The 473789-nt window shown below is 38.7% G+C and overlaps 7 protein-coding genes and 1 long non-coding RNA gene across 19 annotated transcripts; 4 read left to right on the forward strand and 4 right to left on the reverse strand.

Annotated features, from left to right (window-relative positions):
• The first annotated feature begins 2257 nt into the window (after positions 1–2257).
• IFNGR1 (interferon gamma receptor 1) lies at positions 2258–26468 on the forward strand. Its single transcript, XM_058170955.1, has 7 exons — positions 2258–2428; positions 10776–10890; positions 11065–11231; positions 13295–13434; positions 14009–14183; positions 17787–17899; positions 20589–26468. The coding sequence occupies exons 1-7, from the start codon at positions 2341–2343 to the stop codon at positions 21039–21041; spliced, it is 1251 nt and encodes a 416-aa protein (XP_058026938.1). The 5' UTR covers positions 2258–2340; the 3' UTR covers positions 21042–26468.
• Positions 26469–35008: 8540 nt separating this feature from the next.
• Positions 35009–53802, forward strand: LOC131192122 (interleukin-20 receptor subunit alpha-like). Of its 2 annotated transcripts, none has more exons than XM_058170969.1 (7): positions 35009–35470; positions 39119–39248; positions 41405–41583; positions 44601–44776; positions 46931–47072; positions 50237–50379; positions 52395–53802. In XM_058170969.1, the coding sequence occupies exons 1-7, from the start codon at positions 35392–35394 to the stop codon at positions 53448–53450; spliced, it is 1905 nt and encodes a 634-aa protein (XP_058026952.1). In that variant the 5' UTR covers positions 35009–35391; the 3' UTR covers positions 53451–53802. The 2 variants fall into 2 exon arrangements, with proteins under 2 accessions (XP_058026952.1, XP_058026960.1); XM_058170977.1 differs by having other exon boundaries at positions 50240–50379.
• A 68159-nt stretch (positions 53803–121961) lies between these two features.
• Positions 121962–127862, reverse strand: SLC35D3 (solute carrier family 35 member D3). Its single transcript, XM_058163856.1, has 2 exons — positions 126799–127862; positions 121962–122871 (listed from the first exon to the last, which is right to left on the reverse strand). The coding sequence occupies exons 1-2, from the start codon at positions 127232–127234 to the stop codon at positions 122045–122047; spliced, it is 1263 nt and encodes a 420-aa protein (XP_058019839.1). The 5' UTR covers positions 127235–127862; the 3' UTR covers positions 121962–122044.
• A 7796-nt stretch (positions 127863–135658) lies between these two features.
• Positions 135659–201825, reverse strand: PEX7 (peroxisomal biogenesis factor 7). Its single transcript, XM_058170991.1, has 10 exons — positions 201554–201825; positions 198658–198715; positions 189762–189912; positions 186015–186092; positions 184893–185001; positions 170755–170861; positions 170189–170302; positions 168040–168095; positions 151639–151738; positions 135659–136586 (listed from the first exon to the last, which is right to left on the reverse strand). The coding sequence occupies exons 1-10, from the start codon at positions 201699–201701 to the stop codon at positions 136518–136520; spliced, it is 990 nt and encodes a 329-aa protein (XP_058026974.1). The 5' UTR covers positions 201702–201825; the 3' UTR covers positions 135659–136517.
• A 10205-nt stretch (positions 201826–212030) lies between these two features.
• On the forward strand, positions 212031–329957 carry MAP3K5 (mitogen-activated protein kinase kinase kinase 5). Its single transcript, XM_058171003.1, has 30 exons — positions 212031–212930; positions 248533–248672; positions 254235–254258; positions 264312–264505; positions 266492–266660; positions 269341–269447; positions 270572–270742; positions 276955–277067; positions 278393–278552; positions 280027–280180; positions 282530–282637; positions 287448–287497; positions 295235–295330; positions 296670–296751; positions 298468–298601; positions 301596–301723; positions 302399–302535; positions 304605–304710; positions 306949–307106; positions 307464–307641; positions 308889–308909; positions 310050–310224; positions 310324–310492; positions 313216–313401; positions 314784–314889; positions 318669–318903; positions 321005–321117; positions 324732–324844; positions 326758–326834; positions 328468–329957. Exons 1-30 carry the CDS (start codon positions 212489–212491, stop codon positions 328532–328534), a joined length of 4113 nt encoding a protein of 1370 aa, XP_058026986.1. The 5' UTR covers positions 212031–212488; the 3' UTR covers positions 328535–329957.
• On the reverse strand, positions 298613–349495 carry LOC131192189 (uncharacterized). 2 transcript variants are annotated; one of them, XR_009153663.1, is made up of 4 exons: positions 349353–349495; positions 347407–347541; positions 343074–343143; positions 340921–342241 (listed from the first exon to the last, which is right to left on the reverse strand). It is a non-coding gene; the product is annotated as an uncharacterized LOC131192189 (long non-coding RNA). The 2 variants fall into 2 exon arrangements; XR_009153664.1 differs by lacking the exons at positions 340921–342241; positions 343074–343143 and adding an exon at positions 298613–299131.
• MAP7 (microtubule associated protein 7) lies at positions 332655–439872 on the forward strand. Of its 5 annotated transcripts, none has more exons than XM_058171032.1 (19): positions 332655–332784; positions 402728–402829; positions 404691–404756; positions 408292–408455; positions 409504–409621; positions 411392–411478; positions 413530–413640; positions 417834–417947; positions 419036–419160; positions 421103–421206; positions 422611–422864; positions 427569–427752; positions 429463–429655; positions 431242–431337; positions 433903–433953; positions 434052–434094; positions 435595–435730; positions 438285–438517; positions 439719–439872. In XM_058171032.1, exons 1-19 carry the CDS (start codon positions 332715–332717, stop codon positions 439727–439729), a joined length of 2262 nt encoding a protein of 753 aa, XP_058027015.1. In that variant the 5' UTR covers positions 332655–332714; the 3' UTR covers positions 439730–439872. The 5 variants fall into 5 exon arrangements, with proteins under 5 accessions (XP_058027015.1, XP_058026999.1, XP_058027006.1 ...); XM_058171016.1 differs by lacking the exon at positions 332655–332784 and adding an exon at positions 350228–350505; XM_058171023.1 differs by lacking the exon at positions 332655–332784 and adding an exon at positions 350228–350505 and having other exon boundaries at positions 408295–408455.
• A 508-nt stretch (positions 439873–440380) lies between these two features.
• Positions 440381–469750, reverse strand: LOC131192168 (uncharacterized). Of its 6 annotated transcripts, XM_058171089.1 has the most exons (15): positions 468389–468503; positions 467085–467229; positions 466807–466926; positions 464245–464367; positions 463553–463672; positions 461826–461948; positions 460418–460500; positions 458225–458350; positions 457663–457708; positions 454451–454584; positions 452882–453010; positions 449806–449920; positions 445859–445993; positions 444809–444934; positions 440381–443011 (listed from the first exon to the last, which is right to left on the reverse strand). In XM_058171089.1, the coding sequence occupies exons 3-15, from the start codon at positions 466916–466918 to the stop codon at positions 442890–442892; spliced, it is 1494 nt and encodes a 497-aa protein (XP_058027072.1). In that variant the 5' UTR covers positions 466919–466926; positions 467085–467229; positions 468389–468503; the 3' UTR covers positions 440381–442889. The 6 variants fall into 6 exon arrangements, with proteins under 6 accessions (XP_058027072.1, XP_058027056.1, XP_058027046.1 ...); XM_058171073.1 differs by lacking the exon at positions 467085–467229 and having other exon boundaries at positions 464245–464364; positions 468389–469749; XM_058171063.1 differs by lacking the exon at positions 467085–467229 and having other exon boundaries at positions 468389–469748.
• Between the last annotated feature and the right edge of the window lie 4039 nt (positions 469751–473789).

Genomic DNA, 473789 nt, shown 5'->3' on the forward strand with positions numbered 1-473789 from the left:
AAGGTAGGTAAAATGAGGACCCAGATTGTTGGGGGCAATAAGTTGACTTTGTATATAATATACAAATGGATGAAGACTATTGCTTGACATAGTGTAAGCCACCCTGAGTCTTCGGAGAAGGGCGGGATATAAATGCAAAAAAAAAAAATATTATAAAAACAAAATATACTCAACTTGGGAAAAAAAAGAGAAAAGGATAGCCAGCTCAGCATTGGAATCATCTAAGCATGTCTCCTGATCTCAGGAAGACCCAAGCCTAATGACATAACCTAGTCTTGAAGACTTCTGGAACTTCAAAAAGAGTGGAGGTAATCTAATTTTGGGAGGAAGAATGTGTCTCTTTTCCCAACAACTGTGCTTGCTTCTCAAATCGTTATAACATTTGATAGTTTAACAATTTTAATACAGTGAAAATTATTGAAGAAGGATGTTTAGTTACCATAGTTATACCACATTAAATAAAGAGAATAAATCTGGCTTTTTAAAAATAATTTATTTTAAAAAAATTATTAACAGTATATAGTACCTTGATTCAAAGCTGACGCCATGACAACTTCATATATTAGCTACAATGATGGATTCCATGCATATTATTTGAGAGGAACTCCGATTAAAGTCAGTGAGAGTGGGCAGGGGGCCTTCTTTTAGGATTAATTATGTCCATTTATCGATCTCATAATCCCCATCTATCAAACAATCTGTAGCAGTTTCTACAGAATGTTTGTTTTCAAGATTTGTTACTTTCAAGCACTGCAGTTTCAAACACCACACCTTAGCCAGTCATTTATCTCATCATATTCTAAGTGAACTGTTTAACTCATAGAATTATCTATTGTAATGTCCTTCCTGTTAAAGACTACTTCAACTTTAACTGCAATAATACAAGAGCAACCAACAGATTTAAACTTAATGTTAACCGCTTTAATCTAGATTGAAGAAAATATGACTTCTGTAACAGAATCATCAGTGCTTGGAATACTTTACCTGACTCTGTGGTCTCTTCCCATAATCCTAAAAGCTTTAACCAAAAACTTTCCACTATTAACCTCACCCCATTCCTAAGAGGACCATAAGGGGCGTGCATAAGCGCACAAACGTGCCTACCGTTCCTGTCCTATTGTTTTTCTTTTCTTCTTCCTATATATATATAGATGCTTATACCTCCCAATATTTACTCATATATATGTTTATATACTATAAAATCTTTTTATATGATGTTGTGACAAAATAAATAAATAAATAAATAAATAAATAAACTGCACAGCACACTGCTGGGAGGAACATTCTGTAATACTCTATGAAAACAGATCTTAAGCCAATCCTTTCAATGCAACTTTTAACAGCCTTCTCAGGAAGCAGAACTGAACAATTCAGTACAGTAACGCATGGTTAACACTTCAGAGTATGGCAGGACTCCTCCTCCCTATATTCACTTAGAAATGAACTGTAGCATGACAGAATAAGGGAGGCCTTTTAGTGACCTACACTTATTTTTCATAACTTTGGGGAAGTGGATGATGAAACCGTGCAAAAAAAACACACCACCATCTCGTCCAGCCCTAAGTGATAAAAACCAGATCTCCTTTAAATCAGTTTGATTGGGGCGACAGCAGGGGGTCCATCCCCCGCAGTTTCCTTGCCAGTAAGACAAAATGTGGATTTTAATTTATTTTAATTTTATTTTTCGATTGTCCCGTTTGTCCTCTACTTATTATCTCCTGCGCAAAGACTAGGATGCTACATCCGAACTACAAAAATCCGATGAGGTCGAAGTTTTATATTTCCTTTGCTGTCAATCACAGCGGCCGTGCGAATTTTTTGCAACCCCAGATATGGTAAAGACAAGCGGGGATCGGGGGGGGCGGGGGGACAGAGAGAGAGAAACGGAACAACGACCCCGGGCCCGGTGCGGATAAAGGCTTTTCCTCCAAAGAAAAACCTGCCTTTGAAACATAGTTAAAATAAGAAAAGTCAAATTAGTCAAACACCGAGGCCCAACTTACAAAACTTTTACCGCTGAGAACCCCAAACAGAAAAAGTAGCTTTATAACCCTTTCATTCCCCGACCAATAAATTACAAGCCAACCTTCCACTCGCCCACTCCTCCCTTTTCCCGTAGCCGGTTCCAATTAGCGGGCAATCTCTGGCAAAAACTCCAGCAATTGCCCCACCCCTTCTTGGAAGGCGCCAGCTAGTGGAGCTCGTCTAAGGCTGGGGAAGCGGCTCCAGGCCGCGGTTCTGATTGCGGAAGCGCGGGAGACCGCCTCCGTCCGCCCCGCGTTCCCCCTTCGCTTCCCCCCCCCCGCCGGTTCTTCGAGCCGGAGCAAGACGTGCAAGAAAATGAGGATCGTGTGGCCCTGCCTCGTCCTGTCGCTTTTAGGTTGGAGCCATTGCAGCGGCTTTAACACCCAGGAACCGCAAACGGAAGGTAAGGCAGAGATCAAGAGTTACACCAGGAGATGAAAGCGGGCAGGGTTGACGCCTGCGCTTCGTTTCTTACAAGGGGAGGAGGGGAGGGAAGGAAGGGGAATGTTAGCCAAATAAGGCCTTGGTGGCCATCGGGAGAGACCGAGAAGGGTTGGGGGAGAAAGATCCCCCCCGCCAGAAGAAGCCTACATTAAGATCTGGTTTGTCCTGTCCGTGTTTGGGTTCTAGCTTGGAAACCCATTCGGGTGTCTTTCCCGTCCTTCGCTCTTTTTCTGTCTGCTTCCACCTCCCCCAGTCCTTCGTGGGAAAATACAGCGTTATCAAGAGTCCCGGGGGGGAGGGGGGAATCTAATCTCTATTTGAGATTCTGGATATCTAATCGGCGCGTTCAGAATAACAATATCAACAAAAAAGAGAGGCTGCATCCACTGTTCAGAAACCCCCTTTTCTTTGGTTTTCGAGGGCGAGGTCTTGTTCTCCAGTTCTTAAAAAAAAAACGGTTCTTCCGGTTTTCCCAAAGAGTTTGCTTTAGCTTTTGTTTATTTGCCTTTACTTCTTCCTGCAGTAAGGGACCATAATTGGGGGATGGTTTCCTCCCAGTTTTCCTCTTGGTGTTTTTTAAACCCTAAAACATGATCAAACGCATGGGTTAATTCCATTTTCTTTTTGGCTCCTGTTTTATTATTTATTTACGAATGTTAATCAAAAAGCCAAAACTGAGAGGCTTACAAAAAACACAGAGTATATATACAATATGAATAAATCATTTTAAAAACCGTAACTATGACATCATTAGTAATGTCCACATACATCCCTCCAGATTTCAAACACAAGCTTAGGAAACCAGGTTTTCTTAACACACACAGTGGCTGTTAACAGATATAGGACACAGTGAATAAACCATAGTGGGGCATTGTTTTATTCATGCCAGGTTGAACTATCTGAACATATCCTGGTGTTAATTTGGCATCACCTTTGTCCTTTCATTTCTCAGATCTGTACTAGAGTGAAGATGTTCATCAAAACCTCACTTACATTTTTGTCATGGTTTATCTTGGTTCGATTTTTAGAAAGTTAAGAGACTTTTGTTGTGGTTCATACTTAAATGGAAGGCTACAGAATATCCCAAGGCTGTAGATTACACAGGGAATTTTTAAAAAAATATTAGAAGAAAACAAGAGCAAATCACTTTCATAGGGTTGTGAAGAAAACAACACAGACACGTCTAAAAGTCACCATGAGTTGTGCTCAGCTTTATGGTATCTTTTTACTAGGTTCAACTTTGAGCAGGAACAAAAGTTGATTGATCAAAAGTAGACAGAGTGATCCTGGTATGTTCACAGTCTTGGCATCTGCCTATATTTCTGCCCTGCTGGTACTGCTACTGTTATAAGATGCTTTTAATTGGTGCTGTTAGGTAAAGGTGAAGTTAGCCAGATATTAAAATGATCCTACATAAAATTAATCTTACAGAAAAAAATGATGCTTATTGTATCAAAGTGGAACTGTAGTGGAAAGTACTTTGAGTAATTGTCATGTGTTTTTTGTTGTTGCAACTCTAGTAGGGAGGCACATTCTACATTTTGCTAGAGCACTCGTGAGAAGCCCTTAACATGCAAAATAGAATTGTCACTAAAAAGAGACTTATCAGTAAAATACAGCCATTTTTCCAACTTAGTGGCCTGATGGCTGGAGTCTGTGAGAGTTCAAAACCACTTCAAGACAAAGGACTAAGCTGGGGAAGGCTGCAAGAAATGCTCTTTTAGGTTTTAGGGTTTTTTTTTCACCAAATAAGATGCATAGGAAAAAACTTTTAGATTTTTTTCAACTTGTTGAAAAATTTTAACTGTTCATTTGTTCTTTTTAAAAACGTTTGAAAGATACTCCTTTTATAAGATATTCCTGAGTGAAGCATTTTGCCAATTTATTTATTGTATCCCACTTTCAGTATTTTTACAAATAATTCAAGGTGACGAACCTATTTAGTACACCTTCCTCCCTCCTCTTTTCCCCAGAACAACAACCCTGCCAGGTGGGTTGGTCTGAGAGAGTCTGGCTTACAGTCACCCAGCTGGCTTTCATGGCTAAAGTGGGATCTAGCCTTTTCTCCTTCATCATACTATAGCAGTGTTAGTGGGGTTTTTTCTTCAAATGAGGAAGCAAAGAGCAGTTAAAATCATTTCTCTGTTCAGGGTGGCTGTTTATTATTTGCCATTCCTTGTTGCTATAAGGTGTTTCTGAAAGTTAAGTAACTTTTCAGTAATTCCTGCTTTCCTTTCAATAAGCTTGCCATGCTGCGTGTAGCCCAGTGCTTCTCAAATAGTGGGGCGGGCCCCCCAGGGGGGACGCGAGGCTCTGTAAAGGGGGGCACGTTTGACCTCAGCAAACACTGTCATAACAAGCTAAGCCCCGTGTTTACAGTCGCGCGGGGGGGCGCGAAAAATGTTTTCTTCTTCCTAGGGGGGCATGACAGAAAATAATTGAGAAGCACTGGTGTAGCCACAGGAATGAGAATCATGCTTAAGTGGCTGGCTTGTTCTAAGACATTAGTTACAAAAGTCCCAGCATAAATCTTGTCAGTGCATACAAACAAGGAAAGTTGAGAACAGCCTCCCTGTTTGATGACACTCTGTAAATGGAGGCAAGATGACTTTGTGTTAATGCTGAAGTGGATTTGTCTGCAACTGTGTGCGTTTCAGTAGACATTTCACTGTCTACAGTACAACTGAGTGCATTGCAGTAGGATAGTTATCTTCATAGAAAGAAATAGTTTAGGGGAATTCCATTTACAGATATTTGGATTGTATTGCTATCTCTGTTGTATTTTATACAGACAAGCTCTGGACAGTTTGTCATCCCTGAATGACATACAGGGAATCCTTGATGTACAACTTCATTTGAACCCAAAATTTCTGTTGCTAAGCAAGACAGTTGTTAAGTGGGTTTTGCCCCATTTTATGACTTTCCTTGCCACAGTTGTTAAGCGATTCACTCCAGAGGTTAAGTTAGTAACACAGTTGTTTAAGTGAATCTGGTTTCCCCATTGACTTAGTTGTCAGAAGGTTATAAAAGGTTGACCAGTGACATAGGACACTGCAACTTCATAAATATATGCCAATTGTTAAGCATCCAAATTTGGACCACAGGGATACTGCAATGGTAATAAGTGGAAAAAAGTCATAAGTCACTTTTTTCTATGCTACTGTAAGTTTGAACAGTCACTAAATGAATGTTTGTATGTCGATTGAGTTAGAGCAATTTGGAGAAGGAATTTAAAAAGGGAGGGCTAGTGGTAAGTGACTGTGATAGGTGATCTACCAGTTAACTAACGAGCACAGATCATCTGGGCTCTGGATATAATGGTGGTTGCCCAAAGAAGATAAGCTTATTCTATACAAGCAGGCTCTCTAATCGTGTTAATAATGCCTGGTGTTATTGCCCAGAGCAGACATGTTTAGCAAACACTATGCAGCTCTCCTCTCTTTGCTTCTCCTGCTTCAAAGCAAGATAGTTATTATTATTATTATTATTATTATTATTATTATTATTATTATTATTATTATTATTATTATTATTATTTATTTGATTTTTATACCGCCCTTCTCCCGAAGGACTCAGGGCGGTGTACAGGCAAGATAAAACCAACAATACAATATACAAGTTAAAATACCATTTAAAAACTTATTTAAATTAGCCTGAAATTAAAATTACCCTAAACTAAAAACCCCGTTTAAAGATAATAAAATTTCACATTAAAAAATCCAATTTAAGCCAGCCCCGAGCGGATAAAGAGATGTGTCTTCAGTTCGCGACGGAATGTCCGAAGGTCAGGTATTTGACGTAAACCCGGGGGAAGCTCGTTCCAGAGTGTGGGAGCCCCCACAGAGAAGGCCCTTCCCCTGGGGGCCGCCAGCCGACATTGTTTGGCGGACGGCACCCTGAGAAGTCCCTCTCTATGGGAGCGTACGGGTCGGTGGGAGGCGTGTGGTAGCAGCAGGCGGTCCCGTAAGTACCCAGGTCCTAAGTTGGGTGTTTGTTGGTATCTTTCAATATCTCAGCAGCACAACAGCCATACAAAACCCCAGTTTGAACTTTTGAAGAAGTTGAAGATAGTTGCAGAAATGTAGAGTAGTAACTGCTGACCTCAGCAATTTCAAGGAGCAATTTCATGGTGAGCATAATTACTGAAACCTGCCTTCAGAACAATCAGGTTTTTTAAGTGGCATTTTTTCCCCAAATGGCATTTCATTTTGACTCTTATCAGTTGATTTTCTGCATCTGGGAGGCCTACCTATGTTCATTGTGCATTTGAAGGCCCAGACTGTAAGAGCGAAATACACCTTGTTCATTGCAGATTTTGCAGGCTAGGATACAAAATGAGCTTCTCCATAAAAATTAGTTAATATTGTCTGGGCCAGGATATACCACATGAGTTTAATCTCTTTCTTGCCACAGGTTTTTTTTCCCCAATTTGTTTTATAATAAGATTTCTGTCCAGGCTACTTGGTATTAGAAGAGACGGACTTTGAATCCCTCAGCTATCAGATTGGCATTCTAATGAAACACTTTCTACACATGCATATTATTATGTACTTTAGCAGTTCTGTGGTACTCATTATAATATCCAGGTATTAATTAACATGGCATGTAGGCTGTTCCGCTGAAAATGAGATCACTCCCCAACTTCCAGTAACACGTACCATGATGAATAATTCAGACATGTTGATGCTATTTTGAAGAATGGGGAGCAGAAAGTTGCAACATCAAAATGAACTAAATGCTAAAATGATGGTTTTAATCAAGAACATCTTTACTTAAACATAGCAGCTTTGGCATAGCAGCTTTCTGTTGCTGTTTCCCACCAGCATTTAACAGACATATTTCTGTTAAATGCTGGTGGGATCAGAATACCAGTCCCCTTTTTAATGTCAGTTCTGGAAATCTCTTAAAAAGGGAATCGTCTTGATATTTTATAAAATATAATACTTGCTATGCACAAATCTCACCTTGCTCTAATTATTTTTCTTTTTCCCCCCCTCCCCCTTTTTTCTTTGTCTCAAGAATGAGGAAACTACAGTCTTTTATTGAATGACAGCTCTTAGCAGCTTTGGTTAGCATTGCTAACAGTGAGGTTGTAATTGTAAACTAAATTGTAGTTCAGCGGTACGTGGAGGTCTGCAGGTTCTCCTCTCCTGAAAACAACCAAGCAGAAAGATCTCTTGTTTACAACCATGCAAAATAAACTATTGGATAGCACATCCCCAAACACTGTTCTGCAGAGTTAGGATCTTTTAGATGTATTTTACCTTATGCATGCCTAAAATAGACTACAAGGTAGCATTTTCAAAATATGCTTCAATGGGAGTAGCTCAATTTGGACAGTTTTCTCCTAGATCCATTTGTGAAGATGTTTGCTAACTGAAAAGCAGTGTGTGTGTATTGAACAAAAAAAGCATGGAGAGTAGCAACTTCATTGCACAACATGAGTAAAAACATAACTTGTGGATACCAATACAAGAGGAAGTTTCTCTTTAGTGTCAAACAGAAATTTGGAGAGTTCCTTTCTTAGTTCCCACCCAATGAGTGCGGTGGCCACTTGCGATGGCCATGTTGCAGAGTTCTGTTAATCAGAGAACTGACTTTGGAATTCAGAATCATGTATCTTCAAATTAGTTGGGAAGCTGCAGTAATAAATATAGTTTATTTTTATAGTACTTCTGCACATACAACTAACCTTTGGCAACTTATTTATTTATTTGTAACTGTTTTCGTCTCGCCCCACTTTGAAACAGGTGAAGTACATGGACTGTATTTCTATTTAAGTTAAGTAAGTAAATGGATACCAAGCCATATAGAGCGTTAAAGTTGGAAATCAGTTCCTTGAATTGACTATGGAAGATTATTAGTCAATAGTGCAGCAAATTCAGCATAGGTGTATTAGGTGAACTGTCTCCTCTCATTAATAGCCAAAGCTTGCATTTGAATCAACTACAGCTGCCGGGTCACCTTCAAAGGTAATTTCATTTTAGAGCCTAGCTTTGGGGCAAAAAGAGCGTGAGTCTGTTTTGCAAGGGCATCCCAGTTCCTCAGAACGTGTTCCTTCAAAGGGAATGCAACCCTCATCCAGAGGCAGCCTGGAGATCAGGATGATGCCCGTTCAATCTGCGCATGTTTGAACCCATACAGTCCCTCACAAGCCTCAAGATACTGGGTCAGAACCACTACGGTATGTTTGATGTGATCTGGCCTGAAACGGTGACATACAGTTGAGCATTATTAGCAATACTGATGGTATTTCACCAAAGTAATAAATAACCTCTTGCGGTTAATGTATTTATGGGAGAGCTTTGTCACTGAAAGAACTATGAGCTTGACAATTCTTTCCCAACATGTTCATGTTGACTGATACTGTTATGCTGTGGAAAGAGCAGAATTATTGTATTGTAGTGGTCCCAAACCCCACAGCCAAGGTCAGCAGTATCAAACACTGCTAAGATATCCAGGGCCCAGCAGAAATCATTAATCAAGGTCCTACATGTTTCTATCCTACATTTGGGCCTAATTCCTGCCTGAAAGGGTGTTAAGGGTAATCTGGGTTCACAACCAAGATTGTGGACTATTGAGCAGAGTACCCTACACATGAAAACGACTGAGACTGGTTGTATACAATAACAGTCACTTGCAGACAAACTGGGTTTGATATTCTTTTACTTTTAGGGAAAAGGCAAAGTCATAGTCCAAAAACAATTCCAGGTCATACACATATAAAGTCAGTCTGTCTTCTTACCAATGTAGACTTGCAAAACAAACAAGGTCTTCTTTCAGTTCAGTAAAACACAGTCCAATTCACAACAGTCAGTATCTTGAGGAATCAGTAACTAGCCATGATCAAGCAACGATCATAAAGCTCAAATATACAGTTGCGGCATGTCATCAGGTTACAATGCTGTAATGTCTCTGTAAATTCCCCAAACAAGCCATAATTTAGTATGGCTTTTATACATTGGCTGCAGAGCTCAACCAATCAGGATGATTGCATGATGCAGCACAGCCTTAAAGCAATATCAACTGCACGCTGATGATACGCAGCTGTACTTTTCCACCCCAGGCCAACCCAACGAAGCTATTGAAGTACTGTCCCAGTGTCTAGAAGCCGTACGGGTCTGGATGGGGAGAAACAGGCTCAAGCTTAATCCCTCCAAGACGGAGTGGCTGTGGATGCCGGCACCTCAGTACAGTCAGCTGCAGCCGCGGCTGACTGTTGGGGGCGAGTCATTGGCCCCAATGGAAAGGGTGCGCAACTTGGGCGTTCTCCTGGATGGGCGGTTGTCTTTTGAAGATCATCTGACGACCGTCTCCAGGAGAGCTTTTTATCAGGTCCGCCTGATTCACCAGTTGCGCCCCTTCCTTGACTGGGATGCCCTATGCACGGTCACTCATGCTCTTGTTACCTCTCGCTTGGATTACTGCAATGCTCTCTACCTGGGGCTCCCCTTGAAGAGCACCCGGAGGCTCCAGTTAGTCCAGAATGCAGCTGCGCGGGTGATAGAGGGAGCGGTTCGGAGCTCCCATGTAACACCCATCCTGCGCAGACTGTACTGGCTGCCTGTTGTCTTCCGGGTGCACTTCAAGATATTGTTTACCACCTTTAAAGCACTCCATGGCTTAGGACCGGGATACTTACGGGACAGTCTACTGCCGTCTGGTACCTCCCACCGACCTGTGCGTTCTCACAGAGAGGGATTCCTTAGGGTGCCGTCAGCCAAGCAATGTCGGCTGGCGGCCCCCAGGGGAAGGGCCTTCTCTGTGGGAGCTCCTACCCTGTGGAACGAACTTCCCCCTGGACTTTGACAACTACCTGACCTTCGGACCTTTCGCCGCGAACTTAAGACTTATCTATTCCATCTTGCTGGACTGGCTTGAATTTTAATTTTTTAGTTGATTTTATGGGTTTTAATTTTTATTAATTTTTATCGGGATTGATTGTATTTTAAAAATTGGGCCAAATTTAATAAGTTTTTTAATGTATGTTTTTAGTATTGTATGTGTCTTTACTGTTTTTTATCTTGGCTGTAAACCACCCTGAGTCCTTCGGGAGACGGGCGATATACAAATTAAAATATTATTAGTATTAGTATTAGTATTTCTACAAGCATACATAGTTAGTTTATATATTGCCTGGCCAACTAGTTAGGCAAATAACAATTTCCTGACAAAGGGGTTTAGACCATCTGTTTCTTCTAGGATGAATCTCAAAATCTTGCCCAGTAAAAGAAGATAGATACTGATAGCATCTTTATAACCGTTTTAAAACTTCACTAAAATATGTATTTTTTTTTAATTTTTAGTTCTTCCTCCAAAAAATGTTACTGTAAAATCATATAATGATAAGATCTCTGCATACTGGGATTATGAAAGCCCGTCCTTAAAACCTCTATTTACGGTGCAGATCACATGCTATAGGTAAGACTATTTTGATTTAGAACCCTGCATTTAGTTTTATAATGCTTTCCTCAATTTTTGTCACTGATTTTGTTGCCCAGTAAATCAGCAGAATCAACAGTCACAGATTTTCTTGTTACTTTTTAAAAATAATTTGACTATAAACTGACTTTTTTTTCCCCCTATTTTCGGTAGCACTGGTGCTATTAAGGAAGTTGATACTTGCATAAACATAACGCAACACTATTGTGATCTTACCAACAAGACTGATAACTGCGAAACTTTCTGGGTAAAAGTGAAAGCTCTTTCTGGAAAACACCAATCTAACTTTATTGAACAAAAATTTGATGTTCTCAGGGATGGTAAGTAATCATTCCTATATAAGGCTTAGATCAAAATCATTTACCACTTTTTAGAAGTTAAATATTAAAGTGTTTTTTGTTGTCTCTACTTTATAAAAACCAGCAACTGGTTTTTCACATCAAATTTGAAGATCGCGTTAACATATTACAATTTTTTTTAAGCCTTTGTCAACATGGTACCTTCCAGTCATGTTGGTTGAATAGCAAAGCTCATTCCCAGATTGCCAATCAAGATGATGCCAGAATGATGAAGCATGGATCTTGACACCACAGCACAATCTCTGTCCTCATGTGAGAGATAAACCGTGATGCACAGTTCATCACATGTCTCTTCCCAGTAGATACCTACGTTCTGAGAGCTCTAGATAGGAGAAGTTCCAGCCCTAACTGGCAGGAGCATCTGGGGCCAAGAGTTTGCTAGCACTGACATGTAATTTTAGTCCATCTACCCTGTTCTCTTCAACATGGTCATTATGGTTCGTCATACAGTCAGCCAGATGTTTTGATTGCATTTGGTATTTTTGTCCGCCTATCAAATCTTTTTCAAGGACCTGGGATAGACAGATATTGTTTAGAACATAGGGCTGGAAGGGACATCAGAAATGTTTAATCCCTTGCTCAAGGCAAGAGACCTTGATGTCCAAACTTGGCCTCTTGAAGAGTGGTGGACTTCAACTCCCAGAATTCCCCAGCCAGCAACTTGCTCGTATTTATAGCTCATGCTGGCTGGGGAATTCTGGGAGTTGAAGTCCACCACTCTTCAAGGGGCGGAGTTTGGACACCCCTGCCTTATATTATCTTTGTCAAAAGGTTGTCTAGTCTGTTTCTGAAAACCTCCAGTGATGGAGTACCCACAACTTCAGGAGACAAACTAGGATAAATGTTCTGACAGTGAGAACAGTCAATCAGTGGAATACATTGATTAGTTGTTCTCACTGTCAGAAAATTTCTCCTGGATTGGATCTCTCTTTTACAACTTCTCCCATTACTTCTTGTCCCTCCCTTTAGTGCTTTGGAGAATAAATCAGTTCCCTCTTCTCTATGATAGCCCGACATGTACTGGAAGACTGTTATCATGTTTCCTGTAAATCCTCTCTTTCATAGGCTAGACAGCCATAGTAATAGGCACCTCGGGGTGCGATACCAAAGCAGCTGGAGTACCACTTCAATTCCATCAGTATTGACAAAATCACCATAAATCAATTGCAAAAGGCAACTTTACTTGAAAAAGTTTATATCCTGTGACAATACGTTAACACCATCAAACTTCCAAGTAGAGCTGCCTTTTGCAATTGATTTATGGTTATTTTATCAATAACTGATAGTATTCAAATGGTACGCCAGTTGCTTTGGTATTGCACCCAAGGTGCCTTTTACTATTACTTTTTTTTTGTCAAAGTTGTTCTTTCACGTATGTTTTGTGATAGCTTGCTCTGGAGCAGTCAAAATCAAGTCTTTTTTTTTTTAATGTTCAGGTTGTAAGCCATTGCCAAGGTTTTTTTCCTCCCTTTATTATGCCCTATATTGCTCATCTGCAGCATCTGGATGTGAGTTTAAAAGAGAAAACATCACTTCCTAAAGGGAGCATCCAAAGCTATCTTTGGACAGCCTCAGGTGGACTGTGAATTACAGGTGGTAGCATCCTTAAACCTAGGGCAAGACATTTCAGTTAAGAAGAAATTCTATTCAGGCCAAAACTAATATATCAGCATATTGCCTTATACGTCTTCTATAGTTGTGGGAACAGAGTCACTTCCCTCTTTCAGTAAAAAATAGTGGCTTTGTGGCTCCTTGAAGGCACAATAGAAAAGAATATTTGTAGCTCAGAATTGACCTGGGAGGTTCTTGGTGCTATCATGATACCATTACCTAGTTTGGTAATGAAATGTTTGCAAGAAAACAACCAAGCTCAAAGAGCACCAAGTCCTTCAAGTCGGGCTAGTTCTCTTCTGAGAAAGGGTTGCACATTAGCTCTTTCTTGCTTTGTTACTTTTGACTTTACTCCAAGATGGGGTACAGACAGCAACACCATTAACTAATAGAAAATTTTGCAACTCTTTCAGGCCAAATAGGACCTCCAAAGTTCAATCTTTCCATTAATAATCAGGACATAGTAGTCGACATTGAACCACCCTTATTTCCATACCTGATTCAGGAATTCACCTACAAATTGTTTGTTGTGAAAAATGGAAACCCAAAAGAGGTATATTTTAAGTCTCTTAATTTTTCTTCATAATATTTGTTCCTTTGATGCTGTATTCAGAAAAGTCGGTAAACCTTGTGAACTTAGTGGTGGCTGCTCCTGCTATCTCTGACATTGATGGTAGCAGAGTAGAGAATGGCAGGTGAGGCAGTATGTCACCAATAATCTCTTCTTTGGCAGAATGCCTCCTGCCAGTGTCCATTTATCAGCCCTTCAAGGTAGACCACAGTAGGAAACCCAAATCATGCAGTTCAGTATTGTTTTTATGACAAAGATATAGTAACAGAATCTTGCAAGACTGAATGTGACTGTTATGAAATTCAAAACTCACAGGTTTGGAAACAAAAATTTTGAACTAGTTCTGCAAACCATGCCCTCTTTAAGGGTTGTTTAGTAGTTTTCTGGAAGTAAATGTTTTGAGCTGGCAATGGTGCAGAGTATGCTAGACTAAAACAAGATTCAAAAGGTTTGAAGAAAGAATTGGTTTCTTTGCAGATCGGGATTGTACATTTCTATTTATTATGTTTACGTTTCTTAAAGGAATTCTAACTTTTCACTTTTCACTTTTTTTTAGCAACAAGAAGTTATTGTAGACGACGAGTGCTATCTTGAGACATGCAATGTATCTCTGTCTGTTTCTTTGGATACCTCTTACTGTATTTCCACTCAAGTCTTTTCATCATCACTAACAAAGGTTGGTGAAAAATCAGAAGAAAAATGCATCTCACCAACTCCCAAGTCCCGGCTAGGTAAAGATTTTCAATCTTCAGTAAATAGATAATTGTACAAAATATTCTGTCCTGAAGCTGAGCACATTTCTATTAGCATCTCATTTTTACATGTCTGTGGGAAAAGGTGTTCTCTCAGTGTATTGCAAAGTATTATTTATTGAAAAATCCCGAGGGGCTGAAGAGAGCAAAAAAGCTTAAGTTGGATTTTCCTTTCCTTTCCTTCCCTTCCCTTCCCTTCCCTTCCCTTCCCCTCCCCTCCCTTCCCCTCCCGTCTCCTTGCCTTCCATCTCCTGTCATTTCTTCTTTTTTTTTTGCTTATAAATTCCAACCTGGAGAAATTCAAATTCTCAATTTCTTTTTTCAGCCTAACCTACCTCACAAGGTTGTTATTATTACCATTAACTTGTAATAAAAGGAAAACCTGGGTTCACCTCCACCCAACCCTGAAAATAAGATATATTTATTGTCCTTTACTTCAAAGTAACTGTGAGGGATGTGTAGTAGTTTGACAAATGTGCCAAAAGAATAGAAGTCCAATGGTTTATAAATCCCATTTTAATAATAATAATAACAGAGTTGGAAGGGACCTTGGAGGTCTTCTAGTCTGTTTTCTGGATTAACACTGCAACAATCCTCCCACCCTCACAAAAAATGTCAGGAAGGATAAATTTCAGTTTACCCATTCCCTAAATTGTCTCAGTAAATAACAATATTTGTTTTAAAAAAAGAAAGAAAAATGATTGGAAATCTAATCTTGAATCTCTAATGTTCTTCCAAAAAGTGAATTTGCATTTAACGTTTAAATGCAAGTTCACTAACATGTCAGAGGTGGGTTCTACTTACCTTTACTACCGGTTCGCAATGGGAGCACGTGCGCACATGTGCAGGAGCTTCTGCGCATACGCAGAAGCCCCTGATGACATTGGGGTGGGTAATACAAAGAGAAAAGAACCATTATTTTGAGGTCATAAATTTAATATATCTCATTTTAAAATGTTGAAATTTGCAAATGGTGTGTGTCTAGGTTGAACCTCTTTGGGTACTTTGAATTATGCATCATTGTGATCAATGGAGCTTCTTCCCTATCAAATTTTACAAAGGATTGCGCTTTTAAAAGAATGTGCTAGAGAATCAAAATGTATAGTTTGGAACAGTGAGAAGTTAGGTGGCATTTCCAACTGGATTGTATCATATTTCTCTTCCCCATTTTTTGTTCTTCAAAAGGGTATTCAAATTTTAACTCTTGATAAACAATGCAAATTCTACACCTTCCCAAATTGTTAGTTTTCTCAGTTGGTGTTAAAGTAATATCTTTTTACAAGGAATGAATATGTTATATGATTTGTCGTACTGACTGTTGAAGTTGCAATTAATGAATGCCATTTTAGTGGTCCCAAATATAGGCAATTCTGTTCATTCATAAATCTGGGAAATATGATTCTTTTTTTAAAATAAATATGTCTATAATTTTTCTAAGCCTATTGGACCAAGAGTTTCAGAGAATTTTAGGATGGAAAAAATTACGCATGGAAAGTACATTCTAGCTTATAAACAACTGCATTACAGGAATTAGTTATCACAGTCTCATTGAAAACTCTTGAAGGATACATTAACTTGTTGAAATACTATTGATTTATTGGTAGTCCTAGCAGGAATTATTACCAAAGTGCATCTGTAGTTGATGCTGCAATTACAGGTAGTCCTCAAGTTGCAAATGTAATGGAGCCTGCCCATTTGATTTTAACCCAAGGATTCGTGGGAGTGAATCTCATACCTTGAACAGGATCACTCCCTCCTTTTGCCCATACATTTGTTTATCAAATGCGAGGATTGTTAAGTGCACATGAGGTATTTCAAGGTGGAGAAGGCCATGCGGGACCTAGTGATGGAACAGGCCAACTGCCTAAGACCAGCAAAGGCCTCCCCGATCCACTGAAATATCTCATGCTCACCACAATTGCTCTCCTCCCACCCAACCTGCCATGCCAGGTCACTTACCTTGTGAAGATCTAGCAAGCAGTCTTCTCTCCAGCCTGCACCCCTCTGCAGCTCTGTTTGGGCCTCCGGAGCCCTTGCCTGGCATGTTGCAGGCCAAAATGGAGCTGCAGATGGGCGCATCCGCCCCTCTGATGCTCCAGACCTCCGGAGGCCTCACCCAGCACGTTGTAGGCCAAAATGGAGCTTCAGGAGTGGTGGATCCACCTCTCCAACACTGCTCAGGCCTCTGGATGCCTTGCCCAGCACATTGCAAGTCGAAATGGAACTTTGGAGGGGGGATCCACCCCTTCCAAAGCTCCATTTCAGCCTGCAACCTGCCGGGGAAGGCCTCTGGAGGCCTGAAAAGAGGGTCCGCCCCTCCGAAGCCTATTTCAGCCTGCAACCTGCCAGGCAAGGGCTCTGGAGGCCCAAACATAGCATTGGGGGGCAGATCTGCCCCTCTGAAGCTCCATTTTGGCCAGCAATGTGCAGGACAAATATTGCAGAGCCTCTGCGGTTGTTTTTAAGGGCTAACTACTGCCATGGTGCTGCCAGATTCGTAGTTTCAGGACTTGTTCGTAAACGCTAGGGGGTGCTTATCCCATAACTTTGAATGTTCGCTAAAGGGATGTTCGTAACCCAGGTATTACCTGTACCATGTTTTCCCCAAAATAAGACCCAACCAGAAAATAAGCCCTAGCATGATTTTTCTGGATGCTTATAATATAAGCCCTACCCCAAAAATAAACCCCAGTTAAAATTGTCAGCCAGACAGATACATTTTAGAACAGTATTTCCCTGAAAATAAGACCTAATGTGTCTTTTCAGGGAAAAATTAATATAAGACCTGGTCTTATTTTCAGGGAAATATGGCATTTACAAAGTTTCTAATGTTGCATTAAGCAATGTAGAGATTCAGAAACAACTAATTTCTGCCAACTAATTAAAATCAGTAAATGAGAGAAGAGATAGTCTCTCATATTAAGGACAAGATATGATGGGAGTCCTGAATGTGTTTTATAGGACTTGACAATTCTATTCTGAGCTGTCTTTTTTTTAAGTAGCATTTTTAAGCAAAATATTTATACTTGTATACATTTGTATACAGTTTAACTTCCAAGCACTAATGCAAGGGTTAAGGCCAAGTGAAATATTTCTAGTGATACTATTTTTCCTGTGGTATGTACTTGATCTGCTTTTCTGAGTGCTTCTGTCATCTTGGCTTTCCATGAAGCTTTTTCTCTCATGATCTCTGTGCTGGAAACTATTGATATCTGTATACTTGTACTATTGGCCAAAGTTGGAACTCCCCTAGTTGTATAAAATATTATCGTGGAAGTGTTTCAAACTGTTGGTGTTCTCTAACCCTAATTTAAGCTGGGGAGAAAGGTAAGCATGGCTATGATGTCAAGCTAGCTAGCTACCTCAGTATAAAATGATTTTATAATTGGACCCATTTGGACATTGTGATTTTAGGGAGCTGCATGAGTTCATTATGCTTTATGAAAGAAGGACCAGTTAACTGCTGGATAACTATATATCTTTTGTCACTTTGAGGTATATAGAAAATGTACATGATATGGTGGTAGTATGTATTCAGCATTAATTTTATACAGTAACATGTGTCTTTTTTTTATTTTGTAGGCTTTAAACTTTTGATAAGTTTTGGAACTGTTGCCCTGGTTATTTTGGCATTCATTCTTATTGTAGTCCTTATAAAATTTCAGGAGAGAAAAATTACGCTTCCAAAATCTCTGGTAAGATACCCCAATATTTGTATTCCTTCTGAGCTACTAGCATTATGTTTATTGCAAGGTTACTTTAACATAATCTTGCAAATCTGAAAGTACCTCACCTATCCTTCCTTTTACTATCCCAAAAACTAGGCAGGTCTCTTCTGAGATGCTATTGCCACTGCTTTTCCTTTAGACTTAATTTTCATTTATCAGATCATTTTCTGCCTGCAGCTCTTCCTCTCCCAATGTCATTCCCACAGACCATAACAGTGGGTTTGTGAGTTTGGCGTTTCTGTCATTAGAAATGCTCTCTAGTAAGGCTTAAGGTAAAGGTAAATGTAAAGGTTCCCCTCGTACATACATGCTAGTCGTTGCCGACTCTAGGAGATGGGGCTCATCTCTGTTTCAAAGCCAAAGAGCCAGCGCTGTCCAAAGATGTCTCCGTGGTCATGTGGCCGGCATGACTCAACGCCAAAGGCGCGTGGAACGCTGTTACCTCCCCACCAAAGATGGTCCTTATTTTTTCTACTTGCATTTTTATGTGCCTTCGAAACTGCTAGGTTGGCAGAAGCTGGGACAAGTAACGGGAGCTCACCCCGTTACACGGCAGCACAAGGGATTCGAACCGCCGAGCTGCCGACCTTTCGATCGATAAGCTCAACATCCTAGCCCCTGAGCCACCGTGTCCCTTAGTAAGGCTTACACTGCCAAAATGAGGCTTGGCTTTGCGGAGAAAAATATCAAGGGTACCTCACTACCCCTTGAACCCATAGAAAGCTAGTACCAATCTCAATATTTACTCAGCCAGTATAACATTGTAAATATAATCTGAAAACCATTAGTAAAAAGGGATCATAGTGAAGTCCTAAAAACAGGTTATCCCTTGTTTAGCCAAATTATTTGTCCTTAAGGTGGAAACTAAAAACCAGTGTATTTGGATGCTTAAGGACATCATTCATTTGGTCTTCTGATAATTGCTTATAGTAGTTTCAAAGCAAAAACTGGGTGACGGCCAAGTAATTCTGGCAATCTAAGTTTTATGGGGTTGTTTTCCCTTAATTTCCTTTGTGCTCTTGAGTGATTTCTCAGGAAATCCGACAGCATGTTTTTGTATTCAAATATAAGATAAAATCAAACAAAAGAGAAAATATATTTATTGGGCAATGTTAATTTCAGAATTTTGTTACATACTAGTTGCAACCAAATCCAGCAACTAGTGTAGGAGCAGAAGAATCTCCCTTAAGTATTATTCATGCAGAAATACCCTCAAGCAAAGCAACCAATGTTGACAATAATAGCACAGCATGAGTAATATATGCATTCCCATCAATCTTGTAGTGTGACTTTCAGTGCAGTTCTTTATATTTATTTTTATTTATATTTCTTACTTATATTTACTTCTTCTTTATTTCTTCTTTATATTTACTTTCTTACTGGGTTCATTTAACTGTTGCATGATGATGATGATTGTTTGAACAATCAGTCAACTGTTTAGACAGGATTTTTATTTTTATCCATCTATTGAGTTCTTCCCAAGGAAGAATAAGGCCCAAGGACATATGGTGTTAAAGGTATATTATTGCTACTTTGTTTTCATGTGGAAAGTTTATATTGATTGGATGAATCAGCATTATTAATTGCTGGTCTTCCAAGATCTTTCCTCTTAGTTTTATATCAATTTCCATTAAAACTGAAAACCAAGTGACTTGTGAATCATGGACTACAGATGTTTTGATCACATTCACTCACCAGGTTTATGAATTTTAGAACCCACAAATAATAATGTATCATCAAATAAAATGTTTAACTTTAGAATGCACATTGTATTATAAAGATATTTCCTCTAAATTCGCCACTCAGTAGGTGAGGAAAAATTTCACCATGTTTCAGTAATATGGACTTTGGATTTATTATGTGCTATCAAGTTGTTGACTCATAGCGATCACATAGTTTTTGTCCATGATTATCTGTACCTAACCTGGTCTATCATTAATTAATTAATTAACTGATTGCACATTTATATGGTACCACAATCACACAGAAGCTCTCAGTGTGTTAACTGATTATGTCAAAATAATAGACATCACTTAAACTATATAGTCACATATGTTAACTTGGTCTGTGTTCCCCTTTGCTCAGTATTCATTCAGTAGAATTTCAGTGAAAGGTCTATGATGCATGAAGAGTGCCACAGGACATATAGGTCGCCCTTTATTTATAATCACAATGGAGACTTTTGCAACCTTCCCTCCCGCCCCCGTAGTTGTTAAGTGAGATCATGAGTTGCAACCTCTTGCTAGCTTCTCCATTGACTTTGCTTACCGGAAGCCATTTGGGAAGATCACAAATGGCAATCACATGAATGCAGGACACTGCAATTGTTGTAAGTGTGAACTGATTACCAAGCACTTGGATTGCAATGTGACTGCAGATACGTAAGTACAGAGAACTGATCACAAGTCAGCACGGTTGTAACTTTAAAAGATAGCTAAAGGAACAGTCTTAAACCAAGGACCAATTGTACAGGGGGAGAAGGAATTTGTTCAATCTCAACTAGAAAAAACAGACAGATCAGGATCTCTCTGTTCTAGTTTCATCTGCTAGATTTGAGATGGTGTAACCCTCTGCTATAATTTCTATTTCATCCCTTTTTGCAGTTCTAAAAAAATGGAATGGATGACTGACTTGATGTTGTTACATTTTTTTAAAGGTGGCTGTGGTAAGAAACCAAGTAAGTAATGCTGAATGTAAGTCAGAATGCAGATATGACATTATAACATCAACATCCTACAAGCCAATGGAACCGTGTGAAGATGAAAAACCAGCAGAGAAATTAGATGTCGCTGAGAAGGCAAAAATCACTGATCCCAATTACAGCAAAGACCTAGCTATCGATTGTTCCCAAGGAATCCAGAAAGGAGAAAGGAGCACCCAAGAAGATATAGCTGTAGAAACCTCTGAAAATGAACAGATTCATGAAGACGGTATCGCAGATTACTCTAAATCGATCACTGGCCAAGACACATGTCCTGATCTTCAAAATCTGGATCTTCCCAGAGCAGATGTTATAAACCTAAAACCCACTGTCCTAAGGTGCTCACTAAAACTATCTGGGTATGACAAACCCCACTGGGTTGACAGAAGTTCTAGAGATGAATTCTGATGACTCTCCAAAAATTGGGAAAACCATATTTACTATGAAAGAGCATTATTGGAAACTTCATCAGAAGCATCCATAACCATGCTTGTGAGCACTTTAAACCTTGCAGTAGAGTGGGTATTCATATAGCTTGATGGTATGAAACCTGAGATGAGAACTTATAGATGCCAAAGGACTGAATTAAAGCTACACTTCTATAGATATTTGGTAAAAAATAAGTCTTATTGTATTCACTCCATTTTGAATAGATATTCGTAAGATTCTATTACAATGATTTCATGATATGCCAAGATGCTGCATTGCCAAGAAGCTGGTATTTTCTAAATATGTTATAATATAAATCCTATAATTCTTTGTCTTGATTATTGTTTGCTGGTGGGCTAGAATGGCTGGAGAGCACTATTCTGCCCTTTGTTCTCAGAGCAGTTACTTTTATCCTGCCAAAAGTATGATGATGTTTAAAGATAGGGGGATTAACTGACAAGAGGCTTCTGTCCATACTGGTCAGTGGAAGAGACTGTGGGAATATTACAAGCGTAGTTTTCTACATGTAATAGAGGCAGTTTGTGAAGTTGCCTTTTTTCTGTTGGGAGAAAAATCCAAAAAAAAGATCAACTTTTAAAGAAATACTAGAAAAGTATAGGTTTCAGGTAAGACAGGGGTGTCAAACTCAAAGCCCACGGGCTGGATCCGGCCTGCAGGGTGCTTAGGTCTGGCCCAAGGGGCCATCATGGGAACAACAAAGGACCAGCCCGTGGTGCATCTGCCAGCAGAAACGGAGCTCGGGAGAGCTGTGTGCAACCCTCCTGAGCTCCGCTTTTGGCTTCGACAGCCTTCTGCAGCCCTCCATTGAAAACGGAGCTCTGGAAGGCCGCACGCGGCAGAGTGCTGTAGGAGGATCCCCTCCCTATTCCCGCCCGGGCCACCACTTCTCATGCCCCTAACACGAGTGACGTCGAGCTGGCCGTCCCCCCCGGTCCCCCCAAGGTCAAACAACTCTGATGCGGCCCTCAATGAAATAGACTTTAACACTTCTGAGCTAAGACATTTTTACAGAGAACTTGGAAAGACCATAGTAAGTAGATGGAGCTATTTTGTAGTCAAGGTCTTTCATTTTATGTAAAATAGCTTACTGGTTTCTGCATGTATTAGATCTGTACTCTACAATAGATAGATAGATAGATAGATAGATAGATAGATAGATAGATAGATAGATAGATAGATAGATAGATAGATAGATAGATAGATAGGTAGATAGATGATAGATAGATAGATAGATAGATAGATAGATAGATAGATAGATAGATAGATAGATAGATAGATAGATAGATAGATAAATAAATAGATAGATGACTCATTAACTGTATGAACAAATGTTATCTTTGCAGTTTTGGTAAATACTTGCACTATTTCTGTCAAATACTTGGGCCACATGTTTAATGCCTATATTTACAGTATCTATTTTGCCATGTGATTATTAATCTTCACTCTGCATTGGAAAGTGTTGCACAAGTAGTTTACCCCTGTGACAAATGTAATGGCCTACCAGCATTGAGGATCCTGTTTGACATTTAGTCCATAAATTCAGAGAGATACAATCACTTTCCCAAACCTGATATTTCCAAAAAAGTGCAATTCCCAGAATCCTCAGGAAACATAAAAATCAGGGACTTGTATTCTCGATAGAATTGAAAGTTCTAGATTAGTGAAACTAGACTAATTCATTGTGCTTTACAAACAAGGGTTTAAATTTCATCCTTCTCAACTATAACTAGCTAGGTAACACTAAAATTTATTCGAGAGGTAGTGAACTGTAGTGATTAAGATGTTTGATTACAACCATGAAGATCCAGGTTCAAATGTGCCCACAGCCACAGAAGTTCTCTAATTGAGTGGGCCAGTCATTCTCTGTTAATACAGTGTTCCCCACAGAGTTACTGGGAGGGGAATGGAAGAGTAACTGGTATCTACACTGCCTTGATTTTGTGAGGAAAGGCAGGATATAAACCAGTAATACTTGGATCTAAACCCCAATAGATGTTAAACATTGAGATGACTTATCATTTTATTATAGGACAGCATCAAGATAAAGACTGCAAGAGGCAAAAAAAACCCAAGTAGTCCTCACGTAACAACTGCCCAGTTTAGCAACCATTCATAAGTTACAATGGTGCTGGAAAAATAACTTTAGAGCCAGTCCTCCCACTCTACAACCATTGCGGCATCCCTGTGGTCACAAGTTCAAGATTCTTCACAACCCGCAGGTGTTTATGACTGTCGCAGTGCCTGCAGTTATGTGATCATCATTTGCACACTTCACACATGACTTCCAACAAGCAGAATCAATGGAGATGCTGGCAGTTAAATCATAAGTGGCAATCCACACAATATCTTGAGTAACAACCACAGGTGTTTCACTTAATGAGGTCGCAAGGGTCACAAGATATAAGAGCCATGGTGGTGCAGTGGTTAGAATGCAGTACTGCAGGCTACTTCTGCTGACTGCCTACAATTGGGCAGTTCAATTCTCACCAGGCTCAAGGTTGACTCAGCCTTCCATCCTTCTGAGGTGGGTAAAGTGAGGACCCAGATTGTTGGGGGCAATAGGCTGACTCTGTAAATTGCTTAGAGAGGGCTATAAAACACCGTAAAGCGGTATATAAGTTTAAGTTATTGCTATTAGTATCTCACTTAATGACCACATCACTTTGCAACCGAGTTACCAGTTCCACTCATTAAGCAAACACTACCTGTAAACTTATCTGTATCTCTACTCTTACCTCTTTTTTTTTTTTTTTTTGGTTAGCAAAAAGCAAACTGAAAATCATTAATTAGATAAGAGGCATTTTATAGAATTACTTACAAAGTTATATTTATAGATTCTCTTGTCTCCTATTCTCCTTGAATATCTTCTTGACCTTAGAATTGGCTGCCAATGTCTCAAATCAGGTACAGAGTCACACTATGCATTGTGTATTTGTTGTGATTCAATACAATTTAACTTCCCTCTTTGAATTGTTTTAGCACATGGTTAGGTAATAGAGACAACCTAGTTTCCTTTACAGTTGGAAAGACTATGGCAACAATTCAGTAAACAAATTATCCATTAAACAACAGCTACATAAATCAGGAACACAACTTTTGAAATTGTATCCTTACAGCTTTCAAGTTATTGCAAGCAATAGCTTAAGAATAAAAGTATCTCCCAATTACATTGTAATTTAGTTGACTGGGAGGGTAGCTTTTAAAATTTGATACACAAAAGATATGCTTGCTGGGGGGGGAAGATTCAGATCTCATGACAGCAACACACCAGATGCTCCAGCCTCATAAATTAGGAAAAGATTATGCATAGCCAGCTGCACCATATAAATGCCCGGTTTTTTTATACCACACCATGACTCTTTGTATTTGTCATATGGTCTAGCATCTGGTCAGCCTAGTCCACCTCCTATATATCTGCTGGAGTCAGGCATATATTTATTTCGGTGTTATTTATGTTCAGAGTTTCTTCATATATTGGATTATTGTTTTGGTCTTGATGGTGAGGAGAAAACACACTTAACCAAAATGGTCAAGAAAATGAAAAATCAACCATAAATTGATGGTTGATTAGGAGAAAATACTGGACTAGGCAAAAGCAGTTTGCTCTGATGAGTTTGGGGTTGTATACCTAATTACGCAAATTTATAATTTGTAGTGGTTTTGTTTTGGAGGGATTTTAGATAAAGAGAGAGAGAGAGAGATTGTTTTTCTTTGGGTGACTAAGTTTTCTTAATACCGTAGAACAATTTTTTAATCTGCAGAATTTAGGCATTTTGTCTCCCCGTAGATACATTGTAGTCTGACTTTATGGAGTTCAAAATCTGTTTATAAGTATTAAAAAGAAAGTAAACACACTTTGATTTTCAGAATGGCTGCAAAGTGTCTATTTATATTCTGTTTCCCATTTGTAGCAAGGCATTCAACATAGGAACTATTGTTTCTTACACTGAATTGGTCTGGTGTGCCTTTAATAACATCACAAAGATCAGGATGTTTGGTGAAAATTTGTAGCAAGTTCCTTAATTGACTGAAGTTAATTAAGAAGCCATCCCAGTGACTAAATAAAATAGTAAGTTTGAGAAAATCTCTCAGACAATACCTTGAGTATTCCAAAGCTTGCTTTCAATACACATTCACACACAAAAATGTTTCACAGAGGACATTGATCCAGTCCTAGTTTAAACTGCTGCTTTTCAAACTTGTGATGCTCCAAATTTTCATTTTGGGTGAACTAGTTGTTTTCTCACATATGTTTAACCATGTTTATGGCACTGTAGCAAAAGTAATAAAATTTTCAATTCTTGTTTCTCTATAGTCTTGAATACAATTTACCATATTTTTCAGACTATAAGACACATTCTTCTCCCCAAAAAAGTGGGTGGAAATGTTGGTGTGTCTTATAGACCAAATATAGGCCTGGTTTTGGACTCCCTAACCCCACCACCCCTGCGCGCCCAGTTTTCGCCAAAAACAGGACGTGCAAAGAGTTTTGGAGGCCTGCAGAATGCTCCTGGGGCTGGGGAGGGCAAAAGTGGGATGCGTGGGGGGGGGTTCTGGAGGCCAAAAATGGGATGCGCAGAGGGTTTGGGAGGCCTGTAGAGTGCTCCTGGGGGCCAGGGAGGGCAAAAACGGGACATGCAAAGGCCAAAAACTTTCTTTGTTTTCCTCTTCGAAATCTAGGTGTGTTTTATAATCTGAAAAATACGATATGTGCTATCTTTTCAACAGTTTTATTAGCTGTGGAGTTTGGGACATAAAAAAATAGAACTCATTTCCTAATACTTTATTATCCCAAATTCATATTTAAAACTTACTTTCAAAGACTGAAAAAATGAAAACAGTTCTGGTGCCTTTCCAATTTTCTACACTTTAATAACCACAAACTTAGAAACACCAGTATATATGATCATAGGAAAACAAGACTTTACAGGACTAGAAAATTAATTATTGATGCTGAATATTTTAGTCACAAGTTCCAATTTGATTTCAAGCTAACATTTTTAGTATAAATTAAAGTGCATATATCCAATCAAATACATGTACTGTGTTTGAAGATTGGAATATGTCTACATTTTTTAAAATCAAAGGAGCCTCTTACATAAAATATTTCCATCAAATGCAGAAAACTCTTTCGGATCCGTATAGTCTGAGAACAGGGCTTCAGATCCAAATTTCATGAGTAAAAGTGGAATTGTTTTGGGTATATAATTCCTTTTAAATAGAATGTTCGAAGTTGAATTTCTGTAATTCTGTAATTATGATTAGAAATTCATATATATAAGTATGTATAGTATGTAGCAAGATTTTGATTTTGTGTAATTCAGATTCTTTTGTTATGTTTTCAATATAGCTTGCTCATTATCTAAATAAATATATTTAAATTAACTCTGAAGTCCCTACATAATATTGTAGCAATCTTTTACATTTTATATAGTATTATTTTGTTTTAATATATCATGTGTTTAAATATCTTTATATCTTAAAAATCAATGTTTAAAAACACTACTAAATTTTTAATAGCTAAGAAAGCAGTTTTCTTCAGAGTGCAATACAACAATATCAGGAGAGAGTTTCGGGGATCATGAATCTAGACAGAAGTTTAGTAAGAGCTTGGAGTGTGCAAGTTACAAATCATATAAATTTCAGAAATATTGTCAGTAGATGGCACTCTTGTTTTTCATTCAGAAAACGTAGAAGGCATTATCTGGACAGTACAGTATGTGATTCCAAGAGACTGGGAGCCTGCTTTTCATACACAATGTTGTACGTTTTTCTAATAAGACATTACACTTTTTCTTTCCAGCAAATCTTATACAAAATAAAGCCTTTCATGGTACAGAAGTGACTGGTTGATATCAAAACATGTATTTATCATATTTATAAACTGCTGTTAATCCCAAAGGATTCTTAGTGAATTGCAAAGATAAAACTACACAGAACAATCAAAATCCAGTGGAAAATGCATAAACAAAAACTAATTTATAACCCCAGCCAAGGTAGCATCAAGGCCCACATACTCCGTAAGAACTCTGTCTTGAGTTTCTTCTGGAAACCACATCAAAACTGTAGCCACTGGGAGACCTCTCCAAAGAGGTTGCCACCAAAATAGTGTCTCCTAGCCTTGGCTCCTTTCACTTCCCTAAAGTAGGGAATTGCTATCAGTTTCTTCCAGCTAAATCAGGCTGAGTCCAATGTATCAGTTCTTCAAGATAGGTCTGGTTAGAAAACACACTATCAAGGCCCACTAGAATTCTTACTTTGCTGTGTAGTAACAGCCTGCCATACAAGGGTTTTGTGATTATTGTTACAGTAATTTTGTTTTGCTACAATTCAATTTAAGAGTGATATCACTGCCCTGACTTAGTTTTGCCACTTTCCAGATTCTTCTTTTTTAAAAAAATTAAAAGAAACAACAAAACCTCCTAAAGAATGGTTGGTCAAGGCCCTTGTGGAATGCTAATGGTGGCCTCTGCAAGAACATGGTTGCAATAGCAACTAATTCCACTAGTTTTGCCTTGTGCTGCTTCCAATGTTGTAGAGCAGGGGTGCCAAACTCGATTTCATTAAAGGCCACATCAGGGTTGTGTTTTGCCTGGAGGTGGGCATGGCCAGCTCGACGTCATTCGTGTGATCAAATGCCACTTTTGCTAGTAGTTTGTTTTGCTAGCATTCTGCCAACAAAAACAGAGCTCAGGAGGAGTGCATGGCCCTCTCGGGCTCCATTTTTGGCTGCAACAGCCTCCTGCAGTCCTCTGCAGGCGAAAACAGAGTTCCATTTTCACTGGCAGAGGCACTGCAGGCCGGTCCTTCGCTGTTTCCAATGTGGCCCCGCAGGCCAGATCGAAGCACCCTATGGGCTGGATCTGGCCCGCAGGCCTTGAGTTTGACACTCCTGTTGTAGAGTACAGTTCTATGTCTGCATAGGAATGAATCCAATAAGCCTCAGGATAGCAAGTTGAAGAAAACAGATAGGAACGAAATAACTTTAGATTAGCATCAAGAAAAAAGAAACCCAATACTGGCAAACCTTGGCAACATAAGGAACTGATGAGCAGTTGAAACACCAAAGCAGGCAATGTCCCAGCTATTTAAATAAGATTAACAGGGAAGCAGAAATCGTGATTTATACTATCCAGCTGATAACGATAAAAACGTGAAGGAATCCAAGGGCCACTTACAGAATAGCCAAGGGCGGTATTTGTCATCCAGATGTAGATTGCCTTCCTACTGACACATGCAGGATACTAAGCAATGTGGGGGGGAAATCACGTGAGACTTCTAAGCATGTCTAAAGGGTAAAGTGAAGGCTCATTCATGCATTGAAAAAGATTCCCAGCAATAAATGACATATTTTCATTATCTAATTATTAACATGCCCAAACAGAGAGGAGTTTCTTACAAAACGATGGTAGAACTGAAGCTGAATATTTTTCCCAAGAGGCCTGGATCCATGTTTCCTACCTAATTATTTGCCCAGTAAGTGTGTGAAAACAGGTAAATTAAAAGATAGTAATGATCCCAAAATTGCCTTAATGAGTCTCATGGCTACAAGTGGCTTTGATGTTGCATCTCCCTATTCCAAATTGGATACTTTCACCCTATGGACCCCAAAGTAGCACTGAATCTTCAGTACCCATGAAGCGCTTTACCCCATATAACTTTTTTATGATAGGAAGCTGGATTTCTGTAGCAAAGAAGCAATATTTTGCATCATACAAATTTCAAAAATATCTTTGGGCCCAAACATCTACCCCCAGGAAAAATCTAATTCTTTATAAAATACTTCATAATTAAAGTAAACTTGGGCTACTTTAATGCAGGGGTCTCCAACCTTGGTCCCTTTAAGACTTGTGGACTTCAACTCCCAGAGTCCCTCAGCCAGCAAAGCTGGCTGAGGAACTCTGGGAGTTGAAGTCCACTAGTCTTAAAGGGACCAAGGTTGGAGACCACTGCTTTAATGCATTCTACCTGAGACTGTCCTTGAACCAGATTTAGTCCAGAATGATCCAAACAGTGATGGGTGCACCTCATTACATGTGTTACCAGTTACTTATTCTGGGTACAATTCACGGTGCTGATTTTATTATTATTATTATATATTTACTTATTGATTTAAATTTATTTGCAAGTCAATTCCAATACACATTTTAAAGCAGGGTGTCAAATTTGCGTCATCACAGCATCGTCATGTGACGTATCGCGACTTTCCCCCTTCATTAAACCGGGCTTGGACATGGCCAGAGCGTGATGCACCTGGCCCGTAGGCCACAAGTTTGAAATCTCTGTTTTAAAACCTTTCAAGTCACAGGGTCTGCCTATCTGAGGAACTGTCTAACTTCTGTTGTCTCTATCTGGTACAATTCAGTGGATAGGTATGCTCCAGGTACCATCAATTAAAGAATGTCATATCCTCCTAACTAATGCCTCATAACCTTTAAGTCATTAATGATGTCTCTTGACCAAGCTAAAAATAATTTTTATTTTAGCCTACTCAGCTCTTCTTTCTTGAAACCTCTGAAAAATTCAATATAGTGAGATAAAGCAATTTTAAGTTTTTACTATTACTGACAGTTACTATTAGGACAAGAAATAATCTGGGAAAGGATAGAGTTTTGAGTTGAATTTTCTTTTCTTCTTTCTTCTTCCTTTTTTGGTTGATTTTCTACATTTTAATATCTAAATACTACATCATTTTAAATACATTAAATTACTGCATTTTAATTACAAAAATATTCAAGAAATCACAAGTTTTATAACAATATCATGTCAAAATCGAGTAACAAATATGCTGTATGTGATGAATCCTTAACATATAGAAAATGTCAAGTTTTAATTTCACATTTCCCACCAAGGCTGTTTGCAACTAGAAAAAATTCTTTCTTCCCATTTTTTCATGATAGATGAAATCATAGAAAGATTTTGGGGAACCACTACATAATCCAGCACCAAAATGGACTGAAGTTACAGGAAAGTAGAGTCACTCTGAATGTCAGAAACTCTAATCATAAGGGCAGTTCGATAGTAGAGCCAATATTGCAAGAAGTGAGGGCAGTGAAGACTTGCAAATTGGCTAGATGCCTATCGGTGAAGATGCTGTAATTTGGATGCCTGCATTAAGCAAAGAGTTGCACTGAATGGTCTAGAGCAGAGGTCTCCAACCTCCAACCTTGGCCACTTTAAGCCAAGGTTGGCCAAAGTTGGAGAGCCCTGGTCTAGAGCAGGTGTGACAAACTCACATCGTCATGGCCGCATCACGTGACAAATTGGGACTTTCCCCCCCCTTTGCTAAAATGGGCATGGGCGTGGCCAGTGTGTGACCCATCCAGCCCACAAGCCAGGAGTTTGACAGACCTGGTCTAGAGTATCTCTTCCAACTATACAATTCTATAAACCTAGAATAAGAATACCAGTAACAGATGGTAGAGCAACCCTTCCAAAGATGGTTAGCATTGTTAGTTCGCAGCTTATGAACTGTGGAATAAAAAGCATGTGGGGAAACAATAAAGTTAGGAGAATTATTTTGTAGAAAAAATTCTGAATACTGGTATTAGCCGTACCAGTATTGGTAAGGAACTAATTAAAAATCACCTTTATTTGAGGATTAACAATGTCATAAGGAAGTCTAAGCTACTTAATTTATCTACAGTATAACTAAAAGCCTCCATTGGGTGGGGGGGAGTGAGAGATCCAATTTTTGAAAGAGGAAGTGATGATTGTCTCAAATATATTGGTCTGATAAATAGGACTATTCTTTTGGAGACACATATAGTAAGGAAAGAAGATGGTGCAGTGGTTAGAATATAGTATTGCAGGCTGACTCACTGCTCATTGCCAGCAGTTCAATCCTGATCAGCTCAAGGTTGACTCAGCCTTCCATCCTTCCGAGGTCGGTAAAATGAGAACCCATATTGTTGGGGGCAATATGCTGATTCTGTAAACTGCTTAGAAAATGCTGTAAAGCACCGAGCAGCAGTATATAAGTCTAAGTGTTATTGCTATAAAAGTGCAGGAGTCCCCCCAATAACTATTCCTGTAAATGTTTGCTAGGCCTATAGGATCAGAAAACCAGCACATGTAACGTTGAATCTTATCAATAGAGTTTGGTCAGAAGAATTGGGAAGGGTGGTGTTTTGCCTGTGAAAATCTCTATGGGCTCAACTATCACAAGTAGACAACAGGACAAATGTATTTACTTACTGCATATTGCAAATATCCAACTTTATTTGTTGAAATAACTTTTTCAGCACCACTGTTAAAAATGAAAATATAAAGATTCTTCCACCCTTTTGTAACTGATATACTAGTGACTTTACCATGGTTGCTATTCTCCATCAGAATTGGCTGAATAGAAAATATTTTTCCATTGTTCTAAACTTGATATTTAAGAGATACCAATTCATCTTGTTTCTTTGTTAAATTTATACGCTGCTGCCATCTATACCGATTCTTGGAGGGATATTTTGTTTAACCTTGATAGAATATATAGTAATTTTAAAGACACAATTTTTTTTTTGTTTTGAGAGTGATAGTTTAATTCTGCTGTATGTTTGAATTACTCTCTGGATTCTTTCCATCCAAATATAATTGTTTTTAAAAATGCTTTGCCTATCTGGCTGAGATTTTTTTAAAAAATCTCTTCATATAATTTCCTTCCAAATTCTTGCGTGGTTTCCCTTCAGTCCATCTGGCAATATGTGATGCTATTTGGACTAAATCTGAGAATATTATTTACATTTCTAATTTAGAGGGCTTCCAGCAACATTTGTGTGCCTTGGTCTCCTAAATGCATTTTTCAATTTATGCATTTTGGGCGAAGAGAAAATTATTTCCAGCTCAACAATAGAAAGATCAGGAAAAGGGAATTCTTTTAATTAAGAGAGTTACAAATTCGTAGGAGCCTTCAGTTAGAGTAATAAAACAAAATTTATCTTATTAACATTTGATTTTTTTTCAAAAACACAATTATTAAATATAATAAAACATAAGTTATTGCATCCATATTTATTTCTTGGTTTATTCAGACAGGGCATATTTTTAAAAAGTCCCACTAACTGAGAAACAAGGTTAGATATTTTAAGTACCCATAATTTTATAACAAGAACAACTGTTTGAAAGGGAAATCATAGAGCCACTATTTCTGATGCATAATCATAAGAGTGTTGCATAGTTAAAGGGAAATAACAATCTTAGGAACAGTTCTGTTTTTGTGATAGAGTGTCTGTTTATTTTTCTAATACAATTGTTTAGCACAGTCTGATAATACTGTACTTTTTTTTAAAGGATAATTTTTGATTTGTGTTCATCAATTGTGTCCACATTTTTCAAAGAACTTTAATTTAGGGGAAGGAACCAGTGTCTCTTATAACAGGTATACACATATCAAGTTGAATTGACATATACATAAAATAGATAGAAGAAATAAAATTCAATTATAATCATAACCGGGTCTTTTTTTCACTGTATGGGTTATCACATAGACAGCATCTAAGGACAACGGTTATTTTGTTTTTACACTAATTGATGCATTCGGTCCAATAGCTCCCAGATTGCCCTTAACAAAGAATTCATATTCTCGTCATAATTAATGACAAGGTGGTTTTCTGTATAAACTTACTCCAATCCATAATAGCCAACCCCACATTAGTCTTTAGAAATCCAGTCTTGGAATGGAAAACAGCATCTGAGATTAGGCCACCATGTTTTTACCCCTCAGAGTCATGATCTATGAAATGGGCAGCTACATAAATATGATGAGTACATAAAGGGTACAGAGAAAGGTACATTTAATTTAATAGCATGAAAAAATACTTTAAGATATTATCATCATATGGCGATCCAGAGACACTTGCCAACTTTAGAACCTTCAGTCTTATTTGCAGTAAACCTCAGCTTCCTTTAACATTTTTAGCCCTTAGCTAGCTGAGTTAAAACATTTAGATCAATAAAGATCAAGAGTAAAAGAGATTGAGTATACCCCTCTTATTAAGCTATTATGTAGTTAGTTTGGCTTCAGTTCAGAGCATAGGTGTCAAACTCACGGTGTCATGTTGCCGTCACATGATGTTTCGCGACATTTTTTTCCTTCACGAAGCTGGGGTGGATGTGGCCTGCACATGACACAGTTTGACACCCCTGCTCTAAATGTTGAATGTCATTTAGAATGTTATGTGAATCTGACTTTAGCATTGATACATCAAACTTTACCTCTTGTTGTGAGTCAGTTATCATTTAGGCCAGTGGTTCCCAACCAGTGTGCCGCGGCACTAAGGGGTGCCGTGAGATCTTTTGAGGGTGCCGGGAACTTTTGAGCTACGGAGATTTTAAATATCTATTTCCTTATAAGGGTGCCGGGAACTTTTGAAAGGCTTTCCAAGGGTGCCTCAAACAAGAAAAGGTTGTGCCTCAAACAAGAAAAGGTTGGGAACCACTGATTTAGGCCATAAACTATGATTTAGCCCACTATGGAAACTCAGATTCAGTTTCATCTTTTCAGATATCCACAAAGTGTGAGGAGGTTCTGAAGATGAATTAAATCAACAGTGCCAATTTTGAAATGATCAAAATGAACATCCTTGCCAGAATAAATGCACAAAATTTTATCTACAGACACTTGCAGATCAATCACATAGGATTGCCAAGTATTCTTAATAAAATAATCCCGTTTTTAGTTGTCGGCTTGCTAGACTTTTGCCTCCCAAAACACCATGGCGATTTGTAAGCTTTATACTTTAGTGCAATGGGTGAATCTAGCCTCAGAATGTGAACAACAAAGTTCTATACTCATTTTTCACTGATAGACCAGTTGCAGTGTGCCAATACATTGGCAGATGATAATAAGCAACTGACACACCCCAAAGGATGAGAACCATCGAAGTGATGCCTCAACTTGTACAAAATGAGTCAGTGCAAGAAGCCAATGTTGTTGGCCTTGCGGCTATTGATGTCACGTGATTAGTAGCATAACCCTATATGTGCCTAGTAAGAAATAGAAAGACTTTTTCTATAGGATTGCTGCAGTTCCATATACAACGTCCTGGAAATGAATTGAACTCAGTGGAGTTTTATGATTCTGTATAATCTTATACAGGGTTGCACTATAAAGAAATGTGGTACAATCTCACATCTGATTGTCATTGTTGAGTAAATCAATTCAATATTTATGAAATGAATATAAAATAATTATTTATTTTTAGAAGATGGTGTCACAACAGACAACATTAAGATGTATCCTCTTCTTGTTAAAACCTCAGGAAGAGATGCCTTGATTCTAAAGCTGTAGTGGCAGGTTTGGGACATTTTAAATAAGTAAAAGTTCTTCTGCCTCCTAAATTGTGAATACCTTTTCATTCAACTGAATTTCCCCCCCTCCCCAATTAATCCAAATGGTTAGTCAAGTAAAATACGTAGGATACACCACGTCTTAAGGTTGTGTAACAGGAAACAAAAATTGGCACAATTCTTCTGGCAGAAATGTTGATGTATCTTCAGTAGTACTGTATCTTGTCACTAAAATTATAGACTTCCCACAGGATTTTGCACCAGTGCCAAGAACTGTGGCTTTGTGTTCCATGTGCATTCTTCTACAAAGATGAGAAAAACATTTTGGGGGGGGAACCCGACTTCTCTGTGGTTTCTGTAAAACAGAACAGCTTCCCAATGCCCGCACACATAGCAATTTAGAAACACGAAGATTTCATAATGCTACGGTAAATATGGTAAGACTTAACCAAAATCAATCAATCAGTGAGACAACGTTCTGGAAGAGAATTCTGTGTAGAATTGTATTGCCCTTGGCGAAAAGTGGGGAGTGGGGGGGGGAAGAAAAGATGAAACAAGAGCTTAGTTTTTGACGAGATTTTCCAGCACCTTAGCCCTGAAATTAGACTGCCTCCCCCCGCCCCCAATCTTTAAACCTCAGGCAGGCCCTATTGGAGCTAGCATTCCGGCGGAGGGAGTTTTAACCCCGATCTACCCAGATCCCACCTCGCCGCTATTCAGCTTAAGCAGGCGTGGCTTCTGACTGCTTGGATTCGGGAACCAGGCGCGAGAGCGCAACTTGCAAGCAACTAAGCCCGAGCCGTGGAAAGCACGCGAGGCGCCAAGTCCACGACAGGATCGCGGCGCGTTGTTCCCTCTCCGAAAGTTCGACCAGGCAGGAGCCGCTAAGCGGGTCAGCCCTGGGAACCCCGGAAGTTCTCCGCTTGGCTCGTTGGGCTCGCCGCTTGCTGTCGCCCTCTGTGTCCCACCCAACTGAGGAGAAGGTGGCGGAGACGAGCATCATGCAACGCACAAGCGCTATCCCTTCTCAATGAGTGACCCCGCGGCGTCAGCTCTCTGGCTCCTCCTGCTCCGACTGATCTTCCCCGCGCCTCCTTCAGAGGCGGCAGGTAAGTTATACCGGGGGTCGCCGGGGGAAGCTTCCTCTTAGCTTTGGACTTAAACCAGGGGTGAAATCCAATAGTTTCTGACAGATTCTGGAGAACCGGTAGCGGAAATTTTGAGTAGTTTGGAGAACCATCAAATACCACCTCTGGCTGGCCCCAGAGTGGGGTGGGAATGGAGATTTTGCAAAATCCTTCCCCCAGGAGTGGGGAAGGAATGGGGATTTTGCAGTGTCCTTCCCCTGCCACGCCCACCAAGCCACACCATGCCCACCAAGCCATGCCCACAGAACCGGTAGTAAAAAAATTTGGATTTCACCACTGACTTAAATCTGAAGCCTTGAGCCGCTTCTGCTCCAGGCACATTTTGCTGAGAGCGACCGATGTGTTGCTAGAGGAAGATGATAATCAATTTTTAAAAAAAGGTGTCCAGCAACAATAATGGGTCATAGTTAAGTCTCGGAATCTGCTTCAAATCTATTATCTGCAATATTAGGAAAGGGGTGCCTCTGAATACTTGCAGAATGGATGAATCATTTGGTGATGGTGGGTGGCAATCAAGCTCACTTGTTTAAAGTGGCACTCTGTTTATACAAAAAGCGTGCAAGCCTTAAATAGGCTTACAGAAAATGTGCAAGGTTGAACCCGATCAGACAGGTATTCGGCTTAGAATGGGCTGGGCTATTTTCCCATGTGAGCTTTCAAATTGTCTGTGGGGATTCTTCAAGATTTCTTGCATTGTTGGACAGCTCACTCTTTGGAAAGAAAAAAAAGAGCCGTGCTGTTGCTTTGAAGTTACTTCTAGGGATGGGTTCCTCCTCCACCCTGCAGTTTTCATAGATCTACTACCAGCTATTGCAGCGGTGAGGGGTGGGGGTTAGATGGTTGCATTAAGACCCAGGCCCAAATCTTCATTCAGTGATGACGCTTTCTGGCAGATTTTGAACAAATTGCTCTCCTAGAGACAGTGAGAAATCCACATGTACTATCTTGATTTTCTTGGAGAAAAAGTGACATACCAGTGCAATTGGGTTGGCAATACTTTTTTAAAAGAATTGTAATAATAACTCCATATTACGATGGGCCAACATAAAAATAACATTGGCAAAGTTATCGTGTATCACTAAAAAGATAAATATACTATGTTTAAAATAAGCTGCATAGAATTCTGCATTATGTACTGAGTTCTCACAGACATTTGATCAAGGTTATAATGAACCTGATGGCTTAACTTTAATATTGGTTAAATTTAATCACTAACCTCAATTATGAATCCAGCTGGTTTGGTTATTTTATGGTTTATTGTTTTATGCAAATTCAAAACGTTAATTCTATAACCAGATTAACACAGCTATTGATTGCTTGCACACATAAATAAACACAGACTTGAAACAGAACTTCAGTCTTTTATTTGTACTAAGTTTATTTATCTTTAAAAGCTTTATAAGAAGAAATGTGCAAAAATAGAAAGCTTATTTAAAAACAACAAAAGAAAACAACAACCAACTTAATAAAAAAGGGTAAACTACTTATAGATATTATATATCCTAAAATATCAAAACATACTCAACCTATCTAAATTAAAGAAAATAAATCATGACTGTTTAGAGTTACAAATTGTTTCAAAATCTGTGTCAAAGTAGAACATATCATTTCATTTTTATTTGTACAGTAGATAGAATTTCCTTTTCAAAGATAGATAAAGTACACATCTCTTGAATCTACTCCTTCAGACCTGATATAACCATAACTTCTCAAAAATAATCAGAACCCAAAGTTTTGGAACATAATTAAACAACGTTAACATTTTAACATAACATTAACATCTTTAATAAAAAAAATCTCCATAAATGTACTTAAGTAATTAAAATATTATTCCCAAATTTTGTCAGTAATTTACAAGACCAAATCATATCAGTCAAGTAACTTTCAAATTCAAGTATAGGTAGTCTTCCCTTGCCATTGCTAAGTGACACAGTTGTAAAGTGAATCATCATGTGGCCATGCTCAACTCATGATATCAGTGCCAGCTACAGTTGTGAAATTAATCAGTTATGGTCATTAAGCATGGCATCATATACAACTGGTGACTTCCAGCTGGCTTCCCCATTGACTTTGCTTGTTGGAAGCTGGTTATGAAAGTCATAAATGGCAATTGTGACCACGGGATGCTATGACTATAGCAATAGCACTTAGACTTATATACCGCTTCACAGTGCTTTACAGCCTTCTCTAAGCGGTTTACAGAATCAGCATATTGCCTCCAACAATCTGGGTCCTCATTTTACTGTCCTTTGAAGGAAGAAAGACTGAGTCAATCATGAGCCTGGTGAGATTTGAACTGCCAAATTGCAGGCAGCCGGCAGGCAAAGAAGTACCCTGCAGTACTGCATTCTAACCATGGTGCACCATCATAAATGAATGCCAGTTTCCAAGCACCCAATTGCGATCATGTGACTAGACAGATCTTAAATCTCCTCTTTCAGCACCATTGTAACTGTGAATGGTTGCTGGAAGAGCAACCAGTAACCAAGGACCATAGGTGATCCTTAGTTAATAACCTTAATTAGAACTCTCAACGCCACTGCTAAGTGAAGCAGTCATGAAGTGGAAAATCATGTGACCACTACTGTGTTTTCCAGGCAGAAGTAATAAGACTACTCAGTTTTATACTTTTCATGTGTTTGGTTGCTTCCTAATCGCTCTCTTACTGCAGTGCTCAAGTGTTTTGTACACATTGAAAGTAATGTGTTTGCACTGCAGCCCAGGGCTGGGAGCCATGGCTGTGCTACCCAAACAGTTTACTCTCACGTGACTGAAGGATGCTGCAAAGGTGGCGCTAAAGTTTTTTTTTCCAGTCTAACTTCAAACGATGGCTGAACAAGAGGATTGATAAGTGAGGACTATCTGTTCCTATAGAGTTTTTCCATAAAGTTAAATATTCGGTGAGTCTCATCGTCAAAATCTGATCTGCAACCAAACAGGCCCATACAGACCCATCTCTTTGCTATCCCAGAAGCAAAACACTTTTATACTGTATATCAACCCCAGGAATTGCCAGGACCTTAGTGGAAATAAATATGAACTTTCACCAAAAAAATGCCCACAAAACTTGATCTTCTATTAAATTTTCAACACATATTATAGATACAGTCCGTAAAATATAAACCCAATGATCATTTTTAACTTTAATCTATTGAAATTGTATCCTTATAATTAAAACAAACTCTCCACACCAGCATTAAAAATGGGAATAGATATTATTTTTATGTTATTTATTTGTATTCTGCCTTTTTTATTTTTACAAATAATTCAAAGCATCAAAAATATCCCACACCCCTTTATCCTCTTTCCTCACAATAACAACCTTAACCACAATAACAACCTTAAAGCAATAACAACCTTAACCACCAAACTCTCTCTCTATTAAAATTTCAGGATTGCTTTTTGCATGTGAAAATACTATATGGCAGCAAAAAGCAACCTCTATTTTTCAATGCCTAAGAAAGGAGATGGAACAATTTTCCTGCAACAACTTCTGGTCCATCCAAGAGTGTTCATTCTGCCATCTATTTTAATTCCCCCCCCCCAATTTTTTATGTGTGAATCATAATTAATTGTTAATTTGTGTCATTTGTTTTTTCCCCCTAATAGCACCACATTGTCTTTTGCCCAGCCCAAGGAATGTCCATTTTGTCTCCAGAAACATGAAGAACATCCTGCATTGGTTGCCACCAGAAGGAATAGCGGAGAACAGATTAAATTATAAAGTGAAGTATTTGATGTATGTTGGCTATTGGGTTTTACACTGTGTATATTGTAAAAGTCAGCTATTTCCATGGGCAAATGCTTCGTTCTGCTTCCATAAGAGGCTGAAGACTATAAATGAGGGAGGCACCTCTTGTGGTCCTAAGGTTTATTTTCAAATTTCTGCATCAAAGGTTTATTCAGTCTTCCACTGAAAAATATCTCTTTTGCAATTGGCTGCCTGGGAGAGTATTAAGAAGAGAAAGCACATAGCATAGAGCTAATGAGTATTTCTACTTGCTCCTATTTACTGCTTGCTGAAGCTCTCAGCACAGTGCAGGTAGTCCTTGACATATATCATTTTATTTAGTGACTGTTCAAGGTTACAACAACTCAAAAAAAAAGTGACTTATGACTGTTTTTCACATTTACAACAGTTGCAGCATCCCAATGGTCACATGATCAAAATTCAGATGCTTGGCAACTGGTTCGTATCTATGATGCTTGCAGCGTCCTGGGATCATGTGATCAGTTTTTGTGACCTTCTGATAAGTAAAGTCAATGAGGAATCCAGATTCACTAAACAACCATGTTACTAACTTAACATATGCAATGATTCACTTAACAACTGTGCCAAGAAAAGTCGTAAAATGGGGCAAACTCACTTAAGAAATGTTTCACTTAGCAACAGAAATTTGGGGCTTCATTGTGGTCATAACTCGAAGATTACCTGTATGCTGAAAAATGCAGTATTAGACATGAAAAAGCTGCCCACTTCTCAAGGATAACACTAGATTTTTGAAACAGTTCAGACCCCTTGAAAAATTGGTCCTTACATATGATTTTTGCTGCTTCTTCAAATACCCCTCCTTACTAGTACCTAATTAAGAAATAAATTATTTATTTAAAAGTCGTAGTGTTCCACAAGAAGGGAATATAAGATAACTTTATTTTTTTTAACGTATGGGAACGTCATAGAATAGTAATACTCTGCCACACTTCAGGCTGGATTCTAAAAGTGCACTTTGCAATAGGTGTATCATAAATGTAGCAGCCATTGCAACTCCTTAAAGCAGCAGTTCTCAACCTGTGGGTCGCGACCCCGTTGGGGGTTGAATGACGATTTGCCAGGGGTCGCCTAAGACCATCGGAAATATGGGAAGTATACTTGCGAGTCAAAGAATCGTGCTCCAATGGTTGACTCCACAAGCCAGCTGCAGGCTCTTCAAATCGCTAGCCGAATTCGGCTTCAGGCACGATGAATTAAAAAAAAGAGAAATCTTTGCTCTGATGTCTCCCTCTCAAGCCAGCTGCAATCACTCCCAATCGCTAAGCCTAATCTGGCTTCAGGCACGATAAACTTAATAGGGGAGGAGTCTCTGCTTTAATGCCTCTGTCCTCAAGGCAATCGCAAGCAGTTCAAATCACTAGCCAATAGGGGCCGGTTTAGCTCTGCCTGGTAAGGCCTGTTATTAAGAACACAAAGCCTGCAATTACTGCAGGTTCGAGCCCGGCCCAAGGTTGACTCAGCCTTCCATCCTTTATAAGGTAGGTAAAATGAGGACCCAGATTGTTGGGGGGGCAATAAGTTGACTTTGTAAATATATACAAATAGAATGAGACTATTGCCCTATACATTGTAAGCCGCCCTGAGTCTTCGGAGAAGGGCGGGGTATAAATGTAAACAAAAAAAAAAAAAAAAAAAAAAAAATACGGTTTCAGGCGCAATAAATTCAAAATGAAAATAATTTTACGGTTGGGGTCACCACATCGTGGGGAATTGTATTAAAGGAGTTGCAGCACTATAAAGGTTGAGAACCACTGCCTTAAAGGAAACTCCTTTTCCCAGGATTGTGTAGCAGTTCTACAGTTAGCCAGGGATCACAGGGAAAGATATAGCTGCTTTAAAGAGTTGCAGACACAGCCCACATAAAACTCAGCAACAGGTAATTCCAGAAGCAGAAATTATTGTATTTTTGACACAGCTACCCCTGCCACGCCCTAATGCACTTTTTTGGGAAGAGATCCCCAAGTGCAGTTCCTGACATCCCAAAACAGACTATTTAATATTTAAACAACAACAAAACATTTCAAAACTCACTCTTTCTCTCTTCCCCAGAGTTCAACCCCAATTAAAGATTAATTGCAGAAGTGCTAATTTTGTCTCTTTTTCTTTTACCTTTTGATATTCAGATATGGCACAGATAAATGGATTAAGTATCCAGAATGTAAGAATATCAATCAGACCTGGTGTGACCTCTCACATGGAACGTACAACCACAAAGAACAGTATCATGCCAGAGTGAAAGTCTCTCTAAACGGAAATTGTTCTCTCTGGGCAGAATCACCCAGGTTCAATCCATTTACAGACAGTAAGGACAACTAATATATGTTCATAACAGTGTTGTGAGATGCAGAAGGACAGCCATTGGTGTTAGATATTTGTGATTTCAACCCACATCAATCACTACTGATTTCATGCAACAGATACATGTTGGAATACGCAAAATGTATGATTGGTGAAAGAGGAACTGGTCTAAACACACCTTGAGGATTGTTCTATAGCAGGGATGTCAAACTCGATTTCATTGAGGGCCATATCAGGATTGTGTTTGACCTCGAGGGGCTAAGTGGATGTGGCTGGAGTGGGCCATCTTAATGTCACTCATCTTGGGGCACCTGTGATGGGCCGGGCAGGGCTGGTGGGGGGATGGCCTCTTACAGTACTCTGCCAATGAAAATAGAGCTCAGGAGGCCCAGCGTGGCCCTCCTGAGTCCATTTTCAGCTGCCACAGCCTCCTCCAGCATGCTGCCAGCTGCCACCAGGTTGTAGATCAGTGCCTGGTCGGCCTGGGCCGGGCTGAGGCACCACAGGCCAGTCCTTTGCTGTTTCCAGGGTGACCCTACAAGCCAGATCTAAGGATATCACGGGCCGGATCCGGCCTGCAGGCCTTGAGTTTAACACCCCTGTTTATAGAAATAAATGAAAGCAGATGGTCTCTAGGAACAAAGACTGAATATGTTACAGTTAAGGTTAAGCTCAGGCTTTTGCTATAATAACTTTTATGTGCACCGTAGTTCCATTACATTCTTTGAAATACAAACTACATATTCCAATTAATTGCTGAAGGATCAAGAAAAGTCCCATTGCTGCAGAAGAAAGCCTCCCTTAAAATGTAAACAGCAGCTTCAGAGAAGAGTTTGGTGTTTTGTTTTTTCTCAATAGCACCTAAGGGGAAGCCATGAAAGAATAAAGTACTTATCCCTGACTGCATTGTTCTAAGGCTGTTGGTGTCTCTGAGGCTGCCGTTTATGAAATAGGATACTGTTGCACTTCTGCTATTAGTTAGGGGAATATATCTGACTTGCTGAATGGCAGATCATTAAACAGAGAAAGCCAGTGATTCAAAATAAAAATTTTTTATCTTCCTGGATAGAAGATATTAATTTGAGTCCACTGCTATTAGGATCCAATAAAATTCTGGTTCTGGTCTGTTTCTCCAAAGTTGTTGAAGTTGAAAAGGAAAGCTCCATGGGAAACAGACAGAAATATACACTTCCATTTCCCCCCACCCCCACCCCCAGAATGCCATCATATTAATCAAAACAATACAGAGATTAAAAAATCACAAAATCCTTGTTCAATATAATTTAACTTCTGTGGCCTTCTGTGCTTGCATGCACCCATAATAATCCTTGCATGTTTCTTAGCATGCATCCTAGAACAGAGAAAGGGCTAAACTAAAGTCTACCATGTTGTTTCAAAAACCTGTTTTTATTCTAGAACAGGTTTGTCAAACTGGCGGCCCGCGGGCCGGATGCATCATGTGCAGGTCATGCCCACCCCAGCTCCACAAAGGCAAAAAACATCACGATACATCACGATATGTCATGTGACATGATCGAGTTTGACATCGTGTTCTAGAATATAGTTATGCATGAAGGCAAATATATGTGCCCCAGGATAATGTTGCAGAATCCATCTGGGTTGATCACTGGGATCAGAGGATTATTCTTCTGAGCCTTTGGACTGGTGCTGGAGCCCATCCTCAGGAAACTCCATTCTGCTGAGAGAGAAGTTCCCTGAGGAAGGATTCCAACACAGGTCCAAAAGTTACCAGATTAAACTTCTGGTTCCAAGCTGACCCAGATTGGATCCTGCTAGAAATTGTTGTCATCAGAGGAAAACCAGTGTGCAAGGAGTGACTTAGCATGAATAGAAATGCATTCAGGATCACATGTCTTATTGCTTATGAATATAGAAACAGTGTTGCATGTATACAGAACAAGTATTTTATTGATCAGACTGTGTTTATAGAACTAAACTCATTGCCCTGAGCTTTGAAGACAAGCTTCCTGGTAGCCCAAGATTCATAAAGGTTTGTTTTTTTACAGCTTCTAAAGATATTTATTGCAATATGTAGATTCAGTGAGAAGTCTGGACTAGTCTAGTAGCTTCATTTCTCTCTCTCTTTGATTAAAAAAATCCTCATACTTCATCAGGAACTGCTTTTGAATCACCCCGCAATTTCAAAGCCAGGTTGGCCATATGGTATGCATTCAAAGGCAAATTAATTATGAAAACCAATATAAAAGCCTTTTGACTCATGGAGAAACTTTCTCAGGTTTGTTTGTTTTTTAGATCCAGCTCAATATACTGAATTTTCTACATGCATTCAAATTAACAACAAAATTGAAGGGAAGTTATTAGAATAGAATAGAATAGAATAGAATAGAATAGAATAGAATAGAATAGAATAGAATAGAATAGAATAGAATAGAATTTTATTGGCCAAGTGTGATTGGACACACAAGGAATTTGTCTTGGTGCATATGCTCTCAGTGTACATAAAAGAAAAGATACGTTTATCAAGGTACAACCGTTACAACACAATTAAAACTTTTCTTAGGTAAGTCAGACTACCCAACCTGGTTCTATCTGGTTGTGTTGGACTCTAAGTTTCCTCATGTCTAGCCACAATGGTCGATGCTGATTTGGAAGGATGATCAATGTAATGAAACAATCTTGGAGTAGGCAAGCCTAAACATGTGTTATTGAAAAGTTCAAGGTAAAAAATAAGTCAGGTAGACCAACAAGGACATTCTGTCTCAGTTGATTTTGTGTTCATATTGAGGGGCTCCTTGGTGCTCTCTGAACTTCATTGTTTTCTTGAAGACATTTCATTACCCAAACTAAGTAACAACATCACTGCTAGGTAATATCATCATTAGCACTGAAGATGTTACCTAGTTTGGGTAATGAAATGTCTGCAAGAAAACAAGCAAGCTCAGAGAGCACCAAGGACCCCACATTTCAACCCTGAACTGCAAATATTATCCTTTATTGTGTTCTTATTCTTATAAACAATGATATACGTTTGCTTTTCAGCGACTATCGATCCACCCGCATTTGCCCTCTCGTCTACCGAGAATTCGATTTCGGTCACCGTGGTTCCCCCCGAGAAATGGAAGAGAAATCCCAGGGAGGAACCGGTATATTTGCACGAAATATACTCGGGCCTACAATATAACGTGTCAGTATTCAACAAAAACATAAATAAAAGAGTAAGTTTGAACATGGAAATGGAAACTATTGCTTGGCAATTTGAATGGATTGTGCTACAGGCGAAATAGAGGTGGTGTTCTCCTGGCTCGTGAAGATGTAGACCAGTTTAGCTCAAACTCAGTGACTTTAAGATGAGCGGATGCCAACTCCGCTCATACAAAAGGTGCTGGGATTGAAAAACACTGATGTAGATGGACAAAGATAAAATCCAAGCCTGTCTATAGGGACAATCACTGTAGTTGCAGCGAAATGCACCCAGAATGCCTGATGTCTGGCTTTGTAGATGTTCCCAGTTTAATGTTTCTTTTTTTTTATATGCACATCTGTAGTAGGAAACCTGCAGTCTAGAGCAGAAGATTATATGCGAGGAGGAGGATTATATGCCCCGTGTTGGAGGGCGTTCTTGTTTTCAAAATCTGTTTTCATTCCCAAGCTCCCCCTCCTCCCCCTCTGCTTGAGGAGTTGCCAATGTATATAAATTCCTGGAAAAGAAAGATGCACCTGGAACTCCAGGGCAGGTTGCCAGGTCAAATCAATGCTTATCCTCCATCTAATTACCTTAAATATGGCAAGTGTGGACTGAAAAAAAAACAACCCCAATTCAGGAAACAGGGCCAGAAGTAGAAACGAGATGCAAAATTATGAAGCAACTACAGAACAGGACAAAGCCCCGAAAAGAAGCAATCTAGATATAATCTGGAACCACTCTACTTCCTATGGCATCACTGACCATCTGCCTTACTGACTACTACCTTAAATAAGCCCCCCTCTCAAAAAAGAGGATAGGTGGATGGATGGATGGACAGAGAGATGAGACAGACAGACAGAAAGAGAGAGGGAGAGAGAGAGAAAGAGAGAAACTGAACTGATACTTCTTGCCCTTCTAGTCCTTTGAGACTTTGCCTGCTTGAAATAGTTTTCCCTACCCTGGTTCTTCACTTTTCTTTGCCTGCCTCTCTCTCAAGCATTATGTGTGTATGAGAGGAAGGGGAGGGAAAAACATAGAGATGTAGAGAGTGGATATTCCCACAGCACCAAGTCAAAGTGGAATTAGATGATACTACAGATGTGGTATATTCAATAATGCATCGGTAAAGAAAGAATAGGTTAACACAGCGCATTAGGAAGGATGGAGATTTTCCCCAGGATTAGCAGAGGAAATTTGTGGTCAACCAATGGAATGGCCCCAGGTGATGTCATAAGAAGAGGGTAACATGATAGAAAGGGAAAGTAACAGGGACAGTTTTACTTTTTTTCAACCTGCTTTGGGGTTTGTAGTTGCTATAATATTTCACTACAGGCTGAACATCCAATTTGTTTGCCTCCCAGGTATAGTATTTGCTTCTACTTCTACCTTTAATTTTGTGTATAAAAAGAATTCCTAAATATTACATCATTGGAAATTGAACATTTTGCCACCAATTTCAGCAGCACAACTGAGGGTTTAGGAGAGGCTGGATACGGATTTGCCCAACTCTCTGCTATATAAACACAGCCAGACCACAAGAGGGCACTATGAACATTTTAGAGTGCCCTCAACCTGATTATATGTGACCAACCATATCTCACAACAGTTGTGTCGTTACTGTTCCCATATCACCTTTCCCCCCCCCCCCAAATACCTGTCCTCATAAGATTGGGAACTGTTCACCAGCTAATGACTCGTTGGCAACTTTTGTTTGTGTGTGCCATATCTAACACAGCTTGCACATTCATAATAGGTTGTAAAAATAATAAGCCTTTCATTTTTATAGCTATATCACAATATAGCATAAGTGCTATCATATCAAATCAGGAGTTAACTTATTATGTTTGAATTTCAAGCATCTGTTGCCGGCACAAAGCTCTGGCTCAAAATATTGTTAAAGGCAAAAGACTCTTTTTTTTTTAAAGCAGAACAGACTTTTATTTCTCCACATACAGTGAGGAAGTACCGTATATATGACATCTTATTGCATGATCTACTTGTTATGCAGAGCTTTTAGCTAGGCTTTTCAAATCCAAATATGTCATGTTTTCTGCTTTCATATGAGACTAGAGAGTAGTTTTCAGAAAGGGCTTTTCATCTGTTTCTTTTTTTTTTTTTTTGTTCAGTAGATGACATCTTAATGTAGTTCAAAATGTAAATATATTTTCCTTCTTCCTTCCTTTAGTGGATGTTTTGCATTCAAAACAACCGATTGGAGGTGCAGCAGTTACAGCCAAATACGACATACTGTGTCACCGTACAAATATATATTAGTCCACTTCTGTTTAGTGAATTATCTGAAGAACACTGCATCGCTACCCTGAAAGGTAAGCAAAGGAGTACAAAATACACCAAACCTCTGTGTGTCGTCAAGACTATGAATAGATGAATGTTGTTGAGGAAGAATGCCACACAGGTTTCTAGTTCTCTTGAAAATTCTTCAGAAGAAACTTTTGGCTTTATAAGACATGTAACGTTTCCTGTGTCGCATCTGTTACATCTGCCACAATGGGAAGGAAACCTCCTCATTCAATTTCTATATCGTCACAATTGTTTTATTTTTTTAGCTGTCAACATTTTTTATTGAAATTATAAAGTATTATAAAATACAAAGTAAATAGAAGAATGGGGGGGGGGAAGGAGAAGTGATGAAAGATAAAAAGAAAAAGAAGCATTGACTTCCGACTCTGTTACAGTAAAATAAGGCATTAACATCGAATCAAAACTTTTTGTTTTTTCATAATAATATGAACAAGCCATTTCCAGAGGTGGGCTTCAAAAATTTTAGCAAGGGGTTCTCTGCCCGGTTTCTGGTGGGCGTGGCCATGGTGGCGTATCCTAGTCAGCCTCCATGGCGGGGGGGGCATTTTTGCCCTCCTGGGCCTCCAGAGGCTTTGCTCGGGCCTCCAGGAGGGCAAAAATGGCCTCCCCAGGCTCCGGAGGCCCTCTGCACCCTCCCCAAGCCTCTGTGCATGCCCTGCACTTAACCTGCATCGAAAACAGGCCACGTAGGGTCGGGTGGTGGGACTAGCCAGGAGTGGGATGTGGGAGTTCTCCGAAATGCACAAAATCTTAGCTAGAGCTTCTCCTGAACCCCTGCGAACCCCCAGCAGCCCACCTCTGGCCATTTCTATAAAGATCTATCAGTCTAATCAATAAAACTCAAAAGTCAGAGTTTCATTATTCTCCACATCAAGCATGAAGTTCAGAAGCGGTTTCCATGTGGAAACAAAAGTACTTATGTTCTTTTCTTTAATCAAAGTAGTCAGTTTAGCCATTTCAGCCAACTCCATCAATTTCTGCAACCATTTGTCCATAGTAGGAATCATTTTTCATGCATACAATAGTCTTGCTGCGGTCAACAAATATAATAACAAAATTCCAAAAAGAAAAATTCTTTTTTCATTAAACCCAAGAAAAATGTTCTGGTTTCATTTTGCTTTTGTTTGTTTGTTGAAAAAGCAACCAAGATCTATCGTAGTTGATCTTAGGTTTCCATTTGAGTCTCATGATGGATAGAAAAGACAACATTCCTATTATTATGTTCCACTAATATGGCCTCTGCTAGTTACTCTTACAAAAATAGACCTGTTTTTACCAGTCCTTTTCAGCTCTGCAATACTAAGTAGTTGCATTTTTGCTTTGATGGGATTCTGAAGAGCATAATTTTAAATCTTTTATTAGAAACAAGCAAGTCAGCCCTTTTTAGTCATTATTAATTGCTTATGTATTCCTAGTAAATGCAGATAAATTAGGCGAAGAAAGAAACTGCTGGCAGGGAAATCAATAACTTACTCTGGATGAACAGTCTAAATATAGAACTTAAAAGAACATAACCCAGCTGTTACACAAGCAAGAAGTTATAAAAGAGACCTTATTTTAATGCTTGCTAACATGCAATATATTTTGAAAAATAATATATTTCATAAGCATGCTGGCTGATACGTGGGCACATGTTGAAGGCAAAACTGTCAAAATTCTCTACAGAAGCTAAAGGCCATTTTTCAGTTCTGAATAACCCTCTAATCTAATTAGAATTTATACTAGAAATTGAAAAGAGTTCAAAATGTGTTAAACTTCCAAATAGATATAAAATATTATGAATGTTTTCTAGCTAATATACAAGTAGTCCAGTGGTGGGTTTCAAATTTTTTTACTACCGGTTCTGTGGGTGTGGCTTGGTGGGCATGGCATGGCTTGGTGGGTGTGGCCGGGGAAGGATACTGTAAAATCTCCATTCCCACCCCACTCCAGGGGAAGGATACTGTAAAATCTCCATACTTCCCCAGTCCAGGGAAAGGTTACTGCAAAATCCCCATTTCCTCCCGATCAGCTGGGACTTGGGAGGCAGAGAATAGATGCGGGTGGGGCCAGTCAGAATTTTTACTACCGGTTCTCTGAACTACTCAAAATTTCCACTACCGGTTCTCCAGAACTGGTCAGAACCTTTGAAAACCACCTCTGAAGTAGTCCTCGACTGATGACAGTTGGGACCAAAACCAAACAAGGCAGTTGTTAAAGTCAGTTGCACCTGGTTTTACAACCTTTTTTTGACACAATTGTTAAGTGAATCACTGCAGTTTTTAAGTGAATCATGTGGTTGTTGAGAGAATTCTTTCATCTTCCACTGACTTTGCTTGTCAGAAGCTGGCTGGGAAGATCACAAATGGCTATTAGGTGCCCTGAGATACTGCAACCATTAGAAATATATGCCAGTTGTCAAATGCCCAAATTTTTTAAATATTATTTTTTATTGTACATTTTCTTTTGTTATGCATCACATTTCCATTTCTGCAACAACATTGTACTGTCCGTATCAAATCTCTTTTGAATACACATGATATTATACAGCTTAATTAAAACCATTATTTTCATTGTATATACAATATGATCTTCACTCCTGGTCGTTCTATACAATTTAATCTTTAATCAAATACAATCCAATAAGAAGAAGAAGAAGAATATTGCTTGTAATGTTATGCTTATACATACTTATATCTACAGTATATATACATTTAACTCTATTCTATTAATCATTCTTAATTATAAATTTGCTAACTTCTGCTTCTGTTTTCTATCCATTTATAAAATAAGTCCCATGTTAAATAATACTCTGATTCCTCTTTGTCCTTAATTCTCATTGTTAACCTGTCCATTTTGGCACAGTCTAGTATTTTCTTTAGTACATTTTTGCATATAGGCACGCTTTTGCTTTTCTAGTTTTGTGCATACATAATTCTTGCTGCTGTTATTACATAAATGCCCAAATTTTGATCATGTGACCTTGGGATTACTGTGATGGTTGTAAGTGCAAGGACTGTAACTTCAAACAATCACAAAATGAATGGCTTTTAAATTGAAGACTAGCTGCAGAATGCATATTTTTCCACTTTCAACTAGGGCTGCTTATCTTGATAAAGTCAACTATCAATTGTTAATGCTTTTGCCTGCTGGCCCTTTGAAAAAATGGAAAACATCTATGTTTTCTCAGCAGATCCAGCTTTCAAGCAAACTGCAACAGTCATATTTGGATATACTTTACCAGGTCTGTTGTTAGTCCTGATTATTTTAGTGTCAAGCTGCTGTCTATATAGATATACCCATTTCGTGAAGCAAACGTATCCCAAGAACTTGGTAAGGATTCTTTGCCATCTTTGAAATATAAACTGCTGTAATTTTTTTAAGACAATGTTCAATGAAGCCTAGTTTATACTGGTATTAAAAGGTATCATTTGAAAAAAGCTTTTTAGCTGAAATGTTGGTTGACATTAAATACAGACAATAAGTACAGAATTGTTGGTGCTGTAATTTTTCACATGCATTAACAGAAGTGGGCAACAACAAGAATTAGCAGCTGTGTAGAAGTCTGACCTAAGCATAGTACATAAAATTATCTACCACAATGTCCTACCTGTCAATGACTACTTCAGCTTCAACCACAACAATACACAAGCAAATAATAGATACAAACTCAAGTTAAACTGCTCCAAACTTGACTGCAGAAAATATGACTTGAGTAGCAGAGTGGTCAATGCCTGGAATGCACTACCTGACTCTGTAGTTTCTTCCCCAAACCCCCAAAACTTTAAACTTAAACTGTCTCTGGTTGACCTCACCCCATTTCTAAGAGGTCTGTAAGGGGCGTGCATAAGTACACCTGCGTGCCTACCGTCCCTGTCCTAATATTCCTTTTTACTTACTCTTTTCATGTATCCAAATTATGTTTATACTTTTACCTGTTATCTTACATATGATTGACAATTAAATTAAATTAAATAAATAAGATAGTTCAAGCTGAAGAATTATCTCTTGACAGGCACTGAAGAAGCAAAACACATTAGGGAGCAGTTGCCCAAAATTCCTTTTCTTAAAATAGCGATTGCCAGATAGAGATGATATTTTTGGTAGTAAGATGTATCTTTTTCACCTGTGCAACTATTTGGAAGAGCTCAAAGTGCTTCATGTGACATTGGAGAATCTCTACAAAGGACTTACAGAGTCTTCTAGAGTCACTCAGTCAGCATTGTGACAAATCAGTAACAAGCTTTACCCACAATGATGGGTGAATGGCATTAGCAGATGTCCCAATGATGCTTTTCCAAAAGGCAACCGGATTTTCTTGGTTTGTTTGTTTTTTCCTTGAAAACATTTGCTTCTCATCCAAGAATCTTTTTCAGTTCTAACTGACTGGTGGGTAATGGAAAGATTTATATTCTTTGCAATCATCTGGTAGTTAACACTCTGAGAGCCATTGGGTCTTTAATGAAAGCTATAGAATGAACTGATATCTTTTTTTAAGTTTTGGCTTTTTTCACTGAGTTTTACACTCAGTATTTGATGTTGTGCAAATATTTAAAAATACATATATCAACTATGTATGTATTTCGGATAACTAGATTTTAAATTTATTTTTAATACCTTTATTTGGCTTGCTAACTGTCCCAAGGCTGACACATAAACGATCTTTCAGTCCAAGTAATATATACAAATATATTACATTACTTGTGTTCATTGCACTAATTTGGTTTTCCTGTTTTTAACTTAGCAATATTGGTTAACCCTTTGTACAATGAACCATGATTAAAACAAATCATGGCTTAATGTAATGTATAAAGCCATCATGAGTAAATAAGTCATGAGTGAAATTGTTTTCTTTTTAAATTGCTCATCATGACACATACATATATTGTAGGCCAGGCTGAACAGCTATGATATGTTATTGCTAAAAAAAATATATGGCACTAGATAAGTAAATTCTTAAGTACATGTCAAAGAAAGAAATGCAGGAAATATTAACTATAATAACTTGGTAGAAAGGAAAAAATATAGAGAAGAAATTAAGAAAATAATGAAGCAGAAATTACAGGAAAAAAGAAAGGAGATAAATGAGAGAGGAAGTGGTAACTATAGATCAAAATCTATTTCTAATTATTAGGGAAAGGTGTGAAACTGTGGATTTCAACAGGCAATATTCCTCTTAGGTACAAATTCCATTCCTTACTCAGTATTGTAGGCCTTATAGTTATCAAAAAATGTTATCAATGAAATATTCATACAGTTATATCACAAGCATATTGCACCAGAATTACTCAATATTTAACAGATAGGGCCATTTTCTTTCTAAAGTTTTACCTTTTTTCCCCCTCCAGATCTTGAAATACAGTCAAACCTGTGGAAGAGATAATTTTGTTCCTTCTGAAAAAATAGTGGTTAACTTCATTACAGTTAATATTGTAGAAGAACATAAATCCTTTCCGGAGAACCATCAGCGAAGAATTGGCAATGGCTACATCAATACTGAGACTGGTGAGGGAAACTGTGCAGAAGAGAAAGCTTCTAAAAAAGTTCTGGGAAACAATAATTTCTTAGAAAGGGACAATGAACTAAAAGATGAACAAAGTAGAAGCAAAGCAAAACTGGGAGAGTTGGAATCGCCCCAGGCTTTAGGACAGACGCACCATAATGAGGTGGTGGCATACGAATTTGACGTGAGGGCTGAACAGATGACTCCAGTTCAGGAGAAACAACAAATGTTTAGCTGTATTTGTGAACCAGATTGTGCACCACACAATTCACAAGCAACCACGTCAGAGTTGCCCGTCTATGGAACAAAGCAGGACTATTGCCCGCAGTTTGGCACACACAATCCAAATACCTCTTTCAGGCAACAACCAAAAAAAGTCCTTCTGAATGAAAGGCAATCTGCTTCTTTACAATTATACGATGCTGAAGTGCCTCTGATAAATTTGATGGCTGATGAGCCCAACCAGTCCTTATGTTCTGAGTGTGATGTTATAGCAGACATTTGTTTGGTGCCTGATCCAAAAGAGCCCTTTTTGGATGAAAAAGAAGCTGCACTCAAAGAGCCACACACTTTACTATCTCTACTAACTCAAAAGACATCTTCAAAACATCACCAGATTGGAACAAGGGCCAAGGAAAACCAGGAAACAGGGATGGAAGACGAACAGAATCAAACAGTTGACTGGAATCCCTGGACTGGGAGGATGTATTTGTCCCCGTTACTTAATATAACAAAAGAAGATAAAATTGACCCCAAAAATTATGAGGAATCCCTTGAAGAAGCCCTTCTACTCAGGCTTTATGAGAGCCACTGTTCTGAAGACTTATTAGGAAGATATGAGAATATGTATCTCCTCCAACTCAAAGAACATTGGGGACTACATATAGAAATGCAAACTTAATCTGTCTTTCATTTCACAATTTACTAACTCAGTCACATGACTATCAACAAAGTCATGGGTTCAGCCCACAGTCAGTTCTAACCAAAGGATCTTCCAGTCAGCGGAGTCTTGCCTTATGCAAATGATCTGATAATCAGGTTCATCCAAACCCCAAGAGCTTTTGCAGATAAGGAATACTGCATACTAGCTGAATATTGGTGATAAGTAAAAATTTTTTGGCTACGTTCGTATCATTGGATTCAGCAATTCAATACATCTAAAATATTTTTTTTAAGAAGACAGACTTGAGCTTTAATGGTTTGCTTTGATTTTGACTGCCCATACAGAGCAAATAAATAAATAAATAAATGGCTTGGTTTGAATGGTATGATAAGGGGAACTGGCTATTGTAATGAAAACAGAAAAACCTAGAATATTAGAGGGATAATTCAGCACCGGGGATTAATATAGGTAGTCACTGATTTACAGCTGTTTTGTTTAATGACAGTTCAAAGGGCCTCTGGTGGCTCAGACTGCTAAGACAGTCTGTTATTAACACAGCTGCTTGCAATTACTGCAGGTTCAAGTCCCACCAGGCCCAAGGTTGACTCAGCCTTCCATCCTTTATAAGGTAGGTAAAATGAGGACCCAGATTGTTGGGGGCAATAAGTTGACTTTGTATATAATATACAAATGGATGAAGACTATTGCTTGACATAGTGTAAGCCGCCCTGAGTCTTCGGAGAAGGGCGGGATATAAATGCAAATTAAAAAAATTTTAAAAAGTTACGATGATCTCAGAAAAAGTGACTTACGATTCATCCTCCAACCATTGCATCACCCCCATGGGTCACATGATCACAACCATGGGTACACTTGGCAACTGGCTTGTATTTGCAATTGCAGTATCTTGCGGTCACAAGAATGAGATTTGTGACTTTCCCAGCCAGTTTCTGACAAGCAAAGTCAATTGGATAGATTGGATTCACATGATTTACTTAATGATGAAGGTGATTTGTTTAACAACCTAATAGTTGTCAAAATACATGATGATCATTTAATATTGTTTAGACCTAAATTCCAGTCCCAAATGTGGAAATAAGTCAAGAACCACCCATTCATGTTTTTACTGGCCTTTTAAAAGCTTTTTTAAGGTTTTAAGCCGTCAATGGGTCATAGTTAAGTTGGCCATATGATTTCACTATCTGAAGTGCATGCTTCTGAATTCAAATAAGAGGATGCTACTGTAATTATGTCTTGCTTGATGGCTTCCCAGTAGCATTCAGTAGGCTGCTGTTATCTTGTGACAAAATGCTCTAAACCAAGGGTCACCAACCTTTCGGACCTCAGGGACTATTAAATTCATAATTTTATTCACTAATATGATTTTTTTAAAAGATAAATAGTGTTTAGTGCGATATAAAAAATGCAAATAATTTTTCTGCGGACCACCAAAATTTTCTAACTGACCACCAGTGGTCCAGAGACCCCCAGTTGGTGACCACTGCTCTAAACTATAAGAGTAACGATGTTACTCAAAAGATGTTGATTTACATCTTTGGAATTTTGGGAGAGCATTCTGAATACAAATGTACTACTTACGGTGGACTTGACCAATCATAAAACAAACAGTTGTCACCACTCATTTCAAACTCCCCAAATGCTCACTACTTTTTCTTCTTAGCCGTTTCTTCTGATCAGATGGGGACACAACCAAATCAGATGGACTGCAGCTTCTGATTAGTTTTTCTAGGAATGCCTGTGAAATATATTGTGGGCTCTGAAAACAATAAATATATGTATATATTTATATTTGAGGATACTGCTTGATTTTGCTAGCTTCCCATTTAAGTTTGTTAATTAAAAATATTTTAAAAATCGATATGGCATAGGAAAAAGTGTCCAAATATCCCCTGGCACTTGTAGGCCCCATAGTGCAGATGTTGTAACAGCAGTTCCATGTATCTTCCTTTTTTTTTTTGTCTTAAAGAGAGTGAGATTTCTCTAAACATAACTTAGACTCCCAAAAGAGAATTAGATTTCCAATTGCTATAATCCTGGCAAATATAAGTTTCATTCTACATCATAGGATCCTTATATGAAAATGAAAGAATTAATTATCTATCTCTTGAGTTGCGTGTTGAGAAGTTTTGGAAGTATTATTTTCCTGGATAAATTAATGGATGTTTATACTATCAATATTAGTAGTTTTGATGACTGACTGCTATTTTCAGAATAATGGGCAATGATATCTACAGCAGACTTCAGTGTTGTCAAATAAGAGTACAAACATCATGAAAATGTATCCATTACATATTTTCATTCTGATACCTGCCAAAATATGAAAGTCAAGTTATTGTTGTCACGCACAATATCATAATTGCCCCCTACAGATGTCTATGATCACAGATACTATACTTTGAATGTCAGCAGCTCAAAAGCAATCATCCTTTTTTTGAAAAAACGTTTGTCAGATTCCTGAATGGAACTTATATAGAAAATGTAATTTTGGCCCCTTGAATCTGATCCAACAAGGTGGTTGTAGCCTTTCAGCTTTCAGACAAAACCCTTAAACTCTGGCTGGCCAAAATATGCAAAAGGATTCTTTCAGCTAAGAGTATGTCTTTGCTCAGTTCTTTCGCCCCTTCACCCCTTGCTCATTTTTTTTGCCCTTCTTCCTGACTTATATAAGACTCCCCAGGTTGTTTAGATTGCATGCCTAATCCTTTCTCTGCCCCTCTGTGAGGTTTTTGGTGCTGTCTGAGCTTAATTAATTGGTTGCCAATGTTTCATAAGCCAACTGTTTAACATCATAAATGCAAGTGACTGTGGCATTTGCCGCCAGTTTATATTCAGTAGTTTGTTTTGCCACTTTTGGTGGGATAAACTTCCTCCTTGGTAGTTCCTTGATTAGAGTATTGTTTTCTTTCTGCCTGATTGTTTGTCTGGTGCTAATCCCTGCTTATCTGAATATGAGCTCTTGGGAGGGTTGTGATATAGTCAATCCCTCTTTGCTAGTTTCCAATAGCCTAGCTTCCCACCCTGATCTTTCCTACCCAGCTGTCTTTGCAAACAGAAGCTCAATAGGCCTTGAAGTTTAAGGCCTTCAAGGCCTACAAAAGCAAAATAGCAGAGAAGCTCAGAAAAATAAATTAGAATTTTGTCCATCTTGCATACATTTTAGTGCTGGAGCAAGTTTAAAAAGGTACAATTTTTTTTATTTTATTTTTTACATTTATATCCCGCCCTTCTCCGAAGACTTAGGGCGGCTTACAGTGTATAAGGCAATAGTCTCATTCTATTTGTATATTTACAAAGTCAACTTATTGCCCCCCCAACAATCTGGGTCCTCATTTTACCTACCTTATAAAGGATGGAAGGCTGAGTCAACCTTGGGCCGGGCTTGAACCTGCAGTAATTGCAGGCTATTGTGTTCTAATAACAGGCTCCTTACAGCCTGAGCTATTCCGGCCCTTCTATGTTTCCATCAATGCAGCCTGAGTAAATCAGTGTTGATACCTGTAACATCCTAAAGGCAATCACCATCACCTCTATTAGCCTAATACATTTTAATCGCTATAAATTAATCAGGCTTGATATTTTCATCCAGCCTGAGGAATTGGCAGTGGTAGGCAATTCCCTATAGAAAATTACAGCTGAATCTATTTTATTTATTTTCTGAATAGTCAATTACATGGCAGCATATACTAATACCAAAATATACTAGAATCTGAAGGTTGATTACAGAATGTTTGGCAATTACATATAATGACTTTTGTTGCAACCAGATTGTTAAAGAACTGCCTCTTCTCATGGCTATCTCTTCATCCCACTATCAGATAATAGGATAGGTCCCTTTCCTTGAACATTGATGGGAGCTTGACCATGTACCCTTAAGTGTAGCCTCCCTCCTGAGATCTTCTGGAACCATGTGAAGACCTGGCTCTTCTCCCATGCATTGAGCTAAGATGGGACTGAGTCAGGGGATCAAAAGTATGGCAGTCTGCAACTTGGTGGGAAGGGCATGATCACTTTTTATATCATTTTTATTGGTTGTGAGCTATCTAGTATGGTATCAGTCTGTGGATAGGCAGCTGTGTATGTTTATTAAATAAATAATGCTTTAAATCCATATAAAAAGTTAACAATAGAATAATAGAATTGGAAGGGATCTTGCTGGTCATCTAGTCCAGGGGTGTCAAATTCATATCGTCACATCATCGCATGAAGTATCATGACTTTTTTCCCCTTCACTAAACTGGGGGCGTGGCCAGCACATGATGAATCTGCTCATGGGCCACGAGTTTGACACCCCTGTTTTCTGACAGATGATAGTCCAGTCTCTTCTTGAAAGCTTCCAGTGATGAAGCACCCACAATTTCTGAAGGCACTGGTTGATTGTTCTCATTGTCAGAAAATTTATCCTTATTTTTAAGTTTAATCTCTCCTTGGTCAGTTTCCATCCATTATTCCTTGTCTGGCCTTCAAGTGCTTTGAAAAATAGCTGTGACAGCCCCTCAAATAGTGGAACACTGCTATCATATCTTCTCTGGTCCTTCTCTTCACTAGACTAGCCATGCCCAGTTTCTGGAGCCATTCTTCATGTGTCCCCTAATCATCTTTGTTGCTAGCAAGAATCTAGATAGCACCATCCTAAGTGTATAAAACTTCAAAGGTATATCTGGGAAATTTTCTTCACCAGTGAAAGATCAGGAAATAGAAATTTGGGTATGGGCTTATGAAACCTGGGAAAGTCAAGGCCTCATCTTTCTACTGCCCTGTTCCTCCCTTTTTCCAATTTTTTGTTCTTTTTCCACATTGCTGACATTGGGTTGGGACCAAAGGATCAGTCAGATTTCAACTATTTAATCTAATCCCTGGGAAACAGCTGAGAAGAAACAAAACCCAGTTTGTGTAGGAAACAAAACAATACTCTCTTCCTGTATCGCCAGCTTTTTCTGGTCTCTTCCTGTCGAGCTAAGAAAGAGAAGTGACTTTCTGAGTGCAATACTTCACCATGAGCTGCAATGCAGTAGAAGGAAGTGTCCCTAGCATTATCCCCTCGCTGTATTAAATTGCTTTCCGAGTATCAAAAAGCATATGAGGCTTCCGTAAGTAAAGGCCTCCCAGCAGAAATCTAAGGAATATTGTTTCATTAATTTAAGACAACATTGCTCAACCAAGACTTCCTAAAATGCCAGCCAGTCAATTATTGTTGGCTTGCCCATTTGCGCCTTGGGACTCATCTATCATTGGCACATGGATGCTGCCCATTTACTCACTAAAAAGGCTTTCTCGTCCCTAAGGTGCAAAATGTAGCAAATACCAAAATATTATTGTCATGGTGATTTTATTTTCAAGTGTTGCTTATTCTATTGAGTAATTAGGCACTCCAAGTCACATCCCAGTTCTTCATGTGGTAAACATTTCTCTGATGAAAACACAACCAAATATTTTATTTTAGGGAATGAGGCTTACTACGGGCACACCAGAGCCTTGACTTTATTTTGATGTTTCTGAATTTATTTATTTATTTATTTATTTGATATTAATCATTCTGTTTTTGTGAAGCCTCTTTATTCCTAAATATACTTTTAGAGATCCATTTGTCTCTCAACTTCAAGCTCAAGAGTCTCTCGTCTCTCAGTCAGAAGTAGCTCAATTTTCCTTTTTCTTTAAAATCCTAAACTTAATAAGCACATTTTTGGGGAAAAGAACTTTATAGAACCAAAGAATGAGGGGGAGGGAGAGATCCCTCATTCACAGAAATGATAACTCTGTCAGTAATGCCCCAGGGGATGACAATACATACATACATACATACATACATACATACATACATACATATATACACACACAAGCAAGCAAGCATTCTTAGCCCAACTCGAAACTCACAGAACATTTTACAAGTTACACAAAAATTCTCTACCTGGAAAAATAATTTAAAAAGAAAAAAAAATACCAAAAGGCATTTTAAACTATGCATGCATCGGTGACAACCTCTGCACACTCCTGCTTTGGCACCCCAGTTCTCCTTTATTTCTGCAAGATTCCCTTCATCTCATCCAGTCTATGAGTGAGACAGCTCATAGACTTGTCATTAGCTGCACTGTGGACAGCTTACAAGTAGGATTGTCTTTCTTTTTCTAACATTGCCCAAGGACAGCCTGAAGGTGTGCTCTCATTACTCTGGAAACACAGTCAGGTAAACAATAGCAAGAGAGAATGTGTTTTGGGAATCTTCTTCCTCTCAGTAATTAGCTATGTTTCACCCCAGACATTTCTCTCCCAACCTTTGCCCACTCCTTTAATGGCTTATTTTCTGAGTTCTCTTCTGATTCCTCACCTTGCTCCCGTCTTTTTCAACATAAAGACAACCAGGAAGAGGATGGTAGAAAAGAGACCTCCAATTTTTCATTAAAAAAAAAAAAGACGGAGATGTTTCTGCTTATTTGTTCATTTTCCAACATAGTTGTGGTAGGATTAGTAACAGACCTGACCAGTTTCCAATTTTCTACTGTGTAGAACCTAGATAATCATAAAATCATCACAGGTTTTTCCTTTCTCCTCTCTTAAGTGATTCCTGCCCCGATATCTTTCCACTTGCTTCTTTATTTCACATTATTTTAATTATGGAGATGCAAAAATGGGGTGATAGAGGGGCAGCAGAGCAACTAATTTAGAGACAGACATAGTCCTGAAGTCACACACAACCTATTCCTGCTCCAGTGAACCTGTAGATGGATATTGGAGGCTAATATTTTATTTTTAAAAGCTGCAGGATAAGAATATTTTCCTTTTTATTGAAATGGTAGGTGCCTCTAAATACTTTACTGGTAGTGATTATACCTATCACTAAATACTGCATTCAACTGATTAATCTCTACTTGAATTTTAAATTGCAAGTCTTTTGGTCTCATTTCTCGATTTAAAAAAAAACACCTCCTTTTACAGCTCTGCTTTTTGTAGATGCTTGCCTGATTAAGAACTTTTGAGAACGTGAAGGCTTGCAGTTTCTTCTGTACCACTTGTGGAAGTCCTAATAAAAAAATTGCCCAAAGAGTCAGAGCAACTATAGTGGTTAAGATGTTTTGGGTCAGTGAAACCCAATAATAAAATCTCTCCTTCTATTAAGATATCTCAGTCAATAATATGTAAACCGAACCTAATCCACAGAATTGTCACTATGAGGAAAATGGAGATAAGAGTGCTATTGATGTCTGAGCTTCTGAAGGAAAGATTGGGTTAAAGTCTAACAAAAATAAAATACAAATTACAAGTTTTTACTTTGAAGATAAAATGGATTTCCAGTGATTTCCAAAATTGCCAGTCCTGATAGGCAATACACTAGATAAGAATGTGTTCTGTTGAAATAATACTTCCTGATAAAGATTTCATCAGTCTGGAATAATTTGGGAATTTGGGAAGAAGAATGAACAGCTTTTTCCTGTCACACTTAAGATTTAAAAGTGGCATGTTTTCCAACTGTTTTTTGAAATAGTTTTAATTGTGCCTAGGAGCTGCTGTAAAAGCAGAACATGTTTTAGGGTGGTGTCAACAGCCAAGGTACAATTCTTTCTGATAAATATGCATTATATTGCATGTTCTTTTAGGAAAGCCGCCATCTTTAAAGGCCAAAGCCAAATCTTGTAAACACACTTCAAGGCTAACCCCTTTTTTTCCTACATAAAAATAGACAACATTATTCATAATAATTCAGGTCTGGGCAGAATCTGTGGGTTATATGTTTTTGTTTTAAATTATTTTCAGTCTGTTATCACTGCAAAGAATAGAATAGAATAGAATAGAATTTTATTGGCCAAGTGTGATTGGACACACAAGGAATTTGTCTTGGTGCATATGCTCTCAGTGTACATAAAAGAAAAGATACGTTCATCAAGGTACAACATTTACAACACAATTGATGATCAATATATCAATATAAATCATAAGGATTGCCAGCAACAAGTTATGGTCATACAGTCATAAGTGGAAAGAGATCGGTGATGGGAACTATGAAACGATTAATAGTAGTGCAGATTCAGTAAATAGTCTGACAGTGTTGAGGGAATTATTTGTTTAGCAGAGTGATGGCCTTCGGGAAAAAACTGTTCTTGTGTCTAGTTGTTCTGGTGTGCAGTGCTCTATAGCTGCTTTTGAGGGTAGGAGTTGAAACAGTTTATGTCCAGGATGCGAGGGATCTGCAAATATTTTCACGGCCCTCTTCTTGATTCGTGCAGTATACAGGTCCTCAATGGAAGGCAAGTTGGTAGCAATTATTTTTTCTGCAGTTCTAATTATCCTCTGAAGTCTGTGTTTTTCTTATTGGGTTGCAGAACTGAACCAGACAGTTATAGAGGTGCAAATGACAGACTCAATAATTCCTCTGTAGAATTGGATCAGCAGCTCCTTTTCTACAGAGGAATTATTGAGTCTGTCATTTGTAGTGTCATGGTGCAGGAACATCTTAGAGATGGGTGAAGCTTACATCTTTGAAATTTCAAAGGAATTTACTCTATATTAAGGCTCTATATTTTTTTAAAACGCAATCATCGCAACAGTCAATTTGCTTCTAGGTTTTCATATTATGTTCCTGGAATTCTGAAAACCAGTGGAATTCAGAACCCAGCAATGGGTTGGGTAAAGGACGTATAGTCTAGGACAGGGGTCTCCAGCCTTGGCAACTTTAAGCCTGGAGGACTTCAACTCCCTTCAGGCTTAAAGTTGCCAAGGTTGGAGACCCCTGGTCTAGGAGAACCATCCTTGGAAATACGTTGATAAAGACAGTTTGAAGATGGTCTTACCAAAGGGCTACAGTGTACAAGATGGTACTCGTGGAAACTAATGGGCAATAGTAAATAAATCTCCACCCTACTGAAATATAAAGATGGTTACTAAGTGGCCATCCAGTAGCTAAAGTGCAATTTTTTGTCCATCACTGGTCAGATTGGATTGCATTTCCCATTATTTCTCACTATATCATCATATATGCTAGATTAATGGGGCGTTCAACAACCCCTGAAGGGAGCTTTTTGGGTTATTCAGTCTTGATGTTTGCTTCAGAGCCATTCATCCTGTTTCAATTGTTGACCGGATTCTAAAACTCTTTTGCCATTGGAGGAAGGGTACATCTGGAGAAGACATGAGTAGAGTACAGCAAGTATATTAGCATTTTGCCAAAAATATAAACAGCCAAATACGTCCATAAAGTAGATAGCATTTTTTAATCAAAATTTTAATCCTCTTAACTTTGTCAAATGTTTTTAAAGTAAAAGTACCTTAAATATTTACCTTTAATTTAATTTTATTTACTTTAATTTTATTTACCTTTTATTATTCCAATGGTTTCAAAGGAAGAGTTTAAAATTAATGAATGAACCTGTAGGAATTTAGCACCCACCCCCCTCCTAGAAGAATGAAATATTTTAGAAAATATTTAAAAAGGCAGAATATATTTCCCTGGATGAGAAATGGAGAAACATGTTTTAAAGTCAAAGCAACTTCCTGCCACCCCCCACCTTTGTCAATGGGCCATTAAAGCCTCAGCCAAGCTCACTCATTCCCCCCCACCTTTGTCAATAGGTCAGAGGTAGAAACTCATTCTCCCCACCTTTGTTAATGGGCCATCATCATCTGCATCATAATAGAACCCATCTAGCAACTGAAACTCACCACATGGCACCTGGGAAGATTACATCAGCCAGCAAGGCTAGCTAAGACCCCCACCCCCTGGGAGTCTGACAGCCAATCAGGATACTCTTCCTGTGCCCCAGAAAGTTCAAAGCTCAGAAAAAGCATAAAGCCAGGGAGCACACAGGATCTCAGCCCTTTTCTGTTCAGGAACTCAAGCCATGTGATCCTGACCACCATTAAACCATCTTTCCAAGCAGTCTCCACGTTTCCAGTGTCTTTGTCCCCACTTGGAACTGAACCCAGATGGATATTTCTTCCAACAACCTTTATCCATTTGGTTCGGTTCTAAAGAGCTCTGATACCAGAATTAGGAAAAATTATCTGATTGTATCCCCAGAAACATACTACCACTTAGAAAAGGCAAAAATAGACCTATCAAAGCCTTCAAAGAGGGTCTCACACTTGAGAACTTTGTGGTCCTAGAACAGTAATGGCTAACCTTTTCCAGACCAAGTGCCCAAAGCATGTGCGTGCATATGCGGCCAAACCCCCAAAATGCAATGTGCATGTGGCCCCCACACATGTGCATGCAGCCCCGGCCCCAGCCCACCCCCGCGTATGTGCACGCGGCCCCCTGCACCCCCGCATGCACCCCGCCCCAGCGCATGTATGGCAGAGACCTGAAGACCAGCTGGCCGGCGGGAGGTGCACATGCATGCTCAGCAGAGCTGAACTGGGGCGATGGCTCACGTGCCATCAGAGAGGGCGGTGCATGCCACCTATAGGCATGCCATAGGTTCACCATTACGGTCCTAGAACAAGAGTAGGAAACTTGGTGCCCTCCAAGCCTATCATAAAGTTAATTGCATTTCATAGATCAATGCTATAATGTAGACATAGACCAACAACATTTGAGAAGTGGATATTTGAGAAGTGGAGAAGACCTTACGAGGATACTTCTCCACCTTTTGAAAATAAGCATTTAGAAATCCTTGCCTTCTAAACATATTAAACAAGCTTCACCCTAAAGTATCACTTGATATTTTGCAGCTACTCCTTGCCCAGCACATAAGTAGCAATTTCTAGATACGGGAGAAAATGTTTTCCCTAATTCGGGATTTAACTGCTTCTTTCTTGCTAATAACGCATTACCTTCTGCAGCTAAATTGGCATCTCTATTTCAGTGAACATATTTTATGCTATTTCAGAGTTCTGCTTTAATTTAATGAAGTGCACTACCATATACAAACTCTCCCAGCCTAAAGTACTCATGCTGGGGTGTATAGAAGATTTAAATTGTTCCTAACAGAGCTCAAGTCCTTGCTTCTGCATTTCAAAGGAAATGATAGTGTGGGATGTGCATGTTTTTCTTTAGCCAAAGGCACAATGTGTACTTTGAAGTTAAGGATCTGGCTCAGGTCCATTTCTGTTGAAACTCAACTTGGATGCTTATCCTTCATCTACTATATGCTAATGATGAGTGAAATACCTTAATATGAGGCAGAAGGAATGATCAGTGAAATTGGCTAGGATTTATCAGTTCTACTCTCAGTTATGAAGAGGACCTAATTCTGAGGTATTTTACCAAGAGGGCAAGGATTTGAAGCCAAGCCCAGAGAAGACCTTGTAGAAAAATGAGCAAAAGTGATGTTAGCTTTCTATACCATCTTGATATCCTGTGGGGGGTGATCTATCAATCTCTCTCCTCCCCTCTCTCTCTCTTTTACACACACACACACACACGCGCGCGCACACACACACACACACACACACACACACACACACATTGTTCCTCAGACCTCATGATGGCCTAAGGGCAGATTTCCCCTGGCTGACCTAAAGTCACTTATTGAAACCTTTGCTCAAATAGATTCCTGAAGATGGGAGTTCCAGATTTAATAACAGTGCATTGCTACATTGGATCCCATGCAACGACATGTTATTTTTAAGTACGTTTTCTCAAATGCGCACTCAGAAAACCTAGTCTGTACATGGGCCAAGGCTGCAGAGAGTTCTTAAAGCAAATTACTTTTAAGTGAAGTGGTTAAAAAGAGAGTCACATATCTTCTGGGTTGATCAACTAGGTTCTTCCATTTGAGTTTTCAAATATTCTATATTTTATTTTTATTTTTTTATTTTGTCACAACATTATATACAGTAACATATATTGAAAGGAAACAATAGGACAGAAACAGTAGGCACTTTTGTGCACTTATGCACGCCCCTTATAGTCCTCTTAGGAATGGGGTGAGGTCAATGTAAACCGCCCTGAGTCCTTTGGGAGATAGGGCGGTATATAAATATGAATAATAAATAAATAAATAAAATAAAATGGTAGACAGTTTTTGGTTAAAGCTTTTAGGAGTTGGAGAGGAGACCACAGAGTCAGGTAGTGTACTCCAAGCATTAACAACTCTGTTACTGAAGTCATATTTTCTGCAATCAAGATTGAAGCGGTTGACATTAAGTTTGAATCTATTGTTTGCTCTTGTATTATTGCTATTGAAGCTATATCCTGACACAACAATTGTATTTCTGCTTGCAAACCAAGAAAAAGGTTTTGTACACTGAGAGTGTATGCACCAAGACAAATGCCTTGTATGTCCAATCACACTTGCCAATAAAAAATTCTATTCTATTCTATTCTATTCAACCAAACTCAGCTGAAGAGATAGCATGGTAGCAAGGAATTTATGTTTTTCTTTTACTCGGTTCATGGTACTGATTTTATTTTATTTTGTGATGGAAAAACAAGTCTGGTTTCTGAAAATGGAGAGTATCTATCTCCATATCATCTTTTGTTCCACTGACATCAGGGTTCTTGAGAGATTTATTTAGGGAATCAAACAAGCAGGGTCATTAACGCTGTTTTTTGTAAATTTAGCTTCTTCTTTAACTTCTGATCGCAGTGATAATGCAGCAGATGGCTCTGTTGTGTTCGGTTTGATTTGATTTACTTGTTAACTTCTCTGCATGTTCTCCAACAATGTACGTGAAAAGCAGCATAGAGCTGAGAAAGAAGAGGTTCAACCTTGCCTATAACCTATGTGATTCTTTCATTTGCTGGAGTGCAAGGCCTTCAGGAGCCATCAGAAGCCTGGATAAAATCCGCCACCCAGAGTCACCTTATTGGGGAGATGGGCAACATATAAGTTTAATAAATAAATGAATAAAATAAATGCTACTCTAACTTCTGAGGAATTTAGATGTAAGTCAACCAAGCTACTTTATACACACATGGACATCAATGTAACTTCAATCCATGTAGCCGAAAATACTAATCACTTGTATTAAGAAATTAGATTTGTCTAATCTGAAGTGTCATCAGACGCCTGGATCATACTACCACATGTGGTGGACGTGCGTTGAAGCGAAAAGATACTGGACTAAAATACGCACGTGGCTGGAAAAAAATGATCAAAAAACATATTGACTTGAAGCCAGAAGTCTTTCTGTTGGGAATTATTCCTGAGATATACACTAGAGAGCAAGAAGATAAGCAATAAGCAACTAGCCTAAGTATATTTTAAGTGTATTTTAACTGTATTTTAAGGGGTTTTAAGCCGGTCTTCGACCGTTTTAGTTGATGGCCTTGTTAAATATTTGTTTTTAAATTCTTTTAAATTTGCTATTTATTCGTTGTATTTTAAGATGGCTGAGTCCTTCGGGAGAAGGGCGGTATAAAAATTTAATTATAAATAAATAAATAAATAAATACTAAAAAATATAGGATTTATTTTACCTTTGGTTAGATGGAAAGATATGTTAGAAAAGATAATATAAGATATATATATGAAAGAGATGTTTATTATATGAATGCACAAGAAGATATGTTAACACCCATGCAGCACGTTGTAAATTGTTTTGATTGATTTGATACTGTTTTTTTTCTGTTAAAATAAATAAAAAAACTTTTTCAAAAAAAAAAAGAAATTAAATTTTTCTGACTATATTAACAGTCTAAGCCCATGATGGCAAACCTATGGCACGTGTGCCCGAGGTGGCATGCAGAACCATCTTTCCAGGCACGCAAGCTGTCTCCCAACTCACCTGTTTGGCACACAGGGGTGCATAAAAGCCGTGCACATGCGCAGATGGTGCGGTTCCATGCTCAGTGCACAGGGAAGAGCTACACATTTGCACGGGCGGCATACGAGCGTGGAAAGCATGTGTACCGTTTACCTGTTCGGCACTCAGTGAGTAAAAGGTTCACCACCACTGGTCTGAGCTGTCAGAAGTAAATGAATGAAAAAGCAATCTAGGCCTGATCAACTCTTATTCTTAACCTACTGTTTCTTTTGTTTTTATTTGCCTTTTTTAACTCCCGTACATAAGACACCTAGTAGATTGAGGTGCTTCTTGTGTCAAGTTTCTGACTGATGAACCCAAGCAAGCAAGTATTGTTGAGACGTGCCGATGTCTGAATGCAAAACTTTGAGTACACCATATTGGCACAGACTGAAAGCAAAACCAACTCTACCTAATTCCCGCGGTTTTCACATAGTTAAAGAATAGAATCTCCCTCCCCCTATTAGCCCATGTCACATTGTCCATTTAGGCGGCCAAGGATTGTTATGGAAACTATCTAAGTCTTTGTTGACCATCTGGTTAGATGACCTTGGTTCCCACGGGACGATTTCTTGCCGCCGCCTGGAACTGGCATTCCGAAGGCGACTCTCCCTCCCCCCTATTGTTGTGGCAAGCTGAAAAGTGGCAACACCTGCGACAGCAAAATCATGCTTTGAAGTTATCAGCTTGTTTATTAACTGGTGTGCCACCTCCATCAGTGAAGTTGTTGTGACTCCGGCCTTGTTTATACATAAATCAAACCCAATATTTCTTAACTATGGCTTGTTAAACAAGCTATTGTGGCTTGCTTCGCACATAACTCTAATCAAATGACATTAAGCCTAAAATCAAACCTATTACGGCTAAACATTATAAGTGAACAAAACCAATGATTTATAGTTTTGAAACACTACACTTGTTAGGGTGGAGGGTTTTATGAGAACTGATCCTCGTAAAATCCTACCTATGGATTTCAAGATATGAAATGTTTACCAGCAGGATATGTGCAGACCTTTAGAGAGAGAAGCAGGAATGTAGGCTCTGAATAACAACATTCCAGAAGCAATTGTACTACAGCTTTCAATCACTTTTTGGCATAATAGATATGTATCTAGATTAGTACCTGTTAATTGTAACCATTCCAGTAAAAGTGAGAAAGTTATCCAACAGTGTAATGACTGCCCATGAAATGAATTAGTTTGTAGAAGTATTTAATTTTGGTTAGGTTAGACACATGCACATACATATAACTTGTTGAGTCTGCTCATAGGGCATATATTAAAATATGGATCAGGAAGCATGACCAAGGACCAGAAGCCAGACCGCAGCTGCAACATTAGCCATTTCAAACCCCTCCAATCCATACATGCAGCAGACTGACACCCACTACGAAGATGTAGCACGACCATGAACACGAAGCCAAACAGCAGCAGTGCAGCTCACCAGCTCAAATCCCCCTGCAACTCAGACTAATCTGAGCACAACCAAGCCCCCACCCAAACAGGACACAGCCCCAGCCAATCAGAGCACAAAAAAACCCCACCCAATCAGTTCAAAAAAAAGCTCCCACCCAATCAGTTCAAACCCCCACTAGCAATTAAAAAGGAAGAAACAGCTGCAATCACACATTGCTCCCAGAAGCACGAAGCTGAAGCCTGAAGATGACGAATGAGACTTCGTTGAAACGTCGCCAAGACACTTCCAATTTTACGCGGGAGAAAACCCGAATAACCAAAGACCTACATACGAACACCCGCGAAAACCTCAGAAAACAAATAAAATATGGATGTCTATACATTTCTGAAAACCAGTATGGACATTCATAAATTAGTTTGATTGATTATATAATTGCCTCTCGGTACTTTCTCCCTTAGGCCTAGTTATGCCTCAGCTTGATGGTGACCATTTCTCAATTCTGCTATAGTTAAATGAATTGAAATTCAAGAAACATATAATGAGAATTGCTACCCTCTCTTTCTAATGCCAGTAGGAAGAACGTACTGCCAAGTCAAGTGGACCCTCCATCTAAATCAAATGATAACTGAACTATTGGCCTCAGACCACCTACAGTGCTTTTATTCTGCCCTAATATCAGCTGACTCTCTTAATGCACTCTTGGAGAACTATAAGCTACCTAAGAGCTCCACTAGCATCTAACTCACAATAATAATATTAAGGCAACAATAGCACCACTCCAAGCCTGGCTTGACAAGGACTACAGTATATTAATGCAAAAAAAAAAAAAAGCTCTTGCTACTACTTTCCAGGCTTACAATATGCATCCAAAACTGCTTCAACAGCTGCACTGGACTTTCTCCAGTAGAAGAGATACTACAAATAATGGCTGGCATGCAAGAAAAAGGAAGCCATGAAAAACAACTGGGTAAAACTCATTCAGGCAGTCAAATCCAATGCTTTGGCTTCATTTTGGCATTATCATATCAAGCTTCCAGAGCAATTGTCGATCCATAGTGGACTGTCACATCTCCCCAGGGACGTGAGAGGCATTCTTTCAGAAACTCTGTTGAGAATGGATAGATGCCTCTGTTGAGAATGGGTGTCCTAGTCAAATTATAGAGAATCTGCCAACATGGGCAGCAGTGACCATGACTCTGGCTTCACTCTTTACCTGCATTAAGATTTTTGACTGAGTCCAAAGGAGTGGGGGCTTGCAATCACTGTCCCTATATATTCCACACCCCCGTTTGCATTCTGATACAGGTCATCCTGAAGGCACAGATAAACCCCCAAGTGGCCTCAAGAATTCTCAGGGAGAGTGCTAATGACCAGATGACTAAAGCATGATCCTTCCAACCTCCGCCCCTCATCCTGTCAGAACTAATTCTTCCATTGTCCCCATCATCTAGTCAGAACTGATCTAAGTTTTTTGGATGAGAAGTGAAATGTTTTCTACTTCCTCCTTAAGGGGAAAAAAAATCCATCTGCCTTTTGAAAAAGCACCTTTGAGACAAATATGACCTGTGTGACAGAATCTCCACAGACATTCCTCCCTGAAATACAATCTCCCTTTATGCCACCTACTGTCGTGTCCCACTCCTCCGCTGACGTCCAGGTCAGGGAAATCCGAATCAGGCGTGCCTCTGCAGCTCTGCCAAAGTCCTAGCAAAGTCCTCAGGGCAGGCAGGAGTCCAGAAAGTGACTTCAGCAAGATATGTTTAGACTTTGCCTGACTCAGAGAATGCCAGAAAGCAGATCCTTTATATAAGCCATGGGGTGTGGCTCCATGACTCAGCACTTATCCAGGCCTGCCCCTCCCTTCCTTCTGTTGCCTCCGCCTATCAAGTCTTCTGACGCGAGGGTCACTCCAGTCGGCAGCTGTTGGCAATTGACCTCCCTCAGGCTCACATGCTGTGGAGGAGGGGGAGGGGTCTAGTTGCTCCGTTTGCCTGGGCATGGAGCCAGAGCTGGGGGCTGGAGATATTTCCTCCTCTTCAGCCTGTCTGGGCATGGAGCCAGGGCTGGGGCCGGGAGGCATACTAGAACATTCCTCCGTGTTCGGAAGCAGATAAGAAGGCCCCGGCTGTGGTGAGATTGGGCGAGACACAACACCTACATAGACTTCAAAGCAGCATTTGATTCCACATCCTGAGCTAAACTGTGGGGGAAACTGGAGGCTGCCTCGACTGACCAATGTCTACTTAATTTAATATATTTAATATATGCTACATCAAGGGGCCTCACTAAAAGTAAGATGTAATCCCCAGGGTGATCTCACTAGTGCCACTGAAACTGAAAGGACATAAAGAAAAGCTTGCTTGTTGGTCCCTAATTGACTTCCTTTTTTTTTTCTTTTTACAACTTTATTGACTTTCAGAAAAGTACAAAACACAAACAACAAGAAAAAAAAAGAGGGGGCAGGGGAAATTTTCAGTTGGAGCTGCCAGAAACAGCAACCTATTAAAAATCTTGATCTTTAATCCTTTGAATTCTTCCAGAGATAAAATACTTTTCTCCATTTTATATTAGTAAGGCTCTTCTTGTTTAATCACACTATTTAGGCCTTTCTGGTTGTCTCTAGTGACTGGCTTCAAGGTCTCCTCTTATCGTGTTTTTCTCTAATCTATATTTTCCATGGAAAGATTTCTTACATTTAAATTTGAAATCTCCGTATCTTTTTAATAGGATTTTAAACAAACCAGAGGAATTATTCTTACCATTAGTTGCAAAAGTTTATTTCCAGTCAGTCTGTAATTTGATAGTTACAGTCTTCCATTTACTAACCTTTATGTTCCCCACGACACACATATTATGTTCCAATCCATCCTTTTAGATTCTTTTAGACTCACTTTAGAGAGAGACAGAGATGGGACAATATATATAACATTCTGTTTCACTAGGCATATTTTTTATATCTTCTAGCTTTTCATGGTTTTGGTATACAGTAGTGATTAAGGTACACGGATGCAGTGGCTCAGTGGTTAAGATGCTGAGTTTGTCGATCAGAAGGTCGGCAGTTCAGTATTTGAATCCCTAGCGCCACGTAACAGAGTGAGCTCCCGTTACTTGTCCCAACTTTTGCCAACCTCATTTATATAAACCACATCTTCCTTCGCCCTCCAGTTCTAATTTCTCCATTTTTATTAATATTTATTTTCTTTTATTATTTTTTAGCTATTTCAATTTTTATCCTGATATATTCAAACATATTCGGGGTTGTCTTTCTTCCATTTCATCTTTTCCATTTTACAGCAATCTTTCTTCTCCTTCTCATTCCTCTCCCTCCCTTCTTTTGTCCTTCCTACTTTCTTCTCTCCTCTCCTACTCCTTCTCTACTTCCCCTTCCTTTCTCCCCCTCCTCCATTCTTCCTCCCTATCTAACCTTCTCTCCTACTCTTATTTCCCCTCCCTTTCTTCCTCTCCTCTTCCATTTCTTCTTTCTCTCTCCCTCCTTCTCCCTTTCCATCTCTCTCCTTCTTCTTATCTCTCTCTATTGCTGTATTCATTTTCATTTCAATGTTTTTAACTATGGTGTCCAGACAACCCCGATTTTCCCATTTATCAAGTATATTTCTCAGCATTCCCCTCATATGTTTTAATTATTAACATTGTCTTCTTATTATTCCATTTATACCTTAAAACTTTTGATTAATACAACCTTCCATCTCTTGTTTTCTTTAAATTCTTATTCACAATTCAATAATTATTTTTCTCTTCCAATAGGATACATCATTTACTAACATTTCAATTTTATTCCATTTTACATCTCAGTTTCAATTATTTTCACTTATACACCATACTATCTTTCACATCTCATCTGCTGGACTATTTTTCTTAAACAATATACTTCTTCTTTTTTATTTCTTTTGAGTTTTATATCTTAATTTCAATTTTTATTTCTTTATTCTTTTCTATATTTAAAATATATTTCTTTACCATCCACTATAATTCTCTCACATTCCATGCATTCTTAGACAATAAAGAATGATATATCTTCTATGCTTTTTAACTGAGTGTATCCCACCTTTTTTATACTGATCCATAGCTGTAATAAAGGTTTATTTGATCTGATTATATGAGTTTGGGACTGGATCTCATTGGACTACACCGGATCATGGCCAGTGGTGAAAATCTGAACTGATTTGCCACGGGTTTGCTAGTTGCACAGGCGCGCTGTGCGCCAAGTGCGCGCTATGTGCGCGCATGTGCAGTGCGTGTCGAACCCGTGCCACATGTATGAGCATGCACGCTGTGTGCCAAATGTGCACTGTGCACACATGCATACACAGTACACGTACATGCACAGTACGTGCCAAAGGAGACTTGAGAAGGTAAGTAGAGAAGCGAGGGGGGGGATCAGCTCTGCCGCGCGATTTAGATTCACTAGAAAGCAGGATTTCCTGCTTTCTAGCAATTTTAAATTGTGCGGCACAGCTGATCATCAGAAATACCGGTTCGGAGGAAGTAGCTTTTTTTTTTACTATCGGTTCGCCTGAACCGGTTTTCCCAAACTGGTGCGAACTGGTAGCATTTCATCACTGATCATGGCCCTTGAGATCTAATACGACATTCAGTAAGTATTCAAACTTGTTTACCTTGCTTTTGTTTTGTAATGAAGCCAATTTATAATTCAGAGACAAAAAGTTAATTTTAATACTTAAAAGAAAAACTTACGAAGTTAAGCGATGACGTTCTTTTTGCCAAAACACCGAACGGCTTCTTCCTATACGCACCCAAGGGAACGCTACTCATTAATTCTTGGAATCAAGCCATAGGAATTGGCTAACTGCAAAGCTGAATAATGTTTCTATAGATAATAACTTCAGAAATTCAATTCATAGGAGTGATGAAATACCTTGCTGTTGAAATGGAATGTTGAGGAAGATAAGAAGACTTCCATAATTCATGAGGGCATGTCCTGAGCTTGAAGACCTCTGAATCAAAATGGTAGCTGTATCCAACAATGATAATTTGTTCTGTGTGGAAGAAAGGGGTCTTAATTGTTTTTGACCTGTGCAAAGAAGATATCCCTGCTCGTTCCTTCTTTTAGGCAGAAGACTCAATGCAGCTTTCGTTTGATAGATTGAGGGTGGGGAAACGAGGAAAAAGTACTGAGACCTCAAGGAAATTACAAATGAAATGTATCATTGTCTTTGATAAGTAGCAATCAATGCAACTCTGCAGATCATCTAAAATAACCAATATAGCCATAGGCTAGTAGATTATATTCTTTTAACCTGCCAGGATTTTAAAAAATGATCTGGTGGAAAAACTGTATTCTGGATGAATAGAAAGAAGCAGATATAAGGGGAAAATAATTCAAATTATTTTGAATTATTTGAACCAAGGAGCTGCTGATTCAGTTCTACAGAGAAATTACTGAGTCTGTCATCTGCACCTCTACAACTGTCTGGTTTGGTTCTGCAACCCAACAAGACAGACACAGACTTCAGAGGATAATTAGAACTGCAGAAAAAACAATTGCTACCTACCTGCCTTCCATTGAGGACCTGTATACTGCACGAGTCAAAAAGAGGGCTGTGAAAATATTTACAGACCCCTCACATCCTGGACATAAACTGTTTCAACCCCTACCCTCAAAATGATGCTACAGAGCACTGCACACCAGAACAACTAGACACAAGGACAGTTTTTCCCCAAACGCCATCACTCTGCTAAATAAATAATTCCCTCAACATTGTCAAACTATTTATTAAATCTGCACTACTATTAATCTGCTCATCGTTCACACCACCCATCTCCTTCCACTTATGACTGTATGACTGTAACTTTGTTGCTTGTATCCCTACGATTTATTTTGATATTGTTTCCTGATTGCTTATTTGTACCCTATGACTATCATTAAGTATTGTACTGTATGATTCTTGATGAACGTACCTTTTCTTTTATGTACACTGAGAGCATATGCACCAAGACAAATTCCTTGTGTGTCCAATTACACTTGGCCAATAAAAAAGTCTATTCTATTCTATAATTCAAAGCAGATCTGCTCACCATTTATAAAAGTACTAGTCTTTGATGGTTTAGAAAAGTAGCAGTAACATCTTATACTGTATGTACAACTCAGTTTTATCTATCAGTTACTCAAGAATGCATAGCATAATAAACTCATTTAATATGGGCTCACCTATTTACAAATATATAGTTAGAACATAATCTGACTTAGATATTTAACTATACTATTTTTTTCTCAAAGTTATATTAACATATTTATTGATTTGAAGACAAAAGAAAGGACCGAGTAATAGAAATAAAAATGATGCAATACAAAAGCAACTAGTTGAAAACAAGCTCTTTCCACCTGAGCAGAAAGGAAACTGCCCAAACAGCAGAGGAAGAAACGATCAGCTCCTAACTGACAAGGTGGTTTTCAAAAACTGCAAGAGAAGGAAGACCAACTTGAATGTAGCTTGGACTGATTACAATGAGGAATTGCATTCCCTACCACAGGATTGGATAATCAAGTGCCTAGAAAAAAAACAGAAATCGGTAGAAATATCAGAAGCGTTGTGCAAAGATCAATAGCACAGTGGAAGACACAGTTGTTGTCTTCAGTGATTATAGCCTTGAAGAGGTTAAGATCAAGAGAGGAATCTTTCAGGGAGACTCACTATCATCACTATTGTTATCACTGCATTGATTCTTCTGTCAACAATACCGAACAAGTCAGGCCATGGCTATGAAACATTAAATGCATCTGCCAAGCTATCTCACCTCCTGTATAAGAACCTCCTTTAGCTATATAGAAAAACATCACCTGAAATAGAATCACTGCCCGTATATACCGTATTTTTCGGAGTATAAAACGCACCTTTTTCCCTCCTAAAAGGGGGTGAAAATTTAGTTGTGTCTTATACACTGAATGTAGCCCCGCCCACCCACTGGCCCCCACCCTTTGGCCTCTGCCTCCCAGCAATTTACCTCCTTGCAGCAAGCAGCAAGAAGAAACATCCCGTTTCAGCTTCAGCACAGCCTAAATAGCACAAGTTGATTGTCCGTTGGGTCAGCCTCCCGACTCTCAGCTGTTTTTCGGGGCCTCCGCTGCTTGCTGCAAGGAGATAAATTGCTGGGAGCAGATTTTTTTTTTTCTTGTGCTAAACAAGCTATGCTGAAAATGAAAATGAAAGCAAAGCAGGCTACTCGCTGTTTGCTGCAATGAGGCAAAATTGCTGGGAGGCAGAGGCAGATTTCTTTTTCTTGTTTTTCTCATCAAAAAAGTAGGTGCATCTTATAAGTCCGGAGCATCTTATACGCCGGAAAATACAGTATATAGCCAAAACATTGCAATGGAATTTGGACTGGACAAATGTGCCACCCATTCCATCAACAGGAGAAAAATCATAAAAACTTGAAAGAATCAAGATATTTTAAGGAAATAACCTTAAGAATCTGGATAAAGATGATCACTACCAATACCTAGATATCCTTCAAGCTGACAACATTAAGCACACTGACATCAAGATTAGAAGTGAATATATCATGGGAACCAAGAAGAAGTCCAAATTCAGTGGACCAAATGCAATCTCTCAATATCTTTAAAACACCTATTAAAAATAATTTGATTTAAAATATTAATCCTTTGTTTAGCCAACCATTCCGACAAAACATTTTCCTTGGTTTCAGATTTAAATCATACATGTCACTTTCTCATATGAATCAGGAGCAAATATAACAGTTACCTATTAACAGGTAATTATGTCTGGCAGCTTTTAAAGCAGGAAATAACCTAGTTTAATATATCTGCATCCTAAAATTTGCCAAGTTTTTATAATAATACAGTTAAAACTATCATAATATGGTTCTAGCTGTTGATATTTCACAACTTTATTTCCATCACAGATATTGTCTTATATCTGTCAGATATTGTCTTATATCTTAACCTAGCTATTTTTGAGAAGCATCTAATAGAAATTGTTCTATTAATATTTAATCTTAATATATTTCTTGTAATAACATTAATCTTGGTATCTCATTATTGCTACAATAATTGATTTTAAAAATCAGATCCCATTAAATAAGCAATCTTGACCAATCTTCCAATACCAAGCATTCTATGAAGAACCTTGAGTTCAGTGATACTGTAATGGCTAAAGGTAAATTTCAACCTTGATTTCTCTGGTCCTAATCCAACACCTCAGTTACTATAGCATCCTGGAATATTTAATCCTTTAATACCAGATTCTGCAGCAGTCAGATCTTTATCCACAGCCACTAACCCCTAAATAGCACTATTGTTGGCCAGTGGAAGAATTGTGGATTTAAGGAGAGCTGAACACCAGATTGCAAAATTAGTCCTAGGAGTAAGATAAAGGTTGCCCTCGCACAAATGTTGTTGCTGACTCTAGGGGGCGATGCTCATCTCCGTTTCAAAACCAAAGAACCAGCACTGTCCGAAGACGTCTCCGTGGTCATGAGGCCGGCATGACTCAACGCCAAAGGCGCACAGAACACTGTTACCTTCCCACCAAAGATGGTCCCTATTTTTTCTACTTGCATTTTTACGTGCTTTCGAAACTGCTAGGTTGGCAGAAGCTGGAACAAATAACAGGAGCTCACCCTGTTACACGGCAGCACTAGGGATTCGAACCGCTGAGCTGCCTACCTTTCGATTGACGTCCTAGCCCCTGAGCCACCGCGTCCCTTCCTTCTAGGAGAGGGGTGGGCAATTAATTTCTCCAAGATGCCACATGAGAAACTGGGACTGTTGTAGAGGACTAAACCAATAGGGTTGTGAAGGTGCATAGGCATGTATGCACACACAGACATACATTGGGGAAAAAAAGTAGCCTTCAAAATCAAAGTAATCCATGTAGGCTGGACAGGAACAGCCAAAGGGCCAGATATGGCTCAGGAACCATAAAATGCCCAGGGCCATTTTGTGAGAAATAATCTACATCAGGGTTGTCCAAACTTGGCAACTTTAAGACTGGTGGACTTCAACTCCCAGAATTCCTCAGCCAGCTTTGCTTTGCTGCCTGAGGAATTCTGGAAGTTGAAGTCCACCAGTCTTAAAGTTGCCAAGTTTTGACACCCCTGATCCAGGGGTGAAATGCTTCTGGTTCGGACCAGCTCGCCTGATCCGGTAGCGATGGCAGCGGATGGTTTGGAGAACCGGTAGCAAAAATCCCTGGCCCCGCCCCCTGTCCCTGCTGAGCCAAGCCATGAGGTTGTTTGTTTTTTTACTTTTAAAAGCAGTTTTTCTTCAGCTGAAAACATGCCTTTAAAAGTAAAAAAAAAACCTTTGAGGATCCCGCGGTTCAGCTGAGATCGTCAGAACCCTTTAAACTCTTTTTTTTAACAAAAAAAAAAGGTTTTTTAAAAGGCTCTTCTGGCAATCCCAGCTGAGTTCCTCATCACCAGAACCTTAAAAACATGTTTTCTACAAGCTCTTCAACCAAAGAGCTTGTAGAAAACCTCCTTTTAAGGGATTCTGGGCTACAACGAGGCACTTACCTGATTATTGCTCCTTTCTTGCTGGGAAAGCCAGGCTTTACATCAGTTGCATCAGCTAGCACCTGAATCTGCCTGCCTGAAATCCATCTCCTCAGTCAGCAATTCATCTGCCTGCTTTGCTGGCTGAGGAACTCCGGGAGTTGAAGTCCACAAACCTTAAAGTTACTAATCTAAAAAATATAAATAAAATAAAATAATAAAATAAAATATTTGTGCAGCTTTCTGAGATTTGGTGTGTTTCTGTAGTGTTTCACTCTAACTACACAAACACACAATATCTCACAAAGCTGTATGTAGCATTTTGTGTGTGAGAGAGAGAGTCAGTTGTATTGTGTTGTGTGTGTGTAAAATGTGAAAGTTGGTTTTTGAGCTTTTTGTGGCTGTGTGAGGATCCTGCTTGTTGCAGGGGCCATTTTGAATGAAGTGCAGCTGCTTTTACATTATGTGTGAGTCAGTTGTGTTGTGTTGTGTGTGTGTAAAGTGTGAAAGTTGGTTTTTGGTACTTATTGTTTTGTATACTTTGTTTATTATTATTATTATTTATTCTTATTGGCCATGCCCCCCCAGTCATCTGACCACCAAGCCATGCCCACCAATTAAGCCATGCCCATAGAACTGGTAGGGAATTTTTTTAGATTTCACCCCTGCCCTGATCTACATGGAAGCTAAAATCAATAGGACACTAACTGAGCCCGGAAGAGGCCAGCTGCTGGGAACTTTATAAAGTAGTATGAAAACTAAAGTTGCTGAAGATGTTGCTTCATTTTATTTTAGTGACTAAGCCAGGGCTGTCAAACTCCTGGGCCACGGGCCAGATGCATCATGCACTGGCCATGCCCACGCCCGGTTTAGCAAAGGGGGAAAAGTCCCAATATGTCACGTGATGCCGCTGTGATGCTGTGAGTTTGACACCCCTGCTCTAAGCCTTTGATATTGAATTGCTTACCTGAACAGTCAGACCTTTGATCAATTTTTACACTTTAACTCTTTATGTTAACTCGTCTTACGATATCTCACATGGTACTGAGCTTTTCACAAATTGACTTTGGAACTGGTATCTTTATATTAGCTTTTGATGGCCCTCTGGATATTCTCTCTCTTGCTCCCAGTATTTCTAAGAGACAGGATCAAAAAAATGAGACTTCATATTACTTCTAAACTAAATAAGCAACCCCAACAGATGTCATTATGTAGGCCTACTTTACGATTAAATCAAAATGTTAATATGTTCGCTGTATTATTGTGTTGGTCAATATGCTAAACAAATATGTTTTATTAGTAATTATATCTTCATTGAACAGTCTGGATTTCTCCCATAAATTAGATTCATAATAAACATACTGTACTACACTTGTACTAATTTCATTACATTCTACTAGCTGTGCTGTCTTTGAGTGCTATCAGAGCTTTTGATGGTGCCCTACAGTACAGATTTTGAGAGTTTTTTCTACATAATGTGATTTAGATATAGTTTTATTGTTGGGATCAATCATTTCTGTTTACCAACAGAAATAGGAAGCTCTACATATTGTACTCCTTTTCTGTTTAGTCTTGCACAAATCTTGGCAAAGAATATTAGGAAGAATAAAAATAAACTTGTTTCTGGATAATATGCCTATTTTTCTTTAAAATCTTTTTAGGAATGTCAACAGATTTTAATAAATTTAACATAGCATGAAGAAGTAAAGTCTAATCTGATCAATCACCTAATATATTAATCAACATGATAGAGTTACAAAAACATCTTCAATAATCCATTATTTCATATTAACCCAGGTGCATTCAGATGTTTAGGAATAATTATTATAATACATTGGCTTCAACTAAAGGAACATAATTATGGGCCTCTCTTGCAAAAGATCAAAACATAATTTAAATCGTGGCACTGTGCTTTATAGAATAGCAACAATTAAAATATGACTAATCTTTCTAAAATTGTATCTGTTTCACATACTTTCCCTTGCCTATTTCTAGGATTACTACATGGAAAATATTTCTCTTTCTTTGTGTGTGTGTGTGTGTGTGTGTGTGTACACAACATATACACACACACACACACACGCACACACATTGTTGTTGTTAATTGCGAAGTCGTGTCCGACCCATCACGACACCATGGACAACGTTCCTCCAGGCCTTCCTATCCTCTACCATCCTCTGGAGTCCATTTAAGCTCATGCCTACTGCTTCAGTGACTCCATCCAGCCACCTCATTCTCTGTCGTCCCTTTCTTCTTTTGCCCTCAATCTTTCCCAGGATTAGGCTCTTCTCCAGTGAGTCCTTCCAGTTCCTTCTCATTAGGTGGCCAAAGTATTTCAGTTTCATCATATCCATATATATATCTTCACACACACACACACACACACACACACACACATATATATATATATATATATATATATATATATATATATATATATATATATTTGTTTTCTGAGGTTTTCACGGGTGTTTGTATATAGGTCTTTGGTTGTTCGGGTTTTCTCCGTGTAAAATTGGAAGTGTCTTGGCGACGTTTCGAAGTCTCATTCGTCATCTTCAGGCTTCAGCTTCGTGCTTCTGGGAGCAATGTGTGATCGCAGCTGTTTCTTCCTTTTAACTGCTAGTGGGGTTTGAACTGATTGGGTGGGAGCTTGGCTGTGCTCTGATTGGATGGGGTTTTTGTGCTCTGATTGGCTGGGGTGTGTCCTGTGTTGGTGGGGGCTTGGTTGTGCTCAGTCTAGTCTGTGCTGCAGGGGGATTTGAGCTGGTGAGCTGCATAGCTGTTGTTTGGCTTTGTGGTCGTGCTACATCTTCATAGTGGGTGTCAGTCTGCTGCATGTATGGATTGGAGGGGTTTGAAATGGCTAATGTTGCAGCTGCGGTCTGGCTTCTGGTCCTTGGTCGTGCTTCATGATCAGTGTGGGTTTGGGTCTGCTTTCTGGGTGGATGTGCGGTGGTGACATCCTGTGTGGACCTCGTGAGTGTGGGTCTGGTGTCATTCCTCGTGTTAGGGACTCGTTTGTCAATAAGGGCGGGTTTCCAAATGGCTGGTAGGCGGGAGGTGTCATCTCGTTTGTTCATGCTGTGTGGCCGTTTTTCTATCCCAATGTTTATATATACCCAAAGACCTATATACAAACACCCGTGAAAACCTCAGAAAACAAATATATATATATATTTGTTTTCTGAGATTTTCGCGGGTGTTTGTATGTAGGTCTTTGGTTATTCGGGTTTTCTCCCGCATAAAATTGGAAGTGTCTTGGCGACGTTTTGACGAAGTCTCATTCGTCATCTTCAGGCTTCAGCTTCGTGCTTCTGGGAGCAATGTGTGATCGCAGCTGTTTCTTCCTTTTAACTGCTAGTGGGGGTTTGAACTGATTGGGTGGGAGCTTGGCTGTGCTCTGATTGGATGGGGTTTTTGTGCTCTGATTGGCTGGGGTGTGTCCTGTGTTGGTGGGGGCTTGGTTGTACTCAGTTTAGTCTGTGTTGCAGGGGGATTTGAGCTGGTGAGCTGCATAGCTGTTGTTTGGCTTTGTGGTCGTGCTACATCTTCATAGTGGGTGTCAGTCTGCTGCATGTATGGATTGGAGGGGTTTGAAATGGCTAATGTTGCAGCTGCGGTCTGGCTTCTGGTCCTTGGTCGTGCTTCATGATCAGTGTGGGTTTGGGTCTGCTTTCTGGGTGGATGTGCGGTGGTGACATCCTGTGTGGACCTCGTGAGTGTGGGTCTGGTGTCATTCCTCGTGTTAGGGACTCGTTTGTCAATAAGGGCGGGTTTCCAAATGGCTGGTAGGCGGGAGGTGTCATCTCGTTTGTTCATGCTGTGTGGGCGTTTTTCTATCTCAATGGTTATATATAACCAAAGACCTATATACAAACACCCGTGAAAACCTCAGAAAACAAATATATATATATATATGTTTTCTGAGGTTTTCGCGGGTGTTTGTATGTAGGTCTTTGGTTATTCGGGTTTTCTCCCGCATAAAATTGGAAGTGTCTTGGCGACGTTTCGACGAAGTCTCATATATATATATAATTGTGATGATTTTCAATTAAAACCGTAAAGCTATATTATTCAGGATTCAAAGGGAACAAATTAAATTAGAACTAGATTCTCACCTAGTAGGTCAACACCATTCTTTTCTGATATTAAAAATTCATTAAGTATTATCTGTTATCACAAATGCACATTTAAATCTTGCCTTAGAAATTTGTGAAAGCTGGAAAGAAATTCAGCCTAGTGATCTTTCTTCTTTTCTCCCTTTCTTTGATCACTCATATTTTAAACTGATAAATGTGATTAGTTCAATGAAATGAGAAAATAGAGGACTTCATAGGCTAGAGACTTGGTCATGAATGGGAAAGTTATTTCCACTAAACCTGTTGGTCAAAACTTTCAATTTCAAAACAATATCTGCAACATTTGAAATCAAAGGAACCCCTTCAGTAGCTTATTATACAAAACTCTTAAATGAAAGATTAAGTTTTCTTGGAAAACTTTTAAAAGCATTAGAAGCATTTATTTATTTTTTTGCTTTCTCATTTTCTTGCAATACAGATGACATTGATTGTTCTTATATATCAGGGGTCTCCAACCTTGGCAACTTTAAGACTTGTGGACTTCAACTTCCAGAATTCTGGGAGTTGAAGTCCACAAGTCTTAAAGTTGCCAAGGTTAAAGACCCCTGTTATAGATGACCTGTCTCAGGCCATGAAAGAAAGTGGTAGACTTATCCTCATCCTTCTATTCCAGGGGTGTCAAGTTCACGACGACACGTTGTCATCATGGGATGTAGCACACCTTTTTTCCCTCTTTGCTAAACTGGGGGTGGGGTTGGCCACCGCGTGACACATCCAGCACATGAGCCCGCGAGTTTGACACCCCTGTTCTATTCTATCAGTGATGTCATTGGTCATGGTATGTTTTGGACTGTCTTCCAGAATGAAGGATTGGAGGCAATCCCTCTACTCCTTTCTGAAAGATAGTTCTAAATGGATACTTAACTTTATATCTCAATCTACAAGTCAGATGAGATAGACCAGATCAGGAAACTGACTTGACTTGAACTGTGTTTTATTGAAATAGGCTACAGTAACAGAGTCTTGCAAGTCCCATTGTGCTTTTCCTCCCCTTCCTCTTATACTTCCGCGAGTCAGGAAGGCATCAGCTTGAGTTTCTTCCTAATGCTATTTTCCATTCCAGGACTTAAGGAATGCTTCTGTCCATTTTGTTTATGTTTTAAATATCTGCTTCATCTTCATCTGGCTCTCTGCAGTTAATATAGAGTGGAACACACTGAGATTGTCTTATAAAGATGATTTCATGGATATTCCAGGTATGATTCTGGATGAATGGTCCTGCCTCTGTAAGAGTTTATGCATAATTTGGATTCTTTCCTGGACTCACTTTGGAATAACTTGTTTCCCAAATTCAGGTTGGCTCCTGCCCTTTTTTTTTTTTTTTCGACTTGGAACCCAGGGTATCAGTTCCTGTAATCTGACATTCCAGGATAAACAGCCAAAAAAAGTATTAGAACCAGAGAGACCAAAAGAGAACTTCAAAGGAAAGTTGCTTCTCTTGTACACAGACCATTCAAACCACAAAACCTGTATAAAGAAGATTGTTGCATTAATCAGAGAAGTTCTTTTAGTTTCTTAAAGAGAAACCAATGGAAAGGATTCGGTTACTGGGAAATCATAGAATGACAGAGCAATGAGATTTCCAGCCTCAGGGAAAATAGAAAGAGAATTATATGAGGACCCAGATTGTTGGGGGGGGCAATAAGTTGACTTTGTAAATATACAAATAGAATGAGACTATTGCCTTACACACTGTAAGCCGCCCTGAGTCTTCGGAGAAGGGCGGGATATAAATGTAAATTAAAAAAAAAATGCAAGTCAAAATAATTCAGTTGACTTAAATCAAGAGAGGGCAGCCTGAGATGTACATGCAAACTCTGAATTTCCAAGAAGTCACCTGCTTTTGATCATCAATTGTGTTGTAAATGTTGTACCTTGATGAACGTATCTTTTCTTTTATGTACACTGAGAGCATATGCACCAAGACAAATTCCTTGTGTGTCCAATCACACTAGGCCAATAAAATTCTATTCTATTCTATTCTATTTTTTCACGCTAACTTTTAGTAGAGCACCATTAAAAGCTTTTCTTTTCCCTATTTTATTCTTGTTCATCTTTGCTCTAATAATTCTGGTTATGGAGAAAATATAACCTGTCCTGAGGAAAAGTCAACTACCTCTTCTCTGGTACTGGAGAAAATTAAGAAAAAAGACATATGGGGAGATTCTGAAATGGTATAGGGCAGTGATGGCGAATCTTTTCAGCACTGAGTGCCAAAAAGGGAGCATGCACGCGTCTGGGCTAAAACCAGAGGAACTGCCCAGGGCGCATGCGTGCCCCCAAAAATGAACTTCCGGTTTGAGCTACTGAACTTCTGGTTTGAGCCAGCTACTCTTCCGGGTTTTTGGCGCGCATGCGCCAAAATCAGCTGGCTGGCGCAAATGCTCACGCAGGAGAACGGAAGACCAGCTCTTCTAAGTTCCGGCACTGCCACACACAAAAAGGCCAGCTGATCATCACACGCACATGCATGCCAGAAATCCAGAAGAGGAATGGACAACGCCATGCATGCCAGGCAACATGGTTCCATGTGCCACTTTGGGCACACGTGCCAGAGGTTTGCCATCATGGATACAGGATTTCCTGCCTGAGCAGGAGGTTGGACTAGAAGACCTTCAAGCTCCCTTCCAATTCTTCTCTTCTCTTCTTTTCCTCTTCTATTCTACTCTGCTCTGCTCTGCTCTGCTCTGCTCTGCTCTGCTCTGCTCTGCTCTGCTCTGCTCTGCTCTGCTCTACTCTACTCTACTCTATTATTCCTTATTGGTTTTCCCTAATGAAAGCAGGGGACAAGGAGAGTCCCTATTTAATCAAAATACATTGGGGATAAAATAAACTGTCAAAGTGACTCATCAGTTCAACAGAAGGGCCAAACTGTTGCCAATGTCCTAAGCATCATTGTTGTCAAATTGTCCAACTCCTACCCTCAAAACGACGCTATAGAGCACTGCACATCAGAACAACTAGACACAAGAACAGTTTTTTCCCGAAGGCCATCACTCTGCTAAACAAATAATTCCCTCAACACTGTCGAACTATTTACTAAATCTGCATTAATATTAATCTTCTCATTGTTCCCATCACCCATCTCCTCCCACTTATGACTGTATGACTGCAACTTTGTTGCTTGTATCCTTACGATTTATTTTGATATTGTTTCCTGATTGCTTATTTGTGCCCTATGACTATCATTAAATGTTGTACCTTATGATTCTTGATGAATGTATCTTTTCTTTTATGTACACTGAGAGCATATGCACCAAGACAAATTCCTTGTGTGTCCAATCACACTTGGCCAATAAAAAAAATGCTATTCCATAGGTGCCATGTAGATATATGAGCAATTGCATTATATGTAAAGAATCTCCTTATAATGCTCACTTTAGCAACTTACCAACACAACACAGCAGAAGGGTACTTAGAATATAGATTTTATAAATTTAACAACAGATTAGGGATTCAAATGGATTTGGAATTATGATTTTGAAATAATTAGCAGAAATCTTCCCATAAGAAATGGTGATTGATTGTTTAAAGAGAAAACATGACACTACAGGGCACTAGGGGACAATAAATTCATCTCATTAAGAAAGAATGGAGCAAAAATCTTTGATGGACATTTTTGAATACTGGTCTTCAAAATTATTCAATGACTTATGTCAATGAGGTTACAGAAAAAGAACAAGTTACATTGGATAAGTGTAAAATTAATCTGAATGTGGATTTAAATGTGTAAAGCAAAAAGGAGATTATGGAGAAAGTTGTTCTGGATATACAAGAAATCGATGTGTGTTTCACTTCTTAAAGGAGATACACAATTATTAAATCAGAAAAGTGATTTGGATAACTTTTTCTTAAGAGATTCACAAAAGAGATATTTTGAAATCCTAAAAGACTTTATGAGAAGTGAAGACAAATATTTACTTATTGAATGTACAAAAGAGGTCTATTAATGTTTTGAAATGTTGCTGGATTAAAAAAAGAAAAATGAATAGAAAACAAACTCTGGGACTATATTTGATGGGGTTAAAAATTAAGGTTGTTAAAAATTCAGTGAAGAAATACAGGACTGGCTTATTAGGTCAAGATTAAAATAGGAAATCAGTTATATCTTTTTTTCTCTTATTGGACTTTTGTTGGTAAAGAACAAATGCAAGATTTTGTTCTTTAGCAAGAAGGTGAGTTAAGATGCATCAAGTGATAAGGTATTAAAATGGCTTCTACTTTCTGAGATGCAGAGAAAGTTATTTCTTTTTTCTTTTCGTTGTTTTCTTCTTTTTCTTTTCTATACTTTTTCCTTTATTGTATTGTATTTCTTTTTGTATTCCTTTATTTTTTGTAGTTTGTATTATTTTTTTTATTCTTTCTATTTGTAATTCGTTATAAAAATTATTTGCAAAAGCCAATCAATATTTCAAACCATCCAACAAATGTAAGATTATGACAATAGGCAATGCCAAACTCAAATAATCAAGCCAGAAAGGAAACTGAAGTAACTACACACCTTATTTCCTAGCCTCCACATTTTTCAGTCATGATGTAGCTGTGAAATAAATAAATATCTACAATCTGACAAAAAGCCTATGATGAACCTAGACAAAATGCTAAAATGCAGAGCCATCACATATAACAACAAGGTTATATGTATCAGTCCTCGATTTACAATAGTAATTGGGACCATAATTTCTGTCAATATATGATACAGTTATAACACGTGACTGCATTACTTAACGATGGCAATCCCTGCAATCCCTACTTGCCATCATTAACCAAATTCATCAAGACAACTTCCTGCTGGCTTCTCACAACCAAAGTCATGGGGAAGCTGGCAAAAAGTTACAAGTCCCAAGCCTGAAGGCAGGTAAGTGACTCTGGGTGGCGAACAATTCTAAAACAATTAAAACGATCCAAGATTCAAGATTCAAGATAGATATAGGAGCAGTTTGCCTCCCTGAGGCTCTTTCCATTCATAGATAGAGACTAAGCAGCACACACATACATCTCACACACATAAATGATCCCACTCCTACCAGATGCATCACAGCAACCTCCAGCTGCTGGAGAAGGCTGTTCATTTCCTTGTTAAATCATGCTCTATTATATCAAGATTTGATGGATAGACCATAAAAATGGGCTCAAAAAATGGTAGACCAATAATTTTGTTTAATTATGACCATGTTAGATAAACCACAATGTTTGAGCTTAACATTAAAACAAATGGCGATAAAGAAAGTACCATGGCTGAGTTTATACAACATGTTAAACCAAAACCAGACAAATTGTTCTGTGGCCTAGCTTCATGCAGGAACCTGAACTGTAGATCCTCAAGCTGTTTGTGGTTACGTTTCCGCAAACCACACTTTGACGTACATGACTGCATCTACGCCAATGCCTTTATTCTACTGAATTCAGACCTACATCTGAAATTGGGCAACCCTCTGCGGTGAGAATTTCAATGCAGTTTTCTTGTTCTTAATTCTGCAATTCTGAAATTTTTCACATGCGATACAGCTGCCTCCCTGAGGATCAGTCTTCCACAAGTAAGTCAGTAATTGCTGCTTTGGAGTATTGCCAATGGTATTTTTATTTAACAAGAACCCAGTTCAGCCTGCTTTAATTTTGGCTATTGCTCAAAATTATTGCTACCACAGGCTCCTTCTATCACTCCCAAAAGCCAACCTTCACTTGCTTTCAATGCTGCAGAGAGAATGAAAGCAGAGCGGATCTGTATTGGGTCAAGTGTTCTACTCTGACAATAGCTTTGTCTGCCTAAACTTGGACTTTGTTCATTTATGTTATTATAAAATAAATTCCTAGCATTTTCATCCCCACCTTCTCGGACAAATATTGTTTTCCAAATGACTCACATTGACAAGAAACACAGAGATGAGAGACAGGCCCTGCCCTGCGGCTTACAAATGAAACGGGCAAAACTCACAGGGAGGAGAACAGGAGGGGAGGGAAATCAATTTGACTGTGCCAGAAAACAAAATGAAGAGTTGTAAACAAGCTTTTATACAAAACTGGGGACAGGCTGATCTTTTTCTTGCTCCGTCTTGTCTGAATAGCAATGGAAAAAAGCTATGCTCATCCTTTTTTGTCTCTTTGCTCAGGGCCATCTGTTTTCCTTCCTCTCCGTGTCTTACTTTTGCAAATTTGTTAAATTTGATTTTTTAATCCCTTTTTCTCCTTTTTGAAAGAATGTGAATCCACTTCATTTTCTTGACTTTGAGAATTCTTTTAAAAGTCAGATTTCAATTCAGTATGGATTTTGGGAAATGAGTTGATACGGATATGGTTTCCAGGCCTGATTTTCACACCTGTAGCACCTGTATTTGAGGTTTTACCCAAAATACATTGGGGGGGGAGTTGCAAGAACTTTGCCTAATAGAATGCATTTGGTACATTTGATATATTATTGTTATGAATATTTTTATTTCTTTTTTTACTATTATTCATGCAGTAATATAAAGAAGTGGTTTACCTTGAAAATAAAAATGTTTAAAATTCAATAATGAAATGGCATAAATTAAAACAATACTGAAACATATTCCACTAAATAGTTGGGAGAAAGAAAGAAAAAAATCATTCACAAGAAAATTATATCTACAAAGGAAAGGGCTGGATATAGAAAAAAGGCTTCAAAAATGCCCCAAAATAGTGACAGCAAGTGATTTCCAAAGGGTGAGAGCAAAATGCAGGCACCATCACAAAGATGGTCAAATTTTTTTATGGACTTCCAGAAGCAAAACTTTCTAATGAAATATATGTAAATTTGCACAGATTTTTCCTTGGCATAATGGAAATCATCTTCTTTTTCCTCCACCACCACCACCACCACCTCCTCCTCCTCCTCCTCCTCCTCCTCCTCCTCCTCCTCCTCCTCCTCCTCCTCCTCCTCTTCTTCTTCTTCTTCTTCTTCTTTCTTCTTCTTCTTCTTCTTCTTCTTCTTCTTCTTCTTCTTCTTCTTCTTCTTCTTCTTCTTTTTAGCCATTGTCTATCCACTTCAGGATGAAGGCCTCTTCCACATGTTTACAACTAATATGGTCCTGAGCTTTCTCTTGCCAATTGGGTTCGCAATACTTGCTGATGTCATTGATCCATCTCATTTTAGGTCTCTTTGGTGGACACTTTTTTATCAAATCCATTCTACGACTGCCTTAGTCCTAATATTGCAAAATTCAAAAACTTGGTCACTTTGAATAGTAACTTTGAGTTCATGGACGTTCATTGGCTGAAAAATGCAAACCCAAGTCAATTTCCATTCAGCTGAGAACTAAACACGCTTCTCTCTCCATCACTAGTCGGTACAGCAGACAAGATTCATCTTTTCCTCAATTTGACTTTGCCTCCAAGTGCTACAGAGCCCATGACAGAAGAAGAAGCTCACAGACAAAGTTAAAGATTTTTCTCTTCTTCTTTCCTGGCTTCTCTCTCTGCATGGCTCATATCCACCTCCCACGCATATTGGCAAAAGACTGAATACTGCAGTAGCAAAGGGTAGCTGACACACTCCTTTTCACAATAAAGGAGGTAAGATAGGCAATTTTGAATAGAATAGTATAGAATTCTTTATTGGCCAAGTATGATTGGACACACAAGGAATTTGTCTTGGTGCATACGCTCCAAGACATAAAAGAAAAGATACAATCGTCAAGAATCATAAGGTACAACACTTAATGATAGTCATAGGGAACAAATAAGCAATCAAATCATATTAGTCAATATAAATCTTAAGGATACCAGCAACAAGGTTACAGTCATACAATCATAAATGGGAGGATATGGGTCATAGGAACAAGATGGAGCCAAAAATTTGTAGGAGCCAAAAATTATCTCGCATGAAACCCCTACTTATGTTCTTTTTGCCTCTTTGATTGAAGGCTGTGAAAACTGAGCTAACTAATCCCATTCCCCACCATTTAGAAAGCTAAGGAGATGGCTATGAATTGGTCACCCAGTGGAAGATGATAAATAGGCACAAGCAGCAATCTCTTCCTCCCGCTGGGGCACTAATCCTTGCCTCCTTCCAAAACTATCCAGAGAGCATTAACACAGGAGAGAAAAGAATAAACTCTACTACTTTCCTTCTATCTCTTTTTGTTTGTCAAATTCAATTTATATTTTGATTTCTCTTCTGCAGCTCAGAGTAGTGTAGATAGGCTCCATCTCTAATTTATCTTTGCAAGAGCAATCCTTAGAGGCAGGAATAATAATATTTGTAATTTTTATTTAGTATGTGCTTTTTTCTACAAAGTAAAGTAAAGGTTCCCCGCATATGTGTGCCAATCGTTTTCCGGCTCATCTCTGTTTCTAACCGAAGAACCAGAGCTGTCCGAAGTTGTCTCCATGGTCATGTGGCCGACATGACTCAACGCCAAAGGAGCATGGAGCACTGTTCCACCAAAGTGGTCCCTATTTTTCTACTTGTATTTTTACCTGCTTTCAAACTGCTAGGTTGGCAGAAGCTGGGACAAGTAACGGGAGCTCACCCCATTAGGCAGCGCTAGGGATTCAAACTGCTGAACTGCCGACCTTCTGATTGACAAGCTCAGTGTCTTAGCTTCTGAGCCACTGTGTCCCTTTTTCTCTACATAAGTATAGGTAAATTAAAAAGTAATACAATATAAATCAGTATTAGCAATTAAACAATATAATAATCAGTGTATTTCCTAATGCAGAGTATTGTTTGATTTACTAAGTCATTCACTAATACCAGAGTAACCATAAGATAAAGCTGTAGCAATTAATGCAAAGAAGGTAGGATGAACAAAAAGAAAGTAACCAATCCCAAATCACCCAGTGTCAGCCCTATAAGGTGGAGCAGGCTAAGAAATCAATGCCATATTGGATTATATTTATTGTAGCAACTGTAGTATCAGAATCCTGCAGGTCTAAATGTGCTTTCCCCCCCCTCACATTAGCATTGTGTGGACTGTGGGGAGAAGGTTTATCTGAGACTTTCTCTCAAGTTATTTCTCAAGTTTCTGATCCAACCCATTTTCTTCTCCAGCTTCTGTGCAGGATAGGAGAAAGGATGAAATACTGTTTATCTCTTCCCTTTACTAAGGAGTTGCTTCACTTTCCAAACAAATATGGAATGTTTTAGCAAGCCAGCCCATTTATTCAGATACATGTTTGCATCTTCAGAATATTTATAATTAAATCTTCCTTTCTGAAAAACCATGAGGAGAACTAGGCTCTCTGTTCACTAGGATGGACATATGTAATATGCTAATTAAAAAGGCACTGACTTTGTATATCTTTATTTTAATTTATATATATTTTTTAAATCCCTATTAAAAATGGCTGGACTAGCCTGATTTTTATTTTTATTGGATGGGTTTTTAAAACTGTGTTATTTTAAGGGGGAGTACGTTTTTTAACATTTTGGGCATTTAAATTAGTTTTTTAAGGGATGTTTTTAATTATTGTGTGTATTTATATTTTATCTGCCTGTTCACCGCCCTGAGTCCTTCGGGAGAAGGGCGGTATACAAATTAAAATATTATTATTATTATTATTATTATTAATTCTCCCCTTTTTTCCAGCTACTAAGGAAAATAATAGTTGTGGCATAAAATAAAAGGATAGAAAAAAATCGATGGGAAACTTCAGATCAATTGTTAGGGAATAAAATATTATTCCTCAAGCATGCAAACTCCTGTATGGAATTTGGTGTTTGATGGAATATGTTCTTTCTGGAATAAAAAAAAATATACTTCACAATGTTTGGTCGTATTAATAACAAATGACATATGGAAGTTCTTCCTGCCCACATTTTGCCACTTTTAAGCATTGAAGAAATTAAGGTTGACTTGCCCTGGCAAGGACGCTACAAACCGGGGCTGGAATAGCTCAGGCTGTTAAGAAGCCTGTTATTAGAACACAGTAGCCTGCAATTACTGCAGGTTCAAGCCCGGCCCAAGGTTGACTCAGCCTTCCATCCTTTATAAGGTAGGTAAAATGAGGACCCAGATTGTTGGGGGGGGCAATAAGTTGACTTTGTAAAAAATATACAAATAGAATGAGACTATTGCCTTATACACTGTAAGCCGCCCTGAGTCTTCGGAGAAGGGCGGGATATAAATGTAAACAAAAAAAAAAATAGTGCTGCAGTTTGAATGTATCCATCTCTACTCTTTTGCTTGCCTCAATAGAATGGAAAGAGAAGTGGAAAGCTGTCCTTGCTCTAAGGAACTGGATCAGGGATGAAATCCAGCAGGTTCTGACAGGTTCTGGAGAACCGGTAGCGGAAATTTTTGAGCAGTTCATAGAACCGGCAAATACCACCTCTGGCTGGCCCCAGAGTGGGGTGGGAATGGAGATTTTGCAGTATCCTGCCCCTGCCAATCCCACCAAGACATACCACGCCCACCAAGCCACGCCCACAGAACTGGTAGTAAAAAAAAATTTGGATTTTACCACTGAACTGGATGGGTGGAAAAGCTTTACAGCTGGAAGATTGACAGGTTGTTTGATGCTAGATGGGAAGTCCAGAGCATAAGAATTTGATATCGTTTTAAAAAATAGCATAGGTGAAATTGAATGATGTGATGGACTAACTAAATGATTCTGAGACGCTCCTGACAGGTTCCTAGTTGAGTTTGGGGCTGGGGAGGGAGGAAGGGAAAGGAAAGAAGAGACAAATCTGGCCAATGTCAGGCCCTTCACTCACAGAAATCAGAATATGATGTTTCTTGTAAGCACTCCTCTTTGCTAAACATTGCCAGATCAAAACTCCTGGAAACTACATAGTAGAACATACAAGTCAAAACTCCTGGAAGCTACAGGGTCACACATGCAGTTTTCTTGCAGGCAATGAAAAAGAATCTTTCCCAGTCTAACTCAGGGTCCTGAGATTTTCTGGTAGTCTCAAATATTAAGCAGGCCCAATTTGGACCTGGAAGGAAGGGTGGAAATCTCCCCACCACCAGTCCAGTTAGTCTCTGAAATGCCCAGTTCCAACACTAGCAAATATAAGGTCCCTACAAGCACACTTTCATAACAAAAATGAATCTCTGTTTATTAGCTTCAAGTTCTCCACCTCTTTTTCCACTATCTGAAAGAAATATAGACCTGCCAGCCTACAATATCTGCAAAAACAGTTTGCCTGGGTGGAAGAATAAGTAATGGTTATTCAACCTTCTTGGCTTTCTCTGGCCATCTCACATTCTGGATCCCTAGTACCTCTGTCTTATCCTTGGTTAATGAAAAATGGCTGCCACTCCACACAGTAGTTTTCCAATAGATTTTCTAAAGGTATTGGATCCAAATGGAAGTTGGTCTGTGGGGAGTCAGGCTCCAGGGATAAAAGAAACAACATGGTTTTTAGGAGAGTAATGCTGCCACCTTGTGGCATCATTGGAAGCCTGAAAAAAACCGTGGGAGAAAAATCAAAGAATCCCTCCAAAAAATGAGCTGTCAAAGATGCATCGTTTTCCTGAACTTTGCATTTGGGCCACGCTAAGATTTATAAGCGTTCAAATTCAAACCTATGTCATATATATATCCTGTTGCGACAGTTTAAAATAGAAATATTTGATATGCTTTCTATACTTTTTGAATAATTTTGTGTTATTGGGCACATATATCACCATCGTTTGGCAGCCTCTATGGCAGGCTATACTTGCTGATTTGAAAAAGCTCTACAAAACATCTTCCTTTTAGATTAATGAAGGTGCCAGAAGCCAGGCTATCTGCACTGAAGTGATAATTATTTAGTGAAGTACAGAACACTCACATCCATGCATTGATTTCTTCGGGTCTTAATTCAATGGAAGAATGTAGAGTTTCCTGCCTAAGCAGGGGGTTGGACTAGAACAGGGGTCTCCAACCTTGGTCCCTTTAAGACTTGTGGACTTCAACTCCCAGCTTCAACTCCCAGCAACTCTCAGCTTTGCTGGCTGAGGAACTCTGGGAGTTGAAGTCCACAAGTCTTAAAGGGACCAAGGTTGGAGACCCCTGGACTAGAAGACCTCCAAGATCTCTTCCAGCTCTGTTATTATGATGTTATGAATCCACAATCCATCCCTGATTAGAAATGTCCTTTTCTTTGGAGAGGGAAATATGGCAACCAATGTATTTCCCATAAAACTGCAGAAGAAAAGAATGGGGAATGCACCACAAAGCACCAGTCCAGTGACCAACATCATCAAAATGACCAATCAGGATTGGGCACAGGGAAAGAACCAAAAAATCCAATGTAATCCTAAATTGAATTAACAGATGCAATTTAGGGATTCAATCAAGATCATGTGAGGTACTAATACCACTCTGTAAAGTCTTTGTAAGACCACACTTTAAAATACCGCATCCAGTTTTGGTCACCACACACTACAAAAACATGTTGAGATTCTAGAAAAAGTGAAGAGAAGAGCAGCAAAGATGATTACGGGTCTGGAAGCTAAAACATAATGAAGAATGGTTGCAAGAACTGGGTGTGGCTAGTCTAGTGAAGAGAAGGACCAGGGGTGACGTGATAGCAGTATTCCAATATTTGAAGGGTTGTCCCAGAGAGGAGGTAGTCAAGCTATTTTCCAAAGCACCTGAAGGCCAGACAAGGAATAATGGATGGAAACTGATCAAGGAGAGATTCAACCTAGAAATAAGGAGAATTTTTTTGACAATGAGAACAATCAACCAATGCCTTCAGAAATTGTGAGTGCTTCATCACTGGAAGCTTTCAAGAAGAGACTGGATTGCCATCTATCAGAAATGGCGTAGGGTCTCCTGCTTGGGCAGGGGGGGTGGACTAAATGACCTACAAGGTCCCTTCCAACTCTGTTATTCTGAACCAATCAGAGACCAGCCTTCACCAACCTGCATCGCTCAGAAACTAGCTCAGTTAAAGACCTCCCAGAAGTCAGAATATTTGGCTATCAAGACAAGAGCCCCATCAGTCCCTGCTCAATTTGCTGTGGTCTGCCTAGCAGATCACTGTGCCTCTAAAAATGTCAGCCACAATTGCTAGTGAAATATCAGGAAATCCATTGTTTAGACCATGGTCACTAAAGCCTGAAACCTAACTCTCTCTGCCCAACATGGGTCAATCAGCAAGATGCATGCACTCCCACAGACATTTGCCAGTTCAGAAGCCTTATGATACTACAGTATCTGATTCCCAAATCCTTCCATTCTTCTCTGTGTTTTAATTCATGTGTGTTGCTGCATAGGAACTATTGTATACATAGCTGTGTGTATAAAAATATGTATTTATATTTAGTTATGTATTTGTGTATCCAGAAACACCTTTGTGGGTAATGGGCAAAAGGAGTCTCTCAATCAACATTTCATACGTATTTCCAATGGACACTTGTAAAAATTATTCCACTTACATGTAGGTTTGTGCTTCTATTCTTCCAGCCTGTCATCTCAGCAGATGAAAGCACCTTTCTCATCCCAAACAACTCAAAAGCTTTCCAGAAGAACAAAAGAGCCAGCTTCAATTGCTTCCATCTCATGCAATGCTAAAATCTTTGCCCTGGCAGAACAATTTTCAATAAAACAAATGAGATGAGAGAAGCACCATTTGCCTATATGATATACATCTGGACTAAAATAATGGTAACCTGGAAATGCCACATTCATGCTGTTGATTGCGCAATCTGCCTTGGTGTGCTTCATTGTCTTCTTTAGGATCTGTCAAAATAAAGATAATATAATAGTAGGAATATGAGACATTGTATTTTTTTTCTTTTAAGAGTTACATTAAATTTTAAACCATGTTTCTGCACTGTAAATTCTTTTTTAGTTTAACTTGCATATAGAACATTGTGGCTTTTTAACAATTAGATATTATTGCTTGCATAACACTTTACTCTGAAAGTGGCAAGTAGGTTTTGTAGGTTTCCCAAATTGTCAAAACGCATGTTAATAGAAATCTTTAAAATAGCAGCCAAAGTTCCCTTTCCCATTCCACTGCTCTCCAGATGCACTAGACTGTGTCTTTTAGCATTCTCCTTCTTTCTGGGGGCTCAGTAACACACAGCATATGCTAATACACATCATTCTATATCTCTGAAAAGTAGTCTATAGATGCCTAACTATCCAACCATCCCTCCATCCATCAGTAGAGTTTTATTATTATTCTATCCCTTTGGCAACTAAGCAATTATTAACAATAGGGGGGGGGAAGGTATACAAAAAACGAGAGAAGAAGAAGGGCAAAACCAAGGTGACTGGAAGAATGCTAGCTATTCTGAAATAGATTTGTCATATATTTTTTCCTCTGGACTATTGTATTTTACCAATGTGCATGACAAACAGCTAAGCAGTCAGTCCTGCTTAAAATACAAAATACATTTCAGATAGCAATAGCACTTAGACTTATATACCACTTCATAGTGCCTTTACAGCCTTCTCTAAGCAGTTTACAAAGTCAGCATATTGTCCCCAACAATCTGGGTACTCATTTTACCCACCTTGGAAGGATGGAAGGATGAGTCAACCTTGAGCCGGTGAGATTCGATCTACTGAACTGCAGCTAGCAGTCAGCTGAAGTAGCCTGCAGTACTGCACTCTAACCACTGTGCCACCTCGGCTCTTACTGATGACTGCTTTTCAGGTTGCATGACTCTATCTATCATCCAAGTAGACCATCCCATACATGTCAAACTGGGAATAACAAGAAACCATTGGTTGCCCCCTAACACCACTGGATGACATTGCCAGGTCTCATTATTTTAGTAGAGTAAGGATCTGCTGAACCATTTAGGGATGATTCACATCCTGGTCAACGTCTTTTCTCACTTTTACCATCAGACAGAAGACACAAAAGCATAGCCAGCCGGACAACCAGGTTTAAAAACAGCTTTTATCCATGGGCTGTCAGAGTCCTAAATACAACCACAATCACTCCATACATACATGGAAATATATGACTGGTTTCTCCCTAATTACTTGTATAAGGACTATTTTCTATGTTATTCATGCTGCTTTGTATTTTGTTATGGATTGCACCAATAGAGGCTAAATCAATTTTATGGTATATATGTACAATGACATTACAATAATAATTGATCAATTGAGTGATCAATTCGGCACAAGAAACCATTGGTTGCCCTCTAACACCACTGGATGACATCGCCAGGTCTCGCTGCTTTAGCAGACTAAGGAAGATACTCAGAGATGATTCACACCCTGGTCAGTGTCTCTTCGCACTTCTACCATCGGGCAGAAGACATTGAAGCATAGCCAGCCGAACAAATAGGTTTAAAAATAGTTTCTATCCTTGGGCTGTCAGACTCTTAAACACAACCACAATCCTCTACGCACACGCGGAAACGTATGACTAGTTTTTCTTTTTTTTTCTTTTTTTTCCCCCAATTACTTGCATAGGGATTATTCTTTATACTATTTATGTTGCTTGTACTTTTTGTCATAGATTGTACCAGTAAGGCTAAAACCAATTTCGTTGTATACATTATGTACAGTGACAATAAAGGCTATACTACCCACAATAACCAGAATTCTCAGTTCATAGTTAAGTACTGTGGAATGAGGACATCCAGTTTGGGTCAACAAGGAAATAAAGACTTGAGATTCCTGAGAAAGTCCCACTACAAATACAGCTTTGAAGAAAGTTTCATTATGTTGATGAAAGAAACAGTCCAAAATCACAATAGTTCTTCCTGCCAAGATTGTAGTTCTGACTGTGAATTGAATTGAGGCTCCTCCGCCAAATGAAACTTTGACCATGAGGCCATTGTGTTCAATTCCAGTTCTCCTGTTGAATGCTCCTTCAAAAGAAGAATTCCTATAGCCAGAAGCTATAACTGCCTTTCGGGCAGTGGTGAAATCCAATTTTTTTTACTACTGGTTCTGTGGGCATGGCTTGGTGGGCGTGGTGGGCATGGCAGGGGAAGAATACTACAAAATCTCCATTCCCACCCCACTCTGGGGCCAGCCAGAGGTGATATTTTCTGGTTCTCCGAACTACTCAAAATTTCTGCTACCGGTTCTCCAGAACCTGTCAGAGCCTGCTGGATTTCACCCCTGCTTTTGGACAATTTGTGTTGATAAGCAGAGAGGAATGGATAACCCTGTCCTTTCAGCACTCTCTGAGTTTGTACAATTGCAAAGTGTGGCTAGAAAAGTTGTCCAAACAGAATTGTCATTGTATGACTAACAGGAAGGGCCTATCTTGGTGAATACAGAATTTCAATTGATTTTTTTTTAAATGAGAGGTTTTTTGCATGAAATTGAGGAGGCAGATTAGATGGCTACCAAAACACAGTTTGGAAAGTAGCTCTCAATACTGAACTGTCCATCAAAAAGACCAAAGTTCTAAAGACTCACACATAGGTAAATATTACTAAATCTATGGGTGTCTTAATATTTTAGTACATATAGAATAAAGCAAAATGCTCAGTTCACCCAAAATTACATTTTAATTGTGGATTTAGAAGGCTGGCCATCTCAGCATATCCAAAGTTCACATTTTGGACTTAGAGAAAGATTACTTCTTCTACTTAAAAATGTGAGGGAGAAAAAAAAATAACATACTCAATGCTAGTCCAGTTTCTTGCTCTACCTTTGATGAAAAATTGATATTCGTGTATAAATCAATTGGGTCATGGTAGATATATAAGGGCCTTTAATCCCATGAATGGGTCACTGTAAATACCACAAAACATGTTTTTTTGGAAGTTACTTTAAAATTTAAAGAGCTTCTGATCAGCCATTTGATTCTCTGTGGAGCTTTTATTTTGTTTTGTTTTGTTTTTAATCGCACTTGTGCAGCTGTTGGCTTTTTCATTGACTTCATTTCCTTGTCTTAGCTAACATATGATGGATGCATAATGGAAAGCATATCATACATGCTGTAGCATTTTAAGAGAAATGTATGTCGCTTGGTAGTAACACTACTTAACTTTTCTAGCCTCCTGTGCTAAGCTTCACAAATTGCATCTGTAGAACTCTTGAAACACAGCAATAATTCTCAAGTATTATTCAATATACAAAACGAGCCAGAATTTTGCATCCTGCTCTTCATGATCAGAATCGACATCTCTATTTGGTGAAGTATAAGCAAAGAAGAACTGTTATCTTCCGAGAGCTCCTTGATTTAATTAGAGTATAAAGAACACATCTGAAATTGTCCTTAATTGTTACTTACACAGCCCAGTGCAGCAGCTTTGGAGTACAGTATTATTTGTTGCTAGTGTGTTGTTCTACCATACTTGAATTAACCCTTGAAGTCATAAAATATTTCATAAAGTATCACTTTGCATCTACTGTATTTTGTGAATCCATGATTTGGAGCAACAATATAAATATAGAAGAAAAACTATATTAGATCCACCAGCTGACACTCTCCAAGTATCTTGACCATATCCTTAGATAGAGTCAAGAAATATATCTGTAAAATAATGACTACATCATTTACCATAAGTCTTCCACAGATGGATGACTTTCAGTTTATGACACAAGCAAATGCATTGGTTTTATTGAAGAGGTTCTGGGAAAATAAGAGACAGCATCTTTCCAGAATAGCTTTTGATCATCCTGAGTCTCTGTCTGCAGCAATCTCCAAAGCTCTAGGCAGCACAACAAAGTCACCTTGGTTAAATTAATGGCCAGAAGCAGAAACAATTCTTAACTCTCAGGCTGATATTAATATTGCTACAACAGACACTCTGATAAGCAGCTCCGAACCTTAGAAGCCATTTCTCTATTTCTCTAGAGAACAGATAGAAGAATTCAGGTCAAAAAAGTTCAGTATAATGGAAAGAGAACAAGACCACAGAAAAATACAGAAGGGGCAACAATATCTAATTAATACCTCCTATCCAGAGTGGGAACTCTGGGTGCATGTGCCTACATTTTGCATTCTCTGGAATCCAGCAAGTTTGCAAGGTGCAACTGTTGGTAATTTTAATATAGGTTTAATATTTTAGTATACAGTGGTGTATGTGTGTGAGGGAAGGAGGGAGGGAGGGAGGGAAGGAGGGAGGGATGATGATGATGATGGGAGATAGATAGATAGATAGATAGATAGATAGATAGATAGATAGATAGATAGATAGATAGATAGATAGATAGATAGATAGATAGATAGATAGATATGCAAAGGTAGTTCACTCCTACGGTACAAATTCTTCTTTTCTCTTTGTGTGCCCAACATTGCCTTTCTTGCAACCAGTGGTAGCTAGCTTAAAAGCTTTGGCAGCCACAAATCTCTTTTTTACTGCTCTTTTCCTTTTCTAACACTTTAATATGTTCAAAAGTTTTATTGATACTTTCACAGGAGTTCAAGAAGTTCTCCCAAGAGTACACGTTTAACAAGAATATGCTTAATAAAGATAACTCCCAGCATGTGTTATTTGGAGCAAGTTCTTTTTACTGTATTACTTTAATATAAGACTTATATATCCACCTACCTTATATAATGACTCTAAGTGGCTCACAACAATCCATAAAACAGGGTTAAAAACAAAGGAACCCTTTCCTCAGGCACTATACCAAACATCCTCTCAGCTCAGCTCCCCATGTTATCCAAATGCTTGGGGGAAGAGCCAGATTTCACCGCCCCCTGAAAGGCTTGAAGAGTAGGGATCTTAGGTAGGAGTCTGTTCCAAAGGGCTGACAGTTCTGCCAGGTTTAATTAGATTTATTGCCAAGTTAGTAAAGATAAGAAAATGCAGATTTAAGAAAGTGAAGAGTTATTATTATTCTGCAGCATTTCTTGTCTTGGGAAAAGGATTTTTCAGTTCACATTGAATCAGTTATCCTATTTCCTGTCAATTCCACAGTATCCAGCAACATTATCTCGAGCATCTAATTTGATTCTGGCACTTTGCAGGCCCTGAAAAAGAAAAGGAAGGGGCCTGTTCAGTGGGTGACTTCAAACCCAGTGATAGCTGCATCCAATCAGTGTCCCTCTGAGGACTGAAGAGACTTCTTGAAGAATGACTTATAACAGCATTGCACTTCCCTTGTTTCACAGCACAGGCTGCTCTCCACATTGAAATACAGGCAGTCCTCACAGTCCTGCCTTGATTACCGACCATGATAGCAATAGCATTTAGACTTCTATATCGCTTCACAGTGCTTTACAGCCCTCTGTAAGCGGTTTACAGAGTCAGCATATATTGCCCCCGACAATCTGGATCCTCATTTTACCCACCTTGGAAAGAGGGAAGGCTGAGTTGACACCGGTGAGATTTGAACTTCCAAATTGCAGGCAGCCAGCAGGCAGCAGAAGTAGCCTGCAGTACTGCATTCTAACCACTGCGCCCCCCGCGGATCTATGGTGGCATAAAAAATTGCTTTGCAAGCAGTCCTTGCCCTTATAAGTCTCACAGTGTCCCACAGTTACAAAATTGCTATTTGTGAGCTTCACAGTTGGCTTGCAAACAAGGAGAGTTAATGGGAGAAAAATGGAAGTGAAATCATAAGTCATGGTCCTGTGATGTTTCACTTAGCGATTGGGACATTTTGCTTAACAGCTGAAGGGGAAATGAGGTCATAAGCCTCTAGCCATCACATGAATTTCTGCTTAGCAACCATGGCACTTCGCTGGTCCCAAAGTGTGGTTGCTAAGTGAGCGATGTTATGGCTGAAATAGAAAGCAAATTTATTTTTAAATAAATCCCTGTGGATGTGACAGGCCCAACCTCCCTGTTTGCCTCATCCTATCGTACCTAAGGAAACTGCTCCATTCCAGAACAAAGTCCTCTAACGCTTCCTTTGCCAAAAAGGAGGAAGTACATCTCGCCTTGACAAAAGCAGAAGGAAATGGACTAGAGGCAGCAGAGATCCATCCCCATTTAATTGTCTGAGATAAACCTAGTAAGAAACGGATCAACAACCTAACTTAACAAAGCTGTAAATGTTCTATGAAGACCAAAGCCATTCAGGTTCCACCACAAGAATACAAGAGCTCTTTCTAGCCCTCCCGTTGTGATCCATCAGCAGCCTACGGAGCTGTTGGTGGAATCGGACTGCGATGAGCCTGTTCCTAATGCCCGCATGAGGCGAGCTGCCAGAAGGCAGGAGCAGCTGAAGCAGAGAGGTCACCTCGGTAGTAGGGCCAAGAGATAATTGGCCCCTCCCATAAGGTTTAAAAGGAGACCAGCACTGGTGTTTCAGTTTGCCGGAAAGCAACGTTGCAGCTGCGCTCTTTGCTCTGTTCTCCACTCTGGACATTTATCAGAAAAGACCTTGGCAGTTATCCAGATTGAACCAGGTTTGAGGTAACCAAAGACTGTTTGTTAGTGAAGCCTTTGTTTCGTTTTGAGTTACCCGGCGCTGGGAATGAATTAATTCCCAGCTGTTTGAATAAAGTGTATTTTTATTAAGGACTGCGTTTGTTGCTATCTGCTCGAGTCGGGGTCACAACACCCGCTGCCCCCCTCACAATTCTTCTTAATAATAAAACATCTTTCCTTACATAGAGAAAACTTCTCCACTTTTCCTCCTACGGTCCTAAAATCATGACAAGTGCCAGAATTTCCTGCTCCACAGTTCAATGCTTGTATAAAATGTTTGTTGTTTTCTGCTCCATCTTTCCGTACAGTTGGAGCCCAACATTCATTGCTTCAATAAAGTGTGTGAGGTTCCTGCTCAGAATTTGTTCCATTTTTCGCATTCAGAGACGCCAGTCTTCCCTTTTCTGTCCCGCTTCACAAAGAAATGAAGGGATCTTCTTCTGCTTTCATTATTTCATTATTATAATATTATTACTATGGCAATATTATTACAGTATATTTGTTTTCATTTGTGAATCTTCTTTTCTTTAAACCCCCTTTTCTTTTCTCCCCAACTTGTTTTTACTAGGTGAGAAACAATGTTCCTTCCTTCCCTTCCTCCTTCCTTCCTTCCTCCCTCCCTCCCTCCCGCATTCTATCTGTCTCCCTGGGAAGATCGACAGCACCAAAACAATGGGAAGGGCCAGGTAAATCAAAGCCCCGTGTCTTTTTACATGTACACATTTATGCAATACATCAGGGGGTGAAATCTAATTTTTTTGCTACCGGTTCTGTGGGCGTGGCTTGGTGGGTGTGTCTTGGTGGTCATGTGACTGGGTGGGTGTGGCCAACTTGTAAAATGTGGTGAAATTCACTTTACAATACTCTTGCTTAGCAACCAAAATTTGGGGCACAATTGTGGTCATAAGCTTTCTTTCTTTCTTTCTCTTGTCTCTCTCTCACTATTCCTCTTTCTTTCTCTTTCTCTCTCTCACTCTCTCTCACACACGCAAATACACACACACATCTGGTCTGGGCACATAGACAGAGCCCTTCCTGGGGAGTTTTCCTGCCTGGACAGAGCAGCAACAGTGGCAGCGGCGACAGAGCTTGCCTGGGCTCCCCCGCCATCCTGGAACTGTGCTGTGCCGGGGAGTTTTCCTGTGCGGCCATGGTGCCGATGGCGGCAGCTGCAGCAGAGCACACCCTGCCCTTCAGGGACCCAAAGGTAGGTGGCCCGGCCCAGAAGCGGCACGTTCCCCATCATGGGCTGGAGGGGGGGGGGAAGGCAAGCGGGCGGCAGTTAGCCAAATGCCCTGCGGAAGCCAATTGCAAAAGCCGAGCACACCATGCCACGCCCAGAAGGCAAGCGAGCCTTGGCAGGTCCCCCGAGGCCAAGCACAGTGGGTTTCCCTCCCTTCCCCCACTGCCAGCATTGGCTTACCTTCTAGATCCTCTCCCTGAAGCCCTGCCATGCTTTCCTCAGTTTCCTGCCTTCCACATGGCCTTCCACTTGCCTGCCTTCACACATGGCTGTGGGCCGCAGACTGGTTTGGGGGTGTGGCCAGCCAGAAATTGCTACCGGTTCTTCAAACCAGCCCCAATCTCCGCTACCTACTCACCCGATCTGGTCCGATCCGGTAGCATTTCACCCCTGCAATATATGCAATGTGCATCAAGAAAGGGTGGGGTTTTGATGCCCATCATTTTGTCCCTCTTGGTTCTGCCTATATCAGTGGTGAGTTGCCCCCAGTTTGGACCAGTTTGCAAGAACCGGTAGTAAAACCAACAGGAGGCTCTGCCCACTGACCCTGACATCATCAGGAAGCTTCTGCGCATGCACGGCCCCATTGTGAACCAGTAGTAAAGATAAGTAGAACCCACCCCTGCCCTACATATGTCCAGGGTTCCACCAATTTTATTCTAAGAAGTTTATAAGAACTGTAAAAATGTTGGCTCTTTTTTTTTTTTTTTTACTAGGCCTCAACGGAACATCTGGTGTATTTTTTTTGGCATGGGTGGGAAGGGGAGGAAAAGCACAGAGCTCCATCACTCAGGGGCTGTGTTAAAACATGGACAAGACACAAAACTCTGCCATTGTTGTGGCTGAAATGGAAGAAACTAGAAGGCTAGTTAAAATCCAGAAAAGAAGTTGGTATCGCTTCAGCTGGACCCATTTTCGAACCAGTTTATATGCAGGGGAGAAGTGACTAAAAACTGCAAGGCAGGAAATCCTACAGACAAGGTAAATTGTGCCTCAGGTTGGCAACCACTTTATTACCATTTTTGACTCTATTGGCTTGCCTAGCAATAAGAAGCCTTTATGGACTCACAAATCAGGTTCCAAGATTTTTTAATTTGATATATATATATATATATATATATATATATATATATATATATATATATATATATATATATATATATATTTATATACAAAGTCAACTTATTGCCCCCACAACAATTTGGGTCCTCATTTTACCTACCTTATAAAGGATGGAAGGCTGAGTCAACCTTGGGCCTAGTGAGGCTTGAACCTGCAATAATTGCAAGCAGCTGCTGTTAATAACAGACTGTCTTACCAGTCTGAGCCACAGAGAATCCATTCCCACAGCACTTGCAGAAAATGCTGTACTGGGTTAAAGTTCCCTTTTGACTGGGCTGTAAGCCAAAGAGGCATCCCTCTTAAATCAGTAAACTAGCCTCCTTAAGCAAGATACGTTAAAATCCTTTCTTCCCGCACCTGACCCCCTTCCCATCCCTTCTGCCTTCTGATTCATATACTTTACTCACTGTCTAGTTAAATTATTTTGATTCGAAATCATTACTCAAGTAGAGCTTCTTGGTAGCATGAAAGGCAGGTGCTGCTTATGATGGTTTCTGGTGAATAAATGGAATTGATGGCACATGAATCTGCTGGCAATTACCCACAGGGCTACTCTCTCAGCCAAGATGCTGCAAAGGCACTTTTCCAAATTAGATATCTGCAGCAGCAGCCTGTTCCAGTATCGTAGAAGCATCATTTTTGTATCCACTGTAACTCAGTTGGTTTGTAGCAGAATACAGAGTCCTCGACATACCACCACCATTGAGCTGAAAATTTATGTTGCTAAGTGAGAAATGTGTTAAGTGAGTTTTGCCCCATTTTACGACTTTTCCTGCCACATTTGTTAAGTGAATCACTGCAGTTGCTAAATTAGTAACACGGTTGTTAAATGAATCTGGTTTCCCCGTTGACTTTGCTTGTCAGACGGTCGCAAAGGATGGTCACATGACCCTGGGATACTGCAACCGCCATAAATGTGAGTCAGTTGTCAAACATCTGAATGTCAATCAAGTGACCATGGGGATACTGCAACGGTTGTGTGAAAAATGGTCATAAGTCAGTGCCGTCGTAACTTCAAATGGTCACTAAGTGAACTGTTGTAAGTCGAGGATTACCTGTAGTATAATTTTGAGGAGATAATACAGCAGATCCTTGAGTCAGGCAAAGGCATAAATTCCTGTTTTGCTGTGGATTATTGTCCCATTCCCTAAATGAAAAGTGCAATTCAATGCCAAAATAAAGTCTTTTGAGACCGAGAGGGACGGAGGGACGGTGGGATGGAGAGAGAGAGAGAATGATACAGAAAGAGAGAAAACTAGAGATTCATCTGAAAGCAAGGACATAAAATGATTGTGTGGACTGGGAGCCTCCCAGAATTGGTTGAAAGATGGGTGGCTATAAAAAAATGTTTTAAATAAATAAATAAGGAATAGCAAGTTTTTAAGGGCTGTTCGGATAAGAAAAAATAGGGAGAAGGGAGAGCTTATTTTGTGCATTTTGAAGAAAAAGAAATTGTCAGCACATTTAATAGGCAGCAACCATAGGCAGTGATGGATTAGAAGGAACTTTTTTGCAGGAAACTCTTTCTTTCATCCAGTGTTGGCAAGAAAGAAGTTAAAAGTCGCTGCAAATGCACTTTTTTTTAAAAAAAAAAAATTTGCCTGTAGTTGGCCTTGCCCACTCATGTGTTTTCCTTATTTCACTCTCAGCACAATTTTCTTGGAACAATAATGCAGTTGATGATTTTATCAAAGGAAATTTAGAACCACGACTTGGCATAACTGCCTACTTCTGCCAAATGTGCTGTTCAGAACGGAGATTCTGTAAACCATATTGCAAGCACCAGAGCCAGGGGCGAAATGTTACCAGTTTGCACCGGTTCAAGAGAACCGGTAGTGGCAGCAGTGCATGGTTTGGAGAACTGGTAGCGGTGGCAGCACAAGGCTCCGCTCAACCGCCCGGACTTCATTGCTTCCAGGTCAACCAGGAAGTAATCTGCTTTTGACCCTCTGCGCATTCACAGAGGGTCCAAAATTGCATGTGATGCATACGTGCTCCCAGAGCAGGCCCTTCTGAACTGGTAGGGAAGGTAAGTAGATTTCACCCCTGACCAGAGCTCATTGTCAAAGTTTATTTGATCACATGATGGAACAGTAAAAGTGCCTTTAAAAGGCTTGATTAATGACTAATTACTGGATATTTTTACAAAGTTGAATCCATTATGCCTGCTGCACAGAATCTGAGAGAAACAGTATACAAGTATACAAGATAAGACTTTTGTGTGGAGATTAATCCTGTACTAACAATATGTAATATTTGTGTGCTATGCAAGGAAGTATATGATTATTATTTTTTTCAATTGCGTACTGTAAAGATTTGGGGCAAATAGAGTTCACACCAGCATCTCAGCATTTGATCACCTTTATAATGGATTGTGGCCGTTACATGTTCTGTAAAGCTCCAACTGGACATTTAAGTCCACTTATCAAAAAGCAATGGACTCTATTGGCTGGGGTCTTTCTGGCATTGTGTGGCATATTGGTAAGATGTAGCAACTGCTGAGAGCTTTGGGAGCTGCTTTTGAAATTTTTCATAAAAAACCATTCAAACTATCCTGTTTCCCCGAAAATAAGACATCCCTTGATAATAAGCCCAATCGGGCTTTTGAGCGCATGCGCTAAAATAAGCCTCCCCCTGAAAATAAGCCCTCCCCGAGAATATTTAAACGCAGAGCTGGGAATCAGGTAAGACGGCAAGAGGAGCCCCATCTCGCTCCACGCGCCCCAAAATAATAAGACCTCCCTGAAAATAAGGCCAAGTGCTTATTTGGGGGTTCCAAAAAATATAAGACAGGGTCATATTTTTGGGGAAACATGGTAAGCAAAAGCAAACTCCACTTAAATTCCTTGAAAGACTGTTTTATTGGGACACCCTGTATCAGCAAAATGAATTGAACTTGATCATTCAAGCCAGAACCTATTCTGAAAGCCCCAGATCCTAAAAATCTGGATTCGTGTTCTTTTCTACTTACCTGTAGCTATCATGTGAAATTTATTCTTTCTTATGTTGATATTTCAGAACCACAGCATCTGTTGACTAGAATTTCATCACCTGATACATTCGTTAATTAAGGAATCTTCTCTGGCTTATTAGAATCTGAACACATCAAATGGCAAGATGGATCAAAGAAGTTTGTTTTATATGCCAGCTATTTTCTTTTCCAGACCCGTATTTACAGAATGAGTTTGGGATGTGTATAGACCCGTGATGGCGAACCTATGGCACGCGTACCACAGGTGGCACATGGAGCCATATTGGTGGGCACGCAAACATTGCCCTAGCTCAGGTCCGGTGTGCATGTGTGTGCCAGCCAGCTGATTTTTGGGCCTTCCGGGCCCACCGGAAGTCGGGAAATAGTCTGTTTCCAGCCTCCAGGGGAGTGGGGGAGACTGTTTTCGCCCTCCCCAGGCTCCAAAAAAGCCTCTGGAGCCTGGAGAGGGCGAAAAATGGGCCTACCGGGCCCACTGTGCCATTGCATGCTAAAAGCGGGGGGGGGAGCGTGGAGGGGTCGCGTGTGCATGCGCAGGGGGTGGCATGCATTAAATTATGGGTGTGGGCATGCACACAGCAAAAAGGTTAGCCATCACTATATAGTATAGACTATATACTTCTCCATATGGTCATTCATTTGTACTGTTAAGAAATACACCACACTTCAACCATAGAAAACCACTGCCAGCATCTCATCTGGAAATTATCATCTTAACACATTTCTGGAATATAGCTGATTTATTATCATATCTTTCCATTCACTGATTCAGGATCAAATTTATTGATGGAGGAGTGTGTTTGATGTTTTTTTAATATATGTATGTTGGATTTTGAGGAATTGTTATTTTAAAAAATCCTCATCTTGCTACCTGGGAGACAGCAAGCAACCTGGCACCACTAATTATTAAATTAATAGGCAAATGGAATAGAATGGGAAAAGAGAGTAACTTTATCACCACATGGAAATGGGAGAATAGGATCTTCAACTGGATATATGCTAAAATCATGAAAAAGAGCTTGGAATCAGGATGGAATTCAGCAAGTAAGTAATTCAGTAAGATGAGATCAGACAGGAAGCAGAGGAGGAGAAGAATACAAGTAGTCCTCAACTTACAATGGTTGGTTTAGTGACTGTTCAAAGTTACAACAGCACCTGAAAAAAGTGACTTATGACCATTTTTCACACTTATGACTGTTGCAACATTCCCATGATCAAAATTCAGGTGCTTGGCAACTGACATGTATTTATGAGCCGTGGTGGCGTAGTGGTTAGGATGGTGTACTGCAGTGTACTTGTGCTGACTGCTTGCTGCAGTTTGGCAGTTCAATTCTCACCGGCTCAAGGTTGACTCAGCCTTCCATCCTTCCGAGGTGGGTAAAATGAGGATCCAGATTGTTGGGGTCAATAGGCTGACTCTGTAAACTGCTTAGAGTGGCTGTAAAGCACTGTGAAGCGGTAGATAAGTCTATAGCTATAGCTATTACTAACTTAACAACTGCAGTGATTCACTTAACAACTGTGGCAAGAAAGGTTGTAAAATGGGGCAAAAAACTCACTTAACAAATGGCTCACTTAGCAACAAAAAGTTTGGGCTCAATTGTGGTCATAACGTGAAGATTACCTGTATTAATAATCAGTGCCATGTAGTCATATATGTCTTAGCAACCTAATAGGTCAACAAAAGATTCTTAAGGTGGCATGAAAATAATATTTGATGGAAGTTACAGGCAAATCATATTTTTTAAAACATAAGCTTTATATGTCTCCATTCGTAGAACCACATCATCTAAACTCATGATGGTGAACCTATGGCACGCATGCCAGAGATGGCACACAGCGCCCACTCTGTGGGCACACAAGCCATTGCCCCAGTTCAGCTCCACCATGCATGCATGGGGCCTGCTGGTCTTCAGGTCTCTGCCGCGCATATGCGGGGCAGGGTGAAAGGGGGCTGCATGCACATGCACGGGGGACAGAGTGCATGCATGGGGCCACACGCGCATTGCATTTTGGGGGTTCAGGCGCACTTTGGGCACTCGGTCTGGAAAAGGTTAGCCATCACTGAACTAAGCCCTCCCTGAGCTATGTAGCTGAGCATCCAAGCTATGGGGTGGTATGCAAGTTATATGACAGAGTGAGTATATGTTTTATTTTTCAAAAAACCTTTAAATCAATACAGGTCTATTGTTGCTGAATGTGAGCAGTTTCTTGTGTTGATTACTGTATAAGGTTAAGCTACCTCTTCAGTGATTGAGTGCCACCTTCGACATCAACGTAGAAGCTGTGAACACACAAGTGTAAAGCAGTACAAGGGGCATTTCTTGGCAGCTAAATTCTCCCAACACAGGAAGCTGCCAAGCATCCTAATATCATTTTTTCCCCAAAGCCTTCATAATTTGGTTATGTTGAACTACATTTCCCACAATCCCTTGCCAGCATGGCAGTTGGACATACGGCCCAATATTTAACATATTGAGTTTCACTGCTCAGTGGAAAATTCAAGATGGCGATCTAAAACAGGGGTCTCCAACCTTGGCAACTTTAATCCTGGTGGACTTCAACTCCCAGAATTCCCCAGCCAGCTGCCTCCCAGGATTCTGGGAGCTGAAGTACACCAGGATTAAAGTTGCCAAGGTTGGAGAGCCCTGATCTAGAAGACATGGAAATCAACGGTGATTGCTGAGATGTGAGTCTCCTATTTCAGACCCAGAGAAGAGCAACTGGCAGCTTCCAGTGTAACACTGGGACTTGGGATCCCAGTGATTGGGATTTGATTTGCCAGGACAAAACTTGCTCTCCCAATGAAGCAAATGCAAAAATCTCTATATGAATCAACTTTGATTACATATGTCTATAGATACGATGCGAGCCACTGATTAAGATGGCTTTAAGAGAGATTACCAGATTTAGCAGAAGAAGGTTAATGGAAGCCTTAGAAATTTCCATGTTGAGAGCTACTGTACCTCAGGGAGATAGATACTGCATGTGCAAGAACAGATGACCATAAGCTGGACACTTTTATGAGGAATGTCAAAGCAATTAGCTGATTATTATAGGCATTGTTATGTACTGGACAGCTTAGCCTTTGTCCATCGAAAGTTGTTAGCCATTTTGCAATTTTTATATGGCCACAAATCATTAAGTCTGAGCAATATATATATATATAAATATATATATATATATATATATATATATATATATATATATATATATATATATATATATATATTTCACACGTTCCTCTAAAAGGTTACAAATAGATGCTGCATTCATGCATTCATACGTAAATAAATTGCTGTGAAAGAGTGCAAAGGGCACATGCATCTTTCTTGCACATTTGTGTCCTTGAAAATATACCCTTCCTTTCTCAATATGATTGTCTTCATTCTTTGCCTTGTGATGAAACTTTTCTTCTATATTATCTTCTGCCTGCATGGGTGCCCTGCTTATTGACTTAAACTTTTATTTTGCTGAAATAAATGGGGTTATTAATGAGCGGGAGCAGCACAATGGAACAATGTTTGTACTTATTGAAAGCAGTGATAACACCGTATGTTCCTATGCCGGAAAACATGTAAGTAAAGAGCAAATCTTTATAAATTATGGCACGGGCAATGACATCGGTACATATTGAGGGGCGTGCATAAGCGCACAAACATGCCTACCGTTCCTGTCCTATTGTTTTTCTTTTCTTCTTCCTATATATATATATGCTTATACCGCCTTATATTTACTCATATATGTGTTTATATACTATATAATCTTTTTGTATGATACCTACATATATTGTTGTGACAAAATAAATAAATAAATAAATAAATATTTGAAATATGAAGAGATATAGTTTGTTCTAAAGTGGGCGTGTCAATGAGTTTGAAACTGAGTGTTTCATTGAGGGTTATGTTTTTGTTTTTTTGTTTTTTTATTTGAATTTATATCCCGCCCTTCTCTGAAGACTCAGGGCGGCTTACACTGTGTTAAGCAATAGTCTTCATCCATTTGTATATTATATACAAAGTCAACTTTATCGCCCCCAACAATCTGGGTCCTCATTTTGACCTTGGGGGAGTGGCCAGGGGGCATGGCCAGCTCAATGTCACTTGTGTCTGGGGCGCAGGTGGTGGCCCAAACACTCTACCAGCAAAAACAGGCTCCCAAGCTCTGGTTTTGGCCACAACGGCTTCCTGCAACCCTCTGCCAGCAAAAATGGCAGCTCAGGAGGGCCGCATATGTGACTCTCCCGAGCTCCGTTTTTGCTTGCAGAGGTACCACAGGCCAGTCCTTCGCTGTTTCCAGGGTGGCCCCACAGGCCATATCTACAGGCCGAAACCAGTCCGCGGGCTTGAGTTTGACATCCCTGGTCTAAAGGATTTATTTGATGTTGCTTCTGCTTCTCAAGCTATTTCACTGGATATTTAAACAAATGTATTCCAAATAGTAAAATAGTTATTCAGAATCCTGGTGGACCGGAGAAGCACACAAGCCCCAGCAAACAAATAAAAAAATAAAACTAAAACATTGGTAATGCTGCCATATTATTAATGTTGTCAATATTAGTCGGGTGTTGTTTTTTTACTTTTGCTTTCTTAGTTTGTTTGTTTTCTTTTCTTCAATACTTTGAGCAGATGGTCCAGCTTATTTCATTACAAGTTCTTTCTTTCCTTGAAAAAGAATAACTGGTTTCATGATGAAAGAGACACACGATTGACTCAAATATTGCCTATAGCTAAAAAAAAGCTACCTTTGTGGTGACTTCTTACACAGTACAGACTAAGATCTATATACTAGATCTCAATGTAGTTCTATATCTGTATGCTCTCAATGTAAATGTTCAGCTTCTTTGAATTGTTATGTGTTTTATGTGCTTCAAAGCTGAGCTTTAATTCAGAGATTTGATTTGAAATCAGTTCAGTCAAATCAACCTTTCAAACTGAATTGGAAAATCAAACTGAATGGTTTTCTGACTCAGTCTGAATTGTTCAATTGGACTCAATAAATTATCCCCAATGCTTGAATCAATGGAAAGTTCAGTTGAATTGTTTAAGTGCACCTGATGCTCTGATTTCCTTAATTAAGCCTACACACAAATAATACCAAAAACATGGAACCTGCCTTTGACATCTTGACTGGAGACAGCTCTTTGTTTCAAGCCAAGCTAATGTTTTGAAGCAGATTACTCTAGTGCAGGGGTGAAATTCAACAGACTCTGATAGGTTCTGGAGAACTGGTAGTGGAAATTTTGAGTAGTTCAGAGAACCAGCAAATACCACCTCTGGCTGGCCCCAGAGTTGGGTGGTAATGGAGATTTTGCAATATCCTTCCCCCAGGAGTGGGATCGGAATGATTTTGCAATATACTTCCCCCAGGAGTGGGGTGGGAATGCAGATTTTGCAGTATCCTTCCCCTGCCACGCCCACCAAGCCACGCCCACCAAGCCATGCCCACAGAACTGGTAGTAAAAAAAATTGAGTTTCACCACTGCTCTAGTGATTGGAATCAAGGTGGCTCTCCAAAGGAGTAATTCTTTGCACAGGTCAATGGGCAACATGGAATCTTATGATGTTGAAGCCCTAGTTTGCGTTGCCAGTGATGAAGGATGCTTGGATGTCTATGAAGATTCTCAGTCATCCAGGTCATGGTTGTCCCAAAGGTGCTTTTTCAAGAGGCAACTGGACTTTTCTTTGAAGACCTTTCGCTTCTCATTCAAGAAACTTCTTCAGCTTCTCCAAAGCTGAAGAAGCTTCTTGAATGAGAAGCGAGATGTTTTAAAGAAAAAAACAGAAAGTCCAGTTGCCTCTTGAAAAAGCACCTTTGGGACAAGCATGCTTGGAATTACAATCTAACATCATGTTGCCAGTCCTGTTCCAATTGTATGAAAACATTTAACTAATTGCAGGAGATTCTGTGATACTTTTTAAATCTAAGGCATATTTTGCCTAATTAGACAGTCTTACCCAGAGGTCATGTATTTCTTCGCTGGCTTTTTTAAAGAGTCCTTAATCTATTAAAGGAATACCTCCCACACAGAATTTCTAAAAGTAAAAACACAGTGTCTGTTGGCTGCAATCTGGCAAGAATATTTTTGATTATTGCCTTGAAATTGACATTCAACAAATAGACTTTCTTCTGCATGAGAGGAGAAGAATTACAGCAAAACCAGGCATTACATAAACTAGGGAAGAAGTTCATAACATTTTTCAACAAAGATCGTGCAGCTTATTCCTATAGCATTCTAAGGTTTCGTAAATGTAGGAATTGATGGCCAAAAACAGGGAGCACATCTAAGTGGGAGTTAACTCATTGCCATCTTATTCCATCTGTAGCATGTTTAAAATGTATCATAGATTGTTATGTGAGCAAAACTGGGTTTCCTGAACTCGTTAATTCTTAGTTCTCCGGGTCAGTAAATTGAGTCATTTAAACATACTTGTTAGTCCTTACTTGAACCATGTCAAACAGTTGGCTGACTTCACGCTCTCTCCGGAACTGAGACCAAGTCACAGAAAGGCTACATGAAAAAAAGGGAACCTATCCATTCAGGTTTTATCACCCAATGGATGAGCAGAAAATGAGCAGAAATGGTAGGCATGTTGTCTGAAGTGCCACCAACTCGTATCATCTCACTGCATACACTCACTCACTCATTCATTCTCTATCAGCAGGAGCAAAATAAAAGAATTACAAATGCAAAAGGAAATGGAAGCCTCCTGGCTAGCTTTAGAGAGCTCATATAATGGTCAACAAATGATTCATCTGATCATCTGAACTTGCCCTGGTACATGAAGACAAATGAATATCAGGGAAAAGGGACTGAATTTGCAAGCAAAGACCCCAGAATAGATCCAGAGGATCTCTATGCCCTAACCATAATGACAATTCTTTGTCAACCGTCATCTCTATAATGTCACTTGCTTCTTCCATTCCTGTAATATGGTGCGGTTTGTCTTTGTGTCTCATTCTCACCACAATGCACAGGCTTGCTAGCATCCTTCCCGGGAGACGAAGGGAAACATGACTTCAACATCAGTTGCTGCAATCAGTCTTTTGTTTTCAAATGACCTCCAGCAAACTTGCCAAGCATGAACATAGCAACTAATTGATGGACAGGGATGATTGCTTCCCCCTCTCCTACACTTGAAGCAGCTTCAAGTTAAAAACCAGAGGCAGCAACATCAAATGCCTAATGAGACTAATAACTTAGAGCAAAAGAATAGCAGCAACAGGATTCAAACTGAATGATACATTTTACATGACACTGTCTCCCAGAATTCTGTACAGCTCTTAAAACTAAGGGCCTTCCCAAAATCATCCCTAGAATATAAGGGTAAATGCGATTGATGGAAAAAACTAAGTACATAAAGATAATAGTTATTCATATATTTTTGTCTTGCTTGGACCACAGTACGTTTTAGAGTGCAATGTTCAGCAAGCCACTCAAAATCCAAGGGTGACCCTTGGTTTCAAAAGAGTCGAAAACATGTGGCCTATATCATCTACATTTAAATCTGGAGACTATGTCCATAGATTTTCTAAATAGATGACAAGCTAGAAAGGCCTCATCTTCTTGGGTGCATAGCCTTGTGCTAATTTTCCCACTTTTATGGACTATCCATATTATCAGTTTACACTTTTCTGAACTGGAAAACAAGAAAAGAACAAAAAGTAACTTCGCTTCCATTATATTACAGCATTATGGAGGTTCTGATAGTCCTTATGTACATCCCTCATAAAATCCCCAGTCGATTTTAAGGGGCCTTAGCTTGCATATTTAATTTCTTCCTGCTGAGAAGCGGGGGAAATTAAGCATTGGACAATCCATCCAAAATATTATTCACTGGGATTCCACATTCTTAATTCTGTACAGGATTCTGACCATTGAGCTGGCAATAGCAACCATTCTTTGAACTGAGAAAAATGTTGCTACCATCCCTATTTATCTCCTTCCAAAAACTGTGTGCCTACAATGGTTGCAGGATATTTCGCCAGACACATATGGACATCTGTAAGCCTTTTGTTTTTTTGTTTTTTAAATCACAAGGCTGGCTTTCTTGTCTGGATTCTGTAAATGCTCAGCTTTGTGAAACTACAGCAGGTGCTGCTCAATAGCATATTGACACAAAAATTAATGTTTATTTTGAAGGATGCCATTGTGCATTACAGCCAATCACCTATTGTTTCAGCAAACACAGAACTTCTCTCTCCTCCATTTTCCCTGTATGCCTATTTCTGCAGGCATTGGGAAAAGAGAGATGTTCAATTTCTGATAATAACTATCAGACTAAATATGGTGCACGCATTGAATGATCTTGTGTTTTATGGGCCGTCGTGCCTTTATTCTAAATTCTAAAACTGAAGTCCAGCATCATCTCTTTACTCCATAGAAGAGAGTGTGAACTATATAGGATGCATATTAAAGAACTTAAAACTGCTCTGAGTACCGTGATCTATCAGCAATGTTATTAATAGAAATGAATGTCTCAATAGTGGCTGATTGACAGTTGTTCTGCCAAACAACACTAAGCAAAATCGTTCCAAGACTAAAGCAGCTCTTTTTCACATGGCTCAGACCTGCCAACTTCAAAGCCACTTCATATCAAGTTCATTGAAAATACAATATAGAAAACATGGAACATGATATGATCAAACAACTAGAAATGAAGGAGGCTTATAGCAATAGCACTTAGACTTATATACCATTTCATAGCATTTTACAGCCCTCTCTAAGCAGTTTATAGAGTCAGCATATTACCCCCAACAATCTGGGGACCTGATTTTACCAACCTCGGAAGGACGGAAGGCTGTCAATCTTGAGCCAGTGAGGATCGAACTGCTGGCAGTCAGCAGAATTAATCTGTGATACTGCATCCTAACTACTGCGCCAATACGGCTCACCCAATGCATGATCATCATCTTCTCTCTGTATATGTATGCGTACACCAGTGGTGGGTTTCAAATTTGTTTTACTACCGGTTCTGTGGGTGTGGCTTGGTGGGCGTGGCTTGGTGGGCATGGCAGGGGAAGAATACTGTAAAAATCTCCATTCCCTCCCCACTCCAGGGGAAGGTTACTGCAAAATCCCCATTTCCTCCTGATCAGGTGGGACTTGGGAGGCAGAGAATAGAAGGGGGTGGGGCCAGTCAGAATTTTTACCACCGGTTCTCTGAACTACTCAAAATTTCCACTACTGATTCTCCAGAACTGGTGAGAACCTGCTGAAATCCACCTCTGGCATACACATACAAACAAAATGCTTTATGATCTCTATATAACTATTTCCATATAATTGCTAAAAACATGGTAAAATTGCTAAACATGCTAAAACCCTATCCCAAGTCCCATTTCAAGCCAACTGATCAGAAAATCCTCTCAAGATTACACAGTGTTTAGCAATGTTTCATAGGCCTATGTGTATAAATGTAAATGCCTCTCAGCTTACCAAGGCCACCGTGACCTGGATGATTGAGAATCTCCATAGGCTTCTATCTACTTATGAAAAAGAACACTGAACACTGAAACAATTGAATAAAACACTGAATCAATTGAATAAAATGAATAGGTGCATTTGTGTTAATTGGATACGAAAGCTTCCTTTGACACACCAGTCTTAGTTGGTAGAACCAATGCCACACAAACACACAGACATGCTGTTCTTCCTCTCTCCTACTCCACATCCAGCAAATATAAAAGCTTAAAGCTTTTGTAAAGCAGTACATTTTATTACTCTCCCTCTCATTCTCCAGTTCAATTGACATTCTTATAGTTTGTACAATTAAGATGCCTCAGCATGAGATGATAGTTTTAATATTTACTTTACCCAAACTTCTCCACTGGAAAGAAAATCGGGCTGCATTAATCAAATCCCCATTTTTAAAGCAGGGAATTCTTTGGTGCCCACGGAAAGCAATGAACATGCAGACACTGCACAGAACTTTATCAGCAATTTTAAAGAATCCAATACTGTTATTATTTGGCCGTGTTTCTATCAGCATTTTTAAAAATGAAGTGGGTTGAAAAATTACCATAAAGTTTAAATGGATAGCTAAGAAATCCTTGTAACACATTCTGCTGTGCCAGGGAAATGAACCATGAGGTCAGAATGTCTCCTAGTTTAAAATTCTTTTCCACAATTAAAAAATAACCTAGAATGACCATTGGGTTCACTGCCCTACCAGGAGCACAAAGAAATCATGCCTAAAACACACAGTTTGTTGCAGATAATGGATGTGCATCTTTTGTATTCCAGGGCAGGTGATTTATTAAATATATACATAAATTAATACATAGTTAATTGATGTGGTTAATGATAAAGCAAGAGTTTATCTAGAACGCAAACATTGTAACATACAAGATTGCAATACATCAGATCAGACCATTAAACCATACAGACCAAATACAGGTTAGACCATGAAGGAAGCCAACCTTGTGGTATCAGGGGATCCTTTCCCTAGGCATATGATTACCTGACGAGCTGTTTGCTATGCAATCCCAGGATGAAAAAAGCTCATTCTTGAATGCTATTATTAAATGGACAATTTAGATAGGATAGTGACCTGGGCTTCATCATTAGTGCATCCGGGCATCCTGTCTTCTGCTGTAGTTGCACCCAGCTTGGGAAATCTGGACATAGCAGCCATGCTATTTTCTCAGGACAATTAGACCACATGAATGAAGGCAAATATACGTGTCCCAAGATAACGTTGTGAGATCAAGTTTGGGTTGGTCACCGGGACTTGAGGTTTAGTCTTTAGTCTTTTTAATTTTTCGTTAGACCACAATTTACAGGAATGCCCTGGGCCTCATTCTATCTGCTGGACATGAAGTGCTGTCTGTTATTGTGTTCTAAGAAAGACAAATTCTTGTCTAACTTTCCATATCTATCTCCGCTTAAGTTATTGCTCCATGAACACAGATATCCTGGTGAACGCGTTATTGGAACATAGAACCAATAGATCCTCTGGAAAAAGAATGTGAAGCCACTGGTCTGCTTCAAACTCTTAAATAAGTCTTTCCTAATGTTTCTGTGAACTGGAAATGTCAGTGATTAAAACAGAGACCTTTTGCATTCTCCCAAGCTATGGTCTACTGAGCTGTGAAAATTATGTAAAGAGATGCCCTCTAGACATATTTGTCCACAACTTCCATAATTTCTAGAGAAGACAGCAAAAAATATCCACAGGCAAAAGGCAAAATGTGGAGATATTGGCTGGAGACAAATTCCCTTGTCCAGATCCTTTGTCATTCCCCCACTCCCTCCTTTCTCTACTTAAACTGTAAAGAAACATTTACGGTAAGTGAGTTACTTGCCTCTACATTGCTTAAGAAACCCATTGATTAAATAGTTTGCAGTTGACTTAAAAAAACTGTATTAAATATATTTCCATCAGAAACATTTCTGTTTTCATGTCTGAATTAATAACTTTAATATATTTACAAATTTAAGACAGCAAAGGGGAAATAATATTCATGTATAAAAGGTCTTCAAGTCCTTATGGGGTTTTTTTTCCCTTTTAGGTCCCCCTTCACTTGGTTTGGTTGAAATATACTAATTTATGCTGACTGAAATCGCACACGAGAACTTTTCACTCATCGGAGCAGACTGATATCTCATTAAATGTTCTCAAAACCAGTTTGTGGGTTTCACCTACAAATTCCCTTTGATACCCTCTTGCCTTTGCTACCTCTTAATTGCTAGGGGCTGACACAATATTAAATATGGCTTCTTTACTACTAGCCAATAGGTAGAAAAATAGGTTTTCTAAGTGTCAGAATCCCCCAGAAAGCCAATTTTGCAATCGAGAAAAAAAAATTGTGTGCCACCCACGCTAGTTTCTACAAAGACAAGGGTGGCTCGTGATCAAGCGGAATGAATGGGATCACAGGAAAGGCTTGGTGAGCACATTGCTTTAATGCCAAAAAACAAACATACCCAAGAACATTTCAACCAAAAAGAAAAAAGAAGAGGAAAAATCCCTAAGGTCACTGGGAAAAAAAAGTTCCATAGAAAGCAAACATAGCACTGTTGTCAGGAGAAAAAATAATCCAAAATTTATATGAAGACAATGACTGTATGAGGTCAATTCAGGTCCATAAAGAAAACAAAAACTTCAACCTTCTGTCAAAAAGGACCAGTAAAAAAAGGGGAGAGGTTCCCTCCTACCACCATCACCTTTGCAGTATTTGTTCATCCAATGCTGTGCTTCACCTCACAGATTTCAAGCTATGAACCCCTTTTCTTCTCCATCTTTTCTCTCTCATCTAGAACTTCAGATTAGAGATTTTTTAATTTTGGAATATTGTATACTCGTGGACTTTAACTGGTCAATTTTCCTGGGAGCTCGGTGGCCTGCAGATAAGCAATAGGTATCCCCAAATATTCTTCACATAACAAATGAAAACACAGCACAGCACCTGAATGTATGGGCACCTTAAAGAGGGAAAGCAAAAGCTAAAAGGAGAAGCAAAACCTAAAATGAAAACCATGATTGAAGTAAGACACTGGGACATGAAAGGTGTTCTGATCTTGTAACGTACTTTTTTTTAAAAAAATTAAACCACCCAGAGTCACTTAGGTAAGATGGGCTGTGTAGAAATGCATTCAATCGATAAATGAAAGTTTGAAAATTCACATCATTTTTTCATGATCATCTATACCAGTGCGAGAATACAATTTAGGCTTATTCAGACATGCTGAATGTGCTTTGTTGGATTGGGGCTCTTTGGATGAATGTGTTGACTATGAAACTGAGATCAGTCACTTGTGAAATCTATTTATGCCCGCAGGGAAGATGCATGTGTTTGACTGTCCAGCTTGCCCATGCTTGTCTGCGGAAAGGTCTTTGTGCTACAGAGGCAAGCAAATGATCCTTCTGATGTACGAAATGTTACAGGAACGATTAGGGCTATTTTTACCAACTCTGCCAATTCGGGCAGTGAATTTTCTCCCTCCAATGCCTACCCTACACTAGAACTACTAGCAGCTGACTGTTGCTGGTAGAGCTGACAGTTCAAGACACAGCCCTTGAGTCAGTGGTGGGTTGCTTCTGGTTCACCCTGGATCGAGCAAATTGGTAGTGGCCAAAATTGAAACCCATTACTGCCTTGAGTCAATTGCAACCCAGGATTACTCTTCAGCTTTCGGTTCTGGAAACCCTTCAGTATACGGATAGATTGATTTTTCCTAAATTTGCAGTTTGGCTGAACGAGATCAGGTCATTAGTTTGTTAACGAGAGGCAGACAGTGGCAATAGAGAAGCCTGCTAAAGTCCCTCACCTCTTCCCTCTCTATATGGTCCCCTGATGGGAAGGCTGGTTCTGACTATATCTTGGTAAGATCAAGAATTCTGTGAGCTTAGTATTTTGAACCACAGTAGATACTTTTCTTTCTTGTAATCAGGGCTTCCCTTCTTATTTCAGGAGTGTGGAGACACCAGTTGATTTGGCAGCAGAAAAAGGGGTTGGTCCATGGGGTCCAAAAGGATAAATGTATCTCATGTAAAACAATATGAATTCCTTCTACATGAATAATTCATTGATACAAGACCTGATTATGATTTCTAGATCCGTGATCTAAAAGACATTAGCTACATTTAGTAGGACAGCTCTAGATGCAATCTTCAAATTTAGAAGCATTGCACCTCAGAATAGTCTATACACTCTGCGGTAATAAATATACTTCTTTATGCATGTTTATATTCACAAATATTCAATCAATTTTAGAGAGGTAGAATTTAAAATGGATGGTATAGAATTTTCAGCAGAATCTTATGATTTGGCTTTCATTCATTTATGGTAAGGATAGCCCAAAAATCCTTAATAATACATACATACATACATTCTGGCAGTTATCCCCCGCCTCCCATCTCCTCCTCATTTAATTCAGCTCACATGAAATCCAGTATTTTCTTCTTTTGCACTATCTTAGGGGGGAAAAAAACTTTAGATTTTGTTTATGGCATTGAACATCTTGGAATAATTATATTAAGGCTTCAGAAGCATTTGTGGAGGAATCTGTAAATCTTATCTAGCTGACTTCTATGGATATAAACCTAGGATTTCCAGTATGAGATGTCTGCTTTATTGGTCCTGATCTGAAATTATGTACCCTGAAAAATGAAAATTCACTGAATCTAAGCATGAACCTGGTGCTTTTGTTCCATTAGAATGAGATAACATTTCCCCATTAAGCTTTTTTTTTAAATGAATGTATGAAAGCATTTGTTGGTCCATATTCCCACCACAAGGAATAAAAGACATACTGTAGATTCTTGTTTGGAATTTGTTACAGAATTACTCTTCAAGGACTTGGTAACTCTTCGTTTTCTACTAGATAATCTTTCTTTGCATAATTGGCCCCCCTAATTAACCTCCATATTCCAAGATAGGCATTCTTTAGTGAGTTTCTGTTAAGTTCTTCGGTACTACCATCTACTGGAAGAACAGCAGCTTTTCTTTCTTCTCCAGTGCTGCCCATCTCTTCTGTGCTGTGCTGTTTGTTTTCATCTGCTGACTCCTCCATTATTGGATCTCCAGATTCTGCCTCCTTAGGCAGCTCCTCCATTGAAAAGGGTGGTTGACCTCCCTCATAGTCTTTCTTCTCTTCTTCTCTAAGTTCCTCTTCCAGATCTTCATAATTACTCTGTTTCCTTGTTTCAATAAACTTGACCACACAATAGGTGATGGATCCTACAGTGTTTACTACCACGCCTGCTATGAACAGCTTTGTGGGTGCCACATCATTGAACGCTACCATCCCAACGGTGATGGTTGCAATGCTCTTCACAACACCAACAAAACTAGTGGTTACAGCTGAGTTGATGTAAGTGCAATGAAGGGTTGTAAAATTCATGGCACAGCCCAATAAGACACAGGCAAAAAAGATGAATGTCATGAGGGGATCTTTCCATCCTGGGAACGACCAGATATTGATGGCTTCCATGCTGACAAAGGCGAATAGGATGAGGAAAGGTGTGGCTGAAACGGCAATGGCATATTGGGCTGTCAGAGGCCCGTAGTCACTATCTGAACTCATCTTTTGAATCACAACCAAGTATCCTGCATGTACCAACACAGCCAGAACTCCGGTGACATACCCAATGGGATCACCAGTCAGGTCACCCGCACCTGCCAATTTTGAAAAGAAAGAGAGAGAAAAATTACATGCACTTGAAATATATTTCGTCATCATCATATGAACTACATCAATAGAAGATTAGTTTTGATGAGATATTAGTTACAAGCATTTTAGGATACATGGAATAAACTGCTAAGAAGAGCTATCATCAATTTACCGTACTGGGGAACTGTTTGGGAATAAACATATCTGGCCAATGTTGGGAAAAAGTTGAACTAGAAAAGTTTTGAATCAATCAGATAACCTTATATTCCTGTATTAATTTATGAATGTTCTACTTTCAGGCAACGTAAAACTTTTTCTTTCAGTGATTAAGTTCCAAACATCCTTAGTCAACAGAGCCAATGCAAAGACCAGTGATAATGGAAATGTTTGTTGAAAAGACCTATAGGATAACAAAACCATCTACTCTAATTCTACTTACTGACAACCATTCATCAAATTTATCTACCGATAACCTGAAATAAGGTACAGCATGAGTAAAGAGAATCTAAAATGAACAACCTGTCAGAATTAGACTGGTTCAAACTCAAAAATGAACCATCAATGATAGAAACCAGATTTTGAAGCTGAGTTCATTCTTAGACAGATAACTTAACCCTGCAGAGCTAATACCAATTAGGATTTATTTCTGAGTGATCAACTATGTATGGTTTAACAATGTTAGATTGAGGCATAGCAGTGACTGCCTGGATTGGGGTTATTATTGTGGATATTAATTTTTTGTATTTTACCTCAATTCAACTTTTGGGGATAATATTCTTAATGCATTGTTGGAAGCCCTGAATCAGGCAAAGCTAATCTGTACAAATTTCACAAGTATTGCTTAGGATCATCTTTAATTTTACTGCTGCAATGATTTGCAGGAAAATTCAACGTAGGAATGTTTGCATAATGAGGATTACTTTTTCTCTCTCATTTAATGGACGTGGTGTTATCCAATGGAACAGAATACTGTTCAGTATCCAGGTTAGATAAAGAGGAGAATTTCATCAACTTTCCAAAACTAAACTACAAAATTTACTGAAATAAGATGTAAAGACTATTCTCTCTTTTTTTAAGGAATTAAGTCAAATTTAAGACATACAATTTTCACTGTTGCTCTCAGTCAATAATAATAATTCAAATCCAATCATAATCAAACATCATTGCTTTAATATTAAACATTAAATACAATAGAACAATTTAATAAGAGGGAGTGATATTTTTAAAAAGCTGTTTAAAATCAATCAAAACTAACTATAAAATACCTAAGATAGCTGTAGTCATAATGGCTATAAAATGCTTTTCGTATCTGAGGCAGCATTTCTGAACACCAGCTGCTAAGAAATAACAAGAGAGGACTATTGGCCACATGTCCTATTTGTGATGGCCCCAGAAGCAGCTGGTTGGCTACTATGGAAACAGAATTGTGGACCAGATTGGCTCTTTGATCTGATCCAGCATGGCTATTATGTTCTTATGACTGTAATTAAGAATTAAAGCATAGGAGTGAGCAGAATTTTCTTCAAGTGGCAAGGTTTCCCACTCTTCATTCGGTCGGATTATCAAACTAGAGATACAGAATCAAAGTTAGAGGCAAAATCAGGACATTTTTTGCTATTGCTGTATAGGAAAAAAAAATTACAAAAAGACAGCACGGATAATCTCCGTAATACAAAGAGATGTTCGCAATTGTATCCGGAGATCTATTTCAAATAGTTCTTATTGCTGGATATTTCTAAGGAAGCATAGCATGACTATAGCAGTATATCTGTAGATAACACATACCCAAAAAATAATAATCCCTAAGCATAAAAAAGAGCTTCAAAAATGAAAATGTGTTTTGGATCTTTCCTTTTCTTATTATTTTTTTTAAATACAAATAAATTAAAACATCTAATGATGTTCTTTTAGAACAGTTGTGAAAACCATGCCACTGGGACCATGTAGACTCAATATTAATATTTACAAAGACCTTATATCACAGAAACGTATGTGAAAATGTAGTTGTCTACTATTGTTACTTCAAAACATAGTCAGATCTGTTTAGAGGGTGCATGTTTACAGTAGTTGGCTATTAATGATCAAATTTTCACAAATTTCCAGGCAAAACAAAAACCTTGTGTCCCCAGTAGAGAATAAATACGAACCCTCTTTTAATAATGATAACAATAACAAGTGGATGTCACTTAGAATGCTTGAACATTTTATTCATTTATACTCAGCTCAGACGTTTTTTATGTCAACCTGAAAGCAAAGGGCAATCAACCCAAGATTTTAACATTACTGTATATTTCAATCCCTCACCCCACTTGCTATAGTATACGCTCCAGAAACTCTGGTAACTCAATTATTGCTTCCTTCCTCCCTCCCTGCCCCCTTCTATTAAGGTGATGATAATAAGACTTTAATTATAGATTATAGAAGTAATGACACTGCTCAGGAGATCCATGATGCAGCTTTTCACAAGAGTTTCTTCTCATCTTTGGCAAGATCTTGTATGTGACAGAGGAAGTTAGGCAGCTGTAAGTAACAGGAGGCTGAAGAAGGGAAAAAGCAGAATTGGGGGGAAACCAGCTGGGCCACCACAAGTATCAACTCTTCTGTACAAAACTAACATCCATGAAGGATAAGAATCACCATAAGAATCCATAACTGTTACTGTTATATGGTGGGAAATATGGGAAAGTATATTTTGTTATGAGTTAAAAGTTGTTGTACCCACCAGTATATATTTTTGTTTGTTGATAAAGATACCTGTCAGTGCATGGTGGGGGGGTGGGGGTGGGGGTGGGGGGATAAACCAACATGTGACTGCTTCAGCCTTCATAAGCTGAAGTGTAAATGAGCATTTATCATAGGAGAAAAAGCACTTGAGAACCCCATAAACTTTAATTATTGGAAGAGAGAGGAAGTGTTAGGTTAGAGATGGACAGCTTCACACAGTGCCTTATTGCATTCTTAGCCAGGGTACATCTAAGGCCATAGAAGGAGGAAAGGCAGACTACTTTACCTTTAGGTTTGTGCACACAGCTGTTTATATTAAGCATCTATATTTGCCAGGAGCCAGTAACTGAATTGCCTACATACCTATCCCATGCATTTGGTTCACGTAGGTTTATGCCTTCTAATGTGTAGTGCAGCGCTTAGGAAGCAGCAGGTACCAGAAGACCTGAAGTCTTGCCAGCAGAATATGGGGGAGACCAAAACAAGATTCTGCTAATTGTATGTAGCTTTGGGAGAAGGCATGATGGGGAAAAGCAAAGGCTAGGACTTTGATGGTTTGTGCTTCATATCCCAAAGTAATGGTCAAAGCTTTAGAATGTGTAGAATGGAGGTTGTAAGGTGTGTGTAGGGAGGGGTGGAATTATGTGAGGGGGAAAAAGGGGCCAAAGCATGTGGAGTGGGAAGAGCACCTATCCTGGCAGGACTGGAAAAGAATTTAAAACAGCACACAAAAAGGACATCAGGATTGGAACTATAAGAAGACAGATTGGAAAATTAATGGGACGAGAAAAGAACAATACTTGTTCTTGAGCACAACTGTAAGACGGTTGGTCTAGAGTCCCATAGGAATGTAAAAATAAACCAGAGGAAACCTGGAAGGGGTAGGACATAACTGTTGGGAGCAGGGGAAGGGGAAAGCAAATGAAAACCCAAGAGGGAATTGTAGCACAGGTGGGGTGGTGGCGATAGTTTGAGCAGAGAGAGAGATGAGATGGAAGGTGAAGTGTGTGTGTGCCAAGGTTTTGGGTGGGAGCAAGTGTGAAAAGAATGACAGGAAGGGGGGATTATATGGAGGGGCAATAGTGAGGGGAGGGGGGGCAGGGCTGGGGAGAAGGGACAGAGCAGGGAAGACAAGGCTCCTGGTGCAAGGAAGGGGAGCTGGGCTGCGGAGGAGCCGCGTGGAGCCTCTTCTTCTGGCTCTCACTCACCTGCCAGAGCAGCCCCGCAGGTGGTGATAAGGACGGCCACCGACACCCCGAGGGAGGGGATGCCGTTCTTGAGCACCAGGACGCCGATGAGGAGGGTGACGAGGGGCAGGCAGCGCTTGAAGACCACGTACATGGGCAAGCTGAGCCCGCGCAGGGACCAGAGGGTGAGGCTGGACTGCAGCGTGGAGAGGAGCGTGGCCCCAGCGAAAGCGCGCCCCAGGCTGAAGCTGAAGGGCGGCATTTCGAGGGTGCCCCGCCGCCGCAGCACCTCCAGGCTGAGCGCCGCCGTGGAGCTGGTCAGGCACTGCAGCACCGTCAGAAAGGTGAAGTGGTAACGGTTGAGGAGAAACTTCAGCAGGATGTTGAGCGAGCCGGAGAAAACCCCGTGCGCCACCGCCACGGAGATGCCCAACGCGCGGCCCCGGCACAGCTGCATCCTGCCCACCAGGCACACACACCGGTTCCTAACCGCCCAAGCCGTCGGCGCTCTGCTCCCGCCTCTTCCAAGGACAGGAAAGAGCCGCGGTCCTTCTCCTGGCTGGGAGCCTCCGGGTTTGCCAGGGGTGCCTCCGCGCCTCAGCAGCCTCCGGAAAGAAGCAGAGACAACTTTGCCGGCAAGCCCCGAGCGCAGCCGCTTGACGGCGGAGGGGTAACAGGCGGTGATCAATCGCGGTGGGCGGCAGGAGGGGCAGGATCCGCTGGGAAATGTCTCCGCAGATTCGGCCACCGGCAGCCTACCAGATCCCCCAGCTGCTGTTGCTGACGCAGAGGGGGGCTGGGTGCCCCGGCACTTCCCATTACCTTAATGAAATGGGAACAATCGGAAGAGCGTTATTGGCCACGCTTCCCACTTGACCCGCTGAGATTCTTCTGGCTATTATGAATCATGGACCTGCTTTGTTCCTGGAAGAAAAAGGAAGGAGAGGAGGAGTGGAGCTTGAATTAAAAAAGGTCCGAGGGTGGGGCGATCCCCCCACATACACACCAATTTCCCCACGTGTTAAATAATATTTTGCTTTTAAATGCACAAACTCGACGGTTGCCTTGCCCTGTCTCGTCAGAACAACCACCCACTCACCCGGGTTCGCCCTCCGCCGCAGGAGCGCGGTTGCAAACAAAAGCGGAAACCGAGCTGCGAGACCCGGGTATCCTCGTGGATGCTTTTCCGCGCACAATTTGCTAATGGAATAGCCATCCGTCCTTATTAAATGAATTAGGGTTAGTGTCCTTATAACGGAAATGCAAATATCGATCCAGCCGAGTCTGGCCGGTTTTCTGCAAGCTAAAGAAACAGGTGCTTCGGAAGTAGCGGCGAGAGTTAACCCTTTGAGGGGAAGTGGCTGGATTAGGCGCGGGGCAGGCAAGACTAAGGAAGGTACTCAAAGCGCGCGAGAAGCAAATTTTACGCAAATCTTTTATGCATGTAGGGTATTCTCTCTCTCTCTCTCTCTCTCTCTCTCTCTCTAAATTACTCTTCGAAATAACTTCCCACTTCAAAGTGGGAAAGGGGAAAAAAAGAAAACACCGCTGCAAAGAGAATGAGCAAAGATTAGTTGCCCTTAAGTGATGGAAAGAGGTCGTATTTCAGAAGTAAAAGGAAGCGAATCACGGACAGGCGACGCTGCGGAGTCACTTACTTATAATTTACACGACTAGAATAGCCTCCTTCAGCAGCCATACTGGGAATTGTAGCCCGCTACTTCTAGATGAAGGTACCAGGTTGGGGAAAGGTTGGCCAAGCCACATGGAGCTCAGCACTCCAAGCCCAGACTCCACACCCACTGAACTGGAGACACGGTTCCACCACCAGCCGCCTAAGAGATGGCTTTGGAAATGGAGCCGCTTCCTCGACGAAGGGGCCCTGCCCGGGCCAAAGCCAACTCTTCTGGAACGAGGAGCTCGCGGGTGGACGCTGAATGGTTCTAGAAGCGTGGCTAAGGGCTTTTAGACGGTCAAAATCTTCCTCTGGCTTAAAAAAAAAGAAAAATCTTGCGCTTTTGTCACCCGTCTAACGGTTGCAAGCGCATTTCCTCGCCAACTATTTGGAATCCGGGAAGACCTTTCTCGTGGGCAACGCGCAGCCTGATCTTTCGCCCAGTATTGCGAAATACTGGTATTGCGCAGAAGGGGTTCGCTGCACAAGCAGATGGGGAGATCAAAGGTTAGTCTGGCCAGCCTAGCCTTAAGGCTTCCCGCAGCCCAACTTGCGCTTCCTCGGGGGAAGCTTGTAATTGAATAAGGCAAATGGCAACAGTCCCTTCGTCTTGCCTGTCCCCTAGCAACTGGTCTTGGAAGGGCTACCGAGGCTGCCTCTGACTGAACTTCATCACGATAGAGGAGCTTTTCTTTCAACTCCTTATGGTCCTATTTTCTTTGACAGCCAAGGCAGGGGTACATACCCCTCAGAAAACTTTCAAATCAGGGAGACAGTTGATCAAAGCAGCAGTTTTGGGGAAGAAACTGTAGGGCCAATCCGTACAGATTTATTGGTGAAACGACTTTTGGACACCAGCAGTGTGCTGGGCAAAGTCCAAAATGTTGTTCTATTCTGAGACCCATTTTTCCACCCCCTTCTGACACTCTCTGGTCTATTTTGTGCTACACAAAATAGTCTCCTTGGCAGAAGGCAGGAGTAGGTCTCTCTTGGTAAAGCTCTGAATGGCTTGCTTGCAGAGAGCCTTGGGTTGTACATCCCTGCCCAAGAGATGGATAGGTTTAAGGGCTGTGGGAAGACCCAGAGATAGCATTTAGGGCAGACTTAGATAGGATTATATATACAGACACATAAAACATATTATCTTTTTCCACAATAAAATTAGAAACAGTTGAAGAATCAAGGTGCACTTTGTTCTGGTGGTCCAGAGGTTACAGTTAACACCTAAGATGTGAAACTATGCAGGCTACATATTCCTCCCCCCCCCCCCATGATTGGTCCATTTTTTTCATTATTTGCCTATTCAAGAATTTAAAAGCAGTTGTGGAGAATAGAATGGCAGTGAAAGGAAGGGGGAAATGTTCATGTTCATCTAAATCAGTGTTTCTCAACCACAATAGCCTTAGGATGTGTGGACTTCAAGTCCCAGAATTCTCCAGCTAGCATGCTTGGATGGGGAATTCTGGGAGTTAAAGTCCACATATCTTAAAACTTGCTAAGGTTGAGAAACTCTGATCTAAATTAACACAGGTGGCAATCTAAACAAGAACCCCTAAAAGAACATAGCTCCTATAGATGCCAATGTACTTGTACAACCAACAAGTTCCTGTGCTGTACATGAGTTTTGAAGACTTTTTAAAAATAAAATATAAACCTGATGTCTAATAATGCTGCTTGGTTATTACATCCTAGAGGGATTCTTAGAAAAATGGTAAGATAAATACATCTCAGTGTTTATTTTGCATGGTACTTGTGTACCAAGGATGGTTGGTGACAGAGAGCATCCTAGGTTCTATATAGTTTGCTTTTTTATTTTTATGTTGTTTTTATCCCGCCTTTAATATTTTTTACAAAAAATTCTGGGTGGTGTGAATATATATAATACTCCTCCTTCCTCCTATTTTCTCCATAACAATCCTGTGAGGTGGGTTGGGCTAAGAGTGAGTGACTGGCCCAAGTTCACCCAGTTGGCTTTCATGCCGAAGTCTCCTGGTTTCTAGCCTGCTCTGTTCCTGCTGCCCTCAGATGATGTACCAGGATACTGTCTCATTGCCAACCCTATTTCTTGCCTTTGGTATGGTTTGGCTGACTCTCTGTATTGATACAGGTTCTGTCTCAGCAGCCAGGAAATACATAGCAGGAGAGCAGGCTAATGGCCTAATTTCAATTAGAAGGTACAGCAGAGGTTCTGCAAAAGGTGGCTCCAAAGCCAGGCGTAAATGTCACAAACTAGCATTTCCCAAACCATGGACCATGGTCCATTACCATTCCTTGTAAACAACAAAGCAATTAAGTGTGTGCCTATAAGCAATTACATATTCAAGCTGAGAACTCTTGGATAGAATCCATATGGATTTGACAATGGCGATTTATCGTAAGATCTAGAACTTCATCTCTTGCCATTGCTGTTTGCTTCAATTGCCCCTTTAAATGAATGAAAGAAAGAAAGAAAGAAAGAAAGTTATATGGCCTCAATTTGCTCTAGTTCTTTTTTAATCCCGTTTTTCTCCTATTGTGCTGCAGGTCATTTCATGCTTCTGATGTATTTACTGGAATTTAAAACTCAAATTGTTTTTAATTGTTTTATTTTAAATGACTTTCAAAATCTTATTAGCTATACCATTTTTGGGGGGATGGGGGCAGCCATTTGTATTTGCTTCCATTTATCTTGGCTAGCCTGGGAGAAATACCAAAAGCATTTTCTGGATATCATTTATGTCAGATTTTATAGCAATGTTGCAAACTATGAACTGGAGGCGTATATAACAGAAAGAAGATAACATCTTGAATGGAAACAGGACTCTATGATGTTAACAAAACCGTTGCCATTAAAATGCACTAAGAAACCAACTGAAAGGTCTGCTAATCTTTTTTTATTCTGAAATCTTGAATTTTATGGTGATTTTGAAGAAAGAAAATTAAACATATAGGGCATGGTGGTCAAAAAACCCTACTGTATATTCCTCCACTACTTTAGAATTGATTCAATAAAAGTCATAGGCATTAAAGATCTTTATTGGAGCTATAAGAAATGATCATTCTTTTAAAGCAATACTGACAAAATGCGAGACAAGGATTGCCATTGTCAATCAGTCAATCATTTATAATGGCCATAGACCATTATAGATTGCCAGTCATTTCCCACCATTGTTCCTTTGTAATTCTCCCCCCTCACATCTTAGAGTTAGACCTGCAACAGCCTATTACAGTCTAGTGATTCTAATCAATCAGCCTGCCAGCCGTGCCCTTTTACAGGAGGTCCAATTTTATCATCTCTCCAATCTGTATTCTGTATGTGACCCACAGATCAGAAATAGGAAAATTTCTGGGCAAATAATTTGGATTCCTAAGAGGAAACCAAATGTAGAGAAAATAGCATCTGCATTAAAGAGGGTTTTTTTTTTTTTACTTTCAGATAACAGAAGATGGATGCAACACTTTCCAGGCTGGACTCATTTCATCTTCAAAACAGTCCTCTACTGAATAGATATGCATAGGTCAAAAAAATCAAATCAAATAAAGAAAGAGGCATAAAGAAAATGCAGTCAGGTTTTGTCGGCACTACATCTTTCAGCACATACCGTATAAAGCTATCTACATAAAATCAATTTTTCCCTATTTCACCCCTTCACTGAATGAAGTCCTTTAGTGAATGCTGCTTTGGTATAAAAGATGTGGGTTGTATGTGAAATAGGTGGAATATTTTTGTATTTTTTCCAGAGCAAGGCACTTTGTGATTTCTCTACCCAAATCATTTCAATGCACTTAATAGTAGAACCGTGGATGGTGATTTTTTTTTTCTGTGAAAATTAATCAAAGAAGAAGTGACTAGCTAACAGAAAGAATTAAGAGGGAATTTAGAGCTTGATATTAACTTGTAAGCACAGCTGAGATTCCACTAAATACACAAGCATAAGTTTAAATTCCCACTTAATGATTAAGCTTAAACTGGAAAGGGGGGTGAGTGGGGGAGAGACTCATATAACTCTTGAGCTCCCTGGAGAAAAGTCAGGAAATACACATTCTAAATGTACTTGCTTGGTTGCCTGCCTCCCTTCGATGAATGGTAATCCTATAATAACTGGATGGCAGCAGGTTAGGGAAATGATAGGATCAGTAGACAGTGACATCCTGGAAGAAATCAAGCCAACGTGGGCCTTAAGTCTTACCAACAAATTGTTGAGCAAATATATTCTGGTGCACTACTAAGCAACGTTCATCCCCTGCAGGGAGCTTGAAATATGGAATTAACTGGATCATGGATTGTTAATTTAGGAGACCAAAATGCTATACCTTTGATCTTATAGATTGTTCAGTGAGTGTTCATAATGGTAAAATCTCATTTTAAGAATTAATCCTTTAAGAACAGTAACTTCAGTCTGTGTTCACAATAATTAAAAAAGCATACTGTGATAAACATTCTGAATAGTTCCATATAAATCTCACATTTTCATGGCATGTAGTGAGGAAAATATGAAATAGGATTATGGACCTACAGGGTTGACTTAAAAGACTATTTTTGAATTCTGCTGAAAGACCTGAAGATACTGCAGTAAAACCTTAAAAGCTGCAGCATTAAAAAAGAAAAAAAGAATGATGCTTGAAGAATTAAGAGTTGATTTTCTATAACTGGTGCTGAAGAAATATTTGTATTATGTTGCAAGATGTTTGTAGTATAATTTTTAAAATTGTTTGTTAAAGGACACATTTCATTTATTTAGTACCAGCAAATTTCTTATCGGATTTATTCATCATTGAAAGAGAACATAAAGCAGTTTATACCAAAAAAGTTGAAAATCAGGGTGGAGAGCTAATTAAATTTAAACACTTTCTTCTAGCTATAGAATGTAAAGAACAGATATTGCCAAGTTATTAAGTTACTTAGTCTACAGGGTTTAATCTTGCCATTTTTCTTTCCCAGTAATTTACTTTTCTTACAAACAATTTAGAGAACATTTCATTAGATCTATTTTCTGTAACATCTTGTTTATACAATGTTCCATGAGAAAGAGATAAAAGGAAGTGGTATTAATACTGGAACTAGGTAGTTATATTTGAGCATTATAATAGCTACAGGCAATAGTTCTATATTTCTATGCAATTTCTTGGCTGAAAAAATTTACAAGTGTTTGTGATGCTTCAGTCTCCTGCAATCTTTCTAAAAACACAAAAGCATTTTTATTTTTACATAAAATTGATAACACAGTAATCAAATTTTGGTTTTAAAGATCTGAAACTTTTCTCACAAAATTGTGCCTTTTTAATCCTTAGATGCATATTAACTATTTATAGAATTTTGTTTCTAGAAATACTTATATTTTATATATTCTTTACGATAATTATAAACAAGTATGCTGGATGCTTGTGGGTCAAAAAAGAATCAGCAATTAAACCAAATCTACAAAGAAATTGATAATTCTTTTTTCTCTCACTCCAAAAATATGAATTATTATTTGAAAACTAATATAGAAACTAAACCCCACCCCTCTATGTGATGTGCCATTGGGCAAAGGAGCATTCCTGAAAGGGTCAAGCAAAGATAAATAGTAATAGCAATAGTACTTAGACTTATATACTGCCTCACAGTGCTTTACAGCCCTAAGCAGTTTACAGTGTCAGCATATTGCCCCCGACAATCTGGGTTCTCATTTTACCGACCTCAGAAAGATGGAAAACCGAGTCAACCTTGAGCCGATGAGACTCGAACTGTTGGCATTCTGCAAAATTAGCCTGCAATACTGCATTCTAACCACTGCACCACAATAGTATATAGAAGTATATACCAAAAATATATCATTTCATCGGGGTCACCTAAGATCTGAAAGTCTACATAGTTGCTAAAAGTTGACACCAACTGATGGCATATAATCAATCAAAACTAAAAGCTGAACAAAGCAAGAACAAGTCTCAACAGCAGTTAAAATGTGTTGAAATTTGTACCTAGGAATGAAAGGTTATCAATTATAAGTATTCAAATTTTAAAATGTACATTTAAAGTATTTAAACAGCAAGCTATGTGATTTGCAGAAACTGAGCAACAAACTGCATCATATAGTGAAAAATCTTGTCTCAACATTAAGAGCACCAAAATCAAGTCTCACTGATCAATGCTACTATCTCGACAGACATAGATTCTCAGGTCTGCTCAACTCTGTTTATCTCTATTCCAGACAAACTGGCTATCCAGACAATTTCCCGTGAACTTTATTCAACATGGCTAATGAGCAGCATAAAAGGTTATTGCAGATGAAACTATATACAAAATTGACGCTACTGGTGGAGAGCAAAAAAAATAAAAGTTTATAACAGTGGTGAAATCTAAATTTCTTTCCTACCGGTTCTGTGGGCGTGGCTTGGTGGGACCTCATGTGATTGGATGGGCAGAAACTCACTAACAATATCCTGCTGGAGCAGGGTTGGACTAGATGACCTCCAGGTCCCTTCCAGCCCTGAATTATGCTCTGAAGCTGCGTCTAATGCCAGGTTTGCAGTCCTTCCTTCCTCTCCTTTTTTTTCTTTCCTTCCTTCCTTCCTTTCCTTTCCCTCCCTCCCTTCCTTCTTTCTCTCTCTCTCAAAAACGAATCTCCAACCTCCCGTTTTTTGCCTAGCAGGCTACATATTTGGCTGCTTTGGAATCTTGGGCTTCATTTCTTAATTTCTGATCAAGATGAAAACCAATTTTACTCCCACATTTCTATCAATTATATTTTTAATGGATATGGTTGGTGAAAACCAGACTGTATTAATATGGATACACACAAATACATTAAAGCTCATTGCCATACTTCACAAGTAGTACCACACATATGACTGGATTGAGCTTCAGAGAGTAATGCTTCCTTGTTAGGAGATGTTTGTTGACTTTCTACAACTTAGCATCTTCTAGTTGAGTTGTATTACACTTTCCACCATCTTTGGTAAGCTGGCTGAGGGAATCTGTATTGGTAAGATACACAACTAGATGATATCAGGTTGTCAGAAGCTGATCAGTATAAATGTTCACTTTATACATGGTACAAAAAAGAAAAATATGCAATGGATAACTTTTTCAAAATAGTTTAGTTGACTGTTATAAGACATACTGTGACAACATTAAATCAGTGCTAAGTTTGTTTTGTGGGGAGTTTAAATTATCTGTCATGGATTAATCAACTGAGTTTTGAAACAGATAACTTAGTTTTAATTATTCTCATTAGTAAATATGCACAATGTTTAACATCACATAAAAATTTATTTCTTTGTAACAAGTAAATAGTAAACATAGAAAGTAACTATACTATTTGGATAACTATGTTAATGGTACAACTGTTTTTTGTCTTAAGCATTTTGGCCTTTCCTTCTACTTTGTCTGGATTCTGGCCTTAAGGTCGTGTTCATTTTTCCTTCAGAAGTTGGTAATTTTATCTCAGTCATAGTTTAATTCAAAACAACAGAACCTAAAAACGTATTAAATTTGGTCAAGAAAATTAAAGAATTTGTCTTACAAACAAAAAGAAAGATAAAACTCAAGACTGTAAAACCATAAACTGTGAAAACTATGTCCCATATTATAATACATTATTGCACAGAAATTCCATAATGATATGCTGATACATTGTTTTATGATAAATTCTACATCTCAACAGTGAGAATACTTAAACTGCAATAAAATTTGTATTTTAAACTCTTATAAATATAAGGTACAGTTCCTATACTGTACCTAATATTTACAACAGGAATAGTGTTATAGTGCCCTCCAGATGTCTTGAAACACAATTTCCATTAACTCTTGACAATAATCATGCTATTTGGGACTGTTAAAAGCTATAGACCAAACCATTTGGAAGTTACTAGGTTGCCCGTTCATAATTTACACAATTGTATATTCTGTACATAGCATGTGATCATTTTGCTGATTCAGTCCAGGTTCTGTGGAAGATGTTCTATGAATCTGTCCTTAATCACGTTTGAAACTTTGACGCTCATATTAAAATCTATTATTGTTAGTAAGGCATAATAAGGCAGATGCCCAAGAAAAACAAAAATAATTTATTATAAATCAGTTCTTTGCAATTGAGAAATCTTTCTATGCAGGAACTACCAGTGAAGATGGATAATAGATCTTCACAGTTTCATCCCAAGCGCAGTCAGCCACCTATGGAGAACAAACACTATTTAGGACAAGAAATAATATGCGTTCAAAAATATTCATGTAATATAATTTATATATTTGCAGTGGTAACTTTGCCCCTGCAATACTACTAAGTATAAAGCCAACACACATAAAGTTTAAAACGATTTTGGATAAATAAATAACAAAATTGCATTCTAAATATTTTCATTTATGTCATTTAGATAAATATTTAAAACTAACTAAGTATTTAAATATTTAAAACTAAAACTAACTAACCACAAATAAACATAACATTACATTGTCAAGTGGTCCAAAACAGTTAAAAATGTAATTTAAGTTTTCCAGAAATTGATTTCATTACTTTTATAGAACATAATGATGATTTAATCATTTTTGTTACATTAGTAGACTTTTAAGTGTTTATAAATGTATTTAATAATGTTTTAAAATAAATAAAAACAAATAAAACTCTCAATTTATATTAAATTATTCCAAAGTAAATTAGAATTAGTTTCAGGAAAAATGCACTGCTTAAAAATACATTGTCTGGTAATGCAATTAAGCTTCTGTAGCAAAGCATTAGAACATAATAACAGCATACAAAGACATATATAACAACAAAAAGATGAGCATATAAATTAGCTTTTTAAAAAATCTTTGTAGTTAGATCAAGTTAATTATAACTTTAACTATCTATATGTGTCAAAAGATGTTTCAACATGTTAATTCAACATTAAAACCTGCAATAATTGTAGCCATACATTATATTACTCTAAACCCAAACTAGTCTCCCACTTTATTTACTACATTTTCAAAAGTACAAAACAAAGATTTTAGATTTTATTTTCACTGAACTATTTAATTAGTTGCAGTTTGCTGAGAAAAATGTTCAATATTAAAACATAAATAACAGTGTGATGCAGCCTATCTAGTTTTCTATTCATGATTTCTTTCCCCCAATCAACTGATAGCTCTATTATGATCACCCACAGTAGACTACATTTGCAAACAGCATATCTAGAGTTCACAAAACAAACATTCAATTGCCAAGAGGAAACAATAAATAAAATACCATCTGCAAAATCCCAGGGGACTTTTCACCTGAGATTGTCTTAATTAATGTCACATAGAAATTTCTGAATATTAAGTAATCATTATTTCAACCCATTATTTCAAAGCAAACACAATTTACACAAGGCAGACTGCTAAAAACCTCTTGCTTAATTCAGTCCAGATCTGTTACCGATAGTACATGAAAAAAATATAAATGTAACTAGGAAAAAAATAGCAAATGAAAGATAAATTACTGTGATAAATTATGATAATATTCTGTGAACTCTTGAAATGTAATCATCAACCAATCCCTAAAATATTGCTTTTTTTTCTGTTTAACTGTTTTGGAGACTAGAGAAAAGTCCCTGCAATTTTTCTGAAGAGGTTTGCCACTGCCTCCTTTCTTGGGCTAAGAAAAAATGACAGGTCCAAACTCACCCAATTGGCTTTGTGCCCAAGGCAGGGCCAGTACTCATGATTTCCTACTTTCCAACCTGATGCCTTAACCCAGTGGTGGGATTCAAGTAATTTAACAACCGGTTCTCTGCCCTAATGACTTCTTCCAACAACCTGTTTGCCAAATTGCTCAGGAAGTTAACAACCGGTTCTCCCGAAGTGGTGCGAACTGGCTGAATCCCACCACTGCCTTAACCCCCAACTATCTCTCATGGAAAATTGATTTGAAAGATCCCTAAAAGCTTTTATGTTATCCGTATAGCATGAAACCTGGATTCCACTCAGCATCTTTAAAGATGAATACACCATTTAATTTAAATTATGTTATTGGGTGTCCTAATTCAAACTTAGTGTTTGTCATTATATTAGCATATATTATTACATTCTGGAACTAATGTATTTGATAAACATATTTTTCCTTTTCCATGTGAAAGAAATACAGACTGATAGCTTCTGCTTCAAATAGTGAATTGGAGAATGAAATCAGGAGCAGAACATCAGACTTTGGAAAAACTTCCCTTAATTCTGAAAAATACTTGAGGACAACCGGAGCTATACAAACAAATACTTCTGGTACTGATGTTCATCAGCCATAAAATATGATTACACACTGTTTTCTGCTTTGCAGTCTATAGCTATTTTTCTTTGTCTGGTTAGAATAAATTAGATTACTTGAAATATGGATTGAGGATTCTGGGATTGTTTCAGATTCCTGTCTTAGGACTGTCAGTCATGATTTTACTCCTCCTCAGTCCTTGAATTTTAAATTAGTTATGTTTAATTTGTTTCATTTTGATGGAACTTATTTATGACTAACTTTAGCTAGCGGTGTTAATACTTGTGTAGTAAGGGCAAATGATGGTTCAGCAGGTTTACAAATATAATAAACTCAAAAAAACAAAACACAGTGGTTAGGTCACATAGGTATGTCCAAACAAATAGAAACAATAATATTTCTCATCCAATTTACTAATACAAAGGTTGGATCCCCTTCCATACACTGAGCCACAAATACTACGTATTTCAGCACCATTACTATATAACCTACTTTATCTACAAACCAGCCTTCAAGCCCTTCAGCAGGTAGGAAGGAACTGATTAGAAGACAGGCAATTCCAGTGAAGAGAGTAATTAAGCCATTATATGATTTAACTATGTGAATTTCTAAATAACATTCAGAATTTATAATTACTAATCAGCTGTTAAAAGGATTAAAAACTGATTAATAGATTGCTTATGTTTCAGAAATTGTGGTTTGCTTAACAAATTATTATGAATTAATTGACTTTGCATTGCATAATTACAATGCATCAGGGACTTTTTAACTGATCAGCATATTATACATGGGCTATCATAAATCTATTTTATTTCTATTTTTTTAAATTAGGTATCACAGGGACATGTTAAATTAAGCACCACTAGCTAAGTTTTTCAGAGCTTTCCACAGATACCTTCTTATATATTGTGATTCTATAAATTGCTTTTGTTTTGCTTCAAAGGCTGTTTAGTATATTTTTGCACACGTACCATAATGCAAATGCAGCCTTAGTTGTGAATGGAACCAATTTAACTAGATTTAAAAGTAATGTGAAAAGTGGCAAAATTACATCTTCAACTTTCTTGGGTTATAATTTCTACGTTTCTCTAAGACAATTGTCTGCTGAGAATATCAGCAGACATATATTTTAAATTATAGTTAAATTTTGACTTTTATGTATTTGTTTTAACCCACATTAAAGACTTGGGGAGCTGTACATTCCTCAGAGTAGAGCAGCCTATAAAGTCCTGCAGTTAAATAGAGTTGTAACTGAAATATACCCAGCACAACTGGAGCTCTTACTGTGTGTGTGCGCGTGTGTGTGTGTGTGTGTGTGTGTGTGTGTGTGTGTGTGTGTGTGGAGAGAGAGAGAGAGAGAGCGGGAGAAGGAGGGGGGAGGGAGAGGGAGAGGGAGAGATTTTTTCTCAAAGACTGCTGATGGCTTAACAACATGCATGAGTAATATCATTTTGACTTTATAAGTTTCTTTCTCAAATTGCCTCTTCATATAAAATAAACAAAAGCTTGCCCAAGGCTAAAAATGTTAAAGAGTCTAAACCCAATGAGATGTAGATGCATTAACTTTTTCCCTCACATCACTCACTGAACAAAAGCAGCAATGGGTATTACATTTAATGAGTATTACATATTTTGTAGTACTCTCTTTTATTTCATCTTTTTGCATTCCTGACTATGAAACAAAACAGTAAGAACCACAAACTAGTTAAATAGATAACACCTCTGTACATTTCCTGGAATAATTTCCCATCCTATTAAGTAAGACAATATAATAAATTAAAAAAGCCTACCAGTAAAAAGCTTCCAATAGTGTTACTTAAAGGAAAGTTCCTAGAGCAGTAGAAAGCAGAAGAGTGGCTGCTCACTTCGAGGCTGGATGTTACTACTACACAAAGAGATGCAGTACGCTTTGTCACAGAACCTTCAACCTTTGGAACAGGGAGTTCCAATCGCAGAACAGGTCACTGAGTTTCCCAGAAATGGTTAAATCCTGAAATATGCCATTCTAACAATGTTCAGAAGACAAGAGCCAACCCACTTCAAAGATGGACCACTTCCAAAATATTTGCAACAACCAAAATCAGAATAATATATATTTCAGGGTCAGAATGTTCCATGGCAGTGCATCAAATGAAATTCAAGTAAATGAGGGCAGATATGATATTGTTGCCATTACGGAAACTTGGTGGGATGAAACTGACAAATGGAACATACAGCTAGAGGGATATAAATTATTTAAAAGAAAGAGACCAAATAAAAGAGGAGGTGGAGTTGCACTATATATAAGAAATAACTACATCTCTACAGAAATAGAGCACAACAATGATGAAAATCATCTTGAATGTATTTGGCTCAATATAAAAGGGGTGAAAAACGATATTGCCATAGGTCTATACTATAAGCCACCCAACCAAACAGAGGAAGTAGATGAACTTTTTGCTAGTCAGCTAACTAAGGTATGTAGGAAGCACATCACAGTAGTAATGGGGGATTTTAACTACCCTGACATCAACTGGGAAACAAACTCTACACCAAGTGGAAGATCCAACAGGTTCCTAACAAATCTAGCAGACAACTTTGTTTCCCAAAAAACAGAGAAGGCAACAAGGGGATCAGCCATACTGGACTTAATTCTCACTAACAGAGATGAAATGATAGAAGGTGTTGAAGCTACAGGAACCTTGGGGGCAAGTGACCACGCAATATTGGAATTCGACATTAAGCAAATACAAGTAGTAGAACAAAGTCAAACTAGAGTCTTGGACTTTAAGAGAGCTAATTTCAATAAACTTAGAGAGAGCTTGAGAAGGATTTAATGGATGAGAATCCTCAGGGGGAAAACGACTCAAGAAGCTTGGGAAATTTTGAAAAGTGAGATTATAAAAGCGCAGTCTAGCACAATACCAATGAAGAAGAAAAATAATAGATCTCAAAAGAAACCAGCATGGATGCATAAAGAACTATATGACAAATTGAAAGACAAAAAGGACAAATATAAAAAGTGGAAAGAGGGGCAAATAACTAAAGCAGAATATCAGCAAATAGCCCGAGCCTGTAAAGATGAAGTGAGGAAAGCTAAGGCTCACAATGAACAAAGGCTAGCGACAAAAGTAAAAAATAACAAAAAAGCTTCTTCCAACATGTGAAAAACAAGAAAAAAGTCAAGGAAACAATTGGCCCATTGCTGGGAGAAAGTGGCAAGAAGGTGACAAGCAACAGGGAGAAAGCAGATCTACTTAACTCATATTTTGCATCTGTCTTTACACAAAAGGAAAAAACAATCCAACCTATCAAAAACAGCATTACAAAAAACAGATTAGAAACACAAGTTAAAATAGGGAAGAAAATGGTAAGTGAACACCTGTCTACCCTAGACGAGTTCAAATCACCAGGACCGGATGGATTACACCCCAAGGTTCTGAAGGAACTGGCAGACGTGATCTCAGAACCACTGAACTATATCTTTCAAAGATCCTGGAGCACAGGGGAGCTGCCAGAGGACTGGAAAAGAGCTGATGTAGTTCCCATCTTCAAAAAAGGGAAAAAAACAGATCCAGGAACTACAGACCTATCAGCCTGACCTCAATACCGGGGAAGATTCTGGAAAAGATAATCAAGCAACGAATCACCGAACACCTAGAAGCAAACAAAGCAATAACCAAAAGCCAACATGGGTTTGTCAAAAACAGATCATGCCAAACTAATCTTATTGCCTTCTTTGACAAAGTGACAAAATTAGTAGACCAGAGGAATGCTGTCGATATAATTTACTTGGACTTCAGTAAAGCATTTAATAAAGTAGACCATAACCTACTACTAGATAAAGTAGAAAAATGTGGGTTAGACAGAACCACTACCAGATGGATTCGTAACTGGCTGACCAACCGCACTCAACGTGTAGTCCTCAACGGAACTACATCCACATGGAGGGAAGTATGCAGTGGAGTACCCCAAGGCTCTGTTTTAGGCCCAGTACTCTTCAACATCTTCATCAATGACTTGGACGAGGGGATAGATGGGAACTCATCAAATTTGCAATTGACACCAAGCTGGCAAGAATAGCCAACACTCCAGAAGATAGGCTCAAGTTACAGAAAGATCTTGACAGACTTGAACATTGGGTGCTATCTAACAAAATGAAATTCAACAGTGAAAAAGTAAGGTTCTACATTTAGGCAAAAAACCCCAAAATCCACAGGTATCATATATGTGGTACCTTGCTCAATAGTAGTACCTGTGAGAGGGATCTTGGAGTCCTAGTGGATAACCATTTAGATATGAGCCAGCAGTGTGCAGCAGCTGCTAAAAAAGCCAACACAGTTCTGGGCTGCATAAACAGAGGGATAGAATCAAGATCACGTGAAGTGTTAGAGCCACTTTATAATGCCTTGGTAAGGCCACACTTGGAATATTGCATCCAGTTTTGGTCGCCACGATGTAAAAAAGATGTTGAGACTCTAGAAAGAGTGCAGAGAAGAGCAACAAAGATGATTAGGGGACTGGAGGCTAGAACATATGAAGAACGGTTGCTGGAACTGGGTATGTCTAGTTTAATAAAAAGAAGGACTAGGGGAGACATGATAGCAGTGTTCCAATATCTCAGGGGTTGCCACAAAGAAGAGGGAGTCGGACTGTTCTCCAAAGCACCTGAGGGTAGGACAAGAAGCAATGGGTGGAAACTGATTAAAGAAAGAAGCAACTTAGAACTAAGGAGAAATTTCCTGACCGTTAGAACAATTAATAAGTGGAACGATTTGCCTGCAGAAGTTATGAATGCTCCAACACTGGAAATTTTTAAGAAAATGTTGGATAACCATCTGACTGAGATGGTGTAGGGTTTCCTGCCTGGGCAGGGGGTTGGACTAGAAGGCCTCCAAGGTCCCTTCCAACTCTGATGTTATATTATATAAATGTACCTCTGTTACTGGGTTATGGCAACTGTCTGACAAATTTGTTTGCAACAAATGAATTAAGCTTCCCGTCCCTCCTCCAAAAACAAGGCATATGAACTAGGTAAGTATGCAGGCTAACGAAGACTATTCTCCTATGTTCAGTTTTAATTATGATGAAAATTCTTCCATTTTTGTTCATTAGTAAGGCTAGTTTCTATTAGCCAGTTAAGTAAGTAAGTAAGTAAGTAAGTAAGTTATTTATTTATTGATTGATTGATTGATTGATTGATTGATTGATTGATTGATTGATTGTTCAAATTTTTATACCGCCCTTCTCCAAAGACTCAGAGTACAGCATAGATAAAACACATATACAAAAAATTTAAAATACAATATATAAATTAAAAATCTAATTCCATGAGCTGAATATTTAAAATACGTAGATAAAATTATGGAATAGAATAACCCCACTAAAAACCCTCAATTAAATTTTATCATTAGACCAGCCCTGCTTGATGAAAGAAGAAAATCTTAAGCTCGCACTTAAAAGGTCCGAAGATCAGGGAGTAGACGTAGCCCCACGGGTAGTTCATTCCACAGGGCAGGGGCTCCCACAGAGAACGCTCTTCCCCTGGGGGCCACCAGCCGACATTGTTTGGCCGACGGCACCCTAAGGAGGCCGTCCCTGTGAGAGCGCACAGGTCGATGGGAGGCTACTGGTGGCAGCAGGTGGTCCCATAAATATCCCGGTCCCTTGCCATGGAGCGCTTTAAAGGTGATGACCAAAACCTTGAATTGCACCCGGAAGACCACCGGCAACCAATGCAGCCTGCGCAAGAGAGGTGTTACATGGGAGCTACGAGGTGCTCCCTCTATCCCCCGCGCGGCCGCATTTTGCACCAGTTGGAGCCTCCTGGTGCTCTTCAAAGGGAGCCCCATGCAGAGAGCATTGCAGTAATCCAGACAGGAAGTAACAAGGGCATGAGCGACTGTGCATAGAGAGTCCCAATCCAGGAAGGGGCGCAACTGGTGGATCAGGCGAACCTGATAAAAAGCTCCCCTGGCGACGGCCGTCAAATGATCTTCTAAAGACAGCTGTACATCCAGGAGAACCCCTAAATTGCGCACCGATTCCCTGGGGGCCAACGATTCACCCCCCACAGTCAGTGATGGAATTAGCTGACTGTGCCGGGACTCTGGTATCCACAGCCACTCCGTCTTGGATGGGTTGAGTCGAAGTCTGTTCGTCCCCATCCAGATCCGAACGGCCTCCAGGCACCGGGACATCACATCAACGGCTTTGTTGGGGTGGTTCGGGGTGGAGATGTACAGCTGAGTGTCATCAGCGTACAATTGACAACTCACCCCGAACCCACGGATGATCTCGCCCAGCAGCTTCATGTAGATGTTGAACAGGAGAGGCGAGAGAATCGACCCCTGTGGCACCCCACAATGAGGTGCCTAGCGGTCGACCTCTGCCCCCCTGCCAACACCGTCTGCAAGCGGTCAGAGAGGTAGGAGGAGAACTACCGAAAAACGCCCCCGACTCCCAAACCCCCCAACCGTCGCAGCAAGATACCATGGTCGATGGTATCAAAAGCCGCTGACAGATCTAATAGGACAAGGACAGAGGAACAACCCCTGTCCCGTGCCCTCCAGTTAGTTCCCCAATAGATCCTCAGTTGATTAATTAACTTATAATTTTACTTTGTTGGTCAAAGCCATTTCTAGTAGTATTGATGACCATCTTTGGGATAGAAAAAGGAGAAAATAAAAATCTGTTAGAGGTTGGTTGATATTTATTCGTTTTTTCAATGGAAAAAAATTAAGCAACTATAAACATGTCCTAAACTCATTGTATCTCTTTATATCTATTACATTTTGAATAGACATTCTTGTGGAACACATGTGACCAAGGGATGGCTACACTGAGAAAGAAAGGAAAGAGACGTAAGAAAAAAAACAAGATGAGGATGGGGTTAGGTGGAAAATAAACAGGATAGGGAAGAGAAGATAAAGATGTACAGAGAGAGATACTGAGTCCCTACAAGATATAACAGTGGTTTTTAACCTTGTTAACTTTAAAGTGTGCTGACTAGAGGAATTCTGGAATCTTCACATCTTTCAAGTTCACAAAGTTGAGAAAGATAGATTAAAAATATATAGTAAAGGTAAAGGTTCCCCCGCACATGCATGCTAGTTGTTTCCGGCTCTAGAGACAATGCTCATCTCCGTTTCTAAGCCGAAGAGCTAGCACTGTCTGAAGACGTCTCCGTGGTCATGTGGTCGGCGTGACTACATGATGAAGGCACATGGAGCAATGTTACCTTCCCACCAAAGTGTCCCCTATTTTTCTACTTGCATTCTTTACATGCTTTCGAACTGCTAGGTTGGCAGAAGCTGGGACAAATAACAGGAGCTCACTCCGTTACGCGGCACTAGGGATTCGAACCGCTGAACTGCCGACCTTCTGATGGACAAGCTCAGCATCTTAGCCACTGACCCAGGGGTGAAATCTAAAAATTTTCCCTACCGGTTCTGTGGGCGTGGCTTAATTGGTGGGCATGGCTTGGTGGTCAGTTGGCTTGGTGGGCGTGGCCAATAACAATAAATAATAAAAATAATAAACAAAGTATAAAAAAACAGTAAGAGGTACCAAAAATCAACTTTCACACTTTATACACACACAACACAACACAACACAACTGACTCACACACAATGTAAAAGCAGCTGCACTTCACACTTCACACAGCCACAAAAAGCTCAAAAACCAACTTTCACACTTTAAACACACACAACTAACACACACACAACACACACACACACACAATATGCCACATACAGCTTTCTGAGATTTTGTGTGTTTGTGTAGTTAGAGTGAAACACTACAGAAACACACCAAATCTCAGAAAGCTGCACAAATATTTTATTTTATTTTATTTTATTTTATTTTATTTTATTATTTTATTGTGGACTTCAAATCCCAGAGTTCCTCAGTCAGCAAAGCCAGCCAGTTGATCACCGAGGAAATAGATTAGCTGAGCGATTGATTCTGTCTGGCTAAAACTGAAACTGTTTTCAGGCTGTGGCCATGCGTTCATCAGTAATGAGGTAAGTGCCTTAGAATCTCTACTTTTACTTGTAGAAAACATGTTTTCTACAAGTAAGAGTTCAAGTAAGGTTCTGCTGTTTTTTACTTTTAAAGGCCTGTTTCGGCTGAAGCAAAACCGGCTTTTAAAAGTAAAAAAAAAAAAAAACCTCTGCAGATGGTTCGGCTCAGCAGAGGCAGGGTGGGCGGGGCCAGGGATTTTTGCTACCGGTCCTCCGAACCAGCAGCCACCATCGCTACCGGATCGCGCGATCCCGTCCGATCCGGGAGCATTTCACCCCTGCACTGACCCACCACATCCCTTAAAAATATATAGGAGGTGCTTATTGTTGTGCTTCTCACCTATATTTCCAAAATCTCCTAATGGAAGCAGAAGAACTTTCCTCTTTTGAATACAATCTGTTCCTATTAAACAATGGCTGCCTTTATTCTGCAAATATAAAACCACCTTCCCTCCTAAATCCATCCTCAAAAGTCCCCTTGGTAAAAGCTCATCTCCTTTAGATAGATACAAAGTTAAAAGGTACTACAACCTATTAAAGGGCTTTACATGGTTATTAAAAAGTTCTGCATCATTCACATATTCTGAAAACTCTGGTTTTCAGTTCACAAATACTATCAGTTTAATTTCAGCTTCACTAACAAAGGATCATCTCAAAATGATCTTTCAAGCAGGGTTGAAGCATAAAATACTGCAGGTAACTCACCACTTACCGGTAGGGCTGCTCTCTACTAAAACCAATCATTGCCATAGGAAAAGAATTGCAATGTAAAGAATCTAGCCTGTAACTTGAGTTTTAATCTCAAAGAAGCTTTTCGACAAAATGATTTGCAAATGGCAACATATGTATACAGTATTTGTAAGTATCTCATCCTTCAGCGCTTAAGAAAAAAATTCTTATTATGTTTTCCTTTTAAGAAATGGTAACATTATAATTAAGAAAACTGAACTATAATTCATACTTCAAAGAACTTTCACAATGTTCTTTCTGCCTATTCAAAGTACCTAATCCTGTTTTCAGGCAGACAAGAGCTACAGAAAAAGTCTTCCTCAGCAGAAAGCTTTCATTTACATATGTGAGCCTAGCACGGGTAGTATGGAAGACTTGATGATAACTAGGCACAGAAACAGAGAAAGAAACCTCAGACGGTCATTTCTTTCTTCACATTTGAGTCGAACACTATCTAGCCTTATTACTCAAGCAGAGCCAAAATACCCTAATCTCAAGACCTTTGTGTCTTGAGCAATACTTCCTCCCTTCTTTATATCTTCAAAGTAATATATTCAATCAAGTAAAAAAATGGATTTGGCATTAAAGCAAGAGCTGGAACTTTTCAACCATTCAATTTAGATGAGTAAAATTATGCTATATAAAAATTCAAACTATGTTTCAGTAGTAGCAAAATGTTTGCAAGGGAAAAAAAAATCTCAGAAGAGCTGTACCTCCCAAATATGATTTAAAAATATGCTACTGGTTTTATTTTTAATGAGAGCTTAAAAATACCCTGACTCATACATGTTCTCAACAAATGTCTGAACTTTTAAAAATCTATATATTTGATCAACATAGAAAACACTGGAAGAAAGATGGGGGGGAACATAGAAGTCCTAAATCTAATTAAAATTTAAAATGGAAGAGAAATTTAAAAAGAGACCGATCTTTTCCAAACATAATGAGAATGTGCAATTATAATTCATTGAGATAATTAGTGCAGTCAGTTTACTACAATATATTGACATTAAGTATATTACGTGGCCTCACTGTTTACCACCCTATTTTTAAAAAAGAGGTGACTTTGTGAACTAGCCACAACTTCTGTAGTTCTGTTTTAACGAACTCCCACCACAGTGCATTTCTAAATATCAACATAATGGTTATATGAAGTTTAAACTTGCCACTAATTATACTATTTTTAACAGCAAAATACCCTACGCATAAGCCCTCATTTCCTTATCAATTTTCAAATGTCATTCCCATTAATATTCATCCCTTAACCATAGAAAAGTTGTCAACTTTTATTCTAAAGTGTTGCCTGATACTAATCCTTGTGAAAAGCATGTAGATTTATAAATTTAATAGAGATTAATTTAAGGGATTATTGAAAACAAATATTGTAAAACCCATTATTTTCTGATCTGATCTATTTCTTGATACAGTGTGTTTAATGTAATTTACTTATTTTTTTGGGGGGGGGTTTGACATACTTGAAATATAGGAGGATCAGTATTTTTCATTTTGTTGATCCTATTATTTTACTACAGCCTCAAGAATGTTTGCATTACTGGCACAACAAATAGAATGTAATTTCATTTTTTTCCTCTTATATTTAGTGATGGCTAACAAACCTGCAGGGAACATAATCTGATAAATGCTTGCATTTCTTTCAAGGTACAATGATTCATGGAACTGATATTACATCTGTTCCATAAAACAAGTTAAGAGACAAACACTATTTTCTGAGAACACAATTAAAATATATAATACATCGGTCAACATTTTTTAAAAAAATTAGCAGATAAGTGTGGGATGAAGTCAAAGAAATGGCTTCATAATGAGAACGACAGATGCTCATTTTTCTGCCAATTTAAGCTTAAGGACCAGAATACGCTGCTGAATGGCACAGGCTGCAGCACAAGAGTATGAAAGGGAAGGAGACAAGCAGCTGAATACTTTGGGGGGGGGTCCTTTCACCCATGGAACAGGTCATGGAACTATGTCAATTGGCAGACACCTCTGATTTTAGGAGAACTTTTGTGGGAATGGGTTTTTCTAGAAGGAGGGGAGAATCAGGTTACATAAGTTTGGATACAGATTCTGCTAAACATAGTCCTTCTAAAAGTCCCTGATCTGCCTTGTCAAAAAATTTTTCTTCAAGGAATGCTAGAAGGAAAGAAGGTCATCTTCACTTGATTTCAGAATAACTAACAAGGAAGACTTAATTGAGGAAGTGAGAAAACTACAAATGCTGGGAGAAAGTGATCCTGTAATGTTGGGAGGATCTTGATGTTAAATGATATTTTAAAAAAACCATAATTAAGTAGATTACTTATATGTTTTTTTCTTTGAAGACATTTCACATCTCATCCAAGAAGCTTCTTCAGCTCTGACTGGATGGTGGGGAATGGAAAGATTTATACTCCTTGCAGACAGCTGGTCATTTTTAGCGAGTCATTGCTAGTCACAGGCCACCTGGAGGTTTATCTGTGTCATCAAGGTCACCTGAGTAGTACAAATGGGTGTGGAGCCTTCTTGGAACTGTTGAAAGGACTATGTTGTAGACTGGAGATAGATGATGTTGTATCCCTCCTCCTCTGTTGAGAGAGGGCTGCTCAAATTGACATAGATGGCCTCTTTGAACTCTCTTTCAAACCAGTGGAACTTTCTTTCCAAAATGTGGACTTTGCTGTCTTCAAAAGAGTGGCCTTTGTCTTTTAAATGCAGAAGGACTGCTGAATCTAGTCCTGATGGCTTTGTTCTCCTATGTTGTGCCCTGCATTTATGAAGTGGTTGTTTTGTTTCCCCAATGTACAGATCTCCACACGGCTCACTGCAATGTACTGCATATACCACATTGCTCAGTTTGTGTCTGGGTGTTTTATTCTTGGAGTGGACAAGCTTCTACCTTATGTTGTATTGGCTGAAGATCATCCTGAGCTTTTCTGATATTCCTGCAACGTATGGAATGACAACATTGCTTCGTTTATTGTTTTCTTTGTTGTCTCTTATGGAGGAGCTCCTGTAGGTTCTTTTTTTGAGATTTGATGAAGGCCCACTTGCAAATGACCAGCTGTCTGCAAGGAATATAAATCCTTCCATTCCCCACTATCCACTCAGAGCTAAAGAAGCTTCTTGGATGAGAAGCGAAATGTCTTCAAAGAAAAACCAGAAAGTCCAGTTGCCTCTTGAAAAAAGCACCTTCGGGATAACTGTGACCTGGATGACTGAGAATGTCCATTGATGTTTAGGTTACTTATATTTTAAGAAATCATATTTAATTAACTCAGAACAACAGGTAAAGTACATTAATAATAGAAGCTGATGGAGAAGTGAGCCCAATAAAGATGAGAAATTTTTCTTTAAAAAGATACATTACTGCAAAACCCCAATGTAGCAAACCGTTTGGAGTCAGGCTTGTCTGATTCAACCACCTATGTGACATCTGAATTAATGTTATTTGTGTTAACTTATATCATTTTTGTAACTTCTGTAAGTATGCATGCAAATGACATAAATCAATGCAAAATTTGTAACCAACATTTTTCTACCTTCAATAGGTAAGCTGATGAAAATAATAAATTTAATTAATCACCTAGACTATTTGGGATACAAAATAGATTTAATTTATTATTTTGTGGAGGCATCGGGACATATAACTTGTCCATGTACCAAAATGTGGTAACTTGTTTTACTACATGAAAAACATCATTGGAAACAATTCTAATGAGAAAGGTTTAGTGAAAATCTGAAAGTCACAAAGGACATGTAAAGGAGTTGGAAAGAGACATAAATCACAAAAAAAAATTACATACAGTAGTCTAGATTGTAGAAATAGTATAAAAAAAACAACATTTAGAATCATCTGAAATTAATAAAAGATGCCAAGAATGACAAGACCTTTGTATCTTGAAGAAAAGAAAAGGAAGGAATTAAATAAAAGTAAAATTCTTCCTCTATAAAAGGGAAAAAAACAAATAGTTCAGCATTCAGTGAAAATGACAAAAAAGTAGCAATCAAAAAGGAAAGATACAATTATTCAATTTTTTTAGCTCAGTTGTCTTTATAAGGATATACAATTGATGCTGAATTAGTTAAAATCTTTAGGGCAGCATGGATTGCTGACTGACAGATGACTGAAGGAATCTGTTGCTGGTTGATTTTTTCTTTTATTTTTCCATATTTGTATATAAATTTGCAGATTTTTAAAGAGCCGCTGCTATGCATAATCCATATTTCAACAGGGTTTACATTCACATTAAAAAAAATTGAGTTCTCTTATTTTCTTACCTGACCCGAATCATGCAAACTTAAATCTAGTCCACAAGTAAACTCCGTATGATGCTCTACAGTTTCAAGCAGAGGGTCAGGCTTGGAGAAATCCCAAAATCTATAGATGGAAACAAGAATGCAATTATGGTAATTGAAAGGCCACTGATGGCATGCTTGAAACTGCCAGATGCTTTTAAAAACCAAAGCCATCTACTTTAAAAACATAATTAATCCTATTGCCACAGGTCTCTTGCTTCATCTGCATAAATGACCCTTTCATTAAGAAATTCATTAAGAAAGCATTTCCTTCACTTCAGTATGGAAATTTTGGTCAAAAAAGCTGGCAGAATTATCTTCCATTGGGACAATCTACAAAACAATAATGTGAAGATTATTTATTCCGTAAACAATTTACATATGACAATTTATATTTTTTCCTTGGGGAAGGGACATTTTTGTTGTCAGACCATCAGTCCACTGATACAGTTAACTCTTGCTGAGAGCTTGTCTCTCAGGTAAAAATATTTCATAGTTCAAGTTCTCTTTTTACTCTCCCCCTCCTCCTCTAGAGATGTCAAGAATTAAATAAGAACATTAAATTTGGCTCTTCCCCATATTCTGTCAAAGGTGTTGAATTATTTCAGTAATTTAGCAGCAGAGGAATCTGTATGACTATCTGCGCATAGACACTGGCCAGCTGACAATATATAAGGGATGGGATAGTCTACCAGGAGGAACATAATAGCATGATTTAACCCTTGAGGAATTCATTGAACTTACAAAGCCAAAAAAGCAACCCAACGCATTAAGACTTAGTGTAATGTACATTTGATTCCTTACCACTGAAATTTCAAAAAGCAGCCTTTCCCAATATTCTTTTTCCTTCTTGTACATGAGTCAATACGTTCTTCTAGACAGATTTTAGGTAAAAGACTTCCCACAAGCACAAACAAACTTTCTGCAAAAACTCTCAAGATATCCAAATTGGTATGTCAGATGAATAGTACCCAAATGAAAAGCTTTCTATAGATTACAAATGCATACTCCATTATGGGAACAACTTTTTTCCATACTGAAAAGTCCAATTTTGGCTACAGAACTCTTTGTTAGTCAGCTATATTAAAACAGGACGGCTTACTCTCCTAGAAGCTAAAGCTGATGAAGGACATTACAGATATTTTGCCCTACCTGACACACTATGGCATCTATTGGGCGTAGATAGGCAGTCAAGAAACCATCTAAACAAAGACACTTAACTTAGGGAGTACTTGAAGGTAAACATCTTTATCTTGACTTTACTCAGTTATATACACTATAAATATATTTCCACTACCACCCTCTTTACCCTCTCATTTCAACCCTCTCATCTCAACCTCTTTGTATCCTTTCCTGTACAAGTGTCATCACTACAAAGAGTGATGCGTAATGCTATTCATGAGCTGCAGGTTTTGCTACTGAAGTGGTTATCAAGAAGGAGTAAAAAGCATCCAACTACAAAAAAATTCAACATAGGAACAACTCAGGTGTACAGCAAACACTAGACGCCACACAATTAAGTTTGTTTAAACCAACTTGATTAAATTTTCCTCAAATTACCTGGCTAGAATGATGGCTACACAATGGATGTGCTATGGCAACAGCCCTCTTTAGAAACTGCTAATACTAGAGAGCAGACAAAATTTATAGTTTCCCAATAAGTTAATTTTCAAAGAGAAGCAAATGAAGGTCAACAGCCTCTTTTCATTTACCTATGAATGTTTTGTAGTACAATTTGCTAAATATGGAAGACCATTTTGCTGTTTATATCTGCATACTACTAAAACTCCTGTTTCGTGATCTTTACTTGGGAGAAATGGTGCATCCTAGGACCACATTTTTTTGAATCTAGGTATCTCAAACGGGCTAATTTATAGAATGTGTACAAAATCTGGATCCCATGATTCCCAGAAGCATGACATTTGGGAAAGCTGTGGCTGATTCAGAGCTACTGCAGCCACATTATCTTTTATTTTCAATCTTCTGTAACAGTTTCCCAGCCAGTCTGGAATATCTCCCCCCCACCCCAATGCAGCAGCAAGGAATTAATTCATCCTGTGGCTTTTAAAGAAGCAACAATTTTAAGATTCATGAAGGAAACCCTGGATATTTTTATTCCTTTATGTGTCCCTTCTCTAGTACACAAACATACACATACAAATATCTATATCTCAATTTTATTTGTTAAGTTTGTTTATATCCTGCCTTTGTTATTTTTACAAATAACAGAAGGCAGCTAATATATCCAATACTTCTTCGTCGTCCTATATTTCCCACATAACAACAATCCTGTGAGGTGAATTGGGCTGAGAGAGAGTGACTGGCCCAAGGTTTCTCAGATGGCTTTCATGACTAAGGCAGTACCTGAACTTGTGGTCTCCTGCATTCTATCCTGGTGCCTTAACCACTAGATCAAACTGGCACCCATCTTTGTTCCAGAACTCAAGGCACATACCTACATAGTGCACCATCCTCTTATATTTCTTCACAACAACACTGTGAGGTAGGTTGGGCTGAAAATCACAAAGTGAGCTGCTATGGTTGCAGATAGGAGGACAAATTGGCTCTCTCTGGCATCCATAACAGTTCTTGCCCATCTACAACAGTTCTTGCCCATCCCTGTCTTCTTACAATTCACAGAGAAGCTGGCAAGACTCTAATCTGCTTTAGTGCCATAACTGTCACACAATCGTCATTTCCAACACTGCCTGCCAGCTTTTCATAAGGAAAGTTAATGAGGAAGCTGGCAAAAAGTTGGAAGTCACTCCCACTCTCATGGCTTTTTTGCCCTGCTTTGTTTCCCTGTTTAGATAAGGAAATATCTTTGGAACAACCTAATAAGTCATGGGTTGTCTAGTCTATATACTACTAAAAGTCTCCTGTCTCTTCGTCTGTTTGTAACCTTCAATTGGGCAAAATGTTACATTGTTGGGCAACAATTTTTGAATCAAGTTACCTCAAACATACAAGTGGTGTGAAGATCCTTGAAATTTCAATTCCACAGGAGTAATGGGTTCCAAAGTTTGGATGCATTTGAACATACGTTCTTCTTGATTTAGTCTGGAAATGCAATTCCTCGACATTCAGCCAATCAATATTTGAACTGAAAGAGTTTCTTGGGTGTCAGCCTCCCCGTACTGCAGAATGCATCCATGAAGCAACCTTTTATGTACAGTGTATGTGTAACATTTGCTTTTGAGATCTCTCTACAACTAAACCATTTCTCATTTTTAGTCAACTGTAGTTATAAATCAGAGCTCCATTTACATGAGTCACAGAGAGTTATTATGACCATATATAAAAGGAAAAATCCCTATTGCAAATCACAGAATCTCAGCATATCTTTCTTGAAAACTTCCTTAATTCAAGAGCCCACCAGAAGCCAGTGCTCTCTTAGAAGTTGATCATCTCAGTATAAAGAAACTTATATACTTAGAAGGTGCCCATCTCAGGGTGAAATGCTCCTGGTTCAGACCAGATCGCCCGATTTGTTAGCGATGATGGCGGGTGGTTCGGAGAACCGGTAGCAAAAATCCCTCCCCCTCCCCCATGCCCAGCTGAGCCACGTGATCATCAGAGGTTTTGGTTTGTTTGTTTTTACTCTTAAAAGCATTTTTTCTTCGGCTGACAAAATGCTTTTAAAAGTAAAAAAAAAAGTCTTTGATGATCCTGCAGCTCAGCTGGGATTATCAGAACCATTTAAAAGCATTTTTTCTACAAACTCTTCAGCCAAAGAGGTTGTTAAAAAATGCTTTTAAAAGGTTCTGACAATCAGGCAGCTCAGCTGGGATCGTCAGAACCTTTTAAAAGCATTTTTTCTACAACCTCTTCGGCTGAAGAGGTTGTAGAAAAAATGATTTTAAAAGTAAAAAAAATAAAAGCCGGCCACACCCACCCAGTCACATTACCACCACCCCCAGCCATGCCCATAGAACCGGTAGTAACAAAGTTTACATTTCACCACTGGCCCATCTAAGATGTAAAGTTATTTTAAATTGTTATAATAAAATGTAGCCTTTCAGGCCTGTAGGATTACAAAGCAAATTTTGGTATCAAATAGCAAAATATAACAATAAATGTAAAGGTGTATGCATTTCATTGCATATTTATGTGGCACCTACTAAAGTGGCACTTTCATCGACACAGGTTCAGACTTAAAATGATGATAGAAAATACTTAGTATCTGGAAATTAAAATATAATACATAGGGATCCATTCAAATCATAACTGGAACAAACAGAGGAATCATCAAGATATTTTTTTCCAACAGCAGAAAAAAAGACATCTATATATACAGTTTAAATACAGTAATCATTATTAACAGTGATTTATATTTATTTAGTAATATAACTTACTTACTTACTGTATTTTATTGCATTGCACCTCGTACAACAAAATTAAATGCCTTCTTCAGTGTACATTACAATTATAAAAATAAAACACAAACACACATCCTTCACATTCTATACAATTGAACTGAAAACCGATACAATAACAATACAATAACCGATAGTTACAATATATTACTAATGAAGTAGTGTTTATATATAACTTAGATATTTATTGATAGAGAATAAACCCAACATAACACAATGGAAATCTCTCTGTATGCAGCAACAACACACAGACACACAGACACACACACATTGTTTTTAATCTTGCATTTATTATTTTTACAGATAACTCAAGGTGGCACATATATATTATATTCCTTTCTTCTCCTATTTTCTCCACGCTAACAACCCTGTTTGGCTGAGAGAGTGTGACAGGCCCAAAGTCACACAGCCACTTTTTCACAACTAGGGTGTGACTAGAACTCACAGTCTCCTGGTTTCTAATCTTAACCACTAGATTACTACTCGATTCATGTCAGAAGCTCCTACCAAAGTGCTTCCAGGTTGAAAGGATTAGATCAAACTCTGCAATGATTACTCATACTCTAAAACCCTTATTACAACAATTATGGACAAGGACAGCCTGCCTCACTGCCTGCTTGTATGTGCTGCCAGATTATGTGAGAAATAAATAAAATAAAATAAAATAAAAATGAAGCAATTTATATAAAGTATACTGCTTGGTCAGCACTCTGGAAGAGAAAAGCTGCAGATCTAACTGTATATGCAGATACTTGGCACACAGAATGGGGGGGGGGGAGGAGGGAAAGAAAGGTTGCTGGCAGTATTTTCCCTCTTAACCAAAATCTCTCTATTGGTGCACTTAAGGGATGAATGAGAAAAGCTAAATGTTCCAGGAGTTCAAATTGCTGTTTCATTAAATCAGTATCAAATTGAGGTCCTTCTACAGATACATCTGTATAATGCTGTCATCCAGTTAATAAACTCTAAAGCAGCTGAAATCTGTTTATTTACTTATTTATTTAAATAGCAAGAGCTTAGGTAAATATTAATACAGTACATGAATGAGCTTGGAGGATACTAATAATTCAAAACTCCTATTTAGCACATATTTTGCTTACTTTTTTTTAGTACAAGCATTACCAATAGAAGACCAATCTAAATTAAATTAACAAAGGTAATTAAGTAGTCTTAAAATTTCTGTGAGGCTTCTATTGCTACAAATTTCATTATGCTTCCAACTACATTTTTACAAAAAAAAAAAAAATTAAAGTAGCCCAATTTTCTACAAAAATTTCTGTAGAATGTGTTGAATTGCATGATCTCATAAGACTGAGTTTACTTCATCCTATTATGCTAAGAAAAAGAATACCCATCTGTTTGGGTTTTTCCCCAATGAAGTCTTTCTTTTTTTTGGTTAAAATTTTGTTTGAAATCTAAACTATAAATTGGACCAGGCCATGTCTGAAGCTCTTGATTGGGTGGTCTCTGGATATCTACCAAGAACTTCCAGTAAGATATAACTCAGGAACTGTCACTATCAAAGTAGATATTTTCTAAGGCAGTTCATTCCATAGTATTTTTTAATCTCATGATGTACTACTTTTTCAAGCAAGGTCTTTAAAACAAAAATTGGAGACTTCTTGTTGTAAAACCTTTTAAGGTTACATAAGTTATTTGGTTAGTTATTTTGATCATGACTTTAATTTGATAAGTTGTCAAAATTATTTATTGAAATTCTTATACATTGCTTTATTATTTCCTGTTTTTATGGTTATAATTTACCCTAAACTGTCCCTAAGATAATGAACTGAAAAGGCAAAGTAAACATTTAAAACTCAGGAAGTCTCTATTTAAGGCATATCAAAACAGAAACTTAATAGGATGCACATTTTAAAAAATAATTCAGAAGAACAAGTTACATGAAAAAAATTACATAACATAGGATGATGACAACTAGAAATTCCCCATCAATGTAAGTAATCTTTTAGGCAAAGCCACTTTAATATACCTGCTTTTACTATAGCACGTTAATGTAATGTTTGGTTCAGATCAGTGGTAAAATTCAAAAATTTTCCCTATTGGTTCTGTGGGCGTGGCTTGGTGGTCATGTGACTGGGTGGGCATAGCTTGATGGTCATGTGACTGCGTGGGCATGGCTTGGTGGTCATGGGACCGGGGAAACCAACTATCAAACTACAGAAAAATAACACAAAAGCTACACAACTGACTCACACACAATGCAAAAGCAGCTGGACTTCACACAAAATGGCCCCTGCAACAAGAGTCACAGAGAGCTCAAAAATAATCACACTTTACACAAAAACACCGGTTTGGGCAATAGGTAGTAAAAAAATGCTTTAAAAAGTTTTTTAAAAAGTTCCGATGATCACACAGCTGATTGTCACAGCTGATTGTCGGAAACTTATTTTTACTTTTTTAAAGCATTTTTTTACTAGCTATTGTGCGAACCGGTAGTGAAAATGCTACTGGTTCGCCTGAACCGGTAGTAAAAAAATGCTAAAAAAAAGTTTTAAAAAAAGTTCCGAGGATCAGCTGTGCCATGCGATCATTGGAACTTTTTTTTTTACTTTTTAAAGCATTTTTTTACTACCGGTTTGGATGAACCAGTAGCATTTTCACTACCGATTCGGGCGATCTGCCCTGGATCGGTAGCATTTCACCCCTGGTTCAGATTATTAAAAGAGAACTAAACTAAAGCCTATCCAGACATCAAAGCACTAACCATTTAATTACCCGATTAACTGCGCATGTCCAAGATGGCGGCCGCACCGCTGAACAGCTGATGCGGCGACGGGCCTATTTCGGGCCAGACCGGGTGGGGGGGGGTCCTTTTGACAGCTTGGACCCCCCGCCCGGGTAGGTGAGAGTCTGGGGAGTCGGAGGATGGGCAAACTGAGGCGGGGCGTCTCCGGGTTCCCTTAGGAGGAGTCCCGGAGCGCTCTCCCTCCGGCGGCGCGGCCGACGATGGCGGCGGCGGTGACGGCGGCGGCGGCCCGGCCTTTTCCAGCGGCCGGGCCTTTTCCAGCAGCAGCAGCGGTCCAGCCCTCTCCAGGCCGGGCGGCAGCGGCCTGGCTGGGCGGCAGTGGCCCGGCTTTTCCAGCGGCGGCGGCGGCGGCGGTGGCGGCCGGTTTTTTCCGGCGGTTTTCCGGCGGCGGTGGTCGTCGGCCTGGCTTGGCCCTGCTTTGGGAGGGGCCTAGAGCCTCTCTCCCCTTTGTCCCCCCTCGTCTGCGGTGCCGGTGGTGTGAGCAGCCTGGCCTTATCCAACAGTGGCGGCGGCGGCCGAGTTCTTCGGTGGCGGCGGCGGCCTGGCCTGGAGGCTCTTTCCCCCCGGCAGCGGTAGTGTCGGTGTCGGTGACGGCGGTGGCGGCGGCCTGGCTGGACCGGCTTGGCCAGGGCCTAGCCTGTTGGTGGTTGACTGGGTCCGGCGAACTGTGGCATGACCCAGCAAACCTGGCGGGTGAGTGGCCTATTCCAGCTGGAGGCCTGGCTTAGCGGCCACAAAGAGGCCCGACGGTCGCCTTCTTTGTCATCTTGAAGGCTGTCCACGGGTCCAGGGGACGCCCTCGCTACCACCTAGAGGACGTCTATAGACCGTCAGTGGGGGCTTTTTGAGTCCTTTGCCCCCCCCCCCCGGACTTTTTGGAGAGAGATGCCTCGTCGGTGGAGCAGCTTGGCCCACTAGGCGCGTGTTTCGTCCTCTTTGTCAACTTGAAGGACGATCACGGGCCATGTAGGCACCTTTTTACCATCTTTGAGGATGCCCATGGGCTGGCTGCAAGGATCGCCTGAAGACCTTTGGTCCCCAGTGGGGGAATTGAGGATGGTCCTGGACTATCCTAGCTTGACTATTGTAGGACTATATCCTCTCCCCCCCCTTTGTGCCCATAGACCACCCCTCGGGACTGGAGAAGAGGGGTTGGAGCTCTGACTTAATCATTGCGGTTTGTTCATCTACCGCCCAAGACCTATATCCCGTCTGTCTTCTACTCGGAACTCCTGGTGCGTCAATTTCCATCTTGACAGGTCCAGGATGGGTCCGTTTGCCGGACTTTTACCATGCGGACATTTACAGCGGCTGACCTTCTTGCCCTGCGAGATTCCCCTCTCTCGCGGGTCTGGCCCCCCACATTATCGAGGGCCCATCTTGAGGACGGGTTTTGGAACCCCGAGAGATGGCATGCCAAAAATAGGAGACTCAGGGGATTTTTAATTAATTATTTTAATAGGGTTTTTAAAGGGAATTTTAATGGGAATTTTAAGGGGAGGGTAGGAACTGACGGGTCTGGGTTGGAGGGGAGGTAGTGTTGGGTGGGGTGGGAGGTTAGGGCGGGTGAGGGGTAGCCCGTCGAGGGAAACCAGTTCCAGCGCATGCTCGTGGCGACTATCAAATGGGTTCGGAGGTTATGGGGGAGTGTGTTCCTTTGTGTGAGGTGAGTCTATTTGCACGGTAAGTGGAGGGGCAGATATGGCGGAAGGGAGGATCAGATCGACATAGGGGTCACGCGTTCGATGTTTACAGGCGATCGCGTGCCCCGATCCTGACTTCTCCGTTCCCGGATGGTCAAGACCCTCAGAGCCTGGGCCTGCGTCTGATGTTATGCAACGCACGGTCCGTGGCCAATAAGGCCCCCTAATACATGATCTGATTCAGGGGTGCCGCGGATATTATAGGCGCACGGAGACCTGGTTGGGCACTGAAGGTGTGCCCTGGTCGAGATGTGCCCACCGGGTTTCCGTGCATTCCATCAGCCGAGGCCCAGGGTAGGGGTGGAGGGTGGCGGTTGCTATTAAAGAGAGTCTAGAGCCGAGGAGACCACTGTACCTCAGATCGCCGGGTGTGAATCCTCTTGTGAGGTGGGGTCATAGATGTCAGATGGGCTTGCTGGTCGCGTACCTGGCTCCTTGCTGCGTGACAGCTGCCCTGCCCGAGCTCCTGGAGGTGCTTGCCGGGTGGCAGTGGAGACCCCCAGACTGTTAGTCATGGGGGACTTTAACTTGCCATCTGCCGGCTCGTCATCGACGGTAGCTCGGGAGTTCTTGGCCTCCATGACGGCCTTGGACCTGACTCAAGTAGTGGATGGCCCCACTCACATCGGGGGAGGCACACTGGACCTGATTTTTGTCTCTGGTCAGTGGTTGAGAGATCTGGACTTAAAGGAAATAGTCATTGAACCTTTGTCATGGTCAGATCACTCTCTCCTTCGCCTGGACTTTCTGACCGCTACCCAACACCGCAGGGAGACGGAACCATTACGATGGTACCGTCCCAGGCGCCTGATGGACCCAGAGAGGTTTCGGACGGAGCTTGGGCCACTTCCTGAGGGTCTGGCTCACGGCACGGCAGAGGAACTAGCTGCAGCCTGGGAACGGGCTGCGGCTGGGGCTTTAGACCGTGTCGTGCCTTTGCGCCCTCTGCCCCGGCGCAGATCCCAACCGGCTCCTTGGTCCTCCGAGGAGCTGAGGGGGATGAAACGCCGGAGAAGACGCCTAGAGAGTTCCTGGAGGTCCAGCCGTTCAGAGGCTGATCGGACACTAGTTAGATCCTATACTAGGACCTACCTAGTGGCACTGAGGGAAGCGAGGCGTTCTCGCCTCCTCCCTCATTCGGCCGGCAGATACCCGCCCAGCTGCCCTGTTCCGGGTGACCCGCTCCCTCCTACACCAGGGGGAGGGGGATGACCCGTTGCGGGGACGTGCTGAGGAGTTTAACGGTTATCTATACGATAAAATCGTTCAGCTTAGGGACGGTCTGGACCAAAATTGTGGCGATTCAGACGGGGTATCTGAGGCGGTCTTGGTGATGTTGTTTGGGATGAGTTTGACCCTGTGACTCCGAGGACATGGACAGGTTGCTGGGTAGATTGAATGCCACCACGTGTTTATTGGACCCGTGCCCTCCTGGCTGGTGCTGGCCACTCAGGAGGTGACACGAGGCTGGCTCCAGGGCTTACGAGTGCTTCCTTGTTGGAGGAGTCTTTCCGGCCGCCTTGAAAGAGGCGGTGGTGAGGCCCTCCTCAAGAAGCCTTCCTGGACCCGGCTGTTTTAGGTAATTATCGTCCGGTCTCCAACCCGCTCGGCGAAGGTTGTAGAGAGTATGGTGGCATATCAGTTTCCCCTGCACCTGGAGGAAACTGTCTATCTGGACCCGTTCAGTCCGCCTTCCGACCCGGTTACAGCACTGAGACGGCTTTGGTCGCGTTGGTGGATGATCTCTGGAGGGCCAGGGATAGGGGTTATTCCTCTGCCCTTGTCCTATTAGACCTCTCAGCGGCTTTTGATACCATCGACCATGGTATCCTGCTGCGCCGGTTGGAGGGATTGGGGGTGGGAGGCACCGTTTATCGGTGGTTCTCCTCCTCTCTCTCCGACCGTCGCAGACGGTGTTGACGGGCAGAGGTCGACCCGCGGCGCCTCACTTGTGGGTGCCGCAGGGGTCGATTCTCTCGCCTTCTGTTCAACATCTATATGAAGCCGCTGGGTGAGATCATCAGTGGCTTCGTGTGAGGTACCAGCTGTCGCTGATGACACCCAGCTGTACTTTTCCACACCGGCCACCCCAATGAAGCTATCAAGTGCTGTCCCGGTGTTTGGAAGCCGTACGGGTCTGGATGGGGAGAAACAGGCTCAAGCTCAATCCCTCCAAGACGGAGTGGCTGTGGATGCCGGCATCCCGGTACAGTCAGCTGAGTCCGCGGCTGACTGTCGGGAGCGAGTCATTGGCCCCGATGGAGGGGGTGGGCAATTTGGGCGTTCTCCTGGATGGACGGCTGTCTTTTGGAGAGCATTTGACGGCCGTCTCCAGGAGAGCTTTCCACCAGGTTCGCCTGGTGCGCCAGTTGCGCCCCTTTCTAGACCGGGATGCCTTGTGCACAGTCACTCATGCCCTTGTGACGTCTCGTCTGGACTACTGCAATGCTCTCTACATGGGGCTCCCCTTGAAGGGCATCCGGAGGCTGCAGTTGGTCCAGAATGCAGCTGCGCGGGTGATAGAGGGGGCCCCTCGTGGCTCCCGAGTGACACCTATCCTGCGCAGGCTGCACTGGCTACCTGTGGCCTTCCGGGTGCGCTTCAAGGTGTTGGTGAACGTCTTTAAAGCGCTCCATGGCATAGGGCCGGGTTACTTACGGGACCGCCTGCTGCTACCGAATACCTCTCACCGACCCGTGCGCTCTCACAGAGAGGGACTCCTCAGGGTGCCGTCGGCGCGACAGTGTCGTCTGGCGACACCCAGGGGAAGGGCCTTCTCTGTGGGGGCTCCCGCCCTCTGGAACGAACTCCCCCCAGGACTTCGTCAACTTCCGGACCTCCGAACCTTTCGCCGCGAGCTCAAAACTTACTTATTTATCTGCGCTGGACTGGGTTAGTTTTTTATGGGTTTTTAATGGGTTTTATCGATGGGTTTTTTTTTTGTTTTTTTTTTTATTGAAAGAGTTTTAAAAAAAACAAAAACATTTTTCCCCCTTTTTTCCCCCTCCCTCCCAAAAAAAAAAACAAACACCCCCCTCCCTCCCCCACCCCCCGGCTTCCCGGGTCAATCACAAGGTAAAGTTATACATAAACCAAACATAGAATAAAATTTTCCCTTCCAATCCAAATAACCACATCCAAAGCTTTTCGTCTCCCAACCCCCTCCCCATTACATAAAATAACTTTCTAATTATTCAAAGGCAATCTGATATTTCTTAATCTGATATCTATTTTGTAGATAATCAATCCATTTTTTCCATTCAATTAAATATCTTTCCTGCGTATTGTCTTTTAAACACGCTGAGATTTTAGCCATCTCAGCCAAATTAATAACTTTCAATATCCATTCTTCTATTGTAGGTATCTCTTCTTTCTTCCAGTATTGTCCAATCAACAGTCTTGCTGCTGTTATTAAGTTCAAAATCAATTTAGTCTCAATCCCTGTACAATCCATTATAATTCCCAAAAGGAAAAATTGTGGCAGGAACTTTATCTTCTTCTTCAGTACATTTTGAATAATCCACCAAATTCTTATCCAAAAGACCTTAATTTTCTTGCAGGTCCACCAAATATGAAAATACGCTTCAATAAATTCAGCTAATGCTTCTGATATAATTTTTCTTAAGTCTTCTCCACGCTCTTCTCGCATACCACGAATTCTAAGAGCTCCTTCCATAAGTTTATATTGTAATATCACAACCTGATCTTCATTTTGATCCACTTTTTTCTGAACACCTTTCATTTCGTCTTCTAAATGCTTATTTGACTGAGAGATCTGTTGCATTTCCACTTCCAATCCTTCAATTTTTTTACTCAGTCCTTGAACTGCCATAAGAATATCTTCTCTTATTTTTGCATTAAAATTCTCCATCATCTCTTTTTGCCTATCTTCAGAAAGTTTTAATTGTTCTTTCAATATTTCCTCAAGACTTGGTTCAGATCCCCTTCTTCCAGAAGGCTTTAAAGGTTTAGCTGCCATTCTGTCTTCAAAAGAATCAGGAATTCAAACTTAATAACTCTCCTTCCCTCCTTTCAGTATAAAAAAACTCCGTTTGTAACAATCCACAAGTAACGCTGCTTCATCGTACTAAAAAAATTTTACTTTCACTTTTAGACGCCATTTTAAAAGTCAATTAATCAAAGACAAAGAAAGGTTTCAAGTTTCAAAAAGGGAGTCGGTACTTGCCGTACTGATTCTGCATCAAAGATCGAACGCCAGAAATTCCGCCTGCTTGGAATATCAATCAATTTAATAAGTCCTCTAGAGCAGAAGCGACATTCCTCTCCTTTTCCCTGATAAAAACAGGGGCGTGCTGAAGTTGGAAGGAGTGGAATTCGGTGGGGTCATAAATCCAGGAAAATTCGCTCTTGAGAGCAAACCCCCTGTCAGACCTGCCACTCTTCCACAATTCTGATAACCTCTTTCACCCAGAGATTATGCTAAGCTCAGTGAACAGTGATTTATTTTCTGTTTCACTGACTTTTACAATCTTCTAACACGGAGTGCTCTGTTAGAGCACCCAGCAGGAGGGTGACGTCACTGGAGCCTTTATCGATGGGTTTTTAATGGGTTTTTAATGGGTTTTATTATTTGCTAAATTTTAATTGTGGCCAAATTGAATAAGTTTTTTAGTGGTATTTTAATAGTATTTATTTTGTAATAGGACTGTTTATTTTATCTGGCTGTAAACCGCCCTGAGTCCTTCGGGAGAAGGGCGGTATAAAAATTTAAATAATAAATAAATAAATAAAAAATAAAATAAAATAAATAAATAAACCAAGTCACCTTTAGAACAAGTTTCAACCTGATTAGGGCATTTAGATGGGAAAGTTAGGAAATAGGTTTACAAAATCTTTGAAGATTGTTACATATCTTCTAAGAAAACATCTTGGCAGAATGGTCTGCCCTGCACAGTAAATTAGAGGGTGCTTTATGATGATTTGGAACAAATAAATATTTCTCAGAAGAATTCTCTACTTTCTTAACTCTAATGATACACTCCAAGAGCATTTTCTGGATTTCAAAACATATATAAGTTATCCAACATTACCACTATCACCTTTTGAACAATAGATATTTTAAATAGGTATAAACATAAATAATAAAATAAGAAGGGATAATTTAGGTTCTGACTCATCCCCTGCTCAGTGCAGGAATACAAAAGCATCCCTAACAGATGGCTGTCTGGCTACTGTTGGAACTCATCCAATAAAAGGGAGAGCACATTATCACTGGGAAACTGGCTCTACCATCAAACTACACTTACTATTACAAAATGTTCAGTTGCACTCTGCCTTCCTGAAACTTTAATCTATTCATTGTCCTGAACTCCAAATGACAGAAAACAGATCTTGGCCTTCTTTCATGTGACATCATTTCAAGGATAATATCTCCCCTCCATCTCCTAAACTTTCCAGAATCCATAATATATGATGTTCAGAACCAGACACAATACTTGACATGGGGTCTGATCAAAGCAGAATAAAGTGGAACTTTATAAGAAGTAGCTTTTTAAAAATAAATAGAAATATTTCTACTTAAGTAATGTTTTTAACGAAAATGAAGAAACTAATAAAAGCATTCTGAAACAGAGAGGACGGACTAATACATATGCATGCATGTATGTATGCGTGTATTTTATAAACTGATTTTGTTGATTTGCTAGAGCTTATCAATAATAGTATTCTAGCTAGAGAAAAGCTCAGGTCTGTTTTCTTTTTTAAAAAAGCCTATAGAAATACCTAATTAGTTGATTTTACTAATGCTGGAATACAAAGCTTATCTTTCAAAAACCAGAAGAAACAGATCAAGGTTCATAAAAGAATTTAACAATAACAAATGACAAATAACAAATAATCAATAGTCAATAATCTTATTGACTCCAAGATACTGATTAGAAAAAGAGTTATAAAAGTTATAAAGAGCATTTGTCATGGCAGATGGCCAATACTATCCTCTCAATCATCATTATTTAAATGGAAAAATACACATATTTTTAGTTAGCAATTTTGCAAGTATAATCCTAAATATAACAACAATATGCCTATAGCATAATAAACGCAATTCACTTCGTAGGCTTCATTTGGAGGCAGTTTCAGTAGCAAAGATGTGTCCACCCAATTGTGTGATCTTCAGATGGATTGAATTATAATTCCTATTACCTCTAGTAGCCATGATCAATGATCATATTGACTGGATATGAGAAAAAATCTGGTTTATATAATTTGAATGCCAGGTTAAAAGATGCTGAGTTTAGGTTTAGAATACAATTATGGGGAAAGGAATGATCGTGATGAGACCAATAGGGAATCTTGAGATCATATAGTAGCACTTGCATTATATAGTTGCTGTTGGAAAAGCAAGATCGTTCCAAAGATTACTGCTCTGGTGAATAAGGGTATCCTCTTTTACTGGCTATTCTCTATTTCTCCATTTTAGATGGGACACATTTGCAAGCAAGACATCAAGCTAGGACACCCACGATTTTATATTTTTAAGGATGCATTTGTTGCTTATTTTTCTTGTAAATAAAGATAATGCTTGGACTCAGGGGTGAAATCCAGCCAGTTCTATCTGGCTTGGGCAAACTGGTAGCGGACGTGCATGCGCAGACAACAGCGTGCGCAAATGCACATTGGCGAACCAGTAGGGAAGGTAAGTAAATTTCACCCCTGCTTGGACTTGATATTTTGCTTTATAAACTGTCCAACTTCTTTTTTTTCAATTAAAAAGATCTCTTAATTGCTCAAAAACAGAAGAGGACTTGGCAAGAAAAGTTTCTGCAGTGACTTTGGCATTCACAAGTATTAGTCTACCTAATTGAGAATGCCTCTGCAAACATAAATTCTTGTTTATAGAAAGCTAGAAATGGGATTGCACTATAGCCTTTATTCAAAAATCCAGCTAGTTTTTGTGTGAATTGTAAGTACCATCACAAAAAAAGATGGGTCACTGACTTACCCTACCCAACAGTTATAAGCTTCCATCTAGAAGCACTGTCCATTAGTAATATGAGAACAGATTCAGCCACCCACTGCATATTCTCTGTGTGCTTACTGACTTCAAATAATATTTCTATTTCTACATTCCCTTTAAAGTTCCATCATCTGCATATGACATGTGGTTTTAGAAGATAGAGATTCAAGAATATTGCATTTATGCAGATATTGATGATAAAAATTACAAAACCTTTGTTAAAGAGAAAAAATATTGAGCTGATTAAGAGATGAAAAGCAATAACCTTTCCTCAGTCATATTGACAGTACTAGAACTGGAAGAAAAGACTATCTTTTTTAAAAAAAAGCACTAGGACTATTTTTTTCCTACACAAAAAGGAAGAAACCATCTTTTTCTCATCTCTATTTAACAAACAGAATCAAACTGTTTCTCACAAAACTTTCCAAGGCCACAGATGCAGAATGTAGCACCTTCCCCTAGAAATTCTGTTTCCATAAACTATTAGCAAAAATTAGTGTATGCTTCATTTAAAAAGTACATGGCAGATTATGTAAATTTAATAAAAAATAATTGCTGTACCTCACAGTGAAATCGTAGGAACAGGAAACCAATATAGTGGGATAAAATGGTGAAAACTGCAAAAGAAATAAGAGAAACACAAAATAAGTTTCAATACATATTTGTGGGGGTGGAGGAGAGGGAGAGAAAAGTATTTAGAAAGAAAAATTCTTCTGTAAAATAACTGTATTAGGGAACCGAATGAAAATATTATTTTGTTAAAAAATCAACATAAAGTTGCTTTGGTGTAGCATCCATAATCCCTGTCATAAATTAAAATTTCAATTTAATATAAAGTATTTTATAGATTGATCACCTAAGGAGGTTATGGCATGTGTCTCTAGGATACAGACTGACCATAAATTCTCAAATCACAAAAAATGCAATTAAAAATCCAAACTACTGAAATGCTTAAAACACTTTTAAAACATGTTACAGCAGTGATATATATCTATGAAAATATGTTATCATTTCACAAAATACTTATGAGAGATTATGTCTTCAATTGTTAGCACCAATTAACTTAATCAATTGGATTCAAGGATGAAAACTGGCAACAGAAGTTCTTATAATTTTGCCCTTTGCAAAGAGTAGATTATTAATCATAGCCCTTGACATGAACTGAAAGCTGAACAAAAGTTGCAACAAAGATGGAGCCCAAGAGCCAAACTCTATTACCCTCATAGCTGATTCCAGCAACACTTACTTTAAACCAATCTTTTTCAAGCACAGTTATAAAAAAACAGCAATTTTCCTCAGAAAGATTTATAGTACTAAACATCTCTTATTTTTTCCCCTTAAATGTTGAAACAGCAAGAATGTCTAACAGAAATCTGAAATAAGTTCCACGTTTTAAATTCTGAATACTTTCAGAATGTTTGCAAGTCTGTTTTACAATTGAAACAGCTGTTGAAATAGAACATTTCACATTCAATATGGTTTAAAATCAAGATAGTTTGCATAACCTTCATTTACCAATTAATGGCCTGGATTAGGAGAGGGGTAGGTTATACAATATTTTCACACTTTACAGTTTATTGTAGCTCAGATAATCTGAATATAAAGTCCAAGGCAACCTGAAACCTAGTTTTAATCTGGTGAAGGATTGATGGTGAGCAATTTTCAAGCTAGAACTTACTAATTTGCTTTCAAAATAATACTTAACTAGCTTGCTAACAAGATATAGCATACAGTTTCTTTTTCATATTTATGACTATTCCAGCATCCCCATGGTCATGTGATCAAAATTCAGATGCCTGGCAACTGGCATGTATTTATGACAGTTGCAATGTCCTGGGGTCATGTGATTACCTTTTGTGTCCTTCTGACAAGCAAAGTGATTGGGGAAGCCAAATTTAACAACTGTGTTACTAATTTAACAGTTATTTAATTGATTCACTTAACAATTGTGAAAAAAAACGGCAAAACTCACCTAACAACTTAACTTTGGGCTCAACTGTGGTCAAAAGTCAAGGACTATCTGTACTTCCTCAAATAGTTTACTGGCATTAAGTTATATTATGACATGACTATTCCCATTGTCAATGGGAGCAAGTTTGGTATAGTGGTTAAGGCTAGAAACCAGAAGCCTGTGAGTTCTATTTCTCCCTTGGGCTTGAAGCCAGCTAAGTGACATTGTGCAACATTCTCTCAGACCTAGGAAGCAGGCAATAGGAAAGTATTTCCAAAAACCCTTGCCAAGAAAACTTGTCCAGGCAGTCACCAGCAGTTAACCTTGATTCAAAGGCAATAAATAAAACAAAAAAACCCATTGTCTATTAAAAAAAAGTTAGCCAGTAAAAGATGAACAATGACTTGTTCTTGACTATTTTACTGCCATCATCATCCTAGTATACTACTGATTGTTATAAATATTTCTTAAAATCTACTCTGCTGTTCAGCTTTTACCTGATTTTAATATTTATTACTTCCAATATTATTATTTTGTATTTATCTTCTTTATTGACATTATAATTTTGTATGCTCCCTTAGAATTCAATCTGGTAAAAGAATGGTCTATAAATATTTTTTTATTATTTATTAGATTTCTTTATAATGTAAAACCCACACAACAGATGTGGAGCTCAGCAAACGCTCTGCTGGGTTTTGTGGACTGCCTGTTTTCATAGCCATTTAGAAATGTAATAATCAGAAAAATGCTAAAACTTACTTTCACTCTTCTTATTGCATATGTATGCCCAAGCAGACTGAATATAGGTTTCCGAGTATTTCTCAGGTCCCAGCCTTTCAAACTGCAGTCAACAGCACCTGTTACAAGTAGGTTCTGAGGAAAAAATGCACAAAATGAATTTTATTCTAAGAATACCAACAGCTCTCAAGTTGTAAACCTAAAGAACAATGGCTAACAGAAATTTCAGTATGAGAAAAACTTTGGAATGCCAGAGATCCAAAGCTAAATTAACAAGCCTATTTCAGATCATTCCATTAAAAATGGGAATTTCAGGGTGACTTTGAATCAGTTACTATCTGATAGCTCAGCTTATTTCAAGATTACTACACTGACAATAAATTAAGGGAAGATCCCAATAATATAAAGGTAGGTATAAAGTTGTTGGTATTATTAAAACCTATAGCAATAATCATAATCTGAAGCAACCTAATAATCATAATCTGAATAATCATAATCTGAAGCAACCTAATAACAATCCTAAATCGTAAAATAATAAAAGCAGCTTCTCCACTATATAAAAAATGCACTATTTCCATTTATTGTACCTGATCATATTTGCACCAATCACAAGTTAAAACCTCAGCTTGGTGAGCAGGAATTATCACTGGGAGTCCTGGTGATTTTGCATCCCAAATCCGTAGAGTTTGGTCACCTGAAACAGACACACTAATAAATGTTTCCCATTTATAAATTGTTTAGAAAGAATGGAGAACTAACTAATACATTTATTTATAGAGGCTGTTTAGTTCATCAAACTGGTCACTTCACGAATGAAAAAGCACTGAATCCTAAAGGAAAAAGTTTAACATGTAAATTTTAAAGAGGAAGAAGTGCTATTAACATGTGAGGAAACTGATATTTTTAATTATTTTTGTTGAAATTTTAAAGAGATTTTATTGTGATTATGGATCGCTATACAGCTGTACATATTATGCTAGAAAAGATAATTATATCAGGTATAATATATACAGTACACTATCCTGTGGAAAATATGCTACGAAAAATGAAAGTAAAATAAACCATAAATTGACTAAAAACCTATGCCAAAAAAATTCAACCATGGCCAGTTATCAAACTTTCAAGACTGATGTCGTACTTTGAAGGTAGGACAGGTCAGGAAACAGATTCCTCAAGAAATACTAATCTCTGCTTTACCGATATAGGTTATAAGTTTCATAATTTCAGAGTGCTTCAGGACTCATGGCTCGTTTGCCAAGAAACTGCGAAAAACAGTGACTGAAAAGATGTCTAAAGCAGTAGTGGCAAAAAGGAGGATATCGTCGAATACTTGTAAGAGCTTAAATAGTTCCAACAAGCACAGCAAATCAGCAATTATTCTCTACATTTATTGCATCTTTAATTCCTACATGGTGGCCTTGTTCACATTTACTCACGGCCTTTCAGGTAGGGATAGCAGACCAAAGTCCTGCCAACAAAAAATGAATTTGAGGGTTTCCTGTCAGATGAACTCAATCATATCTACCCTGAATTGGGTGCCAGTTTATCATGGCACTTGATAGTGAAACCAGGCACCATTTTGTGGCATAACTTTGGATATTTTTGAACATTTAGAAGTATCCTAGGAAGTGGATACTTGAACTCTGCTACCTTCAGGTTTTAGTCATACCTTCCCTGTCCCTTCAGTCAAATAGATGGAGTGTGAACAGCTGGATCCATGGGGTTATTAACAGTTTTTGTGGGGAAGGATTAATGATGCCAGCTTTGAAAGGAACAATAATCTACAGTTCCTTAAAAATGTGATCCCTAGATCAGTCTCAGTTTGGTAACTTTTTCCGTTTCCAGTTTTTCCATTCTGGGCATCTCATTCCAAGTAGCATTTGGTAGCAGGATCTCCACCATCAAAAATTGACCATGAATAAATCTGCTATCTTTCCATCCCCTCTTCTGTTTTCAGAATTGTCAATTATGGACATCTTGGAACGTAGGAAGGAATCTAAATCCGGGAGGAACTTCATTTTTAATGAGCACTTAATAGAACCTGCTGGTTCACAGCTGAGATGCAAAGCAGCCGATTTGTAGACTGATCAACTCCCATCTGGAATAATGCAGCAGTCTGCTGGCTGGATGACTCAATTCCACTCTCTGCCTTCTGATCTAGTTTGTTCTCTGTGTTGCTCTTTGGATTGTTCCAGATGTCCTCCAAACTATCTTTACTTTTCCTTCGTGCCCATCCCCACATACTTGTGAAAAATAACAGTTTAATTGGTTCATTTTAACTCACCAGCCCTTTCACAGAAGAGCAAAAGAAAAAGAAAAAAGCTTGTTTGGAAAATAAACTTGTAGCTCATGTCTGTGTTGAGAGTTGACAATTACTTCTCTGCACCAAATCAGTTACAGTGTGGCTGAGAGCTTTGTCATCTAGTATTCTTCGGAACCATGTTCCACTGGTATTATGCCTGGATTATAATTTATTAAAAATGTAAAAGGTACTTATCTTTTATGAGAATTTAAAGCTGGTTTAATGATCAACTTTTCATTAATTCTGATAGCCAGTGATGGATTTACTGAAGCTGTACATTTTAAGCCATGATATCAAACTGCAATGTACTATGATACAAATTTATTGATATTGTATTTTATCATTCTGTACTGAACCTAATAACAAGCAAATGAAAACTCAAGCAACTACAGAAACTCAAGCAATTACTACTACAATACTGAGGTGTATTTAAAAACAAGATTAATAATACTTTAGTAGAAGAGTGTTTGAAAAATGTGTTTTTGGAGACCTGGATGAAGGAACACTGGAGAGCAAATTTCAAATAGTGGCAAAGAAATATTCTTTTTTGCAGTATATTATTAATGATATGTGGGAATAAATATCAACTAAGGGAATATATATACTGAAGATATTTTAGGAACTCCTTCTGGGAAAAAAAGATTTTGTTCCGGTTTTGCTTGTTGAAGGAAGTCATATGCACCAGAACTTCTGCCAGTGTTTATAGAAACTGTCCGGGCAGGATACTATATAACAGGTTAACAGATTTGGAAGGGACCTTGAAGGTCTTCTCCTGCTGAAGCAGGAGATATAACAATGCCGAGCAAAACAACAGCTTTTCATTGGCAGGCAAAACCAAGTAGAAGACCTCATTTATTATATATTGACCTGACCTCTGTATAAAAATCACAGAAAAAGATGGCTTTATCAGGAAGCCTAGAAAATTCTAATGACATTATTTGTTTTCATATGAATGATGCTGATATGCCATTGTTTGCATTGGCAGCTAAAAACAAACAAACAAAAGGAAAATGCTAGATATAGTAGCGTGGTTATAAATTACTGTAAACCGCTGATTGATAACTTAAGGGTTTCTTATTCTTTGAAATTTCTGGGCAACAGTTGATTACATTTGCGATTTTGACCTTTTCTCTATACATTGATTTTTTTTATTGTCCCAATTTGAGGGAAGGAAAGAGAATGCTCCATCAAACCAACTCTAGCATATCAGCTAGCTACCAAAACAGCTGCTAATAACTGCCATAAAAAAATATATGCTTGGAAATACCTAGTTGGAGTAAGTAGGCCAAGGGTGGCCAAATAAATTTCCCAAGGGTCCACATGAGAAACTGGGACTGCATTAAGAAATCTAATGATACAGGTAATCCTCAACTTATGACCAAAATTGAACCCAACTTTTCTCTTACTAAGTGAGACATTTGTTAAATGAATTTTCCCCATTTTACGACTTTTCTTGCCATAGTTGTCAAATGAATCACTTCAGTTGTTAAGTTAGCGACATTAACACTTCCCTATTGACTTTGCTCATCAGAAGGTTGCAAAAGAGGAAATCATGACCCCATGACGTTGCAGGAGACTGCAAGGGTTGCAAGTGTGAAAAATAGTCCTTGATGACTTTTTTCAGTGCCATTGTAGCTTCAAACAGTGACTATACGAACTGTTGTAACTCAAGGACTAGCTGTACAAGTCTATAGTGGATCAAATATGCATTTACAATATTTGTTCATTTAGCATAACAATCATAATTTAATCTTAATACAGTTCAGTACAGTACAGTATTATGTATTGATGAAATCTGTAATGGGAGATGTGTATCAACTAGCAGAACCTTTTATAATCACTAATCTTTGGCAATAGTTTGAGAGTTAGATCGAGAATTAAATAATATTTAAAATACTTAAATCTTAGCATAACTCCGATCTTTAATAGATTAAACCAGAATCCAATATTCAAGTTTCTAATCATGCAAAAATATACCAATGAAAAAACTTTTCACCAGGAGAAACTTTTTTAACAATAAAAAAAAAAAAGATTACTGAGCTTTGGTCTAATGCTAGACATAGAGTAACAACTATCTCCTGTTTCTTAGTATGTATGCACATTTAGCCTCTTGAATCTCTGATTATTTAACCTCAGGGTTCTACAAAAAGGAAAATAGACTCCACAGGTCTGAAATCCATCCATACTTAATTGTAATCATAAAGTCAAGCAAAAGTTTCCCAAATTAAATTTGCTACTGCAGTTACCCAATTATTTGTGTCACTTTTCAATCATTTCTAATAGCTGGGGATGCTATCACATATATTGTCATAAATGGAAATGTGACCAGTCAGTTTTAAATCAACATGTCAGTGCATCTGGCTATCATAACTGCAATACCGACATAATGCTAACTTTCCTAATAAGCTGGCAAAGCCAATATGTTCTAACCTAAGCAATTTTTTTTGTCAACACTGCAAGTCTTGGCCCATTAGGTATATTAAAAATGTTTAATCTTTCTTGGATTTAATAGTTCATTTATATAAAAACAAGATAATTTTCTACTCATATTTAATTGCCAATGATGAAAAATCAACACTCTTTATCACCTAGCATTTTCAAAAGAAGATATACTTGTCCTGAAATAACACCATACTTCATTGTGTCCCAATTAAAACAGAAGCAATACATAAGAACCATACTTCCAGAAGGGTAAGATTTTTCCCAACAATTTAAAGTCTTTAGTTTGCTTCTAAACTATCTTACATTATCTGCAGCTCCAGATACCTCAACTGTTAATTACTTTCCTACATTGCACTGTGGTCATTAACACTGCTGTCAAACTCTTAAACATAAAATGTTAAGTACTGAACATGGAAAAAGAATTTAATTTATTCAAGAGCTAAATAGCTTGCAACTTCTTCTGTTTATATTTCCATATGCAAATCCAAGATCAGGATCCATAGCAGTAGTGGAAAATCTTTAGAAAAACATCATACCAGTTTTAATACAGGTAGTCATCGACTTACGACCACAATTGACCCCTGAATTTATGTTGCTAAGTAAGAAATTTGTTAAGTGAGTTTCTTTATAACATTTCTTAAGCCAATCACTGCAGTTGTTAAAATTAGTAACACAGTTGTTAAACTAATCTGGCATCTCCATTGATTTTGCTCGTCAGAAGGTCACAAAAGGGGATCACATGACTCTGGGATACTGCACCCATCATAGATATGAATTAGTTGTTAAGCATCTGAATGTAAAACATGTGACAATGGGGATGCTGTAAAGGTCATAAGTGTGAAAAATGCTTGTAAGTTATTTTTTCAGTTCCATTGTAACTTCGAATGATCGCTAAACAAACTGTTGTAACTTGAAGACTACCTGTATTGTTGAATAAAAAAGAGTGATGTGATTAAATCCTCTGAAGATATATAACAATTTCTTTTTCTAATGTGGGAATATGCTGGAATTAATCCCATCCGAGTTTACTCTAATATATATGAATCGAAATGGGACTTTTTGCCTCGAACTCTTGGTGCTGCCTGTTTCTCCACCACAGTTTCGCCTCCCCATTATTACATCTTGGCACTTTGGACCACGGCCCCTCCATCCCAGTCCCTTCGCCGCGGCCCATTCATCGCAGTACCGTTCGTATTGGGCTTTTGGGCGCACAGGTCAGTTTGAAGCCGGCCAATCAGTGCAGGGGCTCAGGGGCTTTGGGAATAGAGCGGGGGCTGCAGTTCAGAGGGAGGCTCTGTCGGTTCGGAGCTTTGAAGTGTCCTGTGCATTCAAAAGCCTGAAGTGCCAGGGTGTACTAACACGGAGGCAAAACCCTGGTGGAGAAACAGGCAGCACCAAGTGTTTGAGGCGAAAAATCCTAGACCCATAAGAATGAAGGCAACACTTACATTTCTAGCAGCAAAGCTAATAGTTTGCTGTTAGGTCAAGTTTTCAGAGGTCTTTGTGAACAGTAGACCTTCCCTTTATAGAGAGATGCTAGAATATTTCTCACAGTAAGCATCTACCATATGTTTTGGAGTATAAGACGTACCTTTTTCTCCCCTAAAAGGGGGTGAAAATTTGGGTGTGTCTTATACACCGAATGTAGCTCCGCCCACCCACTGGCTCCCACCCTATGGTCTCTGCCTCTCAGCAGTTTACCTCCTTGCAGCAAGCAGCAAGAAGAAACAGCCCATTTCAGCTTCAGCACAGCCTAATTAGCACAAGTTGATTGTCCGTTGGATCGGCCTCCCAACTCTCAGCTGTTTCAGGCTGCAGGGATTGCCACTGCCTATTGCTGCAAGGGCCTCTGCTGCTTGCTGCAAGGAGGTAAATTGCTGGGAGCAGATTTTTTTTTTCTTGTGCTAATCAAACTATACTGAAAACGAAAATGAAAGTAAAGCAGGCTGTTTGCCGGAACAAGGCAAAATTGCTGGAAGGCAGAGGCAGAGGCAGATTTCTTTTTCTTGTTTTCCTCACCAAAAAGGGTAGGTAAGTCTTATAATCCGGAGCATCTTATACTCCAAAAAATATGGTACTCTGTGTATCACTTCATACAGAAAAATGAAAGATATTTTAAGTACAGTGTTTTTATTTTATAAAGCAATGTTTTTACTGGGAAAGCCAACTGCAAAGGTGAGCTCTGCAAGTGATTGATGAAGCATCATCTGAACAATGTTGATTATGCCTTGTTTTCAACAAATCATGGATACATTTTAATCTTCTTTACACGGTATTCAGTTTTGTTGCGCAGGTAGAGAACAGAAAGTATCCTTGTGTACAAATTAAATCCTTTAAGCTATCAGGCAGTTTTGTTGTTTATATCATTTCTTTAATGACATTTTCCACATGACTAGCCTTTTGTTATCAGAGAGACAATGAACAGGCAAAGTCATCCTTCCGAGCTGATCCCTAGCTATTATTAGCTTAAAAACTGGTGCTGATATTATAATAGAATGGTTTATACAGATTTAGCAACTCCAGTTCTTTATCAAGATTTCCAATTCCGAACAAGAACTGAAGCAAGTGAGAAAGCACCCATAGAAATACAGATGATTGAATGCAGTATTAACAACACTGCAAAGTGCTTTCCTCTTTTCGAACATATTTAATGCTGAATACACCTTAATTGAAATGCCATTCAGGCAGGCCCATTATTTTTCTCTGTGGTAATCTTTTTCCCCCTTCACTTCCATGCTTATGGCTATAATTTGCACAACTGCAAGTTCTTAAATACTCAATCACTTTTTATTCATTTCCCTTTAAATGTTATCTTTAAATCTTTCTTTTAGATTTTACACACTTTTGCTGACAATTTGATTAAGCGCATGCTGCAGGAAACTGAAAGCATCTCACAAACTATCTAAAGCTGTCAATATTTTAGAGTTTGCTATTTATTCACTTGTATTTTATTTACACCAACTTACATTCCTCTAGAGAAGCACAGAGACATCCCTGGAGAAGCACTGTGGTAATTGCTAATAAAATTTAGGCTTAGCCCAGGTAAACAAGAAAACGTGGGAAAGAAACTCAAGGTTGATTCTCTTGAGAAAAGGGGAAATCCTGTCGGACTTTCAAGATTCAGTTATAGTCTCTCAATAAAGTCAAACTCTAGTATTTCTTGTGGTGTCAGTTTCCTGGCCTACCTTGAAGGGCTGGTACCACCTTCTCATTTGTGTGGATATGTATGAGTGTGGAGAGAGAGAGAGAGAGAGAGAGAGAGAGAGAGGGAGGGAGAGGGAGAGAGAGAATGAAAACAGAAGGAAAACTTACAAACATCATTATTGATTCAAACAACCTATCTGAATGTAGATAATCTGGCTTCAGAGATTCATGCTGTGGAGGTTTCCTACTGAGTTACTGAACTGCATTATATACAGAGTTGCTTCTGAAGGTATTTTACAATTTTCATTTGCACAGATAATGGCAGCAAGAATACAGAATGGTACCAGCATTTTACACTCACACATACACACACCAATTCAAAGTTCAGTTACAAAAAAAGAAAAAAACCTCAAGAAATGTTCCTGAAATTTTCTTCTCTTCCGTTTGGTACCTGAGGCTTGCTTGACACATACTGACGTCTCAACTATCAAAAGAGATTTCTATTGGTTAAGAAATAGCTACTGTAATGCTTGTAATATTTTGATTCAGTTTATATTACTTGGTTATTGGCTTAAAATATGATTTATATTATCATTTTGGAAAACCGTTTATGTACTTGCTATGGTGTGCTAATTGATGTGTTATCACAATTTACATTAGTACAGCTGTTTTTCATTTAGTGTAATTCATTTTTTAAAAAATGTCTGTTTACATTCTGAGAACAATGTGTTATACAGCATTTGAATAAAATAAATGGGACCCAAATAGTATAGCACTGAGTTACTTAAGAAACTCACTTACATTATCTGTTTCATCAGGAGCAAGAGAGACGTGCTCTGGGGTCCCATCAGCTAAGAAATGTCCGGTGATGGGACCAAAGAGAAGAAACTTTCTGCCATGGGACCTGCCCTTTAGAACATCATCCCCTAGAGCAGTGATGGTTAACTTTTTTGGTACTGAGTTCCCAAAGCACACGCGAATACACGCATGTGTGCCCCAATCCTCAAAATGCAATGCGAGCACCCCCGTGCATACGCCCCATCCCTGCGCATGCGCGTGTGTTCCCTGCACATCCTGCTTCCCATGCCTACCCCGATCTCCACAATTTCTCTTCCAAGCACGCCCTAGCTTTCTCCTGCGTTCCTGCCACAGAGAGGCACCTGTGGAGGGTGGGACCTGCAGAGATCGGGGAAGGCACAGGAGGCAGGAATGGAGGACAAAGCTAGGGTGCACTTGGGGGAGAAACTATGGAGATTGGGGGAGGCCCCGCCCCTGTGCCTGCGCAGCAGAGACCCAAAGACCAGCTGGCCAGGGAAGGGGAGCATGCATGCGTGATGGAACTGGGTTGGGGCGATGGCTGACGTGCCCGCAGAGAGGGCTCTGCGTGCCATCTGTGACACTCGTGCCATAGGTTCACCATCACAGCCCTAAATATTAGATTGCCTCTGCTCCTGCTGGTTTTCATAAAACCCTGAAAACATGGCCTTACCAATAGACATGGGGATCTGGAAATGCAGCAAAGGTGGCAGGCTGATTATATAGAATGTTATTGTTAGATGTGATTACCTCAGTTATGTATTTTATTATTTTTTATGATGGTTTTATGCTTTTATGTTTTTTCTTGTTTTTTTAAATTGTTATTAGTCTTTTTTTAGAAATGTATTTTTAAATGTTAAATTGGTAATGTTTGTTTTAATTGTTCATAAGTTGTCCAGGGTTACATATATGAGATAGGTGGCTATATAAATTCAATTCAATCCAGTTCATAAATACACAGGTAGCTACAATCTGGTTTCTGTGATGAGCAAAGTAGAATAAATTGTCAGCAAAATAAAACATCTGCAGGTATGATTGCATTATATTTTGTGCATTATATCTTAGCTTATCTTAAAGCTAAGAATATATAAGAGTGGATTGGAATCTCAAGAACCATAGTGCTTTATGAGGAAGCTATGCTATGTGGTACAACCCTCTTAAAAGTGATGCGGTGGATTTTTGTTTTCTTTTTTAGTTTTAGATTTTACACAGATTAATTACATATAACATGTTTACTTAAAAACAAAGATTTGTCTTGACATTCCCAAGCCCTTAGACATGCCTTAAGTAGCTCCCTGGATTCTAGCCACTATCAACATTAGTGACCAGATACGGTTCCTATCAGATATCTCAGTTCTAGATTAGAACTCTCATTTCTTTTTTAAAAAAATAGTGCAAAGACAAAAGAAAGCATATTGTGCTTTTCCAATACCTACTTATCAGCACTAGTCAGTACTCTTTTATATTCCCTTCTAGTCAGTGGTGAAATCCAAATATTTTTATTTCCGGTTTTGTGGGTGTGACTTGGTGGGCGTGGCATGGGAAGGATATTGAAAAATCTCCATCCCTACCCCACTCCAGGGGAAGGATATTGCAAAATCTCTATTCCCACCCCAGTCTGGGGCCAGCCAGAGGTGGTATTTGGCTGTTCTTCGAACTGCTCAAAATTTCTTCTACCGGTTCTCCAGAACCTGTCATCCCCGCTTCTAGTCTAATTTATTTATTCTAGAAATTAAGTGAGCTGATAGACAATACCAGGTAAATAAACATTCACTGCTGAAACAGCTCATTATCGCACATCTACAAATCTTTTGAAGAATTTTCTTTCTGAGCAACATTATAACCAGAGTTTACTACTATATGACAGCTAGCTGAGTGCTGTGGTTAAAGGCACCAGTTTAGAAAACCAGAGATTGTGTGTTCTGGCCCTGTCTTAGGCATGAGCAAATTTCTCTCTCTCTCTTAGCCCTAGTAAGATACAAATATGCCAAGAAAACTGCGGGAATTTTTTCGGTCAGTTACCAGGACTCAGCATTACTGACAACCATTTGTTTAGTGGCTGTTTGAAGTTACAACAGCACTGAAAAAAGTGACTTATGACTGGATTTCACATTTATGATTGTTGCAGCATCACCATGGTCACATGATCAAAACTGAGGTGCTTTTTGGCCTAGCATGTATTTATGAGGGCTGCACTGTCTCCAGGTCATGTGATCACCTGGCTCCTGACACGTGGGAGAAGTCAGATTTGTTTAACCACCGCATGATTGACTTAAATGCAGCAGCGATTCACTGAACAACTCTGGCAAAAAGGTCGTAAAATGAGGTGCAACTCACTTGGGAACTGCCTCACTTAGCACTGGAAATTTTGGGCTCAATTGTGGTCATAAATCAAGGACTACCTGTAATTCAAAAGATACAATATTTGCTACTATATTTATATATATTTATCAAAGTAAAACGTTCTCGAAGTAAACTTGTTAAAGCTGAGTTGGTCTATTAATTCAGTCAGTAATTCTGTACTGCAAGGTACAGCGAAATCTAAAAGCCTTTTGTAGCTCAGCCAAACTGAACACACTCTTGTTCCCAAAAAACCTATGGCAACTGCAATAAGTACTGGCATGGAATACCAAGGTTACAAAACAGCAGAAGTCTTTAAATCTTATGAGATTTGCCAATGTACTGAATATTATTTTTTTGATAATATTTTCTATTAATAAAGAAAGATCCACCTGGTTAAATATTCTATTCTTAAAGAAGCTATCAAACGAGAGAAAAAATAGTACAGCAGCATGACTATTCCACTAATCAAAGTTTTAAATGAAAATGTTCAAACTAATACGGGCAAAAAAGCATTGATTTAGTTTTTCCTTTACACCTGAGCAGATTTTTGTCTCCTTTTGTAAATCAACCCTAGTTACTTATTAATGTTGGTATAGATATTCAGTTTATTCTAATTTCTGTAACATAGATATTTGTTCATCATTATTACTATACCAACAATGCATATGTTATTTTATTTATTTATTTATTTATTATAAATAAATAAATAATGTTATGTATTTCATGCATGTCTGGAGAAGAGCCTAATGCTGGAAAAGATTGAGGGCAAAAGAAGAATGGTTGTCAGAGAACGAGGTGGCTGGATGGAGTCACTGAAACAGTAGGCATAAGCTTAAATGGACTCCAGAGGATGGTGGATGACAAGAAGGCCTGGAGGAATGTTGTCCATGGGGTTGCAATGGGTCAGACACGACTTCACAACTAACAACAACAACATGTGTATATACATATCTAATAAACACACAAACATTCATTTTTCTATTTTATATATGTAAAATCTAATCATCATACATAGCATCTCATACACACAACAGATATCTCAGCCAGCTTAAATATTTTTAGAGCATAAATGGATGATAAGTGAAAAATTCACAGAGCACGAGGATTATGTAGAAATGGGGTTAGCTGTAAAGCTGAAAATTAAAACTGATAGGAAGAATCTAGGTTACCAAGCAGGAGGTAACACTTTTCTAGACAATAGCTTGTCATCTAAAAATAAAATAATGTAACTTGCTGAATTTGTTGAACAATACAAATATGATAAACAATACAAAATCCTTATGATAAAAGCAGCAGGTAGCTATCCTAAAGAGAACTTAGCTTACCAATAAGATGTTCGACACTGTGAGTGTTCTGCCAAAGTTGTAATGTCCAAGACTTTTACCATACAACCTTCCTCTCAAAATAAAAATTATCTGTATATTATTAAGAACGAATTTGAATAATTATTAAGAACAAATACGAGCAATCTCTTTAAGAGCACAGAGTTGTAAAAAGTATGTAAAATGCCAGAGTTGTTCCAAATTCCTAATGATGCTGTATTAGGACTTGTCTCTTGGGACTAATATAGGGGGACAAGGTCAATTAAACAGAATGTTTTTTAACACTGCACATAACAATTTTGGGCATGATATGGCTTTCACCAGAAACCAGGGAGATCAACTAAATAGTGCCTAGCAAAGTAGAACACTGCCTGCACTTTAAAGAAACAAGTGAAAAGATCCAAAGTCATGTTCAAAGTAGATGCATTACCAAATTGTTAAATGGCATTACATTTGAAAGAAACACTCAACTGACCTTTCTTTCTAAAATACAGAAATGATCATGCTGCTACTAATCAAAGAGACAGAGCTATTATACCGCTTCCACTGATAAAGAAGCTCTACAACCTGCTGAATTGTAAAAACAAAACACTCATAATACACACTGAAATCTTTCCGAAACACAATCCTGTTGATTATTTTAAAATTAAACATGCTGACAATGATTAATTCATTAGTTGGGAATAAATAAAGGCAGTTCAGAGGCCCAGCACTTCAGCCTCAGGCTTTTGTATTCCTCCCCTTTTTTTTAATTCTACACAAGAGGAGAGCAAGCTCTTTCTCTTTTAGTTTAGAAATTAGCTTTAATCATAGGAAATTAAAGCAAGGTAAAACAATGATTTTATATTTTGCTTTATTAACCAAGCCTAGCTAGAATGAGGCACTTAATCAAATTTGAACCCAGCCCCCACCATTTTTGCATTGGGATTAACACACCTTTCACAGCAGTTCAATTTATTTGTTGCATATATTCACTGCATTTTTACATTGCAGCATTTCTACCATTTTCTTTTCTAAACAATAGTCCTGCTAAAGTAGTTTAACCTGAGAAATAGTGACTGACCCAAAACCATTGAAATATTTGACTGTACAGGAAGTCCTCATTTAATGACCACAATTAAGACCCAGCAACTCAATTGTTTGGCTAAAATGGCCATTAAGTGAAAATGTAAGTTTGACTTGCCTTTGCTTTATAGACCTGCAAAGGTTATAAAGGACAGGGCTGGTCTCAAGCAATGGTGGTATTCAGCCGGTTCTATCTGATTCGGGCGAATCGATAGCAGCGGCTGCAGGAGGCTCCGCCCACCCACCCGGACATCATCACATCCTGTTTTTGACGCTCTGTGCATACGCGGAAAGCTCTATGCATGCACAGAGGTGGCACATGCAAGCGAAGCGAGCATGTGCACACGCGCACTCATGCTTGAGAACCGGTAGCGAAGGTAAGTGAATACCACCCCTGGTCTCAAGGTTATATTTTCATCACCATCACAACTGTAAACAGTCACTAAATGAGAACTAACTGTAGTAAAATATAAATTTGAAGTTGGTTGTCCCCAATCCTTGTCTAGCACCCAACCCCTACACTCAAAAGCACAACTTGTGTACAAGAGGTCAGTAACCTGGATAACATCTTCCAAATCTCTGGTGATTAACCATGCTGTGATTTAGAATTACTGCAATCCAAACACCTGAAAAGCATTTAGGAAGGCTATCACTGGTTCCAGTATTATTACTACTACATTATCATAAACAACCTTTATTTGTGACTAAATCGCTAGGTAAATGGTTCGAATCATATTATGACCAATTCATGTGCAGCTCTTCTACTTCCAGGAACTGCGGTCTAACGCTACACAACAAACCTACAGATTCCAAATGACCTCTGTGCTTTGAAATTAGAAGGCATAAATTAATCCTTGTGATAATATGCTCCCAAAAGGACGGTTGAGCTAAGTTTTTCAGGAAATGAAATGACTTGAACACTGTTCATAAAGCCATAAAGGTATTGGATAAAAGACACCCGTTCAGAAATTTATAACTTCTTGTAGTGCTGTATCAGCTGGGAAGGAGAAAGAAAGTTGGCGAGGCAGTAAAAAATGCCAGAGATGAAATGACAGCATGAAAAACTGCTATTGATTCACTTGATTAAAGCAGTTGCTGATCCATGTAGAGGGGCCAGATATGTGTAGTTAAAAGATAACAACTGAGCCTGCTCTTTAATTATAGCTACACATTCTTCATTTCTTCCACTATTTATTTAAATTTATACCACCATCTGCTGGACGGAATTTTAGAACCATCAAATGTAATTGGAGTGCTGCTACTACAAATAAATAGAAATTGCAGCATTTACCTGAGGTAGAGGCAAAGCAGCCAGGGACATGTGGAGACCATATGGTGCTATAAATGACACCTTCGTGACCTCTGAATGTGCGCAATGGCCGTCCCACTTCAGGATCCCACTAGACAAAATGTAAACAAATAAAGGATGATTGGTACACCTACTTTCAGGATATAGTTCCTACTTTGGAGATTATCAAACTGACCTTATTTTTTTAAACAAGCAAACAAAGTATAAGTAATTTATTGTCATGAAACAAATATATTGCTTTCCCATAGAATTACTTCCAGATGTAAAAATGTGTATCTTAAATTTGCCAAAATGTGTACCTATAAAAGAGTTTTGATTTATGCCTTTCTGAAAATTAGCTGCTTCTTTGGTTTGCTTTTCATTTTAAAAACCGGGATGTCTCTCCATCTCCCTCTTCCTCCTTCCCTCCCCCCCCCCGCTCTGTTAGAAATAGAAATAAACAGACTGGAAATACTAGACATATGAGGGGTGTGTGTGTGTGTGTGTGGTGTAGCCACCAGAACTTCAAATATGGGTTGTAAGTAGCTTCTATCAATCTATTATAGCAATAGCAATAGCACTTAGACTTATATACAACTTTACAGCCCTCTCTAAGCGGTTTACAAAGTCAGCATATTGCCCGTCAACAATTTGGGTCCTCATTTTACCCACATCAGAAGGATGAGTCAACCTTGAGCCTGGTGAGCTTTGAACTGCCAAATTGCAGGCAGCCAGCAGTCAGCAGAAGTAGCCTGCAATACTGTACCACTTCGCCACCGTGGCTCATTATAACTTAGATTGGTCACTCAACAATTAGTCATAAGTCAAGAGCTACCTGTACTTTCAACTATCAATTGCATATGCAAGTCTTGATCAATTTGCAGTTTTGTTATGGAAAGAAATATATCCCGTGACTCTTCCCACTTGATCAAATTAATTCAGGAAATATTGTAGTTATGAAAACAACTAGATTTCTCATTTTAATTGTCTTATTTTTAACAAATATTAATTTAAACAAAAGAAAGCAAGTCATTTGTAAAAGAACAGAACAGAAATCATGTTGAAAATATTATTTTAGAATGTCAAACCAATAAGCAATTTAAGTAATCTGCAGTACACACATACCAATTTTGCTGTTTGATCCCATGATCCAGATATTATTAACTGATCTCCTCTGGTTTGACTCCAGTCAACACTATAGACCTGTAAATATTAGATACACTTTAGCTTGCTAGCACACATTGGACAAGCCATAAATAGAGGATATTTCCTGTCCTGCTATTGAAAGAATATACTGGATATACTGTGTAAGAGGAAGATATATCAAGGTTTTTCAAACTGAAAAAAGTGAAAACCAATAACCAAAAATAAAACGCTTCTCTTTTAATACACACACATATTAATAATCCACAATTTATAAAGGTACACAATAATTTGTTAGCTATATGATCATGAGACATCAAAATGTTTATGCATGCATGTGCATTTATACTAAAATATATTTATATATACATACATAAATATACGTGTGTTTGTGTCTGTGTAGGCAATGTGTTTGTGGCTGGTTGGTACATCCTTTTATTTATTGCAGTGTATAATAGCTGTAATTTTTACCTTCACTTTTTCTTCCTCAGATAGAAAATTAAGACCCAGTCAACTGTGGTTTTCGATAATATTTCAAGAATTCTTTTTGCTCAGAAGAATGGATTCATTTTATTGCTTGCTACTCCCTCAATTATAGTTTTTAAAAGCATTGATCCAAATACTGCTCACTCTTATTTTCTGCCCAGCTATTCTTGGATTCGCACATTTCTTTTCTATTTTTCTAGTACCCCATCTACTGTGCAAAGAAGATAATCTCCAGGAAAAAAACCTTGGTCCCTGTTATAAAAACTAGGTTACCACTTGAAATATTCCAGTTCAGATACTCATCTAGAATTGGTGTAGCATGGAAAAAATACACAAGCCCACAGACTATTATTAAGTTTACTAAAAGATAAATGCGGCTTCCAAACAGGATCCAATTAGTTCTAGTATGGTGTGACAGCTTTTTAAATATATTGTTCAAAGATTGATACTGAAACACTATGTGCCGGACTATTGTCCAAGGATGGTCAGACTAGATGACCATTTTATCAATTAACTAGGCTGTCCAAAAAAAACCAATACTCTTTTACCCTGGGACTAGATTCTGTTTTTTAACCTTTATTTTCTTTTCTTAGATACGACCATAAGATTAATCAATTAATAAACTATGACTATAAAACAAAACGTCTAATGTTGTAGAGGAGTCAGAATATTTAGTTTTCAAAAACTGAACATATATCTCAAAATACTAATATACAGTAGCAAAAGCCTGATGGCACTCACTGCTTGTGAAACTCCTCTTGATAAGAGCCAACCGTGATGAGTTGCAACAAAACACTTCTGCAGAATATATGACTCCTGTTTAACATGGTCACTGTAGGACAGGAACCACCTCAAATACTTAATACTGCTTATTTTAAGTTATCTGCATCAACTAACTCCTGCTTTTGATTAGGTGGGCAAAATGCCCAGAGAAGTTCCTTCTCTGCCTTTTCCCCTGCAAAATAAAGTGTTTTGCCCATGTACAGGCACAACAACTGGAAGCAGTTTATGAAGCAGCCACTCATATCTGGAAAAATACATTAATCATTCAAATAATTTCTGCAATCTAGAAATCAGGAGACTGTGACTTCTGGACCCCCATCAAACACAAAACCAGAAGGATGCTTTTGGGCCAGTCGTTCTCTTTCAGTCCACTTGCGAAAAGCCTTACAAGAGACCTGAAGGGACTTCCCCGGGCAATTGTCAGGAATCACATTGACTCACAGATCTTTCTCTCTCTCCCTCTCCCTCCCTCCCTCCCTCCCTCCCTCCCCCCTCCCTCCCTCCCTCTCTCTCTCTCTCTCTCTCTCTCTCTCTCTCTCTCTCTCTGAGTTTTTTAAACACTAACATGGGAAACTTCGATTCTGGCAAAAACCAACTTTTCACTCAAAAACTCATCACCTTGCCCAAAACAATCCCAACCACTGCTACTCTCCTTACCCTTTTAGGCTGATGTCTTCAACATATATTTTTTTTCTAAAGAAGAGTGTACGTGCCAGTAGTGAACTTCAATTTTTTTTACTACCAGTTCTGTGCGCATGGCTTGGTGTGGCTTGATGGGCATGGCAGGGGAAGGTTACTGCAAAATCCCCATTTCCCCCACTCCTGGGGAAAGGATATTGCAAAATCTCCATTCCCACTCCACTGGGGCCAGCCAGAGGTGGTATTTGCCAGTTCTCCAAACTACTCAAAATTTCTGCTACCGGTTCTCCAGAACCTGTCAGAACCTGCTGGATTTCACCCCCGGTACATGCCATATGAAGACCTTCGGGAGATGTAATGCACTTGGCTCATGCTTATTCACTCCTTGCACATCTTCCTACTACTCTGCATTTTCCTTGATGGAGGAAAGTTCAGTGGCCTCATCTGACAATAACTCCTTAGAGGAAGGTAAGTTAGGCTACCGCAAAGAGCTGTCTGAATCAATTGAGGCAATCACTAGCACAGGACAATGGTTAAAATCAATCTCTGCTAACCCTCTATCCAAAACGTTGATAATCACAAACCAATCTGTTTCTTACTTGTATTGCTTTTGTTTTCAAATCATTGACTTTCTTCAAAGGCTATGGGCTATGGGATTTTAAAGACTTGAGGCTATAATGAGCATTCAAACGATATTCAAATAAAAATACTACTTTATCAATTGAGGATGTTAAGCCTGTTTTACTCTTTAGTGGGGAAAAAGCAATAGCTTTAGTGCTGGTTGAAACAAAAAGCTGCCACGTGGAGAAAGTCCCACAGACAGGCCTTTGAAATTTTTCATAATAAAATGTGTAGCCTGTAAAATAAGAAAATAGAAGGCAAGAAAAGTGTGAAATGCCTGAGGCTAATTCAACTGGACTTTGAAATGCCCTACTTCTATCATAGAATGACAAAAGATATTCCAATGTAGAAACAGACTATTCAAATCTCACCAATAGTAGTCTACCCTTAGAATTATGAAAATTATGAAGTTAGAACAATTGGTCTCAAAACATTTTGCAGACCTCCAGAGAAGGTATACTTGGATTGCTTCAAATTTTGGCTATTTTAAGATTCTAACTTTGCTACAAAGACAATGAACACATTTTTATGTTAGCTTCTCTTATTAATCTTTGTGGGGGGGATCAGTACAGTTCTACAAAGTGATAAACCTACAAATTCTGCAGAGTACAGAAAGTTATGTATAGGAGAGCCAATAATAAATAACTTATTTTATATGGCAGAAGTTCATACAATATAAAAATACCACAATCTTCCTGGAAAAAGAACAAAATAGTGTAATTTCCAGATAAGACAACCTTTTGAAGTGTTTCTATAGTTACTGTAACACTTTAAACAAAAAATACAAAAAAACCTTTCCATTTTTCCACAATAGAACTAACAGAATCATTATGTTACATAATACTCAAAAATCATTTCCATTGATCTCAATGATACAAAATTGCTACTCAAAGAGGGATGCAAAATTTGTAAGGATAATATACTGCTGGACAGAACATTGCAATTTTCAAAAGAAATTCTGATTGATTGTTTTTCAGAATGTCATTAATTTTCTCCAATAATATTTATTCTTTTTTGGAAAACATGTTAATAAAGAAAAGATAAACAGAAGAAACAAACAAAAGCAATAGCAGGATAAATCAGAGATTATTTGATCACAATTCCTAAACTTCAACTATTGTTTTATTGATTAAATAACAAAGGGTTTCTTTTTGAAGCATCTATCTTGTTCTAGAGAAAAGTGACAATATTTAATTATACCTCTTGAGTGTGTTCTTTATAGACCTGCAAAGGACCTGCAGGTTTTTCTGTATCCCAGATTTGTAAAGATCCATCTCCACCAGACGTGACCAGCACATGTTCATTGTTTTCACTCCACGTCACATCAAATAGACCATCATTCCAGTCAAAACTAAACCAAAAGTGAATATATTAATTCATGACAAGAATATATCATGCAATATAACTGGGTACTATTTAATGATACGAAATTTTACATAATGACTAGGTTCACCCCAACACACAATCTCAGAACAAACATTTACATCTCACACAAAATAATATGATGATGTGGGCTTGGGGAGAACCTGGAACGAAATTTTTAGCAAGTCATAACATTTCACTGAGTTACATTCACTCAGCTTAACTCATTTTATACAGAAATTATGAAAAGACAGGAATCCTCACATATTCAACCCTGAGCTTCTTGTTTAAACAATGAATGTGGGTATGGGTGTGGATGTGTGATGACACGCTTGAACATTCAGCATTTTTAAAAATTAAATCTGCTAGAACTACACAGATCTAACTTTTCATGAAGTTCTTATCCGCAGTTTGTCTTGTTCAAGCCTATTGTCAGTGGGGCCACTGATGTATAAAGAGTAAATGTGATAATGAATCACTTTGGAAAATTCCACATTTGAGATCAATTTCTAATTCTTCTCTGTTAGTGATCAACTCTGATCAACAAAACTTCATTGAATTATTCATATATTGTTAAATGTTGTACTAACTTCAAAAATTTTGAGATATTTCTCAATCCACCTATGTGAAGCAGAATCAAATCCTTTTTTATAGCATTTCAAGCCATAAAGAAATGTGTTCTTTTTCTCAAATTCTTTAAAACCAATTTTTTGATTGATAATTACGCCTTCATTCCTCTCAAATTTTTGTAGAATTCTTTTTTTCTACAGGGAGCAAATCTGGACATAAACTGTTTCAACTCCTACCCTCAAAACGACGCTACAGAGCACTGCACACCAGAACAACTAGACACAAGAACAATTTCTTCCCGAACACCATCACTCTGCTAAACAAATAATTCCCTCAACACTGTCAAATTATTTACTAAAACTGCACTACTATTAATCTCATCGTTCCCACCACCCATCTCCTTCCACTTATGACTATATGACTGTAACTTTGTTGCTTGTATCCTTACAATTTATATTGATATTGTTTCCTGATTGCTTATTTGTACCCTATGACTATCATTAAGTGTTGTACCTTAGAATTCTTGATGAACATTTATTTTCTTTTATGTACATTGAGAGCATATGCAAATTCCTTGTGTGTCCTATCACACTTGGCCAATAAAAAATTCTATTCTATTCTATTCTATTCTATTCTATTCTATTCTATTCTATTCTATTCTATTCTATTCTATTCTATTCCGCTTTCATTCCTCTCAAATTTTGCAGAATCCTTTTTTTCTACAGGGTGTAAATCATGTCTTTTCAAATAGCTGTAGATTTGATTTGCAAGGCTTCCAATGAAGATGGCCAACTGACCAAAGCTTTTTCAATGTGCATATATTGGGAATTGACTTTCCTAAGTTTTATATCTCTCTTCTCCATAAATCACCAGCATGAATCCTCCATAAAGTGATAGTTTGTAAGGAGACTTTGAACCAGTACTTGGTAGTAGTCAGAAAAGGCGTCCATAAGCTGAGAAATGGGTTGTAACCACTTCATTGTTAAAAAAGTAATCATTTTGGAATTTATTTTTTGAATGGACATTTTGCTTATTATCTTTACTAATTCAGTTACAGTCTGTTTCACCTTTTTGAAGATCTGCATCATTTCTGGGAGATCATTATTACTGAACAACAAGGAAGGCTGCCAAAGATAAGCTAAAATAAGAAAGCGTGGAGTACTTTTTTCTTCCTTATTTTGATGAAGAAACATAAAAATTGAAAAAGTTGTGGTTTAATATCCATTTTCATGAATTTGTCACTTTTATTTGCTGTTGGGAGTTATAATTTGCACTTTTGGATTGCTTGTTATGGGAGGCTGAAATCTTCCAATTTTAATTTTAATTTTTTTCTTTCACTACCAGTTCCCTTCCCAAACTTTGGTCACTAGCCACAGTCATCCCAATCTTCAAAAAAGGAGACCCCAGCTTAGTCGAAAATTACAGACCAATCTCTCTGTGCTGCGTCACCTGCGAAGTCATGGAATTAATCATCAACCAATCCATTACCTCATACTTAGAAACTAACAACCTACTCTCCAATAAACAATTTGGTTTCAGGAAAAAATTATCATGCAACTTACAATTTCTCCACTGTAAAAACATATGGACTACAAATCTTGATCAAGGCAAAACAATAGATGCAATCTACATTGACTTCTGCAAAGCTTTTGACTCAGTAGTACACGATAAACTTCTCCTAAAACTAAAATCCTATGGCAATTCAGGACCCCTTCACAAATGGATATCTGCTTTTCTGTCTAACAGACAACAAGTGGTCAAAATTGGCAATGCTCTATCAAATTCTGTTCCTGTCAAGAGTGGTGTTCCTCAAGGCAGCGTCCTTGGAACAACACTCTTCATACTATACATTAATGATCTTTGTGACCATATCTCAAGTAATTGTGTTCTCTTTGCTGACGATGTCAAACTATTTAACACCACAGACAATACATCTATCATGCAAAAAGACCTTGATCATCTAACCGCTTGGTCTAAAACTTGGCAACTCTAAATCTCAACCAGCAAATGCTCAGTCTTACATATTGGAAAAAAGAACCCAAACACTAAGTACATACTTGATGGACATTACCTTACAGATGACCCCCCATCCCGTTAAAGACCTTGGGGTTTTCATGTCAAATGATCTAAGTGCCAAAGCCCACTGCAACTACATAGCAAAAAAGGCTCTAAGTGTTGTTAACCTAATCTTGCGTAGCTTCTTTTCCAAAAACACCACACTACTAACCAGAGCATATAAAACATTTGCTAGACCAATTCTAGAATACAGCTCGCCTGTTTGCAATCCTCACCACATCTCTGACATCAATACAATTGAATGTGTCCAGAAATATAACTCATTTTTTGCATCTGTCTTTACACAAAAGGTGTTGTACCTCGCTCGCTCCCCCCGCCGCAGCCGGGCCCCTCTTATCTCCTGCCGGACGCTGATAGTACAGAAGAATGTCCTGGCATGCCTCCAACCACCATGCCCAGACAAACTGAATAAACAAACCTCCCTCCGATAGCATGTGCGCCTGAAGCCAGCCACGAGCTGGGATTACTAACAGCTGGAGACGAAACGATGCAAAGGATAGATCCATGCTTCCGGAGAATGGAGAGGCGACGTCAGCAAAAGGAAGGGAGGGGCAGGCCTGGATAAGTGCTGAGTCATGGAGCCATACCCCATGGCCTATATAAAGGATCTGCTTTCTGGCATTCTCTGAGTCAGGCAAAGTCTAATCTGGATTGCTGAAGTCACACCTTGGATTCCTGCCTGCCCTGAGGACTCTGATAGGACTTTGGCAGAGCTGCAGAGGCACGCTTGATACGGACATCCCCGACTCGGCCGTCAGAGGAGGAGTGGGACACGACAAAAGGAAAAAACAATCCAACCTATCAAAAACAGCACTACAAAAAACAGATTAGAAACACAAGTTAAAATAGGGAAGAAAATGGTAAGTGAACACCTGTCTACCCTAGACGAGTTCAAATCACCAGGACCGGATGGATTACACCCCAAGGTTCTGAAGGAACTGGCAGGCGTGATCTCAGAACCACTGAACTATATCTTTCAAAGATCCTGGAGCACAGGGGAGCTGCCAAAGGACTGGAAAAGAGCTGATGTAGTTCCCATCTTCAAAAAAGGAAAAAAAAAACAGATCCAGGAAACTACAGACCTATCAGCCTGACCTCAATACCGGGGAAGATTCTGGAAAAGATAATCAAGCAACGAATCACCGAACACCTAGAAGCAAACAAAGTAATAACCAAAAGCCAACATGGGTTTGTCAAAAACAGATCATGCCAGACTAATCTTATTACATTCTTTGACAAAATGACAAAATTAGTAGACCAGAGGAATGCTGTCGATATAATTTACTTGGACTTCAGTAAAGCATTTGATAAAGTAGACCATAACCTACTACTAGATAAAGTAGAAAAATGTGGGTTAGACAGCACCACCACCAGATGGATTCGTAACTGGCTGACCAACCGCACTCAACGTGTAGTCCTCAACGGAACTACATCCACATGGAGGGAAGTATGCAGTGGAGTACCCCAAGGCTCTGTTTTAGGCCCAGTACTCTTCAACATCTTCATCAATGACTTGGACGAGGGGATCGATGGGGAACTCATCAAATTTGCAGATGACACCAAGCTGGCAGGAATAGCCAACACTCCAGAAGATAGACTCAAGTTACAGAAAGATCTTGACAGACTTGAACATTGGGCGCTATCTAACAAAATGAAATTCAACAGTGAAAAAAGTAAGGTTCTACATTTAGGCCAAAAAACAAAATGCACAGATACCGTATATGTGGTACCTTGCTCAATAGTAGTACCTGTGAGAGGGATCTTGGAGTCCTAGTGGATAACCATTTAGATATGAGCCAGCAGTGTGCAGCAGCTGCTAAAAAAGCCAACACAGTTCTGGGCTGCATAAACAGAGGGATAGAATCAAGATCACGTGAAGTGTTAGTGCCACTTTATAATGCCTTGGTAAGGCCACACTTGGAATATTGCATCCAGTTTTGGTCGCCACGATGTAAAAAAGAAGTTGAGACTCTAGAAAGAGTGCAGAGAAGAGCAAAAAAGATGATTAGGGGACTGGAGGCTAAAACATATGAAGAACGGTTGCAGGAACTCGGTATGTCTAGTTTAATAAAAAGAAGGACTAGGGGAGACATGATAGCAGTGTTCCAATATCTCAGGGGTTGCCACAAAGAAGAGGGAGTCGGGCTGTTCTCCAAAGCACCTGAGGGTAGAACAAGAAGCAATGGCTGGAAACTGATCAAAGAAAGAAGCAACTTAGAACTAAGGAGAAATTTCCTGACAGTTAGAACAATTAATAAGTGGAATGACTTGCCTGCAGAAGTTGTGAATGCTCCAAATTTTTAAGAAAATGTTGGATAACCATCTGACTGAGATGGTGTAGGGTTTCCTGCCTGGGCAGGGGGTTGGACTAGAAGGCCTCCAAGGTCCCTTCCAACTCTGTTGTTATATTATTATATTATATTAATATTTTACAAGAAGAGTTCTCCATTCCTCTAAAAACAACAAAATACCTTATTCCACCAGACTTGAAATCCTAGGCTTAGAAAACTTGGAACTCCGTTGCCTTCGACAAGACCTAAGTTTAACTCATAGAATCATCTATTGTAATGTCCTTCCTGTTAAAGACTACTTCAGCTTTAATTGCAATAATACAAGAGCAACCAATAGATTTAAGCTTAATGTTAACCGCTTTAATCTAGATTGCAGAAAATATGCTTCTGTAACAGATCTCATTAGTGCTTGGAATACTTTACCTGACTCTGTGGTCTTTTCTCATAATCCTAAAAACTTTAACCAAAAACTTTCTACTATTGACCTCACCCCATTCCTAAGAGGACCAAAAGGGGCGTGCATAAGAGCACAAACGTGCCTACCGTTCCTGTCCTATTGTTTTTCTTTTCTTCTTCCTATATATATATATGCTTATACCTCCTAATATTTACTCATATATATGTTTATATATTATATAACCTTTTGTATGATGCTTATATATATTGTTGTGACAAAATAAATAAATAAATAAATAAATAAATAAATAAATAAAATAAAATAAAATAAAATAAAATAAAATAAAATAAATTAATGGATACTGATTGGCCAGGAGGTACCAAGTCATCCACAAAAAGCTTTTTTTTAATGTATTTTTTTTACCACAAGAGGGAGCAGAAGAACAGAAGATGAAGCATTATATAAAAAGACATAGAAGGCACCAAAACCAGGCAAAAATTGCAAAAATTATTTTGAAGAAGTATTTAAACAAAACAATTCACTTTATATATCAACTATGTTCAAAAAATGTCATGAAAGAGCATGTAGAATAGAATAGAATAGAATAGAATAGAATAGAATAGAATAGAATAGAATACTTTATTGGCCAAGTGTGTTTGGATACACAAGGACTTTGTTTCTGGTGCATAAGCTCTCAGTGTACATAAAAGGAGAAGAAAAAAGAAAAAAAATACTTCCATCAAGGTTATCAAAGGTTATCAAAGCACTAAGGTTATTACTGCACAAATATTTGACAATAAAAAGAACCTAACTGGAATATAAATCTGACATCAACAGTGCCTATAATGAAGATGATTTAATTACAAGCCCATTACAATTATAACTGAAACAAGAAAAATTGCAAGTAAAAACTATGAAGAGAATTCATTTGGGATTTCCACTTAAAAAATGAAATGGAAACTGACAATTTCAACATATTTGTTTTAAAAATCGTATTGGGGAATCTCTTGAGAAAAAGAGAAGTTTGTATTTATATAATAGATACTCCAAAGAGGAAAAAGATTTTAGTTTATGAGAACAAGCTGGAAGGAATGACTTAAATTTAATAAGCTAATTGAAGTAAGGATGGATTTTCTATTCGTTTGACACAGGTAATTAAAAGAAAGTTCAATGCATTCTTTTGTGCTTATAAAATGGGTCTGGAAATGGGTTATTCTTTTTTCTTCTCTTTTATATATAATGCTTTAGTAATTCCTAAATTTTGCAAATTACTGAAAGTGAATTTAAAAGTATATACTGTATGCTGAAAGGAAGTTTTAAAAAATGCATTTATAAAGATGAAATTTTTAGAGAAATTTTTAGAATTTTAAAAATAATATAAGAGTTTTCCCTTTAAGATTAATGAATTTGAAAGAATATAATGAGTTTTGTTAATATGAACAATGATAGTTTAGAAATATTAATAAATAGTGATATTTATCACTTCCCAGAATGGGGGTAGAGGAGGGAGGAAAAAAAGATTTTGCTAAAATGGTGATGTAAATTATTTTAAGCAAAGAGATTTCATTTGGTCTTATTTCTATAGGAATATTGCTTCTGGTTTTTATGCTTAAAAAATGAAATTCAACATTTCATCTGAAGATTTATACAACTGGCTTGTAATAATTATAGATAATATAAAAAGTTGGGGTTATAACTGTATTAGAATTTTACTGTGTTGGAAAGAATTGAAAGTCAATACCTCCTTTTCTCTTTTTTATAGTCATGCACTCCCCTCTGTTTTCTTAATCTTTATTTTAATTATTTATTATGCTACAATGAACCTTAATAAAATTTTAAAAAAAGATTTGGTTTATAATTATGCCCAGAAGTAGCCTGTATGTTGTTGGCAAACAAATTATGGATCTGTAGTTAGAAATGTCCTACCAGCGATTAGTTGTTTTACTTACAGATTACTTGATGGAAAACTTCCTTCACAATTTTAATGAAGAGAATATCTGCCCTAAATGTTATCTTGTCGTTATATCATCAGATCTCAGTTTGGGCACATGCACAATGTAGTTACATTGCCAAGGCTAAGAACTCAACCCAATTCAGAAATGTTGCTTGATAACACAAATTGATGGGACTAAGCATCCACCTTGTTTACTGAAGAATCAAGTTCCTATCTTCTGAATGCATATCGTTTTGCAGAAGGACATTATGAGGGAAGTCAGTTTTACAAATCAGTCACTATTAACTGTCAGAGATACAGGGAATTGACGCTAGATTTTTTAAAAAGTAATTGCTGACAGCTTTTATTTTTAGTAGAATTTAATGTAGGGTTTTTTATTTTATTTTTTTGCCTTTTTGTGGAATCAATGTAGGCAAGTTTCATGTGCAATGTTTTTATGAAAGAAGAATCTTCACATTTGGAAAGTGGGAAATTGGTTCAATTTTCTTTTTCTCTCTTCAGTTGACTTTTGTTTTATGGTTTTGGGGTATGTGTGTGCTATAAACGTCCCTCTACAAGAAATGATAAATGCAAGTAACAGAAAATGAAGAGCCATTTAAAATTATTTTCTTTTTTGTTAAATTAAAACCTATACAGTTAAGGTAAAGGTAAAAGACATTCCTAGTATTTCTAAAACAGCAAGTAATATTGTACTTTCAAAAGTCCAATAGGTATTTACTGTCTTTGTCCATTGTCATGGTTGAATAATAAAAAAAACCATCCCCCAAATTGTTTTGCAATACATTTCACCAAAACAATATGCTGTAATCAGAAAATCCTTGGAAAACTAGAAAAAAACTACATTCTCTCCTGTTTCAATATTTCAATATTTCCCTGTTGAAATAATTTTGTTTCATAGAAAGAATTCTGTCCTATAAAGAAATTTCTGTAAAACAAAACCAAAAAAAAAAAAAAGACATGAGGATTTCTGAATTAACATTCATATTTGGATCCAAGACCAATTGGACTGTTCCACCATTGGGGTTTGAAACAAAATTTGGAGCTGGCAAATACCCTTTAAAAAAAACTTGAATATTTCTGTGCATAACAAAAATGTAGACATTAGTAATGTTCCAAGGTTGCAGTAAACTACTAAACTGAATAAAATTTAGTAGGTATGAATCTGTGTTGCATCTAAAAAAAATTCTAGTTGTTTTAGGAAGTTTTTACTTCCTAAAAATACTGTCTCTTTCTTGAGGTTTTAAAGGATTCTGAACTGTTCTATTTTCAATATTTCTTTCAACCCCTTTTTATTCAATACTACTCTATTAAATCAACAGACCAGAATTTAGCAGTATAAGTGCATTTGATTCAGTTACACTGTTTTATAAAACTACATCAGAATATCTAATTCCAAAAACACAAGATTATGCAATAATTATTTTTATTATCAAAAAAACAAAATACCTCCTGAAAAGATGAAGTCCAGCTTCATTTTGTTCCAACACAACTAGAGTTCCACAACCTAAAATTGAAGACAATAAAAACAACACTGAAAACAATGGTTTACAGCACAGGTGTCAAACTCAATCGTGTCACATGACGTATCGCAACATATCATAATGTTTTTTGCCTTTGTGCAGCTGGGGTGGGTGTGGCCAGCGTGTGACGCATCCAGCCCATGGGACATCAGTTTGACACCCCTGCTTTACAGTATAATACAGACTAAATTAGAGTAAGATTCTTGAAAACTGCTAAACTTTGGGAACCCCTTTCAGAAACAAGGCTGTAAGCCTACCTTACAGCCTTGTCAAATTATATCTACTAACATAGAATTGCTACTCTGACTGGCAGTGCTTTTTCAGGTTATGAGAGGTCTTTTTCATCACTTACTGTTTAATTTTTTTAACTGAAGATGTTATATACAAATTATGTGCTCTGACATCTTCTTTTTCCAAAAGATGTACAGGATACACTCTGATGAATTTTACAGTTAATAAGCCTCCAGAGACTAAATATAAAAATACATCTCTATAGCATGCATTGTTAAACAGAATCAGTATTACTTTTTACTACCTTCAAAGCTGTACATTTCAAGAACCATTTTGAAGGCTTGAGATGGGAAAAGGAAGGAGGAAGGAGGAAGCACTTTCAAATAAACGTTTGAAGAGATTTTTGACTTTAGGGTACAAAAATATAATGGTCACAATTAACTTCAGACATAGTTTAAAATAATGTAGAGATGATCTTATGGAAAGAATGGTGAAACAGTTAAGAGAAAAGAAACAGCAAATGAGTCCTGGAAATGTGAAAATAATGAGAAAGAAAAACTCAAAATAAGCCCGCTTTGATTCTGTTTGGTGAAAGAGAAGGCAGAAGGAAACTGACTGACTTTCAAAGTTCCTGTTTTTTACCTCACAAAAATAAAGTAGCATGTCTGGAATTCTTGCAGTATCCGGTCTGCAAGATACTGGGCTAAAGGAGTGACATATCAATTTAATGACTACCATATACTTGTGTAACTGTACTGGATAGCTAATTGTATACTTATTCCATGTAAAATGGAAATGCAACCTAAGATTCCATAGTTTCATGCAAACCTAAATGTTTCATGTGTGTCCCCAGAACTTATTCAAATGTTGTCACCATGACTGGGAGAAATATATAACTAAATATATGACAGGAAATTACATATTAACTATTTAATTTTAATTCAATAAAAATGATTTTTTTCCCATTTTCATCCTTGTACTGCCCACTTTTTGGATTGTGGCCTCAAACACACCATTCAGATATCATATATGGAAATGCTTCTTTCCTAAGGCATTTTTGCTTTCCTAAAGCATTTTTTTTTTTATGTTTGGAGATTCACTTCCAGGTGCAAGACAGGTAGTGCTCGATTTACAACCATTTGTTTAGTGACCATTCGGAGTTACAACAGCACTCAAAAAAGTGACTTATGATAGTTTTTCAGACTTACTGCTGCTGCACCATCTCCATGTTCACATGATCGAAATTCAGAGGCTTGGCAACTGACTCATGACGACTGCAGTGTCCCAGGGTCATGTGATCACCTTTGACAAGCAAACTCAATTGGGAAGCCAGATTCTCTTAACATATTACTACTGCAGTGGTTTACTTAACAACTGTGGCAAGAAAGGTAATAAAATGGGGCAAAACTCACTTAAGTGTCTCACTTAGAGAAATGTTGAGCTCAATTGTGGTCATAAGTCGAGGCCTACCTCTACTATCAAACATAATTAGGCTGGCAGGGAAAGAAAATTTTCACTACTAGATTTACAGAGAGACATACAGGTAGTCCTCAATTTATGACAACAATTGAGCCAAAAATTTATGTTGCTAACCAATTTCCTCAATCACATCAGACATAAAAAAAAATATACCAGACACAACACTGTAATAAACCATACATTTGTTTAGGATACATGCATGATTTAGCTGAAGTTTTTTCCACTGAACGTTTCCATTTTAAAAGAAGGGAACATTTTTTCTTGTGCTTTCTTCATTCCAACTGGCTGTAACCTGACAGCACTCACCCAGGAAAGCGTCAGCACTCTCTTCCCACGTGAGGACTGTGTACAGCACTTAATTATGGCTTTCCCAAGCCCTTCTTCCCCCAGTATTGCGTGACCTCTTGAGCTAGCTTATTTTTTAAAAAAATGGCCCTAAACCGTGCACATCATACCTGAAGACTCCCAGTTAATTTTGGGCCACCAAGAGCACGTAGAATAGAATAGAATAGAAAGAATAGAACAGAATTTTTAATTGGCCAAGTGTGATTGGACACACAATGAATTTGTCTTGGTGCATATGCTCTCAGTGTACATAAAAGAACAGATACCTTCATCAAGAATCATAAGGTACAACACTTAATGATAGTCATAGGGTATAAATAAGCAATCAGGGAAAAATCAATATCAATCTAAATCGTAAGGATACAGTCATAAGTGGAAGGAGATGGGTGATGGGAACGATGAGAAGATTAATAGTAGTGCAGATAATGTATGTATTTCTGTTCCAGGTAAACTTTTATCAGCTCGGTTAAACCTAAGCTGCAAAAATCCTAGTATTTGCAAACTGGTTAAGTTAGTGAAACCTAAGAATGGCCGGGAAATGGGACGGTGGCTACTATTCAAACCAGGTCATTATCTCGGTGAAGCCCTTCAAACAGACACGCAGACTGGAGCCTATAGTAGCCCTGCCGTTTACAGGACGAGTCTGCCCCACACAGCCTGTCCTCCTCTCTCTCCAACCACCCATTTGACGCGACCGAAGAATCAAGGCAGCAAAACTGCTGCTGCTGTCGCTGCCACTGCGCACGCGCCAGCTGCCGCCGTTTCACCTGCAATTCCGTAGTACTGCGAGGTAGCGCAGGCCAAACGCCCCGGCAGGTACGGCGAAAACTCTACTGCGTAACCGTGGCGGCCGGGCAAGCGGAAGGCCTGGGCCTTCAGGAGCTTCCCTAGCGCTTCGCCGCCTCTACGGCTCATGGTTTCACGGCCGGCTCTGAAACTCGTCTGTCCGGCCGCCGGGAGGCAACTGCTCGCGGGCAGCTTCAAAAGTGCCCGCTCCCTTCCTTGTTTCGCCGCGGACCCACCCACCCCACCCCTTGTATATGGGAGGAGATGAGGGAAACAGTCGCCGTCGCCGCCATGCTTGTTTTGGGCGACAAGCCTTTCTTCCGAATTGCCTTCTTGCGAGTCGGGCTTCCGGTTCCAGCTCGCCTTTCATTGGATTCAATTCATCGATTCATTGGAATCAAAGAAGGCGAAAAACACACACGCACACAAATCCCCATAACTGGTTAAAACTATCCAAGGTGAGGTGTTAGGTTGTACACACGAGGCCACTACGAAATAGAAATAAGGTTACATTTTCTAACAGAGCAATCAACCAGTGGAACAGAAGTTGCCTTCAGAAGTTGTGGGAGCTTCATCAGCTTTTAAGAAGAGACTGGACTGCCATGTGTCAGAAAAGCTGTAGTGTAGAGTCTCCTGCTTGGGCAGGGGATTGGACTAGATGACCTACAAGGTCTCTTTCAACTCTGTTAATCTGTTAAAACATGTCTTTAAATGACTTGTTTAAGTGTGATGTGTAACATTGTATTCGTTGAGACTTTGCAAATGTTTATATTGCTTTTCATTAAGATGGGTTATAGTGTGGTTATAAGGGTAAAATAACAGGTAAAGCCACAAATGAATATTTGTTTTGGCTTTTTAAAACTAATATGTAATAAATTAATGCCAAGGCATATTGCAATACAATTTTAAGGACATTATTCATTGCTCTTTCTGCAAACCTTCAGTTTTGACAGTATAGTTTTTTTAAAAGTTAATGCACCTTTAACTGTAGAAATACTACACTTCCATCTAGTCAGAGCATTACAATAATATATTATACACAATTAAGACTTCAACTGCTATTCATGCATACTTTGTGCATAGTAATAAAATATTCATTTTAATAGAGAAATATATCAATAAATTTTCACCCAAATGTAATGATGACAGAATTGTGACCAAAGTTACCAGCATCAGTTTCCTGTTTTTTTATAGACTCATTGGTAAATTGGATAGACTGAAATTCTATCCAATTGCCCCACTCTTCTTTATTTCCGCTCTTAGATAAAGAAGCTCTTTATTAGCATTTTACTAGAGTAACAGATTTATTTCACAAAGGGTGGAGGTCAACAAATCTGTTACTTATTAATTTATAAGATTTACCTGGCCACCCATATCACCAAAGGTAATTCTGTCTGGCAATGCATATATTAAAACCGCCATAATGTGTTTAAAATTAAATAAAAATATACAAACCCTAGGCACACAGAGAGAACGAGTATATCCACTCCGAGTATACTCATTAGTAGAGCCACCTGAACCATATCTCTAATTGACAATAGTAAATCTTTTTTCTATTAATCATTTTAAACAATTTAAGAAAATACTATTGATTTTAATACAATTGAACTTCCAAGGAAGCACACATGGTCTGGTTTGCCCAAGATGTTAGCTAAAATGCAGCTGCCTAATTTGTGGCTCAGCATGTAATTTGAGTGAATCTGGCTAATGTCATGTGCAAACTTGCATTAATTCAGTTCACTATATGCTTTGTGAGAGAACAAGCTATACAAGCCTATGATGTTAGTAAACTTTTATGTAATATAAATCAAATAAATCACATAGTCTTATTAATTTCTCAACAAAAGTAGTGATCAAAATATGCTAAAGATTTTGCAACACTGATGTTAAGAATGAAAAATGCTACTCTAAATAAAAGCTAGGCCTATATTTACACAAAATTTTATGCACAGATAATAAAGATGCCTGAAAGTTTGTGGCTTATTGTGTAGGTAGTTGAAAGATAAATAGGATGAACAATAAGATTTTGCAGAGAAGTTACATAATTTAAAGTTACATTTGGTAAGTGCTTATTTTGATCAGGTTTGTTAAATGTACAATAACTGCTAGAAAAAGCCAGTATGTGTGAGTATGATATATAATAGAGTGTACTTGGTATTCTTTATTGAAACACTTGACATACTGTACATCAAGAATATAATATGTGTTCTTACCTTCAGGAAAAAAGAGTAATAAAGAGTTTTAAATTTATTGTTAGTTCCAAAGTGCATCAAGGTTTTCTCTCTCTAGCTAAATTATCTTTTAGATTTCAGGAATTAACCTCTGGAAATGATTGAGTAGTGAAAATTTATGCCAGATTTCAGGAACACTCCCCAGTGCCTGCTGGAAACCCTGTGAATCTTATTTTCTGTAAAATTATTACCTACCCAATTCCAAAATGGCTGTGACTAGCTTTATAAAGTGAAAAAGGAAACAATATGTGGAATGAACACATTTATTATATAAATGCAGTCATCTGGAAGAATAACATACTATATCTGAATCCCCCAGCTAAAAGGCACCCACACAAAATATATGCCTGGGGAAAAATAGTTTTTAGAGGGGAAAAAAAGGAAGATTTCATTAAGATCTTGATGGAAATACTGTTTCAAAGAATGGGTGCAATGACAGACAAAGCTCACTTCCTGGTTCCCGTTCCTTTACATGGTTTAATTGATGGGACTCAAAGCAAGTTGACCTTTTTAGAACAAACAGGATGAGCAGACACAATGCAAGACAATTGGTCCCTCAAATAAGCTAAAACACAGGTGTCAAACTTGCTGCGTCCTGTTGCCATCATGTGATGTATCGCAACGTTTTTCCCTTCACAGAGCTGGATTGGGCATGACCTGCATGTGATGTATCTGACCCAAGGGCTGCCAGTTTAATACCCCTGACTGCTAAAACATTATATCATATACCATGATCATCAACACCTTGGATTATATGTAAGTCTTGACACCAGAAAGAGAAGCTCAGGAACAGATGCCACTGGGCAGCAAAGTGATATTTCAGCTGCACCCAGTCACTTGCAGAGCAGAGCAACTAATCACCACAGAGGTCTCTTAGAGGAGAATTACTACTTCATTTCTCTGGTCTTCAGAGTTGTAGCTGCTGCAGCACCCAAAACACAGTTAAGCAAATTTTGGACAAGGCAACATTTCCCCCATGAAAGCAGATTTCAGTAATCTGTACATTTTCTCTACAATTTAATTGTGGAAGAACATGGACTCTAGCCCTGCAATTAATTGTTATTTCGGCATTCCTTTAATGATCAGGCCTGGTTTCCTTTTATTTTTTGATTTGTGAAAAATCCAAATGGGAGAACTGTTTGAATTTTGCAAGATTGGACAATCTTATGATATCTAAACAAACCTTATTTTTTTGAAAAATAAATATATTTTAGTGCTCATTCCACTATGTAATGTTTTATTTACCTGAAGTGCAGTGGTAGGTTTCAAAAATTTTTTACTACCAGTTCTGTAAGTGTGGCTTACTTACTTCTGTAAGTTCTGTAAGTGTGGTTGATGGGCGTGGGTTGGTGGGGGTGACAGGGGAAGGATACTGTAAAATCCCCATTTCCTCCCTATCAGCAGGGACTTGGGAGGCAGAGAATAGATGGGGGTTTTTTTGGTTTTTTTTAATTTGCATTTATATCCCGCCCTTCTCCGAAGACTCAGGGCGGCTTACACTATGTCAAGCAATAGTCTTCATCCATTTGTATATTATATACAAAGTCAACTTATTGCCCCCAACAATCTGGGTCCTCATTTTACCTACCTTATAAAGGATGGAAGGCTGAGTCAACCTTGGGACTGGTGGGACTTGAACCTGCAGTAATTGCAAGCAGCTGCCCTTAATAACAGACTGCATTAGTCTGTTGAGCCACCAGAGGCCCTCAGGGTGGGGCCAGTCAGAACTTTTACTACCGGTTCTCTGAACTATTCAAAATTTCCACTCTTGGTTCTCCAGAACTGGTCAGAACCTGCTGAAACCCACCTCTGCTGAAGTGTAGCTAACCCTATTACCGTGATGGCGAACCTATGGCACGTGTGCTACAGGTGGCATGTGTAGGCCTCTCTGCCACGCATGAGCCCTCACCCCAACTGAGATCTGCACGCGTGCCTCCCGCTGGCCACCTGATTTTCAGGTCTCTGCAGCGCTGTTGTTTAATCAAAATGCAGTTAAAACACTATACGAGCCATCGAGAATATAACTATATATATCCAACAGGAACAGGAGCAGATAGAGGTAAATCCTAGCGAGGCAAGAACTGCATCACTGAACAATGGAGGTGAATGCTAGAGAGGAATAAAGCTGCATACAAGGCAGACATAACACCTGTAACAGCATAAGCATGCACGGGTGTGTGTGGGGGTGTGGGGGTGTATGTCCCAGGCTTCAGGGAGGCCTCCTAGGCCCAAAACAGGGCACAGGGGAGGCAACGTGTCCCCCTCGTGTCCCTTTTTTGGTCCCAAGAGGCTTCAGGAAGGCTTGCTAGGCCCAAGATTGGGTGCGGAGGGGGCCAGTGTGCATGCATGGGGGAGAGCATGTGCGGTGTGTGTGTGTGTGTGCACATGTGTAGGGGGGGCTGTCATGCTCGCATTGTATTATGGGTGTGGGCACGCATGCACGTGCTGTCGTGCGCGCGCACGCACTTTTGGCACGCAAGGACAAAAAGGTTAGCCATCACTGCCCTAGTATGAACCAGGCCACTATAACCTGCTGTGGTTAAACCATGGTTTAGCATGTTTTCTTAGAATATATTGGCAAATTAGACCTTTGCTAATGTACATTTACTAATGTAAATTACAAATATATAATCCTTGGACACCAGGATCAAAGAAATTCACTTTTCTATCAAGCAAACTTGTTATTCTAAGCTTCAGTTTTTAATTTTTTAAAAATGCAACGTATGTTTATTCTTGCAACCATCCCTATGATTGTTCATCTTTATTTTCAGGTTTCCAATTACATCATTTAAAGATATATCAAGGGACCTTATCTCAGGAGGCACAAATGGCAATGTTTGCTTTATTGCAGGAAAAGGCAGAGATTACTTTGTGCAAAGAAAAAAGTGAAAAGGAACTCTTATAATGAAACTTCCATTTATTATGAAAAATGCACTTTGAAAAAAAGATGTGTATTCCAAAGCAAGCATTTTTGAGGCAAGGTAGCATTGTATTTTGCTGTGTGTATCTTTTCATGCGTAAATACTTACATTTCGCTCCAGGCATTATTTTTCCACCAAGCATAAATTTATTGATTTATACCCAATTCTTCAGCCAAATTTTAAAAATTCTACAGTGACTTACAAAATCCATGCAAACAGTTCCTGCTTTCAGATTTGCAATCCAAAAGACATGACGAAGAAAAGGGGAAGTGTACAAAGAAATAGTAAACCATTTTTTACTAAGATGTTTTTCTCTAGAAGTATTACCGCCATTCTTCTGAAAGGTCTCGATCAAGTTCCTTGTTTAAAGAAAATTGTAGATAACTGAAAAGTTGAAGTAGTAGAAATTAAATTCTCCTTTTTCTAGTGCATAATGAGTCCATGGTACAGTAACAGAATCTAAGCATTGAATCCATACACCAGTTAGATATTATGATTGCAGTACATTTTATGTACTGTATTTTAGGCATGTTTAAAATAGGATGCTTAAATAATGGAATTAGCTGATTCCCTCTATCACAAGCCTCCCACCCCTTCTCATCACCTCTTGCAAAATGTTGGCATTCTTGCATGAAATCTCATGAGAAGTTGGTATCCTCTATTTTGTCCATTTGATTCTTAACTATTTTATATGAATAAAATTTGTATATCTGCTTTGTAGATGCCCTCTACAAAGTTCATGTATATCCATGTACCCAAAGGTGCTGTACAATACTGAACTTTGGCTTCAATGAATAGTTCTCAAATTATTTTAAAAACAGTTTACTGTTTTTTGTAAAGTGCTACACCGATCAGGCATTAGATTCAGTGTCTTAAATGGCAGGTTTCAATTCTGAGTCTAAAGAAAGGGTTATTTATGCTGACCGTATTATACCTAATTTTTGAGCTGGAACTCCAAACATATTTTTAAGTTTCTGATTTAGCTTTTAAAGGCTATTAATTTAGATTTGATTGACGGAAGCAAATTCTTCTCCATGTTTTTCTACAGAGCCAAAGTTTATCATCTAAAATTCCTCCCCACCACCAATAAAATTACAAGAAAAAGTACTTTCAATGAGAGGTGAGGGCATATATGGAAGGCCCTCTTTAAAATCAGGTGTCTTTTTAACTTTTTATACCACATAAACATTTTTATTGGCTACTTTCACATACTTGCACTGATTTTCCCACTTTATTGCTGGCCTTGGTCTTATGCTATATTGTTATTAGTTTCAGTCTTGGTATTTTATGTGTTTATATATACAGCAGCCAGACAATTCCAGTTATAAATGAACAGTATTTGTATAGAATCATAAAGCTGGAAGAGGCTAACCTTTTGCTTAGTGCCACAGTCCAAATCAAAGTAACCTTGACAGATGGCTTTCCTACCTCATCTTAAATACATACAACCCAGTGTCTCTATAGGTAATTAGTTTCGCTGTTGAACAGCTCTTAATAATTAGAAAAATAATCCTAATATTGAATGAGATTTTGCCTTCCTGTAACTTAACCCATTATCTTTTTATTTATTCTATGTCCTGCACTCTAGAATGATAGAGGAATATCAAAATCTGTTGTCTATATGATAGCCTTTTTGGTATTTGAGGAATGCTGTTATCCTCCATCAATCTTCAGTTCCAAATCTAAACATTTTTAGTTCGTCCCACCTGTTTTCATATGACTTAGTTTCCTGATTATCCACATTTCTCTATGTTGTTCTTTTTTTCTGAATCTGCTAACAATACTCAAATAGGTATTAAACAACATCCAGGTAATCCTCAACCTATGACTTCAGTTAGGACCGGAACTAAGTGATGGAGTCCGTAATTGAGTGTGTCCGATTTTACAACCTTTTTTTTTTTGCTGCAGTTGTTAAGTGAATTACTGGTAATTATGTGAAGCACTCTGATTGTTCAGTGAAACTGACTTCCCCTGTTGGCTTGCTTATTGCAACCCTCCCAAGAAGGTCACAAATGATGATCATGTGACTCTGGGACATTGCAACCATCAAAAATACATGCCACTTGCCAATCCCCTGAATTTTGATTACAGGACTTTGTGATGGTCATAAGTATGAGGATCAATCATAAGTCACTTCTTTCAGTACTGCCATAACTTTTAATGGTTATTAAATGAATAGTCATAAGTCAAAGACTATCTGTAGTAATTAGATTTCACCAAATATACTATTGTTGATACAACCTAAAATAGTATTGGGTGGTTTTTTTGCAACTATAGCCTGATTCTTATTCCATTTCTAATCAACTACTACTCCAAAGTCTTTTCACAAGAATTATGGCCAGGGATCCAACCTTTTCTATAACTGCATTTGATGTTTTGTTTATCTGTGTAAAACATAATTCTGCTACTTTCAATTTATAACCTACAGGTGAGAGATTTTTAGAACAATAAAATTCAAACTATATTCTGATTTCCCCCCATATTTTTAGGACATTGGTTATCTGATCAGATACTTTTGTCATTTGTGAATTTGATAAGACTACCACCTCTTCACCCAAGTCACAAAATGAACAAATTGTTGACAAGTTCAGAGTTTAAGACTGAATTTTATGGCATCACACTTCATACATCGCTTCAGATTATTGGAGAACTATTGATCATTTCATTGGATAGGGTTTTCAAACCAGTTGGAGAAATATTTAATTCTCATGACAACATTAATTGGGCTAGTAATGAGGATGTCATTTGGCACTTCATCAAATATTTTGTTGACATCAAGATGTATCATGTCTTCAGTGCTCTTATGATCTATTAAATACATTCCTAATTAAAAACTAACGAGAAGCTAATCTGGCAAGTCTTGTTCTTGGCAAATCCTTGCTGACTTTTGGTAATTGGTGCATTGTTTTCAAGGTGCTTTCACACTACCCTATTCTGAAATCTTCCTGATGGTAGTATCAGACTGACCCTTTTTCTCCCATTTTTTATTTATTTATTAAGTTTAATAGCCACCCATTTTACCACAGAATCACTCTGTGTTTCTGATGTACTTAGTCCCTAAGGTACACAATGTTTACATACAATTCATATAGGTAAAGGTTTCCCTATTGGGTCTGACTCTAGGGCACAGTGCTCATCTCTGTTTCTTGGCCAAGGAAGCCAGCACTGTCCGAAGACAATTTCCATGGTCATATGGCCAGCATGGCTATAAAACAAAGGCACATAGAATGCTATTACCTTCCTACTAAAGTGGTACCTATTACTCTACTTGCATTTGCGTGCTTTTGAACTGTTAGTTGGGCAGGAGCTGGGCAAGGAATGGGAGCTCACCCCTTGCACGAAGCTCGGGTCTCGAACTCAGGCTGTCAGCTCTCCAATTGAAAAGCTCAGCTTCTTTACCCACTAATATACTGTACTTATTGTGGATAGACCTGTGGTGGCACAGTGGTTAGAATGCAGTACTGCAAGCTACTTCTGCTGATTGCTGACTGCCAGCAGTTTGGCAGTTCGATTCTCACCGGCTCAAGGTTGACTCAGCTTTCCATTCTTCCGAGGTTGGTAAAATGAGGGCCCAGATTGTTGGGGGAAATATGATAACTATGTAAACTGCTTAGAGGGTTGTAAAGCACTGTGAAGCAGTATATAAGTAAGTGCATTTAAAGATGAAAAAAATCCCCAACTAAATTTCTGATAGCAATATTCCCATCTCATTTTGTGAAACCAGGCTGCCTTAAATTTTACTTACAGACTCTACTTACCTAAAATCAATTATTCACCACATAGGAATTTAATAGGCATTCAGAATATGGCCTTCACAACTATAATATTATGAGAACCATTCCTCTGGTCACTGTCTTCTTCTTCTTCTTCTTTTTTTTTTTTGCATTTTCATATTTTAACTCCAGAGGAAAGCCCCTTCTTTCTTTATATGGATCAATATCCTCACCTTTTCCTCTTTAGTCATGTTACATTTTTACTTTTGCATAGAATCCTAGAATTTCCCAAGTCAGGTCCTGGCCTATCAAGCTCAGAATCAGTCACTGGGTATTTCCCTGCCATTTCCAGTGGGGAACTTTCCCAACTCTTCCTGAAAATGCTAGGAACTGAGACTGGGACCTGGTCTGTGTTTGTCTTTGAGTCAGTCAGTTTTGATTCCTGGCAATCACATAGACAAATCCAGACCGTTCCTTTGGCAAACATTTTTTGGAAGTGATGCGCTGTTGCTTTCTTCCTGGGGTTGAGAAAGAGTACCTGGCCCAGGATCACTCAGCTGGCTTTTGCCTTCCTGCATAAGGCAGGAACTAGAGCTCCCAATCTTGATCCCCAAATTTGATGGGGAACTCATCAAATTTGCAGATGACACCAAGCTGGCAGGAATAGCCAACACTCCAGAAGATAGGCTCAAGATACTGTCTTGACAGACTAAAACATTGGGCGCTATTTAACAAAAAGAAATTCAACAGTGAAAAAAGTAAGGTTCTACATTTAGGCCAAAAAATAAAATGCACAGGTAACGTATATGTGGTACCTTGCTCAGTAGTAATAACTGTGAGAGGGATCTTGGAGTCCTAGTGGACAACCATTTAGATATGAGCCAGCAATGTGCAGCAGCTGCCAAAAAAGCCAACACAGTTCTGGGCTGCATAAATAGAGGGATAGAATCAAGATCACGTGAAGTGTTAGTGCCACTTTATAATGCTTTGGTAAGGCCACACTTGGAATATTGCATTCAGTTTTAGTTGCCACGATGTAAAAAAGATGTTGAGACTAGAAAGAGTGCAGAGAAGAGCAAAAAAGATGATTAGGGGACTGGAGGCTAAAACATATGAAGAACGGTTGCAGGAACTCGGTATGCCTAGTTTAATGAAAAGAAGGACTAGGGGAGATATGATAGCAGTGTTCCAATATCTCAGGGGCTGCCAAACAATCAATATCAGTATAAATCGTAAGGATTCAAACAACAAAGTTACAGTCATAAGTGGAAGGAGATGGGTGATGGGAACGATGAGAAGATTAACAGTAGTGCAGATTTAGTAAATATCAAAATTTATGAAAAAAACGGGCTAAAGCGACTGTTCACTGAGGAAAATGAAATATCCGTGCAAGAGGTGAGGAGCGGAACAGCAGAGGGCGCCATACAATAAAGGTAGTGTAAAGTGGTTTTCACTTTCATTGCCGCAACGACTCTTACCAAAAACTTTCGCACTATTTACTAAGCGCAGGAATGCGCAGCTCCTTCTACTATTGGGCAGGGGGCGTGGCCGAGGCGGAAAGGCGGGGCTTCCATTGGGCGGGCTGCCGGCGGCTTGCAAGAGGGTTGTAGCAATGCAACAAGTGCCCGCGTCCTGCTCTTCTCCTCTTTTCGTCAGCCGAGGCTCTCGGGGGAAGCGGCCGCCGCGTCACCGCTCGGGGAAAGACCGGGCCGAACCCGGTCAAGAAGAGACAACTTAGCAAAGGAGAGGATCGCGCGTCTTTCTCAAGGCTGCCCCATTTACCGAGGCTCATGAGCTCCGGAAAGGAGTGCGCAATGGTGGCGCTGGCCAACGCCGGAGGAAGTCTCGCTGTCTCCGCTGCCACCCTCGGCTCGGCGGCGTGAGACCGAATCAAGGGCTCCCTTCCCTTCCCTCCCGGCCGATTCCCAAGCAGGCAGGATCTTTGCAGAAATAACCAGCTCTGCAGGCAATGGCAGGATCGGCGTGAAAGCCCCGTCGTGAGAGACGCCGCTGCAAAATAAAAATTAAAAACCAAAGCAAATCCCGTCGGCATGAGCGACAGCAGCGAAGGGGAGATCCTCAGCTTCTTCGTGCCAAGCATGATCGGCGGGGGTTGCCCGCTGCTTTACGATGACGGGCTCGTCAGGAGAGCGGCCGCAGCAAGCGAGGACACGGGCCGCGGGTTCTCGGCCAGCTCGGGCGCCCCGCCGGCCGGCACTTTTTGGAACGAGGAGAGCAGCGGCTCCTGTCCGGCCGCCGACGCCACGAATCGAGTCAAAAGCGGCGCGGGTGGCGGCGGCAGCAGCAGCCGGAGGACCACGGTCTCGTACGTGATCAACGAGGCGAGCCCGGGGCTGCTGCAGGCGGCGGAGAGCGGGGCCCTGCAGAGCCTAAAGGAAGCCTGCGAGGCGGTGGGCGCCGATCTGCAAACTCTGCACTTCGGCAAGCTGGACTTCGGGGAGACGTCGGTGCTCGACCGGTTCTACAACGCGGGTGAGTCGCCCGTTCGGTCTCTGGGCGTGGGGCATAACGGTTTGTGGCGGTGGCCCTGAAGGCCAGATGGGGAATAAGCTCGTTTAGACCAGAGGTCTCCAACCTTGGCTTTGCTGGCTGGGGGATTCTGGGAGTTGAAGTCCGCCAGGCTTAAAGTTGCCAAGGTTGGAGACCTCTGGTTTTAGACAGACGCGAGGGAGCTTAGTAAACACAATTTTTTTTTTTGCCAAGTTTGCAGGCCGGTGGCTTGGCTACGGAATAGAGCAAGAACAAGTTCTCCCCTCTCCGTCTTCCAAATGTCTCCAACGTATGTCACGGTTGGGTATTGGTCTTTATTCTGGGTCTCTAGCGCATAATAATGTCAAAGAAAAGTCTTGAGCGCCTCCAGAAGGTATCCTTAAATATTCGGAGGCAATTTCTGTTTTTGATACAAAACTGTCAAAACTGTAAGAAGGTAACAGAACTTGGGTTTGCGGCTGCCGCCTATTTATTCAATTCAAGCGTTTAAGAACAATACCTGTATTTGACACGTGCAGATTTGACTTTTTTTAAAAAAATGCACAATGAAAAGTCCAATGACCAGAAGTAATATATAAAATTGATGGGCTTTCTGATGGGTTCTCTTAAAACTAGCTTCCTTCAAGTACATACAAAAAAAGGCCTTTTGTGAAAAGTAGTTTTAAGCATAACTAAAGTGAAAAAAAGAGAATTCTTTTGCTTCTATCTCACAACAGACATCTTCCAAAGCTTCAACCTAAATGTCATCTGTGGTATCAGATCCTTTAAAAGTAGGAATACATTCATTTTAAAACAGACATTGTAGTTATTAAAGAGATTTGCCTTAATGTAGTACAGGTAGTCCTCAATTTATGACCACAATTGAGCCCAGAATTATGTTGCTGAATGAGAAATTTGTTAAATGAGTTTTGCCCCATTTTACAACTTTTCTTGCCATATTTGTTAAATGAATCACCGCAGTTGTTAAGTTAGTAACATAGTTGTTAAGTGAATCGGGCTTCCCCATTGACTTTACTTGTCAGAAGAATTCAAACCTGATCCCTGGGACACTGTAACTATCATAACTATGAACCAGTTGCTAAGCATCCGAATGTAAATCAAATGATCATGGAAATGCTGCAGCAGGCATAAGTGTGAAATTTCAGTGCCATTGGTAACTTCAAACGGTCACTAAATGAACTGTTGTAAGTTGAGGATTACCTGTACATGCATTAAAGGTGACCAGTGATGGATTTGGTTAGTGTACGTAAAATAAAATTAGAAGCTTAAATTAGGCATCTACTCAATGTAGATATTTAATTCTTTAACCTACAGCTTTTATTCCTATCTGGGTCCTTGTGGTTATATTCTGATGAAGGAACTGCATTCTCCAGCCTCATACAAGGACTTTCTGTCTTCATTGCCTGAGTCAAGCTGGATCTCTACTCTTGAAACTACATAAGTTTGATAGAAGTCCTGAGGCAGGCAGAATGTGACATACTTCCTGCTTTCCTTGTGGTTTGTAAGGAAGCTCGTGCTAGTCCTCAGGCAAGCTGAAATTTGTTTTTCAGGGTTTGTGAAAGATGGAATAAGGACTCTGTTTTGTCATGCCTTGAATTTTTTTTCTGTTTTCATAGTTTGAATATGGGAATCAGCCAATTCCAGTGGCAGCTGTTCAGGACAGTAAACAAAGGCAGATAGGTCATTTGTTGATAAGTGTCTGGACAGAAAATCTCTGGATGTATATTTTATGCTGTGCAGAATTTTGCTAGGAGCCATAAAACTTTTTTCAGAATTAATGTAACCATCTCAGTTATCCAAGATGCTGATTTCTCTTTGGCTTTATTCATGTATCTCTTCTAATACATGGGCTGGGCACATCCAGCTTAGGTTTTGTTTGTGATGTGAACCTACCTAACGGCTATTTTACCACATACCTGGCTTGAAACTTTCTGGCCTGGGCTCATGATCGGAACTGCATTGGTCTTTCTTCTGAATCTTTCTAATCTCTGAGGATTGGGGAGTTGGAAGTGCTGCATGATGGTGATTCTAATAACTTCATGGGAGGGTCGGTCCCGACAGTGGTTGTTGGGTGGGACAGGTCTGGCCCTTGGGAATATTATGCGATATAGAGCCTGTAGCCTGGAGGTTATAGTACTTGTATATACATAAATAAGCTTAGGCTCAAGGCAAGGAAGGCCAAGTGGTTAGAATAGAATAGAATTCTTTATTGGCCAAGTGTGATTGGACACACAAGGAATTTGTCTTTGGTGCATATGCTCTCAGTGTACATAAAAAGACAAGATACATTCGTCAAGAATCATAAGGTACAACACTTAATGATAGGGTACAAATAAGCAATCAAATCATACTAGGAAACAATATAAATCGTAAGAATACAAGCAACAAAGTTACAGTCATGCAGTCATAAGTGGGAGGAGATGGGTGATAGGAATGTTATTCATTCAAAAGTCCTTTGATTCTGCAAATATACCACCTTGGAGTTCTGTTAGGGTTATGTTTCCCCATGGAAAACAGGCTTGCTATTTGAAGATCATCTTGGACTCACAGCAAAAAACAAATACTCCATGGTCAGGTGGGCCCAGCTTCAGCTGATATGTCAGTTGTGTTCTAATTATCTTCCTTATGGATGACTAATTTGCTTTAGCCAAGGCTGCTCTTGAAAAACCACCTGGAAACTTCAGGCAGTGCAAAATGCAACAGCTTGTATGCTTAAGACACAGTCTTGCTACTATTGTGAAATGCCACTCTTGTGCATTGGCTACCTGGGTGCTTCTGAATCGATTCAAGATGCTAATGATATGAGAATGCCTGTCCCAAATAGATTCTGCCACCTGATTTAAGCAAATGGAAAATGATTGTTGAAGGTTCCCATCTACTGGAGTGCCTCTCTTCCTCTCAAACAGCTTGCCCCCCTCCCCACTCCAAATTCTTACTCCCATCACGTTTCTGGAAGCTTGTAAAAAGCATGGCTGTTCCACAAGGCCTTTTTGACAGGTGTAAAATTGCTAGTGCCAGACATGTAATTGTTAGTATAAAACAATATAATTTTTTAGGTTTTACTGTAGTTTTGTATTGTTTACATTGGCTAGTTCACCATTGCTCTTTGTACACTGTTATTGCCTTTCAAGAGGGAAGCAGCATGGACATTTCATCAATAAATAAACATTTTAAAATACATTGAATATAGGTTGGCATTTGCCAGGATATGCTTAACTGCTTCAATCAGCAAAAAACTGTTCAGGTCCACTGAAACTGTAGGCTCATTGTACCGCAATCATTATGCTCTGAGTCTATGTATGTACAACCAGATATGCTGAACAGGAAAGTAATAGTACCATACCTGTTTCTGTCTTACAATGGTCTGCTTATGCAGGCAAAGAAAGAATGGTGGATAATAAGGTTTTACAATAAGCTGAGCCTTTTGAATGCTGACTTATTGGCATAGAGTAAATATGCTAAGGCCATGATGGCAAACCTATGGCACGCGTGCCACAGTGGGCACGCAGAGCCCTCTCTGCAGGAATGCAAGTCGTCGGCCAGCTCAGCTCCACTGCACATATGCGGGCATGCTTCCTGCCGGCCAGCTTATTTTCAGGATGGGGGGGGCGCATGCGGGAGACACACATGCACAGGAGTGGTTGCGCTCATGCACAAGGGGGTCAGGAATCACACACGCATGTGTGGGGGCAGAGTGCGGGGCGTGTGGCATGTTCCCCTACAGTCTGTTTTTGGGCTCAGGAGGCTGCAGGGGGGCCTGCTAGGCCAAAAATGGGCGGGGCAGCGGGGTGGATCACGTACTCATGCCCGGGGGCATGGGGAGCATGGGGGGATCGTGCGGGCAGGAACCCAGGAATCTCTCACTGCAGTTCTTTTACATTATATTCCAATCCAGAATGTTATATTAAGCCAAACCTTTAAGCTGCGAAAACAAACTGTGGCTTAGATTTCTGCTTTTATAGGAACCACAAGCTAAGAATGGCAGTCCAAATTCCATGGTAAAAATGTTATAGTCAGAAGCTCCCTGATTTGTTCGTTACCTCCTGGTCAACTGAGACAGATTGGGCAGGATGTCCTGTCCTTATCAGCCACCCTTCAGAAAATTCTGGCTTGTTGGGATATATAAACCAGCAAGGAGTGACAATGGTGGTATTCAACTTGGCTTCTTCTGATAGGAAGGACAGAACTGGCAAGATATATATATATACCTTCTCTGCATGCAGGTCCTTGTATCCTCAGATTCCATTTTAGTATACTAGGAAACCCTCCAGAACATTTTTGGGTGAGTGAGAAAGGTTGAATGGGAAAGATTTTTAAAAGTCCTATTGTATTAGTCAGAGTCCATTTACGTGACACTCAATTCCTTGTTAATATTTCTCTCCCAAATAAAAGCTCATGTTCCAATGACCTCTTGTCTGTCAGAGTCATTTGTAGAGTAAATATTATTTAATTTTAAATGATTATGCAACAAACTGTTCTGGGGAAGAAAACTCGACCATCTTTTTTTGTTGTTTTAATTTTATTTATATCATGTGAGATACTGGGAACTGCAGGACACGAATGCAATAAACAAACATTTAAATTATAGTGACAAAAACTGACATTCTAGGGGCAAGGTTGGGGAGAATTGTTCTGCATAGTTTTGATGGTTATCTTTATTATGATGGGTGTGGTAGTGAAAAAAAGGCTTCAGTAGTTAAATGTTTCAGTAATCTTGTTCTTTGGCACAAAAAGACTGAAGACTTTTTTCTGATGGCTGCAGCAACAATTTCCAGGTTTTCTCTTGATGCAGATTACATATTGCCATGTTCAGATTGCAGAGTGATACCGAGGAGTTTCATGTTCATATTAATGTTGTGAAAATGCACCACTATTTAAATTCACTGTACATTGTATTTAAGTAAAAAAATAAGAGCTTTTTTGGCACTTATTTATTATATAACCATTCAAGGATTACAATTCATTTGATCCAATGTCTGGAAGAAATAGGCTGTGATCCACAAAAACCTAGGCAACAGTGAACTGGTTAGTTTTTAAGATTCTTGCTGCAAAAGGTTCACGTGACCATCTAAACCTTGTTACATAATGATTTTTATCAGATAAAATAAATTATGATCCATAATTAGACAGCCAGTTTAGTCTCAGTGGTTAAGGCACCAGATTATAAAGCAGGAAACTGTGAATGTTAATCCCACTTTAGCCATGAAAGCCAGTCACTCTCTCACAGCCGAATTTACCTCAGCGGGTTCTTCTTGTGGGGAAAATAGGAGGAGGAAAGTGTGTTATGAATATGTTTGCCGCCTTGAGCTATTTGTAAAAAATAATAAAGGTAGGATAGATAGATAGATAGATAGATAGATAGATAGATAGATAGATAGATAGATAGATAGATAGATAGATAATCTTATTTGAATATTATATATTAAAACCTTGCAACATTATGTTATTGATATATTAGCTTCTCATAGTCCTCCTGCAGCATTGTTGTGGACCATTGCTGCGGAACAACCCTAATTGAGACTGAAATTTTGGTCACTAAGTGAAGTGATCACTAGGTGAAACATCATGTAACCGCAGCACTTAATGACAGTTCAGTTCATCCTGGTTGCATTCGTTAGGGAAGGACTGCAATGCCATTAGGCAACAACTTCATGCTGCTTCTGCCCTGCATAAACTGCTGGCTCTATCCTACTATCTCCTCTCCGGTTAGACCTGGTGAGCTCCCTTTGGCAGAACAGGCTCTGCCGCCATGCCACGCTTGCCTCAACTTTAATCCCCCATTCACCTATCTCTGTCTTTTTTGGTTGCCTTGCACTTTGTCACCATCTACACCTACTGCCCCAGATGATCTGTGCAGTCTTCTTTTTCTCCTGCTGTTGGCAGGGTGCACGAGGCCAAGGCAACTGTTAGCCCTTTTGAGATGCCACTGCAACACCTGTCAGCAGAGGTGGCAGGGGGCAGTATTTAATTTAATTTATTTATTTATTTAATCAAATTTTTATACCGCCCTATCTCCCGAAGGACTCAGGGCGGTTTACAGCCCAATAAAAATAAAAATATAATACAAGATAAAACATTAATTAAAAAACTTATTTAAATAGGCCAAAATTTAAAATTACAATTAAAATGATAAAACCCCATTAAAATTAAATTTAAAATTAAAATTCTAGTCCAGTCCTGCACAAATAAATAGATGTGTTTTAAGCTCGCGGCGGAAGGTTCGAAGGTCAGGAAGTTGACGGAATCCTGGGGGAAGTTCATTCCAGAGGATGGGAGCCCCCACAGAGAAGGCCCTTCCCCTGGGTGTCGCCAGTCGGCACTGCCTGGCGGACGGCACCCTGACGAGTCCCTCCCTGTGAGAGCGCACGGGTGGGTGGGAGGCAATCGGTGGCAGCAGACGGTCCCGTAAGTAGCCCGGCCCTAAGCCATGGAGCGCTTTAAAGATAGTTACCAAAACCTTGAAGCGCACCGGAAGGCCACAGGCAGCCAGTGCAGTCTGCGCAGGAGTGGTGTCACATGGGAGCCACGAGGGGCTCCCTCTATCACCCGCGCAGCCGCATTCTGGACTAACTGGAGCCTCTGGGTGCTCCTCAAGGGAAGCCCCATGTAGAGAGCATTGCAGTAATCCAGGCGAGATGTCACGAGAGCATGAGTTACTGTGCATAGGGCATCCCGGTCCAGGAAGGGGCGCAACTGGCGAACCAGGCGAACCTGGTAAAAAGCTCTCCTGGAGACGGCCGACAAATGGTCTTCAAAGGACAGCCGTCCATCCAGGAGAACGCCCAAGTTGCGCACCCTTTCCATTGGGGCCAATGACTCGCCCCCAACAGTCAGCCGCGGCTGCAGCTGACTGTACCGGGGTGCCGGCATCCACAGCCACTCTGTCTTGGAGGGATTGAGCTTGAGCCTGTTTCTCCCCATCCAGACCCGTACGGCCTCCAGGCACCGGGACAGCACTTCGACAGCTTCGTTGGGGTGGCCCGGTGTGGAAAAGTACAGCTGAGTATCATCAGCGTACAGTTGGTAACCACTGATGATCTCACCCAGCGGCTTCATATAGATATTGAACAGGAGGGGTGAGAGAATCGACCCCTGCGGTACCCCACAAGTGAGGTGCTTCGGGGTTGACCTCTGCCCTCCCGTCAACACCGTCTGCGACCGATCAAAGAGAGATAGGAGGAGAACCACCGATAAACGGTGCCTCCCACTCCCAATCTCTCCAACCGGTGCAGCAGGATACCATGGTCGATGTATCAAAAGTCGCTGAGAGGTCTAATAGGACCAAGGCAGAGGAATAAACCCTATCCCTGGCCCTCCAGAGATCATCAACCAACGCGACCAAAGCTGTCTCTGTTTATCGTATAGATAACCACTAAACTCCTCGGCACGTCCCTGCAACGGGTCATCCCGCTCCCCCTGTTGAAGGAGAGAGCGAGTCACCCGAAACAGTGCGGCTGGGCGGTTATCTGCCAATGCAATGAGGGAGGAGACGTAGCAACGTCTCGCTTCCCTCAGTGCCACTAGGTAGGTCCTATTATATGACCTAACTAGTGTCCGATCAGCCTCCAACGACTGGACCTCCAGGAACTCTCTAGGCGTCTTCTCCAGCGTTTCATCTCCCTCAGCCCCTCGGAGAACCAAGGGGCTGGTTGAGACCTGCGCCGGGTCAGAGGCCGCAAAGACACGACACGGTCTAGAGCCCCAGTCGCGGCAAGTTCCCAAGCCGCGACTAGTTCTTCAGCCGAGCCATGAGCCAGACCCTCAGGAAATGGCCCAAGCTCCATCCGGAACCTCTCCGGGTCCATCAGGCGCCTGAGACGGAACCATCATATTGGTTCCATCTCCCTGCGGTGTTGAGCGGCGGTCCGAAAGTCTAGACGAAGGAGAGAGTGATCTGACCATGACAAAGGTTCAGTGACTAAATCTCTTAAGTCCAGATCCTTCAACCACTGTCCAGAGATAAAAATCAGATACAGCATGCCTCCCCCAATGTGAGTAGGGCCATCAACTACTTGAGTCAGATCCAAGGCCGTCATGGAAGCCATGAACTCCTGAGCTACTGTTGATGACATGCCAGCCAATGGCAAGTTAAAGTCCCCATGACCATAAGTCTGGGGGTCTCAACTGCCACTCCAGCAAGCACCTCCAGGAGCTCGGGCAAGGCTGCTGTCACGCAGCAAGGAGCCAGGTACGTGACCAGCAAGCCCATCTGACACCTATGACCCCACCTCACAAAGAGGGATTCACAGCAATCTGAAGCACAGTGGTCTCCCTCGGCTCTAGACTTTCTTTAATAACAACCGCCCCCCCCCCATCCCTACTTTGGGCCCTCGGTCGATGAAATGCTCGGAAACCTGGTGGGCACATTTCAACAAGGGGCACGCCCCCCTCTGTGCCCAACCAGGTTTCCGTAATGCCCATAAGGTCCGCGGCACCCCCCTGAATAAGATCACAGATTAGGAGGGCCTTATTGGCCACGGACCGTGCGTTGCACAACATCAACCGGAGACCTAGGCTCTGAGGGTCTTGACCATCTGGGGAACGGGAAAAGTCTGAGGGATCGGGGTGCGTGATCGCCTTCAAACATCGAGCACGCGCCCCCAGAAAACGATATGAGCCCTCACTTCCGCCATATCTGCCCCTCCCACTTACCGTACAGATAGAACCACCCTCACTAAAAGGAATGCAATCCTCCCCCATAACCTTTGAACCTATTAAATAACTGTCGCGAGCACATGCAGGAACTGCCCCCCCCCCGACGGGTTCCCTCCAGCACCCGCCCTAACCCTCCCTCCCCTTAAAAATTTCCTCTCTAAAAATCCCCAAAGGCTCTTTTTTGATGCATGCCACCTCTGTGGGTCCCAAGACCCGTCATTGAGGCCGGCCCTCGGTAACGAAGCGGGCCATTCCTGCGAAGCGGGGGCACCTCGCAGGCGCAAGAGTTCATGTGCAGAGTAACGCATAGAAAAAATGAGAATCGGCGAAAGATGATAAAATCCCAAGTTGGCAGAACATTAATAAATCATGGATCCTCCAATGGATGTCCAGTTGTCAAATGAGACAAATAGAGGCTGGAACATGATGACAAAGATGGTATAACAAAAGGAAATAGGCAGATAGCATCCATGGTAAATAATCCATAAATAAGGTCCTTGTAAAAGATCTTAATAAGTCAAGGAAATACTGCCAATCTGTCCATAATCCAGTCCAAAAAACCATTGGGTATAAGGTGGATGGCGTTACCGTCCCCGCCATCGATGCCCGTCATTAATTACCGGAAGGGTCCCCCGGCAGATCTCAAACCAGTTCTCATAACCTCTTCCACAGTGGTCACCGAGAACCACTCACGGCCTAAGAATCTCAAAAGGCCGTATAAGTGCAGATGATATTGCATTGATTCGGAAGAAACAAGCCAAAATAGGCCGGGACTCCTCCGGACTCCTCCGAAGCCTGCCATATCGCCCCCTCCGCCAACTGCTCCGAGAGCAAGCTGCTCCAGGCCAAAGGCCTGTCCACAGCCAGCTACTGACTCCAAAAGGCCATACCCTGTCCAAGGCCTGATCAATCCCCAGGACCAGGCCATTTCAAGGGGCAGGCCTGGCCAGACATCTCCCCAAAGGGGCCCACAAGCTGTAGAATACCACAGATCCCAATGTGGCAGGGGGCAAAATCGGAACATCATGATGAAAAATCCAGGCAGAGAAGGCGACTGCAGGCCGGGAACAATCCTTCAAGCTTGAACGATCAAAAGTCGGGGGGGGGGCAGAAGACCGATGGAAAGCGCGGATGGAAAGCGCGGATGGAAAGCACCGTTGGAAAGGAAGGCTAAGCCGTGGCCACGCCTCAAGGCCTCATCTTGGGCCTCACCTCCCGCCGCGGCCTCGCCTCGCCTCACGCCAATGGAACACAGGACACAGGACGCAGATGGGACACCTCACAGCCCGCCGGGGCCTCGCCATGCGCGATGAAGCGCCGATGGACAAGGCGGGCCGAAGCCGAAGATAAACAGCGGGCCTCACCATGTGCCCAGAAAATGGCCGCCATTCGCCATTCGCCGCTTTTCCCTCGGCCCCCGTTCTCAGCAGCCACGAACCCGAGAAGGTCAGGGAACCTCTCCTGTGGCCGCCGAGAAGATGATCCAATGGGCCCGGGGGTAAAAGCAGCTCGGCAAGTCACCCAGAAGCAGCCATCCTGAGAAAATCATCCAACGTCGGCTCCGATTCCCCTAGCGAAATGCCATACTCGCACATGCGCAGAGCCTATATCTAGAGTATGAACTGTGCAAAGAGCCAGCACTGTGAGGAGGAAGATTGCAAAAGTCGTGGGGGGGGGCGTTTCCACAGAGCGCAGGGTGGAAACAGTGGTAAAATTCAATTTTTTTTACTACAGTTCTGTGGGCGTGGTGTGGTGTGGCTTGGTGGGCATGGCAGGGGAAGGATACTGCAAAGTCTCCATTCACACCCGATTCCAGGGGAGGGATACTGCACAATCCCCATTCCCTCCCCACTCCTGGGGAAAGGATATTGCAAAATCTCCATTTCCACCCCACCCTGGAGGTGGTATTTGCCGGTTCTCCAAACTACTCAAAATTTCTGCTATCGGTTCTCCAGAACCTGTCAGAACCTGCTGGATTTCACCCCTGGGTGGAAAGTGTGATGGAGTGCAAAAGTGGTCAGAAGGACAGAGTTGGGGGGAGATAGATGGGGGAACTGAAGCATCATATATTGTGATTGTAAATGTGGGCAGGCTGCCAAATGCCCAAGTTTTGATGATATGACTGAAGGAGAGTTGTAACAGCCATAACTTCAAGGACTGGATGCAGCTACTGTTCGTCCAGCGCTGTTGTAATTTCAAAACCACTGAGAGTCAGGGCAGATGAGCAGCATGAAAATTTAATAAGTCAATAATAAATGAAATCAATAAAACGAATGACAGTTAGAGGATTGTAACCTACCCGTGTATTCACAAAATCGTTAATAATTTCAGGTATCTCTTTAATAGTGTGGGCCAAGAGGCAAACAAAATACATCAACAGGAAATATCTCTGCTTGCATTAAAAATAAACAGTGAAGCCATATTCTGATAGTTTTTTTTAAATTCTGAATTTGAGTAAAATTTATTTTATAAAAATAATTTCAAGATAGCCATAGCGGTATGGTGGCTAAAGCATACTTTGAGCACACTTACTTTAATCATTAAATATTAATCAATATACATATCTATCAGGTTCTCAAACTTGCAAACTGAATGACCAAAGTGAGGAGCAAAACCCAGGATGTGTTTGGGCAATGCTCCTTTTTTGTCTTCACAAGCTTAATCAGGATCCAACTCTCTCTCAAAAGCCCTGGGTTAAGGTGTTGGATTAGGTCTCCCCACAGCCATGGAAGCTTAACTGGTGATATTTGGCCAGTCATTATCCCTCAAACTGTGCTTCCTCACAGAGTTGTAGCGATGGAGGGAAATTAGAGAAAGGAATTGTGTTAGGACCGTTTCCAGTTTTGATGCATTCAGCTCTTTCTCTTTATATTTGCTGCTCCTGAACGTACTAGATCAATACCAAAGGAAGGAAGAAGGATAACTTAGAAGCTAAGGAAGAAAGCATCACATACCATTGCAATGCAAGTACCACTCCTTTTAAATGGCAGATGTGACATCGTGTGTGTGTGTGTGTGTGTGTGTGTGAGTGTGTGAAAAAGATGAAACTTAGGCTCTGACAATGCAATGCTGCTTTCATCATTTCTACCTAAAGCATCCAATCCTGCAGTTGCCTCTGATTAGAAGTGGCAAAGAAAAAAATGTAAATAAATCAAATTGTAGTTAATTAAAGATCAAGATTGCTAGATGTAAAAGGAAAATAATGTTTGTTTATTTGATTAAAGTTAAAATAGATACTATTTGTTGTTGTCTCTGGTAACACTTAGATAAGAGATGGGATATGAGAAGAAGAGATAATTTGTTGCATTTTAAGAGAAGATAATTTCTTAAAATTGTTTATACTTGTTACGGTGAAGGGTGAAGTAACTTCTTTATATATTTCCTTTTTTCCCTTTATTATATATTTCTATTTCTCTTCTAAGGTTCTTTCTATTTTTTCTCCTGCACTTTTCTTTTTTCTCTCCCCCTCTTTTTTAATATGAATTGGTTGCATTATTGTAATCTGTAATCATTAATAAAATTACTCTAAAAAAAGGAAATGGGTCTCCAGGAACTCCCTTAGTAACAAAGAAAGAGGAGAGAAAGTGATTAATAGGGGGTAACCCCATTGGTGAGTGGAATAATAAGGCTGATGGGATCCACAGCATGTCTCCTCGCTGGTAGGAGTAAGACAGGCCAATCAAGTGCGGTAAGATGGTCTCTCAAGGTATAGCCTGAGTTTCTTTATGGACAAGAAGTTTCTTCTGTTGGTTTCTTAACAGCCTCTTGATTCTACAGGAGTTGACTTACAAGTACAGGGAACATAACCATTAAGACCAGACTTCAAGGTCAAAGCATTTTGAGGCTGACCGTCTGACTTGAGGTGACACCTCTGACCAACCATCTTCTGAGAAAGAAGCACATGAGTGGACAGGGGATAGAAGCAAGGGACAAAGTCAGAATAAACATGGACAGACAACATTGTTGCTACGATTAGTCAACACAGTCAGTCAGATTTTTAGACAGGATTTGGCATGTTTGTCGATTTTTCTCAAGGACCTGAATTATGTAGATGTTGTTAGGTGGTGTTAAAAGTAGCATTGCAGGATGTAAACTATTCCTAGTAAAGCTGTCTTTTGCAATTGACCGATGATGCTTTTGTCAGTGCCAGTGGTGTTCAAATGATGCTCCAGGTGTTTTGGGATTGTACCCAAGGTGCCTATAACTATTGGTACTGTCTTTGCTGTTTGCAGGTCTTTGTAGTTCGTAAATTTTCTCCAGGTCTTTCTCTGTTTTCATCCACTATCCAGACATTTTTGTCTTTCTTATCAACAGTTGTTAAGTCTTGGGAGTTATATGGTAGGTGCTTGTCTATTTGAATTCTAAAGTCCCCAGAGCACTTTAACTGCTTGATAATCTATTACATTGTATATTTTGTGGTCCTACCAGTTGTTGCTTCTAGGCAAATGGTATTTCTTGCAGATAGTCCAATGCATTATTGCTGCTACTTTGTTATGCTGTTGTTTGTACAGGTAGTCCTCGATTTACAACATTTCGCTTAGTGACCGTTTGAAGTTACAATTGAAAAAAGTGACTTATGACTATTTTTCACACTTATGACCGTTGCTGCATCCCCATGGCCATGTGATTTACATTTAGATGCTTGACAACTGACTCATATTTATGATGGTTGCAGTGTCCTGGGGTCATGTGATCACCCTTTGCGATCTTCTGACAAGCAAGATCAATGGGGAAGCCAGATTCATTTAAGAACCGTGCTACTAATTTAACAACTGCAGTGATTCACTTAACAAATGTGGCAAGAAAAGTCTTAAAATGGGGTAAAACTAACTTAACAACATAAATTTTTGGCTCGATGGTGGTTGTAAGTTGAGGACTACCTGTAATCAGTTTTTGCAATCTTCTTGCAGCAGCTAACTAGGGATTGTTTGAAGGTTGTGCCTTCAGCTTCTTTATAGAGACTGTTCTTTGCTGTCTTCTCAGTTTTGGCTTTATATGCATTTATTCTTAAAGCTTGGTCTTATGCAGCCAGAATTAGGCCCCCTGAATCATTATTATTAAAAATCTTTAATTAAAATGTGCTGTCTCAGTGGGAAGAAAAGCTCTGGTGACCTGTTAAAGTGCAGACAGGAAGGAGCTGCCAGGACAATGCCAGGCAGGAGAGGAACTTTGGTGTCTTCTGTCCTGTGGGATGCTGTAGAAGTTAACATGTTAGACTAAGACAGAGAAAACCTAGATTCAAGTCTAGTCTCAGCCACAAAAGCTTATTGGATACTTGAAGCCAGTTGCTCCTTCCACCCTGCCTACCTCTTTGGGTTACTATTGTTCTAGAGATAAAACGTATAAACTGCTTTGAACTGCAGGAATGTGGCAATTTCTTGGCCTATTCAAGGTTGCATTTAGGAGATCTAGTCCTTCTCAGGTAATCATAAAAGTGTAGGCTTTGGGAGCTGTGAATCCATTTCAAAATGGTAATGGGCAGTTACAATGCATCCTTTTGGCATAATATAAAAAGGTACAAGTATTCAGGATGGATTTGATTTAAATCAAGTCAATTTAAATAACAATTTAAATCACTAGTAAAAAGGCTTGATATAAATCAACTCGATTTAAATCATAATTTTTAAAGAGCAACCGTCATCTCTGTCCTTCAGCGGCGGCTCCTCTGACCCGCTGTTGACTCACCGACTGTCCCATTCACTTTAATGGGTTGGCTGGTGATGCGGCAGTGACACAATAAGGTGAGGGACGTGGGCAGCAGGTGAGTGGAAGCCCGCTAACGGGTGCTGCCATGATGGATCTGAAATGACAGGTGCTCTTTAAATGTAAAGACTCATTCTTGATGGTATTTAGAATCTTTAATATTATTATTTGCAAACAAAATGAAGATTTCCTTGCAGAGCTTGGATTCATTGAACGAGTTTACAAAAAAATGTAAATATTCCAGAATATACAGCCTCATGCTACATAACTAAGCTCTTTCTAATAGTACTTCTGGAGTATATCCTGCAACAATTTTGGAAATAAACGTTATGCTACAGATTGCCATTTTGTTTAGTACAATGCCACCCATTTTATTACGAGACTCTAGAGAAAAATTGAAAGCAAGGAGACATGGTGAATATCAAAAGATCTGTATCGTTTTGGCAGCCTTAGGCATAACTTTTAAGAAACAAAATGTAGGATCTTATTGCAATGTTGTTTGCTTTCTTCTTAAATCCTGCTGTAGCACTTACTTAAAGGTATAAAAGAGAAATTCCAAACTTCTGTGTCAATACATATAAAACTCTTTCCTGACTCAGAATCACCAGGCTCTGTCTTATGCATTTTACACAGTAAACCAATGTTTTCGTACAGTGTTGTTGTTTTGGTTTCGTTCTAAAAATATTTCTCTGACTTCAGATGCTAGTTTCTGACTCAGAGATGGATGCCTGTTGCATAAATCTGTATTATAACAGATGTATCATTTCCCTCTTACAGTACACCTCTTGGCCCCAAAGAAGCATTTATTTTATGGATTTATTTTATATTCCCAAAATTTTCAAAATAGTTTTATAACTATATGAGAAGAAGATTGGCAGATAGCAGTGAAGTCCTGGAAGGAACTTAGTTTTATTCTTATTCCCTTAATAATTCAATGGGATAAAAAATTATTATGTAGTAGCTTACAAAAAAGGATCTAATTCATAATAACTATTGCATTGTGCAATGAACTTTAATAAATAGTTTCTACATCATTGTGCAGAGCTTGTTTTAGGGACCCAAGGTGCTTTTTCAAGAGGCAACTGGACTTTCTGGTTTTTCTTTTCGCTTCTCGTCCAAGAAGCTTCTTCAGCTCTGAATGGATGGTGGGAGGTGGAAGGATTGTTGCAAATCACAGGGAAACTGTACAGTACAATCAGAAAAGCAAGGATTTGAGATATTTGATGAAAAAAAGACAGAGAATGGGGACTGAAGTAAAAGTTCCAGCTGGAAAAGCAAGGAAATCTTATTAGGAGGTAAAAGGGATTCTAACATCCTTAAGTGAAAATTACATTGTGATATTTATTTGGGGAAGAACACATCTATCACCAGTCATGGTGTGTTGGTTATTTCGTTTAAGAAATACAGTAAGTGACCATGTTCACTTCTGGCTTGCAGAAAAGAACAGCTATTGTTATATACTAAGCCAAAAACACTATCATGCTCCTTTTGTAGCGTTCAAAAGTTAAGAGTTTAAGAAAGATATGCTTAAAAGATACAGCAATAGAAACAAGAGTTAGCTATTATTGCTACTTCATAGAAACAGTGACACTTGTACATGCACCTGTTTCTTCCTTCCTCTGGATGGGGACCAGGAGTTTAGTACCTCTGAAGAGATTGCATTAGAGTAGCTTATGCGGCTCTTATTTATAATTTACTATTTAAAATCCATTGTTGTTTCCCTTAACCATGATTTTACTGCAGTTTTTATGTTCTTTTCAAAGCATAGAATGTTTTGCAGTACCGTATTAATAGACAGAACATGGCTGAGCTGCAAAAATCCAGGCAATCCCTAGATGGTGACAAAAAGATAGAATTGTTGGTTTTTGCTTGTGACCATTTATGGCCATCTGGATTTTTGCAGCTAAGAGCTAGTAGGCCAAATTATTATAATGCAACAAAACCCTCCTTGTTTATTATGCAGCTCTGTTATTCCCTACCATAAATAGTGCTTTATGCTCATTTGTGCCATACATGCTTTTATACAAACAGAGAGGCTGTGTATACAGAGATATAGGGTGGAAGAAGTCAAATTTCTTTCTAAATTCCAGGGATTCTTTGCTAAGAGTTCCTTGCTTACCTCAGGAAATGCTGTTCCACCCCCTCCTTTTTCTTTCTGGAAGCAGATGGTGGCTTTTAAAACACATTGGTTTCATATTAATAGCTGACTAAATTATTTCCATGCCCAACTGTTGTACATCCTGCAGCATCTGCCATTTATAGTCATAAAATGCTGTGCCAGCCTTCTAGTTGTTACCAGTTACTGAAATGAATGTTTGGAAATACAAATGAATGAGTTACGTTTCTGCTTGCTTTCCCTGAAAGACAGTTTGTGCTCTCTCCCCCTTCCCAAACAGCTACAACAGATCCTGCCTTGGCTTTGCTACAGTTTCTTCCAATGTTGTTTTGTTTCTTTTCCAGAGAACTGTTTGCCTGGGGTCTGTTTCTAAACCGATAACAATTATATCTTCTTGTGCTTGGAGTCATATTTCGTGAAGCTATACTACTTTAATTAGCTGTAATCATTGAGTCACTGACAAAAAGACCGTCTTTGTTTAAAGCAGGGGTGTCAAACTCATTTTCATTGAGGGCCTTATCAGGGTTGTGTTTGACCGGGGGTGTGTGTGTGGTCTGGGGGGAGGGTGTGGCCAGCTTGACATCACTCATGTTGGTGGCCCGAGCACTCGCGTAGCCTTTCCAAGCTCCATTTTTGCTGCCAGAGGCACCACAGGCCGATGCATCACTGTTTTCTGGGCAGCCCTGCGGGCCAGATCTAAGCACCCCGCAGGCCACATCTAGCTCGCGGGCCTTGAGTTTGGTCTTGGTTTAAAGGATGTTATTCCACAAGGCTGTAGTGATCATCAGCCTATTACATTCCAATATACTTTTAACATACCAGAATATTGAAAATACACAATGATCACATGCCTGCAGTATAACTTTCAAGCCAAAAAAACGAATTAAATGGGCTGTTAATTTAGCTGATAAAAATCACTGCAGTATTTCATTCAAACCCTTTAGACAGTCAAGACAGTCAACTTTAAATTGATTAATGCTGATCCAACTTCTCCAGTTATCCTGAGCTACTATCAACAAACAGTTGACCATTTAAAACCAGAACTAAGGCAGGGCCCCTCTACCTTAAATTCAACTCAGCAACAACATAGCTGCTGATTTGCTGATATGGAACATAGGACAGCATGTTCTGTGTTAGGAATTTGGCAAGGGGAGCAAAAGCTAGTTGTGCCCCATGGGTAATAATGGAATTGCTTACAAAGAAAAGGGAATATAAACTTCTGCTAAAGCATAAGAAGGCAAATCACTCCTTGGCAATCTCTCCTGACTGCCATAAATTGAAAAGACACAGCATTATTCTGGAAACTGATAAATGCCAATTTGGGCAAAGATAAGAATATGTTAGAGGCTAGAGTGTCCAAAAAGGAATGGGGGAACCATTATATTAGATTATACTAGATCTTTGTTTAGTTGGCATCAGAAAAGGGCATGATAAAAATAAAAGTTTCAGATTTTTCTCTACAATAGGACTAATGGGCTTCCTCTCTCTTCCTATTCTCCAAACACATCCTGTCATGATTGTTTATTTCTCTTTTGGAAGGAAATTACTGAAATTGACCCTTGGTTTGTTTTGCAGGGAAACTGACTGATATACTGTAGTAAAAGGCAGATATTTGTGATGGCTGGTAAAATTATAGTTAAAGTAATAGTTTTATTAACTCGAGTTATTAAGTGATATTCATACTTAGGGGAATAATATACCATGTGAACTAGTTTGCCCTTGATAATTTTACTGCATATTTACTGAATGTTTAAATTGTTGGAACCTGAGTATACCTTGGATCTTGTTTGTGTTGGTGAAATGTGATGGAAACAACATTCATTTCTACCTGCATGATGATAGCACTATAATATTCAGTATTTGGGCTTGTTGTAGTGTAATAAGGTAAATAGATTTTTCAGGCTGTATATGCATGTATGAGCTACATGGTTGTTTTGTAAATTTGACAAAGCTGTAGTGATAGGCTATACCCATGATGGGAACCTATGGCACGCGTGCCACAGGTGGCACGTGTAGCCATATCAGTGGGCATGCGAGCTGGGCCCACCGGAAGTAGGGAAACGGGCATTTCCGGCCTCCGGAGGGCCTTCAGGGGTGGGGTGGGAAAGGCCGTTTTCACTCTCCCTAGGCTCCTAGAAAGGTTCTGGAGCCTGGGGAGAGAGAAAAATAGGCCTACCAGGTCCACCGTGTCATCACGTGCCAGGAGCAGGGGATTGCGCGCGCATGCATGGGGAAAGGATGCATAGAATTATGGGTGTGGGCATGCGTGTGCTCAACTCCCCCCCCCCCCGCTCCTGGCATGCGATGGCAAAAAGATTAGCCATCACTGGGCTATACTGATGTAGAATATTATTTACAATATGAATTGGTTTTCTGGTAGCAAACTGTAAAGATTAAAAAATACCCTCAAAATCATTAAGATTATATCTGTGCCATTTAAAGTTCCAATAAGATTATTTTGTGTCACTTGCATGGTTCTTCTGTATGAAAAATGGAAGAATCCTACATTTGTACCATAGGATAGAAGAGCAATTGTTTTATCGATGTGTAATAGGCAGGGATTAGTGTTGATACCTCTTGACTGCCTGGATGGTTTTCTTGCCCTGTGGTTTTCTTGGCAAAACTTTTCTGAAATGCTTTCTTCCTAGGGCTGAGAGAGAGCCTTGGTAGGACTAGAAGTCATAGTCTCCCAGTTTCTAGCTTGATGCTTTAACTGTTACACCAACCCATTTCAGCTGGGCCCACCAGAAGTAGGAAAACGGGCGTTTCCGGCCTCTGAAGGGCATTGGGGGGGAGGAAAGTAGGGAAACGGGTGTTTTCGCCCTCCCCAGGCTCCTAGAAAGGCTCTCTCTTTAGATATTTAGAAACCTCCATTTAGAGAAACCTCTCACGAAGCCAGACAGCAAAACTAAAAAATCAAAAAAATCAAAAAGAACAAAAGAATGATATAAAAATAGTTGAAACCCAACAGCAATGTATAAACTACGAGTCCTAAATCAATTATAGGCCAAGCTGAACAAGTAGAATAGAATAGAATAGAATTTTTTTTATTGGCCAAGTGTGATTGGACACACAAGGAATTTGTCTTGGTGCATATGCTCTCAGTGTACATAAAAGAAAAGATACGTTCATCAAGGTACAACATTTACAACACAATTGATGATCAATATATCAATATAAATCGTAAGGATTGCCAGCAACAAGTTATAGTCATACAGTCATAAGTGGAAAGAGATTGGTGATGGGAACTATGAGACGATTAATAGTAGTGCTTTTAATATTTTAATTAATATTTTAATTAATTAAAATTTAATTAATTTTAATTAAGATTTTAATATTTTAATTAATAATAAGGCTTTGGGACTCACTTGGAAATCTAGGGAGGGTTGAACATTGATAAGAACAAAATTCCAGAAGCAGGGAGCCACAATTTAAGAGTTCTTGTTACTTTTGTTTGCTAATGTTCCAGCAGATCCACAAGTAGAGTCTCCACTGATCTCAGAATGCAGGCATATTGTTATGAGTAAGAGATTGAGTAATCTGAAATAGCTTTTCCACAGTACAGAGGTGGTGGTGGCAGTGGCGGCAGTTAAAACTACCACTTGCACCAAAAGCAGCTTTCTGAAAAACTGACCAGAAAAACTGACCAGAACTGGTCAGAACTTGCTGAAAACCACCTCTGATGGACACGCTGTCTGAAGAATTTGGGGAGTTAAAATCCACACATCTTAAAATTAATGAGGTTGACAAACAGTACTTTAAACTGCAGTCCAGCCAATGTTAAGAATTTTTAGGCATTCAGTGAGGCTGTTTTTGGAACGAATTACATGGGTTGCTTGCCCAGTCCCACTGATTTCACTTGAATTACTCTTTACTTTGCTAAACAACCATTGAATCTGGGTTGTAACCAAAGACTAAAGTAACTGTCGAATAAATATGTGTGGATCTATGAGCTTTTCTCTTGTATTCCTTGTATATTTTATTCCATTTATTTGATGAAGGCATTTTTATCCTGCTGTTCAGTTTTCGCGACTAATAAAAATAAAGCATCTCCTGTCCTTAGGCTTGCAGATGGAAAAGTGATGATACAGGGAAAATAAGGAATGGGGAAGGAAAAGGGAAACAAGATAATATAAGGATAAAATTTTAATGTTTTATGGTTTGTATGGGTGGCCAGTTGTAATAGAAATGGGCTGCCTGCCTGGAGGTTCGGATGATCTCACTTCCACGGCTAGTAATCTTGTTGTTGGTTTTTTTATTTGAATTTATATCCCGCCCTTCTCCGAAGACTCAGGGCGGCTTGTTGCTTTTCTTCATAGCACATTTGACCCCACTGATTTCTGAGGAAGGAGAAGTGACTTCCCAATGCAGCTGGTGGCAGTGGTAGCATAAGGCAATGATTCTAAAGTTTGAGGCTGATGACGTGGGAACCAGCAGTTCCCAAGGCAGAGAAAGCAATTATGTAAACATTTCCAAACTACCAAAGGCCACCATTTATTGTGTTTGAGGCTGTAGTCTTGTTTGCAATAAGTATTTTAATTTGACCCTCTCCTGTCTGGGAATTGTTTTTTTTTTAGCTAGGCTGAGACACTAAGAATTAAGTGTTTGTGGTTTCATGTCATCCCAAATATCAGTGTGATATTTGTGCCATCATCTGCCTCTTTTTGATAATTAAGATTGGGCTTCTGGCCTTTAATGAGGAGAATAGGCACAGGCCAAGAATTCCTCCTTAATCACTTCTTACATTTATTGCTTTCTTCATGGAAGCTCACAGTAAATATCCCTGAAGACCCTGGAATGGAATCCTTTAACAGCATTGGATAGAGCACTGGTAATCCTTATAAAAAGTCTTGACACATATTAGAGAATAACTTGGCACAAACATCTATGGGCCTTGCACCGAAGTGATGTCATAGGAATCTTGCTCATCTTAATGTTAGTCAACCAAGATTCCAGTCTGGTGAGAAAATGATAGGAGATTTATTAAGGAATTGTACTGGGAAAACGGAAATGAGTTTCTTACGAAAGACCCATGACTTCTTAGGAAGTTAATTTGCGCTCATGTGTTGGGCAGTCAGCTGGAAAAAAAAACACTTGAATGCATACAGGAAACACATAAATCATGCAAGTTTATGCATTAAAAGACTGTGAGGAATGCTGTCTTACTCAACAGAGACTAATAAAACATTTGAACATTCTTGACATAGATGTTACTTGTATCATAATTCCTGTAAAAGGAGAATAGTAAATGGATATAGAAAAGCCATTTTCACATTATGTATTTGGGAAAGATACACAGAAAGCTACCCTAGGTATACATTTATGCCCAACCTCTCACCAGAGATAGAAAAATAAGTATACACCATATTCATACTAATTTTTGTTTTTGTTAATGTAATATTTACTAATCATTTCATCTAAAACCCTGACTAATTCTGGGGAAAACCAAGATATTATTCAACTTAATCTGTTTGTTGAGCCCAGCCCTTGATTTGTATTCGAGCAGAGATCAGAAATAAAATCATAAGAAGAATGTTATGGATACATTTGAGTTGGAAAGCTAAATAGCTCAGGATGGAGCTAATTTTGGAGAACTGGAATATGCTTTCGGCACTCTTGCTCAACTACCAAAACACCTTCTGTTCTACCCTGTTTCCTTGAAAATAAGACCTCCCCAAATAATAAGCCCAATCAGGCTTTTGCGCACATGTGCTAAAATAAGCCCTCCCCAAAAATATTTAAGCACATGCGCAGCCAGTTTTAGACATTTCCTCTGGTTAGGGTTAGGGAGACAGAGGTGGAAATCAGGTAAGAAGGCAAGAGGAGCCCTGTCTTGTTCCATGTGCCCCAAAATAATAAGACCTCCCCCGAAAATAAGGCCAAGCGCTTATTTTGGGGTTCAAAAAAATATAAGTCAGGGTCTTATTTTTGGGAAAACACGGTATCAAATCTCTGTGATATAAAGTAAGAACAGTCCTGCTACAGTACATCTCTTAACTTCTCAGTAGGGCAAGGAAAGGTCATCCCTTTGTTCTATTCAGAGCCCCCTGTTCTGGAGTATATTGCAAAAAGCGGGAAGGGGGAGTTTATAGGATACCACACTGCTATACCTCTCTACATATGAAATTAGGACTTCATGCAGGGAAAAGAAGTCTTTTGCAAAGCAGCCTTAGACTTTGGGCAGAGAGCCAGATTAAAGGGACCAAATTATTGCTGTTATAACCTGCAACTACCAGCCGTTGCCAGTAAAAAAAATGAAAGCAAACCTGTTTATCGTGTTTGTTTAATCTAATTTTGCAGAGAACAGCTTTCATGCAAAGTGTGAACAATCTAATTCAAATGAGTCACATCCGCTTTCAGTTGTGGATTTATAAGTACAATTTAATCTAATTTAATTACCAGTTGGATATTATTAGTCTTGCAGTATATACCTCAATGTTTTCCTCCAAATAATTTTACACACATGTGTTTCCTGCATACTGTAGAATATATATCTTACTTATATTGTTATATTGAATGTGTACAGAATGTGAATTGTGAATTGAAGCCCTTGGCAAAAGCCCCTGATTGCTGATAACCCAAGAGCATCGGTTGAAGTTATATGTAGCATTGATGGCAAAATGATTTAGCAATAGGCTTTAAAAAAAAAACTTTATTGGGGATGTCTATTGACATGTCTTCATCTAATCACTTGTTAAAGGGCTCCTGCAACAAAGTTGAACTAGTAAGGACAGGTTACATCTCATCTGTTTAGTAATTCAGTAGCATTTGTTTGCAGGGAAGTAGGGAAGAAGACAAATTGATTAAATAATTTAAAAAATAGATTTTTGGAGGTTAACAATTGCATAGAAATTGGATGAGTTTAAAACAAAAAGCAATGAAAGGATCAATACATTTATATTGTAAATATAAATACATACAATGCCATTTATTGCTCCGAATTCAGTTTGGGCAAACTGATTTTAACAGTCTCCGATAGCAAAGGTGAATTAAAGCAAAAAGAGGAGGAGAGGAAAATATGAGATAATTTGCCTCTTTTCTCTCACTTTTTTTCTTTCAAGACTGTAGAAGCCCCTGTTCAATCATGTCAATGGCATGACCTCTTGTTTGAATCTAGGAGATGTCATGTTCTATCATACTTGCAGATAATAAAAGAGTTTTATTGATACCCCCTTCTCTTTTTATAGTTAGTTTGAGATGTTGGAGAACTGGGGTCAGTAGTTTACTGTATGAGTGCTAGCATAAAATCTAGAAATGAAGTGCAAGACATGGTCAAATCAAAAAGAAAAATAGTTCCCTTTGATCTCTGAGGGTAAACCCCAGTTGTATAATGTTAGGAATGCTTAGCCTGAAGGCTGCAGTAAGTCAGTGTTACAACCTGACCCAGCACACACAGAGATCAGTCCAATGCATATGAGAAGCTCTCAAACAAGTCTTTAGATGTTGGGCACTTGATGGTTTTAATTTCAGAAAGTCTTTCACTACAGGGGAGTGGCCTAGCCTTTATTTTAGTTTCTTGTTCTTTAATGATTAGCTCTGTAATAGTAATTTTGATCCATATTAATCATTCGGGATTACTAATTAACATATAGACAGTTTTGACAGTTTTAGTCTCATCCCTTTTCTGTAATTTTTTCCCCCACTACACTGGTGAAAAACCGGCTTGACATTTTCAGCTTTAGCTTTTATTTCCACTGCATTAAAGGTTTTCATTTTCTCAGTTTCCATTTTTCCGCAATCCCTTTTTAGTTTTATGATCATAAATGATTCACTTTTCGGATCATCCTAAACATTCTAGTTACTTCCCACTTACCTTTACCTTCCCAGCTTTCTTTGCCCGGCTATTTCCTATTGTCTTGCACTTGATTAAACAAATGTTTAATTTCCTCTTGACATGTTTTCCCTCCAGTGACAAATATACAGGATGCCTTTCAAATGCTCTTTAAGCTGTTATTTCAGTTGTAAAAAAAAAAAGGATCTGCTTTTTTTTCCCCTTTAAGAAATACTTTTCTCATGTCATATCCATATGTAAAATAAATATAGGTGGCGGTGATCCTGATCAACCCTATTTGCTTGTATAAAGAGAACAATCCACTTTGGGACCATAGCATTATATCAATAACTGAAAGAAACTTGATTCAAGTCATCACATCCAAGGTCTTTTCACTCAGTTGAAATAATTTTTGGAGCCTCCCTGCAAGGGAAGACATTTTTAATCAATCCTGGAGGATTGTGGATTGGAAAATGTTTGACTTTAGAACAGTGCAATTATTAGATTTGCTGGCAGAGTCCAGCATAGCCAGGTCCAACTTCAGGATACATGTCACTGAGAAAGTCCACCTTTTCCTATTGGATCTTACCTGTAGTTTCATAAGAGTTTAAGGATTGTTGTCAAGAACTGTGCTGATCTTAAAAGTAGTCTATATGACCATTGTGAAAAGTATTTAAGATGCATAATCCTCCCAATGTATAGGTTGGTTTATCCTACCATCCTGGAACCAGGTACTTTCAGTCTACTTCCTGCATGATGTATATATAATGGATGGTTATAAAACTGACAGCTCAGTAGCATGAAATGTGAAACGTGTTGGGCTCTATAAGGCTTAGCTCTTCAAATAGTAGGACATCTTATTTCAATTTGCATCTTTCCAGATATTCTGAACTTCTTGCCAGCGTCACCCAACCATAGTGGCTGCTTCTTCTCTTATTAAACTACCTGGTTACTTAGACTGACTGACGGAGAGACCTTTTGAAATTAGCTAAGCTGCCAGAAACCTGGCTGTGTGGTATAGGGCAGATGATCTTCTCCTGGGTAGCTCTACAGCTATGGAATGCATTTGCAGGGGAAAACAGATGACCAAACTTGCATTGTAATGTTGCTATGCAACTTCCTCCACTGCTTATACATTCTCATGTGATGTTGCAATGCAAGTATGAAAAGGCAGGGCTTGTGGCATGATGTAACAGTACACACCCTACCCCATAGGGTTGTTGTTGACTGCTTTGTGGAAAATAAAGCTATGGAGGGGGGGAATCAAATACTGTAAATAAATTAGTGGTTAGAAACATCAGTGTCTCTCAGAAATGCCTTTGGCGTTCTCTTCCAGGATTTAAGAAAAAAACAAAGAGAACACCTCTGTTATCACCAAGCCTTTAATATTGTTTTAATTATATTTGAATGATAGTAATCTGAAGCTATTATTTTAATTGAATTGATTTTACAGTTATGTTTTTACATTGTAACTTTAACAATGCTTGTAAGCTGCCTTGAGCATTTACGTGAACAGACAGGCATTTATGTCAATAAGTGAAGTATAATTATCTAAATAAATAAGCATAACTCATGGTAAAGGATGGAAACACTGAATCCAAAACTTAAGAGGGCACAGGTTTAGTAAGGCCAGTCGCTGCTCTGGTTGGAAGACAGTGCAATACGGTGACTTGCAAAAATGCCACCAAGCTCAAGAAGATCAAAGCAAAGACACCGGGAGGAGCAGAGTGGATGACACAAAAAAGAAAATAACAAAGCAGAAAAGAGGCAAGGGGAAGGGTACAAATGGAGACAATATTTGTAGCTCAAAGCTGAACTGTGGAGTCCTTAGTGCTCTCTGACTTTGGTGGTTTTCTTGCAGACGTTTTATCACCAAACTAGGTAACATGATGGACCCCACTAGGGTCCCCTAGGCCACTGAATGACAAAGAAAATGAATTTCTTACAGGAATGCCAAACACACAGTTCCTCTGAAAAAGGTGAAGTATTCTTAACCTGCCTCTATGTTGAGTGTGAAGTTAGTCAAGGAATAGTTGCTTCCTCTTGCAATTCTTATATCATTCTGCGCACGTTCCAAAGCGCACTTTTTTCTGTAACTAAGACAATTTACCATTCTCTGTACTAGCTTGGTTCTATAATAGTACCTCTTCTTTCCCCGCCCCCACCAAATGTGTAGAAATATATTTTGCCTATCTTTTCTCAAATATTTAAAGATAGCTGGATAAACCACAAGCGCAAAAATTCTGAGGTTCCTTCTGCAATATTATCTTTTGTGATCTCTCATTTTTCTGTTTCTTGAGGTTTCAGTGCCAGCTAAGTGGAAAGTTTTACACTTTTTTCATTTATTACAGTTCCCTAGTTGTTCTACTTGTTCTTCTGAAGTGTTACCTTCTTAGAAATATCTTATTGTTGTATTTCACTGGCAGATATGCAGCTGAAATAAAAACAAAAAGGAAAATTGGAGATGGGGATCAAAGGGAATGCAAACCTTTTTCTTCTAGAGGTGAAGGCACTGCCCCTAGTTTCCCAAATCTGATCATGTTTCTTAGCTAGGAAACCTTTCTGGCTACCATTATCAACCCATGGTAAGGGATTAATTTCCTCTTTATTGAAAATGCATTTACAAGACTAAAGCATTGGTTTGCTATTTTAATTTTTAAAGTACTTGTCCAAGAAGCTGCGTGAAAGAGTGATTGAAATACACATTAGAAATTAAAAATCTGTATTAAAAATAGGGATAAAGATTATACTGGTAGCTGTATTTGTTGCAGGATATAGACATTATGTCAATTGCATGGCAAGGGTCTAAACCAGGGGTCTGCAACCTGCGGCTCTGGAGCCGGATGTGGCTCCTTCATCCCTCTGCTGTGGCTCCCTGTTGCTTAAAATATGCATCACAATTGCCGATATGCGACACCCGCTGGCATGCGATTTATTGAGCTTCACATTAACCCTCCAATACATATAATAAAAGGATGACGGCACACAGAAGCAGATGGCATTTTTTGTTTGCTGCAGGTAGATAATTCAAGTTCGGCTTTTTATTTCATAAATATGAGGAGGACTCAAATAGACATTGAGTATTTTATTTGAAAGTAACCTTCAACCCAGTGCCTTTTTTTTCCCAGAGTTCAAAATGTTTTTGTTGCATGCAGAAATTAAAATTCATTTTTTTCAATGAACTCTATAGCAGTTCATTGATTTCATAAATGCAACACACTATAGTTTTGTCATACGTAGCATAAAGGTAAAAAATGATATATGCAGTGTTATCTTCATTTTAGATTTCAAAAGGGTTTTCTGGCTCCCGGTGTTTTCTTTTCTGGGTCTTTTCTGGGTCCAAATGGCTCTTTGAGTGTTTAAGGTTGCCGACCCCCGGCTTAAGCCAACCTAAGTACCTTGTAAGCAACAAAAACATTTAGGAATTCTCTCCTGTGTACCTCTCCATTGAGTGGAAGGTGCTTCTCAGCATATTTCCACTATGCCAGGGGTCTCCAACCTTGGTCCCTTTAAGACTTGTGGACTTCAACTCCCAGAGTCCCTCAGCCAGCAAAGCTGGCTGAGGAACTCTGGGAGTTGAAGTCCACAAGTCTTAAAGGGACCAAGGTTGGAGACCCCTGCACTATGCTTTAGTTTTCTGTGCTGATACTCCTTGCTCTCCTGCCCACCTGCCTTTCGCTTTCACTCAGTCAGCAGCAGCAAACTCCTGAAAGTGTTTATGATCTGCAATTGGCGAAGAGAAACTGAAAGGAAATAGAGTTTGATTTGAAATGGGTTGAGAAGAGGTTGCCAATCCATAAGGCTGGGATGAGCCAGAAGTTAGTAACAGAGGAAAGTCATTAGGAGCATCTGTTTTAGTGAAAGTTTTGTTCATCCTTGGTAAAAGTTGAACCTTTTCCAGTGAGGAAAAAAGACAAAACTGGGAAAGCACAAAATGGATTCATTTATTTTTCCCCCCCAGTTCATTCATATCCTGCTTTCTCCCCAAAGGAGTTACAAATGCATGGCAATATTGTGTATTCCCCCGGCCCCCAGTAAAATGTTGATGAACCAACCATGGGATTTCAGAAGTACATCTTAGTTTGGGAAGCAGTTGTATTTAAAAAGAAATAACTGAGAATCTTTTCATGTCTTAAAAACCACAATGGAAAGGACAAACGGAACATTCTGCAAACAGGGGACTACCCCAGTGGAACTGTTAAAGTTCATGCTGTGTCCATCAGGAATGATACACACCAACACAAATCAGCAGAGGAAATATCTGAATGCATTTGTTTGGATACAGTGTATGCATTGTAGGGATTCTGTATGCTCAGGGAATTGGTATCAGTTACTCTGGAACAAGCACATGTAAAAGAAATACCCCCTCATTGATAAAACTCTTCCCTGAGACCCTTAGAAAGATGTAAACATAGTTATAAATACTAAGCAAGGAATAATGACAGATCCTTGCTTTTTGCAATCCAGAATTGGGAATGGGAATTGTTGCCTTCTACAAGTGAAGGATTTTATTTTTATTTATTTATTTACTTACTTACTTACATAGGTTACTTTTGCCATATTTTAATTAAGTAACATATCAGCTGGAGAACCAAAAGAAGTTAATAAGATTATTCTTTCTGGTGCCTTTAGGTTAGGGATTTCTTTGTTTTTTAACTCCTGGTAACTAGGCATGTCCTTACAGCTTTCTCAGTAAGATTTTGGAATTGGTTTGCCCTTGCTTGCTTCCTGAGGCTGAGAGAGAATGACTGGCCCAAGATACCCAGTAAACTTTGAATCTAAGGCAGGATTAGAATTCATGGTTTCTTAGTTTCTATCCTGTTGCCTTAACCACTACACCAAACTGGCTCCAAATATTACTAAGGCATTGCAGTTATATTTATAGAACTTTCTCTCTTAATTTTAGGAAGAGAGCAATTGTAAATCTGCTTTGCATGTCTAATTAAAAATGCAAGTTTTCTCTGGAGTGATAAAGATTTATTTTACATTCTAAGTAAGTGGTCCACAATACAATGATTTTAAACTTGTGTAGTAGTTGCAGAGATACGGAAGTGGTAGCTGAATTTAGTCAGTGTTTTACAGAAGTGTAACACATGGGTAGACTGCCTCGGTTTTTGAGATGTTTGGCATTACATCTGCAGGGAGGACGGGGGTGTGTCAAAATAACACAGGCAGTGTTGCAATTTTGGGGTTCAAGCCCTGCTTCTTTTCAGAGCATGTCACAATGTTGCATAAATGTTCAAAAGGCACAGGCATTTAGCTTAATATTAGTATGGTGCTTTCCTCATTTTGACAAAAGTTTTTGTCAAAATGAGGAAAGTTTTAAGAGTCTGCTGTCTCCATGGTTTTAGTCGCATAACATTTAGTTGGTTTGACATTCTAAACGTTTGGAGTCTACCAACTTTATTCTTTGAATTTTTCAGTAAATTGGACATTGCAGCCACAAGCACAATGCTAAATACAATTGTCAAACTTCGTATTTATTTATAAAAGTACCTTTTTGAGCCAACAAAATTTGGTCATGGATTGGGTAATTCACCTTTAGAGAAACAAACGTTTGTAACCAGCTATGCCCAGCATAGAAGCCATTTTATGAGTGTGCCGACTTCAGGCCCTTAAAATTCCATACCTCCCCACCCTCTGATTTCGTACCACTGTACTTAATTCTAAATCTCCCTGCATGTCTTTCTTCTCTTCCACTGAAAGGACCCAAGTTGGTCTCTGCCTAAATAGTATTCTTTTAAGCTAATTAATGGGTGAGGCTGCAATTCATAGATTCCTCAGTCACAGGATAGTACAGCTCCGGAAACACAGTTTTCAGTTTTGCTTTTTTTAAAAAAAACTAATTTATTGGCTTGCATAGATAAGTTTCCAGAAATGGAATGCACATTTTCCCACATACTTGCAGAAATAACCTGTGGTTTAGGCAAAAATAACTGGTAAAACATGCAAAGTTCTATTGTTTAATTTTGTTAATAATTGTTCGCTTTTAACCTTGTGAATTAAAGCGTGCCCAGCAGATAAAATGCAACTTTTAATTTTCCATATATTTCTTTTTTATTGATTTTAAATAATAGAAACAAAAAGAGCAGAACAGAAAGATAATAGTGGTGGTAAACATACATTCTCAAAGAGAAAAAAAAGAACACATGAAAATGTTTTAATAAAAACATGAAAGCGATACAACAGTTATATCATCATAACAATCAACAATTACATACATACTATATATACTGTATGTAAATGCAAATATTATTCAAGTATGCATATATTTCTAATACATCTTTTTTTAAGCTACTGCTTTTTGTATAATTTTTTAAATAAACTAGAAACTATAAATTATTTTCCATTATATTTGTCTATACAAAGTCTGTGTCTATAGGCAATCTATTCATGAGTGGAAGTACAGTCAAGTTTTCAATCCATTGGATAAATGGAGCCATACGTTTATCTTTCCAGCGCTGCAATATTATTCTTTTAGTGAGAATAATGACATGGGAGAACCCATTTGCAATCTATATAAGAGGTCTCCAACCTTGGCAACTTTCAGCCTGGGGGACTTCAACTCCCAGAAATTCTGGGGAATTCTGGGAGTTGAAGTCCTCCAGGCTGAAAGTTGCCAAGGTTGGAGACCTCTGATCTATATGATACTAAAACTTCACATCTACTACCTTCAATTGGGTAAAATGATGTATCATAAAGTGACAACTTTTTGGAATTAGTGTACCTCAGATGGTCTAACTTACAGAATCGGTCCAAAGTCTGGGACCCATGACTTCTCTGGGATTGAAATTTGGCAAAGTTGTGGCTGCTTCAGTGCCACCAACTAGTCTTCCCAGGAACCAGTAGGTTGGATGAGGAGCATACCCTTGCCCAGCCTTCGAACCTTTCCAACCTTTGTGCCCAATCAGCTGACAGCAGTGATTAATGAGTGAATGGCCATTGGCTGCTTTCTGTATTAACTGCAGTGGCCATTGAAGGAAGAATGAGGGAGCAATTCAAATATCTCCTGGCAAGCTGGGACTGGCTGGGGGATGATGGCAGTTGACAGGGAGCCTTCTTTCTCCCGGGAGGGAGGGAGCCCTTGGAGACATGTCAGAATGGGGAGCAGGGATGCAGATTTCTTCATGATCCACTGCTCCTATGTTTCCCCTCCCCTCAACAAAGTGGCAGGCAGTTCCAGGGTCAGCTGAAGGCAAGGAGGAAGCTTCACTGGAGTTATCTTGAGTGTCATGAATGGAGGGGCACTGGTGCAAGCCTGTATTACATTTGGAAAGAGGGAGGATGAGAGAGTGATTCAAATAGCTGCTAATGAAGTAGGGCTGGCTGGAAGGGCACAAGTAGTTAATGGGTGAGCCCTCTTTCTTCCTTTAAGTACATAGAATAAAATAGCATGTTTCCCCAAAAATAAAACCTTGTCTTATATTTTTCTGAACCCCTTAATAAGCACTTGGCTTTATTTTCGGGAAGGTCTTATTATTTTGGGGCGCATGGAGCAAGATGGGGCTCCTCTTGTCGTCTTACCTGATTTCCAGCTCTGCATTTAAATATTTCTGGGGAGGGCTTATTTTTGGGGGGAGGCTTATTTTAGCGCAGGTGCTCAAAAGCCCGATTGGGCTTATTATCAGGGAATGTCTTATTTTCGGGGAAACAAGGTATAATATGGAAAGTAGTAAGTAAGAGCAGATGGTCATCATCCAGTCATGGCCAATGAAACCAATATAGAATCCAAATAAAACAAAAGTAGAAACTTACTTGATTGGATTATTATAAAAAATGTCCTATAGAAGCCAAACATGTTTGGGCAGCTTAAACGATAATATAGCTAGATAATCTCTGGAGTAACGTTTGTGGTTTCATATTGGATGGAAACCTCAGTGAGTGTTGTTAAAAGCTCATAGTTCTTTGATTATTGGATGACTTACATTATAAAGTTCTATGAAAGTATCTTTAGTCTCAGCTTCATTTTGATTAACTTTGATTGTAGCTTGAGATATAGCCTCTTTGTCCTTATGAAAATGCATAATTATCACTTCTATAATTTTATCATATATTGTTTTGTCAGTTTAAGACTAACAATGGACTTAGAAGTGTCTTGCTTTAAAGGAATGATTATAAATGACATTGCTTAATAAATTCATTTAAGAGAGATTTGTGTGCCTTTGAAATAATCCCTTTTATTGTTGTGCACTTCAAGATTGTGAATACTCCTTGATAATATATTCTATCTCTGTCCTGTGAGCATCAATGCCTAATTTATAATATTTCTTAAATCATATTTATGCTGAACTTCAGTATTCTCTGAATAATTTGAATTTGAATGTATTCCACAAATATCTTCCAAGATATAGAATGTGCTGCTTTTGTTTTATTATACCTTGGAGTAAAATGGGTTTTCAGGATTCAGTATAATCCACAGCAAGTATTTAAAATGTTCATTGTTACGCTGACCTCACTTCTCTGAACAAGTTTTACACATACATTGTTGAAATATGTTGTTACATCCAAACTCATAACTGCATTAAGATTTATAATAGAATTAGTAAATAAAGCAAAATATTTCAGCATTCATTTTACTTCTTCTTTTAAAAAAGGAAAAGGTTTTGAAAGGTTTAAATAATACTGGCTTATAGAAATGTGTATTCATCATGAGACATGGTCCATTATTCAATTGGCAGTGTGTTATCTTCCATTGTTATCACAGGAAACTCACTTTTATCGGAGTTGAGTAAAATTTACAGGTACAATAGATTATTTCCTTGAGAACACTTATCTAGTGTTCTCAAGGAACACTAGGTTTGGTACTGCTAAATCAGTTCTACAGAGTTTTCTTTGTAGCAGGAATAATTTCATTAGAAACAACTGCAGGACTAAGGTGAAATTGCTCCCCTAAAGAGTGGTTGATGAGGTCCATGAAACAATTTTTGAATTAACAAAATGTCCATAATCTTGATAATAAAAAAACCCTCTCATTTGGTGGCACTGGAGCATTTCAGATGATCAGAAAAGAAACTCAATGTTTGTAATTATTTGTTAAAGAAGAATTTACAAGTATTAATTTGTGCTCCTTTGAAGAATTTCCTTAATAGCAACAAAATTGTCACAAAACGGGACTGGATTGAAATTTTATTGGGGTATTTATGTTTTAAGATTTTAAATGGTTTTAAAATTTTGGCCACATTATAATATTTCTTTTTAACTTCTTTTTAATGTTTATATATTGAATTTTTACTTGGCTGTACACCGCCCTGAGTCCTTCGGGAGAAGGGCGGTATAAAAATCGAAATAAATAAATAAATAAATAAATAAAAAACCCAGTTTCTTCCTCCTACTTATCTTGTCCTAAATCTTTATCTGAGGGGAATCTTCCATGTGCTCAAAGATGCAGACTAAATTCCTCTTAGCCAACCACCTATGTATGTTAGAATATAACCCAGAATTGTCCATTGTAAATAAATGTAGACACGTTGCAGTGGAAAGGATTTGAAAATACTTGGTTTTATATCCATGTGGAAACATTATATGAAGATTATTTAGCTATGCAACCTCAGAGCCAAATGAGGTGAAGATCCAGGAATCTTATGGGGCCATCAAAGGAAAGCTACAAATGCCACATATTTCCAATTGCAGTGAAAGACCACTCCAAATATTAAATTCATAAGCATGAAATGTTGGGTTCCGGTGGGTTTTCTCTGTTAATGTGCTTCAAAGAGCTTTTGAGGATTTCTTACTTGATACTGATATATTTATAAATAATAAAATAAATAAATAAATTTATTGATATTGATATTGATATAAAGCAATAGATGCAATTTACATAGATTTCTGTAAAGCCTTTGATTCAGTGGTACATGACAAACTACGTCTTAAACTGAAATCCTTTGGCATCTCCAGACCCTCCATAATTGGATAACCGCGTTCCTGTCAAACAGACAAAAAATGGTCAAAAAAGGGAGCATCCTATCAAATCCTACACCTGTTAATAGCAGTGTCCCCCAAGGCAGCGTTCTAGGATCAACACCCTTCATACTATACATAAATGGGCTTTGTGATCATATTATAAGTAACTGCGTTCTCTTTGCCAATGATGTAAAACTATTTAACACCACCAACAATGCTGCTACCCTTCAAAAAGACCTTGACTTTGTCTCGGAATGGTCAAAAAATTGGCAATTCCAATTCTCAACCAACAAATGCTCTGTCTTACACATTGGCAAAAGGAATCAGAACACAAAATACAAACTGAGTGGACATGACCTTGTAGATGACCCTCACTCTGTCCTTGGAGTACTCATATCAAATGATCTAAGTGCCAAAGCCCACTGTAACACATCGCCAAAAGGCAGCTAATCTTGCGTAGCTTCTTCTCTGGTAATATTACACTACTAACCAGAGCATACAAAACATTTGCTAGATCAATTCTTGAATACAGCTCATCTGTCTGGAACCCACACTGCATATCGGACATTAATACAATTGAACATGTCCAGAAATATTTCACAAGAAGTGTTCTCCACTCCTCCACTCGCAAGAAAATACCTTATGCTAACAGACTTGAAATTTTGGGCTTAGAAAATTTAGAACTATGCTGCCTTTGGTATGACCTAAGCATAGCTCATAAAACATCTGCTACAATGTTCTACCTGTCAATGACTACTTCAGCTTCAACCACAACAATACACAAGCACACAATAGATGCAAACTTAAGATAAACCGCACCAAACTCGATTGCAGAAAATACGACTTCAGCAACAGAGTGGTCAATGCCTGGAATGCACTACCTGACTCTGTGGTTTCATCACAAAACCCCAAAAATTTTAACCTTAGACTGGCTACTATTGACCTCACCCCATTCCTAAGAGGTCTGTAAGGGGTGTGCATAAGAGCAAAACATGCCTACTGTCCCTATCCTAACGTTCCCTTTAATTGTATTCATTTTATGTATTCATTTCATGCTTATATATATATTATCTAATACATACTTGACAAATAAATAATTTTTTTTAAAAAAATTCAGTCTTTGCCTCTTTATTCTGAATGGGAACTCCTCGTCCACTGTGGATTCCCTTTGAAGCACAATCATGCCGAAGAAAAAGAGAGGGAAGAAGCTGATTATCTTCACTCTATCTTTTTAGCTAAAGGTTATCTTTTTGTAGTAAAAAATGTTTACGTTTTATGTTAGTTAGTCATAGTTTTTTTTCAAATAATCTTTTCGAGATATTTCGTCATTTCAGGATATTAGCTGACTAAAATAATTACTGAGAGAAGTTAATGGGTGATCAGCATATCTTTTTTTGAGTACTGTAGTTGATTAGCATATATTTTGATCTTCCTTGCAGATATTGCCGTGGTGGAAATGAGCGATGCTTTCCGTCAGCCCTCCCTCTTCTATCATCTGGGAGTTCGAGAGAGCTTCAGCATGGCCAACAACATTATTCTCTACTGTGATACAAACACAGATTCTCTGCAATCACTGAAGGTACAGATGCCTTTCTAAAATTAAGGCAAAGCTTGGATAAAAACAAGGCAGACTGGAGAAAGATACAGAGAAATGTATCATTGTGTTGTGTGGAATTGTTGGTACCTACACAATTCTCAGTTTTAGTTGCTGCCATGATGGCCTACAAGCTTGGAAACAGGTCAGGGTTCTTATGTGCTGTGCAGACACAGCCTATCTGAAAAGTCCCATGTTGGAACAAGATTGATGTAGGAAATGAGGTTAGAAGTGTAAAACTATTGCAGAAACTGAAGTTCCTCACATGCGTAAGCCTGTGGTTCTTGGAACGTCTGTGGTTCTGTTTCTATTTTTTTCTATGAATTTGAAGAAAGTTCTCCTTCAGTCTCAACCAGATGTGGATTACTTTACTTTATCTAAAGTAAGGGGAGGATATACTTTCAAAATAGACTGTTTTTCTTTTTCTTTTTTCTTTTTAAAAAAGCCCCTTGACTTTTTCCACTAATTTTTGTTTTTTAAGAAGCTGCCTTAAATGCTTACTATGGTTAGCCTTCTAAGTGGCTTATCACTAGATTATTTTAATATGAAATACACAAGAGGTAAATACTAAGTATGTTTCACAGCACATGTATCTGGATTCTAGAATTAACCCATTTCCTGGATCATATACATTGAGCTTGCATACCGTAGTAAATAAAAAATAAAAGTCTAAATGAGTCAAGCCTCACAATTTGTGCCAGTGCCAACCATGTGTTGTATAGCTTCCCTACAAATATTAGCTGTGCATAGATAGCGACTGATTCCTTGCTGCTCCTTGGAATCTAATATTGTACAAAGGTTTGTATCAAAGCAGTTCAGTAGTTAGATACATAAAGAAGAACAAATCCTTGAAAAAAAAATTGGGATATACCTAATATTGCTTGAAAGAATCTAGAATCTTATAGTTATACTAAGATAGCTTTCATTTACAATATTTATTTATTTATTTATTTATTTATTTTATTTTATTTATTAGATTTTTATACCGCCCTTTTCCCGAAGGACTCAGGGCAGTGTACAGCCAAGGATAAAAACTCAATATATATACAATTAAAAACCAAAATTTAAAACAGAGCAAATTACAAAAAAGGCCGACATTAAAAATTTGAAAATTTAAAACCCTAAAACAATAAAAACCCAATTTAAAATTTAATAAAACTATTAAGCCAGTCCCGCTTGAATAAATAAGTGTGTTTTTAGCTCACGGCGAAAGGTCCGAAGATCAGGCACTTGGCGTAAGCCAGGGGGAAGTTCGTTCCAGAGTGTCGGAGCTCCGACAGAGAAGGCCCTACTCCTGTGGGCCGCCAGCCGACATTGTTTGGCGGACGGCACCCTGAGAAGACCCTCTCTGTGAGAGCGTACGGGTCGGTGGGAGGCATAAGGTAACAGCAGGCGGTCTCGTAAGTACCCGGTTCCTATTCATGACAGATACCTATTTAGCAAGTGCTGCAGGGGTGAAATGCTCCCGGTTCAGACTGGTTCTACCGAGCCAGTAGCGAAGACGGCCAGTGGTTTGGAGAACCGGTAGTGATGGCAGCTCGAGGCTCTGCCCGGTCATCGTTACTTCCTGGGTTTTTTACCCTTTGTGCATGCGCAGAAGGGTTTGCGCATGCGCAGAGGGTTAGTGCGTGCACATGACATGCGCGCGTACTTCTGAATCTGTAGGGGAATAAGTAGATTTCACCCCTGAAGTGCTGGTTTGGGAAATTCTAAGAAAAGCATAGTTCCTTTTCAGATAGATCAGGTCATCATCACACTGATCTGATAGTTAAAAGATCTTTTTATACAATTAAGTTCTCTGTACCTTCTGAGAATGTGTCTAGCAACTAACATTATTGTCTTGCATCTCACAACCCCTGCTTGCATGTGCATATTCATATCTCTGGAGCTCAGACAGATCCAGATCTGCCTCATACAAATACAATTCATGGGTTGATTTTATGATATTACTTTTACTTTTTCAGTATTGTTGTATGCTAGCCCAGCATATTCTTAATATTATATTCTTATATTACTTATCTTTGTATTTAAATTGTTTGTATATTGCCTATCTTGCCATGAATTCCTAAAAGTTTGCAACATTAAAATGCAAGTCACATACATTTAAACTGCAATCAGATTGATCAGATATGACTGAAATAGCCCATAATGTGTAAACCATGTGTTTTATAGCTTCCCTACAAATATTAGTTGCCTTGAGTTGTGGAAGGATACCATCTTGAGGCATCAAATGTGAAGATAAATGAACATGTTTTCAGCTTGTTTATCAGTTGTAATAAGGTTGACACAAGCTTTATCTCAAGAGGCAGGGTATTTCACAGTAAGAACCACAACAAAAAAGACTTTCTTGTTGCTTAATACCAGCTGAATGTACAAAGGATGTTAGAAAATGAGGATGATCTCTACTAATGGTTGCATCAGTTGGATTGGCCTACATGAGAGATAGCATATAGTAAAACAGTTATTTGTGTCTTGGCCACCAAAAATTCTGATTACAGAAGGCAGTCAAAAAACATACCACTCTTCTGCTTTTTCATGGCCAGGAAACATGGAATTAGGATTCCATGTTTTTATCAACTTTGGGTTGTAGATACAGTTTCAAGTACTATTCTTTCAAAGATATGTTTGTTCCTTTCAGTGTCCAAATGCAATTTAGGTATTTATGTATTTCAGACAGATCAATACTTGTCAAAAAGTTACCATCTCTATCAGGAGATACATTCTGTAGAATGTATGCCTTGTTCATTAAAAAGCCTTTGGATAGACTGTTGCAGTTTATTGCTCCACTCCCAGGGAAATCTCTCCCTGACAAAATTCTCCTTTTTGTATAACAGTAGCAACAAATATAAATCTATCAAAAGTGTTGTAATCTGTAGCCCAGATATGTTGAGCACCAGGAAAATGAGGAGATCCAGAAAGTTCAAATGGTATAAAGATTTATTGTAAGCTTGAGTACAAGAATCTGAACTACTAAGGGCCAAGGAAAATTAGCGGGAGATAAGAGTAGAAGGAATTCAAGGTGGGCTGGACTTGGATCTCTTGTGGGCATGAGGGCCTGATCATCTCCTACATGATCTTCCTATGTACATGTAGGATTTAAGCCAGATGGGATGGTAATATTAACTTTTTCTTTTCATGTATAAACATGTGCTTTTATTTACTTTTATTTATTTTATTTATTTATTTATTATTTATTTATTTATTTATTAGATTTTTATACCGCCCTTCTCCCGAAGGACTCAGGGCGGTTCACAGCCATAATAAAAATAGAACAATATACAATTAAAACAACAATTAAAAAACTTATTATATTTGGGCTGAGATATAAAACAATATCCTATTAAAATTAAATTCTCTAAAAATATAAAATTATAAAATTATAAAATCACGAAGCCAGTCCCGCACGGATGAATAAATAGGTCTTGAGCTCACGGCGGAAGGTCCGAAGGTCAGGCAGTTGGCGTAATCCAGGAGGAAGTTCGTTCCAGAGGGTAGGAGCCCCCACAGAGAAGGACCTTCCCCTGGGGGCCGCCAGCCGACATTGCTTGGTGGACGGCACCCTGAGAAGCCCCTCTCTGTGTTTGCGTACGGGACGGTGGGAGGTATTCGGTAGCAGAAGGCGGTCCCGTAAGTACCCTGGCCCTAAGCCATGGAGCACTTTAAAGGTAGTGACCAACACCTTGAAGTGCACCCGGAAGACCACAGGCAGCCAGTGCAGTCTGTGAATAGAATAGAATAGAATTTTATTGGCCAAGTGTGATTGGACACACAAGGAATTTGTCTTGGTGCATATGCTCTCAGTGTACATAAAAGAAAAGATACCTTCATCAAGGTACAACATTTACAACACAATTGATGATCAATATATCAATATAAATCATAAGGATTGCCAGCAACAAGTTATAGTCATACAGTCATAAGTGGAAAGAGATTGGTGATGGGAACTATGAAACAATTACCGTATATACTCGAATATAAGCCGATCCGAGTATAAGCCGAGGTCCCCAATTTTACCCCAAAAACTGGGGTAAACTGGGGACTCGAGTATAAGCCGAGGGTGGGAAATGAGGCACCTACCGGTTGGGGAAAGCCTCCCTCCCTCAGCTGAGAAGGCTGGCGGCTCCCCCGCCCCGCCCTCTCACTGCACCGGCAGGGCTTCCGTCCGGTAAAATGTGAAAAAAAGAAGAAAAAAAACCTCGAGTATAAGCCGTATATACTCGAGTATAAGCCGAGGGGCTTAAAAAAAAAAAAACCTCGAGTATAAGCCGTATAGACCCGAGTATAAGCCGAGGGGACGTTTTTCAGCACAAAAAACGTGCTGAAAAACTCGGCTTATACTCGAGTATATACGGTAATAGTAGTGCAGATTCAGTAAATAGTCTGACAGTGTTGAGGGAATTATTTGTTTAGCAGAGTGATGGCCTTCGGGAAAAAACTGTTCTTGTGTTCTAGTTGTTCTTGTGCAGGAGTGGTGTTACGTGGGAGCCACGTGTGGCTCCCTCTATCACCCGCGCAGCCGCATTCTGAACTAACTGCAGCCTCCGGGTGCTCTTCAAGGGGAGCCCCATGTAGAGAGCATTGCAATAATCCAGGCGGGAGGTAACAAGAGCGTGAGTGACCGTGCATAGGGCATCCCGGTCATTATGCATAGGGCATCCCGGTCAAACTCCTCAAAGGTATTTTAGCTGGGATGCATGTAGCTTGGAATTTTACTCATATGCTTCATATTGAAGATTTCAAAAAGGAAATGTTTTATATTCAGAAACATGAGACTACATCATCATGTTGCTGTCAGTTCTAGCCAGTTGTGATGCTGTTATAAATAACAGTTGATGAATATCAGGTTTCCAGTAACAAATAGAACTATTTTTAGCAAAGGCACAAAATAACATTATTCCACTGAACAGTTACCTAGAATGAGAGCATGCAGGATAAGGATTTAGGTCCCTTTTTCCTTTTTGATTGGACCTTCTTTTTTCCTGATATCATACATGATTAAAATGTGCAAAAGAAACAGGTCTGGAATATATAAAAATGTTGCTGTGTCAGTGCTGGCATGCTATTAATTCAGCTTTATATCAGCATAAATACTCAGAATAGACATGAAAGCAGATTAATTAATTAATTAATAATGTATCTCTGTAAATGTGATGATTTTTTTTCGTTGTCTGTCTAGTTACTTTTTTTGCCCTTCTTCATTTTTCATTGATACACTTGAACTTTAACACATGAAACATTTCTTATTTGCCTATGCTCATTCCAAGAAAAGTTTCATCTGTTTAATTTCTAGGGCCAAAACCTTTTGATTTAATAACATGAGAAATTTTAGTGATACTTAAAGCCCTTTCATTCAACAACTATATAATGCTTATATGGTGTAGCACCTATCAGTAATTTATTTTTATGCCAAGCAACAGATTTTTCTGAAGAAAATCTAAAATTTCCAGAGCAAACAAAATTAAGTGTACATTTTGTTAAGTATACAATAAGTAGATGCATATGTTGTTCATGGGTAGTTCTCTCATCTGTTTTTTTTCTCTTTTATAGGAAATTATTTGCCAGAAGAATAATGTAAGTATATTTTTAAAAACAAAAGTGAAATTTCAGCTTCTGCTATATATATTTCTGAATTGTGCACAGTTCCTTATGGGTTATAACTTGTCTGAAGATGTAACTGTAATTCTACTGATTCTTCCGTTAAATTATATAATCTGTTAAATTATATAACTATCAAGTCATTCCCAGCAAAACCTTTTTGGAACCTTAATAATGGTTAATTTGATGCTTGGTATTGTATTAGCCAGTTTACTTTAGCTTTGCATGCTTTTAAGATTTGCTGTTTTCTTCAAATGAACAATCTTTCTTGTGTTATTCTTTTCATATTCTCTTTACTCATTTTATTCTTTCAGTTTGCCACTGAGTTTCTTTTAACCTGGTTTTCCTTTTCTGCTTCCGCGTTTGCAAGCTGTTTTCAGATGGATGCATTTCAGCGCTCATAATTCATGCAGGCTTTTATTTACAAAAGAAAAACTGCATTGATTAGGCCAGAAGTATGTACAGTATGTAGCCATGTAAAAGCTTTCAGAAGTCTGTAAACAGGATGGTATAGCAAAAAGAAGTAGCAAGCTCTCCATGATATGGGTGGAGGAAACTACCATCTAAACAAGTGGCTTTTGCTATGTCTGAAGGAAACAGATTCCATTAGTCTGCATTTTGTAATAAAAAAATATCCCTGTCTACCTTCTTAAACTTTGATTCTTCTGCATCAATGGTAGGCTTTATTCTGTTTTGAACCTTCTACTGATCAAAAATCATTGAGTGGCTTGAGGGAGCTATCCTTTAAAAATATGTTTGATTTTATTATGCTAAATGAGTAGAAGGTGAGGCATGACCAAAAGCTTCTGGTGGAAGTAGTGGACAGGTTGATGTAGGTATGAGAAGATGTACCTGCAAGAAACTAGACATCAAGGGGGGGGGTGTATGTATGTGGGAGGGAGGGAGGGAGGGACAGAGGGGGAGAGGGAGAGGGGAGGGAGGGAGAGAGCATGAGCATGCAGAAGCCTGTCTGTAAATGGATAGGGCTTGTAGCATAGGTACAATGTGATCTTGGCACATCTGTGAAACAAACGAGAAACATTGTTTGATTTCAAAGCATAGAAGAGTTTATTATTACTGTCTCTAGTCAACTAACAGTCAAAGCTAAATTGCCACTAGATTAAGTGTCAGCAGAATTTACGGGTGGCTGGACTTAGGTCTTTTATGACAATGCAATGACTCCAAGTTATGACACTTTTAACCCTGACTTCCAGCTGAGCCTCTTCGTTTTCTATACCCAGGGGACTAATGATGTTCTGAGATGAAGTCAGTCAGGAGACTTGACAAATATGGAAAAATGTCAATATTTAATATGACTTCCATTTTTAATAGAAAAAGAAAGGATACAGATGACACATACTACAAAGTGTAGGGTGAATTTTGGCTAATGTGTGATAAATTTAATCAATTTAAAATCTATCATCTATGGTGATAGATACTGAAAAAAGTTACCATTTCTTCTCTTGCAGAGAACTAGCAAAGCAAATTGATTTTTGAGACTTATTAGTAGAATTGTTGTGTAGTTCCTGGGCTTGCATCACGTTTATTGCAGTCTTTATTGCAGAAGAACAATGTTATTCTGCTGAGTTTTAAGATAGCTATAAAAACTTAGATTTTTGAGAGAGTTGGAACTGAAAGACCACCTTGGTTGTGTTCAGATGTTTATTGTTCTTCAGCAGCCATGGTTTTCTTTGTAAATTTAAATTTTATTTAGATGGTTGTTCTTTTATGATATTTTTTTCCTATTTAAATTTTCTTGGTAAGGAAAGAGAATGTAGGCCACCCACAGTCTCTCTGGATAGGAGCAGCACCTAAACTAATAATGAAATAATTTAGCTCAAACATCTTTTGTTGCTAAGCGCTCCTTACCAACACTTGTCTGTATCCCTCACTGTTTTATGAACTAGGAAGGATATACAGCTGTGCCTTGAGCAGAAAAGATAAGAACCTGCACAAAACTATAATTTGAAGGCAGCTTAAAAGCCAAGCTGATTCTGCAGAGAATTCAAAAGTTCCTGGGGTGGCAGTGTGAAGAGAATATTTGTTGTTTGCCAGAACAAATAACACCTTTGAGAATATGAGATGGAACCCCAAAATAATATTTATCCCAATTCTCTCAGTACAAAAACTATGAAATCAGGCTATGATTAAATGTCATGCAACTCTGGAGTTTCATAACTGTAGCATAATACTGTGATCAGGAGAACCATTTATCTTATCTTATATTTGCTCAGATAAGAAAAACACACTTAGTGCCTTTCTGCTCTTGTCTGATAAAAGAGCAGAAAGGGTCTTGTCTTCCATAGTTCAAATCTGATAGTAAGTAGTAGAATTCTGAAGCGGCCAGCAACCAGGGGTGAAATGCTCCCAGTTCGGACCAGATCGGGTGATCCGGTAGCGATGGGGGTGGATACTTTGGAAATCCAGAAGCAAAAATCCCTGCCCACCCAATCACCCAGTCCCCACTTGCCTACTTGGCAGCTTGCTGCTTCTTTCGGGCTCTCTCTGCCTTGCTTCGGCTGCTGCAGTCAATTGCATCAACTAGCAACTCAATCTGCCTGCCTTGTCCCTTGAATTGGGTAAATAAAATAATAAAATAAAATATTTCTGCAGCTTTCTGAGATTTGGTGTGTTTCTGTAGTGTTTCACTCTAACTATACGAACATATAAAATCTCACAAAGCTGTATGTGGCATTTTGTTTGTGTGAGTGAGTCAGTTGTGTTGTGTTGTGTTGTGTTGTGTTGGGGGGGGTGTAAAGTGTGAAAGTTGATTTTTGAGCTTTTTTTTTTTTTTTTGGTGGCTGTGTGAGGTTCCTGCTTGTTGCAGGGGCCATTTTGGGTGAAGTGCAGCTGCTTTTACATTGTGTGTGAGTCAGTTGTGTTATGTTGTGTGTGTGTAAAGTGTAAAAGTAGGTTTTTGAGCTTTTTGTGGCTGTGTGAGGTTCCTGCTTGTTGCAGGGGCCTTTTTGGGTGAACTGCAACTGTTTTTACATTGTGTGTGAGTCAGTTGTGTTGTGTTGTGTGTGTGTAAAGTGTAAAAGCTGAACTTTTTGTGGCTGTGTGAGGTTCCTGCTTGTTGCAGGGGCCCTTTTGGGTGAAGTGCAGCTGCTTTTACATTGTGTGTGAGTCAATTGTGTTGTGTTATGTTGTGTGTGTGTAAAGTGTGAAAGTTGTTTTTTGGTAACACTTATTGTTTTGTTTTGTCACTGAAGCAGTAGGCATGAGTTTAAATGGACTCCAGAGGATGGTAGAGGACAGGAAGGCCTGGAGGAACGTTGTCCTGGAGAAACGGGGTCGCGATGGGTCGGACACGACTTTGCAACTAACAACAATTGTTTTGTGTACTTTGTTTATTATTTTTATTATTTATTGTTATTGGTCATGCCCACCCAGTCACCCGGTCTTGGTCACCTGACCAAGCCACACCCACCAATTAAGTGCACCCCCCACCCCCTGGGCAAGAACTGGTAGGGAAAATTTTTAGATTTCAGCAACCTCTTGGCAAATAACTCAAGTCGTTTTAGGATTCGAGTGCATAGGATGTGGAAAAATGCTGATTATATGGAGACAGTTTAAAAAAAAAGATTGAAGAATGTTGTCTCTTGTGAGGACTGATTATTGAACACGTCTTCCTTTCTATGAGCTTCAGACTATTTGATGGTGTTAAGAGGAAGGATGCTTTATCTTAGGAGTTCTCATTTGGCTGGTATCAAAATTATCCAAATGCTGCATTCCAATGTGTACCTCTTGGCAATTTGCATAGAAAATTATTTTGCAGAGCTGGGTAGGATATTTTTTGTCTCTTTTCTGTATTTGAAGACTACATCAGAAAACTGAACCAGGAAATGTGTTTGAAAGAGATTATATTTAAGGCATGAGGAACACAACTTTGGGAAGTGTCATTATAGAGGACTGTCTCAAGATACTGAAGTCTTTGCCCTCTAGTGATATTAATGAAAATTTTAAAATTTCTCAGCCTGGCCAGAAGTAGCAACAATTAATTGAGTATATGCTAGATATAAAATCTTGATACCAGCTACATTTCTCTGGTATGAAACGGCTCAGGTTTTCGGAAGGCAACCAACTCTTCGTTCATTTTGTTTCTGCATTTGAAAAAAATGTATATCAGTTATGTTATCACAACACGAAAACATGTAGTTAATTAATTTACTGTTAATTACATTTCCATGCATGTTGTCTAAAGCAATTAATAATAATAAATTGCAAAATACAGCACAAACTTTAAAAAAATAGTATAATTTATTTGGCCAAGTGTGATTAGACACATAAGGAATTTGTACCAAGTGCAAATGCAATATGCAAGGCAACAAGAAAGATAATAAGAACATAATTATGATACCAATAATAGGAGGTAGTAGAGAAGATGAGAAGGATAATAATAATAATAATACAGCCATACAACATGGGTGAATACACTTAGACATAAGACAGTACTGTGAGGATCAGATGTTCAGCAGAGTGATAGTATGAGGGGAAAAAACTTGTCCCTATATCTAGTTCAGGGGTCTGCAATCTTAAACACTCAAAGAGCCGTTTCGACTTGTTTCCCACAGAAAAGAAAACACTGGGAGCCACAGAACCCTTCCCATGCATGACTATTTCTTGAGCGGCCACAAAACTAGCATATGTAGTTGAATTAAACGTTCTGTTTTCTTCTGAAACTTTTCATTTCTTGGATTTATCCATGGTTGGCCTACCGGGGGTTGAAAAGCTCAATAAATCGTGTGCTGGTGGGTGTCACACACTGACGGTTGTGATGCATGTTTTGAGTGACAGGGAGCCACAGCAGAGGGGTGAAAGAGCCACATGCGGCTCCAGAGCCACAGGTTACTGATTCCCGGTCTAGTTGTTTTGGCATGTAATACCCTATGGCGGCATTCTGAGGCGAAGAGTTGAAACAGATTGTGTCCAGAATGTGAGGGGTCTGTAGTTATTTTCTCAGTCCTACTCCAGACATGCACAACATGCAGGCCTTCTATGGAAAGCAGCCTGGTTGCAGTTCTTTTTTCAGCAGTCCTAACTATCCTTTGGAGTATGCACCTATCCTGTTTAATTGCTGTACCAAACCAGACAGTTATAGAAGTACAGATGGATTTAATAATTTCTCAGTAGAATTGTGTCAACAGTTCCTGGGGCAGCCTGAACTTCCTAAATTGTCGCAGGGAGAGCTTTCTTTGTTGTGTCTTTTTGATGATGGTTCTAATGTTAAGTGTCCATTTCTAATCCTGGGAGATTGTAGAACCCAAAAACTTGAAGGATTCTACTACTGATACTGTGCTGTCAAATATATTTATTTATTTTTATTTATTAAATTTTTATACCGCCCTTCTCCCGAAGGACTCAGGGCGGTTTACAGCCATGATAAGAAACGACAACAGTATACACATAAAACCATAATTTAAAAAACTTATTATACAAATGGCCGAATTAAAACATTTAGAATAAATTTTAAAATGTTAAAACATTAAAACTAATTAAAATCCTATTAATATCCTATGCCAGTCCTGCGCGAACAAACAAATAGGTCTTCAGCTCTCGGCGGAAAGTCCGAAGGTCCGGCAATTGCCGAAGTCCAGGGGGAAGTTCGTTCCAAAGGGTGGGAGCCTCCACAGAGAAGGCCCTCCCCCTGGGGGCCGCCAGCCGACATTGCTTGGCGGACGGCACCCTAAGGAGTCACTCTCTGTGCGAGCGTACAGGTCGGTGGGAGGCATTCGGTAACAGCAGGCGGTCCCGTAAGTACCCTGGCCCTAAGCCATGGAGCGCTTTAAAGGTAGTTACCAACACCTTGAAGTGCACCCGAAAGACCACAGGTAGCCAGTGCAGACTGCGCAGGAGAGGTAGGAAATATAGTATTTTAAATTCCAAAAACAGAAATGCAAGTGAACAATTCTGGATGTTCTGCACTGATTCCCCCCCCCCCAATTTATGTTGTTAGTTGGCCCAGAATTAAGGATTTGGATGGCATCAAAATTTAAATAAATAAATATAAAATGTAGTGACTCCCTGCGCCTAGGTTTCTGACCCAACTGCAGTTTCCTATTGCACATGCTCTGCTTACTTAGGAAAATCTATCTGCTCTAATTCTAGAACATACTGATGGCTCAAAGGAGAGATAGCATGTAGTTTGTACAAACAGAGAAGAAAAATAGAACTGCTGAATGTAAACAGACTTCACAAGTGACATCAATTCTGTTCTAAAGAGAGAGACAGAGAGAGAAAGAATATTAAGTTGAGAATTATGCACCAACTTAACTGTTTCTAGGAGTTAATTTGTAACTGCTCCTTGAATGTTTCTTCTTCCGTGTCTAGGTCAAATTTTATTGAAGCTACCTTCTTGGCTTTGTTGTTGGCAAAGCCAAAAATAATCGGTATATTATCGGTACATGTTTCTGGTAGTAGCCGACATACCAGAAGATGGGCTGGCTTTGTGTCTCTCCAGATTCACACAGTGTGTTGTCCATCTGTGAAGAACCTCTACTTGAGCATATTACTTTTATATTTTGGCATTCCAACTCTCAACCTATTCAGGGTCCTCCAGGTAATATAACGGAGGTTGGATCCTTCAGCCATATCTTCCTTTAATGTTATTCCTTGCTTAACGGTCTCCTTCCTCCATCTTTTAATTTTTTTTTGTTCTTGTGTACCCTCAAGAATATTTGTTCTTGCCATGAAGTTGTTCCTAGATCTGAATCAGCTGGTTTGGGGGATATGTCCATTCAGAGGATGTTGAGGGTCATTCTCTTGCTTAGTTTCCCCAGTGTCTTCTGAAACCTGTCTCCTGATCTTAGGTGGGGCAATGCCAGAGAGAGAATATATATTTTCAATTGGTGTAGGTTTGAGATATCCTAAACGTACTGCTTCATTGATGGTGGTACCTACTTTTGAATGATGAAATATGTGCAGAAGAAAGAATGGGATGAGTATCAGATTCACAAATAAATGTGAACATTAGGCCAGTGATGAAAGATCAGAAAATTTCCCTAAATCTTAATAATTGTTCCATGGTGTTATTCATTTTAAATTTCTAATTCTGCTGCAAAATATTAGTCTGTGTGTATGTGCACGTGTGCACATGTGCCTGTGTATGAAGAAAAATATAACCATTCTAGGTCATACCTAACTAATAAGCTCTGGATCTTGCTGTTTGTTACTACTGCTCAAAAAAATGCTGCAGGGAGGACATTTCAACAGTGCTCTAACATAGTTATTATGTTTGATTTCTGAGAGTGGCAAAATAAGATATGTACAAGAAGAACTGATTCATCATCATCCTGTTAGTGTTTCCTCTTGGGCATAATTATAAAAGATATAATGAATGCTACAAAAGCATATTGCCTAATGTAGTAAGGGAGGATTAATAATTAACATGCCTTAGCTTCTCTGAGTTGACAGGATTTTTCTAACAAAGGAGTGCTGTAATTACTGCAAAAATTAGACATTTATATCAACATTGTGCTTGTTTATGTGGAGGTCAAATCTGCAGAGAAACCTGAATTTCTTTCTAGGGAATTCAGAGTTTTATCTATTTTAGGTTATGCCAATATTTCACAGTCTTTTGCTTTCCAATACATTAGTCCAGAGGTCTCTAATCCCTCGGGCCGTGGACCAGTCTCAGTCTGTAACCCAGGGGTGAAATGCTCCTGGTTCGGACCAGATCGCTCAATCCGATAGTAATGGCAGCGGGTGGTTCGAAGAACCGATAGCAAAAATCCCTGCCCCCCCCCATGCCCAGCTGAGCTGCGCGATCATCAGTTTTTTGTTTTTTTTTCACTTTTAAAAGCATTTTTTCTTCGGCCGAAAAAATGCTTTTAAAAGTAAAAAAAAAGCTTTCGGCTGAAGAGGTTGTAAAAAAATGCTTTTAAAAGGCTCTGGCAATCCCAGCTGAGTTGCCTGATTGCCAGAGCCTTTTAAAAGCATTTTTTACAACCTCTTCGGCCGAAGAGTTTGTAGAAAAATTCTTTTAAAAGACTCCTCTGAGGATCCCAGCAGAGTTGCCTGATCGTCAGAGGCTTTTATTTTCTTTTAAAGGCAAAAGGAAATTCTTTTAAAAGAAAAGAAAAGCCTCTGACGATCAAGCAACTCATCTGGGATCGTCAGAGGAGCCTTTTAAAAGCATTTTTTTCTACAATCTCTTCAGCCGAAGAGGTTAGAGAAAAAATACTTTTAAAAGTAAAAAAAAAAAAAGTGGCCACGCCCACCCAGTCACACTACCACCACCAAGCCACACCCACAGTACCGATAGTAACAAATTTTACATTTCACCACTGCTGTAGCCTGTTATGAACTGGGCTGTGCAAGCGAAGCTTTATCTGTGCACGCACAGAATCTAGGTTGTGCATGAGCCTCCCATCACTGCTTTAGTCCTCCAACTTCCAGAATTTCCAGTCAGCACATTGAGAGCTGTGCTAGTTGAGAAAGTTAGGAATTGTAAAAAGAATGAGCACAGCTTGCAAATGTCTGTCTGTTTGTCTGTCTGTCTGTCTGTCTCCTATCTATCTATCTATCTATCTATCTATCTATCTATCTATCTATCTATCTATCTATCTATCTATCTATCTATCTATCATCTGTGCTCTCATCATGAGCATAACTAGAGTAGTAGCAGTAGCAGTATAGCTTATGATCTCTAAAATTTGATCTTTTATTTTAAATAAAACAAATTACATTTTAGCTTGCTCATAATTTTTGATAGGATTAGGTTGATAGGATGAGAGCCGGTTTAGTCTAGTGGTTAAGGCACCTGGCTATATATCAGAAAATTATAGTTCTTCCTTAGGCATGAAAGCCAACTGGCTTACCCAGTTTTCATCCAAAGCCTGAAACCAAGTGTTTTCCATCACAATCCAATGTTTGTTGATTCTTCTACTTTAAAAGGAGTAACTATGCCAACTGAGCTGCTTGATAATATACTTTTTAGCAGGCTATGTCTTATCCTGCTTTATTTTGCAGCAAATATAAAATATTTCTTTTAGAGAAATTGTGTTTCATCTCTTTATATCCTTTCTTATGCTTTCCAAACAGGGCAGTAATTTAAAGACATTTAAAACTTTAAGTATATTAATGTCAAAATATTTAAAAGTTATGTGAAAGTTTTAGGTTCAATCCTGATGTGAAAAACATAGTCAAGGTGCTTGATAATATTTCAATTATTCAACTGTGATAACCTTTGAATTTCCCTATATTCTTTATATTATAATTAATGTGTATATTATGATGCAGTATAATGAAAATTCTGTTGTATAATACCAAGAATTTCTTCTCGTGGTGTCTGTGCTTCCCATGCTATCAATTAAAAATATAGTTGTTCCCTTTCACTTCTACAAAGAATATCCATCATGTTTACGATAGTAAACAGTAAAATAGAGGTCCATCTCTATAATTCCTTACCCTTGCATAATCGAAATATTTGTTCACCTGCAGATCTTTTTTATGTCCAAACTTGTCTGATGTGCAGGTTATTCTTTCAGTAAAAGTACTTGGAAGAATTCCCTCCTTAAATAGTAATGTTCTGCCAGTTCTTTCCCGATCTGATTACTAACATAAATAACAATATGCTTGTTGATATGCTTGATTATAGTATCTCTCACCCCAGTCACTATGAACATACATTTCCGGACAGGTAGGAATTGTAGTCTATCACATCTGGACACCAGTGTGGAGATGGTAGATGCATCATTAGTTAGATAGACGGAATATGGAAAAACATTCCATTTTAATTAATGTTCATTATTTTTTTATGTCATATATGTTGCTGCTTTTGTTGTTGTTTAGATGTGTTTTGTTGGTATAAGATGCTGTATGTTCCTATGTGGAAAGATGGGATGTTAATCATATAAGCATATTGTGCCAGCAGAATCTATTTAATAAGGAAAGCTGCATGGATTAAAGAGATTTACAATATGAAAATTATGTTAGGTGTTAGTTACATTCTACAAAGTATAATGATTTTAAGATTATCTTACATATGTTATAATTTACATTGCTAAACCTTTTCCTCCTTTTCTGCAGATGTGCACTGGCAATTATATATTTGTTCCATATATGATAACTCCCCATAACAAAGTCTATTGCTGTGACAGCAGTTTCATGAAGGGATTGACTGAATTGATGCAACCCAATTTCGAACTGCTGCTGGGACCAATATGCTTACCCTTAGTTGACCGCTTTATTCAGCTCTTGAAGATGGCACAGGGCAGCTCAAGGTATGGAGTGTCTTCAGCTGGAACATTCAGATTTGCCGTAAAAAAGAAAACGATATGGACCCAATAAGTGTAACAGTACATAATAGGAATACCAGAATAACAGAGTTGGAAGGGACCTTGGAGGTTTTCTAGTCCAACCCTTTGCTCAGGCAGGAAACTTTATACCATTTCAGACAAATGGTTGTCCAATCTCTTCTTAAAAACTTCCAGTGTTGGAGCATCCACAACTTCTGAAGGCAAGTTGTTCCACTGATTAATTGTTTTAATAATCAGGAAACTATCATGTTCATGTCTATCAAGAGTACTTTCATATTAGGATAGCCAGTTGCTTGAACTTTGGCTTCCAGATTACCTCTGACCAAGAAGTATTTTGAGGACCAGACTTGGGTTTCAAATTAGTAATGGTCCATTGTTCTGTCCATTCTTCCATCTGTTAAAAGCTTTCGTAATTAATAAAAAGTCCCAAAAGATAAAAAGTAGTCCAAAAAAGGAGAGAAACCGTTTTGTCTTGTACCCTTCACCATTTGGAAATAAGATGTAACTTCCCTTTTAAGTTTATGGGGAAGATGCATTGCTTGGAAATGATAGACATATTTGGCGGTGGGTGGGTGGATGAGGTGAGATAGAGAAAAGAAGCCTGAAGGGAAACAAGTCACCCCTACCTTCTCTTTTACATTGAATTGGAAATAATTGCTTCTTCAGAATTATAGTGGCAATCTGGGGAGGCCTCTTGCTGTTTAACAGGTAAAACATTTACAGGGGAAATTTGATAATGCTCATACCTGACATCTATATATTAGAAACATTTAAAAGTCTTTGTGATATGGGCGGCATATAATTTTAATAATAAATAACCTATATCAAATGCTTTGTTTGTTTGTTTGTTTATTTGATGTATCAACCTCCTTGAGATGTAGACCAACATTATTTTACTGTATTACCAACAATTGGGGGAAAGATGAAGCTGAGAAGCTTAAAATATTATTATTATTATTGTTGTTGTTGTTGTTGTTGTTGTTGTTGTTGTTATTATTATTATTATTATTATTATTATTATTATTATTATTATTATTATTATTATTATTATTATTATCTACCTATGCAAGGATGATGACGATGATAATGATAAGAACTGGGAATGAGCTGGGGATTTTTTAAAAAAAGTAGAGATGGGCACCTTGAATAACCAATTGGTCCATTCATTTGCCCCTCTTGAACATTCAGTTGCTACAGATTTGTGAACATTTTGAAGGGATGCTCAGAGGGCCAAATTGACAGGAATCTTCCGTTTGTTATCATCCCTTCCTCCTCTTTCCCCAAAGAAATAAATGCCTCAAGGAAGCGGAGTGCCAATAAGTTTTACAAAGTCCAAGTGGCCTTCTTGTCCAACTTTAGGTGAAGCATTTTTGCCACTGAGAATCTTTGCTTCCTTGTGAGAAATGACTTATGAGTAAAATATGTAGCCAGTGACAGATATGTCAAATAGCCAGAATCTGAATTAAATTAAATCCCGTGACTTGAGAACATTTGAGGAACATTTGACATGTCATGGATCGTAGAACAAGTCAGTTCAAAGTTTTCAAGGCGCAAAGTAGGAAGATCAAATAGTCATATTCTGGATACATTATTTGAAGACCCAACCCCCTTGAGAAATCTACAAATACCGGGAAAGCTGGAAGGTAAGAGTAAAGAGGACAGCCTGAAAACAAAATGGATAATCTGATACCAGAGTCAATGGGTGCATTTTGGAAGATCTGAAGGCCCAAGGGGCATATTATCCTGGAGAAGGTCCATCAGGGTGATTACTGAGATTCAGCGCCAACCTGATAGCACAAAATAAAATAAATCATCATCTACACATTCAGTTCATATTTGCAATCCTTAATTAGGTCAATATTCCTGGCTTATTCTATTAGTTGCTGTAAAACAGACAGCCACGCTTTTATAACATTGAGGTTTATACTGATTTCTTCTTTTACCTTCTAGCCAATACTTCAGGGAATCAATTCTTAATGATATCAGAAAAGCTCGTAACTTGTACACTGGGAAGGAATTAGCTGCAGAATTGGCCAGGATAAGACAACGGGTGGATAACATTGAGCTTTTGTCTGCTGACATCGTGATAAACTTGCTGTTATCTTACAGGGATATTCAGGTAGGAATCAAATGCTTAATTTAAATGTATTGTTTCTATTAACTCTGTTTGATCAACATATGAGAGGGCCTCTATTCAATTCTAGTCAGCATAGGTCATTGCAATATTTTATGTACCCTAAGTGTGCTCTTAGTCCTTACTAAGCTTTTTTAGATCACCCCACCCACTTAATTCCCAATTCCCTGAGCTACAAATTATTTTTTTATATGCCAGCAAACTACAGCATCCCCCCAGTTTGCCAGACTTTTATTTTTTATTTTCTGCCTGCATAAAACAAGCACTCATTCCTGAAAAATGCAAATAGAAGCGAAACAAGAGAGACGTTGTAAAGAAATTTACAGTGAATGCTCTTTTCTAAAAATAGCAGTCATTCCTACCAAACCAGATTTTCCACAATTTTTCTTCCATCCTCCCAGTTTTTACTCCTTCTCAAAGGGTTTAGTTTGGTGGTGGGTGGGCAGGGGCGAGAAGGGGATGATTTTAGTTATTTAGAAACGTATAAATGTGTGGGAATTCAGTGTCTGAATTTACTGCAGAGGGATTTAAATGTTATCATATTTTTATAGGCTATTTCACACATTCTCAGAACAAATAACTCGACACAGAATGGATCGGGGCCAGGTGGACTCCACAGAGGGCTAGGGGTAGATGGTCACTACCACATATGCTTTTGGTAGCCTGAAAGTATTCTTAATAGTTGCCAGATTTAATAAATGAATGTTGTTACCATGGCAACTGTGTGCATTTACATTATGCTTAGAACTGCGAAAAGGGAAATAGAATGGCTAATATTCAGATTTTATTTTTTAAAAAAGTAGAATCCATTTTGCAAATTGGGGGACATTATATTATAAGCACAATGACAAAGATTCAGCAAAGTATGTGAGTAGATTCCATTTCTATGTGATACCCTGTCTTACTATCACATATTCTACAGAACTGATGGCTTTTTAAAAAAATAACTGAATTTCAGATACTGAGGGTTTTCTTAACACTGCTATACTTCTGAAGTCTGCACTCAAAAGCACATGATACAGTTGATGCAGTGGTGGGATTCAAATAATTTAACAACTGTTTCTCTGCCCTAATGACCAGCTGGGTAGGTGTGGCTCGGTGGTCATGTGACCGTGTGGGCGTGGCCAACTCAACATCACTCACATCGATGGGCGCTTTGCCTTAGCTGTTACAATGTAATAAGGGTTAACCAGAGAGGCAGTTTCTGTAAGCAGGGCAATAAAGATTAGGCTAGAAACAACACCATAATGCCTTCCTTACAGGACTAACCCTGTAAAGTGGAAAAAAAACAAAATAAGATTTCTTCCAACAACCAGTTCTCCGAACTGCTTAGAAAGCTAACAACCAGTTCTCTCGAATAGGTGCGAACTGGCTGAATCCCACCACTGAGTTGATGATCTAGTAGCAGAAACCCATACTGAGAAGATTATTAAGCATATGAAATTTTGAATATGTCTTTTGAATATAGAAATGTCATGTCTGATTTATTGTTTTTCTTACTATAATCATTTCAATAAAGCTTACCCATGCTCCTGTTAAACTGATTGAAAGTACTTTGGCTATGAAGTAAAATCCTTCCTTATTTCAGGCAGAGCAACAAGGTGCACAGGCCAGACAGTGGAATATGTGCTGTCATTTGTGGGATGGGACAGGATGGGATGGGGTGGGGTGGGAAGGGAAGGGCTTAGAAAGATGCTGCACTGTGGAAAGGGAAAACATGTTCCAGAAATGCTTAAGCATAAATAACTGTCTGAAACAGCCAAAATGAAATGGTCACTATAAGGCACTGAGAGAGCGAAAGAGAACATAACATTATTAATGACGTGCCAACCTATGTAGAAAATTCAACAGGGTTATGTGATGTGAGAGTTGAGGTTAATTGTCCTCAGCCTGCCCTATTCTTTGAGATTTTTGATTGCATTGTTGGCTACAAAGACTTGATTTGATTATGGAAACATTTCATATCAAAATTCAAAGTATATTTCCAATTGCAAAAGAAGAAAGGGAGGGAGCTATAACATCTATAACAACTCACACTGATCAAAAACTATCACTACTCTTGAATCGCATGCAACATTAAGAAATGTCAGGTCTTTTAGTTGCCCTTGTAAAAGTTTGAAAACAATGAAAAGCAGTTGCCTCCTTCTGAATGTAATTAGAATCCGCTTTGTAGACCAAAAGGGTAACGTGATGGCTCGGTGATTAAGATGCTAGGCTTGTGGGATGGAAACACCTGTCTTTGCCTAGCTCCTGCCCACCTAGCAGTTTGAAAGCATGCAAATGTGCGTAAATAAATAGGTACCATTTCAGTGGGGAGGAAATCAAGAGCTCCGTGACTTCATGCTGGCCACATGACCACGGAAATGTCTTCAAGACAGTGCTGGCTCAATGGCCTTAAAATGGAGATGAATGCTGCCTTCTATAGTCAGCAACAACTAGTAGAGTAAAACCCAAAGGTATTCCTTTCTTTTGTAGACCGAAGAGAACTGAATGGGGCTATGACCAATACTATTATTGTAGGTCCCAACTTAGGTATTACATCCATTCAGTATGTAGTTTTTATTTTTTCAGGCCACAGAAAGACTTAGACAGTTCATCTTTTTTTTTTTTTTGCCTTATCTGAGATCATGTTTTAATAAATTCTTTTATTTATCTTTTTTGGAAGGATTATGACTCTATTGTGAAATTGGTAGAGGCATTAGAAAAACTTCCAACGTTTGACTTGGCTTTGCATCATCATGTGAAATTTCATTATGCATTTGCACTGAATAGGTAAGAACTTTCCTTTCCTTTGAAACTACAGTATTTGATGGCACTTTGTCCACAATCAAAATATCCTTTCATTTTTTCTAAAAAAAAACCCAAATACTTCCGGCATTTTTTCATCCTGTGTCTCTTGCTTCTATAATCGGTGGATTTGACTTTCCATCTTGACTTTGGCTTTCTATCACCATTAAATTTATTTTCTGCAGTTTGAGCACAGCAAAAGCCTGAAGGAGACCAATGTTGATAGAATGGTCCATGAAACAAACTCAAAAGCATAGCACACAAATTAACATTGCTCAGCCTGGAAAAGAAGCAGGCACAATGGAGCTGCAAACAAAATGATACGGATGTGCATGATTCTATTATTAGCTGTTCAACTATGATAGCGAGACATAATCTAAAAATGAGGGAGAAGGGCAAGAATGATTAAGCATCATTTTGCTACATGCCTTTTTGTACATCAATGTTTCATACTATTAATGTGGTACAGTATAAGTACAACATTGAGAGCTGTCCAGTAACCTTTGGGATTCTTTAGACAACTGGTTCTTATTTGGGATTTTATCTCCAGCAGTTTCTGTCTGTCCTCTAAGATAGCACAGAGTAGAAGCACTGCAGTCTCTTTAATGAAACCAATTATTGGAAATATGCCTTCTCTATTGTGGAGACTGCTCTCTGGAACAGCATGCTGCCTTTTTCCCATCAAACTTCACACTATTAGGAATGAGAGTTCCTAGATTTTTGAAAAAGTGACTTTGTTTCCCAGGTTAGTTGTTTCTTGAACTTATCTAAGTTTTCTTTTATAATGTAACAGGTGATTCCCCCTCCCCCTCAGGAATATCCACCCTTTTCTTGAACTCTCTTCACTTCCCATCTCTCTTTAATCATATCAGCCACCCAGACTCATTTGAGAGTCAGGCAATTTAAATAAAGGAAGTGAAATTCCTATAAAATATTTCTCTAGAAAAAGTGCAAAAGAAATTGTTTTCAAATGAACCGTGTAAATATCAGTCAAAATCCTTCTCCCTAGTCAGACATATTGCATCACCTTTGACATGTGAAGTGATAATGCGTTAGGACTGTTGCTCTGGAATATTCAAATGTTGTTGTTGTTGTTTTAAATAAAACAGACGAAATCTACCTGGTGACAGGCAGAAAGCTCTAGATATCATGATACCTCTAGTGGAGCAAGAGAGCCAAGTTGCTTCTGATATGTACTGTCTTGTGGGGCGAATCTATAAAGACATGTTCTTGGATTCTGGGTTTACAGACACTGAAAGTCGAGATCAAGGAGCTTTATGGTAAGTACCACTTTACCACATGTCTGTATGAGCTTACTCTTTGATGTTAAAAGAACACTGAATTTTTATTCTTCAGATGCATTTCTGAAGCAGTCTTATATGTGGATTAATTAATATAGGTTGTCCTCGATTTACAACCACAATTGAACCCAAAATTTCTGTTGCTAAGCGAGACAGTTAAGTGAATTTTGACCCATTTTATGACCTTGCGTGCCACAGTTGTTGAGTCACTGTTGTTGTTAAGTTAGTAACATGATTATTAAGTGAATCTGGCTTCCCCATTGACTTTGCTTGTCAGAAAGTCGCAAAAGATGGTCACATGACCCCGGGACACTGTAACTCTCATAAATACGAGGCAGTTGCTAAGTGTCTGAATTTTGATCACATGATCCGTGGAGATGCTGCAACGGTCATAAGTGTGAAAAATGGTCATAAGTTATTTTTTCCAGTGCCGTTCTAATTTTGAATGGTCACTACAAAAATGATTGTAAGTCAAGAATCTCATCATAAGTAAAATAAATAAATTTTACTTATAATGAATAAATTTACTTATAATGAATAAGTAAAATTTAGTCAGATTGGATAGTTTTCAGATCTTTTAGGTAATATATCTATGTGTGTTGCATTATTCTTCAACATCTATACATTTGACTGATTATAATAAATTAAATCAACAAATTTCAGAGATAATTTAATTTTTGATGATTTATTTTATTTTCCATTTAACTCGCTTTTGTCTGTTGAAAAAACTTAACGGCTCCTATACAGTCTGTAGAAATGATATAATGTACAATACTATGCAAATCTGAGTTCATTGTGTCTTAATCACAACCGTTGTACAAGCACTAATTTCAGAACAGATTAGACACATTGATTTTTTATTTTTATTTATTTTATTTTATTTGCATTTATATCCCACCCTTCTCCAAAGACTCAGGGCGGCTTACACTATGTCAGGCAATAGTTTCATCCATTTTGTATACTATATACAAAGTCAACTTATTGCCCCCCAACAATCTGGGTCCTCATTTTACCTACCTTATAAAGGATGGAAGGCTGAGTCAACCTTGGGCCTGGTGGGACTTGAACCTGCAATATTGCAAGCAGTTGCTGTTAATAATAGGCTGCATTAGCCTGTTGAGCCACCAGAGGCCCAGATTTTCTGTGATTGTCACATACTTATGGAACTATGATATCTATCCTTGATATTTATTACTTCCATGACCTAGAAGAGTCTGTTTCCTATCATTTCCTAGCAAATTGTTCCGTTTGGTTTATTATTCTATTTAACATTTTATTTTATTTGATTGCTTTGAAGACATGGAAAGATATAGTGTTTAAAAAATTAAAAATATCTCCGGAATGTTTCAGAACAATTCCTGATCACAGTTGACTGTGCTTTTTTAAAATGAAAAGCTATTGAATGTTGCCAAAGATGAGAAACTATAGCAGTTTTTTAAAAAAATCTTTCCAGTCACTTTAGAGAATTTCAGCATTATGCAAAAGTGGAGGGTTCTTTTCATGACTACTCACCAGTATTTCCTTATATTCTGCTAATCAAATAGAAGGTGTGGTCATTCTACCATCTACATTACAAAGATTTCATTTCATAATCAGGTCTAGACTGCACACCTGTTTGGAATCAGTGATTTTTTTTTTGGTGCCATCGCAATTCTACCTTCATCACACGCAAATGTATAAAATTGTTTTGAAAGGCCCACTGAAGCATAATCCAAATCCCTGCAGCTTATCTTTCTGTCTTTTCTTGTGATCTGCTTGTTTTTACATGGAGAACTAGAGTGAATGCTGCTAGGCGATAAGATTTCGGTTAATATCGACACAGAGATAAGAGGTTAATTATTAGCTGTCAGATTTTTCCTGTGGCTTTTTATGCTGACCTCATAAACTGGGGGAAAGGATTATTGTCAGGAGACTGACCAACAAGCCAGGCAGAAGTTAAATTGGTATGGTGACAGATTCAACGCTTGCAGACAGCAGAATTTGTCTGATGCCAGCTTCCAAGCCAGCGTTATTAAAAAAGCAAATTATAATAGATGGAAAAAGAGCAAAAAAAGGAGAACAGGTACTAGAAACTGAAGAGCTAAAACAATTTTCCACTAACAAATCTATAGCAGAATATTCTGGACTGTTGTTACACATGTTCAGGGCAGTTAAGAATGCTAAGGACAGTCATGTTGGATTAAAGTGGTTTTGGATAGTGAATATATTTATATCAATTTCTTTCCCTATGCAACTAGTGCTCCAAATCACTGTGAAATTATGAAAGTGGAAAAGGTCATTGATTACCTATCATTGCTTGCTCTTTCTGTTGATGCCTGTGGACTCTCCATTTTGAACAGCAAAACTGGAAACAGCAGCTGCCGCAACAGAAAAAGGACCAAATCGTTGAACAGTTGTCACTGCTCTGAGCAACTCATGCCCATGTTGGCTGAGTGGACGCAGCAAGTGATCCTTGGAAAGAACAAATCAGTGCCCTGTTGCTGCCTTCTTCTGTAGTCATATCAGGCCGACCCTTCATTGTTTACATTTATTTAATAAGAAACCGTGAATAGTTTCTTGCCTAAGCTGCAAACCATGGTTCAAAATCGCAGTGACAGTATTCACATGATACTATAATCCATAACCAAACGAGCAATGTTATAATTAGCATTGAATATGCTAATGTGAATATGGTGTAAAATTAACCTGCTATACCACCTATTTATTTCAGATTTATATTTTCATGTCAGATGGGGAAAAGGATAGCCATTGTCATAACTGGCAAGCAATATTTTAGTGAGAGAGGTTTGTTCTTCCAAAGGAAAATAGTATTTCACTGCCATTTTTCCTGTGGGTTTGACTGTGGTAGTGCAACCATCCTGATTTTTGATGCCAGCTCTGAATTGATAGAGCCCGGGATTGTTTTTCTACCTGGACTTTGCTTTTTTTCCCACCTCTTGGGATGTTTTAAAAACTTGTGACTCTCGTGAACATTTGAACGAGGTTAAAAATTAGCAGAAAGAATAGCATTTCTCAGAGAGGGGTTTTTTTTTTGTTTTTTTTTAAAGGACTGAGGGTGATATGGGATGTCTTGAATCATTGGCACTCTTTTTGCTTTTCTTTGCCCTTTTTAACATTAGTTGAGGAAAATGTAGTCAGTCAACCATAGTCAACAGTTGTTGACTGACTGTTGACTTGTAATTATTTTGTGTGATAAAGTGTTCTGGAAAATGCTCAAATCTTACCGTTGTTTAAATGCAAACAACTCAGAGCCAAAGCTTTATGGGTGCTATACCAGCTAAAATATTTCTTCTGATAGCTAGCATTGCAGCAAAACCCCTTTCTCCCAGATATGCAAGCTATCCTTTTGGCAGCTCTAGTTATTTCTTAGCACATTCAGTTTGTACTCACGGAGCAAGAGAATATCTTTCAGTTCTCAGCTGGTTACATTCTAGAAGATATACTTTACTTGCAAAAGATCTCTTTAACATTACTCTGTTGCAGCAATAATAGTACTAATTGGGCTTGAAAAATTATGTGAATTTTTAGAATGAAGATGGTGGAAGTCCCCCTTTTCACTGGATTCCTAGCCATTGCCTTTAACCTTGTCTTGTAGCATTTTGAAAGGATATAGAAAGAAAATGATGGGCATGCCTTCCAGAGGTGGTATTCAGCTGGTTCGTACCAGTTCAGGTGAACCAGTAGCAGCGACTGCGGGTAGGCCTTCTCACCCACCTCGGCGTAATGCCGTCCTATTTAGCCATGTTTTTGAGGCCAGGTACATGCGCGGAAGGCCCGCATGTGAGTAAAAGCACATGCGCAGAAGGCCAGGCACATGTGTGGAAGGTGCGTGGGGGCCGAACCGGTGGTAAGAATATGTGAAACCCACCGCTTCTGGTTTCCCTGTTATATTTTATCTTCCATACAGCATTGGTCCATCCCTGTCCTCTTACACTGTTGTTACGTCTGTTACTGTTTGATTATGTATCTCTGGCAAATACATACCGTATTCTTCCATTTTCTGCTTCGTTTACTACACATATTGGTGTACCAATTATTTTTTTAAATAAACAGGGAGTGTTCTTTATTACAATGAATTCTGTAATAAATGAATGCTTTTAAAATATTCAGGACTGTATCTGATGGGTAACCAAATGATGAAGAGACTTTGGTGGAGAGATGAAGTGGCAAAAACCAACTTCCTATCCATTTTTTAAATGGAGAACTCTCTTTCAGAGAGCGTTCCTTTACATCAAGGAAAGGAATAATCTCAATCATCTGCTGATCTTAATGCCAAAGTAGCTTCCTCTCAGAAGGAGAAATGCTGTCTCTTCTCCTTATATTTGACAGAATTCTCATTTGCAATTACCAAATAAAGCAGCAGAAATGACAGATAAAGCAGGAATAAATTATAATGTGTCTGTCAAACAATCATAAATAAAGAGCATATTTTTTAAATTGGAAATTAATATTTTGATAATCTAAACATACTTTTTTGTCATACTTCAGGGAAATGCAGGAAATAAAATATGAGAACGCTTTTAACATAATAAGGAGAAATTTCCTGACAGTTAGAACAATTAATAAGTGGAACGACTTGCCTGCAGAAGTTGTGAATGCTCCAACACTGGAAATTTTTAAGAAAATGTTGGATAACCATCTGACTGAGATGGTGTAGGGTTTCCTGCCTGGGCAGGGGGTTGGACTAGAAGGCCTCCAAGGTCCCTTTCAACTCTGTTGTTGTTATTGTTATTGTTATAATTACAAGAGCAAACATACATACTTTTAGTAGATTTCAATACTAAAGTTCAGTAGAGATGCCTTTTTTGCAGACATTTCACGTCAGCTCTAGTGGGAGCTCCAATTAAAATAGGGGCAACGAAATTGGTCTATTGTCATCTAAGTAATCTTTAATAAACCAACAGAAATAAAATCAATGCAGTGACTATCCATTATGTGAAATAGTTTGAATCCGAGTAAGGGTATGGCTGCCTGATGAAAGCTAAAAAGCTTGAAATAGATCTATGCTAGTTTCCCTTTATTTCTGTATCAGGAAATATATATTTGGTATAAAATAGTTTGTCGTGAGTGCGACGGCTTGAGGGCTCCCTGGATTGGAGCTGAAAGGCGAAAGGGAAGCAATATGCTCCCTCCCACATTGGGGCAGACCAGGTGCTTCGACAGAAAAACACACACACACACACACACACACACACACACACACAGAGTCAAGAACCTATTATTATTATTGTTGTTATTATTTACTGTTGTTACTTCTATTCAGTGCTGGAGCAAATACTTTGCATGTTTAAAGTCCAATGTTCAATCAGTGTCACTTCCAAGGAATGGCTAGGAAATTTTGAGCTTCTATCAACATTGCCAGTCAGACTCTTAGCTTGACTAAAAGTCTATATTTCATGTTCCTGGAGACTTCCGGATGGGCAGTTCTGTGTAACATAATTAATATTCCTTGTACAGCACTTACTCAACAGGAGTAAGTCTGCAGAATGAGTTAGAGCATGTGATGTTAATTCTGTCATTTATAACTTTTGATGAATAAAGCTGTTAATAATTATGTTGTGATATGGCTAAATACGATTTCCATGATTAGAGGCAGCCGTTGGAAAATACTAGTAAAAGAGAACTGTTCTCTAATTATGAATTTATAATCAAAAAATCAAATCAATATGGGGAGGAAGCTGACTTTTCTACATGCCTACACTGTTGCTATTATTGAAATGCATTTACGCCAATGAATTGAGTACTGTATTCCAGACTAATTTGTTTATGCCTTTTCTTCTAGCTATATATTGCATTCCTTCTACATTTATTTCTATAGATTCATACAATAGGAATAATCTGCTTTAAATAGTGTATGGTGTGTGGGTTAAAATCGTATTTCTAATATAAATGTCAAAAAACTTTAATGTTGAAAACATATATATATATATATTTAGTTTTCACTGCAGAATAACAAAGCTGTTGCGAAGTTATGTAGTTTTCATAATTGCAAAAACACAGAAGAAAGAAAAGAGAGGAGGAAGGATGTATGTGTTCGGACTCCTAAAATAACCATGAGTTGGAATATAACAGAGGATGTTATGCTTGGATAAGTTAGTTGAGTTGTATTAAAGTGATTGTGGTAATCATTTAAGAATGTCCCAAATTGCTTCTTAATGAATTACTTTTTAAAGAAATGTTTTCTCTTTTAGGTTCAAGAAGGCATTTGAGTCAGAACCGTCATTACAGTCAGGAATTAATTACGCAGTCCTCCTCTTGGCTGCTGGGCATCAGTTTGATACCTCTTTTGAATTACGGAAAGTTGGTAATTATAGCTTACTGATTCACAAGCAAATCAAATTCAGTGACAAGATATTTACCACCTTCTGTTTTACTGGAAGCAATCTCATGTTTGAAGTCACCATTTCTTCTTTCTTAGCCATTTCTTTATTTCAAATACATCTTCCATTACAAGAGCATACATAGACCGCCCACATGCTTTTACCAAGTGATCCGCTTTGTGCAAATTCACTTTTTTAGAATAATTTTTTCCCTATAAACCTGTAACAGCTCGGGAGTATCATGGAATAAGCTGTGAACAGAGATGAATGAACTCTGTTGATTCTTCTGAATAATTTTATATTGAACTTTTGGTCCAGGGAAATCTTCCATGCCATTATTTCCCTTTAGTATATTCTATGTGAACAGCAAGAAGTGTATCTTGTTATAAATGTAGAATCCGTAGTAATACCATAAAATTTCCATTTTTCCAGCAACATTAGGCTATTGGGTTAATACAAGGTATTATTAAGCTAATACAGGTATTCCTCAACTTTGAACCACAATTTAGACCAAAATTTCTGTTCCTAAGCAAGACAAGTTATTAAGTGAGTTTTGCCCCATTTCACGACTTTTCTTGCCACAATTGTTAAGTGAATCAATTCAATTATGTTAGAATTGAATCGGGCTTCCCTATTGGCTTTGCTTGTCAGAAGGTTACAAAACGTGATCACATGATGCTGGGACAGTAGGACACTGCCACGTTCATAAATATGAGTCAGTTGCCAAACATCTGAATTTTGTCAAGTGACCGTGATGATATTGCAATGGTGGTAAGTGTGAAAAATGGTCGTACGTCACTTTTTCCAGTGCCATTGCAACATCACTAAATGAATGGTAGTAAGTCGAGAACTACCTGTATAGCAGACCAATTTTTTAATTACTGAGAAACAGAAAAATCTCAATTCAATTCTATAGACTTCCACTGAAACCTTGATGAAAGAAATGAAGGTTGCTTGATAGCAATAATTTTGTGACATCTGTTGACAACGCATCCTTTTTATCAGTTTCTGCTAGGTTTCCTTAAACCTCATTATTATGTTTTTGACCTTATCTCTGAGGTTAGTAAAACTTGTGCAGAAATGAAGAGGGAGTCATAAATGTTTGAAAACAATGATAAATTAGGCAGTGGCTCAGTTTTTAAATTTGTTGTACTGTAGTGAGTAACAACTTCTGCTGAGGTTTATTAAACCCATTAAATTTGAAAGGCGTATGTCTATATTCCTCAGCCTGACAGTTTCTAGATGGATTGGGGTTCTGGGTTCCAGTTTTCCCACCATTACAGCTAAAATACAATTTTAATTTCTTCAGGAGTTAAAATAAGCAGCCTACTTGGGAAGAAAGGAAACTTGGAGAAATTGCAAAGTTATTGGGAAGTAGGCTTTTTCCTGGGAGCCAGCGTCTTGGCAAATGATCACACAAGAGTGATCCATGCCTCAGAAAAGCTATTCAAGTTGAAGACACCAGCATGGTAAGCAATAGTTTTTTGTGCCATTTATATACATTTAATTTTCAGATTAAATGACATTGCATTCTAAAGACATTGGTAACTCTACAAAATGAATCATTTTGTACACCACATTGACACCCGAGGATGAAAGTACAGAATACATAAAATGTGTGTTTCCAGGTATCCTGCTTTTTTTTCCCTGAGTAAGCACTTGAGTTTTGACTCTGGATTCAAACTGTGAAATTCAGAAAGAAAGAAAAAATCAATGTTACTTATATCCAGTTTAACAGCATGTGTTCTCAATTTGAGTGAAAATGTTATAAATAATTCATCAATAGGCGTGCAATATTCAGCAGACCTAGAATAGTTCTGGGTCTGGTCCATTTCCTTCTCTCCCCTTATTCTTAATGTTTTATCATTCTAGTTTTGAATCAATAAGAGGGCACTGAAGAGTTGACACAAGTGGTTATTTTACAGTGTGCAGCCTCTGCTTGATGTTCTTCTCAAGACTAGTTTGTTGGATCAATGAGAGATTTTGGAATCATATATACTTTTAAAAAGACACCAAGCAATAAGATAGCAAGCAGATCTTGAACAATGGTTCTTTAGCTGACTTCCAGCAAAAACTATGTCAGAAATTTTGCTGGGTTCCAAGATGAGAAAAATGGATTGTAGTTGCTAGGCAACTATAACTCCCTGAGTCAATTTGAGTTGAAACTGTGATAGGTAGTGATTGAAACCAGATCCAGAGAAGAGATAAGAGAATCATCTTATGTTCTATTTCCATGTTTATTTATCCATACAGGCCTTTGTGTTTATTCAGGCTTCAGTTCAGTGAGGCATATTTTCATTTGTGATACACCCCTCTTTTTGGAAATAAGTAACATTGCTGTCTTACTTGATTTCCAGCTCTGTCTCCCTAACCCTATCTTCTCAACAAAAAAACAAAAAACAAAAAACAACACTTATTAATTTTAAGAATGGGAGCAAAATATGCTTCCTTCTGTAAGTAGTAGGGAATCTATCCAGGACAATGTGATTTATATTATCCTAAGCACAATGGAAGGTGGAAGCTATTTAAAAAAACATAGTGGAGTACCAGCTTGGGGGAAAAGAGACTCTGTACATGTTTACCCAGCCAATCAGTTTTGTGATGTGCTTTTTAGTCTGTGCACCATGTTTTCCCGAAAATAAGACCCTGTCTTATATTTTTTTGAACCTGAAATAAGTGCTTGGCCTTATTTTCGGGGACATCTTATTATTTTGGGGCACGTGGAGCAAGATGGGGATCCTCTTGCTGTCTTACTTGATTTCCAGTTCTGTCTCCCTAACCCTAAGCAGAGGAAATGGCGGGGACCGGCTGCACATGCATTTAAATATTTTCAGGGAGGGCTTCTTTTCGGGGAAACACGGTAGAAAAAGAATGTGGTAAAGATTCCAAGCAATAATATAAAATGTTGCAAACTAGTCTTTGTTTTCTCCTGGTTTATCCTAGGTATCTTAAGTCCATTGTGGAAACCATTTTGATATATCAGCACTTTAAGAAGCTAAATCCAGATCAACAAGTAGGCAAAAATGAACTTGTAGACTTTTGGATGGATTTTCTAGTTGAGGCTACAAAGACGGATGTCTCTGTAGTTAGATTTCCCGTAAGTATAATTTAAACACTGTTCACTTCCTGTTTGTCTTGCTACATGGTTATTTGGAAAGAGGAGTGCTTTAATTTGGAAGGCAATAAATTAAAAAAAACATAATTAAATTGATCTTTATTAGATACAGACAACCTACTTTTCCTACAAAGAACATGGTTCTTCTACAGTTTTAGCTTCAATGTCACAACAATTCTGGTGAAATTATTATGATTATGAGCTTGAATTTCATTTCTAAATCAGGAATTGAAGCTAGTTTGTAGTCTGTCATTCTAACTATTTTACCACTTAAATAATTTGGGCTGTTACATCTTTTCTCTTGACAACAGATTGAAAAATTTTCTGTACAATTTAATTAATTTTAACAGTTGCCCTATTAAATGTTGTATGAATTTCCCTTCTCTCAATTTTTTGCACAGTTATAACAGAGCCATTGTGCAAATCAAATGGGATAGAGTTAGATGTCATTTTCCATCTACTTACCTATTACAGTGATTACACAATTTTCACTCCATAGTTGGTAGCTGTTGACAAATCTATCCTTTAATTAAATATTATTCCAATACTTTGGTTGGAACCAAATGTTTTATATATTCACCTATTGTATGATTTCATACTTAATACTTGGCAGATAAGTATCGTACTATTCTTTACCATTTCACTATTAGTTCTATCCTGTTGCTTTTCAATACATTGTCATCTGAGACCTGTTGATTCCTCCCTGCTAAACTAACCATAGCTGGGGATTCGGTATTCACAGTCACTTCAAAGATTCCTTGCTTAAATTTGCAGAAATACGTTTTTTGCTTTATATCATAACATATGCTTTGAATTTACCAAAACAATGAACAGCATAAATCTTGTTTTTTATATGCTGTTTCGTAAACTGGAATGAATGCAAGCTAGTGTCTATTTTTACAAAAGCTGCAATCTTCTGATCAATACTGTCTTTACAGTTTTTCTTTATTTTTATGCATGCTTTTCATCCTGCTATACCTGTTCCCCTCTACAAAATATTTTTCTCTTCCTTTCTTATACCACCTTCCCCACAAAGATTTTCATCTGTGTATTCTCATAGAATATCCTAGAATCAGAGGAAAACCTATCAACAATATCTAACCTGGGCTACAGTAGCATTTTTATCATCAGATAAACCAAAGCCATTGTAACTCTTGACAATTTATTGAGAGGTAAAAGTGGCATTTTTTACCTCATGTCTCATCCAACTTTTTATTTATTGAACCAGCAATTTTCATGTTTTCTTTTAGTTTTTCCTCCCTGTGGGAAAAAAGGGAATTGGCAGCTTCCTTGCCTTCTTCTGTACAGAATTTGAATTTATACTGAAATTAAGAAAATAGTAGTTACATGTCTCCCAATAATGCTGATTTAAGGTCTAGAAAATAATCTTTTCAAATTAAACAAAAAACAATTAAAAATTAAAAATTAAATTAAAAATTAAAAAAACAAGAGGGAGCGAAGCTATTCTCCAAAGCACCTGAGGGTAGCACAAGAAGCAATGGGTGGAAACTAATCAAGGAGAGAAGCAACTTAGAACTAAGGAGAAATTTCCTGACAGTTAGAACAATTAATCAGTGGAACGACTTGCCTCCAGAAGTTGTGAATGCTCCAACTCTGGAAATTGTTGGATAACCATTTGTCTGAAGCAGGGGTGGGTTCTACTTACCTTTACTACTGGTTCGCAATGGGAGCATATGTGCTTCTGCGCATGCACAGAAGTTTCTGTGCATGCTCAGATCATCCATGATGACGTTTACTATTGGTTCGCATGAACTGGACTGAACCGGGAGCAACCCACCACTGGTCTGAAGTGGTGTAGGGTTTCCTGCTTCAGCAGGGGGTTGGTTTAGAAGACCTCCAAGATCCCTTCCAACTCTATTATATTATATTAAAAAACTGAAACCAGTATTAACTGGAGAAATACATAAAAAGCTACTTTTTAAAAAAAATTCTATTAACAAAGGAAATGGAAGAGAAGAAACATTCCGTAAATAATAGAATGTAGTTTTTAATTGAACTCTATCATGCACATAACAAAATAAAAGTTTATTTTCTTTTCTTACCACAGATTTTGTTGTGTGCTGCATGCTATTTCCTCACCAATTCTGTTTTTAGATACTGTTAATGCATAAACTGATGTATGATAAAGTATAAGAGGCTGTGCAATAAAAATAGTTGCCATAAATGGTTTAGCTAATAAAATTATAAACCATATAGAGAATACCTGTTACAAAGCCTTATAATCTCTATTCCATCACAGTTTAATATTGAAATAACTAGACATTGTGAGGAAATAGTTTTTAACTTTTATTTTGTCATTTTTGCTTGAAGGTTTTGATATTGGAACCCACAAAAATCTATCAACCTTCATACTTGTTGATCAATAGTGAAGCTGAAGAGAAGACAGTCTCTATTTGGCATGTTATGCCTGATGATAAGGTAAGCTGCCTTCCTTGCATCTTAAGAAGAAAAAGGAAGATGTACAGAATGTTTTCTTTTTCATCTAATCCCCCAATGATCACTCTGCTACAGTGCAGGAACTAAATAATTTTTTTTCTTACTAAAGGAAATTACTAAATACCAAAGAATCTTTGGTATTTCAGGGAGGAAAGATAATGGAATATGACAATCAAGAAACTTAAGGAAGAGGAAGTAATGGATGCTGGGAAATATTATTAAGCATAATATGAAGAGCCAATTTGGTGGAGGTGTTAAGGTATCAGGCTAGAAACTGGGAAACTTGAGTTCTGAGTCCACTTTAGACACAAAGACAGTTGGGGGATATTCTCACGGCTCTAAGAAGAAGCCAAAGGCAAATCATTTCCAAAACTCTTTGCAAGATAACTGTAGAGATTAATCCAGGTAGTCACCAGGAATCAACAAAAGAGAGAAAAGTATAGCATGCTCATATAAAGTATTTCAGGGTTAGAGGGTACTTTGTTATATCAAGTTAGATTATTGGCTTATCCAACTCAGTACTGTGTGCACCAGTTTGCAATTCTATAGTGGCTTGCTGTCTTCCCAAAAATTTAGGCAGAGGCTTTTTCAGGCAGGAATTAAATTGGAACTGCTTGCATGGAAAGTGTTTCTTTACTTCAAATTAAACACTTTCTATAAAGTTTCTAATCATGCTCATGACACAGTTCCATTTTTTTTTATTCTAACACGTGCAGCACTACATTATCAAGTAATTTTGTGCCAGAGGTCTATGCAAATAAACTAGGATGAAGGGTGTGACCAATAGGGCTTTTTTCTTTAGTGCCAATAAGAATTTTAATTTCATGTTTAGGTTATTATTAGAGTGAATGATCCATGTAAGGATGACATACTATTTAAGCCAGAACTGAAGAGAACAGTTAAAATGCTTTTAGATGTAAAAATGCTATCATTTCTGGAAAAAAAAGAAGTGAAAGAAAGGATAGAAAACATAGAAAATGTGATAGATTTCATGGGATTTTTTTTTCTTAGATAATGGTATTTTGGACCACTAGTCTGCAGCATGGCAAGTTTGGGTCCTAGAATGTATGCACTATACCAGTGATGGCTAACCTTTTTGCCATCGTGTGCCATAGAATAGAATTATGGGTGTGGGCACGCATGTGTGTGACACCCCCCCGCCCCCCCCGCCTGGCACGCGATGGCAAAAAGTTTAGCCATCACTGATCTATAGCTCTAAATCACATTGCTTCCTTACTAAGAAAGCAATTATCCAGAGTCTAGAATGGGGTGGGCAAGTTTTAGAAATCAGGGATACATATAAATTTTTCTAAGGAGCTTGAGGGCCACATTATCCACAGAATAATGATACAAAGTGAGGAGAAGAAATCTTGTGTGGAGAATATTTCCTAGCACCAGTTGCTTTTATAAAAATCTTACCTTCTTTTTTTTAATCCATCTTTGGGAAACATGGGCAGTAGCTTTTAATATATTCCTGTTTCATCTTGGAGCAAAGTTAACAACCATATTAAAATGAGGACTCATGAATTCCATTGTGGGTACACTCAGCTTTGATCCTTAGTTAGTACAGCAGACAGTACACCAATTTGGCAAGGCTTTGCACATGTAATTATGTCTGTTTGGGGGAAATCAAATGCATCTTTTACATGGGAATAAGAGTAATTTAACCCAATTGAAAAAAAACTTGCATAAAGGCAAGACAGTGTAGAAAAACCACTTCTACTTTACTCTGTCATGCTAGATTCCATAAGGCAATTTTTATCTTAAAAGGTGAAGAAGTTGAGCTTCATTCTGGTTTACTACTTTTGGGGTTGCTGAGTATATTTCCCTAGGCCATAATCTTACAATGGAAGGTGCCCTTTCTCTTAACCCCCTTGCATCATTGCTGGTCTCATTCCTCCCTTGCTACCTTCTCAAGAAGATCTAAACATCTAGAACAGATATGGGGGGTACAGGAAGCTTGCAGGAAACAAGAGGATCTGCTTCATTTGCTGATGGGGTGTCAGTGGTATATGTCTATTATATTCCACAGATTATCGCAGAGAAGAAATTCAGTCTGACTTTATAAATTGCAGCCCTCAATTTACAACAATTTGTTTAGTGATCATTCAAAGTTACAACAGCATTGTTGTAACAACAGCACTGAATTCAGTGCAAGAGCACTGAAAAAAGCGACTTGTGACCATTTTTCACATTTACAACCATTGCAGCATCTCTATGGTCATTCAGATGCTTGGCAACTGACTTGTATTTATGATGGCGGCAATGTGCCAGGTCATGTGATCAGCTTTTGTGATCTTCTGCCAAGCAAAGTCAGTGGGGAAGCCAGATTCGCTTAATGAATAGAATTTATTTATTTTTATTGGCCAAGTGTGATTGGACACACAAGGAATTTGTCTTGGTGCATATGCTCTCAGTGTACATAAAAGAAAAGATACCTTTATCAAGGTACAACACTTACAACATTTAATGAAAGTCATAGGGTACAAATTTAACACTTAATGATACAACACTTAATGATAGTCATAGGCTACAAATAAGCAATCAAGAAACAATATCAGTATAAATGGTCAGGATACAAACAACAAAGTTACAGTCATAAGTAGAAGGAGATGAGTGATGGGAACGAGGAGAAAATTAATAGTAGTGCAGATTTAGTAAATAGTTTGACAGTGTTGAGGGAATTATTTGTTTAGCAGAGTAATGGCATTCGGGAAAAAACTATTCTTGTGTCTCGTTGTTCTGGTGTGCAGTGCTCTATAGTGTCGTTTTGAGGGTAGGAGTTGAAACAGTTTATTGTCCAGGATGTGAGGGATCTGTAAATATTTTCACAGCCCTCTTTTTGATTCGTGCAGTATACGAATCAATGGAAGGCAGGTTGGTAGCAATTGTTTTTTCTGCAGTTCTAATTATCCTCTGAATCGTGTAACGATCGTGTTACTAATTTTAACAGCTGCAATGATTCACTCAGCTGGGGCAAGAAAAGTTGTAAAATGGGACAAAACTCACTGAACAAATGTCTCACTTAACAGTATAAATTTTGGGCTCAATTGTGATCGTAAGTTGAGAACTACCTGCAATAATTTTTGTTCCCATTTTATGAAGGGTTGTTTACTCTTTCTCCTGGATCACAGTAATATACTAACTCTGCTGAACTTTGATGGGTGGCTTGGAAGCCTAAGTTTGAACATTTATTTCACTTAGGTCGAATTTACTGGCTCTTCCTGTCTGCTGAATAACACCTGAACTATTTTGTGGCATAAGCCTGCCTCTCACCCAAAGCTGTAATACCAAGGGGCATCTAATATTGTTCTTTCCACTGCTCTGAGTGCTACCTTAGCCCTGGTACTTGGTCTCCCACTGGCTATTTAAATAGATTTCCTTTTGCTCTGTTTTAATTAACCAAATAACAGATGTCAGACTTGGAAAACGTTCTTAAAATGTTTACACTGGTCGACTGAAAGTTTGGCAGGATCACCAGGAAGATTGTTTCTATTTAACTTCACCCTCTTGAGAACATAATAATTAAACAACTGTTAAATTATTATATTTTTAAAAAATATGTTTGTAAAGAAATAGGAATTTCTGAGCTTTCTTTTTAATGGCAACTACCTAATGAGAAATGGGTCTGAAGTGGTTTTCTAGTGTAATGCCTTTGTCTAGGTATAATTTTCACCTCCATAATTGTTAAGGATTGAAATGGAATCCATCAAAATGACTAAGCAAAATGAGAAATATCTTGTTTTGAAAGGCATCCTATGAAATTTATGCAATTTATGAATTTATAAATTTATGAAATTTATGAAATTTAAGGCATCCTATGAAAGGAGAAATTTCCTGACAGTTAGAACAATTAATAAGTGGAACGACTTGCCTTCAGAAGTTGTGAATGCTCCAACACTGGAAATTTTTAAGAAAATGTTGGATAACCATCTGACTGAGATGGTGTAGGGTTTCCTGCCTGGGCAGGGGGTTGGACTAGAAGGCCTCCAAGGTCCCTTCCAACTCTGATGTTATGTTATGTTATGAAATAAGCAAAGAAAGACGCTTCAAAGATTCAACCAAGACAAAAACATAAATTCAGCAAAGAAGAGTTATTAGGATAATTTATCTTAATACTATTCTATAGATACAGCGAACTTAAGTAGGTGACAGTACAAGGCTAACTTTGTCTGGAAGCTAAGCAGGTTCAGGTTTAGAACATAGACAGGAATATCAGGGAATACCAGAGCTCTGGCGGAACTGGAGAGTCAAAAAATATTCCAGAAGACAGTTCCCACATGTTTGGTTGCAATTAAATAGAACTTCCTTTTGGTTACTTTCATTACTGTGGTTTGCTACTTTAGCTCTCATGTATTGGGTATGTCTTAATGTTAAATAGTTATTTTGGATATTGTTCATTTTTTTGGTTATACATTGCCCCAAAATATGCTACAGTATTTGAGTTGGGTAGCCCTATACATCTATCTATCTATTTATGTGGTCACTAGGAGTTGAAACAACTTGCTGGCACATAACCGATCAATCCAAAATACATTTAACAAATTCATAAATAAATGAGCAAGGCATTTCCTACTTGCCAAGAAAATTGCACAAATCTATACATGAAATTATTAGGAGTCAAGCCTGACTTGAATGTAATGCCATGTGCAATTTTATTAAAGTGACAGCTGTTTTATAAAAGAGTAAATGTAATAAAGGAAAATAACCTGCCAAGATTTTTAAGTTATAGGCGGAAATACTTTATATCATTTAACAGTTACATGCTATGTTTATTTGTTTCTTGTTATAGAAAGGTATTCATGAATGGAACTTCAGTGCTGAATCTATAAGAGGAGTAAGGTAAGTTTATTTATATTTATTTGTTTGTGACATCTTTATACCATCTTTTCTTTACAGAGTTCAGAATGACCTCTTTAGATACTGACTATTCTATATAATCCTTGCAATAACTGTATAATCAAGATGAGAAAGAGTGACTGGGTTCTATCATATAGCTCAATATAGAATCCATAAATATTTCTTTAATAAAAAAAATTGCATCAGTAAACTGAGTTTACTTAAAACTGAGTCTGGTTATTTTCTTCTAATTACTTGTATCTTCAGGAGAAAGATTCTGATCCATGGAAAGTTAGCTGGATAAATTAATTAAGTCATTATATTAATTGTGCTATTAAATCAGATATTATTCAATAACAGTGATATTTAAAAATTAGCGAGAGACAAAAAAAATTACTCTGTTCTCACAAAGATTGCAAAATGCAAACTCTGGGCATGGAAAAGTCTCTACCACATTTCTAGATATCCTAAATAATGGTGTTATGGAGCACTGAACTTATTACTAAGTAGAATCGGGAATCTTGTCTTGAGACCTGAAAGTTATTGAATCAATAATGATCGTAATGCTGTAGACTTCAATTGATATAAATTACAATGCAACAACATCATATTTGACTTCAGAAAAGTAAACTTTAAAAGAAGATTAACAAAAAGAAAATTGATAGACAGTCAAGGGCCAATTCTCTTTACAGTGCTTGGAGATTATTCAACTCCAGTAATGAAATCATATTTAGGATATTCGTCTCAAAACAGCCCCTTCCCTCTGGAATAAGGTTCCCTCAAGAATCGAACAGCCTAATGGGGATTTCAAGGGACCTTTGGTGAGGGCAGTTGATTCCCCTTTTCTTCTGTTCTCTTATTCTCATCTGGATTTGTTTTCTCTGTCATCTTTGTCTCTTTATTTTGAGTTTGTTGTTACTTGTTTTTACATGTTTCTAACAAATTGTAAATTGCCTACAGTTGCTGGGAGGTGGAATTACTACTAGTATTATTATTATGATGAAGGCTATGACAAAATTCAAAAGAAATCCAAATACTTTTTAAACAAGGCCAGAAATGATATCAAAATTAAGAAAATTTCCTTCAGGAAGTGAATGTTTTGCTCAAAGCAGAACAAAAAAGTAACTAAATTCTGCTCCAAATTATGCTAGCTAGTACTAAAAGTTACCAAAAAGAGATTTGAGAAACACATGGCAAAGAACATTAAAGTAAATAATTAAAAAAGAAAGCTACAAATGTATTTGGAATAAGAAACTGGCCAGATACAGGTTAAAGGTTGTGAAATGAAGAGAGCGCCATCTCTCTTACAGAGAGCTCTTTTTTATGGAACCCAGAACTAAAGTCAGGAAAATTGCAATCAAACAAGGAAAAAGCAGTCTAGTCCAGAACTTTGGTGCTGGTACCATTTTATATTTATGTTATAACTCTGTGTGTGGCAGGTTTGTGTTACTTTACAGTACACATAATTTGTCTATATAGCTTCCTAATTCTTTGCAGTAAAAATACTTATCTAATCTTGTTTCTGCTTGTTAGTGTAGGCCTGAAAGAAAGTTTTATAGCCATCTGTGTTATGAAGCCCTGATAATGTGAAAACATTAAAGGTGTGTTAAGGTAGGATAGAATAATAGCAAAGAATGAATTATTTTCTAAATAATAAATAAACGTGCATGTTGATAATGGTTTTTATCTGGAGGTGTTTGAAACAAACTAAGAATACAGAGGTAATAAGAAAAAAACTGTACAACAAATTAACAAGCTAAAAGTAAATAAATGTCCAGACCCGGAATAGTTTTTAAACATGAGCATGCTGATTTTTTTTCATAAAAATATGCAACTTCTCTTTTACACTCAGCAAAATTTTAAGAGATTGAGGTAAAACAAAGGAAGTCATAGCCCAGTAAGTTTAACACTGCTTCTGCAAAAGAAGTTGAAAGTATTATTAAAGAGATAATGAGAAACAACCCTCCTCCAAATATAGATCTTGCTGATAAGAAATCAACATAGCTTTTGAAAGAGAAATCTCATTAACTTTTTTTTTTTTAGAGTAGAAGTAAATATATATGCAAGGATTATCTAATTAAGTATGTAGTTGGACTTTGGGCAACTGGTGAAAAAAAAATACCAGGAAACTCAGTAAATGTTCATACAGGTCAGATTTGCAAAAAGGTGTCTCCCATGGAGCAGTACCAGAGGTGGGTTTCAGCAGGTTCTGACCAGTTCTGGAGAACCGATAGTGGAAATTCTGAATAGTTTGGAGAACCGGTAGTAAAAATTCTGACTGGTCCCACCCTCATCTATTCTCTGCCTCCCAAGTCCCAGGTGATTGGGAGGAAATGGGGATTTTTGCAGTAACCTTCCCCTGGAGTGGGGAGGGAATGGAGATTTTACAGTATCCTTCCCCTGCCACGTCCACCAAGCCATGTCACGTCCACCAAGACACGCCCACAGAACCGATAGTAAAAAAAATTGAAACCCACCACTGATCAGTACCATAACTGATACTTTTTAACTCTTACAGAAATAATTTGATATTTATTGCTAAGAATGAAGTAGCCTTGTTTGTTGAAGGAGAGCCCAAAATGATTTCCCTCAGTGAATGGTCATCAGAGTGGCATTATAAAGTGATGCATGTTGGTACAAAACAAAACTTAACTTTTATATTAAAGGGCTCTGATCTGGCAATGAAAAGGACCATGGAATTATAGTGGCTAGAGTTAATCCTTGACTTAACGATTGACCCCTTTGTGAGGCAGTTGTTAAGTGAGTTGCACCTCATTTTACGAGCTTGGTTACAGTGTAACCATCATAAATACATGCCAGTTGTTAAGCGGCCGAATTTTGATCATGTGACACCAGGATGCTGCAATGGTTGTAAGTTTGAAAACCAGTCATAAGTCACTTTTTTCAGTGCCGTTGTAATTGCAAATGGTCACTAAACAAATGGTTATAAGTAAAGGACTACTGTAGTATGATATTTATTTATTTATTTATTTATTTATCGTATTTATATACCGCCCTATCTCCCTAGGGACTCAGGGCGGTTCACAGGCAGATAAAAAGTACATATAAATACAGAATAAAACACCAATTAAAAAACTTATTCTACCCAGCCAAATGATTAAAAAGAACAATATAAATAATAAAACCCAATTAAAACCAATATAAATTTAAAATCTAGTCCAGTCCTGCGCAGATGAATAAATATGTTTTAAGCTCGCAGCGGAAGGTTCGGAGATTCGGAAGTTGACGAAGTCCTGGGGGGAGTTCGTTCCAGAGGGTGGGAGCCCCCACAGAGAAGGCCCTTCCCCTGGATGTCGCCAAACGACACTGTCTAGCAGACGGCACCCTGAGGAGTCCCTCCCTGTGAGAGCGCACGGGTCGGTGAGAGGTATTCGGTAGCAGCAGGCGGTCCCGTAAGTAGCCCGGCCCTATGCCATGGAGCGCTTTAAAGATAGTTACCAAAACCTTGAAGCGCACCCGGAAGGCCACAGGTAGCCAGTGCAGTCTGCGCAGGAGAGGTGTCACATGGGAGCCACGAGGGGCTCCCTCTTATCACCCGCGCAGCCGCATTCTGGACTAACTGAAGCCTCCGGATGCCCTTCAAGGGGAGTCCCATGTAGAGAGCATTGCAGTAATCCAAACAAGACATCACGAGGGCGTGAGTGACCGTGCATAGGGCATCCCGGTCTAGAAAGGGGCGCAACTGGCGAACCAGGCGAACCTGGTAAAAAGCTCTCCTGGAGACGGCCGTCAAATGATCTTCAAAAGACAGCCGTTCATCCAGGAGGACGCCCAAGTTGCGCACCCTCTCCATCGGGGCCAATGACTCGCCCCCAACAGTTAGCCGCGGACTCAGCTGACTGTACCGGGATGCCGGCATCCACAGCCACTCTGTCTTGGAGGAATTAAGCTTGAGCCTGTTTCTCCCCATCCAGACCCGTACGGCTTCCAGACACCAGGACAGCACTTCGATAGCTTCGTTGGGGTGGCCCGGTGTGGAGAAGTGTCATCAGCGTACAGCTGGTATCCCACACCGAAGCCACTGATGATCTCACCCAACGGCTTCATATAGATGTTGAACAGAAGGGGCGAGAGAATCGACCCCTGCGGCACCCCACAAGTGAGGCGCCTTGGGGTCGACCTCTGCCCCCCTGTCAACACTGTCTGCGACCGATCGGAGAGATAGGAGGAGAACCACCGATAAACGGTGCCTCCCACTCCCAATCCCCCCAACCGGCGCAGAAGGATACCATGGTCGATGGTATCAAAAGCCGCTGAGAGGTCTAATAGGACCAGGGCAGAGGAACAACCCCTATCCCTGGCCCTCCAGAGATCATCCACCAACGCGACCAAAGCCGTCTCCGTGCTGTATCCGGGCCGGAAACCGGACTGGAACGGGTCTAGATAGACAGTTTCCTCCAGGTGCTGGGGAAACTGACATGCCACCATACTCTCTACAACCTTCGCAGCGAAGGGAAGGTTGGAGACCGGACGATAATTACCTAAAACAGCCGGGTCCAGGGAAGGCTTCTTGAGGAGGGGCCTCACCACCGCCTCTTTCAAGGCGGTCAGAAAGACTCCCTCCAACAAGGAAGCATTCGTAATCGCCTGGAGCCAGCCTCGTGTCACCTCCTGAGTGGCCAGTACCAACCAGGAGGGGCACGGGTCCAGTAAACACGTGGTGGCATTCAACCTACCCAGCAGCCTGTCCATGTCCTCGGGAGCCACATGCTTAAAAAAGCATGTTCCATGTTTGGAAACATTAAGAATTGAAATGAAAATAGAATAGCCAATATAACACCCTTATATAAATCTATGGAATATGACTTACTTACTAGTCATCATACCTCTAAATGGTATTATGGAAGGGGAAAAAGTATAAAATAGCACATCTTCAAGAAATGATTGCAGCACTGGGGACACTTTAGCTTGGAAATGAAAGGAGCAAAAAGGGAGAGATAACACAGATACCGTGTTCCCCCAAAAATAAGACCAGGTTTTATAATTTTTTGGGTTCCAAAATAAGCACAGGGGCTTATTTTTGAGGGATGTCTTATTTTTTCCCATGTATGGAGGCCCACATGACGGAGGCTGCATGATGCGCCAGTGCTTCCTCCGCAAGATGGGGGAATGGAGTTTCCCCACATCCCCTGCACCAGCTTATCTCAGCTCCCCCGCAGCCAGGCTATCTACACCCCGACAACTGCCTTCCGACGGCAGCACCAATGGCCATGTGGTCGCTGGCCCACTTCTGCTTGCTCTCAGCGGCAGTGGAACAAGAGGCTCAGCGACGCGCTGGTGCTGTGGCCCTGAAGTGGTGTGGGAGGATGGATTTGCCTCACGTGCCCCACACTGGCTTACCTCGGGGCCCCTGCAGCCAGGTCATCCATGCCCCAACATCTGCCTCACCTTGTGGCTGCGGCACTGACGCGTCACTTGGCCTCCTGCTCCATTGCAGCCGCAAGCAGAAGTGAAATGGTGGCCATGTGGGGTCCAGCTAGATATGTTTGTTGGTCCTGCTGCCGCGAGGCAGTTGTCGGGGCATGGATGACCAGGTTGCCGGGCCCCTGAGGTAAGTTGGTGTGGGGCAAATGGGGAAGCTCCACATACATACACCCCGCCTTGCCTCACATCATGTTGGCGGCACCGTGAGCAACCAGATGGAATGGATGGAAGGCTGGCAGCTCAAGCGCTTAAGAAGGGCTTATTTGGGGAGGGGAGGGCTTATATTAGCCACACACTTAAAATGCTAGGGCTTATTTTTGGGATAGGGTTTATTTTGGGGAAAACACGGCATATGAAATCACACGTGATATATGCAGCATCTGTTAAGAGACGCTTTTATCTTGGTGTCACAGAATTTACTTATTTTTGTTTATTTATTAATTTTATACGCTGCCCACCTCACCTATAAGGCAACTCTGGTTAGAAGTGTTAGAACTCAAGGTTGTCTACTAAAACTAAATGCAGGGAGATTCTGATTTACAGTGCAGAGCTGAGCTGAGCTGTAAAATTGACTGCAAACAGCTATGATAGGAGGCAGGCAATTTAAATGACTTTAAAAATGGAATTGAAAGTTGCATGGAGTATCAAGTCTCAAAAAGATGCTTTTTTTCAAAAGGCAGTTGGACTATTTTTTTTTCCATCCAAAAGCTTCACTTTCCTGATGGAAAAACGTCATCCAATTGCCTTTTGAAAAAGCACCTTTGAGATAGTCATGACCTGGATGACTGAGAATCTTCAAAGTCATGGAAAACCAAGCTATCAATAACTACTAATGCTAACTGCATTGTTGTTTAAATACATCCTTAGATATGGTTACTGAGAAGCAACTGTGGAAGGAGGATTCCACCCATTTCAAACTTGGGTTGTGCTCCAGTTGTTTGCCATGTGACATAACGTGCAAGCTTAGGCTGCCTTATGGCCTGCTGTAGCAGGACTCTGTTTGCCTTCTTATATGAACAATACAATTATATGCATATTTAATATACCTAGACATCTATATATTTCATTATCTTCAAGTAATATTCATCGAGTTTAGTAAGGTTACTTGTCATAAGTTATTAGAAAGAATATTTATTTTATTATATTTGATTTATTTTGTCACAACAATATATATAAGCATCACACAAAAAGATTATATAGTATAGAAACATATATATGAGGAACTATTAGAGATATATATATATATATATATATATATATATATATATATATATATATATATATATATATATATATATATATATGAAGAAAAAGAAAACAATAGGACAGGAACGGTAGGCACGTTTGTGCCCTTATGGTCCTCTTAGGAATGGGGTGAGGTCAATAGTTTTTCGTTAAAGCTTTTGGGATTATGGGAAGAGACCACAGAGTCAGGTAAAGTGAAAAAGATTGATAAATATAAAAAAATATGAAAAAGATTGGAATGATCTGTCAGTAATATTTTAGTATTTATTTGCTGTTTGCTATACTTCATGTTAAAATATACTTCATAGATTAATTATCTGACAGCCGTAATTTAATGATGAATTTTTGGCACGTTTAAAAGGAAAAAGAAGGCAGCTACTGAAAGTTTGTGCTAGGGTGCCCTCCAATGGCTTCCTGTATGTAGTTAGTTTCATACCATGGAGGGAAAAAGCCATAGGAGGTCATTTGTGGGTTATTCTTGGTGGTTGATGACAGTTCCATGAACTACACGGAGTTCTTATGTAATTCATGAACTTCCAAACCCAGATGATCCTCTCAAGAGTTTTTTTTTTAAGAGAACAGTTGCACTGGGTGTATAATTTGAATCAGATGGAGTCCATTTAATTGAGGTAGCTACCTATCTTTCTTCAAATAATTGATGTAAGTATTTCAAGAATAATTTTTTCAGCTTTTAGGTATACTTTTATACCCCCTCCCCACACCCTTAAGTTTATAGACTGAGACTAGAGAAAAGTTTGGAAATGATAGCATAGCCATATTTGGGAGAACCTAAATATTGAATTAACTTTTATTTTTCTGTAAGGAAGCAAGCTGAGCTTCATTCATTATTTTGTTTTATATAGTCTGAGGGAGGATTTTCTTCCTCTAACATATCTTCACCTATCTTTCTCCTTAAAAATAAGGACAAAATTACTCTGGAGCATTTTTCAGATATCAGGCATTAAAAGTTCTGGTTTCTTGTAGAAATCGAAAGATTTCATAAAGTATAAAGACATATTAGTCATCTATTCTAATTTTATTTCTTTTTAGCATTTCAAAATTTGAAGAACGATGCTGTTTTCTGTATGTACTACACAATTCAGATGACTTCCAGATCTATTTCTGTACAGAACATCACTGCAAAAAGTATGTGTTGATTACTATTTCATATTTTAAAAGATAAATATGCTATTTTTGTTTCTGCCATGTTATTATTTGATAAAGCATTTTAAAATCAACTATGGCATGAAAAATAATTGTATTTACTGAGAATATTTAACAGTTTAATTTCAGCTTCTGAGATTTTTAATCAGTAGCATTCACTTTGTATTTATGACATGCATTCATGCTGGTTGTTCCCTGGCTGACTTTTTCTGGGCTCAGAAGCTAAGGTAGGGTCAAGTCTAGTTGGATGAGAGACACCCAGGGAATATTGGGGTTGTGGAAAAGCCACTCAGGTCTGTACTAAATCTTCCAAATATCTACTCATTCAGATTTGTTTTTGTATTTTGAAGATTTGAATTAAAATACCTTAATTTTGAGTGGCATCTGTTATGGATTATGCCATCTGTTACATAATCTTTCCTATATCTCAGTGTGCATTCTTTTTCTTTGCAAGCATTTAGGAACAGATATGAAACTTACAGAAGCATTATTTAAATCAAATTAGATTGCAATTTATATTAAAATCCCTCTTTCTCAAGTGACATAACCACCATACATATATTATCAAATGATGTAACCAACACACATAATAAGGTCTGTGCTAGTTTATGTTTATCCTATTTTTTTTCAACAATTCAAGGTGTTGTACATGCTTCTTCCCTTTTCCATACTTGTAATTTTCACAAAAACCCTGTGAATTGTCTTGAGCTGAGGAATAGCGATTATTTTAAAGACATTCAGTGACCTTTAAAGCTGTTTGGGGATTTGAGTCAGGAAATCCCTTGTTTTATTCCAATATTCTAACTCTTATTATATGCTGGGTATGTTTCAGAGCTGTATTCAGCAGGTTCTGACCAGTTCTGGAGAACTGGTAGCAGAAATTTTGAATAGTTCGGAGAACTAGTAAATACCACCTCTGACTGGCCTCACCCCATCTATTTTCTGCCTCCCGAGTCCCAGCTGATTGGGAGGAAATGGGAATTTTGCAATAGCCTTCCCCTGGATTGGGGTGGGAATGGAGATTTTTCAGTATCCTTCCTCTGCCACGCCCACCAAGCCACATCCACAGAACCATTAGTAAAAAATATTGAATCCCACCACTGGTATGGTTGTACTTACCAAAACAATATGCAAAATAGTATATTGAGATACAAAGTACAGTCAGAAGGGGATTATATCAAAACATACCCAGAATTTCTTTTGTGAAGTGAAGCATAGCTGTGGTATCAATCAGAGTCTGCTGTGATTGCTATCACCAAGTTTTACTCTGTTCATTGTTCTTTTCTTCTACCGCTTTATGAATACTATATGTCTTTGGCAGATTTTTTGAAATGGTTAATAGCATCACTGAAGAAATAGGAAAAAACACAGAGGAAGGTGAATGTGATGGAGATTCTCTGGAGGTAAAGGCAACTGTGTTTTCTTCCTATTTTTCATATTTTAAAAAATTGAGCTCCCTAGCAAGTTCCACTTCATATACACAACCTTGTCTCCTTTCTAGACTTCCTTCTTGATGCTACTGTATTTCAAGCATTTGTTAGCAGGAACAGAGGCTATCGCGATTAACAACCTCATGTTTCTTTTGCAGTATTGTAATGACTCATTACAAAGAAAAAAGCAAGCCATATTTATGTATAAACCTGTTGCAGATAGATGAACATTTTAAAGAGCTGTTCAAACGCTAATATTTTTATACATTCTCATTTGATGTTTCAACATCCATTGACATGTAGGTAATCCTCGCTTAGCAACCACAATTGGTACTGCCTTGCTAATCAGTGCAGTCACTAAGGGAAACATAATGTGACCATGATGAATTTATGACATCACTTCCAATTTGATAGTTCAGAAAGTCACCGCAGGTTATCAAAATATCAAAAGATTGTAACTTGTGATTTTACTGCCAGTTTCTCCAATGTTTGTCAGAAGCTGGTAGTGAAGCACACAAATGGCAATTATGGCAATTATGGCAATGGCAATTATGTGATTATAAGACATTGCAAAGTTGTAAATGGCCATCAGATATGAAGTGCCTGGGTGTTGATCACATGACCACAGGGACACTGTGACAGTTGTAAATGTGAGTTCTGGTCATAGTTATATTTTTAACACTCTCATAACCGAACAGTCTTTGAACAAGGCAGTGTGTTTAATCATTGGCTGCCACTTAGATGTTTAGATCTTCTTTTTCAAGATCTAACATTATCAAGAAGGTTCATGGGAAAAATATGGATCAGTGGAAAACAAACAGAAGTTAAATTTTTAAATAGAAATTGTCTTAAAAATAATCCTCTTTAGTGACTGCCTCATTTAGTGACTGTTCATAGTTACATTTACAACCAGTCCATGTATTTAGGGCTTTTGTAGGTGTGTAAAAGCAAAGGAGTGGGACACGCTCAGGGGCTAGGACGTTGAGCTCGTTGATCGAAAGGTCGGCAGCTCAGCGGTTCGAATCCCTAGTGCTGCTGTGTAACGGGGTGAGCTCCTGTTACTTGTCCCAGCTTCTGCCAACCTAGCAGTTTCGAAAGCACGTAAAAATGCAAGTAGAAAAAATAGGGACCATCTTTGGTGGGAAGGTAACAGCGTTCCGTGTGCCTTTGGTGTCTAGTCATGCCGGCCACATGGCCACGGAGACGTCTTCGGATAGCGCTGACTCTTCGGCTTTGAAACGGAGATGAGCACCGCCCCCTAGAGTCGGCAACGACTAGCACGTATGTGCGAGGGGAACCTTTACCTTTACCTTTAAAAGCAAAGGAAAGTTGAAGTAAGATCATACACACAGTCGAGGTTTCACTTAACAACTTCTTTGCTTAATGAGTGAGTTGTTGGTCCCAGTTATGGTCACTAAATGAGGACTACCTTTTATGAGATTCCTGTTCTCCCAGGAAATGCTAATTCACCATTATGAAGTATAGATTTTTTTAAAAAAGACGAAGTATAGATTTAAAAAAATAAACACAGATTACACAACGGCACTGGCCTGACATTTAGATAGGATGTTGATTCTCCTTGGTTTGAGCCACTGTTGAATCACATCTTCCCAGAAGATTACAGTATTTGTATTTGACACATAACAGAATGACATATCCCTTCCCTTTTGTGTATTTTTTTTGTTATAGTATGATTATGAATATGATGAAAATGGTGAACGAGTCATTCTGGGGAAAGGCACTTATGGCATAGTTTATGCAGGACGAGATCTGAGCAATCAAGTCAGAATTGCCATTAAAGAAATCCCAGAAAGAGATAGCAGGTATAGTAATAGTGAAATGCTGACAGATGCTGCTACATTTACAATTACACAGCTAATGCTCACCAATGTTCTGTTGGAAAAACTAATAATAGATCTCCAAAGATGTTCAAAAGCACTTCCTTCTCAAACAGTAGATACATCAACCATAGACAATCAAAAAAGAGTCCTGATAGGTGCTGTTGAACCATCACAATAATAGCAATAGCAATAGCACTTAAACTTCACAGTGCTTTAAAACCCTCTCTCAGCGGTTTACAGAGTCAGTGTAGTGCCCCCATTTTACTGACCTTGGAAAGAAAGAAGGCTGAGTCAACCTTGAGCCGATCAGAATCGAATTGCTGAACAGCTGGCAGCCAGCAGTCACCAGAAGTAGCCTGCAATATTGCATTCTAACCACTGTGTCACCATAGCTCTTTCATAATCATTTGAAAGGAGTCTTCCTGTCCTTGTTCACATCACAAAGCTGTGTATAGGTTACTGCAGCTGGGCTCAGAGACTCAGGAAGCAGAATTAGACATGAAAGACAATTGCTGCATGAATACAAAATGCTTAATTATAGGTCACCCAGACATGTGGCATTTGCATTTATGCAGTTTGCTTAGTAAGCCTAACTGGATTTAATATTGGTTAGTTATTTTATGGCTATTTATGTTCTTTCAGCTTCTGGTTCAGTGGTTAAGTGCTTTCTGAATGTAAGTAAAAAAAAAAAGTACCTTCAGAGATTATGAAATATTAACACACATTTCCATTTCCCATCCCTTTTGGCAGCAGATGATATGAAGCACAGAAATGGCCTGGGTGTTCTTAATCCTTTCATTTAGCTGTCCATCTGGCCAAACAGAGAGACTGGACCAGACTCCTTTTGCAGATTTCCTGAAGTGCATTTATCCTCACTCATTTGGATGTGAAACTTTGCTGGGGGGTGGGGGGGGGAATGGCAGTGCGGTTGGGAGTACACTTATAAAGCATTAAATACTTTTTTGTTCTCCCCCACACAAACCTATTTGCTTCTTACTGTCCTCCCCTGCAGCAGCTTTTGTCTAACAAAACCAGTGATAGTTTTGCCTATGCATGCTTGCTTTTAATGCTTCAGGAACTTGATCTATATATTTCCATAATAGGAAAAAATCAGAATAAGTGTATGAACTGGTAAATATATAGTACAAATTACACAATCCTACGACATGATACCTCTCACAGTGGACACACAGAAAGTATACACACACCACTTACAGGCAGAAAGAAAACAAAGCTAGAAATCTCCATAGAGAATGTAAAATTCAGAAACAACCTCAATCTTCTCTCAACCAAAGCATATAATATAAAATATAAAATATAGCATGCAGTCTATACCAATACAATTGACATGACTACAGTAGTGCCCAGAATATTTGTTGCTAAGTGAGGCATTTGTTTAGTGAATTTTGCCTCATTTTACAACTTTTCCTGCCTTAGTTGTTAAGTGAATCACCACAGTTATTAAATTAGTGACACGGTTGTTAAATGAATCTGGCTTCCCCATTGGCTTTGCTTGTCAGAAGGTCGCAAAAGATGATTACATGACCCCAGGAAATAGCAACTGTCATAAATATGAATCAGTTGCCAAGCATCCTAATTTTGATCATGTGACCAAGGGTATGCAGCAACAGTTGTAAGTGTGAAAAATGGACATAAATCACTTTTTACAGTCCTGTTGTAACTTAGAATGGTCACTAAACAAACTGTTGTAAATTGTAAATTGTACTTGTATATACAAAGAGACTGGCCCAGATTGCTCTTCTAACCTTCTTAAAGCCAGTTTGCAAACATAAGTGATCCTGCCTCATCTTTATGTGTCAACAACAACACATAATTTGAAATGATTCAGTCAGACATCTACTAGGCCTCCCAGACACCACAACTTCCCCAGTATCTCCTGTTTCCTCTCCCCAAGGATTATTTTCTTTTTTAAAAATCTGAATAATTGCCATACCATTTCTGCCCCCTTTTGTCCTTCTGTATGTTTGTGTGGAAAGGGGAGACTTAAAATGACTATAGAGGTAGAAAAGCCTTATTCTGGGCAGATTTCTCTTAAGATTACTTTTATTATGATTATAGGAAGGAAGAGTTGATTTTTGGTAAGTAGTTTAGTTGATGCAGGGAAAGCTAGTTTAACTTCAAACTGGACTAGGTCTGTTAAATCTAGACTAACTTAATTAAAATAAAATAACTCAGTTTTTAAAGTCTTACCAAATTCAGTCTTCTCTCTCTCTCATGTCTAGTTTGTAATGTGAATAGGGCCAGAATTTCATACTATAGAAAGTTGTATGTATATAACTGAAAAATTCAAGCTTTATAATCTCTGAGGCAGTTCCAGGGTGGCTAAAATTTGTGAAAATAACAGTCAGGTACTCTCGAATCTTGATAATGAGTGGTAAAACTATGGAGTGACAGCTGGCCATTTTAATAGTTGTATTTCAGTATCTGGAAAAACCAAGATAAGGGAAACGGACTAATATGATAGTTAAATGGGAATAACAAAACTTAAATGCTGGTGTATTGTAGAATTGACTCAGAATCTTAACTTTGCCAGAAAAGCACAGAAAATGAGATTAAAAATTGAACCTGTTTCAATGAAAAGGAAAAATTATTATTGCACTTAAGAAAACATCCATGGTTGACATATCCTATAAAATACCCATTTCAAATTTATATTGGATTATACCACAAAAAATATGAGATAGAGCTGTATTTTTCTGTACTAGTAAGTTGTTGATTCAGTCAGCTTTTATGCCTTCTGCCTTGCTATTTGTTCTGTGTTATCAATTTTTAGGAATATATTTCCTTTGTACAAACATTAACTGGACAATTTTCTGTGCTTATTTTTTTTTTTACTTTAAAGTACTGCCATCTGTAAATTATTGAGGGTTTTTTTAATAAACTGAGTACTATGTAATAAATTCCATGGGATGAAAACTATAGGACTGAATCACGTTAATCTATTTTTTCTTTTAGGTATTCTCAGCCTTTACATGAAGAAATAGCTTTACACAAACACCTCAAACACAAGAACATTGTTCAATATCTTGGCTCATTTAGTGAAGATGGATTTATTAAAATATTCATGGAACAGGTACCAGGAGGTAAGACATTTCTAGGTTTAAAGAATTAATGCATTTTTATTCAAATGTTTGCCATTGCTGTATTTTCTGTCAACCTAGGATTACAACTCCAGGAATTCCTAGCCAATTGCTAGGTTAGCAAGTTTGTTATACAAGGTTATAAAGCAGTTTTGCTTCATTAACATTTAGAAAGTTGATGTGTGAAATCTTGTTCAGAATTCAAAAAATTTGCTTTTCAATTCACTTAATCAATGGGGTAAAAGCAATAAAATGTAACATTTTGAAGTAGAATAAACCATTTCTTTTTGTTTTATATTAAGAAAAAAATGGAACTAGTTCTGAAATAATGTTTGTAATAAATTGTATCCAATGATGTCTGTCTGCAGATACAAAGTTTCCTCCAATGGAATATATTCTTACGCACATCTAGGTTTACTCTGTAGGGTTGAGGGAATTCAGATGGATTTAGGCAGGAGGAAGAAAAGGTAAATTGTACAGGTAGAACTCTATCTGCTTAACTCTATTTGTATTTAACCTGGTATATTGATAATCAGAGTATTTTTTGCTACAAAAGGTGCTAGTGTTACAATAAACACTTGCATTTTTAAAGGAAATACAAATACTACCATACAAGTAAGCACTGCAGTTTACCGTTAGCATTTGTCTCATTTGAAACTATTTTTCTTTATATTTCAGGCAGCCTTTCAGCTCTTCTGAGATCAAAATGGGGACCGTTGAAAGATAATGAACAGACAATTGGCTTCTACACCAAACAGATTCTTGAAGGTTTAAAATACCTCCATGATAATCAAATTGTGCATAGAGATATAAAGGTGGGAATTGCTATGTACTATAAATTGTAAAGAAAGTTTTTTTTGCAGAAAGAACTGGTTTAAATGAATGTAAAATTATTTTATGAATATGAAAAAATATAATATAATAGTAATAAGAAAAAAGTCTCAATTTCCATTTGGTAAATAGAGAAATCTGAACAGATATCCACTAATGCATTGGAATTGATTTAGTTCTTAGCATTTTAGGATTAATGGATGATATGAAATGATGATGGATAAGATGTTTGCAATTTAGTGGGGTAGTCTAGTTGGAATTCTCATCTGAATTCAGCCTTGTTTAGTTATGGGTTCTTCAAAAGGTTTTGGAAAAAGCACAACACCTGTCAGACACAAGGAACCAGAATGACACTGGAAGTTATCAGAGAAATATGTTTATTGCTATTCACCTATTTACAAGACTAACTAACTGCACTCACTACAAACAGCTAACAATTAGATGAGCACTGCAAGATTTAGGGAGGGTCTGCTTTCTGCCATTTCCTCCCTTTCAGTGATTCCAGGTTAGCCAATCTCATAACTCTTCCCGCTGCAGATTCCACCACAGTCCTTTTAAAATGGATAGTATTGATGTAGCATAAAGATTGGTAAGACAGTTATCTAAATAAATAGTGAAGCACAGAGCATGAATGACTTGTGATTATTTTAACCACTCCCCTTTTTCAATATTAATTTACATCAGAGGTCAGAAATCTTTTCAAGATATGGCGGAATTCTCACATTAATCAATATGTATGTGTGAGAGGGGGGGTTACATACCCTTGATGATGGATAGTATCAAATACGAAGAGTTCATGAGATGTGGTTTACTATTCTATTGCTTTTCCACCCCATTTATTCATTTTTCTATCTTTCATATGTTTTGCCTCAAACACTTCTTTTTTTTTTGCATATATTGCAATTCACTGTCCTTTTTCTAACACACCCAACCGCTATGGCTATGCTACCGTGAGGTAGCCTGCTCAGGGAGTTCTTCACTGATGGAATAGAGGGAGGAGGCCAAACCAAAATGATTCCAAAAAAGATTGGAGAACTTTTCCTTCTTTCCTTCCTCTGGGAATTGTTCCTGATGTGAACATATGTTTCATATGTTCCTCATATGAAAATAGAAATTTTACACAAATCAACTAATTTTTCAACCGGACTTCAAGTAATTCCTGTCTTATGCTCTTGCTCTATAATAGTTTTTTTTAGATTTTTCAATTCTTTGATAAGGCTATAAGAGACAGTAGAAGGAGGAAGACAAAGTTAAATCTATTAGGTGACTTTGCCTACCATTTGCCAATTACATTGGTAAAGTTCACCAAAGTGCTACGAGTATTAACTTGTATAACAGTGATTGCTTGCCCAAACCAGAACGTGTGTGTGTGCATGCGCGCACATGCTCGCTGGAGCCCCGGAAACTCGAAGACCAGCTGCCTGGTGTGCATGCATGTGCCGGCCACCTGGTCTTCACGCGTGCCAGAGCCACCTGGTCTTTGGGTTTCTGGTGCATGGATACGTAGCGGCCAGCTGGTCTTTGGGTTTCCAGGGCTCTGGTACTCACGAAGATCAGCTGGCTGGTGCACACATGCATAGCGGAAATCAGAAGAGCAACTGGCGACAGCACACGTGCCATCACGTTCTATAACAGTAGAACAGAATGCTAGAATACTGATACCTGTAACTTCCAGCATCTGGTTATGCTTCTTAAAAATACTGGAGATGTTCAACAACATCTGCAATGCCACAGTTTTCCTAGCCCTGATTTATGGCGTGTTAAGAAAATATGTTGTTAAAGAATAATTAAAACCACACAATATGAGGTATAGAAAATAATTTTTCCCTACGGTTTTTGAATTGCCCTACTTTATTGTTTTTCCCTGCTACCATTGTTTTTAGAAGGTACTTAGAGATACTAGTTCAGCATTCAGGAATGAGGAGGTCATCAGACTTGTAATCTAGTGTCAAAGGTGTAGCAACATCTATTTCATTCATAATCACTTTTCAGCATTCATTTTAACTGTCAGTCATAAGGTGAAACAGTGATCTCAAATGTTCTCTTCCCCCAGGGGGATAATGTTCTTATCAACACATACAGTGGAGTGTTAAAGATTTCAGATTTTGGCACATCAAAGAGGCTTGCTGGAATCAATCCTTGCACTGAGACTTTCACAGGTATGTTCTAAATCTAAAAGCATATGGTAAAGTTCCTAATTTCAATGTCAGGAAGAATGTTCAATGTTCATAAATTGAACATAGTCTTTGGGATTCCTAGTGGATATAACATGCTCATTTTATTTGCCTTGTGTTAGGAAAAAAATACCCTCTCTCTGCAGTGATTTAACTGTGTGCAAATCTTAAGTGTAAATTAAGAAAATTTACATTAGAAAATATGTTCATGATGTAGTCCTCATAAGTAGAAATAATCAATTGTTGATGTGCATAGCAATCTCCATTAATGTTATCAGCAATATTTCTGATAATTGATTTAGAGGAAGTACAAACTATTTAATCAGTCTAACATTCTGATCCAATTAAAGGCCATACATAAGCATAACATTATCTGGCTTAGGAACTGGGTGTGCTCTGACTCAGTATTCAATAATATGGCTGGTATTTGTATGCACTTACAAAAATGTATTAGATTTTATACTGAATTTATATTTCTTATAGAAAATAAAAACATCATAATTGTAACTTCGAAACAGTGAATAGATTTATTTGCAGTTTTTAAATTCAATAGATATAGCTTTGTGATTAGCCTTTCTGTACTTTGTATTCCCAAATGTTGGATTCCGTTTCCAATCTTACTTACTATATCTTATATTCTTTCTTTCTACCTACCTACCTACCTACCTACCTACCTACCTACCTATCTATCTATCTATCTATCTATCTATCTGTCAGGGGTAGTATTCACTTACCTTTGCCACCGGTTCGCAAATGCGCAGAGCGTCAAAAACAGCACGTGATGGATGGGCATGTGGATAGAGCTCCCGCAGCCACTGCTACCGGTTCGCCAGAACCGGATAGAATCGGCTGAATACCATCACTGATATATAGTATATATACTATATATGATATATTGAAAAAGCCTGGTGGGGATTATTCAAAATAGCTTTAAAAAATCCCAATTGCACCCAGTTGCTCTATTGGCTTGTGTCATACAGCATTCAGGACACCTATGTATACAGCATGTTACAGACACCTATGCTGAACCATATTATGGAAATTAGGCCTCTGTCATTGAGATATTTGTAAGCTTTCTGTTTGGTAGCTCTTCCAAAACAGCACAATGTGTGAATAGCTCTTTTCTGTATGTTCACCGTGATGGACTACTTTTGAGACTACTATGGGACTAAACCAGTGATCCTTAAACTATTACAAAATTACAGCAGGATCAGGTAGAAAAAAACCAGGGTTTTTGAGTCATGTGGTCTTGAATCAAAAAATACAATGTCATGCCAGGACACACAATAATTTTTACAATGGTAAACTCAACATGTTCCTGCTTTCCATTTCTTTTTATATGAGAACTTCAGATTTGTTGTTAGCGAAGACAATTTTTTATTTTTTTGGAGAACAATGTGCACTGAATAATATTTTTTTTAAAAGCCTGGCCAGATTTTATTCATGTTCCAAATCTGTTCATGGATCAGTCCTGACACCTTCAGGCTATCACATGGCTATCCTTGCATGGTTATTTCAGTCCTGGCTCCTTATACCCAAACTGGCACAGGATGGATATTATTTTTAATGCATATTTGAAATAACATAATATTTAAGATAATATCTGCTCTTGCTGAAAAAACACACACACATATATAAAATGTTAATGGTGTTCTTCCCGCGCTGCAGGAAAATATTATAAATCAATAGCCTCTGCTAACTCCCCCCCCCCCAATCCTATGTACAATGGAAAAATGCCTTGATCTATCTTTTCTATAGCATTTTTAGGGGCAATAAAATAGCCTATTTCTGACACGGCATTCAACTTATATAAACTAAGGTTATCATTACATTTTTCCTGTAATGTTCCTTTTTGCATTTAAGAAAATAACTGTTTTTAGTTTTGTTTAATCACAGTTTTGTGATCTTAATTTCATGTCTTGATTTGTAAAGAGGAATTCAATCGCAGTTTGCTGATTTGACTATAGTTGGTAGAATAGATTAGAAGCATTTAAAGACAGATCATAAGTGCATGGGCAGTATCAAATGCAATCTATTAAACTAGGATAATTGAGTCTGAAAAAGGAAAGGTAGGTGGGACACTTGAAACAGTCTAATGTGCCATATAAATGCTAAATACTGTGACAGAAATGTACATGTAAAATCTGAGAATTCATTTGTTTTAGTATATGCCTTCTTTCAGTTTGTTATTAAACATGCATAAAATAAATCTGTTTTTCACAGGTACTCTTCAGTATATGGCGCCAGAAATAATTGATAAAGGACCAAGAGGTTATGGAAAGGCTGCAGATATCTGGTCCTTAGGCTGTACAATTATTGAAATGGCCACAGGAAAGCCTCCATTTTATGAACTAGGAGAACCACAAGCAGCCATGTTTAAGGTTAGTTTAGATAGTTACATTTTTCTGAAAAGAGGAGGAAAAAGGAAAGTAAACTATGTCAAGGCTGTGTTGAAAAAAAACAAGATGATATAACTGGCTAGAGGGGGAATGTTACAGCATATTTTGTTCATATTTAGATTCACCTGAACATGAAAGAATGCCATAGAAAACCAAATGCTAAAATGTTATTTAGATCATCTTTTAAAATAATACCTATCAAAGAACAAAAGGCTCTTCTAAGATCCTTCAGCTAATGCTATTTTTAATGTGGAAACAAAAGGGAGATCTTCCCTCTGCGATGAAAGATCTGCTTGTGTGGGTTTTTTTTTAAATTCTATTTTCATCTGCATTTATTAGGTTGGAATGTTCAAAATACATCCTGAGATTCCAGAATCCATGTCAGTGGAGGCAAAAGCTTTTTTGCTGAGGTGCTTTGAACCTGATCCAGACAAGAGGACCTGTGCTAATGAGCTTCTTGTAGATGAGTTCTTAAAAGTCACCAGCAAAAAAAGAAAGTCGCAGTCAAAAATAACAGGTGAAGAAATCTTAACTGTTCTAGTTGGGAGATCTTAGATTATTAGGAGTCATTATTAACAAAGCCAGGTTATTTGACAGTCTTTTGAGAACGACAAGTCAGAACCCACTGACAGATATGGTTTTGAAGTAATGAGTTTTGTCAAATGCGTTTAGAATATTACATAAGTGTGTGTGTTGCATATTATTATTATTATTATTATTATTATTATTATTATTATTATTATTATTATTATTATTATTATTTATTCGATTTTTATACCGCCCTTCTCCCGAAGGACTCAGGGTGGTGTACAGCCAAGGTAAAACAAACGGTACAATATACAATTAAAATACAGATTAAAAAACTTATTAGATAATTGGCCTAAAAACTTTAAAATATATAAAACTAAAAAAACCCTTAAAATTAATAATAGAAAATTTAAAACCAATAAAATTTAAGCCAGCCCCGCGCGAATAAATAGATGTGTTTTCAATTCGCGGTGGAAGGTCCGAAGGTCAGGTATTTGGCGTAAACCCGGGGGAAGTTCGTTCCAGAGGGTGGGAGCCCCCACAGAGAAGGATCTTCCCCTGGGGGCCGCCAGCCGACATTGCTTGGTGGACGGCACCCTGAGAAGTCCCTCTCTGTGAGAGCGTACGGGTCGGTGGGAGGCATGAGGTAACAGCAGGTGGTCCCGTAAGTACCCAGGCCCTAAGCCATGGAGCGCTTTAAAGGTAGTGACCAAAACCTTAAAGTGCACCCGAAAGGCCACAGGTAGCCAGTGCAGTCTGCGCAGGAGCAGTGTTACACGGGAGCTACGCGAAGCTCCCTCTATCACCCGCGCAGCTGCATTCTGGACTAACTGAAGCCTCCGGGTGGACCTCAAGGGGAGCCCCATGTAGAGAGGATTACAATAATCCAAGCGAGAGGTAACGAGCGCATGAGTGACTGTGCACAAGGCATCCCGATTAAGGAAGGGGCGCAACTGCCGAACCAGGCGAACCTGGTGGAAGGCCCTCCTGGAGATGGCCGTCAAATGATCTTCAAACGACAGCCGTTCATCCAGGAGAACACCTAAGTTGCGCACCCTATCCTTTGGGGCCAATAACTCGCCTCCAACAGTCAGCTGCGTAAATAAGTATCTTCATTCTTTTAGTAGAAATTTGATATTACAAAGTTTAACTGCATTGGAGCCCCATTATATCAAGTTTCCTTTATTTGACTTGAGCAATTCTGGATATTATATTATTTTTGTTTTATTTTCGCAGCTCTGACAGCTGGATCAAATGGTAAGTTTAGTAATTAATATTTTTTTTCTGAGAAGCTTTAAAATATTCTGAAATACCAGATAGATTTAACTCACAAGACATAAAGCTATAAATGTATGTAACAAGAAGACATTTCTGAGAAATATTGCAATAAAACATTTTCATTTGATCTGTACATATATTACGTATCTGACATATATACATACATATATACTCTGTTTCCCCCAGAATAAGACGTCCCCTGATAATAAGCCCAATCGGGCTTTTGAACGCATGGCAATAAGACCAAGCGCTTATTTCAGAGTTTAAAAAAATATAAGACAGGGTCCTATTTTTGGAGAAACATGGTACGTATATACATATATATCTCGACATACTAGAAAGATTATTTTTCTCTCCAATTAATGCAGAGTTGAAAATGCAACTAATGCATTATAACTACCCCAACCTTGTTAAAAGTGAGATACAGTAGTATCTTAATACTCAGCTGCTTTGAAACAGTTAATACAATTCTTTCATCCAAGATAATATAAACTCCTGGAGGTCTTAATAATAGAATATATGTATTGGGGAGAATACCTACATTCAATTGTTACAGTTTGCTCTCCATATATATTTGATACTCCACAGATTTTGACATGAAAATTTTGTGCTAGTATTCATCATTTGTTTAGTACTCAATGTATAACTTAGAACTTGTTGATGTCAGCTGCCTTGTGACTGTTATATTATTCCTTATGGGAAAAAATTGTTTGGTACTCATTGTTTTTGGTATTCATAGCATCTCACAGAACCAATTAACAATGAGTACCAAGGTACCATTGTACTTTTTTCGTACCACTTTTTTCTGCACTTCTGCCACCACTTTGGAATTTAATACAATTCTTTCATTCAAGATAATATACCGTGTTTCCCCGAAAATAAGACCCTGTCTTATATTTTTTTGAACCCTGATATAAGCGCTTGGCCTTACTGCCATGTGCTCAAAAGCCCGATTGGGCTTATTATCAGGGGATGTCTTTATTTTGGGGAAAACAGGGTAACAGATATCTGAGTAGATAGATTATACGTATTGGAGAGAATTGTTATGTTCAATTATTTGTTACAGTTTGCTCTCCATATGTATCTTGATCATATTTTATTTCCTATTCCATTGAGCAGAATATCTTCGAAGTATATCCTTGCCCGTTCCTGTTCTTGTGGAAGACACAAGCAGTAGCAGTGAATATGGTTCAGTTTCACCTGACAATGAGTTGAAACTTGATCCCTTCTTTAAAATGAGAGCCAAATCCTGTGGTGATAAGGAAGGAAAAGGGCTTAGGTCACTTTTTCTGAGGTAATTGTCCAAGTAATATCCATGCTAAGTTATGAAAAAGAAAATCTCTTTTTTAAAAGGGGTTTCTTCATGGTAGTTTCTACTGTTAAATATTCGCAGCATCCCAGATGAGAATTTTGAGGATCACAGTGCTCCTCCCTCACCAGAAGAGAAGGATTCTGGCTTTTTTATGCTAAAAAAGGACAGTGAACGAAGAGCTACCCTTCACAGAATTCTAACAGAAGACCAGGAAAAGGTAGTGAGAAATCTGATGGAAGCCTTAGCTCAGGTAAAGAAATGTATGTAATATGTTTAGCATTATTTTTAAAACAAAATAGATTGAATAGAATGTTGGGATCAAAACATATTGCAAGTTTATATAATATTGTAGTGACATGTTTCTTTATAAGTGGTAATTGGCAGGTTTTCAGGAATCCTACAGAGCATAAATATATTTAAGGTGCAAATAATTGCAAGATTAAACTATAGTTGCACCTTAATTTACCTGCCATTAATGCTCACTTATGTAATGGTTTTACTTCTGGGAGATCCCTTCTGAAAATGTTGTTGGGAAATGCTTATAGAATCATGGAGAAAAATAATGAATCCCTGACAATTAGATATGTTCTGTTTATCCAAACCCAAAACAATTTTTCTATATATTTGTCAAAATAAGGCAAATAATAGAAGAGTTAAATGCTGTACAAATTGTATATGCTTAGGTTTCTGCATTGTTAATATTATTTGGGGTTTTCTGTTAAGTCATCATTGGTGGTATTTATAAATCAATGGCAAAATGTTAGGTTATGATGATTTTATAAAAAAATAAACGAAGTTGAATTATTTATTAAATACGTAGTGACAAATGTTGCTGAAAATATTTTGAGAACGTTATTCAGAATCACTTATTTCTGTATATTTTATATCAATACAGAAAAAGTATTATTGGTGTAAGTGTTAAAGTGTAATAAATTAAAAATTAAAAAGATAACAGTAAATAGGAATGTTACACTTTTGGATGCAACAATTATATAATGCAATTGTCCATAGTTTTCAGGGTTTTTTAAAAAAGTTTATGGCTTTTAAGACAACAAAGTCATTTTGGAAGATCAGGACCAGAAAAAGGCACATTGAGAGTATTGTTGTCCTTTGGGTTCCAAACTGTCAGAAGAATCTGTTCTATTTCATATGCACAAATTTCAGTCAAAGACCACTTGAAACAGTTAATCTGAAGAATATGAAAGAAGTCTCTGTGTGTGTAATTTTTGTTAAAAGTTGAAAAAGCAGTAATAAGAATTAGTGCAAACTATATTAAAACCGAGAAACAAAAGAGAGAAATAACAAAAAAGCTAGAAGTGCAATTAGAAAAGAAAATAGAAGAAAAAAAGATAAGGGAGTGATATTCCACACAGCAATCATAACTACAATTATGTTTTAATCTCTCTCTCTAGTCTAAAGGTATATCATGACTCTCTTCTTTCTATAATTTATTGTCTAATTGTTAAAACCATAAATAACAACTTCATTTTTTTCTTTTTTACACAAACAATCCATAATAGGTTTCCAATCCCCAATAAATGTAGATATTTTTCTTTCTGTAATCAAAGAAGTTAGTTTGTCTATTTCAGCAAGTTCTGTCAATATCACCAACCATTCCTCCATAGTAGGGAGTGCCGAATCTTTCCATCTTTGTGCATATAAATAATCTCATTGCAGTAATAATATATTGAAACAATCTTCAGTGGCTTTTTTTTTCTATCCACCAATCCTAAAAGGAGATGTTTGGCTTCATTTGAATATTAATCTTTAAAATCATCAGTGTATGTATCAGAAACCATTTTTAAAGCTTTTTTAGCTTTGAATATTTCCCAGAACATTAATATTAATTACTTTAATTGATATTAATTAATATAGAAATTAACAAGAGCAGCAGAAACATGGAATTGATACCAGTTGTTATTTTTTTTAAAAATGACAATGTATAAATAGATTGCAGAAGTTGTATTTTAATAGATAGATGGCGCTTAGTTCATTTACTTTGGTATTCCATTATTCTACTCTGGGCATGTTTATGTCAAATCTGAGTTCCCTTGTGGATATGTAGATCTGTTCCAGTGCTGTTCAGTCTGAACTATACATCAGTGATTCTAATTTTATCATTTCTAGGTCATAACATTTGAATTTACAAGAAAAAAAAGGGAAATGGTTTGCTTCAAAGTAACATTCTCTAGTGAAATTTCGCATATAAAGGCATACTTAATATGCTTCCAATCCCTTTCATGACTCAATTTTAATTAATCAAAGGCACAGTCCATAATTAATTCTTCCAAGGACTTCTTTTTAAATTGTTCTTTCTTCAGACAATTGTAGAAGATGGAAACAAAAGCTAATTCTTACTGAAGTGATCTTGCAACCTTTACTAATGTTGACTGAGTTACTGGACGAACTATTTTGTACTCTGAATAACTGAAAACAACATTATTATGTTCTCTTCAGATTGAACCTTTGTCGCTTATATTATGTTTCTCTCATTGTCCAGAATTTGACAACCTGGTTCCAACAGTCCCAATCATATACCAGGCTTCAAACAGATACAGTAATTCTTTCACCCTTATACTACACTAGCATTCTTTTGTCAGATCAGGTACCATATATAACGGGGGACATACATACATACATACATACATACATACATACATATATATATATATATATATATATATATGCCAAGACCTACCTACCTACCTACATACATACACTCATTAACTGAAGTCTGTTGGTTTTAATGCACACTTAGTAAACCATTAAAATATTTGTAATACAGGGTTGTTGTTTTTTTAGAAAACTTCATTGAAATATATAGTTTCATTACAAGATGAATGAAAAATACAAGATGGGCAGCAAATAAATAAACACACAAGCAGAATTTGAATAGGGAGCTAGATTCTTAATTTTTATTAATACTAACCAGAGTTATACAAATGTAATGAGCTATTTTTGTTGTTGTAACAGGGTCCTGAAGAGCTTAAGCTGAAATGGGAACACATTACAACTTTAGTTGCTAGCCTCAGAGAATTTATAAGATCAACAGATCGCAAAATCATTGCAAATACACTTTCAAAGCTGAAACTGGAACTGGACTTTGACAGTCATGGCATTAGCCAAGTTCAGTTAGTACTCTTTGGTTTCCAAGATGCAGTAAGTATATTTTGGGCTTGTTGTTTTTGCTAATTTTAAGAACATTAGCAGTTTCTTACTGGATTGGACCCCTGGCCCATCTAGTCCAGCAGTCTGTTTTCACAGTGGCCATCCAACTGCATAAGGGAGCCCGTTAGTCTTCCAGCATATGATCTTCAGAGGCACTGACATGGCCATCAAGCCATGAAAAATATAAACATTTTAAAAAAAATTTAGAGGAGACTGTTCAGTTTAGATCAGGGCAGGGGTGAAATCCAGCAGGTTCTGAAGAACCGGTAGCGGAAATTTTGAGTAGTTGGAGAACTGGCAAATATCACCTCTGGCTGGCTCTAGAGTGGGGTGGGAATGGAGATTTTGCAATATCCTTCCCCCAGGAGTGGGGAGGGAATGGGAATTTTGCAGTATCCTTTCCCTGGAGTGGGGTGGGACTGGAGATTTTTGCAGTATCCTTCCCCTGCCACGCCCACTAAGCCACATCACGCTCACCAAGCCACGCCCACAGAACCGGTAGTAAAAAAATTTGGATTTCACCACTGGATCAGGGATGTCAAACTCGGGGCCTGCAGGCCAGATGTGTTGTACATTGGCCATCCCTACTTCCGGTTTAGCAAAGGGGGAAAAAGTCACAATATGTCACGTGATGACAACATGACACCCCTGGTTTAGATGAATCCCCTGGTTTAGATGAATCCGTGCATGTGCATCTGCTTAATAATGATAGCTTGAGGCAGCATCCTTCTACTTCTGTATATTATGGTAGAGATTCTGTTTCTTAGAGAACATAATGCGACTTTCTGATCTTTGAGATCTAGAGAAGAAAGGTAGCATTCATTTCTGCAGCCCAAATGTTGGAATGAAGGAGAGAGATCTTTTACTGTTTCCAAAATTGAATAATAAGAGTATTATTAAATATTTGTAGATTTATAATGTTTATTTAGGTGTTATGGTTGCATCCCTTCTGTCAGTGAATGGTAGCTTCTTATTATTGTGTGATTTATATTTGGTAACTCAGAAAATAATTCCTATTGAAGATGTAATAATAGATTCACACAAGTTTAGATATTGTTAAATATGAAAGACTTTGCATATAAGATGCAGATTATACAGATTAGTTACTGTTCTTTAAGTAACTAAAGTAACACAACATTTTGTGTTATTCTGATTAGTAGAAAGAAATTATAAATTAAGGGAATCCATACAAATGGATACAAATTTGTCTTTCAGAAGTATTTTGTTCTTCAAATATTGATTACTTGTTAAATGATAAACTGATTATTTAGGGAGAATGGTGGTAATGAAGATGGTATATCCAGATTGAATTATCTACGTGATTGTTGTTTAAAGATTAATAATAGTTTTGCAATTCTAATATCTCTTTCCAGGTGAATAAAGTTCTACGAACCCACAATATTAAACCACATTGGATGTTTGCATTGGATAGCATAATCCGCAAAGCTGTGCAGACTGCTATTACTATTTTAGTACCTGGTAAGATATCTGTCACTTTTAAAAATAATTTTCTGAACTAGACTACTTGCAACTTCCAAAGTCTGCAGGTTAGAAATCATGGTTGGCATAGAATAGTGTGAATTTGTTTGGGTAAAACTAGAGTTGCTTCTAGGCGATATGGGTGTGACATAATTTTAATAAACTAACAAACAAACAAACAAATAAATAAAACTGGGCTTTGATTGATTTTATTATATCATATTGGCCAATATATACCAAAAATTGATACTTTTGTTATCATTAGTAGAAGTATTATATGTGGCATAGCTTTACCTTCTCTATCTTACTAAAAACAATTATGTAAAAACTAAAAATAACCCTGGCCAATTATTTAAGGATCATTCTGGCAGTGAAGAAGACTGTAACTTGAAATTTAAGAGAAGTCAAATTAATGAATGAAATTGAAGAAAAGAAGGGTCAGTATGTTGTATGTCTGTGAAATTAAGAGAGGACAAGGCTGTAGGTCTGAAGGAAGGTGATCTGAACTAGTGGAATAGCTCATAATATAAGAAAGGGGCTAAAGAAGTAAGTTTAATTATGAATGAGCAGATGTCATCTATATTATTGTGGTAATGTAAGAAAATTATAATCCAAAGGTTTGTGGTAGTTTTATGTTGCAGTTCAGCGAATGGTAATAATAAAAGATACCAGCATGGGTTTTAATTAAAGTTCTGTACTATTTTGAATGAAGATATTGGGAAGGGGGGGGGGTTTATTCTGTGACATGAGTGGGTGAGGAAGAATGAGATACAGAACAAGTGATTGAGCCATTCAGATATTCATGAATGAAAAGGATGATTGTGAATACCTGCTTAGAAAAAAGTCTGGGTTTTGAATACATGATTTCTACATAAGTCAATATGAACGCATGGCAAAAGATGGAATATAAATATAAAAGCCTGATACATTTGGTTGTTCATGATGAAAGATCAAGATAATCCATTTAAGATACAAATGGATATTAAATGTGGGACCTTACCTGTTGGAAGAAATGAGAGAAAAGAAAAAAAGGAAAGAAACTAAACTGCAGGAAGAGAAAATTCAAATTCTGCATGAAAATTCATCTTCAAAAAAAATAATGAAAAGTACACATAAAAAGGAGTGTGGAAAGAATTGTTACGCAATGCTACCAAAATATATGGAAACAAAGTTGAGGGAAAGAAGATTATATAAAAATACTGAATGTTGCAAAAGAAGATACAGTGTAACACGAAGTTAAATATGTCAAGAATGGCTGTTTTGATAAAAATAAAACAGCGTACGTTGGTTTAAGTGGCTAAAAATAAAAAACAGTGAGCCTTTGGCAAATTGAAATGAATTAAACATGAAAGTAATAATTTAGGATAAAATTCTGCTAGAGTGCTTTAGATAATTTTGAGAAAATGATAATGAAATGTCAAAGAGTGGAACTGAAAAATGAAAACTGTAAGTTGTGTGCAGGAATTCTGATTGAAAAGGTTACGAATGGTGGCAGTGAGGAAAAAAATAAGTACAGTGCAGTAACAAAGCAGATAATATACTTTAGTAATGTATGTTGGTGCTATGTTCATGTTGTGGGGGAGATCCCAGGCTATGTACATTAAATTTTGGATTGTTTGATTCAACAAGTGGTATGAATTTGAACATTAACATATCAAAACCAAGATAGTTATGTTTGACAGAGAAAATGGAGTAAATGATAACAAATTATATATAAAGCAAAGAAAAACTCAATAAACCTTTAAAAACTGTTTTAGCAAAATGGAAAAACTGATGGAGAATGTTTAAGACATGAAAGTGCTGGTAGAAAGGTTTCTTTTGAGACATGAATATTTGTTTAAAAAATATGAGAATGGCCATATTTAAGAATTTGGTCTTGGTTGTATAGAAATTAGAGTTGGGTATGTAAGGTAAAAGAAATGAACTGATTTGGCATGTTTGTAGAGATTCTCAATCTTCCTAGTCATGATTATCCCAAAGGTATGTTTTTTTTTCACAAGGCAACTGGATTTTCGTAGGGTTTTTTTCCTTGAATATATTCCGCTTCTCATTCAAGAATTCTTGAATAGGAATAAACAAAAAAATCATGATTTAACATGTTCGTCCCTTTCTGCCAATCCAAACTGGAACACATTACACAGAGTCTTGAAGGCACTCCAAGAAAGGAGATTAATAAGAAGCCTGGTGAGGCACAAGTGGATTGTTTCATTTCTTTGTATTAAAGAATGTGGCCAGAGAATAAAGAGAAAAATATTGGAAGTGAATGGCTAACAATGTCGATGGTGACAGTTGAGATACGGTAGTCTGTGTTCTTTGGTAAAAGATTCCTGGCAACAAATGGGCTGTGCCTCATAAAAAGGAAGGAGTTGGTGGCATGTACATTTCAATCATCATCATCTTGCATACTTTATCTGCAAGGCTTTAATTGAATCCTGTGGGGAAAGGAGTCTAGAAAATAATGCAATGCCAGTTATTGAAATTGGGACTGGGAAGAGTATGCAGAATCTTGAGGCAATTGAATAACGAGCATGTGAATAAATGTAGGAAGGAATAGACAAAGTTATGAAATCTGAGATTACCAGTGTCTCTGTATAAATGTACATAATATGAGGAACAAGTTGAATGCAGGAAAATAAATACAGTTTAGCAGATTTTATTTTTTATTTATTTATTTTGTCACAACAATATATGTAGGTATCATACAAAAAGATTATATAGTATATAAACATATATTGATATTGCTGAAATCTGGTAAGTAGAAAAGGAGGATATAATTTATTCAAAGGGGAAGTCAAAGGGCAAGCATGCATTATAGCTTATATTTGTATGTGAAAGAAGTGCCCACACATATTGAGAGCCAGGAATCTAAGCATAAGAATCTACTTAAGAGCATTTGGGTACAAATAGGAGGAAGGGGAAACAATAAATGTTTTATTGTATGGCTATGCTCTGGACCACTGAGTGAGCTAGAAGATCTAGATAATACTTTCCTAGACCATTTTACAGAATGATCATGGAGAAGCATAAGAATAACAAACAGGTATTTGGCCATCTGTCAGAAAATCAACTCCGACAAGACTTTAAGATATATTGCTGACCCTTTCATTTTCCGAAAGTTTAAAGAAAAAACTGATTGAAGATGTGCAAAGCAGTAGGAAATTTGAGAGGAAATTCATCTTGAATATTAAAATATTGTAAAAAAAGAGCAATGTGCAAAATTTAATTTTCAAATAAAAAATTAAATTTTGCCAATAATGTGATAAATTTCTGCCACTCACAACAAAATATATAACCATTAGATTCCAGAAGAGCTGGTTCCTCTAAGGATCCTGTGAACAGAATCCAAAGATCAGGGAGAACACAGGAGGGTTAGAAATTTCTCAAAAATAAGGAAAGGTTGTTGTTTTTTGCTGCTAATAAAGTACTCTGGAATCTCTTATTTCAGGAGTTGCATGTCAGCTTTACTGTGGCTAGTAAAACTAAATTTGCATGTCAGTTTCAGTGTGGCTAATAATTTCAACTTATTATATAAAAGTGTTTTTAAGTTTATCATCTAGATCAGGGGTGTCGAACACATGACGTCATGTTGTCATGTGATGTATTGCGACTTTCCCCCTTCGTTAAAGTGGGTGGGCATAGCCAGCGCATGACGCATCTGGCCTGTGGGCCGCGAGTTTGACACCTCTGATCTAAATAAATAGCAGCTCTGAGGTTATGGAGTTCATCATGCTTGGTTCCAATTTCATTGTTGTGATAATAAACAATTCAATTTCTTACAGAGTTGAGGACGCACTTCAGCTTAGCATCTGAGAGTGATCATGCAGACCAAGATGAGATTGAAGCTGAAGAGGAACATGCTCCTGACGCAGCAGTCCAGGGTCCTTGCCTTGTATTGGATGATGCAGTAGCTACCTCAGGAGTGAGCACCCTTAGTTCAACAGTATCTCATGATTCTCAGGCTGCCCAGAGATCTCTCAATGTTCAACTTGGGAGGCTGAAATTGGAAACTAATAGGTGAGTCTGAATTTCCCCTATTTACAAAACTGGCTCAAGGTTTTAAAATGGATGCATGCATCATGTGGACATTTTTTTTTTTGGCTTTGTCTCACTTTACCTTTATCAATCAGTTTACTTTATTTCAATCCAGTTTTAATAATGCACCAATCATGCCCTGAATCAGTGGAAGGTGACAGAGTACGCTGCCTCAGTAGGATATTATGAGCGCATTAATATTTAAATTATGTGAAAAACCATAAATAACCATATTGAAGTAACATATTTTTCACATTTATCCTCACGCTATAATTCCATACCGTATTAATCACATTAATAACACCACCAACCATCTCAGTTACAACCATTCTTTACTCCTTAGTTTTAAATGTCTTTTGAGAGAGGTGGTTTTTGTTTTTTTTTAAGATTTCCTAATATCAAGAAAGAAGACCGAGTTCTTAGATCTAGTAGTAAGATGTACCACAAGAGGGCAGCACCTGCAGAAAGTGCCTCCCTCCAAATGGTCTCCCGCTGCGCCACATGTGAGGTGGACACTTTTAGTAGACACTGCCTGGAGTGATCAGATTTTATCGGGAGTAACTTTTTGCTGCAAGTAGCCAGGCCCCAAGCCATAAAACACTTTGTCATTCATAACCAACACGTTGAATTGCCCCTGAAGCGGACTAAAAGTACTGCAATACTGAGATTAGGTATATCAGGTAGGTCCAATTAGCATGATGGTCTTAGTGAGAGCGATGTTAGCACTTCCAAGAATTTTCCCTACTTCACTCAAACTAAGAGCCCATATTCTATTTTTAAAAATCCTAAGACTGGGTATACTTTTTCTTGACAACTAAGCAGGGGGCCAGTGGTGAAATCTGAAAAGGTTTACTACCGGTTTGCTGGCTGCGCGCGTGCATGCGCACTCTGCACCATGCACCAAATGTGAGGTACGCGCAGTGCATACCAAAAGGTGGCATGGGGTAAGTAGAACAACGCGCGGGGTGGCAGTGGTGATCAGCTGCGGCGCGCGATCTTTTTTTTTTACTTTTAAAAGCATTTTTTTACAACCTATTCAGCTGAATAGGTTGTAAAAAAATGCTTTTAAAAGTAAAAAAAAAGGCTCTGATGATTAGGCAGCTCAGCTGTGATCGTCAGAGCCTTTTTTTACATTTTAATAGCATTTTTTATAACCTATTCAGCCCAATATGTTGTAAAAATGCTTTTTAAAGTTAAAAAAAGGCTCTGACAATCACAGCTGAGCTGCCTGATCGTCAGAACCTTTTTTTTTATCTTTTAAAAGCATTTTTTAAAAGAAGCAGCAAGTGGGCGACCGGGTATTTGGGTGGGCATGGGCGGGGAGGCCAAGGATTTGTGCTACTGGTTCTCCGAACCACCCGCCACCATCGCTACCGGATCGGCCAATCCCATCCTAACTGGGAGCACTTCACCCCTGGCAGGGGCCTTTCTGACCACAATTTCCATCTATTATTCCAGCAGGAGATCAGAATCTGGGAGAATTTCCTACTTCTACACTAGCTCTTTTATGGAGAAACACAATTCATAACGAAAGACGGAGTTTTCCTGGAATCATTTGGATATTTAGCCAACAGCCAATAACCTGCTAGGCTTTTAGCTTTTTCTTCTCTTACAAACACTGGAAACTCTGTTAAAGATTCATGCTTAGGCTGAAGCTTGTGGTTTATCTTGCAGATTAGCTAAGATCATTAGTAAATCACAGCGTGGTTTTTTGAATATTTTCTCTGACTAAATTTTTAATCAGGGCGTTTTCTTCATAATGTTGCTATGTTCTGCCTAGAAATACTTATGCAATAGGCAGAGAGAAATGATGTAATAAAATAAATAGATGAATTTACTTAAGGGGATATTAGTCACACCTAAGCACAAAAGGGCCTATTGTGTTTGTGGTCCAGATAACCTGTTCCTGGTAGACAGTAGAGGTTTGCCCTTACAGTGGAAGTATTCCTGAAGATATTGGGAGGGTGTTTGACCATTGCTAATGCAATACTGAAACAGCTACACTTTTCGAAAATATTGATTAGCTCTTAACAAATAACTAATTATACTTAACTCCTTCTCATTTCTCTTTCATTTTTAACAGATTACTAGAAGAGCTAGTGCAGAAGGAAAGAGAATTTCAAGCCCTCCTGCATCATGCTATAGAACAAAAAGAACAGGAGATCAAACATCTAAAGCTTAAGACTCAACCAATAGGTGCTTATTTGAACTCCTCAAAAGTAATTGCTCTTCAAGGCACTTTTCAAACCAATATAGTCAAACCTTTCCAATGTACTGCTTTCAATATACTGCTCCCCCCCCTCCCCCGATTTGGGTGACTTTTTCACCAGCTAAAAGTCCCTTTTAGTCAGTTAATCAATTGAAATAAAAATATCACATACCTATTTACAGCATGAAAGGAGATACGACTAGCTAAGAGAAATTGTCTATGGCTTCTTTATCATATTTTTGTTCTTTTTTAGTTAAAAGGGATGAATGAACCCCCAGTTAATTTTACTATCCTGCATGTATGCATTCACTTTGGACAAAATCACATACACTTTTCACCCCTGTGTAAGCATTGCCTACTGCCCATTTCCAGATGGTATTCCTACATGCCAGCATCTGCAGCTCATCATATACTTGCAACTCGCTCTGTAAATGGTATTTTCTGTCTCCTCCAGAGGCAATATACCTCACGTTAATGTACATGATTGAGGCAACCTGAAATGACCAAAGTCTCTGTCAGCATGCAACTCCAGTTGGTTCTGCAGGTTTTCTGTGGGACTACCCCTTCCACCCAGCCTCTGATTTGCTCTCTTACTCCTCGCTCCTTTTGGGCTATAAGGGAAGACCACTATGTTGCTTTTAGAGACGCTTTTTAAAAAATAGGTCTCAGTGTATAGATTGCAAAGCACTGAAACTGACTAACCAGTCCTTGTCCTAATAGCAATAGCACTAACAATCGCACTTAGACCTATGTACCTCTTCACAGTGCTTTATTGCCTTCTCTAAGCAGTTTATGGGACGCGGTGGCTCACTGAGCTTGTCGATCAAAAGGTCGGCAGTTCAGTGGTTCGAATCCCTAGTGCCGTGTAACAGGGTGAGCTCCCATTACTTGTCCCAGCTTCTGCCAACCTAGCAGTTCGAAAGCACATAAAAAATGCAAGTAGAAAAATAGGAACCACCTTTGGTGGGAAGGTAACAGTGTTCCATGCACCTTTAGCATTTAATCATCTATCGGATAGCAGTTAGCTATCGGATGGTAGGAGAAAGGAAGGCGAAATTAAAGAAAAAGAAGTGACCACGGAGATGTCTTCGGACAGCTCTGGCTCTTTGGCTTTGAAACGGAGATGGGCACCGCCTCCTAGAGTCAGGAACGACTAGTATATATGTGCAAGGGGAACCTTTACCTTTACCTAAGCAGTTTACAGAGTCAGCATATTGCCCCCAACAATCTGGGTGCTCATTTTACCGACCTCAGAAGGTTGGAAGGCTGAGACAACCTTGATCCGGTGAAATTCGAACTGCCAAATAGCTGGTAGCTGGCAGTGAATAGAAGTAGCCTGCAATACTGCATTCTAACCACTGAGCCACCACGGCTCTTTAATACATTCAATCTAATTCATTCAGTTGGAAGAATAAAGGAAAGGACTTATCTCTTTCATTTGGCTTTCAGCTGGTTCACAGCAAAAAGAAAAAAAATGGTAATGCATCAATGAAGTAATCAGAGCACTATATGTGTCAATTGGAAGAGGCTTCTCCCATAGTGAATCATGCTTGATAAGACTGGAATTTCAACCGAGACTCAGATAATGTTGTGTGTTAAAGCTGTCTAGACGACAGCAGAACAGACTTTTCCGGATGTCCAGGAAAGGATATATTGGGAAGTCAGCAAGATTGAGGGCAGCATCGGATGGTAGGAGAAAGGAAGGCAAAATTAAAGAAAAAGAAGTGATAGTAATGGAAGAAGTCCTTTTACAAGTATTATTGGATGTGTCTAAGATGAGATCAGAGATTCCAAAAGAGCCAAGGATGACAAGAGCGGCTGTCAAACGCAAGGAACAAGAAGAAAAGGCTCAACAGGCTCAATCTGTTACTACCAAGACAGAAACAGTGGGAGGCCCAAAGAAAGATATGATTTGCGGCTGGTGCTTCAAAAGTTTCCGATCGCTGATAATGGCAATTAGACTTTTATCTTGGAATGTTAATGAATTAAACTCACCACAAAAGAGAAGAAAGATATTTCATTATTTGAAGCAATTTAAAAATGACATTGTATGTTTACAAGAAACACATATTAGAACATTAGACCAGAAATATTTGATAAATTCAAAATTGGGAATACATTTTGTTGCATCTTCTACAGAAAAGAAGAATGGACTAGTTGTTTATATAAAAAGTAATTTATCTGCAACATTAATTGAGGCGGATAATCAAGGAAGATATATTGCCATTGAACTTTTATTGGAGGGGAGAAAGATACTTTTAATAGGAGTTTATGCACCAAATCAACAACAAGAAAAATTTTATAAGTTTTTACATAAAAGAATAACATCTTGGGATTATAAAACTCATATATTAATGGGTGATTGGAATGGAGTGATGGATATCCAGAAAGATAAAAGATTGAGGGCAGCATCATTTCCTGTTGGTCTTAGGATAGGAAGGAAGCACAGCAAAGCAGCTGGGTGGATGTGTTTCCTACTCCTCTCAAGAAAAACCAAGAATTAGGGTTTTTTAAATTATAAAGATGAGTAAAAATTTCACTAGATACAATTAACTGATGCTTAGTTTTTCAACAATGAATAGGGCTTGACCACCTTCTCCTTCCTTCTCTCAACTTTTGGCTTTCAAAAAAAGGAGTCTAAGTCTTTTCCTTAATCTGAAAGAGTCTTTTCAGTTTAAACTAAATGTTTTTTAAAATGAGTTTTTAAATGTTTATTGAGGTTTTGCTGGTTTGTTTTAGCCAGTCATAATGCCCAATAGATGGGAAAACAGTTATTAATAAATAATTATATACTGTAGCCCAGGGGTAGCCAACTTTGGCAACTTTGGCAACTTGTGAATTCCCCAGCCAGCCATGCTGGGACTTGAAGTCCACAAGTCTTAAAGTTGCCAAGGTTTGACACAACCTCTGGTATTAACAAAAGACACATCAACAACAATCTTTCCCTGCATTTTTATTTTCATCTCTGCCTTTGAATGGCTACTGATACAAATGAAATGCTGGATCTTTTTTGATTTTGGTCTGATTTAGCATGCAGTTTTTAAAGTGTTATGAGAGAATTCCAAAATAAAGCCAAGAGAGTTTAATTGAATTCAGTATAGATTTGTATCTGTAATCCGCAAAAGTATGACTGAAATATTCACTGTATTTGTACAGATTAAAGATTTATTTAAACTGTTATAACTACTTTATAACTATATGCTACTTTCAGAACAGGTTCCTTCTCTTGAAAACATTTTTTGGCTAATTAAGGTTATTATGGTTAGAATCATCATTAAAACCAATCCAGTACTGAAATTCATAATCCTTACCTCATGCTTCACTTATGTGTACAAGGCTAATTTTAAAGATAAATCGCTCTTTTATCATGTGGTGTTTTCTAAATGTGTCTTTATTATGACTCCCATCATCCCCAACCAGTTTCTACCATAATAACAATATTTGCTGACAGTGATGGTAATTCTAGTTCAATTAATCTGGAACGCCTCGGAATGGAGTGTGTGATGTACAATTTTTATAAATTTGTCTGGAAAAAGGGTAGCTATATTTGGAATTGTGTATCATCTTATAACTATGCTAACTTGTGTCAACATTTTTCTAGATATTCCTGGCTTGTCTGTCTCTCACTTTAGTACACAGGACAGAGAAATTGAGGATCCAGATCTTATTAATTGGCTGAGAGTTCATGGTGCTGACAAAGAAACTATAAACAGGGTAGGAAATATGTTTCTTGGGTCTTTTTGTTGTTGTTGTTCAGTGCCTAAGTAGCACTGAACATTTAATTCTTGTTTTGTTTGCAGTTTTAGAAGAATAAAGATAATGTTGCAAAAACAAAATAAATCATGGAAAGCAAAAAAAAAATGCTGCTCAGGATTGAATTTAGGGCTATTTTTACATGAAATTTTTGATCTTTTATCTAAGGGTGAATAGCTTGTACAAAACAAAATTACCCACCCACCCTACATGTCAGAAGTTATTTTTTTCAAGTTATTGTATGACATCTTCTGTGACAAGATAGTGAATGTTTTACAATATTGGGAGTGATTAATTCTAATTCATATTCTAAGATATTTAAAAATAGTGTGTAAAAGGCACCATGCTGGAAAACGGGGAACCATGAGTTCTACCTAGTTTACTTACGCAGGAAAGCTACCTCACAGGGTTGTTGTTGTGGGGAAAATAGAAGGAGGAAAGAGTATTAGTTACATTCACCCCCTTGAAATATTTATAGAAATAATAAAGGTGGGATAAAAATCTAATAAATAAATAAAATATAATTATATGCTGCCATTTTTATTTTAATTAAGATGTTTAAGGTAGATTTTTATATTTGTATAACTTGAAATCAGTTGTCAAAATACTTTGAAATAGATCCCAAGCATATTGCTCCCTTATTGGGGGTCTTACAGACATACTCAAGAATATGACAGATTGTAAAAGATTGAAATAAATTTTGAGACGTCTAAACACCAACTAGTATAACCTGACTATGGTAATTGGAACAAGTACAATATAAATTAGCCACAAACAAAACTAAATGATGGTTTACTCAATCACACACATGAATACATGTCTGTCTATTTAGATTATATAATCCTATAAAGACCAGAGGTTTTCTAAAGGTTACAACTTTCTCTTAATAAGCTTATGAAAGGAGTACTCACATAGTATTCTTCATATAGGAATTCTCTGTAAGAACTAGTCCATATTAAACAACTTTTTAAGCTTTAAGGTGGTTACTGGCCATAATAATATTAATAAACTGGTTTGTGTAACTTTATTTTAGCTTGATTTCTCCTGCCAGCAAGACAAGTTTTAAAAATTAGGAAGAAACTCCTATTTATTGTTTGTTTAGGATTAGAAATTAGAATCCCTGGTGCCAAATTAGCTGTAATCATAAATCGAAGTTTTCTCTTTTGTTATCTGTGGGATGTAATAATAATTAAGATGATAGCCATGGCTGTGTGATTGAAGCCCTGCCTTTTTTCATGTAAATCATACTACAATGCTTGTAAAAAAGAGAGGGGTTATATGTGGTTATAAACATCTTTTACTCACTCCCCCCATGCCCGGCATATGGCCTTGATTAAGAATGAAATGTGGGTTTTGCTTATCCCTTTAACAGGAATTCTTTCAAAGAGAAAACTTCAGTTAGACTAGTCAAGCTAGTGGAATCTTTTCAGAGTGTTTTCCTAATAAAATTTAGAAAACAAGTTTGAAAAGTTAGAAAACAACAATAAAAAAGTGGTCAAAAACGTTTTTTAGTAGAACATTTTACATGTATTACTTTTGCATTGATATCAATAAGCCTGGAATTTCTAAATAGCATTATTTCATTAATTTAATATTTGACCATGCTTGATTGTATTTCTTTGTAGTGGCTGACCTTGAGAATTCAGCTCATTTCCGTATCAATTAGTTTTTGTAACAGTGATAAAATGCTATGTGCCATAAAATGAATTGCTGTATTAAACAGTTTTATACGTATACTGTATTAAACATTTTGATACCACAATGCACATTTCAAGACATATACATTTTTAATTAATCAGGCATATTATAAAAAAACCGAGTGCACAATTTACAGCTCTGTCAGCATAATTTTTACTAATTCTATTTTTTTTTAGTTTCTAGCAGAAGAATATACACTGACAGATGTACTCTGCTATGTTACCAGGGATGATTTAAAATGCCTTAGACTCAGGTAAGTATTTTTAAAAAATAATTTATACTATTCATGTAGATAATTATTTAATGAAAACTCTAAAGAGTAGTTCAAATATTGAATAAAAATACTTTTTAATTGTTTATATTTATAATAAATTGTGCATATGTTCTAAGAGACTTCTCCATAAAATTATTAAAATACAGAGAAAAAGCATTATACATATTAAGTACATAACTATACAGTATATGGAAACAGAAAAAAAACCCTGATGCACATGGATGTAGCTGAGCATATGTTAGTTTTATACTCTAAAAAACTTTACTTTGTGCATAAGGTAACATAGTTTCGATTAGACAGGCCCAATCACAAGCATTCTGGCTTCTAAATTCTTCAAATATTTGGGTTATATTTAATGCTCTACAAATGAGCCTTTGCTTGAAGAACAGTTTTTTTCCTGTTCCCAGATCCACCCCCAGTAGATCAGTTCTAAGAAGTCACCACACCTTCCAATTGAAAATTGAACATCTGGGAACAACAAGGACAATATGACAAATACCGTTTAGCCAAGACCACTTCATAACTTTGATAATTGAAATAAACTTTAGGGATGCTGATGAACAATTAATAGGGCTAGGGGACATTGAATAAATAAGAAGCATTCACATTGGTATTTACAATAGCTTTTTTTTTTGCAACAGTGCAACTGCTAAATTATTTATGCAAATCATCATAGTACATCCATTCTCATTTGTTGCTTTTAACTAAATAAAAATGACCACAATCTCTGACTTCCTTCCCCCTTCCCTTATTTTTTCTGTCTTCTTGAATCTATTCCTTAGCCTAAGGCAGCTTACAAAAAGCTTGCCTTGGTGAAATGGTATATTTGATTTTTTTAATATATGAAAAACATTAACTGCTGGGTTCAGTTAATTATACAGAGCATTACTGGTTCAGCATTGCTGAAATGGTAATAGGCCAGTCTGTTCCCTAGAATTAAAGCCATTGGATCCTGAATGTTAGAAAAGATTGGAAAGGTAATGAAATGTATTTTTAAAGCAACGACTTTAAAACTAAAATACAAGTTTTAACATTGTGAGAGAAAAAAAGACATGGGGATATCTCTACCAAGCTTAATTGGAGCTTTCTGAGAGGATTACAGAGTTTTTTTTGAAATAGAATGAAAGAATATATTAATAAGGACAGCAGCATATAAAAATCTATTACCATACGCAGACATTAAATTTTAAAAAATGAATATAAAATGTATGCGTGAATTGAAGCAGCCTGGTGCAGAAAAGTCATTAAGGCATACCAGAAACGGAATGCCATGACTGAGAAAGTCCCCCCACTTTCCCGCCATAATCATTTGCCTCACTTCACTTGTACATTAGTAGGAACTAAAATTAGTGACTGCATAATTTAATTGCTGGATTAACCCATTTTCTGGATCTGCAGATTAGGTTGAATCATAAACAATCAAATGAACTGGGTTCACATGATGAGCCACCAAAACACTAGCCAAGGTTAAAAATAAGCAAGTCCAATATGTTGTATAAATATAGCTGTTAAGATTCACTAATCTGGTTAGGCATATTTATTTTTTACTGTAGCTGGTGTTTTGTGATACTTGATACTGACTAAAAACTGCTGGGACTTTTTTTTTTTACAGAGGTGGGATTATATGCACGCTGTGGAAGGCAATCTCTGATTTTCGAGAGAAGCACACTTGCCCCTGAGCAGAGGCAATCTTCCATCTCAACACAAAACAGGATCTTTCCTGCAGGATTTTTTCCCCAAGAGAAGTTGTTGCACTTTAATCCAGTATTTGTTTACTGTTGCTAAAGAACACTGCAGCTTTCTGGCTGCAACTATTCCTATTCTTCTTAAAAAATTGGTCTCCAACATTAAATATTATTTTATCTTAAACATTTTCAGGAATCTTCTCCTTTTCTAACATAATATTTAACAAAATTAGTCCTATCCAGACTACTAGCCATATTCACATAACATGGTTGACCAAGGGAATCCCAATGTACTTAATTGAAACCCCTACACCAGTTGTACATGATCACCAGCGACCTAGTGTAGAGCTTCATAATCACTGCATAGAGCAGGGGTGTCAAACTCATGTTGTCACGGTGGCATCACATGACGTATCAGGACTTTTTTCCCCTTTGCTAAACCGGGCGTGGGCGTGGCCAGTACATGACGCATCCAGCCTAGGGGCTGGGAGTTTGATAGCCCTGGCATAGAGGGTCAGCAGGCTAACATGCCTTGCTTGCTTCCTTCTCCTATCAAAATCAAATTTTAAAAAATTAGCAAGGTGAGAGGTGAAAAGGAAAATGACAGAGTGACTAAAAAAGCTCTGATTTTGCAAGGCCTTTCTAGGATTTTATCTCTGTATCAAAAATGGGGAAAGAGAGTGAGTGCTCTATTAATCTTACCAAATCCATTTCCGTATCTGCCTACAATTGACTAGAATTTAAGCCCCCTACGATTCCCAAGAGTTAGTTGATTAGATTACAGTATTCACATAATACTTCAGTCTCCCTTCACAATCAGTTAAACATATTCTGCATACAGGACTTTTGTAAGGTTGTATACAACTCTGTATTACTAAAACAAAATCAAATGTGAAAATTAACGTTACAGGTTAATGTTTGTGACCAGGGCCTGTATTAGGCAAGGTGTTTCTGGGACCTTAGCTTGGTTGGAATAAGAGACATCTGTTCATTTATGAGAGGTTTTTGATGCAACCCAAAGCATTCTTGAAGTGAAAGGTTCCTGGTATTGCAGACAAAGACCCATGAGTATTGCTTCTTGAGGACTACATGTTTTGCTTAAGATTCTTGGACGTTTTTCTAAACTGAGATGGAATCCATAAGTGAAATGATAATGTAGAACATATTTGATAGTTTTTCTTTGTAGTATGCTGACCTTTACACCACTTGGTACTTAACAATCCTTTCTTAAATGTCACATTGTTTTATTTTTAGTAACTTAAATCCCAGTCTACAGTGTATTTGTGTCTTTTTTAGTGTTGTTTATGTATTATTGAACTGTACCAGTTACATATGCCTGAATTACATATAGTACTGTTAGCTTGTTTTAAAGCTATCATTGTGATACACATTTAAGAAATAAAAAATTATACAAAAAGGACGCGTATTTCTTGATTATTTTAAAACCAAGTTACAGTTTTAAAAATGAAACAAATTAAAATGATGATGGTAAAATGAATGAAAATAGAAATATTGACCGGAAGAAGAATGACTATTTGGAGTTGCTGTAGTACAGAATTACACAGCGATTACCAGGGATTGTATATAATGCTCAAAAACCGTTAGTAATTGAAGATTTCAACTACAAAGGTTGCCGGTGAATTAACAGAGAAACATTATTAAATATATATGGTGTGAAAATATATTGATTGTGAATTTATTTATTTTTAATATTTGCCCTGCTTCCTTTTTAGAGTGTACCCAAGTAATATGCCATTCAAGGCCATACTCAGTTCTGGGCCCTAACAACTGTATATACATGTTTGCACACCTGTGCAACTGCAGTTTCCTTAGACTTTCGAGTTGTGTTTCCTTAACAGTGGTACAGGGTATCCATAAAGCCAGTGATTGTGGTAGGATGAAATCTGGCTCAAGATCCTTACTTTATTCTTTCATCAGGATTCTACTTTCTGTCTGCTCCCATTTAAGGTCTACATGAAAATCACTGGGGGATGTCATCTATCAGTTCAAGCGTAGATATCATAAGCATTTCAATTATATTTACTTTACTGTTGTACATCTCCATTATGAGCTAAGAAGTGCCATCAAGGTGGTCTCCAGACTCTGGGGTCTGGCTAGAAAAGAACAGATCCCAAGCAAGCAAAACTGTAGATGTGGGTTTTTAATTATAATAATAATAATAATAATAATAATAATAATAATAATAATAATAATAATAATAATAATATTATTATTATTATTATTATTATTATTATTATTATTATTATTATTTAATTTTTATACCGTCTTTCTTTGGAAGGACTCAGGGCAGTTAACAGCCAGATAAAAATACAATACAATATACAATAAAACCCATTTAAAAAACTTATTCAACAATTGGCCAAATTAAAACTATAAAAGACATGATATAAAACCTCGTTTAAAATCCAATTTAAAACCCATGTTATGCCAGTCCTGCTCGGAAGAATAAATGTCTTCAGCTCGCGGCGAAAGGCCCGGAGGTCAGGAAGTTGACGGAGTCCAGGAGGAAGCTCATTCCAGAAGAAGTCCTCTGGTTTCATGTTTAGCCCTCCAAACACTCCCACAAATAAAACTGGTGCGTAAAATAAAAATACGGAGGGGCATACTAACATATTTGTTGGGACTAATGGATGCTAAAAAGTGTTGGAAAAAAACATTTAAATCATAAAGAATCCTTTAAGCCGGTAGCAAAGAAGAAGAAAATTTTTAAGACCTTGACAGATCCATTTTAACCTGATAAGGATTGAAAGAACAGGAAGTCTATTTAACATTTTTTTATTTTATTTTTTTATTTGCATTTATATCCCGCCCTTCTCCGAAGACTCAGGACGGCTTACATTGTGTTAAGCAATAGTCTTATCCATTTGTATATTATATACAAAATCAACTTTTTATTGCCCCCAACAATCTGGGTCCTCATTTTACCTACCTTATAAAGGATGGAAGGCTGAGTCAACCTTGGGTCTAAAATGAATCCTAATCGAAGTACACTTCCTGGTGAAAATATTGTGCGTTATCTCTTTGACGTTGTTTCAATATCATTTACGAGGCTTTCCATCGGTTGGAAGCTGTAGTTGATTAACTTGCTACCACAAGTTTATACCCTATGGAATAAACGTTTTACTATTATCAGCCCGCGCTCGACCTCCCATGACTTTGACACCAATTCATTCAAAAGTTCACTGCTCATCGTGTCTATCGAGTATTTTTTTTTTTGTAGATTTCGGCCAACGGATTTCCAGTTTAATTAGTAGCTGCTCTTGGCGGAGACATATTTTGCACGCGATTTTTCGCTCGAGCTTCTTTAGGGACGGTTTTTATATATATAAATACCCTATATTTATATAGATTATATATATGTGGTATATATAACCGATGACTTAAGAAGCCACTAAGGGATGCTAAAATAAATAATAAAAATATATGGAATTATATTAGTGAAGCCGCAGACTCGAGGAAAGCAGTCGAAAAACATGTAAGAAATCGACACTAGTCAGAAAAACGTTTCACAGAGATTAAGATGCGTTTGCTCTTTTTTAATATTATTATTATTATTAAGCGGACCTATCGTGTTCGATTTCAGATTGAGAAACCCTTTTGTTTTCGGTAGCAAATCCTCCAGCAGTTGCATAAAAGGAAAGGTTCTGCCATCGACGCTCCTCCACCTTTTACTGCATCTCGAAGCTAAGTCTGCAACTGTCAGGAAATCGGCATTGCCTGGAAGCAAGATATGCCCTTTCCCGGGTTGCACGGTGTACTGAACCCCAAACTAACAAATACAGTTACCCCAGATTAAAAGACGGCTCGTCCGTTTGTCATTCGGACGTGTGGAAACCTGAGTGTGTTGTTTAGCCATCCCCAACAACTGCGGGGTGGGATATATCTCCCCACAGGGGCATCGGCCGTCGCTTTTCTGTCACTCCTTGACTTGGCCGCCAGAGGGCGCTTTGGAGGGCGAACAAACCCCGGGAACCAATCCTTACTTTGATCTCCCTCAGCCGGGCAAGGAAGCCTGCCGTGACGCGCGCGCGCGAGAGAGATTTTTTTCCGTCTCACCTGCCCGGGCCACGTTCCGTCCTTCCTTCCCTCCCTCCCGGGGGTGGGGCAGAGAGGCGCTGTTGGGGCGGGGCGGCCGAGAGTTCTCCGAGGCGAGATGGCGGAGTCGGCAACCCCCGCCGCCGCCGTCCACCAACGGAGCGAAGCTCCTTCTGCCGCCGAAGCAGGTGCGTCCACCCTTCTCCCGCTCCCTTCTCCCCTTTCCCGAACCGGTAGCCCGGGAAGAAGCGCACCTGGGGAGATTGCAAGCGCTCTCTCTCCCTTCCCTTTCCGGAGACCGGTTGGTCCGGGACTGTATCCGGATGTTATGCAGAAGGCGGAGGGCGCAGATACTTGTAAACACCAGGTGCGCTCCGAGCTGGTGGCGCGCCACTCATTCGGCGGGGAGAACGCAGCGGCGCCTTGTTGTGTTATATATGTTATATATATGATATTGAGATTATATATATAGGATGGGAGGAGAACTGGCCCTCCGTTGAATGGTGATGATGGGTGATGGTGATGGTGGTTCGTGGTTTGCAACTTTATTGTTAACTCGAACTGCGATGCTTCGGATGTCATCATCGGGAATAAAAATAAAAATAAAAATCCCCAGGCTAAAGGAAAGTGTGAATCTCCAAAGGGAATTAATGGCTTCGCGAATGAATATACCTGGATAATGGGAATAAAGGGAATTAATGGCTTCGCGAATGAATATACCTGGATAATGTTGCCAGGATCCGATCTGGGTCGATCCCGGTTGACCGACCCAGATTGGATTCTGAATGAATGGCTTGTGTGACAGAAGCCCTGGAATGAGGGTTGTTGATCCTGTCTGCTGTCTCGTTTTTCCCCCACAAGGTATCTTATGCCTTTACGAATTGATTAGGCTGTATGAAGTCTTCTATTACGGAGATGCCAGGACAGGGAACTCAAACCTATCGAAAATATTTCTGTACTACCTTGTCTTGTGCCTCTTAAAGGAAGACTTACAGAGGAACTATCAAATCCAGTGGGAATTTCTTCTTTTTGTTGTACTGCTCTTAAGATGTTGGATCATATCCCCATATTTCACTGGAATATTAATATTTATTTTGGTTGAATCTTTATTTCAGTGGAATCTTAAAAGAGTGGAATCTTAATGCAGTGTTTCCCTGTTATTGATTCTTGAAAAAGGGAGCAAATTGTGTAAACAATTTAGAAAAGGCAGAGCTGAAATTTCTCCTGAAATTTGCTATCTCTGTTCAAAAGCAGGCTTGCATACAGCTTTGTAGGAGGAAGGTAATCAGACACCTGTCATTTGCATTGAATTGACCATAGTTCCCTAAAAAGGAATATGGCATATATGCTTGTGACTCAGTCCTGTAGGTGGAGCAGTGGCTTTATCCTGCCATGTTGTAATGCTCAAGATGACTTGGCATGGATAATAAAACCTAATGTCTCCCTGGTGCAATTTATATTTCAATGTCGTCACCTGATCTCTTGAAAGGAATTGTGGCCTTGAGATTGATTCATCCTTATTGTCACATGTGATTAACTTCCCCATACGACCAAATCAGCTTTAAAATTCTTCCCATAGAAACCATTTTTATCACAGAAGATGTCACAACTCCACAACTGGTTGTTCACAACTGGCCTTCGGCTCCTGTCTTGAGATAGACAGGACCGACATATCTGGGGTACAAACATTCAGATTAGCAATTTTTGTATTATTTAATGCCTTCTAGTGTCTGACTACTGTTTTTGTAGCCCAGATGTGGAAACCTTACCTGTAAACCTATTTTTACTGACACAAAAGTTCAGGTTTTGAAAATTTGGAATATAAAACCCAATCAGACTGCCTTCTGTTTGCAATTCATCCTTACCCCATAGATTTGTGGCTCGGCAGTGATTCATAGTACTTTTTGCTTTTGGTACCTTTGCATCTAGTTTTTAAAATATTTATACAGTGCCCTAGTTTAGGTCATCATCACTAGGATCTTGTGCTCATTTTTCTTGCAAGGTTTGTTTTTAAACTTGGTTGGTAGTCCTTGGAGAGTGTAGGATTTTAGCACAGCAGTTTTTATAGAGTGTGGTTAACCAGATTTGAAAGCTTTCTGCTAAAAGGCGGGTATATGTTTTGCATTCAAACAGTGTGTATGGAAATATATGCATGGATAATTTGCTTGGAATGACTCATAGCAATAAATTTGGACTTGTACCCAAAAATACAGTTATCAAAGCTGTGCATACTGTGTGGGATTAATGATTGGACATATTAATTTGTGCTAGCTTTCAGAACGGAAATAGCCAATTCCATGTTCACTGTGTTCTCGTTTTAAGTGTGGCTAGCATTACAGATGGTTTGGGCATCTTTGTATTTCCGTGTTTACTCCTATTCATGCCATAATTATATTGGTGAAATTAAATATTGAAGTAAGCCTTGCCTTTGTCATTCACTATTTCGTTTGTGTGCTGTTCCATGCTATGGGAGGGTTTTTAATTTTGGCATACAGAAATTGTATTATCATTAAACAAAACACACAGTCGTTTTCTTGAAACAATTTCCAGAGAGGTTGAAAATAAAGTTTTGAATAAGAATGTTTAGGAGAGGGAAAGTAATATAATGCAAATAAAATACATCTAAGAAAGCTCTTCTCACCCAATCAGGTAAATAATTATAACTATTAATTTGCCCTTTCTGTTCATTACATACATCAAGCCTTTTTTTTTTTTAATGAGAAAAAGAAATCTTGCCCACTGCTGTGATTCACTTAGTCTCAAACAATGCTGCTAGTATAAATATGATACAGAATGTAGAAGCAAGCGATGAAACCCTTGCACAGAGAGATTTCAACTCACTTTTGGATAGGAGGCGAATGATATAGAAAAGTGAAAGGACTGTAATGGCACGAGACAATGGGATGTCATATGGCTTTGGCGAAAAGTCTGATGGACGGGATAAAAGAAAGACTTTCAGAAAAGGGTTTTGCTCAAGATTTGTGTAGACTAGGGTCAGGAATCAAGTTACATAGTGGGAGAACCTAATAATGTTATAAGCACTTCAGAAGGAACAGAAATGGAACTAGGGCACAAAGATAAGATTCACACTTTTCTTTTTAAAATTCTTAACATGGAAAGAATGAAAGGTTAATTCTTCCAGTTACAAGTATGCATTAATAATCTGCTGTTATGCAGAGTTAAATACCCTGTGATTTCTAACAGTGCATAGCATTAAGCTGATAAATAGCTTGTTTTTCTGCGTTTTCAATGACTTTCTTCAAAAACAGATGAATCTGAAAGCCAGTATCAAGGGAGGCAATTCTGTAAGCATTTAAATTTTGGGATTCGAAATAATTTAATCTGTGTATCAACTCAGAGAGCCAAGGAAACATGAGGTAGACGTCACTCCTCATAACAGAGAACAGCACAGCTCTCAAAATCCTAAAGAAGGATCAAAACATCATCATCATCCCAAAAGACAAAGCTGAACCATATTTATTATGGCCATGATCACAATGTATAAAAAACCCAAATAATTATTGGAAGACAAAGAAACCTACATCCCACCCAGTAAACACCAACCCAATATACAAACTAGACTCCTTGATAAAAAGAATCCTGAACAAACTAACCGAGAAAGATCAAATCACAAAAGGAGGACAGGGATAGATAAAAAGCAGTGGATCCATTCCCCATGCTTCTATGACACCCCAAAATACACAATCCTGACATACCTGTTTTTCCCATTGTATCGTTACCAGCAACCCCAATGTACAATTGTACAGTTAAAGAATTTAGGAAAAAAAAAGCTTGGTCATTTTACAGAGGGATCAAATATTCTATCAGTTCTCAAGTACAGTTCCTCCAGAAAAATCAAAGACCTAATAATAGAAAAGGATGGTGGTTTCATTCAATGTCATAGCACTTTTTATATCTAAAACCCAGAATTAGCAAAAGAGCCCATGGCAGCAGTACTTAAAAACTCACCCGAATCTAACCAAATAAATTAAGATCTAAATACCCATAATCATGGACCTCATCAATTTGTGCCTTACTACCTACTTTCAGGTTGATATACAAATATATGACCAAATCAGAGGAGCACCAATGGGATCACCATTCTCAGGATTTATAGCAGAGATTGTAATGCAGATTTTTTTTTAAAAAAAACAACCTATACCACTCCCATATATATAACCTAAAGTATAGATCTGATATGCAGACCACACTTTTGTCATAATAAAAGAGGAACAACTAGAGAAGACACATGAAACAATCAACAAGATCTTCAAAGGAATAAAATTCACACTGAAAGAAGAAAATAACAACACACCACTCTTCCTGGATATCCTCATCAGCAAAAGAAACGGTGGGAAGTTTAGAAAGACAAATCTGTTCAAAAATGAACCACACTAACCAAGTCCTCCTGTACCCAAATAACAACTCAACTTCCCACAAGAGGAACTGCGTAAGAACGTTATTCAGATGAGGACAAATGCATTGCAGCAACACAGAAAAAGAAAATATACAACATATTTCAACCAAATGGTTATCCATGCAACTTTATCCAAAAGTGCCTGATCACTCAACCTACTGCCACAAAACCAACACAACTGATGATAAAGATAACACTGCCATACATCAAAAACATCTCAGAAAAAAATCAACAGACTATTATAATCAGCAACATCATGGCATACAAACCAATTCAACCTGTCCAAAGTATTTTAAGTAAACCAAAAGGCCCAGCAGCCCAGAAAGAAAAAAACAGGACATACAACATACAGCGTGCAGCCATTATATAAGAAAGATAAATAGAAGAGTAGCAGAACACATCAGAAGCGTGTCAGTAGACACAATGAAAATTCCTTAATTTCACAAGGACAGACTTAACCATAGTTTCAGTCAGCAAACTGTAAAGCATCCTAGTCCAAGCTAAATCCAAAAATGTTGGAAGTTCTTGGCACTCGGACAAATCAACCATCAATTCAGAGATAAACAATATGTACACACCATTCAAAAAAGACAGTAAAAAAGCTAAAAAAGAAACAAAAAGACAGAATACTTCCTCTCCAATTAATCAATACCTAGATAAGCAGGAATTAATTCCAGGATTAACAGCAGCCAACAAGTAGCAATCAATACCCAACTCAAGGAACTACTTCATCAGACAAACAATCAGGCAGAAAACAACTAAACAAGGAAGTACCAAGGTGAAAACAACATCCTCATCAAGATTGACAGGGCAAGCTACTGTACATAAATAGGAGGTAAACCCTACTCCCTTCTAGCACTGAAATTATTAGCTAGTTGACTAACGAAATACCTGCAAGTAAACATCCACACTCAAAGAGCACCAAGGATATTTGCTCATGGCAACATCCATTTTAACAAGTTTCCGCTTGTGGATATTCCCACAAGAGGGGAAAGGGAATATTATCTATTCTCCCTTCTTCTTGAAGTTTCTTTTGTCTTCCAAAAAACATTGGCTAGCAATACTGCAGAAAACATTTAAGAAATATAAAGAGACTTATAAACAGGAAGATAGATGGAATGTTAGGGTAAGTTCAGAACAATACAGTAGTCTTATCTATTTAGAACTTTGTTGGGATTTCTTTGCTGGATGCCTTTAAACAGAAACTTAACAGCCATAGAAAATTTTAATTTCTGCCTTGTGTTTGCTACATTCAGAAGCCTAAATATATTGTTTCCTATTTGATGAAAGTAAAAATTGCATCTTAACATATGGCTCTGCTTTGATTTAATTTCATGCCTGTGATTAACATGGTGGCATGTTACATTTAAATACATTTAAATTCTTATAATGATATGCAGAATAGTAAAATCTATTTCTTTGTAATTCTGTAGTACAAGCAGCTTAGGTTTTGTTTTTGATTTGATTAAGCTTCTCTTGATCCCAGGTTACTGTATATATATATATATCTTCTGTTAATGGAACATTTTGAGGAAAAGCAAATATAACCATGTTAAACAAACTAGCCAGTGAATGCTGGTACCCCTTCTAAAGTGTGTGTGTGAGGGGGACATTTCAACTAAGAAAGTAGAAGTCAGATGGATTTCACTTAACCTGGTGAGAACATTTGGAATTTTGAAACATGCTGTGAATGCCTTTCAAAATAGCTGTAATCCTGATCTTGACGAGGGGGGATATGACTATGAATTAGAAAGCAGCTATTTTCCCCAAAAGCTGCCCATTATTCTCTTTCCAGCCCTTATTTCTTGATGCTCTTCTTGTTTACTTTTTTTTAATTGGTTTTCTGAGCATGCTTCTTAAGCAAGAATTGTAATGAGGCCTACCTGTAATGAGGTAACTTGCCTTCCATTGAGGACCTGTATACTGCACGAATCAAGAAGAGGGCCGTGAAAATATTTGCAGATCCCTCGCATCCTGGACATAAACTGTTTCAACTCCTACCCTCAAAACGACGCTATAGAGCACTGCACACCAGAACAACTAGACACAAGAACAGTTTTTTCCCGAAGGCCATCACTCTGCTAAACAAATAATTCCCTCAACACTGTCAGACTATTTACTGAATCTGCACTACTATTAATCGTTTCATAGTTCCCATCACCAATCCCTTTCCACTTATGACTGTATGACTATAACTTGTTGCTGGCAATCCTTATGATTTATATTGATCAATTGTGTTGTAAATGTTGTACCTTGATGAACGTATCTTTTCTTTTATGTACACTGAGAGCATATGCACCAAGACAAATTCCTTGTGTGTCCAATCACACTTGGCCAATAAAAATTCTATTCTATTCTATTCTATTCTATTTTGATGCCTAAGTCATTCTTATAAATAAAAATGATGCTGAAGGCTGGTATTTTGGTTTATTATTATATATTGTATAAAGTTGTATTCAGTCAGGTGCAGTGAGGAAGCTGTTGGGCACCAAAGTAGGTTAGAGATGGACTCCTAAATTATGCAGTGGTTTCCACAACAGTCTGATTTGCAGTTTTTATCTTAAGAATTGTGGTTTTGTTGTGATATTACGGTATGTGTTTGAGCCAGAGTGAGAACATTCATGTTATTGATACACTGATGTCACAAACACCTCTCCAGTTCCTAGAGCACTTTTGTAATGCTTTGTAAACAGTTCTAGGCTTTTTATAAATAAAGGGAAGAGGTAATGAATGAACATTACAAGACGTCCTTCAGTTATGACTATTCATTTAGCAACTGTTTGAATTTACAATTGCACTAAACAAAGAGACTTACGACCGGTCCTGGAAGTTCTGACTATTCTAGTGTCCCTGGAGTCATGTGAACAAAATCTGGGCACTTGGCAGTCAACTTGCACTTGAAAATGTTTGCAGCATCTTAAAATCACGTGGTTGGCATTGTTGATTTTCTCTACTGGTTTCCCACAAGCAAAGTCAATACAGAGGCCGGCAAGTTGCTTAGGTAAATATCCCCCTCTGCCTTTCTGTGTTCACACCCACCACACTCTCTTCATCCTTTTGCTTACTCGCCAGTGCCCTCTTTCCCTTGCCTCCCCGCCTTCACACACAGCCACACACCCACCAACATCCCCTTTCCCCGGCCTCTTTGCTTGCATGCACATATCCTGCGCCTTCTTTTCCCAGACTCCCTGCGCTCGCATACACATATGCATGCTGCATGCATGCAAGTTGAGGTAGTCCTCAACTTACAACAGTTCATTTAGTGACCATTCAAAGTTACAACAGCACTGAAAAAGGTGGCTGATGATCATTTTTCACGGTTACGGCCTTCGCAGTATCCCCGTGATCATGTGATCAAAATTCAAATGCTTGGCAATATTTACGACCATTGCAGGTTCCCTTTTGCGACCTGACAAGTAAAATCACAGGGAAGCCAAATTCACTCAACAACTGGGTTACTAATTTATCAACTGTGGTGATTCACTTAACAACTGTGGGAAGAAAGCTCGTAAAATGATGCAAAACTCACTTAACAAGTGTTTTACTTAACAACAGAAATTTTGGGCTCAATTGTGGTCCTAAGTCGAGGACTACCTATACACTATGCCTTATTTTCCCAGCCTCCCTGCAGTTCAGCCCATGCATTCATGCACCCTATACTTTACACAACCTCCCAGAGCTCATGCCACACTGCGGCAGTCCCCTCTAACTTGCACACAATGTGCTTCAAGTGTCCAAGGGCCTCCCCCATCCCTCTGCAGCACTCCCAGACTTCTTACCTGAGACTTCCTGTCATGCTTCTTCCTTATTGAACCACATTTTCCTGGTGCTTACAATGACAATCAGGTCTTCCTGAACTGCAGTCGCTAAGTGATGTGATCACATGATGTCATGCTTTACGACTGCATTGCTTAATGATGGCAATCTCAGTCCCAGTTGCCATTGTAACTCAAGGACTATTTGTGTGATGTTTTATAGTTCATCTCAGATATGAACAATACTGATATAATTCCGTAGCTGAGCTCACTTGTAACATTAAGCCAAGGTTTGCTTGACTACTGTCATTAAAAATAATTTGCTGTGTTAGTTACACTAAGTTTAGAAACAATTGTGTTAGGCCTTATAAACACTATCGACATTATAGCTGCATGGGTTGCAAAAATCTGGATCAGAGCTGTCAAACTCGTGACCCATGGGCCAGATGCATCACACGCTGGCCATGCCCACACCCAGTTTGGCAAAGGGGGAAAAAGTTGCAAAACATTTAACACCCCTGATCTAGATGATTACCATAAGGCAGTAACAGAGATCCAGAGCCCAAACTCTGCTAATATCTCATGGAGAACAAGCAACATAATTCAGAAATTTATCTAGATTTTTGCAGTACACTAAGACAAATTAAACGGACCACATTATAGTATTTGAACCTGATTGACAAATAGATTATGAGGGCAGAAGAAAGTGTCATTCATCCATTGGGAGGCACTATAGAATAGAATAGAATAGAATTCTTTATTGACAAAGTGTGATTGGTCCCACAAGGAATTTGTCTTTGGTGCATAAGCTGTACATAAAAGAAAAGATACATTCGTCAAGAATCATAAGGTAACACTTAATGATAGTCATAGGGTACAAATAAGCAATCAAATCATATTAGGAAACAGTCAATATAAATCATAAGGATACCAGCAACAAGGTTACAGTCATATAATCTTAAATGGGAGGAGATGGGTGATGGGAACGATGACAAGATTAATAGTAGTGCAGACTTAGTAAATAGTTTGACAGTATTGAGGAAATTATCTGTTTAGTAGAGTTTTATATTTTATGTTAGGATGATCTATTCTTTTGATTCACAATTACAACTTTGGTGATGCAATTTTTGTAAAGCAATACTGAATTCTTAGAATATAATATCCAAGCATAAATGCACTGCTACGCTTGGAGAATAAATGCATCTCACCATTTTGGTTTATTTAAAATGAAGCAAGTGCAGTAAATATAGGAAGAAATGTTATCAATTTCTTCCTCCTGTTAATATAAATCATGCCTAAAACAGAGAACAAGCTTTTTGTCTGAAGTTGTACGAAAATTAAATACAGGGTATTAAATACAGAAAATACAACTGCAACGTGCTTCAGAATTACACTCCTGGTTTTAGGTTCAGTCATTCTGTTTGGGTGCTGGCACAGCATTTCAATAAGCACCGACAGAGCCACAAGATGGAGCTACTGGCAAAAAAAAATTCTATTAGAACAGGAGGAGAAAAGGTAGTTTCTAAGTAGAAGGCAAACCCTGGCAATGTATGCATCCATACTGTTTTCTTGAGAACAGTGTGGAAATGATTTCTAAATGTTTTTTTAACTTCTTACTGTAGTCCACAACTTTAGTATTTTGCCCAACGCTCAGCAGGCCTGACTACACTTCGCAGTTTCCAACCCAGATGATAATCAGCTAAGTGAAAAAGAAAGCTATTCCTGTAAATTATGAATGCCATTCTTCTTCTTTGTGGGCGACGGAAATGGGTCTGGTTAGTTTTAGCTATATTTTTGTCTTAACAATAGGCTGTTTTATTTTCAACACTTTTAGATCAAGATGGAGAAATTCTATTAACTTGAAGTCCATACCAAGCATGCCATGATTGGCTGGGGCCATTCCACACTCCAAAAATGGCCAGGTCTCTCTCTCTCTCTCTCCTTCTCTCCCTCCCTCCCTCTCCTCTCTCTCCCTCCCTCTCTCTCTAACCCTAACCCTAACCCTCTCACCCTCTCCCTCTCACCCTCTCCCTCTCACCCCTCCCTCTCTGTGTGGGTGCATAGAGATAAAGTTTTGACATCTTAGCTCTAGAACACAGGAAGACTCAGTTTAGGCAATCCAAGGTAGGGATTGTGGGAATTGAACTGCAACTTGTCTGAAAGGCACCAGGTTGAAAAAGGTGTGGAACTGTCTGTTTATTGCAAGTCATGTTGAAAAATCAAATTAATATGGGGTAATGCATAAACAATTGTTTAACAACTTACTAATGGAAGGTTCAATTAGTGTAGAACAGAAGTCTCCTACCTTAATGAAGTCTGGTATCTATTTTGTCTGTTTTGTATGTTAATGATAATTGCTATCGTATGACTTAGTTCTAAAAAGAATATAGCAACAATGTAATTTCATATATATGCAATATTTGCAGTTTCTGGTAATGTTAAGAACAGAACAAATCACTACTGTTAACTCAAATAAGACAATTGAATGGTACAAGACTACAGATGAAAAATATAATTTTTTTGTCCTTCATTAATGAGAACATGGACACACATTGCTGCTGATCTACCATCTTGTGCATATTATTTATTTAAAACAATATTATAAAACTCAGGATTTAAAAGAAAAGTTTAACTTTAAAAAACACATACAGTACATATCATGGAATTTACATACAAAAAAAATCACATTTTTTTTCCTTTCAATTCAGGGCCATAAGCTTGAATATAGTACAGGATAATGAGTTATAGCTGTGTCCTTTTTTTTTTTTTTTTGCATTTATATCCCGCCCTTCTCCGAAGACTCAGGGTGGCTTACACTATGTCAAGCAATAGTCTTCATCCATTTGTATATTATATACAAAGTCAACTTATTGCCCCCAACAATCTGGGTCCTCATTTACCTACCTTATATGGAAGGCTGAGTCAACCTTGGGCCTAGTGGGGCTTGAACCTGCAGTAATTGCAAGCAGCTGCTGTTAATAACAGACTGTCTTACCAGTCTGAGCCACAGAGCCCTTTCCTATTTTGAAAGGGATCTTTGTTATCTAAGTAAAGTCTTTGGGCTTGTTTGTGATAACTTGAGGAGAACATGCTACTTTTAAAAAAGTACATTGAAAGTGAAGGCTTAAACCCTAGAGCAGCTGTTCAGTTGTATGGTGCTTTTTCTTCCTTCCTCCAATTAATACAGTTAAATATGTATGTCCATGCCACATGATTTAGGATGCCTCAACATTTCATGTTATTATTTTATTCCTAATTACTGCCCACCCCCCAAAAGGGAAAAGCTGGGGAGGTATGATTGAGGTCAGTGCCAGAAGGAGTATTCATCAGAGCTTTAGTCATCTCTCTTTCTTTTTGTCCCCCCCCCCTTTTTAAAAAAATATCTCTCTATGAACTCCTGGTTTGATCCCCCCATGCGAAGCTTTTGTAGGATTTGTTCTTCATTTATTGCTTTTAATGTATAAATAGAAAGAAAAATAACCAAAATAGCTAGATACGAAAAGAGAAATTAAAAACCCAAACAAAACTGAACTCCCTTCAAGAAAGAAAGTCATAGAATGCAGATCATTACTCCCAGACAGCATGGCCATTAACCAGGCTGCTAATGAAAAACTTGGGTAACTTACTGAATGTTATGCAGCAGGTTAATAAGAGACAAGGAATTAAAGAATAACACCAAATCCAGGCCTTAATTCCCCAGAGGTGCATTCTGCCTTCAAGAAGTCATCCGTCTGCATCAAAGCCACTGAACCGTGATCATGCATCTCAATCCTTTCTTTATATAAAGAGGATTTACGGAAGGGAAAGCCTCAAGGGTCACCACTAATATCTTGATCGTAGCAAGACTTTGAATGATTCTATTCTTCTGGCCAGGGGCAGGTTGTGAAAGAAACATATACTATATGTTGTGTCTGAGTCTAGTGTGTGTGTGTGTGTATAAGAGAGAGACAGAGAGAAAGAGAGAGACAGAGAGACAGAGAGAGAGAGAGAGAGAGAGACCCCCCCACACACAGAGAAACAGACAGACAGACAGACAGAGACAGAGAGAGAGAGAGAGAGAAAGAAAGAGACACACACAGAGAGAGAGACAGAGAGACAGAGAATAAACGTATGTGTTTATGAAAAAGGTGAAGACAATATTTTTTCAGAGGGCTTTGGAGGCCGAGGCCATATATTATATTTGGGTTTTATTTATTTCTATATTCCTATATCTAATTTATCTTTCTGGTATTTTTCCACAAGTGCTGGGTCTGCTTTTTTTTTTTTGGATCAACTGAGTGTTGATTCATTGGTTGCAATAGGCATTGACCAATTAGACTGTTGGCCGAGACTGACATCATGAAAGAGTGACTGTCACTGGACCAAAGTTATTGGCTTTCTTGCCAAAGGCAGAACTAAAACCCAGAGTCTTCTGGTTTCTAGCCCCTGGTGCTTTAACCACTAGACCAATATGCCTCTTGCTTTGTCTTTATGTTTCTATATTTTATTGCATTTTCTTTTTTGAGCTGTTGAGTGTTTTGTGACTGTGATGGGATACAAATTTGATTAATAAAATAGAGAGAGAGAGAAAGAGGACATTTGTGAACAAATGAGAATTCCTTCCAGAATTCCTAGAAGTTTGGAACTTAATGGACAATGAAGCAAAGCTAGCTTTGTTGTGTGTGAGTTTGCATATGGATAGCCACTTCTATTTTTGAGATTTAAGCCACGTGGATTCTATGAATATTTCTTGATCTAGTCTAATCCCTTTGGATTTTGTCATCCCATCTGTCATAGTATTTTTGGTTATTGCTTGCTTGCTGGAGTGATGTTGGTAGGGGAAGGGAGAGTGAATTTATAATTTCCAGGTACTCTAAGACAGGGAATGTTTTCTATGGACCTGCTTTCTGGTGGTCACTGGTTATGCATCTATTTATCCCTATCTCTTTTTCTGCAGTGGGATCCTTTTTATTGTCAATTTTAATTGTCATGTAGCTCAAGCATCATCCTACACCAGGCCAGAAAGATGTTAATATATGTCATGTATAGATGCCATATGCTAAATACGGATTATTCAGAACGCTCTTACATCTTTCTTGCCCAAAAGTTTACACATGTAACTTGAAATAAGCAAGCATCTCATCAAAAACAGTCTTGTGCAAGAGGATTCAAGAATTTTAAAATATGAATTTAAGAAACATAAAAACATTTTATCAACTGAGCCTGATTTAAAATATCATTGTTAAACCATTTTTTTCTCTTTTTGTTCTTCAATTGCTATCACTTTGAAATTCTACTCTCTAAATTTTTTTAATTTTTTTTTTCAGTTGCATAGATTATAAAATAGAAATGTTCCTGATGTACTGAGAAACATTTTCTTTGTTTGGTGATAAAATTATTGCAAATGCCCTAGCCCTGAATATGGAAACAAAGTTGTTTTGTTAGGCTGCCACAATGGAAAAGATAAACCAGCCAGTCTGCTTCTAGCAGTTGGAAGAGGCCTTAGAGAGGTCATCTGGTCCAACTCCTTGCTTACGCAGGGATTTGAACCACTGAACTGCTGACCTTTCTGATCGACAAGCTTAGGGTCTTAGCCACTGAGCCACCTAGTCAGGCTAGGTATTTGCTTGTTTGCTTGCCTGCATTATTTTTACAAAGAACCCAAGGAGGCAAACATATCTAAGCCATCTTCCCTCTCCTCCTATTTTCCCCAGAACAACAATCTTGAGAGGTGGGTTGGGTTGGGCTAAGAGAGAGTAACTGGCTCAAATTTACCCAGCTGGTTGTATTTCTATCAATGCAGTCAATCCAAAGTAAATAATTCTGTTTACTTAGCAAGGAGTCCTTGCATTTTCTTTTATTAAAAGTACAAATGTGAATTACAGGTAGTCCTCAACTTACAACCGTTCATTTAATGACGGTTCAAAGTTACAACGGCACTGAAAAAAAAGATGACTTATGACCATTTTTCACACTTGCGACCTTTGCAGCATTCCCATGATCATGTGATCAAAATTCAGGTGCTTGGCAACTGGTTCAGACTAATGACCGATCATGTGATCATCTTCTGGAAACTTTGAACATCCAAAGTCAATGGGGAACCTAGATTCACTTAACAACCGAGTTCTCACTTATCAACACTGGTGATTCACTTAAAAACTGTGGCAGGAAAGCTCATAAAATGGGATAAAATTCACTTAACGAATGTCTCACTTAACAACAGAAATGTTGGGCTCAATATGACCACAATTGAAGTTGAAGACTATCTGTATTTTGTTTCCTAGGATTAGCTCAAAAACTATTTTTGTACTTCTTTTGTAAACCTTGGACGTTGCATATCAGCCAAAAATCATGAGGATTAATACTATTTAATGGAGATTCTGGCTTCCTTTCACTTTTCACTAGTCACAGTCTCTTCAGAAAGCACCAGAGTACTATTAGCTATCGTTCATAACTGTAGTGCATGCTAATTGCTCCCATCCCTGTAATCAGTTTGGGTTCACATGTCATGCTGCATGATTTTTGGTTTGAATTAAGATCAACTCAGCCCTTATGGACTCAATGCTCATGTCTGTTTGATTGTTTGTAACCTTCAATTGAAGTGTTACATCACAGGGCAACAATTTTTCAATCAATGTATCTTAAATGGGTTAACTTACAGAATGAGTCCAAAAGCAGGGATAGGTGACTCCCATGGGACTGAAATTTGGCAGACTCGTAGCCGCTTCAGTGCTGCCACACCACCGCAGTCAGCCGCAATCACATAATCATCATTTCTAGCACTCTTTGCCAGCCTGCAAGGAAAGTCAGTGGGGAAGTTGGCAGGAAGTCAGAAATCGCTTCTGCTCCCACTGCTTCCCCTAACCCCCTTGGTCATTCCCTTTCTCTATTTAGATAAGGAAATATCTGTGAAATAATGATTCAGTTGGTCATGGGTTACCTAGTAAAACTTTATTTTTGGCTTAGTATGATGTTTGGTCCATCCAACAGTGTTTTCCTCATGCTGCAGTTAAGCAAACCACAGGTCAGGGCTGCATGTGAACAAAGCTTAAGACAAGAATCTTTTTCATGGCAAAGTTATCCATGCATGCATATTTGATGAATTAGATAACATTTCTCCCAAATGGATATGTAAAGTGCCCCACAGTAGAAGAGGGCAGAGGAGTAACCGGATGGGATGGGGATGAGATGACTTTTTTATAGCAATAATAATAGCACTTAGACTTATATACCACTTCACAGTGCTTTACTGCCCTCTCTAAGTGGGTGGCAATGTCAGCATATTGCCCCCAACAATCTCGGTCCTCATTTTACCAACATCGGAAGGATAGAAGGCTGAGTCAACTTTGAGTCGGTGAGAATTGAACTTTTGGCAGTTGGCAGAATTAGCCTGCAATACTGCATTCTAACCACTGTGCCACCATGGCTCTTATCATGCAGAAAGGGGAAAAAGAGGTTTGGAGGACGAATAAACACAGTCCCTGTATCTGTTGGTATCTCCTTAAAGAAGCCACAGTACAGTAGCTGCATGGGCCCGGGAAAATACAAATTTGACAATGTGGAGATGGTGATTTGGTATGGCAAGTCTGTTGCACCCTGTCAGCATGTCCTTGACTCAAATGTATTTTTTCTAATCCAAGAACAAGTTCCCTTTCTGTTTCATATCCAAATAACCGTATCCATTTGCGAGATGACTGTTTAAAGCAGGGGTCTCCAACCTTGGTCTCTTTAAGACTTGTGGACTTCAACTCCCAGATTTCCTCAGCTAGCTTTGCTGGCTGAGGGACTCTGGGAGTTGAAGTTCAGAAGTCTTAAAGGGACCAAGGTTGGAGACCCCTGCTTTAAAGGACATCTATGCATCTTTCTTGGTCAGCAAAACCACACCACATTCTATCCATGAAATCTAGCCAAAATCCTCTTCTCCATTGAAGGAATTTCTAAATCAAATTCTCTTTCATCTGATTAAATGAAAACTGGCAGAAAACAGCAAAGTAGTTTTTCTGCCTAGCAACTGTTTTGTTTTTTTTAACACTGGGCATGCCACACAATTTCTTTAATTAAAAAAAAACCATGAGTGTAGTTTTATTCTGACAGTTCAGAATCGTAAATAATTATGACTGCTTATCAATTCATTTCAAGCTCTGGACAGTTTAAAGTTTACTGATGTAAAAATCTGTTTTGTGGAGCCTAACCTTCCCCAAAGGAATTTCAGTTAGAACCAGAACCCTCTGTGATTATTATGGATACATTATGGAACTCTTAGTCTTTTCTATAGAAGCAATTATTTGAATGGTCTTTCTTCTGTTTTCAAAAAAATATTGCCAATAAAACCACATGCCTATGAAATTGCACTCAAGTCAAGCTCAATTCAAATATTTTTTCCTGCTTAGGTTTTTTTAATTAGATTACAGTTATTTTACAGTAATGTTTTATTATTGCTTTTTCAATATCTTCATTTATAATCAGTAAGGAAGATGCAAAGTAAAAAAAAAAATCTTTTAAGCAAACTCCAAACACTCATTTATTTTAACAAATTTAAACAAACTTTTAAAGGTTTAGGAATGTTATTATAAACTGCAAAGGGTGTTTTTGTATTACAACTCACCTTCCAGGAGACGTCAGTGGTACTTTGTCCTACCTACATTCATTGCTGCTATTGTCAGCATCAACCTTTGTGCTGCGTTGGTCAACGTTCCCCAGATAAAGTGCCAATGTTTCACACAAAGGGTGAATCCTCTTGCTTTCTAACTCTTCCTTTTAACAAGGAGCAACTTAAAGGTGACCATCCGTTTTTTTTCCTTCCTTCATGAAGTCCTCCTATGAAGAAGCTGTGTTTGAGCTGCATACGGTGATCTGTCTGTGGCTCTGTGAACTTAAGAAGAAAAGGAAACAAACAGCTTTGGGTGTCTTTGCTTTGGTACGGTTCTTTGAGGATTGATTGGCGGGAGAAGCTGGAATCAAATTCCTCTACCTCCTTTTGCTGGCTTCCCTTTCTTTCAACTTCTCGGGCCGATGCAGCAAGAGCTCCAGCCGTCCTCCAGTCGCCTCTGAGGGGAGCCCAGCCTGCCTTGTGGTTTTAGCTGTTCAGGCCAGCTTTCCTTTGCCGCGGGAGACAGAACACTCTGAGAGGACATTCCGGCAGCCTGTTTTCCTGCAGCTGAGGAGACGACATTCATGGACCTCCTTTTTGATTTGGATATGTCACTGTTGTCAGGGCAACTGCTAATGGTGGCGTATCATATTTTCTTCTCTTGGGCTCTGTGCTGAATATTTCAGTAAGAAGCAGAAAGAAGATACCCGGGAGGAAAAAGGTGCTGCATCAGGAAAGAAAGAAGCCCAGGGATCTGACTGAACAAGTTTAAAGCTCCAAAGGGAGGAAGAGGACGACAAGGAGGGGAAGGAGGAGGCATTCCAACCAATGGACTTTTAATTAAGCCCCCTCCCCTTTTTTTTTTTGTCAAGGTACAAGAAATTATAAGCTCCTATCTGCCAATTTGGTGTATCTCTGCTGTTTGCATTCTGCTGGGCCCTCACAGGATGTGTTACAAATGAATCCACAGCTTTGCAGCTAGCTGGAATTGACAGATTCTAAGTGGGGAGGGGGGGAAGAGAAGGACTGGCCATAATGCCAGGTTCAGCAGCTGGTCTCCGGCAAGAGCGGCTGAAGAAGCCAGGCGTGAGGCCAAATACACCTGTTCTGTTTACCATTAATGAGGAGGACGAGCATCAAAAGAGCAACCATTCCAAGAGATCAAAAGGTATGCATTACTTTAGCCAGGCAAGTTTGGGTTGACTACATCTGGCATCGCGATGGCCGAGTACCACGCGTTGCTATTCTTGGTGCTTTCATTTTTTTTTGCATTGGGTAACCATATTAAAAGTAGGCCTCTGGCTTCTTAACTGTTGCAAGTTGCTTCTTGTCTTGATATTTATCACATTAATAAGCAATCTTCTAGACATGCAGCTTCTTAAAAGGAACGCTGTTAAACGAGTGATGAAATTTGTATCTATGCAGGAATAAGTACTTGTTTTATTCATTTGGCATGTATTAGTAAAATGAAGGCATTAACATGGAGAAACTGGCCTTCGAGAAAACGGAAGTTTGCTCCCGGTTATTATATCAATTGCATTTTATGCATTACTGCATGAACAAATGTACTCAAATGATTTAAATATTCATAAAGACCCATATACTGACTTTAGCAAAACTGCCCGGCTTCTTAGTTACTTTATGTCAGGGTTCTTCACAAAATCTTGTTTCTGTAACAGTCCTGGTCTCAGTTTATCCGAGTTGTTAAAAGCTTAGATTATTAAAACTTTAGATTACTTCGCCATCAGTTTTTCAGCTTTGATTTGTAAAGTGAACACTGGTTGACTTGAGTATTTTTTTTTCTTTTGCATGTGATAAATAACTTACAGAATTTAGAAACATAAGATGGGAATGGGGAAGAGCCATCAGTTTTTGGGTAGTATTTGTGAAAGAGGCACCATAAACTTCAATAGCTTTGTGGACTTAGTAGGTTGTTTATTTTTCCTCTTCATTCAACCAGACAACTAATAGGAGGGTTTGACTGGTTAATATTTACCAATTTAGATAAATGGTCATAGTTATTTGAAAGTGACAGTTTCTTTCATATCCTGCTCTGAATCACTAACTTCCAGGAACCTAGCTTCTTTAAAACATCCGTGTTAAAATGTTTAACAATTTAAATATTTTAATTTAATTTAATTAATCCGATTTAAATATGGAAAAAGGGGTGAAAATCCCAAAGAAACTAAAGTAATGATTATTTGAAACAGTTCCCCTTCCACGTCTCTTGCTGTCTAACCCACTTCTATAATATGCTTAGAAAACAACCAGCAGCATTTATATTTTAGTCTGTTTCCTAGCCACATTAGAATTCTATAATATTGTAAATCTGGTCTGTGCAGGTACTGCGAGAAATGTAGATCCAGTGGGCTATTTAGCAACAAAGTCTTTGCAATCTTGTTTGGATTAGCACTTTCTAATTTCTAGGATGCAGATTCTCTCCTGGATAAACTCGGTATTGGAGTGTCCATTAAGCACTCAAAGTTTATTCTGCAAGATGTCCTGGAAAGGATAAATTGGGTGCCAACTGATTGTTGCTAATTTTCCCAGACAGTAGGTGAGGGCACAAGAATGTTGCAAGGTGGAACATATCATTCCTCTTCTGTGCTGGGAAAAAAATGAGATTTATCAATTTTCATTTGAATATCCAGAGTGCTTCAGAATCTTATTTTTGTTGCTGCAGTATCTTTGGTGTCTGCATATTTTTACTGTAGTTGCTTAAAAGTTTGTTGGATTATTTTAGGTCAAAACTAAAATTGAATTCATTTTGCACCAAAGTTTCAAATTACTGGGCTTGCCATTCTGTGATTTATCACTTTTTATACCTATTTAAAATGCCTAGTGATCCATTCAGTTTTCAGCCCCTCCCTTATATAAGCCAACTATAGGATTGATGGTAGTAGTTTTCAATCCCTAAAGTTGATTATATTGTTTCTAAAGTCAGTAAGTAGCACACACGTGCTATCCTTGTATCCTTGGCAACAATTTGAATAAGCTAGTCACAAGTTTGTTTTGGCTAAGAGACTTTTATATGATGAAAGTCGGAGCAAAACATTAAAAATGCTTACTTTATAATTATTTGTCTGGAAGTTAATAGATGCAGCTTGTATTTTAGAATGCTGTGGCTCCATAAAATGTAAGGAATATTCATTTATTTTGGATGCCATTATTTGTGACCACAAATATCAACATTTTGTCCTCCTAACACTGCTCTGAATTAAGAGCTTCTAAGCACTGGAAAAAAACAGCTTTCTTATGTTGAAAACAGCAAATAAAATGAAGGATGACTCCCCCATGGGACAGTGTCTTTTCATTTCTATATTGCTATCTCCATCTGGATGGCCAGAATAATGTTTAACATACCAAATACATGTCATTAACATATTTGATTTCAAGACATGTTTTTAATTTTTCCAAGGTTCTTTTTGTAAATCTCAAAATGCCAAGCATGTGGCAAATAGCAATGTACTTAGCATGAAATACAGTTTAGCAACAAACTTATGTTTAGCTTTTGTCATTCTTAAAAATTGTTGTTGTTCTAAAATGGATTGTAAAGAAATTGATGCCTAGGTCTGTTAAGCATGAACGTGGCTGGACAAGATCTGTATGAAAATAATAATATTGAATTTATTTTCTTTTTACTTTGAGATTTTTTTAGCATAAACATCTCTTTATTCTTAGTTTGGTACATGACAGGGATGTCTATCATGGCCACAAACACTTTAATATGATGTTTGCATGATAATGAATATGTTTCCAGACAAACTCTTCCTTCTATAGTTCAAAAAAAAGATGAGAGATATTTATTTTATTAATAGCGGTACATTTTTCAGTTTTCATTGTTCTGAAAATGTGAAGGGGAAGATGTGTGATTGTTGCTCATCTTATGAAGCTTGATAGCTGCTTTTACTGCTCATCAGTTTTTGCATAAGTGCACTCTGGAGGGTTGGATTCAGAGATTAGGAGAACAATTGTAGCTGTGCTCATTCAATAAAATTTGCTCCCAAATTCATGTGTAAAGAGATGTAAACTAAAGAGCTTGACTCATGAAAAAAATAACCCGAGAGAATCTTCTGGATATTGAGAAAGAATAAAGGGCATGTTATGAATAGCTATAGAACAAGCCATGGAATGATTGTCTCTTCAGATTGAAATGACCAGTTGCTCAGGATTGTGGCAAGTTGGAAGCTCAAGTGCATCTGGAGGGCACTAAATGGGAATGGCCTATTTTAATATTTGTCAATTGACCATCCTTGTTCCAGTTCAGATATGGATTGTGATAGTGCAGACTTTGATGGCATTGTTGGAAGAGTGCCCAACTGTGCTGGCACCTTTTTTTAATTCTCTGAAGGGTTTAGATATCTCTTTTCACAATCAGTTTTTATTTTGCCCTGATACACCCATTCAGACAGCATTAACTCAATTACTCATAAAGTTCTTACTGTACCTTTCTATTCTTTAAAACTTCTCCTTCCTTTCACAAGAAGGCAAAAACTTGTCTTTCCAGTATGGTGTTAGTGAATTGAAAGCTGCCAAAGCTTTACTTAACAGAAAACATAGGGCTGTTCCTAATGGCCATTTCATGACACTGGTAACTTGGGTGCCACAGCCCACGAAAGCAAGCAGTGACAAATGGTTGATGTTTTCACTTTTCCCTCCTAACTGATAATGACTAATGACTGTACGTAATAGATACTCATTATTATGAAGGATGTCTTTGCTCTGAACCTCTCTGGCAAAGCCTTTGAATACCTTTTTGCTTAGCCTTTATGGCTACTGGAAGCCAAAGAAATGCTTGGACAGACGTCTTTGCTTAGAAGTGGTTTTAGAATTTTGCAAAGGTTTTAGGATTTTGCAAAGGACAATTCAGGATTAATTAGACTGAGAGAAAGTGGTGTCATTACATCTTAAAAGAAAAGCAATAGCATGTAAAATTCATGCAATGTGGATATTTACACGGGTAACTTCAATTAAATCAGTGCATGCAAACTTCAAAACATAGTTCTAAAAGGAACTTTTTAAAGTGGTGAAGACAGATACTACATCTTAAGGAAGTTAAAAATGGTTTGACAGTTCCGTCTCAACCTTTTAAACAGAAGTACAGGTAATCCTCCACTTACAACAGTTCATTTAGCGACAGTTCAAAGCTACAGTGGCATTGAAAAAAGCCTAGATTTTTCACACTTATGACCTTTCCAGCATCCCCAGGGTCACATGATCAAAATTCAGATGCTTGGCAGCTGGTTCATATAGAATAGAATAGAATAGAATATTTTAATTTGTATACCGCCCTTCTCCCGAAGGACTCAGGGCGATGAACAGGCAGATAAAATACAAACATACACAATAGTAAAAACAACCCTTAAAAAACTGATTTAAATTTGCCCAAATATTAAAATAACATACACCCCCATAAAATTACAAAAATTTAAATTTTAAAAACCCATCAAAAATCAATTAAAATTTAAAGATAAAAAATCAAGCTAGTCCAGCCATACAAAATAAATAGGTTTTAAGTTTGCGGCGAAAGGTCCTAAGGTCTGGTAGTTGTTGAAGTCCGGGGGGAAGTTCGTTCCACAGAGTCGGAGCCCCCACAGAGAAGGCCCTCCCCCTGGGGGCCGCCAGTCGACACTGTTTGGCTGACGGCACCCTGAGGAGTCCCTCTCTATGGGAGCGCACCGGGCGATGGGAGATCGAGGCCGGCAGTAGACGGTCCCGTAAGTAACCCGGTCCTAAGCCATGGAGCGCTTTAAAGGTGGTAACCAATACCTTGAAGCACACCCGGAAAACAACAAGTAGCCAGTGCAGTCTGCGCAGGATAGGTGTTACGTGGGAGCTCCGAACCGCTCCCTCAATAACCCGCGCAGCCGCATTCTGGACTAGCTGAAGTCTCCGGGTGCTCTTCAAGGGGAGCCCCATGTAGAGAGCATTGCAGTAGTCCAGGCGAGAGGTAACGAGAGCATGAGTGACCGTGCATAAGGCATCCCGGTCCAGGAAGGGATGCAACTGGCGGATCAGCGAACCTGATAAAAAGCTCTCCTGGAGACGGTCGCCAAATGATCTTCAAAGGACAACCGACCATCCAGGAGCACGCCCAAGTTGCGTACCTTCTCCATCGGGGCCAATGACTCACCCCCGACAGACAGCCGCATCTGCAGCTGACTGTACCGAGATGCCGGCATCCACAGCCACTCCATCTTGGAGGGATTAAGTTTGAGCCTGTTCCTCCCCATCCAGGCCCGTACGGCTTCCAAACACCAGGCCAGCACTTCGACAGCTTCACTGGGGTGGCTCGGGGTGGAAAAGTACAGCTGGGTGTCATCAGCGTACAGTTGGTATCTCACCCCGAAGCCATTGATGATCTCACCCAGCGGCTTCATATAGATGTTGAACAGGAGGGGTGAGAGAATCGACCCCTGCGGCACCCCACACATGAGGCATCTTGGAGTCGATCTCTGCCCCCCTGTCAACACCGTCTGCGTCCGGTCAGAGAGGTAGGAGGAGAACCACCGATAAACGGTGCCTCCCACTCCCAACCCCTCCAACTGGCGCAGCAGGATACCATGGTCGATGGTATCAAAAGCCGCTGAGAGGTCTAATAGGACCAGGGCAGAGGAGTAACCCTTGTCCCTGGCCCTCCAGAGATCATCCACCAGTGCGACCAAAGCTGTCTCCATACTGTATCCGGGCCAGAAGCCGGACTGGAACGGGTCTAGATAGACAGCTTCATCCAGGTGCTGGGGTAGCTGACATGCCACCACACTCTCTACAACCTTCGCCGTGAAGCGAAGATTGGAGACTGGCCGGTAATTCCCTAAAACAGCTGGGTCCAGGGAAGGCTTCTTGAGGAGGGGTCTCACCACCGCCTCTTTCAAGGCAGCGGGAAAGATCCCCTCCCGCAATGAAGCATTTGTAATCCCCCGGAGCCAGCCTCGTGTCACCTCCTGAGTAGCCAGTACTAACCAGGAGGGGCATGGATCCAACATGTAGTGGCATTCAGCCTACCCAGCAACCTGTCCATGTCCTCGGGAGTCACCGGATCAAAGTCATCCCAAACCACCTCAACAAGATGGGTCTCGGAACCCTCACCTGGATCTACCCAATTTTGATCCAATCCGTCCCGAAGCTGAACGATTTTATCGTATAGATAACCGTTAAACTCCTCGGCACGCCCTTGTAGGGGGTCCTCCCGCCCCTCCTGATGAAGGAGAGAGCGGGTAACCCGAAACAGGGCGGCCGGGCGGTTATCTGCCGACGCAATGAGGGAGGAAACGTAGGAACGTTTCGCATCCCTCAGTGCCACTAGGTAGGTCCTACTATAGGACCTAACTAGTGTCCGGTCAGCCTCAGAACGGCTGGATCTCCAGATACTCTCTAGGCGTCTTCTCTGGCGCTTCATCTCCCTCAGCTCCTCAGAGAACCAAGGAGCTGGTTGAGACCGACGCCGAGTCAGAGGCCGCAAAGGCACGACACGGTCCAAAGCTCCAGCCGCGGCCTGTTCCTAGGCCGCAACTAGTTCTTCAGTCGTGTCATGGGCCAGGTGCTGGGAAATGGCCCAAGCTCCCTCAGGAACCTCTCCGGGTCCATCAGGTGCCTGGGATGGAACCAGCGCATTGGTTCCGTCTCCCTGCGGTGGTGGGTAGCGGTCAGAAAGTCTAGACGAAGGAGAAAATGATCTGACCATGACAAAGGTTCAACAACTAAATCATTTAAAACCAGATCATTCAACCACTGGCCAGAGATAAAAATCAAGTCTAGGGTGCCTCCCCCGACGTGGGTAGGGCCGTCGATTAGTTGACTCAGGTCCATGGCCATCATGGAAGCCATGAACTCCTGAGCTGCCGAGGAAGCTGTGCCGGCTGATGGCAAATTGAAATCCCCCATGACCAACAGTCTAGGGGTTTCAACTGCCAACCCGGCCAGCAACTCCAAAAGCTCAGGCAGGGCTCTTGTCACGCAGCAAGGAGCCAGGTACGTGATCAACAAGCCCACCTGAGTCCTACGACCCCACTTCACGAGAGGTTTCACACCCAGCTATCTGAGGCACAGTGGTCTCCTCGGCTCAAGACTCTCCTTAATAATAACCGCCACCCCGCCACCCCTATCCTGGCCCTCGGCTGATGGAATGCTCGGAAACCTGGTGGGCACATCTCCACTAGGGGCCCCCTCAGTGCCACTAGGTAGGTCCTACTATAGGACCTAACTAGTGTCCGGTCAGCCTCAGAACGGCTGGATCTCCAGATACTCTCTAGGCGTCTTCTCTGGCGCTTCATCTCCCTCAGCTCCTCAGAGAACCAAGGAGCTGGTTGAGACCGACGCCGAGTCAGAGGCCGCAAAGGCACGACACGGTCCAAAGCTCCAGCCGCGGCCTGTTCCTAGGCCGCAACTAGTTCTTCAGTCGTGTCATGGGCCAGGTGCTGGGAAATGGCCCAAGCTCCCTCAGGAACCTCTCCGGGTCCATCAGGCGCCTGGGACGGAACCAGCGCATTGGTTCCGTCTCCCTGCGGTGGTGGGTAGCGGTCAGAAAGTCTAGACGAAGGAGAAGATGATCTGACCATGACAAAGGTTCAACAACTAAATCATTTAAAACCAGATCATTCAACCACTGGCCAGAGATAAAAATCAAGTCTAGGGTGCCTCCCCCGACGTGGGTAGGGCCGTCGATTAGTTGACTCAGGTCCATGGCCATCATGGAAGCCATGAACTCCTGAGCTGCCGAGGAAGCTGTGCCGGCTGATGGCAAATTGAAATCCCCCATGACCAACAGTCTAGGGGTTTCAACTGCCAACCCGGCCAGCAACTCCAAAAGCTCAGGCAGGGCTCTTGTCACGCAGCAAGGAGCCAGGTACGTGATCAACAAGCCCACCTGAGTCCTACGACCCCACTTCACGTAGAGGGTTTCACACCCAGCTATCTGAGGCACAGTGGTCTCCCTCGGCTCCAGACTCTCCTTAATAATAACCGCCACCCCGCCACCCCTATCCTGGGCCCTCAGCTGATGGAATGCTCGGAAACCTGGTGGGCACATCTCCACTAGGGGGGCCCCCCCTTCAGTGCCCAACCAGGTCTCTGTAACGCCCATCACGTCCACGGTCCCTTCCTGAATAAGGTCTGCGATCAGGGGGGCTTTATTAACCATGGACCTGGCATTACATAACATCAGCCGAAGGCCCAGGTCCTGAGCATTCTGGCCACTCGGGTCACGGGAAAATCCTGGAGGGCCGGAGCACGCAATCGCTCGTAAACAGCGAGGGCGAGCCCCCGAAACCTGATGTGGCCCCCCCTTCCGTCATATCTGCCTCTCCCACTTACCGTAGTAATAGCTCGACCCTGACAAACTGGAACGACACCCCTCTCCACAACCCTAGGACCTATTAAGTTACCGCCGCGAACGCATGGTGGACCTAGCTCCCTCCCTGACGGGTTTCCCCCACCCACCCACCCACCCACCCGAACCAAACCCGTCAATTTCCCTCCCCCCCTTAAAATTCCCCTTAAAACTCCCCGATAAAAAACGATTAAAACAATTCATTAAAAATCCCCTAAGCCTCCTAGATTTCGCATGCAAACTCTCGGGGTTCCAAAACCCGTCCTCAAGATGTGCCCTCGATAGTGTGGAGGGCCAGACCTGCGAGAGAGGGGAATCTCGCAGGGCAAGAAGGTCCGCGGTTGAAAATCTCCGCATAACAAAAAGTATATTTACGACGGTTGCAGTGTCCTGGGGTCATATGATTAGCTTTTGCGACTTTCTGCCAAGCAAAGTCAATGGGGAAACCAGATTCACTTAACAACCATGTTAATAACTTAACAAATGCAACGATTCACTTAACAACTGTGGCAAGAAAAAGTCAAAAAATGAGGCAAACTCACTCAACAAATGTTTCACTTAGCAACATAACTTTTGGGCTCAATTGTGGCTGTAACTTGAGGACTACCTATATTACTTTTAGACCAAACTCTGGAAGAAATAGCTTGAACTCAGAATAAGCCTATATGGCAACCCTACACCCTCCAAAAGATGCAAGTATACACACACACACACACCCATCCCACACACAACCCATACTGTTTTTGTAGTTGGATTAAAATATATGTGGATTTATAAATGGTAAAAGAAAGGATGAATATAAAACATAGAAGATAGGCATGCAGGTGCTGTTTGAAGAGAAAGAAAACAACCAAGACAGCCTGCCTAGGGGTAAGGTAGGGCAAGATTAGTGCTGATGCACATCCTTGGCATAAGCAACAACCTGCTGATCAGTCAAACATTTCCAGGGAATTGAACCATTTTTTGGTAACTCAAAGGTAGTCAAATATTATTTCCTGCACTGAGATAATTGTGCAGATCATCTGATTGCCATAACTCTTTCAAGATTGAGCTAATTGCTGGATTGTCTTCCAACTCCAGAAGTCTATGAAATTCAAAAAATTCAGCTTGTGAGGGCAGCATATGACGTTTGTCAATCTTGGCTTAAAATATAGCAGCCCCCCAAAACAGACGGGATCATTTCTTTTAACAGTACAAATCAGGTTCTGTTGAATATGATGCAACTTTTCCTTGTGTGTGATTGTATAAAATTCATCTCTAAAACGCATCTTTAGCAAGGCTGTGCACCTCAGTTTTTTTAAAAATAAAACATGAAGCATGAAGAAAATTGACGATAAGCAGATATATTTTATAATTGCATTATGCTAATAGGAAGCAAGAGGAGAAATGCAAAGCAAATTTGAGTAGTTGAGAAATGGCATTAAGGCAAATAAGGCTGTTGCAAAATAAGATCACAATTAGGACTGGTATATTCAGTCCAGGATAGAATAAGTTATGTAATTCTGGGTCATGAAGAGATTGAATCTTTGGTTCAGCCTTCATTCTTGCAGTTGATCCATATTACTCAAGTTCCCTTTTCTTTTGTTTGGAAACATAAAGATTTGCAAGAGTTCTGGTACTGTATTCATTTCCATCTTGCTGCAGTCATAATTCAGGAGTCCACAGATATGCAAATAGGTGGCTGACAGCACCTGAAAATAAAACAAAACAGAAAAGACCTCATGCTGAATGAGGATGCAGAGCCATCTGCATTGTTTTCCATGCTTCATCCATTAAGATCATGTGGATTGGGAACTATTAGCAAAACTTTGGAAAAAACATTACTCCGTTTTGGAGCACAAATCTGCCATTAAAACATAAAAACAGGGAGTTATGTATATTTGTAACATTGTCAGGGTTCCGAGTAATGCATCCTCTAAAAGCAGAACTCCGAGACAGGTAGATTCCTCAAATAACATGTTTATTGGATACACCATATTGGCACAGCTAGTGAAAACCAACTCTGAAAATTCCTGCGGTTTCCCCTCTAATTAAAAGAGCAAATATTTCCCTCCCCAGATGTCACAGGTTACATTGTCTAATGAAAGCAGCTGGGAGGCTGCTTGGTCACTCCTCTCCTCCCTCTCTCACCACCTGTTGGGATGACCTTAGTTCCCATAAGAAAACCTTTTGTTTTGACTGGTAGCCGGTCTATCTATTTCCCCCCTCCCTTCCCCTGTTCAAAATTCATGGCAACTATGAGGCAGGAAAAGATGGCTTCAGCCAGGTTCGCTTCAGAGTTGACACATTGCTTCCTTTTTTTGTTAGCAGAAGGAATTGTATATTGTATTCAGTGTGAATAGCAGATGAACTTTGCACAACAGATCCTGAGCCGTACAAAAAAGGAGGGTGCAACAGGAGCGAGTCAGCATTTATTTCATTGTCTCTCTCATTGCTGTTACTTAGCTTCAGCATGGAATCATAGACCTTGAATTGGGCTATTTGTTTCCAAATTTCTTTTTGATTTAAGACATCTCAAGGACAAGCTAACTGTATCAAAAGACTATGCTGACAGCATAGTTTAATTCAAAACTTATCTCAGTGACAGCTCCAGTGACTTGAGGCAGAATCTGACTAATAATAGTGCTTTATCAAGTAGCCAAACTGCAGCAAGAAAAAGGTACACATTTGCGGTTCACATCTGGAAGTAAAAAAGTTAGATACCTAACTGATCTGTGTTGCACCACAAGAATTGGAGTGATTTTTCAAGGCTTTTCAAAATACTAGTTCACATCATACTCTTTTTCAAAATGTAAATAGGCTAATTAATATTTGGAGTGGCTGGGAGAGAGATCCTATGCTATGAACTGAAGAAGATATCTGTCTGTGCAGCAGTGACTGCAACATTCAGGAATAGTGTTGCTATCTGTAGATGTATTTTCATACATCTGCTACACAGGTGTGACCAAGGGTAATAAAATTTAGCCTTGGGAAGTTGTCAGAAACAGTGTTTAGAGCAAAAATGAAGCCTAGGTCAGAAAGAAGAAATCCTTTAGACACAAAGCAATACCCCAAGTCAGGGCTGTGAGTCATCTACAAAAATCAGTCCATTTTACAAATAAAATAAATGAGCAGTGCAAGTCATACCACATAGAAAAGTGAGTCCTAATAAAGATGAGGAACTTAAATATTCTTAGTATTTGGGAGTGAGAGCGCCAGTGTAATACAGTGGTTGAGACACGAGGTTAGAACTGGGAGCATAAAGCTTAGTTGAGTGACCTTGGGTCATTCAAGCCATGAGCACTGGTGGCGCAGTGATTAAAGTGCAGTATGGCAGGCAAACTCTGCTCACAGCTTGGAGTTCAATCCTGACGGGGCTCAAGTTGACCCAGCCTTCCTTTCTTCCGAGATTGGTAAAATGAGGATCCAGATTGTTAGGGGCAATATTCAAATAATGCTGCTTCATTGTAAATTTCCTAGAGTGCTGTAAAGCTATGGGGCAGTATATAAATCTAAATGCTATTGCTATTTACTCTTTCCCAGCTCTAGGAAGGAGGCAATGATAAACCACTTCTAAAATCTCGCTGAGAAAACTTCAGGGACTGGTTCAGGCAGTCACCAAGAGTCCAGACTGACTCAAAGCTTCTCACCCCCTTAAAGGTTGAGTAGGAATGGCTTCACAAATTTAAAAACTTTTCCAACCACCAGCTAGGCAACAGAAACTCCAATGCAAATATGGATGGTTATTTACTTATTTCTTGTTTGTCTTTCTGTGTTTTATCTTTTAAAGAACCTTTTAATAATTTCTCTCCACAGAGGCAATTAAGTGATGTCCTGTCTTATTCTGCACCATATTGTTTGTTGAATAAGAAAAAGGGACTGAGTCAATCTTCACCTAGTGTTTGTTTTGTTCCGCAAACGAGCAGCGATTTTCCTAATTGATTCTAGAGCCAAATGTCATTTATTTCATGCAATGTGGGAATGGCTAGTATTGATATCCCCCCTAGCTGCTTTGTCTGGATTAGGAAAGAGGCGGAAAAAAGAGGAGGAATATATGCCCATAATATATACAATATGTGACCAATGGAAGGTGATATGAGTGTTTGTACAGCATTCTTGAACAGACAGCTAGACAGCTGACCAGCTAAATTGCTGGGGTCTCATCTAGGAAGAAGAAACTCTGCAAAAATCCTATCCTGAATAATGGCTTTTATGTTTTTATGTCTCACTTCTACACCACTTAGAAGCGCTCGGTGAGGGAGATGGGTGGCTTTTAAATGAGATACATAAGCAAAGCCCTTCCTTCATAGAGAGCTCTGAGTTCTGTAATTGGGATCAGGGATCTTTATGCTCCATTTTCCCTTTTAAGGCTTCTTGGGGGAAAGTCATGTTAGTTAGACTGTTGTATGTCCAATATAGGTTCATAGTGCAAAGATAAGGTCAGTAGTGGGTTCCATTTACCTTTGCTACTGGTTTGGAACTGTGAGCACACGCGTGTGCTTGCTTCGCTCACCCATGGTGCTTCTGTGCATGCCCAGAGTGACTGTGAGGAAGTCTGGGTCGGTGAGTGGAGTGGGTGGGTGAGTGGACCTTCCCACCGCCACCACTATGGTGGGTCATTCACCCAAACTGGGGAGAATCGGTAAAAACCCACCACTGGATAAGATGTATGCTAAGTTGAATGGCACCAGTATTGCTCCCACTTATGAGAAAGTATACTTGAAGTGCTGTTAGAAGTGAGAATTCCAATCCTTAGCAATCAACATCAAATTTGTAGGCATCTAAAAACATGTCTTATCCAAAATGTGAGCCACCAGAATCTGTACTTCTTTTCAATGTGGCTTAGTCGCTTGGAAACATTTAAATGAACGTTCCTGCTTTAACTGAAAACAGATAAAACCCAGCAACTAGAATGTATTTGGATGCAAGAAAAACCTTTCATATGGTTTCCTGGCTATTTTTAAAGCAGGGAATGACTTATTAGGGGCTTCCTAACAGTTTTATATTTTGAATTGATAGGATTTCTTCAACTCCTGACTCATAGGTAATGCATTCTCCTTGATTCAGTTTATGTCATGGCAATACCAAGAATGCCTTCTTTCTTCTTTTTGTTTTAAATCAGCTGTAGAATCACTTGCCTGCATAATTAGAACGTCTTGAATTCTCCTGCTTGTGCAGGGAGTTGGACTGAATGACCTCCAAGTTTCCTTCCAACTCTGTTATTCTATGTTCTAATAGATGGGGAACAAATAACAAATCACTTTTTTATATGCTGATATTTGATTTCTTCATCAATAGACTGGAAAAAATCTACTTAATGCTATCCCATTACTTCATCACTTTGGGATCCTGTTTGCTTCTGTTATAAAGTGAACTAGACCTGATATAATAGACCATAGTAACAATCTAGAAAAGAGTCAGGGCTTCAATTTTAGGTTATGTTTTTGACTTCTTTATCTTGGCACAAGATCGCCCAGAAGCCCTTGGCTTCTCAACTGATAGAATTTAATTTATCCCATCTTTATCCCAATGAAAGAGCTAGAGAGACTGCTAGAAGTCCTTTGGGATAAGATAAATATGATCAAAGTTAATATAACTTTAAAGTTATAGTTTGAATATAGTTCCTATATTTATCCCAGTATATTGTTTCATATAAATGTGTAGAAAAAAATTACCCCATTATGTTATTTTATACAAATGTATAGGACATTGAAGAAATTTCTTTAGCAGGATGTTCTGAGATTTTTGATTGCCTGTTGAGAAAGATAGATTTCATTCTCCACCAGTTGAGATTTATCATAGGACATTTATCATAGCCTTGGACATTTCAGAATTTAGTTCCTCTTTGAGCTCAATTTGAGAAATATTATCTTATTCCACTGTAACTGTGGCTAATATTATGATTCTTCTTAGAGGAGGGATCTATTTCTGCACTTAATTCTGCAAAACTTGCATGAAAATTTTGGGTTGCAGATATAATGTAGACTCAAAGCTTATATGATGGGATGGTATTGGTTTAAAAATAGCTTCTATATCCATTATCATTGTGTATCTTGTTTCTCTCTAACTTTTCCTTCAAGATATCATACAAGATTCTTTTGTGTTCTTGCCATAAACACTGACATTCTTTGTGTAGTTGAAGTAATGAGGAAAAGAAGGAGCAATTGAGATTACCTGTTCAGTTTACTATAGAGGTGTTGAAAATATCAGCAGGATAAATATTTAAATATTTTATTAGGAATCAGGAGGTTTTTTATTGCTTAGGAAGTTATGAATTTGTTACATTTCTATTCTTGATTTTGTACATCTAATCAGTTTTAAGCAATAATAAAGCATGGAAATTTTTTTGCTCAAAACACTAAATACAATTTTATATAAAATCAACTATAATCTCACATCTTTTTAGAGTTAGCTTAAAATATGCAGTACTGAAGCTTTTTCGAAAAGAAATATTCTTCATTGCCTGCATTTATTCGTAGAAGGATTTTGACAAGGAATTCACAATATCATAGACACAGGCTACTATATATAAACAAGGAGCAAACTCCATACTCATTAACACTGATGATTTTAATGCCTTGTTGAAGTAACTTTGTACTATTTTCCCACAGTATTTAAAAACAGCCTCATGTACCCAGTGAAATGTGTGCAAGCAAACAACCAAACTCAGAAAGCACCAAGGTCTCCGTACAGTTTACCCCTGAACTATATATGTTCTCTTCTATTGGAATTCATAATCATATGACCAATTCTCAGATTCTCTTTGGGCCTCAGTAATATCTTAAATAGAAAGGTTTAAAAACATCTAAAAGGGAGGGTGAATATACTTGTCAGGTCTTGAAGGCCTAATACAAAAGTTGGCTGACAGGCCTGACACGCCTGCCAATACTATTCTCTTCTATAATACTGTTGGAAGTACTTTCCAAACAATATTGCCTACATAACATAAGTCTGATAAAATGCGTTGGTGTGTATTTGGCCTGCATGTGGAGGAATTCACAAAGGACTGGCAGATATTCCTGTTGTTGTATCAGTCTGGTTTTAGAATTGGAAATAAGGAAATTGTGGTTGAAATTTCAGATAACTGCAGATTTGTAAAAATTATTATTTATATATAGTTAAAACCTAATATGACACATGTAGGAAATAGAAAGTCCATACTCATCACAGTATGCAAAAGAAGATAACACATAGCTGTTGTTCTGTCCTCCCTTGCCTCTGTCTGAGTGATGGCTTAATTAGCTGGCACTATCAGCTCTGGCAGCAGAATAGCCAGCGTCTGCCAAGAGCCTCTGTTATCTTCCACGACGCTGGTGAGTCACCCAGAAACAAACTTCAGCTCTTAATCAGTGGATTTGTCTGTTACAAAGAGACACAACAGCTCTCGCTGCCTTTTATATCCTGTGAGGTGTGGCTCCATGACTCAGCACTTCCTAGGCCTGCCCCACCCTTGCTTCTGTTGTTCCCTCCTCTCCTGCCTATGAAACCTAGGGTCCAACCAAGCCTGATTGCCCTCAGCTGGGTCTGCAGGTGTGGCCTGGGGGGGGGAAGAGTCAGGGGATGGAGGCCTCGTTATCTCTTCCACCTGGCCTGTTTCTGGCTCCTGGAGCTGAGCCAGGGAAGCCGGTGCTCCCGAGGTAAGTCCTGACGGCCCTTCCCCCTCACTGTCCAAGTCACTTTCTGGCAGCAGGCCGGCTCCAAGTCACTTTCTGGCAGCAGGGCCGGCTCGGGGGGCGCAGACACAACAGCTGTCTTCTGAGTTCACATTACTACTGTAGCTACAATGTTATGTACCAGATGTAGTCACTGACATTTCAATGGCAACTCTACATATTACAGTAATATAATTAAGAGATTCCCAGTATGAGTTCAGGCTATCTGGGCATAGAAATAGCTGAAGCTATCTATGTATATGTGGCCCTGGTTATGAAGGTTACATGCACCTCTAAAATCTGGTACTTGGCCCTATTTAGGAAGCCAACCCACCCTAATCAGTTCCTGATATGAGAATTGCCCAGCAAGAGGTTTTCCACCTTCACTGGGATTCAGGTTCAACTACTGGATCTCATGCAGTCTAATGAAGTCTAAAAGGGTGTCAGTTCCATCACCTTTCCTGGTTCATATGAAAAGGAGTTCTGGCTGTAGAATTTTGCTTCTGAGAATAACATATTTAAGATTTTTGAAGCAAGGTTCAATCTTAACATTCCTATGGGAAATCTCCCACTAAATTTGGTGATGCTTTCCTCTTGGTTGATGGATTTAGATTGTTTCAGATGTAGAGTCTGAGTAAATGTGAGGAATTCTTAGTGAAAGTTAAGAGTGAAAATAGAAATAGAAATGGGCTGAACAATTGGGATGCCATTTATTTATTTTCTTCTCCTCTTCCTGTCTAGAATGGATTATTATTATTATTATTATTATTATTATTATTATTATTATTATTATTATTATTATTATTATTATTATTTATTCACATTTTTATACCGCTCTTCTCCGAAGACTCAGGGAGGTGTACAGCAAGTAAAACGACAATAATCCAAAAAACAATTTAAAATACCATAACAAAATTAAAAATCTAATTAAACCGCTGTATACTTAAAAATATTAGATAAAAATTACAAAAGATAAAAACCCCTGTTAAGAAACCCGCTAAAATCCCCAAATATTAAAATCAATCAATCAAGCCAGCCCCGCTTGGTGAAAGAAGAAAGTCTTGAGCTCGCGTTTAAAGGTCTGAAGATCAGGGAGAAGACGGAGTCCCACCGGCAGCTCGTTCCACAGAGCCGGGCCCCCCACAGAGAACGTTCTTCCCCTGGGGGTCGCCAGCCGACAAAATAATCAGCATAAAATAATGAAAAGTAATATCCTGTTTCCCCCCAAAAAGACATCCCCTGATAATAAGCCCAATCAGCCTTTTGAGTGCATAGCAATAAGGCCAAGTGCTTATTTCAGGTTCAAAAAATATAAGACAGGGTCTTATTTTTTGGGAAACACGGTATGTGCTTGATACAGCAGGTATTTATTTATTTATTTTATTTATTTATTATTTAGATTTTTATACCGCCCTTCTCCCGAAGGACTCAGCCAAATTAAAACAATACAGTGTACAAATTAAAACAACAATTAAAATACATATTTTATAAATGGCCGAAAATTAAAACCGTCGAATTAGACCCATAATAAAATACCCCAGTTAAAATTATTAAAATTCAGAAATTTAAAAATTTAAAAATCAAGCCAGTCCCGCTTGGATAAACAAATATTCCCACTTCCTTATTGTTATGCACGTATGATATGTATCATCATGTACAATCACTTGCCAAAAATATTTACTTGAAATCTACTTTTCTATTTAAAAAAAAATACTCCTCCAAGTAGCTGCAAAATGAAAGCATGATTAAAGGCATTAACTTTCCACCAAGAATAATAATGCATATCAAAAATGAGATAACTGATTACTACCTTAAATCAATTATTTTTTAAAAGTTCAGTAGTGCTTGTCACTCTTTCCGATGTTCCCGATCCCATCAATTAATTGTAGTGCTTGTTCATTCTTTTATCAACACTTTATTGGGTTCCTTGAATTTTTTTTGTATGTGTAATATTTTACATCTGCAACCCTGTCATCTGCTAATACATTTGTTTATTTATTATTTATTTATTGTTATAATAATTGATGAACAAATTCTGACATTTTTGGCAAGCTTTAAGAAATCCCATGAGCAGAAACAACTTTATGCTCTCTGTGCTTTTTAACCCAATTAAAATCATCTATGGAAAAAAAAAGCAAAGAAAATCCTTGCCTATTAACAGGGCTGAGCATTTTTGTTTTCAGCACTCCCTTTGACTTTAATTTATCTATGTTAAGGCAGTCAATCTACAGTTAGTTTTGTAGATGAATAACTGTTCTTGGCCACCTGCCTTCTTATTCTGATATAAGTTGGAAATTTAAACTCTGTTCATATGAGCTCAACATGCAAAGAACAATGTGTTTTATGTTTCCAGATGGTTTGGAAATGCTATGCTGAGCAAAGAAATGCACACTCATTGAAAACTAATTGACCTTTCTATTTTAAAGAAGGCTGGCCTTAATCTTGTTTTACGTATGGAGCTTTGAGGAGTATCCTACACTATCAATTAGGCTTTTTTTCATATAGCTGAAAACTATAGCTTAGACAAAAACTGCACAGTGCAATATTAATACGTATTATTCATACAATTAGAACTATTTTGTTTCTAATCAGAAACACATTAGCCTGACAGCTCTTCAGAAAATAAACTATAATTGTACTGCACTTTAAACCTTAGGTAGAATGATTTCTTTCACTGACACATTGTACTTGGCAGAACAAGTATTAATTTGATACTGGGATCAAATAGCACCCCCTGAACTTAATAGTGAATGTAACCATGTTTTAAAAAGAATACTGTATAATTGTAGTATTTTAACGCCCTGTGGTTTGGGGAGTGGTTATCCAGGGCATTAAGAAGGAAACAGGTTTGGGAAGTCTCATGTGTAGGTTAATTCAGGCTGAGGTTTGAAATCTAAATGCAAAATTGACATGATTGAATAAATATTTCCATCTGAAATCTGTGGTTTGGAAGTGAAAAATATGGTATGCTCAGCATGATAGTAATTATTTATTAGTTTTGTATAGTGCCAATGGCTGGCAGATATTTTGGGAACAGCTAAGTCCTCAGGTAAATGTGTCGTTGTGTGGGCAAAACCTAGATGTAGTTTTGTGGCAAATGAATGATTAGTATTGCTAAGCTGCTGAATTATGCTGCTCTATTTAAATCAATTATACATATTGCTTTTAGTTCAGCTTGTTTTTTTCCTCTCTCTTCGTCTCTGAAATAAAATCGCAGGATAGAGTTTTGAAACTTTAACAGAAACAAACCCTCATGATAGTGGTGGGTTTCAAAATTTTTTGCTACCGGTTCTGTGGGTGTGGCTTGGTGGGTGTGGCATGGCTTGATGGGCATGGCTTGGTGGGCATGGCAGGGGAAGGTTACTGCAAAATCCCCATTTCCTCCCAATCAGCTGGGACATGGGAGGCAGAGAATAGATGGGGGCGGAGCCAATCAGAATTTTTACTACCGATTCTCTGAACTACTCAAAATTTCTGCTACCAGTTCTCCAGAACTGGTCAGAACCTGCTGAAACCCACCTCTGCCTCATGAGTATTTCTTTAAGGACAATTTGTGATCATTCACTTAGAAGTGTATTTTGAAAGAATCAAATTTGTGTTTTGTTTGGAAATCTAGTTTTAAAAATCGGAAACCCCCCTGCACTCCCCCCGCTTTTTGCACGCGGTGGCCAAAAGGTTAGCCATCACTGCTCTAAACTTTTCTGTGTGTGTATGTGTGTGAGCGAGAGCAAGAGGGCAATCATCCTGTGTTGCCTTTCTGGTGACTAAATGGTAAGGTGATGTTGTTTTTTTAAAGTAAGTCCTATCCAGTCATTTCCTGGCCTTATAGTGTAAAGGCATATGACTAGAGCAGGGGTGTCAAACTTGCGTCCTGTGGGGCTGATGCTTCATGCGCTGGTCACACCCACCCCTGTTAGTGAAGGGGGGGGCGGAATTGGAATACGTAAAGCGACGACGCGAGTTTGACACCCCTGGATTAGAGGTTTCAACCCTTCCAAACAAACTTACAAATGATAAATCAGAGGTGTTTTTTTTTTAAAAAAGAAAAGAAAAGAAAGGAAGGCAAAAGAAATAATTGTTTTTAATTTGATATTTATTTATTTATTCAATTTTATTATTATATTAAATATATATATTAATTAATTAATTAATTAAATTAATTAAAATATATATTAAAATGACAACTTTCCTTATTGGTAAAGCAAATAAATACAGAGCTGTACAAACTATTTGAAGAACAGCAGCTTTGAAGAGAAAATTCAAAGAGAAATAAGTATTCCAAATAGAGTATGTTTGCTATATACAGAAAAATGCTCAATGTAAAGAGATGGAAGTATATTTTATTTATTTATTTTATTTATTTATTTGATTTCTATACCGCCCTTCTCCCGAAGGACTCAGGGCGGTGTACAGGCAAAAATAAAACAAACAGTGCAATATATAATTTAAAATGCAATTAAAAAACTTATTTTAAAATTGGCCTGAAAATTAAAATATACAGTGAGCTAAAAACCCCATTTAAAATTAGTTAATAAGAATTTTAAAAATTTGATAAAATTCAATTTAAGACAGCCCCGCGCGAATAAAAAGATGTGTCTTCAGTTCGCGACGGAATGTCCGAAGGTCAGGTATTTGGCGTAAACCCGGGGGAAGTTCGTTCCAGAGTGTGGAGCCCCACAGAGAAGGACCTTCCTGGGGCCGCCAGCCGACATTGCTTGGCGGACGGCACCCTGAGAAGACCCTCTCTGTGAGAGCGTACAGGTCGGTGGGAGGCATGTGGTAACAGCAGGCGGTCCCGTAAGTACCCAGGCCCTAAGCCATGGAGCGCTTTAAAGGTCGTAACCAGCACCTTAAAGTGCACTCGAAAGGCCACAGGCAGCCAGTGCAGTCTGCGCAGGAGCGGTGTTATATGGGAGCTACGTGGAGCTCCCTCTATCACCCGCGCAGCTGCATTCTGGACTAACTGAAGCCTCCGAGTGCACTTCAAGGGGAGCCCCATGTAGAGAGCATTACAATAATCCAAGCGAGAGGTAACGAGCGCATGAGTGACCGTGCACAAGGCATCCCGATCAAGGAAGGGGCGCAACTGCCGAACCAGGCGAACCTGGTGGAAGGCCCCCCTGGAGACGGCTGTCAAATGATCTTCAAACGACAGCCGTTCATCCAGGAGGACACCTAAGTTGCGCACCCTATCCTTTGGGGCCAATAACTCGCCTCCAACAGTCAGCCGCGGCTGCAGCTGACTGAATCGGGGTGCCGGCATCCACAGCCACTCCGTCTTGGAGGGATTAAGCTTGAGCCTGTTTCTCCCCATCCAGACCCGTATATCTACTCCAAATCATAAAACGTTCTAATTCTAAAGAGAAATTATTTGCTCAAGCACAATCTGAGATGCATAAAAGGCTGAAAACACACACAAATAATGTGCAGCTTCAGTGCAACAGAAACGAAAAATAAAACTTGGCATCCTTTCTGTCTGCAACGTTTTTACTTATATCTTCAGAAATAGTTTTGTTTTTTAAAGGAAAAACAAACTTATCTTTGCTCTTAGGAATCCCACACTGGAGAGATGGAAAGGTGGGGTTCACTTTCAGTCTAAATTGGTCCAGCAATTTCTGCCTTGATTTTGGAAAAAAAAAAACCCAAACAGAAGGGCTAAGACATTTCTGTGAAGAGTGGAAGAGAAAGATAGAATAGAATAGAATAGAATAGAATAGAATAGAATAGAATAGAATAGAATAGAATAGAATAGAATAGAATAGAATTTTTTATTGGCAAGTATGATTGGACACACAAGGAATTTGTCTTGGTGCATATGTTCTCAGTGTACAGATCTGCTGTTTATCTACCGTGTGAAGCCTGCCATTACTGGATAAACTAGGGCTGCCAGGTCTAGAGAACAGAAATCCAGACAACTACTAGTTGAGAGGAAACAAATACAGAGGACTGCATTTTTTTTTTTTGCTGCATCTAAGTGATAGTTGTCTGGGTGTTTGTAGCACAGGAGAAGAGGGAAATTGTAATCTTTCTCCTGGTAATATAAATATTTGCCTCTAAAATTCTCTTTCCTAAGGAGTTGCACTGAACAGAAATGCAGCAACATTTTATTCATTGTGTATGTTTTTTTACTAGACAGAATAAGAACTGTTCAGGTAGTCCTCAATTTATGATCAACAACTGGCTTCAGAATTTTCCTGGCTAAGCAAGGCAGTTGTTAAGTGAGACACACCCAATGTTACGATCTTTTGTTTATTATGGTTGTTAAGTGAATAATTAAATGAATCTAACTTCCCCCATTCACTTTGCTTGTCGGAAGCCAGCTGGAAAGGTTGCAAATGGCGATCACATGACCCTGGGATGCTGTAACCATTGCAAATATATTCCTGTTGCTAAGCACCTGAATTTTGATCACATGACTTTGGGGATGTGGGAATGGCCTAAGTGCAAGGATGGGTTGTAAGTCACTTTTTTTTCAGTGCTGTTGCAACTTTGAACAGTCACTGAACAAATGGTTGTAAGTTGAGGACTATTCATATGCCTTTCTTTTTCTTCTATTTGACAACATATTTAATGAGTCCCGCATTGACTAAATATGACTATTACCTAACAACCAAGAGGACCCTCTTATATGTTTGGAATGGGGGTAGAGAAAACACAATGATTATCATGAAAAATAAAAATTATACATGTTGGATTTCATTTAGGAAATGAGACAGGAGTAAAGTTAGCTAAGCCTAGAAAGACTTCAGTTTCGAGTGACCTGCCATAATATTATCTAAAGATAGTGGAAACTTTAAAAAAAGCTGCAGAAGATAATTACAGGTAGCCCTTGAACATACAACCATTCATTTAGTGTCCGTTCGAAGTTACAACAACATTGAAAAAAGTAAGTTACGACCACTCCTCACACTTATGACCGTTGCAGTATCCCCATGGTCATGTGACCAAAAATTTGGCACTTTGCCACAAGCCTATTTATAATGGTTGCAGAATCCTGTGATCACCTTAATGCAGCCTTCTCAGCTGGTTTCCAACCAGCAAAGTCAATGGAGAGAATCCAGATTTTCTTAACAACCATGTGTGATTCACTTAACAACTGGGGTAACTCACTTAAGTATGGTAAAAAGGTTGTAAAATTGGGCATGACTCGCTTAACAACCACCTTACTTAACAATGGAAGTTTTGTCCCAATTGTGTTATAAGTTGAGGACTACTTATATCTACCCAAGAAAGATGGAGCTTGTTGCTAGATTATTTTTCCACGTATACTCTTAATGTGTAAGTATTTTGAGACCCCCGTTAGATAAGAAACTGAAAATAAGATCTTCCAGTATTTTTTCTTCCACCATCTGCCAGTGAGTGCACCATAAATTGGATTTAGGGCATTGAGGGACATAATTTATTTCTCCCTGCATTGTTTTCCTGTTCTGAATGCCTCTGCAGAAGCTATGATGTGCTGTTTTGAGGAAACCTCATTTCCCTAGCAGCACAAATCACACCCTTACAATTAGGAATTTAGATCAGGATTCAGCAAAAAGGTGTAGAGGACAAAGTTAATCCACAATTTTAATTGGATCCTCCTACAGGTCTAACTTGCAAAAATCGTGGAGAGCAGTGGTGGATTTCAAAAATTTTTACTACTGGTTCTGTGGGCATGAGTTGGTGGGCATGGCAGGGGAAGGATACTGCAAAATCCCCATTTCCTCCCAATCAGCTGGGACTTGGGAGGCAGAGAATAGATGGGGGCAGGACCAGTCAGAATTTTTACTACCGGTTCCCCGAATTATTCAAAATTTCTGCTACCGATTCTCCAGAACTGGTCAGAACCTGCTGAAACCCACCTCTGGCGGAGAGGAACATTCCCAAAACTGATTACAATTCTGCCACTCAAAAGTAGCAAAGATTATTTCATATTTCATTCTTCCTACTTGGGGCCATTGTTATGACACGCAGTGCCAAAATATCTGAAAGTCACAAGATTGGAAAGACCATAATATTCTATCTGCTATACTTATGTACCTTTAGTGTGTTTATTAATGGTTTTTAATCCACCAATAATTAGAGTTCTCGAGGCAGATTACAAATTCTTTAGAGGAATAAAGCCCATCAAATATTAATATGGCACTAAATAGCACAGAAGTAAGCTAAATGAAATAGAACGCTGTATCTATGTTCATAGGGAGAGTGAGAGGGGGGGGGGAAGAATACCCCTGTAATCCCATGAAAGCTTCCTTCTAATACATCATCTCCTTCAGAAGAAGGGGTTAACACTGGTAGCAATGGAAACATCCCTCCCAATGCAAATAGCCAGGCAGAGGTTAAGAAAATAATTTTAATTTGGTTGGAAAAGATTAAACCACCTACCCATCCCTTCATGCTCCTATTTTTGTCATCCTTATACTCTGCAGCTGCTGTTTGTATTTGCAAAACAACAGGCATGCTGCTTAAAGGGATACCGCAATCATATTTGGGGAGCTTTAGAGACCTAACTTATTTAGAGTCAGAAGGGAGCTCAGCCCTTGCACAAATATAATTTGGCTTCCCCCAGGATGGGTGTCTCTCCCCCCTCCACTTGATCTGGTCTCCAGACTTGATTTATCTGGAGACCAGATCTAGAAAAATAGAAACATAGATCGCCCTGTAATTTCAGAATAAAGCAATGCAGTAGTAGGGTAGACAAACGGCCATTAATAACCAGTTGCTTCAGCTTGCTTTCAGATAAGCTGCTCAGAGCACTGACGTAGATATCTGGGAAAGAAAGGCTCTGTAGATTTCCCCCCTTCACAACCCCCACAAATAATCTCACGTATATGACAGACAAACTCCATTTTGATCTGATACCGAACAGGGAGCTAAGAAAAGAGGTCAGCTCAGACTGGGGAACTATGTTTCATTGGTACACTCCTGGTTTTATTGAAATAGCGTAGCCAACACAACCTTCCTTCCTTCCTTCCTTTTGTGGATTGTTTTACACCAGCCAGGTCTCATTTTTTGCATGAATTCAAGTAATGCCAAAGTCTTATAGCTCGGATATGGGTCAAGCCATGGAGCTTCATCAGATGCTTGGAAAAGCACTTGTGACTGAAATACCTGCCATAATAGAGAAACTAGGTAAGACAGTACTTTCTCTTTTTTCAATCCCAAGAGAAAAAGGCTCTTTTAAGTTGATGTAATCAAGGCTCTTAAGTTGATGTAATCAAGAAACCATCTATCTGATCTTAGAATGGTGCTTATGAAAAGCAAGACAGTGCAATTGTTTGCAGGAATGTTGTGGTTTTTGTGCTGCTTCAGAACAAATATTCTTATATACATTACACCTTCTTTTGCTCTGGGAGTTAGATGGAAAAAGAGGATCCTAGGACATACCTGGATATTGAATATATATAAAAAACGATGCTTTCTCTGCTATAGCCCAGATTTGTTTTCTAGCTCTGAAGCTTATCTCCAGGATATGTAACAATGAGTTACCGATCCTGCTGTGAAAATTACATCTGAATTAAAAACACATTTTCAAAGCAGTGGATGCAAAAGCAGTGGAGCCAGAGAATGGCTATCTTTCTGTAAAAACACAGCCTGCCCTCTGAGATCAGTGCTCATTGGTGCATTTTAATGTGGTTTGGCATAAGGTTTCAAGCAGAAATGTTTTCCAATCCGATTTCTCATTCTGCAGTATTTATAAATAAAGGACAGTCCCTCGCAATGTACAATCACGGGGCTAATCCTGGTTATTTTGCAAAGTTTACAGTCTAGATACTCAATACAGGATATCCTGTGTACCTTTAACAAATATTCACTTATTTGATTTGGTTGATTCGATTTTACCTTCGTTTAAAAGAAAAAGAATAGCAGCACCGGTTTATCCTATTATTAAGAAATCACTGATACAAATTCAAATGTATTGGTTCTAGGGGTACACTTGAAAAAATGGTGTAAAACCAAAGTAACAGGCTGCATCTTGTCATTGCTTCTGCCAAGGCTAGCATCTCCTCTGCACTTCTGCTAATGGAAGGGAAGGGTGGCAATTTGATCCTGCTCTTCCTCATGCTGCAGGACTTCCTCCTTTTCCATTAACTCTTTAATTCCTGGAAGTCATGACTGAAATGGTATAAGGCAGCGGTTCTCGACCTGTGGGTCGCGACCCCGTTGGGGGTCGAATGACGATTTGCCAGGGGTTGCCTAAGACCATCGGAAATATGGGAAGTATACTTGTGAGTCGAAGAATCGCGCTCCAATGGTTGACTCCACAAGCCAGCTGCACGCTCTTCAAATCGCTAGCCGAATTCAGCTTCAAGTGCAATGAATTAAAAAAGAGAGAAATCTTTGCTCTGATGTCTCCTTCTCAAGCCAGCTGCAATCACTCCCAATCGCTAGCCTAATCTGGCTTCAGGCACGATAAACTTAGTAGGGGAGGAGTCTCCACTTTAATGCTTCCATCCTCAAGGCAATTGCAAGCAGTTCAGATCGCTAGCCAATACGGCTTCAGGCGCGATAAATTCAAAACAAAAATAATTTTACAGTTGGGGTCGCCACATTGTGGGGAATTGTATTAAAGGGATCGCCACATCGTGGGGAATTGTATTAAAGGGGTCGCAGCACTATAAAGGTTGAGAACCACTGGTATAAGGTTTCCTGCTTGAGGAGGGGATTGGATTAGAAGACCTCCAGGTTTCCTTCCAACTATTTTATTCTATTATTCTGTCATTAACTCCAGGGCTTTTTAATTCCTAGAAGACTCCAGGGGAAAGAGCAATGAGGCTGCTCCCTCATTCTGCCTATAGAAGTTCTTGCTGAATCTGAAGTCTTCCATGGAATAAAGGGAAACAAAGGGTAGCTAGAAATGGAAGTACCTCTTTCTTAAAACAGTTGTCAAATATCCACATAAGCCATTAATGTGAGTTAATGTCAGGGTTCCAAGTAACACACCCAACAAAAGAAGACTCCAAGGCTTGAGCTTCTTCAAAGTTCCATTTTATTAGAGATGTCATATTGGTACATCCGGGAAAACCCAAATCTGAGAGCTTCCAGGTTTTCCCACCCAAAAGAAAGTTCATGTCCCTGCCCAACACCCATGGTCATCACATGGTCCAATCAGGCACCACCCAAAACCCGGAGATACCTCCCAGTCACCTCATCACAGCTGCAGGGCAAGGAGGCCTTGACTTCCTGAGAAAGAATGTTATTTTGACTATATATCCTTCACACTCCATACAATTCCCCCCTCCCAGTTTCCCACAACAGAAAACGTGGCAGGCCTGAAATAAAAGATGTAAAAGATGGCTTCCAGGTCTGACAATATTATTATATATATTAGATACTTTTCAGGTGGAAGAAAAAAAAATACACAAAGCAAAGGACTTCTAGGAAATAGTAACCAAGTATTATTTTCTCCACAAGTTCTTTATTTCTTCATTGTTTATGACTGATCTACATACTACATACTAACTAACTATATTCTAACAATTTGTAGTGTGGAAATGGAGCAGGTAGCTATAGTTTAGTCCAGGGACTCCTAAACTCTTAAGCTTCATGAAGTTTCAGATTGTTCATTGATCCACTGAACATTTATTATATGAAAATAATTTAATACATATAATTTTAATTAATAGTACTAACAAGTAATAACAACAATAATGGAAAGCCCCGTCAGCCTTCGGGGTTCGATATTGACCACTTTGTATAGTAAATGAGTAAACATTTCAGTGGAATAAGCTGTAGGTCAAGATATCAATATCATTTTTGTTGTAACATTATCCGTGCTACCTGAATGTAAAAAGTCATTCTATTTAATCCTCATAGTTTCCAACTTCTTTTTCAAAGTAAAGCATCAATATTGAAAGCAACACGTCATAATGGAAATAATTCAAATTTAAGAAAGAATAGCAAGCTAGAAGCAAAGACCCAGAGCTTTGAAAAAGAAATAATCAAACCACTCGAGGAAAATATACACCTGATAAGTGGGAGTAAAAAGCCCTCTAGTTACCCCAGATCACAACAATGCTATGCTTTGAAAATCATGGCTGAAATGATAACTTAGGCCAGGAAAATGGCAAGAGCTCCATTTATTGTCTGAGACACAGAGACCTAAATTCAAAAACTGACTCTGCCTTTCCCCAGTTTCTTCCAAGGCCAATGGAGCAGCCTCTCAATCTCTTGTCAGTTCTTGTTCCAGCTCATCTTCCCCCGCAAATTCAGACTCCAACAACGGGGGGCATGACAACAACTACCAAACAAATTTTTCCCATAAGGAAAATGTAGTGAGTCACAAAGCAACTGAGGCTGACAAGTTTGTGCGTCAAATGATGAGTACTGGGACAAACTTTTTGTGTCAATATGTGTTGAGTACCAAATTCAATGAGTTTCGGAGCAGTTGAGTACCAAAGTACTATTGTAGTTTAAAATAGTTTATTTATTCAGTTTCTCCCATCACAAGTGACTCTGGGTAATGAACAATTTCATGTGTAAAACGATTAAAGCAATTACAATGTATTGCAAATTAAATATATATGGCCTCTGAGAAAAAAATCATCATAGATATCAGTATAGCCAGCAAACAGGGTCCTTCACACCTTTGGGGCTCAGGCACGGGCCTAAAGCCAAGTTTTCAAGGTCATCCTTAACTTACGTCATCCTCAACTCTGATGGGAGAATGTTCCAGAAGACAGACGCTATGACAGAAAAGGCACACCTCCTAGTAACTGCCAGCTGCCAGACGGGATCTGTAGCATGTCCAACGTGCTAGACCGAATTGAATGAATAAAAACCACTGAGAGAATACAGTCTCTTAGATGATGTGGTCCCAAATCATGAAGAGCTTTAAATTACCTTATTCCATAATTTTTTTTGCCTACCCTGAATGGAGATGTCCTTTTTATTTTTAATAGAAATTTTACTGTATTGGGTTGATTCATTTTAAGTGCATGGTTGTTGTTCTATTGTTCATCTTTTGGAAGTAGGACAGTCTAGAAATTCATAAGCAAGCAATAAATATCCTGTGTGAGAGTAAGTTCATTGCAGGTACCTTTCCTCTGAGGAAATCCTTATGAAGAAGAATAAGCATTTCATTCAGGCCTGTACTTATGCTTTCAAGCTGAATCCAAAACAGCCTTGCAGCAAGCAGTACCCTGACCCTTGTAAGCAGAAAATGAGATGTTAAAATTGTGCTATATTTTTTCCACTTCAATATTTAGTTGGCAGCTCACATGCTGCAATAATTCTATACTGCAGTGAACGAACAGGCAAGCTCTGACACCATATTCATGGACAATGAACTGCATCTCCACATTCAAGCCAAGAATGTAGAGATTACCCTCAAATATTGCCCTTGCTGTAAAATAGAAACATTATAGTAACAATGAAAGTTGGGAACTGAGGCTTAAAAGAGAAATGTGGTTTGTTCCATTTCCACAGCAGCCTCCGAATTAATTGACAAGACTCTTCAGGGATCTAGATGAGAAATCCGGGGATAATTGAGACAGAAGGAAATCTGTTTTAGGAAAATGGCTATTTAAAAAGAATGCCTAGAAATACTGATTATGATTAATTTTTCATTTTGATGTTGTGTGCTTAACTCTAATATTTTGATATTTGTTTCCTTAGTAACTCTGTTTTTATGCATTGGTATGTTTCGTGTTGTGATCTGTCTGTAGATATTTTCCATTACATTTTTTCATATAGGAGGATTATTTTTATTGATTTATTTTACCTCACCTACATTATTCTTATATATAACTCAAAGCAGAGGACACACCTAATACTCCTTCTTTCTTCTTTTTCCCTTCTTCCTTCTATTTTCCCCATAACAATCACCCTGTGAGGCAGGTTGGGCTGAGAGAGAGTGATTGGTTATGAAGTCATGATTCATGATATGAACAGCAATATATTTTGATGTGCTTTACCACTGAATAATTCCGTGTGTCCCTGTTTCAAGCTAAATTTATATTCTTTCTTATTTTTTTAAAATTGAGTTTCATCTTATTTATCTCTTGTCAGATTGTTATGATTCCCAAAGCAGAGAAGAACGAAAGATAATGTGCGTTATTGTGCAGGATTTCACAGAGGCATTCTTGCATATTAAAGTAATGTTAGAGATCAATGCTTTATTAGCAATATCGCAAAGTTTTCAATTTTTAGAGTTAAAGTTTGTAAAAAAATCACTTAGTGTGAGTAATCTGATAGAGAAAGCTTAATGGAAAATCTAAATTGACATCATCTTCAAAAAATGACAAGTCCCATTGAGCTTCATGGGTTGGGCATTTTATTTTTATTTATTTATCTCTGCAGTTGTTTTTATTATTCTAATTATCAGCATCTCTTAAAAACACATTGGTCATTTCAAAGCCTGACTTAATGCCTTTCCATTGAAGAAACCTGTTCTGTCCTCCCTCTCCGAATGATGGCTTAATTAGCCGTCGCTATCAGCTCTGGCAGCAGAATAGCCAGAGTCTGCCAATAGCCTCCGTTATCTTCCATGACGCTGGTGAGTCACCTAGAAACAAACTTCAGCTCTTAATCAGTGGATTTGCCTGTTACAAAGAGACACAGCAGCTCTGGCTGCCTTTTATATCCTGTGGGGTGTGGCTCCATGACTCAGCACTTGCTAGGCCTGCCCCACCCTTGCTTCTGTTGTTCCCTCTTCCCCTGCCTACGAAACCAAGCCTGATTGCCATCAGCTGGGTCTGCAGGCGTGGCCGGCGGGTGGGGGGAGAGCCAGAGGACGGAGGCCTCGTTATCTCTTCCACCTGGCCTGTTTCTGACTCCTGGAGCTGAGCCAGGCAAGCCGGTGCTCCCGAGATAAGTCCTGACGGCCCTTCCCCCTCACTGTCCAAGTCACTTTCTGGCAGCAGGCCCAGCTCGGGGGTGGGGGGGTGCAGACACAACAAAACCTTTGCTTCTTTTCTAATGCAAAAAAAGGGAGAAAAGAACCATATTTTTCGGTGTATAAGACGCACTGGAGTATAAGACGAAGCTTAGTTTTTGGGGAGGAAAATAGGGGGAAAAAATCTGCCTACCAGGTATTCATCTGGCTAGCTTCCTTAGTCTGGTCAGCTTCAGCACATTAGTTTGCTGGTTTTGAGTGTGCACGCTTTTTATCCCCTGCTTGGGGATAAAAAACAGCTTCTAAAGCACAACTGATGTTTGAAGAGAAGCAATGGGAAAAGTAGGCAAAGCACAGAGATTGCTTCACTTGCTAGCACCTCGTTAGGGCTGAAAAAAAGCTTCAAAAAAGCTACATTTGGACCCACCCAAATTTTCAGCTTCTTTGGGGTGGGAGGGAAGTGCGTCTTATACTCCAAAAAATATGGTATATACTTGAGATTCCTGAAAATAACAATTTTCAAGTTTTAAACTGTGAGGTTTTAGCCCGTAGTATTTAAAAAAATGAGTTAAGGAGGATCCAGTGTCTCTAATAAACATTTGGAGATGGCTTGTATCTTCTCCTTAGATGCTTTCATGATAGTCTCCATGGGGGTAGGGAAGAAGACATAGTCCTCACTTCTCTGGGATGACCCAACTCTAAGAGGAGGAGGATTGCAAGCACTTTCAACCTGCTGAACCTGCTTCTGGTTGAAAGATGTGTGAATGTATTCTGAATCATTTGGCATTTACTAGCATGTTGAGTCATCCAAACTGGAACTGGCAGACCATCTCTTGCTGCTTCTTTTTTTTGAGAAACTTATAAGGAGAAAACCTTGTTGGGCCAATAATGTGACATATCAAGTATACTTAAAATGGTTCTTGCACATCCCGAGTTCAAATTTAGCACCATATTATCCATCATGCTTTCCTTATCAACCCATTTAAACAGAGCGTACATTTTATTACATGTACATGTTTAGTACATGTTACAGTATGTAACGTTTTCTGAATCATACGGAGTCCTATTTAAAGCTGTAAAAGAGGCAGATCAGTTGGTCTAGAATCTAGAACATGAGTTGGTCTATTTTATGTAGAGATACATTTACCTCAAAGCACCTTCAGGTATGCAGGATGTCAGGGGAGTAACTCCTACTAATAGTGTTCACAGCTCCTATGATTCAAGGTGATTGTCAGAAGGAGGAACTGGGAAGGTAGAGTAGATGACATCAGCACATATGATTTGCCACTGCCTGTTGATTTTTCAACCACTGTTTTTATGTTTTTCTTGACTTTGGGTGTATGGATTTGTGCAGCTCAGGTGCATCTGGTGAATAAGAGTTACAAGTAGTCCTTAACAACAGTTTGCTTAGTGACTGTTTGAAGTTACAACAGCACTGAGAAAAGTGACTTACAACCATTTTTCACACTTACGACCATCGCAGCGTCCCCGTAGTCGTGTGATTTACAGTAGGATGCTTGGTAACTGGTTCATATTTATGATGGCTGCAGTGTCCGGGGTCATGTGAAGATCATCTTTTGTGAACTTCTGACGAGCAAAGTCAATGGGGAAGCCAGGCTCAATTAACAACCGTGTTACTAATTTAACAACTGCAGTGGTTCACTTAACAACCGTGACAAGAAAAGTCATAAAATGGGACAAAACTCACTTAACAAATTTTTCACTTAGCAACATAAATTTTGGGCTCAATTGTGATTGTAAGTTGAAGACTGCCTGTATTAAAGAGTCAAAATTTAAGAAAGAGCTTTTGTTATGTATGAAAGTGATTCTCTCCCAAGGCATTAACCATAGTAGATGATAAATCAGCCTTTATTCAAAAAATTGGAATAAAGTAGCTGCAGAAACCAAAACTGTGATCTACCTGCAGTCAAAACAGCATTACGGAGCCTAATGACCAGACAGAATGGGGCAAGCCCTGTCAGACTCTCTGAGGTTCTTCCAAGCAGTATCTTTTATTATTCCTTGCCTGTAGACAGAAATCTCACCAGACACCATTACAGATTTACTCTGAAAACGGCTAGGGAATAGCTGCTGTTCCTCCTACTCAAACTGTCTAAACTCCTCTGTCTTATGCTCCTTTGGAATGTACTCTTTCCCTTGTGGGAATCTGGACTAGTTTCCACCACAACCCCTCAGCACCTTTGCCAGCCCAACTAATGCCTCACAGACTGAACCAAATGCCATAGAGTACCCAGATGGGAGTTTTTGTATCAGGACCGTGATGGCAAACCTATGGCATGAGGTGGCACACAGCGCCCTCTCTGTGGGCACGTGAGCCGTCACCCCAGTTCAGCTCTGCCATGCATGCGTGTGTTCTTCCCGCGGCCAGCTGGTCATCGGATCTCTGCCATGCATGCACAGGGGGTTGCATGCATGGCAGAGGGGGGCTGCATGCACGTGTGGGAGGGCCGCACACAGCTGCGGGGGGCACGGTACATGCGGAGGGCCGTGCACGAATGCAGGGGGGCATCAGGGGCACATGTGGGGAGCACGCGCCTGCATTGCATTTTGGAAGTTTGGGTGCATGCACTTTTGGCACTCAGTCCGGAAAAGGTTAGTCATCACTGTATTAGGATTAGTATGTACGTTCATGCTACCATACTGTAGCACATAAAGGTGATTTTGGACTGTTTGGACCTTCCTGCTGCTCATCTTATTCTTCTCTTTATCCCATCTTTCTCAAGCTTTAATTTTACTGCAATTACAGGTTTCATTTTATCAGACCTGTATTATGAGATGTTACTAACAAATATTTCCAGTTTAACCTAGTAAAATAATTATTGTGAAGTTATCGCTAAAGTAATGGACATTAAGTAGCTCCTCTGACAATCTTTTGGTGATAATACTGATGAAACAACATCATGCTTATATTTCCTTTCTTTCTGGCAGATTTTCTTGTGAATGAATAACAAAGACATTGTACCATTTTTCTTGGTTTCAGAACAACCTCATTAAATATTGATTTCTGTCTCTAATTGCATAAAATGAAGATATATGTTTATTTGTATCATTTGATTATGACATTATTGATGAATTTTACATTTCCTAAGCCTACTGGTAGAAAAAAATGTATCCAGTTTTAATGATTCCAATATCTATGTAATATATTAAAATAAAGGATGAAAACATAAATGCTTGGAGATGCTTTCGGCATTTTGGGAGTTAATTTATGCTTGTAGCACATAAATTTACATTAAAAATAGTTTGGAGTGATATACTGTACTGCATTAGCAATAGGCAAGATCATACAACGTATTTTTTTTCTCTATCCTCTGCAGAGTCTTCCTGAATCTGAATCATTACAGAGACTTTCAGGGGAGAGGGGGAAAAACACCAAGCATTATATTTTACAGAACTGTAATTTCAAGCAAGGAAAAAACCTTAAAAATTGGGGCTTTTGCACAACCAACAAAATTTGCAGTGTCTGTCTACTGAATTTCCAGTAAAGCGCCACTTTTCTAATAACATGCTTTGAATGTGCTGACATGCACAAAAGAGCCAGTTTGATGTAGTGTTTAATGGTACCAGGCTAAAACTCAGGAGACTGTGACTCCTAATCTTGCCTTAGGCACAAAGCCAGCTGAATGACTCCGGGACAGTCATTCTTTCTCAGCTTTAGAAAGAACGCAAAGGCAAACCAGTTCCAAAAAATTGACTTGAAGGCACCAAACATGTATGCACAACACAGATACATAGAATTTATAAAATGAGGTTTGATGTAGATTTTATAAATTAAGTAATCCAAGATTTCACCTATGCAGTCTTTGCTAAAATGTCTTTTATTCTTTTGGCAATTCAAAATAAATGTTCACTCACAATGATTCCAAAATATTTTCAGTCATGAAGTGAACCAATCTTTCCTTTCTTGAATATTCTTACTTTGTGCAACATAAAGTATAATATCTGGATGATCGCATCTGCAGTACTTATGGTTACTGCCAAATTGATTTGGCATTGAAGAATATCTGGTTGCAAGATCTGAGCAGGGCAATGAACAAATACCACTAATGGGCAGAGTACACATTCTCTGTGTGAATGTGTACTCTAAGATCTAAAATCTCTTTAGAGTACTGGAAGAATTGTTTTTTTGTTTCAGTAGAAGAGAATGGGGTGGTCATCTGGAAAAACCAAAAGACCCCGAAGTCAAGGAAAAAGAGAAAGAGAGGAGAGAGAAAGTATAAAAATTGCAATTACATTCCCTTCCTTTATAAAATAACAATTCCAGGATTCCTTGGGAGAAACCTTAACCTGTTTGATTGATTATGTGCCACCAAGTATTGCTGATTCTTAACAACCACATGGATTTTCTCCATGATGATCTGTCTTTAATTTAGTCCTTCCAACGGTGCACTCATTGCCACTGTAACTATCATGTTTACAATGGATCTGAGCTACCTAATATTGCACAAAATGTGTTCATTTTTTACTGTAAAATGAAGAATGACTTCCTTTTGGCTCCCCTAAAGAACTAGTTCTACGTTCTACAGTATTCATCACAGCTAGTTGTTCAAATAAACATTAAAAGAAGAAATCAATTATCATTGAAGTTCATACATTCAAAGTAACTAGGCACTATTGTATTATCTGGTTGCCAAATTTAATTTAGGTCTGTATGATGCCTTGGATAGATGATAATTTCCTGGCAGGGAAGTGGCTTGAGATCCTTGATGTAGAAATCAATGTTTCTGATGATTATATATGTTCCATCATTGTTTCCTTCATAATGATGATCTTAAGCTATAGCATTTCTACAGATATCTTTCCTGCCAAATTAAATACTTAGCTGAAGTCAGTAAGGGATATACAGTGCATTCTGAAATGGAGCTTGCAATTAACGGCATATTTTTCCGGTTTGGATATTCAATATGAGAAAGCATTTCTACTATCAGAACCTACCTTTCTCAGTAATATTTTTCCCATCAGGAGACCAATAATTAGAAAGACGTTTGCAGTTGTGTCTGGATAATGTCAGCTCATGTCATCTACCCACAATCATTTCAAAGCAGCTTCTAGTCTCCCTGTCTCTCACACACTCATTCTTATAGTTAATGTCAGCATATTAAAAATAAATCACCATTTCGTTGTTATGTAGGTTGCAAGAGAACTTTTTATCATTCCAATATATAATGAAATAAAGTCCAATAGAAGAGAATATTTGTAGCTCAGGGTTGAACTGGGAGTCCTTGGTGCTGTCTGAGCTTGGTTGTTTTTTTTACCCCCTGCAGATGTTTGGTTACCCACCTGGATAATATCTGTGCTAGAAGTACAATCAGCTTGCCCTGCCAGTGTTGGTGGAAGTGTTTTTGGTAACTGATTAGGCTATTGTTTAACTGTTTGATTGTTTGCCTAGTTGGCAATTTGTTGATTGGAATGTTGTTTATGATTTGGTGTTAATCTCTGTTTATCTGGATGTTGATTGCTGGCAAGGAGGTGTTGTGGGCTTTTAGTTTATTGATGACTCTTTTGGACAGTATGTAGATATTGTTTATTTCTATGTCCCTGTTGATGGCTGATTTTGAGAGTGCCAGGCTTCCAGGAAGTCTCTAGCATTTTTAGATTTAGCATAGTCTAGAACATCCTAGTTGAAACTATGGTGAAGTCTGTCCATATTTTCTGACTGTCCTTCATGGTAACTGTTACAGTTCTTACACTCTATGTTATAGATAGGTGACTCTTGTTTTTTTCTTCTGGGGCTATGGTCTGTTGGTTTACTTAATATGTTTTGGAAAGGTTTAATTGGTTTGTGTGCTACGGTGAAGCCATGTGGTTGTAATAGTCTGTTGTTTGTTTGTGAGATCTTTTTGATGTATAGCAGTGTTATTCTTGTCATAGTTTGGATTGGTTATGCTGTAGTGGGTAGACACTTTTGTAAGATGTTGTATAGATGATCTGTTTCCTTTTTCTGATATTCAAGGATGCTGCAGTGTGTTTGTGCTTGTCAAAATAGTGTTCTTATATAATTTTTATTGTGGGAGGTTTGGTTGTTACTTTGGTAGTAGAGCACTTGATTAGTGTGGGTGGTTATAATAATTCCTGTTTGTAATTTGCTGACCTTGCCTCTGTTGGTAAGGCGATCCAGGAAGGATAGATTGTTGGGGAGTTTTTCTTCCCTTGTTAATTTTCCTTAACAGATTGAAAATGTTGATAGTTTCATGTGTCTTTTCTACTTGTTCCAATTGTATTATGATAAAGTTGTAGTCTACACACCAGATCTATATTTTGGGGTGTATGCATGGGAGTGCTATAGTTTCTAGGTGTTACATTATGATTTTTTGTTGTGAGTCCTCAGAGTGGTGATCTCATGAGTGTTCCTCTGATTTGTTGGTATATTTGTCCATCAAACTGAAAGTCGGTGGTAAGGCATTGGTTGATGAGGTTCATGATTGCAAGTATTTTAATCTTAGTATATATATTTGATTAGGTTGGGTGTATTGTGCAGTAGTGCTGTCATGGATTCTTTTGCTAATTCTGGGTCTATGGATGCAAAGAGTGCTGAGACATTAAATGAAATCATGATCTCATCTTCTGAAACTCATTTCGCCCTACTTGCTAAATAGCATCTAGACCAGTGATGGCTAACCTTTTTGCCATTGCGTGCCATAATTCTATGCGCCCTGCCCCCATGATAACCCCGCTTCTGGCAAGGCTCTGGAGGCTGGGGAAAGCAAACAAAGGGCCTTCCCCACCCCCCCACCTCCCGAGGCCCTCCAGAGGCAGGAAAAAGCCTGTTTCCCTACCGGAGCTGAGCTCGTGTGCCCACCAATATGCCACCTGTGGCACACGTGCCAGAGGTTCGCCATTACGAATCTAGACAATGAACATTTATATCATACTAAATTTCTTAGTTTTTAATAGTGTAGTCTACTGCATGCATATTCAGATACAATTATTAAATTCAGTAATATTTAGCCTTAGCTAAGAATTTCCACAATTGTAACCTAAAGGTATCATAGGGTTCAGAGTATCTAAACAGGGTGTCCTTCAGATATGTTTATAACTTCAAAAGGCAATTCTATTGTCTCTGGTGAGCATCAGAAGGAGAAAGGCTGTCCTTGCAACAATATTTTCATTCTTCAAGAAGAATCTGCTTTGACTGTCTTTTGAACAGAAAGAAGAGATCTAAAGTAGAATAGACAAGTGATCCAGTCCCCATTAATTTGATCATTGAATCTAGTTACTAAGTTTAGCTTAATGTGTGAATCTGGTTTGTGTGGTTCATGGTTTGGTGTGTTATGAGCTGGATATAGGGGTGAAATCCAGCAGGTTCTGACAGGTTCTGGCAAACTGGTAGTGGAAATTTTGAGTAGTTTGGAGAAGTGGCAAATGCCATCTCTGGCTGGCCCCAGAGTGGGGTGGGAATGGAGATTTTGCAATATCCTTCCCACAGGAGTGGAGAGGGAATGGGGATTTTGCAGTATCCTTCCCCTGCCACGCCCACCAAGCCACGCCCATAGAACCGGTAGTAAAAAAATTGGATTTCACCACTGGCTGGATATCAGGATTAATTTGAGTTAATTAAGATAGATAGCCCATTGCTGCCATTGGCTAGAGCTGTTGTTTTTGTTTCTTAGTTGTCGGTAGCTTATATTTAATCAGCTTCAAAATCCATCAGTAGCACTTGGATGAAGCTCACCAGAAGAAAAAATACCCGGAAAGCATTAGATAAGATCTGACAGTTGTATAAACAATCGACTGTGATATTGCAGTCTCCTGTTCAGTGAAATCAATTTGGCAGATCTTGAACAGTATGCTTCAGAATATTATTGCTGACTGTACTTCTTTCTGGTATGCACTAATTATATTGGCTTTTTGGAACAGAATATCAAATTATTGGACCCTTTCAAAACAACATTGCAAGATCAGCTTGTCTCTTGAAAGGCAGATGGCAATTTTTATTTCTTTCTTTATTAGATTTTGGAGTGTATTATGGCTAAAAGCCGGTAAGGAAGCAGAGCAGCACAGAGGTAATTGTTTGTTTTGTCTTGCTGGTTGGTTTGTCACTTCATGCCAAAGTGTTTTTTTATATGTTGTTCAACCTTTTTGTTTTTCTTTTGTTTGCTAGGAAACTCACTTCATTTTAAAAAGTTCTTTGCTAATGAAGTTTCTGACTCTTTAGGGGGTTGTACCCTAAATGTTTGCATGAATGTGGGCCCAATGTATACTTTCTTTCTCAGATATCACAATACGAGGGATGCTGCCACTCTTGAAGTGAATGAAGTTGAAAGCAAAGAGTCCTTCACATTGAACTTGACTCTTGGGTATTACATAGATGCATTCATATAGTTTTCTTGGCAATGGCACGGAAATGCTTTGCTATTGATTTCTTCCAGGAATACAGAATTACTTTCAGTTAATTCTTTGAACAGCCACTATGCTCCACTTTGCTCCACTTTGCCTATTCACCCCATGCTGAAACATAGAAGAGGAAAGACATGAATGTCTACTGTAGTTGCTTCAGTAACCTGTGTGCCCTAGGCCAACTCTTTTATTTTTGAGTATAGTATTTCAGTCAGTGTTGTATATAGGCCTAAATAATGCTTAGTTTCAGCTGCCCTCCCAGCAGCCGACATTAGAAGCCTATCCAGAACACATATTGCATCTCTTTCACTGCATTCCTACTGTCAGGGAGCCATAAGGTTGCCTGTCCTGTTGCTGGTCTTATTATAGTTTATTTGAAACTTGCCAGAACATACTAAGTGGTTTCTGGGAGTTCAATAAGTAAGAATTAAGGAGAAATTTCCTGACATTTAGAACAATTAATCAGTGGAACAACTTGCCTCCAGAGGTTGTGAATGCTCCAACACTGGAAATTTTAAAGAAGGGATTGGATAACCATTTGTCTGAAGTGGTGTAGGGTTTCCTGGCTAAGCAGGGTGTTGGTTTAGAAGACATCCAAGGTCCTTTCCAACTTTGTTATTCTATTCTGTTCTGTTCTGTTCTGTTCTATATTATGTAAAATGGAGTTCCCTTCCTTTCCCTCCCCTTCCTACACTTCCTATAACTCAGTAGATTTAATCAGAATTTCAGTGAAAATTTTTTATTGGAGGGACCCAAAATGAATGATTAAAGGCCAGATGAAATAGAAAATATGGTGTACAATAAGGCTAAAAACACTTTTTTACAGTCCCCTTACGAACTTAATGTTTTTAGTTATTTGCACAATAAATATCTGAACTTGTATACAAGCTAAACATTTTTTTCAAAAAAATATTGTTTTCTTAGATGCAATATCCGAAGGTAACAATAGGCATTGAAACAATTCATTTCAAAACAAAAGACTGCTTTATTAAAAGCTGTGTAATTTCAGTAAATTAACATGGCCCCAAACAATTCCCTGCCTTGTAATTTCAAACACTGTAGATATAGACCTTGTTCTTGTGCTACTGAATTTTGTAGGTTCTCCCCCTTGCCTAATGTGCCTTCTTGCTGTCCTTCCTGCTGTATTTGCAGACCACTTTAATATGTTCTAGGAGCATAATTAGGAAAAAGCAAGGCAACAGGAGGCTGTTACCGGTATATCACAAGATGCCTGTCTGGAAGCAGCAGGTATAATTGGATAGAATGTTTATATAATTCTTCAAAAGCTCCAGACTAGAAACAGCATGATGCTCGATTTTATAAAATTAGAGTAAGATTGAGGCTTTAAAAAGAGAAATTGAACCCTTTGCCTTTTTACATTGATTGTATATGATTGTACATTATTGTTTGGCTGCAGGAAGCATAGAGTAGATCAGCGGTGTCAAACTCAAGGCCCGGGAGCCAGAGCTGGCCCACAGGGTACTTAGAGTTGGCCCGTGGGACCACCCTGGAAACAGCGAAGGACTGGCCTGTGGTGATTCTATCAGCAAAAACGGGCTCCTGAGCTCTGTTTTCGGCTGCCACAGCCTCCTGCAACCGTCTGCCAGTGAAAACGGAGCTTGGGAGGGCCACACTCGGGAGGGCCGCTCCCGAGCTCCATTTTCACTGGCAGAGGGTTGTAGGAGGCCGTGGAAGCCGAAAACGGAGCTCAGGAACCTGTTTTCGCTGACAGACCACTCGGGCCACTACAGGCCCCCCGACAGGAGTGATGTCAACCTGGCCATGCCCACCCTGGCCACACTCACCCCAGCCACCCGAGGTCAAACACAACCCTGATGCAGCCCTCAATGAAATCAAGTTTGACATCCCTGGAGTAGATGATCTGACACATAAGAACAGAAAACCAGGTTAGGGACAAACATAGTTCCCTAACTTATTAATTTAGCTGGACTTGCATAGTTGACAGCATCATAATCTGCTCGAAGAACTTGAAGGCTAGAACTTGAATTTTTAATCATCTGAAGGCCTCATATATAATGTGAACTAGTTTTCTGAATGATTAAATGGGTGCTCAAGTAAATAAGTCATTTACTCTACAACAGTGGTGAAATCCTCTGAAGTTTGCCATTGGTTCGCTATACACTCATGTGCAGTGCGTGCCAAATGCGCACTTCACACACAGGTGCTCCACAGGCACTACCGCGCAGCACAGAAAAAGGAGGCTTAAGGTAAGCAGAACATTAAGAGGGGGAACAGCTATGCTGTGCAATTTAGATTCGCAGAATTTCCTGCTTTCTGGTGAATTTAAATCGCGCGGCACAGCTGGTCATCCAAAATACCGGTTCGGATGTACCGGTAGCATTTTTTTTTACTACCGGTTCACCTGAACTGGTAGTTTTTATTATTACTGGTCACCCGAACCGGTGCAAACTGGTAGCATTTTACCCCTGCTACAAGCTGTGTCATGGGATGCATTGTAGAGAAACACATATTGAAACATAATTTACTTCAGCTACTTCAGTCATTCCATATTCAAGTGTAATTCAACTGCCACACTGCCATCATATATTGAAGAGCAAATGGCCCAAGATCACCCAGTTGGCCTTGTGCCTAAGGTACAACTAGAACCCATAGTCTCCAAATTTCTAGCCTGGTGTAACCTGCACTAAAATGGCTCTCATTTTAGCTTGCAATTATTTCTGGTATTTTCAGGAGACTTTAGAAATGACAAAATTTTCTTGGAGAAGATGGGATGTTGAAAATTATATATATAAGTCTTATATGAAACAGTAGAAACTGGCATGAAAACAAGTAGATAGAATGTTAACAGGAAGAGAGGAGAGGAGAGGAGAGGAGTCTAAAGTCATATGAAAGCTAGAGAAGATGACCTTCAAGGTAAGGTAATTTCAGATAGTAGAACATTAGAAGGCAAGTTTAATGGATGTATTATGCATTATGACCTTTCAACAAAAAATAAAAATGGAATAGGATTCATTCATTATTTATAATCTGTCTTTCCTATTTTTCTTTATCACAGTTCCTGTGTGATAGGTTAGGATGAGAGAAAATATTCAGTCATCCACCCGGTTCTGGATTGAGAAGGAACATGAATCAGAATTATGTGGCTTGTGTAGCTTGCCATAGCTATTGTGACAGGACCATTCTTCTCTAGAAAGCATTTTCCAGATAGACATCTTTCTCCAGGCCTTTGCTAAATATTTTTGAGCAGGGCTCAGAAATTACAACAAATCCTGGCCAACACATTCATATACCAGCCACAAGTAACAGTGAATCCAGGAGGATTCTTGGGTTATGGACCTACTGTTTCAGATGTAGCCTCTTCCTCTTAAGATAAAAATAGGGCTAATAGATAGCCATAACTAACCAACAATCCCTGCTAAGATGCAGCTTTAGACTGCTTTGGTCTCAACTTGCAAAGGTGATCCAGGAAGATAGTTTGATGGGTAGCATTGAAGAGAGCCAAGAAATCTCATAAGGCCAAGCAGGATGCATTATCCAGATCCCAACAAAAGTAATCCACTTGAACGACCAATGCCATTTCTATCCTGTGCCAGATTGGAACCTGACTGGAAGTGGTCTAGATAACCTACTTCTTCTAGTCTAGGGCATTCTAATTTTCCACCATCTCCTTAAAAACCTTCCATCAAATGTGGGATTGGAGATTGGGCAATACCTAGCCAGTTATATGAATGAAGTTTTTCCCATCCTTTTTCAAGACTGCAGCTTCTCAAGAGCTAAGATCTTCTTTCCTCTGAAATAGCACACCTATTACTATTATTGTGCAAAAACTAATTTACTTTCATCGGAGCCAAATCTTTTATTTTCTAATCACTTTTTGAAATTGCCTGTTAACTCTTCTAAACCTATTAAATACAATCAGAACAACAGATTTAAAAAGTCTTTTTATAGTGAGTTTGTCTTCAACTCTGAACAAAAGAAAAATTAATTAAAAGCTTAAGAACTTAAAGAATTTAAAATAAACAGCAAAAAGCTAAATAAGATTTTGATCTAAGAAAGCTATAAATCAACTAAGAGTCCAGATAAATTGGAAATATTGACCTTTATTTTAAGATTTTTGGGAATTAACTATAAAATAATTTCTTATGGAAAATAGACTTGTTTTGGTTATCCTGGCAAGTGTGAATCATAATAAAATATGAGTGATAATTTTAGAAACTAGATTCTTCAGGGGACTGAAGATTTTAAGCAGAAGAAAAAAGAGGAGATGCTAAGATTTGGATGAGAAATTTCAGGAGCCCCTTAATTGGAGGATAAATTCATTAATTATCAGTTCAATTTTTCCTATTGTATATAGAATAGAATAGAATTTTTTTTTAATTGGCCAAGTGTGATTGGACACACAAGGAATTTGTGTTGGTGCATATGCTCTCAGTGTACATAAAAGAAAAGATACGTTCATCAAGATACAACATTTACAACACAAATGATGGTCAATATATCTATATAAATCATAAGGACTGCCAGCAACAAAGTTACAGTCATAAGTGGAAAGAGATGGGTGATGGGAACGATGAGAAGATAATAGTAGTGCAGATTTAGTAAATAGTTTGACAGTGTTGAAGGAATTAATTGTTTAGCAGAGTGATGGCCTTTGGGAAAAAACTGTTCTTGTGTCTAGTTTTTCTGGTGTACAGTGCTCTATAGCGTCGTTTTGAGGGTAGGAGTTGAAACAGTTTATGTCCTGGATGTGAGGGATTTGTAAATATTTTCATGGCCCTCTTCTTGATTCGTGAAGTATACAGGTCCTCAATGGAAGGCAGGTTGGTAGTAATTATTTTTTCTGCAGTTCTAATTATCTTCTGAAGTCTGTGTCTTTCTTGTTGGGTTGCAGAACCGAACCAGACAGTTATAGAGGTGCAAATGACAGACTTAATAATTCCTCTGTAGAACTGAATCAACAGCTCCTTGGGCAGTTTGAGCTTACTGAGTTGGCGCAGAAAGAACATTCTTTGTTGTCCTTTTTTGATGATGTTTTTGATGTTAGCTGTCCATTTTAGATCTTGCGATATGATAGAACCTAGAAATTTAAAGGTTTCTACTGTTGATACTGTGTTGTCTAGTATTGAGGTGGAAGTATGGAAGGGTTTCTCCTAAAGTCTACCACCATTTCTGCGGTTTTGAGCGTGTTCAGTTCCAGATTGTTTTGGTTGCACCACAAGGCTAGTCGTTCGACCTCTCGTCTATATGCGGATTCGTCATTGTCTCAAATGAGACCAATCACTGTTGTGTCATCTGCGAACTTCAGTAGCTTGACAGATGGATCGTTGGAGATGCAGTCATTGGTATACAGAGAGAAGAGAAGTGGGGAGAGCACACAGCCTTGGGGGGCCCCTGTGCTAATTGTACAGGTATTTGATGTGATCTTGCTTAGCTTCACCTGCTGCTTCCTGTTTGTTAGAAAGCTTGTGATCCACTTACAAGTCTGTTCTTCTAAACTGTAACTGGTTTAGCTTAGTTAGAAGAGTGTCTGGAATGATGGTATTGAATGCTGAACTAAAGTCTACAAAAAGGACCCTTGCATAGGTCTTTGGAGACTCAAGATGTTGTAGGATGTAGTGCAGAGCCATATTAACAGCATCATCTGTTGATCTATTTGCTTGGTATGCAAATTGCAAGGGTCTAACAGCGGACCTGTGATGGTTTTCAAGTAGGAAAGCACTAGCCTTTCAAAGGTTTTCATGACTACAGATGTTAAAGCAACTGGTCTGTAGTCATTCAGTTCCTTGATGGTGGGCTTCTTCGGCACTGGGATGATGGTAGAGCGTTTGAAGCAAGAAGGAACATAGCACATCTCTAGTGATTTATTGAAAAGATGGGGGTCAATTGGTCAGCACAGACTTTTAAGCAAGAAGGAGTTATCTTGTCTGGGCCTGGAGCTTTTCCTGGCTTTTGTCTGTGAAATAGGTCCTGCACTTCCTTTTCTGTGATCACTAGGGGTTGTGAACCCAATGAAATGGGGTCAGTTGTAGGAGGCTTGGCTGTTTTTGGTGTGTCTGAGATGGGGGTTGTGGAGATAGGTGGCTGTAGTTTCCTTTCAAACCTGCAGTAAAACTCATTCAGGTCATCTGCCAGTTGTTGATTACCTTCAGCCTGGGAAGGAGGTTTGCCATAGCCGGTGATATTTTTAAGAGTTTTCCACATGTTTGCTGGTTCATTTGCTGAAAACTGATTCTTTAGATTTTCAGAGTAGCTTCTTTTTGCTGCTCTGATCTCCCTTGTTAGTGCATTTCTGGCCTGATTGTACAGCATTTTATCACCTTTTCTGTAGGCTTCTTCTTTGGAATGTCATAGCTGCTTAAGTTTAGGTGTGAACCAAGGTTTGTTGTTACTGTATATTCGCAAGTTCCTTGTAGGTAAACATAGGTCTTCACAGACAAAGAGATATCTTCACATATCTCTCTGTCTTCTACCAAGATGTGTTTTTTTCTCAAACAAGACTTCTTTTTTTTGCATTTGCATTTGCAAAGTACAAATAATATATTCAGCACAGGAAAAATTAGTGTTGGGAGCAGTGCTGTGCCCAGCGGTGTTTCTTTTGCTTTGGTTGGTGAAATGTTTCTGTTAAATATTTTGGCTCTTGTTGCTTGGCATCCCATTGTGCTCAACCCTGACCTGCTCTAACCTGCCCAAAATTGTGCTTTCTGTACCTCTTCTACATACTTTTTGTAGGAGAATGCTTTATGGTGGGAGTATTATGCAATCTGGACTATTGGGCTGAAAACCAAATTCAGCCTGCGTATAGCTTAAGTGTGGAATGTGGAGCAGATTTGGGGAGAGAGGAGGTAAGTACCATAGACAATCTTCTGTATTTGGAGAAGAGTATGAGACAAACAGATTATTAAATATTTTTTATTTCTACTTGTAAAAGGTGATGAAATGTTGTTGGAAATGGCTGTTCCCTGATTTACGTAACATTCAAATCTAGACATCATGTGTGATCATAATTTATAGAGTATAATTTTATGGGATAAAATAGAGAATGAGCTAACCAGTATAATATAGTCCTGCAAGTCTGTCACCAGACTGAATTAAAAGAGAGAGACAGAGAGAATTAAGGCAAAATCTCTACTCTTACAACGGAATCTTTCATATTAAATAATAAAGTTACTTATGCATAATAAGTATTTAAGAAGCTGAATAACAGCAAGTTTATCGTATGAAAACTAGGAGAAAGTAAATGGAAGGAAATAAACCACATAACTGGAAAAGGAGACATTTAAATAAGTGTATTGCAAGTTTGTCAGGTTTTTTCTTTTTTTATCATAGTTCTGCACAGTTGTTTGCTACCTCAATTTTCGTGTGTCCTCTACTACTGTTAGCAATATAAACAGCTACTATCCTGTTTTCCCGAAAATAAGACATCCCCTAATAATAAACCCAATCAGGATTTATTATTGAGTGCATGTGCTAAAATAAGCCCCCCCCGAAAATAAGTCCTCCCCGAAAATTTTTAAACGCATGCGCAGCCAGTCCACACCATAATCCTAAAAGCTTTAACCAAAAACTTTCCACTATTGACCTCACCCCATTTCTAAGAGGATCATAAGGGGCGTGCATAAGCGCACAAATGTGCCTACCGTTCCTGTCCTATTGTTTTTCTTTTCTTCTTCCTATATATATATAGATGCTTATACCTCCCAATATTTACTCATATATATGTTTATATACTATAAAATCTTTTTATATGATGTTGTGACAAAATAAAAAAATAAAAAAATAAATAAAATAAAAAAATATCCGATGGTTTCCACCACGTGCCCCAAAATAATAAGACCTCCCTGAAAATAAAGCTAAGTGCTTATTCCGGGGTTCAAAAAAATATAAGACAGGGTCTTATTTTCAGGAAAACACAGTACACGTTGAAGTGTTCCTCATGAGTCTCTTCAGGATATCCTGCCCTTGAAGATAAATGGATGTTGGCTTGGGGATGAGGCCATTATTATAGCATTTTCCTGTATCTGGAATAGTATTCCCAGATGGTTCACTTGGGCTGTACTTTTAGAAAAAGTTTTGATGCCAGAATGACTATAAAATTTATTTTTCTGGACCTTTTGAAATAGTGTTTTAATTAGATATGAAGCCATAGTACTGTTTACCCATCAGAATTTTAATTTAACTACTCAATTATTTTATACACGTTATTGCAGATTTCCTTTTAAAAAGTAATTAGTTTTCCTGAAGGATATTGCTAAAGAACACACTATAAATAGAAATATGATAGCACTATATGAAGTCTGTATTAAAAAAAAATGAAGTTGAGATTGCAATGAGGGCACCTACCAGAAGCAATTGTTGTGAACTCTAGTTGATACAACTGGACCAATTTCAGATATTGTGCTATCTTTCCACCTTGAGTGATTGACTTTGAATTTTAATCCTTCTTCGGTTTACTGAAAATTGTAATCAGAATGCCTGGAATGATGTATGAAGTTCATCCCAGGTGTACTGAGGTTAAAGATCATGAACACATGGGAAAACATTTTAAAAGCTACATGTTGCAGGGGAAAGCATTAGGAATTGTAGAAATAAATGGTAGATAATTATATTGACACATTAAAAAGACTTTAAGCATGGTGGGCGTGGCTTGGTGGGTGTGGCTTGGTGGGCATAGCAGGGGAAAGATACTTCAAAATCCCCATTCCCTCCCTACTCCTGGGAGAAGAATATTGCAAAATCTCCATTCCCACCCCACTCTGGGGCCAGCTAGAGATGGTATGTGCCATTTCTCCGAACTACTCAAAATTTCCGCTCGCGGTTCTCCAAACTACTCAAAATTTCCACTACCAGTTTGCCAGAACCTGTCAGAACCTGCTGGATTTCACCCCTGACTTTAAGCGGATAATTAAAATCTTAAGCCATTTGTACAAAGAAATGTTCATGCTAATTGCTTCTTTTTAAAACATGATTTTAGAAAAAGAATAACTTTCAAACACTTTATTATCAGAAGCTCAGCTCTCTTTGCCATGCCTTATCTTTTCTGAAATTGCTTCTTTTGAACTGGAAAGAAATACAGTTTATTGGCTTTTGGTTTCAGCCAATGTTATGAATTACAGATTTATTCTGGTTTTATATCAGTGATTAAATAGGAACTTCAGAGAGGAATAAAGATAAGAAAAAAAAACCCTTGACTAAAGTTCTTTTCCATGCAGTGTTCTTGGAAGGGTTGCATAAGTGCTTGTGTTACCTTTTTTCCAAGATGGTTTGTTGTTGTGTTTTTACTTTCCAATCTATCCAACAGCCTGGTAATTTCCAAGTGATTTCTAATCCCTTTGTAATATTAATCAAGAGTTTATCTTATTCTGCTTCTTAGTTCAGACGAAGTCAACAAAGTGAGGCTATCTTAGCTTTATGTCCACTTGATAGTAAATGCATGATATCAGTTGCAACTCCAATGAATTGCCAGACTACATCATTGAAGCAGTGTGTGTGTAGATCTATACAGCAGCTTTACAATATCCTGTTTGAATGCTTTAGTATTAAACCTGAAATTAGGAAAACAATACAATACAGATAGTCCTTCCTTAGTGATATACTAAATTACGATGACACCCCCGCAAAAAAATCTATTTACGTCCTGTTCCATAGTTTCGGCAACTGAACCCACCCCTTTGGTCCCATGACCACAGTTTGGGAATAGCTACCAGAGCACCTTCACGGGCAATTTATGACTTTGGGGCTGGTTTCTAGCAAAAAAACTCCCAAAGGAATACATAGATTCACTTAAGGACCATGCTTAATGACTGTGTCAAAGAAATGTTGTGAAATTAGATCTGGTCAGGTAGGTGTCTTGACTTACGATCATCATTTTTTTTGTTTTTTTGTTTGTTTACATTTATATCCCGCCCTTCTCCGAAGACTCAGGGTGGCTTACAGTGTGTAAGGCAATAGTCTCATTCTATTTGTATATTTACAAAGTCAACTTATCATGACTTACAAGGGGAATTCCGTTAAAGTCATAAGTCAAGGATTACCTATATAATATTAGGGGGACTTTTTAGGTAGAAAACCTTTTGCAAGAACTACATCAATAGCAATTTCTCCAATACTTTGGCTAATGTGCACTGGGAGGCTGCATAGAGTCCCCATGGCACTGAATGGCCTTAGGTATGATTGAATGGGACCTGGAAATATAAACATGTTTTTTTAAAAACTACAGACCTTATTCTGTATGGAATGATTCTCAATCTTTTTATGAAGCAGCATGATTTGCTAATGAAATGGCCATTGGAATGGATTGCTGTACTTTAAGTAAGGTTGCCATATGTAATGTGTCAATTTTTTGACCTCTGATAATGCCAATAAAGAATCATGGAAACTACTGTGCAATAAAAATATATTGTGAGAATGAAAAAGGCTGTTATTGTGATAAATAAATATGAATATGTTTATAGTGGTGCCATCCATTCCAATATACTTTGAATACAGCAATGTTGAATGTTTCTCTAGAATAGAATAGAATAGAATAGAATAGAATAGAATAGAATAGAATAGAATAGAATTTTTTTATTGGCCAAGTGTGATTGGACACACAAGGAATTTGTCTTGGTGCATATGCTCTCAGTGTACATAAAAGAAAAGATACGTTCATCAAGGTACAACATTTACAACACAATTGATGATCAATATATCAATATAAATCATAAGGATTGCCAGCAACAAGTTATAGTCATACAGTCATAAGTGGAAAGAGATTGGTGATGGGAACGATGAGAAGATTAATAGTAGTGCAGATTCAGTAAATAGTCTGACAGTGTTGAGGGAATTATTTGTTTAGCAGAGTGATGGCCTAGAGCAGCGGTTCTCAAACATTTTGGTCCCAGGACCCTTTATATTCTTAAAAATTATTGAGGCCCCAAAGAGTTTTGGTTTAGGTAGGTTGCATCTACCGGTAGTCCTCAAATTACAACAGTTCATTTAATGACCATTCGAAGTTACAATATCACTGAAGAAAGTGACTTATTACTGTTTTTTCACACTTACGACTGTTGTAGCATCCCCTTGGTCATGTGATTTACATTCGGATGCTTGACAACTGACTCACATTTATGACGGTTTCAGTGTACCTGAGTCATGTGATCACCCTTTGTGACCTTCTGGCAAGCAAAGTCGATGAGGAAACCAGATTCACTTAACAACCGTGCTACTAATTGAACAGCTGCAGGGAATCACTTAACAAATGTGGCAAGAAAAGTGGTAAAATTTCTCACTTAGGAACATAAATCTTGGGCTCAATTGTAGTTGTAGGTCAAGGACTGCCTGTATTAATATTTCCTTTATTACAAATTAAAACGAAGTTATTTAAAAAATATTTGTTTGATTTTGCAGACCCCTCCCCAGAGACCACTCAGGAGTCCCCAGATCATGCTTTGAGAAAAGCTGCCTGAGAATATCTTAGATATATTTTACATTAGACCCCCTAATTCCACAGAGGCTGTTTTCTGCTGCACCCAAAGGGCTGAATTCAGTGCTAGATTATGTGTTTACTGAAACCCTCACACCTGCTCCCAGACAAGAGAAAGGGCTAGTTATTTTTTAGCAGATGCAGCTCATCTGTTTTCAGTTTTAAAAACTTGTGATTTCCCCAGAGTGTTACTGAACTACAGTTCCTCTGCTTTCTGTGCCACTGGCCATGTGACTGAGATTGCTAGAAATTACAGTCCAGCATTATCTAGAACATTGTCTCTCAATTTTGGCAACCATAGGACGTATGGACTTCACACATTTTAAAATTATAGTACCAAGATGGAGGAATGCTGATCTAGAAAGATGTATTCTGTGCCTTATCCTAATTCATGTACAGGTAGTCCTTGACTTACAACCATTTGTTTATCAATGGTTCAAAGTTACCCTGGCTTTGGAAAAAGTGATTTATTTTATTTTATTTATTTATTTATTTGTCACAACAGTATTTGTTCGTTTGTTTGTTTGTTTGTTTGTTTATAATTTAATTTCTATACCGCCCTTCTCCCGAAGGACTCAGCCATATTAAAACACAGAATACAAACAACAAATTTAAAACAGAATTAAAATGAAATATTTAGTAGGCCAAATCAACTAAAACGGTCATAGACCGACATAAAACCCATTTAAAATTTCAGTTTAAAATTTCACTTAGGCCAGTCCCGCATGATGGAATAATAAGGTCTTAAGTTCACGTTTGAAGGTCCGGAGGTCGGGGAGTTGGCGCAGCCCCGAAGGCAGCTCATTCCAAAGGTCCAGTGCCGCCACAGAGAAGGCTCTCCCCCTGGGGGCCGCCAACCGACATTGTTTGGTCGACGGCACCCTGAGGAGGCCCACCCTGTGGGAGCGCACAGGTCGCTGGGAAGCTATCGGTGGCAGAAGGCGGTCTCGTAAATAGCCCGGGTCCTAAGCCATGGAGTGCTTTAAAGGTGGTGACCAGCATCTTGAATTGCACCTGGAAGGCTCCCGGCAGCCAGTGCAGGCCGCGCAGGATAGGTGTGATATGGGAGCAACGAGGTGCTCCTTCTATCACCCGCGCAGCCGCATTCTGGACTAGCTGGAGCCTTCTGGTGCTCTTCAAGGGGAGCCCCATGTAGAGAGCATTGCAATAGTCCAGATGGAAAGTGACGAGGGCTTGAGTGACCGTGCGTAAGGAGTCCCGATCTAGGAAGGGGCGCAACTGGCGAATCAGGCGAACCTGATGAAATGTTCCCCTGGCGATGACCGTTAGATGTTCCTCTAAGGACAGCCGATCGTCCAGGAGAATGCCCAAGTTGTGCACCCTCCCCCTGGGGGCCAATAATTTACCCCCAATAGTCAGCGATGACTGTTGGGGGTGATGTCATTGCCACCCCACAATCATATGATTGTAGTTTGGATGTGGCAGCTGGCTCACATTTATGCCTGGTTGCAGTCAGACGATTCCAATGGGCAACTTGTCCCAACTTTCTGACAAAAAAATGTCAATTGAGGAAACTGGATTCGCTTAACAAAATACATGATTTGCTTCATGAGCACATAAGTGATTCGCTCAACAACTGCAGCAAAAATAATAGTAAACCTGGGTCCAATCACATGGTGACTCACTTTATGACCGTACCAACTCACGAGAGAAATTCTGGTCCCAATTGTAGTTCTAAGTCGAAAACTACCTATAAATTAATGGTTGGCATTTATTATCTTGGGGAGAGGAAAAAAAGAGAGACTGTAATGATGTGGTTAATTAATTTATTTTTCTTTTCTCTCTTCATTTTAGTATCTGAAAACTCTAAAGTACCAGATAAAAAAGCTGTCTCATCCAGCCGGCCCTCTTCTGCCCTTTTTGGACAGGGTGCTAATTCTGCAGGAGCCAAGACAGGTATGATAGTAATTTAACTCTTCCCCGTGTTTTCCTTGTACTGAAATGTGACAGGTTAATACAGTAAATAGTGTCAATAGGTACTACTGTTTAAAATTCTGCAGCATTTTATTTGCCCTGCAACTATCTTCATGGTTGTTATTGAATTGATGATTCTAAACAGAAAAAAAGATAAGATAAGTGTCTGCCTCACTGATTACTCTCTCATTTGTGTGTCTCTGCAAAAAATTGTATGTGCTAGCAGCTATGGCAGTAGAAGAAAAAATATACCACTGCCTGTGAATTCTGAAAAATAATGTATTCAGAACCTAATGTTTTGGAGAAAATAATTCATGTATCCTATGGGGAAAAAAGTGAATACAGATTGTTTTATTTTAGTATAAGAAGTAATTCTTAAAGTGTTATAGGTAGTCCTCAACTTACCATTGATTTTGTGACCATTCAAAGTTACAACAGCACTTACAGCCATCATTAAGACCCATGGTGGTGCAGTGGTTAGAATGCAGTACTGCAGACTACTTCTGCTGACTGCCAGCTGCTGGCATTTCGATCCTGACTGGTTCAAGGTTGACTCAGCCTTCCATCCATGTTGGGGGCAATATGGTCTTTACAGACTCAGCCTTCCATCCATGTTGGGGGCAATATGGTCTTTACAGAGAGAACTGTAAAGCACTGTGAAGTGGTATATAACGCTAAGTGCTATTGCTATTGCTATTACATCTGCAAGATTAACATGATCAAAATTTGGGCACTTGGCAACCAGCATAGCTTTATGATGGTTGCAAAGGCCTGGGATCACACGATCACCATTTGCAATCTTCTCATCTGGCTTCTGAAATGTGAAGTCAACGGGGTAAGCCGGATTTGCTTCATGATTGTGTGATTCACTTAAATAACTACAATGATTTGCTTTAACAGCCGTGGCAAAAAAAATTGTGAAAATTCTGGTCCCAGTTGCTGCCGTAAGTAGAGGATTACCTGCAGGATGGATAGGATTCTACAGCATGTTGTTGTGAATTAGCTTTAATCCAAGCTACTTAACAAGCTCTCACTCAGAGGTTCCCCAGTGTGAGCACTCTGCAATTGCAGACTGGGATTCATACCACTGAAAGAATCTCAATATTGCTGGACAGAGAACACTATGGAGTAGTTCCAGATGAAGCTTTTATATAAATTCAAATTTTAAAAAAATTGCTTTGCCTCATTCACTTATTTTGAGAACTTTAAATGACCTTGTCGAACATGTAAACTATTCCCATTATTATTTCTCATTATTTTTTCCACCATATTTTTCTTTCCAAGAAAAAAAAAAGAAGGGGAAAAATATGGGATAGCAACCCAATAACTTTTGATTATTAATATTTGGAAGCATTGAAGATTTCAGGGAGAAATCTAGACATCTTCAATAGAAATGTACATGTTCCAGGGTATTTATTTTTAATGGAAGTTTTCTAGCTGATTTATGGAACTGATTAAAATGATGATGGATATCCTAAATAATGATGGTTTAAATGAATCCTCTGCTTCCCAGATGTATCAAAAAATGTAATTCCAAGTTTCCAACTAATACCTGGAAGATATATAGTTGGGGAAGGTTTTAATAAGATGCTCTTGAATATGGTAAAAAAAAAGAGAGACTTCACAAGTTGTTAAATAAATACTGTCCTTTTTATTTTGTTACGAAATAAATTCTGAATTGGTTTTAGAATCCTGCATTTTTTAACATGATATCTTAAGAATAGATTTCTTTGGATTGATTCTTAGAAGTAAGTTCTGTAGAATTCAGGAACAGCTGCCACTCATATAAGATGAATAGATTTGGAGCCTAAATCTTACATTGTTTTCACTAATTGTATACCAGCACTAAAAGTTGATGAAAGACAACGACTGGCCAGAGAACGAAGAGTAGAACAGGAAAAGCTTTTAGGTAAGTCATACTTACTAATAAACCAAATAGGTTTCCTTGTTGATGGATTGTCATAGCACAATATTACTGTCCTCTGGATTGTTTCGCTTCCCTCCCCAAGGTTCAAGTAATGTCAATACTGCTGCCCTTTAAATGGATCTTGAAGGCCTGGCTTATTCCTTGTTTTGGGTTGGGTGGAATATATGTCCTCTGAGTGACATTGTATTAATGTGTTGGAGCACGTTAGCTTCCTGGTTGTTTCTATTTTTTATTTCTTTTGTTGTCTTGGGTTTGTTTTTAAATTTATATGATCCTCAAAGTGAGCTAAGCAGCCTTATAAATATGAGAGAGAGAAATAGATTGAATTCTTGCATTTGATACCATGAATTATGATAGTTGTAGAAAATAAGAAAGATGACCTTGACAGAGATTCTCAGGTGTCAAAGCATTTTTTAAGTCCAGAATATCCAGATAATATTTGGAAGTACCTCAGACAGAGACCCCCCCAATTCACTGAACTGTAAGAAGAAGGAGATCAGATTTGCACGGTTCTGTTATAGTAACCAATCTCAATAAAAGTAATTTTAACCATCCTGTAGAGTTGATTTCATGGTCTGGTCTACCTAGTGGGGCTGACATGAGTATAATTAAATGTGTTATATGCATACTTTTGCATGTATACTTTTTTTGAAATTATAAACACAGATTTGGCACCCATGCATTTAGCAGCAAGATTTTAGGTTTGCTGCAAGATAAATAGGCAGTAATTTTCTGCACTGAATGAATTGGTTGATTATAAAGGCATAGATGGCCTACTTCAAAGTATAGAATTCTGCAATTATTTTCATAACATATATTGTGCAGAAATTGTGGTTATATTAAGGATTGTATGCATGGGGTAGAAAGCATACTCACCCACCTCAAGTCATTATGCACATATTTGAGTTTGATCTAAGTTGACACATGCTTTGGGATTAACAATGATATATCTTGATTGGTTTTTAAGAGCTCTTTAGAATATTCATGTGAAAGAATTGAGGTCCAAACCTAGTTAGAGGACAGAGGAACATAGACATCTAGGAAAGATATTTAGACAATAGACAAGAAGCAGAATATTAGCTTAATAAAAAAACTAAATAAATTTTTGGGACTTTTTTCACTGTGAATTCTCCAATTATAGAATACCTTCTCAGGATTATTCTAGATGACAATTTTTTTACTTTATTTCTTTTCATTATGTGCTTTATTACTCACTTAACAGTGAAGGGCTGTCTTATAATTTCTTTTGTGATAAAACATTAAATGAACTTTTAAAAATCTGAGTTGTATTTTTTTTAAAATGTATTTCAGTTTATTAAATTGTGTTTGGGGTTGTTTTTCAACTTTTAGTATTTATTTTTTAGATGCTTATCCTGTTCTTGTTTTTCATTTGCAACTCAAGGTGGCAAATATACCAATACCTCTTCCTTCTCTTTATTTTCCCCATAACAATAACACTGTGAAGTGAGTTGGCTTGTGAGACAGTGAGTGACCCAAAATCACCAATCTGGTTTTTCATGCCTAAAGTCGGAATAGAACTCAATATCCTGGTTTGTAGGCCAACGCCTTAATCATTATACCAAACTGGCTCTTATTTAATGGATTATATAATTCTATAATTATTTAATGGATTTTAGTCATAGTATTATGCATCTGTTCGTTTATTTGATGATTGTTTATTTGAAACATTTAAAAGCCCCTCTAATACATCTCCAGATTATGCTCAATGCTAAAAATACATTCAATAAAATACAGTAATAAAGTATATTTTTACAAGGACTAATTATGATGGCAACTGTATTATGGTTTTTAAAGATGCATTGCTATGTCTTTAACATATGGTTGAACTATGACCTACAATTGCAACTGAAATTGGATTTCTGATTTGTCGCACAGTCATCCAGATGTTCAGACTGAATTTGGCATTTTTATCCACCTATCAAGTCTTTCCCAAGGATGTGGGATAGGCAGATGTTGATGTTTGATGCAGGGGTGAAATGTAAAATTTATTACTACCGGTTCTGTGGGCATGGCTTGGTGGGGGAGTAATGTGACTGGGTGGGCATGGCCAACTTTTTTTTTTAACTTTTAAAAGCATTTTTTTCTACAACCTCTTCAGCCAAAGAGGTTGTAAAAAAATGCTTTTAAAAACCTGTGATAATCAGACAACTCAGCTGGGATTGCCAGAGGAAAAAAAGCTTTTAAAGGGTTCTGATGATCCCAGCTGAGTTGCCTGATTGTCAGAACCTTTTAAAAGCATTTTTTTACAACCTCTTCAGCCGAAGAGATTGTAGAAAACAAGGGTGCTGATGATCCCAGCTCAGTTGTCTGATCGCCAGAACCTTTTAAAAGCCAAAGAGGTTGTAAAAAATGCTTTTAAAAGATTCTGGCGATCAGGCAACTCAGCTGGGATCACCAGAGGAGCCTTTTAAAAGCTTTTTTAGGTTGTAGAAAAATGCTTTTAAAGGGTTCTGATGATCCCAGCTGAGCCACGCGATCATCAGACACTTTTTTTTACTTTTAAAAGCATTTTTTTTGGCCGAAGAAAAAGTGCTTTTAAAAGTAAAAAAAAAAAACCTGAGATGATTGCGCGGCTCAGCTGGGGCAGGAGGGGGACACGGATTTTTGCTACCGGTTCTCCGAACCACCCGCCACCATCACTACCGGATCGGGTGATCCGGTCCGAACCGGGAGCATTTCACCCCTGGTTTGATGGTATTAGGTATTGTTGCAGGATGTAAGCTGTTCTGAGGAAAGCTGCCTTTGACTGATGGTGATTTTTGTCAATACCAGTGGTGTTCAAGTGGAATTTCAAAGCCAGAAGATAAACTGGAAAGTAGAAAAATATCCCAGAAGACAGCACTGACAAATAACATCTGTATGAATGCCATGAATATGTCCATTTAATTACCAGAAATCAAAGTCAACTCAGGGGAATCTTTACTTGTAGCTTGGTGGTGGAGAATTGACCCTAAACAAAGGAAATAGACAGAGATGTAGACGTAGATACAAATTTCAGTCACTGTTTGTATAAGCACCAGAATGCAAGATTCAGGGTCTGAATAATTTGTGACAGATTCATATGTCCTAGACAGCCAGTCTGGTTTTGTGGCTAAGATGCTGGTCTGGTAATGGGGAGACATGAGTTTTAGTCCTGCCTTAGGCATGGAGGTCAACCAGTTCACTATGAGTCAGACATTTTCTCTCAGTCATTAAAAAAAAAAGGGACAAACCACTTCCAATAAGGTTGGGATAAAGGCTGCATGGACTTGTCTAGGCAATTGACAGGAGTCAAAACTGACCCAAACGTGAAAAACTCCTACCTACTTTTTGCTTGCTAATAAGGTATTCCTTTCAAAAAACATTGTGAGGATTCTTGCTGAAATGGTAATTGATAATGCGGTAATACCAGAATGCTATGAACCTCTTTAAATATGGGCTATTGATATAGTTAAATATTCAGGTCATAGAAGAATATCCCCCCAAATGTGTGAAATTTCCTTTGATATTCTTTTAGCAGCGAGAGAAGCTGCTTGGCTAGAAAAAGAAGAGAAAGCAAGGCAATATTACGAAAAACATCTGGAGGAACGTAAAAAGAAATTAGAAGAACAGAGGCTAAAGGAAGAAAGAAGGCGAGTTGCAGTAGAAGAAAAACGGAAGCAGCGAATAGAGGAGGACAAGGTAGGAGAAGTTCCTTACAGGATCTTTGGATCAATAAATTTCTATATGGAGCAGTGAAAACAAGGCAGATAGTGGGTTCCAGTGAAAATTAGCCATCACATTCTGATATAAGTTAGCCCATTCACTCTTTTTTGGGGAACCAGAATTCTGCCACTTACAGGTCTCCTTTTTTTAAAAAACAGATTATCTATCTATCCATCCATCCATCCATCCATCCATCCATCCATCCATCCATCCATCCATCCATCCATCTATCTATCTATCTATCTATCTATCTATCTATCTATCTATCTATATATATAATATATAATATATATATATTATTTATTTATATTTTCATTTAATATACCTAAGTGTTTTGTGAATAGTGTATTGTCTGGGTCAATTTGCTTATACAGTAATACTTTCCCTCTCCTAATTTCTACCTCTATTATCCAACCATTTATAAAATAAGTCCCATGTTTGAAAATAAACTATCTTATTTAAATTTTATCATTAATGTCAGTCTGTCCATTTCTGCAAAGCCTAATATTTTTTTAATTATATCTTCTTCCCTCGGAATTTCCTCATTTTTCCAATACTGTGCGAATACAATCCTTGCTGCTGTCAAAACATGTAATATTAAATTCAATTTCACCTTTTCATACTTTTCTGGTATTATACTTAACAAAAATATTTCTGGCTTATAGTCTATATGTGGCTTTAACATTTTTCCTAACCATGTGTGTATTTTTGTCCAATATTTCTTTTCTTTCACACATGTCCACCACATGTGATAGTAGGTGCCTAATGTCTGGTTACATTTCCAACACTTGGCAGACATTACAGATCTCCTTCTTGAATGTTTCTCATTGCAGCTGGATAGAAAAAGAGCAAGGACCGTGGCAGTAAAGACAGTGGAAATATAGGAATTCATTGATGCCCCCTCTCACTGGATTGCCTTAAAATCAACACATTTTATACAATTGGTTGCATTTATCAGTTTAAGATTGATTACAATGAAGGCAATGTCACTTCAAGCCTGTATAATCGTTTGCTAACTCATTAGGAACGACATGAAGCTGTTGTACGCCGCACAATTGAGAGGAGCCAGAAACCAAAAGAAAAGCAAAACAGGTGGTCCTGGGGAACTACGCTTCATCGTAGTAGCAGCGTTAATAATGCAGGTAAAATTGGAGGCCAGGTATCTCACTCTGTCTCTTTTTTTGTGTGTGTATACTAATAGATACACAGGTTGTTTAACTGAAGACACCTCCTTTCATACTGAATTGCATTTTTAGACTTTAATTGCATTTGTCTCCAGATGTGTGGTACCTCTTCCTTTTATGCTTAACTTTCCGGTATGAGAAACTGTTTTAATATTTGGACATCTGAACTCTCCTTTCCAACTTCATTTGTATTTGTATTTGTATTGTTTGCTTTGTCTGTTTCTATGTGCTAGAACTCTGTTTATTTAAGCCAAGCTTTTTAAAATTAGATATTTAGATAAGTAATATGATATTTGATAAAGCAATGAAACCGATGATATATTTTGTTGTAGCTGTGAAAGCCTTTGTATAGGGAGCAAAATCCAGTAGTCAGCATTGCTTATTAATTAATATTTAAAGCTCTTAGGCAGATTTCTCTTTCCTCTAATGAACTTGGCTTTGAAGAGATTTCCCACCCCCGCCACTTCCATTCAGTCCTGTCTAATTCTTGGAGACTGGCTGGATAAGTCCTTGCAGTTTTTTTAGGCAAGGTTTTTCAGAAGTGGTTAGCCATTGCTTCCTTCCTAGGGCAGAGAGAAAGTGATTGACCCAAAATCATCCAGCTGGCTTTGGGCCTAATGTAGGACAAGAACTCATAGTCTCTCTCTTGGTTTCTAGACCAGCACCTTAATCTTTACACCAAACTGGCTGTCTCTGAGAGATTATCAGATATTGAATAAATAGTAAAATTATGGCTTATTGCTTCTGTATTTTCCTAAACATATTTTTTAAAAAAATATAATATAGTATGGTATTATAAATAATATATAACATAATATCTATATGTACAGTCTGGTGCAAGTATAAATGCATACTGCAGTTTTCAAAATCATTCAGGAGGGATTGTTAAAACCTCGTGCGTACACTGCACCCCTCTGCTGTTCATTTCAAGCAGCCAGTTTCTTTTCTCAGGTCTCTGTGTGAGTTTTAGGCTATTTTAATAAATAAGGGAAAGGAACATGTTGGTATCTGACTTCATTAAACTATAGGTAGCTTACTATATTAAAAACATAACCATATGTAAGTGTCCTCTTCCATTATAGTTGAATTTTGAGGGAACTCCATTCCATAGGTCCTGCAAAAAAGGATAGTAATATTCATCTGTTTCCTAAATGTCATAAAAAAAAACACCTAGAGGAATTCCTCTGTTTTCACCCAGTTGGGTCTTGGGGATACATAGGAGGTCTTCCTCAGTTGATAGAGAAGGAGGATCTTACTATAGATGGACCTGAGCTACGCAGAAATTGTGTTTCTATTAATACTTTATTTTCTTTCGTTGAAAATGCATTAGCAGACATTATTGCATTTCTTATGGGACATTGATCTTTGCTCTTAAATTATAAGTAAAATGGTAACATCTCCTTTAAGACAAATTCAATTGTTAGCAATTTCATGGACATCTCAATTCAGAGCTCTTTTGGCAAAAGTATGGAAGTGGCTTTCTATTGTTGTTTTTTTTATATTACCTAGTCTAACTGAACACTTTACATTTTCTAATGTTTTATCGTATTCAAATACGAACTAGAACAACTTTATATATATATAACAACTAAAATGAGTTAGATCAAATTGTTGTCTTTTTCATAACAACGTTCTACCTGTTATTTTTGCTTCTTTTTGTGTAACTTGACTGCTGCCTTTTAAGTTTTTCTTTACTTTTAAAAATCATTGTCTTGCATTCTGTCCTAGGTTATTTTGTTGAATCATCCTTCACCCTTCTCGATTTAGCAGGCTTGGAGTACCACTTCAAACCTCTGGGTGGTGCTAGAAAACTCGGTACATAAATCACTATGATTTGTTGAATTCATCACAAGTAGTTATCTCCTCAAAATAGGACCAGTATGCCAATACCTAATCCATCTTTTTGTAGACTGTGTGCATGTCTAACACTGCATAGACTAGAGCTGATAGATAGCCCTCGCTTTTTCCTCAAGTTTACTGAATTTATTACTGGGCGACTTAAAGAATGTGGCACAACTTCTCAAAAATGCATTGTATAATTCTGAAGCGATGCTGCCTATTTGGAATATTTTTTAACCTTGAGAAACAATGTTTTCAAAATTCTTTGGGATACAAGAAACATTATTTTTGTTTTTCTACTACTTATTTTATTGTAGAGTTCTTTAAAATATGTGTTTATTATTCTTGAAAACTATTAATTATTATAGCATGGTTTTGTATTTTTCAGTGGTGCATTTTTTAAACAAACACCAGCAATTTAAGAAAAGCAAAAACAATCCTATCACAGGATTGCCCCTGTTCTTCAAAATGGTTCTCACTGGTTATCATTCAGGAACCTTTCCCACTATTTCCAGATCAGGTAGCACATAAGACTTCTGGAAAATATTTGCATCAGCATCTTTCCTAGCTTTTTTCATGGTTTCCTTTCTTTGCTCTGAATCCCCTTTGTGTCATTCTTCTCCATGCCCCGTTCATTATTTTTTTTGGAAAATAAAAGTTTGCTTTGGAGGAAAGTGGCTTTATGTTGTTTTGAAAAAGGAATGAAAGGATGTCAAATGACTGCTGGGTCACATCGCTGTGTATCCATGCTGAAAACTCGACTGCCCTCAAAAAAAAGCCAAAAAAAAAAAAAAAAGCCAAAGTCATCACGTTGGAGAGGAAATAACACGGGGAAATTACATTGTGTGCAATGTGCACTATAGTGGAAATCCTTAGCTGAAGGACATCATGCAGAAGATAAGGAACAGTTGAGCGTTCCCCCACAAAGCTACAAGAAATGAAGTTTTTAAAAAAATGGTGAATTGGATTATATAACATATATCCAGATACCCATTCAGTGATGCAGCTTTTTCTCTATCTGACATCCACCAGATGACTTGGGGCAATAATTCTCAGAATTCCCAACTACTGTAGCATTGTGTTTGTTCTCAGCTGTATTTGATCTGTGACCCCAAATATTTCCAGGCAGAATAGCTCAAAGCTGCCTCATCCTATCTGGAAGGCATGAGGGTAGAGAAGGCTGCGGGGTTGCCTTCTAAGATGTCAGTTGTATTAAACGTTGCTATACTCTGAGGAAAATAATTTTATTTAAAATCATCAAAATCCTTTCCACACCATGGCTTTTAAGGGGATTAACATCAACCCAAATAACCTATAACTGTGCTATTAAAAATCTGTAAAATGGTTGAGATTTTTGAAAATGGAAGTAGGCCTGGCTGTAAGATCGCATGCATGAGCTGCACAGAATTCTGCCTATAGCACTTTCACAAGAAGTGCCTGGAAATAATCTCACAGGAACTTCTTTAATTTGGAAAATTCCTGGCTTTGAAATTCCATGGTTTTCTTCCACCTTGTTGCCATATCTTTCCCATATGAACATACAAGACATGTAATACTGAGGGATTCTAGTTCATGGGAGTCTCTTACCAAATAGTTAAATGTTCTTGGTTTTAAAATATTTGGTTTTATTACTCATTTCATTTCTCATTTCCCTCAGGTTTACTGCATTATCTTGAATACAATGAATGAAATAACCCTTTTAAATCTCATTGCTTTATTTCTTATTCTTCATTTGCATTTGTTTCATGAAAGAGAACATTGCTGTTTTAGTAGGAGTTTGGCTGCGATTTGAAATTAAGCGTGCAATCCTATATTTATCTTCTAAACAGTAAACCCTCAATTGGACTTATCGTGGAATAACTATAGGATTCCATTTTGTGCCCAATCTTTGAGTCACCTAAAAAGAAAATCCCTTGATATGTCCTCACAAAGCATAAGAAAACAACTTCCTAATTATGCTCTGGAGGACTACAAAGTCACATTACTGCATGCGGGCTGTCAATTAGCATTATTTCCATTTGTTTTAGATCCAGACAGGCGATCTGTTTCAACAATGAACCTTTCGAAACATGTTGATCCAGTCATTAACAAGCGGCTCTCCTCCTCATCTGCAACATTACTAAATTCTCCAGACAGAGGTACAGTTTGGAAGAAAAGTGAAAAACAGACGACCAAAAAATGTTCCGTATGATAATTGTTTTGAAAAATTTGAGCAGCTCTTAAGTAATTTCCCTTATATTATTAGAGTAAACAAAATGTGGCTTTGGAAAAAAGCCAACTTTTGGACAGGGGAAAAAAAACAACACAAATGCATAAAGCAGTGCTTCTGTCAGGTTTTTTAGTAAATGATTTTAAAAGAAAAGTTATAGAGCATCTGCTCATTTCTTCATTGTGCATGGAATATATTTTAATTTTTGTGCATCATCATTGGACTAGACCATATTCATTTGATTTTTTCCCCCCATTTTTACCATAAAAAAGTGCTCTTGAACCTCACTTTGGTTAGTCAGTTTGATAATTTCTTGGCTAAGAAACTGGGTATTCAATCTTCCTATTGGCTTCATATCTTGACATGCTTACATGTCTTCCTAGAGAGATTATTCTGAACTATATTTCAGTCAGAAAGCAAGTTATTTTTTTCATTGTTCTTACTTTTAATCGGCTATAGAGAGGAATTTTTTAAAAGCTGCTCAGTGGTAATCAAAATGTCTGAAGAATTGTTATACTTTGGTTGGATGCAAATATATTTTTTAAACCAAAGATTATTTAGATTTTCCATTGTAATGTGTAACATGTTTGGAAGGTCTCATCCATTTGATAAATGTACATATATATCTGATAGAAAATTTCACTGAATTGAATGAGGCATATTGTCAATTAGATTACTAGATTATGTGCATGGAATATCTTGATTGCTGTATGATTGTTTATGTTAGTGAATTATATGTTTTTCTCCACGTATGGAAATAAGTACAACTCTATGATTTATAGTTGTCAAACTGACAATTCCATTAGCTTTGAAATTATTGTCTCACTGACAATAAAATACTATATATCAGAGAAGTAATTTCTTCTCTTTCTCAAAAACCAAACGTAGTGTTTCCATTTTCATATTAAAACAAAGGAGGACCACCGTTTTGTACTGTAATTAGGGACCATACTTGCAGGGATGAAGCAAAAGGCACATTTTTGTTTTTATGATTATGAAATGCAAATTTATGTTACTTATGTGTCCTGATAGTGCAATAGTTAGAATTCAGTATTGCAGGTAAACCCTCCCCACAGCCTAAACATCGATCCTGACCTGCTCAAGGTTGATTTAGCCTTCCGAGATTAGTAAAATGAGGACCCAGATTGTTGGGGGCAATATTGTGACATTGTAAACTGTTCAGAGAGAGCTGTAAAGCACCAAAATGCTATTGCTATTGCTGTTATGTTTTAAAGCAGGGCTTACCTGCCCCCAGATCGCGGCCCACTACTGGGCCTTGAGCCATTCAGAACTGGGCCATGGAAGTGTGCGCTTGCCCATTGCTCACGTGAAGCTATCCCTCCCCCCCGCCCCGCCCCCCTGCCAGTCTACAAAGCCAGAAAGGTTGGGGAACTCTATTTTAAAGAACAGCAACTTTGAAAAATCAGATTATATATATTTTCTTATTTCTTCAATACATATTACATGTTTTTATTACACCAAGTAAAAATAATTGTAGTAACTTTTATCACCTTCTCTTAAAATGCAACAAATAATCTCTTCATCCCATGTCCTGTTAACCCTGTCTCTTTACTTGTTAACCCTGTTTCTTGCCTATCAAATGTTTCTTGTGCTGAGCTCATAAAGACATTTTTGGACAATAGTTTATATATATATTCCATATTCTTAATATGGGACTTCTGACATAGTCATTTTTAAAATCTACATTAAATGTAACTTTATTGTACCATAGAAAAAACAAATCTTATATCATTCTCTTCTAAAATTCTTTTATTTCTCAGCAACACCTACACTTTTATCCCAAGAAAACAGCTGGCTAAAAAATACAGTTTTACCACAGAGATTCTCCCCAACAATGACAGTTGTAGTTTCTTTCATCTTAACATGTCCTTCTTAATTTCATTCCATGTCTTAATAAGGAAAAGGGAAGATTTTGCTTTGTCAGAAGTCACTTCACTATGGAGAGCTGGTTCTACTCCATCAGAAACATCTAATCTGTCATACAACTTCAGCCATTTGTCTGTATGTGTGTGCCTTTGAGTCCGTATGCCCAAAGGTACTTTTCCAAGAGGCAACTGGACTTTCTGGTTTTTCTTTGAAGATGTTTTGCTTCTCATCCAAGAAGCTTCTTCAGAGCTCTTGAAAAAGCACCTTTGGGCACATTGACTCAAGGGCACACACATACACACAAACCAAATGGCTGAGGTTGTATGGCAGACCTGAAGTTTCTGATTGAATGGAACCACCACTCCATAGTGAAGTGACTTCTGACCAGCAAAATCTTCCCTTTTCCTTATTAAGACATGGAATGAAATTAAGAAAAACCAGAAAGTCCAGTTGCCTCTTGAAAAAGCACCTTTGGGACAACTATGACCTGGATGACCGAGAATCTCCGTAGACCTTTAGTCAGTGTTGACTCCTGGCCACTGCATGAACAAATGTCTATAGAGTGGATGGGGTGGGTTTTTGGGGGTGGGGGTCAGATTTCATAAGTGGTTTGCTATTGCCTGTTTCCTAGGACTATGAGAGAAAGACTGGCCTTAGGTGATGCAGGTGGCTTTTTGTCTAAGATCGGGTTAAAACTCATGGTCTCTCAGTTTCTAGCCTGATCCCTTAACCAAAGCATCAAATTGGCTATCAGATGTGTATTTATTATCTTAAATTTTAGAATGCTCCCAGAAGGAAGAAGAGAGAGTGTTTTCATGCTCCATCACACATTTGGTCCTTGTTATTTTCTTCTCATTGCTAGAGAACTGTTTACTGGATTTAATGTGTGTAGCTAAAGTGGCAGTAAATATCATCATAGATGTCCATTAATTATACCAGTCAGAGAGGAGAAATAATAATTCCAAAAGTATTCCTTAGGATTTTGCTAATCTTCGTGCTTCCTTATCTACATTGGTAAAAATATACATTTAATGACCAATGATGTGCTTAATGGAGTCATTCTTAATGCATTTTGTATTTTGCCTGAATATGTTTCTATTACAGAACATTTTTTATAAATGCATTGTATCATTACATGGGATAATGATTTCTTATCCTTTTATGCACACATACACACAAATGCACACATAAAGGATGTTCATATTAATGTAAAGCATTGCAAAATAATGTGTCCAGGATTGAACTTTGCCTTTTCTTTTGGGAGGAACTACTCCTCTTGGTGAAATACCCTGTTTCCCCAAAAATAAGACATCCCCTGATAATAAGCCCAATCTGGCTTTTGAGCGCATGTGCTAAAATAGCCCTCCCCAAAAAGAAGCCACCCCGAAAATATTTAAATGCATGCGCAGCCAGTCCACACCATTTCCTCTGGTTAGGGTTAGGAAAGACGGCAAGAGGAGCCCTGTCTTGCTCCACACTCCCCAAAATAAGACATCCCCAAAAATATGGCTAAGCACTTATTTTGAGGTTCAAAAAGATATAAGACAGGGTCTTATTTTCAGGGAAACATGGTATATGTAAGTTGTACACCTAATTAATGAAATGTTTTCATGTTGAATATAAATAGATAAGATTTCTTTTGATACGTAATAACTTAGAATTGTTTTCATGGTAAGATTGAACACATTCAGCTTTTGGTGCTTGTAAATGAACATGTTGGATGTAGACTTAAGCTGACCATAGGGATTATGCCATATCAAAAATAGTGGGTATTTTTATGAGCATCATGAAATTCTTTAACAAACAGCAAATCCATGGCAAGCTATGTTCTCCCACTTATGGCAAGAAATAAAGGAAAAGTCTGCATCTACTCTGCCTCACAGTAAATAATTTCTTTATGGTTATGGTTAATTATAGGAAATGTATTTGGGAGCCCTTTCTTTTTCTGTGAATAATAGTTAACATTGTACTGTTGTTCTTTCAATATTCCTATTTTTATTAGGCCCAATTAGTTAGGTTTCTGTAACATGTGATGTCAAATTGCTTGGAATTATTTTTGGAAATAATTGCTGAAATAGAAAGGCAAGATGATTTAATTAATTAATGATCAGTTGTCTTTCCAATGTTTTTAATAAACGCTTATGTGTAATGAGGTCAGGGTTTAATTAAGCACTCTAACGTGATTTTCTGTGAAAGACATTTGATCTAACATCTCACTTATATGATAAAATTCAGCTCGACGTATGCAGCTAAGTCCATGGGAAAGCAACATGGTTAGCAGGCTTCTGACCCCAACTCATTCATTCTTAGCCAGGAGTAAAAGTGCAGCAACTTTATCTGGAGATGCAGGTAAAATTAAAACATCAATCAATTCCCTTCTCAGTTATATCATTTTAAAAATATGTAGCCTTTTAAAATATTGCTTTGGAAAATTCAGGGCTGGTTTGGGTGTTGTCTGAATCTGCTATGTTGTCAATAATCTGCATTCCTTTTTCACTTTCCATTTTTTGAGCTCTTCTTGCTTTTCTCTGTAAATCTCTAATAGTTCAGCAGAAAATTCTCTAATTTCAACAGCAAAGAGTGTCTCTGCCTTCAGTAACAAGCTCCCCATCATGTTTTAGAGAAATCTTGCAACCAAACCTGTCCTACTTATATATTAAATTGACCATTTTATGAAAATGGTTTTAGATATAATTAGATATTAACATCTAAAATTACTGTATCAGTAAAACAGAACTTTCTGTAAATCAAAATTACTTCATATAGTTTCCAATATGTTGCCTATTACTTCAGATTCCAATTCAAATATGCCTCAATTTTTCATATATGTGAAAAATATTGTTTATATGAATTTAGCTCAGTTTTGACAAGTTACATTTTTATACGTATAAATTGAATGAATAAAATTAATATTGTTTTAATGGTCCTTTAGGAAACGGGTACTTTCATAGTTTAAGCAACAGAGTTAATGTAGGATGTTCCAGTTGCTTTCAGCTTAATTTTTCTTATAAAAGAAGAATTAGATTAGACCTAATAGTATAAGAATTGAATTTATTGTAGCAGAGAGCTGTTAGGTTTTGAATGGCATAAGTGCAGGCATAAGTATTTTTCTCCTGCAATTCTGGGAATAAATATCCTTGTAGGATTTATTCTTAGGTAAATCTTTGTACAATTGTGTATTTTGGTAGACCATATTTCTGCCTAAATAGGAAGAAATGTAATTTCAGGCCTCTAATTTGTAGATAATGCTAGGATAGCTCTATGCATTCTGCTTTTTCTCTATTTGTATATTAATACTTCCCTTCCTTCATTTCTTCTTTTCCTATTTCTGCTTCCGGTTCCTGCTCCTGTCTCTTGGGTTTCCTTCTATGTGTTTGGTTAAATATATACTTGGGAAAAAATAAATACCCTAGTTATCCCCATTTGTCCTCGTTCAGCATCTTGCAGCCCAATCAGCCCTCTCTCCTTCAAGACCCTAAGTTGCCACAGTCCAGCAGACCGAGCAAAACTGTTTGGCACAGCCCCTGAGGTTAGACGGCGAAGGACCACACATTCAGCTGGGGTAAGTTCCCAAATTGGGAATAAGCTTGCACCTTTGATGAAATCCTGAATACTGCTACCTTGGTACTTTTCCTTATCATAGGAAAGTAGTTAATACAGAGGGAAGAAATGCGGATATAGAATCATACTATTTGCATATTAAGATTTGTGTATTAAGACTACCATAATGATTCGGGTTTATTAGCAAAATTGTTATGATCAAACAGAATTTTTCAGCTAGTAAACTGCCTACTGTTCACGAGAATGGGAACATGGGTTAGTTCATTAGCATTACATTTTGAATTAACAGTGTGTTTAAAAATGAACGAAAAGATTAGGAAGACATTTCCAGATACAAAGTTTATATAACTGATAGACCTTTAAGGGAAGGTCATAGAGCATTGCAAGGTATATGCTTTGTGCACAGAAGTGCTCAGACAAATCCCTTCATCTGTTAAAGGCTCATGCTTGAAATCAAGCGAGCTACTAAGTGATGTTACTGCATTCAGTTTTGATCGCCACGATATAAAAAAGATACTGAGACTCTAGAAAGAGTGCAGAGAAGAGCAACAAAGATGATTAGGGGACTGCAGACTAAAACATATGAAGAACGGTTGCAGGAACTGGATGTCTAGTTTAATGAAAAGAAGGACTAGGGGAAACACGATAGCAGTGTTCCAATATCTCAGGGGCTGCCACAAAGAAGAGGGAGTCAAGCTATTCTCCAAAGCCCCTGAATGCAGATAAAAAGCAATGGGTGGAAACTAATCAAGGAGAGAAGCAACTTAGACCTAAGGAGAAATTTCCTGACAGTTAGAACAATTAATCAGTGGAACAACTTGCCTGCAGAAGTTGTGAATGCTCCAACACTGGAAATTTTTAAGAAAATGTTGGATAGCCATTTGTCTGAAATGGTGTAGGGTTTCTTGCCTGGGCAGGGGATTGGACTAGAAGACCTCCAAGGTCCCTTCCAACTCTGTTATTACGTTGTGTCCATGAAATGGTGGTCAAAAAATCTAAGATGACAGTTGCAAAAATGTGACTGGGACATAGAGTGACAATATGACAACTTTTTGTTGGATAACCCCTCTGGATGCTGCTGGAGCTAGGTTGAGTAGGACAAGGCAGTTCCTCTGGTTTTAACTTTGACTTTTTTAAATGTGTTATATAATCTGTAGAGTAAGGAAAATTGTCTTGATAGAGATTTGCAAGATTCTTTAGTAAGGTGATGTGGGGTGAAATATGTTTCATATAGTGCTCACAAGTGACTGATTATTATAGCTAATGTCAATAAAAGTAGTTTTATCCATCTGTTTCATTTCTTGGTACAGCCTACCTGGTGGGGTTGATAAAAACTGCAATCAAAAAGGATCATTGCCTTTCTTGAAAACTGTAAAAATGTTTACAAGGCAGGTTAAATATAGGGCAAATCAGAAACACATTTCACTGAACTCAAAAGCAATGTGTTTGGAATGGATGTATTGAATTGCTTGAATTCATCCATTATGGTTTATGAACTGTAGCTTTTCACTTAGTGTCTGTGAGGATAACTCAGGGTTAAGCAAAGCATTACCAGATGGTGCCAGGACATCGCTTATTCAATTAGCTAAAATCTCTGCATTCGTGGATAGTGCTAGGCCATAAATAATGATTCATAAACCATAATGGTGGGACTTACAAATCAAATTGTAAACAAACAAAAATGGAATGGCTTAAAATAATGTTTCAATCCAGATAATCAGAAGATACAGAATGCTATCCTCACAAAATGCAAATTAAAGCAAAAACAAGAATTACATATCACGAGACCAATCTTTTATCCTCTTTTGAAACTGAAGGATAATTAACACTTGTACAGTAGTAATTTGCAATAGAAAATCTTTATTTCTAGGTGCACTTAATAAGGCAGCTTTCTTTCTGTGGCTATGCGAAATGCCTCATTTGTTCTGTTTGTTCAATATTAGAGTAGCAGAAAAGGAAAGGAAAGAGGACTCTCATCAACTAATCCTTCATCTGCTAAAAGAAGAACTCGTTCACCATCTGCCTTCAGAAATAAACCAGCTGCTTGGTAAGTAACTTAATATTAGCCTTTTATTTCATCTTAATTCTATTTGCATCTTAGTTCTAATTGCTGTAAGAATTAGTATACATATACATATTAGTATACTTACACACACACACACACACACACATATATAAACAAACATGAAAAAACAGTTGGCTATACAAATAGAAAGAAGATACATATATTAAAGAAAAACCCCTATTCTGATTTTTTTCCAGATTGACAAAGAGTCAGTGGGACCTTAAAACTGAGTCCCCCAATCTGATAATATCCCCTTGGGATTAATGATGTCTGTAGGCAGGTACATTTACCCCAAATTGGGGAAAACTACCTTGGTCCAAATTGTGTCATCAAATATTTCTAGAAATCCTGTCTGCAAACAGAAATATAGTAGAAGCTCTTTTCTCTAAGAAGTGTGTTCTGTGATTCCCCTTTCTAGACACTGCAAACAGCCATAAATAACTCTCAGTAGTAAAGCAATAGGTATCTTAAAGACCCATTCATTGCTTAAATAGCCATTCTCATCTAAGACCCTCAAATTATCTCAAAGTGTGTAGATTAGCAGTTTCACTCATAGTTTTTGTGCAGACACAGGAGTAATCTCTTTCCCCCCTCTACAGCCTTTTCAAGATAAAGATGTTGAACAGAAGTCTTATGGGCAAAAAAGCAGGCAATGATAAAACTAGGAAACTCCTATCTTTTCTCTTCCAGTAGCCATTGTAATGTCACAAATTGTTTTGAAAGTACCTCACCTTCAAAAGGGGATTACTCTGAGGTGAGGCAAGGTTTCTGCTTCTCAAAAAAATGCCCTGCCAAAGTCATTTGGGGATTATGAAAATGGTACCACATTGTTGATTTCCAGCTGAAGAGAACCTTGTTCTTTTTGAGAAAAAGAAGCAGAAAAATTTTAATAAATCTTTGGCAAAGTGTACTAAGCTGTGCCTCACTGAGGCATAACATCCTCTTTCTGTGGTCCTCTTTATATAAGACAAAATGATGTTTCTCAGGTAGATTATTTTTTTCCACTCCTCTCAAAGTTACTTCAGACGGGTAGGAAAGAATGGATAGAGATGGGAAAATGTTTAAAAACAATAAAATGGAGTAACTATAACTCAACAATATAATATAAATAATATAAATGTACATATATGCATCCGAACTAGACTCTGTTGTTTCTCTGTGTCATATAATATATGTGGGTATGTAGGTATATGCATAATTTTAATTATTTGTTTGTTTGTTTATATTTTTGACATGTTTATGTAGTATATATTGGAGGTGGTGACCTTTTGCGAGCTGTATGCAGTGAAATTTCATTTTAATGTATGCTGATTAGTGTACATTTAAAATGACAATAAAGTTATTCAAAGTCTAAATCTGATTACTGTCTCTCTGTGATTCAAATAGGCATGCCTCCAGATCAATGCCTGCCCTGCCAGGAACACCCAGAAAGATCATTTTGCTATCTGGATCTTCCAAAACACCTTCCATTCAAGCTCGCCCTCCTTCCCCTGGCAACATTCGTCCAACAAAACATGGGAAAAAGGGGACTACGAAGGAATCTGAGAAGATAATGGAACAAAAGTCAGACCCTAAAAAAACAGCTTCAAATCCCAGAGTAGCTACAAGTGAAGAGTCTTGTAAACCAGAGTTTACTCAAAGTAAGGATCAGGTTATCAGCCTTCCAAAATGTTCCTTACCCAATTAAGTGCTTTGCTCCCTTTTCATTATGTAGCTTTCAGATACTGTTTTGAATCAATCTGGATAATTGTAACAGATTTATTTCCAATGGTTTAGGTTGGGAAGCTAAGCAGGGTTGGTTACTAGTTAAACAGGAAAGCAGAGAAACTACCAGGATCACAGACTAGAATGGACTTAGATGTCTGTGTGAAATCACTTGGACTATTTGTTTAAAAAGTAACTATAGGCTTTTTATTTTGTTTGGTTTGGTTTTTAAATCAAAGTGGATAGTTTAAATGACTAAATTGAAATACTTGTCATAATATTCTCATACACTACATGTTCTAACTAGTGATTATTTCAGATGTTAAGATCTCCTTGGGCAATAATTCATGAGTGTCTCTCTCTTGTTAATGGCAATTCTGACTTAATAGAGCTACATCCTCCTCGCTAAGTCATGGCCCACAGGAGTGTACAACCTGTCTATCACCGAAGTTATCTGTGGTCTTACTAAAGTATTGGGTGTAGTCTTCCAAAACTCTCCCCAAATTATGGAGAAATTGTAATTTTAAATGTACATGGGGTTATTAAATCATAGGAAGTAATTACATTAATTGAGTTTCAACAATTAAGTGTTAGTGTGGATAAAAAGATCAGACCTTAGGCCCCTGAAGTGTGGGATACCTTAGGGTGCAGGTCTCTTGCTGCTCTTCTGTAATAAGTACATGAAACCACTGGGTGAGGTCATTCAACAGCACAGAATGCAATATCTGTGCTGCTGATACTCAGGTATATATTCCTACTATTGGCCAGCTAGGAGCTGACCCAGTGCCTGGGCAGGAACCAACGCTGACAGAACCCTAGCAAGATAGAGTGGCTTTGTCTTTTGCCCCTGCACCGGCCCTCAGGGCTTGGCATTGTGTTGTCTTTCTATGGAATTCAGGACTTTTCCTAGACTCATTGTTCCTTTTAAAGAAGCCATGGCTAGGGTGTCTTTGTACAGATTCATCTTGCGTACACCAGTTGTACCTGTTCTTATCCTTGTTCAAAATCATTCATGCTTTCGTCACTTCCTTTTACAGCAGTGTGCTGTACATTGATCTTCCCTTGAAGTCCACCCAGAAGTTGCAACTGGTCCAGAATGCAGCAATGTGAATAATTCTGAGCACCTGGTGGCTTCCCATATTATAGTGATGCTGCATTGGCTTCTTTCTGGGTGCAATTCAAGGTGATGTTTATCATTTTACAATCCTGAATGGCACAAGGTCAGGTTATTGAAGGGACTGCCTCTCCTGTGGATGTCTATTTGTCCCACTATATGAGTGGGTTCACTCTGGTTCTCTCTCTTAAATGTCATCTGGTAGGAACTAGGAAGCTCACCTTCTTTATTGCAGCCCCTGCCCTGTGAAACAACCTCCTTTAAAGTCTGGCAGGGCCCTACCTCCCTATCTTTCAGGAAGGCCTTGGAAAGTTGGCTCTCCCCCCACCCTCCAAACGTTTGACCCTTTTACTCCTATTTTTGTGAGTTACCCAGATTTATTTTATATAGACTGGGTTGTCGTATAATATATATTGCATAAATAAATACAATATAAACACATAATTTTTATTTTTATTATTATTAATCATCTCACAGTCAGCCAGATGTTCAGACTGGGTTTGGCATTTTTGTCTACCTATTGAGTCCTTACCAAGGACCTGGGATAGGCAAATCTAGATGTTTAACGGTGTTACAGATATCGTTGCAGAATGGAAGCTGTTCCAAGTAAACCCGCCTTCTGCAATTGACTGATGGCAAATTTGTCAATGCCAATGATGTTTAAGTGGTGCTCCAGTTGTTTTGGGATTGCACCCAAGGCACCTATTACTATTGGTACTACCCTTGCTTGCTTTTGCCATAGACGTTCTATTTCTGTTTGTAGGTCTTTGTATTTTGTTATCTTCTCTAGTTCTTTCTCTTCTATACTGCTGTCTCCAGGCACTGCCACGTCCACTATCCAGACTTTTTTGTTTTTCTTATTGCATCTGTTAAGTCTGGGGTTATGTAAATCTGGGGTTAAGTTATGTAGCAGGTGCCTGTCTAGATTCTGAAGTCCCAGAATAATTTAACTTTATTTTCTATGACTTTTTCTATTTTATGGTCCCATCAGTTCTTGCTTATAGGCAAATAGTATTTCTTGCAGATCTTCCAATGCACCATTATTGCTACTTTGTCTTGCCACTGCTTGTAGTCAGTTTGTGCTATCTTCTTGCAGCAGCTTACCAGGTGGTCCACTGTTTCTTCAGCTTCTTTGCACAGGTGGCACTTACTGTCTGTTGCTGTCTTCTCAATTCTGGCTTTGTATACATTTGTCGTTAAGGCTTGGTCTTGTGCAGCCAGAATTAATCCCTCGGTCTCTTTCTTTAACTTTCCTGCTCTTAGCCATTGTCAGGTCTTGTTATTATCTGCTTTCCCTGCTATTTTTTTTTAATGTACTGGCCATATAGGGCTTTGTCTTCCCATACCTACATTCTGTTCTTCATTTGGTCTTTCTTGGAGGCCAGTTTGTTCTCTCCAATAGTCAGCGAGCCTTCCTGGCATACTAACTTCAGTGCATCTTCTTCACTGTCCTTCAGATATTCGTCCAAAGCCCTTTTTTCTTCTTCAACTATCTGATGTACTTGGAACATTCCATGCCCACCTATTTGCCTAGAGTCTGTCAATGTCACTGCAAGGATGAAGAGCATGATTCATTGTCATTATTTTTCTGATCTTCCTATCCATTGCTTTTAATTCTGTTTGAGTCCAGTTCACTATTCCAGCTGTGTATCTAATGACTGGTATTGCCCAGGTGTTGATTGCCTTGATGGTATTTCCTCCATTGAGTTTGGACTTTAAGATCTTTTTCACTCTCTTGATATATTCACCTCTAATCTTTTTCTTGATTTCAGTGTGCTTGAGGTATTTGTAGTAATCATCTTCATCCAGGCTCTTAATGTTATTTTCATGGGGCATCTTGATTCCTTCAGTTTTCATTATTTTTCCTTGTTTGATAGTGAGTGTGGCACATTTGTCCAATCCAAACTCCATTGCAGTATCTTGTCTATATATACAAACAATGTTGAGCAGAGATTCTATTTCAGATGGAGTTTTTCCATACAGCTTTAGATCATCCATGTAAAGGAGGTGGGATAATCTGGCAGATGTTTTTGATTTTTGATAGCCATGGCCTGAGTTATTCAGTATTATTGACAGAGGGAACAATGCAATGACAAATAGTAGTGATGATAGTGAATCTCTTTGAAATATTCCTCTCTTGATATTAACTTCTCCCAAGTCTCTCATCATTGACCTGCAACTGTGTCTTCCATTGTGCCATCGATCTTCACACAAAGCTTCTGATATTTCTACTGACTCCTGTTATTTCTATGCACTTGATTATCCAGTCATGTGGCAGAGAGTCAAATGCCTTTTTGTAGTCAATCCATGCTACATTCAGGTTGGTCTTCCTTCTCTTGTAGTTTTCCAAAATCATTTTTCCATTTTTTGTTCCTCTGCTATTGAGGTGGTTTCCTTCTGTTCAGGTTGGAAAGAGATTGTTTTCAACTAGATGCTGTAGGACTGCCTCAGCTACCACACCAGTTAACAATTTGAAAGTTGTTGGTAAGCAAGGTAATTGGTCTGTAATTGCCTGGTGCTGCTCCTTTTGCTGGATCTTTCATTATCAGGTAGGTTTTGCCAGATGTTAGCCACTCTTCAATTTCACCTCCTTGTAGTATGTTGTTAAACTGCTTGGCAATGAGTGGGAATAAACCAGTTAGATGTTTCAACCAAAAACCATGCAGTTCATCTTCACCTGGTGCTGATCAATTCTTGATCTTCTTTGCTTTTTTCTCTACCATTAATGCTGTTATTACTAGTTCTTTCATTTCAACTTCTTTTTTATTCTTATCCACCTCTTTTAACCAAGCTGTATCCTTGTTGTAGTTCTTTGGGTTATCCCATATCTATGCCCAGAACTGCATTGTTTCTCTCTTGTCAGGTATTGACTGATTCACTGCAGTTTCTTCATCGATGGATTGATAGAAACATTTCTGATTGGATTGAAATTGGAGGTTCTGTCTATAATTTGCAATTCAAGCTTTGTACCTGCTAATCTTCTTGGCTATTGCTGTTATTTGCTGCTTTATTATTTCCAGTGCTTCCTTGATCTTCCTTGTTTCTAAGTGATATTTCTTGATTAGGTATTCTTTGGTCTTCTTGTTCTTCAGCTTCTTTTCTTTCATCTGTTCTATCTTGGTTACATCATTATTTATTTTGTTTTGTTTTGGGTCTTTGTTGTTATTGTTATTATTATATTAACATGTAAATGAGGACCCAGATTGTTGGGGGGGCAATAAGTTGACTTTGTAAATATACAAATAGAATGAGACTATTGCCTTATACACTGTAAGCCGCCCTGAGTCTTCGGAGAAGGGCGGGATATAAATGTAAATTAAAAAAACAACAACATTAATTTCATCAGTTGTAATTTTTGGGCCAGGTCTTTTACATTTGTTTGCTCTCAACCCACACACTTCTCAACCTCAACTAGTAAATGGTATTTTCATATTTTATAATGTTCCTTTTGCAGATGTTGTATACTGTACATGACTTTTTCTAAAAGATCCCAACTCTGATGGTATAAACCTGACTCTTCTTCTAGGGCCTGTTCCAGTTCTGCCCTCTGTTCCTTCAGCAGCTTCACCATCTCCCATCTGTAGCAAATCTTCAGCAGGGACAATAGATCCAGAAGAAGCAACCCGGTTGCTTAGTGAAAAAAGGCGGCTCGCCCGGGAGCAACGAGAACGGGACGAGCAGCAAAGAAAGGAGCAGGAAGAGATTGAAAGGTGATCAACTCACAGTTGCCTAATGGAGAAAATGCACTTTTGCATATCTTCTTTGAACACACCACAGGCCAAGATTACAAAACAAAGCATTTGCATAAAGCTTATATTTTATTCTTCTCCTTGATTTAGCAGAAGCAGGCTGTTAAAAGATATCTCTGTCTGGAATGGTGTCTGCCCAACAACATAGACCAGACTAAGTAACCAAGGCCGTATACGCAGGACTGTTTTTATGGTTGTGACAGCTATAGTAACAGACCCTTGCAAGTCTGAATGCGCTTCCCCCTTCTTCCCATTATCTTCATGTGAATTAGGGAGGAACTTGTCCAAGATGTTTTCTCAGATTATTTTCTTTGAATTATTTTCTTGTGTATTTTTTTTGCTAGTGGCTCTTCCTCCTGTCTTTCTAAGCCATTCCTTCTGCCCTTTAAAAATAGAGATTATACTATTTAGTATAATGTGATAATTTGTACAGATTGTGCTGATTGTATAGATTTTATGCAATCTAGATTCTATAGATTTAATGTGATAATTAGTATAGATGAAACTGATTAACTGAGAGCAGATGAGTGCGTGGTGATTAAGGTGTTGGCCTAGAAACCAGGAGGCTATGAGTTCTAATCCTACCTTAGACATGACAGCCTGCTGGTAATTTTGGACCAGTCACTCTCTCTCAGCCAAACCCACCTCACAGAGAACTTGTTGGGGAAATAGAGAAATAAGTATTAGGTATATATGCCACCTTAAATTACTTATAAAGTAGTAAAGATGGATAAAATAAATAAATAAATGAACAGTATGATCCAGATGTTTAAAAGGACAGCATCATTTCTTAACCTGTTATTACCCAGTTGTATTGAGGTAAACTCCCATCATTTCAGCCATTAGCCATGTTGACTTGGGAGATAGAAGTTGTATTTCAAAATGCTGGAGGGTCATCATGATAGAAAAAAGCCACTCTAGTGCCTCTTAGGTTGTTCTGACTTCAACAAATGCCTGGATTTTGCATTCTCATAAATCGTTCCAGCAGTATCTCCAAGTTTGTGCCACCTGCATTCTGAAATGATATAGCAATGTTAGGAATATGAACACTCTTACTCCTATTCTCTACGTAAATGGCATCTTTCTGTCTGGAGAGAGAAAAGTAAAACCAGTAATTCAGAATCTACTTCTTTAGCCGATTTATATCCCACCTTTCGTTCAAGAACTTAAGGTGGAGAACTTAAGTAGCTTTTCTTCTTTCTTTTTTTTCTCACCACAGCAACCCTGTGAGGAAAGTTGAGCTAAGAGAGTGACTGGCTGCAAGTCAGCCAATGAGCTTCTATGGCTGAAGGAAGGCTAGAATATGGGTCTTCCTGCTCGTAGCCCAATCCCTTAATCCCTACGCTACAGAGGATCTTGTTAGACTTGTTCAACATAGTCTTAGATATCCTTCCACAGGAATACTGTAATTTGGTTTCTGGCACCAAGCAAGATTTCAAATTTCTCACGATTCTATTTAAGGAAATTTCCCAAATTAATCCAAGAATAATCTCCAATTTACCTCAGATAAAGTGAGAAGAAGAAGCATTTCCTTCTTTTTCCATTCCATTCTGTGTCATTTATTTATTTTTGGAGGTGGTCTGACGTCGGACATTTTATTTGTTTAAATTTTTTTTGCGCTAGTTTTACCCATCCATGCATTTGTCTAACAAATACCATTGTTTCCATTAGACAAAAGAAGGAGGCCTTGGCGCAGAAGATCTCTGAGGAAAGAGCCCGCCGAGAGGAGGAAGCTCAGAAGCAGGAGGCAGAAAGGAAGCAAAAAGAAGCAGAACAGGAGCAGGAGAAGGAGGAAGAGCTACGCCGCTTGGCTGAAGAAAAGGAGGAGAAAGAAAGGAGGGAAATGGAACTCCTTCAGAAGCAGGTAGTGTATGTTGTCCAAAGGGCTCATTGTTCTGTGGAACTGCATGAAGCAAAGCAAGGAGTTGCAAACAGTGGCATCTCTGGACAGGGAAGAAGTTAAAAAAGTTTAGATGGAAGCCATGACTCCATGGTTGAAGTCCCATCAATCCCATACATGTGTTGGTGTCCCATACATAGAGAAAGCTGCAGAACGTTACATTCTTGCAAGTACCATCTTGATAATGCTGGACCAAAAGCATCCTTTTAAAAAAAAAGTTTTCCATGGAATTCAGTGCTGCTGTTCTGCTTATTCTAATACAGATGGTCCTTCTGTCAGTGTAAAGCATTTGCAACTCCTTAACCAATTCTGTTTTTTTCCTGGGACCGTGTGATCTTTCAGAAGGGCAGTTGTCAGGCTCAGCCCAAGAACAATGTAAAACAATGCAGTCAGAGTCTTTATTTCCTGACACAAAATAGACATCATTTAGTCATCAGACTAAACCCTTATTGTCATCCTAACAGACATATCCTGGAAGATTTTAAGGAGTGGCTAACCTAACTCTCTTCCTCTGTCTTCTGTCCAGCTCAAGGCTGTGCTGTCTCTTGTCTGCCCCCCACCCCCAATGTTTCCAAGGGAAACTACCACTTCACTATAGTCCATCACACACTTCTCCCTCCGTAGGCACTATCCCTCAAGATACCGCAGGAATAGATCAGCTACTTTAAGGAATAGTAAGAGGATCTATGCAAGCCACTCCTCCACTGACACTCCAAAGCACATTTTTAATCTTTACAAGCAATATGCATTTGTATACAAAATATGCGTGACTGTGGGTTTGGGAATATTGGTATTCTCTGGAAAGACTCCTGGCAGTTATAAAAGGTTATACAGTATTTCCTTCCTTCTGTCTGTATATTTAGGACCTATTCTTTCTGAAGTTGAATGCACTTTTTGATCTAATTTGCATGCTGTTTTTCAATGCAAATGAAATTCCCTCCCTGAAAAAAAAAATTTTTTTTTAGAAGAGAAATTTTTACCAGGATTGCAAAGCATTAATTTTCCTCTTCATGCCTCTTCTGATCTTGTTAATTATGAACCTTGCCAGCTGCTGCTATTACTTAGCATTTGAAAAATGCCATTAATATTTGTGACTTGGGCCTTAAAACATATGATGCATACTTCCCTAATATATCATGCAAAATAGAAAAGGGAGCACTTAATTTTTACCTTACATAAAATCACGAACAGTAACAGATTATGTGCAATCAGAAAGGCTAATGATTGTTGAAGTAATCAAGAAACACTGGTATTCTAATTTTATGGAGTGAAGGTACATAAGTACGCAATATTTAATTTAGAATCTCATCACCTTTCAAAATGTGTTTGCACTACAGAGAAGTAAATAAATTATACATTCATTTGCAATTATAAAAGAAGCTGCTCTTTGGATACAAGAGATACCTTTTGCAACTAGGTTGGGACCATGCATCCTCTGACCCTGTTCTTTTCAGCAATTGAAAGCAAAAGTGAAAGTAACTAGATAAATATATATCGATTGCCATAATATAATCAATGTCCATATTTTCCTTTCTGGTGTCATAATTTAGAAGGAAGAGGAAACTCGGTTACGAGAAGACCAGATTCGACTGGAGCGTGAAAAACATTTTCAGAGGGAAGAACAAGAACGCTTTGAAAGAAAGAAGGTAACAGAAACCAGTTCTTGCAGACAACCACAGGTGTATTTTCATGTGGCAAGTGACCCACCCAATGAATTCACTTTTGTGGACTTAACTTAAGGCCTAAAATAGATTTAAAAACCTTCTGGAAGCATTATCTTCCATACAATTGAAATCGCAGTTACATTTGCTGCTTATAATGCCACCTTTGGATTTTTGCACATACCTGCTCAACAAAGCATTTATGAAGGGGAGTCTTTTCTGATTTAGAACCCATTGCAGCCAAACTTCCAAATCATGGGAAGAACCTACAGGAATCTACATGAAGCCTCTTGCCTTCATGTATGATCACAAGCTTATAAAGAAACCCCCAAAGGGGTTCATGATGTGATGGATAAGCTTTGAGTTATTAGTAGGTTTGTATACATCAGGGGTGGGCTGCTGGAGATTTGCAGGGGTTCGGGAGAACCTCTAGCTAAGACTTTGTGCAGTTCGGAGAACCCCAAATCCCACTCCTAGCTGGCTCCGCCCACCTCACCCTCTCCTCCCAGGAATCCCCACATGGCCCGTTTTGGATGCAGGTAAGTGCAGGGCATGCACGGAGGCTCGGGGAGGGTGAAAAACGGGCCAACAAAAGTTTAGGAAGGCTGGAAATCGGCCCATTTCCAGCCTCCAGAGGGCCTCCGGAGCCTGGGGAGGGTATTTTTAATAATAATAATAATAATAATAATAATAATAATAATAATAATAATAATAATAATAATAATAATAATAATAATAATAATTTAATTTTTATACCGCCCTTCTCCCGAAGGACTCAGGGCGGTGAACAGGCAGATAAAATAATACAATACATTACAATAAAAACACTATTTAAAAAACTTATTCAATAAAGCCTAAATTTAAAATACAATACAAAATATAAAATAAACCCCAATAAAATCCATGTTTAAAAACCCTATTAAGCCAGTCCTGCTCGGAAGAATAGATATGTTTTAAGCTCGCGGCGAAAGGTCCGGAGGTCAGGAACTTGTCTAAGTCCTGGGGGAAGCTCATTCCAGAGGGTAGGTGCCCCCACAGAGAAGGCTCTCCCCCTGGGGGTCGCCAGCCTACACTGTTTGGCTGACAGCACCCTGAGAAGGCCCTCTCTATGGGAGTGTACCGGCCGGTGGGAGGCATGTGGTAACAGAAGGCAGTCCCGAAGATATCCCGGTCCTATGCCATGGAGCGCTTTAAAGGTGGTAACCAACAGAGACTGAAGGAAAGCCTCTGGAACCTGGGGAGGGCAAAAGCTCCCCCCCCCCATGGTGCAGGAGGCTTACTAGGCCACACCCACCATGGCCATGCCCACCCAGCAACCGAGCAGAGAACCCCTTACTAAAAGTTTTGAAGTATACATCACAGGCAAACTTTCATCGCCACTTTTTTTTGGGCTCCATTCTCACGTTTGGAAATAAGAAGTGTTTACTTAAAGTGAAGAAGTTTACCCACCCATGCATTTGTCTAAAGTGGAGACAATAATGGATTGGAGGAGGGAGAGAACAAATGTAAGTGAATCTGATTTCTGAAAAAGGCAGGGGTTGCAGGAAGCTTACAAAGAGGATGTTTGCTCAATTGCTTACTGATCAGCTATAGCACTTAGCACTTAGACTTACATACCGCTTTACAGGGCTTTACAGCCCTCTCTAAGAGGTTTACAGAGTTAGCCTATTGCCCCCAACAGTTTGGGTCCTCATTTTACCCACCTCAGAAGAATGGAAGGTTGAGTCAACCTTGAGTCTGGTGAGATTTGAAATGCCAAATTGCAGGCACCCAGCAGGCAGCAGAACAGAAGTAGCCTGCAATACTGCACTCTAACCACTGCGCCACCATGGCTCTATGCTGCTATTGTTGATGCTTCCTCCTCCAGCTGATTTCCAAGGAGGATGAGTGGTTCATTTTGTAAAAAATTGTTGCAGGCCACCACCTTTTCCAAGTTGGTGGAGGAAGAGGTGGCAGTAGTAAAGTAACTAGCATATAATGGATATGAATTTGGTTATTGCATGTAGTGTGCTCATAATTAATATAGCCAAATCTGTTCTCCAGTGAAAATATCTTAGAAAGGCCTGTTAAAAGTCACCTCACTATCTAAAGTTAAGGGAACATGGAGAAGATGGCAGTCCTTCTTTGTAGCAGCTCCTACACATTGGAACTCTTTAGCATCAAATGTTTATAAAGCTTCCTCACTCAGGGCATCTAGAACAGGGGTGTTAAACTCATGTCGTCATGGCGGTGTCACATGACATATCGGGATTTTTTCCCTTTCGCTAAACCGGGTGGGGGCATGGCCAATATGTGATGCATCCGGCCTGTGGGCTGGGAGTTTGACAGCCCTAATCTAGAAGATAATTGAAAGTTTTATTTTTCCAAGTTTAATTAACTAATAGTTATCAGCATCCATTTTGGGATATTATTATTTTTCATATCATTAGCATATTATAGTTTTTTGATTAAGGTGGCACATAAAAATGTAAAAGAAATTAATAAGTATTATAAACTATGGATAAATGGGGAAGATGCTCATTAAAAATATTATTTTTCTTTATTATGTAGCGTCTTGAGGAAATTATGAAAAGAACTAGGCGATCAGAACCTGTGGAAAGAGTATGTATGGAACTTTTTCCTTTTTTAGAAGTATATTTTCTATATATTTAATTATCTTCTGCAATAGATATTTAAGTAAAATCTTTTTTATTTTGCAGAAATCAGATGAGCAGCAGAATGGAGTGATAGCAAAAGAAATAGGTATTACTTTTGATGTATAGTTAGCTTAACACTGAAACTTAGAGCATGACTAAGAAAGAATTAAGTAATAAATCATTTAAACATTAATAACCTGGTTGTATTTAATGAAAAGTAGGTGATTTGACACATGAATACTTGTAATGGCATATTATTCCATTGTGCGTATAATTATATACAAAATGAAACATAGCGCTGTGATTAATTTTTCAGTGATAAATAAATCAAGTTCTAGATCATTAGTTTCAATCATTACCAACAAAATACTAAGTTATATCATTTTCTGATCTAGATTACAGTTTTGTTTACAATTGAGCTACTGAAATAAAATCCTTAGTTCCTTTTTATTAAACAATTGAAATGTCAGCTCACTATTTACCTGGTATGATTTCTGAGCAAACAAGTTTTATAAGGAACTGTTTTATACAAGGCTATTATAAAACGAACCCTGTTATTAGTTGAATATTACATTTTTCATTAGTACTAAAAAGGAATTAATTTTTCACTATTCAGATAGAATCAGATCCCTGAAATTTCTCTTGGCTTTTGCCTTAGCATTAGTCTGTATTAAGGAATAGGCATAAGAAATTGTTTTACAGTGGGTCAAGGGATTAATCTAGTTCAGTGGTTCTCAACCTTTATAGTGCTGTGACCCCTTTAATACAATTCCCCACGATGTGGCAACTCCAACCGCAGAAGGGGGGAAAAAGCGGCAAACTGTTTTTTTGAATTTATCACGCCTGAAGCTGTATTGGCTAGTGATCTGAACTGCTTGTGATTGCCTTGAGGACGAAGGCATTAAAGTGGAGACTCCTCCCCTATTAAGTTTATCGCGCCTGAAGCCAGATTAGGCTAGTGATTGGGAGTGATTGCAGCTGGCTTGAGAGGGAGACATCAGAGCAAAGATTTCTCTCTTTTTTTTTTTTAATTTGAATTTATATCCCGCTCTTCTCCGAAGACTCAGGGCGGCTTACATTGTGTAAGGCAATGTAATTTTTTAATTCATCGTGCCTGAAGCCGAATTCGGCTAGCGATTTGAAGAGCCTGCAGCTGGCTCGTGGAGTCAAACATTAGAGCGAGATTCTTCGACTCGCAAGTATACTTCCCATATTTCCGATGGTCTTAGGCGACCCCTGGCAAATTGTCATTCGACCCCCAACGGGGTCGTGACCCACAGGTTGAGAACAGCTGATCTAGTTGGTTCACTATTACCTTTACTGGCAAGCAGTAGCTGCCGAGGATCCTATCCTATTTTCCCCCACAGTATTGAATATTGTATTTAGGATTGCACGCAACTACTCTCCAAAAAACCACTTTTCAGAATGGAAAGGATGCTTTATACTTCTGATGACTATTTATTGCTATTCCCCCCCACCCCACATAGGAAAGGGGACATAGAGGAGAACAGAGTTTTGAGAAGCTATGTTTCTCTATGCAATGTTCTCAATTCTGCTACATTAAATAAATACAATTTTACAGTCCATTTTGTTTTCCTTCTACCAGTGAGCGGCTCTACACCTCCGTTAAGCCCTGTAATGGGTTCTCAGGTTCAGTGTATGGCAGAAACTCCACGCAATGGGGAAATGGTACTTCTCACACCTGTGCTCATTTCTCACCAGCCCAGAGTAAATTTAGACAGGTAAGAAATGTGATCCTTCCCCTTCTGTTCAATTGTGTCCAGTTCTCAGAACCTGCCTGGAATATTCCCTATGGTTTTCTTGACCAGGATTTTCAGAAGTAGTTTGCCTAGGGTTGAGAGAAAGTGACTGGCCCAAGGTGACCCAGCTGGTTTTGTGCCTAAGGCAAGACTAGATCTATCTATCGAGATAGAACCCATCTCCTGGTTTCTCACCTAGGTCCTTAATCACTACCCAAACAGGCTATCAACCTGAGCCTAGTATGGAGAAAATAGTATGGTGAATTTTAGTTCTTCTTCTTGAGGTTATTTCCTTTAGCTGTAGGTGTTTATTGTTTCAATCATCTATTATTTCTCTCAAATACCCAGGGAAACATTTATTGTCAAAATGTTTTGCTGCATACTGTTTCTCAGTAAGCCAAAAAAAAAAAAAAAAGCAAATAAATCATTTGAAAATATTGATGTTTGGGAACTAAGATCATATTATATAAGAATTAACAAGAAATAAAGCTCTTATTCATCTGCATTCTTGCATTATTGGAGAAAAAGGTGTCCCAATTGATAGTCTGACAGAATAGTTGCATAGATTTAATATCTGCTTTTCAATATACAGAAAATATTCTTTTTCACATTAACTTAGCATCACCTTAGTGTTTTAAAAATCTTTGTAGCCTCATGAAATAAAACAAAGGGTGAAATTCTTTATATATCCAAAACTTTGTTTCTTGATAAGTTTGTTGGCGCAACCCACTTGACAGGAAAAAATAGGAGGAAGAAATATTATATTTGTTTGCCATCTTGATTTACTATTATAAAATAATAAAGACGGAATTTTAAAAAAGCCAAAGAAATAAATAAAAATTCTGTCACTTTTATTATGCAGCATATCAGGAAATTTTGCAGAAGGGGAAATAAAGATGAGGAAGAAGGCACCAACTTCAACCTACAGTATAACTTACTCTATACGTTTTCTATTTTTTGCATTTTCTTACTATTATTACTATTATTAAGGTGGCTCAGGGGCTAGGACATTGAGCTTGTTGATCGAAAGGTCGGCAGCTCGGTGGTTTGAATACCTAGTGCTGCCGTGTAACGGGGTGAGCTCCTGTTCCTTGTCCCAGCTTCTGCCAACCTAGCAGTTTCAAAAGCACGTAAAAATGCAAGTAGAAAAAATAGGGACTACCTTTAGTGGGAAGGTAAAGCGTTCCGTGCACCTTTAAGTTATTTTTATTTATTTATTTTATTCAATTTTTATACCGCCCTTCTCCCGAAGGACTCAGGGCGGTGTACAGCCAAGTAAAAAATCACAGTATAAATATTAAAAGAAATTAAAACAAACATATTATAAGGTGGCCAAATTTAAAACGAATTAAAATATTAAAATATAAATAACCCCAATAAAATTTTATAAAATTTTAGGCCAGTCCCGCTTGAATAAATAAGTGCGTTTTTAGCTCACGGCGAAAGGTCCGAAGATTAGGCACTTGACGTAAACCAGGGGGAAGCTCGTTCCAGAGTGTGGGAGCTCCCACAGAGAAGGCCCTGCCCCTGGGGGCCGCCAGCCGACATTGTTTGGCGGACGGCACCCTGAAAAGGCCCTCTCTGTGAGAGCGTATGGGTTGGTGGGAGGCAAACGGTAACAGCAGGCGGTCCCGTAAGTACCCGGGTCCTAAGCCATGGAGCGCTTTAAAGGTGGTAACCAAAATCTTAAAGCGCACCCAGAAGACCACAGGAAGCCAGTGCAGACTGCGCAGGAATGGTGTTACATGGGAGTGGTGTTACATGGTTGCTCCCACTATTACCCGCGCAGCTGCATTCTGGACTAACTGCAGCCTCCGGGTGCACTTCAAGGGCAGCCCCATGTAGAGAGCATTGCAATAATCATGTTATGCCGGCCACATGATCACGGAGACGTCTTTGGACAGCACTGGCTCTTCTGCTTTGAAATGGAGATGAGCACCGCCCCCTAGAGTCGGCAACGACTAGCACATACATGCGAGGGGAATGTTTACCTTTACCTTACTATTATTGCAAATATTTTTGCAATATTTGCATTCAGAATTGTACATTTTTTCTTGGCATTTAGTATGCTAATTCAAATATAAATTATATATTGACTAAATAATGCCATTTGTATTTGTTTGATAATACAAACATGGAATTCAATTTTAAGTCTTAACAATTATCAGGAGCAACAATATAAAGGTCCAATTATTTAATTTTATTACGTTATGAATGAATTTTAAGTTTTATGTGTGAAGAAAAATCTACCACCTTCTAAGGTTTGGTTGGCATGTCAATTGAATTAAGAACACCTCCTGTTAGTATTCATCCATGTGGGTAGTGGTACCGCCACCATTAGAATGCAAGAGGAAGTTGAATATAGATTTTGTTTCCCAAACATTTCTTAAATTTGCCTGCAACATGGCCTAAAATGTTTCTGGTAGAGGAAACTAAGCCTACAATAAATAAACAATTTAAAAAGCATTGGATTAGAATAGTCATATGTTTCTGGTTTGTTCTCAGTTAAGTTATGTTACCTATCAATGTATTTCAGTAATCTCAACCCACAAAAACATTCAAATGAAAATGGAGTATCTACGCAGGATGAAAACTTTGAAGAGCTCATCAGTTTACCCATGGGAATAAAACCTCCAAGATTGGATGCCATGAGTCCTGAAGAGGAAGATAGCTCTGATATTCCTTTGACTCCCATCTTGGCCTTTGAAGAGAATGGGGCACTTGGGTCATTGCCTCAGGTAGACAATGTTCAAACACCTCAGACAGCAGGTAGGTTTGCTTCTAAATTGCATGCCCTGGAACAAATCTAGCAAATGCCTCATTTGAGTATTATTAAGAGCAAAGAATAAAGGGTTATAAAATCTGCAATAAACATATATGTAATCCTGGTTCTTAGAGCAACCTGCATCTGGAATAAGACAGAGAGAGATAGAAGCTTGATTATGAATTGCGCAAGGCTCGTAGGAGAGGGCACAGATCTGAATTTCAAACCATTTATTTAAAAAATGGTTTCAATTATAAAATGTATTTCTGATACAAAAGCAAGTTTATTAAGGGTTAAATACTTTTAATAAAAGTAGGAAAAAGCAAGTAACAGATATATAAAAATAGTGATTTCAGCATGTGTAGCATTTCCTTCGTTATAAGGTATTTCAGTGAAAATTTTCTATTCTGGTTCATAACTCCATGTAACAGGAACTTTGTTCAGTTTATGTGAGATTACCATAGAATGGAACTATTCCTGCACTTAATAATTAGTGCATAGGGTTAAGGTAAGGGTTAGGGTTAGGGTTACCCTAATCCTGAAGCCACTCTGATCCAATGGTGGCATCACCAGCAGAATGATAGAATGATTGACGGGTTTTTTTCCTGCCAATTTCCCCTTCTCCCTGTAGGTCTAGCACCACGTCCCACACTGCTTTAGTTGCTGCTTCAAAACCCTTTCAGCAAGTGCTCAGAACATATAGGAGAGCTTCAGAGGAAACAGGAATTGGCAGATATTATTTATTTATTATTTATTTGTCAATCATATATAAGATAACAAAAGGTAAAACATAATTTGGATACATGAAAAGAGTAAGTAAAAGGAATATTAGGACAGGGACAGTAGGCACGCAGGTGCACTTATGCACGCCCCTTACAGACCTCTTAGGAATGGGGTGAGGTCAACAGTAGACAGTTTAAGCTTAAAGTTTTGCAGGTTTGGGGAAGAAATTCCAGAGTCAGGTAGTGCATTCCAGGCATTGACCACTCTGTTACTGAAGTCATAGTTTCTGCAATCAAGTTTGGAGCGGTTTATCTTGATTTCTCCTGTTCCACTCATGAGAACTTTTTACATGCAATTCTAGTCATTGGAACTAATAAGATCCAAGTCATCTACCATCACCATGATCATCATCCGTGACAGGACTGTTTGTACTTTTGTAAAGGAACCGTTGCTAATGTTTTCTTTATTGGCTTTCCTTTGTAGAAGTTGTCTAAGATCTCCTCATGAATTATCAAAGGCGAAGAAAAAGCCTTCTCAAGCCAATGGGATTCCTTCCATGTATGAAGGAGTGTTATATTTTTTTTGTCACTCTCGAATTTTCTAAAGATTTCTTGGATGCTTTCTTTCTTTTTTTTTTTTAAGAAAACAAATAGTAAAACCAGCAGAAGAATATATTGGAAATAGATTTGGATTGCCTTTCTATCACTAGAACTCACTATTAGGGGAGAATTGTGTCTTCTGTTTCAAAAACTGCTTCATGTAGCATAATTGATATTTTCAGCAATTCTTGAAGAAAAGGGTAACTAGATTAACAATAACAGGCTGATTGGGATAATGAACCTGTTGGTTTTGTCTTGTTTTGAGGATGGGTAGTTTTAAAAGGCACACTGTAAAATCAGCAAAAAAAATCTTACATTTTACTGATTCAATACTTGAAAAGTAAACACCTCACTGCTCTACAGGGAGGGGCTTTAGGGGTGTTTTTTTTTTGTTTTGTTTAAACCAGTTGGTTTAAATATTATTGCAGAGAACTATTAATTATGGGGGCAAAATATAGGCTTCTGTATCAGGTTCTTGTAAATGTAATTCCTAAATGGACATTCTGTATATTTAGCCATCACTATGCTCTTCTCACATTTTCTTTTACAAATAAAATAACATGACAGGTTTTAAAATGTGAAAAAAAAAAATTTGAAAGCATTATTTTTTCATAGGTGAAATGGAAAAAAAAAGCCTATTGTATCTTAGATAATGTATTTATTAATTTTGTTGAGTACAAAATAAACAATAAAAAAACGTGGCTATAATTAACAATGCAAGTTTGGCTTTTCTTAATTTATCTAATTAGCAGACAGTTCAGCAAATAAAACAAAGCTTTCTGGCTTAAGGTCATTCTCAGAAGTCAATGAGCTTTTTCCAGACTTGGAAAAATGAAGATGCAGCGAATTTACCCATAATGCTCTCCATATCGTATAGGCTGAACAGGAAATGTTACTGAAGTCCCGTCTAGATGTCTGGAAGCCATTAGAGTTGGATAGGGAGGAAGAGTTTTGGCTGAATCTCAGCAAGAATGGTGCTGGGTTCAGAAGCCCCCTAATACTTGGGATATTCCATCTTTCATTCTAAGGCACTAAGACCTGGTCTGTGATATTATAGTGTTGCAGAATGGTGATTACATGAAATAGATAATATTCAGTTATTTGAGAAGTTCAGGCATTGTCTAATGAGGGAGCTAAGAGTTGGTCTTCCTGCAGTCTAATGGGAGGAACAGATTCAACAATCCTTGAGGAACACAGCCGATTCCTAGAAGAAATGCTGCATATGACTCAGAGGACCATTTCCATCTCAGGAGGCAGTTCTTATTCTTCTGTGTCCTACAACATTCTTCTCTTCTAAAATATTGTTTACTTATAACACTTTTATGCTGCTTCCTATAAACAAGATTCTAACAATTTAAAAATCCAATTTAATAAGAGATGAAACACATGTGGGCATTTCCAGCTATAAATTGACAAGAAGAAAGCATGTTTTGTTTCTTGTGAAAAATGTATTTTGCTGCCACTGTGTGTCCTGCAGCTCAATTTTCAATACTCAAAGGCCCAAAAACAAAAGCACAAGAAGTTATTGGAGATCACGCTTATGTGGATGCTTTCATTTTTTACTATGTTTGCAGACAACTGCAGAATCACTCAAAACTACCATGTTTTCCCGAAAATAAGACCCTGTCTTATATTTTCTTGAACCCTGAAATAAGCGCTTGGCCTTACTGCCATGCACTCAAAAGCCCTATTGGGCATATTATCAGGGGATGTCTTATTTTGGGGGAAACAGGGTAGATTAGATGCAAACTTTGGATATGGCTTCCAGACATTTGATTTTAGTAGCACAAAGCAAGCAATAATCTTCTATGTAAGGGAAACATTCAGATTTTTTTTTCAATAGGATACAATAATCAATTTAATTCAATTTTAAGAGCTGAATTAAAGTAAGAGCTCTTGAGCATATGCACTTCATATATGTATAGAAACAGCTTCTGAATAGGTTTCTTTGTGCAACTAGGTACAGTATGTCCTCTTTGGTGGATAGCCCCATGTCATCCAGGAGATCTTTCAACTTACAGAGCGTTTTAACACAAATATGCACATACATAGAAACCTTTGGATCCAGCAACTGTCATTTACGGAACCACCTGTCTCCCATTATTTCTGCCTGTTTGACATGTTCTAATATGATGGGAATGGTTAGCTCCCTTCCCTGAAGTCATATCCGTTAATGAGCCAAGGACGTGATTACTCAGCCATGCCTATATGCAAATATACAGCATCTTAAAGCAGTCACAACACCACAACCATTTTACATAAATACATTTTTCTAAAAATGCCCATTTTAGTAAAAGCTTCACAAATTTATCTTGGAAACCTGCATACACATAATTGTTTGCTAGCGGAGATTCCCCCCCCCCCATTTCAAAGCTCTTAAAACAATCCAAATTCAGTTTATTAAAATAAGAATATTGCCAAAGTGTATCCTAGGGCAAGATTATCTGCATCTGCAGAGATCTGCAGATTACAAATCAGCAAGGATGGTGTTAAAATTGCAGCAACTGTATGACAGAACTATGTTTAGACTGGTCCAACTGTCTTTAGAACTATAAGAGCCGTGGTGGTGCAATGGTTAGAGTGCAGTACTGCAGGCTACTTCAGCTGATCACCGGCTGCCAGCAGTTTGGCAGTTCAGATCTCACCAGGCTCAAGGTTGACTCAGCCTTCCATCCTTCCAAAGTGGGTAAAACAATCCCGAGATTGTTGGGGGCCAAAATGCTGACTCTGTTAGAGAGGGCTGTAAAGCGGTATATAAGTATTATTGCTATAAGACTGATCCATGAATGCAAAGATAAGACAACAGTGGCATATTTTTTTATATAATCACAAACCGAATCATTTTCAATGGATTCTGTTTACATGCCTTGTGAGCGGGGAAATGTCCCTTTCATTTCTACCCAAATAACAGACATCATAATTTATGTATGCAGCTGTTGTGGATTTACCCAAAGCTGCTTTGTTAAACCTGAGATACCAATATCTTAGCTCAGGTGCCTATTCAGAGGCTAATGATCTCCATTCTGACTAATGATGTGCAGGTTGGAAGTGTCTCTCATGCCTCCATATGTCCAACAGCAACACTGAGAAGCTCTTGCATAATTTCAGTCTGTTGACAAATTTCATCAAGGTGCTTCTTCAGTTCACTGTTACTGAATGCTGCCAAAAAGTCTGGATCTTCATATAAGACAAAAGGTATTCAGATATTAGACTGCAGAACTTTTCATGTGGGAAGGTACAACCGTTTACACTTGTCTATAAATTTATTTCATATTGGATTGATGCTATTGTCTAAGGATTTACATTCAATCTATAAAATTCTAGTAACGTCATGAAATATAGGCTAACTTTAAATTATTTATGTTTAAAACTGCTTTGATGTTACGATTTTTCAAGATCCTGTTAAGAAATTCATGCATATTCCTGTTTCTTATACATCATATACCATATTTTTTGGAGTATAAAACGCACCTTTCCCCCCCCCAAAAAGGGGGTGAAAATCTGGGTGTGTCTTATACTCTGAATGTAGCCCCACCCAGCTTCTCAGTTTCAGAGGCTGAATGAAACTTCAGAAAAGAAGCTCCCAAACAGAGCTTCAGAGGCTTTTTTTCTGAAGTTCTGTTTTGGAGGTTTTCAGAGGCAGAAAAAAAAGCAAAAAAAAGCAAGGCACAGAGCTCACAACCAAGGAACCTGTTGCTAAAATTCACCTCTGGGAACAGCTGATTGGGGGTATTCTGCAATCCACCTGCAATCAGCTGTTATCTTATTTTCCTCCCCAAAAACTAAGGTGCATCTTATCCTCCGAAAAATATGGTATCTGTTCAACAAGTCTCAAGAGAACCTGTTTCCACCTTCCTCAGTCAAAAATATGACAAACTTTCAGGCATTATGTGTCTCATGTCCATCAGTCAGCCTTCTACTTTCAGCTGTTCAGCCATAAGGGTTCTACTCCTCTTATAATGATCCAAGCTTCTCTTTGGACCTTGTGTCAAAAATAACTCTCTGAAGTTTACCTTCTAGCTGGACCTCTTATACACTGCACTTTTGATGATTCTATTTGGGTTGGTTTCATTCTCTTGAGTCTTTCCCAACCAATATCCTATAAGGCAATGGTTCTCAACCTTTATCGTGCTGCGACCCCTTTAATACAATTCCCCACGATGTGGCGACCCCAACCATAAAATTATTTTTGTTTTGAATTTATCGCGCCTGAAGCCGTATTGGCTAGCGATCTGAACTGCTTGCGATTGCCTTAAGGACAGAGGCATTAAAGCGGAGACTCCTCCCCATTAGGTTTATCGCGCCTGAAGCCAGATTAGGCAAGCGATTGGGAGTGATTGCAGCTGGCTTGAGAGGGAGACATCAGAGCAAAGATTTCTCTTTTTTTTAATTCATTGCGCCTGAAACCGAATTCGGCTAGCGATTTGAAGAGCCTGCAGCTGGCTTGTGGAGTCAACCATTGGAGCGCGATTCTTCGACTCGCAAGTATACTTCCCATATTTCCGATGGTCTTAGGCGACCCCTGGCAAATCGTCATTCGACCCCCAACGGGGTCCCGACCTACATGTTGAGAACCGCTGCTATAAAGATACATCTTGAGTTCTTTACTGCTGCCAGTAAAAAATAGTTGGGACAATTCAGTAAGCTAGAATTGTGAGATCATTGATGCTCCTTTTCTAAAAATAATTTTTAGAAGTCTAAAATATTTGACAATGAGAATGAACTCCTAGACAAGTCTGATGAAAATATCAGTGAAAAGAGATTAACTTTTGATCAGAACTTTATAAAGCTGGAGTTTGTTTACTGTACATTACTAGAAGCAGTAAGGACTCAAATCCTAGTAAAATCTAGTATGCCTAGTTATTACTGTATGCTAAACACCGCATAAAACTCCTGGGATTTAATTTGTACCATTATTTCATTTCTTTTATTTGAAAGATTTATAGGGTTTTTTAAAATCATAGCAGTCCATACCTTTCTGTAATGCACAGAGAGTGGTTATGCCCAGATGCTGAAAACGAATCTCCCGGTGAATAAGATACTTCATCAGATATTGCTGAACCTGGTTCATGTGTGTTTTTAACAGAGACACTATCTCCTCTATGCAATGAATATGGAGAACAGAAAAAAAATACAGAACAGAATCCATTAGTTACACTGCACTATTAAATCAAAACAACAACGTCCTTCTGCTTATGATGGCTGCTACTGCTTGCTTTTCTGGTTACTAATTTGTTAAGCTAAGCATATTTTAATATTGAAATTTATAAATGTAGTTTACTATAAAGCTGTGCATTACAGCAAGCAGAGCTCTGAGCTTCAGCCCTAATTCATTTTACGTTTTATTTTGTGAAATAAAAATACAAGTGCTAAATCTCCTAAAGAGCTTCATCTACTTTTGAAATTAAAGCATTAAAATGATAATACTGCATAATTGTGTAGTAACTGTCTTCTAGACACAATTAGTGCTTGTATAAAATAAATGCATTATTTTAAGAGGGGGGGTTACAGAAGCTTCATGCCACAATGATTTTTCAAATTAAATATCACTTCAACTTGCAACAGTAAATCTATTAATATTTGAGCAGTGATAGCATATTTAACAGGATTTGTTTCCTTATGGAAGATTCTATTATGATGGCGCAAAATGTTTAATTGCTGTATTGGAACCCTTTGCTTCACTCTCTCAAACAAATTTTCATATTTAAATTAGAAGAATAAGGGCTCCAGGCAAGGATGCCAAGTGTGGTCAGGCACAAAATACCTGCCTGATGTCAATTAGATTTACATTATTAGTATACCATAGGAAAATAGATGATCATCTAGCTGTAATTCATTCATTTAATAAGTCTTAAGAATCCCATTATGCTCTGAGAATAATATAAATAAAAGGATTTGCAGTTCAAGGCTCAAGCTGTTGTCCTCTTTTTTTTTTTTTAACCGAACACCTTTCATCACTTGAATTTGAATTTATATTTTCATTAGGCTGAAAATATAAATATCAGACTCCCTGTTGATACATACCATGCCTTACCAAGTGCTTGATCATAAAGGCAGCTTGGAAGGAAAGCTCAGTTTGTTCCACCTGGTTAGCTAATTTCACCAAATGATTTATCAGTGGTTCATCCATCAATGCTACAATATGCGCCGTGGCTCCTTCTAGTAGTAGAAGGAAAGATTTAATAAGAAATTAAGAGACAAATGAACAGACCCCAACAGAACACGAGAGACTGTAGAACTTCTGAAATAAATATATTGAACCACAGGGTCAAATACTTGGTAGGCCTCCCAAATCACAATCAGTGGAGAAATTCAAACATCCTGAAGAGAAGGAAACATAGCCTTTACTTATACACATTCAACAAAGGGTACTCTCCATCTCCCTCAGTAACTGGTATCGTTGTTCAATTGGTCTTATCAAGAGCTTTTCGGAAACTGTACTTAGAAACAGGAACTTAAGAACATTATTGCATGTCTCACACTCTGGATTGACAAAGAACAGGTCTTGAACTCCTCTGCAGCATCCATTCATGTACTTGAGAAGGGCTATCACACTTCTCTCAGGCATCTCTTCACAAAAGGGACGACACCCAGTTGCCTCATAAGACCTACTTTATTGCCCGTTCCAGTTCCAATTTCTGTAGTCTCTCTCTCAAAATGTGGAACTAACCCCAGTAGTCAAGGTGGCATCTGACTAATTCAAAATTTGGTAGAATATTTCTTATGAATTGGCAGAGGAATTACTTGATGAAATTTGCCCATGGTGGAATAGTTCATGTCCAAGGATGCTAACTTGACTTTAGATAATACTGGTTTGACCAATGGTCGGATCTTACAGATAGTCCTTGTATAATGACCACTCATCCATGACTTTTTGATATTACAGCAGCGCTAAACAAGTGGTATTTGTGACTGGTCTCCAAAGTTTCAGCCATCCCCCACACCTTTGTGGTCATTTGATCACAATCTGGACACTTGGCTTGTACTTATGATGGTCACATGAACATCCTTTTCAACCTTTCCCAGCAGTTTTTCAAGAGCAAAGTCAATAGGGAAGTCAGCAAGTTGCAAGCCGCTCTGCAATTACACCTTCTTGTGAGCCACATAGGATTACTTCATAACTGGTGATCTTTGCATGACAGCAATGGGAAGTGCCAGAATTGCCATTGCTAAGTGGTATGGTCATACTATACCATATCATACTTGAAGGGCTGCATTGCTTAGTGGTGGGAATTCCAGTCCCAAGGTGTTTTATGATTTCTCCAGAACAGGTAGTCCTTGACTCACAACCACAATTCAGCCCAAAATTTCTATTAAGTCACACATTTGTTGTGAGTTTTGCTCCATTTTATGACTTTTCTTGCCTCAGTTGTTAAGTGAATCCTTGCAGTTGTTAAATTAGTAACCCAGTTGTTCAGTGAATCTGGCTTCTCCATTGACTTTGGTTGTCAGAAGGTCACAAAAGGGGATTACATGACCTTGGGACACAGCAATGGTCATAAATATCAACCAGTTGCCAAGCATCTGACTTTTGATCACATGATCATGGGGATGCTCATGCTGTAAAGGTCATAACTGTGAAAAACGGTCATAAGTCACTTTTTTCAGTGCTTTTGTAACTTTGGTCACTAAATGAACTCTTGTAAGTCAACGACTACCTATCCTTTATACATTCTCTTCAAAGTGTTGCCCACTTACACTAAATATATGTATATTTTATAAGTTTGAGTTTAAAAAAGAAGGATTTTTTGTGAGATCAATCACTGAGAAAAGATATTTAAAGGGGTAAAAAAAGAGTATCCAAGAAAAAATATTATGCTTTTCCTTTTAAAACCAGGAAGCATTTTAGAAATATTTCGTAATCTAAATATTTTATTAGTGATTGAAATCAGAGTTTGTTGAGATTAGAATTGATGTCTTCTGTATATAGAGATGAAAATTTATTTAAATTACCGGTATGTTTGCTTTATTTATTAATTCCTTCAAGTTATTGCTGATTCCTGGCAACTGCCTGGAATAATCCCCACAGATCTCTTGGCAAGATTTCAGAAGTAGCTAGCTGTTGCCTCCTTCCTGGGGCTGAGAGAGAGTGACTGGGTCAAGGTCACCCAGTTGGCTTTGTGCCTGAGGTGGGGAGTAGATCTCACAGTCTGCCAGTTTTTAGCCTGGTGCCTTAATCACTATACTAAGCTAGTTCTCCTATTTAAATTAAATTTAAATATGATTCTATTTAATTTAATTTAATTCAATAAAGGTGGTCTTATCTTACATCTTATCTTACATCTACATTCTCTTCAAAGTGTTGCCCACTTACACTAAATATATGTATATTTTATAAGTTTGAGTTTAAAAAAGAAGGATTTTTTGTGAGATCAATCACTGAGAAAAGATATTTAAAGGGGTAAAAAAAGAGTATCCAAGAAAAAATATTATGCTTTTCCTTTTAAAACCAGGAAGCATTTTAGAAATATTTCGTAATCTAAATATTTTATTAGTGATTGAAATCAGAGTTTGTTGAGATTAGAATTGATGTCTTCTGTATATAGAGATGAAAATTTATTTAAATTACCGGTATGTTTGCTTTATTTATTAATTCCTTCAAGTTATTGCTGATTCCTGGCAACTGCCTGGAATAATCCCCACAGATCTCTTGGCAAGATTTCAGAAGTAGCTAGCTGTTGCCTCCTTCCTGGGGCTGAGAGAGAGTGACTGGGTCAAGGTCACCCAGTTGGCTTTGTGCCTGAGGTGGGGAGTAGATCTCACAGTCTGCCAGTTTTTAGCCTGGTGCCTTAATCACTATACTAAGCTAGTTCTCCTATTTAAATTAAATTTAAATATGATTCTATTTAATTTAATTTAATTCAATAAAGGTGGTCTTATCTTACATCTTATCTTATTTATATTTCTACCCCATTTAATTTTTTAAAAAAATTAGAGCTTAAAACTAATGAAATGGGTACAGATAGACTCCCTAAGCTATGTCTACTGGAACAGATAAAATTGCAATCACAAACCTTCTGGATTATTAAATTGACGAATTATATAAAGAGCTGTGGCCTCCCTGCCCCCTGTGTAACAGGAGGACAAAAAAAAAAGTTGCCCAAAGAATCATGGATACAGAAACTCAAAATGACATAGAGTCATACTTAGTAAGGCTGGTAGCCTGAAATGGCTGAGCACATAAAAACGCACCTTCCAAATGGACAACTATTTAAAATCACAACTGCCAAAATATCTCAGGAAGAGGCTTACCTGAGCAAGATTTGAACAGCTTAATACAATGGTTAGATCTGGGAGATTCCATTCTATCCCATATAATGAACATATATGCAATTGTGGCACTGAAGAGGTAGAAGATCTGACTCATATTATTCAATTTCTGTTTGCATAAGGGGGCGAGAAATAAGTACCTTGATCCACATATTAAACGTCTGGCCCAGTGGAAGGCCCATATTAAAACAACATACCTCATCTGTGGCCAGAATTTGAAAATGACATTTAATACAGCACAATTTTTGACTAAAATGGTCCAACTGTGATTGGCATATGTGGGCCTGATTGGGGTAGATTGCAGGGGTGATACAGAAATATAATTTTATGTCATTTTATTCTATTTTACATATTTATGTATTAAATTATTGTATTTTATCCTATAGCTATTGTATTTTACGCTACTCTTATTTTAAATTGTATAGGATTTTATTGGTAATACGTGTTTGAATCTTGTACGTTGGTATGGCCGATAGGCTAATCAATAATTAATAATAATAATTTCATTTAATTCAATAAAGGTTGTCTTATCTTACATCTTATCTTATTTATATTCCTATCCCAAGTATTTGGCTTCTCACAGGTTTCCAATAAAACCATCGTCATCTGTATTATGCAGGAGATCAAAACTCACATCAATACCAATGTTCAATGCCAGAAAAAGGCTTACGCATCAATGCAACAGAATTAAAGCCCCTTACCATGCTTCACCAGTTCAGCAAGACAAGATATCACATAGGAAAGGGAATCTTCTAGTAAGTAGACACTGTGGATAGCTTGAAGAAGGCCTTTGATGCATGGGCCTTTTAAGATTTTCTGTAAATCATACAGAGAAGGTACTGTTTCAGTCTGGCAAACCTCTTTCAAGCTATAAAAATTAGCATCATGAATTAAAAAAATAAACATGGCAGCTTTATGGCATATATCAGATCAGGGGTGGGTTGTACTTACCTTTACTACTGGTTCGCAATGGGGCTGCGCGCATGTGCTTGCTTCGTTCATACACGTGCACATGCTTCTGCGCATGCACAGAAGCTTCCTCATAATGTCAGGGTCGGTGGGCGGAGCCTCCCGACGGTTTTACTACCAGTTCTTGCAAACCGATCCGAACCAGCGACAACCCACCACTGTATCAGATTCATTCAAAAACCAAATCAAACTAAAATCTGCCTCTGTCTCAATCAACATTGGATTTAATTTTAGACTCGGGTAGAAGGATGCAGGATGGGGGATAGATAATATCATACAAGAGATCCTTATGTCTATAATAACCAATTGCGGTTGCATTGCTTGCTTTCTTAAAACATTTATGGCATAAGTTGCCTCCAGATTCTTTTATTAGGTCCAAATACGAGAAGAGATCGCCAATACTTTTAGGCCTATCTTGCATTTGGTACTCATGAACTCCAGAAAGCAGACTTGAGGAAACCTGCAACATTTTATAAAAGTAGGTAGAGAGATTAACATGAGAAGAAAACATGCAGGTAGGTGCACTGTTTGCTAATGTAAACTCTCTTTCCTCCTATATAAGTTGTTTAAATAAGAACTATTACATTGCAAAAATTATTTAGTATTCTGATACTCTGTCATTTTTCACTGTAAAACTAATTTTAAAAGCATCATAAGAATTTTCAAAGTTTCCCAGAATTGCTCAGGCCAGTTTAGCTTTAACAATTCTCTACACAATGTGCTCCTCAGGAAATCTAGCATCTGCAAAATCCATTGCTATAGATTTTCCAGTGCTATAATGTTCATTACAGAAATCCATTCCACAGTGATAGCAGTCAAATTTGAGATCAATACGGGGTGACCGTAATACAGTTCATCTTATACTGTAATTAGTTCATTCAAACTACAGCAGCAAGAAAAAGAAATAAGCACATTGTCCTTTTAATCTGAATTCTAAATTGATTTCTAGTATCTTTCTAGGTGCATTTCAAAGTGATGGCATAATGTTCTTAAGGGTACTAGGGCCAATATATGGTGGGGGGACACAACTATATTTCCTGCATAAATCAATTCTATTAAAGGGATGTTAGAGGACCAGATATGGAAACTAGAGGTAAACCTTTTATCAATACAATGCCTTTGGAAAGCAATGTCCAGAGATAGTTACAGAGCATTGAACCAATAATCTTTTAGGCATTGTGTAATGACTCCAGACACTTTCTCAGATATGAAATCTGGGCTTGTGTGTTTATGACGGCTGCTTCTCTCCCCTCTTCATGTACTTCTTTTGTAAACACTGTAGACTGCACTCATAAATTATATGACTATCAACATGGTGGAAGCAAATTCCACATTGCATCTGGAAGATGCAAACTCTTTCTTACTACGCAGGTCTATAGGAAAATGTGGCTCTGTGTGTGTCAAGTTCTTTCCTCTCAGGTATATTCACAATTATTCTAGAAACATTTCCAACTACTGTTAGAGATAGCATGTGAGCTAGCCTGAAAACTGCAGGCGGAAGGGAGGGAGGGAGGGAGGGAGGGAGGGAGGGAGGGAGGGAGGAAGGAAGGAAGGAAGGAAGGAAGGAAGGAAGGAAGGAAGGAAGGAAGGAAGGAGTTCACGGGAGAGAAAACCACACGGAACAATGAAGAAGGGCAGCTGAAGCACTGAGGAGGACAAGATGGCAAGCAGTAGTAATTATGAGCAGCCCAGTAGAAAAGGGAAAGAATCATGCAACAAAGACAATGAATAAAGAAGCAATAATGTAAAGTGCTAGTATTCCAAAATAGAATACAAAGGAGAAAGGCAATCTGAATAGTAATAAATAAGTTAATAGGAATAAGTCTGGTTTAAGAAATATCTGTAAGAAATAGCTTTAGGACTTTATGATAGCGAGGGCTTCATGATAGTGAAACTGAAGTTCTACAGGTAGTCCTTGACTTACAACAGTTCATTTAGTGACCATTCGAAGTTACACCAGCACTGAAAACAATGACATGACCATTTTTAACACTTATGACAGATGCAGCATCTCCATGGTCATATGATTTACATTTCGATGCTTGACAACTGACTCATATTTACGATGGTTGCAGTGTCCCGGGGTCATGTGATCCCCTTTGGTAACCTTCTGACAAGCAAAATTAATAGGGAAGCCAGATTCACTTAACAACTTTGTTGCTAACTTAACAACTGCAAGGATTCACTTAACAAAGATGGCAAGAAAAGTCATAAAATGGGGCAAAACGCACTTAACAAATTGTTCACTTAGCAACATAAATTTTGGGCTCAACTGTGGTGGTACGTCGAGGACTACCTGTAGTGCTACTGCTTTATTGAGCAATAAATGAAGTTTTTGAAGGTAAAATAAATTCCTAGCTTCCTGCTTGCTGTCTGTACTATCTAGAAAACAAACCTGAGTTAATAATATGCTTGAACAAAAAGGTTGTTATTTGTTATTCTGTTTCTGTCTGTGTGTGTGTGTGTGTGTGTGTGTGAGAGAGAGAGAGAGAGAGAGAGAGAGGGTACGTGAATGTGTATTCATATGTGTAGGGTTGAGAACAGTGTATAAAATGGTCGTAGTATTTCCTTAGAGTGGAACAGGAGTGTCCTTTAGTTATAAATTCTAAAAGAACTGAGTCTTAAAAATAACAACTTGAAAATGTTCAATTTAAAAAAAAACAGTGTGAATGCATAAAAACATATCAATTCCATGTATGCTATCAGAAATATCTGCTGAGAATTCAGCAAACACATAATATTTTCATACAGGTGGCTGAATTGTGAATTGAATATTTGGATCAATATGCAAAACTACTTGAGACTTGCCTGTATGTTTTTAGAACGGCTGAGATTTTTGATGAGGCAAGCCATATGGCCAACAATTACTGTGTCTGTTCTCCAGGTAAGCAACAGTTCCCCCAAAATTTGCAGCATCTCTTCAGACATCAGGGCATCCTGCAAAGATTAGAGCAGCGCTTATAATACAGTAAGAGCACTTTTTCAATTACAATCTGCACGGGATAAACCCAAATGTACAAAATTAGTATAATACAGCTGCAGGTGCCAAGTAATGTTGCACCAAAGAGCCAAGGTTGCCCAATATCATCACATACAGGGAGGGAGAGGGCCAGAGCATCTGTGTGTAATAATACCCAGTTGGGGGGGAAAAAAACCTGTGCCATTATTAAATTGTTAAGCAATTAAAAAAGCCAGTGAGTGGTGCTATCCTTACAGTTGGTTAATTCAATAAACAGCAATAGAAATACTTCCACTGAGTACCAATCATTTAAAGCAGGTCTCTCTAACCTGGTCCCTTTAAGACTTGTGGACTTCAATTCCCAGAGTCAACTCTGGGAGTTGAAGTTCACAAGTCTTAAAGGGACCAAGATTGGAGAGCCCAGATTTAAAGTTTTATCCAATCATGGATAGCTTTTTCCACTTCTGGTAGTCCTCAATTTACGACCACAATTGAGCCCAACATTTCTATTATGTGAGACATTTCTTAAATGACTTTTGCCCCATTTTACTATTTTTCCTGCCATGGTTGTAAGTGATTCACTGCAGTCGTTAAGTTAATAACACGATTCTTAACATGAATCTGGCTGGCCCCGTTGACTTTGCTTGTCAGAAGGTCGCCATGATGATTCCGTGACACTGCAATCGTAATAAATTTGAGGCAGTCGCCACGTGTCTGAATGTTGATCACGTGACCATGGGGATATTGCAATGGTCGTTGGCCGTAAGACATTTATTTCAGTGCCGTTGTAACTCTGAACGGTCACTAAATGAACTGTTGTACAGTTGTACAGGCTGCCTGTACGGTAGTCATAACTAAAACTGATCACGAATCCAACAAAAAGGAATTCTTCCATTAATTTACTTGACAATTTGAAAAAAAATCTCAGGTGGAAACTGGGAGAGACAAAGGATCTAAATAAGCGGCAGGGAAGAGACAGCTATTAACCTACCAACATAGGTACATTCTTAATAATAAATATTATTTATTTGCAAGGAAATTGATAGCCAACTGAAGTTTAAGAAGGTACCCTGCCAATCTAAAGATAAAATATAGTGCAGAAACAAGTAAACCTTGCTGAATATCTGAGTAATAAGGGAAATAGAAGAAATGGGTTCCATCTCAGTTAGAGAGATGGAACTATAGTAGAAAACTATAGAAGAGTTATGAATAAAAACCCTGTTAATGGGACACTCTCCCATATCCCCAATAAAATTCTATGAATTAAAATATCAAAAGAACTATACCTCTGAATAACAAATGAATACTTCCTGTCATATAGATATACAAAGCATGCCTGTTTGAACATTTCTCCTATCACAAAATGCTTTTAATCTCATAAGCAATCCAAAGGCTAATGGTATTAAGAAAAAACGTACCTGGTTGCCTGAGTGTTGGGATAATATCTGGAGGAGAATTACTGAATTCTGCTGAATCTCTTTATTGCTAAATTTCAAGAGAGGAAGAAGACGGGACTGGATATGCATAGCAACAAGACTGGTCAGAACAAACTCTGCAACAGAAGAACACTACTTAAGGCTGTCTGTCGATCAGCAAAAATTGTTCTGCAAAAAGAACTTGAGAATAAAGCACATCACCAAGTTTAAAAGAGTCATTAGTTCATCTGTCTCCTAGAAACAGAGAATTCTACGTAATATCAATACAGTGGTTAGATCCTGAGCTCTGTTTCATGAAAAATCAACAGAAAGACAAACCAAACTTGATATAAAAAAGCTAGTCTCTGATCAAAATAATTAAACCATGTTAGCCCTAAAAGTCTCACTAAAAGTCCAGGTAGTATTAAAGTTATCATCAGAAGAAAGCTTAAAGCAGTCATGCCCCCTTCTGGCATGGACTGGAACACAAAAGCTCATTCAAAGCCAAGGAGACAGATGACAAATCATTATCCAGACTGAATAACATCATCAGAGGGATATAATAGTCAGAATAGCCACATTTACAACCAAGGCGTATGCCTTTTGTAAATTAAAGGCCATTCCATAAATATTGAAAGCTTAAAGGTACACATTTACTGTAAAATGTCTAATGCTTATGCTTGCATACAGGTAATCCTTGACTTATGAATATAATTGAGCCCAAAATTTCTGTTGCTAAATGAAACATTTGTTAAGTGAGTTTTGCCCATTTTATGACCTATCTTGCCACAGTTGGTAAGTGAATCACTGCAGTTAAGTTGGTAACACAGATGTTCAGTGAATCTCGCTTCCTCCTTGACTTTGCTGGTCAGGAACCCGCAAAAGGTGATCACATGACCCCAGGACACTGCAACTGTCATAAATATGAGTCAGTTGCCAAACATTTGAATGTTGATCATGTGACCATGGGGATGCTGCAACAATCATAAGTGTGAAAAATGGTCATGTCACTTTGTTCAGTGCTGTCATATCTTCAAAAGGTCATTAAACGAAGTCCTAAAGGACTATATTCTTCTTTCAGCTACAGTAATCAGAAAGGGAATATCTGGATCTGGTTAATAATGTTGAGGAAAAATATTAGCGAGCATCAAAGTGGGGAGTGGGGGAGAGTATGATGGGCGCTCAGTGCTTTCAGTAGTGTGACCTCAGTTACACTGGCATGTGACCCTACCTCATGTGTTTGCTAACCACCAATTCAATCCAGCACTGAAATAGGTTCTTTACCTCTGCCCTAAGTTCACTACATACGTCAAATCTAAATAAGAACCGGGAGAGTGAAGGGCTTGAAGTTTTGCAGAAAATTATTTGAGGTACAAGCACAAAACTAACACTTTAGGCCTTAAATAAGATTGAATTTGTATCAAGATGGGCATTTCGACTTGAATTCATGTACAGACTTTAACAGAGTGGATTATACTAATAAATGTGGCGGTTATAGAATCCAGTTAGAGATCACTGCTTCACCGATGAAGCAAATGGCTCAGTTCTTCTGCAAAACTCATCTGTGGGTTTGTGTGCATTTCTCCCACAAATTAAAATCTTTGTGAAAGAGTAATGTTTCCCCTTGTTTGCAATATAATGCCATTTTCTCTTAAAATATAATTCGGTACCCTGTAAATCCATTATGCTATCCAATGTAGAAAGAAAAAAAAAACACCTCTGAAAAATAGAAAGATTAATAGAAAGTTGAAGGAAAGGATATTGCTAGCCAGGTGGCAAGAATCCAAGAAAATCTAAGAGAAAATCTGACAGTAGTGCTTCTTTATTAAGACCAAAGTAAATAAAGACAAGGTCCTTTCTCAAGTATTTCATCCATCAGAAATCAAATGCAAGCTCCACTGAATCTAGGGAGGTAGTGGAGTTATCATCCGATAAACCTACTAAGCGGACCCAGTTCGATGTGGCAGTTAAGGCACCAGCTTATAAACCAGGAGACCACGACTTCTAGTTCCATGTGAGGCACAAAGCCAGCTATGTGACCTTGGGCTAGTTCCTTTCTCTCAGTTCCTGGAAGACGACAGTGGCAAACCACCTCTGAAACCTTGCCAAGAAAACTGCAGGGATTTGTCCAGGCAGTTGCCAGGAGTCAAGACTGACTTGAGGGCACTAAACAAAGAAATCTATTTTGCTTTTTCCCATGTGTATGCTGTGCTGATTGGAGAAGGGATGCTTTGTTCACATTTTTATGCATTACAAAGCATCTCTTCTAAAAGATTTGCAGAGCTGTTGTTACAGAAAAAAACCATTTTTTCTCAAATTTCTGTCAATGTTATTGACATGTTATTTTTGATGGGGTCACTGCTTTTTTCCTCACCCAAAGGATCAGATAGGCCACTCTTTTTTTTTCTTTTTCTGAAGAATTAACTAATAGTGTATGTGACTAACTGGGCCTATTGTTTGAAAAAGGAGCATTGAAACTCATTTTTGTTTAGTTTAAACTGCATATAATTGGGGGAGTTTAGGATGATAAAAGAGTGTGACTTGACAGCTGTAATCTGTATTAATGACCTTGAATACTCTAGCTAGAGCAATTTGGATTTAAACATACAGAGAGGAATAATTGCATTATAAGAACATAATAACATAGAGTGGTTGCAAGGTCAGGGACAGTTTATCACCAAATGTTTCTTGTCAGCTTCTTCTAATTATTAGTATGAAACTCAAGTCTGATAAAGTATTTTTCCAATTCATCAGTGCTAGAAATGCATGTCATGTACCAAGCCAATCTTACCATTTTGTTATAACATTGTAATATTATACATTTAAATATTAAATAATATATTGGTTCTTGTTTTTTATGAATAGAGGACTTCTGAGGAAAACCACCCTAGATCATGTAGAAGTTCTTATAGCTGGACTTAGAATAAGTGGGCTGCTCTTCTCTAAACCTGCCTGACTGGTCTGGGACTTCATTACTGCAAGTTTTATTAAACCAGAAAAAGCTTCAACACAATAGGTGTGCCTGAAACCCAAATATAACATTCTTCCTATTTCACAGGGTAAGGAACAAGCTGAGAACATTCTTTCCAAAGGCTAGGCACAGAACAAAATAACATGGGGGGGGGGACATTTTCTGTTCTGTATGACTGGGGTACTGGTGTGTTGGTTGCCTGCTGGCAATTTTTATTTTACTCCCATATTAGGTCTCTACTTACCATTTGTGGCTAAATTCCTGAGACAAATGCAAGCCTGGTTTGAAATCTAGTTGAAGGAAACAAGCAAATCAGGAGGTGAGAAAAAGCACTCTTGTCTGCAGAAACAATCTAAGTGGCTGAGAGGTTCATGTTAATTTTATTTGAACACTTTCTTGATCACCAGGCTATTTGGATGGAATATGCTTCAAATATGAGAAATATAAGAGTAAAAAAAGATTCTCTGCCACAACATAACCCAGCTCTGATACTTTAAAATTATACCATCAGTGTTTTACATGTGTGTGAGTAGCAGCTTTTGTGGATTGATTAAATAAATACTGTAGCTCGTTACAGTCCTTAAAAATCCTGAAATCTCCCCCACAAATCTTCCCAACACCTCCCAAAAGACCAAATCATTTGTTCTACCAACGTCAGTCATAAAATCACTGTCCATGTCTTATACCCTCCCAGGAAGGCTGCAAAGACAAAGTATATTCCCCAGACCAAAAAAGTTACTGCTGACATTTTTATCCATATACAAATGGATACAGCATCATCGTTATCCAACAATCCCAAGCTTTACCTTATCCACACCTGAAGACAAGAGAGAAAGCAGAGTCTGCAGAAGAAACCTGTCACCAACGTGAAGCATAGCTTTGTGGTGCTGTGAATTTGTAGCCACATTACTGAGAGCAGCACAACTGTAGTACTGTAAGGACAGAAGACGAAATTGGTACAGATGCAGTAAAGAGACAAGAGTTGGTCTACAATGGGTGGGAAAAATAAAGATCAGGTTGTCTGGTCTACCTCTGAATAACGTGTAGTAACTTAGTAAGAACCTTTGATTCATCACAAAAGCAATGAAAAATATATAAGGCATTTGAGATGGAGACACTTGTGCCTTAAAGTTCTAAAACTGTATTAAGAACCCATCACGCACCTATCAAGGACCATAAATGGTTGAAGTTAAGAGCTCAGGATCCTGTCCAGAGCTCTGGGATGTCAAGTCAGAACTCTGTTAAGTGGTGAATTCAAATGGAATTGCTCAGTTCTTGAGCAAATAAATGACTGCAGTTGATGTGAGGATTCTAATACCAGAGCTTAGGTTTGAGAGAAAAGATCATATGTTATGCTAATCTAATACTTAAAATCAGTTTTCAATAGATTCTTATGTAATGCATGCCATGTGGAGAAATATAGTCTTTTGCCTCTTTGCAGAAAACAGGAAAAAGGACAGAAAAGGACAGTGAAGGAAAAAAAAATAGCTCCCAAAGCTTCAGCAATATCAGCTGGGGGCAATTCCAAATGAAAGCTTCCTTCCTGTTTTTGGTTGGGCACTCTAACATCTTTCTGGAAAAGGAGAAGTGACTACAATCCATTCAGATAGAGCTGATCTTACATAAATTGGGGCTTAAGTGTGAAGATTAGCTGATCAGCTGAAATTCATATATCTATTCTGTGACGCTTATTGTCTGCCTCAATTACTTCTACTTTCCACCTGAAGATCCTTGATATTCTCCCAAATGGATTCCTATTAATGTTAATCTTAATCCCAATACAGTAAATCCATTTTTTCCCTTGATTGTGTACAAAAAGGAAGATTGTACAAAGAAAGTTTGGGGGACCTTCCTGAGGCATTTTTTTTTTTACAATAATGCAGCAACTTTTGGAAGTGGGGCAAATACCTTCTACTCCCATGTTATCTCACACAGTAGTTTGCAGTGGATGAGGGCAAAATGTTCAGGGTCCTTTTTCTATATGGTATTTAAAGCATCTATTTTGCCCATAAAACATACAACACTCCCCCCACTCTGACAACAGCCAGAAAATCTTTTGAAAGTGGAGGAGGAGCACATCATTTTTTTCCCCAGCATATAATTCTCCCTTAACGCAATATTGATGGGAAGAAAATAAAATTCAAAACGTAAAATTTAAATAGAGCAATGGCCATCTGTGATTACCATACTTTTTTGAGTATAAGAAACACTCCCCCCCCCAAAAGAGGGTGGCAATATTGGTGCGTCCTATACACTGAATACAGCCATTTTTGGTCTCCTGAAGTGTTTTTGTGAAAAACAGGCCCATTTTTCACAAAAATGCAGCACGCAGAGGCTTTGGAATGCCTGCAGAGTGCTCCTGTGGGCTGGGGAGGGCAAAAATGCCCCCCCCTTTTTGTGAAAAATGGGCAAAAAATGGGCCCGTTTTTCGCAGAAACGTGGCACGCAGTGGGTTTGGGAGGCCTGCAGAGTGCTCCTGGGGCCCAGGGAGGGCAAAAACTTTTTCCCCCTTGCTTACCTCTTTGAAATCTTGATGCATCTTATACACCGGTACGTCTTATAGTCCGAAAAATACGGCATGTCAGACAAAAAGTCAAGGAACAAAAAGTAGTGCTAGAGTTGTTCCAAAGTACATTTTTTCAAACCTCTGAACAAATACAACAAAGGAAACAAGATCACACTTGCTTAAGCTGCTATGGCATCTCTCGTAATTTCTTTCAAAATATGAACAACTGGCTCTCAGATCAAATAGCTCTTATCTTTCCCAGGGAAGACTTATTCATCCATAAAACTTTATTTTAAATGTCGGTCACCACCTACAAGGTGTTAGACAGTCTTGTCTTTTGTTGTGTCTTTTCAACTCAGTTGAGGATTCAGGTTCTGTCCGGGCAATTTTGAATTCAACGATGCATTATCTTTCCAGAACCATCAGACTAGCGTTTACGGTTTAGTTTGTTCAGTTTCAAAAGTTTCACTGAATGGATGGATACACATTTTACCTGAACTTCTGTGTCAGGAGACTCTAATAAATGGGTGAGAATTGGGAGAGCACTTTGACGAACCAAAACCCTTTGGATCCATTCTGTAAAGGAACAGATTAACACTCAAATGGCAACTGTAATCAGTTACTTGGATCTTACCACTGCTACCTAAGTATATACTTTAGAACTAAAGAAAATAAATTTGTTCTGACCTAGGATTCCTCAGAAAGTATACAGCACCATCTTAGTCCTGGCAAACCTTTTTAATTCATACGGCTGTGAATTATTGCCATTCACAGTCCGAAAAGCTTCTCAAACAGTCTTTCAGGGGAGTGTTTACAAACATCCACCTTATCTCCCTTGGAATGCTGCCAGAGAACTAACTGCCACACACAGGGCAAGGCAAAACTTAGCACAGAGTCAAACAGAACTTTTCAAAAGCTTTTACAGACTAGATGAACTAACTGCTTCCTGCAAAAGCTCATGTCCCGTTTGCTTCTCTTTTATGTCTTATGAGAGGGGCCAATCATCTCCAAGCCATACTCCCAAGTTGACCCCGTTTTCTTAATTGTTCCTGTCTTCTGGCAGCTCTGTGCATATGCCCACTGGAAACAGGCTCCCGCTGTTCTTCTGCCTCACTAATTTCAGACTCCAGAGACTCTGGAGGCAGCAAAGAACTCCCAGATGGCCCTGGCCCCCTCTCTGCCTCCGACTCAGAGCCCCTGTCCAAGCCTTCCCCAGACTCCAGGACTGGCCCACGTTCTTCCCCAACCTCCTCACTGTCCGAATCTGCTGCTAGCTCTGCTGGCCGCTGGCGGGCCACAACAGCATTTTTCCAAAAACATAACTGCAACAAAACCATTTATTTCATTGCTATCATCTGTGCATGAACAATAACATTGCTGAGTAATTACGTTGTTAGTAAAAGCTGCAAATAGAATTAAAAGAATTATGTGGCTATCTTATTCTACATGACAACAAAATCTGGATTGCGTGTCCTAGAAAAATGTGTCCTGAGGAGGTAGCATTTACATGAAATTTGGACTCATGTAGTTATTAAAAAGTGGCTGGGAATTATTGTACTATATATAATGCTGTATGATTTAAAATGAAAAGTGGCAATACGTTATTAATTCAATACGTCCACAAAACAATAGAGTGTTCATAAAAATCTCCCCCCCAATCCCACAGGCAGAAGACAGCTTTAATAGTCAGCAACCAGCTTCACAAATTCACTCTTTGCTGCATAGATTTTCTGTATTTCTTAAATTAAGTAGGCATGAGTGTTTAACTTAACTCTGTTCTCTAAAAATTATTGAAATACAAATGTTACCAGAAAGTCCTCAATGGAACCTATCTCTAATTCTCTTTTTCTTGCTATTCTTGCATTTGGCATAGTTGAAATAAATCACAGCTGCCACATTACCTGATCGTGTGAGGTGGAAAATAGCTTGAATGGCATTTTGTTGAACGCCAATATCATGAGATTTAGAAAGGGAAAGTAATGGTATAGTTCCTCCAGCTGCTGCAATTGCATTCCGACAAGCCTCTGAAGGAAGCAGCAGAGAAAAAGAGCAATTAAGGGAGGCTTAACTGTGTTGGGAGATAACTTGGAAGCAATCATTCAAGACTGGAGACTAAACATTGGGCAAACTCACAAGCCATGTGTACTATGAATATCGTTATAAGCCTGCAGTGAGAACTATTGCTACAAGTTGCCTTGGGATAATAACTGGTCAAAAGTTTTAATAAAGCAAAGCATATTAAATATGTATCCTGAAGTGCCACGCTGTAAGTGAACAGTTGAAGAGGCCTCTGGAATGGAGTATGGCAACGGAAGAAGCAAGCAGCAAGGAGAAGACAGTTTGGCTGCCTGGTTAAAAGCTTCTTTCAAACACCAGTTAGCTGAAAATGAAATAAAAAGTCGGGCTAACTTAGGTCTGAGTACCAAGCCTTGAAAGCTGGAAGATGTTTTGAGGCTGCCATCTTCTTTTCTCTTGATATGTTTAAGACTCTAGCCATGTGACACAGTAACATTTCTTTGTGCATAGGGTGATTCTGTAGAACAGATTCTATGCCAACTGTTGCAATCACAATGGCTGGGCATTTACTGCAGCCCCTATTTGGGAGGCAGAAAGAATGCTCCCGAGAATCTTGAGGGATCCATGGCTACCTCATCATAATGGCCACCTGTTGCCTTTTTCTGAAGATCTCTGTAGATCTTGCTTTGAAGATCTCTATAGATCTTGCTTTGAAGATCTCAATAGATCTTCCTCTGCACTCCAAGACGAACTAAAGATAAATGAAGCAAATAACATTCCTATCCATGTAATACAAATGTACATATCTGCATAATTCAACAGTTCTTCAGACAAATTGGGGTGTGTGTATATGTGGAAAAAGGAAAGTATTCATAGCTGTAATCAGTGCAGTACAAGGGTGGGCTCCAAGGGGTTCAGTGTGGTTCGGACGATCCTCTAGCCAAGGATTGCCAGGGTTCAGTGAACCCCCAAATGCCACCCCTGGTTGGCCCCTACCCTCCCACCCCACCCCCACCCCACCCCTTCCAGGAGTCTCCATGCAGCCTGTTCATCATTCCAGGTAAGTGCAGGAGCCGCACAGACGGTCTGGGAGGGCAAAAAATGGGCCTACCGGAGGTTCCAGAAGTCCAGGAATGGGCCTGTTTCCAGCTTCCGGAGGACCTTCGGACCCCGAGGGAAGCTGTTCTCGCCCTCCCGGAGGCTCGAAGAAAGCCTTGAGTCTGGGGGGGAAGAAAAACGCCCCCCCACTGTGGTGCAGGCGGCCGACTAGGCCACACCCACCATGGTCACACCAGCCAGCAACGGGGCAGCGAACCCTTTGCTAAAGGATTTGAAACCCACCCCTGGTGCAGTATAATAATTATGGTGTTGAACTTGGGCTACAGAGAGCTAATTCTGATCCTTCACTCAATCACCATACTGGGGGGCTTTGTGGCAGTCACTGTTTTCAGCCCATCTTCTCTTTTATAGAGTTGTTTTTGTAGGATAAAACTAGGGGAGACTCAAATGGATGTAGATTAGAGCTCAAAAATAAAGGAAATAACTGCAGGAAGTGGAATTGTTGCTGAACTTAACCATTACTGTAGGCTTCAATTTTGGGAATCCTGCTCACCTGAGTCAGCCAGCATCATTAAGCAGGCACAGGAATTATCCTGGACAGCGATATCATCCGATTCAAGTAGCTCTAGGATTGGTTCAAGTAATTCCATTTCTATGACATGCTCCTTGGTTACTGTTTGTAAACAAAGGTAGTAATAAATAATCTTAAACATTATTATAAATTCATGCTAAATTTAGTAGTAAATAATCTTAAATACAAAGTTTAAAATGCAATATTAAAGAAATGTAGTATTTAAGTGATACTGAAGATAGCAAAAAACTATTGTCATTACTCAGTACTAGAGAAATGTGTTCCATTTGACTAGGAAGTAAAATCCACTTTCAGAATTCCTATGAAATAAATCATCTTGAGTTTTTACTGTCCCTAAATCACCAGCAACTGTGATCAAAGTATAATTTTAATAGGATGAGGAAAATTATTCAACACAATTGGAAGTTTTACTATATCCATTTTAATTATATGTAAATTAAATAAAATCAAATGAATGTGCAAATACAGTATGTATATTTTAATCTAATCCATCTAGTTGCACACTGATGCATTTCCCTCCCTCCAAATGAATCCACGGGGCAGTTCAAAAATCAACTTGTCGTTCTTTAGGGGCAGAGTTGAAAAGAACTCACATTCTAGGCAGGTGTTGTATTCAAATTTCTCAGAAAGAGATTTCTTGGTTATCCACTCACCATTTCCTTCTAATAAAAAACTGAGCAGGGATAAGGATGAAATCTGCTGAACCTCCAAATCATTAGACTTCAGCAAAGCATAATATGTTTCCAAATGCTCTTGGGACAGATGGATGTTTACTGCTAAAAGAAGAAATATTTGAATGTTCAGAACACCAATTATTTTGTCTTGGAATTGTGGATGTTCAAGCACAGAAGGAGTCGTAACTAGGAGATATCTTAGTCCACTTTCAGAAGATGCCTTCCACCAATCTATCCTATGTAAACCCTCCTGATTTATACACCCTGCAGATAGCAATGCATTCTACCACACACCAGCCTTCATACACATAAACTTCTCGTGTAGCAGCTTCTACAATTCCAAGGCAAGGCCTCACAGTATATTGGATTAATCATTTCATGCTTTCCATTGGAGCAAGTTGCTAGAATCAAGACAGAAAATTCTTCCAGGATCCCTTGAGCTTCCATGCTAGAAAGAGAACTCTAATCCCCTTTACATCCAGTGAATAAACCAAAGAAACAGCCTGCCAACGTGTGTCCTCCATTAAGCATGATTCTACGGTGAAAAGTATAGCACTCTCTGGAAGACCAGCACAGAAAAAAGAGCAATGTAACTCTGTTCTCACAGGCTGAGAATGTGCGTATGCGCCTTTCAACTGTAATCTTAACTTCCACCTGAAAGTGAAGGACTTAATGTTACAAAGAAGCCCCTCTCTGCAAGTATAAGTCCTATTTAACTTCATGTTTGCTACCCTAGTAACAGCTGCTGATTAGCAACTGAACTTATTATGTCCCAAGATATAACATTCCGCATCAGTGATACATTTCAATCTCTCCAAATGAATCTGCCGGGAAGCGCAACAACCAATTTGTCCAGGGGTGAGTTTCACATATTCTTACCACAGGTTCTGTTGTGACCCAATGAATTTGCGCGGGCAAACTGTATCAATGGAGGGAAGAATATATTCTTGAGTAATTCTGGCCTTATCTGTAATTTCCTTGTTATCTCCAGAAACTTGGCAGGCCTGTGGGTAGAGGTGGCCAGGACATTTATATATATGTAAATAAATCAGAAAAGGAGGCCTCTGACTGACTCTTTGCTGGGAGTATTGGGGGAAGGGAAACAGAACAGGTTCGCCCCGAACGTGCATGCCTTTGGCACACGCCCCCAGCTTTCTGCGCATGCGCCCGGCCTTGAAAACGTGGCTAAATAGGACATCTTTATGCCGGGGTGGGGTGGGCTGGGGTGGGCCATGGGTGGGGGTGAGCCCACCCACACTCTCTGCTACCAGTACGAACTGCCTGAATACCACCACTGAATTTGTCATTTCTTAAGAGCAGAGATGAGAATAACTCACATTCAAGTTCTTGAAAGGAAGGTAGGATTTAATCTGAGAATTAAATTAAGTACATCTATAGAAAAATGGTTCAGTTAAATGGGATTAGTACATCAATTTTATATATGACATTTTTCCTCTTTTTATGCACCAAACTTCCCAGAGTCTTGTGAGTCAAGGGTTCCCACTTCCTTGATACTTCTCAATATGCAAGCCACAGAAAATACTTTAAGCATTTGGTTGATTGGCTGTCTGCTAAAGCAAAGCAAGGTTATGGCATACACTTGAAAGAAGACTGGGAAGCTTGTAATTGGAGAGTCTGTCTGGCAAGAACAAAGAATGGTTATTCACAGGGAATATGCGCGTCTAAAGCTTATAACAATTCTGGGTGGTTAGAAAGCTGATAAAAGTAATAAAAGAGACATCTTGCATAGCTCAGCTAGAAATTAGGAATTGGGATAGCCAGGAGCAAATAGAACGTGTATTACATAACTCCTGAAGCATATCAAGATTTAGGAATAGGGACAGCTAGAGGCCAATAGGACAATTGTTAGACCATTACTAAAATGTTTATTAGATGATTTGTTTTATATATCCTGCCTTATGCTTTAGTGAAAAGCTTTCTTAATCCTTTGTTCTGGGTCCTGGCATTTTGCTGGCTAGGACCCTTTTTGCTGAAGTGCTTCAATAAAATAAAAGGAATAAAAGGAAACAAAACCTGCACCTCATATCTGGTGTTCTTCATTGGCTTTGGCCCAAGGCTCAGACCCAAATTGAGGACAACATGGTCAGGTGATGTTGTCAGGTGTTTTAAAGGCCTCAGTCAGTCAGGATTCTATTCTCTTCTTTCTGCCTTATTCTCTTCAGTTGTCTAGTTTCTACCAAACGAGACAACTATCTGTTGGATTGTTACTCTCTGCTGTTTTTACCTTGATTAAAATATTTTGTATTTGCACTGATGCCACATTCCATCTTGCTTTGACTTACACCTGTATTATCTTACAGGTGTATACAGGTACTTCACACCTGTATTATCTTACTTCAATCCACCATAACTCTCCTTACTTAGCGCACTCTTGTGTGAATCCTAATATTCCATATAATTGTGCATGTATGAAATTCTAATGATAAATTAGTCTATGTTTTAATTAAAAAAAACCTGTTCATCCATGTTCAGCTCGAGGGGAAGTGCTTTGCTTTCCTAGTTATTACACTGCTTACTTACAGTCTTGGCTTATGTGTAGATAATAGAGAGCAGCAAGCATTTGCAAGCCGGGATGATCAGAAAATGCCAAGGTCTTCAAGGCCTCTAAAGATATCTTGCCAAGTGACGACATTTCAAAACCTTAGAGAAAAATATAAAAACAGATTCTGAATTGTGTCAGAAGTAGTGAAAGTATTGAAGAATCCATGGAACTGAAAGAAGTATGTAAAGGGAAAAAACCCTTATATGAAAATAAACATATTGGATAGAACTGAATAAGCAATTGAAAAGACGCTCACCTTGTTCTTAATTCTTTTTTAAAAAAACTTTAGCATCCTTTCCTTCCCTTAGTTATTTTTCCTTCTTGGTCTAATTTCCCTCCATCTTCCATCCTTACCGATTTTGTGTTCAGATTCTCTTTACTGAGGGAATGTACAATCTGATCTAAATGAATTTAGATTTACAGTAACTAAGATTTCATTCTTCCAGGAGTTATCATAATCTCATGTAAATTGCCAAATCTACTCTGATGAAACCGATTGTGAATTTGTGATGCTGCATATGGGAATCATATAGCCAAAAAGGGAAGTAAGTACATGCTTAATGTCTATGGAGATTCTCAGTCATCCAGGTTATGGTTGTCCCAAAGGTGCTTTTTCAAAAGGCAACTGGACTTGGGTGGGGGGGAAACTCCACCTGCCTTTTGACAAAGCATCTTTGGGATAAGTACCAAACTTATGAACAACCCAATATGGGAGATAATGGGAAAAATAAACTGGAAGGCAGGAGAGTTCTCCAATTAATTCATTGAGGATTTTATGTGTTTAGAAACATATAAGCATAAAATGCTGAGTGAATGCAGGGAAAGTTAATCCTACATGTATTTTAAGAGTTTCCTATAAACTACTAAATTAAGTTCAAATTTACAAAGAAAAGGTAAATATAAATTCAAAAGGATACAATTCATCATTATTTATCTCTTTATCAAAAACCCATGAGTTTTCTAGGTATGTATAACAACCCTGTGTGTGTCCCCATAATTCATTTGCTACTAAAATTTCAGATATCCCAGATCCTAACATTAGGATTTTCCTCTTTTTAGTAATGAGTGTGGAGAATGTGGTAATGGAATTGGAAAAGTAAACATTCTTTTTTTGTACATCTGAGAAGATGATTATCTCAAAGTGAAGATTTGTTCTACGAAAATAGTGCTTGATAGGGTATGATTGATTTTGCCCTTATTATTGTACAGCAGATATGTGCCATCATGGTGCACCACTGAACCCAGAGGCATTGTCCAGCCAAGGAATGAGAATGCCTGAATAAAAATATAAAAGTGCATTGTGGCAGCTTTGGCAAGAAAAATCAAGGTAATTAACATGTAAGCAAAACTCTGCACATTTAAAAGCAGGGATTTAGTCAATAAATCTAGAATTAAGAACTGCCCAACAATTGTTTGGGATACTTTAAATTTAGGCTTTTTCTCTGTTCCACCATTATTCACAAAACCTGAGTTTTCTTGTATTTTAAAGCAAAGCAGCAGAGCTCTAACAAACAATTCAACAGAGTTGGCTGACACACTTTCAAAGCAGAAATGTCTCACCTTTTTCAATGTGTTGCAGAAATTCTTGGGCAGTTTCCTCTTCATAACGATGAAGAACAGGTTTGTAGAGCTGCCTCATTTCAACATTTTTTCGTTTTAGGCAAGGGCAGTTAGCAATCTGAGCCAAACACTCTCTAATGTCAAGCAACAAACCTGACAACAGTGTTTTCACTGAGACAGCAAAGTCGTAAAGCAATTGAACACATTTGGTACACAGCTGACCCATTTTTATTTTCCTAATCCAACAGAAAACCCTTAGAGCAAAAAGGAAGGTAGCGTTTATATTTTGTTTATTTTATTGCTCATATATTCCTTGTACTGGAAATTTTAGATCTAGATAATGCCAAACATGATGTGGATGAGTTATTTAAAAGTTCAAATTGTTCCCTGAGTGCAGACAGAAATTCTAACTCTGCATCTAACCACTCCAAATTAAGCCTTTCCCTCTATTTTAGACGGGAGAACAATAAATAATTAACCAAAAAATGAAGCATTCATAATCACCCTTTGTCCTGATTCAAAAAAAAAAGGTATTAAAACAAAGCACAACAGTCCTAGAAAGCTAGCAACAACTCCCAGGATAACAAAGAAAGGTGATGTTTATATAGAATGACATCACAGGTGAGAGCAACAAATATATTGGTCCCCACCTCCTTAATTGATTAGCCAATCAGTGGAGAAGAAAACAAAATCTTAAAACAGGTTGTTCCAGTTTCTTCCAGACAAAGCAATAGTGCCCTTTGACTGGCACAAACCCAGAACAGCCCTAAATACCTCGTGTCTGTAAAAATAGAAAAATATTTATACACCCTTTGTCATTTTCTATGTTCTACCTTTCTCATTCAAACACTAAGAATGAAGTTAGTAAAAATGAACATAAGAAACCAATACACCAAATATTTAGGCCTAGATTGTAGCTAAAAGTATTCATAAGCAGAATTGTTGTGGGAAAAATAGGCAGAGGAAGTTGTGCTGGATATGTTTGGCGCTTTGAGTTATTTTAAAAAATAATAAAAGTGGATATAAATACATAAATACAAAATATATACGTATTTATAAACTTCCTCCTGCTTATTAGACTGAACAAAAAAGATTAATAGTATGGTAACTTTAGTAGTGAATGTATGATTAAAAATTAAAATGTGATGTATCTTGCTTTCTTTGTTCTTTTCTCATTATAAAGTTGCTATGAAATTTGTGCTATGCAACTACAATGTGTAGCCATAGTAACTAATTGATAATTACCATATGGTTTAAAAATAATAAAGTATCAAAGTGGCAAAGGATGGATATGAAGAAGCTATGCATTTGCTATTTGTTGTTCTTATGATACTCTTGCATATTGTTATATTTTATTTTCCCCAGTTCCTCCACATTTGCTTTCACTTGTACTCTCCTTGTAACCCTATCCCAATTTCCATTTACCGTATATACTCGAGTATAAGCCGAGTTTTTCAGCACGTTTTTTGTGCTGAAAAGCGCCCCCTCGGCTTATACTCGAGTCTACGTCTTGATGTACTTCGGGAACCCCGCACAGGAGACGCCAAAGAGGCGGCGAGATCGTCCGCGGATTTGCCCAAGGCTGAGCAGTTCGCCGCGGACCTGAGCCAAGCGGTCCCAGTCCAGCGAGCGGTGAAAGCGACATGCGGCGCGCTCCGCTTTCACCGTTCGGCTGGACTGGGACCGCTTGCTCGGGTCCGCAGTAACTCCGCCAGGCTGTGCGCGAAGAAACCATTTAAAAGCCCCGCCAGGCTTTCTTTCTTCTCCTCCGTGCTTCAGAAGTTGGGCTTTTAAATGGTTTCTTGGCGGCACAGCCTGGCGGAGTTACTGCGGACCCGAGCCAAGCCGGTCGCAGTCCAGCGAGCGGTGAAAGCGACATGCCGGCGCCACTCCGCTTTCACCGTTCGGCTGGACTGCGACCGCTTGGCTCGGGTCCGCAGTAACTCCGCCAGGCTGTGCCGCAAAGAAACCATTTAAAAGCCCCGCCAGGGCTTTCTTTCTTCTCCCTCCGTGCTTCAGAAGTTGGGCTTTTAAATGGTTTCTTCGCGGCACAGCCTGGCGGGAGTTACTGCGGAGCCGAGCCAAGCGGTCGCAGTCCAGCGAGCGGTGAAAGCGACATGCCGAGCGCCACTCCGCTTTCACCGTTCGGCTGGACTGCGACCGGCTTGGCTCGGGTCCGCAGTAACTCCCGCCAGGCTGTGCCGCGAAGAAACCATTTAAAAGCCCCGCCAGGGCTTTCTTTCTTCTCCCTCCGTGCTTCAGAAGTTGGGCTTTTAAATGGTTTCTTCGCGGCACAGCCTGGCGGGAGTTACTGCGGACCCGAGCCAAGCGGTCGCAGTCCAGCCGAACGGTGAAAGCGGAGTGGCGCCGGCATGTCGCTTTCACCGCTCGCTGGACTGCGACCGGCTTGGCTCGGGTCCCCGCGGCGGGGCGGGGGAGCCGACTTTGGCCCTTTAGCAAGGAGGAAGGTGGGAGGGAAGCGGAGCTGCCGGCTGTGGCGCTCCGCTCGGAGCCGCCGCCGCCGCCGCCTGGAAGAGGGAGGAGGTGACCTTCACGCGGGGAGAGGGTGGGGATGGGGGTTGAGGCGTGCAAGAGGAGGCGGCGTGGAGGAAGAGGAGGCGGCGGCCCGCGGGACAGCGCGCTTCTAAGATCAGCCCACGCTCCGAAGAGGGAAAGGGAGCGAGTGGGTGGGTGGCTGGGACGAGACCCCCACCACAAACACACACACAGCCGGTCGGACGGCGCGGTTCCTTTCTCTGCTCTCTCTCGCTCTGCGTCAAGGCGCTGGAAGGGGGCGGAGAGCGCGAAACAGCAGCAGGAGCAGCCGGCGCTCGCCTTCGCTTCCTCCTCCTCCTCCTCCTTTCGTGGCGGGCTGCTTCCAAGTCTGGAAATCTGTTTTGGGAAGTGGTGGTGCAGCGCAGTTCAGCCCTGTCGGCCGGGGAAGGAGGCGGTGGATCGGATTCTCGCGCCACACGAAGTCGGCTGGAAAGCTTGCTGCTTCTTCTTTTTGCTTCTCCCCACCCCTCTTTTCGGCTCTCTTGCAACGCTGCTGCAGCTCCTCGGCTCCTTTTCCCGGCGCCCAGAAGGCTCGAGCCTCTGCTGCCGATTGAATACTAAAATAAAATAAAAGAGCGGAGAAGAACGGGGCGCCGCTTTTGGTGTCCGCGTCCCTGTCGCCGCCCGGCAGGACGCGTTTAAAAAGGCGGGGAGTTGAAAAGAGGCTGCCTCTTCGGGTTACCTCAACATCCATTCCAGAGCCGCTAAAGAGCGGCTGCTTGGCCCGCCCTGGTTGGGGAACGGCACAAAAAGGGTCCCTGGTGACCCAGAATTCATCCTAGCCCCATTGACTGGCCCTTTGACTCGATAGGATTTAGCTGACGGGATTGTTAAACAGCCAGACCTTTCTTCTGGGGAGAGAAGTCACTCTAATAAATATTGGGAGGTGTTTTCAAGGAAACATAGGGGTCCACCTTCTGCCCACAAGAAATGTAGGGAAATGCCACCATTCCCAGCCTTCTGAGCACATCAGCTTATCCTGGCAGAGGATGAGGAAAGTCGATTTCAAAGCCTTTGGAAATCACCAGCTTGGAAAAAGCTAAATTATGTAGGGCTATTCAGCTACAACTTCGTGTTTAGGTTTTGTCTTTTGAAGCGAGATAATGATAGCTAGCTAGCTAGCTAATTAGATAGATAGATAGATAGATAGATAGATAGATAGATAGATAGATAGATAGATAGATAGATAGATAGATAGATTAGAAAGAAAACAGAACAAAAAAACAGAATAATAGAGTTGGAAGGACCTTGGAGGTCTTCTAGTTCAACCCTGCTTACGCAGGAAACCTTATACCACTTCAAATGCTTATCCAATATCTTCTTAAAAACTTCCAGTGTTAGAGCATTCACAACTTCTGGAGGCAAGTTGTTCCACTGGTTAATTGTTCTAACTGTCAGGAAATTTCTCCTTAGTTCTAGGTTGCTTCTCTCCTTGATTAGTTTCCACCCATGCTTCTTGTCCTGCCCTCAGGTGCTTTGGAGAATAGTTTGATTCCCCCTTCTTTGTGGCAGCCCCTGAGATATTGGAATGTTCCTATCATGTCACCCCTAAACTAGACATACCCAGTTCACATGCCCCGTGAGACGTCTTGCTTGCATGTCACACACACGCACCGCTCGCTGGAAAAAAAAGGATGGAAGGAAGGAAGGAAGGAAGGATGGATTGATGGATGGAGGCGACCGCTTTGAAGCGCAACCCTTCTCCCGCAACTAAGGGGGTCAATGTTTTCCCAATCCTAGGGTGTGGGGAAACAGTCATTCTTTCTTCCCCCCTAGTCTCTCCCGAGATCGCACTGCAGCGCCCATCATCCCCAGCCGGCAATCTGAGCTCGTGCCATCGATGTGGTCCTTGAACTTCCCCCTCCTTGTTTCTAACCCAGCCTAGGATGGCCGGCGTGGAGGGTATGGTGGTGGTAAAACGACCAGGAGAAAGCTTTCGCTCTTTTCGAGAGGTCCTCTTGGAAGGCTGCCTTGGAAAGGGAAAGTGGGGAGGGGGCAGAGATTTCTCCCTCAAAGGTCCCCTTGGAAGGCTGGGTTGGAAAGGGAAAGTGGGGAGGGGGCAGAGATTTCTTCCTCGGGTCCTTCTAGAGTCCTTGAGAAACTGATATCATACAAGGTTAATAAATTATACTCCTCCTCCTCATTGATGAGTTTTTCATCCTGAAATTGATTGAAACATTGTACCATCATATGCTGCCATAGTATAGTGTTAACAACATCTGTAAAGATGATATATGAGCATGACACTAAGTTTTTTCTATATTTCCCCCTTTATTGAAAAACTTCCATCATGCTTCTTTCTGAAAACAAAGGTCATTATAATATACCTCATTATATATTTGATTTGATGATATTTCAGTTAATAAATACCATTTAAGGTGTTAAGCTTCCTTTCTTTTTCAGCAGCAAAGTGAATTACAACTTTAAAGAACTTTATTACTTTATATTCATTTATTTTAAGTATAGATTTTAGATTTTTAAACAAATATGTTTAGAGCTTTTATATCTTTCAAGTTATTCAAATTATCCCCTCAGCAGGTATATAATGGCATCCAATTCCAATATCATGTTGGGGCTTTTGAGCAAGGGAGGAGGAACGCGAGCACCGCCTTTCGCGCTGGCATTCCGGGATTTCCCTTTGTTTAGAGCTGGGAATCCTCCTTCCCCCTTTTGCACTTTTATTGTTTTTCGTTCAAATAAATATTCATGTTATTTTACTTGGCTCTATCTTTATTTTTTACATTGACCAGTAGCTGCCTCATTTCCCACCCTCGGCTTATACTCGAGTCAATAGTTTTTCCCAGTTTTTTGTGGTAAAATTAGGTGCCTCGGCTTATATTCGGGT

Source organism: Ahaetulla prasina, chromosome 1 (genome assembly GCF_028640845.1).
Source record: "Ahaetulla prasina isolate Xishuangbanna chromosome 1, ASM2864084v1, whole genome shotgun sequence".
In the NCBI taxonomy this organism is placed as follows: domain Eukaryota; kingdom Metazoa; phylum Chordata; class Lepidosauria; order Squamata; family Colubridae; genus Ahaetulla; species Ahaetulla prasina.

Coding starts and splice junctions, on each gene's coding strand:
- IFNGR1 (XM_058170955.1), top strand. CDS start 2,341: ATGAGGATCGTGTGGCCCTGCCTCGTCCTGTCGCTTTTAGGTTGGAGC. Junction 10,891..11,064: donor GTGCAGATCACATGCTATAG/GTAAGACTATTT, acceptor TATTTTCGGTAG/CACTGGTGCTATTAAGGAAG. Junction 14,184..17,786: donor AACTCCCAAGTCCCGGCTAG/GTAAAGATTTTC, acceptor TTTATTTTGTAG/GCTTTAAACTTTTGATAAGT.
- LOC131192122 (XM_058170969.1), top strand. CDS start 35,392: ATGAGTGACCCCGCGGCGTCAGCTCTCTGGCTCCTCCTGCTCCGACTG. Junction 35,471..39,118: donor GCCTCCTTCAGAGGCGGCAG/GTAAGTTATACC, acceptor TCCCCCTAATAG/CACCACATTGTCTTTTGCCC. Junction 50,380..52,394: donor AAACGTATCCCAAGAACTTG/GTAAGGATTCTT, acceptor TTCCCCCTCCAG/ATCTTGAAATACAGTCAAAC.
- SLC35D3 (XM_058163856.1), bottom strand. CDS start 127,234: ATGCAGCTGTGCCGGGGCCGCGCGTTGGGCATCTCCGTGGCGGTGGCG. Junction 122,872..126,798: donor CTGCGGGGCTGCTCTGGCAG/GTGAGTGAGAGC, acceptor CAAAATTGGCAG/GTGCGGGTGACCTGACTGGT.
- PEX7 (XM_058170991.1), bottom strand. CDS start 201,701: ATGAGCCGTAGAGGCGGCGAAGCGCTAGGGAAGCTCCTGAAGGCCCAG. Junction 189,913..198,657: donor GGACTTCATCTTTTCAGGAG/GTATTTTGTTTT, acceptor CTTTTGGTTTAG/TTTTGACTGGAATGATGGTC. Junction 151,739..168,039: donor TCCTACGATTTCACTGTGAG/GTACAGCAATTA, acceptor TTCCATCTATAG/ATTTTGGGATTTCTCCAAGC.
- MAP3K5 (XM_058171003.1), top strand. CDS start 212,489: ATGAGCGACAGCAGCGAAGGGGAGATCCTCAGCTTCTTCGTGCCAAGC. Junction 269,448..270,571: donor TATGCATTTGCACTGAATAG/GTAAGAACTTTC, acceptor TAAATAAAACAG/ACGAAATCTACCTGGTGACA. Junction 302,536..304,604: donor TTGTGCATAGAGATATAAAG/GTGGGAATTGCT, acceptor CTCTTCCCCCAG/GGGGATAATGTTCTTATCAA.
- MAP7 (XM_058171016.1), top strand. CDS start 350,373: ATGCCAGGTTCAGCAGCTGGTCTCCGGCAAGAGCGGCTGAAGAAGCCA. Junction 409,622..411,391: donor TAGCAGCGTTAATAATGCAG/GTAAAATTGGAG, acceptor ATTCTGTCCTAG/GTTATTTTGTTGAATCATCC. Junction 422,865..427,568: donor TAAACCAGAGTTTACTCAAA/GTAAGGATCAGG, acceptor CTCTTCTTCTAG/GGCCTGTTCCAGTTCTGCCC.
- LOC131192168 (XM_058171063.1), bottom strand. CDS start 468,614: ATGGGTCAGCTGTGTACCAAATGTGTTCAATTGCTTTACGACTTTGCT. Junction 464,368..466,806: donor TCTACACATAAGCCAAGACT/GTAAGTAAGCAG, acceptor TTCTTCTTTTAG/CAGTAAACATCCATCTGTCC. Junction 457,709..458,224: donor TGTCTTCAGGTGTGGATAAG/GTAAAGCTTGGG, acceptor TCCTTCAACTAG/ATTTCAAACCAGGCTTGCAT.